Consider the following 441,732-nt stretch of genomic DNA (forward strand, 5'->3'; position numbering starts at 1 on the left):
CCCTAAACCGTTGTCGTACCCTAACCTGTCCCCTAAACCGTCACCATCCCCTAACCCTAACCCTAACCCTAACCCTAACTCTAACCCTAAACCTTACCCGAAGCCTTACCCTAACCCGTCCCCTAATCCTAACCCGTACGCTAACACTAACCCGTTCCCTAAAACGTACGCTCACCCTAAACAGTTGTCGTACCCTAACCTGTGCCCTAAACCGTCCCCGTCCCCTAACCCTAAGCCTAACCCTAACCCTAACCTTTACCCTTACCCGAAGCATTACCCTAACCCGTCCCGTAATCCTAACCCGTACGCTAACACTAACCCGTACCCTAACACGTACGCGCAACCTAAACCATTGTCGTACCCTAACCTGTCCCCTAAACCGTCCCCGTCCCCTAACCCTAACCCTAACCCTAACCCTTACCCGAAGCCTTACACTAACCCGTCCCCTAAACCTAACCCGTATGCTAACACTAACACGTACCCTAACACGTACGCTCACCCTAAAACATTGTCGTACCCTAACCTGTCCCCTAAACCGTCCCCGTCCCCTAACCCTAACCCTAACCCTTACCCGAAGCCTTACCCTAACCCGTCCCCTAATCCTAACCCGTACGCTAACACTAACCCATACCCTAACACGTACGCTCACCCTAAAGCGTTGTCTTACACTAACCTGTCCCCTAAACAGTCCCCGTCCCCTAACCCTAAACGTAACCCTAACCCTCACCCTAACCCTTACCCGAATCCTTACCCTAACCCGTCCCCTAATCCTAACCCGTACGCTAACACTAACCCGTAGCCTAACAAGTACACTCACCCTAAACCGTTGTCGTACCCTAACCTGTCCACTAAACCGTCCCCATCCCCTAACCCTTACCCTAACCCTAACACTTACCCGAAGGCTTACCCTAACCCGTCCCATAATCCTAACCCGTACGCTAACACTATCCGGTACCCTAACACGTACGCTCACCCTAAACCGTTGTCGTACCCTAACCTGTCCTCTAAACCGTCCCCGTCCCCGTCCCCTAACCCAAACCCTAACCCTAACCCTAACCCTTACCCGAAGCCTTACCCTAATCCGTCCCCTAATCCTAACCCGTACGCTAACACTGACCCGTACCCTATCAGGTACGCTCACCCTAAACCGTTGTTGTACCCTAACCTGTCCCCTAAACCGACCCCGTCCCCTAACCCTAAGCCTAACCCTAAACCTAACCCTTACCCGAAGCCTTACACTAACCCGTCCACCTAATCCTAACCCTTACGCTAACACTAAACCTTAGCCTAACACGTACGCTCACTCTAAACAGTTGTACCCTAACCTGTCCCCTAAACCGTCCCCGTCCCCTAAAACTAACCCTAACCCTATCCCTAACCCTAACCCTTACCCGAAGCCTTACCCTAACCCGTGCCCTAAACCTCACCCGTACGCTAACACTAACCCGTACCCTAACACGTACGCTCACCCTAAACTTTTGTCGTACCCTAACCTGTCCCCTAAACCGTCCCCGTCCCCTAACCCTAACCCTAACCCTAACCCTTACCCGAAGCCTTACCCTAACCCGTCCCCTAATCCTAAGCCGTACGCTAACCTTAACCGTACCCTAACACGTACGCTCAGCCCAAACCATTGTCGTACAGTAACCTGTCCCCTAAACCGTCCCCATCGCCTAACCTTAACCCTAACCCTAAACCTAACCCTTACCTGAAGCCTTACGCTAACCCGTCACCTTATCCTAACACGTACGCTAACACTAACCCGTACCCTAACACGTACGCTCACCCTAAACCGTTGTCGTACACTAACCTGTCCTCTAAACCGTCCCTGTCCCCTGACCCTAACCCTAACCCAAACCCTAATCCTTACCCGAAGCCTTACCCTAAACCGTCCCCTAATTCTAACCCGTACGCTAACACTACCCCGTACCCTAACACGTACGCTCACCCTAAACCGTTGTAGTACCCTAACCTGTCACCTAAACCGTCCCCGTCCCCTAACCCTAACCCTAACCCTAACAATAACACTTACCCGAAGCCTTACCCTAACCTGTCCCCTAATCCTAACCAGTACGCTAACACTAAACCATACCCTAACACGTACACTCACCCTAAACCGTTGTCGTACCCTAACCTGTCCCCTAAACCGTCCCCGTCCCCATCCCCTACCCCTAACCCTAACCCTAAACCTAAGCCTTACCCGAAGCCTTACCCTAACCCGTCCCCTAATCCAAAACCGTACGCTACCTCTAACCCGTACCCTAAAACGTACGCTCACCCTAAACCTTGTCGTACCCTAACCTGTCCCCTAAACCGTCCCCATCCCCTAACTCTAACCCTAACCCTAACCCTTACCGAAAGCCTTACCCTAACACGTCCCCTAATCCTAACCCGTTCGCTAACACTAACCCGTACCCTAACACGTACGCTCACGCTAAACCGTTGTCGTACCCTAACCTGTCCCCTAAACCGTCCCCGTCCCCGTCCCCATCCCCTAACCCTAACCCTAACCCTAACCCAAACCCTTACCCGAAGCCTTCACCTAACCCGTCCCCTAATCCTAACCCGTACGCTAACACTAACCCGTAACCTAACACGTACGCTCACCCTAAACAGTTGTCGTACCCTAACCTGTCCCCTAAACCGTCCCCATCCCCTAACCCTAACCCTAACCCTAACCCTTACCCGAAGCCTTACCCTAACCCGTCCCCTAATCCTAACCCGTACGCTAACACTAACCAGTACCCTAACACGTACGCTCTCCCTAAACCGTTGTCGTACCCTAACCTGTCCCCTAAACCGTCCCCGTCCCCTAACCCTAACCCTAAACCTAACCCTAACCGTAACACTAACCCGAAGCCTTACACTAACCCGTCCCCTAATCCTAACCCGTACGCTAACACTAACCCGTACCCTAACACGTACGCTCACCCTAAACCGTTGTCATATCCTAACCTGTCCCCTGAACCGTCCCCATCCCCTAACCCTAACCCTAACCCTAACCCTAAACCTAAACCTTACCCGAAGCCTTACCCTAACCCGTCCCCTAATCCTAACCCGTAGGCTAACACCAACCCGTACCAAAACACGTACGCTCACCCTAAAACTTTGTCGTACCCTAACCTGTCCCCTAAACCGTCCGTGTCCCCTAACACTAACCCTAACCCTAACCATCACTCTTACCCGATGTCTTACCTTAACCCGTCGCCTAATCATAACCCGTACGCTAACACTAACCCGAACCCTAACACGTACTGTCACCCTAAACCATTGTCGTACCCTAACCTGTCCCCTAAACAATCCCCTAACCCTAACCCTAACCCTAAACATAACCCTAACTCTTACCCGAAGCCTTACCCTAACCCGTCCCCTAATCCTAACCCGTATGCTTAACACTAACCCGTACCCTAACACGGACGCTCACCCTAAATCGTTGTCGTACCCTAACCTGTCCCCTAAACCGTCCCCGTCCCCTAACCCTAACCCTAACCCTAACCCTGACCCGAAGCCTTACGCTAACCCGTCCCCTAATTCTAACCCGTATGCTAACACTAAACCGTACGATAACACGTACGCTCACCCTAAACATTTGTCGTACCCTAACCTGTCCCCTAAACCATCCCCGTCCCCTAACCCTAACCCTAACCCTAACCCTTACCCGAAGCCTTACCCTAACCCGTTCCCTGATCCTAACCCGTACGCTAACACTAACCCTTACCCTAACACGTACGCTCACCCTAAACCGTTGTCGTACCCTAACCTGTCCCCTAAATCGTCCACGTGCCCTAACCCTAACCCTAACCCTAAGCCTAACCCTATTCCTTACCCGAAGCCTTACCCTAACCCATACCCTAATCCTAACCCGTACGCTAACACTAACCCATACCCTAAAACGTACGCTCACCCTAAACCGTTGTTGTACCCTAAACTATCCCCTAAACCTTCCCCGTCCCCTAACCCTAACCCTAACCCTAACCCTAACCCTTACCCGAAGCCTTACCCTAACCCGTCCCCTAATCCTAACCCGTACGCTAACACTAACCCGTACCCTAACACGTACGCTCACCCTAAACCTTTGTCGTACCCTAACCTGTCCCCTAAACTGTCCCCGTCCCCGTCCCCTAACACTAACCCTAACCCTAACCATAACCCTTACCCGAAGCCTTACCCTTACCCGTCTCCTAAACCTAACGCGTACGCTAACACTAACCCGTACCCTAACACGTATGCTCACCCTAAACCTTTGTCGTACCCTAACCTATCCCCTAAACCGTCCCCGTCCCCTAACCTTAACCCTAACCCTAACCCTAACCCCAACCCTTACCCGAAGCCTTACCCTAACCCGTCCCCTAATCGTAACCCGTACGCTAACAATAACCCGTACCCTAACACGTACGCTCGCCCTAAACCATTGTCATACCCTAACCTGTCCCCTAAACCGTCCCCGTCCCCTAACCCTAACCCTAACCCTAACCCTAACCCTTACCCGTAGCTTTACCCTAAGCCGTTCCCTAATCCTAACCCGTACGCTAACACTAACCCGTACCCTAACACGGACGCTCACCCTAAACCGTTGTCGTACCCTAACCTATCCCCTAAACCGTCCCCATCCCCTTACCCTAACCCTAACCCTAACCCTAACCCTTACCCGAAGTTTTACCCTAATCCGTCCCCTAATCCTAAACCGTACGCTAAAACTAACCCGTACCCTAACACGTACGCTCACCCTAAACCTTTGTCGTACACTAACCTGTCCCCTAAACCGTCCCCGTCCCCTAACACTAACCCTTACCCTAACCCTAACCCTAACACTTACCCGAAGCCTTACCCTAACCCATCCCCTAATCCTAACCCGTACGCTAACAGTAAACCATACCCTAACACGTACGCTCACCCTAAACCGTTGTCGTACCCTAACCTGTCCCCTAAACCGTCCCCGTCCCCTAACCCTAACCCTAAACCTTACCCGAAGCCTTACTCTAACGCGTCCCCTAATCCTAACCCGTACGCTAACACTAACCCGTACCCTAAAACGTACGCTCACCCTAAACTGTTGTCGTACCCTAACCTGACACCTAAACCGTCCCCGTCCCTAACCCTAACCCTAACCCTAACCCTTACCCGAAACCTTAACCTAACCCGTCCCCTAATCCTAACCCGTAACCTAATACTAACCCATACCCTAACACGTACGCTCACACTAAACCGTTGTTGTACCCTAACCTGTCCCCTAAACTGTCCCCGTCCCCTAACCCTAACCCTAACCCTAAACGTTACCCGAAGCCTTACCCTAATCCGTCCCCTAATTCTAAACCGTACGCTAACACTAACCCGTACCCTAACACGTACTCTCGCCCTAAACCTTTGTCATACCCTAACCTGTCCCCTAAACCGTCCCCATCCCCTAACCCTAACCCTAACCCTAACCGTAACCCTAACCCTTACCCGTAGCCTTACCCTAACCCGTTCCCTAATCCTAACCCGTACACTAACACTAACCCATACCCTAACACGTACGCTCACCCTAAACCGTTGTCGTACCCTAACCTGTCCCCTAAACCGTCCCCGTCCCCTAACCCTAACCCTAACCCTAACCCTTACCCTTACCCGAAGCCTTACACTAACCCGTCCCCTAATCCTAACCCGTACGCTAACACTAACCCTTACCCTAACACGTACGCTCACCCTAAACCGTTGTCGTACCCTAACCTGTCCCCTAAATCGTCCACGTGCCCTAACCCTAACCCTAACCCTAAGCCTAACACTATTCCTTACCCGAAGCCTTACCCTAACCCATACCCTAATCCTAACCCGTACGCTAACACTAACCCATACCCTAAAACGTACGCTCACCCTAAACCGTTGTTGTACCCTAAACTATCCCCTAAACCTTCCCCGTCCCCTAACCCTAACCCTAACCCTAACCCTAACCCTTACCCGAAGCCTTACCCTAACCCGTCCCCTAATCCTAACCCGTACGCTAACACTAACCCGTACCCTAACACGTACGCTCACCCTAAACCTTTGTCGTACCCTAACCTGTCCCCTAAACTGTCCCCGTCCCCGTCCCCTAACACTAACCCTAACCCTAACCCTAACCCTAACCCTTACCCGAAGCCTTACCCTTACCCGTCTCCTAAACCTAACGCGTACGCTAACACTAACCCGTACCCTAACACGTACGCTCACCCTAAACCTTTGTCGTACCCTAACCTATCCCCTAAACCGTCCCCGTCCCCTAACCCTAACCCTAACCCTAACCCTAACCCCAACCCTTACCCGAAGCCTTACCCTAACCCGTCCCCTAATCGTAACCCGTACGCTAACAATAACCCGTACCCTAACACGTACACTCGCCCTAAACCATTGTCATACCCTAACCTGTCCCCTAAACCGTCCCCGTCCCCTAACCCTAACCCTAACCCTAACCCTAACCCTTACCCGTAGCTTTACCCTAAGCCGTTCCCTAATCCTAACCCGTACGCTAACACTAACCCGTACCCTAACACGGACGCTCACCCTAAACCGTTGTCGTACCCTAACCTATCCCCTAAACCGTCCCCATCCCCTTACCCTAACCCTAACCCTAACCCTAACCCTTACCCGAAGTTTTACCCTAATCCGTCCCCTAATCCTAACCCGTACGCTAAAACTAACCCGTACCCTAACACGTACGCTCACCCTAAACCTTTGTCGTACACTAACCTGTCCCCTAAACCGTCCCCGTCCCCTAACACTAACCCTTACCCTAACCCTAACCCTAACACTTACCCGAAGCCTTACCCTAACCCATCCCCTAATCCTAACCCGTACGCTAACAGTAAACCATACCCTAACACGTACGCTCACCCTAAACCGTTGTCGTACCCTAACCTGTCCCCTAAACCGTCCCCGTCCCCTAACCCTAACCCTAAACCTTACCCGAAGCCTTACTCTAACGCGTCCCCTAATCCTAACCCGTACGCTAACACTAACCCGTACCCTAAAACGTACGCTCACCCTAAACTGTTGTCGTACCCTAACCTGACACCTAAACCGTCCCCGTCCCTAACCCTAACCCTAACCCTAACCCTTACCCGAAACCTTAACCTAACCCGTCCCCTAATCCTAACCCGTAACCTAATACTAACCCATACCCTAACACGTACGCTCACACTAAACCGTTGTTGTACCCTAACCTGTCCCCTAAACTGTCCCCGTCCCCTAACCCTAACCCTAACCCTAAACGTTACCCGAAGCCTTACCCTAATCCGTCCCCTAATTCTAAACCGTACGCTAACACTAACCCGTACCCTAACACGTACTCTCGCCCTAAACCTTTGTCATACCCTAACCTGTCCCCTAAACCGTCCCCATCCCCTAACCCTAACCCTAACCCTAACCGTAACCCTAACCCTTACCCGTAGCCTTACCCTAACCCGTTCCCTAATCCTAACCCGTACACTAACACTAACCCATACCCTAACACGTACGCTCACCCTAAACCGTTGTCGTACCCTAACCTGTCCCCTAAACCGTCCCCGTCCCCTAACCCTAACCCTAACCCTAACCCTTACCCTTACCCGAAGCCTTACACTAACCCGTCCCCTAATCCTAACCCGTACGCTAACACTAACCCGTACCCTAACTCGTACCCTCACCCTAAACCTTTGTCGTACCCTAACCTGTCCCCTAAACCGTCCCCGTCCCCTAACCATAACCCTAACCCTAACCCTAACCCTTACCCGAAGCCTTACCCTAACCCGTCCCCTAATCCTAACCCATACGCTAACACTAATCCATACCCTAACACGTACGCTCACCCTAAACCGTTGTCGTACACTAACCTGTCCCCTAAACCATCCCCGTCCCCTAACCCTAACCCTAAACCTTAACCGAAGCCTTACTCTAACGCGTCCCCTAATCCTAACCCGTACGCTAACACTAAACCGTACCCTAACAGGTACGCTCACCCTAAACTGTTGTCGTACCCTAACGTGACCCCTAAACCGTCCCCATCCCTAACCCTAACCCTAACCCTAACCCGTACCCGAAGCCTTACACTAACCCGTCCCCTAATCCTAACCCGTACGCTAACACTAACCCGTACACTAACACGTACGCTCACCCTAAACCGTTGTCATACCCTAACCTGTCCTCTAAACCGTCCCCATCCCCTAACCCTAACCCTAACCCTAAACCTAACCCTCACCCTTACCCGAAGCCTTACCCTAACCCGTCCCCTAATCCTAACCCGTACGCTAATACTAACCCGTACCCTAAAATGTACGCTCACCCTAAACCGTTGTCGTACCCTAACCTGTCCCCTAAACTGGCCCCGTCCCCTAACCCTAACCCTAACCCTAAACCTTACACGAAGCCTTACCCTAACCCGTCCCCTAATCCTAACGCGTACGCTAATACTAACCCGTACCCTAACACGTACGCTCACCCTAAATCGTTGTTGTACCCTAACCTGTCCCCTAAATCGTCTCCGTCCCCTAACCCTAACCCTAAACCTAACCCTATTCCTTACCCGAAGTCTTAACCTAACCCGTCCCCTAATCCTAACCCGTACGCTAACACTAACCCGTACCCTAACACGTACGCTCACCTTAAGCCGTTGTCGTACCCTAAACTGTCCCCTAAACCGTCCCCGTCCCCTAACCCTAAACCTAACCCTCACCCTTACCCGAAGCCTTACCCTAACCCGTCCCCTAATCCTAACCCGTACGCTAACAGTAACCCATACCCTAACACGTACGCTCACCCTAAACCATTGTCGTACACTAACCTGTTCCCTAAACCGTCCCCGTCCCCAAACCCTATCCCTAACCCTTACCCGAAGCCTTACCCTAACCCGTCCCCTAATCCTAACCTGTACGCTAACACTAACCCGTACCCTAACACGTACGCTCACCCTAAACCGTTGTCGTACCCTAACCTGTCCCCTAAACCGTCCCCGTCCCCTAACCCTAACCCTAACCCTAACCCTAAACCTTACACGAAGCCTTACACTAACCCGTCCCATAATCCCTACCCGTACGCTAACACTAAACCGTACCCTAACACGTACGCTCACCCTAACACTTTGTCGTATCCTAACCTGTCCCCTAAACCGTCCCCTTCCCCTAACCCTAACCCTAACCCTAACCCTAACCCTAACCCTTACCGAAGCCTTACCCTAACCCGTCCCCTAATCCTAACCCGTACGCTAACAGTAACCCATACCCTAACACGTACGCTCACCCTAAACCATTGTCGTACACTAACATGTTCCCTAAACCGTCCCCGTCCCCTAACCCTAACCCTAACCCTTACCCGAAGCCTTACCCTAACCCGTCCCCTAATCCTAACCCATACGCTAACACTAACCCGTACCCTAACACGTACGCTCACCCTAAACCGTTGTCGTACCCTAACCTGTCCCCTAAACCGTCCCCGTCCCCTAACCCTAACCCTAACCCTAACCCTTTCCCGAAGCCTTACCCTAAACCGTCCCCTAATCCTAACCCGTACGCTAACACTAACCCGTAGCTTAACACGTACGCTCACCCTAAACCATTGTCGTACACTAACCTGTCCCCTAAACCGTCCCGGTCCCCTAACCCTAACCTTAACCCTAACCCTAATCCTTACCCGAAGCCTTACACTAACCTGTCCCCTAATCCTAACCCGTACGCTAACACTAACCCGTACCCTAACACGTACGCTCACCCTAAACCTTTGTCGTACACTAACCTGTCCCCTAAACCGTCCCCGTCCCCTAACCATAACCCTAGCCCTAACCCTAACCCTAACCCTTACCCGAAGCCTTACCCTAAGCCCTCCCCTAATCCTAACCCGTACGCTAACACTAACCCATACCCTAACACGTACGCTCACCCTAAACCGTTGTCGTACCCTAACCTGTCCCCTAAACCGTCCCCGTCCCCTAACCCTAACACTAAACCTTACCCGAAGCCTTACTCTAACGCGTCCCCTAATCCTAATCCGTACGCTAACACTAACCCGTACCCTAACACGTACGCTCACCCTAAACTGTTGTCGTACCCTAACCTGACCCCTAAACCGTCCCCGTCCCTAACCATAACCCTAACCCTAAACCTAACCCTTACCCGAAGCCTTACCCTAACCCGTCCAATAATCCTAACCCGTACGCTAACACTAACCCGTACCCTAACACGTACGCTCACAATAAACCGTTGTCGTACCCTAACCTGTCCCCTAAACTGTCCCCGTCCCCTAACCCTAACCCTAACCCTAAACCTTACCCGAAGCCTTTCCCTAATCCGTGCCCTAATTCTAAACCGTACGCTAACACTAACCCGTACCCTAAAACGTACGCTCGCCCTAAACCGTTGTCATACCCTAACCTGTCCCCTAAACCGTCCCCATCCCCTAACCCTAACCCTAACCCTAACCCTAACCCTTACCTGAAGCCTTACCCTAACCCGTTCCCTAATCCTAACCCGTACACTAACACTAACCCGTACACTAACACGTACGCTCACCCTAAACCTTTGTCGTACCCTAACCTGTCCCCTAAACCATCCCCGTCCCCTAGCCCTAACCCTAACTCTAACCCTTACCCTTACCCGAAGCCTTACACTAACCCGTCCCCTAATCCTAACCCGTACGCTAACACTAACCCGTACACTAACACGTACGCTCACCCTAAACCTTTGTCATACCCTAACCTGTCCCCTAAACCGTCCCCGTCCCCTAACCATAACCCTAACCCTAACCCTAACCCAAACCCTTACCCGAAGCCTTACCCTGACCCGTCCCCTAATCCTAACCCATATGCTAACACTAACCCATACCCTAACACGTACGCTCACCCTAAACCATTGTCGTACCCTAACCTGTCCCCTAAACCATCCCCGTCCCCTAACCGTAACCCTAAACCTTACCCGAAGCCTTACTCTAACGCGTCCCCTAATCCTAACCCGTACGCTAACACTAACCCGTACCCTAACAGGTACGCTCACCCTAAACTGTTGTCGTACCCTAACCTGACCCCTAAACCGTCCCCATCCCTAACCCTAACCCTGACCCTAACCCTTACCCGAAGCCTTACACTAACCCGTCCCCTAATCCTAACCCGTACGCTAACACTAACCCGTACCCTAACACGTACGCTCACCTTAAACCGTTGTCGTACCCTAAACTGTCCCCTAAACCGTCCCCGTCCCCTAACCCTAACCCTAACCCTAACCCTAAACCTAAACCTTACCCGAAGCCTTACCCTAACCCGTCCCCTAATCCTAACCCGTAGGCTAACACCAACCCGTACCAAAACACGTACGCTCACCCTAAAACTTTGTCGTACCCTAACCTGTCCCCTAAACCGTCCGTGTCCCCTAACACTAACCCTAACCCTAACCATCACTCTTACCCGATGTCTTACCTTAACCCGTCGCCTAATCATAACCCGTACGCTAACACTAACCCGAACCCTAACACGTACTGTCACCCTAAACCATTGTCGTACCCTAACCTGTCCCCTAAACCGTCCCCTAACCCTAACCCTAACCCTAAACGTAACCCTAACTCTTACCCGAAGCCTTACCCTAACCCGTCCCCTAAACCTAACCCGTATGCTTAACACTAACCCGTACCCTAACACGGACGCTCACCCTAAATCGTTGTCGTACCCTAACCTGTCCCCTAAACCGTCCCCGTCCCCTAACCCTAACCCTAACCCTAACCCTGACCCGAAGCCTTACGCTAACCCGTCCCCTAATTCTAACCCGTATGCTAACACTAAACCGTACGATAACACGTACGCTCACCCTAAACATTTGTCGTACCCTAACCTGTCCCCTAAACCATCCCCGTCCCCTAACCCTAACCCTAACCCTAACCCTTACCCGAAGCCTTACCCTAACCCGTTCCCTGATCCTAACCCGTACGCTAACACTAACCCTTACCCTAACACGTACGCTCACCCTAAACCGTTGTCGTACCCTAACCTGTCCCCTAAATCGTCCACGTGCCCTAACCCTAACCCTAACCCTAAGCCTAACCCTATTCCTTACCCGAAGCCTTACCCTAACCCATACCCTAATCCTAACCCGTACGCTAACACTAACCCATACCCTAAAACGTACGCTCACCCTAAACCGTTCTTGTACCCTAAACTATCCCCTAAACCTTCCCCGTCCCCTAAACCTAACCCTAACCCTAACCCTAACCCTTACCCGAAGCCTTACCCTAACCCGTCCCCTAATCCTAACCCGTACGCTAACACTAACCCGTACCCTAACACGTACGCTCACCCTAAACCTTTGTCGTACCCTAACCTGTCCCCTAAACTGTCCCCGTCCCCGTCCCCTAACACTAACCCTAACCCTAACCCTAACCCTAACCCTTACCCGAAGCCTTACCCTTACCCGTCTCCTAAACCTAACGCGTACGCTAACACTAACCCGTACCCTAACACGTACGCTCACCCTAAACCTTTGTCGTACCCTAACCTATCCCCTAAACCGTCCCCGTCCCCTAACCCTAACCCTAACCCTAACCCTAACCCCAACCCTTACCCGAAGCCTTACCCTAACCCGTCCCCTAATCGTAACCCGTACGCTAACAATAACCCGTACCCTAACACGTACGCTCGCCCTAAACCATTGTCATACCCTAACCTGTCCCCTAAACCGTCCCCGTCCCCTAACCCTAACCCTAACCCTAACCCTTACCCGTAGCTTTACCCTAAGCCGTTCCCTAATCCTAACCCGTACGCTAACACTAACCCGTACCCTAACACGGACGCTCACCCTAAACCGTTGTCGTACCCTAACCTATCCCCTAAACCGTCCCCATCCCCTTACCCTAACCCTAACCCTAACCCTAACCCTTACCCGAAGTTTTACCCTAATCCGTCCCCTAATCCTAACCCGTACGCTAAAACTAACCCGTACCCTAACACGTACGCTCACCCTAAACCTTTGTCGTACACTAACCTGTCCCCTAAACCGTCCCCGTCCCCTAACACTAACCCTTACCCTAACCCTAACCCTAACACTTACCCGAAGCCTTACCCTAACCCATCCCCTAATCCTAACCCGTACGCTAACAGTAAACCATACCCTAACACGTACGCTCACCCTAAACCGTTGTCGTACCCTAACCTGTCCCCTAAACCGTCCCCGTCCCCTAACCCTAACCCTAAACCTTACCCGAAGCCTTACTCTAACGCGTCCCCTAATCCTAACCCGTACGCTAACACTAACCCGTACCCTAAAACGTACGCTCACCCTAAACTGTTGTCGTACCCTAACCTGACACCTAAACCGTCCCCGTCCCTAACCCTAACCCTAACCCTAACCCTTACCCGAAACCTTAACCTAACCCGTCCCCTAATCCTAACCCGTAACCTAATACTAACCCATACCCTAACACGTACGCTCACACTAAACCGTTGTTGTACCCTAACCTGTCCCCTAAACTGTCCCCGTCCCCTAACCCTAACCCTAACCCTAAACGTTACCCGAAGCCTTACCCTAATCCGTCCCCTAATTCTAAACCGTACGCTAACACTAACCCGTACCCTAACACGTACTCTCGCCCTAAAACTTTGTCATACCCTAACCTGTCCCCTAAACCGTCCCCATCCCCTAACCCTAACCCTAACCCTAACCGTAACCCTAACCCTTACCCGTAGCCTTACCCTAACCCGTTCCCTAATCCTAACCCGTACACTAACACTAACCCATACCCTAACACGTACGCTCACCCTAAACCGTTGTCGTACCCTAACCTGTCCCCTAAACCGTCCCCGTCCCCTAACCCTAACCCTAACCCTAACCCTTACCCTTACCCGAAGCCTTACACTAACCCGTCCCCTAATCCTAACCCATACGCTAACACTAACCCGTACCCTAACTCGTACCCTCACCCTAAACCTTTGTCGTACCCTAACCTGTCCCCTAAACCGTCCCCGTCCCCTAACCATAACCCTAACCCTAACCCTAACCCTTACCCGAAGCCTTACCCTAACCCGTCCCCTAATCCTAACCCATACGCTAACACTAATCCATACCCTAACACGTACGCTCACCCTAAACCGTTGTCGTACACTAACCTGTCCCCTAAACCATCCCCGTCCCCTAACCCTAACCCTAAACCTTAACCGAAGCCTTACTCTAACGCGTCCCCTAATCCTAACCCGTACGCTAACACTAAACCGTACCCTAACAGGTACGCTCACCCTAAACTGTTGTCGTACCCTAACGTGACCCCTAAACCGTCCCCATCCCTAACCCTAACCCTAACCCTAACCCGTACCCAAAGCCTTACACTAACCCGTCCCCTAATCCTAACCCGTACGCTAACACTAACCCGTACACTAACACGTACGCTCACCCTAAACCGTTGTCATACCCTAACCTGTCCTCTAAACCGTCCCCATCCCCTAACCCTAACCCTAACCCTAAACCTAACCCTCACCCTTGCCCGAAGCCTTACCCTAACCCGTCCCCTAATCCTAACCCGTACGCTAATACTAACCCGTACCCTAAAATGTACGCTCACCCTAAACCGTTGTCGTACCCTAACCTGTCCCCTAAACTGGCCCCGTACCCTAACCCTAACCCTAACCCTAAACCTTACACGAAGCCTTACCCTAACCCGTCCCCTAATCCTAACGCGTACGCTAATACTAACCCGTACCCTAACACGTACGCTCACCCTAAATCGTTGTTGTACCCTAACCTGTCCCCTAAATCGTCTCCGTCCCCTAAACCTAACCCTAAACCTAACCCTATTCCTTACCCGAAGTCTTAACCTAACCCGTCCCCTAATCCTAACCCGTACGCTAACACTAACCCGTACCCTAACACGTACGCTCACCTTAAGCCCTTGTCGTACCCTAAACTGTCCCCTAAACCGTCCCCGTCCCCTAACCCTAACCCTAACCCTAACCCTTACCCGAAGCCTTACCCTAACCCGTCCCCTAATCCTAACCCGTACGCTAACAGTAACCCATACCCTAACACGTACGCTCACCCTAAACCATTGTCGTACACTAACCTGTTCCCTAAACCGTCCCCGTCCCCAAACCCTATCCCTAACCCTTACCCGAAGCCTTACCCTAACCCGTCCCCTAATCCTAACCTGTACGCTAACACTAACCCGTACCCTAACACGTACACTCACCCTAAACCGTTGTCGTACCCTAACCTGTCCCCTAAACCGTCCCCGTCCCCTAACCCTAACCCTAACCCTAACCCTAAACCTTACACGAAGCCTTACACTAACCCGTCCCATAATCCCTACCCGTACGCTAACACTAAACCGTACCCTAACACGTACGCTCACCCTAACACTTTGTCGTAACCTAACCTGTCCCCTAAACCGTCCCCTTCCCCTATCCCTAACCCTAACCCTAACCCTAACCCTAACCCTTACCGAAGCCTTACCCTAACCCGTCCCCTAATCCTAACCCGTACGCTAACAGTAACCCATACCCTAACACGTACGCTCACCCTAAACCATTGTCGTACACTAACCTGTTCCCTAAACCGTCCCCGTCCCCTAACCCTAACCCTAACCCTTACCCGAAGCCTTACCCTAACCCGTCCCCTAATCCTAACCCATACGCTAACACTAACCCGTACCCTAACACGTACGCTCACCCTAAACCGTTGTCGTACCCTAACCTGTCCCCTAAACCGTCCCCGTCCCCTAACCCTAACCCTAACCCTAACCCTTTCCCGAAGCCTTACCCTAAACCGTCCCCTAATCCTAACCCGTACGCTAACACTAACCCGTACCTTAACACGTACGCTCACCCTAAACCATTGTCGTACACTAACCTGTCCCCTAAACCGTCCCGGTCCCCTAACCCTAACCTTAACCCTAACCCTAACCCTTACCCGAAGCCTTACACTAACCTGTCCCCTAATCCTAACCCGTACGCTAACACTAACCCGTACCCTAACACGTACGCTCACCCTAAACCTTTGTCGTACACTAACCTGTCCCCTAAACCGTCCCCGTCCCCTAACCATAACCCTAACCCTAACCCTAACCCTAACCCTTACCCGAAGCCTTACCCTAAGCCCTCCCCTAATCCTAACCCGTACGCTAACACTAACCCATACCCTAACACGTACGCTCACCCTAAACCGTTGTCGTACCCTAACCTGTCCCCTAAACCGTCCCCGTCCCCTAACCCTAACACTAAACCTTACCCGAAGCCTTACTCTAACGCGTCCCCTAATCCTAATCCGTACGCTAACACTAACCCGTACCCTAACACGTACGCTCACCCTAAACTGTTGTCGTACCCTAACCTGACCCCTAAACCGTCCCCGTCCCTAACCATAACCCTAACCCTAAACCTAACCCTTACCCGAAGCCTTACCCTAACCCGTCCAATAATCCTAACCCGTACGCTAACACTAACCCGTACCCTAACACGTACGCTCACAATAAACCGTTGTCGTACCCTAACCTGTCCCCTAAACTGTCCCCGTCCCCTAACCCTAACCCTAACCCTAAACCTTACCCGAAGCCTTTCCCTAATCCGTGCCCTAATTCTAAACCGTACGCTAACACTAACCCGTACCCTAAAACGTACGCTCGCCCTAAACCGTTGTCATACCCTAACCTGTCCCCTAAACCGTCCCCATCCCCTAACCCTAACCCTAACCCTAACCCTAACCCTAACCCTTACCTGAAGCCTTACCCTAACCCGTTCCCTAATCCTAACCCGTACACTAACACTAACCCGTACACTAACACGTACGCTCACCCTAAACCTTTGTCGTACCCTAACCTGTCCCCTAAACCGTCCCCGTCCCCTAGCCCTAACCCTAAGTCTAACCCTTACCCTTACCCGAAGCCTTACACTAACCCGTCCCCTAATCCTAACCCGTACGCTAACACTAACCCGTACACTAACACGTACGCTCACCCTAAACCTTTGTCATACCCTAACCTGTCCCCTAAACCGTCCCCGTCCCCTAACCATAACCCTAACCCTAACCCTAACCCAAACCCTTACCCGAAGCCTTACCCTGACCCGTCCCCTAATCCTAACCCATATGCTAACACTAACCCATACCCTAACACGTACGCTCACCCTAAACCATTGTCGTACCCTAACCTGTCCCCTAAACCATCCCCGTCCCCTAACCGTAACCCTAAACCTTACCCGAAGCCTTACTCTAACGCGTCCCCTAATCCTAACCCGTACGCTAACACTAACCCGTACCCTAACAGGTACGCTCACCCTAAACTGTTGTCGTACCCTAACCTGACCCCTAAACCGTCCCCATCCCTAACCCTAACCCTGACCCTAACCCTTACCCGAAGCCTTACACTAACCCGTCCCCTAATCCTAACCCGTACGCTAACACTAACCCGTACCCTAACACGTACGCTCACCTTAAACCGTTGTCGTACCCTAAACTGTCCCCTAAACCGTCCCCGTCCCCTAACCCTAACCCTAACCCTTACCCGAAGCCTTACACTAACCCGTCCCCTAATCCTAACCCGTAGGCTAACACTAAACCGTACCCTAACACGTACGCTCACCCTAAACCTTTGTCGTACCCTAACCTGTCCCCTAAACCGACCCCGTCCCCTAACCCTAACCCTAACCCTAACCCTAACCCTAACCCTTACCCGAAGCCTTACCCTAACCCGTCCCCTAATCCTAACCCGTACGCTAACAGTAACCCATACCCTAACACGTACGCTCACCCTAAACCGTTGTCTTACCCTAACCTGTTCCCTTAACCGTCCCCATCCCCTAAACCTAACCCTAACCCTTACCCGAAGCCTTACCCTAACCCGTCCCCTAATCCTAACCCGTACGCTAACACTAACCCGTACCCTAACACGTACGCTCACCCTAAACCGTTGTCATACCCTAACCTGTCCCCTAAACCGTCCCCGTCCCCGTCCCCTAACCCTAACCCTAACCCTAACCTAAACCCTTACCCGAAGCCTTACCCTAACCCGTCCCCTAATCCTAACCCGTACGCTAACACTAACCCGTACCCTAACACGTACGCTCACCCTAAACCATTGTCGTACCCTAACCTGTCCCCTAAACCATCTCGGTCCCCTAACCCTAACCCTAACCCTAACCCTTACCGAAACCTTACACTAACCCGTCCCCTAATCCTAACCCGTACGCTAACACTAACCCGTACCCTAACACGTACACTCACCCTAAATATTTGTACACTAACCTGTCCCCTCAAACTTCCCCGTCCCCTAACCCTAACCCTAACCATAACCCTAACCCTAAACCTTATCCGAAGCCTTACCCTAACCCATCCACTAATCCTAACCCGTACGCTAACACTAACCCGTACCCTAACACGTACGCTCACCCTAAACCGTTGTCGTACCCTAACCTGTCCCCTAAACCGTCCCCGTCCCCTAACCCTAACACTAAACATTACCCGAAGCCTTACTCTAACGCGTCCCCTAATCCTTACCCGTACGCTAACACTAACCCGTACCCTAACATGTACGCTCACCTTAAACCGTTGTCGTACCCTAAACTGTCCCCTAAACCGTCCCCGTCCCCTAACCCTAACCCTAACCCTAACCCTTACCCGAAGCCTTACCCTAACCCGTCCCCTAATCCTAACCCGTACGCTAACAGTAACCCATAGCCTAACACGTACGATCACCCTAAACCGTTGTCGTACCCTTACCTGTTCCCTAAACCGTCCCCGTCCCCTAACCCTAACCCTAAACCTTACCCGAAGCCTTACTCTAACGCGTCCCCTAATCCTAACCCGTACGCTAACACTAACCAGTACCCTAACACGTACGCTCACCCTAAACTGTTGTCGTACCCTAACCTGACCCCTAAACCGTCCCCGTCCCTAACCCTAACCCTAACCCTTACCCGAAACCTTAACCTAACCCGTCCCCTAATCCTAACCCGTACGCTAACACTAACCCGTACCCTAACACGTACGCTCACCCTAAACCGTTGTCGTACCCTTACCTGTCCCCTAAACTGTCCCCGTCCCCTAACCCTAACCCTAATCCTAAACCTTACCCGAAGCCTTACCCTAACCCGTCCCCTAAATCTAAACCGTACGCTAACACTAACCCTTACCCTAACACGTACGCTCGCCCTAAACCGTTGTCATACCCTAACCTGTCCCCTAAACCGTCCCCATCCCCTAACCCTAACCCTAACCCTAACCCTAACCCTTACCCGAAGCCTTACCCTAACCCGTTCCCTAATCCTAACCCGTACACTAACACTAACACATACCCTAACACGTACGCTCACCCTAAACCGTTTTCGTACCCTAACCTGTCCCCTAAACCGTCCCCGTCCCCTAACCCTAACCCTAACCCTTACCCTTACCCGAAGCCTTACACTAACCCGTCCCCTAATCCTAACCCGTACGCTAACACTAACCGGTACACTAACACGTACGCTCACCCTAAACCTTTGTCGTACCCTAACCTGTCCCCTAAACCGTCCCCGTCCCCTAACCATAACCCTAACCCTAACCCTAACCCTAACCCTTACCCGAAGCCTTACCCTAACCCGTCCCCTAATCCTAACCCATACGCTAACACTAACCCATACCCTAACACGTACGCTCACCCTAAACCGTTGTCGTACCCTAACCTGTCCCCTAAACCATCCCCGTCCCCTAACCCTAACCCTAAACCTTACCCGAAGCCTTACTCTAACGCGTCCCCTAATCCTAACCGTACGCTAACACTAACCCGTACCCTAACACGTACGCTCACCCTAAACTGTTGTCGTACCCTAACCTGACCCCTAAACCGTCCCCATCCCTAACCCTAACCCTAACCCTAACCCTTACCCGAAGCCTTACACTAACCCGTCCCCTAATCCTAACCCGTACGCTAACACTAACCCGTACACTAACACGTACGCTCACCCTAAACCATTGTCATACCCTAACCTGTCCTCTAAACCGTCCCCGTCCCCTAACCCTAACCCTAACCCTAAACCTAACCCTCATCCTTACCCGAAGCCTTACCCTAACCCGTCCCCTAATCCTAACCCATACGCTAATACTAACCAGTACCCTAACACGTACGCTCACCCTAAACCGTTGTCGTACCCTAACCTGTCCCCGTCCCCTAACCCTAACCCTAACCCTAAACCTTACCCGAAGCCTTACCCTAACCCGTCCCCTAATCCTAACCCGTACACTAATACTAACCCGTACCCTAACACGTACGCTCACCCTAAACCGTTGTCGTACCCTAACCTGTCCCCTAAATCGTCCCCGTCCCCTAACCCTAACCCTAACCCTATTCCTTACCCGAAGCCTTACCCTAACCCGTCCCCTAATCCTAACCCGTACGCTAACACTAACCCGTACCCTAACACATATGCTCACCCTAAACCTTTGTCGTACCCTAACCTGTCCCCTAAACCGTCCCTGTCCCCTAACGCTAACCCTAACCCTAACCCTTACCCGTAGCCTTACCCTAACCCGTCCCCTAATCCTAACCCATACGCTAACACTAACCCGTACCATAATACGTACGCTCACCCTAAACCGTTGTCGTACCCTAACCTGTCCCCTAAACCGTCCCCGTCCCCTAACCCTTACCCTAACCCTAACACTTACCCGTAGCCTTACCTTAACCCTTCCCCTAATCCTAACCCGTACGCTAACACTAACCCATACCCTAACACCTACGCCCACCCTAAACCGTTGTCGTACTCTAACCTGTACTCTAAACCGTCCCCATGCCTGTCCCCTAACCCTAACCCTAACCCTTACCCGAAGCCTTACCTTAATCCGTCCCCTAAACCTAACCCATACGCTAACACTAACTCTTACCCTAACACGTACGCTCACCCTCAACCGTTGTCATACTCTAAGCCGTACCCTAAACCGTCCCCGTCCTCTAACCCTAACCCTAATCCGAAGCCTTACCCTAACCCGTCCCCTAATCCTAACCCGTACGCTAACACTAACCCATACCGTAACACGTACGCTCACCCTAAACCATTGTTGTACCCTAAGCTGTTCCCTAAACCGTCCCCGTCCCGTAACCCTAACCCTAACCCTTACCCGAATCCTTACCCTAACCCTTCCCCTAATCCTAACCTGTCTGCTAACACTAACCCGTACCCTAACACGTACGCTCACCCTAAACCATTTTCGTACCCTAACCTGTACCCTAAACTGTCCCCGTCCCCTAACCATATCCCTAACCCTAACCCTTACCTGAAGCCTTAACCTAACCCGTTCCCTAATCCTAACCCGTACGCTAACACTAACCCATACCCTAACACATACGCTCACCCTAAACTGTTGTCGTACCCTAACCTCTACCTCAAACCGTCCCTTAACCCTAACCCTAACCCCTAACTCTAACCCAAACCCGAACCCCAACCCGAATCCTAACTATAACCCTAACACTAACCCCTAATCCTAACCCTAACCCCAAGTCTAACCCTAACCCCTAACCCTAACCATAAACCCTAACCCTAACCCTAATCCCTAACCCTAACCCCTAATCCCTAAACCCTTACCCTAACCCTAACCCTCTAATCCTGACCCTAAACCCTAACCCTAACCCTATACCCTAACCCTAACCCTAACCCCTAACCCGTAACCCTAACCCTATCCCTATCCTTAACCCTGACCCCTTATCCCTAAACCCTTATCCCTAACCCCTTATCCCTAGCCCTAACCTTGTCCATAACCCTCTAACCCTAACCATGTAACCCTAACCCTCTAACTCTAACTCTAGCCTATCCCTAACCCTAAGCATAACTAACCCTAACCCGAACACTAACCCATAGCCATACCCTAACCTGAACCCTAAAACGTACCCTAGTCCATACCCTATCCCATAGCCTAACACTAAACCCTACCCTAACCGATACCCTATCCCTTACCCGTAGCCATACTCTAAACTGTACCCTAAACTGTACCCTAACCCTATCTCCAACCCATACCCTAAGTATAATGCATACCTTATCCCGTACCCTAATCCTAACCAGTACCCTAACACTAACCCATACCCTCAACTGTACCCCAACCCTAACCCGTCGCCATACCCTAACCTGTACCCTAAACCTTACCCGTAACCTTATGCATACCCTAACCTGTACCCTAACCCTAACCCGTCGCTGACCCCTAACTTGTACCCTAAAACTTACCCATCCCCTTAACCTAACCCATACCCTAACCCTAACGCTATCCCTCCGTAACCTGTACCCTAATCCTAACCTGTATCCTAACCCTAACCCGTCACCTAACCCATACCCTAAACCCTAATCCTTACCCCTAACTTAATTTTTGTTTGTATTTTTAAAAATATTTTTCTTTTGTAAAAACAAATTAGCAGAACAACAAAATAAAACAGAAAGTAACCTGAGTGTTCCTCAAAAAACTAAGTCTGAAATACTCGGTACTTCTGTTCTATGGACTGTTATGTAGCCTATAAAATGTGTTAGAGATAAATCTGTTTTTCTACAGTGAGAAACATGATGTTCCACATGTAAGGAACACCTGGATACAATGAGAAAGCTACACATTATGCTGGTTGTTGCAGGGAGTGGGAAAGGATGGCAAGTGGTAAAATATCTTTCCTTTAATCTTTTAAAATTTCATTTGTTACAAAGAACTTGAATTATAATTGTACTTTTAAAAAGTAACAATGGAACTTTAAAAGAAAAAATATATATTGTGTGTTTATTTACATTTCATTGAATTATTATCCCTGGATCTTAATTCTGTTAGTACACCAGTATAGAGATTATTTCTTAATATTTAGGTGAGAACCATTTCCTTCTGTTTCTGAGAATAATTCTGTAAAGTCATTTCCAGTAATGGCACTCTTCCCCAAATCAAAGGTTTAACAAGTGAGATGCAAGCAGAATAATCATGAAAACACAAAGCAACACAACAGCAACAAAACATTCCTAACTTCCAATAACAGCTCAATTTAGAAGAGGGTTTATATCTTCAGAACAAAAGCATTCCTCCTTGACTTTCTACCCAGTCAAAATCTGTGTATTCTACAGAAAACTGTGATGTTATTCCCATAAAACTACCCTTTACTGCTTCTGCCTCCATTAGATTTCCTAAGCACTAGTGTTTTAATGTACAGGTTAAAAACAAAATCCTAATGTGATTCATTTATGTGTGTGTTTTCTGTCTTATCCTAGTGTCTAAAGTCTTCTCTATGGCTGGACCCCAAATAATATCCCTTTATGTGCTAAGTGATATCTGGAGAGTTGGAGAGGTTTAATAAATACCCTAACCCTAAAGCATACCCTAACCCTAACCCGTACACTAACCTGTACCCTAAACCTAACATGTACCCTAACCCTAAACTATATCCTATCCCATACCCTAACCCTAACCCGTAACTCTACCCTAACCCATACCCTAACCCTAACCCGTACCCTAACCCTAACCCGTACCCTGACCCTAACCCTACCCCTAACCCCAGAGCTTCTGGTGCCCAAGAATTTATAATGTTAACCGCCTGTTACCTCACCATCAACCAGAGAATTGTGCACAAGCTGATCACATACCTTGCGACCCCCTTCCTTCACTTGGCCTTTAAAATTGCTTTGCTGAAATCCTTCAGGGAGTTTGGGGTTTTAGAGCACAAGCCACCTGGCCTCCTTGTATTGGCGCTTTTACAATTAAAGCTGCCCTTTCCTCCACCACACCTGGGGTCAGTAGACTGGCTTTACTGCACTCGGGCAAGACGACCCACGTTTTGTTCGGTAACACTGGGGCCTCCCAGGCTCCCACTCTCCTTGCGCCCCACTGACTGTCATCTGCTCCTCCAGAGTCTTCTTGCAGCAAAATGAGAAATGAAGTTTGCCCTGCCCTGAGAACAAGGAAAACAAAGGGAACAGCGAAGAGGCTAGAGAAGAAACATAACCTGGCCTGAAAGAGTTCATCACTCCTTGTTTTACTTTGTCACTCATTTGTACTAACTACATTTATACTTTACAAAGCTAACCTCACTCCCTGACACTATGTAATTTACATTCGGCACCCATCACCCCTAACTCTGTGTGAGTTACATCCCCTGCCTCTCACTCCCTAACCTTATTATGCCTAGCACTTACATTCTATAAGCCCCTCCTAACAAATCACCCCCTATAGTTTTTGCCTTTTAGAAACAAGGTCACCGGCCCATAAACCAGAGGCAAATGGATGCAATACCAGACTGCTGGACCCCAATTACCAGGTGGCCTGATGCCAGCTATGACTGTTTTGAAATAATGCAAAGGAAAGGAGGAATGCAAGACCTTCATTACTTTGATCCTTATCCTATACCCTGACTGCGACAGTCCCACATATAAAATATTCCCTGATTCTCAAGGAGGGGGTGGTGCCCAGTTCTTGACGCGCTAGCCAGCTGTGTCTTTCCTTCTGCCTGGCAGAAAAATAAAGCCATCTCTCTCTTCCTCCAAAATCCCTGTCTCCGTATTTCTGTTTGGCCTCGGTGCAGAGGGAAGCCGAGATTTTGACAACAGTCTGTGGCCAGTCCACACACTAATTCCCCTCTACGCCCACAGCCCTGGCCCAAGCCCGATCTTGTGCCTGGTTCCTCCATCAGGCCTGACAAAGCTCCCTGCCCGCATGGTGCGTCTCACATCCCACCCCAGCCTGGTCTTTCTGAAGCATAAACGAGACTGACTCTCTCCCACCTGTAATCCCCCAAATATTTCCCCACTTTCGCTAGGGTATCTGCCGGGAGAGACATCTGCCAAGGCCCTGAGAGTCCCCGGCATCCCCACTAGGCTGCTGGCTCCTGAGTTCCCTGACAATGAGCACCTCAGCAGGCCGGGCGACACGGCAGGAAACCCCAGAACTACTCACCTCAGGGCTAGGCCGGCACTGCCATGGCCTGATGAGAGAGAGCAGAGAAGGGTTGCCCAGCTGGGACACACTCTGCACGAGGGGCCTCTCCTTGAGCCATTACATCACCTCGTGTGACTTGAGGAAAGGAAGGACCGAAGCACACTTGGTTCCTAAGGAGGATGGTATAGGCTCAGTCACGTCCCCCCAAATTCACATGCTGAACCCCTAACCCCCAGGACCCCGGGATGTGGCTGTATTTGGAGATGAGATTCTTAAAGAGCTGATCAAGGTAAAAATGAGGTCACTAGGGTGGGTCCTAATCCAATAGGATTGATGTCCTACAAGAAGAGATTAGGACACAGATAGGCACAGGGGGAGACCATGTGAGGACCTGGGGAGGAGATGGCTGTCTAAGTACCAAGGAGAGAGGCCTCAGGAGAAGTCAGCGTGCACACACCTTGATCTCCGACAGCATCCAGGACTGGGAGATAGGTCTGTTACCCAAGCTGCCCTGTCTGTGTTATTTGTTACGGCAGTCCTGAGCAGACTCACACGAATGGTAACTCAGGGCTCAGACTGGACAGAGCCCACTCTCCATCCCCCTGTACGTGAGTTACAGGAACCCCAGGAACAGAGGAGGGGTTCCCTGAGGGGAGGCACAAGATAGAAGATGCTAGGCATTAACATGGCTGCATTCATGTTAAACGTGCCTGAAGTCCAATCACACGAGATGGTTCTGTCCTGTATGTACATCGGCACCTTCAGTCTGAACTGCAGATCTTGGGCTTCACCAGCTCCACTGAGAGCATTAGCTTCACCTGCTGTGGACCGTCTCCTATAGGATTTCCAGAACCACAAAGCACCGAAGCTTCACAGGCCCCAGAGTCTGTGCGCTACCGTCCAGGTGACCCTCACAGCAGGGCCACGCAGCTGCCCATCAAAACCCATTTCCCTTTTTCCTCTTCACAGCTACCCTGCACCTCCCAGCCTTCCCACCCCTTCCAGCTGGGGTGTAGTGTCTCGTGTTACCAAGGGAAACGGGTGGAGGTGGTGAGGGCCCTGGCCAGCCTGCATCCTACGATGGAGGGCATGAAGCCCAGCTGGTCACCCCACCCTGCTGCTTGGAGACCTCACCTGGAAGCAGGGAGGAGAAACAAGGGCCCAGAACCTGGGACCTGACACCCACCTGCCCTGGACTCTCACAAGAAGGGGACAGACACAGCCTGATCTCCAGCCCAGTTTTGGGAGACACTTTGTTTCAGCAATAAACTTTGCCTTAAAAGCCAAGGTGCTTTACAAACCCCTCCCCAGCTGTCACAGGAAGTCAGGCTTCATCTCATCACACTTTTCTCAAACCCCAGCTCATGCTGAGACCACCTCTCAGGAGATGGTGCTTCAGAGAAGCCCCTTTAAAAGATCCCTGGAGTTCAGCTCTCCCAGCCCTGCCTTCAGTTTAAGGGAGAAGTTTCCTTGACAACCTTGACAAACCTGCTCAGTTTCCTTGACAACCAAGCAATCTCCCAAACTCTTCTCCTTCAAACATTCCTATTCTAGGCTGGAGGAGCCTAAAGAGACAGAGCTGTCATCACGTGCCAGAAACCGATTCCAAGCCTGTAGCTATTGGTTACATGATGCTGTTGATGATGAAATCCCAGGAGAGCCAGCTTTGCAATATAACCATTTCTGGACTCGGCACTGGCTCCCTTTCAACGGACAGAGTGGAGTGGCTGTTTCCACGGACCCCGTGGTGGAAGAGCTCACTTAATGCAGCCAGGACTTCATCCTTTCCAGGTGATTCCAGGGTCCTCATTCTCCCCAGACCCCCACCCACATGGCTACTGTCTGTGTCAGTCCATATGGGACCTTGGCAATCTCCTAAAATGAGGGTTATTTTATACAGGTAACGGGTTGAATGCTGGCCCCAAAATATGTGTTCTCCCCCCAGAACACGTGAACAGGACCATATCTGGGAAAAGGGTCTTTCTATATGTAGTTAAGGATCTTGAGGTGAGGTCATCTTGGGTTAGGGTGGCCCTCAATCCAATTGAGAGAGTCCTTATGAGAGACAAAGAGGGGAAACACAGACACAGAGGAGAAGCCACGTGAAGACAGAGGCAGAGACGGGAGGGATATAGCCGCAAGCCAGGGAATGCCTGGAGACCCCAGAAGCTGGAAAAGGCAGGAAGAACCCTATCCTGGAGCCTTTGGAGAGACTTCCGTCCTGCAACACCTTGATCTCAGATGTCTGGTCTCCAGGATTGGGGGAGGATGAATTCCTGTTGTTTTAAACCACCCAGCTTGTGGTCATTTGTTACAGAAGCCACAGAACGGTCACACAGACCCTGCTCTGTAAGATCCTGGAAGTGCAGGTCTCATTAAAGGCCGACAGAGGCTGGATTGCAGAACCCTTAGAGTCAGCCTTGGGCCCCAGAAATCCTAAAGCAGAGGCTGGACACCAGAATGTTGAGGGGTCAGTCGGAAGCCCATCTCTAAGGGTGCCGGCTGCACACGGCCTCCCCAGGTTTTTAGGCATGTACATGTTGGGGATATGTATTTGCATCCTGATTCAGGACCTCTGGTGTCACTGTTCACGTTGTTAATTAAGAACCCCCTAGTTACACAAAGGAAAACCCTATCAGAACACTTGCTGGCCAGAGGTTGGAAATCATCTCCCATGCAGCCAGCAGCCCCCCGGCAAGGACCCTCCTCATTGCAAAGCTGGGGGACCGTGCCGAGGCGTCTCTGAGTAAACGTGAGCTGAGCCCCAGGCCAGCTGCTGCTGAACTGTTCCCACCCTTCTCAGGTGAAACACCTGAATGTGTGCAAGGACTTGAAAGCCTAGAGGAAGGGCCGTGGAGTCACACCAGCCACATCACACAGGCTGACTTGGTGCCTGCAGGCCAGCCAGGATGGTCCTGGCCCCGGGCGCTCTTCTGGAAGCTTTCCATTTCCCTGCCTGAGGTACCCCTCCTGTCCTGGCCCCCACTGCTTTTTTTCCCCTCACCTCTACCAGGGAGAAATTCCGGCAGCAGGTATGTGTGACACATCCTCTTCTTTAGCAGATGGCAGCCTGGGAACTCCTGCAGAAAGTCGAGCAGAGCCCCACTCACACTGGGCCACCCACAGAGCTGTGGACCCTACTCCCTCCCACCAGCCCAGCCCCGAGACTACTGACAGGGCGGAGAATATGGCGTCAGGCACAGCTGCAGGGGCTCTTGCTGCCTGAAAGGGTGTTTATATTGACCTCAACCCAGGCACACCTGGGGAGGGCTGGCCGGCCGGGTCAGGCTGCTCAGGTCAGGCAATCCTCGCCCCTCAGGGTCTCATAGCTGCAGAAAATGGGCCTTGCAGCACTGGCCAGGATCAGGATAGACAAGTGTCTTGATGGTCAGGATAAACAAGGGGCTGTAACTCTGGCTTGTTTTCTAATCATTTTGTCTGGTCCATGAGTGGGAGACAACTTCAAGAAGACCCTCCTAATGAGAGGAACCAAGGAGTCAGGAAGAGGAGGGGTGGTGGGTAGAGACAGAGGCCTGGTGCCCCAGCTGCAGTGGAAGCCTCTGGGAGACCCGATGGAAGGAGGCCGCACAGAGTGATGCCCAGGGTCACAGACCTATCCCGGAGCTGTTGTTTGTTAGTTCAAGTCCTGCTCTGAGGTGCTCAGGGTCAGCTCTGACCAACAGGTGAGCTGCGGGTGTTCTGCAATGAGGGCTACATGCACGGTTCCTGTGTGCCCAGCCTTGTTGTGTGCCTGCCCAGGTGAACTCCATATCCAGGGAGGGGCCTGACCATGAGGGTCCCGTGGGCTGCTGGGTGCCTGCCCAGGTGACCTCCATACCCTGGGAGGGGCCTGGCCACGACAGCCCTGTGTGCTGGGAGTGGGGCATGTGTATGAGTGCCCTCTCTGTGCAGCCGGAACAGTGTTGCTTAGCAACTTCTGTGTGGGCAGTGCTGGGATGAAATGAGAACCGGGAGATGCCACAGGCCCCCTGACCCCCGTCCATCCAGAGTGATGAGGTGAGTAGGTGGGCGCTGGCCACTGTGCTGCATGAGGGTGGCCCCACGGGTACCTCTTGCATCATCCACCTGACACCACGGAGTCCTCCCCAGGACAGAGCAGACAGCCTGCCTGGGGCAGGTGGGAGCTCCTGATGATGCTGCAGGGTACATGAGAGGGACAGACCAGGCAGGAGCCAGGACGGACCAGGTGGGAGCCCAGGAAGAGCCATGGGGCTCGGGGCCGAGGGGGCCTTTCTGGGTCTGAGCTGGGAGTGGATGTGCAGGTGGTGCGTGTGATCCAGGAAAGCTGCCCTGGTGTCGTGAGGCTGATCCTGCTTCAGAGTGACAAGCTCCTGGGTGATCCCAGAACAGGATAGTGAGACGGATCCTGTTAGGAGAAGGTAAGTGAATCCCCCCAAGAGGAGGATCTGTGAACTGGTCCCAGGAGGGGGGTGAAGGGAACAGGCGTGGAAGCTGCGGAGAGTGGGCAGTCCCCCTGGGTGGGCGGCAGGTGCAGACCCCACTCCGTGTCCCACAGCTGTGCTTCCGGCTGAATTACTTGGCTTCTTGGAGCCCAGCTTCCCAGTGGGGTGATGGTAGTGTGGACTGACTAGTAATTTGCTCAGAACAGGGTAGCAAGCGGTCTAGTGGAAATTCCACAGAACACCGTCAGTATGGGAATCACAGGCCCTGTTTCCCGCAGGTCTGTCTTCAAGATTGGGAGAGCAAATCCGAGCAGACTTGCAGCAGAGCCTGGGGACGGGCTCCGTTTGGTGGGTCCCCCTGTTTCCTGAATCTCGGAAGGAGCAGCTCCACCGGGCAGTGGCAGCTTCATCCCACACCTGGGAGCATCCAGACCTCAAGGCCCTGCAGCCCACGAGCCCTGTGTCTGGGCCCCGGGAGGCAGGCAGGACAGGCCGGCATCCTCCTCGGTCCTCTTCCTGCCCAGAACATTCGGGATCCAGGCCGTCATTAGGAAGAAGCAGGGATGGGGGTGTCCCATGTGGGAACAGGACATGGGGCAGCTTGTGCACGTGGACGTCCACACCGGGAATGGGGTTTGGTGGGATGCAAGCACTGGGAGGGGCAGGCAGTGGGCCTGAGGAAGTAGGGTGGGGCTGGGGGTCCTGTGAGGGGGGTGCGAGCTTCGCCTGTGCTGGGCCTCAGGCTCCATGGGGTTTCCCTCCCCTGGTCACTGGGCAGGAGGGGCCGAGCAGCATTGGTGGAGGGACCCATCGTGTCCCCAGGCCCTAGCAGCATCAGCCCTCCAGGCTCTGGGTCGGGGAGCCTGAGGGGCGCAGGCCCAGCTGTGCCCGCAGGGAGGCCTGGAGGGGTCGGGCGGGAAGCACGGTGTGGTCTCGCCTGTGCGGAAGCTCCCGAGCCACTGTCCAGTGGGAGCACTCACCTCACACGTGGGTTTCAAGTCCATGGCTCAGATCACCTTCTAGCCACTTGGTTTGTTTTCTAGACAAAGTCCTAATATCTCCTATGTCCCCTGCCCGTGAAAAGGCACGTCTCACCTGGCACCAGGTGCTGCCTCTGGTCCCTCTTGACTAGACACCCAGCAGCCAGTGTCACCGTGTCATGACTGTCAGGGCTGTCAGGCGTGGGGGGATGAGAGCACACAGTCCAGGCCCATGAGGGGCCGTGCCATCCACGGAGCCGGTGCTGTGGCTGTAGGCGTTCCCTCCCTACCCCGTGGGCAGAGACCACCGTCCCCTTACAGACTGTTACCAAATGAAGTCATGTGGACCCTGCTCGGGCCCCAGCCTGTGAGGCGCTCTGCCTCAGCGGGGGAGATTTCCTTTTTCCACGTGGGTTCAAGTAGGCAAATAACAAAACCAAAGCCGAGACCAACACAGCACAGGCTCCATTCAGTGGCCAAAGAATGGAGAAGCGGGAACTGAGTTCACAGATCACCTTCTCACCCTCCTGGAGAGAGTGGTTTAATTTTAGAGTAAAGACAAAGGGAGGAGGAGTGAGGTTAGTGGTGGGATGAAGACGCCTTCTGGGGAAAGGGCGGGGCTTTTTCCAAGGGGCTGGGGTACCACCTCCTTTTACCCGTTTCTGGTCCTTCATGTCCAGCCATGGCCGCCAGTGGGTGTGTCGCTTAATATGCAGATATAGTAAATTCAACACGTGATGAGACTCGGGGTCGGTTGGAGGTCACATTCGTTGCCATCTTGGTCCCAGCTGGGTCTATCTGTTTGTTTGTTTGTAGCTTCCTTTCTTATCTCTGGACCCCTTAACTTAAATACTTAAGGGAACTCCTGCTGAAGGTGGGGGTGCAGGACAGCCCTGTGAAAGGTGGGTGCACGGGTCCTGAGCAGAGCCTGGAGCAGCTCTGACAACAAGAGGAGGCTGAGACGGGCGGGCAATCTGATGCCCACACTGGGGCCTGTGGTCAGCATGTAGAGGGGGTCAGCCGGGGGCACGTGTCAGGGAAGGTTCTCGGTGTTTACACAGAAGATGTGAACGTGGGCCCAGATGCACAGCTGCCTGCAGACGCTGCTACAGAAACCCCTGATTCTTTCCTCAGAAAACTGGTGGGTGGTTATTCAGGCAACAGGGCAAACAGCTTGCTCTGGAGGCTCTTGTGGGGAAGTGGGGACTTAGCAACAGGGGCTCAGCCTGTGTAACCCCAGAAGCCCTCCCAGGACAGCTCCAGAACTGCTTCTGGAATGGCAAGGAGAAGTGGGTCTTCCACCTACTAGGCGTGGTGGAGAGGGCTGGGGTCTACAGGGCCACCCTCACCTTCAGGGACTGGCTGGGAGGCTCACAGGCCCCACCATATGCTTGTGGCTTGTGTCCTCACAGGTGATATGGGTCACAGCACGCAGTAGGCATTACCTCGAGGCAGGTGCTCACGCTGAGCGTCCCGTTAGCGAAACAGCATGGTAGCATGCTGACTTTCTCCTTGAGAAGGGTGACTTCAGGTACGAGGTCCTCGAAGAATTCTAAGCAGAGTGTTTTCTCATGGCAGCTCAGACGAGGGCCATGACAAAGACTTCAATGTCACATCAGACTAGCCAGAAATGTGGTCCTGAAGGCTGTTCGAGGGCTGTGGAAATGTAGCTCTCCTTAAGGAACGTGCAGTGTGTTGCCCATCACTTGGCATATGCAGAGGGCCTCTGAGAGACCGACCTATGGGCCTCGGTGATGGTCAGCAGGCCCACAGGGGTCTGGAGGTACTCAGTGATCCTGGAGGGAAATGACGCACACCAGAGGGGCCTAGGAGTCCTAAAAAGGGTACTTCCTTTAAAATAAAGAGGAACAGCGACTAACACTTCATGGAAACAGCTGCATGCCTCGCTTTCTGCATGGCTACTCAAGGCCTTTCCTCGAGGCAAGTACTCACATTGAGTTTCCCTTTAGCTCTAGAGCATGACAGGCTGAGCTCCACCCTGGTCATGGAAGCACCCGGTTTAGATAGAGGAAACTCATTTCTTTCCCAGAGCAATGCCTAGAGTGGCTAGAAGCCTGTCAACAGCAGTGAATTTCAGGTGGCTTCAAGGCAGCATGAATGGAGCTTTCAAAATGGGAAAGCAAGGCTAGATCAATCAGGCCCCCATTTCCATGGACACATAACTAGCATACATCCCTGTGGTTTTCAACAAGTCAAAAGAGACACAGGTTACCCAGTGGTTCCTTCCCTGAATCAACTCATTGAAGCAGGGTGTTCTGCATCTAGTGAACTGCCTCAACCAAGGTACGACCTAGCTAGGCTTCCAGGCCTGTGGCTCTTCAAAAGCCTGCAGTGTTACATGAAGAACTGGGTTGTAGATGTAGTAGGAACGCAAGACGACTTTCTCCTGGAGGCAGGGTGACTTCAGGCAGGAGGTCCTACATGGAATGCGAAGCCGAGGGTTTCTCTCAGTACAGCTCAGACTAGGGCGATGAGTCAGCCTTCCCCGGCATGTTGGACGTGCTAGACCAGTGTTCGTGACACTCTGGGAGAGCTGGGGATTTCAAGATGACCCAAGAAGGACTTCGGGGTGTTGCCCTACACACGGCATACACAGAGTGGCTGTGAAGGGCCACGGGCCTGGAAGTTGCTTAGCAGGCCCAGGGGGAACTTGGGTGACTCACTGTTCCTGCCAGGAATAGGGTGTCCACGCTGGGCTCCTAGGTGTCCTGAAAAGTGTACTGCAGTTAAGACAATGCAGAGCAGCGGCTTCGGCCTCATGGACACTGCTCTATGACTCGGCTTCTGCACGGAAATTCAGGGCCTTGCCTTGAGGCAATGCTCACGCTGAGTGTCCCGGTTGTGACTCAGCATTGTAGGATGCTGATTTCTCGAGCAGAGTGACTTCAGGTACGAGGCCCTCGAAGAATTCTGAGCACAGTGTTTTCCCATGACAGCTCAGATGATAGCCATGACGAAGACTTCCATAGCAGGTAGGACTGGCCAGAAATGTGGCCCTGAAGGATGTTTGCAGGCTATGGAAATGTAGCTCTCCTTAAGGAACATGCACTGCGTTGCCCGTCATTTGGCATATACAGGGGGCCTCAGAGGGACTGACCTCTCGATGTTGCTCAGCAGGCCCACAGGGTTCTGGAGGTACTCAGTGATCCTGGAGGGAAATGATGCACACGCGAGCGGCCTAGGAGTCCTGAAAAGGTTACTTCCTTTAAAATACAGCAGAACAGCCACAAAGACCTCTTGGAAACAGCGGCATGCCTCCCTTTCTGCACGGCTACTCAGGGCCTTTCCTCGAGGCACATACTCACGATGAGTTTCCCTTTAGATGTAGAGCATGGCAGGCTGAGCTCCACCCCGGCAATGGAAGCACCCGGTTTAGCTAGAAGAAACTCATTACCTTCCCAGAACCATGCCTACAATGGCTAGAGGCCTCTTAACAGCAGAAATTTCAGGTAGCATCAAGGCAGCATGAATGGAGCTTTCAAAATGGGAAAGCAAGGCTAGTTCCATCAGGCCACAATTTCCATGGGCACACACAGCATATATATCCCTTTGGATTCAAACAAGTCAAAAGAGACACAGGTTACCCAGTGATTCCTTCCCTGAATCAACTCCTCGAAGCAGGGTGTTCTGCATCTAGCGAACTGCATCAACCAAGCAACACCCTAGCTAGGCCTCTGGGCCTGTGGCTCTTCAAAAGCCTGCAGTTTTACACAAAGAACTGGGCTTTAGATACAGTTGGAAGCAAGCCGACTTTCTCCTGCAGGCAGGGTGAATTCAGACAAGAGATCCTAGACGGAATGCAAATCCAAGGGTTTTTGTTAGTTCAGCTCAGACTAGGGCAATGAGTCAGACTTCCACAGCATGTTGGACGTGCCAAAACAGTATTCGTGAACCTGTGGGAGTACTGGGGATTTCAAGCTGTCCCAAGAAAGAGTGCAAGCTGTTGCCCTACATTTGGCATACACAGAGTGACTCCGAAGGGCTATCGGGACTGGATGTTGCTTAGCAGGCCCAAGGAGGCCGGGGGGTACTCCCAACTCAGGCCGGGAATACGGTGCAGACCCGAGTCTCTTAAGTGTCCTAAAAAGGGTACTGTGGTTAAGATAACGCAGAGCAGCAGCTGCAGCCTGATGGAAACTGCTGCACACCTCTGCTTCTGCAGGGCAATACGGGGCATTACCTACAGGCAAGTGTTCTTGCTGAGTTTCCCGTGAGCGACACGGCATGGTAGGATGGTGAACTTCTTCTCGAGCAGAGTGACTTCAGGTACGGGATCCACGAAGAATTGTAAGCAGAAGGTTTTCTCATGGCAGCTCCCCTTAAGGAAGGTGCAGTGTGTTGCCCATCACTCGAAAAACAGAGGGCCTCCGAGGGTCCAACATATGGGCCTCGATGTTGCTCAGCAGGCCCACAGGGATCTGGAGGTACTCAGTAATCTTGCAGGGAAAATTATGCAAACCCGAGGGGCCAGGGAGTCCTAAACAGGGTACTCCCGATGAAATAAAGCAGAACAGTGACTAAGACCTCATGGAAACAGTTGCGTGCCTCCCTTTCTGCATGGATACTCAGGGCCTGTCCTCAACGCAAGCACTCACATTGAGTTTTCCTTTAGCTCTACAGCATGGCAGGCTGAGCTCCACCCCGGTCATAGAAGCACCTGGTTTAGATACAGGAAACTCATGTTCTTCTCATAGCCAGGCATATAGTGGCTAGAGTCCTGTCCACAGCAGTGAATTTCACATAGCTTTAAGGCAGCATGAATGGGGCTTTCAAAATGGGAAAGCAAGGTTATTTCCACCAGGACCCCATTTCCATGAGCACACGCACCATACAACCCTGTACTTTACAACAATTCAAGAGAGACACAGGTTGCCAAGTGGTTCCTTCCCTGAATCAAATCAAATCCTCTAAGCAGGGTGTTCGGCATGTAACGAACTGCCTCAACCAAGGTACACCCTCTACACAGGCCTCTGGGTCTGTGCCTCTTCAAAAGCCTGCAGTATTACACGAAGAACTGGGCTTTAGTGGCAGATGGAACACAAGCTGACTTTCTCAAGGAGACAGGGTGACTTCAGGCAGGATGTCTTAGATGGAAAGCGAAGCGAGGGTTTTTCTCAGTGCAGATCAGACTACGCCAATGAGTCAGACTTCTGCGGCATGTTGGACGTGCTAGAACAGTGTTCGTAAACCTATGAGAGTGCTGGGGATTTCAAGCTGTCATACACAGAGTGGCTCGGCATACACAGAGTGGCTCCAAAGGGCTACGGGCATGGAAGTTGCTTTGCAGGCCCAGGGGGGCCTAGGGGTACTCAGTGTTCCTGCAGGGAATACGGTGCCCACGCGAGACTCCTAGGTGTCCTGAAAAGCGTACTGCCGTTAAGATAATGCAGAGCAGCGGCTACGGCCTCATGGAAACTGCTGCACACCTCCACTTCTGCTCGGCAATTCGGGGCCTTACCTTACGGCAAGCGCATCGCTGAGTGTCCCGTTAGCGACACAGCATGGTAGGATGATGAATCTCTCCTCCAGCAGAGTGAGTTCAGGTATGAGGTCCTAGAAGAATTGTAAGCAGAATATTTCCCCATAGCAGCACTGACGACAGCCATGACGAAGAATACCATGGCACGTCGGACTAGCCAGAAATGTGGTCCTGAGGCTGTTCGAGGGCTTTGGAAATGTAGCTCTCCTTAAGGAACGTGTAGTTTGTTGCCCATCACTCGGCATACAGAGAGGGCCTCCACGGGACCAACATATGGGCCTCGATATTGCTCAGTAGGCCCACCGGAGTCTGGAGGTACTCAGTGATATTTGAGGGAAATGACACACACCTGAGGCACCTAGGAGTCCTGAAAAGGGTACTTCCTTTAAAATAACGCAGAACGGCAACTAAGACCTCATGGAAACAGCTGCACACCTCCCTTTCTGTACGGATACTCTAGGCCTTTCTTTGAGGCAGGTATTCACGTTGAGTTTCCGTTTAGCTCTAGAGCATGGCAGGCTGAGATCTACACCCGCCATGGAAGCACCTGGTTTAGATAGAGGAAACTCATTTTCTTCCCACAGCCAGGCCTATAGTGTCTAGAGGCCTGTCAACAAAAGTGAATTTTAAGTAGCTTCAGGGCAGTATGAAAGGAGCTTTCAAAATGGGAAAGCAAGGCTAGTTCCATCAGGACCCCATTTCCATGGGCACACGCGACACACATCCCTGTGGTTTCTAACAAGTCAAAAGAGACACAGGTTACCCAGTGGTTCCTTCCCTGAATCAACTCCTCGAAGCAGGGTGTTCTGAAGCTAGCGAACTGCCTCAACCAAGGTACACCATAGCTAGGTCTCTAGGCCTGTGGGTCTTTGAAAGCCTGCAGTGTTACACGAAGAACTGGGCTTTAGTGGTGGTCAGAACGCAAGCCGACTTTCTCCTGGAGGGAGGGTGACTTCAGGCAGGAGGTCCTAGATGGAATTTGAAGCCGAGGGTTTCTCTCAGTGCAGCTCACACTAGGGCCATGAGTCCGACCTCCCTGGCACGTTGGACTTTCTAGAACGGTACATGGAACTCTGGGAGTGCTGGGGATTTCACGTTGTCCCATGAATGAGTGCAGTGTGTTGCCCTATAAGCGGCATACATATCCTGGCTTTAGTGGCAGTCGGAATGCAAGCCAACTTTCTCCTGGAGGCAGGGTGACTTCAGGCAGGAGGTCCTAGATGGAATTCGAAGCCGAGGGTTTCTCTCAGTGCGGCTCAGACTAGGGCTATGGGGCAGACTTCCAGGGCATGTGGGACGAGCTAGAACCGGGTTTGTGAACCTGTGAGAATGCTGGGGATTTCAAGCTGTCCCACGAAGGGCAGTGTGTTGCCCTATACTCGGCATACACAGAGTGGCAGTGAAGGGCTACGGTCCTGGAAGTTGCTTAGCAGGCCCAGGGGGCCTGGGGCGACTCACTGTTCCTGCCGGGAACAGGTGCCCTCGTGAGGCTCCTAGGTGTCCTGAAAAGCGTACTGCTGTTAAGATAATGCACAGCAGAGCTACAGCCTCAGGGAAACTGCTGCATACCTCCGATTCTGCACGGAAATTCAAGGACTTAACTACAGGCACGTGCTCACGCTGAGTGTCCTGTTAGCGACACAGCATGGTCGGATGGTGAATTTCTTCTCGAGCAGAGAGATTTCAGGTACGAGGTCCTCGAAGAATTGTAATCAGAATGCTTTCCCATGGCAGCTCCGACGATGGCCTTGACGAAGTCTTCCACGGCACATCGGACTGGCCAGAAATACGGTCCTGAGGCTGTTCGAGGGCTCTGGAATGTAGCTCTCCTTACGGAACATGCAGTGTGTTGCCCATAACTCGGCATACACAGAGGACCTCCGAGGGACCGACCTATGGGGCTTGATGTTACTCAGCAGGCACACAGGGGTCTGGGGCTACTCAGTGATCCTGGAGGGAAATGATGCATACCCGAGGGGCCTAGTAGTCCTGAAAAGGGTACTTCCTTTAAAATACAGCAGAACGGTGACTAAGACCTCATGGAAACAGCTGCATGCCTCCCTTTCTCTACGCATACTCAGGGCCTTTCCTCGAGGCAAGTACTCACATTGCATTTCCCTCTATACCTAGAGAATGGCAGGATGAGCCCCACCCCAGCCATGGAAGCACGTGGTTTAGATAGAGGAAACTCATTTTCTTCCCACAGCCAGGCAGACAGTGGCTAGAGGCCTGTCAACAGCAGTGAATTTCAGGTAGCTTCAAGGCAACATGAAGGGAGCTTTCAAAATGGGAAAGCAAGGCTAGTTCCATCAGGCCCCATTTCCATGGGCACACGCAGCATACATCCCTGTGCTTTCTAACAAGTCAAAAGAGACACAGATTACACACTGGTTCCTTCCCTGAATCAAATTCTCCAAGCAAGGTGTTCTGCATCTAGTGAACTACATCACCAAGGAAGGCCCTAGGTAGGAATTCGGGCCTCTTCAAAAGCCTGCACTGTTACTCAAAGAATTGACCTTTAGTTGCAGTAGGAACGCAAGCCGACTTATTCTTGGAGGCAGGATGACTTCAGGTAGGAGGTCTAAGATGGAATGCGAAGCCGAGTGTTCTTCTCAGTGCGGCTCAGACTAGGGCAATGAGACAGACTACCACGGCACATTGGACATGCTAGAAAGGTGTTCGTGAACCGGTGCGCGTATTGGGTAAATCAAGCTGTCCCAAAACACAGTGCAGTGCGCTGCCCTACACACGGCATACACACAGTGACTCCGAAGGGCTACAAGTCTGGATGTTGCTTAGCAACTAAGACCCTATTGCTGATCCAACAAAGGCCCTGGTGTTGCTCCTACGTCATGCCTGACAGTGTCCCAGGCTAAGGGCCTGACGCTAGGTCTCACTCAGGCCCTGTCACTCTCCCTAAGTCAGGCTCTGATGCTGTCCCTACCAGAAGCCCTGACACTGGTTCTAAGTAAGGCCCTGGTACTCTCAGTAACTAAGGTCTGGACACTATCCCTAGATGTTAACCTGACCCTGTCCCTAGCTAAAGTCCTGCCTCTTATGCGAACTGAAGCCCTTATGCTGTGCCTAACTCAGGTCCCGAATTTAGTCACAAGGCCGTGACACTGTCTCTAACTGAGGCCTAGATACTTGTCCTAAATCTGGCCCAGAACTGTCCCTCACTAATGCCCTAACACTATTCCTAACTCAGGCCCTGACACGGTACCTAACAGAGGCACAGATGCTAGTCCTAACGCAGGCCCTGACACTGTGTCTAACTAAGGCCCTTCTGAGGTCATTAATTAATGTCCGGACACTATCCTGAGCTCATTTCCTGACCCATCTCTTACCAAGGTCTTGAAACGGTTCCTAAATAAGCCCTGACACTGTCCCTAAGTGAGACCCAGAGGTTGTCCCTCACAGAGGCCCTGATAATGGCTTTAGCAAAGCCCCTGAGGCTGATCCTACCGAGGCCCTTATGCTGCTCCTAAGTCACGCCCTGATACTGTCCCTAGCTAAGGCCCTGACACTAGGCCTCATTCAAGCCCTGTCGCTCTTAAGTCCGGTGTTGACACTGTCCCTACCTGAGGTCCTGACATTGGTCCTAAATTAGGCCCTTATGCTCTAAGTAACTGAAGTCTTGGCACTATTCCTAGGTCATGTCCTGACAGTATCCCTAGACCTTAACCTAACCTTGCCTTTAACTAATGTCAAGCCTCTTATGCTAACTAAATCCCTGATGCTGTCCCTAACTAAGACCCTGAAATTAGTCCCAAGGCCATGACTCTGCCCCTGAGGCCTGGAGGCTCGTCTTAACTCAGGCCCTGACACAACAACTAACTCAGCCCCTAACACTACACCTAACCAAGGCTCTGATGCTCGTCCTAAGTCAGGCCCTGACACTGTCTCTAAGGCACTGCGGCCATCAATATCTAAAGTCCTGACGTTATCCTGAGCTAATAGCTTGACCCATGTCTTACCAAGGTCCTGAAACTGTCCCAATGTAAGCCGTGACGCTGTCCCTAAGTGAAGCCCTGAGGTTGTCCCTATCAGAGGCCCTGAGAATGTCTTAAACAAAGACCCTAATACTGATCCTACAGAAGCCCTTATACTACTCCCATGTCATGCCCTGACACTGTCCCTCACTCAGGCCCTAAAGATAGGCCTCACTTAGGCCCTGATTCCATACCTTAGTTAGGCTCTGACGCTGTCCGCACATAAAGCCCTGACACTGGTCCTGATTAAGCCCCTGACACTGGTCCTAACTAAGGCCCTGATGCTCTCAATAACGAAGGTCTTCACGCTATCCCTAGCTCATTTCCTGACATTATCCCTGGCCTGGAAACTGACTCAGTCCCGAGCTAATTTACTGTCCCTTAACCTCAGTGAAGCCCTAATGCTCTCCCTGACTAAGGCCCAGACTAGTCTTAACTAAGGCCCTGACACTGTCTCTAACTAAGGCCCGGAATCTGTCCCTAATATAGGACCTGCCGCCGGCAATAATTAAAATCCGGACACTATCCTGAGTTAAGAATCTGACCCATTTCTAACCAAGGTCCTGACACTGTCCCAAAGAAAGCCCTGTCGCTGTCCCGATGTGAAGGCCTGAGGCTGTGCCTAACTCAGGCCCTGAAGCTATGCCTAACTGACGCCTTGAAGCTGTGACCACCTCAGGCCCTGATCATGTCGTTAACTAAGACCCTATTGCTGACCCAACAAAGGCCCTGATGCAGCTCCTACATCATGCCCTGACAGGGTCCCCAGCTAAGGGCGTGACGCTAGGCCTCACTCAGGCCCTGAGGCTCTCTCTAAGTCAGGCTCTGACGCTGTCCCTACTTGAAGCCCTGACACTGGTTCAAAATAAGGCTCTGATACTCTCAGTAACTAAGGTCTTGACAGTATCCCTAGGTCATTTCCTGACACGATCCCTAAACTTTACCCTAAGCCTGTCCTAGCAAATGTTCTCCTCTTATGGTAACTGAAGCCATTATGCTGTGAATACCTCAGGCCCTGAATTTAGTCCCAAGGCCGTGACACTGTCCCTAACTAAGGCCTAGATGCTCATCCTAAATCCGGCCCTGACACTGTCCCTAACTATGGCCCTAACACTCTTGCTAACTCAGGCCCTGACACGGTACCTAACAGAGACACAGATGCTAGTCCTATCTAAGGCCTTGACACTGTACCTAACTAAGGCCCTGCTTCCGTCAATATCTAAAGTCCTGACAGTATCCTCAGCTTATTACATCCTGGCCCATGATTTATTAATGTCCTGAAACTGTCCCAAAGTAAGCCTTGATGCTGTCCCTACGTGAGGCTGTGAGGCTGTCTCTCACAGAGGCCCTGATAATGTCTTTAACAAACCCCTTATGCTGTTCCTAAGTCATGCCCTGACACTGTCCCCAGCTAAGGCCCTGACTCTAGGCCTCACTCAGTCCCTGTCGCTCTCCCTAAGTCAGGCTCTGACGCTGTCCCTACCTGAAGCCCTGACACTGGTTCTAAATTAGGCACTGATGCTCTAAGTAGCTATGGTCTTGACACTATCCCTATGTCATTTCCTGATGCTATTCCAAGACCTTAACCTAACCTTGTCTTTAGCTAACGTCGAGTCTCTTATGCTAACTAAATCCCTGATGCTGTCCCTAACTAAGACCCTGAATTTAGTCCCGAGCCCGTGAACCTGTCTCTGACTGAGGCCTGGAGGCTGTCCTTAACAAAGGCCCTCAACTTATCTTTAACTGAGGCCCTGACACTCTCCCTAATTAGGTACTGAGGCTATCTCTGACTAAGGCCCTGAGTCTGTCTTTAACTACTGGCCTCACTCTTTCCCTAACAAAGGTCCTGACACATTCCCTAACTAAAACCCTGACACGGTCCCTAATAACTTGAGCTTTCCCTCATTAATGCCCTGATGCGGCCCATAAATGATGTACTGAAGATGACACGAAGGTCCAGACGATGTCACTAATGGCCCAAAATGTCTCCTACTAAGGCCTTCAAATTACCTCTAACTGAGGCCCTAAAGATGTCCATAACTAAGGCCCTGACACTATCTCTAACTAAGACCCTCAAGTTATCTTGAACTGAGGCCATGACAGTGTCCCTAACAAAGAACCTGACACTGTCTCTAACTAAGGCCCTGAGTCTGTCTTTACCTAATGGCCTCACTCTTTCCCCAACTACTCCCTGACGCTGCCCCTACCCAAGGCCCTGATGGTGTGCCTAACTGCCTGAGCTGTCTTTCACTAATACCCTGACCCTGTCCATAACTAACGCCCTGATGATGTCCCTAACAAACAGCCTGAAGTGTCTCTTACTAAGGCCCTCAAGTTTTTCTCTGAGGCCCTGACACTCTCCCTAATTAGGGCCTTGACACTGTCTGTAAGTAATGGCCTGATGCAGCTCCTACCTGAGATGCTGATGCTCTCACTGAGACCTTGAAGTCTCTAGCTGAGAAGCTGACACTGTCTGTAACTGATTTCCTGGCTTTTTCCTTAACTAACGTCCTAATTTTGTCCCTAAACAACGCCCTGACACTGGTCCTAACTACGGCCCTGATGCTGACCCTATCTAAGGCCCTGACGATGTCCCTAATAGACTTAGATGTCCCTCACTGTTGGCCTGACCCTGTCCCTCACCAAGGCCCTGACCCTCTTCCTAACTAAGGCTGTGATGATGTCTCTACCTGAGGCACTGTCACTGTCTATAATAACGGCCGACTCTTTCCCTAACACCCTGATGCTGTCCCTAATAGCCTCATGTATCTCTCAATAATGCCCTGATCCTGTCCATAACTAAGGCCCTGAATATGTCCCTAAGTATGTCTCTGATGCTGTCCTTAACTAAGGCCCTGATGCTCTCTCTACGTAAGACACTGACACTATCTATAATAATGGCCTGACTCTTTCCCTAACTAATACCCTGATGCTATCGCTAATTGAGGCCCTGAAGATGTCCCTAATACCCTTAGGTGTTCCTCTGTATCACCCTGATCCTGTCCATAACTAAGGCCCTGAATATGTCCCTAGGTAAGTCTCTGACGCTGTCCCTACTAAGGCCCTGATGCGGTCTCTACCTCAAAATCTGAAATTCTAATGTCCTGACTTTCCCTAACTAATATCCTGACGCTGCCTCTAAGTGAGGCCCCGACACTCTTCTTAACTAAGGACTTGCCGCTCTCCCTACCTAAAATCCTGACACGGTCTGTGACTAATGACCTGACTCTTTCCCTAACTAACACCCTGGTTTTGGCCCTAACTAACGCCCTGACACTGGTTCTAATTATGGCCATGATGCTGGCTCTAAGGCCCTGAAGATATCCCTAAGTAACAGCCTGAACTGTGTCTAACTAAGGCTCTCACGTTATCTCTAAGTGAAGCACTGACACTCTCCCTAACTTAGGTCCTGATGCTGTCCCTTATAGTCTAAGCTGTCACTAAATAATGCCCTGATCCTGTCCATAAGTAAGGCCCTGAATATGTCCCTAAGTGCATCTCTGACGATGTCCTTAACGGCCTGAACTCTCTTCAAGTTATCTCTGAGGCTCTGACACTGGCCCTTCCTAAGGCCTCACCCTGGGGTTGTCCCAGGCTGCTGGGCAGTTTTCTCTTGTCCGCATCTCTAGCCAGCTGCCTGCCATCGGCCACTCTAAGATTCTGCGATGCAGTGGTCCCATGTGGGATGTGCCTGTTTAGGCTCACCTGCGGGAGGAGAGTCATGGCCACTCCGCCCGCCAGGGGACTGCGGCTCAGGGTAGGAGACTCTCAGCAAGTGTCTGGACACAGGTTTCTGTGTCCTTGTTTGTTGTAAATCCCTTGGAGTTACCTCTCACATTTTTGAATGGATATGCCCCCCTCTGCATATTTATAATATAAATTATTTACCACATTAAAATCCAGGAATGACATTCTTAGAATGAGCAGGAGAACACTGGATGCCCCCCCAATGATCTATTACTTGGAGGATTTAAAATTCTAATGAGAAAACACTCACTCTCCTCACCCTCTTGGGCGTCAGCACAAGGCGGGAATCAGCTGCATCCTTTATTTATCCCTCTGATTTTCCAGAACCTTTCCTTCCAGGAGAAATCTCTGGGCTCTTCGGGAGCTATGAGTGGTGGCCGTCAGGTAAATCTGAGACTGAAAAGCAAGAGGAAGAGAGACAGAGGAGGAGATGAGAATCGGTGATGGGGAGAAGCAGGGGCGTCCATGTTCAATCGCAGGCTGAGAGTCTGGGTTAGTCTCCAGCGAAGCTAAGGACCAGCAGGGTCTGGCCCCACTGGCCTTGTCACCTAGTGTGGGGACTGTGGACAGCCAAACCCCCATGGCTACTCTCAGAGAAATCAGGGAGGTGGGAGGGCACCCCTGAGAGCCAGATGGAAAATGGTTATGCTGTGAAATAAGATGCCCTTTCAGAAAAGTGAAGACTGTCTCCTTGGTTCTCAAAGACTTGCAAATACTCTGTCCTTCTGGAGGCGTGCTGAAGCCTTCAGCCTTTGAGGGCAGTAATGGGAGTGCATCTGGGCTCAAAACCATCCAGCACTCACTCCCTGAGGGTGCTGAGGATGACCCGTGTCCACCCCTCGGGTGCTGTGGGGCCTGAAATCCCCTGATCACCGAGGACGGGAGGGGCCGCACAGACACTCCCCTGGACCACCGGGGGCTTGGCTGCTGGGCTACAGTCCTTTATCAGATACATGGTTTGCAAACATCTTGGGCCATTTTGGATGGTGGATTATCTTATTCCTTGCTCCTTTTATACACAACTGTTTTTCATCTTGAGGAAGTCCAACTCATCTATTTTGTCTTTTGTTGCTTGTGCTTTTGGTAGATCTAAGAAATCATGACCAAATCCAAGGTCATGAAGATTTACTCTCATGTTTTCTTCTAGGAGTTTTATAATTTTGGTACTTGCATCTAGGCCTTTGGTCCATTTTGCGTTGATTCTTTATATGGGGTGGGGGGAGGTAAGGGTCCAACTTTACTCTTCTGCATGTGGGTATCCAGTTGTTCCAGAACCTGTGCTCACTGTTTGGGAGAAAATACCTGTAAATGACGCGACCAACAAGGGCTTAATTCTAAAATATACAAACCCCTCATACAACTCAAAAAAGAAAAAAAATCAAAAAATAGGCAGAAGGTCTAAATAGACATTTCTCCAAAGACATACAGATAGCCAAGAGGCACCTGAAAAGACGTTCCACATCGCTAATTATTAGAGAATGCAAATCAAAACTACAGTGAGTTATTACCTCGTAGTGGTCAGAATGGCCATCATTAAAATGTCTAGAAATAAATGCTGGAAGGGGTGTGGAGAAAAGGGAACCCTCCTACACTACTGGTGGGAATGTAAATTGATGCAGCCACTATGGAAAACAGTATGGAGGTTCCTCAAAAACTAAAAATAGAATTACCATATGAACCAGCAATCCCACTCCTGGGCACACATCCAGACAAAACTATAATTCGAAAAGATACATGCACCCCAGCTTTCACAGCAGCACTCTTCACAATAGCCAAGACACGGAAGCAACCTGAATGTCCCTCAACAGATGAATGGATAAAGAAGATGTGGTACATATATACAATGGAATATTACTCAGCCATAAAACAGCATGAAATAACGCCATCTGCAGCTACATGGATGGACCTGGAGATTATCATACAAAGTGAAGTAAGTCAGACAGAGAACAACAAATACCATATGATATCACTTATATGTGGATTATAAAATGAGACCCAAATGAACCTATCTACAGAACAAAAACACACTCACAAATATAGAAAACAGACTTGTGGTTGTCAAGGGGAAGACAGGGGAGAGGGATGGATTGGGAGTTTGGGATTAGTAGATGCAAATTATAATATATAGGATGGGTAGACAAGGTCTTCCTGCACAGCACAGGGAACTGTATTCAATACCCTGTAATTAACCATAATGGAAAAGAATATGAAAAATATGTATATATGTATGTTTGTATTTATGAATCACTTTGCTGTACAGGAGAAATTAACACAACATTGTAGTTCAACTATACTTTAATATCAATTAGTTTGAAGGCACTTTTATATATTAGGTCTTATTTCTCTTGTCCTTTCATCCTGGGACAAATGTATAACAGAAACTAACCTGGATTACTCCGGGATGAACTCGTATCACACAGAACTTTAATTGTTGAACAAACCATGGATACGAGTTACACCATGGGATGTCCTGATCCAATACGAAGTTTGTAAACCTTGTATCAAGCCTGCAGAATCCACTAAATTTGGAAATTCAAACTGAAATGAAGCCACCTATCCCATGACTTCTCCACAACTAGTTATCATCAATTGGAAACCATATACAATCAAATGAATGTAGACAAACAACTATAGCCTTCCTTTTTTTGCCTTTTAGATGAAGATGGTATTTAAGGTGATGTCTTGGGCCGTTTCAGGGTGTTACTCAATTTCCTGGGTATCTGCCATGCACACAGGAGGTACACATGTTAGTTAACTTGTTTGTGCAACTATATGAAGGTAGTTAATACCACAAAACTGTATGCGTAAAGTGAATTAAATGCTAAAGTCGTGTTTTGTATTTTCAATGACAATGAAAAAAAAGTGCAGCACTGATATTTGTTACAAAATGAACATTAAAAACATTCTTAGTGAAAAAAGTCATACAGAAAAGGCCACCTAGGTCCCATACTCATCTTGTCTGCTTCAAATCCATCAAGGTTGTCCAAATGAGGGAGAAACTCAGGAATGGTTCCAGAAAAAGAAAACTGGATCAGGATGGAAAAAGACATTTTCATACAGTTGGGACAGTAGGTGAAAGTTGAAGTGGGGCTGAGTATTAAATTATAATGTGGACATCAGGATTTCTTCATTTAGGGGTTATGTGCTGGTTCCTTGGGCAAAACACACTGAGCATGTTGTGTGAAGTGGCAAACGTGAGTACTTTTTGCCATTATTGCAACTTTTCGGTACATTTTAAATTACTGGAAAGTAACTTACTTTTCTAGACAACCATGTGAGTATCATGCCAGAAAATCAGATAAGACGGACATCAAGTTTTGTTATAGAGGCTAAGACTTACCCAGACCACGTTCAACCAAAGTTGTGATACTTATTTCCCTTGTCGGAGTCTGCATGGTATGAAGAGGCACCGTGGGAAGAGTACATTAGTAGCTACCATCTCCTGGGTCCTGTGGATTACCTGGGGTGCAGTAGAAACTCTGAGATTTTAGTATTGCAATTTTCCACATTACTTCAAAAAATATGCTAAAAAATAAATTCAGTAAAGTTGCAAAATATGGAATCAATATACACAAATGAGTTTTGTTTCTATACACTAATAATGAACCACCAGCAAGAAACATTAAGAAAACAATCCCATTGACAATTCCATCGAAAAGAACAAACTATTTAGCAATAAAGTTAACCAAGGACATGAAAGACCTATACTCAGAAAATTATAAAGCATTGATAAAGAAATTGAAGACACAATAGAAAACAATATTCCATGCTCATGCATCAGAAAAAATTACTATTATTAAAATGTTTGGGATGGGGGAAGATGGCGGAAGAGCCGTGGCTAACAGCGTGGACCCCAGAGACGGGCATGCGACGTTAAGGCTGCTGCTGCCACCACCAAGAAGCCTGTGTGCGAGCACAGGTCACTATCCACACCCCCCTTCCAGGGAGCCTGTACAGCCCGCCACTGCCAGGGTCCCGGGATCCAGGGACAACTTCCCCGGGAGAACGCATGGCGCTCCTCAGGCTAGTACGGCGTCATGGCGGCCTCTGCCGCTGCAGGCCTGCCCTGCACTCTGTGTCCTTCCCTCCCCACCCCCCACCCCGGGCTTGAGTGAGCCTAGCCTCCCAATCAGCGGCTCCTTTAACCTCGTCCTGTCTGAGCGAAGAAGAGACGCCCTCCGGCGACCTACATGCAGAGGCGGGCCAAATCCAAAGCTGAGCCCTGGGGAGCTGTGCGAACAAAGAAGAGAAAGGGAAATCTCTCCCAGCAGCCTCAGAAGCAGTGGATTAAAGCTCCACGATCAACTTGATGTACCCTGCATCTGTGGAATAACTGAATAGACAACGAATCATCCCAAATTGAGGAGGTGGACTTTGAGAGCAAGATTTATGATTTTTTCCCCTTCTCCTCTTTTTGTGTGTATGTGTATGCTTCTGTGTGAGATATTGTCTGTATAGCTTTGCTTTCACCATTTGTCCCAGGGTTCTATCTGTCCTTTTTGTTTGTTTGTTTTTTCTACTTTCTCAAAAATTTTTTTCTTAATAATTATTTTTTATTTTAATAACTTTATTTTATTTTACCTTAATTTATTTTATTTTCTATTGTCCTCTTTCTTTCTTTCTTTCTTTCCACTTTTTCTCCCTTTTATTCTGAGCTGTGTGGATGAAAGGCTCTTGGTGCTGCAGCCAGGAGTCAGTGATGTGCCTCTCAGGTGAGAGAGCCAACTTCAGGACACTGGTCCACAAGAGACCTCCCAGCTCCATGTAATATTAAACGGTGAAAATCTCCCAGAGATCTCCATCTCAACACCAACACCCAGCTTCACTCAACGACCAGCAAGCTACAGTGCTGGACACCCTATGCCAAACAATTAGCAAGACAGGAACACAACCCCACCCATTAGCAGAGAGGCTGCCTAAAATCATAATTGGTCCACAGACACCCCAAAACACACCACCAGACGTGGACCTGCCCACCAGAAAGAAAAGATCCAGCCTCATCCACCAGAACACAGGCACTAGTCCCCTCCACCAGGAAGCCTACACAAGCCACTGAAACAACTTGAGCCACTGGGGACAGACACCAAAAACAACGGGAACTATGAACCTGCAGGCTGCAAAATGGAGACCCCAAACACAGTAAGATAAGCAAAATGAGAAGACAGAAAAACACACAGCAGATGAAGGAGCAAGATAAAAACCCACCAGACCTAACAAATGAAGAGGAAATAGGCAGTCTACCTGAAAAAGAATTCAGAATAATGATAGTAAAGATGATCCAAAATCTTGGAAATAGAATAGGGAAAATGCAAGAAACATTTAACAAGGACCTAGAAGAACTAAAGAGGAAGCAAGCAACGATGAACAACACAATAAATGAAATTAAAAATACTCCAGATGGGATCAATAGCAGAATACCTGAGGCAGAAGAACGGATAAGTGACCTGGAAGATAAAATAGTGGAAATAACTACTGCAGAGCAGAATAAAGAAAAAAGAATGAAAAGAACTGAGGACAGTCTCAGAGACCTCTGGGACAACATTAAACGCACCAACATTTGAATTATAGGGGTTCCGGAAGAAGAAGAGAAAAAAAATAAAAGGACTGAGAAAATATTTGAAGAGATTATAGTTGAAAACTTCCCTAATATGGGAAAGGAAATAGTTAATCAAGTCCAGGAAGCACAGAGAGTCCCATACAGGATAAATCCAAGTAGAAACACATCAAGACACATATTAATCAAACTGTCAAAAATCAAATACAAAGAAAACATATTAAAATGAGCAAGGGAAAAACAACAAATAACACACAAGGGAACCCCCATAAGATTAACAGCTGATCTTTCAGCAGAAACTCTGCAAGCCAGAAGGGACTGGCAGGACACATTTAAAGTGATGGAGGAGAAAAACCTACAACCAAGATTACTTTACCCAGCAAGGATCTCATTCAGATTTGATGGAGAAATTAAAACCTTTACAGACAAGCAAAAGCTGAGAGAGTTCAGCACCACCAAACCAGCTTTACAGCAAATGCTAAAGAATCCTCTCTAGGCCTGAAACACAAGAGAAGGAAAAGACCTATAATAACAAACCCAAAACAATTAAGAAAATGGGAATAGGAACATACATGTCAATAATTACCTTAAATGTAAATGGATTAAATGCTCCCACCAAAAGACACACACTGCCTGAATGGATACAAAAACAATACCCATATATATGCTGTCTACAAGACACCCACTTCAGACCTAGAGACACATACAGACAGAAAGTGAGGAGATGGAAAGAGATATTCCATGCAAATGGAAACCAAAAGAAACCTGGAGTAGCAATTCTCATATCAGACAAAAATAGACTTTAAAATAAAGACTATTAGAAGAGACAAACAAGGACACTACATAATGATCAAGGGATCGATCCAAGAAGAAGATATAACAATTGTAAATATTTATGCACCCAACATAGGAGCACCTCAATACATAAGACAAATACTAACAGCCATGAAAGGGGAAATCCACAGTAACACATTCATAGTAGGGGACTTTAACACCCCACTTTCACCAATGAACAGATCATCCAAAATGAAAATAAATAAGGAAACACAAGCTTTAAATGATACATTAAACAAGATGGACTTAATTGATATTTATAGGACATTCCATCCTAAAACAACAGAATACACATTTTTCTCAAGTGCTCATGGAACATTCTCCAGGGTAGATCATATCTTGGGTCACAAATCAAGCCTCAGTAAATTTAAGAAAATTGAAATTGTATCAAGTATCTTTTCTGACCACAACGCTATGAGACTAGATATCAATTACAGGAAAAGATCTGCAAAAAAAATACAAACACATGGAGGCTAAACAATACACTACTTAATAACGAAGTGATCACTGAAGAAATCAAAGAGGAAATCAAAAAATACCTAGAAACAAATGACAGTGGAGACACGATGACCCAAAATCTATGGGATGCAGCAAAAGCAGTTTTAAGAGGGAAGTTTATAGCAATACGATGCTACCCTAAGAAACAGGAAACATCTCGAATAAACAACCTAACCTTGCACCTAAAGCAATTAGAGAAAGAAGAACAAAAACACCTCCAAAGTTAGCAGAAGGAAAGAAATCAAAAAGATCAGATCAGAAATAAATGAAAAAGAAATGAAGGAAACAATAGCAAAGATCAATAAAACTAAAAGCTGGTTCTTTGAGAAGTTAAACAAAATTGATAAACCATTAGCAAGACTCATCAAGAAAATAATGGAGAAGACTCAAATCAATAGAATTAGAAATGAAAAAGGAGAAGTAACAACTGACACTGCAGAAATACAAAAGATCATGAGAGATTACGACAAGCAACTCTATGCCAATAAAATGGACAACCTGGAAGAAATGGACAAATCCTTTGAAATGCACAACCTGCCAAGACTGAATCAGGAAGAAATAGAAAATATGAACTGACCAATCACAAGCACTGAAATTGAAACTGTGATTAAAACTCTTCTAACAAACAAAAGCCAGGGACCAGATGGCTTCACAGGCGAATTCTATCAAACATTTAGAAAAGAGCTAAAACCTATCCTTCTCAAACTCTTCCAAAATATAGCAGAGGGAGGAACACTCCCAAACTCATTCTACGAGGCCACCATCACCTTGATACCAAAACCAGACAAGGATGTCACAAAGAAAGAAAACTACAGGCCAATATTACTGATGAACATAGATGCAAAAATCCTCAACAAAATACTAGCAAACAGAATCCAACAGAACATTAAAAGGATCATACACCATGATCAAGTGGGGTTTATTCCAGGGATGCAAGGATTCTTCAATAAACGCAATTCAATCAATGTGATACACCATAGTAACAAATTGAAGGAGAAAAACCATAGGGTCTTCTCAATAGATGCAGAGAAAGCTTTTGACAAAATTCAACACCCATTTATGATTAAAACCCTCCAGAAAGTAGGCATAGAGGGAACTTTCCTCAACATAATAAAGGCCATATATGACAAACCCACAGCCAACGTCTTCCTCAATGGTGAAAAACTGAAAGCACTTCCACTAAGATGAGGAACAAGACAAGGTTGCCCACTCTCACCACTCTTATTCAACATAGTTTTGGAAGTTTTAGCCACAGCAATCACAGAAGAAAAAGAAATAAAAGGAATCCAAATCGGAAAAGAAGTAAAGCTGTCACTGTTTGCAGATGACATGATACTATACATAGACAATCCTAAAGATGCTACCAGAAAACCACTAGAGCTAATCAATGAATTTGGTAAAGCAGCAGGATACAAAATTAATGCACAGAAATCTCTGGCATTCCTATACACTAATGACGAAAACATCTGAAAGTGAAATTAAGAAAACACTCCCATTTACCATTGCAACAAAAAGAATAAAATATCTAGGAATAAACCTACCTAAGGAGACAAAAGACCTGTATGCAGAAAATTATAAGACACTGATGAAAGAAATTAAGGATGATACAAAGAGATGAAGAGATATACCATGTTCTTGGATTGGAAGAATCAACGTAGTGAAAATGACTCTACTACCCAAAGCAATCTACAGATTCAATGCAATCCCTATCAAACAACCACTGGCATTTTTTACAGAACTAGAACAAAATATTGCACAATTTGTATGGAAACACAAAAGACCCCGAATAGCCAAAGCAATCTTGAGAACGAAAAACGGAGCTGGAGGAATCAGGTTCCCTGATTTCAGACTATACTACAAAGCTACAGTAATCAAGACAGCATGGTACTGGCACAAAAAACAGAAAGACAGATCAATGGAACAGGACAGAAAGCCCAGAGGTAAACCCACGCACATATGGTCACCTTATCTTTGATAAAGGAGGCAGGAATGTACTGTGGAGAAAGGAGAGCCTCTTCAATAAGTGGTGCTAGGAAAACTGGACAGGTACGTGTAAAAGTATGAGATAACATCACTCCCTATCACCATACGCAAAAATAAGCTCGAAATGGATGAAAGACCTAAATGTAAGGCCAGAAACTATCAAACTCTTAGAGGAAAACATAGGCAGAACACTCTATGACATAAATCACAGCAAGATCCTTTTTGACCCACCTCCTAGAGAAATGGAAAGAAAAACAAAAATAAACGAATGGGACCTAATGAAACTGCAAAGCTTTTGCACAGCAAAGAAAACCGTAAACAAGACCAAAAGACAGCCCTCAGAATGGGAGAAAATATTTGCAAATGAAGCAACTGACTAAGGATTAATCTCCAAAATTTACCAGCAGCACATGCAGCTCAATAACAAAAAAAACAAACAACCCAATCCAAAATTGGGCAGAAGACCTAAATAGACATTACTCCAAAGAATATATACAGACTGCCAACAAACACATGAAAGAATGCACAACATCATTAATCATTAGAGACATGCAAATCAAAACTACAATGAGGTACCATCTCATACCAGTCAGAATGGCCATCACCAAAAAATCTAGAAACAATAAATGCTGGAGAGGGTGTGGAGAAAAGGGAACACTCTTGCACTGCTGGTGGGAATGTGAAGTGGTACAGCCACTATGGAGAACAGTATAGAGGTTCCTTAAAAAACTACAAATAGAACTACCATATGACCCAGCAATCCCACTACTGGGCATATACCCTGAGAAAACCATAATTCAAAAAGAGTCATGTACCAAAATGCTCATTGCAGCTCTATTTACAATAACCAGGAGACGGAAACAACCTAAGTGTCCATCATCGGATGTATGGATAAAGAAGATGTGGCACATATACACAATGGAAAATTACTCAGCCATAAAAAGAAATGAAACTGAGCGATTTGTCATGAGGTGGACGGACCTAGAGTCTGTCATACAGAGTGAAGTAAGTCAGAAGTACAAAGACAAATACCGTATGCTGACACATATATATGGAACTTAAGAAAACAAAATGTCATGAAGAACCTAGGGGTAAGACAGGAATAAAGACACAGACCTACTAGAGAATGGACTTGAGGATATAGGGAGGGGGAAGGGTAAGCTGTGACAAAGTGAGAGAGTGGCATGGACATATATACACTACCAAGCGTAAAATAGATAGCTAGTGGGAAGCAGCCGCATAGCACAGGGAGATAGCTCGGTGCTTTGTGACCACCTAGAGGGGTGGGATAGGGAGGGTGGGAGGGAGGGAGACGCAAGAGGGAAGAGATATGGGAACATATGTATAACTGATTCACCTTGTTATAAAGCAGAATCTAAAACACCATTGTAAAGCAATTATACTCCAATAAAGATGTAAAAAAAAATCTTTATTCTACCTAAAGCCATCAACAGACAGTGCCAGGAAAATTAGACACCTGTCTCCAAAGAACGACACCGGTCACCATCTTCACTGCACATAAAACTAACTAGAAGCGCACAGTATTCCACATTAAGCGCTTCCTCTCCTGAGTCCCCTGAAGATGCACCCCACCCACCCAGCAGTCAGCTGCACAGGAAGATTCTCCACACTTGCTCATTTGTTCCTCTTGTGGAGTCTCCTCACCAGTGGTTCCTGAGAAAACCCAGCTCCTGTCAGTGTGAACAATGCCTCATGGTCCAGAAACCTAGGCCCTGACAGGAGACAAAGCGCCTGTCTGCTTGTCACAGAGCAGTCTGTGGGCAGGGTACACCTGTGCCCCCAGGGTCACACAGGTGGGTTCGGCGCCCCCTGTGGGATGTGAGAAAAGTGCCGGGAGTGCCGCACTCACAAACCCAGAGGCCTCGTCTGGGAGGCAGTCCTGCTGTATATGCTAAGTTTGGAAATCCAAACTGAAATGGAGCCAAGTATCTCACTGTATCTTCTCAAGAGATGGTTAAGGAGCAATTAATTACAAACCATATGTAATGAAATGAATGTAGACACAAACTTTACGACTTAATTGAAAATTCACTCAGAATGCCCATAGACAAATTTAAATTACCAAACTATAAAGATCCTAGTAAAAAAAAGAAAATCTACATGACTTTGGGTCTGGTGACCTTATTCAGAAAACCGGAAGACAAACCACAAACTGCAAGAAACTATTTCCAAAATACATATCTGATAAAGGATTTGTACTCAAATTATGCCAACAACGCCATTAAAATCTGGTAAAGGTTGAAACACACACCTGGCCCAAGAAGATAAACAGGCAGTAAATAAGCATACGAGTATAAACTCAAGATGCTGGTGGAATGCATGTACAACCAACTTTGGAAGACAGTTTGGCAGATTTTTCCAAATCAAAAAGTCTCACCTTAGGATCCAAGAAGTGTACTTCTTGTATTTAGACAACTGCTTTGAAAAACTGTATTCAAACCAAAACTAGCATCAAGTAATGCACAGCAGCTCTATTCATAATGGTTAAAAGCTTAAAGATATCAGTATGTCCTTCTGTAGATGAATTCATAAGCAAATCAGGGCAGATACATGCCAAGGGGAGCAGATACACCACCCCAAAATATGCCCATTTGACAAAAGGATTATTTTGGACTGATTAATTTAAGAAACAGCAGACCCAGGAGAATCTTTCAAAACCAAGTAGAAAATGCCCTTTTAGGAGGTAAATTTACATTTATTAAGGATATCTCCATTTGTAAGGGTATGTCCCTCTCTGGACCAGGACCTGAATGATGACTAAATATCAAGAAAAGCTTGTTGGGACTTCCCTGCTGGTCCAGTGGTTAAGACCCCATGTTCCCAATGCATGGGACCAGGGTTCAATCCCTGGTCAGGGAACTAGATCCCGCATGCTGCAATTAAGAGCCCGCATGCCGCAACTAAAGATTCCACAGGCCGCAACAAAGACCTGGCGCAGCCAAATAAATAAATGTTAAAAAAAAAAAAAAAGCTTGTCAATGAAATAGGCCTGGATGTAAATCTGTATAACAACCTTACCCTTGTTTACTGGGCTTTGCCTAATAACATCCCTTAAATGGCTGCCTCCATTCCCTAACATCTTTTTTTTACTCAGCAGAAGCATTTGAGGTAACGGCTTGGGCCATTTCAGGGAGTGACTCAGTTTTCCTGGGTATCTTTCAAGTATACAGGAGGTACGCATGGTATATACTAAACTTCTGGTTGTTTTCTCCAGTTCGCCTCTTTTCAATTACAAGGGGGATCTCAATAAAGAACATAGACGTGTAGAGGGAAAATTATTTTTCCTCATATACATGCAGTGCAATAGTATTCAGAGATATAAAGGAATGGATCATCAACCAGTGCCAAAAAAAAAAAAAAAAAAACTACGTGCATCTAACAGTTACATTGCTAAGTGAAAGAATCCAGTCTGAAGTGCTACACAGTGTATGACCTCATTTATATGACGTTCTAGAAAAGGCAAAACTGACACGGTAAACACTTTACGGAATATGTGGTTGAAATAGTCCTTATGATACTTCAGTGGTGAATACCTGTCCCTGCATTTGGCTATACCCACAGATTTTTACAACCCAACAAGTAATTTACAATCTATTCAAACTTAGCTACTTAGGATATGGGAGTGTCAAAGACTGGGATACAGAATGTAACAAACAATCTAACTGATTCAGAAATGTATGAAAAAACTCACTGTTGGTAGTGGGACAAATGGGCTGACCTAAGTTAACTTTGGAAATGTACAGAATCTGTAGGCCAAAGACAAAATGTGCCATACATACACAGTGGGCTCTATGTTCTTTCCCACGAGGGGTAGCAGCTAACAGTACTGAAACTACGATATCAGTCATCAAATGGAACAAGCACTGAATTTCATAAATGACAAATGGTGGAAGCCAGGTTTCTTACCACTGGAGTTGGATGTTACAGTCAAACAAAGGGAGAAGGTTACAATATCCATGTCATAACAGATCTGCTTGGAGATATCAGAATAAACTCTCTTTAGCCTACACATAGTTCCACATGGAAATCTGTATAATTATGTGTACATGCATAGGCTGGGATACATGCATGTATTTCTATGTACTGTCAGCTGAGCATATTTAGCTCCCACACGTAAGTTTTTAATACCATTCTCTAATAAAAGGAATAAGGGCTCTGTGAAGAAAGGGCTGATGGTAGGACTGAGACAGTAAATATATGAAGCAGGATAATCTTAAAATATCAGAAAGTAAAGAAGTACCAAAAATTTTTTAAACCCACAAAAGAAAAATTATGTAAAATGAAAACAAGAGCAAATGGAAGAAGCTCTCAACAGCCAAAGCAAGAATTAACTAAGCAGTCTAATAATGTAGTGCTGGATTATAAACAAAAGTTTACAATAATTATTCACGTGTCCAAACTGGTAAAAATAAATTACATAGTTTTTGATGAATGGTGTTAAATAGAAATCTCCTATGCAGAAAGTTTCTAAACAATGTATATGGCCACTCAGCTGTCCATCAAGGATGTGAAGCTAACCCCTCTCTCCTCAAGTGTGGCTTCTGCATTATGACTGCCTCCTACATAAGACACACAGCATGGACATGGGAAAAAATTAACCTCACTGTGGGAAAACCTGACAAATGTTACCTCAGCTGGGTGACCAAAATTAAGAATAGAAGGGAGAAGTTCCCTTAAGAGCCCATCCTCTTGATATATAGTGAAGAGGAAGCACTTCACATCTGTGGTCTGCTTTTTCAAAGCCAAGTCTAACCACGACAAAACCACCGAGCAAATCCCAGCGCCCGGCAGTCTATACAGTACCTGAGCAGCCCTCCTCCACGCTGTCAAGGTCGTGGAAACAAGGAGAGTCTGAGCAACTGTCAGAGCCCAGAAGAGTCTAAACAGACATGATGACTGCATGTCCTCTCAGATCCTGTAACAAGGAAAGGTATAACAAAGGAAACATGAATAGGGACTTCAGTTAATAGTAAAGTATCAGTATTTGTTCATTATTTGTCATGATGCTGTAGAAAATTAGACAGGAAAAATTAAACGTCAAATAAGAGAAACCTACTGTAACAAACTGGAAATCTAGAGGAAAAGGGGAATTTCTTTGTAAAAACACATTACCAAAATGGACCCTAAATTAAGGGAAACACAAAAAGGCCAATTAACCACTGAGGAACCTCTTCCCCTACTGGCTATCCTATCACTGTTCCAGGCTTTCCCTCTCCCGGGACAGGGAAGGAGCAGGGACAAAGCTGTTTGCCAGCTCCCCTAGTTTATGACCCCACCCAGTGTCTTCACCTACCCCAGCCACGCCTACCCAGTGAGGACACCTGAGGAAGGGTCAGGGATTATTGACTCAGATGTATCAACCAGGACTTTTTCTTTTCCCAGCGACTGGACACACTTATGGAAGTAAAATATATTAGTATTTATTGTAAGGGTAGAAATACATTAATACTTGCAAGTGGCAAGTTGAAGAATGGGATTGGACCTGGCAGGTCCAGGGGCTCACACTGTCTCAGTGTAACCTTGCTTCTCTCCAAACCTTTGTCCCACTCAGTGCCTTTGGGGGACCCCATTCATAGGCACAGGCTCTCTCACTGCACTTGGGCCAACAGCAGTTCTAGGCTGACAACCACTCACCAGCCATTTTCCGAGAAAGAGTTTCTCCTTTTCTTGGATTCCAAGAAAGTCATGGTTTTAAATGCCTTTGATCTGGCTTGGGTTGCATTCTCATCCTTGACCCATCACCAGAAGATGGAAAATGGGACTGGCTACATGTGGGTTGTAAACCTATCTTCGGGCTGGGTGGAATATGGGGTCATCCTTCTGCAACTGTTTGGACTGGAAGCAGGTGACATGTAATTCCCAAAGGAAAACTGAGGCACATGGGCCTGAGAAAAGATGCTGGCTGGGAGAAAACAACAGATTCTATGTCAATGACAGCTCACTGCACAGCACAGAATCTGACACAAAAGGAAGAAAGGGGTTCCCTTAGGGTCAGGGGCTGCAGTGACTCATCCAGTGCTCTTACTGTCCCTCCCAAGACTGCAAGAAGTTCTTTCACTTGCTGAAAAGTCAGGATCATTGGTGGTGGTAAACTCAAGTCTCTTTCCTTGGGCATCAGGTCCTCACATCTCAGAGGCTGGCCCAGAACAGCCCATTTGCCCTCAGAAGACACACAGACCTCATTCCTGCCCCTGAGAGGTGGGAGCCCTGAGTTATGCCATCTCCCTGGCCATATTAATTGCCCATCCCTGAAAAACAATACTGTTCCTTTTCCAGTTTCTTCTCTCTCCTTTACTAAGAGGAAGAAACCAAATGCTAGGGTGCTAAGGAAACTCTTGTGCAATGAAGTAACGGGAGGCTCGAGAATTATTCCATGCCATGGAACCCATAATCGGCAGACTTTCCAGAGGCCACGTGGATGCATAAGGCTCTCCAAGACAATGGCAGTGTCAGTGTAAACCTCCCACCGGGAGGTCCAGTTGCTCCCATATCTTTGATTCTTAATGAATATGCATGTCAAAAGTTTCTAACGACTGAAAGGACAAAGGATTGCAGGGCCAGGGTCTGCTGCATGGGTGTTGTGTCAGGGCCACACTCCAATGTCTAGAGGATTATTACCTCTCTTGGCAGCCTATGAGGCTGTGAGGGGGAGGCCTTTTTCTCAGCCACGTGCATGTTGGTAGTTGAAACTTCTCAAAGGAATGTCTACACTGCCCAGGTAGCTCTTGAATTGCCCGGCATCACGGTCAGCTCCGTAGCTGTACGTGAGGGCCTGAAAATGCCCAGGCTGGACTGAGCTAGAGGACCACAGATGCCTGCCTGGATAGTCAGAGGTCGAGGGCTCTCCTGCCTGAGACTTGATCATCTATTCATTCCCACTCAGATGGGACAAAGGATGCCTCCAGTGCCAGGAGGGCTCCACCAGCCCTCAAGAAGGCAGCATCTGGGGGCTGGCAGGTCACTGCACCCAGTCCTGTCTCACACATGTCCACTGAGTGCTCTCCTGTCTGGGCTGTGCTGGAACCTGGGGCTGCCCAGGCAGAGTAGGGCCAGCATCACCCTTCCCAGGTAGGAGGGCAGAAGGAAACCATGCATGACTTCTGACACCCTCCCCAATCCTTGACAGAGGTTGAGTTGGATGAGAAACAGTCCTAGACAAGAATAGACATTTCATTCTTCTCTCAGAGCCCAGGACTGGGGGAAGGGAGGCCAGAAAAACAGTTATTCACCTCAGCTCCCTGACTCCTGTTTGACCCTGGGCAAGTCCTATCCATTCTGGAGGTTTCACAGAGAAGGAGATGGGAGGGCAATGAGGGCCAATTGTGCTTAACCCTAACTCTAACCTTTACCCTAAGAACCCTAACCTCTAACCGTAACCCCCTAACAACCCTAGCCCCAGACCCCTAGACCCTCGCCACTGACCCCTAAACTCTAATCCCTGACCCTTTAACCACAACCCTCTACCATGACTCTCCGACGATGACCCATAACCCTAAACCATGACCGCTGAACCCTCACACTGACTCAGCCCCAGGCAGAAAACCTGGCTTAGTGGGCGCCGAGGGACAACTGAATGAACTCTCAAACAAACCGAGGAATTAAATCTTCCCGACCATGAATTTAGCAATGGTTTCTTAGATTTGACAGTAAAGCATAAGAAATGAAAGAAAAAAGTAGATAAACTGGATTTCCTCAAAATTACAAACCTTTGTGCATCAAAAGAGGCTATCCAGAAAGTAAAAAGACAGCCCACAGAATGGAGACAATATTGGCACATTATATACCTCATAAGACTCTTTACCTAGAATGGACCCAGGACTTTTCCAACTCACCAACAAAAAGACAAACAATACAATTTTTGAAACAGACAAATAACTTGCATGGACTGTTCTCCAGGCAAGACATACAAATGGTCAACAAGGACATGAAAAGATGTCAAACGTCAGGAGTCCTGATGAAAATGCAAATTAAAGCCACAGCGTGATGCCCCTTCACACACACTAGAATAAAAATAAATTTTAAAATAAATTTTAAAATATGTAAATAAAAATAACAAACGGCAACAATGCAGAGAAATTGGAACCCTTAAAAGTTACTTGTGGAGATGTACAATGGTGCAGTCTATGTGTACAAACCTTTTGCATCTACTCAAAAATATAAAATATAATTACCATGTGGTTCAACAACTCCACCCCTAGATATATACCAAAAAAATGGAAAACAGGCGTTCAAACAAAAACTTGTACACCAGTTATTCATAGCAGCACTGTTCACAATAGCCCAGGGTAGGAAAGATTTAAATGTCCATCAGCAGGTAAACGGATAAGCAAAGTAAGGTAGATCCATAAGCTGCATTATTCTGTCATATAAAGGAATAAAGTAAAATTATACAGCCGCTGTGGAGAACTGTATGGTGGCTCCTCAGAAACATGGAAAATGTATGATCCCTTGATTCCACTCCAGGGTGTACACCCAGAACATCAGAAAGCAAGGACTGGAACAGGTGTCTGTACCCCATATTCATAGCAACATTATTCACAATAGCCAAAAGGTGGAAGCAACACAGCACATCCTTCAACAGATGAATGGATAAGTACAGCGTAGTATATACGCAATGGAATATGATTCAACCTTTAAAACTAAGGTAATTCTCACACATGCTACAACGTGGATGAACCCTGAAGTCATTATGCTAAGTGAAACCAGCCAGACACAAAAAGGACAAACGTTCTATGATTCCACTAGTATGAGGTATGCAGATAAGTCAAATCCAAATACAAAGTAGAATAAGGTTGCCAGGGGTTGAGGGGAGTTCGTGTTTAATGGCTACGGTTTCACATGCGGAAAATAAAGTTCTGGAGGTGGATGGTGAGGATATTTTTACAACAATGTGAATGTACTTAAGGCCACAGAACTGTATACTTACAAATGGTTTAAATGGGGCTTTCCTCGTGGCACAGTGGTTAAGAATCCACCTGCCAATTGCAGGACACACGGGTTCAAGCACTGGTCGTGGAAGATCCTGCATGCCGCAGAGCAACTAAGCTCGTGAGCCACAGCTATTGAGCCCTCGTGCCACAACTACTGAAACCCGTGCGCCTAGAGCCCGTGCTCCGTAAGGACAGAAGCCACCGCAATGAGGAGCCTGCACACGGCAATGAAGATTGGCCCCCGCTCGCCGCAACTAGAGAAAGCCTGCATGCAGCAGCAAAGACCCGACAGCCAAAAAATAGAAAATAATTTTTTAAAAAAGCTTTAAAAAATGGTTTAAATGGCAAATGTTATGTGTTTTTAACCACAATGGAAAAAATGAATGAAATAGTGATCAATGTTACAATGCGGATAAATAGTGAAAACATCCCAAGTGAAAGAAGCCACACAGAAAACCACCCAGATCAGGCTCATCTTGTACACTTTCAATCCAGCAAGGTTGTTAAAGTGAGGAAAAGCCCCAGTGATGGTTCCAAGAAGAAAAAACTGGATTCGAATAGAAAAATACATTTCCACAAGGCTGGGGCAGCTGGTGAAAGTTGAAGTGGGTCTGTGGATAGGATTATAATGTGGAAACCTTAATTATTCCTCATTATGGGGTTATGTGCTGGTTCCCTGGGAGAGTGGTCCTCCCACTCTCACAGGGTAAAACAAACTGGAGTATTTTGTGAAGGTGGAAAACTTTATACTGCTATTTAAAGTCTTTTATACACTTGAAATTTACTAGAAAATAAAGTACTTATCAAAACAACCATGTCATACCACGCCAGAAATACAGACATCAAACTCTGTTATAGAGGCCAAGCCCTACCCAGATCCAGTTCACCCGCAGTGGGGATGCCAGTCACCCTTGTAGGAGTCCACATACTACAAGAGGAACCATGGGAAGATTATATTGGGAGCCACTATGTCTTGGGTGCTGTGGATGACATGGATGTAGATGAAACAGTGGGATTTCTGAATTCTAGTTTTCCACATTCAACCACCAAAAAACTGTTACAACTAAAAAATGAATTCAGTAAAGCTGCAGGATACAAAAAAAAGAAAAGTCAATGCACAAAAATCATTTGTGATTCTATACACTGATAATGAACCATCAGAAAAAGAATTTTTAAAAAATCCCACTTACAATTGCATCCAAAAAGATAACTAGGAGTAAATTTAACTAGGACGTGAAGGAACAGCACACTGAAAACTGGAAGACACTGATAGAGGACACTGAACAGACAAAAATAAATGGAGGGGCTTCCCTGGTGGGGCAGTGGTTGAGAGTCCGCCTGCCGATGCAGGGGACATGTGTTTGTGCCCCGGTCCGGGAAGAATCCACATGCCGTGGTGCAGCTGGGCCCTTGAGCCATGGCCGCTGAGCCTGTGCTTCCGGAGCCTGTGCTCTGCAATGGCAGATGCCACAACAGTGAGAGGCCCGCATACTGCAAAAAACCAAAACAAAACAAGGGCTTCCCTGGTGGCGCCGTGGTTGAGAGTCCGCCTGCCGAAGCAGGGGACACGGGTTCATGTCCCGGTCTGGGAGGATCACACATGCAGTGGAGCGGCTGGGCCCGTGAGCCACGGCCACTGAACCTGTGCTTCTGGAGCCTGTGTTCTGCAACGGGAGAGACCACAACGATGAGAGGCCCGCGTACCGCAAAAAAAAAAAAAAAAAAAAAAAACTGTGAAAATATGCATTCTATGGTGGGAATTCCCTGGCCATCCAGGGGCTGGGACTCTGTGCTTCCACTGCAGGTGGTGCGGGTTCGATCCCGGGTTGGGGAACTAAGATCACGCATCCTGCATGCTACATAGTGTGACCCAAATTTTTGTTTAATTTAAAAAAAATATGCAGTCTAGCAAAATTAATGTACACATTCAATGCAATCCTTCCCAAAAGTCCAATGACACTTTCCATAGAAACAGAACAAATAATCTTAAGCTGTGTGTGGAACCACAAAGGACCCAGAAGAGCCAAAGCGACCCTGAGGAAGGAGGACGGGCTGGAGGCGTCTCCCTCCCTGATTTCACACTACATTACGAAGCTACAGTCCCCAAAAAGTGTGGAATTGGCACAAAAACAGGCACACAGACCAGAGGAACAGAGCAGAGAACCCAGGAATCAACCTACAGGTATGTGGTCAGTTAATTCACAAGAAAGGAGCCAAGAACATACACCAGGGAAGGGACAGTCCCCTCAATAAACGGTGCTGGGAAAATCAGATGCCACACGCCAAAGAACAACACTGCACTCTGTCTACAGCACACACAAGAGGGGACAAAAACCCAGTTTTCCAGATCAAGCACTTCCTCTCCTGGGTCCTCTGAAGACAGACACCCTCAGTGGTCAGCCACGCACAGGAACCTTCTGCCCACTTTTCCTCACCTTCTCCCTCAGTGGCGTCACCTCCCGGCAGGTCATGAGGAGACGAGGCTCCTGTCAGCATGAACTGGACCCCACAGTGTCCCAAAGCTGAAGGCCCAGCGGGTCCTGAGGAGACCCGGCTCCTGTTAGTGTGGACTCGACTCCGGCTTGTCCCGAAGCCTGGACATCAGCGTGGACTCAGCCCAACGTGTTCCAGAAACCAAAGCCCCAGCAGGTCCTGAGGAGACAGGGCTCCTCTCAGCATGAACATGAACAGCACGATCTGAACAGACATCCAGACAGTAAAAGTCATACAGAAACAAGCTCAAGGGCTTCTCTGGTGGTGCAGTGGTTGAGAGTCCACCTGCTGATGCGGGGGGCACGGGTTGGTTCCCCGGTCCGGGATGATCCCACATGCTGCGGAGCAGCCGGTTCCGTAAGCCATGGCCGCTGAGCTTGCGTGTCCAGAGCCTGTGTTCCGCGACGGGAGATGCCACAACAGTGAGAGGACCGCGTACCACAAAAAAAAAAAAAAAGAAAAGAAACAAGCTCAACATCATATACCATTAGGGAATTACAAATTAAAATCATGAACTATCACAGCACACCTATTAGGACTGCTAACCTCCAAAAATATGACAATACCAATTGCTAGAGGGTGAGGAACAAAAGGAACTCTCCCTCATAGCTGGGGGGATGCATGTGCAGCCACTTTGTAAGGCAATTTGGCAGTTTTTCCAAAGCTAAACAAGTCTCACATTAGCATCCAACAATCATACTTCCAGTATTTAGGCAACTGCTTTGAAAATCTATGTTCAAATGCAAACAAGGATGCAATTATGAAGAGCAGCACTTCCATAACGGCTAAAAACTTGAAGAAATCAGGATATCCTTCAAAAGATGAATGCATAAGCAAATTGGGGTACATCCATGTCAACGCGAGTAAAATATGTCACCCCAAAATATGTCTCTCTGGCATAAGGATTATTGGTCTGCTTTAAAAAAACAAAACAAAACAGGGCTTCCCTGATGGCTGAGTGGTTAAGAGTGCACCTGCCGATTCAGGGGACACAGGTGCAAGCCCTGGTCCGGGAAGATCCCACATGCCGCAATTCAACTAAGCCTGTGAGCCACAACTACTGAAGCCCACACACCTAGAGCCTCTGCTCCGTGACAAGAAAAGCCACCACAATGAGAAGTCCGCACACCGCAATGAAGAGTAGCCCCTGCTCGCCACAACCAGAGAAGAGCCTGCACGCGGCAACAAAGACCCAATGCAGCCAAAAATAATAATTTTTTTTTTTTTTTTTTTGCGGTATGCGGGCCTCTCACTGCCGCAGCCTCTCCCGCCGCGGAGCACAGGCTCCGGACGCGCAGGCGCAGCGGCCACGGCTCACGAGCCCAGCTGCTCCGTGGCATGTGGGATCTTCCCGGACCGGGGCACGAACCCGCGTCCCCTGCATCGGCAGGCGGACTCTCAACCACTGCGCCACCAGGGAAGCCCCAAAAATAATAATTTTTTAAAAAAAAATCTCAGAAAACTGAGATTGCCATTTTATGAAGGACACTTACAACAGGGAAATCTCCAATTATAAGGGTATGTCCCTCTTTGCACCAAAAATAGAAGGATAATTAAGTAACTCTTTTCAATGGGGAAGTCCTGACTTAAATGTGCAAACAGTCATACCCTTGTTTACTGTGCTTTGCATGATAACCTGCCATAACTGGCCTTCCCCACTTCCCCAGCATCTTTCTTCTGTTTTTAGCTAAAGACAGTATTTAAGGGGATGGTTTTGGTCATTTCAGGGCGTGACTCAGTTTCCCGTGGTATCCCCCCCGTATTCAGAAGGTATACATGTTATTAAACTCCTGCTTTTCTCCTGGTAATCTGTCTTTTATTACAGGGGCAGGGGGGCCCTCAACCAAGAACCTAGAAAAGTAGAGGGAAAATTGTTTTTCCTCCCGTACACGTGCAGTGGAATACTCCTCAGCAGAAAGGAATGCACCACCAGCCTATGGAAAGACATGGATAAATCTTCAGTATACACTGCTAAGGGAAAGACTCCAGTCTGCGGAGGCTGCACACAGTATGACCCCATTGATGACATTCCGGGAAAGGCAAAGCTACGTAGATGATAAGCAGATCATGGGGTGGGGGTTTGAAGTAGTCCATGTGATACTCTAGGGTGGATACCTGTCACTATGCATTTGTCTAAGCCCACAGATGTGTACAGCCCAAGGGGCCAATCATCATCTATTCAAATTTAGTTATTTAGGATGTAGGAGAGTTGCAGGATGGAATACATAATATCACAGAATCTAACTGAATTAGAAATATATGGAAACATCTCACTGTAGGGGATGGGATAAAAGGTGCTGACCTAAGTCACCTTTGGAAATGAATGGGATCTGTAGACTAAAGGCAAAATGGACCGTATATAAACAGTGGGCTTTATTCTATGAACTTCTTTCCAGGGTGTAGTAGCTAACAATTCTGAAACCTCTGCACATGTAACCTGGAAAGGAGCAATGCACAGATAAATGGCAGATGGTGGGAGCCAGGGAGCCAGCCACAGCCTTGCTGTGGGAGTGGGAAGTTACAGATAAGCAAGGGGAGAGCCTCTGCCCTCGTAATCCTGGATATAGGCTTCCTGGGAGGATGTTGACTGGCCGGGGAAAACACACAGATCTTCATGCTGGGAAGACCCTGCAGACATAGGAATTTCCCACCCCATCTTTCCACCCATACCTGCTGGAAACATTCAGCCCTCCATAATCAGTCAACATCTCCCCCCCAGGCAGGTAAAGGAGCATCAGGGTCTTGCTTACCCTAAGCTGTCCCAGAATCCAGGCCCTGAGGGTGCAGCCAGGTTGGGGGTTCCTGGGCCTCTGAATCCAGGTCCTGGGTGTGGAGCCAGGTTGGGGGTTCCTGGGCCTCTGACCAGCAGGTGAGAGGAGGGAGGAAGACCGGTCCTGAGGACAGAGGTTCCCTCAAGTCTGTGAGCCCAAGAGCCCCGATGGGGTTCATTCCCAGTGAGGATATGGGTGGAGACTGCAGTGGTTCTCTTCCACCTGGGCCCTTTGATGAAGCCATGGCAGCACTGGGCCCTGACGTCTCCTGGCGGTGCCTCAAACTCTGACACAGCAGTTTTACAAAGGAACAGGAGAATGGAGCTGAGCCCCTGACGGCCACTCCTTTGTGGCTCTGAGTTGCTTCCACCAGGACCGCAGTCCCTGCACATAGTCTGCTGTGACCTACCTGCCCCCATTGGCCTTTCCTCTCCCTCCCTGTGATGATTCCCATGACGTTTCCAGCCTGGACCCCTCTCCCAGGCCAGACGCCTCTGTCCAGCCACTGCACCCTCATCTCACCTTGGGGGCTAACAGGCCCCTCAGAGGACTGGGCCCGCAGCTCCCCACACCCAGGAGCAGCCCCACCTTCCCAGGTTGCCGATCCCAGGCACCGGGTGTAACCGAGCAGGACCCTACTGGGCCTTCCCAGGACAGACCTCTCCCCCACATGCTCTGCTGTAGCTCCTCTCTGAAGTACCTGGATAACAGTACCTGATGCACGCTTCCTGAGTTGTTTTACAGATGCTAAAACCACCACCAAGTGGAAGAAATTAACTACTTGATGATCATGAACAGGTAGCCCCGGAGCTTCTGGCGCCTAAGAATTTATAATGTTAACCGCCTGTTACCTCACCATCAACTAGAGAATTGTGCACCAGCTGATCACATACCCTGCGACGCCCCTCCTTCACCTGGCCTTTAAAATTGCTTTGCTGAAATCCTTCAGGGTGTTTGGGGTTTTAGAGCACAAGCCACCTGGCCTCCTTGTATTGGCGCTTGTACAATTAAAGCTGCCCTTTCCTCCACCACACCTGGGGTCAGTAGACTGCCTTTACTGCACTCGGGCAAGCGGACCCAAGCTTTGTTCGGTAACACTGGGGTCTCCCAGGCTCACACCCTCCTTGCGCCCCAGTGACTGTCACCTGCTCCTCCAGAGTCTTCTTGCAGCAAAAGTAGAAATGAAGTTTTCCCTCCCCTGAGAACAAGGAAAACAATGGAACAGCGAAGAGGCTAGAGAAGAAACATAACCTGGCCTGAAAGAGTTCATCACTCCTTGTTTTACTTTGTCACTCATTTGTACTAACTACATTTATACTTTACAAAGCTAACCTCACTCCCTGACACTATGTAATTTACATTCGGCACCCATCACCCCTAACTCTGTGTGAGTTACATCCCCTGCCTCTCACTCCCTAACCTTATTATGTCCAGCACTTACATTCTATACGCTCCTCATAACATATCACCCCCTATGGTTTTTGCATTTCAGAAACGAGGTTACCGCAGATAAATCAGAGGCAAACGGACGCAATTACAGACTGCCGGGCGGCCTGATGCCAACTATGACTGTTTTGAAATGATGCAAAGGAAAGGAGGAATGCAAGACCTTCACTACTTTGATCCTTACCCTATACCCCGGACTGCGAGAGCCCCACATATAAAATCTTCCCTGATTCTCAAGGAGGGAGTGCCCAGTTCTTGAGGCACTAGCCGGCTGTGTCTTCCTCTCTGCCTGGCAGAAAAATAAAGCCATCTCTCTCTTCCTCCAAAACCCATCTCCGTATTTCTGTTCAGCCTCGGTGCACGGGGAAGCCGAGATTTCGACAACAGTCTGTGGCTAGTTCCCACACTAATTCCCCTCTATGCCCACAGCCCTGGCCCAAGCCCGATCTGGTGCCTGGTTCCTCCATCAGGCCTGACAAAGCTCCCTGCTTTGTCTCTGTGCGTCTCACATCCCACCCCAATGTGGTCTTTCTGAAGCATAAATGAGATTGACTCTCTCCCACCTGTAATCCCCCAAATGTTTCCCCTCTTTCACTAGGGCACCTGCCGGGAGAGACATCTGCCAAGGCCCTGAGAGTCTCCAGCATCCCCACTAGGCTGCTGGCTCCTGAGTTCCCTGACAAGGGGCACCTCAGCAGGCCAGGCGACACGGCAGGAAACCCCAGAACTGCTCACCTCAGGACGGGGCAGGCACTGCCATGGCCTCATCAAAGAGAGAAGAGGAGGGTTCCCCAGCTGGGACACAAACTCTGCACGAGTGGCCTCTCCTTGAGCCATTACATCACCTCGTGTGACTTGAGGGAAGGAAGGACCGAAGCACACTTGGTTCCTAAGGAGGATGGTATAGGCTCAGTCACGTCCCCCCAAATTCACATGCTGAATCCCTAACCCCCAGGACCCCAGGATGTGGCTGTATTTGGAGATGGGATTTTTAAAGAGGTGATCAACATAAAAATGAGGTCACTAGAGTGGATCCTAATCCAATAGGATTGATGTCCTACAAGAAGAGATTAGGACACAGATAGGCACGGGGGAGATCATGTGAGGACCTGGGGAGAAGACGGCTGTCTAGGCACCAAGGAGAGAGGCCTCAGGAGAAGTCAGCGTGCACACACCTCGATCTCAGCATCCAGGACTGGGAGATAGGTCTGTTACCCAAGCTGCCCTGTCTGTGCTATTTGTTATGGCGGTCCTGAGCAGACTCACACGCAGGGTAACTCAGGGCTCAGACTGGACAGAGCCCACTCTCCATCCCCCTGTACGTGAGTTACAGGAACCCCAGGAACAGAGGAGGGGTTCCCTGACGGGAGGCACAAGATACAAGATGCTAGGCATTAACATGGCTGCATTCAAGTTAAACGTGCCTGAAGTCCAATCACACGAGATGGTTTTGTCCTGTATGTACATCGGCACCTTCAGTCTGAACTGAAGATCTTTGGCTTCACCATCTCCATCGAGAGCATTAGCTTCCCTGCTGTGGACAGTCTCCTATAGGATTTCCAGAACCACAAAGTATCGAAGCTTCACAGGACCCAGTGTCTGTGCGCTACTGTCCAGGTGACCCTCACAACAGGGCCGCGCAGCTGCCCATCAGAACCCATTTCCCTTTTTCCTGTTCACAGCTACCCTGCACCTCCCGGCCTTCCCACCCCTCCCAGCTGGGGCGTAGTGTCTCGTGTTACCAAGGGAAACGGGTGGAGGTGGTGAGGGCCCTGGTCAGCCTGCATCCTACAATGGAGGGCATGAAGACCAGCTGGTCACCCCACCCTGCTGCTTGGAGACCTCACCTGGAAGCAGGGAGGAGAAACAAGCGGGACAGAGCCTGGGACCTGACACCCATCTTCCCTGGACTCTCACAAGAAGGGGACAGAGACACCTTGAACTTCAGCCCAGTTCTGGGAGACACTTTGTTCCAGCAACAAACTTTTCCCTTAAAAGCCAAGGTGCTTTACAAACCCCTCCCCAGCTGTCACAGGAAGTCAGGCTTCATCTCATCACACTTTTCTCAAACCCCAGCTCATGCTGAGACCACCTCTCAGGAGGTGGTGCTTCAGAGAAGCCCCTTTAAAAGATCCCTGGAGTTCAGCTCTCCCAGCCCTGCCTTCAGTTTAAGGGAGAAGTTTCCTTGACAAACCTTCTCAGTTTCCTTGACAACCAAGCTTCACAATCTCCCAAACTCTTCTTCAAACATTGCTATTCTAGGCTGGATGAGCCTAAACAGACAGTGCTGTCATCACGTGCCAGAAACCAATTCCAAGCCCGTAGCTATTGGTTACACGATGGTATTGATGATGAAATCCCAGGAGAGCCAGCTTTGCAATATAACCACTTCTGGACTCGGCACTGGGTCCCTTTCCACGGACAGAGTGGAGTGGCTGTTTCCACGTGCCCCGTGGTGGAAGAGCTCACCTGATGCCGCCAGGACTTCATCCTTTCCAAGTGATTCCAGGGTCCTCACTCTGCCCAGACCCCACCCACATGGCTGCTGTCTGTGCCAGTCTATACGGGACCTTGGCAATCTCCTAAAATGAGGGTTATTTTATACACAGGTAATGGGTTGAATGCTGGCCCCAAAAGATGTGCCCCCCCAGAACACATGAACAGGACCATATCTGGGAAAAGCATCTTTCTATGTGTAGTTAAGGATCTAGAGGTGAGGTCATCTTGGGTTAGGGTGGCCCTCAATCCAATTGAAAGAGTCCTTATGAGAGACAAAAGAGGAGAAACACAGACACAGAGGAGAAGCCACGTGAAGACAGAGGCAGAGATGGGAGGGATGCAGCCGCAAGCCTGGGAATGCCTGGAGACCCCAAAAGCTGGAAAAGGCAGGAAGAACCCTATCCTGGAGCCTTTGGAGAGACTTCTGTCCTGCAACACCTTGATCTCAGATGTCTGGTCTCCAGGACTGGGGGAGGATGAATTCCTGTTGTTTTAAACCACCCAGCTTGTGGTCATTTGTTACAGAAGCCACAGAACGGTCACACAGACCCTGCTCTGTAAGATCCTGGAAGTGCAGGTCTCATTAAAGGCCGACAGAGGCTGGATTGCAGAACCCTTAGAGTCAGCCTTGGGCCCCAGAAATCCTAAAGCAGAGGCTGGACACCAGAATGTTGAGGGGTCAGTCGGAAGCCCATCTCTAAGGGTGCCGGCTGCACATGGCCTCCCCAGGTTTTTACGCCTGTACATGTTGGGGATAAGTATTTCCATCCTGATTCAGGACCTCTGATGTCACTGTTCACGTTGCTAATTAAGAACCCACTAGTTACACAGATGAAAACCCTATCAGGGCACTTGCTCTAGTGGTAAACAATTCTGAAGTTGGTCAGAGGTGGGGAATCGTCTCCCATGCAGCCAGCAGCCCCCCACCCCGCAAGGAGCATCCTCTTTGCAAAGCTGGGGGACCGTGCCGAGGAGTCTCTGAGTAAACGTGAGCTGAGCCCTAGGCCAGCTGCTGCTGAACTGTTCCCACCCTTCCCAGGTAAAACACCTGAACGTGTGCAAGGACTTGAAAGCCTACAGGAAGGGCCATGGAACCACCCCAGCCACAGCACGCCGGCCGACTTGGTGTCTGCAGGCCAGCCAGGATGGTCCTGGCCCTGGGCGTTCTTCTGGAAGCTTTCCATTTCCCTGCCTGACATACCCCTCTTTTCCCGGCCCCCACTGCTTTTTTCCTTCCTCACCTCTGCCCTGGGAGAAATTCCAACGGCAGTTACGGGTGACACATCCTCTTCTTTAGCAGGTGGCAGCCCGGCAACTCCTGCGGAAAGTCCAGCAGAGCCCCACTCACACCGAGCCACCCACAGAGCCGCGGGCCCTACTCCCTCCCACCATCCCAGCAGCAAAACTGCTGATAGGGCAGAGAATATGGCGTCAGACACAGCTGCAGGGGCTCTTGCAGCCAGGAGTGGTGTTTATATTGACCTCAACCCAGGCACACCTGGGGAGGGCTGGACGGCCGGGTCAGGCTGCCCAGGTCAGCCAATCCTCGCCCCCTCAGGGGCTCAGAGTTGTAGAAAATGGGCCTTGCTACACCGGCCAGGTCCAAGGAACAGGTGTTGGGTCCTGAGGGTCAGGATACACATGGGGCTGCAGCTCTGCTTGTGTTCTAATCATTTATTCTGGTCCATGAGTGGGAGACAACTTCAAGACCCTCTCCTAATGAGAGGAACCTAGTAGTCAGGGAGAGGAGGGGTGGTGGGTGGAGACAGAGGCCTGGTGCCCCAGCTGCAGTGGAAGCCTCTGGAAGGCCCGGTGGAAGGAGACCGCACAGAGTGAAGCCCAGGGTCACAGACCTGTCGGAGCTGCTGTTTGTTAGTTCAGGTCCTGCTCTGAGGTGCTCAGGGTCAGCTCTGACCAACAGGTGGGCTTGGGGTGCTCTGCAATGAGGGCTACATGCACAGTTCCTGTGTGCCCAGCCTTGCTGGGTGTCTGCCCAGGTGAGCTCCATATCCTGGGAGGGGCCTGACCACGAGAGCCCCGTGGGCTGCTGGGTACCTGCACATGTGATCTCCATTTCCAGGGAGGGGCCTGACCACGAGAGCCCCGTGGGCTGCTGGGTACCTGCACATGTGATCTCCATTTCCAGGGAGGGGCCTGGCCACAAGAGCCCCGTGTGCTGGGAGGGGGGCGTGTGTATGAGCGTCCTCTCTGTGCAGCCGGCACAGAGTTGCTTAGCAACTTCCCTGTGGGAGTGCTGGGATGAAGTGAGAACCAGGAGATGCCACGGGCCCCCTGAACCCGTCCATCCAGGGTAATGAGGTCAGTAGGTGGGTACTGGCCACTGGGCTGTGTGAGGGAGGCCCCACGGGTACCTCTTGTGTCTTCCACCTGACACCACGGAAGGCCTCCCCAGGACAGAGCAGACAGCCTGTCTGGGGCAGGTGGGAGCTCCTGGTGACGCTGCAGGGGACATGAGAGGGACGGACCAGGCAGGAGGGGGTGGGATCCCAGGCAGAGCCATGGGGCTCGGGGCCGAGGGGCCCTTTCTGGGTCTGAGCTGGGAGTGGATGTGCAGGTGGTGCGTGTGATCCAGGAAAGCTGCCCTGGTGTCGTGAGGCTGATCCTGCTTCAGAGTGACAAGCCTTCCGGATGATCCCAAAACAGGATAGTGAGACGGATCCTGTTAGAAGAAGGTAAGTGAATCCCCCCAAGAGGAGGCTCTGCGAACTCGTCCCGGGAGGGGGGTGAAGGGAACAGGTGTGGAAGCTGCGGGGAGTGGGCAGTCCCCCTGGGCAGGCGGCGGGTGCAGACCCCACTCCGTGGCCTCACATCTGTGCTTCTGGCTGGATTACCTGGCTTCTCGGAGCCTCAGCGTCCCAGTCTGCTCGTGGGGTGATGGTAGCATAGATTGACTAGTAATTTGCTCAGAACAGGGTAGAAAGGGGTCTAGTGGAAATTCCACTAGAATGTCAGTATGGGGATCCCCAGTCTTCAGGATCAGTCCGAGCAGACTTGCAGCAGAGCCTGGGGATGGGCTCCGTTTGGTGGGTCCCCCCGTTTCCTGAATCTCGGAAGGGGCAGCTCCAGTGTGCAGTGGCAGTGGCAGGTTCATCCCACACCTGGAAGCATCCAGGCCTCAAGGTTCAGCAGTCCTCGAGCCCTGTGTCTGGGCCCCCAGGAGGCAGAGGGGACAGGCCAGCGTCCTCTTCGACCCTCTTCCTGCCCAGAACATTCGAGGACCAGGCCGTCATTAGGGAGAAGCAGCGATTCTGGCGTCTCTGAACTTGAAAACTTCTGCTCTGGATACTAACCCCCTGCTCTCAAGTAGATGGGGAAATAACACCCCTGTCTCCGGTTATCCACGGCTGCAACCATTCCCTAAGCACCGCTTGCTGAATTCATAGCCCACTTCGGGTTTCCGTTTATTTTTATTAAGGCCGGTCCTTGCCTGACAAAGCACACCAAGCACGAGCTTTATTTGAAAAACCCCGCGCGGGTTTTTCAGCAGCTCCCTGGCCAGGAGGCTACGGCGGCGCTGCGGCCACTCCAGCGCGTGCTCTGCCGGACCCCGGCCCAGTTACAGGCAGGCCGAGCAACACAGGACAACCCGGACCTACAGCTGGGGCCGGCGCCCAGTTCCCAGCGGCCGCAGTGTAGATCAGTGCCAGGAAGCGTGGGTAGCAGGGAAACCACGCCCCCGCGCGAGTGTCCGCCAATCGCAGAGTGCAGTGAGGCGCGGCGCGCTGGGAGGGCGGTGCGTCCGGAGAATCCCCGCCCCCAGCCCGAGCGTCCGCCAATCGCAGAGCGTGGTGTGTCGCGGCGCGCCGAGTTGGTCCGGGGACGCGCGGCCTTCCGGCGGCCTGAGGGGGTGGCACGCGCTGGAGGAGGCGGCGCGCACGGAGATGCCCCGCGGAGGCCAGTCTCGTGGCTCGAAGGTAGGCCGTGGGTCTCTGGGTGCTGTCTCCTCGGTCCCCCCACGTCGGCTTCGCCCGCGGGGCGCGTGTGGCTGGCCCCGGGCTGGTGGGCGGCTGGGGCGTCTGTGGCGTGGACGCAGCCCGCGTTGGAGGCGGGGAGGGAGGGGCCGCCTCCCTGGAAGGCGAGGGTCGCGGCTGTGGGGCGACCGGAGCGGGTGAGCCCGGCCGTGCGACCCGAGTCCATCTGGTGCTCGCGGGTCTCTGCTGGGCCGCAGGGCGACGGCGGCGTCCTGGGGTCCGGGAGGGCCTGCGTAGCCGCCGCGTCTGCGCCGCGCTGCCTCCCCTGCCCCTTCCGACGCCGGAGCGGGAGCGTCTCGGCCGAGTCGGGCGCGGGGTCCGCCTGGTGACCGCGCTGAGAGCGGCGCAGCTGCGTTCTGAGTGCATTGCGTTTGTCCTGCGTGTGCCCTTTACCTTTTGAAAGCGATTTCTGAGCTCCTTGCTTACCAACATGCTTGTCTCGTCGTACTGAAAACTGAATGAAAGCAGACACTGACTCCTTTCTTGACTCCTCCTTTCTTACCAAAAAGTTCCTGAAAAAATAGTCCGCGCACGCTGGTTCAGCCGCCGTCTCACTGCTGTGTCTCCTTGCCCCTGGAATATCATTGGTTGTCACACACGCTGTCAGTTTTGTGACTACCCATTTACGAAGTCCAGGAAGCCCATGACAAGCATACCTAACCCTGATTTCAAAAATACTGAAATGTGAAGAAAGAAAAAACCAAGGAATCAAGGAAGTATGTTAAATTGTTGAAGCCCATGTAACTTGTGAACTTGGTCACTGTAGCATTTGACACATTTGCCACTTGATTCTTTTCCCGTATTGCAATTGCTCATTTATTTCTCCTTTGCTGCCTTCCTGCCAGGTTCTGACTTCTGACTTTGCGCCTTTTTCCTCACTTTCCAAGTTTGTTCTGGGAAGTCTCACACATTGATGTTAGCTGTCCCTCTGTATGGACGATTTTCAGATGTGTATTTGACCTTTCCCTTGAGCGTGGTTTAAACGCAGTGCACCATGAAGTTGTCATTTTCTCGTCCTTAGTCCCCTGGGTGCCAGCCCTTCCTCCTGTGTTGTGCTGCTCTCAGCCTGTTGACACTGATGCTCTCTAATTGCGATTGCAGGATGCACTTCAGCAGAAACTGTCAGGAGACTTGGAGGAGCAAGGTTCATTCCTCACAGGTCCTGGAGGGTGCATGGTACACCCAAGGACCTCACGGTGAGGTTGGAGGGCGAGACACAGGGAGAGAGGGACGGCACACCTGGGGTCTGCCTTTATTAGGGTCTGGGGGTTAGGTGTCTAGAATTTCGGGGATTCATTCTTCGTTGGCTAATTTAAAGCAATAGCAGGGAGGGAGAAGCACGGTCACTCAAATGGTCAGTTATTTAGGTTACCAGGGCTTGTTGAAAGAGGAACCTTCATGGGTGAGGGCAGCCTAGTTCCTTACCTGGTTGTTTTGCAAATAGCTCTGGCATACAGCTGTAGATACTTTTGTTCGAGATGGATTTCTTCTAAAGTGGATGCCACCTGGCAATCAGATGCTTAATGTCAGGCACTTACACTACATCCTCACTTAGAAATCTTCATGTTTTTGTCTTGATACTCACTTTTCCCTTCGTCATTCTATCAGTTTTCAAGACCTTATCATAGCACCTGTCATAGTCCCTTGAACATATTAGATACTTAATAGATATCTGATGAATGAATGAAAGGAGAACTAGTATAGAAGGTTTGCAAGTATTGTAGGTATGAAGAAACATGGGGAAAAACCCTGGTCAGAAGACTTGGGTACCAGTCTCAGCTCTACAACTAACTAATTTTATAATTCTGGGCAAGCCATGTAGATCTTTCTGGACTCTTAAAATGGAAGTTGATATGTGCCTGAACTAACATCGTAGAATTGGGAATAGTATTGGGAAAGGACTGAGTTGATAGATAATAAAAGGAAGATGAGACTTACGTACCTGAAATTGAAAGATGAAGAGGGAAGAGTCAGTGGTGACTCAAAACTTGAACCTGTGAAAAATGGGAAACTTGGGGAGAGTTAGTTGCTTCTTACCTGATGTTAGGGAACTTAAGGCCCAGGGAGAGATTAAGCTCCAAGTTGCTCCACGGCTGGGTGTATTTTATTTCTTTCTTCCCTCCTGCCTTTGCCCCCTCACTGTCCTTTCAAGTGCTATGATTCTTATTCCCTTTAAGCTTTGTCTTCTCCCTTTGCTAAATAGCCAGGAACGACCACAGGTACTCCCTTTACCTGTCAGTCGCTTACCTTCTGAGATTTCCTGGTCCTCCCCTCAGTCTCACAGTTCCTTCTGCCTCCTCAGACTGAATTGTAGCTCTCCCCCTTCTCTTTCTCACTGAAAGGAAAACTATCTTGTTAAGGTCATAAAAGAAATAAAGGAACATCATATCTTTCTGATGACACCCTCCTTCTCTACTCCTTTGGGTCCTCATCAGAAAACCTTATTTTATTTCTGGTGCTTCTTTCATAATACCAAGGACATAGTAATTTTTAATTAAATACAGTGTACGTGTCATTTCAAAGAAGTTGTTTATTTTTCAAGAAAGGGAAACATTGCTTCTTTGAAGCAGGATGGGGAGGAGCCAAGGATAGAATGAGGACCTGGCTTCTGTTACAGAAAGGGGCTAGTATTAGGTAATAGGAGTATTTTTCCTCTGAGACTACAGGGAAGGAGAGCACAGTAGATGGGAGGTCTGCTGAGTTTTATAGTGGCTTATTTTAACCTTAGGGAAGATGTGACGGCTTGCGCTATGATGGTGACAAGGAGAGGTAAAGGCAAGCACGGGTGTGGAACTTGTGTATGTAAGTGTGTGTGTGAGAGTAGAGGGGTAGGGAATGGTAAGAGTGTTTACCAGCATTGACCAAGGACAAGTAATAAGAAAATATGAAGAGGGCCACTCTCATTTGTGGGTCTTTTTATCCTAGCCTTGTGGGTTGGTGATTGGTAAAGTGAATTGGTAGAAGGGTAGGAGTCTTAATGCTTGAAAGGAAACACTGACGTAGCTGGCCGTAAGAGTGCAGAATGGCAGGTGAGACATCATGATTAGGAGGAGGCTAGTGGCTGATACCATGACTGGGCTTGAGACTTAGAAGTTCCAGTGATATTCCCAGGTTCTCAACCCGGTCGGAAAGCTCAGCTGCTGTTATGTGCCTTTGAGTTGAAGGTGCACGTGACAGTTATCGCTAGACACTTTTGTTAAAGTGAGATAATGCAGAATCAGTGGCTAGAATCTTTATTTCCGCAATTAGACATACATGGGAGAAAATCCTGACATGTTGCTTACTAGCTCTCTGACCGGCACAATATACACAGCATTTCTAAGTTGTAGCTTCTTTGTCTATCAAATGGGGATAAGATAATACCGATCTTGCAAGGTTGGTATGAGGGTTAAATGATGAGGACTGCATGAAATGATGTACTGAGCGTATAGGCACTCAATTAATGTTAGTGATAATGAAAGCAATTAATAATAAAACACCATGATAATGAAAGAAATTTCTAGATGAGGACAGAGCTATTGTTCATCCTTTACTGTTTTTGCCTTTAGATTTCTCCAGAATTGCTTCACTCAATTTGTTGAACAAGGAATAGGAAGAGGGCTTAGTTTTAAAGTTGTTCAGTGGTGGAGAGAGATTCTCTCATAGTTACCTTGGTAGGAGTACATTATGGTTCCAGTTTTAGCCCTTGGTAATCCCATTGGATGATTTACCGGTGGCTGTGCTTCTCAGAGTTGGACTCCTTAGTACTGATATCTTAGTCCAGACGTTGTCTTATCCTTAAAATGGAAGGAAAGGAGAACTAACATTTACTGAAGACTTTTTGTATGTCAGGTACTTCACATATATATTTCCTGTAAGGGGAAAAATATTTTCTTTTAAATCAAAATAATATATGCTCATAGATAAAAAAAAAGTAGTATGAAAAAATTTCTCATGAAAACCAGCAATTGTTGCCCTGCTCCTTCCTGCACTTAATCATGTCCCTGAAGGCAATCGCTGTTTAAAATTGAGGTAATTGTAGAATCACATAACAGCTGTAAGGAATTATAGACATCTCACGTATTCTTTATCTAGTTGGCCACAATGATAACATTCTGCAAAACTGTAGTACGATATCACCACCAATGTATTGACATTAATACAATACAACTGTCTTATTCAAATCTCCCCAGGTGTGCGTCTGTGTATGTGTGTGTGTTTAGTTCTGTACAATTTTATCACGTGTAGGTTCATGCATCTACTACCACAGTCAAGATACTGAACAGTTTCATCAGCATAGGACCCTTTTTATAATCACACCGACTCCCATTAACTCCCACCCCTAACCCCTGGCAATCATTCATCTATTCGTTATTTAAAAGTTTTTGTCATTTCAAAAATGTTATTGGGGGCTTCCCTGGTGGCGCAGTGGTTGAGAGTCCGCCTGCCAATGCAGGGAACACGGGTTCGTGCCCCGGTCCGGGAAGATCCCACATGCCGCGGAGCAACTAGGCCCGTGAGCCATGGCTGCTGAGCCTGCGCGTCCGGAGCCTGTGCTCCGCAACGGGAGAGGACACGACAGGGAGAGGCCCACGTATCGCAAACCAAACCAAACCAAACAAAACAAAACAAAAATGTTATTGGGATAGGATCATACAATTTATAACCTTTTGATATTGTTTTCCTTATATTTCTTCCCACTCAGCATAAGATTCTTGTCTAGGTTGTGTATATCAGTAGCTTCTTCACTTTTATTGCTGAGTCGTAGTCCATGGAATGGACTACCACAGAATGGATGTACCACAGTTTCACTTAGCATTTTACCTGTTGAAGTACATCTGGGCTGTTTCCAGTTTCTGGCTATTAGAATAAAGCTGCTGTGAACACTTGTGTACAGGTGTTTTGGGGAACATAGATTTTTATTTCTCTAAGATAAATGCCCAAGAGTGTAATTGCTGGGTCATATCGTAATTTGATGTTTAGTTTTATAAGAAACTAACAAACTTTATTCTAGAGTGGCTGTACAATATTACACTGGCAATGTATGAGTGATTCAATTTCATAGATAATAAATTCATGCTTTTAAAGTACAGACTTCAGTGGTTTTTAGTATATTCACAAAGTTGTACAAATATTTATTAGAGAATATTCTCATCACACTGAAAAGGAACTCCATGGCTGTTAGCAGTCATTCCACATTCTCTCCTTCCCCATCCCCCTGGCAACCACTAAGCTACTTTCCATCTGTATAGATTTGCCTATTCTGGACATTGCATATAAATGGAATAACATGGTCTTTTGAGACTGGCTTATTTCACTTAGCCTAACGTTTTCAAGGTTCATCCATTGTTGTAGCATGTATCAGTACTTCATTCCCCTTTATGGTTGAATAATTTTTCATTGTATGGTATACAACATTAAAAAAATTCCATTCATCAATTGATGGATATTTGGATTATTTACACTTTTTGGTTGTTATGAATGATGCTGCTATGATCGTTTGTGTACCAATTTTTGTGAAGATGAAAGTTTTCATTTACGTTGGATGTAAACCTACCAGTGGAATTGATGAGTCATATGGTAATTGTATGGTTTAAATTTTGAGGAACTGCCAAACTGTTTTCCAAGTGGTTACATTTTTTAGTCTCACCAGCAAGGAATGAGGATTCTGATTTCTCCGAATGCTTGTCAATACTTGTTATTGCATTCTTTTGACTTTAGCCATCTTAATGGGTAGAAAGTGGTATTTTATTGTTTTGGTTTTGATTTGTGTTTCCCTAATGACTAATTATGTTGAGTATCTTTTCATGTGCTTGTTGGTCATTTGTGTATCTTCTTTGAAGAAATGTGTATTCAAATTACTTGCCCATGTTTTTTTTTTTTTAATTTGGCTGTATTGGATCTTCGTTGCTGCATGTGGGCTTTCTCAAGTTGTGGCAAGCGGGGGCTACTCTTCGTTGCGGTGTGCGGGCTTCTCATTGTGGCGGCTTCTCTTGCTGGGGAGCACAGGCTGTAGGTGCACGGGCTCTAGAGCGCAGGCTCAGTAGTTGTGGCACACGGGCTTAGTTGCTCCGCGGCATGTGGGATCTTCCCGGACCAGGACTCGAACCTGTGTCCCCTGCATTGGCAGGCGGATTCTTAACCACCGCGCCACCAAGGAAGCCCTTGCCCATGTTTTAGTTGGATTTGTCTTTTTATTGTTGAATTGTAAGGGTTCTTTATAAATTCTGTATACAGTTTCCTTATCAGATATGTGGTTTGCAAATATTTTCTCCCACTCTGTGGGCTTGCTTTTCATTTTCTTAATGAGGTCATTTGAAGCACAAATGTTTAAAATTTTTGATGAAGTCCAGTCTTTTTACTTTCGTTGCTTATGCTTTTGGTGCATATCTAAGAAATCACTTAGGTCATAAGTCATAAAGGTTTATTTGTATGTTTCCTTCTAAGAGTTTCTAGTTTTAGCTCTTACATTTAGGTTTGTGGTTCATTTGGAGTTAATTTTTGTATGTGGTGTAAGGAAAGGGTCTACCTTCATTCTTTTTTTTTGCGGTACACGGGCCTCTCACTGTTGTGGCCTCTCCCGTTGTGGAGCACAGGCTCCGGACGCTCAGGTTCAGCGGCCATGGCTCACGGGCCTAGCCGCTCCGCGGCATGTGGGATCTTCCCGGACTGGGGCACGAACCCGTGTCCCCTGCATCGGCAGGCGGACTCTCAACCACTGTGCCACCAGGGAAGCCCTACCTTCATTCTTTTGCATGTGGATATTCAGTTGTGCCAGTACCATTTGTTGAAAAGATTATTCTATCTCCATTGAGTTGTTTTTGCATTTGCTTTTTAAAATCAATTGACCACAAATGTAAGGATTTATTTCTTAAGTATGAATTCTGTTCCATTCATTTATGTATTACCCTTATGCTGCTACCATACTTTATTAATTACTGTAGCTTGGTAGTAAGTTTTGAAGTTAGGAAATCTCTAGCTTGTGTTCTGTTTCAAGATTGTTTAAATTATTCTGGGTTCCTAGCATTTTCATGTGAATAGTAACATCAGTCAATTTCTGCAAACAGCCATCTGGGATTTTTATTGGGTAACTCTGTAGAGAAATTGGAGAGTATTGCTGTCTTAACAGTATTAAGCTTTCCAAGCCACGAACGTGGGGTGTCTTTCCATTTTATTTAGCTCTTTCATTTCTTTTAACTATGTTTTGTAGTTTTCACTGTAGAAGTCTTGCACTTCCTTGATTAAACTTATTTCTAAGCATTTTATTCTTTCTGTTGCTATTAATGGAATTTTTAAAAAATTTGTTTTTTGTGTTGGTCATTGCTAGTGTATATAATTACACTTGATTTTTTTAGTATTCAGATTGTGTCTTGCAACTTTGCTGAAGTCATTTGTTCTAATTGTGTGTGTGTGTGTTTCTTAGGATTGTCTATATATAAGACCATATCATCTCTGAGTATTCAGAGATAGTTTTACCTCTTCCTTTCCAGTTTGGATGTCTTATTTCTTCTCCTTGCCTAATTGCCATGGCTAGAACCTCTAGTACAATCTTGAATATAAGTGGTGAGAGCTCACATCCTTTTCTTGATCCTTATCTTAGGGAGAAAACATTCAGTAATTTATTATGTATGATGTTAGCTGTGAGTTCTATTTAGATATTCTTTATCGGATTGAGGAACTACTGTTCCATTGCAGGTATGTTGAGAATTACTATGGAAGGGTGTTGGCTTTTGTAAGTTTTTTTTCTGTTGATCCAATTTTTTCCTTTGTCCTTTATTAATATGGTATATTTATTGAGTTTTGGATGTTACATCAATCTTGCATTGCTGGAGGGAAAATCCCTATTGGCCGTGGTGTATATATAACCCTTTGCATATACTGCTGGATTCAGTATGCTGATATTTTGTTGAGGATTTTTGCAACTGTATTCATAAGTAATAATGGTCTAGTTTTTTTTTTTTTGATGTCTTTGGGTTTGTTATAAGGATTTGGTTTCATAGTATGAGTTAGGAGTTTGTGAAGCATGGATATTAATGCATTTTTACGTTTGGCATAAGTTATTAGTGTAGTTGTCTGAGTCTTGCTTTTTCTTTGTGATAAGTTTCCAAATTACTGATTCAATCCATTTGTTATGTCTATTAAGTTTTTTAAAAAATTAATTAATTTATTTTGCTGCGTTGGGTCTTCGTTGCTGAGTGCTGACTTTCCAGTTGCGGCGAGCGGGGGCTACTCTTCGCTGTGGTGCGCGGGCTTCTCATTGTGGTGGCTTCTCATTGCAGAGCACGGGCTCTAGGTGTGCGGGCTTCACTAGTTGTGGCACGCAGTCTCAGTAATTGTGTCTCACGGGCTCTAGAACACAGGCTCAGTAGTTGTGGCGCACAGGCTTAGTTGCTCTGCGGCATGTGGGATCTTCCCGGACCAGGGCTCGAACCTGTGTCCCCTGCATTGGCAGGTGGATTTTTAACTACTGCACCACCAGGGAAGCCCTATTCAGTTTTTTAATTTCTACTTGAGTCAGTTTTGCTAGTTTGTGTCTTTCTTGGAGTCTGTGTATTGTATGGTAGTTACCTAATTTGTTGGCGTACAGTTTTTCATATTCCTTACAGGGTTTCCTATAATCCTTTAGTGCTTTTTCTCTTTCATTTCTTGTTTTTGCAATTTGAATCTTCTCTCTTTCCCTCTTTTTTTTTTTTCTTTTTGTGAGTTTAGCTAAAGGTTTGTCCGTTTTGGTCTTTTCAAGGAACCAACTTTTGGTTATATTTATATTCTTCGTTATTTTGTTTTCTATTTTATTTCTGTCCTCATTTCCTTCCTTCTGCTTGCTTTGGGTTAGTTGCTCTTATTTTTCTAGTTTTCTAAGATTAGCGGTTAAGCTATTAATTTGAGGCCTTTTTAAAAATAGATATTAACAGCTATAAGTTTTTAGGTAAGCATTGCTTTTTTCTGCATCTGCAAGATTTAATATATCTTATTTTTTTCATTTTTCTCATAATATCTTCTAATTTTTCTTGTTATTCTGTCTTTGATCCACTGGATATTTAGGAGTGTGTTGTTTAATTTCCATATTTTTGTGATTTTTGCAGTTGTATTTTTGTTGTTAGTTTCATTGTATTGTTGTCTAAGAGTAGTAATAATATGCTCTCACTCCTTTACAATGTATTGAGGCTTGTTCTGTCTACCAGAAGGTTTCATATGTATGTAAGGAGAATGTGTATTCTGCTCTTGTTTGTTTGAGGAGGTTTTCATGATTTCTTGTGGGTAGTCAGCTATTTTATTAGGGATCCTTTTACATGATGAGTCTTTTTTCTCTTGCTGCTTTTATGATTTCTCTTTGTCTTTTAGTAGTTGACATGATGTGTTCAGGGTTGGTCTCTGAGTTTATCCTCAGAGTTTTTTGAGTTTCTTGGGTGTATAATCAACTTTTCATCAAATTTGGGAAGTTTTTGGTCTGTATTTTTTCAGATACTCTTTCTACATCTTCCTTTCTTTCTGGGACTCCTATGCATATATTTGTATACCTGATGCTGTCCCACAGGTCTCTGAGGTTCTGTTCATTCTTTTTTTTTCTGCTCTTCATCTTGGATACTCTCAATTGTCCTGTTGCAAAGTTTGCTGACTTTTTCTTCTGCTAGCTCAAATCTGCTGTAGAGCCTCTCTAGAGAACTTTTCATTTCAGTTATTGTACTATTCAGTTCTTGAATTTCTATTTGAGTGTAGTGGTTTCTTGCTTTCTTTCTAAAAAATAATTATGTCTTTATATTCTCTATTTGCTGGGCTATTTTGTTTTAACTTTTTTAGACAATTTCCTTTTTTTTCTTTGAGCATATTTACAGAAGCTGATTTAAAGTCTTTGGTGAATCCAGCTTCTGGCCTCCCTCAGGTACAGTTTTTCTTGACTGCATTTTTCTTGTTATACCTTTCTGTTTCTTTGTGTCTTACGATTTTTGGTTGAAACCAGACATTTAAAATATAATGCAACAACTCTGGACATTAAGTTCCCATCCCCTCCCCAGAGGTTTTTTAATTTGTTTGTTATTGCTATTTATTTGTTTAATGACTTTCCTAAAGTTTCTTAAAGTTTGTAAAGTTCCTGTTTTCTGTAGGAAAAGGGGCATCTCCAACTTTTCCTGCTACCTCTAGGAGATGGGTCCATTAAGGGACAAGGGGTGGATTGCCATCAAAGAGCTGGAAGTAAGGGAGCCTTGCTGTCCCAGCCCATGCCCTGCCCTGTGAACCCGGACCCATAAACTGCATAAAATGGAGTGTTGGTGGCTGTTTGAGGCTTACAGTAAATGCCAAAAATTTGAGGAAAAAAATATTTCCTGTTTGTAGCTGTTGAACACACTACAGTGTTTGTTTACTTGTCTGTGAATTATTGGACAGATATTTGTTTAGATGCTTTGAGCCAATAAGTCTTTCATTCTTTACTGAAGAGCTCTGTGTGCGTTGAGGCGTGCCTTCTGTAGTCTGGCAGTTTATAACTGACTTAACTTTCTCCTTGTGCAGGGCCTTGACATTATCCAGAGCTGAGATAGGGGGGCCTTCTCAGGTTTTTCCTGGGCATACACACAGCCCTGCAGATCAGGTAGCATTCCAGATCCCCTGGAACATGTCAGATCTTTTCAGTGCTGCCTGTGGACATCTTATTCTTCAGATATTCCTTCGTTAGCACTTTTGGCTCTTTGGTCCGTGAAACGACTGTTGCTGCCACAGGCAGCTATAATATGAATTGCTGTCAATTGTTTTAGACAAATGCCCTGCTGATAGGGCTTTCCCATTGAGTGAGCTGTGAGTCAGGTCGAACTAAGTTCTGTGAATAAGTTTTTCTTCTCAGGAGCTGCCAGGCAGTTCAGATAGTGATAATACTCTGTGGATAGGGCCTTTTGAGGACCTACAAACCCAGTTTGCTCTCTCCTCTGACTGCTGGGCTGCCAGTTTACACAGCTTATCCTGGTTATGAGGCTGCTGTTTTTCAAGGCTACTATGGAGCTAGAGAGGGGGCATGAGATGAGGGCAAATTAAAACACCAAAAAGTTCACCGTTCTTGTCGATATTAAGCTACTTTTCTTGAGTGAATGTTGTTTAGATTATAAGCCTATGGTTAATTTCCAAAGTTTTGAAAAATTGAACTTTGACTATTTTTTCCCGCTGTTATTATTTCTTTTATGAAGGAGCAAGTTATTAGAGGTTCTTATTCTCTTATTCTGGAAGTTTGCTCATCACATTTTTTATTTTAGCCATTATGATAGGTGTGTGCTGATAACTCATTGTGGTTTTAATTTGTATTTCCATGATGGCTAATGATGTTGAACATGTTTTTATGTGATTATTTGCTATCTGTCTATCTTCTTTGGCAAAATACCTGTTCGTTTCTTTTACCCATTTTTAAATTGGATTTTTTGGGGTTATTGCTGAATTTTGAGAGCTTAAAAAATATTCTAGGTACTAGTCCCTTGTTGGACATGTTGTTTCCAAATATCTTCTGGCAGCAACATTTAAAAATTTTTACCATGTTCATTTGATAGTTCGTGCATTTGCTATCAAATCTGTAACAACTCTTTGCCTAGCTCTGGAACTCAAAAATTTTCTGTTTTTTTCTAACAGCTTTATAGTTTAATGTTTTACATTTAAGTTTATGACATATTTTGAGTTAATTTTCATATAAGGTGTGAGGTTTAGGTTGAGGTTTTCTTTTTTTTTCTTATTTTGGTCTATGGACTTTCAGTTGTCCACTACCATTTATTGAAAGTCTGTTCCTTCCGCCATTGAATTGCTTTTGCATGTTTGTCATAAACCAATTGCGCGAATATGTGTGGGTTTATTTCTGGGTTTCTGAAGTGGTCGAGTCATCTATGTGTCTATCTCTTTGCCTACTAAGCCTTAACATTGGATAGAGTGACTTTCCACTTTATTCTTCTTCAAAATCGTTTTAGCTCTTCTAGGGCCTGTGGCTTTCCCTGTAAGTTTTAAGATAGTTTGGCTATGTCTACAAAATACTTTCTGGAATTTTGATAGGAAATGAATTAAAGCTGTCTATCAATCTGGGGCAGATAGACATCTGTGAGTCTCCTAGTCCATTGTCTCTCCATTTGTTAATCTTTGGGTTCTTTCATCAGCATTTTGAAATTTGTAGCAGGCAGGTGCCATACATGTTTTGGTAACTTTATACTTAAGTATTTCATTTATTTTGGTGTGATTGTAAATTGTATCGTGTTTTTAATTCTAGTTTCTACATGTTTATTGTTAGTATTTAGAAATGGATTGGTTTTCATGCATTCATGTTATATTCTATAGCCTTGCTGAACTCAGCAAGGCTGGCTAGTACTTATTAGTACTAGCCATTTTTTTTGGTTAGATTTCTTGGGATTTTCTGTGTAGACTATCATGTCTTTGTAGTTTTGTTTTTTCTTTTTCAAGCTGTATATTCTCAAATCCACTGTTGTCCACTGCCGCCCCCCCACCCCTGTCCCATCTCCCTGCCTTATTGTAGCAGCTAGAACTTCCAGTACCATGTTGGATAAGAGTTATGTGAGTGGACATCCTTACTTGTTACTGATCTTAGGGGGAGGGGGAAAGCATTCATTCTTTCCTGGTTCAGTATGATGTGAGCTGAGGGTTTTTGGTAGTTCGTCTTAAGTTGAGGAAGTTTACTTTTATTTGTAGTTAGATTACAGTTTTATAATGAATTGGTATTGGATTTTATTATATGCATTTTTTTGTGTGCCAGATGCTGCAGTTTTTCTTTTCAGCTTGTTGATATATGGTAGATTACATTGGATGATTTTAAAAAAAATTGATCCATATATATTTTTTAATTAGTTAATTTATTCTTTTTGGCTGTGTTGGGTCTTTGTTGCCGCGTGCGGGCTTTTTCTAGTTGCGGCGAGCGGGAGCTACTCTTCGTTGAGGTGCTTGGGCTTCTCATTGCAGTGTCTTCTCTTGTTCTGGAGCATGGGCTGTAGGTGCACAGGCTTCAGTAGTTGTGGCACGTGGGCTCAGCAGTTGTGGCTTGTGGGCTCTAGAGCACAGGCTCAGTAGTTGTGGTATAGGCTTAGTTGCAGGCTCACTAGTTGTGGTGCATGGGCTTAGTTGCACTGCGGTGTGTGGGATCTTCCCGGAGCAGGGATCAAACCTGTGTCCCCTGCATTGGCAGGCGGATTCTCATACATTGGTTGATTTTTGAATGTTGAATCAGCCGTGCACACCTGAAATAAACCCCACTTGGCCTTGGTGTACATTTCTTTGTAAACGTTATTAGATTCCTTTTGCTGATATTCTGTTGAGTTTTTTTTTTGCATTTAAATTCATAAGAGACATTTGGTCTGTAGTTTTCTTTTTTATATTGTCTTTGCCTGACTCTTATCAGGGTAATGTTAGTTTCCTAAAATGAGGTTTGGAAGTGTTCTTTCTTGTTTTATTTTCTGGAAGTTATTATAAAAAGTCGATGTTAATTCTTTGTTGAAGGTTTGTTAGAATTGTGTAATGAAATCACTTGGGCCTAGTGGCTTGTTTTCTGGGACTTTTCAAATTCAATTTATTTGATGGTTATAAGGTCTGTTTACATTATCTATTCTTGGTTGAGTTTTGGAAGTTGTGGTTTTTGAGGAATTGGTTGACTTATAAGTTACTGAGTTTATGAGTGCAAAGTTTGTAGTGTTCCTATATCTTTTTAATGGCTGTAGGATTTGTAGGGATATATTTTTTCAATGGCTGTAGGATTTGTAGTGATATCCCCTATTTCAAACTCATATTTGTCATTTGTGTCTTCTCTGTTTCTGTTTTTTGTCAGTCCTCATAGATGTGTATTAATTGTAATTATCTCTTGAAGGACTGGCTCTTGGTTTTATTGCTTTAAAAAATAGTTGTTTTCCTGTTTTGAATTGAATTGATTCCTACTGTTCTCTTCCTTTTGCTTGCTTTAGTTATTTTTTGTTCTTCTAGTTTCTTGAGGTTGGAATTTAGGTTATTGATTTGAGTTTTTTTCATTTCCAATGAAAATAAGTTGACCCTTGAACAGTGAGGAGTTTAGGAGGCTGATACCCTGTGCAGTTGAAAGTCCATGTATAACTTCACAGTTAGCCCTCTGTATCTGTGGTTCCACATCCATGGATTCCACCACTTGTGGATCATGTGGTACTGGAGTAGGTATTTATTGAAAAAAATCCATGTGTAAGTGGACCCATGCAGTTCAAACCTGTGTTGTTCAAGGGTCAACTGTATTTAATGTTACGAATTTCCCTCTCAGAGCTGTTTTAGCTGCATCCCATATATTTTGATTGCTCTTTCTTTTTTCATTTAATTATGTATGTTTAAAAAAATCTGTTGAAGACTGTTTTATTCATGAATCAGAAGCTTGTTATTTATTCATGTTTTTATCATTTATCTGTTTTGTTTTCATTATTGGTTTCTAATTTAATTCATTTATGATTAAGCCACACATTCTGTATGATTTCATTCTCTTAAATTTATTCTCTGAATATGCTACATTTGGGTGAGTGTTCCTTTGTGTTTGGAAAAATAATATGTATTTTGTTTTTGTTGGGTAGTGCACTCTCTTTGGTATTGTTAGGGTGTTTTTGTTTGTTTTGTTTTTTTTGGTGAGATCTTGTATGACTTATATTGTTTCCTACCTAGAAGTTCTATCAGTTGCTGAGCATGGTGGGCAGGTGTCGAAATCCCCAACTGTAGTGGTGGATTTGTGTATTTATTCTTTCGGTTCTATCAGTTTTGTTTTATGCATTTTGAGGCTCTGTTGTTTGGTGTTTATAAAATTAGTAGTGTTGTATCTTTCTGTTGAATTTATTCTTACATAATTTCTTTGTTTCTAGAAATTTCTTTTTGACCTGAGGTCTACTTTACCAGATACTAATATAGCCACTTTTGTTGTCAGTGTTTACTTGGCATATCTTTCTATTCATTTACTTTCAACCTCCCTATAGTATTGAACTTGAAATTAGTTTCTTCCAAATAGCATGTGGTTGGTTCATGTTTTTTAATCTACACTGCCAGGCTCTGTCTTTTGATGGATGTATTTAAGTCATTTACATGTAAGAGAAAATTATTGATATGTTAGTGTTCAAGTTTGCCATTTTGTTGTTTTCTTCCTGTTCTTTCTCTTTTCTTGCTTTTTTGGAGTTACTTAAAAAATTTTAGGTTTCCATTTTGATTTATATATAGTTTTTCTTAGCTTTTTTGGTTGTATCATTTTCTCAATGGTTTTTCTAGATATACAATAATATGTGTAGCTTATCACAGTTTACATATGCAGCATTTTATCACTTCTAGTAAAATGTGGAAGCTTCACTTTCCATTTAGGCACCTTTAATGTAACCTAGTATTGTGGCTTTTGTTTCATATTTCATATTCATTGACTATGATTTATACAGCTCTTGAGAAGGATTGTCTTTTGTATTTATCCATACTCCTGCAGTTTCTGTTTTTCCTTTTTCCACACTGCTCACAAGGTTTAAAAAAAACCATTTTCTACTGTTTGAGTACTTTCTTTTACCAATCTTTAAGTGTGTATCTGCTGGTTTCCAAATACTTAAGTGGTTTTTCTTGGGGGGGGCGGGTCTAAAATATCTTTATTTCCCCTTGATTGTTGAGCAGTTTACTGGATATCAAATTCTGGGTTGCTGTTATTTTCTTTAAGAACTGAAAAATAATTGCCCCACTTCATTCTGGCTCTAAGATTTCAGATGAGAATTCTGTCACTAGAATTGATGTCCCTGTATAGGCAGTATGTTATCATGGTTCTTTTCCAAACTTTTCTTTATCTTTAGAAGTTTAATTTTGATGTCTTGCTGTTGGTTTCTTTGGGTTTATCCTGTTTGGGGTTCTTTCAGCTTATTGTAGAAATATTATATCTTTTACCCAATGTAGGAAATTTTGAGCTGATATGTTTTAAAATACTTTCTCAGTTTAATTTCTTTTTCTTTACCTCTTGGAACAATGATATGAATGAAGAATCCTTTGTTATTGTCTCACAGGTCCCTGAGGCTCTATTCATTTTTCTTCACTATATTTTGTCTGAATCTGTTGTTCAGATTAGTTGAATTGTATTGATTGGCCTACAAATTATTGATTCTATCTTCTGTAGTTATGATTTTACTATTGAGTCTACCCAGTAGGTTTTTTATTTTGGTAATTGTATTTTTCAGTTCTATAATTTCCATTTGGTCCTTTTTTATAATTTTTTCTTTTTTTTCTAATTTTTCATTGTTTCATGAGAACTTGCAGTTGATTATTGAAGCATTTTTATGACAGCTATTAAAAAATTCTTGTTAGATAGTTCCAGCACCAGATTGATTTGCTTGTTGGCATCAGTTGATTGTTTCTTTTTATTTGTTTTTTGATAGTATTGGTTCTTAGTATGAAGAACAATATTCAATTGTATTCTGGACATTTAGTCTATCTTAGGAGATGCTGGGTTCTACTTAAGTGTTTTATTGTTGCAGTATGCTGCTAAGATCAAGCACACAGGTCCTGACCTACTTTTGTGGATTGTGGTTCTAATGATAGTTTAATTTTTAGAGGCTTTGTGATGTTGTTTTGGTCTGCTCGGCATATCTAGTGCCAGTAACCTTAGGGAACAGAAGGGGGTTCCCCAGGCTGACCTGCTAGGGTCTCTTGGTGAAGGAGCAGAGAATCTCAGGCACACAGTGACCAAGAAGCTTCCCTTGTCAGGTTATTGCTGTGTTGGGATCCCCCATGCCTCTGAGAGACACAGAGTGATTCTTGGGTAATGTGTGAGTTGTCAAGAGATCTATCCTACTGACACCTAATCTCTCCACCTCTCTCCACTCTCTTCCTTGTCCTAGAATCTCTAATGGAAGGAGATCTGGGTTCATTGGGATTCCCTTGATCATTTATTATTGGCAGTGTTTCCAATTGCTCTCTCCCTCTGGTGGTGCTGGGCTTAGTTGATACTGTCAGAGAGATTCCTGTTTGATCAAGAGGAGGAATGAGCTAGGTTGGGGGTGGGGAAACATGGGGTCTGGGTTACCTTCTGTTGGGTGCTCGGACATAAGTCACCTTGTTACTCTGTTATTCCTTCAGTCTTGGGCTCCCAAACCAGCTTGCTATTTCTAGAATTCTTACCAGTCTCTATGTTATTTTCAGGGATTATAGTTGTTTTTAGTGGGGAGAAGCTGGGAGAAACAGATCTGTATCATCTTGTTTAGATCAGAAGTTTGGAAATAACTAATTTTTACCTGTTTTTCTCTGGAGTTTATTTTAAAAAACACATTAATTATCGGGTTGGCCAGAAGTTCCTTCAGTTTTTAAGTAAAACTAAAAGACACCTTTTTTATTTCACCAAGTACTTTACTGAACAACGTGTTCACCATTTTGTTCCACTACTTTCTGCCATTTTTCAGCCAACTTCATAATTCCTTCTTCCCACAACTTTTTATCTTTTTGAGCAGAGATCTGTTCCAGGTGCCTTTTTTTTTTTTTTTTAAACCCCACATTTGTTTTTGTTTTTGTTTTTTTGTTTTTTTTTGAGGTACGCGGGCCTCTCACTGTTGTGGCCTCTTCTGCTGCGGAGCACAGGCTCCGGACGTGCAGGCTCAGCGGCCATGGCTCACGGGCCCAGCTGCTCCGCGGCATGTCGGATCTTCCCGGACCAGGGCATGAACCCATGTCCCCTGCATAGGCAGGCGGACTCTCAACCACTGCGCCACCAGGGAAGCCCTCCAGGTGCCTTTTACAGTCTTCCAGGGAATTGAAATTTTTTCTGTTAAGAGAACTTTGTGAAGACTAAAATAATTGGAAAGCCGAAGGTGCAATGTCTAGTGAACACAGTGGGTGGATTAGAACTTCCCAGCCAAACTTTAACAGTTTTTGCCTGTCATTAAAGAAACATGTGGTCTTGCGTTATCTTGAAGACTATGCGTTTTCTGTAGACTAATTGCAGACACTTTTCGTAGAGTGCTGCTTTCAGTTGGTCTCATGGGGAGCAGTACTTGTTGGAATTAATTGTTTGGTTTTCCAGAAGGAGCTTGTAGTAGAGGACTCCCTTCCAATGCCACTATATACACCACCTCATCTTCTTTGGATGAAGACCAGCCTTTGGTGTGGTTGGTGGAGGTTCATTTCAGTTGCCCTACTATCTCTTCTGTTCCACATCACTGTACAGTATCCATTTTCCATCACCCATCACAATTTGTTTTAAAAATGGAACTGTTTTTTTTACGTTTCAGTAGAAAATCGAACGTGGAAATACAGTTAAGAAAGTTTTTTTTTTACTTATGTGGAATCCAAACATCAAAGCAACTAACATAACCAAGCTGGTACAAATGCTTTTAACACTTGAATTGGATATTTTGAGTATGTCGGCTGTCTCCTGCATGGTATAATGTTGATCTCAATTAATGTCTCGATTTCATGGCTTTCAACTGCAGCTGGTCTACCCATCTGTGGAGCGTCGTCCAGTGAGAAATCTCCAGCATGAAACTTCGCAAACAACTTTTGACACGTTCGATGAGTCACAGCACCTCTTCCATACACTACACAAATCTGTTCTTGCATTTCAGTTGAGTTTTTACCTTTATTGAAATAAAGCATAATATGCCGAAAATGTTGCTTTTTTCTTCTGTCTTCAATATTAAGATGGCTACACAAAAATTCACCAACTTTGGTAAGCTTTTTTTTTAATGCATGCTGATAGGACAGCTGTTACAATACACTCTAACAAAATTGTTTCGGATGAAGTTAAAGACAACTAAGTGCTACTACAGCCATTTTATGGAAGAAAACAAATGCACTTGGGCCCAACCCAATATTTAATCTGTTGATTACCTAGTATGGCAGATGAGGACTTAGCTGTCTTATGTGAGCATTCCATATCTCTGTTATCCTTTGTTATTGTTACAGGTTTTTGCTAAACCAGAAATAAATATTACTACTATGATCACATAAATGTGGCCCATTGAAGACTGAAGTAGTGTACTTTGTTTCCTTCTTGTGCAACCATTATTTTAATGTAGTAAATCATTGCTACATGTTTTTCTTTACATCATTTTTTACTTAATTATAGGTAATTAAATTTTTTTTATTTTTTGCGGTACGCGGGCCTCTCACTGTTGTGGCCTCTCCTGTTGCGGAGCACAGGCTCTGGACGCGCAGGTTCAGCGGCCATGGTTCACAGGCCCAGCCACTCCGCGGCATGTGGTATCCTCCCAGACCAGGGCACGAACCCGTGTCCCCTGCATCGGCAGGCGGACTCTCAACCCCTGCACCACCAGGGAAGCCCGTAATTAAAAATTTTTTATGCCTGCCCTTAGGCAATATGGCTTATTTCCTCCTTTTGCATGATATATTCTCCAGTATCTTCCTAATAAAGAGTGTGTTAAGAGTTTTTTTGAGCTCTGCATGTCTGAAAATTTCTTTATCTTGTTCCTATAGTTGATTAATAATTTGGCTGAGTAGAGAAATCTAGATTGAAAATCAGTTTTCCTCCGAATTTTTAAGGCATTGTTCCAGTGTCTTCTTATGTCCATTTCATCTTAAATGACTCAATTTAATTAAAATATAAGTGCAGATGGAGTTGGAGCTAGATATATTCAAGGCCCACATACGTATTTAGGAAAAGCAAGTTAAAACTTGATTCAGTACTCTTAATGTTTGCTTCATAATTTGGGTTTTGATCAGGAAAGCTAATGGGTTGGGATGTAGGGAGAAAAGTTTGGAAGTGTGGAAGACATTCGGTGAAAGAGGTAGCTAAAGAAACTTAGGGAAGAAAAAGTATGAAGTGAGTAGTTAGTTTTCTTATGTCTTGTTAACTTGCTCTGAAGTTCATAGTCCAAGTATCATTGTCTTTTTTTTCTTTTTAAAATTTATTTATTTATTTTAATATCTTTATTGGGGTGTAATTGCTTTACAATGTTGTGTTAGTTTCTGATGTATAACAAAGTGAAAGAGCTGTATGTATACCTATATCCCCATATCCCCTCCGTCTTGGCGTCTGCCTCCCACCCTCCCTGTCCACCCCCCAGGTGGTCACAAAGCACGGAGCTGATCTCCCTGTGCTCTGTGGCTGCTTCCCACTAGCTAGTTATTTTACATTTGGTAGTATATATATGTCCATGCCACTCTCTCACTTCATCCCATCTTCCCCTTCCCCTTCCCCATGTCCTCAAGTCCATTATCTACGTCTGCATCTTTATTCCTGTCTTGCCCCTAGGTTCTTCAGAACCATTTTTCTTTTTTCTTAGCTTCCATATATGTGTGTTAGCATACGGTGTTTGTTTTTTTCTTTCTGTCTTACTTCACTCTGTATAACAGACTCTAGGTCCATCTGTCTCACTAGAAATAACTCAGTTTCATTTTTATTTTTCTGACTTACTTCACTCTGTACGTATGACAGACTCTAGGTCCATCCACCTAACTACAAATAACAATTTCATTTCTTTCTATGGCTGAGTAATATTCCATTGTATATATGTGCCACATCTTCTTTATCCATTCATCTGTTGATGAACACTTAGGTTGCTTCCATGTCCTGTTTATTGTAAATAGTGCTGCAGTGAACACTGTGGTACATGACTCTTTTTGAATTATGGTTTTCTCAGGGTATATGCCCAGGAGTGGGATTGCTGGGTCATATGGTAGTTCTGTTTTTAGTTTTTTAAGGAACCTCCATACTATTCTCCATAGTGGCTGTATCAATTTACATTCCCACCAACAGTGCAAGAGGGTTCCTTTTTCTCCACACCCTCTCCAGCATTTATTGTTTGTAGATTTTTTGATGATGGCCATTCTGACTGGTGTGAGGTGATTCCTCATTGTAGTTTTGATTTGCATTTCTCTGATGGTTAGTGATGTTGAGCATTCTTCATGTGTTTGTTGGCAATCTATCTTCTTTGGAGAAATGTCTATTTAGGTCTTCTGCCCATTTTTGGATTGGGTTGTGTTTTTGATATTGAGCTGCATGAGGTGCTTGTATATTTTGGAGATTAATCCTTTGTTAGTTGCTTTGTTTGCAGATATTTTCTCATGATTTGATTTAAAATCTTCATTAGCTTCTAGACACTGCTCTAGGTTTGGGGGAACTATTTAAATAACCAGCAGGGGGAGTACTCAGTTCCTTTTGCAACAGGGACTCAAGCTGGAAAGATAGTTGGGATTTCAATATGTGCAGGTTAGAACAGCAGTTTAAAATTTCTTTTTGTTTTTTCTGATATTAAAAATAATATGCACCTATTGTAGAATAGCTATAAAAGAAAGAATACAATAGAAAATAACACATGTAAATCTACCATCGGGTGATGTGGGCACTTTCATGTATTTCCTGTTAAACTTTTCTCTCAATGCTTTTTTTTAAAGTTATTTTATAGATTTATTTATTTTTGGCTGCGTTGGGTCTTCATTTTTGCGCGCGGGCTTTCTCTAGTTGTGGCGAGTGGGGGCTGTGCTCACTGCGGGCTTCTCATTGCAGTGGCTTCTCTTGTTTTGGAGCACGGGCTTTCGTAGTTGTGACATGCGGGCTCGAGGGCACAGACTCAGTAGATGTGGCGCACGAGCTTAGTTGCTCCGTGGCATGTGGGATCTTCCCAGACCAGGGCTCAAACCCGTGTCCCCTGCTTGGCAGGCGGATTCTTAACCACTGTACCACCAGGGAAGTCCTCTCAATGCTTATATCTGCTGCAAAATTGATGTTAGTTTTAAAACTTAGGGTCGTTAGTATTACATAGATACTCTTTTGAAAATCAATCTGAATATTCTTTTCCATCCTGGTAAGATCAGAAACAGAACATTTATTCTTGCGTATAAATAAGATTTCTGTTGGTTTCTCATAAAGTTGTAGATTTTAATTTCTGTTCTTTTAAGGAGCAGAACCTCTAGAGCATCAGAAAATTCCTATTAAGCAAAGAAAGGCAGCAGAATACAATGTTGTCTATCTTAAGGATACAACTAAAACATATATAATCAGAAGATGCAAACAGGGCAGCAGTATATTAAAACAGTTGTGTCAGGTTGCTGGCTTGGTGCCTGGTACATAATTTTGTACTCAGTTTTTGGAATGGACAAATAGTGGAATAGGGTGATGCTTTTAAAAAATTTATTGTAATGTTAAGACAAATAAAAATGGAGTACTTTTGTAAAGATTGAAACACACATGAACAGTTTCTTAAAAAGTTATGTGTAAGAAAGCTTGTCCAGTTGGTGTAGCTCTAGAGTATCTCCTCTTAAAAGCTATGACCGAGAAAAACAGTACGTATTATCTACCCAATAACGAATTTATTTATAGAAAGAAGAGAAACATACTTAGTGCCTGAGTTCTGGCCTCAGTTTTACTAAGATCTCAAAAATATTTATCTTTGAACATTCTGTGTAAGTCCCTCCTTATTTTGAACCAGTTTTGTTGAATTCTGCATTCAGTTCTTGTCACTTACGCATTAAAATGACATAGGTAACAAATGTACACTTGTGAGTGTGGAGAAATCCATTAATCAAAGGGAAGACAGTTTTGAGGAGAGGTTAATGAAGAAATCACATTGCAGTAGTTGAAGAATAAAATCTTTGTGTTGACAAATCTCTATATAAGTGTGCTGGGGAAGAGAAGGAGCAAGGGATAGCATGATGGGGTGAGAGAGAGTTAAAAAAAAAAGTTAATGAGAAACTTGTGCATGGTTGAATGATGGCCTAAGGGGTGGAACAGATTAAGATAGGAAACTTTGGAATCCTGAATGCAGTGTCTCATGACTGGCATCCTGGTCTTCATGTTGAGGATTTTCTTTTTATAGCCTCAAGCCACTGGGATGTAAAGCTTTCTGTTTTTTCCTCAGCCTTTTAAAAAATTCAATAGAGACTATAGCATTTTTACCCAACATTGTGTATTTTACTGCAGCAGAATATTCCAGGCATGTGCAGAGAAGTTTGTTCTGTGTTTAGTTTACCTGTATGGTAAAGCCATACAGGTTGGATTTTTTTTTTGGCTGCATTAGGTCTTCGTTGCTGTGCGTGGGCTTTCTCTAGTTGCGGTTAGCGGGGGCTTCTCTTGTTGCATAGCGTGGGTTGTAGGCGTGCAGGCTTCAGTAGTTGCGGCGCCTGGGCTCAGTAGTTGTGGCTCGTGGGCTCTAGACTGCAGGGTTAGTAGTTGTGGTGCACGGGCTTAGTTGCTCCGTGGCATGTCGGATCTTCCCAGACCAGAGCTCGAACCTGTGTCCCCTGCATTGGCAGGCGGATTCTTAACCACTGCACCACCAGGGAAGTCCCTAGAGGTTGGATTTTAATCCATTGTTCTTGGTGGTGGTTCTCAAACTTTAATAGTGCCTAGCTCACCAGGCTGGTTGGTGGGCCTCTCATCACTCAGGATTCTAATTTGAGGTTTGAGTATCCTATCTCTAAAAGCATACGTGGTGATTCTGATGTGCATCGCCCTTGATTGCATTTTAAAAATTGTGGTCAAATAGAATGAAATTAACTATTTTAACAATTTTTAAGTCTATGGTCTGTGACATTAAGTACTTTCATGTTGTTCCGAAACTATCACCACCATCCATCTCCAGAACTTTTCATCATCCCAAACTGAAATTATACCCATTCAACAACAACTCCTCATTTTCCCCTCCCCGCAGCCCCTGGCAACCACCATTCTACTTTATGTCTCTGAGTTTGATGACTTTAGGGACCTAATATAAGTGGAATCATAATTTTTGTCCTTTTGTGTCTGACTTATTTCATTTAGCTTAATGTCTTGAAGGTTCTTCCATGTTGTATTGTGTGTCAGAATTTTTTTCTTTCTTCTTTTTTTTTTTTTTTTTGCGGTACGCAGGCCTCTCACTGTTGTGGCCTCTCCCGTTGCGGAGCACAGGCTCCGGACGCACAGGCTCAGCGGCCATGGCTCACGGGCCCAGCAGCTCTGTGGCATGTGGGATCCTCCCGGACCGGGGCACGAGCCCGCGTCCGCTGCATCGGCAGACGTACTCTCAACCACTGCGCCGCCGGGGAGGCCCCGAATTCTTTTCTTTCTTTAAGGCTGAATGTAGTCCGTTGTATGTGTATACCACATTTTGTTTATCATTCATCCATTGATGGACGTTTGGATTGTTTCAGCCTTTTGGCTCTTGTGAATATGGCACTCTGAACATTGTTGGGGAAATATCTGTTTGAGTCTCTGCTTTCAATTCTTTTGGGTATATGCTGGATCATATGGTAATTATATTTTTAACTTTTGAGTAGCCACCATACTTTTATCCACAGTGAGTGCATCGTTTTGCATTTCTGTCAGAATGTACGAGGGTTTCAGTTTTTCCATGTCCTTGCTAGGACTTACTATTTTCTGTTTTTTTTTAAATTTTAACTTTTTTTAATAGTAGTCATTCCTAATGGGTGTGAAGTGGTATCTCATTGTGGTTTTGATTCACAATTCTCTCATGAATAATGATGTTGAGCACCCTTTCATGTGCTTATTAGCCATTTGTATATCTACTTTGGAGAAATGTCTCTTTCAGGTCCTTTGCCCACTTAAAAATTGAGTTGTTGGTCTTTTTGTTGTTGAGTTGTTAGGTGTTCTTTATGCATTTTGGATATTAGTTCCTCATCAGATCTTGGGTTGCATCTTAAGAAATGCTGGCTTGGGGTAAGGAGTTTGAATTGTGGAGTCAGACCAGCCTGTGTGTGAATCTTGGCTTGTGTGTAAGTTCCCTTGCATATTAAAACTGCCAGCTACCAATCTGGAGTGATCTACGTCTTTCTTGGGCTCTCCTTGTCCTCTATGCATGGGCACCAGTTTCAGACTTCACCTGGGGACTCCTGAGGTCGCAAACCTACAATGTGTCAGGATTTCATTGCTTTTTAAGGCTGTGAATAGTTTTTATTTACATGTACATGCTTATTTTGTTTATCCATTCATCCATTGGTGGACATTTGGGTTGTTTCCAGTTTTTAGTTATTGTGAATAATGTTATTTTGAACTTTGACATTTAAACATACATTTGAGGGACTTCCCTGGTGGTCCAGGGGGTACGTACGACTGCACGCTCCCAACCCAGGGGGCCTGGGTTCGATCCCTGGTCAGGGAACTAGATCCTGCACGCATGCCGCAACAAAGAGTTCGCATGCGGCAACTAAGAAGTCTGTGTGCTGCAACTAAGGAGTCTGCATGTCGCAGAGAAGATCCTGTGTGCTGCAACTAAGACCTGGCACAGCCAAAATAAATAAGTAAATATTTACTTAAAAATACCCAAACATCCATTTGAGTCCCTGCTTTCAGTTCTTTTGGGAAATCGAGTTGCTCAGAAGTAGAATTGCTAGATCCTATGGTAATTCTATGTTTAATTTTTTGGAGGATCCACTGTACCATTTTCTATAGCAACTGTATCATATTGTATTTCTACCAGCAATGCACAGGGGTTCCAGTTTTTTCCATATCCTTGCCAATACTTATTACTTATTTATTTTTTGACAGTAACTATTAAAATGGGTGGGAGTTGGTATCTCACATTGTGGTTTTGATTTGTGTTTCCCTAATGACTAATGATATCAAACATCTTTTTATGTGACTGTTGGTCATTTGTATGCCCTCTTTGGAGAAATGTCTATCAGACTTTTACCGAGTTTTAAACTGAGTTGTTGAGTTGCGGGAGTTCTTCATATATTTTGGGTACTAGATTCTTAGTTGGATATGTGATTTGCAAATATTTTCTCCCATTATATGAATTGTCCTTCTGCTTTCTGATAATATCTTTTGAAATTCATAAGTTTTAAATATTGATGAAGTTTAGTTTATTCATTTTTTGTTAACTTGTCCTTTTGTGTCATGTCTGAAACCGCTGCTTACTAACTTCTGTTATTTTTTGTCAGACCCTTGACAGAAATCGTTTGACCACAGATGTATGGGTTTTTCTGGACTATGAATTCTGTTCCATTGACTGGGTCTATTGTTATGCCTGTACCACACTGATTTGATTACTGTTATTTTGTAGTAAGTTTTGAAATTGGGATGTGAGTTCCAGTCATGGAACTTTTGTGGTTTTCTCATAGAGTCAGGATGAGTTACATGTTTGGTATCAATGTGTGACCGTATAGGTGGGTTATTGTCAAGGAGGGAACCTCACCTGAGCCTTGGTGTCCAGAGTTTTTACTGGGGCTTTGCTGTGGACTGCATATTTGTGTTCTCTATTCCCAACCCCCATTCATATGTTGAAACCTAATCCTCAGTGTGGTAGTATTTGGAGGTGGAGTCTTCGAAAAGTAAATAGGTCATGAGGGTGGAGCTCTCATGAATGGGATTAGTGCCCTTATAAAAGAGGTTCCAGAGAGATCCCTCCTCTCTTTAGCATCAGTGAGGAAGTGGGCCTTTGCCACATTTCACCGCTAACACTGAATCTGCTGACACCTTGATCTTGGACTTCCCAGCTCCTAGAACTTGAGAAGTGTTTGTTGTTTATAGGCTACCTACTTTATGGCGTTTTGTTATAGTAGCCTGAACAGACTAAGGCTCCATTACGTAGACATAAATGGCTGATCTCAGGCTCCAGTTCTTCTGTGTGTGACTTAAAGCCTCCACTCTAAATCATACTGTCTTTCTGGTGTCACCAGCCCCCATGCTAACAGTATGGGGTGTGATTAGCCACCACCCTAAATCACATTATTAGACTGTCTGGTGTAACTGAAGCTCTCGGGCAAAGAAAGACACTTCTGTCAGCCATGGTATTCCAAGGGTATAGACATTACTTTCCAGAAGCCAAGGACAAAGGCTAAACTTGTTTGTTTGTTTGTTTTTTGGCCCGCTCTGTGCAGCTTACAGGATCTTAGTTCTCTGAGTATAGATCAAACTCAGGCCCCAGCAGTGGAAGCACTGAGTCCTAATCACTGGGCTACCAGGAATTAATTCCCTAGCCTTCCTTTTAGGTGAGGTGAGATTCTTTACTCCATGTTTACTTTTTCAGTCTTTCCCTAATAGGTCTTTTACCCATGGTTGTCTTTCTTTTCACACCTTAAGAGCCCATGTTTATGACAAACACAAATCCTCTTCTCAGTCTGCAAATGTCTCTCCCTAATTCACATTCATGTGCCCTCATTTTGAAGTGAATTTGTGATTGCTGCCTTAACTCACAGAGTTACTATAAGGCTTCAGTGAGGGAAAGAAATTAAAAAGTGGTTTTTAGAATTAATCTCTGCAATCTTCATACTGCCTCTGCATGTTTATACTAACTTCTGTTATTTTACTTCTCTGTATTGTGTTTTGTGACAGGTCTAATGATCATATCGATTTCTTGAGGACAGGGTTCATGATGTTTCTCTGTGTTTTCTGTGCTTAAGTGATTACAAGCGCTGGTTTGTTGAATTTAGTTTTCAGTAATGCTAAAAATATATTGAAATTCCATTTGTTTTTAACCACCAGAGTGGCTGCATTTGGTTGTGCAGGTTGAAAACCGCAGTGCCCGCAGAGGCCCTGTTCATAGTCATGTCCTGCAAAATTTGTATATTTATTATGCTACTCTTTTAGTAGATGGCAATAAAGCACCTTTCCTAATAAAATCAGTATGTTATGACAATTTCCAAATATATGGAAGTACAGTGACTTGAGAAGGGAGTGTCTTTTTCTCATTTGCAGAAAAATGTAGCCCTATTAAGAATATGGTCCTTGGGCTTAAACTAGCTTGAATTTTGATCCTGGCTTTGCTATTTACAGATACATGGTCTTGAAAAATGTCTTCAACAGTTAGTTTCTTTGTCTGTGAAATGGAATTAATACTACTCATTTCAGCATAAGATATCACCTAGGATCTATATGAGGTAATAGACATGAAACATTTGCAGTGATGTCTGGCAGCTACTGAATTATCTTAGTCTGTTCAGGCTGCTGTAACAAAAATGCCATAGGCTAATGGTTTATAAACAACACAAATGTGTCACAGTTCTGGAGGCTGGGAAGTTCAAATTTAAGGTGCCAGTACATTCAGTGTTTGTTGAGGGCCCACTTCATGGTTCCTAGCCATCTTTTTGTCCACACATAGTGGATCTCTCTAGTACCTCTTATATAAGGGCACTAATCCCATTCGTGAGGGTTCCATCCTTGTGAACTAAGCACCTCCCGAAGTCCTCACCTCCAAATACCATCACATTGGGGATTAGGTTTCAACATATGAATTATAGGGGGGACACAGACATTCCATCTGTAGCATAAATATTCAGTTTGTGATAGCTAAACGATTGTGCTTCTTTTCTTTTTTTTTTTTTTTTTTTTTTTTGCGGTATATGGGCCTCTCACTGTTGTGGCCTCTCCCGTTGCGGAGCACAGGCTCCGGACGCGCAGGCTCAGTGGCCATGGCTCACGGGCCCAGCCGCTCCGCGGCATGTGGGATCTTCCCGGATCGGGATACGAACCCGTGTCCCCTGCATCGGCAGGCGGACTCCCAACCACTGCGCCACCAGGGAAGCCCTGTGCTTCTTTTCATTGGAGCTGGTTTTACTTTAGTAGTGTGTGATTACAGAGTTATATCTGAGGTGGTTTACAATTATGTAAAAGTAATTTATTCGGTTGCATGAGGTCTTAGTTGTGGCAGGCAGGCTCCTTAGTTGCAGCTCGAGGGCTCCTTAGTTGTGGCTTGCCAGCTTCTTAGCTGTGGCATGCGAACTCTTAGCTGTGGCATGCATGTGGGGTCTAGTTCCCGGACCAGGGATCGAACCTGGGCCCCCTGCATTGGGATCGCAGAGTCTTAATCACTGCACCACCAGGGAAGTCCCATAATTAGGTAAAATCTTAATTCGGGGGGGGCGGGCTTGTGCGTGGGAGTCCATGTGGGCGCCTGCGTGGCAGGGAGCAGTGCGGGGTCGCCGTGGCGGAGCTGCAGCAGCTCTGGGTGCAGGAGGCGGTGGACTCTATGGTGATAAGTCTGGAGAGAGAACATCCGGAAGATGCAGGGCCTCATGTTCCGGTGCAGCGCCGCCTGCTGTGAGGACAACCAGGCGTCCATGCAGCAAGCGCGCCAGTGCATTGAGTGCTGCCATGCACCTCTATCTCAAGCCCAGGCCCTGGTGACCAGCGAGTTGGAGAAGTTCCAAGAGTGCCTGGCCCGGTGCACAATGTATTGCAACGACAAAGTCAAAGATTCAACAGATGTGGGGAGTAAATAGGTTCAGGTGAAGCGGCTGCTGGAGAGTTGCATGACCACGTGTGTGAATGGCCACGTGAACCTCATCCCAACCATGACCAAGAAGGTGAAGGAATCTCTCTCATCCATTGGAAAATAGATGTCTGCTATTGGCCATCGGGGCTGAAGGCAGCAATCTGTTTAAAAAGAGGAATGGGGATTTGGGTTTTCTAAGGAAAGTTTATGAATGAGGAAATTAAGGATGGCAGCAAGTTTAAGGCCTATATCACTTGCCTTTGGGGTCAGAGATAGCAAGGGAGAGTTTTTGTGGGCCTGAATTTCACGTGGCAAGTGCTTATCCTGGCAACAGGGTGTCTCCCTTGTACCAAATCAGAGCCCTCCAAGGTACCAGATTCTCATAGTACACAGTTACCAACAGGCTGGCACGTTTATCTGACCTGATTATGATCCAGTAGAGTGTGAGGAGAGGTGTTTCTATTTGTTGCCAACCTCCTGTTTACCAGAAGGATCACTACCACATTTTACACAAGCTGGAAATAAAACAAAATCCACGAGGTCACTAATTTAGAATGGGAAAGGGGGCTTCTGGGGCTTTATTTTGCGTGGTTTTGTCTTATATACAAGGGCATGAAGTTACTTTAAGATGTAGAGTTGGTAGAGGTAGTTTGGATAAAAGCTTTGAAAGGGTGCTTGTGGATATTCATTTCTGGCCGTCAGGATGTGGATGCGCATTTCTTAAAATTCTCACACATGACATCTTTCAGCCTGGAGACGCTGCTAAATTATAAGAAGCGCTGTCACACTGGAAGGGGAAGCATGTTGCTGCAAATGGCATTATTTTATACTTTTTTAATGACTGAGTAGTATTTCATTGTAATTATATACCACATCTTCTTTATCTATTTATTTGTCAGTGGACATTTAGGTTGCTTCCATGTCTTGGCTGTTGTAAATAGTGCTGCTATGAACACTGGGGTGCATGTATCTTTTTGAATTAGAATTTTCTCTGGATATATGTCCAGGAGTGGGATTGTTGGATCATACGGTAACTCTATTTTTAGTTTTTTAAGGCACCTCCATACTGTTTTCCATAGTGGCTTTACCAATTTACATTCCCACCAACAATGTAAGAGGGTTCCATTTTCTCCACACCCCTCTAGCATTTATTATTTGTAGACTTTTTAATGGGATGGCCATTCTGACCAGAGTGAGGTGATACCTTATTGTAGTTTTGATTTGCATTTCTCTGATAATTAGCAACGTTGAGCATCTTTTCATGTGCCTATCAGTCATCTGTATATCTTCTTAGGAGAAATGTCTATTTAGGTCTTCTACCTGTTTTTTTTTTTGATTGGGTTGTTTGGATTTTTTGTTACTGATTTATATGAGCCAATTGTATATTTTGGAAATTAAGCCCTTGTTGGTTGCATCGTTTGCAAATATTTTCTCCCTGCCCATAGTTTGTCTTTTCATTTTGTTTATGGTTTCCTTTGCTGTGCAAAAGCTCATAAGTTTGGTTAGGTCCCATTTGTTGATTTTTGTTTTTATTTGTATTGCCTTGGGAGACTGACCTAAGAAAACATTCCTGCAGTTTATGTTAGAGAATGTTTTGCGTGTGTTCTCTTGTAGGAGTTTTGTGGTGTCCTATCTTAAGTATTTAAGACATTTTGAGTTCATTTTTGTGTATTGTGTGAGAGAGTGTTCTCACTTATTGGTTTACATGCGGCTGTCCAGCTTAACCAACGCCATTTGCCAAAGAGACTGTCTTTTTTCTGTTGTATATTCTTGCTTCCTTTGTCAAAGATTAAATGACTGTAGGTGTGTGGGTTTAATTCTGGGCTCTCCGTTCTGTTCCACTGATCCATATGTCTGTTTTTGTGGCGGTACCACGCTGTTTGATTACTGTAGTTTTGTGGTATTGTTTGAAGCCTGGGAGGGTTATGCCTCCAGCTTTGTTCTTTTTCCTCAGGATTGCTTTGGCAGTTCTGGATCTTTCATGGTTCCATATAAATTATAGGATTATTTGTTTTAGTTCTGTGAAGAATGTCACGGGTAATTTGATGGTAATCGCGTTAAATCTGTAGATTGCTTTGGGTAGTGTGGCCATTTTAATAATATTAATTCTTCCAATCCAAGAGTGTGGTGTATCTTTCAATTATCTTTAGCTTTCTTTATCAGTGTTTTATAGTTCTCAGTGTATAAGTCTTTCACTTCCTTGGTCAGTTTTATTCTAAGTATTTTATTATTTTTAATGCGATTTTAAAAGGGATTTTTTTTTTTTACTTTCCCTTTTTGATATTTCATTGTTAGTATAAAGAAATACAGTCAATTCCTGAATGTTAATTTTGTATACTGCTACCTTGCTGAATTTATCATTTCTAGTGGTTTTTGTGTGGAGTCTTTAGGGTTTTCTACATATAGTATCATGTCATTTGCATAAAATGACAGTTTTATCTCTTCTCTTCCAGTTTGGTTACCTTTTGTTTCTTTTTCTTGTCTGATTGTTGTGGCTAGGACTTCCAATACTATGTTGAATAGAAGTGGTGAGAGTGGCCATTCTTGTCTTATTCCAGGAATCAGCAAAAAGGCTTTCAACTTTTCACCATTGAGTGTTATGTTGGCTCTAGGTTTGTCACAAATAGCTTTTATTAAGCATCTTTTTAACTAATTGCTTTTAAGTTAAAGTCTATTGTAATTTTATTCAGACTTCCATCTTCTGAAGAGTAGGCGGGTTAGGGTTGAACTGAAAGTAGAGATTTGGTTAGAGGGCTGTGAGGGAAGGAGGGACAAAGACTTGCATCTGTAGCCTTTGAAGGGGTCTTGCTGATAATCCTGCCTTTGCATGAGAATAAATTTATCACAGTTGGAGTTTATAGGTTGCTGTGCTTCAACATCTCAACAGTGAGGAAGCAGGAATGGGAAAGAACCAACGCAAACTCATTGTTTGCCTTTGAGTGGGGAGGGATCAGTAAAATAAAATTGGACCCAGAGTGTGATGTATTAGCAACTGTCATTGTTTTATGTCTTTTAAGCCCTTAGATTAAGAGTAATGTCAGTGGAGCCATGTCAGTGGAGCCAAGAGTGGTTTTAGGCAGCCTGGCATGGGAACTTGGTTTCTAGCAGAGGAATTTTCCATTTCAGAAAAAAATAAGTTTCAGACTAATGGTATTCTGAGCTGGTGTACAGGGCTAGTGGAAAATAATTCTGCTTTTCTTTTCAAGTGTTGAAAATTAAATACATCACCATATTTCCAACATTGTTACATTAAGAAGTTCCGGATTGTTGAGAAGAATGAGAAAAAGAGGGCTAGATTGCTAGAGATTAGGATTCTAGCATCAGAGTCTTAGAATAGCTGTAGTAAATTAGTCTGGTTTGTTTGAACAGTTTAGGTGTTTGATGACACCCAAACTAGGTGATTATTGTACTGTAAGTTTAAGCATAATTGTACATTCCAGACATTTACTACTTAGCCAAAGTACTCTTAAGTTTGAAAGTATATGAAAATTATACAAAATGTGGCAACCGTTTCCTTTATTTTCTCTGATGACAGAAGAAGAAATGAATTTAAACTGCTACATGATTTAATGCTTTTCTGACCGAAAACTTTAAAACACTGGAATGGCTATGGATTCTTTCCTGAAAAAACTCTTCCATGAATGGAAAAGATAGTATAGATATGAACTTCCTTAAATGAAGCAATGATTTAGGTGACTCCTAAACTTATTTAGCATATGCTGAAATTATTTAGCAGACAAGGGATAAACCAGCAAGTTCCGGAAGCTAGCACTTTTAGAGTTTGCCTCTTGTAGAACGTAAGTTATAAGTGAATCCTGGTTTTGAGGTCATAGAAGACATAAACACATGAAAATAACATTCTCTATTGTGGCAGTGGAGGTGCTATTGGAAGTGCTGATTTCCAAACGAGTGGTTCAAGGAGGATGACTGAGGGCTATAACAGTACAGGAGGATTCGTGAAGAAGGTAGTCCTTGGGCCAAATCCTGAGGGGTCCAACAGGTCAGACTGAAGAGAGTTGGAAAGACAGCCTGGCAGGAAACAAAGGAAAGGGCAAAGTTGTCTTGAACCTTATAGGCAGTTTTCAAAAATTTTGTTATGCTTTGTGAAAATTTATTTTACTTACATGTTTTTTTCTCGGACTTGTTCTAATACCCTTTATTTTCTTATTTATTAACGTCTGTTGTCCCCACATCAGGAGGGTCGGTCTTTCTTAATCGGCATTGCCTGACTGTGAGAAAGATAAGAAGGCTAGAGCACTGGTTATGGGGGCAGCTCATGGAATAGTGACTTTGACTCTGCAATAAACTGACCTTTTCCAATGAGTCATTTAATTCCCTTCTTCTTTATTTTTAATGTTTTTTTGAAATATTTATTTGGTTGCGCCGGATCTAAGTTGCGGCAGGTGGGCTTCTTAGTTGTGGCCTGTGAACTCTTAGTTGTGGCGTGCATGTGGGATCTACTTCCCTGACCAGGGATAGAACCCGGGCCCCCTGCATTGGGAGCTCAGTCTTATCCACTGCGCCACCAGGAAAGTCGCTTAATTCCCTTCTGCTCCTTAAACTGTCTGAGAGGCTGTAGAGTTCTAATCAGTAAGCTGCTTTTTCTTATTTTTCGAGGTTTGAAATATTATAGTTGGTCATTAGATTAAGACAGTATTTTATGAATCATAGTGTATGAAAATATAAGCATCTTTATAAAAAATGTCTAAAGTACCTTCTCATATTAACTCTGCTGAATGTTAATCAGCTCTTCTTCTACCTTCCGTTATGGTGGTCTGTGGTACTATTATTTCACAGTATTGTCATTAGTGTCAATTTTATCTTGGTAGTCATCTTGAGGTAAGTATATTTATTATTCTCATTTTACTGATACAGAAACTGGATCTTGGGAAGTGTCAGTGTAACCAACCAGTAGCTCAGCGGTGACTCAGGCCAGGTCAGTCTGACAGCACAGCTTGAAGATGGGAGCTGAAAGGATTTGTGTGCTGCTTGTGGAATTTCCTGGATGTTTCTAAGCTTGAGGAGGATAATAACTCAGGACATTTGGAATTAGGACTAGCCTGGGAAATTGAGGATCTATGGGTAGCCATCACCCAAGTACATTTCTTCCTTTGTTCAAGTCCAAGACAGCTTTCTCCAGGAAACATTCTCTCAATCTGTTTTTGAGCTCATTAGCCCAATTTTGGTCTGTTTCTTCCTCCACTCTAATTATATCCTTAGAACCCACGGTCTTTGAAGATGGAAACTGTCTTTAGCTGTATACCTTCAGAGGGCTCAGTGAATCGTTTCAGCTCAGTACGAATACTTACTGAGTATTGTGGTCCAGCTCTTTCAGTAGCTGGTGATTGAAGGCCAACTTCAGCTGGACAGAGGCACAGAAGATTGATGGGTTGGCTTGCAGTTGACAGCATCTGGGCACCTGGGCAGCTCAGGGACCTGACTTACAGCCTGGAGCATGATTTGTGCCTCTTCTTTCTTTCTCAGGTTTCTTCATATTATATGGGACAGGGTGGCTCACTGCTTTGGGGTCACACCCTTGGCCAAGTTGGGAAGAAGAGACTCTTCTCCAGTAGCCCCAGTTAGAAAAGTCCTGGAGAGGGCCTCTGACTGCCTCAACTTGGGTCCCATGGCATCCCTGGACCAGTTACTATGGCCAGGCTGATGTCCTATGATTATCCTTGGCCAGGTTGGGCGCCCAAAACTGTGGTGGTGGGAGTGTGTTTTGTCACTAGAAATGTGGATGGATGAGAAGGCTGAGTAGTGAAGTCGCCCTGTAAGCACCTGCTCTGTGGCTGAGTAAACACTGTGGAGAGAGAAATACACATGTTCTAGAGAGCTGTGGCAGAGGTAATGTTTATAAGGGTAAGTAGATGAAATGGAAATGAGTTTAACACAGCTTAAGGGCTGTGTTTACCCTTAGATTTATACTTACTGACTTATTTACTTTAGATACTTTAGATTTTGTGACAGGTGTGGTAGTAGTCAAGAAATTTGCATATTCATTCAAGAGTCATTTAGTGAGTACCTCAGTGGGGAGTGCTGTGCACTGGGTATAAGATGAAGAGGCATGAGACTCCTGCCCTCAGGAGCTCTTATTCTAGGGAAAGGAGTAGATGGGGCAGGAGACAGGCTGTTGTCCCAGAGGGAGGGATTAAGTGGAGGCATTGAGGGATATTTCATGGAAAAGATGATCCGGGATCCGTGGCAGAGTTGGAGAGGCTAAAGGAAGAGGAGAGGTGATTTCTGGCAAAGAGTTCCGTGGGTGCAGGTGTGGTGTTGGAAATGCTCCACCTGGCAGCAGCAAGGGGAGTAGAACAGATTGGCTGGGGAAGCAGAAGGGGAGGCTGAAGAGTGCTGTTGAAGGCCAGGATAGTAGGTATCAGAACTTGGGCTCAGGCCCTCGCATCAGTGAATTTGTGGGAGGGTCTCTGTTGCCACTGCCTGAGCTGCTGGAGGGCAGAGTCTTTCTTGCTCGTTTTGTATCCCTGGGGCCTGGCAGAGTGTCTGCCTGCAGTGGGCACTCAGTACATGTTTACTGACAGACTGAAGATGAGGACATTAGAATTCTGTCTTTTATGTTAAGTTAGAGGGTTCTAGTCCCTAAAGAATCTGAGTATGGATGAAATCCAGAGAAGCAAAGGATAAGTCAGATGCAACCAAAGCAGTGAGTGACAGGCCTGAGAAACGTTCTGTTGCCAGAGAGAAGGAAAAAACAAATGTGCAATTCACTTGATAGGACAGGCTCTGAGCATCACAGCGCCTGCCGACTAGCTGATGTGGTTAAAACTTTACATCTGTTCCTCATATTTGACAGGAGCAGATTTGAGAGCCACGGAGTCATTGTCTCTGCTTAATGTAGTTCAATTTCTGGGTGAAAAAGCGTTGACATCCTTCAAGTATGTGGCTAGAGCCATTGGGATACATATATTATTCAGATACCCAAGGAAACTTCCTTTTTGGATTGTTAGATATCAGATTTGTTCCCCAAATTTATTACATGATATCCAAAACAATATTTAGAAATTTTCACTTCTTTCCAAGGGAAGTATCCCACAAATGTATAGTGGAATGCATTTGGTTTTATAGGGAGTAAAGTTTCAAAATGAGTAAATAAAATACATAAGCATGGTGTACTTGAGAAATGAAAAATTGAGCGGAGCACCAATAAGAAGGAAAAGTGGTCTCTGAGGGGCTGATGTGGATAGTAAAGCAGAGTTTAACCTTTTTGTGTTTTAATTGGTTGCTTTTTTCTGAAGTATGGTCTATTCAAAGTACAGTCAATCCTCATTTTTCAAAGATTCTGCATTTATGAAATCGCCTACTTGCTCAGATTTATTTGTAATCCCCAAATCAGTGCTCTTGGTGCTTTTATAGTCATTTGCAGGCATATGTAGAGCAGGGAAAATTTTGAGTCACCTGACACCCGTGTTTCCAACCGAGGTCCAAGGCCCCACTCTGTCTACTTGTTCTAGCTCTCACACTCTAAACAAGGGCCCTTTTCTTGGTCTTTTTAGTGCCACGTTTTTCATATTTTTGTGCTTTGTGTTGGTGATGTCACTGTTTAAAATGGCCCCCAAACATAGTGCTGAAGTGCTGTCTAGTTCCTAAGCGCAGGACATCTGTGATGTGCATTATGGGGAAAGTATGCGTGTTAGATCAGCTTTGTTCAGGCATAAGTCATAGTGCTGTTAGCCATGAGTTCAATGTTAATGAATAAGCTATATATATTAAATAAGGTGTCTTTAAACAGAAACACACAAAAAGTAAAGTTTCATATTGACAGGAACTATGCTGTATTCCCCGAGGAGCAGTGGTTCAGTATCTGACAATTCGTTGTTTTTGGCAACTTTGTAGAACATTAACTACTTTGAATAATGAGAATTGACTGTATTTGTTTCCTATTCTTCTTCCTGGCCTCAACCTGGGCTTATATAGTTATTGTGTGTGTGTGTGAGGGGGGGAGGGTCGGGATAACTTTTTATTTTGACAAAATTTCAAACTTACAGGAAACTTGCAAGAATAACATAATGAGGTTCTTTCTAGTGGAACTATAAGTGGGTTAATAGTGTCCCCTGCAAAATTCATGTCCAGCCGGAACTTCAGAATATGACCTTATTTGGAGATGGGTGTTGGAAGATGTAATTAGTTTCTATGAAGTCATACTGCATTAGGGTGGGCCCTAAATCCAGTGACTGGTGTCCTTATAAGAAGAGGAGAGGATGCACAGAGATACACACAGGAGAGAATACCATGTGATGATGGAGGTGGAGATTGGCGTGATGCAGCTACAAGCCAAGGAATGCCAAGGATTGCTTAGAGCCACCAGAAACTAGAAAGAGGCAAGGAAAGATTCTTCCCTAGAGCCCCCAGAGGGACTGACACGTTCATTTTTGGACTTGAAGCCTCTAGAATTGTGAGAATAAATTTGTTGTCTCAAGCCACTGAGTTTGTGGTAACTGGTTATGTCAAACCCTAGGAAACTAGTACAGTAACCCTTTATTCTGATTCACCAATTTGTTATTATTGGTCTCTCTGTCTGTTTCTCTTTCTCTACATGTGTATATCTACTTTTTTTCTGTACTATTTCAGAGTAATTGAGAGACATAGTGAACCTGTACCCCAAAATGTTTATTTCCTAGGTTAAGGACAGCTCTTACATACGCATAGTATAATTACAAAACTAGGAAATTAAAAATTGATGAAATACTGTTATCTGATCAGTCGTATATGCTCAAATTTTATCAGTTGCCTAATAATGATCTGTTTTCCCTGGTCCAAGATCCAGTCCAGGATCATATGTTCATTTTCTTTTCATGCCTCTTTAGCCCTGCATTAATCTGGGATAGTTCCTCAGACTTTCTTTGTGTTTCTTGACCTTGCCATTGTTGAGGTGTATAGGCCAGTTACTGTGGGCTTGTCTGATATTTTCTCTGTTTAGATTTAGGGTATGCATTTTTGGTAGTAATACTGTGGAGGTTGTCCTGTATTCTGGTTGTTGCCTCATATTAAGCATTTGATGCTGGTTTACATCAATATTCATGACTTGATTAAGATGGTGTCTGACGGGTTTCTCCACTGTAAAGTTACTGTTTTTCCCTTTGGAATTAGTAAGTAATTTGAGGGGAGTCATTTTGCGATCATGTATATATCCTCTTCATCCTCAAACTTTTACCCACTAGTTTTAGCATTCATTGATAATTTTGTAAATCCGTCATTTATTTATTTGTTTATATCAATGTAGACTTACACTCTTGTTTTATTCAGTAGGTTATAATCCTTTACTGTCATTATTTATTTGATGCTGGAATGTCCCACATTTGGCCAGTGAGAGCCCCTTCATTCAGGCTCATGTGTCCTTTTTACATGTTCTCATTATTCCTTGGGCACTTTCTCACTCTCTGGCTCAAGATATTTCAGGCTCATTTTGTCCTTCCCTGTCCCATCCCTGGTATCACCCACTTGGTTAAAGAGCTGACCTGGGCTGATTTAATGTATTAAAGAGGTATTCTGGAGATAAAAATATATACGTGTGTGTGTGTGTGTGTGTGTGTGTGTGTGTGTGTGTGGACTCTGAGTAGGCCAAATGATATTTCCAGTTTCTTTACTGTCTAGATAACTAAGTGAGCTTTCTCAGAGCTGTCAGGTAACTGAATCCTGACAGGTGTCTGTGGAGGGTAGCACCTTCTTGAGGATAGATGCCTCTTCCTCTTGCAGTCCTGCCCCACCATAGGAATTTCTGCATGAGAAGGAACATGCTTAGACCTGTTAAGTATTAAAATACCATCTATGTTATGGCTGAATTTATTTTTATGAATTTGTTCCCTTCTTCCTAGTTAAGAAAGTTTTAATGGTATATTTTAATCTTAATTTATTTTTTTAAACTACAATGGCACTGGATGAGGGATTTTATTTCTGATTAGGTGGTCAGCTCATAGTAGTTGACCTTAATTTGATTCCCAATGCAAATATAAAATTTTCCTTAAATTGCAAATTTAAAAACTTACAAAGTGAGTATTTGTCTGTCATAGACATTTAAAAAAAACAAAACAAAATAGCTTGAGGAAAGAAGTCAGTGTTGTCACTGTTCCTGGATATAAACTCCTTGGCTCCTTTGGGTCTTCTAGGGTGGATCCCTTGCCCTTTCTATTTCTGGTGCATTCTCAGGCTGCCTGCTCCCCTTCCTGGTGAACACCAGATGTCTGTGCACAGTCCTCCTTTGCTCCCATGCTTCTCTCAGCTTCTTTCCTCTCAGATATGATACCATGCAGAACTTTCGAGTGTTCATTGTTTGTCCTCACACGCTTGTATTTTGGAGTTTGTTGTCTAGTTGTGTTGTCCACGTGCTTGTGGTTTCGCTATCTCGTGACTCTCTCTTTCTGTGGGGGTTCAGAGACGTTTAAAAACTCTGCCAGTCCTCTCTCGCCTTCTCACTTCCAGGATGACCAAGAAGAGAAGGAACAATGGTCATGCCTAAAAGGGCCACAGACATGTGCAGCCTGTTCGCTGCACAACTGTTAGCGACGTGTGCCCAAGGACAAGGCTGTTAAGAAATTCGTCATTTGGAACATAGTAGAGGCCGAAGCTTTCAGGGACATTTCTTTTTTTTTTTTTTTTTAATTTTTATTTTATTATTTTTTTTTTATTTATTTTTTTTTTTGTGGTACGTGGGCCTCTCACTGTTGTGGCCTCTCCCGTTGCGGAGCACAGGCTCCGGACACACAGGCTCAGCGGCCATGGCTCACGGGCCCAGCCGCTCCGCGGCATGTGGGATCTTCCCGGACCGGGGCACGAACCCGTGTCCCCTGCATCGGCAGGCGGACTCTCAACCACTGCGCCACCAGGGAAGCCCATCAGGGACATTTCTGAAGCCAGTGTTTTCGATGCGTGTGTGCTTCCCAGACTGTATGTGAAAGTACATAACTGCACGAGTTGTGCCATTCACTGCAAGGTAGTCAGAAATCATTCTCAGAAAGTCTGGAAGGACTAAACATCGTCACCTTGTTTTAGATCTGGGGGTGCTGCCCCACAGCCTGCAGCAAAGCCCATGTAAGGAGCTAAGTCCTTAAAGACTGAAGAAATACTGTTCTTTGAAAATACAATAAAATGGAAATTATACTTAAAATAAAAACTATGCTGCCACCGATGCCATTTCTGGGCTTCCACCGTGTTACTGTATATTTAGTGAAGTTGATTTCACTGATTCTTTTTCTTTGAAAACCATTTCTACAGAGAAAAAGAAATTGGGATGTAGAATACCCATCCTTTCCAGGAGAGAGTCCACTGCAGTGCAGACGAGCAGGTCTCAGGACCGTGGGGGCAGAAGCTTCCCTCTCTGAAGCATGGCTCAGGTGTGGAGAAGGATTTCAGGAGACTCCTGAGACTCTACTGGTAAAGTCATAATATTTTTTTCCCTGAAATGCTGAAGGGCAAATCTGAGATTCCTGAGAGTTCAGGCCACTGTAATTATATTTCTTCGGAATTCCCTTCCTTATTTTCTTTCAGAACACTGTAATTGGTGTGTTACTTTTTTCTCCTCATCCTTGAATTCCTTAAAAATTGTGGCATAGCAGTATTCACCTCTTTCTGTCATGCAGAACCTTTGTACTTCTTTGTAAGTGAAGGATACATACTGAAAATGTTCTCAGAAGATGAAACTGTTGAGCATCCTGCTCTTCAAAAGAAGTATTTATGAAATGCTTACATATTTAGAATCTAATGGCAGCGAGATATTCTGGTTAATTTTGGTGTATGTGGTAACTTTGAAGTACTCAGCATAAGAAGGAGTACTCACCACTAAAGGTTAGATAGCTCTCTGTTTAGATTCTGGAAAAATACAGAAATGCACTGTAAGTATTTGCTTTGGGACTACTTGTTGGTAAATAAAGGAAAACAGAGGAATATGTTAAAGGGGTGTAGTGTAAGTTCTTGAATATTTTATGTAATATTGTTGGTTTTTAGCCCTTGTCACATAAACTGCTACATCATCACTAATTATCATTATTGTTATCATTATCTGCCTGCAGTCATTAACAGCTGAAAAGACGACTACTACAGAAAAACACCTTGAATTATCCACTGGATCCAAGACAGGTAATATTTTGTTGATTTCTTGGCAGAAGAGGTATAAGGCTAATGTATCCTCCTTTGATTTATTTGCTTTCTTTTAAAAAGATGTTTATGTAGTTTGGGTAGACTATATATTCATGGTTAAGAAAACACCCAAACAATGTAAAAAGGTATTTTTTTGAAAAAATCTCTCATCTTTGTCACCATCCACCCCATTTTTTCTGTGTCATGTAGGTAATTATTAAAATTTTTTGTCTCTTTCCTGGGTTCACTGTTATCAACAGAGCCCAGTAGGCAAGCTCAGGTTCATAGCTCCAGAGTTTTAAAAAGAATCTGATTTGGGAAATAAAGTTATGATCTATGATATAAGGACTATACTACTTAGTCAATGAAATTCTTACTTGGCAAATTAGTTAGGGAAGGCTTTCAGTTACAGATAGTAGGAAGTTGTATTGGAGTGTTTGAAGAGATGGGTTGAATTTATCCCCTGCAACAAGAAGGACAGGGGGCCAGACTCATTTTGAGTTCTGCTGCCTTAGTGTAGGGTTTGTTTTTGCAGTCGTGAGGTAGAGGCTGAATTCTCCAGGCTCAATTCTCAGGAAAAGTATAGGCTTGGAGGATTTTCTCCAAATGAACTTTTCCTCTGAGAAGGAGTACTCTCCCTAGGACCTCTGCCTTGGCCAGAGCCTCTTACATAGGGTCACCTCCACTAAAGGGACATCAGTGATATTAAGGATTTTTAAACATGTATGTTGCTGCTCAAAGAAAATTGGGATTTTGTTAGTAAGGAAGAAGAGGGAGTGGATATCAGGGAGGCCACTGGTTCTGCTGCTACACTCAGTTACCCTCTGGGCAGGAAGGATGAGGGCTTGAGACTTCAGGGATCTCATCTGACCCTGAAGTGGCCTGACTGTATCTTGAGTGTGGGGTCTTGAGATAGCAAGCTAAACATGCTGAGCCTCAGTTTCTGCATCTGGAAAATAGGCCTAAGAATTGTGTATCTCATTGCGTTATTGTGAGTTTAAAAAAAATAATGATCAAAACGCCTACTTCAAAGGTTTACACTTAGTAGGTGCTTAATGGCAGCAATTGCTATGTTTGATGGCAGAGTGGGAGAGCCTGCTCGGAGTCCTGCGGCGTGGGGAGGCTTTCTGTGAATAAGAGACTAAACGCTTTAAGCTGTATTATTACTTCGCGAGCACTTAAGGGGGTTCTTTTTATGCAATTGAAGAATAAAATTCCCCTAATTTTTTTGATTCATAAAATGCTGTATTATAAAATACCATAGTCTTCTGATGGCTCTACAGAATTTAATTTTTAATATTATTAGTGCTGAATGTTGTGATTTTCAAAGATCAATTTAATTCTGATTTCTAAACTGTCATAACGTATGGAGAGAATAGTATAGTTGATCCTTGAATGACTGACATGGGGGGCTGGGGCGCTGACCCTCCACACAGTCAGAAATACGCCTGTAACTAACTTTACAGTCAGCTTTCCTTGTCCGCAGTTCTGCATCAGCGGATTCAACCTACTGCGGGTCGTGCCGTACCGTAGTGCATATTTATCGAAAAAAATCTGTGTGTAAGGATCTGCGCAGTTCAAACCTGTGTTGTTCAAGGGTCAGCTAACTATTTTCTTTTACAGATGTGGCTTCTATCTTTTTTTGGAGACTTAAAATTGGTGTAGTCAAATTTAACTTGGGGAGAGAGGAATATTAAATAAGCTGCTACCTTGTATTTAATTTCAAAAGGATCTTTTGAGATGATTTCCCATGCCAATGTATTCAACCTAAAACCTACTCTGCTGTGCTTTCTATTCTGTGGAATGATCAGTAGATTCTCATGGGCTGAAAGAGCTTGTATCCATGTATAATTAATTTATTTACAGCATAAGCAGGTTGTTAAGAACAGAAAGTATTGTTAATAACTTAACAGAAGCTTACAAATAGAAATTGATAGAAAAGGGGACTCGAGGCATTTCCTAGAACTGGTTCATTTTAAAAACAGTAACTTCTAACATATTAGTTTAAGACAGGCTATTAACAAAACTTCTAGGATGTGGAAGTAATATTTTTATGAGAGCTGGGAAGCAGAAGTGGGGGAACATACTTTTGCAAAGCGTGCAAAAAAGGGGGAGACTCCATTTCCTTGTTTCCACATCTCTATTTCCTTACCTGTAAGGCACTGAGAACCAGAGAAGGAAGGGGGAGGAAATGGAGGAGAAGGGAAGGGATGAGAGAAGTGAGCAAATGAATGTTGGCAAAGGATCTTGCCAGAAGGTTTGAGGGACGTGGAAGAAGGTAAAAACTTGAAGTGAAAAGAGGCTGGAACCTTTGTAGTTAGTGATTTTCTTTAAAAGACAAAACTTTAAAAAAGTGTATTTACCAAGCAAAATGAAGCTATGTAATAAAAAGAAGATAGTGTTTATTTTTTTTCTTGAAATACCCTGCAAAATATGTTCTCAAAATATTTATTCGTTATGGAGTCAGAAATCTCCTTGAGAAGCATTAGTAAATTTTTATGTATGTATTTATTATTATTATTTTAAAAAATGTGTAGTCAGGTCTTCCCATTTCTTAAAAAAATTCTGTATTTTTTTATTATTATATCTTTTTTGGCTGCATCAGGTCTTAGTTGTGGCACGTGGGCTTCTCTGCAGTGTGGCGTGTGGGCTCTGTAGTTTGCGGCACGCAGGCTTTCTCATTGAGGTCCACGAGCTCAGTGGTTGTGGCACGTGGGTTTAGTTGCCCCACGGCATGTGGGAATCTTAGTTCCCCAGCCAGGGATCAAACCTGCATCCCCTGCATTGGAAGGCAGATTCTTTACCACTGAACCACCAGGGAAGTCCCGCATTAGTAAATTTTTAAATTATTATTTCTTGATGTGCTTTTCTCCCTGTTGGACCATAGAGGTTTTTCAGGGCAGACCCTCCTCTATTGCTCATCTTTATATCCTAGGTGGCTAGGGCTAGGATATGGCTAGGGCTGCCATAATAAAATGCTACAAACTGGGTGGGTTTTTTTGTTTGCTTGTTTTTTGGGGTTTTTTTTGCAGTACGCGGGCCTCTCACTGTTGTGGCGTCTCCTGTTGCGGAGCACAGGCTCAGCGGCCATGGCTCACGGGCCCAGCCGCTCCGCGGCATGTGGGATCTTCCCGGACTGGGGAACGAACCCGTGCCCCCTGCATCGGCAGGCGGACTCTCAACCACTGCGCCACCAGGGAAGCCCCAAACTGGGTGTTTTTAACAACAAAAACTTCTTATCTTGCAGTTGTGGAGGCTAGAAGTCTAAAGTGAAGGTATTGGCAGGGTTGCTTCCTTCTAGGATGTGCTCCAGGCTTCTTTCCTTGACTTGTAGGTGGCTGTCTTCTCCAAGTGTCTCTTTACTGTGTTTTCGCTCTCTGCATGTATGGTTCTTTGTTCAAATTTCTCCTTTTTGCAAGGACAGGTGTCATATTAGATTAGGGCCCACACTAATAATATCACTTTAGACCCTATCTTCAAATAAGTTCACATTCTTAGATGCTGGGGGTTAGAATTTTAACATATGAATGAGTTTTGGGGGGACACAATTCAGCCTATAACACCAAGTCCTAGCATAGTGCCTAGCACACATTGGTCACCCAGAAATGTTTATAAATACATGGTAACTATTCTCATAGTCTGGCTGATGTTGTTCCTGGAATTTCGTTAGAATGAGCCTTGATTTCAAGGGCAAACCCCTTTTTAGCAAATAAAATGAATTACTGAGTAATAAATTCCTGGTAGAGGTTAACTATATAAATTATACAGTTAGGTGCCTATAATTTATAGGTTTATGAATTCATTATATAATCTGAAAATAGTGATAACTTCCTGTCTTAGTCCATTCAGGCTGCTATTGTATATAAGAAAAATACAGTAGACTGGGTGGCTTATAAACAAAAGAAATTTATTTCTCACAGTTCTGGAGGCAGAAAGTCAGGACATTGATTTAGTGTCTGGTGAGGACTCGCTTCCTGGTTCATAGCACCTCCCTGCTGTATCCTCATAGGGTAGAAGAGGCTGGGGATCTCTCTGGGGCTTCTTTTGTAGGGCACTAATTCCATTCATGAGGGCTCCACCCTCATGATCTAATTACCCCCTAAAGGCCACACCTCTTAATACCATAACACTGGGATTTGGCTTCAATATGTGAGTTTTAGGGGAACACAAACATTCAGTCTGTAGCATTCTACTTTTTCTTTTTTGATTTACTTGTCCAGATGCATAATAATGAAAAAGATTGATAATGTCTTTGGCAAGTAAGTACACAGCTTAGTTTTATTAGCTCTTTAAATCAATATGAGTTCTTAGGTTATTGTGAATAGTTTATATTTAATTTTTTATTTTGAAGGATAGACAACTTTAGTAATTCTAGATGTTCATGGAACAAAGTAAGTGTTCAGTAAGTGTTTACTATTATTTCATGTTTTTGTGCCTTTGTAAATGTTGATTTTCCAGACATCGTTTTGTCAGTGAACCTTCCTTTCCTGATCAACATAAAGTGGAGCATCCACCTTTTCGGTGCCATCATCATTATACTGTGACATATCTCTAATACAGTATTTAATTTTTCTTTTCATGATCAACTAATGTTGCCTTTCAGATCATGCATTCCTTGAGGGCAGGAGTTTTCTTTCTTTTTTTTTTTTGTTTCCTCAAGGTTTACTATATCAGAGGTGTTATATAAATAGGTATTTAATGAAGTCATTTAACTTTTGAGCCTGTTTCCTCTTCTGTAAAACTTGAGTTATAATATCTAATCTCTTAACTTTATACTATATTGAAATGTGACTAAGAGAGTTCTTTTTTTTTTTTTCGGTTTTAGCATTATAACTCACCTATCTACTCAATAGGAATAGAAAATTTGATTTTTATTAGATACCTATTCCTTTTCTGATCAAAATCAGTAAAATTTTCTGTTGGACTTCTGGTTCCATCGAGATAGAGTCGCCCTGTTCCTTCTAGGTTTCCTGTCTATCAGAATGGCTAAAATAAAATATAGTGACCACACCAAGTGCTGCTGCTGATGTGGAAAAACTGGATCAGTCACACATTGCTGGTGGGACTATAAAATGGCACAGCCGCCCTGGAAAACAGTTTGGCAGTTCATTAACGAGACCAAACACACAATTACCATACAGCCCAACAGTTGCACCCTTAGACATTTATCCTGGAGAATGAAAGTTACAGTCACATAAAATGCTGTACACAGTGTTCATCGTGGCTTCATTTGTCATAGCCCCAAACAGGAAACAACACAGATGTCCTTCAAGGGTAACTGATTAAACAAGCTGTGGTTCATCCACACCACAGAACACTGCTCAGTAATAAAAAGAAAGTGACTGGTGATATACACAACAGCCTGGTGAATGTCCAGGGAATAATGCTGAGCACAAAAAGCCAGTCCTAAAAGGTAACACAGGTGATTCCATTTATATATTATTCTTGAAATGACAGAATTATAGAAGTGCAAAACTGCTTCCTGGTTGCTAGGGATTAGGAGTTGAGGTGGGGAGGGGAGTTATCCTCACAGGGATGGCAGTGTAAGCTATCCTCACAGGGATGGAGTTCTCTATCTTGACTATCAGTATGGACATTCTGTGTTGTACTGTGGTTTTCATAATGTTACCATTGGAGGGATTGGGTGAAGCATACAAGGGCCCCCTCTGTTATTTCTGACAGCTGTATGTGAACCAACTATTACCTCAAAATAAGTTTAATTAATTAAAAAAGTTTGCTGTTAAGTATTTTAAGCAAACTGCTGTTACCAGGGCTCCTAGTATGGCAAAGGAAGCACACAGAAGCATTCCTATTACAGATAATTATTGGCGTGGTTTGTTTTGTGGTTTTTTTTTTTTTTTTTTTTTTTTTTGCGGTACGCGGGCCTCTCACTGCTGTGGCCTCTCCCACTGTGGAGCACAGGCTCCGGACGCGCAGGCTCAGCGGCTATGGCTCACGGGCCCAGCCGCTCTGCGGCATGTGGGATCTTCCCGGACCAGGGCACGAACCCACGTCCCCTGCATCGGCAGGTGGACTCTCAACCACTGCGCCACTAGGGAAGCCCTGTTTTGTGTTTTTGTTTTTCCTTATGGCTTGATGAAATATTCTACGAAGTTTTATAGTTTTGTAATTATTCGAAGGTTATTTTTGAGTTTTCATTTGTGCTCCAGTCATTTTCCTTGTCTTTTATGACTTTTCTCAATCATTTTGACTTCTTTTTCTTCTTGTAATTTGGCTTTACTTCAAAGAATCTTAGCCAGGTTGTACATAGACCTTTAGTTCGGAAGATTTGAAATAAGACATTGCTTTCACTATCAGCAGAATATTGTATATTTGTGACTTCAGCAAAGTAACATGTATAAAACTTCATTTTGATCAGTAACTGTATCAATTGGCCATTTTTATATTTTCCCTTTTTCTTTTGCAGAACCTACCACATCTAAGAGTACCAGTGGGCTTACAGCTATAACATGGAGTTCCAGTGGAAGTGATCTGTCAGATGAAGATAAAACAATTTTTAAATCACAGAGAGAGAATGGACATGGTTCTAGAATAGGCAGGTTTTATAGCAGGAATATTTTCTCTCCAGAAGATGGGGCCAGTGAAGGTAAATTGATAATTTTGTAAGAAATTTAGTTTCTGTTATAGATTAGATTTTAATAATGGAAGAAACTTACACTCATTTTCTAATATTGATACTTAGCATTTTTAAAAATATTAGAGTCCCAGCCTCCCAGCCTTTTAGAAACATTTTCTCATAATATTTATCACAGTAACTCTAAGAGATAAGTATTACCAGTATTATTTTTACAGTTAACAACTTAAGCTTGAACATGTTAGAACTGGTTGGATTCCACTTTGGGTCTCTTTGACCAAGCCAGTTCTCTAAAGTACAGGTACACGTTAGAGATATTGCAGGTTTGGTTCCCGACCACTGCAATAAAGTGAAAGTTGCAGCAAACCGAGTCACATGAATGTTTGGGTTCGCAGTGCACATACAAGTTATATTTACGTACTACTGTAGTCTATTAAGTGTGCAGCAGCATTATATCTAAAAAGAAATGCACGTACCCTAATTAAAAGATACTTTATTGCAGAAAAAATGCTAACCATCATCGGAGCCTTCATTCAGCAAGTCGTGTATTTTTGCTGGTGGAGGATCTCGCTTCAGTGTTGATGGCTACTCACTGAAGGCTGGAGTTGGTGTGGCAGTTTCTTGAAATGAGGCAACAATGAAGTTTGCTGCATCGATCGACTCTTTCATAAACAATTTCTCTGGAGCTTGCAGTGCTGCTCGATAGCACTTTAGCCACAGGAGAACTTCTTTCAAAATTGAAGTCAGTCCTCTCAAACCTTGCTGCTGCTTTATCAACTAAGTTTTTGTAATGTTCTAAATCCTTCGTTGCCATTTCAACAGTCTTCACAGCCTCTTCACCAGGAGTAGATTCCATCTCCAGAAATCACTTTCTTTGCACATCCATAAGCAGCAGCTCCTCACCTGTTAAGAGTTTTATCCTGAGCTTGCAGCAATTCAGTCCCATCTTCAGGCTCCACTTCTAGTTCTACTTCTCTTGCTGTTTTCACCACATCTGCAGTCCTTCCTCCACTGAAGTCTTGAACCCCTCAAAGTCATCCATGAGGGTCAGGATCCACTTCTTCCAAACTCCTGTTACTGTGGACAATTTGACCTTTTCCCATGCATGGATCATGAATGTTCTTAATGGCATCTAGAATGGAGAATCCTTTTCAGAAGGTTTGCAGGTGACTTTGCCCAGATCCATCAGAGGAATCACTGTCAGTAGCAGCTGTAGCCTTGCAAAATGAACTTCTTAAATAATAAGACTAGAAAGTTAAAATTATTCCTTGATCCATGGGCTGCAGAGTGGATGTTGCGTTAGCAGGCATGAAAACAACGTTCATTCCATTGTACAACATCTTCATCAGAGCTCTTGGGTGACCAGGTGCATTGTCGATGAATATTAATATTTTGAGAGGAGTCATTTTTTCTGAGGAGTAGGTCTCAACAGTGGACTTAAAATATTCAGTAAACTATGTTGTAAACAGATGCGCTGTCATCCAGACTTTGTTCTGTTTATAGAGCACAGGCAGAGTAGATGTAGCGTAATTCTTAAGTGCCTTAGGATTTTCAGAATGGTCGATGCGCATTGGCTTAACTTCAAGTCACCAGCTGTTTTAGCCCGTAACAAGACAGTCAGCCTGTCCTTTGTAGCTTTGAAGCCAGGCACTGATTTCTCCTCTTTAGCTGTGAAAGTCCTAGGTGGCATCTTCTTCTAGTAGAAGGCTGTGTTTCATCTGCATTAAAAATCTGTTATTTAGTGTAACCACCATCATGAATTATCTTTGCTAGATCATCTGGATGACCTGGTGCAGCTTCTACATCAGCACTCACTGCTTGACCTTGCACTTTTATATCATGGAGATGACTTCTCTCCTTAAGCCTCATGAACCAATCTCTGCTAGCTTTAAACTTTTCTTCTGCACCTTCCTCACCTGTATCAGCCTTCATAGAATTGAGGAGAGTTAGGACCTTGCTCTGGATTAGGCTTTGGCTTAAGGGAATGTTGTTTCTGGTTTGATCTTCTATCCAGACCATTAAAACTTTCTCCATATCAACAATAATGCTGGAGAAACTCTAGAAGAATACAAAAACAACTAATAGAAGTAGTTACCTGAGAATTGGGGTAGGGGTAAGAGTTGGGAGAAATGGGATGTTTATAGATAAGAGTAGGAGTATACTTTCTGCTGTCTTTTAATATATTTTAAAACTGTTGAACAACATGGATCTTTTAAAACTATTGAGGAAGAATAGATTTCAAACACATTAAAGATATTTAAAATTAAAATTGTATTTTTTAGATGATCTCCAGGTTATTGACTGGGAGATTGACAGTGACAGGGAAGATCCATGTGATGAATTTGAAGACCGTGAGAGTGTGGTGGAAATATCTGACCATGCTTCTTGTACAAGCAGTCGTTCTTTGACACCTCCAGAGACGCTGCCTGAACTTCCTAAGGTAAGAACGAATTGTTTCCAACTTTCCATTCTGTTTATGGCATTTGTTAGTCACAGCCTTTGGTATTTTGTTTGAAACTCCCTCCTCAGGGACTACCACTTTTGACTCTGTGGATTATTTTGTTCTTTACCTCCTTTTCTCTAAATAACATGCTTGTAGTGTGCTTTTTTAAAAAAAAATATTTATTTTACTTTTGGCTGCCTTGGGTCTTAGTTGCGGCCTGTGAGATCTTTTGTTGTGGTGCACTGCCTTCTCTCTAGTTGTGGCACATGGGCTCCAGAGTGCATGGGCTCTGTAGTTGTGGTGCGCAGGCTCACTAGTTGCGGCTCGTGGACTTTAGTTGCCCCGCGGCATATGGGATCTTAGTTCCCTGACCAGGGATCAAACCCGTGTCCCCTGCATTGGAAGGCAGATTGCTAACCATTGGACCACCAGGGAAGTCCCTGTAATGTGCTTTTAAACGTGGATAAGTACTGAGTACTTTTCTCCTCACCCACTCTCGCCTCTGCTACACATGGGACTTTCCCATCCCTTTGTTCCCCCAGGACAGATGTCTCATGGTCTGGTTACATTAGGTTCAGCATTATGCAATTCTGAATAATAATATTCATAACAAGACAACTATTAATTGCGATTTTCCTTCCCAACTTTTCGTTTTTGTTGGCGTTAATCATTTGGGTTTTTGTTTGCCTAGTTTTACTTATCATGAATAAAACTCTTAATTTTACTTATCATGAATAATACTCTGATTTTTCACCATTGTTCAGTTCTCCCATTAAGATTTTCACACATAGCAGGCATTCTACTAGTTCTTTAAAAAAAGTTTAAAAAATATTTTATTGAAGTATAGTTGATTTACAGTGTTGTGTTAATTTCTGCTGTATAGTAAAGTGATTCAGTTATATGTATTCTTTTTCATGTTCTTTTCCATTATGGTTTATCACAAGATACTGAACAGAGTTCCCTGTGCTCTGCAGTAGGACCTTGTTGTTTATCCATCCTATATGTAATAGTTTGCACCTGCTAATCCCAAACTCCCAATCCTTCCCTCCCCCACCCCTCCCCCTTGGCAACCACAGGTCTGTCCTCTATGTTTGTGAGTCTGTTTCTGTTTTGTAGATATGTTCATTTGTGTCATAGTTCGGATTCCACCTATAAGTGATATCATATGGTATTTGTCTTTGTCTGACTTACTTCACTTAGCATGATAATCTCTAGGTCCATCCATGTAGCTGCAAATGGCATTATTTCATTCTTTCTTATGGCCGAGTAGTGTTCCATTGTAATTATATACCACATCTTCTTTATCCTTTCAGCATTCTATTCGTTTTGTTTTTATGGAGAACTGTTTCCCACAACCTCCTAGCCGCTCTGATTTCAACTCAGAGGCCTCTGTGCTTTGTGAATGTAGCCACCCTTTAGTCACCCTTCACCGTCTTTGGGGGGAATTCCCTTCACCTCGCTCCTGCATGAAGCAACTTTATCCTGGACTCCTCTTTCTTGGTTGTTACTCTCATTTTGATTGAGCACATCTTCCAGTAGCTTCCAGGAAAGGATTTATGGAAGATAATTTTTTGAGACTTGTCATGTCAGAAGATGCATTCATCACACTTTAACGTGTGATTGAAAATTTATACAGAATTTTAGGTTGGAAATTATTTTTCTTTAGAATTTTGAAGGCATTGCTTCATTGTCTTCTAGTTCCAGAGTTGCTATCAAGAAGCCTGAAGCTCTTCTCACTCTTGATCTTTTAAGTTTTTCTTATTCCTTGTTTTAAACTGTTTGATTGTGGTATGCCTGTAGGTGTGGCTTTCTGCTTGGAGTTCGTCAAGCTTCTTGGATCTGTGGTTTGTCTGGGATCCCCAAGCTCACTTCTGGGTTCAGTGATTTGCTAGGAAGACACTCAGAACTTAGCATACAGTCATACTCACAGCTATGATTTATTACAGTGAAAAGATACAAAAGGAAAATCAGCACTCTTCCAAGAGTCTTTTTCCAGTGGAGTCATACAGGGGATGCTTAACTGCTCCAGCAGAGAGTTTTGACAGTATATGTGCAGTGTTGTCTGCCGGGGGTGCTCATCGGTGACTCAGTGCCAACGGTTTTTATCAGGGGAGCTCTCTGCCTCACATGTGCCAGAATTTCAGTTTTCAGGATGGAAAACAGGTATTCAACATAAGCCATATAGTTTGCACAGGTTAGGCACAGGGAGATACTCTTATCATTAGGGAATGGTGGGAATCATCCTGAAATCTAAGTTCCCAGAGGTAGGCAAGGACCAACATTGTAAGCGGGGCTTTCTAGGAATACCTGTCTCCGGTCTGCTAAGTTAACTCTCCTCTTCACATGGATTCAAAGGTTTCATCACATTTGGAGAGTTTTTTGCCTTTATTCAACACTTTTTTTTCTGACTCCCTTTTCCTTTCCTTCTGTGATGCAAATTATACGTATGTTATTTAGGCTCCTTGATGTCGCATCATGTATTATCGACACTGTGCTCATTTTTTCCCCTCTCTGTTTCATTTTGAGTGGTTTCTATTGCTATACCTTCAAGTTTGATAATCTTTTCTTCCTGTAGTGTCTAATCTGCTGTTAATACTATCCAGTGTATTTGTCAGCTCTAAAAGTTTGATATGTCATTTTATCTTGTCCATGTCTCTTCTTAACACGATCATACATTTGTCTGTGTTTTGAACATGAAGAGTATAATAGTTGTTTTAACGGCTTTTTTGGTAAATCTGTCATCTGTGTAATTTCTGTGTCTGTTTCTATTGATTGGTATTTCTTTTCATTATGGGTTGTATTTTTCTGCTTCTTTACATGCCTGGAAATTTTTGAGTAGATACCACATATTTTGAATTCTATGTTGTTGGGTGCTGGATTTTTAAAAACAATTATTTTAATTTTGGCTTTGTTCTGTGGTGCAGTTACCTGGAAACAGTTTCATCCTTTTAGGTGTTGCTTTATGATTTATTAGGTGGGTCTGGGGAAGTAGACAGTCTTATATCCCACTACTGAAGCAAGACCTTCCTGAGGTCTGTGTAATTCTCTGAATTATGGGTTTTTTCCAGTCAGGTTAACGGTTACGGTTTCCTGACCCTGTGTGAATAGTGGGCACTGTTCTTCTAATACTTCCAAATGGTTCTTTCGCTGGTCTAGTGTTGTTTCTTTATATGCACATGCTGATCAGTACTCTTCTGTACACTTGAGGGGGATGATTGGGGTTCTCTGTGCAACTCTGGCTTTTCTGGTACTCTGTGCTATGAACTCTAGCTGCTTTTGTCTCCATGGACTCTCAGCTCTGTCTCTTCAACTCAGGGAGCTCACCAGGTTCCACCTCAGTTCTCCCTCCCTACTGTGTGGTTTGGAAATTCTCTCAAGAAAGTAAGCTGGGGCAATTATAGAGCTCAGTTCGTTGTTTCCCAGCTTTCAGGGGTTAGTGTTCTTCTTGCCTGATGTCCCATGTCTTGAAAACCATTGTTTCAAGTATTTTGTCTCTTTTCTTTTCTTTTCTTTTTGATTGTTTCAGGCAGGAGGATAAATCCATTCCCTGTTATTCCATCATGGCCATCGACCTGATCTTTCCAGGCAGTCGAGCACATGAAAAGGTGCTCATCATCATTAGTCATTAGGGACATGCAAATCAAAACCATAATGAGATCTTACTATGTACCCATTAGTATGGCTCTTACCCATAAATGGGAAAAAGAGTGTTGAGGATGTGGAGAAATTGGAACCCTTGTGCACTACTGGTGGGAATGTAAAGTGATGCAGCCACTGTGGAGAACAGTTCGGTGGTTTCTCAAAAGTTAAAAATAGAATTACCATATGACCTAGTAATTTTGCTTCTGGACATATACCCAGAAGAATTGAAAGCAGGGACTCAGACACTTGTACACTGATGTTCATAGCAGCATTATTCACAATGGCCAAATGGTGGAAACAACCCAGATATCCATCAACAGATGAACGAATAAACAAAATGTGTGTGTATGTATATTGTCTACTAAAGAAATATTCACAGCATAAAAGTTGAGAGTTATGTTTTATTCGGCACGAATTTTTAGGACTTCAAGCCCGGGAGGCAGCATCTCAGGTAACCCTGAGAGAACTGCTCCGAGGAGGCGAGGCGGGGAGCCTGGTTATATCGGAGTTTTGCAACCAAGGGCAGGTGGTTAGAACGTCAAAAGATTATTTTTAATTGAAGTAAACTAGGCATCTCATGTTAAGGAATTTAACACTTTTCTATGTATGGGAAGATGAAAGAGTCTGGGCACACTGAAATCGTTCCTTTGATATATACCTCAGCTGTCTGGGGCCAGTATCCTGTGTTTTCATATCCTGAGTTCCCTCAGGGCTCACCACCTCACCGTAGGCTGGTGGCTGCAATCACTGATGACTGTGACATCCTTTGTTTACTGATATGCAGTCAGTATTCCATTTCTCAACATGTATGTATGTATATTTTTGTATATATATCTACATATATGTATATGTATGTATATATGTATGTTACTGAACCAAACTTGGGTCCACTTGCCCACGTGTACTAAAGCCAATCTATTGACACTGGCTTGTGGTGAGGGAAAGTACAGTGTTTATTGCATGGCGCCCCAACATGGGGCTGAGCAAGGAGAACAGGTGGCTCACGCTCAAAAGACCCAGACTCCCCAAAGGCTTTCGGGGAAAAGTTTTTAAAGACAGGGTGAGCGAGAGGGTTGCAGGGTGCCCGATCAGCTTGTGGACATTTTTCTGATTGGTTGGTGGTGAAGTAATCAGGAGTCACCGTCATCAACCTTCCGGTTCCGTCCAGTCTGGGGCCTGTGTGCTTGTGGTCAGCATGCAGCTCACTTATTCCACCTGGTGGGGGTTTCAGTGTCAGCAGCACAGGTCAAGGACATGGCTCAGCATGTTATCTATAGCTGATGCGGAAGAACTAAAGGCCCTTCACTTTGTTTAATGGCTAAACTATTATTATTTTATCTTGCCTGACTGTTTTGCTTTGTTTCTTCGTTATCTCACATCTCGAATTAAATTTGTTCTTTGGAACTTGGGGAAGTCCTAGGAGGCTAAAGCTTTCCTACAAACAAGAGGCCGGGTACTCAGCAGTGTCCTGCTCTGTTTCGCGTACAGCAGGCTATTATTCAGCATTCAGAAGGAATGAAATTCTGATACATGGTACAATGTGGATGAAACTTGAAAACATTAAGCTATGTAAAATTTTTTTTTTTTTTTTTTTTTTTTTTTTGCGGTACGCGGGCCTCTCACCTTTGCAGCCTCTCCCGTTGCGGAGCACAGGCTCCGGACACGCAGGCCCAGCGGCCATGGCTCACAGGCCCAGCCACTCCGCGGCATGTGGGATCCTCCCGGACCGGGGCACGAACCCGTGTCCCCTGTATCGGTAGGCGGACTCCCAACCGCTGCGACACCAGGGAAGCCCTATGTAGATTTTTTTCTTGGCTTGTTTTTAGGGGGAATACTCTGTCACTTAAGGATATACTTATCCTTTGAAAGCTGCTGTAAATAACCACTTCTGAAGGACTGTAATGCTGCATGGTAGAGATGCCGGGTGGTAGACTGAGTTTACTAACTCAGCAAACTCTTGCATACAGGTTTTGTAGTGCTTGCAATTCAAGTTTATACCTTGTTAAAATGACAAATTACAGTATGACACAGACTTTTCAGGGTTGCTCTTGAATAATAGAGTTGAGTTATAAGAAGTGAGTGGCAAGCCTCCATAGTTCTCCAAAAGTGTGTCTCTGGGTGGTAGGGTTATTGGAGAAGTTTATTTTCTTTTTTGCTATATTTATTTCATAAATAAAAAAACAAAAGCACAACAGTCATTGGTTTTTCCCTCAAGGAAGACAGAGAATCAAATCACGTATAGTGAACATGTACTGGGCCTTACATTGTACTAATTGCTTTATGTAAGTGTATTAGTCCCTTTGAGCTGCTGTAGCAAAAATACTACAGACTGGGTGGCTTAAGCAACAGAAATTTATTTCTGACAGTTTTGGAGGCTGGGAAGTTCCGCCATCTAGGAGCCAGCGGATACGGTTTCTGTTGAGGATCCATAGCTGTCTTCTCATTGTGTCCTCAAATGATGGAGTGGGCGAGGGGTCTCCCTGGGGCCTTTTAATAAGGGCATTAATCCCATTCAGGAGGGCTACACCTAAAGGCTTCACTTCCAAATACCATCACATTGGGGATTAGGTTTCAACATGCAGTTTATGGCAGTACATTTTCCATTTGAGCCTTAAAACAATCTTGTGAAGTCAATGCTGTTATGCCCAATTTTCAGACAGGAAGCTGTTAGAAAATTATGTGACTGTGGCCAAGTTATGTAGTAAACAAGGCAGCTGTGAAACCTTGCAACAGAAGTATTCAGGTGTTGTTTGATTGCCCCAGAATCTACATAGATTGCTTTCTTATGTTGGAAGAAGCTTGCGCATGGGCAGAACTTTGAAAGATACGGTCATAGAAAAGAGAAGACCTTGGCTTACTTTGTATTTAAAAATTCAAGACTTCTCTATGTAGTTTCTCATCAAGTACATTTGTCTTTATTAATAGTCATGTATGTTAAAAATATAACATACTACGTTGTCATTGAAAAGTGACTCAAAAAATGGATTTCTCCGAGCAGGCATTGGGAGGCATTCCTATAATGTGGGAATTGTGGTTTGCCTAATCATAGCAGTGTTCTCTAGACCTTAACTCCTGCCTCCTTTTCTTCCTTTCTTTCCTCATACAGGTACAAAGATTCAATTATTTTCCTTATTTCCTTCAAGCTGCTAACTCTTAAATCTTTTTCTAATGCTCTTGCTGTCCTGAATTCCATGGGGGTTTCCAGCTGCCTGATGACATCTTTGTGTGGATGTCCTAAGGTTACTGCAAGTCTAAGAGTCCGAAGTCCTGTCCCTCTTCCTTTTAACCCAGGCTCATCCTCTTCATGCGTTTTTGGTCCTAGTTCATCGTTTTTCTTTTTCACTGCCCGAATCTATTCATTATCAGGTCATGCAGATTTGGCCTCAAAACCACAGCATCCCCACCACTTCTGCCCTAAATTGGGCCCTTTCATCTGTTGTCCGTTTTGTTTCAGTTGCTTCATAACTGATTTCTTAGCTTACATCTTTTTGTTAGATTCATCTTAATAAACATTATGACCTTATCATTCACTTATTGAAACACTTTTCAATGGTACCCCATTGGCTGAAAGTCAAGGTCCATGTAACTTGACCTTTACAGTTTAGCCTCAGGCCCTTAAAATGAATGAGGTGGAGTATATACTATATGATTGTCTTTATATAAAATTCTAAAAAGTGCAGATGATTCTATAGTGAGAAAGCAGGTCAGTGGTTTATTGGGAATGAGGGTGGAGGAGACGGATGGATTACAATGGGACATGAGGAAAGTTCTGGGGGTGATGGAAATGTTTATCTTGATAATGGTAATATTTTCACAGGAGTGTACATATGTCAAAACATTGAATAAATATGTGTAGTTTAGTGTGCGTAAGTTTTATACTTCATTAAAATTGATAAAACATTTTGTAAAGTATAAGAAAGATGTAGGTCTATGTGCTTATGAAATAATACTCAAAATACTTTGTTAAATGACAAAAACAGGATATAGAATACTTGTGTAGAAAAATGGAAAGAATGTATGTTTATATGGACTGTCTCTGGATTGAGGAAACTTTTTTCTTGTATGCTGTTTTAAATTTTGAACCATGTACATATATTGCTTGCATTAAAAAAATTTTTAAAGGACAGTTTACGCTTCTATCCAGAATATAGTGAGAAATTCTACAGAACAGTAAAGAAAAGATAAATAGCCCAGTTGAAAATCAGGTGAAGGATAGGAAAGGGAAACCTGAATGACTAATGAGCATGTGAAAAGATGCTCAGTGTCACTAGTTGTATGAGAAGTGCAAATTAAAAATGAGATACTACATTTTCTTCAGATTGCCAAAAAAAAAAGTCTGACAGTGCCTAATGTCAGGAGTGTGGATCGATAGGAATAGTTGCTGTTGGAATGTAAATTGGTACAGCCATTAGTAAAGCTGAAGATGTTCATATTTTATCACCCCACAATTTTGTCTTAGATAAATACCCTTGATTTTTTTCAAAATGGCTTATGACCCGTCAGTGGCTGCTGTAATTGATTCAATGACTTAAAAATAGAGTGGAATAAAATAGACTACATTAGAATGTATGACAGTAAGAGTATTTTTTGTGAAACTTTAGGTTCAGATTTATTAGTATACATGTGTTGGATCACAATATGAATGTATGTTTTACTGTGGTTCTTGACCAAAAAGTTTGAAAGCCACTGTTCAGAGAAGTTTTCACATATGCCCAAAGAAGATATGTACAAGAATATATGTTCAAGGACATTTATTTTAGTATTGTTTATAAGAGAAAGAAACGTAGGAAAGTAACCTAATTTTCTGTGAACACATGCAAATTGTGGTACATTTGTATAGTGGAGAGCTGTAGCTACCATCATGGTTAATGCTGAGGAAGTTAGCCAGCTTGCCGAAGGCTATGTGTAGTTTGATGCTACATTACTTGAAGTTTACAAACATGCAGAACTGTAGTTCATACTGATAACGGGACAACCTTGGAGAAGAGGGAGGTTTTCGCTAGATGCATTTTTCAATCCTAAGGTAAGGTCACTTTGCACCATCATTCCCTACAGCGCAGTTATGGAAATGGGCTTGTACTGTACTTGTGTCTGTACTGGGACCATGCTTCCCATGGGCTGGTCCCAGCCATTGACTGAATATGCCAGGGTTGTGACAACAGTCACACAGAACCGCTCAAGGGATGACTTTGAATTGAAGACAGCATCAGCCAAGCTAAAATCTCCTAGAGCTGCAATGCAGTCAGAGACTCTTCTACCCCGTTCTCTTTCCTTCTCCTCCTCCTTTCATAGTTGTCAGACCTGCATTGTTGTCTTAAAGTTCTCCTTGACTCCTGCTTTCTCCCCTTTGTCCTTCACAGGTGTTTCCTCCAATAAATCTCTTCTGTAGCTGTTGCTGTCTTGGCATCTACCTTTCAAGAGACTTTAACTCATATATCTGCATACCCTCTGCCCAGTATCTTGCAGTCACATCAGCAGTTATTTCCTAATACTTCCCTATACTGATACCTAAAGCCATTCTCTTCTGTTCATTGAATATTTCAAGGAGGTCGAAAGAAGTAAAATGCGATGTGCAGTTTTTGTAGACTTGCCTCTACTTAACGATTGTTTGTCTTTGAATTTCTGTAGCAGCATGCCCTGAGAACATCTGGTGGTGAAGTGGGCCGGTGAGCCTGGGAAGGGATGGCAGCCAATCAAGGCATCAATATCAACAAGTTACCATTGTGGGTAACTTAGTACTGCCGGAAACCTCCGGAAGCATCAGAATTATCCCACCAGAGGGGCAGGGAAGCTGGGGTATTTATGTACAGATGCCTTCATTCCTTGGCTGAGGGCTGCTCCATGGTGGAGTTGGGGGATAGGAGTTTTTCCTAATTTTTACAGACTACTGAACAGGTGGAAAAAACGGGTTCCAGCAGCCAGATGAAGCCCTGATGCAAAGAAATCGGGGTGTTGGAAGTTGGAAATAGGGCCAGCATCACTGAAGACATAGGGGAGGAGTTGGGCGTTGACAGGGTCAGCTACAGTGTTAAAATGAGCCATGCACATTGATTAACACGGAGGGGGAAGACTTATACCATAATTAGGAATCAGGTTTCTTCAGAAACAAAACCTCCCTTATATAACTCATGAGGCTATTACTTTTGCCTCTCATGCATGCTTGTAGAAATGGAACATATGGGGGGTGGGAGGATACTTACTCTACAGAAGAACTGTATTTTAACTGAGTGGGAAGCCTTGATGGTAATTCAGGTCTATCTTGAATTCCTTTCCCTGGGCGGAGTGAGGGATGTTTTTGAACTAGGAAACATACGCCTGTAAGCTTGATTCCACCAGTTCTCTGGAATAGAGTTCTACTAGTCCTACGTAAAGGTGACTGAACTCATAACAACAGCAGCAGCTAATATTGTGAGTGCTTCTGATGTGGGGCTCTCCTCTAAGTGCTTTGCTATATACATTAGCTTATTTAAACCTCACCATAACTCCGTGAGCTGGGAGCTGTTATCATTCCTGTTTTCCAGATGAGGATTCTAAAGCACGGAGAGATTAAGTAATTTTCCTGTGGCTGTAAGTGACTGAACCTAGATTCTAACTCAGGCACTCTGGCTTCAGAGCTCTGGTCCTGACGTTGTTACAGTGTCAATTATAGTAGTAGCAATGATAACATTAATAACAATACAGTAACCCTGAGTTATTACTATATGCCAGGCCCTTTGGTAAGTGCTGATCCTGTTGTGTAGATGTAGTTATTAGCCCCATTTTACAGATGAGGGAATCGAGACATAGCCAGTAGATAGCAGAATGAGGTTCCAACTAATGTAGTCTGATCCCAAATTCTCTTAATTACTTATGTTGTTTTTCTTGCAATATAGCATACTTACATAACTTGGAAGAAAAGCATGATGAAAATCAAAGACCATAACTTCTGTTTCTAATGTTGCCCTTTAGGACATTTGACAAATGTGGTTGATTACTGGTGTTGCTTCCTATTATTGTTCAGTATTGCTGTCTGGGTTTTCAATTTATGTGTCTTTCAAGAACCATTCCTATAGAGGGCAGCAGAGATGCAGCAGTGGGTTTTCTATGGGTTTCACATTTTTCAGGAAGTGTGAAGAAAATTGGATTTAGGTGAGCTTTGTTATGTAATTCTCTTGTACTTTATGTAGTGAGTCCTATGCAAATACAGGCTTGCAGACTTCATAAATGTCAGATAACCCGAGTGAGGTTTGGGTTTTTGTTGAAGATGTGCAATAGAAGCTGGGTGGCTCAAACAAGATCTGAAAGCTGTAGTTTTAAGAGAAAGCAAATTTGTTTTTCAAATTTGAAATATGGATTCATTGTTATAAAACAGATGTTTTCTTTGTACTCTTAACAATAGGGGCAGAACAGATGATTCAGTATCTCACAGAATATGGAATATGGAAAAGTTTTAACAAAATTAGAATAAGCAAACTTTTATATTCTTACATGGGAGGATATTGAGAAAGTGATCTGGCAAACTTCAAAAATATTTGTAAATTTAATGAGCATATTTGTAATTCTTTATATTTGTACGAAAGTTTGAAAGTAATACATTTAATTTCACTTTTAATCATTTTTAACGATGAATTAGAATAAAATGATATGACTAAATATGTACTAATTGTTAATGTCTGAGAACTGTCCAATGTATACAACATGTATAGAGTTGAAATAATTTAATCAAGACCAAAAGCACACATTTTAGAAACCCTCTCTAAAATATAATTATGTTTGTATAAAAATGACAATTTAGTGCTTGTAAAGGGAAATATATGGAGTTTTTAGTCTTGATTTTGTTTGATTATATTTTAAAGATTTCATTGTAGAAACATTACACTTAAGAAACAAATTCATACTCCAGTGTGTTCTTGTGGTAAAAAAAGGAGGACCCTTAGGAGTTGTATTGAGGAGCAGGTATCTTTTTTTGTTGTTACTTAATATTACAATTTTATGTGCATATATCTGTGATCTATCTGTTCATGATCTGATAACATTATAGCATATTTTGGCTTTTATTCTCTTTAAGACAGTGAGTATGTGCCAATATCATTTGTAGCATCTGTTTCAGAACTTAACATCCTTATTTTTCCACATCTCCCTTCTTAATTGGCTAAACTTGAGCTTATGACATAGCAGGACAGGGACTTCGTCATTTTTTTTTTTTTTTTTTTTTACTATAAATCCTCCTCCTATTTCGCTGTCACCTTGTCATCCCATTTCCCTTCATTTTCCTTTCATTGCCCAAATTCATCTGTTTTCTGGTATAAGAAGGAGCAGAATAGAAAAAGGACTGCTGTAGGAATTAATATTACGCCTGTATAAATTTAAAAATAGTGAGTCATCATAGCGTGACTTTTATAGTCCTCTAGTTTTCTAATTAAAAAAAAAATCCTTAGGAGTTCCACTTTCAGTAATGACAGAGCAGCATGTGTCAGATTACTTTTCTTGCAAATAACAGTGACAAATTCTGGACATACAAAGTGTATTAAATGTATTTTTGAAATAGAGTTTATAAAAATATAAAAAGAATATAAAAATATTTGAAGACACAGTAGAAGGGGAAGACAGCTTGCAGAAACTGGAGGGGTTGACACTTTGAAGATGAGAATGGCACAAATCAGGAGAGTTTTTCATTTTTCACTGCTTTTCACCCAAGGGCAGGCCCCCATCAGTGTTGTTCAGGGTGGCTAAACTTGGATAGAAATCACAACACAGAGTTTGGGGTGGCTGCAGGAGCTTAAAAGTTAGTGTAAAGTAGAACCTCCCAGCGAGAACCACAAATGCATATAAATCTTACAGGATATAAGAACTACACAGATTTCAGTCGCTTTCCACCACATGGGAGAAAGCAGTGTGCAGAGTGAGTACAGCCGAGTTAACTGACATTTTAGCAAAAAAGTAAATACTCCTCAGAAGAGCATAATAGAATCCAGAGTCTAAAATAGTCACTAATAATGACCAGGATACACTCCACATTTATTAGACAAACATAGACACATACACATGTAAACCCAGAAACATGTGACTTATACTTAAGTGAAAAGGCAATTAATTGAGACAGACCCTGATATGACTTATATATTAGAATTAGCAAGTCTTGTAATTCTGTTCTGGGACATAAAGAAAAATATGCACATGATGAATGCACAGACCAAAAAACTTAGCAGAAAAATAGGAATTGGAAAAAAGGAACCAAATGAAAATCCTGTAATTAAATGTACAATACCTGAAATAAAACTTCCATTAGATGGGATTACAGAAGATTGGGAAAAAATAAAAGTCAGTGATCTTGATAGATCAGTGGAAATTACTCAATCTGAAAAAGTGGAAAAGGAGATTTTAGAAAATGAAGCTAGTCTCAGTGACTGGTAGGACAATGTAAAAAGGTCCAACAACACATGTTTAATGGAGTCCTTAAAGTGGCAGAGAGGAAAAATTGGAGCAAAAATTTTTGGAAAAATGATGGCTGATAATTTCCCCAAATTGGGGAAAGGCATATATTTACATATTCAAGATGCTCAGTGAATTTCAAACAAGATAAATACAAGAAAATACATTTAGTCACTTCATAGTCAAGATGTTGAAAATGATAGAGGAAATATCTTGAAAGCATCCTGAGAAATGGTACAGTGATAACAAATGGTCTCTACTACTTATCAGAAACAGTGCAGGCCAGCAGGCTACAGAACACGTTTAACGTGCTGGAAAAACAAAAGTCAACCCCAAATTCTATAATCAGTGAAAATAATCATTCAAGAATGAAGGCAGAGACCTTCAAGATAGAGGAATAAGACATGGAGATCACCTTCCTCCCCACAAATACATCAGAAATACATCTACATGTGGAACAACTCCTACAGAACACCTACTGAACGATGGCAGAAGACCTCAGACTTCCCAAAAGGCAAGAAACTCCCCACATACCTGGGGAGGGCAAAAGAAAAAAGATAAAACAGAGACAAAAGAATAGGGACGGGACCTGCACTTTGGGGAGGGAGCTGTGAAGGAGGAAAAGTTTCCACACACTAGGAGGCCCCTTCACTGGCAGAGACGGGGATGGGGCGGGGGGAAGCTTTGGAGCCATGAAGGAGAGCGCAGCAACAAGGGTGCAGAGGACAAAGCGGAGAGATTCCCACACACAGGATCGGTGCCGACCGGCACTCACCAGCCAGAGAGGCTTGTCTGCTCACCAGCCAGGACAGGTGGGGGCTGGGAGCTGAGGCTCGGGCTCTGGAGGTCAGATCCTAAAGAGAGGACTGGGATTGGATGCGTGAACACAGCCTGAAGGGGGCTAGTGCACCATAGCTAGCCGGGAGGGAGTCTGGGAAAGAGCCTGGACCTGCCAAAGAGGCAACAGACCATTGTTTTGGGGTGCGCGAGGAGAGGGGATTGAGAGCACCACCTAAATGACCGCGAGCCGTGGCTATCAGCACGGACACCGGAGACAGGCATGAAATGCTAATGCTGCTGCTGCCGCCACAAAGAAGCCTGTGTGCGAGCACAGGTCACATCCACACCTCCCTTCGGGGGAGCCTGTGCAGCCCGCCACTGCCAGGGTCCCGAGATCCAGGGACAACTTGTCTGGGAGAACACACGGCGCACCTCAGGCTGGTGCACCGTTACATCAGCCTCTGCTGCAGCAGGCTCACCCCACATTCCGTACCCCTCCCTCCCCCCAGCCTGAGTGAGCGAGAGCCCTTGAATCAGCCACTCCTTTAACCCCCTTCTGTCTGGGTGAAGAACAAATGCCCTCAGGCAACCTACATGCAGAGGCGGGACCAAATCCAAAGCTGAGCCCCGGGAGCTGTGAGAACAAAGAAGAGAAAGGGAAATTTCTCCCAGCAGCCTCAGGAGCAGTGGATTAAATCTCCACAGTCAACTTGATGTACCTGCATCTGTGGAATGCCTGAATAGACAATGAATCATCCTAAAAATGAGGCGGTGGACTTTGGGAGCAACTACAGACTTGGGGTTTGCCTTCTGCATCTAATACGTTTCTAGTTTTATGTTTATCTTAGTTTAATACTTAGAGCTTATTATCATTGGTAGATTTGTTTACTGATTTGGGTGCTCTCAATTTTATATATATATATATTTTTTCCTTTTTCTCTTTTTGTGTGTATGTGTATGCTTCTTTATGTGATTTTGTCTGTATAGGTTTGCTTTTATCATTTGTCCTAGGGTTCTGTCTGTTGTTTTTTTTTGGGGGGGATAGTTTTTAGTGCTTGTTATCATTGGTGGATTTGTTTTTTGGTTTGGTTGCTCTCTTCTTTCTTTCATTTTTTTTTATTTTTAACACTTTTTTAATTTTTCATTTTAGGAACTTTATTTTTATATTCATTTTTCTTTCTTTTTTTTTTCCCTCCCTTTTCTACTGAGCCATGTGGCTGACAGGGTCTTGGTGCCCTGGCAGGGTGTCAGGCTTGAGCCTTTGAGGTGGGAGAGCCGAGTTCAGGACATTGGACCACCAGAGACCTCCCGGGCCCATGTAATATCAATCGGCCACAGCTCTCCCAGAGATCAATCCCAATGCTAAGACCCAGCTCCGCTCAATGACAAGCAACCTACAGTGCTGCACACCCTATACCAAACAACTAACAGCCCCACACATTAGCAGAGGCTGCCTAAAATCATAATAAGTTCACAGACACCCCAAAACACATCACCAGACGTGGTCTTGCCCACCAGAAAGACAAGATCCAGCCTCATCCACCAGAACACAGGTACCAGTCCCCTCCACCAGAAAGCCTACCCAACCCACTAAACCAACCTTACCCACTGTGGGCAGACACCAAAAACAGTGGGAACTACAAACCTGAAGCCTGCAAAAAGAAGACCCCAAACACAGTAAGTTGGGCAAAATGAGAGGACAGAGAAATACGCACCAGATGAAGGAGCAAGGTAAAAACCCACCAGACCAAACAAATGAAGAGGAAATAGGCAGTCTACCTGAAAAAGAGTTCAGAATAATGATAGTAAAGATGATGCAAAATCTTGGAAATAAAATGGATAAAATACAAGAAACGTTTAACAAGGACCTAGAAGAACTAAAGAGCAAACAAACAATGATGAACAACACAATAAATGAAATTAAAAATTCTCTAGTAGAAACCAGTAGCAGAGTAACTGAGGCAGAAGAATAGATAAGTGACCTGGAAGATAAAATAGTGGAAATTACTACTACAGAGCAGAATAAAGAAAAAATAATGAAAAGAATTGATAGTCTCAGAGACCTCTGAGACAACATTAAACGCAACAACATTCGAATTATAGGCGTCCCAGAAGAAGAAGAGAAAAAGAAAGGGACTGAGAAAACATTTGAAGAGATTATAGTTGAAAACTTCCCTAATATAGTTGAAAACTTCCCTAATAAAGTTGGAAAAGAAATAGTCAAGTCCAGGAAGTGCAGAGTCCCATACATGATAAATCCAAGGAGAAACACACCAAGACACATATTAATCAAACTATCAAAAATTAAATACAAAGTATTAAAAGCAGCAAGGGAAAAGCAACAAATAACATACAAGGGAATCCCCATAAGGTTAACAGCTGATCTTTCAGCAGAAAGTGTGCAAGCTAGAAGGGAGCGGCAGGACATATTTAAAGTGATGAAAGGGAAAAACCTACAACCAAGATTACTCTACCCGGCAAGGATGTCATTCAGATTCGATGGAGAAATTAAAACCTTTACAGGAAAGCAAAAGCTAAGACAATTCAGCACCACCAAAGCAGCTTTACAGCAAATGCTAAAGGAACTTCCCTAGGCAGGAAATACAAGAGAAGGAAAAGGCCTACAATAACAAACCCAAAACAGTTAAGAAGATAGTAATAGAAACATACATATCGATAACTACCCTAAATGTAAATGGATTAAATGCTCCAACCAAAAGACATAGACTGGCTGAATGGTTACAAAAACAAGACCCATATATATGTTGTCTACAAGAGACCCACTTCAGACCTAGGGACACATACAAACTGAAAGTGAGGGGATGGAAAAATATATTCCATGCAAATAGAAATCAAAAAAAGGCTGGAGTAGCAATTCCCATATCAGACAAAATAGACTTTAAAGACTATTACAAGAGACAGAGAAGGACGGTACATAATGATCAAGGGATCAATCCAAGAAGAAGATAAAACAATTGTAAATATTTATGCACCCAACATAGGAACACCTCAGTACATAAGGCAAATGCTAACAGCCATAAAAGGGGAAATCGACAGTAACACAATCATAGTAGGGAACTTTAACACCCCACTTTCACCAATGGACATACCATCCCAAAGGAAAGTAAATAAACACACACAAGCTTTAAATTATACATTAAACAAGACGAACTTAATTGATATTTGTAGGACATTCCATCCAAAAACAACAGAAATACACTTTCTTCTCAAGTGCTCATGGAACATTCTCCAGGATAGACCATATCTTGTGTCACAAATTAAGCCTTGGTAAATTTAAGAAAATGGAAATATCTTTTCCTACCACAACACTGTAAGACTAGATATCAATTACAGGAAAAAAACTGTAAAAAAATACAAGCACATGGAGGCTAAACAATACACTACTAAATAAGCAAGAGATCACTGAAGAAATCAAAGAGGAAATTAAAAAATACCTTGAAACAAATAACAATGAAAACATGATAACCCAAAACCTATGGGATGCAGCAAAAGCAGTTCTAAGAAGGAAGTTTATAGTAATGCCATCCTACTTCAGGAAACAAGAAACATCTCAAGTAAACAATCTAACCTTACACCTAAAACAATTAGAGAAAGAAGAAGGAAAAAGCCCCCAATGTTAGCAGAAGGAAAGAAATACTCAGTTCAGAAATAAATGAAACAGAAATGAAGGAAACAATAGCAAAGAGCAATAAAACTAAAAGCTGGTTCTTTGAGAAGATAAACAAAATTGATAAACCATTAATCAGACTCATCAAGAAAAAAAGGGAGAAGACTCAAATCAACACAATTAGAAATGGAAAGGGAGAAGTTACAACTGACAGTGACTAAATACAAAAGATCATGAGAGATTACTACAAGCAACTGTACACCAATGAAACGGACAGCCTGGAAGAAATGGACAAATTCTTAGAAAAGCACAAGCTTCTGAGACTGAACCAGGAAGAAATAGAAAATATAACTAGTTTGTTAGAGATTGCATTGAATCTGTAGGTTGCTTTGGGTAATGTAGTCATTTTCACAATGTTGATTCTTCCAATCCAAGAACATGGTATCTCTCTCCGTCTGTTTGTATCATTAATTTCTTTCATCAGTGTTTTAGAGTCTTCTGCATACAGGTCTTTTGTCTCCTTAGATAGGTTTGTCCCTAGGTATTTTATTCTTTTTGTTGCAGTGGTAAATGGGAGTGTTTCCTTAATTTCTGTTTCAGATTTTTCATCATTAGTGTGTAGGAATGCAAGAGATTCCTGTGCATTAATTTTGTATCCTGCAACTTTACCAAATACATTGATTAGCTCTAGTAGTTTTCTGGTGGCATCTTTAGGTTTCTCTATGTATAGTATCACGTCATCTGCTAATAGTAACAGTTTTACTTCTTCTTTTCCAATTTGTATTCCCTTTATTTCTTTTTCTTCTCTGACTGCTGTGGCTAGGACTTCCAAAGCTATGTTGAATAAGAGTGGTGAGAGTGGACATCCTTGTCTTGTTCCTGGTCTTAGTGGAAATGCTTTCAGTTTTCCACCATTGAGTATGATGCTTGCTGTGGGTTTGTCATATATGGCCTTTATTATGTTGAGGTAGGTTCCCTCTGTGCCCATTTTCTGGAGAGTTTTTTTCATAAATCAGTGTTCAATTCTGTCAAAAGCTTTTTCTGCATCTCTTGAAATGACCATATGGTTTTTACTCCTTGATTTGTTAATGTGGTGTATCACATTGATTAATTTGTGTATATTGAAGAATCCTTGCATCCCTGGGATAAATCCCACTTGATCATGGTATATGATCCTTGTAATGGGCTATTGGATTTTGTTTGCTAGTATTTTCTTCAGGATTTTTCCATCTGTGTTCATCAGTGTTAGTGGTCTATAATTTTCATTTTTTGTGATATCTTTTTCTGGTTTTGGTATCAGGGTGATGGTGGCTTTGTAGAATGAATTTGGGAGTGTTTCTCCCTCTGCAATTTTTTGGAAGAGTTTGAGAAGGATTGGTGTTAGCTGTTTTCTAAATGTTTGATAGAAGTAGCCTCTGAAGCCATCTGGTCCTAGACTTCTGTTTTTTGGAAGATTTAAAATTATGGTTTCAATTTCATTACTTGTGGTAGGTCTGTTTATATTTTCTAACTCTTCCTGGATCAGTCTTGGAAAATTGTACCTTTCCAAGAATTTGTCCATTTCTTTGTGGTTGTCCATTTTATTGGCATATAGCTGTTTGTAGTAGTCTCTTATAATCCTTTGTACTTCCGCAGTGTCAGTTGTGATTTCTCCTTTTTATTTCTAATTTTATTGATTTGCATCATCTCCCTTGTTTTCTTGATGAGTCAGGCTAAGGGTTTATCAATTTTGTTTATCTTCTCAAAGAACCAGCTTTTAGGTTTATTGATCTTTGGTATTGTTTTCTTCTTTTCTATTTCATTTATTTCTGCTCTGATCTTTATGATTTCTTTCCTTCTACTGACTTTGGGTTTTCTTTGTTCTTTCTCTAGTTGTTTTTAAGTGTATGGTTAGATTGTTTATTTGAGATTTTTCTTGTTTCTTGAGGTGAGCTTGAATTGCTATAAACTTCTCTCTTAGCACTGCTTTTGCTGTGTCCCATTGGTTTCGGGTCATCCTGTTTTCGTTGTCATTTGTTTCTATGTTCTTTTTAAATTCTTCTCTGATTTCTTCAGTGATCTCTTGCTTATTTAGTAGTGCACTGTTTATTAGCTCCATGTATTTGTGTTTTTTACAGTTTTTTTTCCCTGTAATTGATATCTAGTCTCATAGCATTGTGGTCAGAAAAGATGCTTGATGCTATTTCAATTTTCTTAAATTTTCCAAAGCTTGATTTGTGACCCAAGATGTGATCTATCCTGGAGAATGTTCCGTGTGCACTTGAGAAGAAAGAGTATTCTGCCACTTTTGGGTGGAATGTCCTATAAATATCGATTTATTCCATGTTGTTTAATGTGTCACTTAAAGCTTATGTTTCCTTATTTATTTTCTGTTTGGTCTGTCCATTGCTGTAAGTGGGATGTTAAAGTTCCCTACTGTTACTGTGTTACTGTTGATTTCCCCTTTTATGGCTGTTAGCATTTGCCTTATGTATTGAGGTGCTCCTGTGTTGGGCTCATAAACATTTATAATTGTTATATCTTCTTCTTGGATTGATCCTTTGATCATTATGTAGTGTCCTTTTTTTTATCTCTGGTAACAATCTTTAATTTAAAGTCTATTTTATCTGATACAAGTATTGCTACTCCAGCTTTCTTTTGATTTCCATTTGCATGGAATATCTTTTTCCATCCCTTCACTTTCAGTCTGTATGTGTCCCTAGGTCTGAAGTGGGTCCCTTGTAGGCAGCATATATATGGGTCTTGCTTTTGTATCCATTCAGCCAGTCTGTGTCTTTTGGTTGGGGCATTTAATCCATTTACATTCAGGGTGATTATCCATATGTATGTTCCTATTACCGTTTACTTAATTGTTTTGGGTTGATTTTGTAGGTCTTTTCTTTCTCCTGTATTTCCTGCCTAGAGAAGTTTGTTTAGCATTTGTTGTAAAGCTTGTTTGGTGGTGCTGAATTCTCTTAACTTTTGTTTGTCTGAAAAGTTTTTGATTTCTCCATCAAATCTGAATGAGATCCTTCCTGGGTAGAGTAATGTTGGTTGTAGGTTTTTCTCTTACATCGCTTTAAGCATATCCTGCCACTCCCTTCTCGCCTGCAGAGTTTCTGCTGAAAAATCAGCTGATAACCTCATGGGGATTCCTTTGTATGTTATTTTTTGGTTTTCCTTTGTTGCTTTTAATATTTTTTCTTTGAATTTAATTTTTGTTAGTTTGATTAATATGTGTCTTGGTGTGTTTTTCCAAGGGTTTATCCTCTGTGGGACTCTCTCTACTTCCTGGACTTGGGTGACTCCTTTCCCATATTAGGGAAGTTTTTTTTTTTTCTTTTTCTTTTTTTTTTTTTTTGCAGTACACGGGCTTCTCACTGTTGTGGCCTCTCCTGTTGCGGAGCACAGGCTCCAGATGTGCAGGCTCAGCGGCCATGGCTCACAGGTCCAGCTGCTCCACGGCATGTGGGATCTTCCCGGACCGGAGCACGAACCCGTGTCCCCTGCATCGGCAGGTGGACTCTCAACCACTGCGCCACCAGGGAAGCCCCTAGGGAATTTTTTGACTATAAGCTCTTTAAATATTTTCTCAGACTGTTTCTTTTTCTCTTCTTCTTCTGGGACCCCTATAGTTTGAATGTTGGTGTGTTTAGTGTTTTCCCAGATGTCTCTTGAGATTGTCTTCAGTTCTTTTCATTGTTTTTTCTTTATTCTGCTCCTTGGCAGTTATTTCCACCATTTTGTCTTCCAGCTCACTTATTCATTCTTCTGCCTCAGTTATTCTGTTACTGACTCCTTCTAGTGTATTTTTCATTTCACTTATTGTGTTGCTCATTTGTTTGTTTGTTCTTTAGTTCTTTTAGTTCTTTGTTAAACATTTCTTGTATTTTCTCAATCCATTCCTCCATTTCTACTTTTGAGATTCTGGATCATCTTTACTATCATTACTCTGAATTCCTTTTCAGGTAGATTTCCTTTTTCCTCTTCATTTATTTGGTCTTGCAGGTTTTTACCTTGTTCCTTCATCTGTGACATATTTTTTTACGTTTCATTTTTCTTCGTTGTTGTTTTTTTTTTTTTTTGTGAGTGGGATTGTGTTCCTGTCGTACTGTTTGTTTGGCTTGAGGCTTCCAACACTGGATTTTGTAGGCTGTTGGGTAGAGCTGGGTCTTGGTGCTGAGATGAGGAACTCCGTGAGACCTCACTTCAGTGAATATTCCCTGGGGTCTGAGGTTTTCTGTTAGTCCAGTGGTTTGGACTCGGAGCTTCCACTGCAGGAGCTCAGGCCAGCCCTGGGCTTATGAACCAAGATCCGTCAAGCCATGTGGGGCAGCAAAAAAAAAATAAAATTACACTAGGAAACTAACAGTTACGTTAGAAAGGATATAAAAATAATAATGTAGACGAATCGACAACTGGAAAGTACATCAGTACCACAGTAGTAAAACAGAGGAAGAGGGAGAAGAAAAAACAAGCGGGGGAGGGGGAAAGGCCTTCGCTCTGGAGGTTGGGGCCTAAGCAAGGGTGAGGTCTGGGCAGTGGGCAGGGCCTATGCTTAGGACCCACAGGGCTGGAAAAGACCCTGGGGGCTCTGGGCGGTGGGGCTTAGGCTCAAGGAAAAGAAGGGGCCCAGGTATGCCCGCCACCCCTGGTCTCAGAGGGCAGGGGACCTCACCTGCGAGCCCAGCATGCTTCCTGGGCTCGAGTGCTTGGGGCAGATACCCTCCTCTCCTCTCCTGCTCCTCCGGTCTGGGAGGATCCCTCTCACCTGCCTCTCCTGATCTCCCTGGCCTCCCTCCTATGCCCCAAGGACCAGTGCAGTGGTGGGGTGGGTGGGGGCTTGGAGGGCAGGAGACCCGCCTGGGAGCTCAGCAGGCTCCCCGGCCTGAGTGGGCGGGCCTATGCCCCTCTGCTCCTCTCCCGCTCCTCCTGGATGGCCCCTCCCGCCTGCCTGTCCTGATCTCCCTGACCTCCCTCCTATGCGCCCAAGGACCCATGCGGCCTCGAGGGGGCTTTGGAGGGCAGGGTATCTGCCTGGGAGCTCAGCAGGCTCCCTGTGCCTGAGTGGGCAGGGCAATTGCCCTCTGCTCCTCTCCCATTCCTCCCAGAGGGCCCCTCCTAATCTTCCCGGCCTCCCTCCTTTGCCCCCAGGACCCAAGTGGCCTGGATGGGGCTTTGCGGGGATGGGTTACTGGCCTGGGAGCTCAGCACGCTCCCCGGCCCGAGTGGGTCAGGCAATTGCCCTCTGCTCCTCTCCCACTCTTCCCGGAGAGTCCCTCCCACCTGCTTCTGCTGGTCTCCCTGGCCTCAGGGGCGCAGATCCTGTCTGGCCTCCACTTCTCCTCCCCTGTCAGTCCCCGTACGTACTACCAGTTCACTTTGGGGTTCTTCCCATCTCCTTGGGCGTCAGAGTCCCCACCCAGTGGCCAGCAGGTGCCCTGGTTTTGGGGAGAAGCTAACTCCTTATTCTTTTTATAGCTGAGTAATATTCCATTGTGTGTGTGTGTACCACATCTTCTTTATCCATTCATCTGTTGATGGACACTTTGGTTGTTTACATGTCTTGGCAATTGTAAATAATGCTGCTATGAACATTGGGGTACATTATCTTTTTGCATTGGTGTTTTTGTTTTTTTCCGGATATATACCCAGGAGTGGAATTACTGGTCACACGGTAATTCTATTTTTAGTTTTTCTGAAACCTCCCTACTGTTTTCCACAGTGGCTGTACCAATTTACATTCCTACGAACAGTGTACAAGGGTTCCCTTTTCTCTACATCCTCGGCAACATGTACCGCAAAAAAAAAAAAAAAAAAAAAATCAGTTGACTATATGTGTGGGTTTTATTCTGGATCTTAAATCCTTTTCTATTGGTCTGTATGTCCATCCTTATGACAGTTCCATCCTCTCTTGATTAGTGTAGTTTTGTAGTAGATTTTGAAATTGAGAAGTTGGAGTTCCCTAACTCTTTTCCTTTTTCAAGATTGTCCTGGCTATTCTGGGTCTGTTGCATCTCCATAGGTATTTTAAAGTGAGCTTTTCCATTTCTGTACTCTTCTGCCCCACTGCTCCCTGGGCAGGAGGGCCTGTTTCCCCATTCCGGTACTGATGTATGAGAACAGAGGAGTGTTCCACATTGAAAGAGGTTACATCCTAGTAATGATTCACTAGTGATCAGGGCCTGAAGATTTCAGGAGAGGGCATAGTTGGAAGATGTGTTGTTCTGCTTTTATGCCATGAAATTCCTAACAGTAAATTTCATGTGACCACAAAGTAGATTATCCATACATTCGCTTACAATGGTTATGACTTGAGGTCTTCAAACAAACAAACAAAATCTAACAACCTTTGAGAGAGTCATTGGAAGTTAGTGTTCACAAGCATTATAATGGAAGAAAAGTGTCATTAGTAGTGATATAACCGACATTAACTAAACGGCATCAAGGAACCACAGCAGATGTATATTGTTTCAATACAATGTCCTAAGACCGTTGTGAGTAATAGCCGTATTGTTACCTTTCTCTTGGGTGGGCGTTATGAAATTAGTTATGCACGTATGACAGTAAAAACCACAGATATGATGTCTATGTTACACCGTGAAGAATGTTTATGTGCATGATTAGACAATCAATAAACACTAGTTATCTGTTTTCTACCCCATTTTCGAAAACTTCGTGAATAAATGACTATAGCTCTCATGGGCCCAAGAATTTTGTAAAATCAATTATTTATTCAGACAGATGCCTTACAAAGATTATATGCTGAGGACCTTCACATATCCTAGTAGTGGCTCTGCTCAAGGGTATATTAGTAGGTGGAATCCCAGTTGTTGGTGGGATATCAGCCTTGGCATTCTTTTCTTATGATCGATAGCTTATGTGAGAATAGGGAATGTTTTCATGAGTAAAGGACAGACAGTAATATCAGTTGAGCTTGCATTGTTTTGCTTTAAATAACAATATTATTTATAGTGTATCTTCATGGGCACTGTGAGGAGTGTGAGTGAAAATTTTCCTTAACTAGATCCGTGAACCTTGTCTCAGTATGACTGCCTATGAAGGGCCTGGACTGGGTAGAGAAGAGGAACTAGTGTTATGACGTTAATAATTACAACCTTTAATAGATAGGACTTATAGATTTAACACAAATAAACAGTAAAGTAGTTTAAAATGTAGTATTTGCTTTTCATTTCTGTTTTAAATATTATTTGTAAGAAATGATTCACCACTCATAATTAATACTGGACACAAATCATGGGATTACAGTTTTGGAACCTTAGAGATTTCGTTGGTGCCTTTTTTTTTTTTTAAATAAAAAACAAACCAAAAGGAACTTCCCTGGTGGTGCAGTGGTTAAGAATCCGCCTGCCAATGCAGGGGACAAGGGTTCGAGCCCTGGTCTCGGAAGATCCCACATGCTGCAAAGCTGCTAAGCCCATGAGCCACAACTACTGAGCCTGCGAGCCATAGGTATTGAGCCCACGTGCCACAATTACTGAAGCCGGTGTGCCTAGAGCCCATGCTCTGCAACAATAGAAGCCACCTCAATGAGAAGCTCGTGCACCGCAATGAAGAGTAGCCCCCACCCGCTGCAACTAGAGAAAGCCCGTTCACAGCAATGAAGACCCAACACAATGAAAACTAAATAAATAAAATAAATTAATTTTAAAAAACCCAAAAATATTTGAGATTGGGCTTTGATAAGATTACTCCTTGTGTCTAATTTACCATGGTCCTATTTAGAATTCACCTACCATATTCCTATCAACTAATGTCTCATGCTCTTATTGAGAACTAATCTACCATGTGCCTACCAAGAACTAATTTACTGTTTCAATTTCAGTGCTTGTGATTGGTCTGTTCATATTTTCTATTTCTTGCTGGTTCAGTCTCGGAAGGTTGTTGAAACTGTGATTAAAAATCTTCCAACAAACAAAAGCCCAGGACCAGATGGCTTCATAGGCGAATTCTGTCAAACATTTAGAGAAGAGCTAACACCTGTCGTTCTCGAACTCTTCCAAAATATAGCAGAGGGAGGAACACTCCCAAACTCATTCTACGAGGCCACCATCACTCTGATACCAAAACCAGACAAAGATGTCACAAAGAAAGAAAACTATAGGCCAATATCACTGATGAACATAGATGCAAAAATCCTCAACAAAATACTAGCAAACAGAATCCAACAGAACATTAAAAGGATCATACACTATGATCAAGTGGGGTTTATCCCAGGAATGCAAGGATTCTTCAATATACACAAATCGAACACGATACACCATATTAACAAATTGAAGGAGAAAAACCATAAGATCATCTCAACAGATGCAGAGAAAACTTTTGACAAAATTCAACACCAATTTATGATAAAAAGCCCTCCGTAAAGTAGGCATAGAGGGAACTTTCCTCAACATAATAAAGGCCGTATATGACAAACCCACAGCCAACATCGTCCTCAGTGGTGAAAAACAGAAAGCATTCCACTAAGATCAGGAACAAGACAGGGTTGCCCATTCTCACCACTGTTATTCAACATAGTTTTGGAAGTTTTAGCCACAGCAATCAGAGAAGAAAAAGAAATAAAAGGAATCCAAATCAGAAAAGAAGTAAAGCTGTCACTGTTTGCAGATGACATGATACTATACATAGAGAATCCTAAAGATGCTACCAGAAAACGACTAGAGCTAATCAATGAATTTGGTAAAGTAGCAGGATACAAAGTTAATGCACAGAAGTCTCTTGCATTCCTATACACTAATGATGAAAAATCTGAAAGTGAAATTAAGAAAACACTCCCACTTACCATTGCAACAAAAAGAATAAAATATCTAGGAATAAACCTACCTAAGGAGACAAAAGACCTGTATGCAGAAAATTGTAAGACACTGGCAAATGAAATTAAAGATGATACAAGCAGATGGAGAGATATACCATGTTCTTGGATTGGAAGAATCAACATTGTGAAAATGACTCCACTACCCGAAGCAATCTACAGATTCAATGCAAGCCCTGTCAAACTACCACTGGCATTTTTCACAAAACTAGAACAAAAAAATTCACAATTTGTATGGAAACAACAAAATACTCCAAATAGCCAAAGCAATCTTGAGAAAGAAAAACAGAGCTGGAGGAATCAGGCTCCCTGACTTCAGACTATACTACAAAGCTACAGTAATCAAGACAGTATGGTACTGACACAAAAACAGAAATATAGATCAATGGAATAGGATAGAAAGCCCAGAGATAAACCCACACACATATGGTCACCTTATCTTTGATAAAGCAAGCAAGAATATACAGTGGAGAAAAGACAGCCTATTCAGTAAGTGGTGCTGGGAAAACTGGACAGCTACATGTAAAAGAATGAAATTAGAACACTCCCGAACACCATACACAAAAATGAACTCAAAATGGATTAAAGACCTAAATGTAAGGCCAGACACCATCAAACTCTTAGAGGATAACATAAGCAGAACCCTCTGTGACATAAATTGCAGCAAGATCTTTTTTGACCCACCTCCTAGAGAGATGGATATAAAAACAAAAATAAACAAATGAGACCTAATGAAACTTAAAGGCTTTTGCACAGCAAAGGAAACCATAAGCAAGACCAAAAGACAACCCTCAGAATGGGAGAAAATATTTGCAAATGAAGCAACTGACAGAGGATTAATCTCCAAAACATACAAGCAACTCATGCAGCTCAATATCAAAAAAACAACCCATTCCAGAAATGGGCAGAAGACCTAAATAGACGTTTCTCCAAAGAAGATATACAGATTGCCAACAAACGCGTGAAAGAATGGTCAGCATCATTAATCATTAGAGAAATGCAAATCAAAACTGCAGTGAGATATCATCTCACACTGGTCAGAATGGCCATCATCAAAAAATCTACAAACAAATGCTGGAGAGGGTGTGGAGAAAAGGGAACCCTCCTGCACTGTTGGTGGGAATGTAAATTGATACAGCCACTATGGAGAACAGTATGGAGGTTCCTTAAAAAGCTAAAAATAGAACTATCATACGACCCAGCAATCCCACTACTGGGCATATACCCTGAGAAAACCATAATTTAAAAAGAGTCATGTACCAAAATGTTCATTGCAGCTCTGTTTACAATAGCCAGGACATGGAAGCAACCTAAGTGTCCATCGACAGATGAATGGCTAAAGAGGATGTGGCACATATATACAATGGAATATTACTCAGCCATAAAAAGGAACGAAACTGAGTTATTTATAGTGAGGTGGATGGACCTAGAGTCTGTCATACAGAGTGAAGTAAGTCAGAAAGAGAAAAACAAATACCGTATGCTAACACATATATATGGAATCTAAAAAAGAAAGAAAAAAAAAGTCAGAAGAACCTAGGGGCAAGACAGGAATAACGATGCAGACCTAGTAGAGAATGGACTTGAGGATACGGGGAGGGGGAAGGGTAAGCTGGGACAAAGTGATAGAGTGGCACGGACATAATATACACTACCAAACGAAAAACAGATAGCTAGTGGGAAGCAGCCGCATAGCACAGGGAGATCAGCTCCAGTGCTTTGTGACCGTCTAGAGTGGTGGGATAGGGAGGGTGGGAGGGAGTGAGATGCAAGAGGGAAGAGATATGGGGACATATGTATATGTATAGCTGATTCACTTTGTTATAAAGCAGAAACTAACACACCATTGTGAAGCAGTTATACTCCAATAAAGATGTTAAAAAAACCCAAAAAAACCAAAAAACTAATTTACCATGTTTCTATGATGGTAGCCCAAGAAAAACAAATATTTGAAGGTGAAAAATTATCCACCATACTTTGTATAAAGTTAAGCTATATTTTTCTTAATAATTTCCACACTTTTCTCATTTGTCTGCAGCAGATCAGTAGGTGTAGTACGGGGGGCCTGTGAAAATGGATATTTATTTAAACAACCCACAAAATATAGTCTTTGCCATTTTTTGGACTTACTTAGAGAGATGAAATAAACAACCCATTGTTTTTATTTAAAACAGAACCAAAAAAAAGCTTAAGTTCTATAATTCTTGATGATAACATAACTATTCACATTCTTCTATTGCTGTTTTAATTATTATCCATGGATAAATATAGTCTTTGCATAGTTATAATCTAGTTGTGGTATCATTTTATGTTTTTTTTTCCAGTTTTTCATGTTTATCATTTTTAGTGATAGTTTTATATTACACCTTTTTTCTTTGCTTTCCAGCTGGATAAACAGTTTCTAACACAAAGGGGGCTTGATCAGTGAATGCATATGTTTGTGGCATTGTCCTATATGGCTGGAAGTTCTGAAGGGAAGATAAAACCATATGTCTCAAAGAAGTTCAGTTTTTGACTTCTTAAAAACGTGTATTATACATTAATAAAGCAATATTTAACCATTGTTTTCTTATTATAATTAGGAAATTATTATAAAATGTCTGTTTTTCCATGTAGAATGTAAGTTTCATAACTGGGGAAATTTGTCCTTTTTCATTCAGTACCTTGTTCCCAACCCCAAGTACAGGTACTTGATAAATACTTGCTAAATTATTAAATATTTGTTGGATTGAATTAGCCAGTTTTTTGCTGTTATTAAAAGTGCCTGCATGTAGATGTGCATGTGTGTATATATACTATATATGCATATATGTGTACATACGAAATATATGCTTATCTTTTCTTTTTAATTATTTCCGTAACGGTGAAACCAATGAGAATTGAGACAGGACTGTGAATGAACTTATGCCTTAAAATATTGAACACATTATAAGTGTTTTCTGTAACCTCTCCTTGTTTTTTTTTTTTTTCCTGTCATCCATTTGTGTTTTTCACATATCTCATTTGGCATCTTGACTTTGCTAATAAGTGTTGTCAGAGATGAATGATACACAGACTGTTGTTAGGGAGCTTATGTCAAGTGAGAGATGTAGAAAAATTGACCCAAGCAAGCACTTAGGAGGAATATTTCATTAGATTGAGAGTGGATTCCAGAGAAGGGGGACTTCAGATCCAAGGCGAAGATAAACAGGCAGTAACCAATTGCACATCTTTGACAAAGAATGTGCTGTGTGTTTGCCAGAAGGCAGTGGCCCTCTTACTTTTGATCAACCAAGTATTATAGAAGTCTAACTATTCATATTGAAATCTTGCTCATGAGAAGGATGATTTTGTATAGTTAGGGAGAGATTTCTGCATTCTTATTTTTATGTAGAATAATCTGAATCTTAAAAAAGTTAAAGGGGCGGCGGCTTCCCTGGTGGCGCAGTGGTTGAGAATCTGCCTGCTAATGCAGGGGACACGGGTTCGAGCCCTGGTCTGGGAAGATCCCACATGCTGCGGAGCAGCTAAGCCCGTGCGCCACAACTACTGAGCCTGGGCATCTGGAGCCTGTGCTCTGCAGCAAGAGAGGCCGCGATAGTGAGAGGCCCGCGCACCGCGATGAAGAGTGGCCCCCGCTTGCCACAACTAGAGGAAGCTCTCGCACAGAAACAAAGACCCAACCAACACAGCCAAAAATAAATAAATTAATTAATTTTTTTAAAAAAAGCGTTTAAAAAAAAAAGTTAAAGGGGCCCACTAATGTATGCTAGTCCCTCTTAGGTTAAATCGTAATCATTCCGTACCTTCAGCAAAGGAAATCTCTGGTGGTAAGAGGGCAAGACCAGGAAGCATCATGGATCAGCCCTATTCCTGAAGATTGGAAGTGGCGGCGTGAATAATTTTCTTTCTTTACATTTTACAGAATGGAGCAGTAGTTGTTTTGATAAGTGTTTAAAATTTTTAGTGAACTTGAATTTCTTGTTTACTTTTTGATTTCTTTTGCTTATATTTTTATATACTCATTTGGGGATATATAACATGGAGGAGTTTGCCAGACATTTATGGAGATACTTAAAAAATTATAAGTGCTTTTATAAAAGTATGCACACTGGGGACATGAAAAGTTGTTTTTCTGTGGGAGTTCTTTTATAATTTTTACATTAGTCAAAGTAATTATTGTTGAGATAAACATTCTATTCTGTTTTTTTAAAAAATAGAACATTTAAAATCCTTTAATATAGATACGTTACAGTTTTTCCAAAGACAGCAACTTTGACTTAGAGAATAAAAGATTAGCTTCGGTTACATAGCTAATTAGTGGTAGAACCTGATTTGAATCCTGGACTGACTTAAAGCTTCTGCTTATTCGGCTGTGCCTGGTATCTTTTTGCTTATCCCACTTAATTCTCACTATAGTTGCACAAGGTATCTAGTATTATTGTTGTTTTACAGAGAACTAAGCTGAAGACTTGAAAAACAATTAATTTATCTAAGGATTTGGAGCTAGTAGGTGGAAGAGGTAGGTTTTAAATTCAGGTCTGTCTGTGTTCGGTATAATAAAAAATGTATCTGGTCCTTGTCCCCAGTTCCTGCTACAAAGCTTTAAAAAGCCTTGGAATTTTGAATGTTAGGAGTATCTTTTTTATGGTAACGAGGTAGGCCTCTACATAGCTTTAGGTTGGAGACTGTTCACCAGAAGGACCACCATGCCTGGAGAGGATTGAGACTTTCAGCTGCCTGACTTTTAATGGGACCAGTGATTTAATCAGTCCTTCCTAAGTAATGAAATTCCAAAAAGCTTCTGGACACTGAAGCTAAGAGGCTCTTCTTGGTTAGTGAACACATCAATATGCTGGGAGGATGTCAGGCCCTGATCCCTCAGCGGCAGAGCATGGAAACTGCATCTGGTACCCTCCCAGGCTTCTCCTGATGTGTATCCTTTATAATAAAACTATAGTTGTTAAGTGTCATACTTTCCCTGAGTTCTGTAAGTTGTTGTAATGAATTATCGCATGTGAGGGGGTTGCAGGAATCCCTGAATTTGTAGTGAGCCAGCTCGATGATACCTGGAACTAGCAGCTCGTGTCAGGAGTACAGTCTTGTGGAGGACTAGCCCTCAAGGTGCGGGGGTCTGGGCTGTCTTGGGTAGTTAGTATCAGAACTGAATTGCAGTGTACCATGTTGGAATAGTGGAGTTGAAACTGCTGATACGCAGCTTTGCCCTGACATGTTTGCAGACATAATTTCATTGCAAGGCTGTGAAGTAGTAGTGTTCTCTTTCCAACTGTAAGTTTTATGTTCTTAAAGATCTCTCACAGGAGAAGAGTTTTTGTTTAAGTAACTTAAAACCTATAGGAAAAACAATACTGGCATGACTTCGGTTGCAGTTTAGGGCTTTTGGGGTATGTAGACATACATGTTTTTTTGTTTATTTTAAAAAACCTTGAAGCAAAATAAAATATTTCACACATTTAAATTAGTATAATAATATGTTTTGTAATGCTAAGTTCTGTTTTCTTTTCCATTTTCAAAACTTTCTCAGTTAAAAAATGTTTTACTTTATTACAGGTAATTTTTATGCAAAGCAGAATTTTATTTTTCTACACGTGAACCTTCATCCCTGGTTTGTTTTTTTGTCTAAGTTTTAAATTACTGTTACCAGCAAACTGTTTCCAGAGTTTCCAGTAACTTTTGTCTCTCATATTGCCAACTTAAGGGAATACTGTTATGTGCATCCAGGGAGTTTTTCCAAATTCCTTTTCTAAAGTTACATTGCCACCCGTGATAACTTCCTGTCACAGCATATAGAAAGTATCAGTATTGTCTCACGTGGCTTTATCAGCAGTTCCTATATGAATCTCTTATTCTCCAGTCCCTCCCCACCCCCTTCTCTATCCTGCCTGCTACCATGGCAAAAAGGACATAAGAAAATCCTTCTTAGAGGTAGGTACACTTTGCTGTATCTTCCTCTGTCATTTCTAGATAGTGTTACCAATACATTTTTTGCACTCTGCCTTCTATTTTATCCTCCCCCGCCACCCCATTTCTCACCCTCCATTCCTATTTCTAATGATCCTGAAAAGGATATTTTATATGAAATTTTGTATTTAGAGAAATTGTTATAGAAGTCTAACTATTTGTACTAAAATTTAGCATAAGGGGCTTTTGCTTAGCTTTGGAGATGTTTCTGTATGTTTATTTACAGACTCATGAATCTTAGAGAAGTGAAAGCTCATGGATCCATGGTTGATAAGTGGAGGAGTTGTCTGGACAGAGAGAAGATGCACGGTTAGAAACAGCAACCAGCTCAGGGCTATTTCTTTGGCGTCACTGCTTTCCTCTCTGTAGAATTTCTGCCATATGTTATCTAATTATGATGGTAACATAAGTTAGATTTTCTTCCTCATATTTCTGATTTGTCCTCTGTTGTGCTTTGAATTAAGTCTGGATTTTGTATTTTTTAAGATAGCTTTTGGTATGCATTGTAAACTCTCTTTCTTACTATTACCTATCTTATGCCCACTGGTATTTCATCATTTACTTATCTTTAGTGCAGGTATCTATCTCGGCTGCCTTTCCTTTTCCTCCAGTAGGCTATACTATACTAACATACTTACTGTGGGCATGATCCCTGCATGTGCTTGAAATCTGGTCACATTTTGAAAGAAACATTTCAGAATATATAGGTAATTTGTAAAAACCATATTTCTCAGTTTCATCTAAAGTTCAGTTGGATTGGAAATTGTTAAGACATACACACTTCAAGATCATTATCTAGCTGTCCTAACTTTATTGTACTAGTGAATTGATATTAGGAATAATTAAGTGGATGCTATGTTATATGTTGACTGTACACCTAGGAAAAATTTTGAATTGTAGTCTTGTTTTGTTCATTGTTCAGTATGTCTTTTTTTTTTTTCCTTTAAAAAAATTACCTAATGCAAATACTAGTATTTGAGGAGATAGAGCTCAGCTTTCCTCAGCTGGTTTCCCTAAAAAATTTATTTCCAATATAAAGATGATGGTACTCAAGTTAAGAAACAAATAGGAAAATCAAAGGTTTCCTTATTATTTCTAGTATTTTTGGCTCCAGGTATCTGAGAGTTGGATTTTCTCATATTTAAGAAGAGACTGAGAATGCCTCCAGTAGTCTGAGATTTGATTTATCATTCTTGATACCTAGCTCAGAGATTGGCATGTGGTAAGTCTTCACCAAATGTTGACTGAATCAGGGAATTAATGAAGTTAGAACCAAGTATGTTACAAATCTCTCATGATGGAAACAAATCAGTGGTTGACCAGATTGGGGTAAAGGATTGACTACAAAGGAGAAACGTGAGTTTTCAAGGTGAGGGAGCTGTCCTTCCTGTACTGTGGCAATGCGTATACAACTCGGCATTTGTTACAACCTATAGAACTATGAACCCCAAAACGAATTTTACTCTGCACATTTAAATAAATCAAATAAATCAGGTTGTCAGGGGAACCCAAGACAGAATACAGACTGTGGTGAATTATGTAACTTCACTCAAGGGTTTGAGGAAGAGTGTACTGATCTAAGTAACTTTGGCTGAATACCCTAAGGCTAAAAACAAAAAGAACTGGATACATACATTGTACTCTAGTCTATGTTTGTTTCTTACAGCTATGACTTAGCAGTTTTGAAAATACTTTGCATGTGTACTGTTGTTGAGCACATAAGTAAATATAACTCATATTGTAGATACTGAGAGCTGGGGGAGAGTGAAGTTACAAATAAGCAGTGGGAAATGCTGACATGAACTCCATGGCTCCATATTGGAGTTGAGTGTATCAGTTTGAACTTACGTGCTTTCTTTTTAAAAAAAAGTATATCTAGATAGGTAGATAGATGCAAGAAAGAAGTATAGAAGTGTGTGTGTGTGTGTGTGTATGTGTGTGTGTGTGTGTGTGTGTGTGTAATTTCCTGTCTCTTCCACTGAGGGGGCCCAGAAGCAGTGAGCAACAAGTAAACCTAGCGGCCCAGGTCATGGTTTTCAATACCGCACTCCAATAAAAGGAATCAGGACTCTTTAGAAAAAGTGGCTGAATCTGTGGCCGGGGCAGAGAAAACATAAGGTGAGCCTGGGGCATCTTTGGTTGTCAGAAAATAAGAAAGTATTCAAAAAAGAGTGTTGGGAGGAATGTCCAAAGGACATATTCACTCTGTGGCTAAAGCTGGAACAATTGGAGCAGTGAGGTAAGGAATGATAATATTGAATTATAACCCAAAGAATAAAATAAATATCCATGAGTCCATACTGGTACAGACACATGATCGAGTAAATAAATACATAAATAAATAAATAGAGAAAGAACAACTTAGAAAAGAATTTCAACAAATGTAGAAGGAATGAGGGAAATAGGAAGTCATCTTTAGACCAGAACAATAATAATTGCTGAGGGCAAGATCCATCAGGGAATGTTAAAATCAGTGGGCAAACTTTATGAGAAACGGGATAAATTTGTATGACTTTAAAATATTTCCCCCCAAATATTTCTTAATTACACAGGGGAAAATAGTACTTTACATGTTGAACCCTGGCAGGCACCCCCTTAACCAAGTGATCAGTGTTAGTGACATTGATATTATGTACTCTCTGATGTGATGAACTGAGGGCACACCACCACAAAGTTCCTGACTTCTGTCTGATCATGAGAAAATATTATGCAAATCCAAGTTGATTGACATTCTACAAAATAGCTGAACAATACTTCTCTAAGGTGCCAAGTTTGAAAGACAAGGAGAGAAGAACCATCACAGATGGGAGGAGAATTGGGAGACATGACAGTTAAATGCTGTGTGCGATCCTGGATTGGATCCTGAAACAGAAAGACTGGAGGAGTCTGATTAAAGCCTGTAGTTTAATTAATAGGATGGTACTAATGTTAATTTTTATTTTCCTAATTGTAGCATGGTTATATAAGATGTTAACCTTAGGGGAAGCTGGGTGAAGACTACATAGAAACTCTGTGTTATCTTTGTAACTCTCCTGTATGTCTAAAGTTTTATCAAAGCAGGAAGTTTAAAAAAAAAATCCTGCCATTTAAAACGTTCTTCTTTTAATTGAGGTTATCATCATCTTTTTATATTCATGTATATTTTCTAAGCACTGCCCTCATAGATAGGTATAGATGTAGACACGTGTGTGTGTGTGTGCACGCGTGCGCGCACACACACACAAGCAGGGAGGTTCATTTCTCTATCATTCTGTGTAGATGGAATAGTTTCTGAAGGATTGTCAGAAATTTTATAATTTTTATGCCAAGGCTGTCTAAATTGTTGAAGTGCTTCTGTATAACATGGTGGAATGCCATAAGAGAGTATATATCCTTATAGCAAATGTATAATATAACTGGTGATTTTATATAAAGTTAACTAATGTGTTTTAATTTGTTGGTTAGATGGTCATATCATAGAAATACAGAGTAGAATTGACTTTTTAATTATAGCAAAATTTTAAGCCTAGGCCTACTTCTAGATGCATTTTTGGTCCATGTATACTTAGTTGTCAGTTAGTATCAAGATATTTAGATTAGTTTTAATATTCATCTGAGTCAGTCATATTTGGTTGAAAAAAGAAGCGTTTATTTGAAGGTAAACCATGCATATTTAAATTCTTTGACTTCCTGGGTTAGTATTAACTACAACTTACTTTAAACATAATTTGAAATAATTATGAACAAATAATTATGTTATAATTTTGAAAAAGTAAGGTTTAAAATACATTATAATTTTAAGACAGTAAGTGTTCAGTATTCTTTAACGTTTTACTATGTTGAGAAAAATCATTTGACTATGTAATTCTGTTTTTATCTGGAGTCTAGGCCATAAAAATATCAGCATCAGAGCTAAAGACTTTATATGCTTGTTTGCTTTGACTTAGACATGGGATATGTGCTGCTGTAAGATGAGAGATCTATAAAAGTAGTAAATAATTAAGACTAAAAGCTAAAGGTTTAAGGGTGAATAAACATCTGTCATTTCATTGTTGACTTCTGCCAGTGTAGACTGCTGAATGTTTGTGGTTTGAATCTTGTTCACTCTGAGCATTCTAGGACTTGTGTGGGTTTCCCCCATATTAGGAGGTGATTGTGAACTGCTGTAGTTTGCGGTGAGATTGAACTATCCTAATGTTAGACCAAGGATGGCATTTTTGGAGTAGGAGAAAAGGAGGATGGCAAAAACTAAAGGAAGACTAGTGTTTTTTTCTGAAAGAAAGTATATAGACTCGCTGCCACATTGTGTGTTCCTTGCCTTCTCATTTGCATCTTACCTTTGTGGATGAGTTAACGTAACCTGTATGGGAATGACATAACTTTAGTACCTCTTACCTGTTCTGACAGCATCGCGTAAGACGACTGAACCGTGGCCCACATTTTTCTCCAGGGCTTTCTGCGGAAGTGAGTCAATGCATTGTTTCTGGCTTTACTTGCTGTCCCTCCTACCTTTGCCAGTGCAGGGTGCATTGGAATTTTCCAGGTAAATCATTAGAGGAGGAGGCACAGAGGAGGGCCAGAGTGGGGATTCACAGTGTTCTGGGAGGGGCCCAGAGGAAGTGTTGAAAGTGAACCAAATGGAGTAGGGGTTAAAAATTATCTGAATTTAAAATGTACCAAACACTGAAAAGCCCTCATCATATTTATCTTTTATCATCATATTTAAAAACCGATTAAAATGTGAGCTGAGATTATTTTTAGTGTGGATTTCAACACCTTTCTTTGTGCTTGTGCCAAGAACACAGTGTTCTAAGTCTTCAGTGACGAAGGTTACTGGCTTGCTGCCAGCCAGGGTCAAGTTCATTCAGATAAGTTTCAGTGTAGATTCTAAACTGAGTGAGGAACACTCCTCTGTCTTGGCATGCTAGGTGGGTCTGGAGAATTAGTTGTTTTAAAACAAGATTATTAATATTTTTGTCTTTCAGAGATGTGGTTTTTATGGCTTCATATACAAACAATGCTTTTGACACCAATATCACGTTCTTGTCTGTTTATTGACTCTCCGTGTCTGAATTGGTGAAATATCACTGCTCTCTTAACCATACCAGACACGTATCTAGTAGGTGCCGTATGAACTCTACAGTGTCATGTAAGGTGTTGCGTTATACCACTGAAGAAAACACATAGTATTCAAAAAGTGCTTTTCTCAGTCACATATGCAAATTAAAGCTGGATGAGGTGGATTAGAAGCAAGAAAAATACTATCAAATATCCGTCTTCAAGGATTTTATTCATCCTTTCACTCATTGGAGTGAATGGTTCTTGCTTAGTTTCTTGGGTTTTTTCTCACTTACCAACTTTGTCTTCCACTGTCAGAAATGCCCTGACCCTGTTGTATTAAAAATGCAGTAAGTATACAGAAAGCTAATGATTAGAGCAGTTTTGTCTGAAAATTGTATGTTTAAACAATTTTTTTCCAAAACTAATTTGCATATGTGTAAGTGAGTGAGCAAACGTATCTTGCCTTATACTAGCTCACTAGATCCTCGGAAGTTTACTTTTTTTCTTTTTCATTCTAGTACTTAACCAAGGATATGAAGTTTCTGTTGATACTGATAAAGGTTTTAAAGAAGTCTTGCATTACTGTCGGAATATGTGATTTTGGGGGGTGATGTCTGCTAATATTTCTTTTTTTGTGATTGATCACTGCCCTATTCATTAATGCCTTTCTGGAATCTGGCAGGATGCCTTGTCCTCAGCTGCTCACCATGTACTAACAGCTTGGCCAGTTAATGGATGACAGTCACATCACACATCAGACTTATGATGATGGGACATTTAGGTATGGGAACATATTTTATATCAAAAAATAAAGCAAATAAATCATAAACATATGCTTTTACAGGCTTATATTAAGTATTTAAAACCAAACGTGTTAGCAAAAGCTATAATATAAACATTTCTTTCAGGCATTTTTCTGCATGGGTTACTTTCGCTGGGCTTCCAGTAAAGCTTGAACAGAAGAAACTTTTTTTCCCCCATCAAATCTTCCTTTGGCAAAAATACTAATTTATTGCTCTTCCAAGGACCTTTGAACAGTATTAAATACTGTTAATGCAGATTGAATACACATAAATTTCTCAGAAAGCCTTAGAATGTTGAATGCTGGAAGGAGTATACTACTTCCTTCCCCTCCTTCCTCAGGAGACACGTTGTAGCGCTAGTCGAAAGCTAGGGTTTGGGTATCACGTCACCACAGTGCCCTTCTTGCTCCCAGTGTGTCTTTTGTCATAGCTCCCAGTAAGCACTGCCTTACGCGCCTTTCTCCCCAACTGGACTGAAGTTTCCTGAGGGCCTGGATCATCGTGAATGAGTGAGTAGAGGTAAGACAGGCAGATGGGTAGTGGCAGGATTTTTTGAAAACACTGCTGGCAAGACTCATATACTCATGAGTTAAATACCTGTATCTGTGGTGAAAGCAGAACTAAATATAACTGTTGTAAACATTCAATTCTCATGAAAATAGAATCGGTGATATTATATTTTTTATTCTGTATTTATTCCCTTAAATTTCTCTACTTTTATCAGACAGTTTTACGCCTATAATGAGGGTGACAGGACAAAGTTGAGGGATCAGCATGATTTCTCACTCTGAGTACCTGTCAGTACTGAAACTTTCATATCGTAGTGGGGGATGCTTGACAAAATATGTGTCCTGATACCATCGGAATTTTCATCTGTGAGAAAAACTAAGTGAAGAAAGATTCTGTACTTAATTAAGGAAAAGAGTTAAAGAAATGGCTGTGTAATAAGCATGCATGATCACATGGCTTGGCCATTTGAAAATGTATTACCAAAATTTCATATGATAATTAAATTCCAAGCAGAGAGCTCATTAACAAAGCTAATGCGTCCCATAGGTTGAACGTGTGGTAATGATCTCTATAACGTATATTTCCAGGAGAAATTGTAATGAAAAACATTCCTGAGTAGACAGCACATTTGAGGTAGGTGGGGGCAGGGAAGGGTTGCATCTGATACCTAAAATAAGGCCAGTATATACATAAAGCCCTAGAAAATTTGGATGTTGAACTTCAGTTTTTAAAACTTGTACAGTAAGGACATCTGCTGTTATGTGGGTTTCTAACTGATATACAGAGTCCTAGAGGATCTTGCTTATGTATATTTTTGTCATTCAGTTTCCACAGTGGCCCTGTTGAGGTGGGCATTACTGTCTCTATTGTGCCTGTGGGAAAATTTGGCTGAGTCTCAAATTAAAACCTTGCCCAGCATTACTCTGCTGGTAAAGGGCAGATGAGGACGACAATGGAATCTTTGATTTAGGTCCTAAGAGAAGAAGATCTCCTTGTATTCTCATCAGTTTAAGTTGAGTGCTCATGTAAAAGGTTTTGATTCTTAAATAAGTAGGAAATTAAGGAATAGGGGGAAATGTGAATTTATCAACGGGGATTGTAAGGGAACACATTAAGCTTTCTATACTAACATGTTTCTTGTTCATCTTTTACTTAGAGTCTTCCATCCAAATTTCTGGGCCTTGACACCTTGCTATTTGGATCTAAGGGAGGGAAAATCATTCCACTGTGTTTCCACGTCCCAACACCCACTCCCTAGCCACCAGTCAGAACTTGTGCTTATCTTGCCTGTGTTGGAGACGTCAGTGCACTGCTCTGCTCAGTGTGTATCTTATAGTTCTTAAAGATATCCCACTAGGTTCTAGGATGTCTACGTGAAAAAAGCACTGAGTGTGGAGGGGTTTAGGAAGGCCAAGAGAAGGAGGGCATTTGCTTAAGTCAAACTTCTTTCCTTTATCTTATTTTTACTGCATCATTTCACTTTGGTATGGGTTGCATTCTTTCTGTGGTATGATGGAGCAAGATAGCATTTATTTTCCTCACCATATGATTTCTGCTTTTACTGAGCTGAGCGTCTAAGAAGGAAGGCTCGAAGAGCCTTAAACTCATTTCCATAAATATGTGCCTTTGTTTTTTTTACTTGTAAGAAAGAGATTTGAAGTCTGGAATTTGGAGTTCTGAAAAAAATTTGTGGAGGAAATGAGAAAGAAAGGAAAGGAGATTTCTTATGTGTTGAGGATGTAGTGTTTTAAAGCTGCATTAAGGTTAGTAAATGATATTAGAGGACATTAAATACAAATATGCGTATCTGTGATTCAGTGGATTTGTGAGTGTTTACTCACTAAAATGTTCGTGGCTTACACGTATTTTATTCTGACAGTCTTTGCTCTCCACCCTGGTAAGAATTGCCATCCTTATTTATCAGATCTGTTAACAAGTAAACTGGGCTTTGGGCAGACCATTTCATTTTATTTTTTAATTTTAAAGAAATAAGTATTGAGTGATTATCTTATTTTTTTCCCAAATAACTGTATGTCCAAAATGATAGGTTTACAGGTACGTTCACTCCTGAGTTTGGCCCATTTTCCTGTGGTGGCAGGAGACAGGACCTAACACAGGTTTTCTTAATTTAAGACGAAGGTTTAAGGCTAAGATCTCGTTATATCTGCCCCACAGCAGTCTTGTGAAGAGAAGATGATTAAATACATTCACACCTGTGCTCTCTGTAGTTGTCTGTAAATATGGAATGTCATTGGCTTAGATTGTCTCATAAGAATTTCTCAGTTCTAGAGCACTTTTCTCACCTTTATATCAGTAGGAAAATTTTAAAGATTTTGTTGTCATGTAATATATTTCTTTCTTTTTTATGGGTTTTTGTCCTGCCCATAGTTATTTATGTTTAAGAAGTTAGGATGTAGGATACACACACACCTCTTTTTTTTGAGTTTTCTCTGCATTATTAACTGATAATCACAACTTTTCTATAGTCTCTCTAGCTGGAGGTAATTAGAATTAACATTTTTGTACAATTTATTTTCATCTTAAGACATTAACTCAGTGTGAGTGGGGTTTCCTGGACATCTGGTAATGAGAATGAGGCATTTTACTTCCATAGATTTTCAGTAGAGTTCTGTTTTTATATTATTTGTGGCACATTAGATGAAGTATTCATATCACCTCTGTTATCATTGTGTTGGAACACTGTTAGTCCCAAACGTTGACAGCATCTGTCCTTTGGAAAGTACTACAGTCAAGGCGTCTGCTTGTTGGGAGCCCCAGGTCCCAGTTCTGTACGTCAGAGCGTGTGAAGGAGTCTGAGATGGCCTTCCTTTTTGGCTGTATCCACAGGGGCAAAATGGAAAAGAGACTTAATGAATACAGTATAGTGATTTTATGTCTTACCTTTTCTTCAAGGATGAAGGTGAGGTATGAATTTAATTCTTTCTGTTTTCCTCAAAAATCAGCTTAACCACTGCGGATAAACTTGAGATTAAATCTCAGCTTCATGCCTTATAGAGTTTGTAAGTGTCCTACAGTTTAGGGTAGAGAGCATCCCACCTCTGAAGAAAGTACAGTAATTGTGGGTGTGTGTGTTTCATGTGTTTTTTTGTGTCTCAAGAATATATCATAAATGGTAGTTCTCATTTTGGAATGTACCACTAGCTTTCTCCTCCCAGGTGTTCTTCCTTCTTCGAAATAACAAACCATAACAGTGTGATCAGGATTGGCTTTCATACTGAATCATATGGATATATGTATATGTGTAAAACTGTTTGAAAGAGCCTGGAACACTCTTTTTACAGAAATGGAGAGTGGCTTTCCCGGAAAACAGGCAACAGGAATCATTGCCGTGTGGCTGGTTATTTCTCATTAGTCCTGAAGCAGCCAAAGGATGTCACTGTCAGGTTGTGATTCAGTTTACTCTGCTCGTTCTGCTCACCTTGGAGCCTGGAGTCATCGATTCATCTGTATAGGAACAAGTCCCAGGGTGGGAGGCCTGTGGATGCTTGTGGACCAGGCAAGTGATAAAAACCATTAGGGCCCAGAGGGCCTGGCTGAGCACAAGAACTGTTAGTAAAGCTCTGGCCAGCTGTTGCCTTGCAGGAGTGTGACTGCAGCATTGCCAGATCCTCTCAGTTTCAAGAGAAGCTATCAATCAGATCTGCCTGTGAAATCTCCCAATTTCTACATGTAGGCAACTAGTTCAAAGAAAAATAAAAACGAAAAATGAAAAACTCTGTAGGGCAAAAAGCAAAAATGAAAACTTCTCTGCTGGCTGCCAGTTTGCCTCCTGTGGTTTAAAGTATCTTTACAAGTTTGGCTTGTTTAGATTCCACATATAAGTGTGATACCACGCAGTACTTATCTTTGTCTGCCTGACTTATTTCACTTAGTGTAATGGCCTCAAGCTCCATCCATGTTGTCGCAAATGGCAAGGTTGCATGGTCTTTATTGAGGTGTGGGCAGCCTCCTGTGTGCAGTTGCCACTTGTCTGCCCTCGTTGCAGGCCTGTGGCTGTTCTACTGGATGTGTCTTTGCTGTGTACAGTGCAGCGCTTCTGGCAAAAGAAGGAGTCCACAAATGTTTGGGCATGTTACCTCTAAAACTTTTCTTCTGCCAGAGAAGATCAGGTAAACACATATGGGTATTTCTGGAAGCATGAAGCTTCTTCTGGAGCATAGAGCTTTACAACAAGCTGTGGATGAATCTGCTCCATTCCGGCAATTACAGAGGTGGCTCTGCCTGGCCTCTTTCAGTACCAGGTTCACACAGTCCACATACCACAGGTAAGGACGGAAGCCTCCTCCATCCCAGAGTTCCCTTCCCCCAATCAGCAAACACTACTATTAAATTCTTCCAGAGATGTAAGTAAATGTATATGAAGATACGTCCCCTGACCTCTGTAAACAAATGACAGCATACTTGACACATAGCTCTGCACACGAAGTAACACATTTAGTGTGCCCAGACCCTTCCACAGCAGCTCAGGAAGTCTCCTGTTTTACCGCTGTGGCACATGGTGGTGACACCGTCATCCATTTAGCTATTCCCCTGTGGGTGCACATGAAAATGCACATTTTCCCAAGTTCTATTTCTCTCCCTACTTTAAAACCTCTTTTGCTGTGTGTCCTCGATGTCTAGAGGAAGTAGTTTATTTTCCTAGAGTCGTTTTTCCATTTACTCCTATTTTAAGAGTCTTAAATATTATTCAATGTAAACATTAAATAAATTGACTTGTCTGCCACTCTGGATTGTTAATTATGCTGTTACCTCATTCCTACAGAGACCAGAATGGATGGCCTACTGTATTAACCTCTGTTTTAAAGATGTTCTTCCAGGCAAGGAACTGGAGATGTAGATTGGATCGTGGGGAAAATTGACTGAATTCTCTAGCTTCTTGTATGTGCTGCAGAAGAACACACACACACACACACACACACACACACACATACCCTTGATAAAGTGGAAGAGGTACAGTGCCCCTGTAAAAAAAAAACTTGATAGGAGCCAGAACAAGATAAGGCTAATGCCAGGCGGTATGGATGAAGAGGTCCTTGAGGCAGGTGGTAGCATGAGAGTGATCAGAAAAGCCTTTGTGCAGCTGGCGCCACAAGGCTAAGGCACGTCTGCATGAGAGAGCAGTACACAGAGCCTGAGGTGGGACTAGAAGGTGAGGAGTGCAGGCAGCTGACTCTCTGGTGTAGAGCTGGATTACGGGGTTTGAAGTATGAGTTCAGGGCCCAGGGAATGCTAAGTATTGGCCGTGAGCACTGGCACCAGGAGCTCCTGTATCCGGGACTGGGACAGGGGGTGCTCTGGTTCCCAAGTAGGAGTTCCTGAGTCGGCTGAGTGGGGTGTTGGGGACTTCACTGGCATGTGCAGAGTGGGGCCAGTGTGTGCGTGGACAGAAGGGGAAGAAAAGAAAGCTCCAGGGAAGGGAGGTCAGGTTGGGAGACCAGTGTTTCTAATGACCCTGTTCTAGACAGAGTGTGCTTGGGAATGGAGAGAGGGAGGAGTATTAAGATTTATTGATGAATTAGTTTCAGTTCGGCTTGATGTCAAAGAGAACACAGAATAAAAGATAAACTCATCATGCTGAGGCTGGTACCCTGGAACGCTGGCTGCCTGCGGGTGTGATGGAGATCTCAGAGCAGGGTAACTCTGAAGGCGAAGGCTGTTAGTTCAGTCTTATCATGTGAGGTTGAGTGAGATATTCAAATATAAATGTCTCAGGCATTTGTAAAGATGAGTCCAAGTACCCAGTTTCTAATCAGTGCCATAAAATTCTTCCTTGATGACAAGTATCTTGATGCCAAGTTTTTGTGTTTTCTTTATAAATTGTGGTAAGTAGAATTCTAAGATGACCTCTGACATCCCCATTCCCGGCAGTACCCTGCATCATCCCTGCGACTGTGACTAGGATGGTATTTACTCCCGTGATTAGGTTTTGTTATATAGCACAGTGGACTTGAAGACAAGAGTTGATCCTCAGTGGGCCTGACCTGATCCCATGAGCCCTTTAAATCTGGGTCTAGGTGTCAGAGACTGAGGAAGTCAGAATTGGAAGCAGGAAAGGGATTTATGTAATATTGCTGGTTCACAGTTGGACGAGGCCACAGGGCAAGGTATGTGGCAGCATCTAGGAGCTCAGAGTGGACCCCGGCCAACAGCCAGCAAGGAAATAGAGACCTCAGTCATAAAGCCGAAAGGACCTGAATTCTGCCAACAAGAAAATAAGCTTATAATTGGGTTTTTCTTCAGAGTCTCCAGGGGAGAAGTAAGCCCAGCCGTACCTTGATTTCAGCTTTGTGAGCAGAGGACTCAGTTAAAGCAAGCAAGGGACTTCCCTGGCAGTCCAGTGGTTAGGACTCTGTGCTTCCACTGCAGGGGGCATGGGTTCGATCCCTGGTTGGGGAACTAAGATCCCGCATGCCATGCGGTGCAGCCACAAGAAAACAAACCAAAAAAACCAAGCAAGACTTCTGGCCTGCAGAACTACTAGCTGATAAGCCTGTGTGACTACAGTCTCCTGAGTTTGTGGAAACTTGTTACACACGATAGAAAACTAACATAAAGCTCGTGGACAGCATTCACAGGGCACAGGTAGTGTATGTTGTTACGTAAACCCACACGTTTAAGTGAGTGGGAGTATGTCAACATAAAGAAGTTAAATAGCTGGCAAGAAACTCTGCTGCCGGCATCCCAGCACAGTGAAGGGTCATCTTCACTCTCCCTCCCTCCGGGAGCCCTCGCTGGCCCCCACCCCTGGGTCTGGTTTCGTGCCCTTCTTACATACCTTATAGCACTTTGTCCTACAACAGAGTGTAGCACACTCTGTTGTAACAGATGATTCCCTGTCCATAACTAGCCCACGTCTGTCTTCGTGTTTGTGCCGCAGCGTCAAGCAGAGCGCTTGTTGTTCATCAGTGTTTGTTAAGTGAATGAAGGTGAGAAAGGCAGGTGGAGATTGTAAGAACACAGTGATTCCAAAGCCAAATTAGAAATCGTAGGATGGTGATATCAGTGGTTATTAACAGAGTCAAAAGGAGTTGAGACATCGGAAAGGTGGTTTTGTGAGGGAGATCTCACTCTTGAGTGCAGTTCATTTAGAGTGAAATAGTACCAAACAAGATTTCGGAAATTAGGGTAAAAAGCAGGTCCTTGGTGCCTCACATCGTCTTGCAGAGGTGAACATGCTGTGGGTCTTGATAGAAAATCGATGTGGTCACACACTCTAGATAGAGGAAAAGTCACATGTGGTCTTTTATGAAAAACTTAATAGTCTCCTTCTTGTTAATACCACTATTAAATATTTTTAAAGCTATTGTTGACTAAAAACATATGCAATACTGTTTCTTGCTTAATGGTGGAAAAGGTCTGTTCTGTGAATATTTCTAAGCATCAGGAAAAGAATTCTGGACATGGAAAAAAAAAGTTAAAAAGAGAGATGGGGGGTGGGATATGAAGTTTCCATTGAGTTTCTGTTGTTTACAGATGGAGGAGATAGGAACAACTTCTACCAGAGGTTCCTTAGACCTTATTACGAAAGTTGTATTAAATTCAAAATGATAATTTGTGTTAATTCATTTAATGCCAAGGAACTGACTAGTAGTGTGGTCTTTGTGACTTGGGTACATTTTACAGGCAAGTGGAAATAAACTCTAGAAGTTGCCATTTATTACAGAGACTAGATGCTTATTGTGTGAGGGTTTGTGTGTGAAGAGGGCAATGCAGGGCATTGTAAAATGAAGAGGAATCTGACCAGGACTCTTAACTGTGTAGGGGCAGGTGAGTGAGAGTGGTCTTCCTCTGTCCCTTCAGTCAATATCATCACCATACATTTTTCCAGAAGAGCTGTCTGCAAGGAATAGAGGAGAACAGCAGCCCCTAACAGACATGATTTGACTTCTGTGGGTGAGCTTTACCCTAAACTGCATTGGCAAAGTTTCAAATTTATAACTAATGATAATCTGAATATACTATGTAAGGCTTTAAATAGATGTGAGACCACAAGTAGTTTCTTCAGTATTTTCTCAAGTTCTTAAGACACTTAATTCTCCCTCTTGACTTCCTCTTCATCTTAGAAACTGCAGTTTCCTTTGTAGGAACAACTTCTTGCTGGGCACCACTGTCTTTGGCCACTTCTGTCTTGGATGCCCTGTGTTTTCACCCAAAGTCATAACTGCATTGCAACACCAGGCCATTTCATCATCCTGTGAGTTGAGAAAGTCTAGCAGGAAATCACCAGTTGACTGTCCCCAGCACAAGCTTTGTGTTTCTTGGTTGCTGTGTCATGATAGGCAGTTATGAAGGGGATGCTTTGTAGAAAGAACTTCTTTTCTAGGGTATATTTAAGAGTCTCATCATCTGGGGAACAAAATACATGTGGAAAGAAAATATTTTCACCATAGTCTGAAAAAGATCCTGTTCAGGGTTGTTTTCCTGTGGTCATATTAAATTCACTCATATTTAACAGTGACTCTTTTGGTTTGTCTGTCTGTTTTTATGTTTTAAGGTATGTTATGTATACCCCCTGCCCCCTGGAAGGTAATCTCTATTTGTTTTATCTCCCATTCTCTTCTGTTTTCTACACTTCAAGTCTGCTGCGTTGTGTTAATCTCATCTACTTTGCACAGGAGCTGATTTCACGATTATCTCCTGAAAAGGTGGTTTCCTAGATGTAACAATGGGTCAGAACAGAAGTGGTTAGCCTATCCTATGAGTAGTATCTAAAAATTTGGTTGCGGTCTCCTGGAGGGTCTTTTTGTGTGTGTGACATCTAATTTAGAAAGAAATCTGCTCTCCTCCCAAAGCAGAAGGAACCTCTTTAGTTTCCTTCTCTATTAACTGCAGAAGTGGTGCAAATTTTATTTCCCCTTTGTTGCTGTTCAGATGGAACAGTTGCACCTAGGGCTCCCAACACTTCAGGGAAAGGTATATAGTGAAAAAAAAATTGATTTCTGCTGTTGTTATTTAGAGGTCAAATAAAGAGAAGTTTTCAGTGAGTGAAGTGGTCAGAACTTAGTTATTTCATATTCTCTCACAGGAAGTTTCTTTATGCCAGTCTGTACTCTTGGAGCCATGCATACAAAAACCAGGTTAGGCTTTCAAGCTCACAGTCTCAAAGAAGGACAGACACGTATACAAATAGTACCTAGAAATAGAACTGGGTACAATATGTAGTGGTGGCAAAATGAAAAGCCCTTTGTGGGTTAGGAAGAGCTCCATTGTAGGTACAAGCTAAAGCAGTATGGGAACTGTGACGGGTGGACTCGCCGGGTGGGTGTGTGGGTGCTCACTCATGATGAGTGGGGAGAAGGGTTTCACGGATGATGGATGCTGTAACAGAGTCCTCAGCATTGAATGAGAGTTTGCCAGGTAGAAAAGAAGGAGCAGGGACATTCCAGGTAAAATAAATAGTATATTAAAGGAAGAAAGAAAAGAAAAGAATTCAGTAATTTGGTGTAGCTGAGTTAGGCTTTTTTATGAAAGAGCAATAGGAAATGAGCTTAGAGAATTAGGATCATGAGGGTATTGAATGCCAAATTATCTATTTGCCTTTTACTTATGTTTGCGAAAGACAGAGTTCTTCATCAAAACAAAACAAAACTCTCACCTTTCTTGACTGTACTTCCCCTGCAGCCTCTGCCTCAACTCCTGTGTAAAGCAGAACTCCTTGAGACATGTCTTTATGTTTCTGTCTCTAATGCCTCTTCTGTGCCTCTGGTCCAGCTTCTGCCCCTGGGCGTGGTGCTGTTCCCCGGGGCCACAAAGGTTCAGTCCAAAGGCAGACTCTTCTCTCTCAGCCCACATGACTTAGCAGCGGCACTGGCACTGCTGACCACTTGCTCCTCCTTAAAAGCTACAACCAGAGATTTTCTTAAAAGGGAAGAGAAAGGAAACCATTACAGAGTATATATGTTGCTTCGTAAAATAGTTGTTTCAGTTGTAGACATATGTGTCTTGCCAATTGAAATTTGTGTTGTAGTCAAAAGTTTGAAATCATTTGCAAAATTAGACAGAGCATGAGAGTTAAGAACGTGGACAGCATGGTTTCAGATGGGCCAGGCTGGGGTCCCAGTTGTCATTGTTCTACCTAGAAGCAACTTAACCTCTTTGGGCCTTCTCTGGAAAAGAATAGGAATAACTATCTCATAGGCATATAGCAAGGATCAAAAGAGATCATGAAGATAAAGCCTCTGGGTTTTCTTCCAAAAAAGCCAAAAGAGATTGGGAGAGCTGCTAAATAGATGGCAGTTAGAAATGCTCTGCCTAGAGCTTTCTGGGATGTGGTGGTCATCTTTTTATCCCCGCTGCTTATATCGTTTGCCCTCTGGCTCTGCCTTGCTGACCACGGGACAACTCCCCACAGATGGAGGGCTCCTTATTCCATCATATTTCCGCCTCCTGCTGTTGTCTTTGCTTAGAATTCACTCTTCTTTCCCACCTCCATCCCTGCCTGTGAAGTATCTACTCAATTTCAAGTCACCTCTTCTGGGAAGACTTTCCCATCAACCTTCCTTGCCCATAAACTTGAGCCGTCGCTCCCTGTGAATCCTCCCATGACCCACATCTACTTTAACGCCTGTCACTCTTTATGTTACTAATGTTTGCCTTTCTGTTCCTTCTTCTATATTGCAGGTTTCTTGAGGCCAAGAAAAATGTTCTATTTATCCTTTGTCCCCAGCTCAGAACAATGGTACATGTTATTAATGTTTGTTGAGTGAGTAGGGATAGGAAGGCTTATAATTTGCTAAGGCAGTGCTGGCCATTGGGATAAGTAAGATAATATACTATTTCTGTTCCTAAGAATCTTTTTTTTTTTTTTAAGGAGTTCTCATTAGCTGCACTCTTTATTTTTTATTTTTATTTTTGGCTGTGTTGGGTCTTCGTTGCTGTGCACGGGCTTTATCTAGTTGCAGCAAGCGGGGGCTACTCTTCGTTGAGGTGCACGGGCTTCTCACTGCGGTGGCTTCTCTTTGTTGGGGAGCACAGGCTCTAGGCATGAGGGCTTCAGTAGTCGTAGCACACGGGCTCAGTAGTTGTGGCTCACGGGCTGTAGAGCGCAGACTCAGTAGTTGTGGCTCGCGGGCTGTAGAGCGCAGACTCAGTAGTTGTGGTGCATGGGCCTAGTTGCTCTGCGGCATGTGAGATCTTCCCAGACCAGGGCTCGAACCCTGGTTCGAGGCTGTCCCCTGCATTGGCAGGCGGATTCTTAACCACTGCGCCACCAGGGAAGCCCTATTCCTAAGAATCTTATAGTGCTTTTTATATTTCTTCATTTAATTCTCAAGGTAACATTGTGAAGTAGGTATTATTATTCCTCTTTTATAGTTTGAGATATTGAGGCTCAGAATGGTTACAAAACTTGTCCAGGTTATACCACTAGTAGATACCGAAGCTAGAATTTACAACCGGGTCTCTCTGATTCAAGTGCCAATTTTTTGTCTGCTGCATCAATATAAAGATGTCTTGTTCACATTTGTATTTCCCATATTGCCTAGAGCATTTCTTTGTATGTATGTGACAGTGAATTAAAATTTTTAAACTGAGTTAGTGTCAAAAGTGAGCCATTTTGTGCCAGGAACAATAATTTTCCAAATCGTATGTGATTTGAAAGAATTAACACAATGTCTAAAATTCTGGTGCTAGGTACTATGCTATGCACAAAGGAGATGAAAAGGAAGAGGTACAATGGCTAGAATTGGAATAAGGGTCTTCGAGAACTTATTCATTAATTATCAAGCTCTAGTGACCTAACTATGGAAAATGGAGGTAAACATGAGTATTCAGATCACTGCTATGGAATGTATTCCTGAAATGGTATCATAAAACTTGATTAAAAATCTGCAGCTCATCAGAAAAAGAGTATTTCAGGTAGTGTTTCAGATAGTACTGCTTGTTTCAAAGTTAAATGAAGAAGATCACAACCTTCTCATAATCAGAAGGCTTAATTAAACAAATCACATTTGTTAAAAATTCCGTAGACTGAAGGGCTTGGCCAAGGTGGCGGAGTAGGAAGATCCTGAGCTCACCTCCTCCCACAGGCACTGCAACATTACGACTGTTTACGGAGCAGCTGTCGATGAGGACCATCTAAAGACTAGTGGAAAAGATTTTTCACAGCTAAAGGTAATAGAGAGAACCACACAAGGCTGGTAGGAGGGGTGGAGTCACGGTATAGTCCAGGCCCACAGCCCTGGGAGGGCAGCCACAGTCAGGAGGATAATCACAGTTGCAGCGGTTCTCCTCAAGGAGCTCCCCAGCTGGGGGTCCTGCACCAAGAAGGCAAGTCCCCAGAGTGCCTGTCTTTGAGGGACAGTAGGGCTTACTTTTGGGAGAGCCAGAGGGCTGTAGGAAACAGAGACTCTGCTCTTTAAGGGCACACACAAAATCTCATGTGCTCTGAGACCCAGTGCAGGGGCGGTAATTTGAAAGGAGCCTGGGTCAGACCCACTTGCTGATACTGGAGAGCCTCCTGTAGAGGCAGGAGGCAACTGGGATTCCTCCTGGGAACATAGATGCTGGTGGCAGCCATTTTTGGGAGTGCATTCTCCCATGAGGACACTTGGTGCTGGCAGGGGCCATTTTGGAATCTTCCCTTTAGCCCATCAGTGCCAGAGGCTTACCTACCCATGAACCTGTCAGCACAAGCCCTGGGACCAAGCAGCAAGCTGCATGAGGACCCAGTCCTGTCCACCAGCAAGCCCAGGACTTGGCCTCACCCACTAGTGGGCTAGCACCAGCCCCAGGGCTCCTGGGGCCTGCAGTCAGCCACCTGGGACCCAACCCCACCCACCAGGGAGCTGGCAGCAGCCCCAGCACCCCCCAGGCCATGCAGCCAGTCATTCCAGCACCCAGCCCCAGCTACCAGGATGCTGGCAGCTACTGCCAGTGCAGGACCTAGCAGCCAGCTGGGCCAGGGACCAGCTCCACCTACCAGTGTGCCCACAGTATTCACCTGCCATAACAGAAGGGCCCACACAGCTCACATAGGGGCCACCTCTAGAGCATATAGCTCTGGTGACCAGAGGAGGTGTGCTTTAGGGCCCCCCCACAGGACATGTTCAACCTAAGGCCACTCATCCAAGATTAGGAAGCCTAACCAGCCTTTCTACTTAATACAAAGAAATAAAGAAAGAGAATTAGGCAAAACGAGAAGACAAAGGAAAATGTTCCAAACGAAGGAACCTCGGAAGAACTTAATGAAGTGGAGATAAGCAGTCTACCCACTTAAGAGTTCAAGGTAATGATTATAAAGATGCTTACAGAACTGAGGAGAAGAATGGATGGACACAGGGAGTTTAACAAAGAGTTAGAAAATTTAAGGGAGAACCAAGCAGAGTTGAAGAATGTAATAGCTGAAATAGCTGAAAATAGGCTAGAAGGAATCAACAGTAGATTATAGGATGCAGAGGAATGGATCAGTGAACTGGAAGACAGAGTAGTAGAAATCACTCAAGCTGAACAGAAAAAAACAAAATTTAAATGAGGATAGTTTAAGAGACCTCTGGAACAACATCACGTGTACTAACATTATACACATTTGCATTATACACATTTGCATTTTAGGGGTTCTAGAAGAAGAGAGAGAACTTATTTGAAGAAGTAGTAGCTGAAAACCCTCCTAACCTGGGAAAGGAGAGAGACATCTAGGTCCTGGAAGCACAGAGTCCCAAACAAGATGAAGCCAAAGAGGTCCACACTATAACCTGTAGCAATTAAAATGACAAAAAAATAGAGAATATTAAAATCAGCAAGTGAAAAGTAACTAGTATGTACAAAGGAACTCCCATAAGATTATAAGTTGAGTTTCAGCATAAATTTGCAGGCCAGAGGAGAATGGCACATACATTCAAAGTGATCAAAGGAAAAAACCTGACAACCAAGAGTACTCTACCCGGCAAGGTTTTCATTGAGATTTGAAGGAAAGGCAAAGAGTTTTACAGACAAGCAAAAGCTAATAGAATTCAGCACCACGAAAACAGTTTTACAAGAAATATTAAAGGTACTTCTCTAAGCAAAAAAAGGCCACAACTAAAAATATGAAAATTATGAAAGGAAAAAATAAAAAAAGATATAAATTGGCCCACTTTCAATATATTTCCGAATTGTTTAGATTTAATTATTTTGCCTTGTTTGTGCAGTTTTGAAGTCTAAGTTCTCTTTTGTTTTCCTTCTTTTTATGTCTGTCCAGCAGAAAGAGGATGTTTTCCTGTTTGTCTCCACCTTGGGCCTCTTTGTGATAGTTTACTTTTAGATGCTGTCCTCATTTTTAGCTGAGATTTAATCTTCTGATTTGTTCTGGACAACTCAGCTTTCCATTGTACCTAATTTAATCAAGGAGACAAGAAAGGCCATTTAAACAATAGACAACGGCTAATTTTAATAGATATGGTCAGGTGGATTTGTAGCTAAAACTGGTAGAAAATTCGCAAGGTGTGTAATTCTCTTTATTTTGCTTTGTCTAGTTCAGAAGTTGTATATTTATCTTTCTTTTTTGCTTTGGTAAAATAGATCAAGACTTAATAGCTGTTAAGAAAACAAAAAAGTTTTTTAGGGGCCTTTAAGAAAATAGCTGTAATTGTTTTATGTTTTCAAGCTGTTATAAATTTCTTGTTTTGCTTAGTTTCTTTTAGGATAGTTGTCATTAAATCAGTAAGTTGTGGATGATGAAGAAAGGAATTTATATAGACTTGGGGCACTTACAAGTATGGTTAAGAACTTCACACGATACAAAAGCTTTTTTGTTTGACCTCATTCGAGGTCATGTATTACCTGAATGGTTAAGGTTCATGTTAATGCTGGTCCAGTGTCTCAGAAATTTGGATTAAATGTTTTGAAGGTAGGACCCTTTCTATAAAAAAGCTCATTTCAAAACCTCTCAGTGATTTTTAGGGGCTTTAATTTTGTTAGGCATACTTTGAGATATTCGTTGAGCAATACTGAATCCAGTTATTGGCTAAATTAAATGTTCTAAACTCTGATTGTAAGAACCAGTTGCAGGAAGTTATATGAGGATTCCACAGGAAAAAGATTATCTGTTGCTGGCTCTGAAGATGGGGGAGGCCATGTGGAAAGTCATGTAGGCTGGCAGCAGCCCCCAGCTGACTGCCAGCAAAAATTCAGGGACCTCAGTCCAAAAACTGCAAGGAACTGAATCTTCCACAACCATGCAAGCTGGGAAGAGGACCTGAGCTCCATACGAGAAGCAGCCAGCCAGCATCTTGATTTACCCTTGGGGAACTCTGAGTAGAGAACTCAGCCTGCCATTCCTGGAGTCTCTAAGTTGGTAGTGATTTGTTACGACGCAGTAGAAAACCCAGTGTAGGGGTATGTCAGCCAGTCTAGGGATGCCCAGTGCCAGTGAGCCAGCTTACCCTTGGATTTTCTCTTCGTAACTTTTGGTATTATACTGAGGTCCGAGTGGGTATCAGCAAATACTAATGGAGTTTTAAAACTTATTTCTACTTCTAATTTAGGTGATTTGAGTTTTACTTTTATTATAGCATATTAAGGTACATTGATGAGGAAAGAGTTTTGGTATTCTCCTTGGTTTACTTTTTGTTTTATTATTTTTTAAATCCGTGGTTGTCTTTACCTTGAAAAGAAATTGAGGAAAACTATTTTTATTGAAGCTCAGTTGTTCTGGAATGGGATTGGCAGACTGTAGCTTGCAGGCGACGTCAAGCCCCTTACCTGTCTTTGCAAATGAAGATTGATTGGAATGCAACCACCCTCACTGGCTTATGTGTTGTCTGTGGTGGTTCTCTAAGTCTTGAATATACATTATTAAAAGAAATCTATCCAGGGGACTTCCCTGGCGGTCCAGTAGTTAAGACTCCACCCTTCCAATGCAGAGGACGCACATTTGATCCCTCGTCGGGGAACTAAGATCCCACATGCCACACAGTACAGCCAAAAAAAAAAAAAAACAAAAAAATCCAGCCACATCTGATTACCAGGATTGTGTAGACTAGTTTGTACCTCTTACTCTACTCAAATAAAAGTGTATTAAAATTAATAATATTCTATAAACTCTGTGTGTCTGGAGTCCCTAAGATCATCCCCAGATATAGTGATTTGTTGGGAGGAATCATTGGACTTGGAAGTTGTTATACTTGAGGCTAAGGTTTATTACAGCAAATGATCCCAAGCACAGTCAACAGGGGAAAGGTGTGTCAGGATCATTTGGGGGAACCAGCCATGAGCTTCCAAGAGTGCTCACCCAGAGGCTGCACAGGACACACTTAGTCCTCGAGCAATGACTGTAGCAGCGCGTGCAGAGTGTAGTAAGCTCACTGGTTCCTGGTGGGGTTTGGTCATGCTGGTAACCATGCTTGGTGACTGACTGTAATGACCAAACCCAGTCCCTCAGAAGGAAAGCTGTGCTCACCATAAATTACATGGTTTGCAGAGACCGTCTATAGACAGAATAGAACAGTGTGGCCAAGGTACTGAGTGTGCAAAATGCTTCTACCAATTTGAATATTCCAAGAGATCAGTTCTCAGGTGCCAGTGAAGGGCCAGTGAGGAAAGCAGCCCTTCTGAGTGCACGTGGTTGGTTCAGCTCGACCGCTGACTTAACCCTCCTGTGCACTCCATGGTAAGTGTTCAGAAACATCCACAAAACTTTTGCTGGTGTCAGTGTTCTGCTATACAGTGTTTTATATATATAGTTTCATGTATATATAAAATATTCTGCTAGTTCAACTATATTTCAGATATGTTCTTTTAGTGAATTGATTATTTTGTCGGCATTATCTTTATTTTTCAAGTAAGAAAACCTACATGACTTCATGAATCAAGCCCAGCATAACTTTATAGTATCATGGGTCTTTAAAACTTTACCAAGATAAGCATTGTTTTGTTTGAATTTACAGTTTAAACCAAGTATCTTCTTAAGAGTGGACTACTTTGTTGTTTCTAGCTTTTAGAGACTGAAACATCCTGGCACTTCTTTTTCATAGTTCATGTTCTTGCATGAATGTTAAAGAGTAATCATTTTCAGAGCTGACTTATCTCCATAATATTGTTTTAGCTCATTGTGGTCAATAAAATTTCCAACAGTATGTTAAACATTATCTTTTAGTTATTGAAATAATGATGAAATGAGCGTTATAAAACATTACACCTTTTAAAATCCTTGATATTAATATAAAGTGCTTGCTGTATCACCTTTATTGACCCTCATGTTATGGAAAAATACACAGGACAAATTTCTTCTTTAGAGAGAATTCATTTTGCCTTTCTTCACTTCAGTAGCTGTTGAAATTAAATACGTAGACATATATATGTATGTGTATCTGTGTGTGTGTATATATGTTTTCCTCTATTCTTTTGGCTGGCATTATTTTCTAGACAGAGCCTGGTGTAGTGTGTTTAGAATCCTGTGTGGATAGTGGGGATTCCTGAGATTATTCACTTAACTTGTTGTGTGACTCTGGACGACTACATATAAATCATTTTATCTTCCTCTGTTTCAGTTTACCTAGTTTGCCCTCTTTCATCATGTTATATAAGATGTGGTCAGATGCTACCTGCCTGAAGTCTGATTGGGACCTTTTCAGCTAACCTCTGAAATAATTACTTTTAATTAATTAATTAATTTTTGGCTGCACTGGGTCTTCATTGCTGCGCGCAGGCTTTCTCTAGTTGTGGCGAGTTGGGGCTACTCTTCGTTGCGGTGCGCGGGCCTCTCATTGTGGTGGCTTCTCTTGTTGCAGAGCACGGGCTCTAGGCGCATGGGCTTCAGTAGTTGCAGCATGTGGGCTCAGTAGTTGTGGCTTGCAGGCTCTAGAGCGCAGGCTCAGTAGTTGTGGTGCATGGGCCTAGTTGCTCTGCAGCATGTGGGATCTTCCTGGACCAGGGCTCGAACCCGTGTCCCCTGCATTGGTAGGCGGATTCTTAACCACTGCGCCACCGGGGAAGTCCCTAAAATAATTGCTTTTAGATTTTCTTTACAGTGAGTGTTTTTGGCTTCACTGAACTGTGAACAAGTAGCTAGATACAAATGTCTAAAGAGCAGAAACTATATTTTATTAACCTTTATAGTCCTCCTGTTGTCCAACACTGAGCCTTGCTGTTTCCTGGTTTCAAACCCAAAGCAAACAAGGAGTGTGTGACTTTGATAGTCAATCAGAAATGCAGCTAGGAGCAGACTTGGGCATCACAGGTTTGAGACCAGCCAGCAGCCTTGTAAGTGGTGGGAAAGGAAGCCCATCTGGCACATGCAGAACTGTAAACGTCCAAGTCCAAAATAATGGTTATCCACGAGAAGAATTGTGAGTTGTCAAGAAAATATTAAACTCTCTTCAGCATATGATATTTTCGAAGATAGAGGTAGAAGAAATTATGGAGAACTACAGCCTCCTCCTAGAGATCACAGTGTGGAAGGATGTGTTAAAGGCCCCTGAGAAATCTCAGCACTTAATTTTATTCAACATGTTTATTCAAATGCATTTGACTGTGGAGCTCCCTTTTCTCCGAATGCCTGTTAACACCTCCTGGAACCCGTTTGGAGGGTACACCTTAGGCCCTGTGAGGCTGTGTAGTTGCTTTTCAGTGTTCTTGCTTTTGTTTATTCCCTTGTTCCTTAGGGCACTTACCTGGCTTGTTTCCTTTGAAGCCTTCTTTCTACCTTCTCTAGGATCCTCCCTCCATTTCTTACAACCCATCTCCCCCCCCCACCCCCCATTCTGCATTGTGTAGGATTTTATTTTGTTTTAGTTTAGTTTAGTTTTTTTAAATTGAAGTGTGGTTGCTGTACAATATTATATAAGTTACAGGTATACGATGTAGTGATTCACAGTTTTTAAACGGTATACTCCATTTATAGTTATCATAAAATACTGGCTATATTCCCCGTGCTGTACAGTATATCCTTATAGCTTATTTTAAACCTAATAGTCTGTGTAGGATTTTAATTCTTTGCCTTGAATAAAAGCAAAGCCTGACTCATAACCAGCAACAACCTGTGTCTTGCCTCTGGTTCTGTTTGCACAAATGAACCGATTAATCTTTTTGAGTATGCTGTCCTTTTTGCTTCCCTGTTAATTTTGAAGCCCCAGTTTTGAGTGTAGGTTTGAGTTGGATGCCCCTTAGCCTCCAGCTGACCAGGGATATGTGTGCCACCCCTGCCTGGGTCTGCCAGAAGGCCGTGTTGCAGAAAGACGTGGGCTGTGTCTTTCTCTGAACATATTTGAAACAGAGAGAATGGTCAGACAGGTTGTGTCACAGACTGCATCCATATTCCAGTCATATACTGTCTTCCTTGGAGGAAGGGTGCTTTTCTTTCTTCTCCTGTACTCACCCGCTGGGCCATGTGGTCCTGGTTCTGGGCGGATCTTTGCTGTGGGGCCCTCCTGGACCTGGGCCCACAGGCAGGCGCTTCTCCACGCTCAGCTGCTACTCAGTGAACTTTGACTGACCCAGCAGGTTCCTTCTTGAGTGCTGCAGTTTCTCTTTCTTGCTCTTTGTCTTAGGATGAGCCTTTGCCCTGCTGTTTTCTCATTTCCTCCTTGGGCTCCTCAGAACAGGCACTTTGGACGTTAAGATGAGGTGGAATGGTGCTTTTGTGAACCCATGTCGGTGTTCTGTCGTTCTCATTGGGCTGGAATTGGAGGTTGGAAACATTTGGTTTGGGGAAGGCAAGCCAAGTGGTTTACAGAGGTGTAACCATGGGTGTAGCTTGTTAAACCTGTTTACCTCAGAAAATATTTTTTTTCTTGAATGTGTGAGAAAATCTGTAGCTTTTGTTTCCCTCTTACTAGCTGGCAGTGCTTTTCATGGATAAAGTTTCAGTCACAAAAAGCTCACCGAGTAAACAGTGAAAGTGTATCCCCTATCAGTACTTTAAGACTCTGTTGTCTAGAATTTTGTTGCTTTTATTGAGTTTTAATCCCAGAAGAAAATAAAATACTGTTAGCAGCTGGGATTCTGATACACTCCTTCCATTCTTGGTGGTTTTGCTGTCCTTTTTCACACAACCAGTGTAGTTCTTGATAAATAGCCAGTGAACAGCCCACTGCTAATTACGGAGTGTGAGTGTGTGTGTTACGATTCCACGGGAATTTAAAGACCACACAGATAAGGATTCTGGTGTCCCAGCCCCGCCCCCAGTACATCCACTGCACCCAGAATGATTTCTGATATTGACACACAGCAGCATTCAACTACTTTGTTAAACGAATGAATTCCATTTTATAATTATGAGTGGAAACGAGAGCATTTGCTACCTAAATTTGTTGGCTTATCAGCTACCAGTACTCTTCATTCCCCTTAATTTTTAAGAGCGCTCTTGGTTTTGGCGCTGTTACTTGTCACGGCTGCCATGGCGTACCTTCTTCAGCATATTTGCTGTTGCCCCCACCTTTTTTTTTTTTTTTGCGGTAGGTGGGCCGCTCACTGTTGTGGCCTCTCTCATTGCGGAGCACAGGCTCCAGACGCGCAGGCTCAGCAGCCATGGCTCACGGGCCCAGCCGCTCCGCGGCATGTGGGATCCTCCCAGACCGGGGTACGAACCCGTGTCCCCTGCATCGGCAGGCGGACTCTCAACCACTGTGCCACCAGGGAAGCCCCTGCCCCCACCTTTTAACCTTCTTAAAAGCATTCAGTGGTGGTTGTTAGATTTAAAAGCTTCTCAGCAGGCAGGACCTTATACTTCTCTTGTTCTTTCCTTCAAATTCCCCTGGCTGTTCTCATTTGTACTGAGTTGAAGAAAGGGAGGCCGAACCAGGATAAACATGGTGAACTGGTCATAGCCTGGCCCTCGCTGATCCTCCCAGGGCAGGTCTGGGCTGGCCAGTAATTGGGTGGGAAGCCTCGGAGAGCAGAGGCAGTGCTGTCGGGTGTGGTCCTGCCACTTTGCAGGGCTAGCAGGCACGCAAGGTGCTTCCCTGGCCCCACTGGGGATGCCTTCTTGCCTGGGCTGAGACTAGGGCTCGAGGCTTGTGTTTTTGTTTGAGCTGTTTTCTGTCCTGTAATTGGTTATCTCAAGGAATGATTTTAGTTTAGTTACCATCTTCCTTTTGTTTTACCAGCTGGGTGAGTATTTAGCTACAGAGGCGTCATCTCAAAATGAAGAGGTTATCATTTATTATTGATATTCCGCTGTTGCTCTTGGTGTGACCTTTCTATAAAGTTTAGAATTAAAAGCTTTAATTTCTGAAAGTTAGAGTGGTGTTTCATCTGGCTGATTGGTTTCATTTGCTTTACCCCAGAGGGTCGGCTTACTCTTGCAGTTAACTTCTTAACTTTGTTAGTGGATGCAATTTTTATCCAGGAGGACCCTACACGTGTAGACGTTTATACATGGATTTAGATAAAGATTTGATTTATAGGAATTAGGACGCTTCAGTTCAGGGGTAGCTCTTTACTTACAAAACCCTTTCCTGACCATTTCATGAAGAAAAGTTGTAGATGGGATTATAGGTAGTAACTTCAGCTTAAAGAGTATCAGATGACTTGCATAGAATATGATGCTAATTAATTCTTTAAATTAAAAATTTATGATACTTACTTAAAATCTATTTTTTAAAGAAAAAGACAGTGATATTGTTGAATATCCACCTATTTAGAAAATTGTAGAATTTTTTTTATTCCTGGTTTTCCAGATGATTACAGCTCACATTTTATCCTTGTGAGCTGTGTGCCTCCCATTTTATCCTTGCTCTCCCCATCGCTCAGATGTTGTATGCACTGCCAGATAACTGGCAGATTTTAAGGGAGATACAGTGGAGTCTTTTTATCATCTTGGCTGCACGGTATTATAGATTATTAAAATAAAGAATTCCTAAAAGTGATGGAAGTCGTGGAGCCATTGTGATTCCTACCATACAGTCTGTGGGAGGTTGTCTACGATGAGGTGGAAGTCATAAATGCACCTTAACTGGGTTCAAGGAGCCCAGAAATTAGACTGCTGGCGGCCAGCTTGTCTTCACGCGTGTCCTCCATGAGGGCATCTTACAAGTCAATACCTTGGATTGTTTTTTCTCCAGTGGCCTCTTTGCCAAGCAGTTGAATTTCCAGCCTCTTGCTAGGTGGCTCTCTGTGTCTGTGCTAGTCCTGTGATCGTTTAAAACTCCCTGTATTCCAAAAAATTACCTTCTTTCTGCTGTTCTTTGCTCTTGAATGTGTCCTCTATTTCAATTGGTAGCACCACTATCTTGACTATCCTGAAATTTGGCCTTTTCTAGTGCGTTACTTTAACCAACTGATTCTTAATCTGAAGTATTTTCAGTAGTGCTGTTTGGTTACCAAACAGTTTTAGAATAATAATTATTAAAGTAGTAGGCTGGGAATGAATTAACACTTGCCAGTGTGCTGAATTACTTTCAGCACATTAAAACGCTATAGTAACTTAATTTGCTAGAGCACGTCATCAGTGGGGCTGGGAATGGAAACAAGTCTGAAGGCATGGACTTCATCACTGACTCAGAGCAGTCACTGGTACCAAGAAGCCACATTGGAAGGATGTGAGTGAATTTGCCCCAGTTCATCATTATTCCAAGAAATAAATTTAGAACCTGTTTCCCATTGATGATGGGTCATTTGATTTATCTTTTTGTTAGAGAACGTGTGTGCTCTCTCTACACACACGCCCAATCTGTAGGGTTATGTTGCTATTGCCTCTTGCCTCCCAACATGAACTCTAAACTTCCATTTGTCTAGACTTGTCTCTGTATCTTGAATATCCATGGTACTTTGCTGCCTTATGTGCTTTCTTTTCTCTTTTCTCATCTTTATCTGTTAAGAATTTTTAAGAAATATCTCTTTATTTGATTTCAAGGTCTTTATGGAGCTCTGTCTCATTAACCTTTCTGTCTTGCATAACACCTTACATGTAGTGTGTAGTTAATACGTATTTGTTTAATGGAACATTTTCTGTACTTGGAGATATTTAGCAGATAGTTAATTTTCTTAGATGCAAGTAACAGAAAACAAACGTAGCTAGTTTAATAGGAAAAGTAAATTTTTTGGAATTATGCTAGTATATCCTGTGGAATCTAAGGTAAAGCTGAAGGGTGAACTGAGCCGCAGGGAGATCAGGGAACCTCAGTAGCAGGAACTCACGGATCTTTCCTTTAGAGATTTGTCAGTAGTGTGTCTCAGCTTCTACCTGTCAGACTCTGTATTTCTCAATTCAAGATCTGCAGAATCTGCTTGCCTCAGATCTGGTCAGTTGCCTACCTAAGGCCAGTCACATGACTGTTCAGACATGGGAGGCCGTCCCTGTGGCTGCTTGGAGGTGGATGGCTGTCCCCCGGTAGAAAGGCAGTTGTTCTCTGAAAGGAGGGGTCAGAAATAAATTGTAACGGATGTCTCCTACAATGGTATTTCTGACTTGTGGAAACTGAGCCAGTGTGGGTTTGGTAGATTGCAGGTGACTTCAACTGTGGTCAGGTTAGGGTGTTGTCCTTGCCTTTGCTGACTGATTTCATAGGAACTACTCGCTCATGTCTTAATTTTGTCATTTGTGATACTTAATCACTAATTCAGGAGACTTCCTAGTTCTGAAGTTCATTGGGTCAGAGGAGAGGAAAAGAGTCATAATACTAATAATTTTGTTATGTTTTAAACATTAGCAAATTATGATCATAGCTACCTAGTCCTACTCTTTGGTTCTGTGAATTTGCCCACTGCAGTATTTTTTCTACTGCAAAGGATCCTAATTTTCTCTTCTGTATTTCTGTAAATGGGCTGTAAACCTGAAGGAAGTAATTGTGTATGAAAATTTTCAGAGGGCACCAGTTGGTTAGCTTTCCAAAGAAAGCAGGAGAAAGTCAGCCTCTCCGTCTGTCTCTCTGTGTCTTTCTCTCTGTCTCTCGTATTTTGCTGTGACAGCCTGAGCAGACCAGTACACAGGGTGGTGCTGAGAAGTGTGGTGCTGCTGGAACAAATATCTTAAAATGTGGAAGTGGCTTTGGAACTGGCTGTGGGTAGATGCTGGGAGAGTTTTGAGGTGCACAGAAGCAAAAACCGGGATTGCTGTGAAGGGACTGCTAAAGATGATTCTGGTGACAACTGAGAAAGAAGAGAAATGATTATATTTTTGATACATTTGGTTAAATAATAATTAATTTCACCTGTTTCTTTTTATTTTCTTAATATGGCTACTAGAAAATTTAAAATTACATAACTTTCATTGGGCAACACTGAAATAGAGCTAACATGTATGAACATGGATAAATATAAAAAAAAGATAATATTGATAGAAAAGTAGGTCATTCAGAGCTGTGTTCACAGGATACCGTTTAAAAATTTTATATAAAGTTTTGGGCTTCCCTGGTGGCGCGGTGGTTGAGAGTCCGCCTGCCGATGCAGGGGACACGGGTTCGTGCCCCGGTCCGGGAAGATCCCACATGCTGCGGAGCGGCTGGGCCCGTGAGCCATGGCCGCTGAGCCTGCATGTCTGGAGCCTGTGCTCCGCAACGGGAGAGTCCACAACAGTGAGAGGCCCGCGTACCACAAAAAAAAAAAAAAAAAAAAAAAAAATTATATAAAGTTTAAAAGCTTGCAAAATAATACTATACAGTATTTATGTGTGTGTGTGGTAGAAAAAGGATAAAAACAGGATGTTAGTGAAATGCCAGATTCAGGAGAGAGTTTACCTCTAGGAAGGAGGAAAACTAGAACAGGAAGAGAGATACAGGAAATTACAACCGCATCATTAAAAAAACTGAAGAAAAATTTGTATTGTGTTAATACTTGATGAAGGGTGATTGGGTAATGAAAACATATATTTTTTATTATACTTTTCCATGTACTTAAATTATTTCATAATAAATAGTAAGTATCTCTAATTCTTGAAATATTTCTAGTAGAATTTTTCCATTTAACTAAGCGATGGGAGAGCCAGTGAAGTAACTTGTGCAACTGCAAAACAATAAAATAGCTGCACTGTGATTGAGAACCAAGTCTTTCTCGGTCCAAAGCTCATAGCCCTCCTTTCTCATTAACCAGATTCTACAGTATCAAGTGTAAACTGAAGCTTCTGAACGTGCAGGCTCCTCTGACCTGTCTTTGATTCTTCCCTTCTCCTCTCATCCCAGGTACATGCACCTCCGCATCCCTGCACACAGACACACCATGCACGAGCATTCATGCACACGTGTGCACATGTGCACACCATCTTTGTGAAAGAGTGTGAGTTCCTTACTGTCAGGCTGGGGCTAAGACAGCTAGTGTCTGGTGAGCTGTAGTTCCTCTCTGTGTCCACGTGAGGAAAGTTCCTCCACGTTCATCAGGATTTCAGGCTTGGGGGAGCAGTTCTAAAATAAAATGTGCTGAAGTGTTGCCTTTTGCTCTCTTTCGCTAAAGATATTTGTTATGGCCTTTTGCTTCCTGTTAGAAATTAGAAATGCCTATGTGAAGAATACGTGATTTCCTTTGCTGGCTAAGGCATTAGTTGTCTTTTTGATTGGCTGCTGAAGACATTATTTGTCGTCTTCCTCGTTGTCCTTTACATAGAGATCCTCTTAGGAATCAAGAAAAAAAACTTTCCAGAAAATAAATACGAAATTTAAAAATACAAAATTTAAAGCATTTACCAAATGCTTAATGTGTTAGATGTGATTATTTCTCCAAATTGAAGATGAGGAAACAGGCATGGGAAAGTTAAATAAATTGCTTAAGATAACCTGCTGTTGAGGGCAGGGCTGAGCTTGAGATGATGTTGGGGTCATGTCTGTGCAATCTCTTTTTTCTCAAATCCAATCCACTTTTCTGTCTCTTCCCACCTGAATACAGGTTTAATGTTGGTGAGATTCGTAAGGTTCCAACCTGAACCTTGTCTTCTTACTTTTACATAATTTCCACGGACAGTCTTTTCTAACTCTCATACCTTCATGCACTGTTTCTGTTCTTATGATTCCTGAACTTGTATCTCCGTGTCATATCCCTTTCTTAAAGCTCCAGACCCATAGAGCCGCTGCCTCTTGGTCAGTTTTACCTCAACTATTTCATAGGCATTGCAATATTAACATATCAAAGCCATATTTAGTATTAGCAACTATCCCTCTGCAGATATATTGGACATATAATATTTCCTGAATTCCCGTTCTTGATAAATGTACCTCTCTTGTTGCTCAAACCAGGTGCTTGGGGTCTCCTTTGACTCTGCTTTCACTTTCATTTCTAACATCTGGGAGTCCTTAAGTATTGTTATATCTCCTTCCTTATGTTCCTTCTAGTCCACTTGTCTCTACTCCCACTTCCCTCACATCTTCTTTGTCTCTTGCTTTAATTATGGAAGAGTCTTCTAGCTAGCCGCTTTCCCTACTTGCCCATAGCAGAGCCAGTTCTTCAGAATGTTGTTTGGATGATCATTCCATACCAACATGGGACTTGGTTAGCCCCTGTTAAAACTGCCCGTGGCTCCCCCAGTGCCTCGGAATCAAGCTGCATGCCCTGCTCTGGTCTGCAAGGTGTTCAGCAGCCCCCTGTCTTCTGCTGCTTGTAGATGTTCCTGCATGTGCTCTGTTCTCTCTGGCCTCATATTTGTGGTCTTCCTGTTCCTGGCCCCGAATGTACTTCCTTCTCTCTCTGCCTAATACAGCATTATACACTTAGCGTTCAGCTTTAGGTGGCAGATCCTGATTCAGGTGGTAGTTCTTTCCTTCTTCCCTTCTCCCTGTGCCCCACCTGGCTTTGTTTTCCTCTTGTTCCCATACAGCCTGAACAACACTTCAGTTGCAGTACTTCCACCACATTGTTTTATGACTATTTCATTTTGACCTCCCCATCCCCACAAAGCCCTGTGTCCCCTTTGCTTCTGCATGTGAGTCCCCAGAACAGGCCACGTGTAGCTGGTTATTTGTTGACATTTTTCTAGGACAGTGGTTCTCAACTGGGGATGATTTTGTCCCCCAGAGGACATTTGGCAATGCCTGGAGACATTTTTGATAGTCATGATTGGTGGGGCAGTGCTAGTACATTTAGTGGGTAGTGGCCAGGGATGCTGCTAAACACCCTACAGTGCACAGGACAGGACCCCACGTTATCCAGTGTGAAATGGCAACAGTGCTGAGGTTGAGAAGCCCTGCTCTAGCAGGAAGCGCAAAACTTGAGAGTACTAAAATAAAAGACATTCCATAACAGAAAGATGAAATTAAATTTGGAGTTCTCAAGTAATATATAAAACTTTTCAGTGTTGAGGAACTTAATTTTCAATGTAAACGACCCTGGTTCTTTTTGTGGCCTATTGTTAATATTTATTCGGAAGCTGTGTTTGGGGGGAAACGTGACCCTTGAGCTTATTAATGGGTTAGCAGTATTTAGTAATTAAACACTTCAGTAATGCAGTAATGTAGGCATGCAACTGAGATTGTGAAAAGGATAGTGGAACTAAGCTCTTCTTTTGAGACTTTTTTTCATTTACTTTTTCGTATTCTAAATGTGCCTGGTAACAGGTGACTACCCAAGCTGGTTTTTGGAGGAGATGTGGGGATGGGTGATGTCCTTTTTAAGCTCTTAAAAAGGTTTTAACTATAAAATCCTCAAAAAAGGCCAAATGTGGTAAACCTTTTGCCTTGTGTGTAGATTAGGAAATGATGAAAACCATAGTGCTAACCAACCTCCACACACGCACACACCCACGCACACACATATCCCCACAAATGATAACCCTCACCCACTTGTATCCTCTTCACTTGTTCTAGCCAAGTGCCTGCTATAATGCCAGTGACACAGTCCATGCTGACCATCTGTAGAAAGGGAGCCTCATGAGGGTCCCCATAGCTACACCATGAATTGACCGGGTAGAGAATCCATTCAACTAAATGTACAATTTACATTTAGTAAATTTAAAATTTAGTGTAGGTATTAAATTAGGAGGGGCTACTGATATACTGGAAAATTAGAATGTTGAAGGGTAAATTGTTGCTGACATTAGAGCAATACGGGACTGACTTGCAAAACCAAGTAATGGGAAAATAAAATACCTACCACACTTGAAAGCTTTAGCATGTGTCTGGGCAAAGACAGCAAACATTACAGAAGAATGTTTTCATTCTTTTCTCCAGGATTGGCTGTTGATATGACTTCTGTTTTATAATCTGGTTTTCAAAAAAAATTCTTATTTGGTAGTTCAGAAATTTGAGTAAAAGAAAGAATAGGAAATGTTAGGAAGAAGACTCAGTGATTCATTCTTTAAGTAGTTCCTGTTGATACTAGCAATTTCAAATTAGCCTCTTGAAAATATAATATTGTATTGGAATTGTGTGGGTAAAGTCCATTTTTCATCTTTATCATTGGAGACTTCTTTGTTAAATTAAGTGGTTTACACCTGAAGAGGCAATTTTCTTTATAGTTGGCTTTTAACAAATAGTGAATATTATTTACCCCACATTAAAATTCAAAATCAAAACAATACTTTTTTTCCAATAGGTGTTAGATTACAATGACTAATGGCTATTCAGGTTGGTGTTAGGAGTTCAGTTTTTGAAACTGACATATGTGCGGCACATTTCTTTTAGTTTATTGAAGGAAGATTGAGATATTTGTACTGAATTTGGTGGATTCTGTGAGATAGTGCCTGGCTTACAATTGATTTAATCTCTTGTCTTTGGGTATATGGCTTACTTAGTTTGGATTTTGTGTCAAAATAGAAGTTTAAGCTACAGATACTATATCTGCAAAGTTATTTCAATGAATATAGTCATAAGGGAATAGAATAATAGGCATGTATAAATGTGAATTTTAATAAAGAGGTCTCCAAATTTAATTGCATTTCTCTTAATTTTTTTTTTCAGACAAATCCTACAGAAATTTTAGAGTATTCATCAGATAGTGAAAAAGATGATGAGTCAGAGAATGTCTTGTTCATTGATTCAGAATCCTCTCACAAATACCACGTGGATTTCGGATCAGATGGAAGACAGGTTATGGAGAGACCGATAAACCCTAGGGTAAAATCTACAGAGGCCATTTTGCGTACACCTCAGAAAGAGACAAAGCTTCCCAAGACTCCAGAAAGTTCAGCAAAGAAGAAGAAGCTTTTAAGGTTATATTACATCTTTTTAAATACTTTTTTTTTTTTTAAAGTTTTTCTCTTTCTTAAAAAGCCCAAATACCTACAATGTTAATTTAAAAATACTTATTTACTTGGGAAGGAAGATTGACAGAATAGAATTATAATTCTGATAAGCAGTTATGGAGTCCTAATTTCTGGAGATTGTTTATGGAATTGTTCATCCAAGTTGAGCATTCACTGTTTCAGTCATAACCAGCTTATGTGACTGCTTTCCTTAATGGAGATTGGTTGTTTGGGTTTATCAGATTGTATTGAGCACCCGTGTTCCAAGTGCTATCTTAGACAATTAAGGCAAGTAAATGACTGTTCCTGTTTTTGAGTAAATTATGTCTAAAAGAGGGAAATAGAAATATAGACTATTGAGATTACTTTTGTGATTGTGGTTGGCCAGGGAAACACTTGGAGATGCAAAGACTTACGGGCAAGGATTCATGGGCAAGAAACTGGCTGGTGTGTGTGTGAAGAACCATAGGGGCCAGGTCATGGAGGGCCCAGCAAGACGTGTGAAGGGGCCTGGGGTGTGCCATGTAGGGGGACGTGTCCCAACCCTGCGCTGTACATCATCTCTTTGTGTTTTAAATTAGAACAAAACAGTGAAAACAAAACCCCAGTGCAAGTGAGAAGGAGAGTGAGAAGGAGAACTTGTGGGAAACAGTGCCACAAAAGCAGACTCAGTGGACAGTTTCAAGGAAAAAGGAATGTAGTAGAAAGTGTAAACATGGCGATGAAGAACAGGGTTTTAGATCTGTTTAGGGTATGTCTGCGTCAAGGAGGGCAAGTACGATGCACACCAAGGAGAGCCCAATGACAGTGTCGGACAGTGTTGGTGGACTGGTCGGGGAGGAGGCGAGGGGCTCGAGTTGTGGAGATGGTGCTGTGACCCCTCTGCTAGAAGCTGGGATTCAAGGCAGGAGAGGGGTGGGGAGCTTAGGTTGCAAGTTTGATCAGGCTTGATTGGGATCCATTGTCTAAAGAGATCTCAGAGAAAAGGTGAGATGGATTTAGAGAATAATAGGGAAGACCCAGTGGAGGCAGAGAGGTTAGGAATAATTACTCTCAGTGTCCAGGAAAGGAAGTGGGAGAGGGAGGCCTGTCTTGAATAAAGGAGTGGAGAGGAGAGTAAAAGGATGTGACCGAGTCTAGTGGGATGGACATAGCATGGTGAGTCAATTGATGCCTGTTCACTGTATTTTTTTTTTTTTAACATAAAACAAGACTGAAGGCCTTATGCCCGAAGTGAAGAAGTTACAGCCTCAAATGAATATGGTGATGGTTTGTAATAGTCTCTGGAGAAAACAGGAAAGGAAGCAAATTAAAGGGATTCGAATGTCTTTGTTGAAGTTGATCCTTTGCAATTAGAGAAGGTCATGTTCCCAACTCTGTTGGGGGCCTGCTGTGTGCCAAGCACTGTTTCATGTCCTGGAGGCACAGCAGTGAACAAAGGCAGTGAAAGCTCTACCTGTCCTGAGGGGAAGGCTGATGAGGAGCCAAGAAGTAAAGTAGACGTCATGTCAAAAGGAAATAAACTGTACGGAGAAAAAGCAGAAAAAGAGGGACAGATGGCCAGGAGGAAGGGGAGGACATTTCTGTTTTAAACAGGGGATCAGGGAAGCCTCTGAGAATGTGACTTATTGAGCAGCTGGAGGAACAGAGCTGACATTTCCTGAGTTGAGGTAGGAGGCGGGTGAGGGGATCATATGGTTTGGTTTGGTTTTCCTTGGTGGGAATATCGTGAGGCTTTTTTTAGGGAGATGAGGTTATTAGTCTTTTGCTTTCTCTGGACGTTGACTGTACAAGTTCTTTTCACAGTTACTTGGGCTTTGAGTTTTTCATACTTCCAAACAAAAATTGGAGTTTCCCCACCATCTTTGCTGTTTGGCATCAGATGCTTTTATACTTGTATGCATACATTTTGGGGGAGTGTATAAAAGTTTATATTTGTGTGGTCAATTCTGTAGGTCGGTCGTATTGTGTCAAGTTGCCTCCCAATTACTTTTTAAACATAGGAAGTTCTGTATCCTTAGTAATAGTAATCTCCTTTTATACATATTGTGTTATCTTCTTTGTTTTATTGAGATTTAATTGACATAGAGCACTGCGTAAGTTCAAGTTCAGGCATAAGGACTTGTATATATTGTGAACAGTCATTTACTTGTCTTAATTGTGCGGAAGCTTTTTAGTTTGATGTTGTTCCACTTGTTTATTTTTTATTATTATTTTTTTGCGGTACGCAGGCCTCTCACTGTTGTGGCCTCTCCCGTTGCAGAGCACAGGCTCTGGACGCACAGGCCCAGCGGCCATGGCTCACGGGCCTAGCTGCTCCGTGGCATGTGGGATCTTCCCGGACCGGGGCATGAACCCGTGTCCCCTGCATCGGCAGGCGGACTCTCAACCGCTGCGCCACCAGGGAAGAAGCCCCTCGCTTGTTTATTTTTGATTTTGTTGTTTGTGCTTTAGGTGTCATATCCAAAAAATCATTGCCAAGACCTATGTCATGGAGCTGTTTTCCTTGATTTTCTTCTAGGAGTTTTATGATTTCACGTCTTACATTTAAGTCTTTAATCCATTTTGAGTTAATTTTTGTGAATGGTGTAAGATAGGGTCTAGTTTCATTCTTTTGTATGTGAATATCCAGTTCTCCCAGCACCATTTATTGGAGAGACTGTCTTTTCTCAATTGGGTGTTCTTGGCTCCCTTGTCAGATATTAATCGACTGAGTATGCATCGATTTATTTCTGGGCTCTCTTTTCTGTTCCATTGGTCTATGTGTCTGTTTTTATGCTGGTACCATACTTTTTTGATTACTGTAGCTTTATCTTATAGCTTATCTTGAAATTAGGAAGTGTGATGCTTCCCACTTTGTTCTTAATCAGGATTTCTTTGGCTGTTTGGGGTCTTTTGTGGTTCCATACAAATTTTTGGATTTTCTTTCTACTTCTATTAAAAATTCCACTGGACTCTTCCTAGGAATTGCATTGAATCTATAGACGGCTTTGTATATATTATGGACATTTTAACAGTATTAATTCTTCCAGTCCATGAACATGGGATATCTTTCCACTTATTTGTTTTGTCTTCTGTTTCTTTTATCATGATTTTATATATTGAAAATCCTAAAGATTCCACCAAAAAACTGTTAGATCTAATCAACAAATTCAGTAAAGTTGCAGGATACAAAATTAACATACACAAATCAGTAGTGTATCTATAGAGACACTAACAATCCCACTTACAATAGCATCAGAAACCATAAAATACTTAGGAATAAAGTCAGCCGAGGAGGTGAAGAAGCTCTAAAGTGAAAACTACAAGACATTGATGAAAGAAATCATGAGGTTTTTGACTATGTTCAGTTAGCCATTATATATCTGAGTAGGAGTATGAGTCTGGACTTCACATGACAAGGTTGGTGCTGGATGTGAATTTGTAATCTTTAGTGTCCAGATGGTTTTTAGGGCATGAGCTGGGTCATTTCCTAGATCAAATGCACACTGAAAGGAGAATCTGTCACAGAATCTGTGTCTTAGGCACTCTGCAGTGGTTGAGTCACAGAGGAAGAGGCTACTGAGGGAGGAATTAAATCTAAGAGAGCATGATATCCTGGAAAGCAGCCAGCTATGACAGATGCTGCTGGGTTTGCACTGTGGAGGACAGGGAATATAGAGCCTTCTCAGTGGAATGGTCAGGCAAAGTCAAATTGCTGTGGATTTAGAGAGAATGTAAGGAGAGAAACTGAAGACAGCATGCATAGAAAATTGATTGTGTGTTTTGCTTTAAGGGATGTAGAGAACTGTTTGCTAATTCAAAGGAATTTGGAGATTGAGATTTCTTTTTTATGAGTGGGAATGAGAGCAGATTTTTTTATATATTGATGGGAAAGGCCCTCAGCAGGGGAAAGAGACGATAACTGTTGGAGTTGTGTCTGACTTGGTGGAAGGGGTTTACAGATGGAGGGGTGTCCTGGGTTAGGAGCACAGTTAGTCCATCCACGGACAGCTGAGAGGGCAGAGTCTCTTCAGGTGCAGGTAGATAAATGTGGCAGTGGGAACTCATGCCAAGTTCTTGCTGATCACGTCTACTTTCTCGGTGAAATGGGAAGTGTCTTCATCAGCTGAGAGTAAGGAAAAGGAGATGATATTGGAGGAATGAGGGGAGAGAGTAGATGACATGGTCATGTAGTGGGGGAGTGAATGAACTAGGGAATTGCAGTAGGATTGTTCGGCAGGAGTGGTCATCATGAATTGAGTTTGAGACTGACTAGTCAGCATGGATTGAACCGTGGGGCTGCAGATGTGGAACAGAGTGTGGGATTGTCCACTGAGTATGATGAACCCCGTCAATAAAAGTCCTGAGAGTGATTGTGATATTGGACCATGAAATCTCGACTGGGTAAGGCCAGAATGAGAACGTGCAGGGTGTAGAGTACAAAGAGATGGGGTTGTACCATCTGATCGTGGACTGGGGAGAGGTTGGTCGAACACTTCTGCAGTCATGACACTAGGGGTCATGAGCTGAACAGGTAAGAATGACTGGTGCTCAGAAGTGAATTAATGGAGGGAGGCGGTTTGTAACCTTGAGGTTTAGAGGCTGACCATGGGTGATGAGTGGCTGAGGTGAGGTGGAGAACACGCAGTCTTGGAGGAGAGGACTTCAAGGAATGAGGAGGTTGAGGTATCAGAAGCCTGGCAGGGAACTGATATCGACAAGAATGGTGGCCTGCAGCCAGAAGATAAGGCCTCCAAAGAGTTGCTGGCACAGCTGTGGAGGTGCCTTCCCCGGGGTGAAGATGGTCTCTGTCCTGTCCTCCCCACCTCCTGGAATATAAGGGGGGTGCAAGATGGCCTGGAATCCTCAGCGAGGAGCAGGCCTGCCCCTTCCAGGCCCTTCATGCCTGTCAGGTGGAGGGGAGGGAGAAAAGACAGCTGCTTTTTAAGGTCCCTGCCTCAGGGGAGGAGCAGGAAGGTAAAGAGAACATGCGGAGAGGTTGAGGACACGGGTTTTGCTGGCGACTGAAGCAGCTCCAGCAATATGCACATGATTGTTTTCTTGTGATTTCTAAGCGATAACTAAGAGATGTCTATTTTGTGGTTATTCTTTTAAAGTTACTGCGTTGAAGTACTAAAAGAGAGGTTAGTGTGATTTGGGTTGTCTGTCTCAGGCATCAAACTGGAAGACTTTCTGTTGACACAGTAGGAGGAGCTTTACTGAACTGACCAAAAGGCCCATGATTGCCACAGGATCGCTGTTTGCTGACCTGCTTCAGAAGCAGGGGAAAGGGTTACGTGTTTTGGCTCATATGTGTTTAGAGCATCATGTTTTAGAGAGTTAAGAAAATCTCTTAGCTTGTTGTCTAGTAATGATTGAAGAAAGAGTTTCGCATTAAGTGTTTGATTTGTTGACGTGAAGTCTTACGAAAATGCTGAGAATACAGACATCTTGATAATCCTCCCAGGGAAAGATCACCAACTTTTGTCATAGAGGTTCAACAGGGGGCCTGAGGAAAATAAAACTGCTACTAAGGAAAAAAGCAGGTGTAGGTTATAGATTTTCATTATGTAGCATGAATATAGCAGTGATTAAAAGATTTTTTTTTTTTTTAACCTGATAAGGACTGGCTAGCAAGGATCAAGTTAAGTAGTTGGCATTTCAAGGCTGGAGAACACTTGTCCTCTCTCCCTGTGGTTTGCCCCACAGGGAAATATTAATTCAGTCTCTTTGGGTTTTCTTCCTTGTTTATTTTTATTTTTGATTCATGGCACTGTTTGAGGCATAACTAATGAAAGTCAGTGCAACATTGTTTTGATATTTGAATTATGTTGTCAATAATAAAGCCATATTACCACAGTCGTACGATCAAGTTTTTTTTCACAGTGTCTATTATATCTGACAGAGAGCAAAACTTGAAAATATTGTATACTATATTTATTTAAATTATTTTTTCTTCACCTAGTTTCTTTACCTATTATAGCTTATTAAAAATATTATAATGATTTTTTTTTCTGGAACTTAGAATGTTTTTGAATCTTTATTCTTTTTCACTTCATAACATTGTAGAAATGTTTAGCCTTGTTGAATTGATGCCAGTAATCTTTTCAGATACAGTACCAATCTGTTTATTTTATATAAAAGATAGACTATCTTAATTTGGTTAGTGAATTTATCTTTTTTTTCCCCACTCCACTGGTGTTTTGGATTTTATCTGTGACTAACTTAGCAGACTATATTGAAAAGAGTTAATTTGGAGGTTCCAGTCCAAGATGGCGGCATAGGAAGCTCCTGAACTCACTATCTCCCATAGACATATTGAATCTACAGCTATACTCAAGGCAGTTCCCTCTAAAAGAAATCCAGAAATGGAGAGATTGTTATACATTGGGCAAACGAGAAAGTACGCCCGTTGAAATGGGTAGGAAAGGCTAAGACATGAGACACCCTCTCACCATAAACCCCACCCCAGTGACATACAATCAGTAGGGAACTTGTAACTCCTACCTTCTCCGTGAGGAGCAAAGAGTTTGGATCCAATATCTAGCACCCCAGCTTTTAAGACTTTCACTGGAGGCACTAGCCCCCATAACACCCAGCTCTGAAAGCCAAAGGGGCTTGTGTCCATGAGACCCACGAGACTATAGCAAACATAGAAACAGTTCTTAATGGGCTTGCTAAGACTCCCCGTGGCTATTCCTCCAGGGCTCAGCACACAGAGCTGACAGAAACACTCATCTCCCAGTCTTTGCCCAGAAGAGGCCTATTTGCATATGTTAAAAGCTGCTGCCTGAGGATCAGGTTCTCATTTAGCACACATCTAGGGTGCTGACTGCCAGTCTCCTCAGAGATGAGGGAGGCAGCGGGTGCCATCTTCTTGCTGTCCCTCTACATCACTGTGGGTTGATGGTGTCTCCTAGAAGAGGTTTTTTTCACATGTCTGGCATTCTGGTAGCAGCTTTTGCTGCTACCACCCAGGAGAAACACTTCTTGATTGCCTGTCTCTGATGGCTAGCAGGGCTGGCATTTGTGGATCCCACAGGAAAGTAGCAAACAAAGAAGCAGTTCTTTTCTGGCTATTCCCAAAGGGCTCAGCTTAGAGGGAGTAGGCAGAAATGCCCAGCTCCCAGTATTTTCTTTAAATAGGTTTCCCTGCCTACTTTAAAAGCTGCTGACTGAGATTCTACCCTTTGGGACACTGATAGGTTTTGGTATACTCTCAACTTCTGGGAGCCACTGAGAACAAAGAAGGCAGCTTGGATGTTCACAAAAGTTTCAGAGAACCAAGAACTCAGGCCAAGCTGAACAATGAAAGAGAGGTAAGTGATTTACCTGAAAAGAGTTCAAAATAATAGTCATAAAGATGCTCACTGAGGTTGGCAGAGTAATGCATCAACAAAGTGAGACTTGTAAGAGATAGAAGATAAAGTACCAAACAGAAATCACAAACCTGAAGAATGCAGTAACTGCACTGAAAAATTCAGTAGAGGTGTTCAACAGCAGACTAGATTAAGTGGAAGAATGGATTAGTGAACTCAAAGACAGGGCAGCAGAATTCATCCAAACAGAGGACCAAAAAGAGAAAGGAATGAAAAAGACTGAAGATACCTTCAGGGACTTAAAAGACACCATCAAGTGGAGCAATATTTGCATTATAGGGGTCTCAGAAGGAGGAGAGAGAGAGAAACAGGCAGAAAGTTTATTCAAAGAAATAATGGCTGAAAACTTCCCTATTACGGGGAAAGAAACAGACACCTAGATCCAGGAAGTCCAGAAAGTTTTTAGTATGTTGAATCCAAACAGACCCACACCAAGACACATAAGTAAATTATTAAAAGTTAAAGAAGATCATCTTAAAAGCAGCAAGAGAAAATGAACATGTTACATACCAGGGAACCCCAGTAACACCATCAGTGGATTTTTAGCACAATGTTGGCAAACAAGAAGGGTGTGGCATGATATATCCAATGTGCTAAAAGGGGGAAAAAATGCCAACCAAGAATACTTTACCCAGCAAAGTTGTCCTTCAGAGTTGAAGGAGAGCTGAAGAGTTTTACAGATATGTAAAAGCTGAAGGAGTTCATCAACACTAATCTAGCCTTATAAGAAATGCTAAGGGACTTCTTCAAGCTGAAAAGAAGAGATGCTAAAGGTAACAGGAAACATGACAGAATAAATCTCACTGGTAAATGTAAATATATAGCTACATTCAGAATATTCTAATGATGTTATGGTGGTGCGTAAATCACTTCTAAATATAGTATGAAGATTAAAAGACAAAAGTATTTAAAATAACTATAACTACAATAATTTGTTAATGGATAAATAAGATAAAAGATGTAAATTGTGACATCAAAAACAAAATGTCAGAGTGGGGGAGAGTAAATATATAGAATTCTAGTATGCATTTGAACTTAAGTTGTTTTCAGCTTTAAGTAGACTGTTATAAATATAAGGTGTATTATATAGCCTTGTGGTAACCACAGAGTAAAAACCTGTAATAGATAACAAAAAAGTTAAAGAGAAAGGAATCAAAACACACCAGTATAGAAAATCAACAAATTAAAATGGAAGAGACAAAGAGAAGAAGAAAGGAACAAAGGTGTTACAGAAAGCCAAAAAGCAATTAACAAAATGGCAACAGTAAATCCATATTTATCAGTAATTATTTTAGATATAAATGGACTAAATTCTCCAATCAAAAGACAAAGGGTAGCTGAATGGACTTTTTAAAAAAGAGGCCCAACTAAGTGCTGCTTATAAGAGACTCACTTCACCCTTAAGGCCAGAAACAGACTGAAAATGAAGGGATGGAAAAACATATTCCATGAAAATGGAAACCTTAAAGAAAGCAGGGGTAGCTATGTGTATATCAGAGTGTATAGGCTTTGAGCCAAAAACTGTAACAAGAGGCAAGAAAAGTCATTTCGTAATGATAAAGTCATCATAATGATAAAGTCATCAAGAGGATATAATAATTGTAAATACTTACGCACCAAGCATAGATATATAATGCAAATTTAACATACCTGAAGGGAGTTAGAAATACAATAATAGTAGGGGACATCAGTACCCCACTTTCAACAATGGATGGATCATCCAGAGAATCAATAAGGAAACATTGGACTTGGACATACTACATCACATGCATTTAACGTACATTTACAGGACATTCCATCCAAAAACAGCAGAATATACATACGTCTTAAAGCACATGAAACATTTCCAGGATAGATCATATGTTATGCTATAAAACAAGTTTTATTAGGTTTAAGAAGATTGAAATCATGTCAACCATGTTTTCCGACCACAGTGGTTTGAAACAGAACAATTACAGGAAGGAAGGAAACTGGAAAATTCACAAATAGATGGAGATTAAAAAAACATGCTCCTGAACAACCAGCGGATCAAAAAAGATGTCAAAAGAGAAATAAAAAATACCTTGAGACAAATAAAAATGGAAAACCACATACCAGAACTAATATGAAGCAGCAAAAGCAGTTCTAAGAGGGAAGTTCATAGTGTTAAATGCCTACATTAAGGAAAAAGAAAGAAAGATACCAAATGAACAACCTAACTTTACACCTCAAAGAATCATGTAAAGAAGAACAAATTAATCCCAAAGTTAGTAGAAGAAAGGAAGTAATAAAAATCAGTCGGGAAATGTATGATACAGATTGAAAAGACAATAGAAAAGATTAGTGGAAATGATTAATGTTTAATGGTTTTTTGAAAAGCTAAACAAAATAGACAAACCTTTACCTAGATATAACAAAAAAGATAAAAGTCTCAAATAAAATTAGAAATAAGAAGGGAGTCATTACAACTGATATCACATAAATACAAAGGATCATGATAGACTACTATGAACAATTATACACCAACAAATTGGACAACCTAGAAGAAATGGATGAGTCCTAGAAACATTCAACCTACCAAGACTGAATCAAGATGAAATAAAAAATCTGAACAGGCAAACTACTAGTAAGGAGATTGAATCAGTAATCAAAAACCTCACAGCAAAGAAAAGTCTCGGAACAGATGGTTTCACTATTTAATTCTTTTTCATTTTCAATGATGAATTAATGCCAATATTTCTCAAACTCTTTCAAAAAATAGAAGAGGAGAGAGCACCTCCAAATTCAACACCTCCAAACTCATTTTACATGTCCAGTATTACCCTGATACCAAAACCAGACGAGGACACTTCAAGAAAAGAAAATTACAGACCAATATCCTTAAAGAACATGGACGCAAAAATCCTCAATAAAGTGTTGGCAAACCAAGTTCAACAATATATTAAAAGGATTATATACCATGATCAATTGGGATTGATTCTAGGGATGCAAGGATTGTTCACCTTCCACAAATCAGTCAACATGATACGTCATATTAACAAAATGGAGAAAAAAATCATATGGTCATTTCAATAGATGCAGAAAATGCTTTGACAGATATCCGCATCCACTCATGAAAAAAATTTCAACTGGGTGTTAAGGGAATGTACCACAACATAATAAAGGCCACAGAGCGCAAGCCCACAGCTGATACCTTACTCAACAGTGAAAAGGTCAACGCTTTTCCTGTAATATCAGGAACAACAAGGATGCCACTCGTGTCACTTTTATTTAACATAGTACTGAAAATCCAAGCCAGAATAATTAGGCAAGAAAGAGAAATAAAAGGCATCCAAATATCAGAATTAAAACTTGTTCACAGATGACATGATATTATACAGGAAAACCTAAAGACTCACCAAAAAACCGTTAGAAGTAATAAATGAATTCAGCAAAGGGTACAAAAATCAGTATAGGCATACTTCATTTTATTATGCTTTGCTTCATTGTGCTTTGCAAATATTGTGCATTTTTGTTTGTTTGTTTTACAAATTGAAGGTTTGTGGCAACCCTGTGTTTCTATGCCATTTTTCTAATAGCATTATTTTAAAATTAAGGTATGTACATTTTTTAAGACATAGTTGTACACTTAGTAGAGTACAGTATACTGTAAACATAATTTTTATATATACAGGGAAACCAAAAAGTTCATATGATTTGCTTTATTGTGATATTAAATTTATTGTGGTGGTCTGGAACCGAATCCCCAATATCTCTGTATACAAAAATCAGATGCATTTCTATATGCTAACCACAAACCTATCCAAAGTAGAAATTAAGAAAACAATCCTGTTTACAGTTGCATCAAAAAGCATTAAAATACCTGGGAATAAAGGTAAAAAATATCTCTACACTTAAAATTATAAGACATTGATGAAAAAAATTGAGGAAGACAAAAGTAAATGGAAAGATATTCTGTGCTTATGGATTGAAAGAATTAATATGGTTAAAATGTCCATATTACCCAAAGCCATCTACAGATTGAATGCAATCCCTATCAAAATTCCAGTGGCATTTTTCACAGATATAGAACAAACAATCCTGACATATATGTGGATCCATAAAGACCCTGAATAGCCAAAGCAATCTTGAGAAAGAAGAACAAAGCTAGAGGCATCACACTTCCTGATTTCAAACTATATTACAAAGCAGTAGTAATCGAAAAGAGTATGGTATTGGTATAAAACACACATATTTCAATGGAACATAATAGAGAGTCCAGAAAGAAACCTGTGCATATATAGTCAATTAACTTACAACAATGGAGGCGCAAATATACTATGGGTAGATGATAGTCTCTTCGATAAATAGTGTTGGGAAAATTGTACAGCCACATGCAAAAGAATGAAACTGGACCCCTATCTTACACCACACACAAAAACAACTCAAAATATATTAGACTTTAATGGACGACCTGAAAGCATAAAAGTCTTAGATGAAAACATGGGTGGTAATCTCCTTCACCTTGGTCCTGGTGATGAAGTTTTGGGATTTAACACCAAAAGCAAAGGCAACAAAAGCAAAAATAAACAAATGGAACTACATCAAACTAAAAGGCTTCTGCACAGCAAAGGAAACCGTCACCAAAATGAAAAAGGCAGCCTATAGAATGGAAGAAACTATCTGCAAATCATATCTGATGAGGTTATTATCCAAAATACATAATGAACTCACACAACTCAATAGCAAAAATATCAAAGTCTGATTTTAAAAATGAGCAGAAGAACTGAATAGACATTTTTCCGAAGAAGACATCCAAGTGACCAACAGGTATGTGAAAAGGTGTTCAACATCAGTAATAATCACGGAAATGCAAGTCAAAACTCATTGAGATATCACCTCACGTCTGTCAGAATGGGTATCATTAAAAAGACAAGAGATGGCGAGTGTTGACCAGGATGTAGAGAAAAGGGAACCCTTGTGTGCTGTTGGTGGGAGTGTAAAATGCTGCAGCTACTATGGAAAGCAGTACAGAGGTCCTAAGAAAATTAAAAATAGATCTGCCATACTATCCAGCAATCCCACTTCTGGGAATATATTCATACAAAAGGGGTGCAAACTTGTAGTCATAGAGTGAATAAGTTAGGAGGATCTAATGTACACATGGGGTGATGTTTATTCAGAACACTACCTGTACAACTGAAATTTGCTGAGAGTAGAATTTAAATGTTTACATGAAAAATAAAAAGATAAATATGTGAGGAGGTGGATCTGTCAATTGAGTAAATGGGGGGGGGGTCCTTTAACATGCACGCATGTATCCAATCTCCACAGTGCACGCTGTAAATGCTTACAGATTTATTTGTCAAATATATCTCAATAAAATTGAAAAGAAAAAGAAAACAAAAGAAGAGTTAATTTGCATGTATTGTAGCAGAGCCTTCTTGAACCTTTTTTTTTTTTTTTTAATGTACGAGAGGTTTTTTACTAGAATTCTGATTGTTGACTAGAGGTCATGGTGTTTCCATTCCTAAGTCTGGTGCACCAGCTCAGAATTCCCTGCAGGTATTCTTGGAGCAGAGGTATCCTGTGACCCTATGACTGAAACCAAGGTGGAAATGCAGATTCTCTATTACGGTTTCAGATGCTCCCGCCTGTGGAGAACTCTTCTGCCTTCATTTTTACTCTTGCTTTCTATCTGTGAGATTCTAGGGCTTGGCATTAACTATATACTTCTTTCAGATTGTATTTTGTCTTTTTATTTTCTTCTCTCTAAAGAAATCTCATAAGATTGAAAAACAACATCTGGCAAGTAATTATCTAAACCATAGTTCAAAGAACACAGTGTTTTGCTTTTTTTCTTGTGTTTATTATAATGGGTTGGCCAAAAAGTTCGTTCAGGGTTAGGATTAGTTCTTTAAGTAGTAAGTATTCTTTTTTTTTTTGCAAACAAACTTACATTATTCTAGTTCAGTCTTTCACAAACATACAATACAGAGTCTTATATGGTATAAAACAAAGGGAAACATCTCTGTCTATTCAATTTAACACAACACCAAAATAAAGCAATTAAGACTTTGGGGAATTAAGTAGTAAGTATTCTTGAAGAGGCAGTAGGTACATCATGAGTCTAAGCTTGTGGTCTCTGGGGCCAGACTGCGTGGCATGCATCCAGCTGTGCCCTCTGCAGATGTCTCACCTGCAGTGCTGCACACTCAGTATCTCTGTTCATCATCTGTAAAATAAAGATGACAGTAGTACCTCCTTTTGTGGTGTTGTTTAGAGGGGGTGTATAAATGAGTTACTTCATGTAAACAGAATGATAAGAAGGGCTTGCATATATATAAAGTAGAGATTCTTTGGCATATATGTGATTATGATAATTTTTTAAAAATTGCTGTTATATATATTGCTTGCACACACACGTATTCAGAAATAATTACTGCCTGTAGAAAAACAGCTACCTATAGGAAAACAAAGTAGTTGGTAGTGACAATATATATAATATGTTTTAAAGTAAGATCCTTCAATCATTGTGGAAAGAGCATAGGGTGCAAGTAAAAATCTAACAGAATCAGTAACACCAGTGACTAACATTTTTTGAAGATTTACTAAATGCCATACACTGTGCTCAGTTCTTTCTGTTTTCAAGAATGTTTCCTCATTTGGCTAGTTATACAATATTGGAGAATTTTCTTAACCTCTCTCTAAGCTCTGATTTTATAATGTATGAGGTGGGTATTGATGTCTGTTCTTTCTACCTCAAAGGGATATTATTAGAATAAAACGAGATAATGTAGTGAAATGATCAGTGAACATAATTTTATGAGATAATACATTGATAAATTATATAACATGTAGTCATAATGGTGATTAACAGCTGATCTTGATTTCTCTTAAGATCACAGATGTGTTAGGAGCTGCTGACTTCTGAGTATAGGTAGTTTACGAATTTTAAAAAATGTGTGTTTATATGAATTTATAATTTATCTACCTACCTATCTATCTGTCTAGTCATTGATAGGTCAGGGCTCTTGTGAAGTGCCTGTATGTCCATTGTTATGAATTGTCTTCCTGTCATACATGGAAGTTTTCTTCTTTGTATAATGTTGGTATCCTTGCTGTATGTTTATGATTAATACTCAATTATCTCTGTGGGCCAAGTAATGAGCCCATACCCAAATCCTTATTTGAGTGTTCTACCTATCAACAGTGTACAGGTTTTATTCTTGACTACAACTCTGAACCCATTTTACAATTATCTGTTTGCCCGTCTGCTGATCAGATTGTAAGGCCCACCGTGACATGGCTTATTGCCTTCTTTGTACCCTTGGCACCTGGTGCTTGGCTAGGTAGAGTAGGAAACACGTAATCAGGACATATATATGGAATAAGTAAACTAAGAAAGGATAGTCAGGAAGTCATACTGATCTCAGAGGAGCCCGTATTTCTAAGAATCAGAAAACTGATCTTCCGAGAAATCTTTAAAAAGGAGATTACTAACCTAGAAGGATTTGGCCTCTAGGAAGAGAATGTATTGCCAAACAAGTTAAAATTTGAATGCTTTATTTGTCCCTGATTGGAGGGTATAAAATATAAATGTACCAACTATTCTGAAGCTTTTCTTTTAACTAAGCTTAATACATTATAATTTGTTGAACAGAGGCGGGCTAGCAGAAAGACTAAATGGACTGCAGAATCGAGAGAGATCTGCCGTTTCTTTGTGGAGACATCAGTATCTTTCTTACCAAAGGACACTTTCAGGTAAGGCTTGCACTGGCATCTGTGAGTAAAGAAAATGCCAGTTAAAAGTATTTTTACATTAAAATATATGAAGTTGATCATCACTATTTTTACACCTTTTTCTCTAGGTGTCCAAAGATCTGAGTGGGAGGGTTCTGTATTACACCTTTTTCTTGCTCTGTCCCAGTAGCTTTCAGACTTTTGTGGCTGTGACCCACAATAAACAGTACATCTTACAGCATCTCCCAATACACACATGACATTCACACATATCACACATACACACACACACACACACACCCGAAACAAACATTTAATAAACAACACTAAGCTCAGTGATGTACCAAAATCCTAGGCTCGTTAAATTGGTGCAGGACCCTTCTAATGAGTTGCAACATTACAGTGAATGAAGCAAATTGTCAAGCACAGAGCTGAGAGAGTGTCTTCTGGAGGCTGGACTAGAAAAATACCAAGACAAACTAGTGTGCCTGGGTGCCTGGACCGAAGGGAAAAGATGACCTTTTGTTTGGCTCATCGGCACCAAATAGCTTATTTGGAATGTTCCTTATGTTTTCTCTTCTTTAATTTGGGAATAGAGGGTATTCATGGTATTTAATTATACCATGAATAAAAGACAAAAGCAAAATAAAACAAAAAACCAGAGCCAGAAATTAATCCGTGAATTTGAAAATATGAATGTGACCATCTCTAATAGATTTTTCTGTTAGAAGTCTCTATATTTAGGAACTTGGGTTTTGTTTGTCTCTTAGATGAATTTATTTTTCAGATCTGTGAATCCTCCCCTTGATGTCTTGTAATAAGTTGTGTCTTTTTCTTTACTTTTGATATAACTCATTATAAACATATATTAGGAGGAACATTTCACTATTTGATGTTTCGTTTCCTGTGTGGCCTGGCAGGAGAAGTTTCTTCTTTTAACATAAGAAAAGTTTTTTCTCATTTCTATATGTGTATAGCAACTGAATAAATGAGAGAAAAACTCGAAAATATTAAGTAGAGGTAACTCCCTGTCTCCCCAATCCCAAGAACTAAAATTTAGTAAACAGCTGAAATTCAGCGATGGATTTGTTAAAATATCTCTGTAATTAAACTCTCTAATCCTCTTAATTCCCCTGTCAAAAATGCGTATAACTGTAGACCCTGGCCTTATGAACTGTGCTAATAATAAATCAAACTGCATGGGAAGGATGTGCAGCTCTAGGATGGCCCTGGGACTTGATAGACTGTGGAAACACAGAAGCGCTGTCATTCTGAGGTTGGTTTCACTGCTGCCAGATCTGGAAGTTCAGAAGCAGCCGAGAGCAGCAGCTTCCCCTCCCCCTTAGGGTGTGGGTGTACCTTTGGGTTTGCACAGTACCGCAGTCAGAATCCCGTCTTCTTCTGTTCAGACTCAAGAGCGTTATTGAGCTTTGGTTAATTTTGAATGACCAGGGCACTGTGTCAGGCTTGATTTTTCCTTCTTCTGATGGGTTTGAGAAACCTAGGAGTTAGTAGTAATTTATGAACCACATCTTGGTTTTTGTTCTGAATATTAAGTATAGTATATCTCACTGAGTCTACCTTTATATCCCTCAGATATGAGAAATTATGGTTTACAAAATTAATCTGTAATTGTAGTAATTTAGCCTGAGGCCTTTCTTCACAAGTTTCCTATATTTGAGGAGTATTATTTAATTATTCCACAGTTGAGAGGGACATGGAGCCTGCTTACTAACTTGAAATATTTGAGTAGATGTCTTCAACACATCTTTCTGCCTTTTTTTTTTTTTTTTTTTTTTATTGTGGTGCGTGGGCCTCCCACTGCCGCGGCCTCTCCCGTAGCGGAGCACAGGTTCCGGGACGCACAGGCTCAGCGGCCATGGCTCACGGGTCCAGCCGCTCTGAGGCATGAGAGATCTTCCCGGACCGGGGCACGAACCTGCGTCCCCTGCATCGGCAGGCGGACTCCCAATCACTGCGCCACCAGGGAAGCCCTTTCTGCCTTTTAAAAAAAAACTTTTCATTTGGAGGTAATTGTAGATTCACATTACACTAATGCCATTCTAAGAAATAACACAGTGGCTTCTTGTGCCCCTCACCTCGTTCCACCAAGGCTGACGGTTTTCCTATGTCTAGTACGCTGGCACAACCAGGAATTGATCCAGATACAATTCACCAACCTTATTCAGGTTTTACCAGCTTATACGCACTCGTGTGTGCGTGTTTTGTTCATGTAATTTTATCACCTGGGTAGATTCATGTGCCCATTACCACAGTCAAGATACAGGACACTCATCATCAGGATCCCGCGGACTCCCTTTTAGCCACCTCTTCCCACCTAAAGCCTCGCAACCACCAGTGTGTTCACCATTTCCATACTATTGTCATCTCAGAAATGTTCCATAAATGAAATAATATGGTATGTAACCTTTGGGGAATTGACTTCTTTTCACTCGACACCATTCCCTTGAGATTTATCCAAGTTTGTGTGTATATCAGCAGTTAGTTCCTCTTACTCTGTGATATGGATGTACCACACTTTGTGCACCTGTGGAGGGACATTTGGACCTTACAAATAAAGGTGCTGTGAACAGGATTTTGAGTGAACATAGGTGTTTAATTTTCTGGTATAAATGATCAAGGGTGCAGTTGCTGGGTGTTATAGTAAGTGCTTGTCTAGTTTTGTAAGATGTTGCATATTAATATCAAATATTTCAGTGAGTATCTATAACACATGTTTCTGGCTTTAAGAAAAAAATTTTTTAAACACCTTTCGTTTGTGGATTTCAACTCTTCTTTTCTTCCCTCATGGATAGCTTACTTTTCTGGGCTGTTCTATAACTCTTACTTATACCATTTAATAATCAGTTTTGTTTACCTTGTTAGTACCTTCTAGTACATTTCAATATAAAAGACATACATCTCAAGATTCTTAAAAGTTGAGTAAAGTTTTATGTGTGCCTATTTTCTTGGTTTTTGTTGTAGTTGTTTTTTGATACACTCAGGAGAGATTGAGCTTTGCTATTGAAAGAACAGAGAGAAGCATGTGCACTGCACATGAAGGCCAGTATAGATGGGTGTGTTGGATGAAACACAGAAGAGAAGGCAGAGGGTAGACCACTCAGGGCTTGGAGGCCACTCTTGGATTTTATTGCAATGTGATGCCTTGCAAATATGCAATTTAAAATATGGCTGTAGAATAGAGAATTGTGATTATAGAAACAAGAGAAAAATATTTCCTAGATTTCTTTTCAGGAACCATTTTATTTCTCTTCTTCCTATTTGAGGGGAAACAGTTTTCCAACACTAGTTTGCCATTTACCTGGATGGCAATGGTCAGTTTCTATTAAGTGATATTCAGAGTATTTCACATGTTTATCATCTCATTTAATCGTCACAGCCGACCTTCCAGTTAGGTTCTCTGATCCTATTTTAGAGGCAGAGAGAATCTGGACAGGCAGGGTCCTGTGTCCTGGCTAGCAGGTGGCAGAGTCAGATTTATATCAAACAGTCTCCCTTGCTGGCCCGTGATCGTGGCCCATCTTGTTCTGGGTAGATTGCTGGGAAGGCAGATCCAGGCCCTGAGGACATGAGCCCATATTGTGCCCGACTTCTGTAGATGTGAGTGTAATGATTCCTTTGTCTGACCTCTGTTTAGTAACAGTGCAACAAATATTTTCACAATATGTTTGATATCTGTGTTTTTAAGACTAATAATAGTTACAGATATTCTTGGATGAAAAAGAAACTGAACTTCTTATACTGTTCAGGAAGAGTGTAAAGAGAAAAAAAAGAAAGAAGAAGTGCAACAAAAAAAATGATGGGTTTGAGATAAATTATTTTTCACAAGATTTTTGTTCGTAGAAGTTCCCTTTAAACTTCAGAAAGAAGAAGGGGGTGGATAAGAAAGGAGGGAAATCAGTGAAGTGCAGTAGCAGTTACTGTCGTCCAAAGCAGAATTCTCTCTGGATTTCCTTGTTCGTCACCTTGCTGCCATTGAACGTGTTGGCAGTGCTCGCTGAGGGCGTGTGTGTGAGCACTAGCCTGTGAGGACAGATGTACTTTAGGTTTCTGTGCACGTGTATGTGTTTCAAAGCAGTAAATGTGTCACCTCGAATTTAGATTGGTGGTATCAGAGCAAAGCATGAACCTAGTTACTCACATTGACATTAGCATTTAATAGCTTTTGGATTAAAAAGATTTTAATTTTTTTTTTTTTACCATTTTGCCACTGAGTTGTGGTCAGCTGAAACTTTGTAAAGTGTAGGCCACAAAATAATGTAAATACCTCTGTCCGTGCCTTTTGCCAGCATTGCTCACCAGCATCCTGATACAACCACATGGGAAATCTTGCGTCCACGTACAGTGCTAACCAGCCCTTGGGTGTCCCATATAGTTGGCAAACAGCCCCTGTGGGCTCACCTAGATGAAATACTGAGTTTCCCTAAAATATCAGTAAATTCACACAAGGCTGCCTATCTGCCAGAGAATAATTATTTCCTTATTTTTCCCACCGTGATTTTTTCAAAATTACATTCACTACCTTACTGTTTTCCAGTGCCACATTTTATTACACACTCCACTGCCAGAGCTTTTGTTGTTGTTTTGTGGGGTGTTTGCTTTTTATTTGTTGTTGTTTCCTCCTCCAGAGAACAATCTCTAAATTCAGGGGAGGGGAGAATTTGCTGTTCATAATTTCTCCTTGGATTTCTGGATGCCAGACTTGAAAGTTTTTCAGAGATGATGCAAGTAGGTGAGACACTGGAGTTTAGACTGATGTAGATAATACAAGTGATGGCTCCCACTGAATGCGCCTCCTGCCAGGCCCTGAGTGAGGAGTGCACACAGCCCTCAGAGCAACCCTGTGGAGCTGCACTATGCCTTCCAAATCCTAAAAGTATCCAGACATTTTATTTTCTAGTCCCTAGAGTCAGAGATTATTTGTTAAGTGAAGAAAGCTGATTTGGAGGCAGGAGACAGGGCCTTACTCTTTAAATGTTAAGTTTTTCACTGCCTATTCTTGATAAACAAAGGCTTTTTTGGGGGTGGGGGTTGTTTAAGGTCACTTCAATTAGCTAATTAAAAAACACTGATTCTGCTCTAAATTGTATTGTAGAAGGTAAGCAACCAAGCAGTTTCAGTGTCTTTTTCTGTGAAATTGTCATGTACATCACTTGTGCAGAGGGACATTTTTTATGTGCCCATATTTCTGTGCTAATTTTAGTTATATGAAATAAATGTTATTCTCCCTCACTGCTAATTTTCTGGTGCTTAGAATCTGGTGGTGGAGATGGGGTGGTGGCAAGAGACAGGCACAGGCAAGGAACTGGACACTTCATCTTTCGTTTATTCCTTCCACAGGTGTTTATTGAGAGCCTGCTGTGTCCCAGACAGTATACACCATTGTCACTACACTCATGGAACTTTCATTGTGTTGAGTGAGATAGATGATAAGCAAAGGAAAAATATAGGTACAGGTTGGCACAGTGCAGGATCTGTGAGGCATTGTGGAGGGGCGCTGTGCTGGACAGGCCGCGGAGGAGAGCTTCACATTTACAGTGGATGCCTCCAGTCTCTGTCTAGTTTCCAGGCCAGAATATCAAAGAAATGTGGCTAAAGAGTTATGGAATAGTGGTTTTGTTACTTATTAATTTTTGCAAGAAAAATCATAATTTAACTGAGATTTTGAATAGCCCATATTTTTCTTGTTTCTATCTTTTTTCAGTTTTATCGAGATACAGTTTTTTTCAGTTTTATTGAGAGATATTTCTCAGTTTTATTGAGATATAATCACTATAAGTGCAAGGTATAAAGCATAATGATTTGATATACATATATGTATCATCACAAGTTTAATTAATATCCATCATCTCATATGCATACAAAAGAAAAGAGAAAGAAAAAATACACTTTTCCCCTTGTGATGAGAACTCTCAGGATCTATTAACAACTTCCCTACGTACCACACAGCAGCATTAACTTAGTCACCGTGCTGTACATCACATCCCTAGTACTTACTTATCTTAGAACTGGAAGTTTGTACCTTTTGACCACCTTCCTCCAATTGCCCCTTCCTCCAACCCTGCTTCTAGTGACCGCAAATCTGATCTCTTTTTCTATCAGTTTGGTTTGTTGGTTTTTTTGTTTTTGTATGTGTGTTTTTTTAGATTAAAGTGAGATCTCATATAAGTGAGATCATACTGTATTTGTCTTTCTCTGACTTAGCATAATGACTTCAGGGTCAATCCGTATTGTTGGAAATGGCAGAACTTTCTTCTCTTTTATGCCTGAATAATAACATTCCAGTGTGTGTGTGTGTGTGTGTGTGTGTGTGTGTGTGTGTGTGAGAGTGTGATGTATACACACTGGGATATTTTATATATATGTAGTATATAAATATATATGTATATCTCTCTCACACTTTCTTTATCCATTCATCCATTGATAGATACTTCGGTTATTTCCATATCTTGGCTATTGTCAACAATGCTGCAGTGAACATGAGGGTGCAGCTATCTCTTTGACATCGTGTTTTCATTTCTTTCTGATGTGTTCCCAGAACTAGAATTGCTGGATCATATGGTAGTTCTAATTTTTTGAGGATCCTCCATACTGTTTTCCACAGTGGCTGCACCAGTTTACATTCCCACCAACAGTGCACAAGGGTTCCTTTTTCTCCACATCCTAACCAGCATTTATCTGTCTTCTTGATGATAGCCATTCTGACAGGTATGGAGTGATAGCCCATTGTGGTTTTGATTTGCATTTCTGTAATGATTAATGATGTCGAGTATCTTTTCCGGTACTCATTGACCTGAATAGCCCATATTTTTTTTGTTTTTGTTTTTGTTTTGTTTTGTTTTGTTTCGCGGTACGCAGGCCTCTCACTGCTGTGGCCTCTCCCGCCGCGGAGCACAGGCTCCAGATGCTGAATAGCCCATATTTTAAATATTTTTCCACTTGCACAAAATCATTATAATTGAAAGGTTTTTTCTTTAAAGGTTATTATTGAAATTCAATAGGGAGCAGTTTATTTGGTATACATTTTATTCAAGCAGAGAAATACAAAAGTACAATTTAAAGCTTTGGAAAATCTGGGATGCAACAGATTTTTTATTTTGAAGAACCTTTACCTTGTGAATATTTGCTTTCCTTAAATTATTATTTTGTGTTGAAATATATCACGAAGAAGATAATATAGAAAACGTAGCTATATACCGTAACAAGTACTTGTAAAGCAAGTATCCCTATAACCATCGCTACTCAATAGAAATAGAGGTTTTCTGTTAATTTCAGGGTTTTTAGTTACTAGCGAAATACAGTGTATTGGTGCCTCATCTCTTTGTTTTTTCATGACAGGTGGCCTTAATATTTTAACTTGTGTGTATTTGTTTTACTTTGTCTCTTATTTCTTTCATTCAAACTTTTATTAAGCAGCAAATGTGGGTTCATCACTGACAGATCTGTCATAATCTTATAATTAATTTTATCTTGCTTCCTTATTTAAAATTACTATTAAATATTTATTCTTTAGAAGGAAACAAAATAGTATTTTACACTTGAAGATGTTTTAATAATGTCTATAAAATTTTACTTATTGAAGCACATTTTGGAAAATCAGACAAAAGAAACAAAGCCAAAGGGAATAAGGGTTACTCCGTCAAGCTCTAAAGGAGGGTAACTGCAGTGAGTACTCCTGAAGAATGCTGTATTTATACAGTTTCAAGAAAAATTAAAAGATATCATGTACCATTCCTTATTCTGATGATTATAATCTTCAGGATAGTGCTCCTGGGTACTTCTAATGCTTTTAGATTTTCTTCACATTATGTAATAGTTTGGAAGTCTTAGTAAATACTATAAAATAAGTTGTACAAAAATGTTAACAAAGGTTATCATTGGAAAAGGTGTTGGGACAGGGTTTTAAAAAAATGTTCCTCTTATAAAAGAAGAAATTTGTTAAAGTCAAATGTATTATTTTCACAATTAGAGAAGGGAGGAGAATGTGAAATGGTAGAGAGTTCCACCCTGACTTTTCCTCAAGAAGTAGTAAAACTTATACTTTTGTGTCAGGATGTGAAAAGTTCAATAACGAGGCTGATTTTTCCAGTGAGACAGTTTTCACAAGGCAGAGTGTTAGTTGGCCCTTGCCCTCTAGCATAGTTAGCTCTGAGCACTCAGAAGCTTGGTTTCCGTCTCCAAGGCCACAGCGGGTCCCTAGGAACTGTTCCTTCTCTCCCTGCATGAACCTTACGTGGGCATCGCTGTGCCCCTGACACACAGGAAGCTTCTAACCTCCAGTGTAGTGGCGCCCGTGCAGCGGGGCTCACTCGGACTTGCTGGGAATTCGAAGCCAGAAATCTGGCCCCTGCCTCTTCCTCACTGCTTTGCAGGGGCTCCTCTGAGGCCACGGAGCCTCATGGGGTCATGTTCCAGACTCCCCACTTGAGTGGTCAGGAGAGGAAGCAGGAACAGCAGGGCAGCCTTTCCTGTACAGCGACAGCAGTGGAGCAGGAAGAGCCAGGACTTCATGGAGACGCGTGTGTCTCCTTCCCAGTCACCTAGTTTCTTAATCGCTTTGATGCGGTACTTTTTTATAATGGAAGAGTGTCTTGGGTTAGGAAACGTTAGGCTGATTCTTTCTACCAAAGCAAGTTAGTTGGTAAACTAAGATCCCTCAATTACTTGAAAAATAATTGTTAAAAAGATATATGATTTAGTCTAAGTCTTCTAATGTTCAGTGTTTAAAGCTAGGACATGAAGCATGTGGTTAGCTGTTCGTTTAATTTGGCTGACTTTTGTCAATATTTTATGCCTTTTAAATCTTTAGTTTCTGTGGGGACATGGGATTTTTTTTTGACATCTTTATTGGAGTATAATTGCTCCACAATAGTGTGTTAGTTGCTGCTTTATAACAAAGTGAATCAGCTATACATATACATATGTTCCCATATCTCTTCCCTCTTGCGTCTCCCTCCCTCCCACCCTCCCTATCCCACCCCTCTAGGTGGTCACAAAGCACCGAACTGATCTCCCTGTGCTATGTGGCTGCTTCCCACTAGCTAGCTATTTTACGTTTGGTAGTGTATGTAAAGGACATGGGATTTTTGACATAATATGACAAGTTTAAAAACAATGCATGTTTGTTTAGATTTATGAAATGAGAATGACATGAAGCGGGTTGTATTTTTTAGTTCAGAGTCTTAGAAAACTCATTTAAAATGTTTTCTTAAACTCCTTGATCTACCTTACTTAACCACCCTTGGCTTCAAGTGAAGGGACACTGCTTGTGACCTACTCAGTGTGGGTCAGCCCCAGGTTGCTGGAGAGGTTTCACACAGTTCCTTTTCTTAACTTCCCCTTTCCTCTGGGTCAAGGGAGCTGCCTCTGGATTGTCTCCAGTTCCCCTCTGACCAATAAAACCAGAAAGCCAATTAGGGTCTAAGCTCTATTTCCCCCCCCCTTTTTTATATCCAGACCCACATTTCGGTACAGCAGTGGTATTTAATATTGTTCTTTGTAGTCATGGGCAGGAGGAATTCACATTAATACTCTTGAGTTATTTAAGTCAGGAAACAAAGTATGATACTAGTTTGCCCACTGTTAGAGATGTGATTTCATGTCCCAAATGACTATAATTTCCAGTGATCATTTTAATATAAGTTAACAGAAGAATAAAGAATTCATATGTGAATGAATTTCATAATATCAAGTTATTTCATAATTACGTTAAAAATAATGATGGGACCTGAGGAACAGAGGAAGGGATACTAATACCAAACTCAACTCTCTAGCTAACGTATCTGTCACCCCTTGGCTGCTTCTGCCACATCCATTTTTAATTCTTATGAGTTTTTCTACCTAAAAGTATATAAAATGAGGTTTGGTGATACAGCAGAATTAAATGATGCTTTCAGGTTCCCTCTAAATTTATTTAATCTGTGCTTTCTCCATTTCTTTTTACATGAAAAGAAAAATAGTAATTCTACAGATCGTTTTCTGATAGATATGAGCTTTAAAAGAATCTTCATTTCTGTTTTCTGTTGTAAATGATCCAAAAATAAGACTGCACCGTTAGCCCATTCTAAATGAATTATATAGTGGGTAAAACATGGTTCCCGTTGAATTCCACATGTGGTTCAATGAATAAAAATTCATTCATAGAGTTAAATTGGGACCTCATTAATGACAAAAATTATCTATATGTTCAAAATTCTGGTTTTAACCTTTAGAAAAGTGTTGATATTGGCAAGGCAGGCTTTTCTCTGGCTCGCTCAACCAGTTGTCGTTTTTATCCTCCAGCCTAGTTCAGTATCGCACTGGCCTTTGTCCATGCTGTGAAATCTTGTGTGTGTCATCTTAACCTTTTCACCAGTCTAGTTTTCCACACTCCTTCAGCTCATTTTTACTTTCAAAGGGGTTATAATTTCCACTTGGGACGCTGGTGCCTGAAGGATGGCTGGCATCAACAGGTGTTCCTCAGACTTCTGTCTTGGCCCTCTTCTCGTCCTGTGTCCCCTTCCTGGGTAATCTGGGGTCTCCATGCCACCTCCGCCGGGACTGCTAGGTGGTCTGGTAAGTCTGTCCTGTGGCCTTTCCTGGCCCAGCCTCAGCACCACCTGCACCTAAGCGTCCTGCAGACCCAGCAGACTCAGCGTGCCCCAGCACCTGCCTGCCCGGGCGCATGAACTGCGCAGCCTTACGTTGGGCTTTCTTGTACATTTTTTCAATCCATCCAGTCCCTAGATGCTAGTGATTCTACCTTAGAACTGTCTCTCAAGTCAGTCTCTCCATTGATCCCATCAACCACTAGTTCAGGCCCCTGTTCCCTTGGGCCTGAATTACTGTGTCAGTCTCCATCTGGTCTCCCTGCCACTGCCCTTTCCTCATTTTCAGACTATCAGAGTCATCATCCTAAGAGGCAAATCTGATGTCACTTGCCTGCTTTAAAAAATTTCCATTGACTGCCTCTTCTGTCAGAGTGGATATCCATCACCATTAAAGTCTCTGGTGAGCATTCTTGGTCAGGGTCCTCTCACAACCCAACCCCTTGCTGTGCCACCTTGCACCCGTCACAGCGCTACATACCTCCTTCCTGTATCACCTGTGTCTTTCATGACACATACTTGACCACTAGGCCTAGTATACTTTTCTTTGTTTGTAGTTATACTTCTGGTATCCTATTGTACTGTAATTACATAAAGTATAGGTAAATCCTAACTCTGCAAAGTGCTACAAGGAAGTGTAGGGCTGACCTAGCAACCTGAGCCATGCCTGGTGACTCAGGATGTGTTTATGTAGTAAATAAATGGTGTCAGTGGTAAATTTTAAAATTCCACGTGACACCAGAGTGCAGAAATGGTCCCAACTCTGCCGGAAGTGAAGGCCCATGCAGGTCACTTGATCTGTGCCTGTTTCTTTACTGAGAAAATTTGACTTTGTCAACCCTTAGGTGATTTCTACTTTGGGATTCTGTGTTGCTCTTTTACCTGTCCCTGTCCAGCGTTCCCGTGTAAAGTCATTCTCAGAGTGCTTCCCCCTCCGGGTCCCTGAGTGTTTCACTTGTGATTGCACTCTCTGGTCTCTCCCTGCACGCCCTTTGAGAGATGATAACTTTTATGATATCACCTCATTTTCATCCGTGAGTTAATCGCTCTTCTTTTCCCTCTCCTCCCTGTTAGTGTTTGTTACAGTGTCCTTGGGAGGAGATAGCACCCAAGACCAAAATACCTGCTTTTCTTTAGTAGTTGTGAATTCACTGTACTCCTCCTGGGACGTGTACTGCTCTGCCTAATTGTAGGTTTTGCCTATTTTGACCTAATTTAAATGGACTTAACTGATGAATTAGAAGTTCTTCACTGGAATACCCTTTATTAATAGTTCTTAGAGAGTGAGAGGGGGTTGAGGGTTGATAGTGGAGGAAGTATCAAGAATAACACAGCAGGACTCCCCTGGAGGTGCAGTGGTTAAGAATCCGCCTGGCAACGCAGGGGTCACGGGTTCAAGCCCCGGTCTAGGAAGATCCCACATGCCACAAAGCAACTAAGCCCGTGCGCCACAACTACTGAGCCCGCGTGCCACAGCTGCTGAAGCCTGCACGCCTAGAACCTGTGCTCCACAGCAAGAGAAGCCACCACAATGAGAAGCCCGCGCATCTCGCAACAAAGAGTAGCCCCTGTTTGCCGCAACTAGAGAAAGCCCGTGCGCAGCAACTAAGACCCAACACAGCCAAAATATAAATAAATAGATAGGTAGATAAATAAATAAATAAATAAAAAAGAATAACATGGCAGTAGGGACACCCTGGATTCTATCAGCACATCAGTAAGTGTATCTACAAGGTTTACAGTGTGTTGGCCTGGCAGTGGGTATGCTCTTCTCTACAGATGCATATGCAATTCTGCCCTTCTTCAGGATTGCTTAGAGGAGGGTGGGTATGAGTTCCAAATTCTAGAGGGCTCTACTAACAACCCCCAATTAGTAATTTGCTATTTTGTAATTGGGTTCTTAAAATTTTTCTCGTCGCATTTATTTACTTTTCAGCTGATGTTAAATTTAGAGAGAGATTTAACAGCCATATGACCTTTTTTAAGGTACTTCGGGGTTTTTTGGGGCTGCGTTGGGTCCTCGTCGCTGCGTGTGGGCTTCCTCTAGTTGCAGTGAGCGGGAGCTACTCTTCATTGTGGTGCACAGGCTTCTCATTGCGGTGGCTTCTTTCATTGCAGAGCACGGGCTCTAGCCGCGGAGGCATCTAGTTGCAGCACGTGGGCTCAGTAGTTGCAGTATGCAGGTTCTAGGGAACGTGGGCTTCAGTAGTTGCGGTTCACAAGCTCTAGAGCGCAGGTTCAGTAGTTGTGGCACACGGGCTTAGTTTCTCCGTGGCATGTGGGATCATCCCGGACCAGGGATCGAACTCATGTCCCCTGCATTGAAAGGCAGATTCTTAACCACTGTGCCACCAGGGAAGTCCCATGTGACCTTTTAGAAGTTGTTTTCAGTGTGATTTTTGGACACCATTTTAATCCTGTTTTCTGAGCCAAAAATATTACCTGCAGTACTATGAAATAAGGTTTTTAAATATGGAAGAGAAGACCTTTCTTTATACTGAGAGTGGAAGGGGTCAGTTTGCACACTAGGTGGTCCCATACACACCACACCTTGGAAAAAAATATTTTTTTCTTTCTCTGTATAGCACAGGGAACTTTATTTATTTGCATTTTTATTGGGGTATAATTGCTTTACAATGGTGTGTTAGTTTCTGCTGTATAGCAAAGTGAATCAGCTATATGTATACATATATCCCCATATCCCCTCCCTCTTGCATCTCCCTCCCACGCTCCCTATCCCACCCCGCTAGGAGGTCACAAAGCACCGAGCTGATCTCCCTGTGCTATGCGGCTGCTTCCCACTAGCTATCTATTTTACATTTACACCTTGGGAAATTTAACGTATTTATAAGCCCCTGTCTCAGCTTGGGCAGCCATAACAAAGTACCACAGACTGGGCGGCTTAAACAGCAGACATTATTGCTTACAGGTCTAGAGGCTGGAATTCTGAGATCAGGGTGCCTGCATGATCTGGTTCTGGTGAGGGCTCTCTTTCTGGCTTGTAGGCAGCTGCCATCTGGCTGTGCGCTCATGCAGAGAGAGAGAGAGAGGAAGAGAGAGAAATCCAGCTCTCTGGTTTCTCTTATAGGGACACTAATTCTATTGAATCAGTGCCCCTGTCCTTACGACCTCATTTAACTTTAGTTTCTTCCTTAGAGGCCCCTTCTTTAACTGTAGGTACACTGGGGGGTTGCGGGGGGGGGGGGGCTTCAGCATACGAATTTTGAGGGCCGAAAACATTCAGTCTATAACATTCTGCCCTTGGCCTTCCATAATTCATGTCCTCTCACATTCAAAATACATTCATTCTACCCCAGCAGCCCCAAAGTCTTACTCATTCCAGCATCAACTGTACAGTCCAAAGTTTCATCTAAATATCATCTAAATCAGATATGGGTGAGACTCGAGGTCTGATTCATCCTGAGGCAAAATTCCACAACAACTGTGAGCCTGTGAAACCCAAGTTATGTGCTTCCAAAGACAATGCTGGGTCAGGTACAGAGTAGACAATCCCGTTCCAAAAAGAAGAAATAGGAAGGAAGAAAGGGGTGATATGTCCCAAGCAAGTCCAAAAACTACCAAGGGAAGTTCTAGTAGATTTTAAGGCTCAAAGACAATGCTCTTTGGTTCCGTGCTCTGGCCTCCAGGTCCACTGGAGGGCAGTGTCGCCCCAGCTCTCTTGGGCCTCACCCAGGGCTCTCTGCAGAGGCGCCACCCCGAGGCAGGGAGGGGCGGCCTCGCCCGCCCAAACCCTAGAGGCAGCCCTACCCTTTGAAACCCAGGAGAACATATCAGCCCTGCCCTGGGCCTGTGGTGAGAGTGCCAGCCCTTATGATCTCTGGATTGCCTTTAGGGTCATCCTTCCCTTTTTTGAACCATTAGCAGAATGGTTCTTTTGCCCTGTTGGAAGTGTAACAGCCTTTCTTCATTTCCTCTGGGTTCTGTCTCCTTCAGTTCAAACTGGCAGTGTTTCTGCTCCTATAATCACATAATCTCTTTATTGAGTGATAGTTTAGCTACACCTTTGGCATCCTCTTCCAAACATGCTCCTTCATTTTTTTGCAATATGGACAGGCTGAGAATTTTACAAATCTTCCTTTTTGCAGAACAATTCCTTCTTCAGTCCATCTGTTTTCTCTTGCATTTTATTGTAAGAAGTCAGGAGGACTCAGGCCGTACCTTTAACATTTGCTTAGAAATCTCTTATAACTATCTAATCTCACGACTCACATGTTTCATCATCCATACGACACTAAAAAAAATTCAGTCAAGCTCTTTGCCATTTTATAATAAAAATTGCTATCTTAGTTTGGGCTGCTGTAATAAAAATACCATAGACTGGTGACTTAAACAACAGACATTTATTTCTAATAGCTCTGGGGGTTGGGAAGTCCAAATCCAAGGTACCAGCTGATTTGGTTCCTGGTGAGAGCCTCTTCCTAATTTGTAGATGGCTGCCTTCTGCTGTGTCCTCACATGCTAAGAGAGAGATCCTCTCTCTTGTGTCTCTTCTTATAAGGGCACTAACCCCATTCATGAGGGCACCATCTTCTTGGCCTAATGATCTCCAAACGGCCCCACCTCCAAACACAGTCAAATTAGGGATTAGGGTCTCAATATATAGATTTGGGGGGGACATAAACATTCAGTCCATAGCAATCACCTTTCCTCCAGTATCCAATAACTTGTTCCTCGTTTCCGTTTGATACCTCACCAGAATTACCTTTAACATCCATATTTCTAGCAAGCACCCCAGACTCCTCCAGCCTCTGCCCATTACCCAGTTACAAAGCTGTTTCCACATTTTCAGGTATTTATTATAGCAGCATCCCACTTCATGGTACCAAAATCTGTCTTATTCGGCTTGGGCTGCCATAACAAATTACCATAGATGCGGGGCTTAAACAACAGACATTTATTTTCTCACAGTTCTAGAGGCTGGAAGTTCAAGATTGAGGTGCCACCATGGTCAGTTTCTAGTGAGAGCCCTCTTCCTGGCTTTTAGGTAGCAGCCATCTGGATGTGTGCTCACATGGCCTTTCTTCTGTGCTCGGCAGAGAGATATAGGGCATCTCTTGGTGTCTCTTCTTCTAGGGATACTCACTAATCCTGTCAGGTCAGGGCCCCACCCTGGTGACCTCATTCAGCCTTAATTACTTTCTTGGAGGCTCCATCTCCAAATACAGCCAGACTGTGGTGATAGGGGTTCAACATACGGATTTAGGGGGGACACAAACATTCGGTCCAGAGTACTCCCTCTTCTCTGGTTTTGTATGAACTTTGCTTAGGGATCTATTGCCTTCCTGGAGCCTTTGTATGCTTTTTCCTTACTTGGGTTTCTTAAAAAATGGGGCCTTCTATTGCCCATTCACCCTCTACAGAACAATACAGGCTACCCCTGTAGAACAAGTCATGGTGACATGCCTGATGATAGCACTGTGACACTGTGATCCCAGGTGGCTGGTGTGCTCTGCTAAATTCTGTTTGTTCTCATTGCTAGGGACTCTGATGAACATTACAGTCTCCTGGTTAGTATTATCTAGTCTTTTTTTTTTTTAAGAGTTGGGTTTCGGATTTCTGTTTCATGCTTAGAATTATTGTGGCTTTTGGCAGAGAATATTTTAAACTGGGTGAAAAGGCCAAAAAAAAAAAATGTAGAATCAAGAAGTGAAAGCACAATTGTTTACAGTTCAGTAAGCAGTTGTGGTTAAGAAATGTGTCTGTTCATCATTGCCAGATGACTTAAAATTTTATGGGGAAGCATAAATTTTAAACAAAAAAGTGCTTTTACAGGGTAAAGATGTAAATTTCTTCAGAATTTAGTTTTTAGGTATTATAATCTAGACCTCCTGCTTAGAGCTTTATGAATTTTATTGTGAAATTATCTGTGAAATGAATCTCCTGGCAGCTTACAGCATTTACTCAGAAACTAAAATTTTGATGTACCAGCATTAATAATAATATAATAATGCAGTTAATTAGAGAGTCACTAACTGAATACTCACAGGCACATAATATTGCTGGGTGTTTGGGATCATTGGTAAAATTAAGCATAGTTGTAACCTTTCAAAAGAAAAGATAGTATAATTGTGTACAAATAAGTACAATTCAACTTTCAGTGCATAGTAATAAAAAAAAGCAGTGGTACAATACAGTGAATAGAAAAACCATCATTTGGATTTGATTTTGGACTGTATTGTTTATTTTTCTTTTTGGAGCATCACTTGAATTACAGTTTAATTTGCATCCTTTGGGTAAATATCAAAACCAATTGAGGTGAGGGAGGTAGGTCAAAACCATCTTGGTTGGCAGTGCAATCAAGAACAGAAAAATAGTCCCCAAAATTCTTTACATCAGTTTGTATTATTCGAGTTCATTCAGCTCTTATATATTTTATTGGTATTTATCCAAGTACAGCACAGAGTTCATGATTTAATAGACTAAATTATTCATTTCATGTGTTAAACTCTTGGTACAGTGGTACAGTGATGACATAAAGGAGAATGATCAACCCTGCTGAATGGAAAAGCAGAACTGTGGTTAGAGAATTCACCTGGGAGATGGTGGTGAAATGCTTTCTTAAAGTACGGGTATAGAAACAATTTAAAGATACTTGAGTAGAAGTGTGGAATTCGAGGGTAGAGCAGTGAGAAGTAACTGGTAACAAAGGTGTCTCTAAACAGTGGACGGTTGTCTGGATTACTCAGTGGTTGGCGCCTGAAGGATTCAAGAACAGAGGTGGCTGTCGTTAAATTTACATGTACCAGAGGGCCACTCTGGAGGGCCTTGTGTTAGGGCAGAGTAGTCAGGTACCAGACTGCGGAGGTCAGTTAGGGCCAGGCTGTAATAACTAAGAGGTATCTCAGCCTTAATAGATCCAACACTGATATCATGACACCACTGTTACCCCTGTCCCTTGCCCCTAACACACACACACACACAGAGAGAGAGAGAGAGAGAGAGAGAGAGAGAGAAACCTGCTCCTCTGTCTGCACAGGAAGCAGGTGTACTTTAAACTCCCCTGATCTCCACCCCTGACCCTTGCTGTGCTGTCTTGCCCTCCTACCCCAGTCTGTGTGTGTGTATGTGTGTGTGTACATGATGGGTGAGGACTGAGGAAAAAAGTAATGGTGGGCACCTGTTGATGATTTGGCCGGAAGAAGAGAAAAAGTACCAGTTTCAGAGAATAGTAGGACATATATTTTAAATCAAGACGCTTTATGGATTAGCCTGTTAGAATATCTATGAAGATAAAGAGAGTAATCATACAGGGAGGATCCCAAATTACTCTGCAGTCATCTTGTGGATAATGAAGTGGAACAGCTTAAAGTTAGTGCAACAATTATATTATGAAAAGTATTTCATGATAAAAAATTACAGATGTTTCTGTCTCTATAGGAGGATGATTTCAGTATTTCTCCCCCCGTACTAACTTGCTTCACCTGGTACTTTCTTTTATAGTTTTTGTTAATTTCTTGTATAGTATTTTTTGTATAAGTATTCATGAATGTTTTCCTCACAATATATATTACTTCATCAGCATAACCCACTGAGGAGGATTGGAATTAACATGCATATAAATGGACCCTAGCCACCTGTGTATTTCAAATAAGTCATTTAAGCCAGGAATCAAAAATATATTTTGTTCTTATATTACTTGCTCGATTCTTTTGTGGCCTCTTGCTCATTTAAAATCAAAGACTTTTTTTTTAGAGTAGTTTGCTGATAAAATAAACCACTCACTCATTCATGCATTCATTCATCAAATGTTAGCCTTTAAGTTAACTATTTGCCATTTTAACTACAGAGTGTTTCATCTGCTCGGCATATGTATGGATAGAAATGACTAGATCCTGTGGTGTATTTCCTCTGTGAATCGTCTGTTCCTGTGTCTTAACCACTTTCGTGCTGTGTTGATATCTGTGCTTTCCATTTGGTCTTCGGGGCACTTCTTCCCTCAGCGTTTGGTTTCTGTCAAATTATACTCTTCCTTTTCAGTGTTGAAATCCTGACTGTGCCCAACCAGTGAGAAGCCTCACTTGAGTCCATTTCTCAACCTGGTGTGCTTTTTCTTTTTCTTTTTTTTTAAACATTTAAACAAGTCCGACGTTTGAGCATAATAAAATAGAGAAAAAAAGCATCCTCAGTTTCCTGTCTTTAACTGCCATTTACCCTCGAGACACTGCAAGTATAGGACTTGTGAGAATACTCAGTTTTGAGCATAAAATTTGCCAGTAATCCTCTCTAACCTTAAGAAAGTCATATGAGCAACTAACTTGTTCAGTTTTCTTATTTGTCAAAAAGGGAGATTAATATCTTCCTTACCTAGTGCATAGGGTTATTGTGGATCAAGTACCATAATAGACTTGAAAATGCCTTGAAAAGTTGATATTGTGACAGTGACTGATGACAGTGGCAGCCATTATTGTATGGGTGACAGACCGGGCCCTGCACTGTAGGCTTTCTGTTCTCTCTCTCTCAATGTTTGCAGTGTTCTTGACTATAGCTGATACTATCTCCATTTAAAAAGGAGGATACTTGTAAGTGTAGATAAGGTATTTGAGGATTTCAGAGGGAAGGAATAGTTGCCTCTGGCTGAGATTCGGGAGACACTTCCTTGACAACATGAAACTTTGGCTGAGTCTCACAGCATTTATGGAAAACTTGCCCCACTGTCACAGAATGGCCTTTTATGTTTCCTCCATCTAACTGCAGAACAGTCTTCTTCGTTTGTAAAACCAGCATCTCTTGTGCTCAGATTGAAAGCTTGCATCGAATGCATAACTTGTCTTGGGTTGTCCCAGGCTCCTTCTCCCTCAGAGGAAGAGGACATTACGCTGCTTACTTTGTGCAGGGAAGGCAGACCACTGGCTTCTCCTCAGGCCTGTGTGGGAGCACATCCTGTGGGAGGGACTTTACGGTGCTTGGTGGAGAAGTGCTGTTCGCAGCCCTGTGTGCATCCAAGATAGCACTCCCAAACCTGTTTAGTCACCAAGCATGCTGTGGTGATGGTCAAATCAGGGTTCATAGTTATTAGATATTGTCAGGAGTTCTCATACAAATCTTCAAAGAAACTGCAGTCAGTAGCAGTGTGACTCATCATAGATATATAGGTATTTCTGCTGTAATACTATTTATGTGTTTCTGTAGTGTCTTGCCTTTTGTAAAATCTGTCAGTGTCTATGTGGACTGTAGGGTTGGGGGCAGACCGCTGAAAACCTATATCGCACATGCCAGTAATTGGTTACCCGAAGGGAGAACGGTGCTGCCCGGGCACCACTGGCCGCTTGAACTCCAGCAGGACAGTGGGTGCTGGAGAGCACGGGCTATGGGGCTCTGGACAGCGGCCGCTGCTGGTGGCCGAGGATAGTGTTGGGGGTAACCCCTGAGCACAGGTAAAAGTTTTAAAAACTCCTAAAGTATGTCCAGAAATTTGCCTGTGGCTAGTGCAGTCCCTACCACTAGGGCTTTTCCCTTTGCTGCCAGTGAGCTGAACTCTACCCACTGCACTGCTGCCCTGCCCAGGAAAAACGGTGTGCTCACCGCAGTGACCCCCACATATCCTGACTTCTTTTCCTGTTCACCAGCTGAGGTGAGCTGCTTTTTATTAAAAAGACACCTGTCGCGGCAGAGCAGGCTGAGTCTTCACTTCCTAGGTAGCACCGTTCTTTCCAGTGTGTTTTACTCTCCATAGTGAGCAGCCCAGCTGAGCCAGCACAGCTTAGGGTGTGCTTGGTCACATCCTTCCCCCTTCTGTTTCCTTCTTACCTTGAGAAACAGTCTCACGATAGACACATACTTAGAAATCATAGTTCCAGATAGTGCTCTGGGGAGATGCCGTGACCTTGCTTCATACATGAACGCTTGCTGAAGGCACTCAGAGAGAGCAGGGCGTGGAAAACTTGGGGTCCAGGGGAAAACGACTAGAGAAAAGTGAAAGGGAGAAAGAAATGGAAACGAAATTAAACTATATAACTAAGGTGCTGGTACTGTTTAAATGTTACTTTTTATACTCACTGTTAACCAGTTAGCTAAAGTGGTAATGAGAGTCATATTGGTGTCTGTTATTAGCAAGGCACTGTGCCAGACACTTCGGTTTTATCTCATTTAATTCATTTATTTTTTTAACTAAAAAGCAGACAGTAATAAAAAAAGTGTATTTACTACCTAGAATTAATAACACATATTAATCTTTTATAACAAACAATACGGCAGATAAGTTTGAAATCCCCTGGGTTCCCTTCCTGAGTCACACTCCTCTTTCTCGCATGATTCAGCAGTTACAACGAGTTTTCTGTGTGTCCTGCTAGTCCATATTTATGTACCTGTATGACATATGTGCCTGTAACAATATTTTATTAGTCTTTGTGTTCAAGAAAAATAACATTATGGGTGTTAGGCTGTACATATCTGTTTACTCCTCTTGTATTTGAGATCTCTCCAAGCTGATATGTACAGATCGGGTCCATTCACATAAGCTTCTGTAGAGTGTCTCTTACATGAATCCACCACAGTTTACCCATTGGCTATGGACTGATGCTGGGTTTCCTCCTCTTACAAACAACACTGAGATGTGCAGCCTTGTCTAGATCTCCTGGTGCATGTGACAGAGTTCCTGGGTACATAGCTGGGATTTCCAGGTTATAGGCTATGCACACTCTCAACTTTATCTATCTTATTTAATTCTTAAAAATGTTAATCGAGGCAGGTGGCATGATCCCCAGTTTACACATGAGAAAAATGAGGTGTTTAAATGCTGTGTAACTTGGCCAACTTAATTAATAAGAGACCCAGTGATTGAATCCAGATCGAATTCCACCCATTTAAATTTAGAGCCCTAACTCCCATCAGTCCACAGAAATCCTCAACTTTGAACGTCCACGATCGTTAGAATACTTGCAGCCGGCCAGTCATACTGTGTCATTTCAAAGTAGACAATCAGAGCAGGTAATGAGGTGGAGAGGACCTGGTCATACTCCTTTTGTTGTGATTTTTGAAAGGGTTCAAGTTTTGGAATGAAAACATGCTTTGTGAAGTGGTGGATCTGGGTTTTCCGTATGTGCAAGACTGTTTCTTTATGATAGAAAACTGTTTCTTATGTTGCTTAAAATGTACATATTAAATGCAACATGCAGGATATATTGATTAAAAAAAAGATGTTACCATGAGCATGTTAGAGTCTGTATTTTACTTTTCAAAGTATCAATATATAGACCATTTTCTCCAGGTGAAAAAGGCTATCTGAAAGTGATTCTCTTTTTCATGATAATTTTATTCACACTTGGACCATATGTCTTTAAGACTTCATTTTTGCTTTTGTTCTTTTCTTCACCTTCTAGGTATAAAATCTGGTATATTAACTGTGAAAATTCTAGAGCTTCATGAGGAATGCACCATCCAAGTTGCAATGTGTGAGCAGTTATCGGGGCTTCAGGCTGACAACTCTTCTCAGGGTGGGGCCCCTGGGACTGGCCTGAGGGTTCTCTTCGCCAAGGAGACTGCACGCTGCCTCCGGGGACTTCCACAAGACATCATCCGTATCTACCCTCCCTGGTGAGTGCAGAGAACTGATCCCCACAGTCCTCAACTGTGAGTTTGTCTCAAAAGACCTTTTTATCAGGAGTATTTTTGCCACTTTATTATACAGTAATGCCAGGGGATGGAGCCAGGATTCGACATAGATTTTATGTAACAGAAGCTCTGAACTGTCTGTGATGGCTCGTTTGTATTTCTGGTAGCAAATTTTTGATAATTTGGCGGGGGTGGTGAGGTGGTGAGGGAGAAACAAGCACATCAAGATTCCTGCTTAAGTGGTGTGTTGTTATGAAATCTGGCTGTTTTTGTTTTTATCGTTCTTAGAAATATAATTTTCGTGAGAGTGATTAAGTGACAATAGGATAATACACATTAATTTAATACTTCTTTGCTAATTACTTTAGGGGGATAAAAATCACGAATTAAGACATAATAGGGTTTGATCTTCAGGGGCATAAGTGGTCATTAGTGGATCAGAAATGATTTTTGAGGATACCATGTTTGTTTTCTTCTGCATAGGGTATTAATTTTTACCACCAAAAGAAGAGGGAAGGTTTGAGCAGACTTGTTTTAAGGGCTGTTAATTTTATTGACAGTTTTTAAGTTTCATTCATCTGTTAAATTCTTAGGTTTGAATTCAACTTAAAGATCTTTAAGTTAAACTTCTTCCCCAGAGGAGGGATCTTTTCATTGTGTCCATAGTGCGTGACCATCAGTCTCTAATTAAATTCTTCCACAGACAAGCTGAGGATATCAGAGGGTAACTTGCATTACTTTATTTTATTTAAATTTCTAAAACATTTTTAAATTGGACAATATAATATACAATATAGAATCGTACACAGATTATAAGTATACGTTTCATCAAGTAATCACAAAGTAAATACATTTCTGTCCAGTCCAAGAAATAGAATGAAGTCCATACCTGAGACTGCAACACTCTCCCCTTTCCTTCCTCTTCCTCCTGCTCCGGGTGACCATGATCCTGACTTCTGATGCAGTAGACACCTTTGAATGTGGGTTTTGTGCTTCTCAATATATTGTTACCATAATAACTCGTAAAGCTTATAGCTGTTTCCACTGCTGACAGTTTCTCAGCAGTCACGTCAATACCACCGTCAACATTTTCATGACTGCACATTATAATTTCTTTACTCTTTCCATATTCTCAGCATATAGTATATATCCATTCTTTTGCTAACATAAATAACTCTTTAATAGATATTCATATATATGTATTTACATATTTCAGGTTATTTCTCAGAGTAGATTTTAGGAACTGTTTTAGTGGATTAAAGGATATACCTTTTTTTTTTTGCTTTTAATTAATTTTTATTGGAGTATAGTTGCTTTACAATGTTGTGTTAGTTTCTACTGCCCAGCAAAATGAATCAGCTATACATATACATATATCCCCTCTTTTTTGGATTTCCTTCCCATTTAGGTCACCACAGTGCAGTAAGTAGAGTTCCCTGTGCTATATAGTATATTCTCATTAGTTGTCTATTTTATACATAGCATCAGTAGTGTATATGGGTCAATCCCAAAAGGGTATACATTTTGTTGTTGCTGTTACTGCTGTGATTTCTTGATACAGTTAAGTAAACTGTAAACCTCATAGTAGAGTACCTGCTGCTGAATACTCAAACTGAATACTTTCTCTTGTATTTATTTACTGATGACAGCTTCTCTTTCGCAAATTGTTTTTCTTAACTTTTACTCATATATTCACTGGGGCCCGGGGGATATTCTTATCAATTCATATGTCTGTTTTGTATAGTAAAACTTTTCTATTTATACAATTATGTTACTTATGATAACAGTTTTGTTTTTTCCTTCCTAATGCTTATGCTTCTTTACCTGTTTCATGTCTTATTGCATTGGCTAGAACTTCCAAATCAAAACTTTTTCACTACTGTATTCCTAGTGACTAGAATAATGCTTGGCCTGTGGTAGACATTCAATAACTATATGATTAATGTTGAGTATTAGATAATCATCAAGATGTTGCCAGTCTTGTTATATTCCCTGTTTGAATGAGAGGATGTATCAATGTATTTCATTGATTTGTACATTCGCTAAGAAGCATTTTTTGATGTTTACTTACTGTATAATAAGCCTTGTGCTAAATAATGGGTAAACAGTATTCAAAATGAATGACAAATCATCTCTGCCCTTAAGGGACTCACTTTATGGTGGAAGAGAAAGGTAAAATAAACATGTGATAAAGACTCTAGGAAGTATAATAATAGAGGTCTGTACAAAGGATGTGAGAGCAGTGAAGAGGTAAGCATGACTGATAGGTCGGTAGGGGGGAGAGAGAGAGAGAGAGAGAGAGAGTGAGTGAGAGAGAGTGTGTGTGTGTGTGTGTGTGTGTGTGTGTGTACTGGGGAGAGAGCAGATTGAGGTAGCTTCCTGGAGTTGCTGATTATCTAAGTTATGAAGGCTAAGTTGGAAAGAACCAAAGAAGGGGCTGTGAGGGCATTTGCAATAGAGGAGGCTGAATTAGCAAAGAACAAGAGGCCAGAGTGGCATGGTGTATACAGGAATATACATAGTTCATATGGATGAAGGGGAATTCTGCAGCAGGAGTGGCAGCAAGTGAGGATGGAGAACACGTGTACAATGTTAAAGAGCTGGTGTGTTAAATCCTCCCTGCTGTCTAGGAAAGGAAGGATGTGATCTTACTCACAGTTTGAAATTTGTGCAGGATAACTTAGAAGGAGGCCAGAGTAAAGGCATCCAGGAGACTTTGGGAGTAGCTCAGGTGTGCGGGAAGATGATAACTTGGACTAGGATGGTAAACAGTAGATTCAGTACGTATCTCAGAGTTGGCAGCAACAGGATGTGCTGATGGATTTGATGTGGTTTGTGAAGGAGAGACAAGAAACAAGATTCCTCTGAATTTCTGGCTTGAGGAAACAAGTGAGTTAGGGCACCATGTAGTAAAATGGGGAGACTTGGGGCAGATTTTGATGGCACAGTCAGCAGTACCTTCTTGACACCAGCAATACCTAAAGCCGTAAGTAAACACAAGAGAGACTGTGATGCCCAAAGAGAAACTGTCAGCTGGTCTGGTTTTCAGTGTAAGCCATGTGTGGTAACTGCCGAGGTAGAGCCCTCAGGCTTGTTCACAGCTGCTTTTGTTCCTGCTCCATCTTTGCCACCTGGGATTCTGTGAGATGAAGAAATTGCTAGGAGTAAAGCAATGCTGAAGGTGGAAGGTTTGTTTATAGGGTGAGATTATCTTCCTGTTATGACAGCCAGTCTTTTCCCACCAAAATTACAGTGTCTTCAGAGGAAATAAATAGAAAAGAAAACTACTGCACTGTGAAAATGAAAAAATGAGCACCATGACAGTAATCTGGATAATCTGAAAAACTAGAGGGAAGAAGAGAAGGAAATCTGTCACTCATGCTTACATGAGAAAGAAGGAGAAGCAGGTGTCAGCTCTTGCTCCATGGGGCACTTTCCCATAGGGTCTTCATAGGAATATGACCAGAAGGCCTTGTGCTTAAATAACATCGGGAAAGGCTGGTTAAATGCGTACTAGTTACTGTATTACAGGAGTGCTCAGAGTATCTAATAATGAAAATGTGCATTATGATTCACAGTAGAGGGAAGCAGAAGAAGAGGGGAGCATACAAACAAGTGACCACTGTCTTCCTAGTCTAAGAAAGTGGATCAGGAGGGCAACTAAGGAGAGTGGTGTCTCAGAACATAGAGCAGGGAGTTCCAGGAACCCACACCTCCACCTAAACAGCTGCTGCACGGGCAGGAACCATGTGAAGTGTGACTTTAGAATTCTATAGAGTTGAACATCTGTGGTCGAGGGAAGATTTTGTGAAAGAATACAGGGAGGGGGGAAGGGGAAGCTGGGACGAAGTGAGAGAGTGGCATGGACATACGCACACTACCAAACGAAAAATAGATAGCTAGTGAGAAGCAGCCGCATAGCACAGGGAGACCAGCTCGGTGCTTTGTGACCACCTAGAGGGGTGGGATAGGGAGGGTGGGAGGGAGACGCAAGAGGGAGGAGATATGGGGATAGATGTATACATATAGCTGATTCACTTTGTTATACAGCAGAAACTAACACACCATTGTGAAGCAATTATACTCCAATAAAGATGTTAAAAAAAAATGGGGAATTTCAGCTGCTGGTAGCAGCGACTGTCCCACATCACCCATCTCCACAGTCCTGGTGCAAAATGCTAGAGCCAGGGTGGGCAGTATATCAGGGTTTGTACTGATTGCTGAATGAAGCTTTGATCACTGAGGCACTGGCACAGAGGCTCGTGGACATTTTTCCAGCCCCTTCACAGGCTGAAGTGGTTTCCAGGAGAGTTAAAGAGACAGTACATGTCTACCTCCCTGCTGTTTGGAACCAAACATTTAAGTGAATCTTTGTCAGGTCTAGCTGATGACAGAGACAATGAAACAAAAATACCACTTTGCTACACAAGACAAGGAGCACACAACTTACAAAATAGTATGGAAAATTCATAAATGGATGAATCCAGCTCTCAGTAAGTTAAGCTTCAGCAGCCCCTGTGGAATGGAAGAATTAAATTCCCCGAGTTACGCCAGAATAATACTGAAATGTCCAATTTTCAACAAAAATTACATTTACAAAGAAACAGGGAAGAATTGGTGCATTCACAGGAAAAAAAATTGACATCACGGAGGAAGCCCGGACATTGGAATTATTAGTCAGGTATGTGAAATCAACTGTCTTAAATATTTCCAGTGAGTTAAAGGTTTACTATATATTTAAAAACTAAAGGAAATCAGGAAAGTAATATGTGAGCAAAATGAAAATATAAGTAAAGATAGAAAAATTATAAAAAGCAAAGAGAAATTCTGGAGCTGAAGAGTATTGGGTTGGCCAAAAAGTTTGTTCAGTTTTTTACATAAGATGGCTCTAGTAGCACTTGTCTTTTAACTTCATTCGAAACAATTTTGTTAGACTGTATGGTGATAGCTGTCATATCGGTGCATTTAAAAAAAACCTTACCAAAATGGGTGAGTTTTTGTGTAGCCATTTTAATATTGAAGATGGAGAAAAAAAGCAACATTTTTGGCATATTATGCTTTATCATCTCAAGAAAGGTAAAAACGCAAAAAAAGATTTGTGCAGTGTATGGAGAAGGTGCTGTGACTGATTGAACATGTCAAAGGTGGTTTGCGAAGTTTTGTGTTGGAGATTTCTCTCTGGATGATGCTCCATGGTTGAGTAGACCAGTTGAAGTTGACAGTGATCAAATCAAGACATCAGTTGAGAACAATCAAAGTTCTACCACGCGGGAGACAGCCAACATACTCAAAATATCCAAATCAAGTGTTGAAAATCATTTGTACCAGCTTGGTTATGTTAGTCACTTTGATGTTTGGGTTCCACATAAGTTAAACGAAATAAAACATGCTTGACTGTGTTTCCACATGTGATTCTCTACTGAAACGTAAGGAAAACGTTCCATCTTTAAAACAAATAGTGACAGGCAAAGAAAAGTGGATACTGTACAGTAATGTGGAACGGAAGAGATAGTGGGCCAAGTGAAATGAACCACCACCAGCCATGCCAAAGCCTGGTCTTCATCCAAAGAAGGTGGTTTTGCGTATATGGTGGGATTGGAAGGGAGTCCTCTATTATGAGCTCCTTCCGGAAAACCAAACAATTAATTCCAACGAGTACTGCTCCCAGTGAGACCAACTGAAAGCAGCACTCGACAAAAAGTGTCTGGAATTAGTCAACAGAAAATGCACAATCTTCCATCAGGATAACGCAAAACCTCATGTTTCTTTGATGACCAGGCAAAAACTGTTACAGCTTGGCTGGGAAGTTCTGATTCATCCACTGTATCCCCCAGACATTGCACCTTCAGATTTCCATTTATTTTAGTCTTCACAAAATTCTCTTAATGGAAGAAGTTTCGATTCCCTGGAAGACTGTAAAAGGCGCCTGGAACAGTTCTTTGCTCAAAAAGATAAAAAGTTTTGCAAGGATGGAATTTGAAGTTGCCTAAAAAACAGCAGAAGGTAGTGGAACAAAAGGTTAATACATTGTTAAATAAAGTTCTTGGTGAAAATGAAAAAATGTATCTTTTATTTTTACTTAAAAACCAAAGGAACTTTTTGGCCAACCCAAATACAATAACTTAAATTTTAAAACTCACTAGAGAGGTTCTACAACAGATTTAAACAAGTGAAACAAAAGATAAGTGAACTTGAAGATAAGACAATTGAACTTATATAGTCTAAGGAACAGAAAGAAAAATGAAAAGACCCTGAGAGACCTGTGGGATATGTCTTATCAAATAGAGAAACATGTGCATTATAGGAGTACTAGAAGAAGAGAGGAAACATCAGAAAAAGTATTTGAAGAAATAATGGGTGAACCCCCCCCCCCGGCCCAGATCTGATGAAAGACATACATATCCAGGGAGGTAAGTGATCTCCAAACACAATAAAATCAAAGAGATCGACACCAAGACATATTGTAGTGAAATTGTCAAAATCTAAAGACAAAAACTTTTGAAAGCAGAAATATGAAAGAAACTTGTCATGTACAAGGGATCCTCAATAATATTAAGAGCTGATATCTCATTGAAAACTGTGGGGTCATGGATGCGACTAGAGATTATCATACTAAGTAAGGTTAAGTCAGAGAAAGACATACCATATGATATCACTTACATGTGGAATCTAGAATACAGCACAAATGAACCTATTTACAAAACAAGCAAACTCACAGACATAGAGAACAGACTTGTGGTTACCAAGGGGGAGGCCGGGTGGGGGAGGGGTGGACTGGGAGTTTGGGGTTAGTAGGTACAAACTGTTACATACAGAATGGATAAACAGGGTCGTACTTTTTAGCACAGGGAACTGTATTCAATATCCTGTGATAAACTATAATGGAACACACGGTAGGAGGGGCCATGACCCTGGCCCCTTTGTCCTCCTGTGCCTCCTGCTGTTGAGTCACTCAAGGCTTGATTGCCTCAGACTGGTGTGGCTGGGAGAGAGAGTCTTACAGTTCTAGACATATAGAAGCCAAGGAGTCAAAACTAGGGGCCAGAAAACTGGTACTAGACACAGTTGTGATCCTTTATTAGGAAAGATTTGCTCTACTGGACAACGGTAGAAATTTGAATATGGACAACATTTTAGATTATAGTATTGTAGCAATGTCTAATTTCCTTAATGTATTCATTGTTCTGTGGTTTTCCAAAGGAATGACCTTGTTCTTAGGAATGAATACATCCAGTGGTATTTGAAATTAAACGACCATTCAACAAGCTGATTTGAAAGTTTATGTAGAGAGGCAAAAGACCCAGAATAGCCAACACAGTATTGAAGGAGGAGAACAAGGTTGGAGGACTGACACTGCCTGACATCAAGACTTACTTGAAGAACAAAACCTACAGTAATCAAGACAGCGTGGTATTGCTGAAAGAGTAGACAGATACATCAATGGAATGGAATAAAGAGCCCGGAAATAGACCCACAGATATATAGTCTAGCGATCTTTGACAGAGGAGAAAAGACAATACAGTGGAGCAAAGATAATCTCATCAACAAATGGTACTGGAACAACTGGAGATACATATGCAAAGAAAAATAAATGTAGACACGTGGTTTACATCCTTCATGAATGTTAACTAACAATGGAATATAGACTTAGGTAAAATGTACACACCTCCTAGAAGATGACATAGGAGAAAACGTTGATGACCTTGATGTGGCAGTGACTTTTTAGATGCAACATCAGAGGTACGATCCATGAAAGAAAAAATGGATAAACTGGACATAAAATTAAAAACTTTTGCTCTGTGAGAAACAATATCAAAAGAATAAGACGATAGGCCACAGATTGGGAGAGAATATTTGCAAGTGACACATCTGATAAAGGACTGTTATCTAAAATTCCAAAGAACTCTTAAAACTCAACAATAAAAAAGAAAACAACCTAACTTAAAAATGGGCCAAAGAACTTAAAAGACACCTCACCAGAGAAAATATATACACAGCTGGCAAATAAATACATGAAAAGATGCTCTACATCATGTCGTCAGGGAAATGCAGATTCAAACAGCAGTGAGACACCACAACACACCTGTTAGACTGGCCAAAGCCAACACACTGACAGCACCAGACGCTGGTGGGGATGCAGAATGGTGCAGAGCCCCTGTGGCCAGTTTGGCAGTTTCTTACAAAATTAAACATAGCTTGGGCTTCCCTGTTGGCGCAGTGGTTAAGAATCCGCCTGCCAATGCAGGGGACACGGGTTCGAGCCCTGGTCCGGGAAGATGCCACATGCCGCGGAGCAACTAACCCCTGTGCCACGACTACTGAGCCTGTGCGCCACAACTACTGAAGCCCGCGAGCCACGACTGCTGAAGCCCGTGCGCCTAGAGCCCATGCTCTGCAACAAGAGAAGCCACTGCAGTGAGAAGCCCGTGCACCGCAACGAAGAGTAGCTCGCCGCAACAAAGAGTAGCTCGCCGCAACTAGAGAAAGCCCGCACGCAGCAACAAAGACCCAACACAGCCATAAATAAATAAATAAACAAACAAACAAATAAATACACCAATAAATAAATAAAATCTATTTTTTAAAAAAACTTCTTTAAAAAAAATTAAACATAGTCTTACCATACAGTCCAGCAGTCATGCTCCATAGTATTGATATTTACCCAAAGGAGTTGAAAACTTATGTCCACGTGAACACCTGCAGACGGATGTTCATAGCAGCTTTATTCATAATTACCAAAACTTGGAAACAACCAAGACTTCCTTCAGTAGGTGAATGGATACATAAACTCTGGCTCATCGAGAAAATAGAATATTACTTGACACTAAAAGAATATGAACTATCAAGCCATGAACCTTATTGAGGAGGAACCTTAAATGCATATTACTAAGTGAAAGAAGCCAATTTAAAAAGGCTACAGACTGTATAATTCCAATTCTGTGATGTTCTGGAAAAGGCAGAAACTGTGGAGGCAGTAAAAAACTCATTGGTTGCCAGGTGTTATGGGAGAAGAGGAGGAGCACGGAAAATTTTTAGGGCAGTAAAAATACACTATGTGGTGCTGTAATGATGGGTACATGTCATTCTTATACCTTTGTCTGAATCCATAGGATATGCAACACCAAGAGTGAACCATACTGTAAGGATGATTATGATGTGTCAATGTAGGTTGTAGCAAATGTACCACTTTTGCTGTAGCAAAAGTACCACTCTGTTGTAGCAGATGTACCACTCTGTTGGGGGCATGCTGATAATGGGGAAGCTATGCATGTGTAGGGGCAGTGGGTATATGGAATGTCTCCGAGCTTTTCCTTCAGTTTTGCTATGACCTAAAAGTGATCTAAAAAAATTAAGTCTTAATAAAAAAATTTTTTAATGACCATTATGTCTGTAGTTTACTCTCTGTGGTCGAGCAAAATAATTGTAATAGTAACTAACAACTACAATGGTAGTAATGTGTATGTGCACATGTATTTGGAAAGGGTGACAAAGCAGCTCTGGTGAAAGAAAGGTTCACTGTCCACAAATCTAGGTCAGGAATGCAAGGGTGTCTTGCGTATTTTCTGTAAGTCTGAAAATATTTCAAAGGAAAATATTGAGGCAGAGAGGCTATCATAGAAAGCCACAAAACCTAGTTCCAGAGAGCAAAGAACGTAACTTAAATGGAAGTGTGGGAGACTGGGGGTAGCTGCTCAGAGCAGTTTTCTTTGCTGTTTGTCTTGGTGTTCCAGAAGGGCACAGGGCATGGGCTTACAGAGATTTAAAGTAATTTCATATCAGGGTCTCTGAGCATGCAACCACCTGCAGAGACATGGAAGGAAACTAGGCCACAGAAGGCCAGGCAGCATGGGAGGGGGCAAGGCCTCTACCTTTAACCACTGTGACGCCACTCCTGGTTAGTTCCAAGGATTCTTCAAGCCCAGAAGCCTTTGCTCCCTAACCTGGAACACAAGTAACTACACCCCTGTGCATCAGAGTTGTCCCCTCCCCATGCCACACGTGCAGAAACAGGACATGATGTGTTACAAGTGGCCCATGCTGCCCACGCTGCTACTTGTATTCCTCCCAAGCTATAAAATCAACATCTTGCAAAACAGATGGGCTTCTCACCAAGGCTCTTTCCTCTATAGAGGGGTTGGGTTTGAAAATCTCAGCTCTTTCATCTCTGAGAAACGGGTCAGCCACAGTGCATTTTAGCCCTAATGAATTCACCTCTTGCACCTGATGAGTGGGGGGGCAGTGGTTAGTATGGAGCCCCAAATCATAAGTGACAAGTGCCCGAGTCCTCACAGACTGTCTCTGCAGGATGGCTCTGTGATTCCCTTGCTTTTCAACCTTCACTTATATTTTTACTCCCTGCCTGAGTTGTACAGAGACTTCCAGCTGGTTACCTGTTCACTTTTGGGTCCTTCTTCCTTCAAGCCATTTGTGTCCCACTGCTAGCGTTGCCACAGCCCTGAGATAAATTCTGGAAGCATAGCTTTGGCCATGCTGCCCATCTGCCCAGAAATCTCAGGTAGCTCCTTGAGGTGCACAACAGTAGAGCCTGCCTCTCAGTGTACAGGTTACGATTCCCTCATTCACCTTTTCCAAGTGCATTTTCTGTTGCTCTGCTGCTTGTTCTGTGGCCCATTTAATGAACCAATTCAATATTCCTGGTATTTCCCCCCTCACTCTGCCTGGAGTGTCTTAACTCTTCATTGAAGACATGCTCATGAAGTTTGTTCTGACTCCTTCCAGCTGGATGGGCTCTTTCCAGTGATGAACCCTTGTGGTTTGTTTGTTTTTTAAAACTAGTGCCTTTCATACAAGATTCGTCACATTCTCCTTAATTTAAGAGCTGTTATATAGGTTTGTCCTGTCCTGCTACTTTACGGATTGCTAGTGCTTTCAGAGTGGGAATATGGATGTGGCACAGTGCTATGTAGAAAACAGATCTTCATTTATAGAATTTGCTAGAATTTGGAATGACATTGTAGAAAGACTCATTCCATTTAGGTTTACAGTTGTTTGTTACTTTTAAATCTATAACCAATAAGAAAATCAGAGTTTATGCCACACATACCACTATTAGCTGTTTTAAGATAGTATTTAAACAGATTTTTAAAATATATTTCCTGGAAAACATTTAAAAAAGAAAATTAATGCTATGGGACTCCAAAATTAGGTTGTTCTTTTAAGTATTGTACTTTGTAAACACTTCAGGATCAAACAGGAAAATATTAAATGTGGCCACTTCTTAATAGTAATTTTAAGAAACCTTGCCTTTCTCTTCCTGACATTTTTAAGGCCTATTTATTTTTCAGTATTACTGTAAAATAAAAGGTGAAAACTATGGTACTGGTCCTAGGAACAGAGGCCTGGAGCCTGGTGAGAGGTCAGCAGGCCCAGTGGTCTGCCCAGTCAGTGTAGGAGTGACGAGGGTCCACTTACTATGCTGAAGATGGCAAAGAAATCTTACTGTTTTTTTCCTCATTGGATTTAAAAGTGGTCCATCTAGTGACAATTCTTTAAGAATACCTTTTCATCCAGGAGTTGATATTTTAAGATTTTGGTCTTTTTTTATATTATTTTTGTGGTAAGATTTTCTTCCTTTAGTAGATAGATATTTACTATCTGGAGTTAAAAGCGAAAATCTTTTTTTTTTTTTTCCAAGTTAACATAAAGCTTCATTCACTATTAAATAGAACATCCCTTTAAAACAATTTAATGTTCCCTTCAAGAAGCAGACTGGGGAGGAGTAAATTACAGAAGCATTCTTTAAAACTTCATCTTGGAAACAAATACATAAAATGGAAAATTGTGTGTATGGTAATATATTGATACATGTGTGTCTTGTAGTCAGCTTTTAGGGTAATTCCTACTTATCAGCATCTGCAACCTGGAGAATGATTTTTTCCAGGTTCTGTTAGGCTGGCTATAATTTTGCTCTCTACCTGGCTATTTCCCGCCTGCTCTGCGATTCCCCACTGAGGAAGGGCCCTCTGGGCCAAGCCTCATCCCTGGGCTGGAACCATGTCCCTCTCGTGGTCCCTCCTGGATGCCTCAGTGGTGGTGCTCTCCTTTGCCATTTTGCCACTTGTATGTAGTACCAGTTGGATTAGAAGAAGATTCAGGACATGTGTGTCATGGCATCTCTGAGACCAACTGCTTGGGCTCTGTGGTTCATTTTTAGGTGGTATTTGCTGGTTGCATTGGCCATTCATTCATTTTCATTCATTCTCAGATGGCTCTGACTTCAGACATGACTTTTTTGCTACATCTCAGTAGTTTCATTTTTTAGTGGAAAAAACTCTCCAAAAGGCTCCTGTGGGGGCGGGGAGACGAATAATAAGGGATGAAGTATTTCTTTGCAGTTTTCCTAATTTTAGAGGGGGTTTTTTTAGTAAGAATTAAAATTTTCTTTTCAAAGATGTCTTTTAGAATCAGTTGTTTAGTGAGAAGTCCATTTTTAAAAAACACACTTTATTTTTTAGAACAGTTTAGGGTCTATAGCAGAATTAAGCAGGAGATGTAGGGACTTCCCATTCACCACCTCCCCACACGCCCAGCCTCCCTCATGTCAGTTTTCCCCATCAGAGGGGTGCATTTCTTACAGCTGACAAACCTAGATGGACACACTATCGTCTCTCAACGTCCACAGTTCATACTCGGGTTCGCTCTGGGTGTTGTACATTCTATAGATTTGAACAAATTTGGAAACTAACAAAATTTTGCAAATTTATATATATCCATATTTTTAGTGTAGTGTTTTCCAGAGATATAATAGACTCTAACCTGTTGTCAGAGTTATCAGAAAGTGTCTTGTTTTGATGTTTGGACTATTGGTGAAGGACTTATGACCTGACCTAACTTCCTGTTAGGTTTATATTCCATGCAAATATTTTTTTTTTTCTTTTTTTTTTTTTTTTTTTGCGGTATGCGGGCCTCTCACTGTTGTGGCCTCTCCCGTTGCGGAGCACAGGCTCCAGACGCGCAGGCTCAGCGGCCATGGCTCACGGGCCCAGCCGCTCCGCGGCATGTGGGATCTTCCCGGACCGGGGCACAAACCCGTGTCCCCTGCATCGGCAGGCGGACTCTCAACCACTGCACCACCAGGGAAGCCCTGGATGGGTTTTTGATGAGATTGTGTTGAATCTTTAGATCAATTTGGAGAGCATTGCTATCTTAACAATATTGTCTTCCAATTTATGAATATGAACTGTCTTTCCATTTACTTAAAAATTATTTAATTTCTCTGAGCAGTCTTTTATAGTTTTCCAGGTATAAATTTTGCACTTTCTTTAATTTATCCCTAAATACTTTAATTTTTAATGCTACTGTAAAGGAAACTTGTTTTTCATTTCATTTTCACATTGTACATAGTGTTGTGCAGAAGTATATTTTTTCTGTTGACCTTGTATCCTGTAAGCTTGCTGAACTCATTTATTACTCTTAATAGTTTTGTAGAGGAGTCCTTAGAATATACAAGATTATGTCGTCTTCAAATAGAGTTTTACTTCTTTCTTTCCAATCAGGATGTATTTCTTTTTTTTTTTTTTTTTCCTTCCCCACTTTCCTTGACTAGAGCCTCTACTATAGAGTTGAATAGAAGTGGCAAGAGCAGACATCTTTGCCCTTTTCTGGCTCTCAGGGTGAAACTCTTCACCATTCGATATGATGTAAGTCATAGGGTTTTTATAGACTCTGTTTATCAGATTGAGGAAGTTTTCCTCTTCCGAGTTTAATGAGTGTTTTTATTGTGAAAATGTGTTGGATTTTCAAATGCCTTTTCTCTGTCTTTTGAGATGATTGTATGGTTTTCGTCTTCTATCATTTTGATATGGTTGTTGTACATTAATTGATTTTCAGATGTTAAGCCAACCTAGCACTCCTGAGGTTAAGCCTGCTTGCCTATGGTATATAATTCAACTCTTTTACTGTATTGCTACCAACCTAGCACTCCTGAGGTTAAGCCTGCTTGCCTATGGTATATAATTCAACTCTTTTACTGTATTGCTACCAACCTAGCACTCCTGAGGTTAAGCCTGCTTGCCTATGGTATATGATTCAACTTTTTTACTGTATTGCTACCAACCTAGCACTCCTGAGGTTAAGCCTGCTTGCCTATGGTATATAATTCAACTCTTTTACTGTATTGCTACCAACCTGGCACTCCTGAGGTTAAGCCTGCTTGCCTATGGTATATAATTCAACTCTTTTACTGTATTGTTACCAACCTAGCACTCCTGAGGTTAAGCCTGCTTACCTATGGTATATAATTCAACTCTTTTACTGTATTGCTACCAACCTGGCACTCCTGAGGTTAAGCCTGCTTGCCTATGGTGTATAATTCAACTCTTTTACTGTATTGCTACCAACCTAGCACTCCTGAGGTTAAGCCTGCTTGCCTATGGTGTATAATTCAACTCTTTTACTGTATTGCTGGGTTCACTTTGCTCATATTTTGCTGAGCAGCTTTGCATCTATATCCATAGGTGATGTTGGTCTCTAGTTTTCTCTTCTTGAAATGGGTTTAATTTTGGTAGGAGGTTACCATGGCCCTCATGGCTTAGGAAACCCCCATGCCAGGCCCCCAGGCTCTGGGGGTAGGGGGAAGCAGATACCACCCCAGCCACCACCTGGAATGCCTCATCCTAGACCTCCGGTGGTCATGTTCCTCCCCTCCCAGGGCCTCCATTTGGTTCTCCCTTGGGTTACCCACATCCGTTGCCTCCACATAGTATTCGTAGATCTCTGCCACTGATGCCCCCTCATAGATACTCTGGTCTTCCACGACCCCCACCCTATAGCTACCAGCGGCGGCCCTCCCTCTACCCAGACCCACTCCCTAGCCTCCACTTCCCCCGCGTGGCCCTCTTCCAGGTCCTCTCCCTCAATAATGTCTCATTCTGTTTCCCCCTGTTATATCCTCCCAATATTTTTTTCAATTCTGTGGACCAATCAATGAATAAGCATTTAAATGACACTAGAGAAAATAATTTATGTTGTTGATTTATTGCTGCTATTCTTACAAAAGTGGAAGTATTGTAATCTAGCCTTTAGAGACAAAGAATAGCCTTAAATTTCCAAAAAGTGGAACATGAAAGTGGAAAAATATCATGAGAATCATTCATCTATAAAATTAAACATTTGGGATAAACTATGCCATCATTCAGATACAGGTTGAGGAAAATCAATGGAAATCGTAATGATTTCTTTTTACCTGGAATAAATGTGAACTCAAAAAAAAAAGAAGTTGTAATACATATGGAGTGCCTACTGATTATCAAATTCACTTTTCACATAACTTGTGTAAATATAAGTATGTAGTTTCACAACATTTGAATCCAAAATGGCAAACAAATTTGACATAGAACAAATCAGAAAGTGAAAATATAGAAGTCATAGTCTGGGAAGCCTCATGCTAAACAAAATTATAAAATGTTGGTTATTAAGAACTAAGGTAATATTTCAGAATTTACTGTATGCTGGGCAGTATTCTAAGTTCCTTTAAGGCATTTCATTTATTCAAGAATTCTATGACGTAAGTATATAAATTTAACTATTTTACAGGAGAGTAAATGTGGCAAGTAGATTTTAAATTTCTAATCTTAGTTCATTCAAGGAAAGATGAAATTTTGAAGCAAAATAGTGGATTAGGTTTTCTCACGTTTAGGGAGGTGGTTTTTGCTCTGACGAATGGCAAGTCTAGATTTCTGTAGGGTCACATTTAGGTGGCAGGCATCTACTGGCCTTATAGATTCAGTTGTAAAGTATTCCCTAATCACTTACTTTCTGGCAGCATTTGTAAAGGGTTGGTATTAACATTTGGTAGAATTTACCAGTGAATCCATCTGGGCCTGGGCTTTTGTTTGTAGGAAGTTTTAAAATTACTGACTCAATCTCCTTATTTGTTATAGCTATTCAAATTTTCTGTTTCTACCTGTAAGTTTTGGTAGTTTGTGACTTTCTGGGAATTTGTTCATATTATTTCATTTGTCTAGTTTATTGTTATAATTGTTCATACTATTCCCTTAGTGCATTCTGTATAATCCCTTTGCTTTCTGTAAAGTTGGTAGTGATTTCCCTGTTTCATTCCTGATTTTTGCCATTTGAGTCTTCTCTCATTTTTTCATGGTCAGTCTAGCTAATGATTTGTCAATTTGGTCAGTCTTTCCAAGGAACCATCTTTGGGTTTTGCCAATTTAGTTTATTGTTTTTCCATTCCCCATTTCACTTATCTGTGCCTAATCCTTGCCATTTTCTTCCTTCTGATTGTTTTGGGTGTAGTTTGCTTTTATTTTTGTTTTCTTAAATGTGGAAGGTGGGGTTGATTTGTATTCTTTTTAATATAGTTATTCACAAGTATAAATATTCCTCTGAACACTGCTTTATTTACATTTCATAAGTTTTGCTGTGTTGTGCTTTCCATTTCATACCTTTCAAAATATTTTCAGATTTCCCTTGTGATTTCTTCATTGAACTGTTGGTTATTTAGGATTGTGTTGTGGAAAATTCACAAATATGTGGAAATTAAACATGTCTTTGTGCTGTTGATTTCTAATTTTATTTCATTGTGGTCAAAGAAGTTAGTTTGTATGATTTTGATCTTTTTAAGTTTACTGACCACATAGTTTGTCCTGGAGAATGTCTGTGTACACGTGTAAAGAATACATACTCTGTTGTGAAAGCTTTTTATAATTTTTTCATTTAGCATAATTAGAGATTTTAATGGCTTAATCTTTTGGTAAGGCTTACTAGGATCATTAGTTCTGCAAGCGTAAAGGCTGTAGTGTAAATAGACACTGTATGTAAATACAGTGTTTCATCGGGTATTGGAGTATCTTTCTTACAGTCAGTCTGGTCAACAGACACCTATTGTGCAGGCATCATTCTGTGTCCTAGCTATTGTAAATAGTGCTGCAGTGAACCAGGCTAGTAAAGAAACTGCATAAGGCATAGTCTTCATTTGAAGAGCCTGTTCATTATGTTAACTTAACAAAGCGAACTGTGGTAATTACATACAGCACTTCCTTGCTGAAAAAAGGCATACATTTGTACAGCACAGTGATTTAGAGGTACCCAAAGGAGAGTGAGTAAGCAAGGTGGATACTGTTTTCTTTTCTGAATTGACTGTAATGTCAAGAATTAACTGTGACTTTCAAGGTTGAAAGAATAAGGACAGATGTTATGTGTTTACTCATCAAGGCTTGAGGAAGGATTGCTTGCTGTCTCTGACAGTTACAGGCCAAAGGGAGGCGTATTGTTGGCCAGCTGATCTAACAGCTCTTCTGTATCATTCCACTAGCGAGGAACAAGCATAGTCATTGTCATGCGTTCCATCTTGAATAGTTGGGGTCAGCAGTTTCTTTATCAAAGCAACCTGGATTAAGTGCACTCATCTATGATTAACACATTGTAATATTCAAATTGTAATTTATAAAGGCAAACCAGAACATTATTGAAAGCTAGCTTTTTTTAAAAAGCAGCAATAATTCAAAACACTGCTTCAGCTGTGGGTTGCAATAAATATTTCCAGTGTTTATAAACCTTTCCGTACAGTGTCTAGGAAAATTCCCCATGTTCTGACTAATATAATAAGACCAGAGTCCTTGACTGTCACTGGAGGCGTATCCTAAACATTCTGTGCTGTGTTCTGGGCTCTTCCTCTGCTGCCTAAGGGAGAAAGTGTTATGTCGACCAGTGGAGGCGCATCTGCCTCACCGATATCACCTGTGTCGTGAGTGCTCATAGCGTGTGACCTACTCCATTATCTTTGCTGTGAGAGGGACATAATGAGAATCATATCTTTTAAAAAAATATTTATTTATTTTGGCTGCGTCAGGTCTTAGTTTGCAGCACGTGGCATCTTTCGCTGTGGTGTGTGGGCTCTCCAGTTGTGACACGCGGGCTTTGTTGCCCCACGGCACGTGGGATCTTAGTTCCCCGACCTCGAACCGGCGTCCCCTGCATTGCAAGACAGATTCTTAACCACTGGACCACCAGGGAAGTCCCGAGAAGAATATCTTTTGTAGCTGTACTCGTATAATTGCCGTGCCCTTACCTAGCTCGTTCATTCAAGTCCCAAATTCAGTGTCTCTTTATTTAGCATTTTGATAGATTCCAGAATAAATAATTTCTCAGCGTGAACCTCATTTAGTGTATTAAAGAAAACACTTGTATTGACCAGTAGTAGATTTTTAGTTATCATTTAGAAGAGAAGACTTCCATTTTCCTTTAGTAACTTCCAGTATCAGAAATTCCAGCTATTTTATAAGACAAACAACCAAGAAAGCATTTATATGGAGTAGTGAGCACCTTGAAGCTATCTGTCCAGGAGGTAATCAGTAAATGCCTGTTGTCTGATGGAAAATCATTTTCATAAGACTAAATACAGGAGATTTGCAGAGCACATGACACATCGTTTGTCTGATGCAGGTAATCGTTGACCCACACAGTGATATGTAACTAAGGGCGGGAGCTCTTAAAAAGGTTGTGACTATTATATTTCTGGAAAATGGATTTATATCATCCATACGATAAGGTATATGTTTGCTTTAGAGCTGACTGAGAAAATGTCTTATAGTTTTAGGATTGCCTGTGAAACACTGTGCCACCCTGGGCCTGTTCTCACTCCTGGTGAGGACGCTCCAAAGCCTGTGGAGGCTCTAGAACCACTTCAGCTTCCTTGCCGGCCGTTTGAACATACTTGGAGAGCAAACAAGCCACTGTTGGCTTCCCCACCACTGCGACTAGAAGAAATATCCATGTTACCCCAGAGGTAACATTTATGTGGCTTTTATCACCAGTTCTTTCCAGCCTGTCAATGGCTGATTTGACAGAGCTTGGGAAGAAAATAGCACTAATTAGCCAAGAAAACATACAGTGTTCTATGACGGTAGGCATTGCCCCAACTTTAGCCAACTGTGTGTGGTGCTTACCCAGGAGACTGAGAAAATGTAGCTGGGTCAATGAAAAATTAAAACTTTTTTGGAAAAAGGAATCAAACCATTTGCACTAGTAGTGGAGAATTCAGAGAACATTATATAACACTGTTTCAAAAGCACGGACCTGCCATGAGCTAAGTGAAAAAGAAGGTCTAGTGACAGAACTAGAATTATGGCCCGGGCTTCCCAGCTGAGAATATTAGCATTTATTCTCTCTGAACCTACAGCTCTTGGTGAATTCCTTTTTTTTTGGCCATACCGTGCAGCATGCGGGGTCTTACTTCCCCAACCAGGGATCAAACCTGTGCCCCCTGCAGTGGAAGTGCAGTGGAATCTATAATTCTGTAACTTGGAGTGAATTGCATGGCTGATAGGCTAATATCACCAACACACCCTATTTAAAATACAGGAAAGGCAGAAGGAATATGATTTAACATGCATAAATATATAATGACACCCTGAGGAAAGAAGTATGCATAGGTATTAAGAGTTCTCACTTCCACAGTGGTTATGATGCGCTCCATGGTCCATTTGCCCTGACAGCCAAAGTCTGGTACCTGGTGTGTTGAATATACTGCAGAGGTGCTGGCACAGCATGGCAGACGAGGAGGGCAAAACCAGTGCTGAGTGAATGCATTGTTACACTTTCCTGACAGAAAGGGTTCCGTGTAATCACCCTGCTGCCCTGTGGCAGGTGATTCCTCAGGGTTGTTGTTGGACCTGGCAAGCGGGACTCTGACAGGGCAGTAGTGGTGTTGTAGCCTTTGCCACCACGATCCTGCTTGTGACCCACCAAACAAGCTCTGAATCTGGCTCTGTAAAGAATCAGACAAGCATTTTTTTTCTATAAGTCTTTACTGAATTTGTTACAATATTGCTTCTGTTTTATGTTTTCGGTTTTCTGGCTGCAAGGCATGTGGCATCTCAGCTCCCCGACCAGGATTGAACCACGCCTCCTGCCTTGGAAAGCGAAGTCTTAAGCACTAGACCGCCAGGGAAGTCCCCAGACAAGTATTTATAGGTGATTTATCATGTTCTCCTGGTTTTTGAGAGTCTCCTCTTTTCCAGGAAGCATTCAGCTGGGACACAGATATTCTCTGTCATTCTTTGTCCCCCAACCGTCTCTCTCTTGTTTTTTTTTTAAATAAAATGTACAAATCTCTGTTATTTTAATTTTAATTTAATTTAATTTTTTTTTTTATTATTTTTGACTGTATTGGGTTTTCATTGCTGTGCGCGGGCTTTCTCTAGTTGTGGCGAGTGGAGGCTACTCCTTGTTGCGGTATGCAGGCTTCTCATTGCGGTGGCTTCTCTTGTTACGGAGCACAGGCTCTAGGCGCGTGGGCTTCAGTAATTGCGACATGTGGGCCCTAGAGTGCGTGGGCTTCAGTAGTTGTGGCGCTTGGGCCAGTAGTTGTGGCTCGTGAGCTCAGTAGTTGTGGCTCACGGGCTCTAGAGCACAGGCTCAGTAGTTGTGGCACGTGGGCTTAGTTGCTCCACAACATGTGGGACTTTCCCAGACCAGGGATCGAACCTGTGTCCCCTGCATTGGCAGGCGCATCCTCAACCACTGTACCACCAGGGAAGTCCCCCAACGGTCTCTTTGTCAGCTCTTCCATCATCTCCCTTTCCCCTTTGTGATCATCCGTCTAATCTTTGGTTCTTCATCAAGCAGTTTGGCTTACACTATCACCTGTCTTTGCTCCTGGGTCAAATGGACGTTGAGATGTGCCCTCGAGGACTAGTCCCAACTACCCAGCTAAGCAGTCATGGCCACCCACGAGTCACTGTGAGCCATACCTCATGCCATCTCTGGGCACATTGGACCCAAGATGCACATGAAGCTCTGCTCATCTGTCAGGCCTTTTCTGAGGGGAGCTGCAAAGCTGTAACACACGTATTTCCAGCTGCTACCCCATGTCATATCAGCCCATCTGAAAACTAGGCTTGCCTTTTTTCCCTTCAGATTACTTGTCATGCAGACTTTCCCATGAGGCCATAAGTGTGGGTTGAGGGAAAGATGGCAGGTATGGCAGGAGCAGGTAAAGTAAGCATGTGTTGCTTCCAGAATCCAACGGGCGATACTAAGATTTGTGCCCCTTTTTTGGTGGTAGTAGATGAAAAGTGCAACGTTTTTTCACTTTGAAGGAAATACCTTTAAATGCCCCAGATCCTAGCACCACTGGAAATTTTACTCAGGGAGCAGCTCCTGAATTTTTCTAGTATTTTTCTTGTATCCACTGGTACACACTTGTATGACCAGCATGTCCTGGGGTACCTTTTATTTCGTGCTAACAGATCCTATCGGTACGGTGCCATCTTGTCCTGTGGGGCAGTGAGATGATAATGTTCCTGCAGACTGAGTTATGGTACAGCACCAGAGCTGACATAGCACTAGGACAGCAAAGTGGAAGTACCCTGCTGCCTGCCGGCTGAAAGCAAGTAGCTTTCTGTTCTCTCTGCTGGTTGGAATAGGAAGACACACATGCACATTCACACTTTTCTCTCAAATCGGTAGCTGGAAATCAGGTCAGGGAACGGGTTGATTTGCTCAAGTATTGATAGAATCCACAACTGGATCTGCAACAGCAGTGGGAATTGCTCCCTGATTAAGCTTGTGATAATCCGCTGTCGTTCTCAAAGCTTGTCTGTCTGCTGCGGAGGCCCGATGCTCACAACAGGAGGTGTGATAGGAATCACCAGCCTGTATCTTTCAAGCCTGCAAGGGTGGTATTAATCTTTGTGATTCCTCAGAAGATGCAGTATTTCTTTCATTGTTATTTTGTAGGGAAGAGTTTTGGATTTCTTTCCAGCTCTTCTGATCACAGCAGTTCTCATTACATGAATCAAGGTGCAAAGGTGGAAGTTCTGCTGATTTCTGAGTATATGTTTCATCTACAAACTCAGAATCTGGGCAGATAATCATTAGAAAAACTCCATTTGTGTTTGTCACTCATAAAACCTTCAATTTAACCTGTAGAGCACAGAGGTATTAAGTCTTCAAGGATCAACATTAGATCAGGGACAGTGTCCAATAAATCCTGAAAGGTCTAGATTTCCCTTTCTACAATGCACAGTTGTCCCCAAAAGTTATACTTCAGGGAAGAGTAGTAAGAAGAGTTAAATGACATGATTATGGTATCAATGAAGGGTACTTTCCTAAAGGACCCAGCCACTCTTTGAGTTAGGGGCTCTAGGACAGCTCCTGACTCAGGCTGTGCCCCAGAAGAGAGGCTCTGGACATTGTCAGGCTTGATCACATAGGACCTCTGTCACTTACCCTACAGATCAGATGGGAGTTTCTTAGGATTCTCAGCTCTTCTGGTCCTAGATATCTCTCATTAACTGTCTTCCACCAAATATCCCTATAGCTCAAATCATAACTTGGGTCCTTTTGGTTCTTACGTGTGCTCTGCCTCTGGATACTTAGCTCCGCTGCCTCAGCTTTTCCTTACCTCATTGAAATCAGGGAGCCTGTTTCAAGGGCAGCCTCTGCAGTACTGACCTTCTTCCCCAAGGCTCCCTGAGGTGGGTGAGCAGGACTCATGACAGATCTCCTCAGTCTTCCTCTTTCTGCCCCTGAGACATTTCTGGCAACTAGATATTCTGATTTCTATTCTGGGCTATTGTTATGCCATGCAGAAGGCAGGAAGTTTGAGTTCCTTTGATTTAGGGCTTTTACGGGACAGTTCCCCTTACAGACAGACACTTGGGCAACTGTAATGAATTCCCAGTTTCATCCTTGGGATGCATTTATTAGTGACATATTACAGCACCTAATAGAAGCTAATCAAGTAACTTCCCTGAGTACTTTCTTGTCTGTTTTCTTATTTCCTCTTCAGATAACCTTCGTGCTATTAAGTAGGACTAGATTCTTACAGATGAGGAAACAGATTCAGAAAAGGTAATTAACTTTTCTGGAGGCAGAACTAGGACTAGAACTTACATCCCTTTACTTCTTACCTTGTGCTCTTTCTTTCCAACATGCACCTTAATGTTAAGGAGGTGGGTGAGTTCACACATATAATATGGCACACAGGCACACATGCGCCTCTATCCAGGAACTACAGTTTACAGTCATGCTAGATGTTGGTTGCTCCTAATAACAGCATGTATTATTAAGAATATATTTGCAAATACGTTAACAAATACACTTGACAAAAATCTAGGAAGTTACAAATGAAAATTGTAAGAAGGTTATATGTGTGTTTGTTTTTTCTCTGTAATATTTACACCTTTCAGTTTCTATCTGTATACAATAATTCTCTCTAGAGAAAATGCATCTACTAATTTCTAAAGCATCCTTGAATGGGACTTTCATCTCTTTTTCCTGTGAGAGGGTTTGGAGACAGGTTGTGGGGTTGTTTAATTGAGGAAGGTCTGCTGGTTGAAGCCCAAACTATTTTGTCGTTCATCTTGCCCCATCTGCATACTAATGCGTAAGGTGATCGGTCTGCTGGTGATTGTTGTTAAATCACTTTTTCCTTGTTTTCTTCTCCCCAGAAACAAAGAAACAAAAATTTTGAACATTAGTGGTAAATATACTTCATAAAGCCAGCTCAGTACCCCAATCCATCTTAACTATCCATCTTTAAAGCGTAACATGGAGTTCTTAGTGTGATTTAGTGCAGGCCTCAGCTGTTATCTCATTTGAGGGGTTTTGCTGGAGGCTGGAGTTTCCCGACAGCCCTGACCGCAGAGAGGTGGAATGTGGGGCTGACGTCACAGCCGGTCCTGGGAATGTTTTGCATTCCTCTTCCTGGCAGTGGTCAGGTGGCTTCCAGCAAGAATGAAGGATAACAGCTTCCAAAGGAGAAAAGGAGAGAGGAGGAAAAGAACAGTTTATAATCAGACTGTTGTGGGGGAGGCACTTTTATTCTGAGCCAAAACTGAAATTAGAAGCAGATGTCTTACATTCTGATGCTGCACGAATGTTAAATGCATTTTATTAATGACTGTAATAGCTGAGGTATTTGGCTTTTTATTGAACTAAAGTTTTGAAACTCTCTTTAAGAATTGTGGAAAAACAACTTCTCGTAGCTGACATTTTTAACTGCGAAAGCAGCTTTCTGACCGTAAAGGGGGAAAATGGCACACAGAGACAAGGGCGCTGTAGTTAATGGACAGGCTGTTTTAAAGTATGTTAATCTAAAAAATAACTTCTGAAACATAAAATCTCTGTAACCTGTTAATGTATTTTGTGCTAATCAAATAATTTCGATCCACTAATTAGGGGAGGAGAGATATTCTATTAAAATATCTGCTAGAAGTTTTTTTCCCCAAAATATTTACACTTCCACTGTTATTTCTGTATAGTATGTTACTGGCCAAGTCAGATATTCAAAACAAAACTTAGCAGACCCTTAATATAATAAACACAGGTTTTCCAAAGTCGTGCAACTCTGCAGTAGTGTGTGCCACAGAAAATTGGACAGTAACTGAGTTCAGTTTTAAATTTAATTTGTGTTTTCCTGTCTTCTAGGTACTGAAGTGCCTTTGTTCAGATTGGTTGTACTGGATTAGCAAATCACGATTTGTCTATGTGTTTTAAAATAAAATACTTCATTTTTTTTTTTTAACAGTGCCTTTCAGTAGATTCTCACTTATTTTGAGGTAACAGCAGTTACATTAAAACAGTTCTCCAGTTTAGGTGAAATGTGTTTGAATACTTCCTGTTATACATTGAAATGGAAAGTTGGCTTCCTGTGTAGGTCATGTTGCTGGTGAGGAATTTCCAGAAATGTGGAGAAGTGCTGACTCATAGTGTACAATGGACTGATCCCACTGCAGTAAGGCTTGAGGGAGTTTTCTGAGCTCCTGGTTGAAGCAAGCAAAATATGCCTGTGTTAATGTGCTACTTTATTTTTAGATGTAGCAGTGGGGGTGGAGGAGAGGCTGTTGGTTGGGGTATGATCCTTGCTAATAGCTTTAAAATGACTAAAAGTTCTAGGGTTAGGTGTGTGTCTAAATGTGTTTTTTTGCAGTCTATTATTAGAGTTTGGAAAACAGGTTGTTTTTGTTATAGTTACCTTCCACTGTGCTCTGGGTGGGGGGCATCTTGCCCCACACTTGAACCCCATGCCCTCAGGCTGGGATGGTGACTGGCTATGGGCTCTATAAAATGTTAGTGATGGTGGTACCTGCATTGGGGGGATTGGTCCAGAAAAAGGTCTGTGGTATTGTGACCTTTATGTCTATGATCAGGAGTTCCTGAATCTAATGGTAACAGTTTCTTTAAAACTTTAAATATTAGCTGGCAGGAGTTAAGAGAAGAACTGGGATTTCTTGCGTTTAATGTGCCTGGCTCTGTCCTGGTGGTTTTTCATTTGTTAAATTGTCTAAATCTGAAGTTACTGGCTGAGATTTATTTTTCATTCATTTGGTATGGAGATGTCTGCTAGATTTGGGGGAGAGGGGCTTTCTATAACAAAAATTCACTTCTAAACACAAATCTAATCTTATAAAGTTAATATATCCCAAATGTGTTCATCCATCAATTCCACAGACACTCGCTGAGTAACTGCTCTGTGCCAGGCTGGTTCTGCTGGGTGCTGGGTGCTGTGGAAAATGTGCTCCTTGTTCCCTCTTTGAGGGAAGGGGGGTGCTGCAGGCCCAGAGCAGGGAACACGTGTTCATGATTGTGTGCAGCATTCCTTTATGGCTGTTATGGTAGAATTCTGCAGGTATAGTGAGGCGCACAAGGAAGGGGGATACTCAGATCTGTGCCAAATTCTGTGGGGTTGGTTTCTTTTGATACGGTTCTGAGGATGTCAGAGTTGATGGTTGAAAGTAATTTGAGTAGGCAGTGCGGAGAAAACAATCTGATAAGGGAGGCAAGGGAAATACTAATGTATGTGTGACAGGTACTAAGACTGCTTAAAAGGAAATTTAATAAACATGAATGATATCCTGCAGATCATTTCCTTCGTATACATACATACAGCTCACAGAACAGCATGACTGCCCTTTCTGTCTGAGGTCTGCCTTTCTCACACATTCCTGAAGAGTTTGAATGGCTGTTTGTTAACAAGTAATCATGGAATCATAGAACATGTCTTAAAACTGTTTCCTGTGATTTTGAGGTTGACAAAAGGAAGAACACGTGTTCTTCTTGTGAGCAGAGCCCCTGCCTTCAGGGAGGCACATGCGGCCCGCAGGTAAGCCCCACTGAGCAGTTGTTCTGGGTAGCTCTCCTTGTCTCACCTGAACACCACCCAGTATCACCTTCTGCTAAACAATGCAAAAGGAGTCATTGACCTGTTTTGAGGGGTGCTTATGAGGAATTATGAACAGAATGAAATTCATATTTCAAAATGCAGGTATAGTCCTCTACCTTTCTAAGTGTGTGTTCTCTGATCACATGGCAGAGAAGACCCTTGCCAACCTCTGCTGGTGGTTGTGTGTGAGAATGGAGCGAGCACCAGCAGGTGCAGCCATCAGCTCTGATGCTGGAAGTGATGCAGGGGCACCTGGGGCCTGTCACACCATCCACACAGGATCCTCGGGTAATCTACAAAGCCCGGGGCCAGAATAATCACATATATAGGACTTCACATGTAATATGCTTTGTGTCCATTGTTCCCAATTACTCCCTGCAAGTCTAGGTACTAAATTGTGTAAACTACTTTTCTATGCATATCTCATAAGTGTGTAGAAATTTAATGTTTGTTGACTGAATAAATGAAGTTGCTCTACTTTAAGGCAAAAGTACACTTTTTACTCTGTAAACTCTCATGTATATACACACATAATCCATGATATGCTTTTTTTTAAAAACTGTGGTAAAATATATGTAGCATAAAATTTACCATTTTAATATTTTTAGGTATATTCACTGGTATTAAGTACATTCATAATGTGGTGCAAGCATCTCCAATATATGGAACTTTTTCATCATCTCAAACAGAAACTCAGGACCCATTAAACAATAATTCCACATTCTGTCTCCCCAGTCAACACCTCCCCCCACCCAGCTCCCGGTAACCTCTGTTATACCTTCTGTCTCTGTAAATTTGCCTATTCTAGGTGACTCATGTAAGTGGAGTCATACCCTGTTTGTCCCTGTGTGCCTGGCTTGTCTCACTTAGCATAATATACTCAGAGTTCATCCATGTTGTAGCATGTCAACATTTCATTCCTTTCTAAGGTTGAATAATATGCCATTGTATGGATGGACCACGTTTTGTTTATTCGTTAACCTGTTGATGGACATTGGAGTTCTTTCCACCTTTCAGTTAGTGTGAATAATGCTGCTGTGAACATTGATGTACAACTGTTTCAGTCCCTGCTTTCAAGTCTTTTGAGTATATATCTAGGAGTGAAAATGGTAGACCATATGGTAATTCTGTTTAATTTTTTGAGGAACTATCATAGTTTTGCACAGCAGCTATACCATGTTGCATTCCCACCAGCAATGCACAAGGGTCCCAGTTTCTTGACATCCTCACCAGTATTTGATATTTTCTTTTTTTTTTTAAATAGCCATCCCAACAGGTGGGACGTGGTGTTTCATCCTGGTTTTGATTCGCATTTCCTTAATGACTAGTGGTGTTGAGCACATTATCCACTTTTAAATTCTGAAATAGCCCCAGTAAACAATTAAAAGTCTGCAGCAAAGATAAAGAGTTCCTCATCAGACGTTCTTTACTGCAATTGCAGCCTTCCCAGCCCACAAACAGTTTCTTGATGTAATTTGCATCTATGACTGAAGGCTGGGGCCACCGCTCTCAGGGCTCAGAAAAATAGAAAAGGTTCTTTTCCAATCAGGTAACTGTTGGACAACATGTTCTTTTGCTGCATTTGTATCAAATTCATTAGGTATCCAAAATGATTATGTTCACTTTACACTGACTAGTTTTCTTAGAAAAACCAAGCCTTTAATTTAAAGCTATATGTAGGCATTAAATAATTGGGGAAAAAAAAGGTCTGTGTAGTGAGGACATACTAAAATCATGAAATCAATGAAATGTTTACTTATTTCTCTAGTAATTTTATGGTGTCATTATTTATATTTAATGCTTGATATATTTATATTTAATACTTTAATGTATTTTGGTGTGTAGTATGAGGTAAAGATCAATTTTAATATTTTCCAAATAATTTTATCAGCTTCACTTCCTGAATAGTTTTCCTCTGCTGACTCTAAATGCTTCTCTTATCACTCGTTATTTTCCTGTGTATCCTAGGACTTATTTCTCTGCTCTGTATTCTGTTGTGTTGTGTTGTGTTGAGAGCCTGAAAACCTTGCCATAAATCAGTGCCTTGCTTCTGTGTGTGTGGATAATTTATAACTAGATATGCTCGATCGGGGGACAGAATGTTTTAAAATTTAAAAACAAGGTACACAATCGATTTCAAAGACAACAACCAAGCTAGCCCATGAACACAACATCCGGCAGATTTTTGGATTTTACTCCTGCCATTGCACTTGACTCTTGTACTTGCAGCAGCACAGATTCCATCCCACCCTGCGGGAGGTGTAGTTACTGAAGGACAACCTGGCTTCATTGCAGATACATAGCCTCGTGCATGGACTTCACTGTGGAGGATCTATCGCTTGACACTCACTTTTCTTTGTCTCTCAGTTTTCTTGAGAAACTGTAAAAAGGAATTGTAGAGCGATATGCTTCTTGTAACATACAGGGAGACCTTTCTCTTCTTTTCTTTTTTTAAGTACTGTACTGATCAACTAGGCCTTGAAGGGTCCGCTGGCTTGCTGATGATCAGTTTAACGTGCAAGCGCCGAGGAAGCAGCGCCCTGTTCACATCATACTTTTACTTCGTGTTGAAACCGGCACACGTTCTTGTGTAATTTTTGTTGGAGTATAGTTGATTTACAATGTTGTGTTAGTTTTTGCTGTACAGCAAAGTGAGTCAGTTATACATATATACTTATTTAGGTCGTTACAGAGTATTGCGAAGAGTTCCCTGTGCGGTACACTACTATATATACTACTACATATGGTGTGTATGTGTCAGTCCCAGTCTCCCAATTTACCCCTCCCCCCATTCCCCCTGGTAACCATACGTTTGAAATTGGCACACATGCTAAGGGTTTGTTTGATATGAATGAAACAAAACTTAAATTGTTGAATTTTGTGCTTCTGTCAAGCAAGCTGAAGAGCGGTTTGTTCATTTTAGAATTTATCTTGAGAAGCTTTGCTCCTTGAGTTTTTAGTCTCAGGACTTGGTGCTGGTTCCCGCCTCTCCCAGTCTAACCTGTGGCAGCCCAGGACAGCATGCAGCAGATGGCATGAAAATTCTTGTTCCTTTGAAGAGAAGCTAATCATATGTAATGCTTCATGTGGGTTATTTCCTTTAATCCCTAATAGAAGTGTCAGGGAGACATGACTATCTTAAATTTGCAGATGGGGAAGCTGAAGGCAGGGAGAGGAGATCATTTGCTCGATGCCCAGCGCTAGTGAGGCTTGCAGAGCTGTGTGACAGGGCGGGTCGGAGTCCAGAGTGGAATTCTGGTTACCTGGCTTCAGAAAGGAGCCCCATCTTTGTCTTAGATTTGCTTTAGAGTGTTGAGCACAAAGAGGTCCTAGAATGTCAAGTTTTCTTGAGCTTTTTGTAGTCTGTTGATGAGAAGGGAAAATGTTAATGACCTTGAGAAAATTTAAACAAACTGGATGAGGCTCAAAGAGTTTTCTAGGGATGTGGCCGCAGCTTTACCTTTTCCTGACAGGCTATGCAATTTCCATATTAATGTGGTCGTGGCCTTTTCAAGGCTTTGCTTTTTTAGGGGGAAAATGCATGGGTGGCATTTTGAGAATGACTCTTGGATCCAAGTCATCTCCCAGCAGAGAGGCTCCTCAGAGTGGGTGTCAAATCAGAGGCAGAGCGGGTAGAATCCAGTAGAGGGCTGGCTCCAGGGACACGTTGAGGGTGACCTCGTTCAGTTCTGCTGTGGACATTGGATTAAGTTGCTTTGATGAATAAATAGTAATAACTATCTTCCTTGCCTTACTGCTTTCTCCTTAAGAGCAAATAATTAAAACCAGATATTTCTGTCTTGGGTGCTGTGGAACGTGCATTGTTGTAAGTGAAGGAAATACAGAATCTGTGAGGAGGATTTTAGAAAAAATACCCAGACGTTTCTGTTGTTCTAACAGAGGGGAGATCCATTTTGTATTTGGAAGCATTCCAGTTAGTTTTTGTGGATAGAAATCTAATCGGCAAGATAGGGTAGCATTTTGTGTTAGTGAAGGATGCGCCTAGATCTCAGAAATGTATGAGCTGGAGGAGAAGACTTCTAGCCCTAAGAGGGTCGTGCTGTCCCCGCCCGCTCCTCGCTTAGATAAGCACACGCTTTGACTGGTCTGTGTGGCACTGTAACACGTGACTGTATGTACCTACGTGTGTTTACTTGCATGGTCTCTGTCCCCAGATTTGTGAGGAAAATAATAATTTAAAAATTCATTTATTTTCCACATCTGGTTGTCAGCAGCAGGAAGAGCCGCTGAAGGCTTGGTCAGAGCCAGCGTGGAAACGCGAGGGCCTGTGAGCTTCGGAGGGGGTGGGGGCGGGGGCTGTGCCCGGCTGCCAGAGTGGCCTTAGGCCGACCAGTCTCCCCTCCACTGTTTGCAGGACTGGCTGGGCTGCAGGTGTGTTCATGTCAGAAATCACAAAATACCACTGTGTTGTATGCACCATATTCTGTTGTTTTCTTTTTTTAAAAAAAGACAAAACTAGAAAGTATTTATTGAATTTTTAAAACATGATTTAAAAATCCATCTTTATATTATTACTTTTTAATCCTAAAAAGTGGTTTATTTACTGGATGTCCTTGTTTTTGGATAGTTTTTTTTTTTTTTCTTCCCTCCAGGTAGTAACGTTCTGTTTCTGACAAAGCTCTTTATTACATATTATTTGTGAAATCTACAGTAACCTAATTATGTTTCTGCCACATTGTTTTAAAAGCAAGATTTAAAATATAGAATCTTTTAAAGTTTTTTTGTTTTTGGTTTTTTAAATTAATTAATTAATTTATTTATTTATGGCTGCCTTGGGTCTTTGTTGCTGTGCACGGGCTTTCTCTAGTTGTGGCAAGCAGGGGCTGCTCTTCGTTGCGGTGCGTGGGCTTCTCACTGCGGTGGCTTCTCTTGCTGCAGAGCACGGGCTCTAGGCATGCGGGCTTCCATAGTTGTGGCTCATGGGCCCTAGAGCGCAGGCTCAGTACTTGTGGCACACGGGCTTAGTTGCTCCACGGCATGTGGGATCTTCCCGGACCAGGGCTCGAACCCCTGTCCCCTGCATTTGCAGGGGGATTCTTAACCACTGCGCCACCAGGGAAGTCCCTCTTTTAAGGTTATAAGGCAATTTTTTCTTTCACAATTTGAACCTTGGTACTAGTTTAGCGTATTTTCACCTAAATTCCATTTTATGAGCTTCCTGGTATTTTATTGAAAACCTGTTTCATTTTATTTGACCCTAACCAGATCAGTAAGATAGAGGCATTGCACACAGCTGGTGTTTGGTAGGATTGTGGCCACAGATGTCAGTTGCGTGGCCTGAGAATCTGGCTTGGGAGTATGGAGGTTTGAAGACTGGGCTTAGGGGAAAAGACCTAGTGAACACAGAGACTTGGGAGCTGTGGCTTTAACACTTGAGCTGTTTCGACCCCCTTGGTTCAGCCGCCAGCCTCTGCTGGGGTTGCCAGTCCAGGGGCTGTTGTCCTTGGGCTTCCACTAACTCATGAACATGTTGGTTGGTGCTGCAGATGACTCTGATCCCTGGTGTGAATCAAATTGCAACCAGGCTTGCCACTGTTCTCTCTTTATTACGCCATGCTGTGAAGCCTAAAGATGCCTCTCGGTTTTTCTTGTAATAGTAATAACACCATAAGTCGACTCAATAAGTTCTGACTTCCTCAGGAACACAGAAGTGCGGTGTGTGGACACCATCCATAACCTAGTTTCCTGGGGGTTACGGTTTTACTCTTTGACACTATTATGAAGCCTTTGCCAGAATTGTGGGCTCTCTTGTTTTCCTGTAGTTGAGTAAAGAGATGGCATCTTGTCCCATGAGACAGCACAGTGAAGACTGGTGTTGGTCTGATTCACAATCCTGGATCCCAGCAATGAAAGTCATTTTAGGGATCAGTTCACTGCAATTGACGTCTGAGTAGGGTTACCAAATAAAATAGAGGGTACCCAGGTAAATGTGAATTTCAGGTAAACTACAGGGCATATTCACACTAAAAAATTACTCATCATTTCTCCGAAGTTCACATTTAACTAGCCGTCCTATATTGTATTTGGTAAATCTGGCAACGGTTCACCTGAGGCTGAATTATATAAAATATTAAGAATTCATGCAAAATAATGTCCTTGTGGGGATGAGAAACATTGCCCCCTTCTTAGTCCTCACTTACACCTTGAAGGTAGGGAAGCCTTTACTTCGTGTTATCCCTTCTACACCCCCCTCCAGTGCAGTCAAGTTAAAATGTTTGTGAGGGGCCCTTGGCCCACTGTTTCACACGCCTGGCTTCTGTAGTCAACAGTGTCATGTAAGTAAGGCCCAGCCTTGGGCAGCAGGCTGAGGTCCTGCCCTCTCCTGACCCCTCCTGGAACCGCAGACTCAGCCCTTGGGTTTGTCCCTGCTCAGGGGCTATCCCTGGCCAGCCAGAGGCACAAGAGACAGGCATGTAAACCTCCTGGCACATTTCAGGGGGTGCCTGGACCAAAGTAAGTGGTGTCTTCCTTCCCTCAGGATCTGAGGGCCCGTATTAAGTTATTCTAGTGACGCAGAGAACGAGAGGGGGCTGATAAGATGTCAGAGGTGGGTCACAGGTTGGAAGGAGGTTGGCGGAATTAAGTAATTATTACTACCTTCTAAGACTTTGATAATCATTATCCAAAGGGGGAGGAGAGAGCCCCCAGTCCCTACCGGGGGTGCTGTCTGTGGGAATGCAGATGTTCCGCACAGGGTTTCTAGTATCATGTGAGTAAAGTTTACTCTTTTATATGGACCTTTTACAGAGGGAAACTTTTATTTCCAAAGGCTGTCATTAGAGGTGCAAAGGCCACACTGTGAGTTAAGGTGACGCGCCCTGTTTTGAATTGGATTTCCTGCTACTTCTGATCGCAGGCATTCTTCCCGGACTAGAGTGAATTCAGGTCCAGTGTGTGCTTGTAAAACTGAATCCAGTCATTGTGTTTGTAGTTTGGCTTTGTGCCTGCTATTAAAGTACAGAGCAAACTTCAGCTAGTTACTCCCTATGGTTCTGTGTTCTCCGCAAAGAGCAGGGAAAGGAAAGGGGAAAACCCAGAGGGTGACTGAGTTCATTTACATACAGAGCCAGAGGGCAGCCCTGTGCTGCCTCGTCATCACATGACTGTGGAGGATCCTGATATTCCGTTTACTGGAAGAGGAGACAGCCTGAGAAAACCCAGGACACAAAAACTGGTCTCTCTCTTTATGGTTCTCGCGTTAGCGTTGGCAGCTGAGTAACGCACTTCTACCGTGTAACAGATACAGGTGAAAAGAATAGAAGGTTTTGTATTTCTCCATCTTTTCAAAGTTTCGTGTATAAAGAAAGAACTGTAAGGGAGAGGCCACAAGGCAGGACGGTGGCACTGCTGGTTGGTCCAACCTGACTCTGCCCACTGAGCTGTCCTGGAGGGGCCCCAGGTCAGCAGGCTACCATCTGGATTTGTGGGTAAGATCCGCAGGGCTCACCCCTTCTACCTGGAATGACAGAAAATATGATTCAGTCCGTTCAATGTAACTCCAAACAACCCATGATGACACTTGACAAAACTTGTCTGAGTGTGCATTAGAAAGGATTTTTCTTCATTAAATGTGAGGGGATCCAGAAGGACACAATGGCACCAGCCACCCTGGGTCCTCATAGGAATAAAGTATTGACAGTCATTCCCCTGAGTTAAACTAAGAACCTCCTAATTTGGGGAAAGGACAGAAAGGGAGGATGGGCTGTTCAGCTGCTGCTCCAAACCTGCTCCCTCACTGAGGTGGCACCACGTGGAGCTGAAATGAGGGGTGTGGAGATGATGCCCTGGGCGTGGTGACGCCATGCTGCCCTGGTGGCATCGCAGCCTCTGTATCTCTTGCTGCCCTGATTTTATTTAATTCTGGTCTGGCCCATCGGGCTAGAGCCAGATTACCTTTTCCTTAGACTTACTTTTCTATAAATGGAAGAGATTTGAGTGTTTAATTGAATAAATATCAGTAAATTTTGAGTTTTTTATTAGCGAGGGCAAAGAGCCCTGCTACCTTTCTGCTACTTTGCTAGGTGCTAAGAGAAAATCAGAACGTCAGAGACACAGATTTTGGCCACTGGGAGCCTATGGTCTTCTTTTGGATAGAAACCCTAAAACACAGCAAACTGTCAGCTAGCAGCAGAATGTGGACAAAAAGCAAAAAACCCAGCTTCCTGCTTGGATGTTTTATGGAGATGGTACATTAAACCAGATGTGCAGAAATGAAGAAAATGGTTGACAGATTTCCCAAAGCTACCGTGGAGTGCCGTAGGGATGGGGCATCCGGATGCCCAGGAAGGATAGCAAGATGAGTTTAAAAGGCCAAAATGAAGCAATCAAAAACAGGAATTCTGACTTCGTTTCTGGTCGGACATACAAGGAACTTGGAAGTCATCACTCCCATTTTCACAACAAGAAAAAAGCTGAAGAAACAAAATCAACAACTCTTAGATCCAACAGAGAATTGAAGTCATAGGGCATATACCACTGCCCCCAAAATTAGAGAGACAGACAGGAAGGTGTAGAGACTCGCAGAAGCCCAGGAGCAAAAACATCCACTGGAACCAGAGCTGGGGTAACTGTAGTAGACAGACAGACTGCTGTGGGGACTCAGTGCTTGCGAGTTAAAGACTCCAGGGCCCCTGCCGTGGGTGCAGTTTTGTGAAGTTACCTCCCGGAGTCCTGCCAGGTGCTCACAGTGAAGATCAGAGAAAATTCCCCTCGGGGCCCCTGGCATGGAGGGGGAAAGAAACCATTTTGAAAGGCGCCGGGGCACTCGGTACTTCTTAACAATTCCTGCCCTCCGGAAACTATTTAACCAGAGCCTCGCCTGCTGGGGTCTTATCAGAGCCCAGCAGACCTGGTGGGGAAGGGAGATACCCAACTCCAGGTTCCTCCAGTCTTCCTGTCTCACCTGAGGGGGGCAGGGAAGCTGAGAAGCCGTTGTGAAGGTCACAGTCCAGAGGCTCAGGCTTACTAACAGGCTGAGCCCTAATCATAGGCTCTAGAACATTTTCCCTAACCCCACACCTCACTACTTACTACATCAGGGCTCCTGTACAATGTCAGAGGAATAAAACTGAAAGAGCCACACATCTCAGACCTCATTTAAGAAGAAGCCTCCGGACCTCCCTGGTGGTCCAGTGGTTGAGAATCTGCCTTCCAATGCAGGGGATGCAGGTTTGATCCCTGGTCGGGGAACTAAGATCCCACATGCCATGGGGCAACTAAGCCCACGTGCCACAACTGGAGAGCCCACATGCTGCAACTACAGAGCCCACATGCTGTGGCGCCCACACGCCGCAACTACTGAGCCTGTGTGCTCTGGAGCCTGTGCACTGCAACTAGAGGGAAGCCCGCACACCACAACAAAGAGCCCACGGGCTGCAACAAAAGGTCCTGCCTGCCACAACTAAAACCCGACACAGCCATAATTGAATGAAGAATGAGTGAATGAATGTGTGTGTGTGTGTGTGTGTGTGTGTGTGTGTGTATTAAAAAGAAGAAGAAGCCTCTAGGGAAATGCAAAGACAACAAGGCAGACAAAAACAGCGACACCAGAGGTTTTTGCTTAAGACGACTACAGCTACAGCAAGCAGTAAAGATAGTGTAGCTCCTTATCAGGTAAGCATAAAGTCTCACGCTGAAGGCCTGCAAACCTCAGTTCCTTTGACCCAGGACATCATATCTGGCTTTCAACAAAAAATTGCAGGGCATTCTAAAAGGCGAAAATCATAGTTTGAAGAAAAACAGAGCAAGCATTAGGACCAGACATAGATGTGGCAGAAATGTTGGAATTAATCAGACTAGGAATGTAAAACAGCGGTGATTAGTGTGCTGGGGGCTGTAAAGGAGAAAGTGGACAACATGCAAGAACAGATGGGTAGTGCAAGCCAAGAGATGGAAACTCGAAGAAAGAATCAAAAGAAGATGCTAGAAATCAGAAGCACTGTAACAGAACGAAGCGAGCCTTTGGTGGGCACGTCGGCCAACTGAAGGTGGCCAAGGAAGCAGTCCATGAGCTGGAAGCAACGCCAACAGAACTTCCAAAACTGGAATGCAAAGAGAAAAAAGGAATGATAAAAAGGGTATATAATATTCAAGAACTGTGGAACAATGACAAAAGGTGTTCAGGTACAGGTGATGAGAACACCAGAGAAGAAAGAAAGGAAAGAAATATTTGAACCAATGTGATGACTGAGAGTTTTCCACAATTAGGATAGGCAACCAACTACGGATCCAGGAAGCTCAGAGAACATCAAGCCGGATAAATAAAACGAAATCTATACCTAGACATATCATATTCAAATGCAGAAAATCAAAGAAAAAAATCTTGCAAGAGTTCAAAGGGGTAAAAACACTTTACCTATAGAGAAGTAAGGATAAGAATTGCATCAGACTCCTTAGAAATTATGCAAGCAGGAAGAGGGTATAGTGAATTGTTTAAAGTATTGAAAGGAAAAAACACCAATTCCAAATTCTAATCTAACAAAAGTATCCTTCAAAAAAAAGAAACAAATAAACACTAACTCAGACAAGCAAAATCTTAGGGAATTTGTTTACATTAGAGCTGCCTTGCCAGAAATGTTAGAAGAAATTCTTCAGAAAGAAGGAAAATGATATAGGTCAAATACTAGGATCTACATAAAGAAAGTAAGAGCATTAAACGTTCAATAAAATATATTTCTTAATTCATCTAACCGTTAACAGTTTGTTCAGAACAATAACAGAAAACACGTATTCAGTGATTTTAGCTTATACGTAGTGAAATGAATGACAGCAATGCTATAAAGGACAGGAGGGTGGAACTGGAAATACTTTGTTATAAGGTATGTGCACCACCCATAAACCAATACTGTGTTATTTTAAAGTAGGTTGAATGAGTTGGAAATGTATATTGCAGATTCCAGGGTAACCACTGAAGTTTAAAAAGGAAGTATAATTAATATGCTAAAAGAAGAGAAAAATGAAATACCCAATTAAAACCACAGAAGGCAGAAAGAGTGCAGACAGTAATAGGAACAAAGGACAAGAGCAGCAAATAGAAAACATAACAACTGTGGTAGATATTGATCCTATACAGTAGTCACTTCAAACATCAATGGGACTGCCCTGGTGATCCAGTGGTTAAGACTTCGCCTTCCAATGCGGCGGGTGCGGGTTCGATCTCTGGTCGGGGAGCTAAGATCCCACATGCCTCACAGCCAAAAAACCAAAAGGTAAAACAAAAGCAGTGTTGTAACAAATTCAATAAAGACTTTAAAAAAAAAAGGTCCACATTAAAAAAAAAACAATCTAAAACAACAAATCAGTGGTCTGAATTCACCAGTTAAAAGCCAGAGACTGACAGAGTGGGAAAAAAATAAGATATAAGTATATGTTGTCTATAAGAAACCCAGTTTAAATATAAAGACAGATTTAAAGTAAAAGGATGGCACTGTTGGTGGGAATGTAAATTGGTACAGCCACTATGGAAGCAGCATGGAGGCTCCTCAAAAAATTAAAGATAGAAATACCATGCAATCCAGCAATCGTACTTCTGAAGAAAACAAAAACATTAATTTGAAAAGGTATATGCACCCCAGTGTTCACTGTAGCATTATTTACAAAAGCTAAAACATGGAAGCAACATAAGTCACCATCAGTGGATGAATGGATAAAGAAGACGGGTTTGTGTGGGAGTGTGTGTGTGTGTGTGTGTGTGTGTGTGTGTGTGTTCCACACAAAATGGAATACTATTCAGCCATAAGAAAAAGAGGAAATCCTGCCATTTGTGAATACATGGGTGGATCTTTCAGATACTATGCTAAATCTGGTCAGACAAAGCAAGATAAATACCATATGATTTCACTTATATGTGGAATTTAAAAAGAACAACAAAACAAGCTCATAGAGAGAACAGATTGGTGGTTACCAGAGGCAGGAGGTGGGAATGGGAGAAAAGGATGGGGAGGGTTAAAATGTACAGACTTCCAGTTATAAAGTAAATGAGTCCTGGAGGTGTAATGTACTGGCATGGTGGCTACAGTTAATAACACTCTGCACGTTTGAAAATTGCTACAAGAGTAGATCATAAAGTTCTTGTCACAAGAAAAAAAATTCTGTAACTGTGTATGGTGACCAGTGTTAACTAGACTGATTATGGTGATGATTTTGCAGAGTGTATAAATATCTAATCAGATGCAACACACCTGAAACTAACCTAATGTTATATGTCAATTATACCTCAATTTTCAAAAAAGTAAATGGATACAAAGAGCTAACACTTTTGAGTAGCTATGTTAATTTCAGACAAAACATTTCAAATTGAGGAAAATGATCAGAGATAAAGAGGAGCATCACTGTAATTATAAAGAGATCAATTCTGCAAGAAGACGTGACACTTCTTAAAAATCAAAATATGTAAGGCAAAAACTGACGGAACTGCAAGGGGAAAGAGAGGAGTTCATTGTTACACAGTTGCTGCAACTTAAGTACCTGAGTGATACTCAAGAGAAAGCTCCAGGACCTTTGATGGGAGGGAGCATGGGCCAGTGATGGAGTGAGAAGGCCTGTGTTTCCAGTGGGCAGTTCTGAAAGCAGCTTGAGGGATGAGCTAGAGGTGGGCAGAGACATTGGGAAGGCTGTTGTGTGGGACGCCTTGGGGCTGGTATTTAAAGTTGGCAGCACCCCATCGGGGTTGTTTGGATGAGGAAGAGGAAGGGGTCTAAGACAAGTTCCCAGATTCTGCGTGGACAGCTGCGTGTTGGTGGGACTATTAAGCAAGATAGGTGATGCTGAGGCCGGAGAAGACTTCTCATTCCATTTTGACAGGTTGATTTGAAATCCACGTGGTCTACTCAGAGTCGAATGCACATGAAGTATCCACACTGGAGGTGCAAATCAGCAGGTCGGGCCGGAGCTGAGGGGCACGTGGGGGTGGCAGTTATGTGGAGTGAGGCTTGTGGGGAAACGTGCAGAGAGGGGAGAGGAAGGAATGAAGGACCTTCAGAGGTTCCAGAGCAGGCGATGGCCGTCCAGTAGCCACGGGAGAGAAAATGGTCAACAGAGAGAGGAAATAAGCAAGTGCCCCTTTAGTTAGGGGTCATTGTGACTGGAGGTGTTTCAGTGGATGCCTTGGGGGAAACTGTACTATTGAAGGTTGAGGCAAACAATTATTCTTTCAAGGAGCTTGGCAAAGAAGAGACCTAAGAAGTGGCTGGTGGCTAGCAGAAATCACAGTAAAAAAGGCTTTTTTCTTTCCTTTAACTGGGAGAACTGTGGACGTTTTTCCCCTGGAGGCAAGAAAACTTTGGATAGGAAGGGATTGAAGATAGAGAAGAGGCAGAGTTACGAGAGAAGGTTGGAGACAGAGCCGCATTGAGGTGTTTAGTCTTGGACAAGTGTACCGTCCCTTTTCCAAGTCAGGAGGATGGGGGATAGGAGGCATGTACTTTCTGAGAACAGATGCCATATTTTACTGATCTTTGTATCTCCATCAGCTATGACAGTGCTTGGAACACGATTGGCGTAAAAGTAATATTTGCTTAATGAATGGGTGGATTGGTTGGGTCTGGAGTTTGTAAGTGTTGGAATTTAGAAACCACGCTTCATGCCCCTGAGATTGTGTGCAGTGCTTTTGCTAAGAGAAGGGGCTTGAGGGAAACGGTAAAGCCCAATAGAGCCTGTGGGGGATTTGCGAAGGGAGCTGAGGAGACATAAAAGGAGGTAATTTTGCTACATTGTCTCACTGTGTGACTTTTCTCTAGCACAGTCCAGATGTAAGGACAGAAACGGTAACAAAGTTGAGGGCTGGGTGGGGACTTCGCAAGGAGGAGCAGGGGCTGAGGACACCCAGCAGAAGCGACTGCGGACTGCCGGAGTCCAGGCAAAGCGAGGAGAGGGAGGCACCGGAAGCAGGCGCTCTGGGCTGGGCGAGCCGCCTCGAGGGCTGGGGTGGGGGGCGGGGGCTGCAGAGGCGGGGCGGTAGCGCTTTGACAGCAGGCTTTTAGAGGATCATGCGCCTGGCAGTACTTGAGAATGAAAGACTGGATCAGGTGTAAGAACAAAGGTGGGAATCCTGGGCATATACCCTGAGAAAACCATCGTTCAAAACGAGTCATGTACCACGGTGTTCACTGCAGCTCTGTTTACAATCGCCAGGACGTGGGAGCAACCCAGGTGTCCATCGACAGACGAATGGATAAAGAAGATGTGGCACATACATACAATGGAATATTACCCAGCCATAGAAAGGAACGAAACTGAGTTATTTGTAGTGAGGTGGATGGACCTAGAGTCTGTCAGACAGTGAAGTAAGTCAGAAAGAGAAAAACAAATACCATATGCTAACACACATATATGGAATCTAGAAAAAAAAAAGATTATGCAGAACCTAGGGGCAGGACAGGAATAAAGACGCAGATGTAGAGAGTGGACTTGAGGACACGGGGAGGGGGAAGGGTAAGCTGGGACGAAGTGAGAGTGGCAGGGACATATATACACTACCAAACGTAAAATAGGTAGCTAGTGGGAAGCAGCCGCATAGCACAGGGAGATCAGCTCGGTGCTTTGTGACCACCTAGAGGGGTGGGATAGGGAGGGTGGGAGGGAGACGCAAGAGGGAGGGGATATGGGGATATACATATGCATACAGCTGATTCACTTTGTTAGTCAGCAGAAACTAACATACCACTGTAAAGCAATTGTAAGCAATTGTACTCCAATAAAGATGTTAAAAAAAAAAAAAAAGAATAAAGGTGGGAAAGTGATTGCAAGGCTGGAAAGAGACCTGACCCCAGAGAAGATTGTGAAGTCCTTCCTCACCTCCCTCCGCCACGCTGTATGATATCTCACCCCACTTCACCCCTGTCACAGGACAAAGGGTCCAATAGTTGTTGAACTTGTCGATTGATTGAAGAAACTGTATACACTGAGGCATTACCTCCACTGTATAGTCACCTTTTATAACCGCAAATTATGAAATGACTAATTATGAAATGCAAGAGCTGTGTTCTGGCTGAACGCCCTGCTTTTTAAAAAATGGATTTCTACAAGTCTTAAGGGTCAAAGTGCGAGGAGTTCATGGCAGCTCTTTGGAGATCATTCCGATTCCTGCCCTGCAGTCCAATGAAGTGGGGTTTGGTATTTTAACAGGCAGTAAGGGCCTTTGCTTTCCTCCTAAAGAATCCCTTTTTCCCAAGGGAAGCTGTCTGTTGGTGATTTGATTGTTTATTCTCAGACCTTGAGCCCAGTTAGGACTGTCTGCCAGCAGCTGCATTTTCCCTCCAGGGTGGGGACCCTTCCCCTGCTAGTGCCCTAGACCAGCTTCCTCCTTCTCCTAATCCAGCTTCTAAAGGAAGCAGTTAAAAATTCTGTGGGCCTAAGACAGAGACTAAGAGGGAGAGGAGCACCCATGTTTTAGGGACGAGATAAGAAGAGAGTCAGAGGAATTGTGCAGAACGTAGTGCTCCAAACTGACTGCTTCATTCCCCTGGGTTAACGCTTGATAGCAGGTAAATAAACCCCGGAACTTGTTTGGCTCACTGAATGAGGGACTGTGCTGTGCTGAGATAAGGTTTGAATTTTAAACACTTTTATGGATAATATCATAAAAAGGTCATAAGGATAGCTTACGACCACAATTTTCTAATGAAACAGCCAGTAAAATCGGTCTCTAGGTTTCTCCTTTGAGAAAGCCAGCCTTCAGCAGAGGGGAAAGTAAATGTTGGCATTACCCAAAAACCGTTGTGCTGACTTTTTGTAGTCAAATAGGGAAAAGAAAACAGAGGAGTTAGTTAAATTTATTTTTAAGTTTTACTTTAAAAAAGTATTCTTAGGGCTTCCCTGGTGGCGCAGGGAAGTGACACTTAACATTTAAATTAATGCTTTTGAAAGAAAATACTACAAACCTATCTTTGTACTGAATTGCATGAATGATCTCATTTAATCTTCACAGTAACCCTATGAGTTAGAAACGGGCATTACCCCTTTCTAGTAAGAGAGGAGCTTGCTCAAGCTGGTGCTGCCAATAGGAGGCGACCTGGGCTTCTGTCACAGTACTGTTTTTGAAGCAGTTTTAAAGTAGAATAAGCAGGAGAATTTTTTATAATACCGTACTTACAGTGATTTTCTTTATGTTAACGTGGGCAACATTCAGAATTAGATGTTTGGCAGTTCTTGAACATTTCAGTAAAAGCTCTGAAATGCAGCAATTTTATCTTATTTTTTCACAGTAATTAGAATTATTAGAAGAGGTGTGTTTATGCATATATGTACAGATGCACGTGCATCGCATGCATACATCTGACCCTAACTGACAGGAACCCGTGCGTATTGTAGAAACCCCTCTCAAGTCAGTTACACGCACGTGTTACATTGGTACAGAGCCCTCTTATCAAATGCAGGGTTAGAAAGATCTCAACAAGAAACTGAAGCAAAGTTTTCTGAATTTCTTTAGGAAGAAAATTTCTGTAAGCTTATCATGACTGTCATTTTCTAATGATCAAGGCTATTACAGAGGAATTGCAGGGTGGAGTGGGTGGGATCTCAGTTGAGAGTGCGGGTGAGTGCAGACAAGGGGAGGCTCAGGAGACCTCCTGTGAGTTAGAGGAGGGCCGAGTGGTCGGAGGTGAGCAGGGACCGCGGTTGGGGAAGGCTCACCTTTCCCTTGGAATGCGCAGGGCTGTTCTTCTCATTTCCACACAGTGGCCAGTGACATTTTTTGAAATGTAAATCAGACCATGTCTCTCCCCTGCTTAAAAACCTGGAGGCCTGGAGCTGATGAGAGAAGCACAGGGCAGAGATTTTCAAAGTTGCCTGTGTAAAGCTAGTAGCTGAGGACTTGCCGGGGGAAGGAGATTGGGAGAGAAAAAGGTTTTGTGGAGACAGCACTTCTGCCTTATCAGTAGTGACTTTTGTATGAGAACCTGAATTGCTATCCTTTGGTTTATTCTTATATTTTTTGTACCTTCTTTTAAAAATTTACTTTTAATTAAACCTTCTGTATTTTGCAATCATTGTAGATTCAGAAGCCGTCATAAGAAGTAATAGAGAGAAATTCAGTTTCCCCTGAGGGTAACATCTTGCCAAACTACAGTACAGTATAAACCAAGGCTGTTGTTACTGATGCAGTCAAGATGTGGGACAGCTCCAGGACCCTCCCGTTTCTTTTACCCCAGTCCCCTCCTTAACCACTGGCAATTGCTAATCTGCTTTCCATTCTTACTATTTCTCATTTCAACAACATTATATAAATTGAATCATATTTCACTCACATGATTCTCTAGAGGTGCGTCCAAGTTGTTGCCTGTGTCGATATTTCCTTCCTTTTTACTGCTGAGGGGTCTTCCCTTGTGAGGGTGCACCAGAGTTGTTTATCCACCTGTTGAGGGTATCTGGCCCTTGTGAATGAAGCTGTTGTGAACATTGGTGTACCAGTTTTTGTGTAAACATATGCATTCATCTCTCTGGGGTGAATACCAGAGTGTAATTATGGGATCTTATAAGTACTTATATGTTTAGTTTTCTTAATAAACTGAAAACTTTTTCAGACTGGCTGTGCCATTGTACATTCCCACCAGCAATGCGTGAGTGGTCCAGTTTCTCCACATCCTCTCCAGTGTATCATGGTATCACTGTTTTTATTTTAGCCATGTGCATAGTGATAGCTAATGTGGTTTACATGTGCATTTCACTAATGACACTGAACATCTTTTGATGTGCTTGTTTTTGCCTCTTGGTGAAATGTATTCGTATCTTTTGCCTGTGTTCCAATTGGAATGTTTTCTATTTACTGTTAAGATTTGAGGCTTCATCATATAGTCTAGGGCTGCAAATCCTTAATCTCAGTTTCTAGTTTATCTTTTCAGCCTCTTAACACGGTCTTTCACAGAACAAAAATTTTTTATCTTAATGAAGTCCAAATTACCAAATTTTCCCTTTTCTGAATTGTGCTTTTCATGTCAAGTTTAACAAGTTTTTGCCTAGCCCTAGATTCCAAATATTTTCTCCTATGTTGTTTTATATTTAATTCAATGATATATTTGGAGTTATTTTTTATATAAGGTATGACACTTATAGTGGAGGTTCTTTTTTTGCCTATGGATGTCTAATTACTTCAGAACCAGTTGTTGAAAGGCTATCGTTTCTCCATTGAATTATTTTTGCACCATTGTCAAAAATAACTTGAACATATGTGTGTGGATCTATTCCTGGGTTCTCTATTCTGTTCACTGAGCTGTGTGTATGTCCCTCTGCCAGTACCATACAATCTTGACTATAGAAGCTCCATAATGTCTTGAAATCAGGGAGATCAGTTGTTAGCACTGCATTTTCCTTTTCCAAAACTACTTCAGCTATTCTAGATAAACATTGCCTTTCCACATAACTTTTCGAATAATTTTTGTCTGTATCTTTGAAAAACCTTGCCAGGATTTCAATAGGATTTATGTTAAACACGTATATCAATTTGGGAAGAGTTGACATCATTACTCTATGAAGTCTTTAATCAGTGAACATAGTATGTCTCTGCATTTGTTTAATACTTCTTTGATTTCTTTCATCAGCATTTTGTAGCTTCAGCATGTAAGTCTTATACATGCTTTGTTATATTTACACTGAAATATTTCTCTTTTTTTTAGCAATTGTAAATAGTGTTATATTTTGTAATTTTAGTGTTATTACTAGTACATAGAAATACAGTTCATTTTTGTATGTTGGTTTTGTGTCCTACAGTATTGCTAAACTCATTTATTAGTCCTAGAATTTTTTTGTAAAATCCTTGGGAATTTATGCATAGACGGTCATGTCATCTGCAAGTAGGAACAGTTTGTCTTCCTTTATGAGCTGTATGCCTTTTTTTCCTTTCCTTCCCTTCCCTTATTGCAGTGGCTACAACCACTAGTGCTATGTTGAAAAAGAGCAGTAAGAGCATACATCCTTGCTTGTTCCTAATCTTAAGGGAAAACTTATAGTTTTTCCCGGTTAAGTATAATGTTACCGATAGGTTTTTTGTTGATGCTCTTTATCAAGTTGAGGAAATTTTCCTTTATTTCTACTTTTCTGAGACTTTTTATCCTGAATGAGTGTTGAACCGTATCAGGTGGGTTTTCTGTATTGATTTATATGATGATGTGATTTTTCTTCTTTAGCATTTAATGTAGTAAATTATACTGATTTATTTTCAAGTATTGAACCAACTTTGCATCCCTGGAGTAACCTCTGCTTGGTCATGGGGTGTATGTATTTGTGCGTGTGTGGTGTGTGTGTTTGTGTCTGTGTGTGTATAAATTTTTTGTTACATATTGCTGAATTCTATTTGCTATTAATTTGTTAAGAATTTTTACAGCTGTATTTATAAAGCATATTGGTCGGTAGTTTTGTTTTTTGTGTGTGTTTGTTTTGTTCGTAGTATCAGGGTGATTCTACCTTCATGAAATGATTGAGAAGTGTTTCCCTCTACTCTTTTCTGAAAGATCGTGTAGAATAGGTGTTAATTTGTCTTCATATATTTGGTAGAATTCTCCAGTGAAACTGTCCAGATTTAGAGCGGTATTTTGGGGAGTTTTAAAATCACATTTTCAATTTTCTTACTAGTTATAAGTCTATTCAAATAATTATTTCATATTGTCTGAGTTGTAGTAGTTTGTGTTTTCTCAAGGAATTGGTTCATCTCATTGAATCTGTCACATTTACGTGTGTAGAGTTGTGTGTAGTGTTCCCTTCCTCTCCTTTTGATGTCTGCTGAGTTATGTGCAGTCCCCTATTTCATTTCTGATACTGGTTAAGTTGTGTCTCCTCTGTTTGTCAGTTTTGCCTAAGGGTTTATTAACTTTATTGATTTTGTCCATGAACCAGTTCTTTGTTTTATTGATTTTCTCTTACTAAAAAATGTCAACGTCATTGATTTCTATTCTTATCTTGATTATTTCCTTTCCTCTGCTTGCTTGGGTTTATTTCGCTCTTCTTTTTGTAAGTCACTGAGGAGGGAGTTTTGATTATTGATTTGAAACTTTACTCATGTATGCATTTAATGCTATAAAATTCCCTCTCGGCACTGCTTTAGCTGCATCTCACTGATTTTGTTGTGTAGTATTTTCATTTTTGTTCAGTAGAGCGTATTTTTCAGTCTCCCTTGAGACTTCCTGTTTAACTCATGGATTTTTTAGAAGTATGTTATTTAGTTTCCAAATGTTTGGAGATTTCCCTGTTATTTTTCTATTATTAATTAGAACACAGAAGAAGTAGCTTTTGCTTTTGCCTTAAATTAAAATCCAGTAATCAGTATGATAAAGGACAGATGCATGACACATGAAGTATACAGATTAAGTAAAACTGATAATTAAGGATATATTGCTTAGATCTGCTGTGCACATTAACACAAAGAGGGGAAGAATTAGCTTAAAACATCAACTTTTTACATTATTCTGTTTAACAAAAATGATAAAAAGACTGATTAAAATTATTTTAAGAAACCCACGCCATCCTGTGTATTGAAATATCCTAGCTGTACCTTGTGTTTAAATATACATTGCCCAGGTTAAACTTCAAATGCATGCATCCCATAATTTTGATCATTCAGAAATACGAGGCTCCTATCTTCCAGCCCTTGGTTTAGAAACGTTAGATGGTCACGATCTAATCTAGGGAACTTACTACTTCCCTTTTTATTATCTTTTCTCTCCGCTTTGCTTTGGCGTTCTCCCACTCTGTCCTTGGGATCATTATTTTATTGTCCTGAAGCACAGATTTCAGAAGACATTGTGTATACACTCTTAAGGAACAAAACTAGAAAATGAATCCAGCCATAGCACTCCATTGCGTAAAATAACCACTCCGGGATAAGAAAGGCTTGCTGAAGGAACTGAGAAAAGTTCACTCCAGCATGTGTCTGTGCGCCTACTGTGTGCCTAGCGCTTAGTGCATTCTAGGTGGGGCGAAAGAAATAGAAGGTGCCTTTCCAGTCCCTCGCATCGCTAAGATCTCACTGGGGGTACATCCTACAGAAGGAACTGGGGAGATAGGTGCTTGCCTGTAGTGATGTGGTCTAGTAATTGGTCCATGAACAGCTTAGTAACATGATAAGAATGTTTTTTAAATTTTGTACCCCTGGCAGCTGGAGTATAATAGGGCTCAGATCCTGTCCTATACACACTGCATTTGCACGGAGGTGACAGTGGCTGGGATTGGGGGTCAGTGCACGTGCACTCTTTGGACTGTGTGTGGTCCCATGGAGGGAGACCCTTTGTTTGCTATGTATAGCCTGTCTCCTCTCAGTGGACAGTGAGGCATTCTTGAGGCGCTGGGCGTCAGGGCGCTCTGTGTATGTGCATGTTTACTACATTTGGTGAAGGTAACGGTAGTGTGGAGAGAACATGACCCCGTCACTTAGAGCAAAGCAGTCAGGCACAGTTCTCATCTGTCAAGTAAGAACATAACAGCACCCTCTCCACCTTGATAGGGTTGTTAGGAGAACTAATAGAGGAATAGAAGCAAAAATCTTAGACAAGCAGAGATGGCTCAGCATGTTCGTGAGTTGTTCGTGAGTTTCACGTGACCACATCCTAAAGCTCCCTGAAGACCCCACCCGCTCCTGCTGCATTGTCTGTTGTCAGCCAGGGACAGCTTTTGTCTCTGCTAAGCCAGAGGGGACAGCTAATGAAAACAAACCCCTAGGCCTAGTGACCTCAACTGTGATCTGGGGGCAAGCGGACATCAGATGGGTTCCGAGGGAGCTGCGTGCGCGCGCGCGCGCGTGTGTGTGTGTGTGTGTGTGTGTGTGTGTGTGTGTCTCTGAGTCTGGTTCATTCTGCATGATGCTTGTCCCATGTGGGTTCCCAGCCTGCCTCCACCACTCTGCCCCCACTGGCCTTTGTCCTGGGGAGATACTGGGTATAATCTCGTGCTCTAACTGCAGGATGAGCAGCCTCCCAAGCCACAACTGTCACCTGGGACCTAGATATTTGGGCTGAAAAATCCTGGCTTTTGTTTTCTGGAGCACATGCGTGTTACATAACATATCTGGCCTTCGCATTACTTGAAGCATGAAGTCCTCTGGTTAGACATAAACAAATAATGTCCACACTACATGTTGTAATTTAAACCTGTAGGTGAGTGTTTGGGACTGGAAATCACAGGTGGTAGGAATAAAGCTTATTAATTTTAAATTAGAGTTTTTGAATGTCCCTGACTTTGCTCTCTCAACCCAAAGTACGCACCCTAAAGTATGAATGGGTTGTTTCCCAAAAGTTCCTGTCTTAGAACTTGGAATGCATTTGCCCAAAGAACAGTAATAGAAATCGTGGCTCCGTTCCCAGGCCAGTTCCCAAAAGTCTGTTTCACCCTAATGCATTCTAACATTTTACTGATGAAGGAACTTGAGCTCCCCTTACCCACATTTATAACATTATTTCTCTGAGAAAAAAACCTTTGAATCCAAGTTCAGACACTATGGACATAAGTCCATGGGAGTGGGGAGAAAAAGAGGGGAAGGAGAGAATCTGGTATCTGAAGGCTGGCATGTCTTAATAAATTGGAGAAACATTTCTGAACACTGAGAGACAGGTCTTTATGCCTTTTCTGAGGGGATACCTGTCCAGGCCAGCACTGCTTCTCTGTGCTGAGCTGGTAACAAAAGGGCAGTCTCAGGGCGATGGCAAATAGGAAATGGTGAGGAATAATATCTAAATATTGTCTAAATAGTGGCAGATCTGTACATTTGTTTGGTTATTTCCTAAATTGGAGGCAACTGAGAAACTGGTTGTACAATCTTTGATGTATATGTTTCTCATTTTTAAAGCATGTTGACTGCATCATTGTCACCATATTAATTTGTAAATAATGGAAGGCAGAACAAACATTGGCTTATTAACACTTCCATGTAGCCTGGACGCCACACTACATGACTGTCTTTCAGATTTTTAATTTAGCTTGCTGGCCAGCATTGTGTATAGGTTCACTTGTTTGAAGATATGAACCTTTGGTGTATTCCTAGAGACACCTAAGGTCTCTTTAGGTATGTACCAAACTTTTGAATTCTTTAATTGGTTTAAAGAAGCCAGCTTTATACTTTACTTTGATGCTTCTGTTACTGTGTTGGTACATTTCTGATATTCTTAAAAACAGAGATCTTTAATTTGACACAAATATTCATATCATGCAAATGTAAAAATTAGATTTTGAGCCTTTATGTAGCTCCAATTGAACATGAAATATTTTTCCCCAAAGAAGAAAAGTTCCACAGTGTCTTAATTCTGGTAAGATACTAGTAAATAATGAGCAAATTAGGGCTACACTCAGCACTTGTGGATGATTGTTGTCTTTACAAACCCAGTTCTGGATAAGTACAAGCTCTGCTGTTTTTAAACCTAAAGAAGGGTTTGAATTCCACATTAACCTTGTAACAAGCCAGTGAAATATGCACTGGTGTATCTTTGTGCAGTATCTGACCCATATCTATAGATTCTAATATCCTTTGTGGTTGCTGGTGACGTGGTTTGTTTTAGGCTCTGAGGAATGTTTGCTCTTGTTTATTTCTCTAGTCGGGCACTGGTTTACTCTGGAGTGTTCCTTTAAACAATTAGCTGTATAACATAAAAGGAAAATAAAAGCAATTTGGGCGTAAAGAGGTGAAAAAAGTCACCTGTATGAATAGTGGACATTTTAAAATTATACAGTTTTTTGGAATAATAACAATTCAGTACTGAAAAATGTGTTGCATTTAACTACCTATACCTATATTCTAGTGTGCCATCTGACTAAAACTGCATAGTATTTTTTTAAATCAATTTTACTCTACCTGGATGTGACTGTCTAACTTAACTTGGCTGTATGCATGCCATTGGAAACAGTTGCTTTGCACAGCCCAGCTGACCTGAGCCCATTCTTCCTGAGCTTTGGGACCCCATGAGCCATCATCTGGTCGTCCGGCGCCTCTGCTTCCCCATCTATAAAATGTCTGTAGTGGCATAAAGAAACAATTATGTGTTCTTCTAAGGCAGGGTGATCTGACAACTGGGGAGATTTTCTGTCTTCTATGCAGTGGTGGTTGAGAAGACAGGGGTCACAGTACGGGTTGATGCAGAAGCATCCCCTGTGCTTGTTTGGAGGGAGTTTAAAGATGAAGCTGGGCGGCAGCAGTATATAGTGTTGCATTCATGGGACCTTGTTGCTCCCTTTGTGAAGAAATAAAGTGAAGTAAAATACAAAAGAAGTCTTCATAGCAAAAACTATACGGTAGCATCTTGTATCTTCCATCTGGGACCCAAATCCAAGTTTTCTCTTTCAGATCAGGTTGACTTTACCAAACACAGAAACTGTGGTTCTTGATTTTATGTAGCCAACTTCTGAAGAATAACATTTAATATAATGTTATTTGTTTAAAAGTGAAATGCTTATTCCCTTTGGGGAAAATAGACACAGATACAACTCTCAAAGTGGCAAAATTTCCTTGCTTATGTTGATAGGCCACACCTGATAAAATTGCAGACGATCTTATCAAAAGTGGTCATTCTGGGCTTCCCTGGTGGCGCAGTGGTTGAGAGTCCACCTGCCGATGCAGGGGACGCAGGATCGTGCCCCGGTCCGGGAAGATCCCACATGCCGCGGAGCGGCTGGGCCCGTGAGCCATGGCCGCTGAGCCTGCGCGTCTGGAGCCTGTGCTCCGCAACGGGAGAGGCCACAACGGTGAGAGGCCCACGTACCGCAAAAAAAATAAAAATAAATTAAAAAAAAAAAAGTGGTCATTCTTGTTGAGTGCACTAAAGAGCACTTCATAATTTCTCCTGGTATTGACACTCTTTCTTGGACTCTGACATGCATATGTCAATGTGAAACGACATTTGTTCAACTCTCCTGGTAGGAACTGTTGCTCTTTTGCCTTGTTGGGTATTGTTACAATCGTGACTGTCATTTCCAAATCTGTCTTTTCACACTTAGTACTGGTGAGCCAAGGGGAAGACCTCTCCACGGGTTGTGCAGATTCTTGGGGCCCAGCGTCTTTTCTAGAAGCCTTCAAGTTAGCCACTCAGAGTTCCATTTCTGTGTCTTTAGGGGCCAGGCAACCACGCTTATTCTTTTTTTTCCTCATCCAACTTGCAGCTCTTCTTGCATTTAGCAGTTTGCTTGGGATTCTCTCTTCCCTGAAAAGCCTTCCAATTTCAGCCAGGGAGTTCAGACTATATAGGCATTTTGCCAAAAATCTGGGTTTGCTCAGGGACACACGTTCAAGAAGCCCAGTGTAATTGCTTTTACATATTCCACCAGAATTACAGAATTACACAGCATATTCATATGCCTGTCTGCCTATTAATGATTTTTTTCTTCTTTCTACTTTTCTGGTTTTCCCAAGTTATCTATACGGGCCATTTATGATTTTCGTAATCAGATAAAATGACTTTTTTTCTTCCTGCTCTCCTGTCCTCCCTTTGTGTGTCTTGGGGTAATCTATCCATTCTTAAGTCTACGGCAGCTCCACATTTTACCACTTGAAGAGTTAATATCTGCGTGTGTTTTCTTTCCTTTTTTTTTTTTAAATTAATTTATTTATTTTTGGCTGCGTTGGGTCTCTGTTGCTGCACACGGGATTTCTCTAGTTGCAGCGAGCGGGGGCTACTCTTCGTGCGGTGCGTGGGCTTCTCATTGCGGTGCTTCTCTTGTTGCCGAGCACAGGCTCTAGGCGCACCGGCTTCAGTAGTTGTGGCGCGTGGGCTCTAGAGTGTAGGCTCAGTAGTTGCGGCACACGGGCTTAGTTGCCCCGCAGCATGTGGGATCCTCCCAGAGCAGGGCTCAAACCCACGTCCCCTGCATTGGCAGGCGGATCCTCAACCACTGCGCCACGGGAAGCCCTCTGCGTGTGTTTTCTTCTAAAGAAATAGGCATTTCACTTTAAATAGTCACTCTGGACTGTGCTGTAAAATGAAACAGCCAATTCTTTTGTGTCCGGAGGGTGTCCTTTCTAGGTCTTGTGTTAGATCCACTTAAGGCAGAGTTAGTTCAAACCTAGTTTCTATTCCTGGCTTTGTAATCTTGGTATATTAACCTCTTTCCACCTCCGTTTCTTCACCTTTAAATTTGTGACACTAACAGCACCTCCTTTATAGGATGGGCTTAACAGCTCATCGAGGTGAAGCATGCAGAGTGCCTGGCGCAGTGCCTGGCTGAGGGCAAGTGCTTCATAAAACCTTCGCACTTGGCGGCTTGAACAGTTCATGCATTCAGATCCCGCTTGAGGTGGCCCCAGGCTGCACGATTAGGGCCTATGAAGTGTTGGTATACCTGCACGGCTGCATATCAAATATAAGTGTTTCTCAGTTCGAGTGTTGTGTTTGTTTTGTAGTTTCCACTTGGAGCATCCAAGCAGAATTACTGTCTCACATCTCGACTTGAGTCCCTACTTTTATCTTTTAACTTTTATACTAGCTTTAAAAGTGATTATTCTACCACTTTGTTTAATTTGGTATCTTAGATATAATATAGAAAAATGATTTTCATAACTTTAAATATTGAAAAAGATACCTAATTATCCCACTATTATATTTAAACTACATAGATTTTTTTCATTTTCACCTAGTCTTTACTCCTTTTTGTCTTTTTTACTGTTGCAATTAAATTAACCATGGCATATTACATTTTTTACTTAATATTTCACTAAACATTTATTGTATGATTCTATAGTCTTTATATACAGTTTTAATACTTGTATTCCTTCATGTTTCTATCCCATAGATTATTGTTTAACCTCCTGTTAATATATTAAGTTTTTAGTATTAAATGTTACTAAAAGGAGAATAAAATTTCAAATAGGAAATTCTTTTTTCCATTTGGCTGAAAATTATATAAGCAGTATATACCAGAATGTTATTGATAAGGATCTGATACTTGTACTCGGATTTATTTTTTTCTATCTTGAAACTTTTTTCCCCTTCTAATATTAAATGATTTCCTTCTCTGAGTTTTCACGTCCATGCACAGGTACAAATCTATTTTCTTCTCCTCCTTGCTGGCTAATATGCAGTTTTAAGTGGGTAGTCATAGAATTGTAGGACTAGAAGGGACTTGTGGAGTCCAGCTTCTTGCCTCCAGACTGGGTGACGGTTGCTTGAGGCAGATGAATATCTTTTTTATATCTTGAAAATCTCCTGGGAAAGAGATGTCAGAGCTCTCTGGAGCCATCGTTACATATTTTAAGTCATTTTTCTGCCTTTTTACATTTATCTTAGATCATATTCACTACAGTTTAAGCCACTATCACTTAGTAATAAATTGAGCACCTGCTACATGCAAGAGCCAAATATTACGTGCTGAGAAATATATAAATTAAAGTTGCAGCCCTGAAAGGCTATGCAAGCCGCTTTTGGAAATTGAATGGGCTCAAATACCCAAGTAAGGACAGTGGACTTTATTCTGGGTATTGGAGCCATCAAGGATATATTAGTGTAGATGTGACACTATGGAAGTTGTATTTTAATCTGTGGTCCTGGGCAGACAGGTTTCATTTATCGCTCACTCAGCAGATATTTGTAAGAGACCTGATTTTATTTATACATACATGGGTATATGTAAAGGGAAGACAGAATTTCTTTTCTCCTTCAAAGATTTTAAACACATGACTACATAAATAATTGAAGTGTAAGGCACTGAGTTCCATGCAGGTAATATAGACGGAACAGGGCTTCCCTGGTGGCGCAGTGGTTGAGAGTCCGCCTGCCGATGCAGGGGACACGGGTTCGTGCCCCAGTCCGGGAGGATCCCACATGCTGCGGAGCGACTGGGCCCGTGAGCCACGGCCGCTGAGCCTGCGCGTCCGGAGCCTGTGCCCCGCAACGGGGGAGGCCACAACAGTGAGAGGTCCGCGTACCGCAAAAAAAAAAAAAAAAAAAAAATATAGACGGAACAGAGACTGCATTTACTGGTTACAATTAACTCTTGATGGCAGGCTTCCTAGAGAAGGTGGGGATTAAGCTGGTTTGGGAGGATAGGCAGTATGTGTAAAGAATGTGAATTCTGGACTCTGCCATTGCTTCCTACCTAGGAAAAGATTTTCATGCAGATTCCAAATGCCTAGGTGCTCAGAGGAATGAGGATGTCTGGTAGAAAAGGGCTGGAAATTGGTAAGCTAAGTTACAGTCATCACTTTGCCGTTAGTAGACTCTTTGTGTGACCTTTGGACACTTCGCTAACTTCCTTGAAGTTTTGTTTTCTTATTTACAGAATTACTAGCTCAAACCTGATGATTTTTAAGTCAGTTTCTAGCTCTACTGAAGTTCTGTATGCAAAGTATAATGGTTAAGAGAACAAATTTGACGCTAAACTGCCTTGTGTCCCAGATCAGCCATTTCCCATGTCCTTGATTAGGCTCATTACTCTGCCTCTGTTTCCTCATCTGTAAAATGGGGATCCTCATACTACACTCTCACAGAGGGTTGGTATGAAGATGGAGAGTGCTTAGAGTAGTACTTGGCACAGACTAAGTGCTTAGTAAGTATCAGCTAGTTTTGGAGTGCAGTCAGGGAAGATGGCAGAGCAGGAAGCTCCAGGAATGTGTACCTCCACCAAAACAACAACTGAACTTTCAAAAATGTCTGAGGCAACTATTTTGGAACTTGGGGTCTAATAGAACACTTGCAGCATCCAGGGGAGAACTTGATGAAGACGCTCGTAAAGTTCAGTAAGTTTTGGTTGAATTCAGCTTTCACACTGTAGCGGCTACCATCCCCTACCCCCAGTCCCATGACAGTCAGCTGTCGGGTGAGAAGCATTCCTCATACGGCTTGCTGGTTCCACAGCAAGCAGTGAGGATTTTGTCCTCCAAAAATGAGCGTTGTGAGTTTTGATTGTTGATTGCTGCTTTTGATCACTGAGGGCATGACAGAGAGGTCAGCCATTGTTTCATCCCACTGTGGGCTGAGGTGGCTGTCCAGATACGGGAGGATTTAAGAGACAGAACCTTTTTTCTTTTTCCTTTTTTCCCTCCACTCTTGGGAATCAGACATTTAAAGAATCCTTTGGTTAGGTCAGTGGCTGTCTGCAGAGATAAATGAAGAGAAACTTTATAGTTTCTCATACACAGCAGGAATACACAATTTGCAAAACTAGTTTGGAAGAGTCACAGAAAGATAGCTTGAGCCCTCAACAAACAAAAGTCCTTCCTGAGGAGTGGGAAAATTAGATTTCTAGAGTTACAACAGCATAATACTCACAATATCCAGTTCTAAAGAAAAAACATACAAAGAAACAAGAAAGTATGACTCCTTCACAGGAAATAAGAATTTGACAGAAACCATCCCTGAGGAAGCACATACACTGGAATTATAAATCAGACTCTTTAAATCAACTGTCTTAAATATGTTCATTGAGCTACAATAGACCATGAACAAAGAATTAAATGGAATCAGGAAAACAATGTCTGAACAAAATGAAAATATCGATAAAGAGGTAGAAATTATATAAAAGAACCAAACAGAAACTATGGAGCTGGAAAATACAAAACTGAAATGACAGACTCACCAGAGGAATTAAAGAGCACTTTGGACAAAAGATTAGCAAACTGAAAGGTAAGAAGGTTGGACTTACACAGTCTGAGGAACAGAGAGAAAAAAGAATGAAGAAAAATGAACAGAGCCTAAGAGACTTGTGAGACACCATCAGGTATAGCACCATACACATTATAGGACCATTGAAAGGAAAAGAGAGAAAGAAAGGGGCAGAGAAACATATTGGAAGGGATAATGACCCCAAACTTTCCAAATCTGAGGAAAGACTTGAATACACGTGTTCAAGAGCTCAGCGAACTCCAAGCAGGATATACACAGAGAGAGCCACACTGAAACACATCATAGTCAAATTGTCAAAACCCCAAAATAAAGAATTTTTAAAGCATCAAGAGAGAAGTGACTTATGTACAGGGGATCCTCAATAAGATTGAGAGCTGATTTCTCATCAGAAATAATGGTGCCAGCGGCAGTGAGATGACATTTTTAAAGTCCTGGAAGAAAAAAACTGTCTTTCAGGTATATCCTGAAAGATAGTATATCCAGCAAAATTATCTTTTAAGAATGAAGGCGAAATTGAGACATTTCCAAATAAACAAAAGCTGAGGGTGTTCATTACCAGTAGACTTGCTCTATAACAAATGCTAAAGTGGCTCCTTCAGGCTGATGTAAAAGGATACTTAACAGCATCTTGAAACCGTAAGAAGAGATGAACACTGGTAAAGGTAACTACATAGGTAAATATAAAAGCCAGTATTATTGAAACTAATTTAAGATTATTCAAACCAGGTTGTTACATGTTTAAGATGCTAATTGTAATTTCCAAAGTAACTACTAAGAAGATTAAAAAGTACAGGACAGGAAAGAAGAGAATTAAAATGATACACTCCAAAAAAATCAACTGAACATTTAAAAAGCAGTAATGGAGGAAATAAAGAATAAAAATATATATACATAAAAAGAATAAAAAATCATACACATAAAAAGAAGAATAAAAAAGCATTAGGAAAACAATTGATAAATGCCAGAAGCAAATCCATCTTTATCAGCAATCACATTAAATGTAAATAAATGAAACTCAACTATTAAAAGGTAGAGATTGGCAGTCTGAATTTTTTTTAAAAAAGGATCCATCTATATACTGTCTACCAGAGACTCAACTTAGATATTAAAACACAACGGAATTGAAAATAAAAGGGTAGAATAAGATATTCCATGCAAATAGTAATCGGATGAGAGTGTGGGTGGCTATATTACTGTGAGACAATGTTGACTTTAAATCAGGTTATAAGAGATAAGGAGAGACATTATATGTTGATAAAAGTTTCAGTACATCAAGAAGAGATAACAGTTATAAACATGTGCACCTAAAAAAATGTTCATGGATTGCACAACTGAAAATATTATTAAGATGTCAGTACCACCCATAGCTATCCATAGATTCAGTACAATCCTTATCAAAATCCCACTGGTATTTATTTTTTTATAGAAATAGAAAAAAACATCTTAAAATTCATATGGGCCCTGAATAGCCAAAATAATCCTGAAAAAACTAAACTTAGAGGACTCACACTTCTTGATTTCAGAATTACTACAAAGCTATAATAATCAAAACAGTGTGACAGTGGCATAAAGGTAGACATAGACCATGAGTAGAATAGAATATAAAACCCAAGGTATACCCTTAAATATATGGTCAGTTGAATTTTGACAAAGGTGCCAAAACCATTCATGTGGAAATGATAGTCTTTTCAACAAACGATGCTGGGAAAACTGGATATCCATATGCAAAAGAATGAAGTTAAAATAGTCAAAGAATATGAATAAACGTTTTTTCAAAGAAGACGTGCAAATGCCAGTAAGAGTAATGGGAATCAGACTACCTCTACTCAAATCTTGGCCCACCACTTATTAGCTGTGTATTCTTAGGCAGTTACTGCACTTCTCTGGGTCTCAGGGGGTCTTCTTTGAGGTTAAAGGAGTTAATGAGTTGGAAAGTGAAATGTTGCCTGTGGTTGGTGCTCTCAGTTGCCATCATAAGCTTGGTCACATCAAGGTGCCAGGGTAGGAGTCTGAGCCTGCCTTTTCACTCATCTGCTATGCAAATCACAGTTTTCATCTCTAAAATGGAGATGCTTCTGTGTATCCTACTTTTCTCCCAGGGTAGTTACAAGAATCAAATGAGATAATTTAAGGAAAAGTAATTTCTAAAATATTCGTTTAATTAATGTATAAAACATAAACATTATAATAATAAGCATTATTATAATTATTAAGCACTACTATAATTAACATAACAACAATACATGTTATTATTACGGTTTCCCTCTCCTAATAGACTAAGCTTTTTATTGAGTTAATCCTATTCTTATTTGTATCATTTGGTTTACTAATTTCCTGCATAAAATAAGTGCTCAGTAAATGCACTGGAGAAGAATTTAATTGAAATAGTATAAAATTTGAAGTTATATAAAATACTTGAATGTTATTTTGTTTTCCTGAGGTGATGCTGCAGCCTACTTGGAATTAATGTCAATAACCTATTTGGTCTGTTTTGATAAAGATGACTTAGATAATCTTTACCATTGTATTTATAGCTCATCAGAATGATAGTTTACAACCATAACGTGCAAATATCTTTAACTGTAAATTTTAGGGACTAAGAATTCAGTTGATCAATATTATCAGTAATAAACTTGTAAAAGAAGATACAAACACTTGTACAATTGATTCCTATATTGTTTCCTCTGAAGATCCACTTTGCAAATGATAACTGTTTTAGAGACAAAAATGAGATAGGATAAAGACTTCCATTCAGCCGAGTCTGTTCCCTCTTGCACTCTCATATACTCGGACTCAGCGTCTCTCCTGGAGCTGGAGCTCTGCCCTCCCGGCCCCCCATAACCCACTCAACAGAGTCCAGAAGGAGCGGAGCGTTAAGCAGTACCCTGTGGACAGAAGGAAATGACCCCATCATTGATGAAAACAAATCCTATGTGCTTGTCTTTGTATTAACAAACAAGAACGGTTTAAGTTTGTTAAGTAGAAGATCATTTATATTAATTTTTCAGGTAACAAGTTTAACACAGGTTAGCCTGAAATATAAATGACTTGAGGTTCTATTTAAAATATGTCTAAATTGCAAAGCGGTGCACAAGTTCTGCACGGTGAACTTACTTACTGCTTGTCTTGATCATCCCTCTAGGGCTCACAGAGTGCTGGGTAAGCTTGCACCTGAGGAGACTTGGGAGTGTGGGTGGGTGTTTGTAGCTAAAAGGTATGTTTCAGGCTATGTTACTAACCTTTCAGAACGAAGGGTAATGGCACAGTGACTGCTCTGTGGCCGTATACTCACCTTCAGGTCAGGCATGCTCAGGAGTCCTCTGTGCTGACCTGGGAGCAGCCCTCTGACCCTGCCAAACACTCCCCTGCTCTGCAGCCACGTTTGTGGCACCTGAGACCAGGGCCAGGCAGCTCTCAGGAGGACGCATTGACGGATGGACCAAGTCTGGAGGAAGGTAACAGGAGCAAGTCAGAGGAGAAACAAAGGCCAGGAGGTTTTATCCCCTCCCCTGGGTTAATCCTCACCAAGACGGTAGCTTTCAGATAGTTGTAGAGTCTCAAGGGAAGTTTTCCTTTTCCTTTTCACAGTCTTACTTTCTAAGGGCCAGAAATTGTATTTTTTTTGTTTCTGGCTCAAGTTACTTTAGTATTTCTCACGGTTGGGTGAAGCTCACATTGGGATACTGTTTTGATTTTAGCAGATGACACACCCTGCTATGGTTTTGCTGTGCCCTGGTTGCTATGTGACATTTTGAGGTTTCTGCCATTCTTGTTTGTCCTAATTTCTTTTCCATGAAGATACGTGGTGCCATTCAAGAGAAGTTGTGCTGCTGCTGCTTCTAGGAATGTTTTGATCCCAGAACATTCTTATTCCTTTTATAATTTAAAGCATGTCCTTTAACCAGTCTTGCACATTTATCTAGTTCAACTGAGGTTGCTTCTGTTTGAAGCTAGACTAAGTCCTGTTTGTGGTAATAATTAAATCTAGGCTTTGTGATTTTTGAGGACAGTCTTAATTTATTGATTCACTTATTTTAGTAGAGTGTCAACTTCAGCTCTTCTGTGATCATTGTCTTCCCAAATCTCTTTGTCATTTAGTGTGAATCCTTTTGGTCTGAATTTAATAAATTTTCTACTGAAATTTTAGTTTGGGACATTTTGTGGATTTTATTTTATTTTTTAATTAAAAAATATGTGTTTATTATTTTTTATCATGTGTCCGTGTTTTAATCACATGCTCTACATTAATTTAATGCCTTGCCTATTTCCAAAGATTGAATGCTTACTTTAATTCTGTATTTGTCGATAATAGATTCCTATCCAACAGAAATTAATCAGTTATAGAGGAAGATGATGTGTTTCCTGGTTGCTTGTGCCACTTTTATATATTTCTAATACGTAAGGTGTTATCACAATATGCAAATCCCCAACAACAGCTAGAAAGGTTTTTTTTTTAATTTAATTTATTTTTTTATACAGCAGGTTCTTATTAGTCATCAATTTTATACACATCATTGTATACACGTCAATCCCAATCTCCCAGTTCATCCCACCACCACACCCACCCCGCTTTCCCCCCTTGGTGTCCATACGTTCTCTACGTCTGTGTCTCTATTTCTGCCCTGCAAACCGGTTCATCTGTACCATTTTTCAAGGTTCCACATATCTGCGTTAATATGCGATATTTGTTTTTCTCTTTCTGACTTACTTCACTCTGTATGACAGTCTCTGGGTCCATCCACATCTCTACAAATGACCCAATTTCATTCCTTTTATGGCTGAGTAATATTCCATTGTATATATGTACCAAATCTTCTTTATCCATTCGTCTGTCGACGGGCATTTAGGTTGCTTCCGTGACCTGGCTATTGTAAATAGTGCTGCAGTGAACATTGGGGTGCCTGTGTCTTTTTGAATTATGGTTTTTTCTCTGGGTAAGTGCCCAGTAGTGGGATTGCTGGGTCATATGGTAATTCTATTTTTAGTGTTTTAAGGAACCTCTATACTGTTCTCCATGGTGACTGTATCAATTTACATTCCCACCAACAGTGCAAGAGGGTTCCCTTTTCTCCAGCATTGGTTGTTTGTAGATTTCCTGATGATGCCCATTCTAACTGGTGTGAGGTGATATACCTCATTGTAGTTTTGATTTGCATTTCTGTAATGATTAGTGATGTTGAGCAGCTTTTCATGTGCTTCTTGGCCATCTGTATGTCTTCTGTAGAGAAATGTCTATTTAGGTCTTCTGCCCATTTTTGGATTGGGTTGTTCGTTTTTTTAATATTGAGCTGCATGAGCTGTTTATATTTATTTACTTATTTATTTATTTAGGCTGCGCCAGGTCTTAGTTGTGGCACTCGGGGATCTTCGCTGTGGCATGCAGGATCTTTTAGTTGCGGCACGCATGCAGGACCCGGGCCCCTTACATTGGGAGCTCGGAGTCTTACCCACTGGACCACCAGGGAAGTCCCCATTTTGTGGACTTTACAAAAACATTTTTCAGTTCATTTGGTTTGTTTTTCTCCCTTTCTTTTCTAGGTATACTCAAATAGTGTAATCTGTTCCTCATATTTTGTGCCATCTCAATTTTTATTTCTCTTTGTGAAATCAGAAGATTGAACCATTAAATTTTTTTTTACGTATGAACACTGTCAGCTTTTGTTGGGATGACCTATATTATGTATGTATGGTGACCATTATTAGAATTCCTTTTAAAGAATGCTACTACCTTTCTGCCTTTGTTGGTTTTTAGTGATCTGAGTCTAGTTGCAGATTATTAAGTTATTTGTATGAATAGTTACTATGATCATTCTTGATAAGGTGGGTTTTTTAATGAACTTTTTATCTCAGTTGGATTAAAAAACCTAGACAACAAGACAAGCTTAGCTGTTTTGACTGCTGTGGTTCTTCAGCCTGTCCTGAGCCAGGTTTTCCTTCAGCGCTTTAGTGAAGGTGACCGTAAGGAAAAACCCATTCATTCGTCTGACTCCTGGCTTGTCTTGTGTATTGTGGCTTCATCTTTTTGTTTCTAGGTTTCCGTTTTCTTTGAAAGTGGTCTGCGCAGTGAGGTTTGTGGTTATAAACATCGTAGAATTGAAGTAGGCTTTGGTACCTGTGCATTTGGAAAGTCATATATTTCTGATTAAAAATCATACACCAAAGATTTCTCAATTTTGATAGTAAAAAAGGCATCAATTTTTTGTTTAAATAACTTTAAGTTGCATTTAAATTACAGTTTTAAATGGTTTGTTACTGGAAAGATGCTATTTAAAAGTTTTCTAGAATGGACTAATTTTTATAAATCCAAGATCTTTGAAGAATAATAAACACCGTTAATATAAAGCATTTTAATGTACCAGATACTTTCGTATCCATTATTGTCTTAAAATGGTCAAACATAAATGTCATTATCCCTCTCTACAAGACAAAAAGGATTCTGTTTAGGTGACGCAATCAAGATCATTTGGCTTGTAAGTGACAAAATGGGACTTGAACAAAAATCTATAGACTTCACGTTCTTGTTCTACCCGCTGAACCAAACTGCTGCTCTGAATAGACAGTTTTTACCTAGAAAGAAGCGTGGAATGGCGTGTTGCGAATTTCTGAAAAAGTGCATATTACTTGCTGACTTGTGACACTGCAGATGAGATGTGAGGGAGGCTCTGTTAACTCAGTCAGGTGAAGAAAAATGTTTGTCAAATTGTGATTTTCTCTGCAGCAATTGAGCTGTGGGCCCAGAGACATTAGGTATCATTTTAATCTTTTTTTTCTGCTGCATGGAGTGAGATCTTTATTGTTAATACGAAGGCGAGAAAGCCCAGCCCTATGTGTCAACAAGTTAAAGCATTGAAATTCCACAGCTCACCAGATGTAATGGAGCTCAAACGAGGAAGCGCTGCTTTCCTACCAGTTCTGGCAAAGCCAGAAGGCTCCACTGAGAAGCTGCCTGCCTCTGTGCCAAGTCCTGACAGTGGAGCAGGTGTTCTGTAGGCAGAAAGAGCACGGTGAAGCCTGCCAGGCACTTGAGTAAAGATAAGAAGGTGTAATGGTCATGTGTGTTTTTCTAGGAGTAGTAATCCTCAAAGTATCGTGGTGGGACCAGCAGCATCACCTTGGAACCTGTTAAAAATGCCAATTAAGTGGCCCCATCCCAGACCTACTAAATCAGAAACTCTGGGTGTGGGGCCAGCAGTCTGCTTTAACGAGCCTGTGATTCTGATTCATGCTGAAGTTTAAAATGTTCTGTTCTAGAGTCACACGAGGAGATAAAGACTGTAAGATAAAGGTTTAAAACTGGCTAGGAAAAGTAGTGCTAGCAACATATGAATACATTTAGTTTTACATTCAGGAGATACCTTATAACTCAGTGTGGAATGATCCTTAAAGATAGAGACCAGTCATAACTGATACTAAGGCATCTGGTTTCTGTCTGCACTATGCACTTCACTTGTTAATGCATATATTTAGATCTTGTTATAAAGATTTCTATTTCTGATTTTCAAGAAACAGAACTGAGTAGAGCAGGTAGAATCCTTTACCCAGAAGCCATACCTGTAGGAAGCCCAGCCGTAGCATTGTGCTGTGTTACCTAGTGGACTTTAATGAAGCAAAGTAGCTGAAAGATGATAGTCTCCCTTCTGAATACTAGACTCACAGCCAACTCTGTAGAGATGATACTGTCATGGCACAAATCTAAACTTAGAGATAGGTAGACAGACGATAGAATTGGGATGCTGAGGAAGAGATGTGATGAGGGCATGTTGACTCTCAGCTAGTTGGGTTGGATGGATGGATAGATGGATGGAAGGAAAGATGGATGGATAGATAACAGAGGGAGGGGGATAAGGAAGGAAGGAAAGGAAAGGAGGGAGGGAGATGACAGAATTGAGATGCTGAGGAGGGATGAGGAACATGTCAACTTGTATTAGTTGGGTCAGTTTGGGCATATTTGAGAGTACTCATAGGGAAGTGGTCATCGCTTAGTTTCTTCAAGTAACGAGGCAGTTTATTGTTAAAGAAAAGATTGATTTAAGTGCTTATTTGTATCTATTAAAGAATACATTTTTATTGTGGAAAAAAAGACACAATAATAGAAGAAAACTTAGCTGTATATATAATCCTTTCATTTAAGGATAAATTGCTTAATATTCTGGAACAGTTCATTCCAGCGCTTTCTCCTTATAAGAATATTATATTAATAATATATATGGTCCTACCATCTTGGAATCTCATAGGTCATATAGGCCTGAGTCTGTTTCTCTAATTCAACAATATAACAGGAGCTCCACCCACAGTGTCATTAAATACATTTTTTTGAATTGGGATTTTTAATGCTATCATTTGTATAGCGTTTTCTTGATTTATTTTTCTACTTTTTGTTAGAAAGTTAGATTCTTTGCTATATTTTGCTATAATAAATGAGTATGATTAATATTTTAGTGTGTGTTTTTCTCCACATCTCTGATTATTTCATTGGTATAGATGAAATAACATCTATACCAATAACAGTGACTTTGTCGAGTAAAAGCATATGAACATTTTTAAGGCCTTTAATTACCCAGTTGTGTATAGAAGTGAATATACTACCATGAACCCAGAGAAAACTAAATTTTTCTAAGATATCCGACCTTCTACTGGGAAAATTGTTAACCTCTAGAGATTTTAAAAAGTTAATGTATTAGGTACTATTTTATTTTAAAATTAAGTTTCTTTTTTAAATATTTTATTTTATTTTATTTATTTATTTGGTTGCTCCAGGTCTTAACTGCGGCCGGTGGGCTCCTTAGTTGCAGCTCACCAGCTCAGTTGCAGCACGTGTGCTCCTTAGATATAGCAAGTGAACTCTTAGTTGCAGCATGCGAACTCTTAGTTGCGGCACACATGTTGGAACTAGTTCTCTGACCAGGGATTGAACCCGCGCGCCCTGCGTTGGGAGCATGGAGTCTTAACCACTGTGCCACCAGAGAAGTCCCTTAGGTGCTACTTTAAATAGTAGCTAGTGTGTATGCCAAGCAGTGTATGTACTTGTCTCTTTGTGTGGCTTGTATATTGGAACATATGTACCTAATCTCGCAGTAACAACATTAGGTAGGCATGATACCCATTTTAGCTATGAAAAAGTTAAAGTTCAGAAATTCAAAGTAATTTGGTGGAGATAAAATAGGCAATAGGTAGCAGAGCTAGAATTTAAACCCAGGTCAGTGTGACATCAGACTGTGCTTCTCCTGCCTTGTTCTCCTTCTTTGCATTTTCTGTTACATTTTGGCAGAAGTTTTGTTACTGAATAAAAGTATGGGATTTGTGCCTTGAAAATAAACTTTACAGATTTTTCCCCTTTAAGTCAGTTACGGTGGCTGGGAAGAGACTAGCAAAAACTATGAAAGAAAAGCCTTAGTGGGAAGGGATCTGCAACCTCACCCCCAACTCCTACCACAACTCTACTTCCACCCCAGGGGGAAAGCACCTCTGACTTCCTCCCATAGAGAGTCCAAACGGTGCTAAGAGACACCCAGAAGGTGGTTTTGACAAGAAACAGAGAACTGGGGTAAGGAGATGAGAAACTCACCAACCGAAGCAACGCAAATCAGTCTTTGAAGGTCATCAAACAGTCCTAAGAGTTGGAGGCAGTGCTGGATGAAAACAGGCAAATGTCTTTCAGGGGGACCTTCAAGATGGCAGAGGAGTAAGATATGGAGATCACCTTCCTCCCCACAGATACATCAGAAATACTTCTACATGTGGAACAACGCCTACAGAACACTCACTGAATGCTGGCAGAAGACCTCAGACTTCCCAAAAGGCAAGAAACTCCCCACGTACCTGACTGTGTGGCTGACCGGCTCTTAGTGCTCTGGCTGGGTGTCAGGCCTGAGCCTCTGAGGTGGGAGAGCCAAGTTCAGGACATCGGACCACCAGAGACCTCCCGGCCCCATGTAATATCCATCGGTGAGAGCTCTCCCAGAGATCTCCGTCTCAACACTAAGACCCAGCTCCACCCAACAGCCAGCAAGCTCCAGTGCTGGAAAGCCCATGCCAAACAACTAGCAAGGCAGGAACACAACCCCACGCATTAGCAGAGAGGCTGCCTAAAATCATACTAAGTTCACAGACTCCCCAAACCCGCCACCAGATGCGGCCCTGCCCACCAGAAAGACAAGATGCAGCCCCACCCACCAGAACACAGGCACTAGTCCCCTCCACCAGGAAGCCTACACAACCCACTGAACCAACCTTAGCCACTGGGGGCAGACACCAAAAACAACGGGAACTACAAACCTGCAGCCTGTGAAAAGAAGACCCCAAACACAGTAAGTTAAGCAAAATGGGAAGACAGAGAAATATGCAGTAGATGAAGGAGCAAGGTAAAAACCCAGCAGACCTAACAAATGAAGAGGAAGTAGGCAGTCTACCTGAAAAAGAATTCAGAGTAATGATAGTAAAGATGATCCAAAGTCTTGGAAAGAGAATGGAGAAAATACAAGAAACGTTTAACAAGGACCTAGAAGAACTAAAGAGCAAACAAACATTGATGAACAACACAATAAATGAAATTAAAAGTTCTCTGGAAGGAAACAACAGCAGAATAACTGAGGCAGAAGAACGGATAAGTGACCTGGAAGATAAAATAGTGGAAATAACTACTGCAGAGCAGAATAAAGAAAAAAGAATGAAAAGAATTGAGGAGAGTCTCAGAGACCTCTGAGACAACATTAAACGGACCAACATTTGGATTATAGGGATCCCAGAGGAAGAAGAGAAATAGAAAGGGACTGAGAAAACACTTGAAGAGATTATAGTTGAAAACTTCACTAACATGGGAAAGGAAATAGTCAAGTCCAGGAAGTGTACAGAGTCCCATACAGGATAAATCCAAGGAGAAACATGCCAAGACATATTAATCAAACTATCAAAAATTAAATACAAAGAAAAAATATTAAAAGCAGCAAGGGAAAAGCAACAAATAACATACAAGGGACTCCCCATGAGGTTAACAGCTGATCTTTCAGCAGAAAGTCTGCAAGCCAGAAGGGAGCGGCAGGACATATTTAAAGTGATGAAAGGAAAAACCTACAACCAAGATTACTCTACCCAACAAGGATCTCATTCAGATTTGACAGGGAAATTGAAACCTTTACAGACAAGCAAAAGTTATGAGAATTCAGCACCACCAAAGCAGCTTTACAGCAAATGCTAAAGGAACTTCTCTAGGCAGGAAACACAAGAGAAGGAAAAGACCTACAAAAACAAACCCCCAACAATTAAGAAAATGGTAATAGGAGCATACATATCGATAATTACCTTAAATGTAAATGGATTAAATGCTCCAACCAAAAGACATAGACTGGCTGAATGGATACAAAAACAACACCGGTATATATTCTGTCTACAAGAGACCCACTTCAGACTTAGGGACACATACAGACTGAAAGTGAGGGGATGGAAAAAGATATTCCATGCAACTGGAAATCAGAAGAAAGCTGGAATAGCAATTCTCATATCAGACAAAATAGACTTTAAAATAAAGAATGTTACAAGAGACACGGAAGGACACTCCATAATGATCAAGGGATCAGTCCAAGAAGAAAATATAACAACTGAAAATATTTATGCACCCAACACATGAGCCCCTCAATACATAAAGCAGATGCTAACAGCCATAAATGGGGAAATGGACAGTAACACAATCATAGTAGGGGACTTTAACACCCCACTTTCACCAATGGACAGTTCATCCAAAATGAAAATAAATAAGGAAACGCAAGCTATAAATGACACATTAAATAAGATGGACTTAATTGATATTTATAGGCCATTCCGTCCAAGAACAACAGAATACACATTCTTCTCAAGCTCTCATGGAACATTATCCAGGATAGATCATATCTTGGGTTACAAATCAAGCCTTGGTAAATTTAAGAAAATTGAAATCGTCTCAAGTATCTTTTCCGACGACAACACTGTAAGACTGCATATCAGCTACAGGAAAAAAACTGTAAAAAATACAAGCACATGGAGGCTAAACAATACACTACTAAATAACCAAGAGATCATTGAAGAAATCAAAGAGGAAATCAAAAAATACCTAGAAACAAATGACAGTGAAAACATGACAACCCAAAACCTGTGGGATGCAGCAAAAGCAGTTCTAAGAGGGAAGTTTATATCAATACAGTCCTACCTCAGCAAACAAGAAAAATTTCAAATAAACAACCTAACCTTAAACCTAAAGCAATTAGAGAAAGAAGAAGAAAAAAAAAAACCCAACATTAGCAGAAGGAAAGAAATCATAAAGATTAGATCAGAAATAAATGAAAAAGAAATGAAGGAAACAGTAGCAAAGATCAGTAAAACTAAAAGCTGGTTCTTTGAGAAGATAAAATTGACAAACCATTAGCCAGACTCATCAAGACAAAAAGGGAGAAGACTCAAATCAATAGAATTAGAAATGAAAAAGGAGAAGTAACAGCTGACACTGCAGAAGTACAAAGGATCATGAGAGGTTACTACAAGCAACTATATATGCCAATAAAATGGACAACTTGGAAGAAATGGACGAATTCTTATAAGAGCGCAACCTTCCGAGACTGAACCAGGAAGAAATAGAAAATATGAACAGACCAATCACAAACACTGAAATTGAAACTGTGATTAAAAATCTTCCAACAAACAAAAGCCCAGGACCAGATGGCTTCACAGGCGAATTCTATCAAACATTTAGAGAAGAGCTAACACCTATCCTTCTCAAACTCTTTGAAAATATAGCAGAGGGAGGAACACTCCCAAACTCATTCTGTGAGGCCACCATCACCCTGATACCAAAACCAAAGAGGTCACAGAAAAGAAAACTACAGGCCAATATCACTGATGGGCACAGATGCAAAAATGCTCAGCAAAATACTAGCAAACAGAATTAAACACACACATTAAAAGGATCACATTAAAAGGATCATACACCATGATCAAGTGGGGTTTATCCCAAGAAGTCAAGGATTCTTCCAATATACGCAAATCAGTCAGTGTGATACACCATAGTAACAAATTGAAGGAGAAAAACCATATGATAATATCAGTAGATGCAGAAAAAGCTTTCGACAAAATTCAACACCCATTTATGATAAAAACTCTCCAGAAAGTAGGCATAGAGGGAACCTACCTCAACATAATAAAGGCCATATATGACAGACCCACAGCCAACATTGTTCTCAATGGTGAAAGACTGAAACCATTTCCTCTAAGATCGGAAACAAGAAAAGGTTGCTCACTCTCACCACTGTTATTCAACATAGTTTTGGAAGTTTTAGCCACAGCAGTCTGAGAAGAAAAAGAAATAATAGAAATCCAAATTGGAAAAGAAGAAGTAAAATTGTCATGGTTTGCAGGTGACATGATACTATACATGGAGAATCCTAAAGATGCTAGTAGAAAACTACTAGAGCTAATCAATGAATTTGGTAAAGTAGCAGGATGCAAAATTAATGCACAGAAACCTCTTGCATTTCTGCACACTAACAACGAGAAATCTGAAAGAGAAATTAAGGAAGCACCCCCTATATGCCACTGCAACAAAAAGAATAAAATACCTAGGAATAAACCTACCTATGGAGACAAAAAACCTGTATCCATAAAACTGTAAGACACTGGTGAAAGAAATTAAAGATGATACAAACAGATGGAGAGATATACCATGTTCTGGGATTGGAAGAATCAATATTGTGAAAATGACTGTACTACCCAAAGCAATCTACAGATTTAGTGCAGTCCCTATCAAACTACCAACGGCTTTGTTCACAGTAGAACAAAAAATTTCACAATTTGTATGGAAACACAAAAGACCCTGAATAGCCAAAGATTGCTTTCTCAAAGCAATCTTGAGAAAGAAAAACGGAGCTGTAGGAATCAGACACCCTGACTTCAGACTATACTACAAAGCTACAGGAATCAAGACAGTATGGTACTGGCACAGAAACAGAAATATAGATCAATGGACAGGATAGAAAGCCCAGAGATAAACCCAAGCACACATGGTCACCTATCTTTGCTAAAGGAGACAAGAATATACAGTGGAGAAAAGACAGCCTTTTCAATAAGTGGTGCTGGGAAAACTGGACAGCTACATGTAAAAGAATGAAATCAGAACAATTCCTAACACCATACACAAAAATAAACTCAAAATGGATTAAAGACCTAAATGTAAGGCCAGACGCTATAAAACTCTTAGAGGAAAACATAGGCAGAACCCTCTGTGACATAAATCACAGCAAGATCCTTTTTTTGACCCACCTCCTAGAGAAATGGAAATAAAAACAAAAGTAAACAAATGGGACCTAACGAAACTTTAAAGCTTTTGCACGGCAAAGGAAACTATAAACAAGATGAAAAGAGAACCATCAGAATGGGAGAAAATCTTTGCAAACGAAGCAACTGACAAAGGATTAATCTCCAAAATTTACAAGCATCTAATGCAGCTCAATATCAAAAAAACAAGCAACCCAATCCAAAAATGGGCAGAAGACCTAAATAGACATTTCTCCAAAGAAGATATACAGTTTGCCAACAAACACAGGAAAGGATGTTCAGCATCACTAATCATTAGAGAAATGCAAATCAAAACTACAATGAGGGCTTCCCTGGTGGCGTAGTGGTTGAGAGTCCGCCTGCCGATGCAGGGGACACGGGTTTGTGCCCCGGTCCGGGAAGATCCCACGTGCCGCGGAGAGTCTGGGCCTGTGAGCCATGGCCGCTGAGCCTGCGCGTCCGGAGCCTGTGCTCCGCAACGGGAGAGGCCACAGCAGTGAGAGGCCCGCGTACTCCAAAAAAAACAAAAAAACAAAAAAAAACTACAATGAGATATCGTTTCACACCGGTCAGAATGGCCATCATCAAAAATCTACAAACAATAAATGCTGGAGAGGGTGTGGAGAAAAGGGAACCGTCCTGCACTGTTGAGGGGAATGTAAATTGATACAGCCATTATGGAGAACAGTATGGAGGTTCCTTAAGAAACTAAAAGCAGAACTACCATACGACCCAGCAATGCCACTACTGGGCATATTCCCTGAGAAAACCATAATTCAAAAAGAGTCATTTGGGCTTCCCTGGTGGCGCAGTGGTTGAGAGCCTGCCTGCCGATGCAGGGGACGTGGGTTCACGCCCCGGTCTGGGAAGATCCCTCATGCCATGGAGCGGCTGGGCCCGTGAGCCATGGCCACTGAGCCTGCGCGTCTGGAGCCTGTGCTCCGCAATGGGAGGGGCTGCAACAGTAAGAGGCACGCGTACCTCAAAAAAAAAAAAAAAAAAAAAAGAGTCATGTTCCACAATGTTCATTGCAGCTCTATTCACAATAGCCAGGACGTGGAAGCAATCGATGTCCATCAACAGATGAATGGATAAAGAAAATGTGGCACATATATACAATGGAATATTACTCAGCCATAAAAAGAAATGAAATTGAGTTATTTGTAGTGAGGTGGATGGATCAGAGTGAAGTAAGTCAGAAAGAGAAAACAAATACCATATGCTAACATGTATATATGGAATCCAAAAAAAAAAGTACTGAAAAACCTAGGGGCAGGACAGGAATAAAGGTGCAGACGTAGAGAATGGACTTGAGGACACAGGGAGGGGTAAGGGGAAGCTGAGGCGAAGTGAGAGAGTGGCATGGACATATATACACTACCAGCTGTAAAACAGGTAGCTAGTGGGAAGCAGCCGCATAGCACAGGGAGATCAGTTCGGTGCTTTGTGACCACCTAGAGGGGTGGGATAGGGAGGGTGGGAGGGAGATGCAAGAGGGAGGAGATATGGGAATATATGTATATGTACAGGTGATTAACTTTGTTATACATCAGAAACTAAACATTGTTAAGCAACTATACTCCAGTAAAGATGTTAAAAAAAAAGAAAGTAAAGTTTACAACCACTGCCAGATATGTGATGGTTCTTTCTTTAAATTGCAATTTCCAGTGACCTGTGCCTGAGAAAGGAAATGGTCAAGTCAGAGACTTTTGTTAATCTAGAGAATTAGACTCCTGGTTTATAGAGGAAGTCTATTTCACATCTTATATTCTTCAGTGAATTCATCTTCAGTGTAGTTTACTGTTCACTTTTGAACGGAAATAAAGTGTTCCTCAACAATGTGTTTATTTGGATAAAAAGGGAATTAGACAGAGTCTACTCTGGGAATTTAAAATAACACACACAGTTATAAATGTCAGTGTTTTTATCAGTTTTTTTAGATAAGGTGGGTATTTTTTGGGTAGGAAGCTAAAAGAAACAGTTGAACCTGGGAGATAAATCTTGGCAAATAAGAAGTTGAAAATAAAGGAAGTATAAACCTTGAACTTCTTATTTCTGAAATTGGCTTAATTCTTCATTTTAGAGATATTTTTTAGGACTTACGGTTTTAAATTTTTCTTAGAATAAATCTGACTTTTGGTGAGAGGAGGAGTGCCTGTTCACTCTGTAAGTAATTGAGAATGTGGGCAGGATAGTTGGTATTTTTAAAAATTCACGACAAACACTGTTAACATTGTCTTGTCACTGACTTGAGTTTCATGCAGGGGTTCAGATGCCGGTGTCTGGAGGAGGGAACTCAGATGGTTCAAAGCTTGTGCAGTTGCCTCAGAAGTCACTGGGGCATAATAGCCTTTTTCAAATCCAACGAGTTAATCAATCAGAAAGGGTTTACGAAGAAACTAGAATGTGGTTTACTGTCTGCCCTGAGAATCAAAATTCTCAGATAGCTGCATGGAACTTTCTGCAGGGATGGAAGCGTTCTCTGTGCTGCCCACTGTGGTACTGACCACATCAAATACTAGAAATGTGGCTTTTACATCTCAGGAAATGCATTTTAAGTTTTATTTTACTTCTTTTTATTTAAAATCAGTTAGCCACAAGGGCTACCTTAAAAGCACAGGTGTAAAAGGTGGCTCTGATGTTCTCTTTTCACCAGGGACCTTTTTGCATTAAATGTAACGTCCCTCCATTGCAGCTTGTCACACCGGCCTCCCACATCTCACGCTGTCCTAGTAGTTTCATCTGATCCTGTGGGCCAGTGACCGCCTGGCCGTTGTGTCACTCCCTTTCCCACGCACTGGTCCCTCCAGGAAGGATGCGGGACCTCTCTTGCTGTATCCAAGTTGGTGGGTCCCATCCTCCTTCCAGGGAAGAGAACAGACTGGCTTCATTTTTTATCTTTTAATTCTTTACACAGTTTTTTTTCTATAAATTAATTTTATTTATTTATTTATTTATTCATGTATGTATGTATGGCTGCATTGGTTCTACTGCAGCACCAATGATGTTTTACTGCACTTAGTTGTTTCCTTCGTGTGTGTCCCTGTATGGACTGTAAGCCCTCTCAACTAGCCCCACACGATGGCTTGGCCTCCCGTGTCAGGAAGATGTGTGCACTAGACAGCTTTGTCCTCAGGCCAGTGGGGCTTCGAGTTGAGACTAAATTGTAAACAAAATTGATTAGTTTATCCCAAGTATGTCTTCGGTGGAAAGAAGAATTAAGTCTAGGTTACGTTTTTCTGACAACTACAGTTCTTAGTCTGACTTCTTTAGCTGACTAGCCATTAAAGGAGGGAAGGAAAGGAAGGAAAGAAAATACCTTCTATTTGTCTTGGTTTAGGTCACTGCATTAATTCCTTAGTCATCCTTGCCACCCACCAAATTTGGACACATTCTTCCTAGACAGTAAACAAGCAAACTGATCTGATTTGTGATGTGAAATAAATATTGTTTGTTTTATGAGCTGATAATGGGGTATTTAACACTTTGGCAGTGTTGACAAGTGATAGCAAATGAAAAGATATTTCACTTGGTTTTCCTCTCTGCCCTTGGTGACATTAAAAAAAAGTCTTGTTTCTTGTTTTACCTGAGTTCTGTATATAACACTCTCAGTAAAGAGCAGTGGAAATGGTTCTTCATGAAAGCAAACATTCGAACAAATTGTCATTTGTATTGAACATACAGGATTCTCTTTTTTTTTCTTTTTTTTAAAGTTTCCAAGAGAAACCATAGTGCTTGGACTCCACGGAAGACTGTTACTGTCTAGTTTTTTGTGTATTTTACCATGTGTGTGACTGTCCCACATTGCAGCCCATCCTATTGCCATGGCTGCTGACTTGTCAAGGATGCTCTGAGAGTTTACTAGAAAGTAAACACACGCTCTTCAACTTCCTTAACAGAAGAATCACTGTGAGTCCAGCATCATGATGATGTCCACTGGTGTTGTTGGTTGTGATGTGATTTATCAAGTGAGGTTTAACATTTTAAGTTTGTCTTATTTATTTGTTTGTGTTTGTTTATTTATGGCTTGTTGTGTCTTCGTTGCTGCGCGTGGGCTTTTCCTAGTTGTGGCGAGTGGGGGCTGCTCTGTTGCGGTGCACGGGCTTCTCGTTGCGCTGGCTTCTCTTGTTGCGGAGCATGGGCTCTGGGTGCATGGGCTTCAGTAGTTGTGGCACACGGGCTCAGTAGTTGTGGCTCGTGGCCTCTAGAGCGCAGACTCAGTAGTTGTGGCCCACGGGCTTAGTTGCTCTGCAGCATGTGGGATCTTCCCAGACCAGGGCTCAAACCCATGTCCCCTGCATTGGCAGGCGGATTCTTACCTCTGCGCCACCAGGGAAGCCCCTTAGGTTTGTCTTTATTTTTAGTTAGATCTTCAGAAAAACTGGTTAAACTTGTTACAATATTAATCTGAATACATGCTCTGTAAACTTGCTTTTTGGTCATCACATAACATTTGCGGCAATAAGGTAAGTAGAGAGGTGATAGTAGAGTCCACAGCAGTTAACACTGGCCTGCAGCATGAAAAGAAATAAAGAGGTCATACTCCCTAGGAGCATGACGCTGGTGCCATGTATATGGATGTTGAAAGGCTGTGACGTCCTCGGCCTCCAAACGAAGGAAACAGCATCTGTGTTTCTTCTGCAGAAGCTCAGTGAGGTAGTACTGAGAACTCTGCTTGTCACATGGAATCCGAGTTATGGTCATTGCCACCAGGCAGCCCCGCAGGTGCCCCACCATCCCCTTCCCTGTGCCTTCACACACCCTCACCCAGGCAGCCCTCACCTGGTTACCTCTCCTGGGAAACCTTCCCTGTCTCCAGAGGGTCCTCCCTCGGGGTATCATATAACACCCTTTTCCTTTGCAGTAAACCTGTCCTCTCAGCCTTCTTGTCTCAGACTGGATTCCCAGTCCCCTGCCCCTTGCCTGGCATGTCATAGGTGTTGAGTAAAAACAGCGAAATGAACCAAATGAACCTAGATATGGGTTTTAAGGTCTATCCCAAATCCACTAGCCTTGCACATCTATTTTGTATAGGTATGTTTTTAATTTGGTTTAACCTTAATAGCCTCAAACAGGACATTGAATTTGGCAGAACAGAGTTCTAATGTTAGTATGCCTATCTGTAAACTGTAAGGTTCTAAATACACACAGAAATCTTGTGCTATGTTCTTAACTTAGCAGTTAAAATAATATTACTTGATCGGGCTTCCCTGGTGGTGCAGTGGTTGAGAGTCCGCCTGCCGATGCAGGGGACGCGGGTTCATGCCCCGGTCCGGGAAGATCCCACATGCCACGGAGCGGCTGGGCCCGTGAGCCATGGCCGCTGAGCCTGCGCGTCCAGAGCCTGTGCTCCGCAACGGGAAGGGCCGCGGCGGTGAGAGGCCCGCGTACCGCAAAAAAAAAAAAAGGAATATTACCTGATCATATTTTTCAAATTAACTTGAAAGAAAAGGCTGGGCACGTATGACATCTTTCATCCATCCTGCTGTATCAGGACCTTCACAGTTGAGCCCAGTGGTACCCGATGCTGTGCCCCACCCCTGCCCTCTTGCTTCCTTGAACCTCTTCTTGCTGACTGTCACTCTGTCTGGCTTGCCTCTGTCTCTCCATGTCTCCTAATTGTTATTTCTAAGTTACCATACGTGTAGTCTATCGGCTTAAAATATTACTATTGCAAATTTGTCTTCTTGTTGGATTGTCCCTTTTAATCATTGCGTGATGTCCCTCTCTATCCCTGATAATTTTCTTTGCTCTAAAGCCTACTTCATCTGATAGTAATTTCAACCATATTTAAGTTAATGTTACATGATGGTTTTTCCCCCAGCCTTCTACTTTCATCCTACCTGTATCTTTATATTTGAAGTGAATTTCTTGTAGACAGCATAAAGATGGACCGTATTTTTTAATACACTCTGCTAATCTGTCTTTTAATTGCTTTTTTAGACCATATACACTTAATGTAATTATTGATATATTAAGACTTAAGTCTCCCGTTTTATTTCTCGTTTTCTCTGTGTTGTTCTCTGTTTTTCATTTCTCTGGGTTTTTCTTTTTCTCCTGGCATTATGTGGGTTGCTTGAACATTTTTTAGAATTTCATTTTAATTTATCTATAATGTTTTTGTGTTGTTATAGCTATGTTATTGGTTGCTCTAGGCATTACATTTTATATGCATCACTTATCAGTTTATGGGGTCAACATTTTGCCAGTTTGTGTGAAGTGTAGGAACCTTGCCTCTTATGTCCCTTTACTGTCCTCATTTATATGATTGTCTTAAATATTTCCTTTGCATACATTTAGAACCATATCAGACAGTGTTTGAATTCTTGCTTCAACTCCAAATATAATTTCAAAAACTCAACAGGAGCAGGAAAGCCTATTTTATTTACCTGTATCTTTCCATTTTTATTTCTTCTTCCTCACACCTCTTGAGGTTCTGTTCATTGGTTTTTTTGGTCTCTTTTTTCTTTGTTGTTTATATTTGGTAATTTATATTATTTTATCTTCACGTTCACTGATCCTTTTCTCTGCTCCCTTCATTCTGCTGTTGAACCCATCCAGTGAGTTTTATTTTCATTATTTTATTTCCTAGTTATAGAATTTCCGTTTAAGAAAATCTGTATCTTTGCCAAGACTTCCTGTTTCTTTGCTGAGACTTTCTATTCTTTCATTTGTCTCATTGTGCATTTGTAACTGTCACTGAAGCATGTTTGTAATGGCTGCTTTTGAATCTTTGTCAGGTAATTCTGACATCTGCGTCATCTTAACATTGTCATCTAGTCACTGTGTTTTTTCATTCAAGTGAGAATTTTCCTGGTTCTTAGTGTAACAGGTGGTTTTAGATGGTAACCTATACATGTTAGGTATTATGATACGAGAGCCTGGATCTTATTTAAACCAGTTTTAGGTGGCTTTGTCTGGCACTGCTCTGAGAAGAGACGTTGGGAGGGTGGGGGGCTTCTTACTACCAAGTGGAGGAAGGCGTCAGGATTCCCTTCGTTACCGCTTCCCACGAGGCTGCCACTCACCGCAGTGGAGGAAGGTGGGAGGGCCGGGTAGTGGTGAAAGTACTGACTCTGCTGGGCCACTGGACTCTGATCCAAGGGGCGGGGAGTGAGGCTCGGTTACGGGAGTGATGGGGGTGTGAGGGTGAGCGCCTCGTCTCACACCAGCCCAGCCGGCCTGCACAGACTCTTCATCACAGCCTGTCGAGGGGCATGTCCGGCCCCCACTTGCGCTTTGCCTGCTGTGTGTGGCAGTAGGTCACAGTGTTTCTATGATACTTGCCAGGAGCGGAGCAGTGATTCCCTAGGACTTTTCTGTCTCACTGGGCTGCCCCTTCCTTGTCCTTCCTTTCGAGGGTGCTTTTGTCGGCACCCGTTGCTGTTCCTAGGCTACAGACAGGAAGCTCAGGAACTTGCTGCTCTGTCTGTCCTTGGGTCCCAGCTGGACAGCCTCCTCCTCTCCCTTTTCAGCTTCTTCTGCTCTTTCGTTTCTGTGCAGCACCAGGCATTTCCTTGGGTCTAACGGGAGAAATAGGGGAAAGTGTGTCTACTCCGTCTTCCTGTTAACCCTCCTGTTAAGCAGTGCTGCCTGTGTGGGGAATGAGCGTTAGCTAGTCTGAGAGGACCCAGTAGCGCATTGTCCTACTCCCACTTGAATGTGGGCCATTTCAGTGGCTGTGGTCTGTTTGGTAGTGAAGGTGGAGCTCCTTTGGTGTCTGGTGTCATGCTTTCTGAAAGATGAGAGCTGTGAAGTGTCCGAAGGTCTTTCTTGTAACATTCACTTCAGCGTCGGGCAGCTGTGTGCCCCACCCCCGCCCCCGCCAAGTACTTTCCCCGAGGGGCCCTGAGGCCACTGTCCAGGAGCCTGGGAGGCCCCGGGGGACCTCCAGCTCGAGCACTGCCGCCCCTTCCACCCCCACTCCTGACACAAGACTTGCTCAGAAGAGCAGAGCCAGATGCACTGGCAGCTGCTCTAGGGCCTGTGTCCTTAGCCAGCAAGTCGTTGCCCTTTGTGATTTAGCAAGAAGGTGAGGGGAATCCAGCATTGCAGATAAACTTGTATTTGTATTTCTTTCCCTTTCCAGGCAAAAGCTTATTATCCCAAATGGAAGTTGCCCTGTTATTCTGAATACTTATTTTTGTCAGAAAGTTGTTGCCAAAGAAGATTCAAAAACAACACATGAAGTGCACAGTTGGGACACACCCCTTCCGAGAAGAAGCATCATTTTGGCCCAGATGTTTAGATTTCAGAGCCTAACAAATAACTCACCTGAAAACCAGGTAAACTATCACTGACTTAGAGGTTTTTTGCTTTGTAGTAATACTGCGTTTAAAGGCTTTGGAATTTATAGAGGTGATTACCTTTGGTCCTTTCCAAATATTCAGCAACTATATGTGTAATCTTTAATTTATTAAAATATGAGTTTTCTTTTTTTCTCTTCTCATAATTGCCTAAGAATTTTATTTAAGCCTCTTTTATTTATTAAAAAAATCATGTTTTTCTTTTTCATAACATCTGTATCCCTTGGGATAAAGAGAGCTGCATAAACTTGAGGTTATACACTGGAGATTGCTTTTTGGAATTTTAGTGGCCCTGAGCCATGGTCATCCACCAAGATGAACTTGGGGAACCACTAAACTTCACTTGCGGCAGGCACAAAGGACACCCCCGGGACCACTCGGGCTCCAAGTGTCTGACTTCAGTGCGCCTGCCTCAGGGTCGCCTAGTTATCCCAGTCAGCGCAGAGCGGAATACTGAGGCTGACGGTGTGAGGGGACATCGGAAAGGAAAGGAAACGGACTTTGAACCTACTTTGTAGGTGTGGAGTTGAGCGGGAGCTCCCTTTGACTGTCAGAGCGTGTGTCTGGAGAGGATTATGTGAAAAGGAGGGCTGTCTAATCAGTTTAATTTAACAGATGGAAAATACAGCTCAGAGTGCATTGCTGCTCTATGTACAGTTTCAGACAGCTATGTGATGGTGAATTCATGAGGTGTGTCTTCGTCTCACGTCCGTGCTAGCGGAGCGGCAGTAGAGCTTAGCGGTTAAGTGTGTGGACTTTGGAACTAGGTGCCTAGTTCGGGTCCTGCCTCAGCCACTTGCTGTTGGGTGACGTTGGGTAAGACACTGAACTCCTGTCTCAGCATTCTCATCTGTCAAACAGTGGTAACTATGCAGCCTGCCTCCTTGGGTTGTGAGGTTAAATGTGTTTGTTACGTAGCACCGTATGTAAGGAAAAGTGCTGCAATGTAGGAAGCACGGAGCACTCTAGAGGATGTTTATTTACTAGGATGTTTACTGGGGTCATAAAGGTGTTGCATGTTGCTCACAGGAGTGTGCAAAGTGCTAGCACTTCATAATAACCCTAGTCATTCTTTTATTTTGTTTTGTAGTTTGTGCTATTGAGAGCGTTACCTCATAAAAGAAAATGTTTTAAATCACCATAAGGTGTTTTAATAGCAGTACTTTCTCCATGTTTTCAAATCCCCGAGGTGGTCTGTCCTCCTGCCGCTCCCCTGTTCCTCGACTCACCAGGCCTCCTCTGCCACGTTGGTGGCCCGTGGATGGGAGCCCCGCGCCATGGGCGTGCATCTGTCCTTGTCATTCCTTGAGTGTCCTGCAGTCACGCCCGATGCTTAGGGTTCCCCAAGCACGTCGGGATTTGGTATGTAGTGTGCCCTTGTGGGTCAGACTGGAATTGTTCCCTTTGCGTGTCTTGCCAGGTTATGTGTGCTGGTCACACCACCGTGGGCACAGACTGGACCCTCAGGCCCGAACAAGCAGAGCTGGGCTTCCCCGCCCGAGCTCCCCTGAGGGATTCTCTGCTGGATGCAGTCGAAAGCCAAGGAGTTGCCACCTGGTCGGGAGCCGGGGTCCGGGTGGTGGTGCAGAGAGTTTACTCTCTTCGCTGCAGGTGTCAGCAGGCAGATGGCACAGACCCTCCTAGAGTTCGGTGAGTGACGAAACACAGGTGCAGGTGCCCAGACTCACCTGGAGAAAGTGAAGGCTCTTCTCAGAGCAATTTCTTCACTGTATTCACCATGTACATGGGTTGTATTTGTTTGGTTGGTTTTTATTTACATCAGAATTTGGGACACATGGTATGACAGAGGATTTTGTCTATTTGTAAAAAAAGTCCTTACTGAAAAAGTTAGTCACATTTACTTTTACCTTTAATAATTCATGTTACTGAAAGTGATACAAGCACAAATGGTATTGTTATAAGAAATCCAAGGCATGGTTACGTACTTAAAAAGACCACTGCAATAGCTATCAAGTTTTATGTCTTAAAAACCTGAATAAGTAAATGGCAGCTGGTAAATCTGTGACTCCCAGATGGTGCCGTCGAGTCTGCATCAGAGCTCTTGGCAGAACTTCTGCTGTGATGCAAACATTTTTTTACTGCCCTAACCAGTGAGGTGACCACTGACCACCATGTAGGAAGTATGGCTGGTGGGACCGAGGAACTACATTTTAAATTTTATTTAAGTTTAATTAACTTTATTTTAAAGTTTATGTGGATAGTGGCTGCCTTGGTACACAGGATGGCTAGGTAGCTACGAAAGCGAGGGCAAACCTGTGATTCAAAGTACTTTGCTCCAACAAATTGTGGGAATGGCATCTTTTCTACTGAGACTTAGGCTCCTCCTGGTTTTATTTGTTTTCAAATAGCTAGAGACACATCGCTGACTGAGAGTTTATTTATTTATGTCAGACTCTTCTGAGGTTATCTTTCTGTGTTAAATTGCCCTCAAAGCAGTAAGACAGATTTATAACAGAAGAGAAATGAAAAGGTTAGATGCCAGTTCATCAAACAATCATTTTGTCTCTCTACTATTAGGAGAACACTACAGAAGAAATAGTAATTCACAGTCATCATATCCTTACAGTGCCTTCTGGTATTTTTCAGAAAGAGCAAGCAGGAAGCACTGCCCTGTTAACCGTGAGTCCTCTTCCAGTGGACAGCAACTGATTTTAAAGTACCATGAATTTGAAAAAGTCCCTTCAGGTGTAGGGTTAGAGAATGTTTCTTTTGGAATTATAGAAAAAATTTATTTTTATTTTGTTTGGAATATGCGTGTGTGTGAAACCATTATATCCATCTTTAGGTTTTAACATGACTTCTAGCTGTCGACCAGTTTTGTGCTAGACTTAAACTTGTGTAACTCTAAATAGGATCACCTGAGACAGTTACAGGTTAGACAGAGGTTTAGTCTTGCTTAGCTTTTTTCGCGGTCGGTAGCCATGCTAGGCTCTAAGGCGGGAGTACCAAGTGAGCAGGGCGCGGAGCACCGCTGCAGGGGGGCGGGCACAGCCGGAGCTGAGGCGGCAGAGCTGGCGTTGAGCATCACGTTCCTCGGAGGCCATCCTCCAGCTCTGCGGCGGCGCCTGTTTTACTTGTTGAGCAAAGAGAAAAAATTGGAAGGTAAGCTGCTGCCAGTGGTCGGCGTGTGAGTGCTTTGGGTTTGTGCCTTGTAATACACCTGGGACATATCGAATGAGACTGTGCTCGTGGTGGATTGAAGGCAGGGCAGGCATACCTCAAAAATAAGAAAACAGCATTGAGTTATTCAGATGGAATGCGCCTGCATCGTGGTGGGGGGCTTCTCGTTGCACACGTGAGGCTGTAAACAGAGGCTGGAGGACCTTAGCGCCATTTCACAGGTGAGGAAACGGGACCTCAGAGAGGTTCTTACTGCTGATAGTCATACAGATGGATGAAAGAAAAACATCATGAGGTATAGAATCCCCAAATGACAGTATTGTAGAGAATACGGGAGCTACAAAAGAGGGAAGAATATTGAGTTAGAACCAAGCTGGGTTTAGAATACAGCTGACCCAGGGGTTAAGTCGTCCTGGGAAGCCACTGCGGGAGCTGTGCATGAAAAGGAACCTTTGGACAGAGGCCATAGCGTTTGGCTTTGGGTTTGAGACAAGGCTTCTGAGATGTCTTTGGGGGTACAAAAAGGTCTTATTGTATAACTGATCATTAGTTTTTTCTAGATTCATTTGCTATAGTAATGATCAGGGTCTCCAGTTTACAAATCACATTAAGAGAGAAGTAACATTACACTTAGCACCCTAGTGATTCTTTGCTGGTGTGTATAAGGCATCTCCTTGGGGAGTCCCTCAGCAGCATGTGTCCTGGTGTGGACCTTTACACCTGCATGTGCAACACGATACAAGAGGAGACACCATCAGAAGACTTAGGCGTATCGCCTAGGTCACCCTTTTCTACTTGAATTCTGCCTGTAACTTCCTGCCCGTCGGTAACTTGGGGCAGCTGTGCAGTGCACAGTCAGTCTTGTCCAGAGGCCCGAGCACAGCCAGCACAGGAGGGAGGTTGAACAGTGAGGGCCGCTGACCTGCCGTCCCCTGCGTTACCTCACCTGCTTTACCTCAGAGACCTCTCTAGCCAGCAGTGAGCTGAAGACTACTCTGATCACTGTGTGTTTTCTACAGTCAGAAATGGCCGTGTCAGAATACATTAAGGCCTGTGCAAAGAGAGACAGCGCTGTCTTATGAGACTCTGCGGCCACGGTGATTCTCCCTTCCTGCCCAGAGCAGGCCAGGTGCCTCCCGAGGAAGCTGTGGTGACTTTTCGGTCTAACTTGGCACTTTGATCGTATCAAGCTAGTGCTCTAGCCGTGTCACTTTTATGAGATCAGTAAGAGCTTGTCTTCTGGCAGACAGCCCAATTTTTGTCAGCTTTGAAATCAAAAGAAATCTGTTCGAAGCCTGCCAGTCCTGAAGGGGGTCAGATAGATTCTGTCAAAAGGTTCATATTCTCTGAGCTGTGAAACAGTATCAGAAATACACTTCAGGTTTCAGAAATATAATAAGTAGGAGTCTCCGGTCCGTTGTTCTTCAGGATGACGTCCTTTAACTCAAGCTATTACAGAAAACATTTCTACTTGGTCTCTCAAGGTGTTATAGGTCAGCGTAACCAGCACGAACTGAAGTTTTATAACCCCCTAAATCAAAGGTAACAAAAAACCAGTCCAGAGAACACTCCCTAAACAGTAAGCAAGGCAGTCTGTTCAGAGGCAAAACACACCTTTATCTAGATCCACTGCATATTGGATGAATATTATATAAACGCATGACTAATAAGACCATAGGCTTTTTTAGCCCAAAGGGAGCACTGGTTTATACTGATGGAAACTGGGGCCAAGAAAAAGTAAGTGGACTCCCTAGTGACCCCCTCCCTCCTGGCAGAGTGGAATCTAGACCGAACGGCCTTGCTCCAGGTCCATGGGGATCGCCGTTAAACATTGCCTTTTTTCCTCCCTTTCTGTGAAACCTTCACTTCCTTTCTCCTTGAGATATTTAACTTATTTTATCCCTCAGAGACGCACATTCTTTCTAGCCGGTCATTGCAGAAATACTTATTATGGGAGAGTTAGTCTTTTGTGAGGGCGTTGAATTCATCGAAATGGTCATGCATTTGGACAAACGCCCGGAGGGGACAGAACCTTCTTATTTAACTATTTTCTAGTTATCTTGCACTTCAGTTTTATGGAAATTCATTGAGCTGAACTCAGGAAAAATAGGCACATTTTCCTTCCTCTATACCTTGATGTTACTCTCTTTTCATCTTTTGACCCTTCCTTTAGTCTTTTGTCACTGTTACCCTGGGCCAGATTCTGGGTCTGCATGGTTGACAAAAACAGCCATCATGCTGTGCTCACGGGGCATAGTCTGGTGAGGGCGTCGCATGCAAAACAACTGAAAACAAATACGTTTATGGTTTTAAGTTGTGGTCGGTGCTCTGGTAAGGAAAAAGTGGGAGACTGTGAGAGACAAGTGGAGAAGGGAAGGAGTTTACTTTGTGGATTCAAGTGCAGGTGTTCTAAGGCAGCACTATTTAAGTGACACTTGAAAGCTAAGTGGATGTTAGGTGAAAAGCAGATGAAATAGAGGGAGTGCCTTTGAGAGCTCCAAACAGGAGGGAGATGGTGGAGTGACCAGCGTGCGTGGGCCATGGGCAGGAGCCAACCCCAAACAAGGTGTACCCATCTGACAGACACTTCAGCTGTGGGATGGAAGATGGTTTGGGGAAGAGGGGTTGTGGAGCAGGGCCCCAGTGGAAGCAGAGAGGCCGGGAAGAGGCTACTGCTGCATCCAGCACAGCCCAGGCTCCAAGTGTCACGCGGCACCACGGCAAAATGGAGGAATGTTTCTGATGCGTGTGGTGACTTGGTAAGGGATTGAGTGGAGGTAGGCGGAAGGAAATATTAAGACTGATCCTCAGTTTGAGTGCTTGGTTGAGTGATGGGCCATTTACTGAGGTGAGAAAACTGGTTTGGAGGGAAGCTTGAGAATTCAGTTTGGGGCCTGTTTAGTTTGAGATTCCTATGAGACATGCAAGAAAGGATGTCAGATGAAAAGTCTGGATATACAGATCTCACATTCAGAGAAGATTTTAGGTTGGAAATAAATATTGGGGGGTTTTCAGCCTACAGCTGGTCGGTCTGTATATTTGTATGTGCATTCGTTTTGTTGGCTAATTTGAAGAGGTTACGGTTGTCCGTGGTGCTAAGTTCCAAAGGCCCTGGAGGGCCTGTAGTGAGAGGCAGATGCCCCAGCCCTCCTCCCTTTACCCCCTTCACAGCTGTTCTGTCCCAGCTGGAAACTGTCTAAAGCCAGGGCAGTGGATGAGAGCACATTAGGGAAATAGTAGACACAAAAGAAAGAAGAGGTGTAGCGTCAAGATCTAAGGTCCTGTAGCATTAGAGAATGGGTAGAAGAGGGACCACAGAGGAGCCTGGAGAGGAAGGGCTAGTCGTGGCAGGCACTCAGCATGGTGGGATGCCACGTGTGGTAGAGGGCAGCTGACGGGGTGCCTCAGAGAAGCCTAATAAGGTGACGGATGAAGCCGTGTGAAGTTCCTGGATGACTTTATGCACAGGAGTTGCTGGGGGTGGAGGTGGATGCTAGCTCCCTGGGCACGCAGGAGTGGGTGGGAAGTGGGGAGCGTGGACAGGTTTTGACAGCAAAGTTTTGTTAACGCAGGAGGGAGTGAGAATGCCCAGCATTCAACAGCACAGCAGAACCACAGTGCAGGCATTCTGTCTCTTGCTTCCAATGTTGGGACCAGTTTTCTTTCTTCTTTTTTTTTTTAATTGAAGTATAGTTCATTTACAATGGTGTTAGTTTCAGGTATACAGCACAGTGATTCAGTTTTGTGTATATATATTCTTTTCCATATTCTTTTCCATTATGGTTTATTACAAGATACTGAATATAGTTCCCTGTGCTCTGCAGTAGGTCCTTGTTGTTTATCTATTTTCTCTAGTGGTGTGTATCTGTTAATTCCAAATTCCTAATGTTTCCCTCCCCCGCTTTCCCCTTTGGTAACCATAAATTTGTTTTGTATGTCTGTCTGTTTCTGTTTTGTAAATAAGTTCATTTGTATCATTTTTTTTAGATTTCAGTATAACCAATGTTCACAGTGGCACTATTTACAATAGTCAAGACTTGGAGGCAACCTAAATGTCTGTCAACAGATGAATGGATAAAGAAGGTGTGGTATATGTATACACAATGGAATACTACTCAGCCATAAAATAGAGTGAAATATTGCTATTTGCAGCAACATGGATGGACCTAGAGAATATCATGCTAAGTGGAGTGAGTCAGACAGAGAGGCAAATACCATTTGTCTTTTGAAAATGCGTTGAGGTAGAGGCAGGTCGTCAGTGGAAGGAGCAGAAGGTCTAGATTCAGACTAGCCTTGGTTCAAATCCTGACTCCCCCACTTAGCAGGGAGACTTGGAGCAAATTGTGTTTCCTTATTTGTGAAATTGGAATTATAATACTGTCCATAATACAGGTTCATGATGAGGATTAAATGAGATCACATATGTAAAGCATTTACCACGATGCTTCCCATATACTAATAGCACTCAGAGGGTGACTCACTAGCTCTTGAAAAGCAAGCGTGAATACTTTAAAATTGTAAAATACTGATAAACAACGTTGTACAGTAATAGAAACCTAACATAAGCAAAGAAAAGACATCTAGTTACGAATCAGCGTTTGTGTTACTTTTGTGTCTGTTGTCTAGCTGCAGGGGAAGCTTGACTAAAGTGGTTTTACTTCCATGCTTTTGGCCACCCTCACCCTACTCATCAGCAAGGAGTTGACTCTCATTTACTTCAGAAAACAAACATTTATGTGTATTCATACGTGAACTGTGACCCCTGCCTCTCAGTGATGGAAGTATAGAAGTTCCTCTGTAATAAACACATTTCCAGCAATTGCCCGAGTGCCGCGTCCCGTGTTGGATGGTGCTGTTAACTACAGCTGGTCTAGTTTTGTCTTTTATCTAGAGCAACTAAAGACATCCCAGACGGCTGATGGTGGAAATGCAGAATGAGGAACTAGCAGGTAGTGGGTGGGATGATTCGAGCCCTTTGTTTGTGTTTGGGCAGTAGAGAACGATTCTTGTCTCCAGCTTGCCAGGGCTCTGTTGAAAAGAAAGTCATCAGCTGTGTGCTCACCAGCTAGGTCTCCAGCTCTTATGAACTTTCATTCTCTTCCTGTTACCTGGTTGGATGATATGCTGGATTCATGTCTCTTTTGTGTGTGTATCAAGATGGAATGGCGTGGTGTTCTTCCTCCAGAACAGCAGTTCATACATGTCAGCAGTGGAAGAGCCCAAAGGGAGGACGACAGTTCCTGCTCATCAGAGGCACACAGGCCACCCCACCTGCCCTCCTTTTGTGTCTGCCACACCCACCAGACTGTGCAGTGACTGCATTGACTGACCCGCTCAGCATCACATTTCTAAGGTTGTGATTTTACTTGTACTTTATTTCTTCATATTGTAGGAAAATTGGAATCACTCCTCTTCAATGATTTGAGTATTTTTATCGTGATGCAAAGGTATTATAAGAGGAGAGCATCATTTTTTTAACGTGTCCTCATAAATGATGTCATAGCCCATTCCTCAGGTTTTTCTTAAGGTTTTTCTAGTTAGTCATTAACTCTGTGTTCATGAGTCTTAAATAAACCCTTTAATCTCAGCTTCCCAGCTCTTAACTTTTGCTTATTTCCTCTCTAAAACACCTCTTTTGTGATATCCCAAGGTCATTCAGCCCCATTTTCTTCTCAGTCCTGTCTTATTGCTGGTAATTCTACTGATTGACATCCAGATCTTTTACATTCTTTGCCGTTCCTCCTGTTCACATTCTGAATTACTGTGAGGGGTAAAAATAGCATCAAATCCATGGAATTACAGTTCTAGTCCTAGCTGTTCTTTAATGCGTACACAAACAGCTGTCAAAATTGGAAGTTGAAAAGAAGCTGAAAGAATCTATCTTACTTCTACCTCTTTATTAAAGAGCTTTATCAATACATAATTCACATGCTGTAAAAATTCACCCTTTTAAAGTGTACAGGTCAACAGTTTTTATTATATTTACAGAGTTGTTCAATCATGACCATATTCTAATGTTAGAACATTTTTGTGACCTCAAAAAGAAACTCCGTACCAAGTGGCTGCTGACTCCCCTTCTCCATGGCAACCACTACTCTGCTTTCTGTCTCTGTGGATTTATCTGTTTTGGAATAGTGCTGGTATGAACATTTGTGTCCAAGTTTTTTCTGTGGATGTAATTTTTCAGTTTTCTTGAGTATATATCTAGGAGTGGAATTGCTGGGTCATATGGTAACTCCTTTCTTTTTTAATTCTTTGAGGAATTAAAGTTTTTTCCAAAGAAACTGCACCATTTTACATTCCCACCAGCAATGTATGAGGGCTCCAGTTTCTCCACATCCTCTCAACACTTGTGATTGTCTTTTTTATTCTAGCCATCCTAGTGGATATGAAGTAGTATCTCATTGTGGCTGTGATTTACATTTCCCTAAGGATTAATGATGTTGAGCATCTTCTCATATGCTTCTTGGCCATTTGCATACTTCTTTGGAGAGATGCCTGTTTAAGTCCTTTGCCCATTTTCTTAATTGGGTTATTTGTCCTTTTTTTGTTGAATTATAAGAGTTCTTTATTCTCATATATATGAGATATGAGTCTCATATATATGATTTGCAAATACAAGTCTCATGTCATATATATGATTTGCAAATATTAATTCTGTAGTGGGTTTTTTTTCACTTTTTTTATAGTGTTCTTTGAAGCACAAAGGTTTATAATTTTGGTGATGTCCAATTTATCTTTTTGTTTGTTCATTTGGTTGCTTGTGCTGTTGGTGTTTTGGTGTCATATCTAAGAAACTGTTGCCTAATCCAAGGTTATGAAGGTTTACTCCTGTATTTTCTTCAGAGTTTTATAGTTTTTACGCTTACAATTAGGTCTGTAGTCCATTTGAGTAATTTTTGTGTATGATGTAAGGCGGGGGTCCAGCCTCATTTTATTATTATTTTTTTTTATGCAGTACGCGGGCCTCTCACTGCCGTGGCCTCTCCCGTTGCGGAGCACAGGCTCCAGACGCGCAGGCTCAGCGGCCATGGCTCACGGGCCCAGCCGCTCCGTGGCATGTGGGATCTTCCCGGACCGGGGCACGAACCCGTGTCCCCTGCATCGGCAGGCGGACTCTCAACCACTGCGCCGCCAGGGAGGCCCTCCAGCCTCATTTTTACATGTGTGTATCCAGTTGTCCTAGCACTATTTGCTAAAATGACTGCTCTTTCTCCATGGAATTTTCTTGGCACCCTTGTCAAAAATCAATTGACCATACGTAGAAGCGTTTTGACTCTCAGTTCTCCTCCATTGCTCTATCTGCATGTCGTTATGCCAGCACCACAGTGATCTTAATTATCAATGCTATACCTTTATAGTATGTTTGGAAATCAGGGAGTGTGAGTCCTCTAACTTTATTTTTTCCAAGATTATGTTTGGAATTGTGAGTCTTTTATATTAACACATGAATTTTAGAATCAGCTTGTTAATTTTTATTTATTTTGCAGTAAACCAACTGGGTTTTTGATAGAGATTGTGTTGAATGTGTATGTCAATTTGAAGAGAATTGCTGTCTTATCAATACTTAGTCTTTGGATCCATAAACAAGGGATGTCTTCTCATTTAATTAGATCTTTAATTTCTTTCATCAGTGCTTTGTAGCTTTCAGCCTGCAAATCTTGCATTTCTTTTGTTAAGTTTATACCTATTCTCTTTTTTTATGCTATTGTAAATGCAGTTGCTTCCTTAATTTCACTTCTGATTGTTTACTGCTAGGTGTAGGTATGCAAGTGATTTTTATATATTGGCCTGTGTTCTAAAGTCTTGTTGAATTTGCTGTATTCGCTCTCATAGTCTTTTAGTGGATTCCTTAGGATTTTTCACACATAAAATCATGCAGCCTTCAGATAAAGATAGTTTCACTTCTTCATTTCCAATCTGGTTGTATCTTATTTCTTTTTCTTTCTTAATTGTCCTGGAAGCGCTTTTAATTGTCTTGAGGCAGAAAAATAGAAATGGCTATTTGAAGCTGTGGTGCTTTCGCAGTAGCTCATCTTCCTGCTCATTTTCCTCAGTCTCTTGAGGTCCTGTGCAGACTTCACTACCATCTTACGCCACTTGCCTTGTGAAGTCTCTCTTGATTTCCCCCGCAGAAATAACCTCTTCTTCAATGTGGTAGGATGAAAAAAACCACATTTTGGAAGCAGACAAACTTGGGTTTGAATCTGAACTCTGCCATCTGCTAGCTCTATGTTCTTGGTTAGAGATCAGTAGGCAGGTAGACAGGTAGGCAGATAGATAGGTAGGTAGATAGGTAATCTTAACTCTCTTCATTTTCGTAACAGCCCCATGCAGTTAGCACCGCCACTGTCAGCCTTGCATGGTTGTTGTGAAGATTCAGTGAGATAACATTTATAAAATGCTTGATGCCAAGTAGACACTCTTAGCACTATTTGCTTTATGATTATCACGGTCATTTGTATTGTGGTTAGTTATAGAGGTGTCAGTCTTTAAGGTTGTCAGCTCCTTGCAGGTAGGGGTTACGTGTAGGAGTATTTATTATTGCATCTTGTGCAAATATTGTGCCTATTATATATCCCTAAATATATTTCAGTTTGATGTATTTCTTTTTGGTATTTATGGTAGTTTGTCTTTGTGTATCATTTCTCCCCTTCCAGATGAAACAAAATGGATCCATTTTCCTACGCTTTATCTCTTTTTTAAGCTTTTATCATTTTATTGGTCTGGTATCAGGTTACAGCTAACTGATTGAAATTTGAAAGGTTTCAGAGTAAAATCAGAGCTGTGGATAATCTGAAAGCAGTATGTTCATGTTCTTTAAACACTGTATAATACCAACCCCTATCATTGATCCAATTCATATTTGCTTATGAGATTATTTAATGCATATTTAATGAGCTTATTGATACTATGAAATGGCAATGAAAGTTCCCTTGTTCTTTTTTTATGTATTAAACCAGTGATACACTTGAAAAAATCAAAAGGAATGGCAACAGTCTAGTGATGTGAGTACAGAAAATTATGAAAATAAAATTTTCATAACAGTATGAAGATAGCAAGAGTAATTTTCCAGATTCACAGCCAGATGACTATGCTGTGTGTATCCATAGTTCTAAGTTTGCATCTTAATCTGGCCTTGGTGATTTTCCAGCACCTGTTATCCATCAAGATCAAGAATGGTTTCAAGGTGGCCCTATATAAAAGGCATGGAATTTTCTGCCTGTTTCTGACCTCCTTTCCCTGGAAACTTTTGTTCCTAAAAGCGTCTGGAGACCTCTAATGGTCTGCACCTCCACCCTCCCGTGCCTGCAGCTGTGACCTGGAGCAGTACTGTGGTCACACTAGAACTTTCCTATGAGTCAGGTTGCGGCTCTAATGTGTGCTCTGAGACGACAGCACAGAGCAGAGCCACGGGAGACAGAGTGACAGCCCGCAACTTGTGGGGGGGGGGGGCGGCGGTGGTAGGCAGCCAAATGCAAGCACTGAGCACCACGTGCCTCGGCAGCCAAAGATGCACAGACGGGTGAGGTCAAGAGTGAGAGGCAGCTGGGCTGCCGCAGTTCGCTGCCCCTTTCTCCCTGTTCGCGTCTGTCACGTGGACCTGTTCTGCCCTGCCTCCCGGCTGCTGCTGGACCCAGAGCTGCTTGGGGCAGCCAGTTGGCAGTCTTGGCAGGCTTACCCTCGTTGTGCTCATTGCTTGGCCCTGAAGTTCTAATTAGCTTGAGCCTCATCAGCCCCATGTGCCACAGAAAATTGCAGCAAACATATCCTCCAAAACCATTCTTTGGAAGAGAGAGACACTGTGATATATGAACATGGACCCTTGTTTCTTCCAGACCAGTTGGCCTGGCAGTGATATCAGTGTTCTGAACCTTCACGTTTATTTGCACAGATACAGAAAGAGAGGGGCAGATGCAAGGGCATCTAGACAGGTGCTTGTCGTATAGTGAGGATAATGGCCAGGTGTTGTGCATTCTCTAGTACTTGTTAGTGCTTTCAGAAGCAGCCCATACATAACCGTTTTTGAATGTCGCTTCTCCCGTTTAACCATCTGAGGTCAAGGACTGTGACTCATCTGGTTTTGGTACAGGACCACGAAGGTAGTGGACACATAGCAGTACGTGTGGATGGGGAAACGGAGTGGTGGGTGGGGACCTGAGGACATAGTGGGTGGTTGTGTCCCCTTCTTTACTCAGGACTCACCAGACTGTGGGGAGGTACCACGTGTGCTGTCATTCCTCTAAGGAGACTGACAGGGAGGCTGGTGAGGTCAGAATCGCCGGGAACACTGTGCTTTAAGAAAGATGGAAGGTGAGACGCTTGGACTCCGGGCCCCTGCAGGGTCGTCAGCGAGTGTAAAGGAGCAGGCGGAGGGCAAAGCAGAAGGGCCCTCAGGGCGGAGGCAAGGCGGGAATAAGAGCTGCGCTGGGGCGAGAATGTCCATAAAGAGAGAAAGAGAGTCCAGTTGAGAACGACTGAAAGGTTTCAAAGCATTTGTTACAATTCCTGCAGCGCTAAGGGAAATCAAGAAGAAATCAAGCAGCCACAGGTAGAAGATGAAAGGATGAAAACAGTATTTAACTAAATGAAACTTAATTAGCTGAGGAGGAAGGGACCCGTGATTTGAATTAAAGAAAGAAGAAGGTCTGCATTGTGCAGGGAAAGCTGGCGGGGTAAGGTGTCCCTGGTCTGGAGTAGCTTTGATTGTCTCACAGATGCTCTGTGGGGTCCTCGGCTGTGTCCTGGCCTGTCCCTCCTCTCTCTGCTGTGGAATCTGAATGCAGGTGTCAGAAGTTCCTTCAGGAGGGGATGAGCAGAGAGAACCAGGCTGGTTAAATGTTGGGGAGTGGAAAGAGAAGAGCGAAATAAACGCCAGATTTCCCGATGTCTCACCACTTACACAGCCTTTTGGAAAACTAAGAGGTGGCTTAGGCAGCTTTGCCCACGAATAAGTGACAGTGAAACGCTGGCTGTGCAGGAGAACCACAGACGTTCTTGGAAGGCCTGTCTTTCTGTGAGCTGTAGAAAAGTGGAAAACTGCAGTGATGGCAGAGACCCCAGAAAAAGTCACCTTTAAATCTTTTGCAAGCGAGTAATTCCAATTTGTGTTCTGCTCATTAAGGCATCATCTTCTCTTCAGAAAAGGTGAGAACGAGAGAATTCCTATGATGATGTACTTTGCACACCAGGGTTACTACATTTTTGGTAGCAAGTACATTCATCGTGGTAGACTATCTGCCAATGTTCGTTTATGTTTAAATTCTGAATTTCTTCCAGGTGCTTCCTAAAGAAGAGTATCTGGTCTGTTTTGGAGGGTGGGTGGAAAGTAGGAGAGAGACTGACCCAAGGATTGAGGTGCAGCAATGAAGCCCCATCCCAGGGGGCTCTCTGCCTTTTTTCCTGGCCATGTGACATCTGCAACTCTCCTGTCCCTTCTGGTTGGAGAGAGCATGCTCAGTTAACATTTAGTAAAAACAACACAAAGAGTGCATATTTGCATAGGGACATGCACGAATGCCCCCGTAATAAACAGACTACCTGGAAGTTTACATGAGGAGAGGCTGTTTCCATCACTGCCTGGGGAGGAATTTGACATTACCCTGAATGCCTGGTAGAACAGGTGGATTTTGTGTGTGCACATCACCTTTTCTTTGAAAAGTTTTTTTGATTAAGGTGAAATTCACATAACATAAAATTAACCATTTTAAAGTGTACAACTCAGTGACGTTTACCGCAGTGGTGTGCAGCCACTGTTTCTATTTAGTTCCAACACATTTTTTTTTAACGCAGATGGAAACCCTGCACCCATTAGCAGTCCCTCCCCGTAAACCTCCCCAACCCGGCCAGCCCCTGGCAACTGCAGGTCTGCTTTCTGTCTCTCCATCTCTACCTGTCCTGGACATTTCATGTAAATGGAGTCATACAGTGTGTGGATTTGGGGGTCTGGTGTCTTTCACTCAGCATCATGTTTTCAAAGTTTGTCCATGATGGAGCCTTTGTCAGTGCTTCTTTCCTTTTTATAGCCGAATAATGTTCCATTGTATAGATATATCAAATTTCATTTATCCATTCATCAGCTGATGGGCATTTGGGTTGTTTCCACTTTGGGCTATTATGAATGACGCTGCTGTGAACATCTTTCTAGAAGTCTTTCTGTGAACACGTTTTCATTTTTCTTGGGTATATCCCTAGGAGTTGAATTGCTGGGTTACATGGTAATTCTCTGTTTAACTTCTTGAGGAACCACCAGAATATTCTCTGCAGCAGATGCACCATTTCATATTCCCTCCAGCCACGTATCGGGGCTGCAATTTCTCCACATCCTCCCTGACACTTGTTATTTTCTTTCCTTTAATAACAACTGTTTTAACTAGTGTGAAGAGATATTTTTACTTCTTCCTTTGCAATGTATTTGTTTCTCGTTCTTACCTAATTGCTCTGGGTAGAATTTCCAGTACAGCGTTAAACGCAGACAGCAGGAGAAGGTATCTTCATCGTGTTCCTGATCTTAGGGGAACTTCATCTTGCGCCACCAAGTCTGATGTTGTTTGTGGATTTTTCACGTATGTCCCGTGTCAGGTTGAGGAAGTTCCCTTCTGTTCCTAGTTTGTTGAGTGCTTTTATCATAAAAGAGTGTCGGATTTTGTCAAATGCTTTTTCTGCACAGCCTAATCCAACTTTTTTGGGATTACACATCATACGGTTAGGGATCAGAGAAGTTTACTAACATGGTGATTCTTAGTAGAGAAGGTGTTGTAACCAAATTATTAAAATAATTGCTTTGAGTCACCAGGTTATGGAACTACTTCTATTCTACTTGATCCTTCTTGGCAATAATCTTCTCTGTAATAGGAGTTTACAAACATGCACTTATCGTTGCTTTTTTAAAAATTGATTTTAATATACTTTTTATTTTAGAATAGTTTTAGATTTACAAAGATAATACAGAGAGTTCCACATACCCCATACCCAGTTTCCCCAATTTTTCTTATTCAAGTATAGTTGATTGATAATATTGTATAAGTTTCAGGTGTGATTTCCCCTATCTTTAACATCATATATTATTATGATACAGTATCACATTTATTGAATCAATATTGATACTATTATTATCAACTGAAACTTATACTTTATTCACATTTCTTCAGATTTTCCCTAATGTCCTTTTTCTGTTCTAGGGTCCCATCCGCAGACCATACTACATTTAGTTGTCATGTCTTCTTAGGCTACTTTGGACTGTCAGTTTCATAGATCTGCTTTCTTTTGGTGACCTTGCCAGTTGTGAGGATTACTGGCTAGGTATTTTGTAGAATATCCCTTAATTTGTGTTTTTCTGATATTTAGGGTGGTATGAGTTTGGGGGAGGAAGATCACAGGTGAAGAGCCATTTTCCCCACATCATGCCAAGGGCACATCCCGTCAGCACGACTTATCTCTGCTCTTGCTGACTTGATTACTGGTTAAGGTAGTGTTTATCAGGTCTCTACCCTGTAACATTACTTTTTAAAAAATTAACTTACTTTTTAACTCCTGTTCGATAATGTCCTGGGGACAGAGCTAGAGCATTCACTGTACGTCCCTTGGTATCTAAGGGAGTCTGAAGCAAGAGCATTTGTGACTTTGACAAGCTCAGGGCAGAGTGATGTACGAGCCAGATTCCCGAGTTGTCTTTGAAGTCTTTTATTATTCGTGTTCACTTCTGTATCGAAGGTACAGAGTTGGGATTCTTCGCCCACAAACATAGTTATATGGTGAGAAGAGCATTACTCTGGCCGTCAGAAGACCCGTTATCTCCCTTTAGAAGGTCAGGTGGGAACAGTGGGCCCGTGTTGCCAGGGTACTGTTCAGTTAGGCAACCTTTATCGAGCCTCTTGTGGCACATCACCCTGCAGCGCAAAAAACGGCATTAACAGGAAAGAAACTAGAGCCCCGTCCTAAAATAACTACATGAACAAAAGTCACCTCCGTGCCCAGACTTGCCCCGGATGATCCTCAATGCATGTGGGGTAGGAAACTCTAAGGAGATGAGTGTCACGCCTGTGTCAGGGCATCTGCGTGCACAGGAGCCTGCGTGGTTGAAGTATGCAGGGCCACGCGTGGTCCTCGGGGCAACTGTAGCATCTTCAGGGTGCGTGACAATCCTCAGAGGTTTCCTTTAGGCCACAGTGGACCTTAATGTCACAAGGAAGCTGTAAAAGTTGAGAGCGTGTGATGAAGGCAGGAGTTGGAGGCAGGAGATCATGCAGACTTCGGGCTTTTATGTTTGAGATTTGTGTTTGAATCAGAATTCCTCCCATGTGTCATTTCTAGTTGATTTGTCCAGCTGGGCTTGGGTTTTTTTTAGTTAATAAAATATCTTCCTTTTCTTTATCTTCTGTAGCAGAGGTTTATGTATCAGTGACATCTTTTCTTGTCATCCAATTCAACCAAAATAATTTAGTTGTTTTTATTTAGTCTTGAAGGAAAACTAAACTGAATTTATTCAAAATCTGAGTCACTTGAATTAAAGGTTTTTTTCCCTTCAGGTGCATACATTAACCCAAACTGTAATAAAATACGGCCAAGGATGATAGGCTGGGCAGTGAACATTTCCTAAATTTTAACAGGAGTTAATTTTTCTTTATATATCTATATTTTTTCATAGTTTAATTTTGTAAACATGTTAGTACTTTTGCAAAAGAATATAAATAAATGTGTTGCTTTTCCATAATTACCTGGGAAACAATTTATTACTCTACACAAAGTGTTATTTTTTAAAACCCATATGTATTGTATAAGAAATTTTATTTAAGTGCTGTTTATTTTGTTGTTTAGTTGTTTTTTAAGAACTAAGTAAGTGACTTCAAAAGTAATGGTAATTATTTGATTCCGTTGGTCTTCAGCTTCATTCATGAGGACTTGCGAGTTAGTTTGGGAGCCATCTCAGTGTCAAAAGTGGAATACTGTGCGGTCACTTAAAATAAGGAATGTGAAAGCTCTTTCGTATTAATACGGAATCATCTTCAGCATGCACTATTAAAACAAATGAACAAAGTCCGAAACAGTATACAAAATGTACTACCATTTGGTTAAAACAAGTTTGGCGGGGGGTGCAGTATGCACCTAAATGCTTTATATGGATAAACTATTTCCGGAAGAATCCTCAAGAAGGGAGTAACTTGAGTTGTCCCAGGAGGAGAACTAGGTGGTCGGGGAAGGAAGGAGAGGTTTGAATTTGAATCATGTGAATGTATTACCTGTTGTAAAATAAAACTCTTTTGATAAATTATCTAAGACGGAAGTGAGGGCCAGCTTTAGGTTTTGTTAATGGTTGAACCTCACTTTCATTTCTTCTAAGTCGTGGAGTCAGTTTCATGTGGCTCTAAGACAAACTCGTGCAGATGGGTCTTTGAATATTTCTTTCCAGGTGGTAGGAGTATTCAGCTTTGGTTTGGTTAATTTGTGTTTTCTGGTTTACATGTCTTTCAATAAAAATGTTATAGAATCATGGAGACTTAAGAGTTGGATTGGCCCTTAGATACCAGTTGTAGATCATTGACTTGATGTCTTAGCCTTAGCTGTAGAGCGTTTGAGCTCTCATGGGGCAGACACGTTGCTCTGCCTCAGCCATTCATGCGTGTGAAGTTCTGTTCCAAGAAAGTTCTCTCCTTGAGCCTAAATTTGTCCTCCTGCATCTTCTAACTCTTGGAACTGATGCTTCCTCTCAGGGTCCTGTAAAATTGATCTGTTTGCTTTTATGCACGACAGCCCCAAATGTGAAAATTACACACACAAAACGTGCTTCTCATCATAATCATAGTTGTTTTCCTACGTTAAAGCCTGGGAAGTTGTTGATGAGCTTCTCTGTCCTTGCTTTTTTTAAAAAAAATTTATTTCTGGCTGCGTTGGGTCTTTGTTGCTGCGCGCGGGCTTTCTCTAATTGTGGCGAGCGGGGGCTACTCTTCGGTGCGGTGTGTGGGCTTCTCCTTGTGGCGGCTTCTCTTGTTGCAGAGCACAGGCTCTAGGCGCGTGGGCTTCAGTAGTTGTGGCGCATGGGCTTAGTTGCTCCGCATCATGTGGGATCTTCCAGGACCACGGCTTGAACCCATGTCCCCTGCATTGGGAGGCGGGTTCATAACCATTGCGCCACCAGGGAAGTCCTATGTCCTTGCTTTTGAAGTTGATTTTTTTTGGACCCAAATGCAACACCTTGTATTTATCTCTGTTAAGTTTCACTTTGGCAGATTCAGCCCATGAAACAATTCATTGTTTTAATCCTGATTCTGTCAACTAAAAATTATGTTATTTCTCCCCCCTTTCTCTTTTAAGACTGATTTTTTTAGATCAGTTTTGGTTTTACAGCAAAATTGAGAGGAGAGTGCAGAGATTTCCTTTATACCTCTTTCCTCACATACATGTAGCCTCCTCCATATCAACATCATTCACCAGATGGTGCGTTTTTAATCAAGGATGAACCTGCATTGACATGTCATAATCACCCAGAGTCCAGAGTTTACATTCAGGTTCACTCTTGGTAATGTACATTCATGGGTTCAAACAAAAGTATCATGACCTATATCCGTCATTATAATACACAGAATATTTTCACTGCTCTGAATATCCTCTGTGCTCTACCTCCTCTGCCACACCCCTGACAACCACCAATCTTTTTATTGTCTCCATAGTTTTGTCTTTTCCAGAATGTCACATACAGTCTGCCCTTCTGTATCTGTAGGATGTAGAACCCGTGGATACAGAGGGTCAGCTCTACTGTGTCATTTTATTTAAGGGACTTCAGCACCTGCAGATTTTGGTATCCATGGGGGTCCTGGAACCAATCCCCTCTTGATACCAAGGGGCAAATGTAGTTGGAATCATACATTATATACCCTTTTCAGATCAGGTTCTTAAACTTAGTAATATGCATTTAAGTTTCCTCTGTGTCTTTTCATGAATTGATAGTTCATTTCCTTTTAGCACTGAATAATATTCCATTGTCCGGATATACCACAGTTTATCCATTCACCTACTGAAGGATGTCTTGGTTGTTCCCAAGTTTTAGGAATTATGAATAAAGCTGCTATAAACATCCGTGTGCAGGTTTTTTTGGGGGGGGGGCAATAAATTTTCAGCTTTTTAAGGTAAATATCGAGGAGTATAGTTGTTGGATCACATCATGAAAGTAGGTTTAGTTTTGTAAGAAACTGCCGAACTGCCTCCCAAAGTGGCTGCACCGTCTTCTATTCCCACCAACGGTGACTGACGACAGTTCCTTTGAGTCCACACACTCACCAGCATATGGTGTCAGTGCTCTGGGTTTTGGCCATTCTAAGAGGTATGTAGTAGTATCTCATTGCTGTCTTAATTTGCATTTCCCTGATGACATATGATGTGGAGCATCTTTCCATATGCTTGTGTGCCATCTGCGTGTATATCTTCTCTGGTGAGGTGTTTTGTGTTCTTATTGTCAAGTTTTAATAGTTCTTTGTATATTTTGGATTACAGTCCTTTATCAGATGTGTCTTTTGCAGATATTTTCTCCCAGTCTGTGGCTGTCTTTTCATTCTCTGCATATTGTTTTTCTCAGAGCAGAAATTTTTAATTTTAATCAAGTCCAGCTCATCAGTTATTTCTTTCATGGATCATGTCTATGGTGGTGTATCTGAAAAGGTTATCACCATACCCAAGGACATCTAGATTTTCTCCTATGTTATCTTCTAGGAGTTTTATAGTTTTGCATTTCACATTTAGGCCTATGATCCATTTTGAGTTAATTTTTGTAAAGGGTGTAAATTCTTCGTCAAGATTCATTCTTTTGCATGTGGATGTCCAGTTGTTTCAGTACCATTTGTTAAAAAGACTGTCTTTGCTCCATTGTATTACCTTTGTTCCTTTGTCAAAGATCAGTTGACTCTATTTATAGGGATCTATCTCTTAGTTCTCTGTTCTGTTCCATTGATCTATTTGTCCGTTCTTTCACCAGTACCACACTTTCACTAGTACTTAAGGGGGAAACTTAGATCATTTATTTTAGATTATCCTTCGTTTCTGAAATAATATGAAGCTAATACTGTAGCTTTCTAGTAAGTCTTAAAGTTGAGTAGTGTCAGTCCTTCAACTTTGTTGTTCTTCAATATTGCGTTGGCTCTTCTAGGTCTTTTGCAGCTATATATAAACTTTAGAACCAGTTTGTCAGTATCCGCAAAATAACTTGCCAGGATTTTAATTGTGATTGCACTGAATCTATAGATCCAGTTGGGGAAAACTGACATCTTGACAATACTGGCTCTTCCTATCTGTGAACTTGGAATATCTCTCCATTTATTTCTTTGATTTCATTCATCAGATATTGGTAGTTTTCTTCATGTAAATCTTGTAATAAATTATTATACCTCAGTGTACCTAAATATACCTCAGCATTTCATTTTGGGGGGTGCTAATGTAAATGCTAGTGTGGTTTTGTTGTTTGTTTGTTTGTTTTTTGTGGTACGCGGGCCTCTCACTGTTGTGGCCTCTCTCGTTGTGGAGCACAGGCTCCGGACGCACAGGCTCAGCGGCCATGGCTCACGGGCCCAGCCGCTCCGCGGCATGTGGGATCCTCCTGGACCGGGGCACGAACCCACGTCCCCTGCATCGGCAGGTTAACTCTCAACCACTGCGCCACCAGGGAAGCCCTCCAGGAGTTTTTTGATTGATGCTTTCAGATTTTTTACATAGACGGTCAAGTCTGCAAACAAAGACAGTTTTATGTCTTCCTTCCCAATCTGTATGCCTTTTATTTCCTTTTCCTGTGTTATGCATTAGCAAGTACTTCCAGCATAATGTTGAAAAAGGAATGGTGAGAGGGGACATCATTGCCTTTTACCTGTTCTTAGTGGGAAGGCTTCAAGTTTCTCACCATTGAGTATGATGTTAGCTGTAGGTTTTTTGAATAGTCATCAAGTTGAGAAAGTTCCCCTCTATTCCTAGTTTACTAAGAGTTTTTATCATCAGGAAATACCAGGTTTTGTCAAATGTTTATTCTGCATCTATTGATATGATCATGTAATTTTTCTTTTTTAGTCTGTTGATGTGATGGTTTGCATAAATTGACCTTCAAATGTTGAATCAGCCTTGCAAAACTGGGATAAATCCTTCTTGGTCATGGTACATAATTCCTTTTATACACTGTTGAATTTAATTTGCTAATATTTTGTTGAGGATTTTTGCATCTATGTGTTGAAGAGACATATTGGTTGGTAGTTTTCCTTTCTTGTAATACCTTTGTCTGGTTTTGGTATTAGGGTAATGCTGGCCTCATCGAATAAGCTAGGAAGTGTTCCTTCTGCTTTTATCCTCTGAAAAAGATTGCAGAGAATTGATATAATTTCTTTCTTAAATGTTTGGTCAAATTCACCAGTGAACCCATCTGAGCCTAGTGCTTTCTGTTTTTGAAGATTATTAATTATTAGTTCAATGTTTTTAATAGATACAGGCTTGTTCAAATTATCTACTTCTTGTGTGAGTTTTGGCAGACTGTGTCTTTCAAGAAATTGGTCCATTTCATCTAGGTTATTAGATTTGTGGGCATAGAGTTAATTATAGTATTCCTTTAGTATCCTTTTAATTTTTTGTTTTAAATGGCCCTGTCTTTTTTTTTATGTTGCGTTGGGTCTTTGTTGCTGTGCGAGGGCTTTCCCTATTTGCAGCGAGCGGGAGCTACTCTAACTTGCAGTGCGCGGGCTTCTCATTGTGGTGGCTTCTCTTGTTGTGGAGCATGGGCTGTAGGTGCACGGGCTTCAGTAGTTGTGGCACACAGGCTCAGTAGTTGTGGCTCGTGGACTCTAGAGTGCAGGCTCAGTAGTTGTGGCACACGGGCTTACTTGCTCCGCGGCATGTGGTATCTTTCCGGACCAGGGCTCGAACCCGTGTCCCCTGCATTGGCAGGAGGGTTCTTAACCACTTGTGCCACCAGGGAAGCCCTCCTTTTAATTTCCATGGAATATGTAGTGATGTCCCCTCTTTCATTTTGTTTTTTTTAAGTCTCTATTGAATTTGTCACAGTATTGCTTCTGTTTTACATTTTGGTTTTTTGGCTGTGAGGCCTGTGGGGTCTTAGCTCGGCGACCAGGGGTCAAACCCACACCCCCTGCGTTGGAAGGCAAAGTCTTAACCACTGGACTGCCAGGGAAGTCCCCCCTCTTTCACTTGTGATATTTAGTCATTTGTGTTCTCTCTTCTTGTTAGACTGGCTAAAGGCTTATAGATTTTTTTTTTTTTTTTGGCCGTACGCGGGCCTCTCACTGTTGTGGCCTCTCCTGTTGCGGAGCACAGGCTCCGGATGCGCAGGCTCAGCGGCCATGGCTCACGGGCCTAGCCGCTCCGCGGCATGTGGGATCCTCCCGGACCCGGGCACGAACCCGTGTCCCCTGCATCAGCAGGCAGACTCTGAACCACTGCGCCACCAGGGAAGCCCGAGGCTTATAGATTTTATTGATCTTTTCAAAGGATCAGCTTTGGTTTCGTTGATTTTCTCTATTGATTTCCTTTCAGTTTCATTGATTTCTACTCTAATCTTTATTCTTTCATTTATTTACTATTTTTTCCCCCTGCTTACTTTGGATTAAGTTTGGTCTTTTTTTTCTAGTTTCCTAAGGTGGAAACTTAGATTATTGATTTTAGATGATTTTTCTTTTCTAATATATGCGTTCAGTAGTATAAATTTTCCTCTAAGCACTGTTTTTGCTGTAGCCTACACATTTTGATAAGTTGTGTTTCCATTTTCATTTATTAAAAATTTTAAAATTTCTCTTGAGATTTCTTCTATGACTCGTGTTATTTAAAAGTTTGTCTTAACCTATGGAATGGGAGAAAATATTTGCACATTATGCAGCTGACAAGGGATTAATTTCCAAAACATACAAGCAGCTCAATATCAAAAAAACAACCCAATCCAAAAACAGACAGAAGACCTAAATAGACATTTCTCCAAGGAAGACATACAGATAGCCAGCAGGCACATGAAAAGATGCTCAACATTGCTAATTATTAGAGAAATGCAAATCAGAACTACAATTAAGTATCAGCTCACAATAAATGCTGGAGAGGGTGTGGAGAAAAGGGAACCCTCTTGCACTATTGGTGGGAATGTAAATGCCACTCTGGAGAACAGTATGGAGGTTCCTTAAAAAACTAAAAACAGAGCTACCATATGATCCAGCCATCCCACTCCTGGGCATATATCCAGAAAAGATGAAAACTCTCATTCGAAGAAATACATGCACCCCAGTGTTCAGAGCAGCACTGTTTACAGCAGCCAAGACACGGAAGCAGCAGATGAATGGATACAGAAGATGTGGTGCACATACACAATGGGATATTACTTGGCCATAAAAAGACTGAAATAGTGCCATTTGCAGCAACATGGATGGACCTAGAGATTATCATACTAAGTGAAGTAGGTCAGACAAAGACAAATATCATATGATATCACATATATGGAATCTAATAAAAAACTGATGCAAATGAACTTATTTATACAAATACACAATACAAAACAGAAATAGACTCACAGACATAGAAAAACAAACATATGGTTACCAGAGGGGGAAGATGGGGGGAGGGGTATATATATATTTTATATATATATATATAAAATAGATGAACAACAAGGACCTACTGTATAGCTCCGGGAACTGTCTTCAGTATTTTGTAATAACCTATAATAGAAAAAGAATCTGAAAGAGTTATATGTTCAGTTATATATAACTGAATCACTTTGCTATACACCTGAAACATTGTAAATTACTATACTTCAATTTTTAAAAAAAGTTTGTCTTTCAGCTCCATGTATTTTGAGATTTTTCGGTTATCTCTTCGTTATTGAATTCTAGTGTAATTCCACTGAGAGCATACATTGTATAGTTTCTGTTTCTTTAAGCATGTTAAGATGTGTTCTGTGGCCCAGACTGTGGTTTGTCTTGGTGAATGTTCCATGTGGGCTTGAAAAGAATGTGTCCTCTGCAGTTGTTAGATGAAGTAGTCTATAGATACCACTTACGTCCAGTTGATTAACAGTGTTGTTGAGTTCAGCTATGACCTTGCTGATTGTTTATGAGCTGGATCTGTCCATTTCTGAGAGAGACGTGGTAAAGGGTGCAGCCGTGATAGTGGATTCATCTGTTTCTCTTTGCAGTTGTTTTATCCCATGGAGTTTGATGCTCTGTTGTTAGGCACATACACATTAAGGATTGTTGCGTCCTCTTGGAGAATTGACCCCTTTATCGTTGTGAAATGTTCTTTGTCTGTGATAACTTTCCTCTGAAGTCTGCTCCGTCCGGAATTAAAGTCGTTTTTCCCGCTCTCTTTATGTACATATTAGCGTGTTGTTTTCAGTATTGTGGTAGCATGTTACTATTACTGTGTTATTATGTCAGCATGGAATATTTTTCTTCATCCATTTACTTTTAATCCACTTTATATTTAAAGTGGGTTCTTTTTCTGTCTTTTGTGGCTTAATTGAGCATTTTATATGATAACATTTTCTCTCCTGTTTTTAGCACATCGGTTATGCTTATATTTTTACTTTTTTTAGTGGTTGCCCTAGAGTTTGCAGTACACATTTACAGCAAATCCAAGTCCACTTTTAAATAACACGGATCACTTCTGGGTAGTGTGAGTACCTTATAAGAACAAGACAATCCTGATTCCATCCCCCACCCCATCCCTTGTATTGTTGCTGTCATTCATTTCACTTATGTGTAAACACACATAGGCATGTGTGTGTATGCGTAAGAAATATACATAAGCATACATAATTGAATACGTTGTTGCTATTATTATGTCAAACAAACTGTTATCTATTAGATCAATTAAGAATTAATATAAAAGTCTTTATTTTTACCTTCACTTATTCCTTCTTCAGTCCTCTTCCTTCATGTAGATCCGAGTTTCTGATCTATATCGTTCTCCTTCTCTCAAAAGAACTTCTTGTATCATTTCTTGCAAGGCAGGTCTGCTGGCAACAGATTGCCCCAATTTTTGTTTGAGAAAGTCTTTATTTCTCCTTCACTTTTTAAGGATAATTTAACAGGGTACAGAATTCTGGGTTGGTGGGGCTTTTTTCTCTCAACACTTTCAATCTTTCACTCCACTCCCTTCTTGTTTGCATGGTTTCTTAGAAGTCAGGTATAATTCTTACCTTTTTTCCTCTATAGAGAAGGTGGTTTTTTCCTCTAGCTTCTTTTGGGTTTTTTGTTTATTGTTCAGTTTTTGGCATTTATTCCTGCTTGGTGTTCTCTGAACTTCCTGGATCTGTGATTTGGTGTCTGACGTTAATTTGAGTGAGTACGTCAACTGAACGTGGAAATGGAGGTGATGACGGGAGACCCTGGAGGGGTGTCACACAGGCAGATGGAGTGTGGGACTGGGGTTTAGGAGGGGTGGTGATGACATAACGACTCAGAGTCTGTACTGCAGGTTAACGTCTCAGGCCCCTAGTGTCAGCCCTGCATGTCCAGGGCAAAAAACCCTTTCATCCAGCAGAATCGTGCATTGAATAACATTTTCAGGCTATTCGAGGACGTGAAAAAAAGGCCGGGGCAACACTCCCTAAGTTGTCAGTTGACATTGCAAGTAACCTCATACATTAAAAGGCTGGGTTAGGTCAAAACCTATGATACTATGAACTAATCCAGGCACTGTCTGTTTTATTCTTGGCCATGTTCATTTAGCCACATCTAGCAAAGACGGAGTAGAGAAACAGTTGTGGGTGCCAGACACCCAGATTCTTTATGCCACCAGCCAGTGTGGTCTGAGGCAAGCTAAGGATCCTCGGAGCCCCACACAAGTATCTGTGAGATGAAATGATGGAAAGAATCACCACAGCCCCTTCTAGCACTAACTAAAAGTCTGGGCGTTTTTAGCCGTGTAAAGAATTAAAGTAGTGAGCATTTCTTTTTTTTTTTTTTTTTTTTTTTTGCGGTACGCGGGGCTCTCACTATTGTGGCCTCTTCCGTTACCGAGCACAGGCTCCAGACGTGCAGGCTCACCGGCCATGGCTCACGGGCCCAGCCGCTCCACAGCATGTGGGATCTTCCCGGACCAGGGCACGAACCCGTGTCCCCTGCATCGGCAGGCAGACTCTCAACCACTGCGCCACCAGGGAAGCCCTGTGAGCATTTCTTTATCAGATGATTGCTTCCTTTTGGAAAGCAGTCAGTAAGGAATTATTTACATTGAATTAAGAATTTAGAATATCTGATAAGGCATTAATTTATCTCAGATTTAATGATACATTTGCACAACAAAAACTTAAGTACTCAAAGTGTGTATGTGTGCTTAAGAAATTGCTCAGAGTACTCCAGCTCTGCTTTTGAAAGTTTTCTCTGCCTCCTATATGTTATAGAGCTAAATTCAAGATCATTCGGAAAATTGGCCTCATGCACTAATAGATCCTGTGGTCCTGCCCTCCCCACCTCTGCTCAGTGGTCCCTGCACACACATCTCTGCCCATACTGTTCAGTAAACAACTGAGAGAACCAAGCTCAGCCGGTTCATTCACAGAGTATTTGGAAAGGGCTGTCTGAGCAGCCTTGACACACTGGCTGAAGTGGGGTGAGAGGCAGTGTTGGTGTTTTCATTAGTTCTTTTTATAGCACTGAACCAGCTGTAGCTGGTTAACTCAAGCCTGGGCTCCTGTTAGTGCACAGGTCTCTTACGCAGGATAAAGGGCTTCTGATGGAAGCAGATTTTGTTACTCATGATACCACCGCCTGTGTTTACATGAACTCACCCAGTCTGTCATGAGATGTGATTTAAAAGGGTTCCATTAAAACACAGGAACTCCCTGAGTGCTCTTCAAATCACCCTTGAAAACAAAAATATAGATAGCTTTCCTTATTAAAGCAGCCGTCCTTCACAGATCATGCTTCCCTTGGATGACGCTTTTGAAGAGAGCTAGGATGTTTTCCCATCAGTGTTATAAAAATTGGGTGGAGAAAGTTGTTTCTCCTCTGCCCACAGCAAGGAATCATCATCTTATAGGGGGCAGAGAATAATTTACCCAAGCATTTCTGGCTAAGTTAAATAGAAGTGTTTGTATTGCTGTAGCTTTTCAAGGGGTGAACTCTGACTGAAGGCAAAATCTAACTTTTTAGACATCATTAATAGCTAGATGGAAATAAATGTATGTACATATATTCATTTCTATCTATAGGAGTGGAAATGGGAAATAAAAACATTTTGAATGGAGAGTGTTTATTGGATTCTTGTGTGGCTTGTTTTGGGGATTAAAGGATAAACCAATTTAGCCAGTGTTCCGAAGTAGCCAAGAATCTGTGAGGCTCAGCTACTTCCTGGATCAGTTTCACCAGAAATTAGAAAATATAGTGTTCTTTTAAACCTGATTTATTGGCAGAAGTGAGCTGAGGCATTTGACATGATGAAGTCGTGAAAACACAAGGGCTGAGATTCTTTCTGTAACAGTTGTAGCAGCTGTTTGAGGAGACGCAGCCACCTCTCACAGGATCCAGAATTGTCCTTGATTCCTCCTGATGCTTTCTTTTTCCCCAGAACAGGGTCTGACAGGCTCAGAGATTCAGTGGTTCCGTTTGTAGGGTGGTGCTAGGGGCTGGACTGTCATCCACCTCACAGGGTTGTTTAGGAGGTTAAATGAAGTAGCAGAGGTGAGGTGCCTGGCTCACGGTGGCGCTTCGTTTTGTTCTCATTTATAGAGCGGGGCTGGCAAGTGCAGTATTTTAGGCTGTCCCAGTCCCTCACCTCAGCCTTTGTGGTGTGAAAGCAGCTCTGGGCAAGAATGCCTGAACAGATGGGCTGGTCCCAATGAAACTTTATTTACAAAGACAGGTGGCGGGAAGAATTTGGCCCACAGGCCATAGTTTGCCAACCCATGATCTATACAAAGAGGCGAATTTCTTTATGACTCATATTTCCTTTGAAGGATAAAAGAGAATTTTCAGCCAGTGTTTACTATAGTTGTAACTTCCCACAGTGCTCATCAAGATAACACGTGAAGGTGTAAGTATATGCTTACGTATTTTTGAACTACATACAGAAAGAATGTGTAAAGTGCTTAATGAAGTAATATATTAATTTTCAGATAAAATAGTTCCTGTCACATGTGGTGAAATGATGTGACTGTAGAAATATCGGGATTCCTCTGTGTACTTGGCCTTCAGACGTTGAATTACAAAATGATAGAGGCAGCATAGCAAACTTAGGAGCCAAAGTAAGGTAAAAAAGCCAAACCTTTATACCAGGATTTATGATTTGCGAGTGAGAGAATGAACGCGGGAAAATAGAAAGCCCAAGGAAAAAATGTAAATCAGAGTGTGGGTGGAAGCAGGGCTGATGCAGATTCGGAGAGAAGCAGTGGGGAGTGGGAAGGAGCCCAGGGTTTGTGCTTCCCGCGCCATCCCTGGCGCCCCGCGGTCTCCCGACCCGGGCAGGCGGAGGGCATCGCGGCTTCCTTGCCCTGTGGCGCGCGTGCGGTGTTTCTCGAGCTTTCTCGACCAGGCCGCCGACTCACCTGGTCCACGGGTGGGCCGCGCCCTCCGGAGCAGCGGGGCGGGGAGCCGCGCAGCCGCGCGCCACCCACACCGCGTCCGGGCTCACGCGCCGGGTGCGGGGCGGCGGCAGGTCGCAGAGAAGAGGCGCCCTCTCCCGCGCCTCGTTCTCGTCCCGGCGCTGTGCCCCGGCGCCTGGCCGAACGCTCGCGGCTGAGCCGGCACCACCGGTCCGCCCTTCCGGGGATGGAGATCAGCCCACCGCGTGTGCCCCGGGGGCTCAAAGGCAGGAGAGCAGCGGTCACCGCGCGGGAAGTCACCTGCCGCCCTCAGGGGTCGGCAGGGGTCGAAGCAAGCCTGGAGCTGACCAGGCGTCCGGAGGGGAGGGCCCGAGGCAGGGGAGGTGGGCCCGCGCATCCCCGGCAGCCTCAGCGTGACCCCCAGGCCTTGAAACAGTGGGGACAGCAAAGGCCGCGGCCCCTGGCCTCAGGCTTTGAACTTACTCATTACGGTAGATTTGAAGGGAGGTCTGTTCTGGGGTCATACAAACAGTTCTTGAAAATAAGAATTTAGGCTTTTGTCTACAATTACATGGGTCTTACCTCCTCATAATTCCATATTTCATGTGCTAGTTAATGGATTTTTAAAACCACACAAATAGTACTGCATATTTTTAAACCAGAAAGTAGCCCAGAAAAGCACTGGATTCAGGAATCGTCACAATAGATACAGCAGGGCAAACGGTGAAAGACTACCTTTGTATCTGAAAAACAGGTTTAGATTTATTTGTTCCGATCATATGAAAAAGGAATGAAGGGCTGATGAAGAATTCTTACTTGATTTTTCAGGGTTCACAACTCATCAGAAATTCAGAGAATCAACATATGGTTTTCATTTATAATTGTACTTTATTTTCTGGAAGGCCAGTGAAATACAGCTCCTTGATTTATATGAAATTTACTCCGTGACAAGCTAAGTCTTTCTAGTGAGACCAGAATCCAGGATTCAGCCGTTACCTCGGGCTGATCTGAGAGAACTGAAGAGCCAAATGTTTTGTTGCTTTAGATTAGTTAAGTGATGATACCGTGAGCATTTATAATATTATTTTTAAATTGGCCTTGTGAGGTTTTAAGACACAGAACTGAATGTACTGCCAGATATTTTTGCAGGAGTCACAGATGTGAGAGAGAATTCTGCACACACAGCCCCCTCCCCAACACCCAAACAGAACATATTTTGCGTTAAACCCTTTGGAATGGACTATTTTTAGAAAAATGTCAGGGGGGTTAGGAAATGTTTTTTCACAACTTTTTTCATTACACCCCATTAACAAAGAAAATTTTACATTTTAATTTAATTGTGAGATGTCCTGTACTGTGATTGATTCTACTGATAGTGAAATGCCAAGTTGAACTACCATCCCATCTTTGTCAAACAAACAGCAGAGTTTTACCTACTCTGAAATTTGAGAGATAACACATGGTACCCAGGCGTGGGCCAGACTTGGCAGGACTACACCACAAGCAGCATTGCTCAACATTGCACTCTGCACTGCTTGTGCTCACAGCCCATCTTGTGCATGAAATAATGTGACCATGGAAGTGACAGCCTGGTCCATTAATATTTTTGTGTAATTTTAACAGATAAAAGCAACCTGGTGACATCTATAGAAAATTGCAAAATTTGCACTAATCGAAAAGTTATTCTATTCACTGTATAATCATTTTGTATATTATCTTCTAGTCTTTTTTATAATACGTCTTTTAAGCCGAAGTTATGAAACATTTTGTTCTTAGCCCAGAGAATGTCAGCACACTGTAATCATTTTTACTGCCTCTGTGCAATGTTTCAATTTGACTGTGGACACACGGGAGAAGAAAGGAAACTTGTTTGAGAACCGACAGTATGCCAAGTGCTTGTGTTTTTGTTTGCTTGTTTGAGGGGCTAATTAAGCACATAAAATAGCCATGCAGTACCTGCCAGTGGTACTCTGCACAGCAGTGATGGAAAAGGCCAGCACCTGGGAGAGGTGGGTGTGAGTTTTCCCGTTGCTCGGAGGAGACCGCTAACAGGGCAGGAGGCCGGAGACTTGTCTGGGGCAGAGCTGGAACTCAAAACCGAGTCTGTGTGCCTCTGAGCAATTTGCTGTTCTAAATGTAGCAGCCAAGGTATTTCACATTCTGTAGCTACCACTGGTTACAGCATAAGCATGGTTACTGTCACTCACTCTGGTGCAGCCTGCACTGGCACTGATAATAGAAAAACTACAGGTAATATTTTTATTTGAAGTGTGAGCAGTTACTGTCAGCTGTCGAAACAGGTGGCTGTAATCTGGTATATGGAAAATTAACGTTGATAACATTGTTTCTTGATGTCTAGAACATTTTTAAACAAAAAGCCGGTCACGTATGCAGTCACAAAATTGCGTAAACTCTTTGATGAAGAAAGAAAGTAAAAGTCCCTGAGCATTTCATGTCACCTCTTGCAGCTTCTGGCCGTGTGGGTGGCAGTGCTTTTCTTAGGAAAGGGACAATAACAGGGCTAACAGCACCATGAAAACAAGGCCAACGCTACTACCTGTTGCTGGACCTCCGTGCCGTGCTACCAGATGTGTATGAGATGATTTGAAAGATGGGTTGTTTTTTTTTTTCCTTTTTAAGACTAGACAGGGACATGTTTCTTAAACACACACACACACACACACACACAAACAGGAATAAAGATGTGGGAAAGTAGATTTCAAAGATGAAGGAAAAAGAGAGGGAAGAAACATCCCTTCTAGTCAGAGATCATTGTGTAGAACTATTTGTATATTAGGACTAAAATGTTACCACTTAGAGCAAACCCAGAAGAGAGAAAACATAGGCCTTGGCTTGAGTGTGCGTGTCCTGTTTTGCCTCCGACGTACGGCTGCGTCTCCCTGACCTTCCTGGGCTGTGTGAACTTAGAGGAGGATGTGGCTGGGAGGCCCGTGCTGTCCTGGGTGAACAGGCACCGTCCCCGGCGGGGGCAGGAAGGTGCTGGTGAGACAGATACTTGGCTTCAGGTCTCACTGCTTCTCGTGTCCTGTGGGTCAGGGTTTATGGTGGAAGTAATGGTCATTTTCCTTATTGTACAGCAGAGCCCCCAGGTGTATTTGGGGAGTGAATGCTGTAATTATGTTCAGTAGAGTTTTTCACATTGTGTTATCTCTGGTAGGTTTTTTGTTTTTTTCTTAATTAGAATTTTTGCTGAGATCATTGGAGAGTCACGTGGAGTTATAAGAAGTGATGCTGTGTAGGTTCGTGTATGCTCCACACAGTTCCATTGCCACAAAATCCCTTCTGTTGCCCTTTCATAATCACACCCCCTTCCCTCTGTCCCACCTCCCTCCCGCCCCACCCCAGTGCCTGGCAGCCGCCCATCTGTTCTCCCTTTCTATCATGTTCTCCTTTCAAGAATATTATGTAAGTGCTGTAGAGATGTACAGTGTGTAATCTTTGAGGATTGGCCTTTTTCACACAGCGTGATTCCCTGGAGGTCCACCTGAGTTGTCTCTGAGTCAGTGGTGTCCGTCCCTATCTGGTGCTGAGTGTGCTCCTGGCTCTGGACGCCCTGCAGTTTGACCTAGCGTCTCACTGTTGGAGGACTTCAGGGCTGTTATGAATAAAGCTTCTGTGAGCGTCCGTGTATACAGGCTTTTGTGTGAACCTGTTTTCGTTTCTCTGGGACAAACGCCCCGGAGTGCAGTTTCTGGGCGGCAGGTCAGTTACAGGTTCAGTTCGATGAGAAGCTGCCGCACCGTTCCCGAGTGGCTGCAGCATCCGCCTTCCCGCCAGCAGTGTGTGAGGGACCCGGTCTCTGAGCTGTGTCACCAGTGCTTGGCGCTGTCACTGTGTTGTATTCAGCCGTTTTGATTGGTGCTTCTGTGTTGAATTTCAAACCAAGGGTTTTGGATTTTTAATACCTTTTATTTTCCCCATGTTGGGGCATATCATGAACTACTTTAACAAATCTGAGTTTATCTTTCTGTGGGTCCCGCTGGACTATAAAGCATCAATATAAGAGATTGTTTCATTCAGGTCTGCATCCCTCACGTAGAAAGCGGGGCCAGGCTCAAGTGTGGCTGACGGGAGAGGAGAGGGGACAGAGAGAGCGAGCTGTCTACTGCCTGCGGTCACCGGCACTATCAGCTAATATTCACTGAGCACGTTCAAAGTACACAGCAGCATCATGGCTGGAAAAAAGCATAGTGAACTTAAGTTAGAGATGATCTCAGCTAGATTCTAGATGCAAAAACAAAGAAAAGAAACTTTCCACGTACAGAAGTGAGAGAGAAAACTCTTCATGTTCTGAGTCTCTGTAACCCTCCAAGGGAAAACCTCTCCTCCTTACCTACCTGAAGTCGGCAGAGGTGTTCACTGCAGGCGCTGTTTCTCTTTGAGCGTCATGCTGCCTGCCTGGCGCAGGAGAGCGTGCCCTCACCCGCCCGGGACCTGTGCTGGCACCGCCAGCTGGATCCTGGTCCTGCAGCGTTGGCTGCCTCGTCTTTCACGAGGTATTATTTGTCGACAGGATTGCAGCCTCTGGTTTCTGCTTTGCAGTTTGTTAGCCACAGAAATGAAATAGCAGAGCATTCAATGGCTAGAGGAAAGTTTGCACCATCCATGGGGATAACTAGCAAGTTTCTAGTGAATCTCTTATATATCTGGCTGTAAAAATTAAACACCTCGCCCCAGGAAAGCATATCTATCATCAGGTAACACTTTACTTGACAGTGGGACCCCAAAGTTTGCTGTGTCATCGGTTAAAAAGAGCTGTGGAAGAACTATAAGCAAGCATCAAATATTAAAAAACCAGATTACCCTAAGAAGAGGCTATTTGAGCTCTGACCCCTGGGAGGGAGTTAGGAGGCCTGCATGCAGACCCACATCCCAGGGGCTGAAGATCCCAGGGGGGGCAGACACACTCGTGGGCTTTCTGTGCGGCCGCGGGCAAGGTAGCCCGTCCACAAAGGGAGCTATTTCCCTGTGCGCGTGGAAAGTGAGTCAGGAAAGCTTTCTAAGCAATTCGTGAATGCTGTACTGAGAAATGAGGTTAAATCTAAAACTGTAGCAATTTAGAAACATGTACTAGTAACAGAAGAGTAAAATAGTCATGCTAGTCAAGAAAAATATTATCCCATTATGCTGTATGCTTTTAACTTACACAGTGCTGTATTCAGTTGTATCTCAATAAAACTGGAAAAAATAAAGCTAAATAAAATGGAAAACTATTATTCCTTCCCAGTGTAGCGCTGATCACCAAATCTCTACTGAAGGCTTCAGCTTGAGGGCAAGGGGTCCTGGAATCCACATAACAGTTATCATTGTCTACATAGACTGAAATAATGTCTGCCACAGATATAAACTACTTTTTGAAAGTATGTAGATGTGATTTTTCTTTTTTTTAATTAACTAAAGTTCTTACTTTACTCACATTTCCTTAGATTTTTCCTTAATGTTTTTATTCTACCCCTGGACCCCATCCAGGGACCACATCACATTTAGTGGTCATGTCTCTTTAGCCTCCTCTGGGCTATGATAGTTTCTCAGACTTTCCCGGTTTTTGATGCCTTGACAGTTTCGAGGGGCACTGGTCAGGTATTTTGTAGAATCCCCTGAACTGGAGTTTATCTGATTACTCAGGATTAGACTGGGGTTTGTGGGTTCAGGGGAGGAAGCACGCATTTTCGTCACACCGTATCAGGGTGCCTGCTGTCTGCATGACCTGTCACTGTTGGCCTTGATTGCTGGCTGAGGTGGTCTCCACTGGGAGGTTACACCTCTCCCCTGCTCGCCCTGAAGTCCTTGGAAGGAAGTCAGTCTGTACAGCCGCCTCCTAAGGCGCGAGTTCTGACGCCCTCCGTGCCAGGGGAGTAATGATTCAGAGTTCCTCTGCAGAGCAGATTTCTCTTCTCCCTCACTTATTTTTTCAATTATTTAGATCAGTATGGACTCATGAATTTTTACTTTATATTTGGATTATAATCCAATACTGTTTTACTTACTTTGTTTGCTCAGATTGTTCTAGCTTTGGCCACTGAAGCTCTTTGCGCTGACTCCTTGTCTCTTTGATGTACTCCTGTCATTGTGGGTTTTCGGTTTGGCTTTGCTCTGTTTTCAGCAGTTTCTTACTTCCTGACACTACATGATGCTCCAGGCTCATCTTGTTTGTTTCCTGCCCCAGGCCTAGAATCAGCCATATCTCCAAGGAGTTCCTTTTGTTGGGGAATGGTTTTGAGCCACAAAACACAGGAAGATTAAGAAAATACAAGTTCATTTTAAAGCATTACAGGGTTGTGACCAGCTTCAGTAGTCATGGCCAGATAGAAGCTTCAGAAAGAGGAGTGCTCAGTTCTGGAATGTTTGATGTGTAGCTCTCACCATGGGCAGCATTGTCTGTAGCCCAAGGAAAAGGTCCTTCTCTCAAAATTGTTCTCTACATAGAGCTTTCTTTAGCTTTTGTCCTCATTTCTGTCTCTGAGACAGTTTTCAGTATCACCCTCGACCTCTGTTTCCGTAGACAACACTTTTCTCACTTACTGCTGTCACAAGGGTTTCTGGAGAAGTCTCGGTGTCTCTGCTGCGGATCCCGGCAGCCCCCCTCCCTGGTCTGCTTTGCTGGGCCTCTTAGCTGCGTGCCAGCGTCACCACGTCCTCGAACCATTTCAGGGTATTTCTGCACAGTAAGGCTCCTCTGAATGGTTTACCGTTTGTTTTATGAGACTCTGGCGCCTAGATGCTATGGTTTCTATGATCTGTGACTATGGTATTAAAAGAATGTGCATTCTCAGATACTTTTTAAAATATTGTTTGGCTGGATAAAAACTAGGTATTTTAGCTACTGGTTGCCAAATAGTAAGAGTCTTTTTTTTTTAGCATCACAAATACTGTTTTCATGAAAATTTGGGATTCTTAGCTGAGATGTATTTAGTGGTGGTTGTCTAATGAAAATTGTAGTAAGCAATAAGTAGAAGGAAAGAAAAAATTATCTGGGTACACCCTTCCTTTGTTGTGTGTGTCACTCATTTTCTCAGGACGTGTTTCCATGTAGATATTCTATAGTTCTTGACACGTAAGTAATGTTTCCTTGTATATTTTCTCCTAAGTCATCCCAACAATTATATATTAAAAGGCCCAGGTCAAAAAAAATCACGGGGTCTCTGCTCTCAAGGGACTCCTGGTCTAGGTACGTGAACTGGTACGGTCCTGATCTCACCTGTCTCTCAGAAACTTACAGTATTCTACAACAGTGAACACAGGTTTGTTTTGTTCATGCTTTTGTTTTTGCCTTTGTGATGGTCATTCATTTATCCAGGGAAGAGTGTATACCACTCCCTTCCTCCACGATCTACTTCTTGTTGGCATCTGCATAGTTGAAGGAGTTAGGCTCGGAGCCAAAGGCATCTACTCAGCTTCACATAGACAGAAAGAGGTTTGCCACAGGGTTCAGAAAGCTTATAGAAGCTTTGGGAAAAGTGAAGAAACAGACTCTGTGCTGGACCTTTAGGAAAGACTCTCAAAGCAATGCTGAAGAGCCAGGCCACCGTGAGAGCCGCTGCCCCTCCCGCAGCTGCGCGTCTGTGCTCCAGCTCTCCACCAACTCCGCAGCCACTCCTGGTGGTGCCTCTTTTCTGCCTTTTGACCCTTCAGAGCAATTGCCCAGACCCTGAGATCTTTGTTAATGTCATGCTTGGCAGCAGAAGTGGCAAGATCAGACCCCTCTGCCTTGGCATCACTTCTGTCTTTGATCGACAGGTCCTAAGTTGCAGGAGGAACTCTAGCTGCAGGGAACCGGAGATGCATAGAGCTTTCTTCCAGCCTCTGGAGTCTAGGAAAGCCCAAAGAAGGCAACTGGAATCCTTCACATCTACCAAAGGAGTTGCAAAGAATCGAAAAGAGAGAAGTAAAAATGTGTGAAAGAAACACAGGCACACCTCGAAGACACTGAAGGTGCAGCTCCAGACCACCACAGTAAAGCAGATATCACAATAAAGCAAGTCACACGAATGTTTCGGTTTCCCAGTGCATATAAAAGTTATGTTTACACTGTTGTTTATTAAGTGTGCAACAGCATTATATCTAAAATAAACAATATACGTACCCTAATTAAAAGATACTTTATTGCAGAAAAAATGCTAACCATCATCGGAGCCTTCATTCAGCAAGTCGTGTATTTTTGCTGGTGGAGGATCTCGCTTCAGTGTTGATGGCTACTCACTGAAGGCTGGAGTTGGTGTGGCAGTTTCTTGAAATGAGGCAACAATGAAGTTTGCTGCATCGATCGACTCTTTCATAAACAATTTCTCTGGAGCTTGCAGTGCTGCTCGATAGCACTTTAGCCACAGGAGAACTTCTTTCAAAATTGAAGTCAGTCCTCTCAAACCTTGCTGCTGCTTTATCAACTAAGTTTTTGTAATGTTCTAAATCCTTCGTTGCCATTTCAACAGTCTTCACAGCCTCTTCACCAGGAGTAGATTCCATCTCCAGAAATCACTTTCTTTGCACATCCATAAGCAGCAGCTCCTCACCTGTTAAGAGTTTTATCCTGAGCTTGCAGCAATTCAGTCCCATCTTCAGGCTCCACTTCTAGTTCTACTTCTCTTGCTGTTTTCACCACATCTGCAGTCCTTCCTCCACTGAAGTCTTGAACCCCTCAAAGTCATCCATGAGGGTCAGGATCCACTTCTTCCAAACTCCTGTTACTGTGGACATTTTGACCTTTTCCCATGCATGGATCATGAATGTTCTTAATGGCATCTAGAATGGAGAATCCTTTTCAGAAGGTTTGCAGGTGACTTTGCCCAGATCCATCAGAGGAATCACTGTCAGTAGCAGCTGTAGCCTTGCAAAATGAACTTCTTAAATAATAAGACTAGAAAGTTAAAATTATTCCTTGATCCATGGGCTGCAGAGTGGATGTTGCGTTAGCAGGCATGAAAACAACGTTCATTCCATTGTACAACATCTTCATCAGAGCTCTTGGGTGACCAGGTGCATTGTCGATGAATATTAATATTTTGAGAGGAGTCATTTTTTCTGAGGAGTAGGTCTCAACAGTGGACTTAAAATATTCAGTAAACTATGTTGTAAACAGATGCGCTGTCATCCAGACTTTGTTCTGTTTATAGAGCACAGGCAGAGTAGATGTAGCGTAATTCTTAAGTGCCTTAGGATTTTCAGAATGGTCGATGCGCATTGGCTTAACTTCAAGTCACCAGCTGTTTTAGCCCGTAACAAGACAGTCAGCCTGTCCTTTGTAGCTTTGAAGCCAGGCACTGATTTCTCCTCTTTAGCTGTGAAAGTCCTAGGTGGCATCTTCTTCTAGTAGAAGGCTGTGTTTCATCTGCATTAAAAATCTGTTATTTAGTGTAACCACCATCATGAATTATCTTTGCTAGATCATCTGGATGACCTGGTGCAGCTTCTACATCAGCACTCACTGCTTGACCTTGCACTTTTATGTCATGGAGATGACTTCTCTCCTTAAGCCTCATGAACCAATCTCTGCTAGCTTTAAACTTTTCTTCTGCAACCTTCCTCACCTGTATCAGCCTTCATAGAATTGAGGAGAGTTAAATCAGCAATATGTCTGTTTCAGTTTCTTACCATTTTGTGTGTTCACTGAAGTAGCACTTTTAATTTCCTTCAAGAACTTTTCCTTTGCATTCCCAGCTTGGCTGTTTGGCTCAAGAGGCCCAGCTTCTGGCCTGTCTTGGCTTTCGACATGCCTTCCTCACTAAGTGTGATCACTTCTAGCTTTTGACTTGAAGTAAGAGATATGCAACTCTTCCTTTCACTTGAACACTTAGAGGACATTGTAGGGTTATTAACTGGCCTAATTTCAATATTTTTGTATCTCAGGGAAAAGAGAGGCATAAGGAAGGTAGAGAGACCGGGGAAATGGCCGTTGGTGGAGCAGAGTCAGAACACGCAACATTTGTTGATTAATCTTCCGTCTCATGGGTGCAGTTCGTGGCACCCCAAAACAATTACGATAGTAACATCAATGACGACTGATCACAGGTCACCATAGAATAATACAGTAGTAAATGAAAAGTGTGAAATATTACGAGAATTACCAAAAAGTGACACAGAGACACAAAGTGAGCAAATGCTGTTGGCAAATGCTGTTGGAAAGATGGCACTGATAGATTTGCTTGACACTGGGTTGCCACAGACCTTCAATTTGTTTAAAAAAATGCAATATCTGCGAAGCACAATAAAGTAAAGGTCAATAAAACGAGGTCTCCCTGTAGAGGAGAACAACAAAGCCCCACAGTCCTAAAATTTCATTTTAGAATGCCATTGCCATGGAATGCAGGGTGGGCAAAAAAAAATTCTGTCGTTTAACTTAATGTTCTATCTTTTTAAAAGAATTCAGAGTCCCCAAATTTCTGGATACATTACTTGATAACAAGTATTAAAACTATAAAAATTTGGGACTTCCCTGGTGGTCCAGTGGTTAAGAATCTGCCTTCCAATGCAGGGGACGCGGGTTCGATCCCTGGTCGGGGAACTAAGATCCCACATGCTGCGGGGCAACTAAGCCCACATGCTGCAAGTACTGAGCCCATGTGCTCTGGAGCCTGGGTGCCATAACTGAAGAGAAGCCCATGCGCTGCAACAAAGAGCCCGCATGCTGCAACAAAGAGCCTGTGTGCCGCTACTAAGAACCAATGCAGCCAAAAAATTAATAAATAAAATAAAATTTTAAAAAACTAAAATTTTATGCTATAGACTATAAATGTTGAGCTTTGATGTAAAAGGGGAATTTAATTAGTAGATGCCGATGATGATAATGGTGGTATGCATAGTTGAGGTTCACTTTAAAATTTTTTTGAAATAAGCAAATCTTAGTACAGACATATTTCATACATTAAGAAATTAAATAAATAAAATTAATCAATTCCCACTTTCCTCTGTGCTGCTTGCTGCTCCGGTGCATAAACTTGTGTTATTTCTGAACGTTGTTTAGTCCTGGGATGTCATAAAGATCATCATCGATTCCTTCCTGCTTTATATTTGAAGGAATATTCAGTGCAACAAATTTACTTGCGTGCCTGTTCTAGGTGAGACATTTCTAAAGATTTAATGCTCAGTGGCAGTGGGATTATGAACTAGTTAGTGCTCCAGAGTAATAGTGTTAAGGTTTCATAGCTCTTGAAGCTCTAGACTAGCATATGGCGGCACTAAAGCAGACACGGTGGGTGCCACGTGTGACTGGGAGCTGCTAGTCAGTGTTTAGCCTCTGGGGGATGGAAACTAACCCTGCAGGGGAGGGACCACAGAAGTGGGAAATCCCAGCCCTGGGGCTGTCTCAGCCTCTGCCAGCCCAGCACGTGCCGGACCTGGGTGAGAAGAATGAATTCCCTAAACGGCTTCTAGCTCAGTGGTGAACAGAAATGGGACACCGGCCTGCACTTTTGGGAGATCAAATCCAACCTGACCACAGCCTTTGGGGCGTAAGAGCAGTGGCAGGTCTGTGTGACAGCGTCAGGCTCAGCGTGGTGGTGTGGCCTACGTGGCATGTGCGCGCACGGATCAGCTTCCGTGGCCCTGGCTGAGGAGGCCCCCAGGCGTGCGCGGGTGTGGTGAGCGGCGACCCTGGGGAGGGCCCTGTGCCCTGAGCCAGCCCCCTGCTCCACCACTCTCAGCACGTCCCGCAGGGCAGCGTTGCTGCATCCTCTGAGACTTCTCATGAACAGTAACTCTTGTAAAATGTTAATGCTTTTCTCATTTTAAAAAAGGTTATTAAGAGAGGAAATTCAGTGAAGGTTGGAAAAGCAGTTGTGAATATGTGAGTCTGTTCATGGAAAACTCTTAAAAAAAATGTAATTTGGTGGAAGGCAAGTTGTACAAATATTCCCAGGCTTTGTAATTTGGGAAATTATAAAGGTCTTGGAGTGTATCTTATTCATACATGAGGAATCTGGCATATCGAATCTAGAATAGTCTCATTTGTTCTACTTTGTTCTCCTGCAGTGAAAATAACTGCCACGGTGTCGGTCTTCTCAGCCTGCATCTAACAGAGAGATAGCTGTCAAGGTCTATAAAGGCCTTAAAACGTGGGTACTATGTACACAACCTGTGGGGCGCTTCTCCTAAACAGAGTGCATTATTAAGTCACATTCAGCCCATATCTACTTACTTGTGATGGAAAATACTAATATGCAGATGATTAATAGATACAATACCCTTTATTTTCTGTTCTGCTTCATGTAGTGTTCTCCATGTTTTTATAAGTGTGATCTTCTGTTTTAGAGAAAGCTGCAACTCCGTAGTTGAAATGTATTTAGTATATTATATACAAAAAAAAAGCATTTGCCATGAAAAATCTTTGAACTGTGTATTCAAAAACGTTAATAATGAAGAGTGTTATTCGAAGTGGAAAGACTTTCCTTCCTGCCCCAGATGGAATAGTTGGTCAGCTCTATGCTGTCATGACCTGGTGGAGCAATACCTAACACATCCTTTCGGTTTATGAAAGGTTGGTTTTTTCCATGATATGTTTTATTCAACTGTATAAATTTTGGGGGGTCCTTCGTGATAGTCAGTGACATGCAGACGCTTGTTAATCACACTGTTTAAACTCTAAGCACAGTGTCCGTGGAGTTCACACTTCTGGAACCTGTGGGCTCCACCCTCAGTCTGTCCTGGCAGGTCCTTGGCAGTGACTCCTGATAACACCAACGCTGAGTCATGGCCAAGCCAGTGCCATGGGATCACCAGGGAGCCAGGACCCTGGGGATTACAGCCTCCACTGCTGGCCTCCCTGGCCACCTGCTGGCAAGAGGGTGAGAGCACAGTCAAGCACAGTGTGGATCTGCATGGAGGCCGAGGTCGCTTCCCTCCTCTTTGTAGCTGAGGGCTCACAGTTGTTTGCTGTCCTTGCGGGAAGTGACACCGTGCTGTGTACGGAGGAACTTGGGTGGGGCATCAAGGTTACCTGGAGTGACTAGGACGGGAGGCCTAGGCAGAGCCCTTGGAGGAGGGGCCTGAATGAAGAGGCGGAGCCTGCCTGAAAAGCTTCCTATGCCCCAGGAAGCAGAAAGGGAGCTGGCCTGGCGTGGCGGGGCTCTGCGGCCCCAGGGTCCTGACGGCGGAGCCGCCCTGAGGAGGCAGGCGGCTTCCGGTTCGGGCATGGGGTGGGTGGGCCTCATTTGTGCTTAGAGAAGAACACTTTGGCTGACCCGGGTCACAGGGGATGTGGCAGAGCAGGAACCCGAGGAGGTACAAGGCCATTTCAGGAATCCAGACAGGGGAGGCTGTGGTCTGGGCAAGTGTGCTGGTGAGGAAGTGGTGAAAAGTAGAGATCCAGGATCTGTTTCAAAGGTGCCGACGGCTGGATGTGCCATGATGGACGGGAGGGGAGCCGGGGACGATGGCGGGGCTGCTGGTTTGGCGGCAGCTCGGTTACTGCGGCGGGTGACCCGGCAGGTGCTGGGTGGAAGTGGAGAGTCCCAGTGTGTCGTTGGGATCAAGGTGCCCGTGAAACACTGGGCTGGAGAAAAATAGCTGGATGTGAGCGCGCAGTGGGGGAGAGGTGAGGACATGAGAGCCAGGCCCTGTGCCCAGGAGGGAGCTATCTTCTTTATTCTTCACAAAAACACCATATGATAGGTAACATCTAGCTGTTAGAAGCGGATATTAATAAGCCACTTTCTAAAGATAAAGGGGTTTTCGGGGACTTCCCTGGCAGTCCAGCAGTTAAGGCTCTGCACTTCCACTGCAGGGGGCGCTGGTTCGATCCCCGGTTGGGGAACTAAGATCCCGCCTGATACGCAGTGCAGCAAAAATAAATGATAGGGTTTTTCTCCTTTAATGTAACAGAGAGACCGATGAGGCAGAAGAGAAAATCCCACATATACACGGGGATTTCATAAGCAATATACATATCTCAAAGCGATGGGGAGGGGCGAACCATACAGCAAATGGTGTAAGGACAATAGACAAGTCATCTGGGGAAACAAACTGGGCCGGTTTCTCTCAGCCCCCACTAGAATAAATTACAAATGGAGCAAAGATTTTAAACATAAAAATTAAAACTGTAATAGTTCAAAAGAAATCGCAGGAAAATTATCTTCAAGTGGAAGTTTTCTAACTGTGACTTAACATCCAAAGGTCCCAAAAGCAAATAGTAATAAATCCTATTAAATCTGCATGGTAAAGTCAAAAGTTAAAGGGCAAACTGGGAACATGCCTTTGTAATCTGTAATACAGAGCGTCAGTCTCTCTGATAAACAAAGTGTGCACAGAAATTAATAGAGAAAAATCCTCCAACCCAAGAAGCAAAAGGATATGAACACACAGTTCACGGAAGACAAGAAGCAGTTGAAAATGTGTTGTGTCCATGATTAAAGAAATGCAGGTTAACACTTCTATCAAACTCGCAGAAATCCAGAATTTTAGTGACATCTGTTTGGTGAGGCTGAGGGGAAATGTGCCTTTGCTGTAAATGGTGGAGGGAGAATAAGTTGTCACTACTCAGGGCAGAGAGGCCGTGGGGAGTGCGTGTGTGTGAGTGTACGTGGTGTGCGTGAGCAAAAGCATGGATTTTAAGCATGTTATGTCTTTAACCCAGCACTTCCTCTTCTTGGAATATATCCTACAGGTACACCTGCACACGTATGGAGTACAAGGTTATTCTTTGCCCTGTTGTTTGTGATAGCAAATGTGGAAATAGCCTAAGTGGTCAGCACTAGAGGGTTAAAATTAAATCACATACAGTGGGATACTTACTGCATAGCTGTCTATGCTGCTATAAAAAAAAGAATGAGGAAGCACTGTGATCTGATACACAAACATCTATGACATTGGTTAAATACAAAAAGTAAGGAGCAGGGCGGTGTTTAAAATGTGCTGTATTCCTTGGAGATATATATATGGGGGGGGCGGGGGGAGAGAGAGAGAAACTCTGAAAGGACATGTAAAACACAACAGTTCATTATCTATGAACTAGGGGGACGGAGGACCAGAATGTGGGGGGAAACGGTCCCACACCTCTGTGTACTTTTAAATTTTTAATTATATATTAGGAAAATAATAGGACTTTTTATACACAGTTATTGCTCTTGGAATTTCTAAACATTACAGCTGTTTTGGAAAGCAGTACATAACATATAGCAATGAAGATATATTCTTTAACCCAATCATTCTTAGAAATGTAATCCATGAGAAACACAAAAATCACAGGTGCACACACTATTCTTCATAGTAGCAACGCCTGTAATAATGGGAAAATAGAAGCAACCTCAGTATTCAGTATGAGGAGGATTATTTAATTATAACATATTCCATGGTATAATATCAAGCCACTGCATAACATAACGAAGAAGGCCACGTGGAAACACTCATTCAACAAGCATTTTCGTGCCTCCTCTGTCACATGTCGTTCTGGGTGTTAGGGACACAGCAAGATGTGGGACCAAAAAAGAGGAAGTGTATGCACCAATGGAACTTACATTAGACTGGGGAAGACTGGCAGCAATATAAGAAAGTAATAGTGGTTCTGACTTCAAGTAAACCTGGACAAGGGGATAGTGAAGATGGAGCGGTTGCTACTTTTACATAAGAATTGAGGAGAGCCTCGCTGAGAAGATAATATTTGAGTGAAAATCCCAAAGGAGGTGAGAGAACAAGCCATGAGTTGTTTGGGGAGAGTGTCCCAGGCAGCGGGGCGCGCATGCAAGGCTGTGAGGCAGATGAGGCTGTGTGTTTGCCAGACGGGGGAGGCCAGTGCACGAAGGTCTGGGCGGGCGGATCCGGCGAGGGTCTGGTCACGAGAAGGTCTGGAGAGCTATAGCAAGGCCTTTGATTCTTTTGTTTTGTTTTTTTAATATATATATATATATATATATATATATATATATAAGGTGTTTTTGTTTATTTATTTATTTTAATATTTATTTTGGCTGTGCTATGTCTTAGTTGCGGCACACGGGATCTTCGTAGCGGCATGTTTAGTTGCGGTGTGCAGACTCTTAGCTATGGCATGCATGTGGAATCTAGTTCCCCAGGGATTGAGCCCGGGCCGGGGGGGGGGGGGGGGGGGGGGGGCCTGCATTGGGAGTATGGAGTCTTACCCCCTGGAGCACCAATGAATGAATTGAAAATTTGACAAGGAATAGGATATTTACATGGTTTGAAAGTATCTCCCACACAATGTTTTTTTAATTTCAAAAGGAAAAAGTAACTTACAGTTGAGAAGCCTGACAGGCATTGCCTCAATTAAGTAATAAAACTGAACATCATCACTATTGGGACCTACTGAAATAGCATGCCAACTGCTTAGAAGAACACAGCGCCACTTCTGTGTTATCCTTACCAGTAATACATGAGCTGGATCTCATTATGAGAAAATATCAGAGAAACCCAAAGTGAGAGTTTGTGTACCACAAAATTACTGGCCTGTGTCCTTGGAGAATGTCAAGGTCACGAAAGTCAAGGAAGCCAGGGAGCCTTCTGGATCGCAGAGGATTAGAGGGCATGGCAGCTAAATGCAGCACGCAGTTCTGAGTTGTCTTCTGCTGCAAAGGGTGTGATGGACACAAACGGGTGAAGCACAGACGGGCCTGAGAGCTAGGAGGAGGGTAGACGGTGTTCATTTCCTCCCCTTTGTGGTCGTGTAGTGGTTGTTTATGTAGGAGAATTACATACGTAAATAACCTGTTTGTTTATTACATACACAAATAACCTACATAAATAGGTTATTTATGTAGGAGAAAGTCCTTGTTTGTAGGATTGACCCTCACTTGAGAGTGAGTTGGGGGATAAGTGAGAGAAACAAGACGACCGTCTGCCCAGGGCTGCTGAATTGATTTGGTACATTTTGAGTAAAAACTTTCTTGGCTAAGATCCCTCCTTCCCTTCATTTATCTTGTTCTAATTTAGAACTTCACTAAGACACTGATGATTCAGGGGGAAAAAATGCTTTGTACTGTATTTAGACTTTTAGTAAATTTGAGATTGTGAGGCCTGTACTTTCTCGAAGACGACAGGAAAGTGGGCTGCAGAGCAGCAGCTGGGAGGAGACCACGCTGCGCTTCCAGGGTGCTCGTCTGCTGGTCCACACGCGAGAGCTGGTGCATGGAGGCGGCATACATGCAGGAGGGATGCTCATCAGGGTGGGGCTGGGCGGTGGGTGTCCTGGCGCCCCGCCAGGTGGGACGCTGAGGCTGGGAGGAGAGCCAGGTGTGGCTCACAGTCCTGCCACGAGGTGGATTCACACCTGAGCACCTTCCTTCCCTCTGGAATAAAGTTGTCTTCTGAAAGTGATCCCTCGTCTGCTTTCTTGAGTACAGTAAACTGAATGTGGTTTAGTCTTTGAAATTGAAATTATGTCACTATCAAATATCCTAAAACAATTTTCTGTTGCTCAGTCATGGATGTTGCGTTCTTAGGATTGAGAACTTACAAAATCAACATTGATCTTTGAAAAACAAGAAAGCCTTTCATGGATGCCTTTTGCCGAGGTAGTTTGTGTTTTATTTGGTGAGGTCAGAGCAGGTAGAACATGTACCTCTGCTTCACAAACACAGATGATTTACAAGCTGCTGCATTAGACGGGACTGGTTTCTAGGCCAGTTAGTCAGCTTCTAGTGTGAAACCCTGACTCAGAAGCCCATCATCTAAGAATGAGTATGCTGTTCCTGCTGCGTCATGAGGCCCGATGCAGGTTGATTGACTCTCAGCTGGCTCCCTCACTTGAACCACAGAACCCTGAGGATATTCCAGACTCTTCTCTTTCCTCCCGAGTCTGCACGTAACTAGTGTCACCTAGATGCACAGGAGGGTCGGATCTGCTTCATACAGTGCAGTCTTAGAGTGTCAGGGCTTCGTCCCCCACAGAGAACCCAGGTTAAGAAAGGCTGTGATGACTCTTGGTTGGTCAACATGCCATGTGGCGATCCAGGGAAAGCCGTAAGATGTGTGACTTACCTCGGCACTCCCGAAGCATGTGCCCCACCTGGGCGCCTTCTTCCTTACTGTGCGCTCAGTCACAGACCCTAGGCTGTTCAGGTTCAGTGGTGGATAGCCATGGAAAAGTGGGAATACCAAATCACCCTCGTTTGAGAGTGATTAGGGGATAAATGAGAGAAAACGAGACCACAGTCTCCCCAGGGCTGTTCAGTTGATTTGGCACATTTTGAGTAAAAACTTTCTTAGCCAAGATCCCGTTTTCCCTTCGTTTATCTTGTTCTAATTTAGAACTTGACCGGGACACTAAAACTCCTATCCTTTGTAGCAGTGTAAAGATCTCACCTTGTAAATTACCTGTATAAAGCCTCTTAATACTGATTGTTGTCCATAAGAGTAGGGGCTACTTCTTATACCTTTTGTTCCTACAAATCCTGAATAAATGCCTGTCAATTAATTCAGCTTAGTGCACCAAGCACATATTGATCATCTATAATGCACAGCTAAGGGCTGCGATGGGTACATAGGGAGTAAAAAGTATGATCCCATCCTCGAGAAACTTCCAGTCAAAAAGGAGAGAGAAGAGATCTACTCAAGTTTTTATAAGATAGAGTAGAATGTGATAGAAACTAAAATAAAGGCAAAAAATAAACCATTTTGCATACAAAGAAAAAGGAAGAATTGTTTACACTATGGAATGAGAAAAATCGTGAAAGAAATGGAATTTGAGTTTGACTTTGAAAAATGAGCGTCCTTAGACAAGTGGGGTGGTAGGGAACATCAGATTCGTTTAGAGGAAGGAATGGGAACCAGGTCTCAGGTGGGGCTGAGACTGCAGGAGCTTGGTCTTGGACTCACACATGCATGCATCCGGAGACACGCAGGAGTCACTGGGGTGCCCTGGAAGGCCCGTGACTAGTTGAGTGACATGACCAACTCTGTCCCTTAAGAAAGATTACTTTAGCAGCAACCTGCAGGAGTGGCTAGAGGGAAGAATGAGGTTAAAAGATCAGTTGGGAAACACCTGCCTAATCCATGTAATAAGCAGAACAAGACAGCAAAACAGGAATGAGAAGGACGGATGATGTTAAGAAGATAAATATGGAGCAGATGGATTGGCTGCAGCAACTGGATGTGGAAAAACGGAAATAAAGATCACTCTCAAGTTTTGGAAGACAGCGTGACCGGGAGAATGGTGGGGCCCAGTTACACAAAGAGGGAACACACAGGAAGAGCCACAGGTTTGGACCAGAAGACACAGAGCTTTAGGAGTCCTCTGCAGGATGATGGTAAAGTGATAGAACTAGATTAGAGGCGATTCTGGCCAGTTACCCTTGCTCAGTATTCATTGGACCTAAATAAATATAGCAGCAACTTTAGTCTGTATATCCTGGGAAGAACAGATGCATTTACACAACTCTTGGCTAATGATAGACCAAAACTCTGATTAAATCCTCTCGTTTGGTGAGTTCAGACTCTTTCTTTCTTTTTAAGACCTACACTCATATACTTCATTATTTTTTTAGATATCACTGGCATGATGTATATGTTCTTTTAAAATTTATAATACCTTATATTTATGGTCAGCTGATTTTTGACAAAGGAGACAGACATTTCAACTGTAAAAGAATAGTAATTCCAACAGAAAGCACTGAGACAACTGGATATTCACATTCAAAAGAGTTAAGTTGACCCCTGCCTCACACCATACACAAGAATTAATTCAAAATAGATCATAGGCCTAAACCTAAGAACTAAAACTATAACACTCAAAAGAAAACATAGGAATATCTTCCTAAACATAACATATTAGGTAATTGTTTCTTACCTATGGCACCAAAAGCATATATATAACAAAAGAAAAATCCATAAATGGGGCTTCATCAAAATAAAAACTTCTGTGCTTCAAAGGACATTGTCAAGAAAGTAATAGACGAGCCAGAGAACAGGAGAAACTTTTTTTTTTTTTTTTTTTTGTGGTACGCGGGCCTCTCACTGCTGTGGCCTCTCTCGTTGCGGAGCACAGGCTCCGGACGCGCAGGCTCAGCGGCCATGGCTCACGGGTCCAGCCGCTCTGCGGCACGTGGGATCTTCCCAGACCCGGGCTCGAACCCGTGTCCCCTGCATCTGCAGGCGGACTCTCAACCACTGTGCCACCAGGGAAGCCCAGGAGAAACTTCTTGCAAATCACATATCTGATAGGGGACTTGTATCCAGAATATATAAAAACTAATACAACTCAATATAAAAAGATAACCCAAATAAAAAAAATAGAGGATTTGAATAGACACTTCTCCAAAGAAGATGGCCACGAATCACTTGGTAATCAACATCATTAGCCATCTGGGAAATGCAAATCAAAACCACAGTGGCTACCACTTCACACCACTAGGATGGTTGTAATAAAAAAGACAGACAATAATAAGTGTCGACAAGGATTTGGAGAAATTGGAGCCCCTCATACTGGCTGGTAAAATGGTACAGACACTTTGGAAAACAGCCTGGCAGTTCCTCGAAAAGCTAAACATAGCATTACCACGTGATCCAGCAATTCTACTCCTAGGTATAAACCCAAGAAAATTGAAAACATATATCTACATAACTTCTGCACTGACATTCATAGCAGTATTATTTATAAATGCAAAAAAGTGGAAACAACCCAAATGTTCATCACCTGATGGATGGATAACAAAATGTGACATATCCATACAGTGGAATATTATTCAGCAACAAGCAGGAATGCAGTGCTGGCACCTGCTACACCTTGGATGCAACTTGAAAATGTTATGCTGAGTAAAAGAAGCTAGTCTCAAAAGGCCACAACTTTCATGATTCCACTTATGTGACATATTCAGAACAGGCAAATCCATAGAGACAGAAAGTAGATGGGTGTGTTGCCAGGTACTTGGGGGAGAAGAGAACAGGGAGGCTGCATAACAGGTTGGGGTTTCCTTTTAGGGAAATATTCTGGGACTAGATAGTGCTGGTGGTTGCAGAACACGTGCGTGTACTTAACGCCACCGAATTATACACTTGAAAATGGTGAAACTGGAAATTTCATGTGCATTTTGCCGCAGTCTTTTTATTTGGGTGAGTTTTATGGTATGTGAGTTAGGTCTCAAGCTGTTATAAAAATAAAAGGTGTAGTAGCTTGATTATTGCCAGGGAGCTGTGCTGAGGGAAAAAACTCAAACCCAGAGGTCATATACTAGATGATTCCAGTTTTGTAACGTTTCAAAAGTGGCCGCATTTAGAAATGGAAGACAGATTAGTGGCTTCTAGATGCTGGGGATGGAGGGTAGGGAGACAGAGGGAGGTGCGTGATAAAAGGCAGCCTGAGGGGTCCTTGTGGCGGTGGATACAGGATCCTCCACAGGTGATAAAACTTCACAGCACCACACACACACACACACGCACGCACGCACGCACGCATGCACGCACACACCAGTGGGGTGGGTGAGCCCTGAACCGGGTGGTGCTTGCAGCTGTGAGGTGTCTGGTGTGATGTCTTACTGTGTCAGTCAGGGCACAGTGTGCCACTGGGGGAAAGGGGCAGAGTGTTTGAGGGTCTCACACCTGCACGTGAATCTACACTTCTCTCCGTCGAAATTTCAATTAACAAAAATGTGTAAGAGTAGCTATGTATCTTTGAAAACTTGTTCTGGAGGCAAACTTGTATGAATGTATAAAACGTCCTCTTCTGACTTGTCTCGGCCCAGTCAAGTCTTATCTCCAGGAGTGGTAAAACCACAGTCCAAGTGCAGGACGTCACAGTTATGTCCACATTATTTGTGTCCTCCTTAAAAGACCACGCTTGCAGCAGGGTTTGTTGTTTGGTTAATTTCAGCAATGCAGTATTTTCCAAAAATAAAGAGGAAGTGTAAGTGTGGAAAAGGCCTTTCTCAGGCTTCTTGCCATCCTTTAGTTAAGTTAGTTTTAGCAAAGAACGACTGTTAACTCCTTCTTGTTCACTAGTATTAGAAAGTTTCCGTGTCACACTTTTATTTTAGCAAAGAGAAAATATGATTTTTTTAATGAATAAAAACCCCATTTCTGTGCAGTAGAGATCATCCTGCTAACATCTCATGTTAGAAAGATAAACAGCAGGATTAGCTGTTTACTTTAGGAGCGTGGTCTGCTTGTTTTTCAGGAGGACACAGTGTCCTGCTGTATCTGGTTTCCCGTCTGCGCGCGGCTTGGAGCTGGGAAAGGCCCTGCCCCCTCCGCGCACCCTGCTCTTCGCCCTCTCCTCCCTTTCGGGGTCAGGTCCAAGCTCCCCTCCCAGCCTCTCTTCCCCTTTCTCTCTCTCCTGCTTCTTTTTCTCACTTCATCCTCGAATTTCTTCTGTTTCTTCCTTAGATTAGGGCTTAGTAAGGGCTTATAACATGGAGAGAAAGATCCTTGTTGATCTTCAGAGGCTGCTTCGGTTGACACTGACCTAGAATAAAACAGCCAGGCCTGACTCTGATTCCGGGAATTCTTGGTGGACTGCTCAGAACTGCTTCCATGACTCGTGTAAACATCCCACATGTCACTTCGCCTGCTTCTCTCTCGGAACACAAGCGTTCACAGACACACACGCACACACACACGCACACACATACCCATGTTCTCTGCTTCTTTCTTGCTTTTCTTAATTTATATATCTATGATATTGAGCCAGTGAATGAAAGGAGGGAAAGTAAATATTTTTGAAAAGTTGGGGAGGGGCATTTAAAGCTTCAAAGAGGGATTATCGTCTCACTAAAACCCCCTCTGTGAGTCAACAGTTTTGTTTTCCTTATTTCTTGTGCTTTGTTCTGGTACTTTCACAGCCTAACAATACATGCATTTTTAGAATTTTTAAAATGTTCTTTAATTAGCATGATGAGGCGTTCAGCTGGTAAGAGAAGGAAGGAAGCATTCTTAAAGATAAACATTAACTGCACGATGGACTTTATACTTCCATCGTGATGTGGCCGGATGGAACTGTGCACCTCTTATCTGTATTGCTTTATGCTGCTGGGCATGTGCTGTGGAGTGTGGCTTCACTTGGCATCAGTTTTAGTCAGTTCTTCCAGCCTCACCCTCGTGGCTCAGAAATGCACGGAGTCGAGGCGCTGCAGCCGAGGGCTCTGGGGCCATGCGAGGTGTTGGTGATTCTCCATCTCTTTACCCAGAGAGGAGCTTTACTTACCATGAAACTGGGGAGCTGGGTGGTGAGGACGGCACCACGAGGTGGATCACAAGCTGGTGTCAGGAGTGACAACGTCACGTCTGTGGCGGTGGGCCCTCTGCTGCTTCGAGCACGTTCCTCTGAGCCCCTTCACGCAGGAGATCAGCCCTTTTACAGAGGTGCACACACCTCCTATGGGCTCAGGAGAGCTGACAAGTGATGTGACGGGAAAAAACCACCTTCTTGCCGATTAAGTGTGTTTGTAACGAAGTGGATTTGCCTGGTGGGTGAAGGAAAGCACGATGCTGGGCGCAGATTCGGTGCAGGCTCTTCGCTAGGTGCCGAGCAGATAAAGTTGCCTGGATTTAAGGGTTCCAGAGCCGAAGCTCCCAGCAGCTGGCCACGTCCCCCAGCCGCAGAGCTGAGGCAGCCCCTCCCAGGCCGCTGCCACCCAGCACCATGTGCTGAAAACCATGAACGTGGGTGAGGGGTTTTATTTGGTGACGGTCAGTGTTTTAGGCGTGGGTGGAACATTGATCTGAAATAAGTGGTGTTCGCGTGCCAGACTGTTACTGCGAGAGGTTTGAGCGGCGAACTCTATCTCAGGGAGCGAAGTAGTTCTGAGGCTCTTACTCTTAACCACGGACATCCCCCTTCCTCCCTGGAGACGTTCTCTCTGTGCTGGTCTAGCGTTTATCTAAGCTGACCACTTCTGAAGACAGCAGTGTCCCTGTCAGGCGAGGCGTGGGATTCCCGGCACCAGGGCTCAGTATGTGCGGAAAGTCACCTGCAGCCAGAGCCCGAGGTTGCCCGTCGCCAGCAGCCCGGGGTGTGGAGTTGCTGGGGATCCTTGGCATCCTGGCCGGAGGGCGAATGGACGCACCCAGCCTGCTTCCCAGAGCCGAGACCCCATCTTGTGAGCGCCAACCCCTGACGTGATCTTAAAATGTCGAGTCTCCTCGTCTCCATATGGCTAGGCTGCAGCTCATCCAGTATTTCAGGGATACTTAGGGGCAGTGCTCGTGTCGGCTGCGTGTCCTGCTGGGCTCGGCCACTCTGCTACCTCCGGGCGGGGCCCGAGCGCCTCCCGTGTGGAACTGGAACCGTCTCACCTGGCGCAGACGAGGTAACTGACGTGGCGTCCAGAGCCGGCCCCCGGTGTCGACGGGGACGGGCAGCCAGGAGCTGGCTGGTGCTGGGGCAGGGCCAGGCCCAGCCCTCCATGCCCTGCGGCGAGCCCTGCCCTCCCCCGGGCCCGTGTCGGTCAGCTCTGTCCGTGACCTCCCGGCTCAAGTCGCTTGGCTGGTCTGGATTCCCTGGCTCCTCCACTCTGAAATGAGACCCACGTCTGGGCTGCCCACACCCGGGGCGGCGCTTCATTCTCCACTCCACTCACCTCTTCAGAAATCTTAGGCCAGTGCAGACTCTTCCGGTCCCTCGTCCATCCCCCAAGACTGTGTGCTTCAGTCTCTGCCCTGAGACGTTGCCCTCACGCAGGCCCTCCTGCTGACTGAGGCCAGCGGGACACACACGCGTGACGGCTGGGGGGCGGGTGGGGCCGCGTGATGACCGGACAGGCTGGTGCCTGACGATGAGTGTCGGCCACCCAGTACTGCCAGAGCCGCAGGCTTCTTAGGAAAACAGGAAACGAATTTTATATAAGATCCCTTAATTTTTAATATTTGCTGCTAATTTTTTTAAAAAAATTTAACACTTTATAAACTAAAGAAAACACATGAGCCAGTGGAGCTCAGCCTGTGAATAGCACTTTGCAGTCCCCCTGTTTCCATCGATTAGGGCAGCGAACTCACACGCGGACCGCCGAGGCTCTGAAAGTGCTCGGTTCAAGCCAGCCTCCTGCCTGTGCCAGCGGTTGTATCTCTGAAACGGAGCATTTGGTCTAACGCCTGTTAGTGTCCCCCGTGACTCGCCCGTGGCGGGAGGCGGGGGTGCTGGCTGGACCGGGCCAGCGATTTACCACCTGGGCCCAGGCAGCCCCTCCGCCCACACACAGGGAGCCCCCGGCACGGGCCTTTGCGCACAGCAGAGGCGCCCCTCCAGGGAGATGCCCTTGCCTCCTCCCCGTTCCCCATCCCGCCCCTTTACAAGTGCCTCGAGTTTTTAATTTTTCATCAACATAACTTTGATTTTAAATCAGGAGCAATGCATGGAAATACCCACATAGTACATAGTCTTTCCCCTTATTACCACTTTCCCCGTGTCTTCTTTTTCTTTCTTTTGTATTATTTTCCAGCCTTCTTTCAACTTCTCAAACATGGAAAGGCTCGTTGCCATCCCAGGTTCTGTGTGTGCTGTGCTCTCTCCTCTAAGTGTGCTTCTTTCAGCCCTGTGCAGGGTGGGCTTCTCTTTCTTCAGGACACAGCTTAAAGATCACCTCTTGTAAGGAGCCTTCCCTAACCACCTGGCCAGGCCATTCCACCCCAGTGCTTTCTCACAGGCTGTCTATTATTTCCCTCCTGTAATCCCACAGCCTGTGATTGTGTGTTTACCTGTGCCAGGCCTTTCCCTAGGGAGGTTCAGAGGGCACCTGCACAGGCCTGGGCCCGCAGCAGTCCTGCTGTGTTTAGCACATAAATAGACACCCCTAAGGCCAGGGCACTGTTTGGGGTACATTGACAACCCCGTATGTGCCACTGTTACTCAAAATCTTGTGACACTGATTTTGAGGCTCTGCAGCCCTCTAGACCTCGCTACATCAAGCGCTTCTGTGTCTGACCCAGTAATTTTGTATTTGGCTCATTTCTTGTGTTCAAGCAAATCAAGATGTCTTTTAAGAAAAAAAGAACAACTCACACGTAAGTCTACAAACTCAGAGAGTTTCCAGATACTCTCAGAACCTGTAAATAATGGCTACAGAGCCATTATATTTTCTTACACGGCGCATGCTAACTATCCAGAGGATCTCTGCTTACACAGTGGATTCTCCCCTTCGCAGAGTTTCAACGGCAGAAAGCTGTAAAAAACAATCATGTGAAGCCTCTGGAAATTGTCCTAAGGGCATACAGCAAATGGGGAAGCATTCCTTCAGTGGAACCAAGAAAATCTGATAAATCTCACTAAGAACAGTGAGTCTGTGGCCCTTGAGCCCTGACTGCCCCCCCAGCCGCTGCTGCTCTGAGGCTTTACTCCAGGGAGTGCAGTCAAGACAACCCCTGCCCTCAACTCCCCGTCCAGGGCACACTTCACTCTAGGAGGGCTGCCCACGAGCATCCCTTATCCGCAGGCCCCTGCTGCAGAAGCTCAACCCCAAGTGTGGTGGGCCAAGAATACTGGCCCAGTTGTCCTACCCCAGCCCGCCACAGGGTAGATGCACCACGCAGAGAGGCTGGCCTAGAAGACCAGCGCCACCACCGCCCCCCCAGCACCCACTCTAGAGCAGAGGTGTCAGTCCAGGCAAAGGGGGCACTGCCCAGAGGGAGACAGGTTATGGTGAAGAAGAAGAGCTCTGTAGGGCTGCATGAGATGGCGGGAGAATTCCATGCCCAAGAGTGGTGTTGAAAACAGTGAGGATCTTGGTGGAGGGAGGTTCAGAGAGTGCTTGTAATTTCCTGACTCTTTATCAACAAGCAAAGAACAGAGCAATGAAAAGTTAGCAGAGAGAATCAGGGAAAAGAGACCACCAAGAGCCCTCCTGGAATCACAGTCAGACTTGAGAGACAGGAAGGGTGTGCTCTCAGGAGCACTGACGGCCCCCATGGGAAGGTTGGGGTACGAGCCTCACTTCCCTGAAGGGCCTCAGGACCACCTCCAGCCACACTAGATGAACAGTTGGCTGCTCTGAACCAGGGACAACTCTGGGAAGCCAGACTTTAAAATCGCACACAGGTCTGGCTGTCTGACCTGCCCAAGGCCACATCTTCACAGGTGTGATTAGGGAGGGGAAATATGAGCTCTGGCCAAAGGAGAGGGATGAGGGCAAAAACCTGCACTCCTTGAACCATGAGATCAACCTCCAAGACACACATGTCCAGTGGTAAAGGTTAAAAGTCTGACTGGCTAAGGATGCTCAAGCACAACCTTTCACTAATAAGTGGCTTCGCTGACCTAGGGACAGCCTCTGGGTAGCCATGTGAAAAGATAAAAACAAGAAGACAGTCTGAGCAGGACCATCAGAGCCTGCAGGGAAGAGCTGTTCAGACAGGTCACTGAGCAAGTGAGTAAACTACATCATCAACCCTTGGCGGAGAGGAGTCAAGGATCCAGAGTTGCCGCAATTTACTATCCAGCACGCCCAGTTGTCAACCAAAAATTGCAAGGTTTGCAGAGAAACAGGGAAGCATGACCCATACATGAGGGAAAAAGCAGATGATAGAAGCCGCTTTTGAAGGGCCCAGTTGTTGGACTTAGCAGACAGAGATTTTAAAACAGCCATTATAAATACGTTCAAAGAGCAGAGGGAACCATGTCTCCAGATTACAGTGTTTAGATGACAGTCTAATCAAAAGGAGGATATCGGTAAAAAGACACAAACTGGAAAGAACCAAATGGAAACCCTGGAGTTGGAAAGTATAATAACTGATATGAAAAATTCACTAGATAGGCTCAACAGTAGATGTGAGCTGGAAGAAGAAAGAATCCATGGACTTGGATCTAGAATAATGGAGCTAGTGCAGCCCGAAGGAGAGACAGAATGAAAAGTGCTCACTTTGACAGCACTTACACCAAAATTGGAACATACAGAGAGTAGCATAGCCCCTGTGCACATGACATGCAGATTTGGGAAGCATTATACATTTGTAAGCCCTTTGTCAAACTTAAAACTCTTCCCCAAGAAAAGAGGATTGTAATTTCAATAGGATGTTAAAACTTAATCTCAGATTGATGACTGCAGAGTATTTTAGCAATTAAAAAAATGCTTGTGAAGACTTTTTAATAACTTAGTCTTTATGAAGAATTAAAACATACCATGATTATCTCTGCACTATTATGGAAATCTCACAAATGACAAATAAATATTCTAAGGGGAGAAAAGAATGAAGAACCTCAGAAATGTGGAACACCATTAAGTGCACCAATACACATGTAATGGGAGCGCCAGAAGGGCAGGGGAGTGGGGGAGGGAACAGAAAAGATATTTGGAGTAATAATGGCTGAAGATGGCTCAAATTGGACTGGAAAACTTTACACATCCAAGAAACTCTATGAACTTGTAGTAGGATAAACCTAAAAAGAGACATACCCAAATGCGTCATAGTCAAAATGTTGAAAGCCAAAGGTAAAGTCTTGAAAGCAGCAAGTGAAAAGTGACTCCTCGTGTAACAAGGGACTTCTCGTTAGAAACAGTGGAAGACTAGAAGGCAGTGGGACAATATTCAGAATTCTGGAAGAAACAAATAACTTATATCCCACTTCCTTTTTGACCTTTAAATCCTGAGGTTAAGTCAGTAGGATTGAACATTAATTTTTCTACTTTAGGCAACTCAGCTCCTCATTTTTGTAAAATCCAAAGGCCACCGTTGTTCATCTTCATTTTGAAGTATTCTAGCTTTTCACTTGTTTGATCCAGACCTAATTATAAGCCACAGAACCCTACTCTTTGTGTAAAATTTTCTTTTTCCAGTCAACCATGAGAAATGAGTTTGTACTATATAAATGTCTTATAGCTACAACATATTAAATAATGTCACACATATGGAAATGTTAAGACTAATATATTTAAGATAGATAGGACATTCTTCTGGGTACCACCTGCTACATATCGCTCCGGAACAGACTAAAACCATATGGGCATCAGGCGAGCAGTCAGGGATATTTCCTGGTGTTCTTGGGTATAAAATGTCGTATTGCAAGAAGAATTGACCATAGTAATAATTGTATGTGATTTCAATGTATTTTTTTCTCCATAGATCTGATGAAGTAAATTTTAGAAAAGTTATTGCTAGCAACATTTTGGTGATAATTTTCAAGGAATACCTATTAATATCTTTGAATATTAGTGTTTGATAAAACATAATTTGAAATGTTTTAAATGGAGGTGGATTTCTACGGTGGATCTACAGTGGATTTCTAGTGAAGGAGAAGGAAATTCTGGTCTCTGTACTGAATCAAAAACTGTCTCCTAAAAGAGCAAATGTGGATCCTTTTTTGTAGAGTCTGCCTTCTCGTGCAAGATGCCCTCGGACTCTTCAGTGAGGTGCACTCGGAGGGCGCCGTCCTGAAGGACAGGGAGTTGGAGGGCAAGTCCTGCAGGCTGGTGGGAATGAAGGTTCTGCAAAAGGTCACCAGAGGAAGGTGAGGACACCACAGTAGCATCCAGTTTGCTACAGTAACATCTGTAATTTCATTTTTAAAGACAATAAACTAGGATCCTAGAGTCTGCCTCTGAGACAAGGCCACGAGTTGGGTGGAGCCCATAAAGTACTTATGGAAGAAAAATTACCATTGACAACAAAAATAATTATGCAGGTTTAGTGATTCACAATTTTATTAAAATTAGGATTAAAAATGTCATATATATGTATTTTAACTAAAGTTTTTTCTTTCTTTCTTTCTCCTTATCTGTAGTAATAAGGCAGCTTTGCATGAGTCCGTTTATGTAAGTGAAAATATAATTGAGTGAAAAGGCATTTTATAAGCGTTAAGGAAAACTCTTAATTTGTCACGTTTTTTGCTTTCCACAGCAAGAAAGCTTGTTTTCTGTCACGTTTCGTGGCTCCTCGCGCTAGATGTTTTGGGTGGCGGTGGTACATAGATCTGGCCCCAGTGTGGGTTGTTCCATTCCAGTGAGCATCTTAATCTATGAATTAGGGAGCAGAAGAAACCTTTTCGGTGGAACGATCCAGTCATATAGAGAATTAGTGTAAACGGTGAATTTGGGTTTCTCTCATCATAGCCGCTTTCCTCAGGCAGTGTGTAATTTTAGCTGTCTTAATGCTACTGTCTTACTTAGAGCAACGTCTGAGCTTGTAACAGTGCGGGAGGGAGGCGCCGTTGGGCGTTGGGCGTATGCGCTGCTCCTAGTCCAGTGGTCTGCATACCGGCCCTTCGGGCCGTGCTCCGTCCAAACTGAGAGCGCCGCCGCGTGTCTCGTGTCTCGTGACTAGCAGCCACTTTCCCCGGCCCCGCCCTGTGCCACATCTGTCTCTCACGTGCCGCTGAGTGGCGGCTCCACCCAGGACCCTGTTTTCCTGAAGGACAGACCCCCTGTGAGCCCTGCATTGATTCATGTACACTCGGCTGGTAACAAATGCTTCCTTTTGCTTACAGAAGGGAGGCTGTGTTACAGTGTAATTGCCTTATGGATTAGGGAGGGAGCTGCCCAGATATTTGGAAAGCTTAAGTGGGTCACATGAACCTTATCGTTTCGAAGGCTGAACCCCATGTAGTCCTCAGTTTCAGAATCACAGGCATCTGGAAAGACCGTGTGTAGAGGTGGTAAGTGAGGTGCTGCTCTGGCGTTGGCCTGACGGCATTAACCCCACCGGGGCCGTGTAGACCTCCCTGACATACATTCGGCACCAGCCTCGCACCTGAGCATGCCGGGGTACTGGGGCTCCCCATCTCGGGCGCCTCAGTGGAGCCCCTCCAGCTGGCACGTGTCCTGGTGTCCTGCAGGCCAGAGGAGTCCACTCCTGGGGACGTACTTCCTGCTGGCGACTGGGGGACCCAACTCCAGGGAAATACTCCTGGGGACTGACAGAGCCAGGAGGGGTCCAGGGGCTTTGCTCTATAAAGTACATGCTTTGCTACCGTGATGCTATACAGCCATATGTGTACCTAATGTTTAATCTGGTTTTTGTGGGTTACACTGGAAGCCTTGCTACTGTCTACAACATTGCCATAGGAAATGTTTTTTCCACGGGAAATGCACTGACTATTCTGAATAATTCATTTACAGACTTTTGGAACCCATCCATTTTTAAGTTGGACTAAAATTTGACTAAGTATTGGATACTTTTTTAGGTTGGAATTAATTTCTTTATTCTATGTGTTTAACTTTATTTTAGCATGCAACTATCCAAATAAATATTAAGATTGTCTTTTTGTTCTTTTGGAAGCTGTATTTCTTCAAAACAAATTATTAAATAGTTTTGGAATGCTGAATGTTATAATTGCCTATTAGTGACATCATCCACTGTCAGTCATCCATCCACGGCCCAGTAAACACAAATTGTCTCTTCCCCCCCAATTACTGTGTTTCATAGCAACTCTCATAAACCTTAACAAAATATATTTCTGATACACCTTAACGAAATACACTTAGTTCCCAGAATTCAAGCTAAAATGATTAATTATAATTATATAATTCCAATATCTAATATAGAAAATTATTTTTTGCCAGTTGGAAGATGGTTTTACGTTTGGGCTGATCGTGGAGCCTTTGAAATCTTAGCTCCCCGGTCTCATCTGGTCCACAGTCACAGTGACGGAAGTCACTGCTCCCTGTGGCGCTTTGGGTGGACTGGCGGCCTCGGGGCTGGGCCTGTGCAGGGCGTCCCACCCTGTTCACCTGCCGCCTTGGGAAGAGTTGCAGGAAAACAGCTGTCATGTCTGTCGCATTTCTCTGACCGCTTTTTGGAGTTGTGTGTCCATACTGACTCGTTAGGGTGAGAAGAGTCAGAAAAATACCCTGGATGTAAAGGAAAAGACCATTTTAAAACAACACTGCTGAGGCATGTGCCTCTCCCTGGCTCTCTGCGTCCCTGGAGGACTCCAGGCTGTTTGTCCAGGGGCTGAGGCGTGTCCCCTGACCTTTGTCCTCCCAGGTGGCCTCTGCAACAGTTTAGAGGTCAGACAGGCTGAAAACTCACTTTACTTTGGTGTCTTAGTCCTGTGTATGAGCTTTATCTTTTTATTGCTGATTATTATGTGCTCTTATTTTTATGTGATAGGGTAATACTGAGGGAAAAAAGAAATTTTCTGAAACATCTTAATCCTATAAGTATGGAAAATATAGTTAGCATATTTTTGGGGGGGGAGAGGAACCTCTTTCAATTCAAAGTCCTGCTAATACTTAGGTTCCTACTTGTTAAAACAAAAGCCACTAATCTGTCTAAAATACATTATTAATGTATAAGTGACTATTTTATTAATATCTCTTTAAGAGTAATGTACTGGAGAAGACTGTTGCAGAGCATTTAGTCAGCACTCACCGTATACAGAGGGGTCTGTCTGAGTGCTGAGAATGACAGGGAAGCAACTAACAAGATCTTTGACCATGAATTGCCTCCTTTTGAACTGGAGACTAGACCTGCCCAGGGATCCTGGGCGGTTGTTGCTTTAAGTGATGGGGCCTTAAATGGCTGGTCTTTTCCTCAAATTGGTAAGATGTTATCTGTGAAGACACAAAAGTAGGATTAGGAGAAAGTATAATTCAGTCATTTATTCGTTAAATATTTAGGACCTCTTTGTGCTATGCCCTGGCTGGTTGCTGCTGTGCTAGATTTGGGGATTATCTGAAGCCACAGCACGCTGAAGTAAAGTCAGCTAGACAAAGCCTTAAGTCCTATTAGTAGGGATTCTGCATTGATCCAAGAGAAAATTAGGGCCCCTAGGAGTTTTTGAGAGAAGAAAAGAAGAGGTAATAAAAATGAAAATAGAGTTAAGATTATTCTACTCTTGTACTTTTAATAGATTTGAAGAAGGATTGGGCAGGGGTGCAGATTTGGAAACTTCTGCAGCAGTTGAGGGCAGGAGAAGGAAGAACGCATCACCACTGATTTTTAACTTCCAGTAGCTTCGGGGGCCGGGGGGGGGGGTGGGTGGCGCTCTCCTGGGAGCTGCGGTGATGCCAGGAGTGTAAAATAGCCCCTTTCTCCCAGAGCTCATGGACCAGCAGGAGAGCCAGGAGGAGGTCCCGAGAGACACCAACCGGCGAGTGCCAGTTACAGAGCAGCCACTTTGCCCGGCTCAGAGGGCGGGTTCAGATTTGGGAACCCTGGAGAGAACGGGAGGGGCCTGGGGCTGGGGCGGGAGGACACGCCCCCTGATCTAGCTGTTCACTCACCCCCTGGAGCAGGTCCATCTGGTCAGCTTTGAGGATAGAGTGAGGGGTTGGGCACGTCGAGGGGGGTGTATTTCAGAGAATGGTCCGATTAATAGTTACTGTTTAAATGCCAGCTTTTGTTTTAAAGGTAACAGATTAAGTACTGATAAACTTTAAGTTAGAAGCCAGGCTTAGTTAGCATGATCACAAACTAACCCCATGGTCAGGAAACAGAAGGCCCTCGAAGCCCCCATGCTGCTCCCCAGCCCACTGCCCTTAGGGCTGTTGGTCTGGCCCGGGGTTGGGGGGTGGGGGTGGGGGGGGTGCAGAGCACTCTCCCGTTCTCCGGGTGGCGCCTTTGTCTCCTGCAGCCGCTGCTTTGGGTCCAGTGCTCGGGGCTGTGTGGGATTCTCAGGACCTGTGTCCCACCAGAGGGGTATGTTGTCATGTAAACTTGAGTGACATTTTAGCAATAATACGCAAGCGTTAACAGTGGTCTGAGGAGCCCCGGGATGGCTCCCCCAGCTGGCCTGTGCTGTGTCCCAGCTGCTCAGCTCTGAGTCCCAGCGGCTTCTTGACATGCAGACCTGGTCTTGCCCCTCTGCATGGTGTAGACCATTGTGGATTAGGACGCCTCATGGCCAGTGTCTGAGGCTGGCCTGCCCATCATAAGGCTCTGTTTCTCGCTCACCATTGTGTTTCCTGTATGTGGCTCAATTCCTGGCAGTCGAGAGGCTCATAATAAGTATTTGTGGAATGGACATTCGTTGTTTGCTTGGGTTCATTTTAGGTTCTCCTCAACGAGATTTGAATGTGTACACTTGTACTTTCTGAGCAGTAATTATTGGTGCTCAATTTTAGTGGGAAGAATAGAGACTAAGTTGGTCCCAAGACCAGTGTCCAGTGCAGGGTGAGGACCACGCCTTTTGTGCACCTTGGACTCAAGACCCTGGGTCTTCCTCACTAATAAGTCTAGGGGGTAATGCCTGAGGTTGTTGTGAAAGCACTTTATCCAGGATGGGATCCCATCTTATGGAGGAGGGCCTGGATCAGGTGAGGGTGACTGGTGAGGGTGACTGGTCAGAGGTCAGGCTCCACTGTGACTTTGGGCACCAGGGCGTTGGTCTCCTGGGAGACCCTGTGTGACCCACGTGCATGGAGGTGCACCAGAGGGAGTTTTTAGGGATCGTCCAGCACAAGTCGATGCGTGTGGGTTAGGGTCGTTGTGGAGGGATCATCTCAGTTGCTCCTCTAACAGGAAATAAGCCGTGGTGAGAGCTCTCCTGGGGAAGAAACTTCAGTGGCAATTTCCTTCCTTTGATTTCCCCTCTTCAGAAAGGCTGCCTCTTAAAGAGACAGAATTCCCTTGGAGTTTGAGGTCCAGAATCTTTTTGCTCATTGCTGTGGTCGGAAATGCTCTTTTAAGGGGACATACTTAAGAATTCTTTCATCATTTTGAAAAATAAAATTGTTGCCGGTAGGTTCACCACCCAAGTTAATGGCAGGAGAGTAAAATGTCACCGAAAGAGAATGTACTAAATCCTGAAACCAGTGATGCTCAAAGAACTGCCCGAAAAGAACTAAGCACTGACCCGTGTGAAACATGGTACTGAGTGAAAGAAGCCCACACAAAAGGCCACACATTGTAGGATCCCGTTTATATGAAACGAACAGAACAGACAAGCCCACGGTGACAGGACGCAGGTTGGTGGTGGCCAGGAGGAGGGGAGCAGGGAGTGACCGCTGATGGGCACGGGGTCTGATGGGGTGATGGCGACATTCTGGGGCTAGACGGCACTGTGCATGTGCTACATGCCGCTGAACTGTGCACTTCCAAATGGCTAATTTAATGTGTGAATTTCACCTCAGTCCTTAAGGGGGGGGATGGGCTGACTGCCTAAAAAGTGTTTACACTGAGTTATAAAAACAACTACAAATGTTGCATAAGTCCAGTTGGAGAAGAATAGTTTCTAAATCAAACATCTGGGCATCATTTCACATATCTCAAAAAGACCCAACTAGGGAATAGGGGCTCAGAAAGCAAATGCCGATTATTTAACCTTAACCATAAGGGTTATTTTGGGGAAATTAGGACATATGTTTAGTAAAATGGGTACCCCTCTAAATCAGTCATTACCTTTATTGTTCAATGAACAATCCTTAAGAAAACTATTGTATATCTATCTATCTACCTAATCAGTGATAGAGACATTGACAAAGGGGAAAACCAGCAGATTACAAAAGGCCTCACACACCCACCAGGTTGATCACAGGAAGAGGAGGGGAGAGAACCGCAGACCTCCTGAAAGAGACCTTTGAGCTGTGTAGGCCAAGCGTTAACTGTTGTCAAGATTACTGACCTAATAGTGTTTCAAAAACTATCCAGTAAAAATAAATTCACCCTGTCCTCAGTTAGGTAAAGAAGTTCTGCTCTGACTGGTCCTTGCATGTCTCTCTCCATCAGTCATTCGTTAACACAGCACCTGGGTGTGGACGCAGGGATGAATTCACAGTTCAGTCTGACTGACTTTCCAGTGGGGAAGCACTGACAGTCTAAGAAGATTTTTGCTGGAGTGGGTGGGGCTTCGCCGAGAAGGCCTTCAGGGTGTGACTTGTAGGTTCATCTGGTTGCTAGGCAGACACCCATGGAAGAGCACGTTCCCACCCATAAGTTCATTCCTGTTATCTTCTGACCAAAAATAGACTGTCATGCTGGAGCCAAGTGTTATCTAGCCTGGTGTCCTCGTGTCCTCCGCAGCAGTTAATAGAGCATTCAGTAAATACCTGACTAAGGAATGAAGTCTGAACCAAAGCAAACTGTGCCAGTAGTTCTTGGCCATATAAGAATTCTTTCAGTAGCAATCTCAGAAGTGGCTCAGGGCTACCCCCTTGCTCCACCACCTTCCCCCAGAGACTGGGGGACAGAGTAGAACCCAGTTCACTTGGGGTGATTTGGCTGTGTCGGCCTGGCTGATGCGAGGGGACTTGCTGTTCAGAAGCAAACCCAAAGCTTCTGGAGGGAGCGTCGCTGGTCACTGAACGGAGGCATCAGAGGGGAAGGTGGGGGCCTTGGAGCCACTGCCCCTGAGTCGCATCTTGACCCTCAGTGGTCAGCAGGACGAGTAGCTCTGCCTCCCCCGGGGGTTGGGTGGTTTGATGAGCTCACAAGCGGAAGCTGCCCTGCACACCCTAAAACACGCAGAAGTAGTGGTTCTTCCCTCCCTCCTCCTCCTCCTCTGTTTCTCTTTTCTAATTAACTGAAAAGTAAAACTCTGGCCAACATTGATGTAAGTCTTTCTTGTCTTGTTTCTACAAATAAAACAGGAAGGGAAAGATGAGTAACTTAGAAGAACTATAACTAGAAGTTGGGAGTGTTCCATTTTTTTCCAGGAAAGAAAATAAATCCAGTTGGAAATTGCTGGCCTTGTCAATTATCTGATAATAATGGGAGAGAATGGGTAATGAAGCCAGTGGAGTTAAAAAGTACAGAGAGATTTAGTTAAAACAGGGATCAAAGAAACCAGAAGGAAGATCTGCTGATACAAGAACATAAAAGCAACTGCCCCCGTCCCTCCAGGTTAGTAATTTATCTGGTGGATTTACCTGGCAGCACTGGTAAGTCTGGAATTCAGCAAATGGGCAGGATTTTTTTTTTTTTTTTTGCTTTTTCATTCATTCCTTCTCTTACAAATCTCAGTACTCCCCCTCTCCCTGCACTGTTCTCACAAAAATCATAATTACCCACCAGTAGTTTTCAAACTTCTGAACTTAAAAAAAATAGAATCCAAAGAGGAAGCTCCGTGTTAATAACAAACCAACGTGGAGCTATTCCGTTCAAAACTGGGAGGTGGTGTGTCGGGCCACCCAGCCCCCAGCCAGCTCCTAGGGCCACGTGGTTGGAAAGTAAGCACTGAGGACTGATTGCAGCTCTGAACATCGCACACATCAGTAAGGTTCTTTCTCTCCCTCTCTCAGGGTAACAGCCTGTGGCAGTAGCGTTATTGTGAGGGCCCTGGGTCATGTGATTCAGAAGCTAAGTGGGGTGTTCCTTGTTAATCTCACATAGGAAGTGCAAATACTTAATTATGCTTTCATTAAGGGCCTTCTCAAATTTGCAGAATCTTATGCATTTTTATCATAGGTAGAATACTCTTAAATCTTTGTAAGTTTGCCAGTGAAATCCTGTCTTTTCATGTGGGACACGGAAGTGGAAAGAAAAGAAGTTTCACTGTCACTGTAGCCCCTCTTTCCTTTCCTTCAACTCTCCAACTAGATGGCAGATTAGGTGGTGGCATCGTTCACTACAGGCATCACCCGTGATGCCACCACCAAATTCAGGACAAAATAAATTAGTCTTTATTGAAAAACAAATTATTGTGTTGTTAAATAAAGACCCTCAGGCTCCTGAAACTAAGTAGTAACTTGGCTGCATGTCTGTGAGGTGGGCCTGGAGCCCGGTCCATCAGAGTCCAGCGCCTGCATCTTTGGTGCTACAGCCTACACGTAATTACTTACAGTTTTAGGGGAATTCATTTCTGTAAATTTCCCATTTGCCTTATAGTCATAATCCCCGGCCCTCAAGTCAGAAATCTGACCATTTCTTGTCAGGGGTGTTGATGTTAGATTCTTGGTGTTTTCCATTGTTTTTGTTAAACAACAGCAGCGAGCCGTCTGTGCTGGAATTATCTTGAGTGGCCAGGAGGAGCATCAGATCCGTTGGAAATGATGACACTGGGGGCCTCAGGTCCAGTTTGGCATTTTTCTTTTCTGTTTACTTAGACACTTATTAATGAAAATATGACTTTTAAGAAAGATCATTTTCATTACTGTTTTCTTTTTTTAAAGCAAGAGAATTTGCTCCTCTCCCTAGAATCACTGACAGTGGAGAGGATGGTCCCGAAGGCCCCTGGACCTGGACCGGGACTGCGTGTTGTGAGCAGCCTCAGATCAGGCATTTCAGCATTATGTGCAAGGGAGGTCGTAGTACAGCCGCTGCTTTCACTGGTTGCTGCTGTAAAAATAAGTCACACAGAGAGTAAAGGGAATTTAATACTCCCCTCTCCACTGGTGTTCACTCCACATCTTTCTCATGAACGTAGGCATGTCTGTAAACAGAGAAGAATGGTTGCTTTTCCCTTTGGTATCTTTAAGGGTGTCCCTTTCCAGTTTCTGCGTCTTCGCAGCAACAGACGTCAGTGTGTGCGCACCTGTCTCCTTCTTTACGGTTCTTTATGGGGAAACACGACAGACGTATGGGCGATCCCCAGTTGCAGAGTGCAGTGAACGACTGTAGGGCCACCCGTGAAGCCACCACCAAATTCAAGGAACAAAATGTGCTGGGTGTCCAGGCATCACCCCCAGCGTGCTCCTCCTGGTGACGCCCCGTCCCCCCAAGATCACTGCAGTCCTCTGGTTTCCTCCGTGGTTTTCTTTATAGTTTTCCCAGTGGGAACAGCAGGCTGTCTTTGGAAGAGTGCATGAAGGGAGGCTACTTCACGTGTGAACTCACGGTAATCGAATAGACTGAGAAGGCAGGTTTGTCTCAGGTATCAGAGCGCACTGGTGATAGGGTTTGGTCGAAAGTATACGCATCTATCAGAAAACCTGGGCTGACAGATTTTATGTGGAATGTGGCTGTTCCTGCTTCCACACTGGTGAGTAGATCATGTGACACTTTTGAAATGATAAGGACCACCTGGGAATGAGAGCAGCCTAAGAACTGTCTGCGGTTCCAGATAGCAGCACGCAGCAAGAATTCCTTACTTCCCTTGTCACTGAGTGTGTGTGTGTGTGTGTGTGTGTGTGTGTGTGTGTGTGATTTCCTGCCGAGGTAGAAAAGAAATGTGCAAAGAACTTGTTTTATGGGCTTCCCTGGTGGCGCAGTGGTTGAGGGTCCGCCTGCCGATGCAGGGGACACGGGTTCGTGCCCCGGTCCGGGAAGATCCCACATGCTGCAGAGCAGCTGGGCCCGTGAGCCATGGCCGCTGAGCCTGCGCGTCCGGAGCCTGTGCTCCGCAACGGGAGAGGCCGCAGCAGTGAGAGGCCCACGTACCTCAAAAAAAAAACAAAAAAACAAAAAAAAAGAAGTTGTCTTATAATACAAAGTTGCACTAGTTAATATTTTTATATCCTAGATCTTGAGGAAAGAATCTAGATTAGGAAGGATATTTCTTAATATTACTAGCAGATAGCCTACAAAATGTGAGGCCTTCCAAAGTTACAAATTTATCTTTCATAGTTATATAATTTAAGCAGTGGTTCAAAGAAATAGTGCAGAAGGCTTAATTTCAGGTGTGTCTTTAATTTCCTTTCTTCAGTTTCTCTATCTGTTGAATAAAATTTGAAGAATATTGTCCTGAAATTCATGGAACTAGCCTTGGAAAATGTTTAGTAATTCCCCACATCTATAAGGTATTTGTGGGATATTCTTAGCAGAGAGTGGTCTCTGAGGTCAGAATGCCATCACTGTCTCATTCAGAAACAGTGTCATCACCCCCAAAAGACACGCCTTCCCCATGAGCAGTCATTCCCCACCCTCCAGCCCCTGGCAACCACTAATCTGCACTCTGTCTCTGTGAATTTGCATATACTGAACACTTCGTATAAAGGAACCATCCTGGCTTCTTCCACTGAGCGTCATGTTTTCGAGGTTCATCCCTGTTGTATCGTGTGTCAGCACTTCACTCCTCTTTATGGCTGCCTGATACTCTGTTGTGTGGATGTACCAGACTCACTTATCCATTCATCAGTTGATGCGCATTTGGGTTGCTTCCATGTTACTTTCTGGCTGTCATGAACAGTAATACTGCTATGAACGTTCACGATGATGCACATAGGGACGTAAGTCTTCCGTTCTCTTGGGTAGATAGCTAGAAGTGGGATTGCTGGCTCGATGCCAAAGTGTTTTCCAAAGTGACTGCCCCATTTTCCCGTCTCACCAGCATAATGATGTAGTTTAGTCCCTGATTATCTAACCTCCTCGGGATCTCAAGGTTGCCATGGCTCCCATCAGTTTGCTCATGATCTCCTGGGCCATCTGGTAGTGTCTGCTCCGGCAGCCAAACCTCTGAAGGAAATGCGTTTCAGTATCAAGGCAAAAGTTTGTTTAGTTGATTCGAGGTTGTCTCGTGTATGTATGAGGGTGACATAAAAGGACGTAAGGTGACACAAGCTACCTTCTGGAAGACAGTCGAGGGCACAGAGGGAGACGGAGGGAGGGAGGTAGATGGTAGAGAATGGATCTTGAGTGGTGCACTTCCAGGCTTCATGGTCTCAGGACCCCTTAATACTCGTCAAAATTACTGAGACCCCCAAGGAGATCTTTTTAATGTGGTTATATTGATCAATAACTACTATATTAGAAAATAAAATGGAAAAAATTAAATATTTATTAGTTCACCTAAAAATCCTAAAAATAAACCCATTAAATAATAACATAAATAGAATTTTTATGAAAAATATTTTCTAAACCAAGACAACCTTAGTGAGAAGAGTAGCCTTATTTTATGTTTTCTGCAGATCTCTTTAATGTCTGGACTAACAGAAAACGATGGATTGTCATCTCTGCTCTGCATTCAGTCAGTCCTGTATTGTACATAGTGTAGCCTCTAGAAAACTCCACTGTACACTCATGAGAGAAGGGGAAATAAGGTCCCAGGACATAGTTCTGGCCTTGCGGGTCCCTTGAAAGGGTCTTACAGACCCAGGGGTCTCCAGACCCCACTTTCAGAATCCCTGGTCTGAAATATTCCATCTCCAGGTAACCTGTCTTATTAGAAAGCCATGAGTACTACATAACAGTAGGTACAGAGAAATTAGCAACTGCACGGAAAAATTTTAGGAACATTTTACAACCAATATAAAATGCTTCGTTTAAAAAAATAATCTGAGATCTCTGAGGATGAGTTAATCAGTGAACAGGTCGCGTCCCATCTTGAGGGTGACGTCACCATTGTGGTTTAAATCTTCTGCAGCAAATTCCACTCTACCCACACCCAAAAGAAAGTGATTCAGGCAGTCTTAGATTATCCGGTGAAGATTTGGGAGTAGTTAGATGAGGCAGTATCAGATGGAAAAATAACTCTAAAATAACATAGAAAACAGGCCTGGTGAGCAGGCGTGTCGGGGAACAACCTGGTGAGCTCAGGGAGAGCTCTCCGCCGTGCTTCCTCCCCAGGGGCTGCAGCCGGGGACCTGCTTCCAGGCGACACTGGCCGTCGCCCTCGGTACAGGGAGGCTGCGCCAGTCTATAAAATCAGTGTGAAATATGTACATTCAGCATCCTTTCGGGTAGTGGTGAGGCCAGAGCCCCTGCTCCTTCCCCGTCTATCTCTGATGTTCCTAAAACTCCTCTTGCTGTCGTCCTCAGGCACACTCTGTTCTCGTGGCCTCTTCTTTGCGCCAGGCAGCGCTGCCGTGGCTGCCCCAGGACTAGCCCCGGTCCTCTTCCTCTTGTCAGAGCAGCTGAGAGCGTCGGGGTAAGGGTTAGAGGCTGCCTTTCTCAGCCAGAAATTCAGCAGTTGATGTGGGGTCTCGGCTCGATCGTTTTCCCTGGAGGGCAAACCTGGGCTCTCGTCCGTCCAGGAGAGACACCTGCATGTGGGCATCATTTCAGACTCTTATGCTGAATTTGTGAGACTTTCTTCGGAGATGGCCTCAAGTCGGTCTCCTCGCTTTGTGACTCATTTGTGTGTTTTCTACTTAGATTTTTACAGCTTCCAGAATATCCCACAAACAACAAAATGCAGGCAACAGAATGGGTTTTCTCATTCTAAGAAATCAGTAACTTTGCTCCAGGTAAGTATCTCTATCTGTGTACTAACCCTTAATAATCTTTGCAGCACTTTTTTCTCTCTTAGGGAGCTGGTAATTATTAAAACAACAAATCAGGGCTTCCCTGGTGGCACAGTGGTTGGGAGTCCGCCTGCCGGTGCTGGGGGCACGGGTTCGTGCCCCGGTCCGGGAAGATCCCACATGCCACGGAGCAGCTGGGCCCGTGAGCCATGGCCGCTGGGCCTGTGCATCTGGAGTCTGTGCTCCGCAGCGGGAGGGGCCGCAGCAGTGAGAGGCCCGCGTACCACAAAAAAACAAAAAACAGGGCTTCCCTGGTGGCGCAGTGGTTGAGAGTCCGCCTGCCGATGCAGGGGACGCGGGTTCGTGACCCGGTCCGGGAAGATCCCACATGCCGCGGAGCGGCTGGGCCTGTGAGCCATGGCTGCTGAGCCTGCGCGTCCGGAGCCTGTGCTCCGCAATGGGAGAGGCCACAACAGTGAGAGGCCCGCGTACTGCAAAAAAAAAAAAAAAAAAAAAAAAAAACAAAAAACAAAAAATCAACAAATCAGAAAATGTTTTTGAAGTTAACTACAGTGCTCTGTATTTGTAATTTTTTTACTTGCAAATGAGTTGGAAAACGTTGTCTTGTTTTGTTTTAATCAATACCCCAAGGCCTTTGCGCATGAACAAGGTATTCAGCCAGCCAGGCTTGTGTCTCAGCCTGTAGAAGGCATGTGTGCCAGGCGGCTGGCTGTTTCCAGCTACCTCGTGCTGCTGCACCCTCCCAGAAAGCCTGCGCTGCTCCCACCCACCTCAGCCGCTGCAGGTTTAGAAGTGGGAGAATCAGAGTCCTGCAGGGAGCACAGCGGGGCCAGGAGGTTTCAGGGCTCACCTGCAGTGCAGATGAAGGCGTCCGCTCTGCGCCCCATCAGGCTCCAGGCCCCCCAGAGCGAACACCCAGCTCCAGAAGCACGGGGAGTGGGAGCCCCGAGGCCTGGCCGTGAGAAGCAGTATTCCCGCTGACCTGCCACCTCTGCTGCCGTCGCAAGTCTCAAGCAGTCGGGTTAGATTCAAAGAGTATGGTGCGGCCAGCCTCCTCCGGCTCTCCTGGGGGGTCTCCCCAAGTGAAGATGTGCGAGAAGGCACCTCTTAACACTTGCAGCAGCTGGTCACACTCAGAGGCGGCCTTTGCCTTGGAGAGAGTGGAAGAGCTGAGCCCGCCCTAGAGGAGGCCCTGGGTCCTGGGCCACAGGGACTGTCTGGGGGAGTGTGCTCGGCTCCCTCCAGGTCACTCCAGTCACCAGCCGTGTTTGCCTTCGCAAAGGTCACTTTTCAAGTTTACCCACCTTTCCCACTAGGAAAGTTCATCTTTAGGTAATTTTTCTAAAAGTCTAAGATTAAGTGAAGGCAGCTGCAGTAAAAGCCTGTTGGCAGATAGATTATGACCTGTTTCTTGAGGAAATTAAGGTATCCTTTCTCCATTATTTGCTCACAAGGTTATATGGAAGACAAAGAGTATTTGAAATTTAGACTTCCCTGGCCTTAGCAAATAGATAATAAAAGTCTGACTCTCTCTCAGTAGTATTCTGCCACTTTCTGAAGTCACCAAGACGGCCAGTCCAGTTGGTAAAAGCAGGCGTTTAGCTTCAAGCAGATGTGCACAGAATGACAAGGGGTGTGTTTGTTTTTTCTCTGCAAGTCCACCTGGATTAGTAGTTTTTGTGGTCCTGGCCCAGCTTTTCTTTGAGTAGTTTCATCATCGGGCTGGGGGTTGGGGAGAAAGACGGAAGAAATGAGAGAAATTGGTCTGCACGTGACCTTTAAGTGTCAGCCCTTTTCTCTTCATCCAGCTTTGCCAGCGTTCTGTCGCCAGCATCACGCCCTGACGCTCTTCACGTGCTGTTTATCGTATTTGCTGTCCTGGATGTCCTCTCAGAGGGTTTTTTCTATATCAGCGTGTTTGAAGTTAAATGTTAGATTCTGGTAGAGTACTTTAAAAGTACTAAGGAAAAGGAAAAAGACAGAAAGGAAGAAATAAAACTGTCTCTACTTTGGATGACGTGATGGTCTATGTCGAAAATCCCAAGGAATCTACAAAAGAAAAAGAAAAAATTCCTAAAACTAGTAAGTCAGTTCAGCAAAGTAGCAGCATACAAGATTAACATTCACAAGTCAGTCACATTTCTATATACTGGCAATGAACCCTTGAAAACCAAAATTAAAAATACAGCATTTACAGTTGCCCAAAAAGGAGTATTTAGGTATAAATCTAACAAAACATGTCAAGACTTGTATGCTGCAAACGACAAAACACTGATTAAAGAAATCAGAGAAGATCTAAATAAATGGAAAAGTGTCAATGTTCGTGGAGTGGAAGACTCAACATTGTAAAGATGCTATAGTTCTCCCCAAAAGATGGTATAGGCTTGACGCAAAACCCATTAAAGTCTCAGCAAAAGTTTTCGTAGATATATCCAGGCCTATTCTAAAGTTTTTTTTTCTTTTTGAAATTTAAGGAAAAAATTTATTGAAGATCTGAAAAACAATTTCTAAAATACTGACTTTTCCAGAAAACTAGCTACACAGTGCATTGTGTCTATCGTGTTAAAACGTGATTAGACACAAATATAAAAACCATGAAACAAGCCACCACTCTGACAATCTGAGCAAAGATAAAATGCCTAAGGAACAACATGAATGACTTGCAAAGGATGGGCTCTTCACTGTAAGCACCATAAAAAAGCGGGGAGCGCAAATGGATGAGTGTTTTCAGTTATACACACGGAATTGAACTTTCGGCACTAGGAATCAGAGCATTTTGTCATATAGCATTAACACGTATTGTGAAAGTGCGTAGTGTCAAAGGAATAGAACCACCAGCATTCAAACGCAGCTTTGTCAGCTAAGCAGTGAAACACTCTACAGTACGTCTGTCTGTTGTCTGTCATTGAAAGCACTGGTAGCAACTTTGAAATAAAAAAAAAAAGAAAAGAAAAAAAGGAGCTGTAACCCCTTTTATTTTCTGTTTAAAATCAAACAGAAAACAAACATCATTTCTGTTATACACTAACGTTTCCAAAGTACATCATTTGTACAAGAGAAGGACTAACGAAAATGTGTTTACAGAGATCCAAACATGAGGGCGTACAAGCGCCTCACACAGGTTTCCACTCGTACTCGGGAGGAGCCACTTCATAATCACTGGCACTGAGCAGAGTTCTTCGCCAAGTGTTCTAGGAAATCATGAAGATAATTCAGTAATAAAGCAAGGCTCTTCTCATCCAGAGGTGTGTAGGCCAACATTGCTCCAATACGTACAAATAATCTCAGTAGATGTGGCGCTGCATGCACCTTGGACATGGCGCATCAGGGTGATCTGCAAGGATTTCAGCATACCGCGGTCTCTCATGTTTGCAGAGCAGCTGAGTGCCCAGCATTACACTGAAGTATTCCTTGATCCCTGCCACAACTTCATTAACAGCATACTCCTTATTTTCTGTGTTTCTTCAAGATGTCTTGTAGTTTGCAGAATCCTCTACAATGGAATCCACATTCTTCTTATCAGGAAGATAAAAGAGCTCTTTTTGCCAGGTAATTAAGTCCCGGTCTTCAACAAGCCATGGTTTTAGTTCTTCAGGAATCTTTACTTAAACTTCAACTCTGTTCATGAATGTTTCCTCATTTTCAACAGTAGAAGCTACTCGGGCCCTTTCCTCGCAAGGAGACTGAGGTGTCTCACTCGTACTACCACCATCTCCATTTCCAGGTGTTTTCTGTTTGTTCTTTTTTGTTTTCACTTCAACATTTTTCTGTTGCAAACCAGAAGTCTTCCTTCCGGGGGCAGCCCCTCTCATCTTGCCCTCTGCGTACTGCTCCTGATTGGCTTTGCTTGGAAATGCAAAGGAACTTGAGTAGATAAAACAGCTTTGAAAAAAGGATAAAGTGGGAGGAATCACACCCAATTTCAAAACTTAGGATATGGCTACAAGAAACTGCGGCATTGTTGGAGGGATGACTCTCTGATCAGTGGAGAGAACTTGGGAAGCGGCCTGTGGGATTATGGCCAAATGATTCCTGACCAAGGTGCAAACAAAGCAATCTGGTGGAGGAAGGATAGTCTTCAGCTAACTGGACATATATGGGCAAAAAATTAATCTCAGCCTAAATCTCATACCTCACAATAGATCTTAGGTTTAAGTATAAAACATAAAACTATAAAGAAAACCTTTGGGACTTATCAAGTAAAAAGTTCTGAGATGTGACAACAAAAGCAAGACAAGCTACAGACCGTGAGAAAATATTTGCAAACCTTATATCGTAGACTATATAATGAAGTCTCAGAACTCAACAGTAAAGCACACACACACACACACACACACACACACACACACACACACCACATAATCAGTCCAGTTAGAAAATGGGCAAAGGACATGAAGAGACATTTCCAAAGAGGACATCACATGGCAGATAAACACATGGAAAGGTGTTCGACGTCACTGTTATTAAGAAAAAGCACGTCAAGACCATGGTGAGATGTTACCATGCTCCTAAACAACTAAACGTGAAAAACTAAAGTGAACAACAGTGAGAGCACCGGGTGCCATTGAGGATGTGAAGAAACCATCTCTCACATGTTGCAGGTGGGCGTGTAAGGTGGTGTGGCCCCCCAGGAGCAGAGTTGGCAGTTCCTTTGAAAACTGAACATACTTATCAGAGCAGCTGCACTCCTGGGCATTTATCCAGAGAAACAAATATCTGCATTCACACAGAAATCTGTACCCAAGTGTTTGTAATAGCCACAAACTGGAAACAACCCAGATGTTCCTCAGAGGTGAATGGTAAACAAGCTGTGTCACATCCACACCATGGATAGCACTCAGCAGTAAAAAGGGACAAGCTGCTGATGCCACAGCAGCTTGGATGGATCTCAGATACATGGTGCTGAATGACAAAAGCCAACTCAACATGCCGTGCACCACACGACTCTGTTTATGCAAGGTTCTCAGAAGTTGTGTGGGTGTGTATGAGACTGTATGAGTGCTGGTTATTCGTTCACCGAGTCTCCAACCCCTCGTGTGGGCTGGCGCTTCGGTGCCTATCCTTCAGCGAGCTGTGTGGAAAGAAGCAGGATGTTCAGGGCAGGAGCGGGTGGATGATCCCCGGAAGAGAGGCGCAGCGGGCCCCCAGTGTCCACCCAGTGTCCAGCCAGCTGCCTCTGAACCTCAACTGGCCCTGGTCGCCCAGCCCTGTCCAGTCACCCACACAAACAGCTTCTGTCAGGAGAGGGAGAGAGTGAATTTCCCTCGTGTGTCCCCCTTCGCTTACCGCTTTTGTGCTTGATTTGGACCCAGAATCTTGGTGTTGGCTGTAGGCCACGCCCTGCGGGCCACGATGCTGTTGTGTTTGGTGTGAGGGGCTGAAAGACCGTGGGAAGCTTTGAGTCTTGTTCTCCGTGATGCTGAGACCCTCATTCTCAGTTCTGAGTGTTTCGACTTTGTTAACCGCTGGATCCTAAGCACTTAAAATAGTACTTGCTCTTAGGGCTTCCCTGGTGGCGCAGTGGTTGAGAGTCCGCCTGCCGATGCAGGGGACACGGGTCCGTGCCCCGGTCCGGGAGGATCCCGCATACCGTGGAGCGGCTGCCCCTGTGGGCCATGGCCCCTGAGCCTGCGTGTCTGGAGCCTGTGCTCTGCAACGGGAGAGGCCACAGCAGTGAGAGGCCCGCGTACCGCAAAAAAAAAAAAAATAGTACTTGCTCTTAAATGTTGAGAGAAATAAGAATATGTAACATTAATTATTAAGGCCACAAGCTTTTTAAAAAGTAAACAACATTATTATATATAAACATTGTTAAGGGATTTCCCTGGTAGTGCAGTGGTTAAGAATCTGCTTGCCAATGCAGGGGACACGGGTTCGAGCCCAAGTCCGGGAAGATCCCACATGCCGCGGAGCAACTAAGCCTGTGTGCCACAACTACTGAGCCTGCACTCTAGAGCCTGCAAGCCACAACTACTGAGCCCACGCGCCTAGAGCCCGTGCTCCGCAACAAGAGAAGCCCGCGCACCACAACGAAGAGTAGCCCCCGCTTGCTGCAACTAGAGAAAGCCACATGCAGCAACAAAGACCCAACAAGAAAGACCCAATGCAGCCAAAAATAAAAATAAATTAATCGATTAAACATTGCTGAAACTTAAGGCAAAGTCTAAGAAGTCTTTATGATGTATATTCTTTTTTTTTTTTTGCAACTAAAACGGGATTTTTAAAATTGTGGTAAAATGTACATGACATGAAGTTTTCTACCTTAGCTATTTTTAAGTGGCACTAAGTACCTTCACATTGTTGTGCGACCGTCACTACCATCCACCTCCAGAACTTTCTCATCTTCCCAAAGTGAAGCTGTGTCCCCAGGAAACACTGGCTCCCCAGCCCGTTAACTGCTGTCTGTCTCTGTGAATTTGTTTGGTGTAGGGACCTCGTATAAGTGGACTCATACACTATTTGTCTTTTTGTGTCTGGCTATATTCTTTATTTTAGATAACTTATTGATAATTTTTTTATTCTATGAGTGACACATATCTGTTTTGCAAAATATAGGAAATACATAAACCAAAGGAAGAAAATAAACGTCACCTTTAAGTTCTACTTAGATAACCACTAACATTTTTCTATCTTTTAGAGAGAGAGACACATTATAATTTGTTGTCTGCTTTTCACTTAGCAGGGTATCATGAATATCTTTCCGTGTCCTTAAATATTTTCTCTGTAACCATTTCTCTTCCGCCTCTCTTCCGGGGATCGCCTCATAATTTTTTATAGTTTTTTTAGTTGAAGTATAGTTGATTTACAGGGTTTCAGGTGTACAGCAAAATGGTTCAGTTATACATGTACAGATATATATATATTCTTTTTCAGATTCTTTTCCATTATAGTTACTACAATATACTGAGTGTAGTTTCCTGTGCTATACCATAGGTCCTTGTTGTTTATTTTATATATAGTAGTATGTGTCTGTCAGTCCCAAACTCCTAATATATGCCTCTCCCTTTCCTTTCTGGTAACCGTAAGCTTGTTGTCTATGTCTGTGAGTCTATTTCTGTTTTGTAAATAAGTTCATTTGTATCATTTTTTTACATTCCACATATAAGTGATATCATATGATATTTGTCCTTCTGTTTGTGACTTACTTCACTTAGTATGTTGATTTCTAGGTCCATCCACGTTGCTGCAAATGGCATTATTTCATTCTTTTCTATGGCTGAGTAGTATTCCATTGTATATGTGCACCACAGCTTCTTTATCCACTCCTCCATCGATGGACATTTAAGTTGCTTCCGTGTCTTGGCTATTGTAAATTGTGCTGCTGTGAACATTGGGATGCATGTGTCTTTTCGAATTAGAGTTTTCTCCAGGTATATCAGAGGCATCGTAATTTAATGAACAGTCTCCTTCCTGTTCTCGTGCAGTCAGGTTCCAAGGTCTGTCTGTGTGCCCCTGACTTCACCGTCCTGAATGGTGGTTCCTTGGCGTTTGGCCTGGTGTCTGTGGAGCAGGTCTGCCTGTGAGCAGCTCACTGACCAGGCATCTCTTCTTTTTCCAGGATGACAGAGCTTTTCAGTTTGATTGACACCATGTGGCCTCCAGTGGCGCCTCTGAAAGCACCAGGCCATGGGCCAGCCTTCGAGGTAAGCCCAGCATTGCAGCGTCCCCCAACCCCACACCCCCCCATCGCACTTGCTCTGTGGCCACCAGGCGCTGAGCCAGTGCCAGCCCACAGTGCACATCCCCAAGAAGCCCAGGTCCAGAGGGTAGGAGCCGGTACAGAGATCCAGACCCACTCGCCTCGCTCACAGGCTGCGGCCTGGCTGCCTTCCACACGGTGCCGCACGCATGCCTCCTGAGGTTACCTTACGCGACACCTCTCGACCCCCATCGTCAAGGGCCACTGTGAACTGAGGGTCTCAGCCTCGCACCGAACAAGAAGCAGGTGGCTTCCCCGCCACCTTCCTGTCAGTAGTAGAACCAACACTTAGTCACCAATTAGAGCAAAAACTCAGTAAACAAAACCATGGGTATCGGTTCAGCCGCCAGCTCAGCCAGGGGTTTCCCTTTCCTTCCTCATCACATTGCTTATGGCAGCCAGTTGCTCACAGGTAGCAAAATCGAGCGATGAAAATGTGCCCCTACTCCCCACCCCAAGCCCTGTCCAGCAGGCTGGCAGCGCCTGCTTTGGGCTTTAGTCCCCAAGCTGAGAACTGGGGCTGCCGTGCTTGTGTGGTAGCTAACTATCTAGCACAGGCCGAGACAGTGGCTCTGTCCTGTGCTAGACCAGCAGCCTAGTGGTCAGGAATGCCATTTCTAGATTACTTCCGGGGAAGAAGTTTCTAAATGGTGTCTTCAGTGTACTCTGAAGAATAAACTTCTAAAATGAAGTCTTGAATTGGTAATAAACTCAAAAGCACAGATGTTCTTATGCTTGTTTCCGGAGAGAAACAACATAACCCGTCTCTTACAGAGCCTTCCAGAGAAACAGCCTGCATCTGTGAATAAAGAGGTCTTTATTAAAGAGTAGGTTTATATTAATAGTGTATTTGAGTCTTTTAACAATACATTCGCCTTCATTTTAAACAGGAAAAAACTCATCTGCCTCCTCCTAGCTTCTGTTACATCCTCACTGCTCATCCAAACCTGGGACAAATTGATGCAATTGAAGAAGACTCTATTTCGAAGCTTTACCAGCCTCCGATTGCCCGCTCCTTAAGAGAAATTCTCCAGGTGGCGTCTTTGTTTGTACCCTGGTCTCAGTTACTTTGCTGTGTCCGTGAGCTTGGGGAGACATTCCTCTCTGTTTTCAATACCTTTCCAGACTGATGGCCCCTGTACCCGTTGCAGTTTCTATGCCAGAGTGATTTACCAAAGACCACAGGTAATCCATCTCTCTTTTCTCAAATCGTGTTGTGAAACTGCTGCAGTACCAAAAGAGAAAAACACTGCTGAACTTGAGCTGTGTGCACTCTGCTGACACGATGGTCAGTCCATTCCTTGTGCAGGTGGGGCTGCCGCCCCTGGTGAAGCGCTGGGCGTGCAGCCGCCAGGGGGAACCCGCCCGGCTCTCAGACCGGGCATGTCGGCCCCTTTCTGACACAGGCAGGCTGTAGAAAGGAAGGAGCAGCTGAAGCCTCCTTTCCGGGGTGAAAGTAGGAGTCTCAGGATGGAGCTCAGCCATTTCTAAGGTCTCTTTCTTCCACAGTCGAGAGGAGCCTGTGGTCGCTGGGAGGCCTCAGGCAGCTCTCTGGGGCAGCACCCAAGTCAGAGGGCCGAGGCCAGGGGAGGGGTGCTCTCGGCCCACGAGTGCGCACCCTCAGTCCTGCAGGAGCCTCCACTGGACCTTAACTCAGAGCTGGACAGCCGCGTGTCACAGCCACTCCCTGTTCGCTTGTAGGCACTTGAGAGAGAATCAGCACTGTCCCGGAACTTTCTCTAACTTCCTGTGTGTAATCACCCTCTCAACCACGTGAGCACTCTCCCCCACACAAGTCACAGCTCCTGACCGTGCCGCCACCTCCTCCGCCCGGTCGTGTGAGCCGCCATGCCATGTGGGATCCGCAGCCTTCCTACAGGGGCCTTCCCAGCCAAACCCTTGTCCCCATTTGCATCTACTGGATCCTAATGGCAGAGTGGCATTATGTCCTAATCACCTCCCGAAGGCCCCATCTCCCATTACCATAACATCACGTTGGAGTTTAGGACTCCAACATATGAACTGGTGGGGCGGGGAGAGGCAGAGGAGGGGGACATAAACATTCAGTTCGTAACTATTCCTAACCCTTGGGAAGCTTGTATCTAGCAGGAGAGAAGAGTGTGTGTGCTGACGGTAAGGCAGTGTGATGATACGTGAACACGTGGCATTGGGAGGAAGGGCATGGCTTCTTCCTGGTGGGTCAGAGGGCAAGCAGAGTGGAGCCAGGGACGGGCAGGTCTCCCCCCGCAAAGGAGCCCTTAAACCAGCTGCAAGGTGGGAGCTCACAGGGCTCAGCCGTGTCCTGAGGGCTGCTGACCAAGACACACAAAGGCTATTGCATGTTTTGAAATACTTATTGAAATGATACCGGAAATTGTTAGTGTTAATACTAATCATCTAAGATTATTGCTTTTAAAAAATAATTTTGGCTCTAAGAAAAGCTTTTAAGTTAACAGCCTGACTGTGTCTTTGAATTATAGGGAAACAGTTCGCTTCTGGAGCCAAGGGAGCTGTGGCTGGTGGTGACCGATGTTACTCTGCAAACACAGGACGAGGGCTCGGGTCTCCCCAAAACCATGCCTGTGCGCGTGGCCCCCTCATGCGTGCTGGGCCAGGAAGTCCGGGACACGCTCTCTGAGGCCACCTCCAAGAGCTTCTTCTTCAGGGATGCTCTCCGAGACCAGGGTATGCTTTCCTCTTACTGACGGCTCTGATGTGGTGACTGAGAGATGCCAGAAAATGGCTTTGTGGATTCTTGATGCCTCTGTCTTGCTCTGGAAATGCAGGCCCCATCCCGAAGTCCACTGCGGACAAGACCCCTGCGATGGCCACATGGACAGAACCAGAACCCCCTGCATGCAGTGCCGGCACAGCAGCAGGAGATGCCAGTGGTCACTCAAGGGTGGTCCGTTGGGGTCACACTTTACAGGTGCAGAAGCCACCTGAAGCCACTGCCTGGCGCATCACTTTTGAAAACAAATGAAAAGCTAGAACATTTAAACACGTGCTTTCGTCCCTCAGTATCCACCCCTCTGCGGACACCAAGACCTGCAGGTGCTCAGGTCCCTTCTGTAAAACGGTGGGATCTGCATACGAGCTGCACACGTCCTCCCTTTTTTTTTAAAAAATAAATTTATTTATTTATTTTTGGCTGTGGGTCTTCGTTGCTGTGCATGGGCTTTCTCTAGTTGCGGCGAGCGGGGGCTACTCTTTGTTGCCGTGAGTGGGCTTCTCATTGCGGTGGCTTCTCTTGTTGTGGAGCACGGGCTTTAGTAGTTGTGGCACATGGGCTCAGTAGTTGTGACCCACGGGCTTAGTTGCTGTGCGGCTTGTGGGATCTTCCCGGCCCAGGGCTCGAACCCGTGTCCCCTGCATTGGCAGGCAGATTCTTAACCACTGCGCCACCAGGGAAGCCCTCCTCCCACACTTTAAATCTTCTCCAGATCACTTACGATGCCTAATACGATGCCAGTGCTGTGTAAATACTTGCCGGTGTGCGGCAAATTCAGATTTTGCTTTCTGGAACTTTTTTTCCAAATATTTTCCATCCGCCGTTGTTTGAATCTGCGCTAGTTTGAATCTGCAGATGCAGAACCTGCAGATGCAGAGACCTAACTGTATGCTTAGATTAGTCAGTACTTTCTTCCAGGGATCGAAGTAGGATCCTGCCTAGACTATATATTTTTCAGTGTATATAACTTGCATGACACAGGATTTGCCTTTATGAATGGAATTTGAACGCAGTGTTTGTGTGCTCTTACAGCTTAGTGCACAAGGCTTTGGGCTTCCTTTCTGCACGGTGCCGTGTCTCTGGACACACAGGGGCCGCACAGTGGTGCCCTTGGCTCCCCCAGCCCCCCCAGCTCCCAGGTGGCTGGCAGAGGACACATCTCTATTGTCAGGAGAACTCACTTGTTTCAAACCTCAGAGCTGCAATAATCTGAAGTGTCTCTGTTGGCAGGTCAGCTTGTTTGTGTTGGACGAACTGTCCTCCTGCTTCCAAAGCCCCACCTGGGTGTGGCCTCTGGTGCCTGGGAGCTGACGAGCCCTTTGATGCTGGATGAGCTGGATTCTGTCACTCGGGTCAACTCCATTTGCAGCGTCCAAGGTGGGTAGTCGATTTAGATGGAAGAGGTATTTGTATTTCCTTAAGTATCACACTTACCTTATATTCATTTGCTCATTTGTTCATTGAGTATTTGTTGCGTGCCTGACATTGGATGCGTGACAAAGACGCGACCAGAGACAGGACGGCAGCCTTCCGTGCTCCGAGTGCCTGTCGCCAGGACCTCACCTGTAGGAGGCACAGACAGGAGCCCTGAGCCGAGATGGCAGGGGAGGGGGGGCTGGTCAGGTGCAGGGTGGGGGCAGGAGGAGAGCAGGGCTTACAAAGGCTGCTGACAGGGCAGGTGGATAAGCGCCAGAATCTGGGAAGAGGCTGCAGGGGCATCTGGAGGGGCCGGAGGGGCTGCGGCCTCAGGTAGCACCCAGGGTGGGGGGCGAAACAGGGCAAGGAAGTAGACCTGCAGGTGGATTAGTCAGGAGGGAAACTGACAGGTAGGGTAACAAATTCAGTACAGGGGAGCGAGACGTGGACGGAGGGCAGGAATGTCTGTGAAAGCAATTTGCTGAACTAATTTCCAAAAAGTACAGAAATTCCAAAAGTAACATTGAGGGCCTGTCTCTTCCACCCTTGGACCACTAGATGCCTGAACCCCACTGTGGTTTTTATGAACAGCAAAAGCTGTGATGCCACTGATGCTTGAACCCACAGTCCCTGCGTGCTTGTGAGGTTGAGCACGTGTTCATCGTGTTGAGGCCGTTTGGATTTTCCCTTCTTTGCGTCTCCTTTTCCCGTTAGTACCGAAACATAACTGCTACAGCCTGGTGGTCCTGAAGAAGTCAGGCTCTGTCACCTGTGTCCGGGTCCCCACTTTCTCATCTCTGCAACAGGGATAACAGGACTGACCCCAAAGCCTTGCTGAGGAGTAAATGAGCTGGTGGTGAAGGCGGACATTCAGTGCTCCGTGCTCTGGGCGGCAGGCTGCGGGCGGCAGGCTGCAGGCGGCTGGCTGGGGGCTGGAGGCAGTGACGGCAGGGGTGGGGCGCCAGGGCCCTCAGGATTGCTCTGGCAGAGTTGGTCAAGGCCTTCCAGACAGGAGAGGGCACGTGGAGAACGCCGGGCAGCCGTGAGAGCTTCGTGTGCTGGCGGAGCGGGGCTGTCGTGGGCAGGCTGGCCCTGTGCTGTTCTGCCGTCCCCGGCCGTGTTAACGAGGTGGGATGGTCAGATTTTTGTCTTAAATGAAGCGATTCTTTCAGCACCACGGATGGATCGACTGTGGTGCAAAGCCGGGGCTGGCTGTTGGCAGGAAGATGATTGCGCTGCTGTTTGGAGGAGCACGGGGGAGGGTGGCCGCGAGGCTGGAGGCCGAGAGGGCCAAACTCGTGCAGTCTCAGGCAGCCTGTCCACAGCCTGTGGTTTCCAGCTGGCCGCCGAGAGGCTCCCATCCCCTCACCTCTCTCAGAGCGGGGTCGCTCCCGGGCGCAGAGCAGGGAAGGATGAGGAAGCAGCCCCCAAGTGACAGTCCCCACCCCTCCCACTTTGCCTTTAGGAGACCGCAGGCATCGCCACCACCCAAAGCACCATTTTATGAGAAAGTGCACCTGAAGAGCTGGCTTCCTGAGGAGGGTTTGGAACCTGACCCACTCTTACCTGCAGCCAGGGAGTAAGAAGCACAGAGGTGCAAGCAGAGGAGAATGTGTAGACACTTGTAGGGACAGAGAGAAGACCCGAGTTTTCTGAAGACCCTAATATTTTTTGTTTTTGTTTTTTTGTTTTTTGAGGTTTTTTTTGCGGTACGTGGGCCTCTCACTGTCGTGGCCTCTCCCGTTGCGGAGCACAGGCTCCGGACGCGCAGGCTCAGCGGCCATGGTTCACGGGCCCAGCCGCTCCGCGGCATGTGGGATCTTCCCGGACCGGGGCACGAAGCCGTGTCCCCTGCATCGGCAGGCGGACTCTCAGCCACTGCGCCGCCAGGGCAGCCCCTAATATTTTTAAAAAATAATAATTTACAGTGAGATTTACAGAAGACAAACTGAACCATTTTGAAGTGAGAAGCTCAGTGGCAGTCCACTTACAGGGTTGTGCAGCCACCTCCTATTTTACATTTTGGCTTTTGTCATCTGAGTGGCTTTGAAGACAAAGTGGCAGTCTGGTTTTCAATCACAGTGTCATTGAGATGAAACTCACCCTTTTAAAGTGTACAGCTCGCTGTTCCTAGTGTGTTCACACAGTTGCACAAGCACACCCACTGACTAGCCCCAGGGAGGAACCCGTGTCTGTCCGCAGTCATGCCCCGTCCCCGCCCAGCCCCTGGCTTCTGCTTCCCTACCTTCAGTCTCATGGACACTCACGCACATGAATCCTGCACTGTGCACTCCTTGGCTTCTGGCTGCTTGCACTCAGCAGAACATTTTCGAGGCATTTCTCAGGCTGCATTCCTTTCTGTGGCTGAATATTCCATTGTATGGGTAGACCCTGTTTTGTTTAAACATTCATCAGTTGATGCACATTTTTTTTGATACTGTGATTCATGCTGCTGTGGATATTCATGTAAGGCCTTTGGGTGGACATGTATTTTCCGCTCTTTGGGTGTATTCCTGTTGTTTCAGATGGTGTTCATGTGGGCCATGATCGTAAGTAGAGAGCAGCAGCAGAACCAGGAGGAAGCTGTGCTCCCTCCAGAGAAGGTAACCCTTCCGAGGGACAGAACTGAGGCTGAGATTGGGCCCTCCCGGCGCAGACAGCATGATCACAGGGCAGTGTCGGGAAGCGTGGCCCACGGTGAGAGATCCAGTGTGCACTGTGGCCTCTCTGGAGAAGGGCAGTGTCGATGGAGGGTCTCTGGCCAGCAGCACCCGTGGAGCGACACCTGGGCAGTGGAGGGAGAGCTGGGCCAGCAAAGTCCTCCTCGTGCCCCCAGAGCAGAGCTCTGCGACAGGTCGCATCCCCTGTGCTTCATGTCCTCACCAGCATTTGGTGTTCGCAGGGCTTTAGATTGTCAGCCATTCTGACAGGTGTGTGATGGTGCCTCATTGCTATTTTAGTTTGCGTTTCCCTGACCACGTGGGACATGGAGCGACTTTTCACGTGCTCATTTCCATGTGTATATCTTCTGTGGTGAGGTGTCTGTGAAGCGCTTTGGTCCATTTTTTATTCAGGTTGTTCATTTTCTTATTGAGTTTTAAGAGTTTTTTCATGTGTTTTGGATAACGGCCCTTTGTCAGATAGGTCTTTTGCAAATATTTTTTCCTGTCCTTGGCTTGTCTCTTCATTTTCTTAACAGCGTCTGTAGACCAGTTTTAATTTTAATGAAGTCCAACATCAACTTGTTTTTTTCATGAATTGTGTTTTTGGTGAATCTAAACACTTGTTATCTGATCCAAGGTCACCCAGATTTTCTCCTGTTTTCTTCTAGGAGTTGTATAGTTTTGCATTTTACACTTAAGTCTATGATCCATTTTCAGTTAAATTTTGTGAAAGGTATAAGGTCTTTCTGGATTCATTTTTTTCCCATGTGTTTTGTCAGTTGTTCTGTCACTGTTGAAAAGGCTGTCCTTTCTCTATTGAAATGTCAAAGATCAGTCGACTATATTTATGTGGGTCTATTTCTAGGCTCTCTATTCTGTTGCACTGACTTACTTGTTCTCTCACTGCTACAGCACTGTCCTGATTACGGCAGCGCTGGTGTGTGTAGTCCTCCAGCGTGTTCTTCATTATTGTCTTGGCTATTCTAGGTCTTTGTCTCTTCCACATAAACTTTAAAATCGGTTTGTTGCGGGCTTCCCTGGTGGCGCAGTGGTTGAGAGTCCGCCTGCCGATGCAGGGGACACGGGTTCGTGCCCCGGTTTGGGAGGATCCCGCATGCTGCGGAGCGGCTGGGCCCGTGAGCCATGGCCGCTGAGCCTGCGCGTCGGGAGCCTGTGCTCCGCAGCGGGAGAGGCCACAGCAGTGAGAGGCCCGCGTACCGCCAAAAAAAAAAAAAAAAAATCGGTTTGTTGGTATCCACAGAATAACTTGCTGGGATTTTGACTGGGATTGTGTTGAATCTGTAGAGCAACTTAGAAAAAATGTACATCTTAACACTGTTGAGTCTTCCTGTACGTAAACATGGAATATCTCACCGTTGATTTCTTTCAGCAGAGTTTTATACTTTTCCTCATATAGATCTTGTACATATTTTGCTACACTTATACCTAAGTATTTCATTTATTTTAGCTAATGTAAATGGTGTTGTGTGTTTTTAATTTCAAATTCCCTCGTTTATTGTTAGTATATAGGAAAGCAATTGACTTTTGTATTTTAACCTTGTATCCTACAACCTAGCTACAAACATGTTTGTGGTTCTAGATTTTTTTGTTGTTGATTCTTGGGGATATTCTACAGAGAAAACTGTCATCTGTGGACAGGAGAGTGTTTTTCTTCATTCCCGACCTGTATACATTTTATTTCCTGTTCTGGCCTCTGGCATAAACTGGGACTCCCAGCACCAGGTTGCATAGAAGCAGTGAGAGGGGACTTCCTTGCCCTGTTGCTCCTCTTAAGGAGAAAGCATCAACTTTCTTTCTCACCATTAGGTAATGATGTTAGCTGTAGGGGGTTTGTTTGTTTGTTGTCTTTTCTGCTAAAGATAATCTCTTTATTCCACACATTGAAGGAAAAGAACCCTGCTCTTCTCCTACTGCTCTCTTCCTTCCCCTGCAGTTGGTTCTGCGTGTTGCTAAGGTCAGTACTGTCCTGTAGCTGTAAAGCCTTGCACTTTGTCTACAGGTTGATCCTCAAAGATGAAAATCAACACATGGTATTTTGGGACTTCCCTTGGTGGTCTGGTGGTTAAGACTTCGCCTTCCAGTGCAAGGGGTGTGGGTTCAATCCCTGGTTGGGGAGCTAAGATCCCACATGCCTCACTGCCAAAAAAAACAAAACGTAAATCAGAAGCAATATTGTAACAAATTAAATAATGACTTTAAAAATGGTCCACATGAAAAAAACCTTTAAAAATGGTATTTTCATTATTATGATTATATAAATACTTTTAGCTGAACTAGTCTACACACTCTAGTTCCTTTCTTCTATGGTTTTTTTCATGGAGCTTTACGTTGACTTTTATTTTCCTAGCACTGCCTGCCCTACACCCTAATTTTCTCCCAAATTCTCAAAAAACGGTGACAAATCTTTGGAGTCATCCTTTTCCTTTGTAATCTCCCTCCTGGAGCCTTCTGTCCCTCTGAACCAATCTTGACTAGTTGCTCTGTTGTCAGCTATTGTCCTGGGCCTCCCTTCTATTTATCATTTAGGTTCGATTCATTCTTTCCTAAATCACATAACTTCTTTATTGGTTTATTCTGTCTGTAGGTTTTTTGTAAATTTCTTTACCAAGTTGTGGAAACCCCCTCTAGGCTACTGAGAGTTTTTATCATGAACGGGTGTTGGATTTTGTCCAGCACTTTTTCTGCATCTATTGATATATGATCATATGATTTTTCTTTAGTCTGTTGATATGATAAATTACAGTAATTGATTTTTTAAATACTGAACCAGCCTTATAAACCTGTAATAAATCCCATTTTGTCATGGTATAATCCTTTTTTTATATAGTTGGATTAGATTGCTAATATCTTGTTAAGGGCTTTTGTAACTATGTTCATGAGAGATATTGGTCTGTAGTTTTCCTTTCATGTAATGTCTTTATCTGGATTTGGTACTAGGTGAATGCTGTCCTCAGAGGACGAGTTAGGAAATATTCCTTCTGCTACTATCTTCATGGAAGAAATTATAGAGTATTGGTATAATTCCTTTCTTAAACGTTTGATAGAATTTATCAGTGAACCCATCTGGGCCTGGTGCTTTCTGTTTTGGAAGGTTATGAATTATTGATTCAATTGCTTTAATATAGGCTTACCTTGTTTTATTGAGCTTGGTAGATCCTGCATTTTGCACAAATCGAAGTTTTGTGGCATCCCTGTGTCAAGCAAGTCTTTCAGTGCTATTTTTCAACGGCATTTTGCTCACTTTGTGTCTTGGTGTCACGTTCTGGTAATTTGTGCAGTATTTCAGATTTTTCCATTATGACTACGTTTGCTGTGGCGATCTGTGGTCAGTGATGTTTGATGCTACTGTTACAAAAACATCATGACTTGCTGAAGGCTCAGCTGATGGTCAGCATAGTTTAGCAATTAAGTATTCTTTAATTAAGTGGGTTTTTTAAGACCTAATGTATTTTTTGCACACTTAATAGACTACAGTATAGTGTAGACATAACTTTTATATGCACTGGGAACCTCCCAAATTCATGTGACTCGTTTATGGCAGTATTCGCTTTATTGTGGTGAGTGGTCTGGATCCGAGCCCACGGTATCTCTGAGGTGTGCCCGTAGGTCTCGGCCTATTCAGATCACTAGTTTCTTCTTGTGGGAGTTTTTGCAGATTGTGTCTTTCAAGGAATTGGTCCATTTCACTTAAGTTATTGAATTTGGGTGCATAGAGTTATTTCTGACATTCCTTTATTATCCTTTTAATTATTCCTTTATGGTCCTTTTATTACTGATCCCATGGGATCAGTAATGATGGCCCCTCTTTCATTTCTGATATAAATAATTTGTTTCTTCTCTCTTTTATCCTTGGTTATCCTAGCTAGAAGTTTATTAATTTTTATTGACCTTTTCAAAGAACCAACTTTTGGGTTTCTTGATTTTTTTCCTACTGATTTCCTGTTTTCAATGTCACTGATTTCTGCTCTAATTTTTGTTATTGCTTATGTTCTCCCTACTTTGTGTTTTAGTTTGCTTATCTTTTTCTTGTTTCTTAAGATGAAAGCTTAGACTGTCTATTTTAGATGTTTTCAAATATTTACATTTAGTGCTGTAAACTTCTCTAAGCACTGCTTTTGCTGCATCCCACACGTTTTGATGTGTTTTTGTTTTCATTTAGTTCGAGGTATTTTTAGATTTCTCTTGAGATTTTTTCTTTGACCCAGACCCGCGTGTTATTTAGAAGTGCACTGTTTAATCTCCAAACGTTTGGGGTTCCTTTCTGTTACTGATTCTGTTTAATTCCATCGTGGTTTAGGAGCATAGTTAGTATGATTTTTATACCTTTAAATGTGTTAAGGTGTGTTTTGTGGCCCAGGATGTAGTCTGTCTGGATGAATGTCCCATGAGAGCTTGAGAGGAAGGCGTGTCCTTCTCTTGTCGGATGGAGGCATCTGTAAACATCAGTCAGAACTGGGGAAGGTGCTACTCAGTTCAACTATGTCTTTATGATTTTCTGCCTGTGGATCTGTCGGTCACTGGTAAGGGGACTTGAGGTCTCCAAACACAATATATAAAATACAGCCGTGGGCTTCCCTGGTGGCGCAGTGGTTGAGAGTCCGCCTGCCGATGCAGGGGACGCGGGTTCGTGCCCCGGTCCGGGAGGATCCCACACGCCGCAGAGCGGCTGGGCCTGTGAGCCATGGCCGCTGAGCCTGCGTGTCGGAGCCTGTGCACCGCAGTGGGAGAGGACACAACGGTGAGAGGCCCATGTACCGCAAAAAAAAACAATAAAATACAGCCATGGGTCTCTTTCTCTCCTCGCAGTTCTGTCAGTTGGCTTCACGTGGTTTTAGCAGCCTGTTGTTAGGCAGACACACATTAAGGACAGATACGTCTCCTGGGAGAACAGACCCCTTTCCCATGAGGTAACGCCCCTCTCGATCCCTGATGCCTTTCCTTGCTCCGAAGTCGGCTGTGTCTGAAATTAATGTAGCTCCAGTTTTCTCTTATTAGCATGAGCATAATATACCTTTTTCTATCCCTTTGCTTTTCATCTCTGTGTGTCTTTGTGTTTGAAGCAGATTTCTTGTAGACACTGTAGAGATGGCTCACATTTTTTGTCCGCTCTTAAGAGTCTGTTTCTTATATTTAGACCATTCACATTTAAAGTGAATATTTATATCATTGGGTTAAGATCTATCATACGTATATTTGTTTTCTGTTCCTTGCTCTTGTTTCTTTTTTTGTTTTCCATTTTCTTCCTGCCTTTTCTCTTTTTTTTCTCCCCCTTGGCTGCACCAGGTGGGATCTTAGTTCCCCGACCAGGGATCAAACCCAGGCCCTCGGCAGTGGAAGTGCCAGGTCCTAACCACTGGATGCCAGGGAAGTCCCTGCCATTTCTCATCTTAATTGAGCATTCTATGTGATTCCATTTTCTCCTCTCAGTATGTCAATTATACTTCTAGAAAAAATTTTTAGTAGTTGCCCTAGAGTTTGCAGTGTACACTTAGAACCAGTCAAATCCACTTTCAGATAACACTGCCTGCTTCAGGGTGTAGCCACATTACCAATCTCTCCCTCAGTCCCTTATAACAGCTGTCATTCACTTCACTTACAAGGCATAACACTGAACCCATCATTGTTAGAGATCAGTTTAGAACCACAAAGGTTAAAGATTTTACTTTACCCCCATTTATTCCTTTTCCAGTGCCCTTCTTTTCCTTTATGTAGGTCCAGTTTCTGACCTGTATCATTTCATTACCTTCATTACCATTTTAACGTTGAGCACTCTGTGGGTCTCTCTGAAGCTGTCCTGCAGGCGTGCAGGTGGGTCAGATGGATGTGTACAGACTGTTATCACAGTGCAGCCAGGTCCTCCGAGAAGGCCCAGCTAACTAGGGATTAAGAGAAGATGAAGCCCAGCTGCAAAAACCAGGGATTGGCCCAGCCTCCCACACAGGAGCCCCCAGCCAAGGCAGAGGCCATGCAGGAACCAGCTCCCAGATGGACACAGGGACGGGATCCCCTGCCCTCCAGCCAGCCGTGGGCTGGCCCAGACTGGATTCCATCAAATCCAGGATAGCCCCTCAGCCGTGCTGTGCTCTGCCCTGCCCAGCCTGCCCCAGGAGGGGCTCTCAGTTGGCCTCAGGGTCTCCCTCAGCCGCCTGGACCTGGCAGGACAGCAAGCGTGTTCCCTGAGCAGAGCTGGGATGGATGCAGGGAGTGGCCTGTGCGTCAGTCACTCGCTGAGAACCCGCAGCACCTGCCAGGAAGACGTCTCCAGGAGGTGACGGCGCCCACGGCCTCCCTGCCCGAAAGGCGGCTCCAGAGCCGCGGGGACTTCCTTCCAGTCTCTTTTTGGGGACAGCTTTGCAGTTGGTTTTATCTTCCTTGCCCCACTTGACACTTTGTATCTGCCGCTTGCTGGTGGGTGGTGATCTTCCCTGCACTGTGCAGGGGGTGCGGTCACGCAGGGGGCAGAGTCCTGTCCACAAACCGGGTGTCGCCCTTGACCTAGAAGAAGGTCCTGAGCCCCAACTTCTTTCAGCCAGAAAGAAGGGCGGGGACAGTGTGGCAGAGAGCTGGCCACCCACGAAGGATGGGCCGGAGTGCTTCCCATAGGACCCTCAGGAAGGACCTTTCACAAAGTCGTTTTCATAAACATGGGATACACCTTCCCAAGCCTAATTACAAGAGGTTTCTGTAAATGAGACAAAGAATGTAAAGGCTTTTAACAGCAAACTGCAGCAATTTGCCAGATTTCTCAAACCCTAACAACAGTTGTTGTTTTCCTTCTGATGCTTCTTTAAGTGAATGTCCTAGATACTAAAGGTTAATAGTACAACTCCCACCTGTCCCCTGGGTTGCCAGAAGGGATTGCCAGTGGTGTGGAGACCCCAGATGAAATGTATTTCCTCAGACTGTGCCTCCTTCCCTAATTGGAAGGAAATTGCTTAATCCCATGTAAGTGTAAATGCTGTTAACACCCAAAGATATTCTAGGGTAAAGGAAACTGTGGTTTGGAGCAGTCTTCTTTTTCTTAATTCATTTAGCAGACCTGCCAAGGACTGTGTGAGCCTCTGTGCTGACAGCCCCTGGGGTGGGAGCCCTCCCCGCAACCTGGACTCTTGACATTCATGAAGACACACCTTCGGCTGTATTATGAGCTCTTATTGGCTTAACTTTTCATTGCTTTGACTCAATCTTGATTAGATTTGCAAGAACAATGAAATTAGCTGGGCAGCCTTTTAAAAATCAAGCTGTATTATTTTCATTTTGCAAAAGCCATTCAAGGACGCATTGCATGAATGCACTTTGATAAATTGAGCCTACTTAGTTCTCATCATTCTGTTTTATCCTCTACAAATACATTTTCTCCTAATGTTTGTTCTAGTGGAGAATGAAATTCTTTGCTCCAAGAGTGTGAAGGATGACTCTTCTATCTTTCTGGAAACCTAGGTCACATCTTACTTTTTTTAAAATGTCTAATTTCACCACTTTCCAACAAGGATGGTCTGTGATTTGCAGTGAATCTTGATGGTATGTACAATGCTTCACATTCCAAGAAAATCAGACCAACTCAGTCCCCTGTTTAAAATTCCCTTCTGTCTCCTCATCCCTTCCAAGACCAAGTCTGGAATCCCCAGCGAGACCCTGGATGGTCCTGGCCTGCCAGCCTGCGGACTTCACAGCGGTCTCACCTGCCTCTTCTTTCTGCCTGTTTGGCCTCCAGCCCCACCTCAGGGTGAAGAGTGGGCCTGTGCCTCTCCCTACGTGCAGCCCCTCCTCGGGTCCATTCTTTCGGGAAGTCTTCCCTGACACTTAGGCCAGCCTAGAGGCCTCTCTTTTGCACCTCTGAGGGGTCTTTTCCATTTCTCAATTTAGCATTTATTTCATGGTTTTCTTTAATAAACTGATTTTTTTTAGAGCAGTTTTGGGTTCACAGCAAAACCGAGCAGAAGGTACAGAGCTTTTCCGCGTTCCCCAACCCCCATACACACACAGCCTCGCCCGCTGTCAGCATCCCCCCTGGATAGTTGATGACTGTGATCGACACGCCATCATCATCCAGAGTCCATAGTTTACAGCAGGGTTCCCTCTTGGTGTTGTCATTTTATGGATTTAGACACTTCGGACATGTAGCCATCATTACAGCATCATACAGAACAGTTTCCCTGGCCTAAAACCCTCTGCGCTCCACCTCCTCAGCCCTCTCTCCCGCTTAATACCCGGAAACCACTGATCTTTTCACCATCTGTACAGCTTTGCTTTTTCCAGTGTGTCCTACAGTTGGAATCATACAGTGTGTAGCCTTTTGAGCTTGGCTTTTTTCACTTAGTAATACACATTTAAGGTCCCTTCATGTCTTTTCGTGGCTTGAGAACTCATTTTTTAAAAAATCATTGAATAACATTCCACTTTCTAGATAAACCAGAGCTTATGTATCCATCCAGCTACCGAAGGACATCTTGGTTGCTTCCGTGTTTGGTAATCCTGAATAAAGCTGCTGTAAACATCCACGTGCCGGTGCTGATGTGGACACACGTTTTCAGCTCCTCTGTGTAGATACCAAGGAGCGAGATTGTTTGATTGTATGGTAAGACTGTGTTTAATTTTGTAAGAAGTTGCCAAACTGTTCCAGAGTGGCTGCACCATTTGCGTCCCCACCAGCACTGATGAGAGTTCCTGTTGCTCCACATCCTCACCAGCATTCGGTGCTGTCAGTGTGTGGGCTGTGGCCGTTCTCGTAGGTGTGCCGCGGTGTCTCGTTGCTGTGTTCGTCTGCATTTCCCTCAAGACGTGATGCTGAACATCTTTTCACATGCTTTTCTGCTGTCTCTGTATCCTCTCCGGTGAGGTGTCTGTTCAAGTCTTTGGCCCAATTTTTAATCAGGTTATTCTGATTCTTATTGTTGAGGTTTTTTGTTGTTGTTGTTTTTTGGGGGGGTGGGGTGGGGCTGTGCTGCATGGCATATGGGATCTTAGTTTCCCAACCAGGGCTCGAACCCGTGCTCCCTGTATTGGAAAGAGGATTCTTAACCACTGGACCACCAGGGAAGTCCCTTTACTGTTGAGTTTTAAAAGTTCTAATATACTTTGGATGGCAGTCCTTGATCAGAGTGTCTTCTGCAGATATTTTCTCCCATATTTCATGATCTTTTTTTTTTTTTTTTTTTTTTGTGGTACGCGGGCCTCTCACTGTTGTGGCCTCTCCCGTTGTGGAGCACAGGCTCCGGACACACAGGTTCAGCGGCCATGGCTCACGGGCCCAGCCACTCCGTGGCATGTGGGATCTTCCCGGACCGGGGCACGAACCCGTATCCCCTGCATTGGCAGGCGGACTCTCAACCACTGCGCCACCAGGGAAGCCCCTTTCATGATCTTTTTACTTGTTATTTGTTTATCTGCTTTTCCAGCCTGACTGGCGTCCATGAAAGTGTAGATTGTGGCATCTACCCTATGTTCAAAGTGCTATGTGTGTATCCCACACTAAAGAGCATTGTACGTATTTGTTTGTTGAATAAATAAACCACAAACGTTGGAGTAAAAAAGAAATGAGGGAACCAGAGAAATCACATAAGAAGAGATACTGACAAACCAATAAGCATATTTCTCTTTCCGTACCGAAGAAGCGGAGCCTAAGCTGTGGAGCTCCAGCCTTACCGTCCGGCAGGCAGTGCTGCCTGTGAGCGCCAGTGCAGTGGGCGGGCGTGGGCGGCAGGGGTCGGAGGTTCTGTGGGAAGCGCCTCTGAAAGGGGTTCCGCCATCTCTGTGCTCACGTGCTTGGACGCAGTAACCCCACTCCATGAGCGCATCCTAAGAGAAGGGTCCAGCACGGAAGGAGCCAGGTAGACAAATGCCCACCGCCTCGGGCCAGGGCAGTTTGGAGGCCTGGTGTCCAGTCAGGAGAGTGGCCGAGAGAACCGGGACCTAAGGGGACAGCCATGCAGCAGCCTAAGGGCAGGACGAGACGGAGCAGGGATGGGGTGCTCGTCACGGCCTCAGAACATGCACGTTGGAAAAAGGCAAAAACGAAAATACTTGGTTAGTAATATGCCTGAGCTTTAAAACCTGCTCTTTGTTGTAATTTTGTGCCATGAATGGAAATTATAACATTAGGAACATTTATATAAACTCACAAATGAGAAGCAAACCTGGGGCACCTCATGTTACCGTCTGTGACCTGAGGGGCAAAGAGAAGTTGGGGGACAGAGCCGCCTCTGAGCCCGGGTCTGCTTCCCTGGGTCTAGGCGCTGTGGTCGCCGTGGACGAGAGCACCGCCTGCTCGTGGCCTGCGTGTGACCTGTGTGGTGGTGAGAGACTGGAACGGAGGCCGGAAGACAGGTAGGGGCAACAGCAGCAGCAGCCCGGGACCCCACTGCCTTGTGCCTCGGGCCAGGGGCCGGGCCCAGGGCACACGGAGGAGGCCGGGCGCCGTGTTTTCTCTCCTCACGACTGGGGTTCTGCGGTTCCCCGAGGCTCTTCCTGTCTTAAAAGAGGGAAGAGCCAGGTTTCCTCAGCTTCTTTGTTATCAGGCGGGAGAAAAAGAACTCGAGGCTAACACGAATGTGAGACACACTTGGTGACGGCACAGCTGACCTCTGCAAGCAGACATCCCTGCCCAGCCTTACCGCCCCCCACCCCGGGGCCCGTCCTTGGCGCCAGTCCTCCGCGCCCCCCCCCCCCCCGTGACTGTCGGAGGCACGTGCACAGGGCGTGTCATCACGTTCCTGCTTCTTGACGCCTCACAGGTGGTGGCCTGGACAGGCCTTCCTTGGAAGCAGGAAGGAGCAGAGACACTGGTGGTGGGAGCAGGTTTGCCGTCCGGCCCTTCCCCTTGTTGGCTGCTTGGCTGCTCCGGTTCCAGGAGCCGGGTTTCTGAGCCCCCTCCCCCCCCCCCCCCCCCCCGCTAACACGGCAGACGGACACTCACTCACGTGCAGGAAATGTCTGTGTGTCTGCCCGCCGCCAGGCTCCCACGCTCTGTGCCTTCTTGTTTCCAAAAACAGGGGCGCCTTCTCCTGTGGGGACTGCTCCCGCGTGGTCACCTCTCCCCTCCTCAGAAGGCACCTGCAGGTCTTCCTGGACTGCCCCTCACGACCCCAGTGCACAGTGAGGGTCAAGGTAGGAACCGGTGGGAGCTCGTGCATCCGCGTCCACCTACTGTGCGCCCCCTTCATCCGCGGCTGGGCCAGGGCTGCATCTCCTGCTCTTTTCCTGGGAAAGGGGGCAGGGCTCCCCTGAGGGGCCGCAGCCCTCCCCTGACTGACTTAAGGCTCTGCGACGGAAGCTGGTGGCTTAGAGTCACACGTCAGGTCTCGGTGGGGGATCGTTCCGGGTGAGCGGGGTTGGGGTCCTGACCCCACCCGTGACTGTTCTTGCAGCTGCTGCAGCGCAGTGTCTCTTCGCTCCTGAGGTTTGCCACCTGCGAGGACGGGGTAAGTTGGGGCACCCAGCCCAGGCGCGTGTCCTTACTCTCCTCCCCCGTGTCCCTTGGCTGCAAGGGCCCTCCACGTGCCACGTGCGAGCTGAGAGTCCGGACTCTCCCGAGACTCGGCTAGGCCTTCTGCTCCCTCTTCTGACTCACGCCCGAGTCCGCTAACAAGATCCTTTCCCTTTTGGAATCGAGGTTATTTTCTGATCGGCCTTGCAGTAGACATACGAATCTGTCCCCCAGCTTTGCTTATGGTAAGTCGGTCTTGAGGTTTCAGGTTAACCCTCCTGCCATGGTTTCACGTTAATAGGACAATGACCTGAGATGCACGTTTTTCTAAATTGCTGGGTCTCTAGTCTGAGTGCCTGGAAACTTGACTTTCACTTCTCAGATCTGCCCTGTTACTGTGGTGAGCTTTGTAAAGAGGTGTGAGTGAGGTGTGCTCCTCAAAGAAAGCACCACCTGAGCACACATACCTTACCTTTGGTCCTCATAAACAAGAGAGGTCTGTCCTTGTCAGAGCCATTTGAAAGCCCTGCAAGTGGCCTGTGGAATCGCTGAGCCCTGGAGAGAGTGCTGTGTCTGTGCCCTGCTGGGATCCACATCCAGGTGGCAGATATGGGTCAGCTCGTGAGACTGCTGTGAAAGGGGAGGCTCACACTTGCAGAACTTTCTGATGGGTTCCCGAAGCGAAATGCCAGCTCTTATGCCAGCCCGAATTTGGAGTCTCCCAGGCTGCTCTCCCGGCCACTTGCCAGGCCTGTCCCAGCCTGTCCTGGGCTTGGGGTGTCGGGGGAGAAGCAGCCCTTAACACTCTTTCATGTGCACCGGATGTCAGAGTTTGGAGTAAATTGGAATGTGGACAGATCTGTGCACAGAACCTTTAAGGATCCCTGGTCTGACTGTGGTTCCAGCTCTGATTCCTGGCCTCGCGCATCTCTTGAGAGCAACTCGGTGACCCCCGCAGCGCAAACCTTTGTACGGGGGGCTGCTGCGCGGTGGGGATTGATGTTTGAACCCTGCTGTAGGAGGGCTTGTAGACACATGTGCCTGACTGTGTGACAGTCCGTGTGACAGTAAGCGTGTGTGATGCCCGGGCACCGTGCTGCCCGCTGTCCCCGTGCTGCCTCACCTCCTCCCCAGCATCCCCGTGGGCGCAGCCCATGCTGCCCGGGAGGCGTCGGGGTAGGCCCGCGGTATGCTCCCTGCCGGATTCAGAGACACTGCAGAGCGGGGCCATCGCTCTGCTCACCACCCGCAGGGTAGGGCCCGCAGGGGCCTTGTGTGTGTTGCGCTCTCGTGGAGTCCTGCATTTCACGGGTGGCGAGGCCGCGGTTCCTGGGACTGCGGGTGCTTAGGTGAGGCCGATGGAGTGGGTTCCAAGGTGGGGCTGCAAACAGGCACTAAAGCCGGCAGATCTGGGTCATCGGAGAACACGTTCCTCTGGAGGATGCTGGGGGAGTGCTGCTTAAGGAGAACAGAGCAAAACGAACCCAGCAGAGCGCATGGCTGAACGCCTGGGGACAGCGCCCAGAGCACCTGCCGGCCCTGCGGTTACTCAGGCGCCTGCCTCCCCTGGGCCCCCGGCTCCCAGGAGGGTGGCCCTCAGCCACCTGCTCCATCCAGGGACCTGGCAGGAACCTGCGTTCACGTGTCGCTTCGGGTGGAGGCAGGCTGTGCCTCCCCCACAGTAAACTCCCGCTGCTCCTAGAGACACGAGAGGCAGGCGTGCGGCCCAGTTGGCGAGCGCCTCGGTGACCCTGCGTGGCTGCTCTGCTGTCAGAGGCGAGGCCGGTAGGACTGGGGGGCGCCGAGCTCCTAACCCCCCACTACCGCCCCCCGGTCTATGCCCGGTGGATTCTCAGGCTTTACGCTGACCTGGAGGGAAGCGGACACCTTCCTTCCTACCTGTAGGAGACCTCCCCGGGGCATCGGCCACGAGGCTCATCTGGATTCTGTCGGTTTTCAGGGTGAGAAGGTACATTCGCCAAAATCCAGAGAATCAGATGAGGACTTTACACGAGAACCGCGGCTCCACTCCCGGAACAAAATGTGCCGCTTCCGGGCCGGCACACACACGCGCCTTTAAAATAGAGGCACATTTTACACATGCGCGTTCGTATGACTGGCACGTGAGTTTACTGGTGTGATTGTTTTAACTTCTCCGTCTTAACTTCCCCCAAATATAATGTATAGTGTAATGTCCATTTATAAACGAGACAGTTATTATCGAAAACTGTAGCTGCCAACCCTGACACTTTAAAAAGAGGGTTTCTGCGGACTTTTCTTCCAACGCCAAGGCCCGTGCTCGTACCCAGCCGCCGGGGCCCACACCCACGCGCAGGTGCAGCCCTCAGAGCCGACACAGCGCATCCAGCATCACGGCGTCCTCCCGGCCCTGGGTGGGGACTGCCCTCCCCGGTGTCACTGTCGCCTTCCTGCTGTCGTGGGCTCCATAGAAGCCCTGGGAGTGACCTTGACGTCTTGGCCGCGGGAGGCCTCCCCACTGTCCAGTCGCATCCTCTCCTTCCCTCTCTCTGCCTGCCTGGACCGGCGACTCTCAACCCTGCTTCACCTGGCGTGCCACCAGGAAAGCCGCAGCTCCCTGCGAGCCACGATGGGGAGGCCATGCCTGTCTCGTAGGCGGGAAGACAGCCACGGCGGTGAGCTGGCTTTAGGGCAGCGTCCACATCCCAGACCGATCTGGACACTTACTGCTTCAGAATGAGCCGTCTCAACAAGGCTCGGTGCTTCCACACCGACTCTGCGCACAGACCTGCAGTCTGGACGAGGCTCCATGGGGCAGCAGCTGGTGCCCCAAAGCTGGGCTGGTGTCCCAGGAGGCCCTTCAGTCCCCGGCTGGCTGCTGTGCTCCTGTCGGCTGGGACCTTCCCGGGCTCTGGCCAGACATCCACACGGCCTGGACGCCCTCACAGCATGTGACTGGGTCCCGAGCCGGGCAGAAGATGGGCCCCGGTCCTGACAGAGCCTGGGACACACTCAGCGCCCCTCCCCTCCCACTCTGTTCACGAGAAGCCAGTTGGCCTCCCAGCCTGGACCCAGGGGGAGGGCAGCGAGGTGCCTGTCAAGGAGCTACAGACGTGCCAGCTTTGGCCATGTAGTCTGACACCCGCCCGCCCCCGCCGAGTCCCCTCTGCCAAGACAGTAATGGTGGAGGGGCGAGTTAGCAGTGAGCTCAGTCGCCACAGACGCCCGTCAAGTGTCTGGCACAGAGGAGGGCTGAGAGGTACTCCTGACGTTACTCTGCAAGTGGCAGCAAAGGAGTTTCCGAAAGAACACGTGACCTTCTAGGGCTTCAGTCTCCAAAGACCAATAAACCTCTGTTTTCAGCCCCACCCCCAAAAGAAACTGTTCTGAGGTGTGATCCACGGAGACCAGGAGGGCACAGCACACCTTCCCAGCCTGCTCACCTGGGGCCCCTGCCGCCCGTGGTTCTACATTCCCATGTAGAGATGAAACTTGCCCACAGTTCACCAGTTCCCTAAGACAATTCATCCAACAACGTGAAGGAAAGGCTTTCTGTGGCATAGGAAGAGGTGTCCAGCTCAGTGCAACTCTGGGAGAAATGGGATCCTGTTAACGAGGGAAGTTTGGGGCAAAGAAGTCCTTTGACCAGAAGTGTTGCTCCAGTGGGGAAGTGGGATGCAGCAGCAGGCGTGATGTGTGCCTCCTGCTGGGATGCAGGGCATGGCCCTTCCCATGTGTTTCCCCCCCCCAGTTTCTCCTAGGACGGCCAGCTGGGAGATGCACATCCTTGCACCCACTAACAAACATCGATCACAGATACTTTTAACGTTCTTGTGTAAAAACTAGCTCGGGGGCTTCCCTGGTGGCACAGTGGTTGGGAATCCGCCTGCCGATGCGGGGGACACGGGTTCGTGCCCCGGTCCGGGAAGATCCCATGTGCCGCGGAGCGGCTGGGCCCGTGAGCCATGGCCGCTGAGCCTGCGCGTCCGGAGCCTGTGCTCCGCAACGGGAGAGGCCACAACAGTGAGAGGCCCGCGTACCGCCAAAAAAAAAAAAAAAAAAAAATTGGCTACCAGAAAAATGCACTTCCTTCCTTTGCTTTTGCTGCAGCCTGTTCTCTCTTCTGGAGAGGGTTGGAGAGGGGTTATGGGCCGGGGAAGGGCCTAATGCTCTGTCTTTGGTGTCCTGAGCCGATGGGAACAGCAGGCCCAGGGCTGTTTGCTTTAACCAGCCTGCCTCTTATCCCTGCAGAGTTACGAGGTGAGGAGTGTCCTTGGAAAGGAGGTGGGGCCGATAACCTGTTTCGTCCGGTCCATCACCACCCGCCCAGCGGCCAGCTGCGTGGGATTGGAGGAGGTGGAACTCCTGAGCGAGGGGGGAGCCTCTTCAGCACACCGGTGGCAGCCGCAGGATCCGTGAACTTTACAAAGTGGCTGCCAGTGGTGGTGGTTCGGTAGTTATTTGTTAACTCTAGGCAGAGTGAATGTACTTTATGATCTTGAAGTGGAACTTCGATTGGGGCCAATGTTAGTAAAGTGGCTTTGTAAACTGTAAATCAAAGTACTTCTTTCTGCGATGATATATATTTTTATTGCCTTTCTGCACATTTAGGAACACGATAGAGCTTAAATAAGCTTGAGGTTTTCATTTTGTATTTACCTTAGACAATAATATAGTAGAAAAAGTTATTTTGTTCTGTAATTCTCAAGTGTTCAAATTTTACAATGATTCAACGTGTTTTTCTTATATTTCTTTTAACATTTCCCCAAAGAATTATCCTGCCGCGTGTAAACCTTTGTCCTCTATCGTCATATTACTGCTCTGCAGTGTCCAGCCTAAGCGTTCTGCAGCTCAGTATTTTTTGGAAAATGTTCTGGGGAACTATGTCAGAGGTAAAACTTTCCCATAAAGTAGAGATAAAGTGACTGGCCTGATGGTAGCTCCTTACGGAGAGACTGACAGGTCTGGTTAGTCCTGCCGGGCACTGCGCCAGGACTACGCTGCCGCAGGAGAGCTGGGGAATCGCTCTCCTTGTTGGCAGAGATCTGAGTTAAAACTAAAACCACGGATTAATCTGGACACTGTAAAGATTTCGCGTTTCCTCCCTTATGACAGTGTAATAATGACAGGCCACGGTAAACTAATTACATAATATAGACGTAGCAGCCAAGACCAAGGGAGGCTGCCTAGTACCCACTCTCATGGGGGAAAGGCAACGGCTTTATTTATTCGTCCAGATTCAGCTTTGAAGCATTACCAGTACCGGGAAGGTAGCCGATTTTAAGTAGCTTTGTGACCGTCCTTTCCATCTCCTATATGACTTCTGTACTTTATGCACTTTGAAAATCTACTTGAAGCTGTCTACAGGACTAAGGGAAGCGAAAGCAAATCCCATGAAAGCCAGAATGAGTGGGACTGGTTTTCGGATAACCTGAGCCCTCCTCTCCTTGCCCCCGACTCGAGGTGGGACCCGCTCGGGCCGGTTTCCGACACGTTCCCGGGGCGCCTTCCACCCGAGCGGGTCTCGCTCGGCAAGTTAACCGGCACGTCCGCAGGTGGAGTTTGGCCTGTTGGAGAAGCAAAGCGACGGTCCTTCCAGGAACCCGGCCCCGGGGCGCACACCAGCCAGACGCGCCCTCGCGCCCTCCCCGGCCAGTCCGGAGGGCCGCGAGCGCAGGAATCAAGGTGGGTCTAACACGCCTTTATTCTTACAAATACTGTAAAAATCAGTATAAAAAAGTGAGCATGCTCAGTCCTTTCCTCGTATCTACAGTACAAAGGTTTGTCCGAAAGTCTCTTTAACGAATGTACCTTAGCTGCCTCCTCGGGCGTAGGATGCAGAGAAGCTGCCGTCACAGTAACTTAGAGTCCACGCGGCAGCTGTCCGAGTCCCGGCCCCGCCCGGGGGTCCGGCCCGGCGGTTCCAGGCACTGCGGCCGCAGCCCGCACGCCCCCCGCGTCACCGCGCGTCCGCCGCCCCCGCGCAGGGCAAAAAGGGCGCGCCGGGCAGCTGCTTGAAGAAGCGCCGCAGGCCGGCCAGGTCCCGCGTGAGCTGCTCCACGCGCTGCTGTAGCTTCTCGTTCTCGGCCGAAAGCTCCACCAGCTTCTGCTGCATCTCCTGGTTGCGCCGCTTAGCCTTGTCGCGGCTCTTGCGCACGGCGATGTTGTTGCGCTCCCGCCGCTGCCGGTACTCGGGGCTGCCGCGGTCCGGGCCCCGCTTGCCCGCTGCCTTGTCGCGCGCCGCCCCAGGAGCTGGGGGCGCGGGGCTGCGGCGCGGCGGCTCGGGCGACGCGGGCGGAGTGGGCTGCGCGGCGGCCGCCAGGCTCACCACCGTCTGCGCGCACGCGGCCACCTGCGCGGGCAGCAGCGAGCCGGGCGCGTCGCCGTCGCCCCAGTCGGGCTCGCGCTTGAGCGGTCGCGGCGCGGGGCCGGGGCCCGCGGGGCGCGCGGGGCCCCCGGGCAGCAGCTCCAGGGTGCCCGCCTTGTGGTTGCTGTTGAAGAGGTCGGCGAAGAGCTCATCGTGGCACAGCTCCAGGGTGGGCACGGCGGCCATGGAGTCGATGTAGGCGCTGAAGTCGATAGCGCTCTCGTCGTCGTACATGGCGGGCGCGGCCGGCTCGGCTCCGCGACCCAGCTTCCCCGCGCGGCCGGGCTCGTAGAAGGCGGCGGGCTCCGCAGTCCAGGGCGCGCCGCGCGCCGGGCCGTCCAGGCTGAAGAGCGCGGCGCTCATGGCGGCGTCGGGCCGACGGCGAGCGCGGTCCCCGGGCGGGCCGGGCGCCGCCTTTTCTAGCCGGACTGACGCGCACGCCCCGCCCCGGCCGCGGACCGCGGGACCCCCGCCCGCGCGCCTCCCCCGTGCTTCCTGCCCGCCGGCCCGGCCCGCGCAGCGCTGCCGGGAACGACCCTCCCTCGGCCGCGCCTCCTCCTTCCTGCTGGTGGGTCGGGGCCTCTGCGCCCGCGGAGTCGGGGCGGAACCAGAACGGGGCCCGGGCCAGCGCGCGGACTAGGGCCCGGGGGCGCTCCCCCGCGGCTTCAGGGAATTAGGGTCTCGCGGCTTCCGGATGGCGGGGTTGGAGACGCTGCCCCGCGGGGTTCCGCCGGGTCCGTGGGGCGCTCTCCAACCCCGCGCGCCTAGGGCCGGGGGAAGCCGGGAACCACGAGCGCGCAAGAGCTCCGCGCCCCCGGAAAGCCCACGAACTCCCGGGAGCTCCACACTCAGAGCCCCGGGAGCCCCGCGCCCCCGAGGCTGCTTCCAGGGACTAGAGCAGTGCCATCTTGCGGTGGTGTCTTACTTCAGTCCTGTCTTTAGTTCTAGGCTCTTTTTTTTTTTTATGCTGTTCAGTATTCCAAAAAGAAGTGCCTTTGGATCCAAAGCAGTGGGGTAGGTCCCCTTTAGGAGAAAAATAAGGTTTACACTAGCAGCTCTGACAAGGTGTTAGCTTGCTAGCTCTTCACACTGTAAGATGCAGGTAGACTGAACTGGCTTTGTTGGTTAACGTTTCCTACAATTTGGGTCAGGTATTTCGGGTCAGTTCTATTTTTCACATCACCGTCCCTGTTCAGACCTGGTCTCTGTCCACATCCTTTCTCATTTCGTTGCTTCCCAACACCAAACGCTCCACAAGCTCCACAGTATTCCAGAGGTGACTTCTGATGACGGCACCATGGGATACTGAATAGGTTTTCTAGGACAGACATAATACGCTAGAATTACTCAGGGGCCGTGATGTGGATGTCACACGATTAATTATCTATTAAAGGTAAACCCCAGGAACACTTAGAGTGTGGTTCATGCACACCCAGAGGAAAGACATACCTATTTTGGAAGCCATAAAAACACTACTAAAGCCCTCCCCAGTCAGGGAATGCAAAATAAATACAGAGAACCATATTCTCATGAAAATAATTCAGTGAGATGATTAGTAGCTTCAGATGTCAAATTGGGATTGAGCTTGAAAGAGATGCTACGCCCATCTTTTTTTCAATGTATTAACTAGTAATGATAATGTTTAGATTTAAGAGTTTTCTTCCCTTTTACTGAAAAAGAGAAAGGAGAGGTCGTAGACCAACAAAGTAGAGATTTGTTATGACGTTTAACGGCAAGTGAAAGACCATTAAAAACACAATAAAACAATTTAAAGTTTAGCTTCTGTGACAGCAGTTGTCCAGTCATTTCTTGAATGTCTCCACTTACTGTCTTTTCCTAACTCTACTGTGAATTTATCTGAGATAAATACAAAGTAGGTCATGATTCCTCATTGTTAGGAGTCTTGAGCCTGTGTTCTGAGAACTGTGTAAAGGACGCAGTCAAATGAGAAAGTACTCCTTAAGAACGTCGGCGCCTTGGACTCGCCCGTGTCTATGAGGACGTTGCTATGTTGGGCTTAGTTGAGTTGTTCAAATGCACCACTTCATGTGGACTTTCTAAACACATCCGCCCTTGAGAAACTCAGGAGGCTGGATGTGCTCCCGCTGTGGGACACTGTTGGGGTTAGGAAATCGGGCCGGCTCACTCATAACACGAAGGGGCCATACCTCAGTCCTCACGAGGGACCACTTTCGGGTGCTTCATACGGTGCAAGATATGGGGCAACAACAGTTCTCCAAATGAAAGTCTGGAACAGTGAAAATGTTTTTGAGCAATGCCAGTGTCAAGAGGAGGGAAATTGTGACTCTAGCGCCCTCTTCAGGTGATGATTCTCAACTATCATCAGATTAGATACTTTTGTTCATCTTCTGGCTCAGGAATAATTTTAACTGTATGATATGTTCTCATGTGTTTTGTGTCAGACAACAGTGAGGTTACAAATACAGGCTTTTCGGATAAACCTGATTTCCAGTATTTTGTGTGTGTGTGTGTGAAAGGAAATATGAGGGCCAAAAGAATAAAGCCCCTGGGTATTAGGGTCACACATCCTTGGCAGTGCTTTATAAAGCCTGTGTATTTTACTAAAAACCTACTGTGATGGGTAGAAAGTTCTGCATTCCCTTCAGCCTCTGGAATTTAAGAGACAGATCTCCCAGATTACAAAGTAGCCAGAGCTGAAAACAGTTATTTGATTCTGTGAGTCAGGTGTCCAACCTGCCATACACTTGCACATGTTCCTAGTAATAAAACACAAGGAGGAGCGATTTGCCCTCCCAGCCTTGTTATTCCTGTGAAGTGGATTCAGTCTCTCAGGGACACCTGTCAGCCCTGCCACAGCTCATTGGTATTTTGATAGGAATGGCGCTGAATCTGTAGATTGCCTTGGGTAGTATGGTCATTTTAACAATACTGATTCTTCCAATCTGAGAACAAGGTACATCTTTCCATCTGTTTATGTCATCATCACATTCTTTCATCAGCGTCTTACTTTTCAGATTATATGCCTTTTGCCTCCTTAGGTAGGTTTATTCCTAAGTATTTTATTCTTTTTGATGTGATGGTAAATGGGATTGTTTAATTTCTCTGAGATTTCATTGTTAGTGTATAGAACTGTAGCAGATTTCCATATATTTATTTTGTATCCTGTAACTTTACCAGATTCTTTGGTGAACTCTAAGAGTTTTCTGGTGGCATCTTTAGGGTTTTTCTCTGTATAGCAAATCGTGTCATTAGCAAACAGTGACAGTTTTGATTCTTCCTTTCCTGTTTGGATCCTTTCTTTTCTTTTTCTTCTCTGATTGCAGCGGGTAGGACTTGCAAAACTATGTTGAATAAAAGTGGTGAGAGTGGGCATCCTTGTCTTGTTCCTCATCTTAGAGGGAATGCTTTCATATTCTCATAATTGAGTGTGATGTTAACTGTGGGTTTGTCGTATATGGCCTTTATTATGTTGAGGTAGGTTCCCTCTATGCCTGCTTTCTGGACAGTTTTATCATAAATGGGTGTTGAATTTTATCAGAATCTTTTTCTGCATCTACTGAGATGATCGTATGGTTTTTCTTCTTCAATTTGTTAACGCGGTGTACCACGTGGATATTGAAAAATCCTCGTATCCCTGGAATAAATCCCACTTGATCATGGTGTATGATCTTTTTAATATATTGTTGAATATGGCTTGCTGGTATTTTGTTGAGAATTTTTGCATCTGTGTTCATCAGTGATACTGGTTTTGTGATGTCTTTGGTTTTGGTGTCAGGGTGATGGTGGCCTCATAGAATGGGTTCGGAAGTGTTTCTTCCTCTGCAATTGTTCGGAATAGTTTCAGAAGGATAGGTGTCAGCTCTTCTCTAAATGTTTGGTAGAATTTGCCTGTGAAGCCATCTGGTCCTGGACTTATTTGTTGGGAGTTTTTATTTTTTATTTATTCATTTTCTTAAATCTTTTTTTTAGCTGTACTGGGTCTTTGTTGCTGTGCTAGGGCTTTCTCTAGTTGCAGCGAGCGGGGGCTACTGTTCATTGCAGTGTGCAGGCTTGTGGTGGCTTCTCTTGTTGTGGAGCATGGGCTCTAGGCGCGTGGGCTTCAGTAGTTGCAGCATGCGGGCTCAGTAGTTGTGGCACGTGGGCCTTAGAGTGCGTGAGCTTCATTAGTCGTGGTGCCTGGGCTCTAGGGCGTGTGGGCTTTAGTAGTTGTGGCTCACGGGCTCTAGAACACAGGCTCAGTAGTTGTGGCGCACGGGCTTAGTTGCTCTGTGGCATGTGGGCTCTTCCCGGATGAGGGATCGAACCCATGTCCCCTGCATTAACAGGTGATTCTTAACCACTGGGCCACCAGGGAAGTCCCTGTTGAGAGTTTTTAAATCACAGTTTCACTTTCAGTACTTGTGACTGGTCTGTTCGTATTTTCTATTTCTTCCTGGTTCAGTCTTGGGAGAATATGAATTCTGGGTTGTCCATTCTATGGCCGTATATTTGCTCATTGTAGTCTCTTACGATCTTTTCTATTTCTGTGGTGTCAATTGTAACTTCTCTTTTTCATTTCTGATCTTATTGATTTGGGCCCTCTCCCTTTTTTTCTTGAGGAGTCTGGCTAAAGGTTTATCAATTTTGTTTATTTTTTCAGAGAACCAGCTTTTAGTTTCATTGATCTTTTCTGTTCTTTAAAAATATTTTTATTGGAGTATAATTGCTTTACAATGGTGTGTGTGTTAGTTTCTGCTTTATAACAGAGTGAATCAGTTATACATATACATATATCCTCGTATCCCCTCCCTCTATCCCCTCCCTCTTGCATCTCCCTCCAACCCTCCCTATCCCACCTCTCTAGGTGGTCACAAAGCACTGAGCTGATCTCCCTGTGCTATGTGGCTGCTTCTCACCAGCTATCTGTTTTACATTTAGTAGTGTATATATGTCCATGCCACTCTCTCACTTCGTCCCAGCTTACCCTTCCCCCTCCCCATGTCCTCAAATCCATTCTCTATGTCTGCATCTTTATTCCTGTCCTGCCCCTAGCTTCTTCAGAACCTTTTTTTTTTTTTTTAAAGATTCTATACATATGTGTTAGTTAGCATATGGTATTTGTTTTTCTCTTTCTGACTTACTTCACTCTGTATGACAGACTCTGGGGTCCATCCACCTCACTACAAATAACTCAATTTCATTTCTTTTTATGGCTGAGTAATATTCCATTGTATATATGTGCCACATCTTCTTTATCCATTCATCTGTCGATGGACACTTAGGTTGCTTCCATGTCCTGGCTATTGTAAACAGAGCTGCAATGAACATTTTGGTACATGACTCTTTTTGAATTATGGTTTTCTCTGGGTATATGCCCAGTAATGGGATTGCTGGGTCATATGGTAGTTCTATTTTTAGTTTCTTAAGGAACCTCCGTACTGTTCTCTATAGTGGCTGTATCAGTTTACATTCCCACCAACAGTGCGAGAGGGTTCCCTTTTCTCCACACCCTCTCCAGCATTTATTGTTTGTAGATTTTTTGATGATGGCCATTCTGACTGGTGTGAGGTGACACCTCATTGTAGTTTTGATTTGCATTTCTCTAATGATTAGTGATGTTGAGCATCCTTTCATTTGTTTGTAGGCAGTCTGTATACCTTCTTTGGAGAAATGTCTATTTAGGTCTTCTGCCCATTTTTGGATTGGGTTGTTTAGTGTTTTTTTTTTGATATTGAGCTGCTTGTAAATTTTGGAGATTAATCCTTTGTCATTTGCTTCATTTGCAAATATTTTCTCCCATGCTAAGGGTTGTCTTTTTGTCTTGTTTATGGTTTCCTTTGCTATGCAAAAGCTGTGCCTATTTCCTCTTCATTTGTTTGGTCTGGTGGGTTTTTACCTTGCTCCTTCATCTGCTGTGTGTTTCTCTGTCTTCTAATTTTGCTTAACTTACTGTGTTGGGGGTCTCCTTCTCCCAGGCTGTAGGTTCATACTTCCCATTGTTTTTGGTGTCTGCTCCCAGTGGGTAAGGTTGGTTCAGTGGGTTGTGTAGGCCTTCTGGTGGAGGGGACTGGTGCCTGTTTTCTGGTGGATGAGGCTGGATCTTGTCTTTCTGTTGGGCAGGACCACGTCTGGTGGTGTGTTTTGGGGTGTCTGTGAACTTATTATGATTTTAGGCAGCCTCTCTGCTAATGGGTGGTGGTGTGTTCCTGTCTTGCTAGTTGTTTGGCATAGGGTGTTCAACACTGTAGCTTGCTGGTTGTTGAGTGGAGCTGCGTCTTAGTGTTGAGATGGAGATCTCTGGGAGAGCTTTTGCTGTTTGATATTACGTGGAGCTGGGAGGCCTCTTGTGGACCAGTGTCCTGAACTTGGCTCTCCCACCTCAGAGGCACAGCCCTGATGCCCAGCTGGAGCATGAAGACCGTGTCAGCCACACGGCTCAGAAAAGGGAGAAAGAAAGAGAGAAAGAGAGGAAGGGAGGAAGGGAGGAAGGAGGAAGGAAATAATAAAGTTATTAAAAAAATTATTTTAAAAATTTTAATAAAAAAAAGAAAAAACAAACGGACAGACAGAACCCTAGGGGAAATGGTAAAAGCAAACCTATACAGATAAAATCACACAAAGAAGCATACACATAGACACAAAAAGAGAAAAAGGAAAAAATATATATATATATATATCATTGCTCCCAAAGTCCACCTCCTCGATTTGGGATGATTTGTTGTCTATTCAGGTATTCCACAGATGCAGGTACATCAAGTTGATTGTGGAGCTTTAATCCACTGCTCCTGAGGCTGCTGGGAGAGATTTCCCTTTCTCTTCTTTGTTCTTACAGCTCCGGGGTTCAGCTTTGGGTTTGGACCCGCCTCTGCATGTAGGTCGCCTGAGGGTGTATGTTCCCTCCCAGACAGGATGGGGTTAAAGGAGCAGCTGATTCGGGGGCTCTGGCTCACTCAGGCCGGGACGAGGGAGGGGTACGGATGCGGGATGAGCCTGAGGCAGCAGAAGCCAGCGTGACCTTGCAGCAGCCTGAGGGGCGCTGTGCATTCTCTCGGGGAAGTTGTCCCTGGATCCCGGGACCCTGGCAGTGGAGGGCTGCACAGGCTCCCCGGAAGGGAGATGTGGAGAGTGACCTGTGCTCGCACACAGGCTTCTTGGTGGCAGCAGCAGAAGCCCTAGCGTCTCATGCCCGTCTCTGGTATCTGCACTGATAGCTGCAGCTCATGCCCGTCTCAGGAGCTCGTTTAGACAGTGCTCTGAATCTCCTCTCCTCGTGCACCCTGAAACAATGGTCTCTTGACTCTTAGGCAGCTCCAGACTCTTTCCCAGACTCCCTCCCGGCTAGTCGTGGTGCACTAGCCCCCTTCAGGCTGTGTTCACGCCGCCAACGCCAGCCCTCTCCCTGGGATCCGACCGAAGCCCGAGCCTCAGCTCCCAGCCCCCACCCATCCCGGCGCGGGAGCAGACAAGCCTCTCGGGCTGGTGAGTGCCGGTCGGCCCCGATCCTCTGTGCGGGAACCTCTCCACTCTGCCCTCCACACCCCTGTGGCTGCGCTCTCCTCCGCGGCTCTGAAGCTCCCCCCCGCCAACCCCCGTCTCCACCAGTGATGGGGTTTCCTAGTGTGTGGAAATTTTCCTCCTTCACAGCTCCCTCCTGGAGGGGCAGGTCCCGTCCCTATTCTTTTGTCTCTGTTTATTCGTTTTTCTTTTGCCCTCTCCCGGTATGTGGGGAGTCTCTTGCCTTTTGGGAGGTCTGAGGTCTTCTGCCAGCGTTCAGTAGGTGTTCTGTAGGAGTTGTTCCACGTGTAGATGTATTGCTGATGTATGTGAGGGGAGGAAGGTGATCTCCACGTCTTACTCCTCCATCTTGAAAGTCTCTTCTGTTGTTTTCTTCGTCTCTGTTTCTGCTCTGATCTTTATGATTTCTTGCCTTCTGCTGACTTGGGTTTTGTTTGTTCTTCCTTCTCTAGTTGCTTTAGGTGTAAGGTTAGGTTGTTTATGTGAGCTTTTCCTTGTTCTCTGAGGTAAGCTGTATCCTATAAACTTCCCTCTTAGAACCGCTTTTGCTGCATTCCATAGGTTTTGGATTGTTGTATTTTTGTCTTCATTTGTCTGTAGGTATTTTCTGATTTCATCTATTCAGTGATCCATTGGTTGTTTAGCAGCACAGTGTTTAGCTTCCACATGTTTGTGTTTTTTGCAATTTTTTTTCCTGTAGTTGACTTCTGGTCTCTGTAGCGTTGCGTTTGGAAAAGATGCTTGATATGATTTCAGTTGTCTTAAATTTACCAAGGCTTATTTTGTGGCCTAGCATGTAATCTATCCTGGAGAATTTTCCGTATGCACTTGAAAAGAGTATGTATTCTGCTGCTTTAGGATGGAATGCTCTATATATATCAATTAAGTCCATGTGGTCTAATGTGTTATTTAAGGCCTGTGTTTCCTGATGGATTTTCTGTCTGCATGATCTGTCCATTAATATAAGTGGGGTGTTAAAGTCCCCCACTAGTATTGTGTTACCATCAATTTCTCCTTTTATGTCTCTTAACATTTGCCTTATATTTAGGTGCCTCCCATATGTATATACAATTGTTGTATCTTCCTGGATGATCCCTTGATCATTATGTAGTGTCCCTCCTTGTCTCTTACAACAGTCTTTATTTTAAAGTCGATTTTGTCTGATGTAAGTATTACTACTCTGGCTTTCGTTTGATTTCCACTTGCATGGAATACCTTTTTCCACTCCCTCACTTTCAGTCTGTATGTGTCTCTAGATCTGAAGTGAGTCTCTTGTAGGCAGAATATCAAGGGGTCTTGTTTTTGTGTCCATCAGCCACTCTGTGTCTTTTAGTTGGAGCATTTACTCTGTTTACATTTAAGGTAATCATCGATATGTATGTTCTCACTGCCATTTTGTTAGTTGTTTTGGATTTGTTTGTGTAGGGTCGTTTTTCCCTTCTTTTGTTCTCTCTCATTTGATGACTAGCTTTACTGTTATGTTTGGTTTCCTTTTTCTTTTTTGGGTACATATCTATTATAGAGTTTGGGTTTGCAGTCACCGTGAGGTTTTATATAGCAGTCTGTATGTATACATGATTGTTTTAAGTTGCTGATGGCTTAATTTCAAATGCATTTTGAAAACCCTGCATTTGTACTCTCCCCCCCCCCACAATTACTGTTTCTGCTTGCATATTTTATGTCTCATTGTTTTGTGTATCCCTTAACTGCTTATTGTGGAATAGAGACAGTCTTACTACTTTTTTCTTTTAACCTCCCTACTAGCTTGGTGTGTGGAGATTTCCTACCTTCACTGTATGTTTGCCTTTACTGGTGAGCTTTTTCATTTCGTAATTTTCTTGTTTCTAGTTGTGGCCTTTTCCTTTTCACCTAGAGAAGTTCTTTTAACATTTGTTGTAAAGCTGGTTTGATGGTACTGAACTCTTTCGGCTTTTGACTTCTCCATCAAATTTGAATGAGGGCCTTCCTGGATGGATTATTCTTGGTTGTATTTTTTCCCCTTTCATCACCTTAAATATATCCTGCCCCTCCCTTTTGGCCAGTAGAGTTTCTGCTGAAAAACGGGCTGACAGCCTTATGGGAATTCCCTTGTATGTTATTTCTTATTCTCCTGTTGTTTTTAATATTCTCTCTTTATCTCTTTGTCACTTTATTTACAGTGTGTCTTGTTGTCTTACTCTTTGGGTTCATCCTGTGTGGCAGTCTCTGTGCTTCCTGGACTTGGGTGACTTGTTCCTTTCTCAGGTTAGGGACGTTTTCAGCTATTATGTCTTAAACGTTATGTTCTCAGGCTCTTTCTCTTATCTCCTTCTGGGGCCTCTATAATGCAAATATTAGTGTGTTTGATGTCCCACAGAGGTCTCTCAAACTGTCATTTCTTTTCATGCTTTTCTTTTTCTGTTCAGTGGCAGTGATTTCCACTACTGTCTTCCAGCTCACTGATTTGTCCTTCTGTACTATTGATTTCTTCCAGTGTATTTTTCATTTCAGTTACCGTATTCTCCATCTGTTTGGTTACCCTTTATGTTTTCTAACTCTTTGCTCAAAACTTCTAATTTCTCACTCTGTGCATTCTTTTCCCAAATTCTTTGATCATCTTTTTGATTCTCACTCTGAACCCTTTCTTGGGTAGATTGCCTGTCTCTACAACACTTAGTTTTTCTTCCGGGGTTTTGTATCTTGTTCCTTCATCTGGAACATATTCCTCTGCTACCTCATTTTGTCTGAGTTGCTATTTGTATTTTTATGTTTGTGGTAAGTTACGTACATTTCTCAACCTTGGAGAAGTGGCCCTCTGTAGGAGACATCTTGTGTGTCCCAGCAGTGCACTGTCCTGCAGTGTCCTCCCATTACCTATATGTTCTAAGGGTTCCCCCTAAGAGGGCTGCATGGGTCCTTCTGTTATGGTGGGCTATGTGGCTGATCTGGTGGGCTTGGTTGGCCCCTAGCCCGGTTGGTTGCCAGGACCTGCCTTGTGTAGAAGCTGCTGGCTGCTGTTTAGCGGGGCCTGGTCACGAGGCAGCTGGCTACAGAACCCTAAGGGGCCCTGAGGCTAGTGCTGGCTCAGTGATGGGTATAGTCAAGAGTCGCAAAGATTTAGGCCTGCCCATTGGAAACGGGCAGAGTTCACCCAATGGCAGGTGAACCCAGGTCCTGAGGTTAGTGCTGGACTATTGGGGTGGGGGGGGGAGGGGGGCTCCTGGTTCCTCACACAGTTAAGTATGCGGTGCAGGGTATGCATTGGCCTGTTGGTGGACAGGGCTGGGGCCAGTTGGTCTCAGAGTACGATCTGGCCTGCTGTGGGCAGGCTGGGTCTGCAGGATTGAGGTTTTCTTTTGTCTGCCCCGTGGTGGATAAGGCTGGTCAAGAGGCTGGTGCAGGCTTCCTGGAGAGAAGGCCTAGTGCCTGCCTGCTGGTGGTGGAGCTGGGTCTTAGCCCTCTGGTGGGCAGGGCCATGGTTAGGCATGGCTGTGGGCTCAGGAAGTCTTTGATGGGTGGGGCTACGTGCCCACCCAGTTAGTTGTTTGGCCTGAGGTGTCCCAGCACTGGAGCCTACAGGCTGTTGGGGCCAGGTCTCGGTGCTGATGAGCCAAGATGGCAACCAGCAGCAGCAATTCACATGGTAGAATGTTCCCAAATGTCTGCCACCAGTGTCTGTGTCCCATGGTGAGCCACATACACCCCCCACCTCTCCAGGAGACTCTCCAAGACCAGCAGATTGGTCTGACCCAGGGTCCTATCCGATTACTGCTTTTGCCCTGGTTCCTGGTATGTGTGAGATTTCATGTGTGCCCTTTAAGAATGAAGTCTCTGTTTTCCCCAGTCCTGTGGGGCTCCCAAAATTAAGCCCCTCTGGTCTTCAAAGCCAAAATGCTCTGGGGGCTTGTCTTCCTAGTGCAGGACCCCCGGGCTGGGGAGCCTGCTGTAGGGCCCAGAACTCTCACTCCTGTGGGGGAACCTCTGTAATATAATTATTCTCCAGTCTGTGGGTTGCCCACCAGGTGTGTGGGATTTGATTGTACTCGTGAGTCCGTCCCTCCTATCCATCTATCTCATTGTGGTTCCATCTTTGTCTTTAGCTGTAGAAGATCTTTTTTGGTAGCTTCCATTCTTCTTCATTGTTGGTGGCTCTGCAGATAGCTGTGATTCTGGAGTGCTCCTGAGAGGAGGTGAGCTCAGTCAGGGTCTTCGTACTCTGCCATCTCGGCCAGTCCCTCTACTGTAGTTTTTTGGTTTGTAGTTTCCATGGGGTTCATATATGATGACCTGTAACTGTAATTATTTTAAACAGGTAGTCCTTTTAAAGTTCATACGCATTCTAAAACATCCACATCTACATCCTTCCCCCACACTTTTTTTTTTAAGATTATTTATTATATTTTTATTTTTGGCTGTGTCAGGTCTTACTTGCGGCACATGGGATCTTCATTGAGGCATGTGGGGTCTTTTGTGTGGTGCACGGGCTTCTCTCTACTTGCAGCGTGCAGGTTTTCTCTCTCTAGTCGTGGCGTGCTGGCTGCAGGCTGCACTGGCTCTGTAGTTGTGGCGTGCGGGCCCCAGAGCACGTGGGTTCTGTAGTTTGTGGTATGTGGGCTCCAGGTGAGGCGTGCAAGCTCAGTAGTTGTGGCATGCGGGCTTACTCGCACAGCGGCATGTGGGATCTTAAATCCCTGACCAGGGATCAAACCCGCATCTCCTGCATTTGTAAGCGGATTCTTTACCACTGGACCACCAGGGAAGTCCCAACACTTTGTGTTTTTGATGCCATATTTTACATCTTCATTTTTATCTCTTTACTGATACTTGATTTTACAAGTTTTTGTCTTTTAATCTTTGTACTAGCTTATTTAAGTGATTGATCCTCAGCCTGTAAATATATATGTGCCTTCACTAGTGGGATTTTTCCTTTCCTATAGATACTTACTCTTGTTATATAGCCTTTTCTTTCCCACTTAGAGAAGACCCTTTAACATTTCTTTTAGGGTTGCTTAGTATGGGTGAACTTTTTTAGTTTCTGCTTCTCTGGGAAGTGCTTTATCTCTCCTTCTGTTCTCAATGACAGTGTCGCTGGGTAGAGTATCCTAGGTTGCAGGTTTTTCCCTTTCAGCACTTTAAATGTATCATGCCGTTCCCTTCTGGCCGCAGTTTCTGCAGAAAAATCAGCTAATAACCTTATGGTGGTTCCCTTGTATGTGCCTCTTTTTCTATTGCTGCCTTTAGATCTCTCTTTAACTTATTCCATTTCAATTGTGATATGTCTTGGCATTAATCTATTTGTGTTCATCTTAATTGACACACACTGTGCTTCCCATAACTGATTATGTTTCATTTCTCAGGCTTGTGAAGTTTTCAGCCATAATTTTATTAAGCGCATTTTTGACCCCCTTCTATCTCTTGCTCCCCCTTCAGGGGTGTGACCTGTATAATGTGAATGTTGGAAACACTTGATGTTATCCGAAATTCCCTTTTGGGTTTTTCTTTTTGTTGTTCTGATTGGGTTATTTCCATCTTCCAGCTCACTTATGCATTCTTCTGTATCACCTAATCTGCTGTTTATTCCGTTTTTCCTTTTAGTTACTGAATTATTAATTTCTCATTTTAAAAAATAATTTTCTAGTTTCTTGTTAAAATTCTGTGTTCATCTCCTTTTTCCTTTGTTAGCATTCTCTTTTTTGTTGGTTATCTGTTTTATACACACATCAGTGTATACATGTCCATCCCAATCTCCCAGTTCATCCGACCACCACACCCACCCCGCTTTCCCCCCTTGGTGTCCATACGTTCTCTACATCTGTGTCTCTATTTCTGCCCTGTAAACCGGTTCACCTATACCATTTTTCTAGATTCCACATATATGCTTTCATATACAGTATTTGTTTTGCTTTTTCTGACTTCACTCTGTATGACAGTCTCTAGGTCCATCCACATCTCTACAAATGACCCAATTTCGTTCCTTTTCAGGGCTGAGTAATATTCCATTGTATATATGTACCACATCTTCCTAATCCATTTGCCGTCGATGGGCAGTTAGGTTGCTTCCGTGACCTGGCTATTGTAAATAGTGCTGCAGTGAACATTGGGGTGCCTGTGTCTTTTTGAATTATGGTTTTCTCAGGGTATATGCCCAGTAGTGGGATTGCTGGGTCGTATGGTAGTTCTACTTTTAGTTTTCTAAGGAACCTCCATGCTGTTCTCCATAGTGGCTGTATCAATTTACATTCCCACCAGCAGTGCAAGAGGGTTCCTTTTTCTCCACACCCTCTCCAGCATTTATGGTCTGTAGATTTTCTGATGATGCCCATTCTAACCGGTGTGAGGTGATACCTCACTGTAGCTTTGATTTGCATTTCTCTAATAATTAGTGGTGTTGAGCAGCTTTTCATGTGCCTCTTGGCCATCTGTATGTCTTCTTTGGAGAAATGTCTATTTAGGTCTTCTGCCCATTTTTGGATTGGGGATTTTTTTCTTTTTTTTAATATTGAGCTTCATGAGTTGTGTATATATTTTGGAGGTTAATGCTTTGTCCGTTGATTCGTCTGCAGATATTTTCTCCCGTTCGGTAGGGCTGTCTTTTTCTCTTCTTTAGAGTTTCCTTTGCTGTGGAAAAGATTTTAAGTTTCATTAGGTCCCACTTGTTTATTTTTGGTTTTATATCCATTACTTTCAGAGGTGAGTCAAAAAAGATCTTGCTGTGATTTATGTCAGAGAGTTCTATGTTTTCCTCTAAGAGTTTTATAGTGTCCGGTCTTATATTTAGGTCTCTAATCCACTTTGAGTTGATTTTTGTGTATGGTGTTAGAGAGTGTTCTAATTTCATTCTTTTACATGTGGCTGTCCAGTTTTCCAAGCACCACTTATACAAGAGGCTGTCTTTTCTCCATTGTATATCCTTGTCTCCTTCGTCATAGATTAGTTGACCATAGGTGTGTGGGTTTATCTCTGGGCTTTCTATCCTGTGCTATTGATCTGTATTTCTGTTTTTGTGCCAGTACCATATTGTCTTGATTACTGTAGCTTTGTAGTATAGTATGAAGTTAGGGAGTCTTATTCTTCCAGCTCCATTTTTTCCCCTCAAGATTGCTTTGGCTACTTGGGGTCTCTTGTGTCTCCATACAGATTTTAAGATTTTTTTGTTGTAGTTCTGTAAAAAAAAAAAAAAAAATGCCATTGGTAATTTGATAGGGATTGCACTGAATCTGTAGATTGCTGTGGGTAGTATAGTCATTTTCACAATATTGATTCTTCCAATCCAAGAACGTGGTATATCTCTCCATCTGTGTCATCTTTGATTTCTTTCATCAGTGTCTTATATTTTTCTGAGTACAGGTCTTTTACCTCCTTAGGTAGGTTTATTCCTAGGTATTTTATTCTTTTTGCTGCAATGGTGAATGGGATTGTTTCCTTAATTTCCCTATCTGATCTTTCGTTGTTAGTGTATAGGGATGCAAGAGATTTCTGTGCATTAATTTTGTATCCTGCAACTTTACCGAATTCATTGATTAGCTCTAGTAGTTTTCTGGTGGCATCTTTATGACTCTCTACATATAGAATCATGTCATCTGCAAACAGTGACAGTTTTACTTCTTTGTTTCCAATTTGGATTCTTTTCATTTCTTTTTCTTCTCTGATTGCCGTGGCTAGGACTTCCAAAACTATGTTGAATAATAGTGGCAAGAGTGGACATCCTTGTCTTGTTCCTGATCTTAGAGGAAATGCTTTCAGTTTTTCCCTATTGAGGATGATGTTTGCTGTGGGTTTGTCGTACATGGCCTTTATTATGTTGAGGTAGGTTCCCTCTGTGCCCACTTTCTGGAGAGTTTTTATCATAAATGGGTGTTGAATTTTGTTACAAGCTTTTTCTGCATCTACTGAGATGATCATACGGTTTTTATTCTTCAATTTGATAATATGGTGTATCACATTGATTGAGTATATTGAGGAATCCCTGCATCCCTGGGATAAACCCCACTTGATCATGGTGTATGATCCTTTTAATGTGCTGTTGGATTCTGTTTGCTAGTATTTTGTTGAGGATTTTTGCATCTATATTCATCAGTGATATTGGCCTGTAATTTTCTTTTCTTGTAGTATCTTTATCTGGCTTTGTTATCGGGGTGATGGTGGCCTTGTAGAATGAGTTTGGGAGTGTTCCTCCCTAGGCAATTTTTTGGAAGAGTTTGAGAAAGATGGGTGTTAGCTCTTCTCTAAATGTTTGATAGATTCACCTGTGAAGCCATCTGGTACCTGGACTTTTGTTTGCTGGAAGATCTTTAATCAGAGTTTCAGCTTCATTACTTGTGATTGGTCTGTTCATGTTTTCTATGGTCCCGTCTTGGAAGGTTATACCTTCCCAAGGATTTGTCCATTTCTTCCAGGTTGTCCATTTTATCGGCATAGAGTTGCTTGTAGTAGTCTCTTAGGATGCTTTGTATTTCTGCGGTGTCTGTTGTAACGTCTCCTTTTTCATTTCTAATTTTATTGATTTGAGTCCTCTCCCTCTTTTTCTTGATGAGTCTGCCTGATGGTTTATCACTTTTGTTTATCTTCTCAAAGTACCAGCTTTTAGTTTTATTGATCTTTCCTATTGTTTTCTTTGTTTCTATTTCATTTATTTCTGCTCTGATCTTTATGATTTCTTTACTTCTGCTAACTTTGGGTTTTGTTTGTTCTTTCTGTAGTTCCTTTAGGTGTAACGTTCAATTATTTATTTGAGATTTTTCTTGTTTCTTGAGGTAGGCTTGTATAGCTATAAACTTCCCTCTTAGAACTGCTGTTGTTACATCCCATAGGTTTTGGGTTGTCATGTTTTCATTGTCATTTGTCTCTAGGTATCTTTTGATTTCCTCTGATTTCTTCAGTGATCTCTTGGTTATTTAGTAATGTATTGTTCAGCCTCCATGTGTTTGTGTTTTTTATGGTTTTTTTCCCCTGTAATTGATTTCTAATCTCATAGCGCTGTGGTCAGAAAAGATGCTTGATACGATTTCAATTTTCTTAAGTTTACCGAGGCTTGATTTGTGGCCCAAGATATGATCTATCCTGGAGAATGTTCCTTGTGCACTTGAGAAGAAAGTGAATTTTCTGCTGTTTTTGGATAGAATGCCCTATAAATATCAATTAAATCTATCTGGTCTGTTGTGTCATTTAAAGCTTGTGTTTCCTTATTAATTTTCTGTCCACTGGTGTAAGTGAGGTGTTAAAGTCACCCACTATTACTGTGTTACTGTCGATTTCCTCTTTTATAGCTGTTAGCATTTGCGTTGTATATTGAGGTGCTCCTATGTTGGGTGCATATATAATTGTTATGTTTTCTTCTTGGATTGATCCCTTGATCATTATGTAGTGTCCTTCCTTGTCTCTTGTAACATTCTTTATCTTGAAGTGTATTTTATCTGATATGAGGATAGCTACTCCAGCTTTCTTTTGATGTGCGTTTGCCTGGAATATCTTTTTCCATCCCCTCACTTTGTCTGTATGTGTCTCTAGGTCTGAAGTGGGCCTCCTGTAGACAGCATATATACGGGTCTTGTTTTTGTATCCATTCAGCGAGCCTGTGTCTTTTGGTTGGAGCAATTAATCCATTCACACTTAAGGTAATTATCAATACGTATGTTCCTATTACCATTTTCTTCATTGTTTTGAGTTTGTTTTTGTAGGTCCTTTTCTTCTCTTGTGTTTCCCACCTAGAGAAGTTCCTTTAGCATTTGTTGTGGAGCTGGTTTGGTGGTGCTGAATTATTTTAGCTTTTGCTTGTTTGTAAAGCTTCTGATTTCTCCGTCAAGTTTGAATGAAATCCTTGCTGAGTAGAGTAATCTTGGTTGTAGGTTCTTCCCTTTCGTCACTTTAAATGTATCCTGCCACTCCCTTCTGGCTTGTAGAGTTTCTGCTGAGAAATCAGGGGGTAATCTTATGGGACTCCCCTTGTATGTTATTTGTCATTTTCCCCTTGTTGCTTTTAATAATTTTTCTTTAATTCTTGTCAATCTGATTACTGTATGTCTCAGCATGTTTTTCTTTGGGTTTGTCCTACCTGGGACTCTCTGCGCTTCCTGGACTTGGGTGGCTGTTTCCTTTCCCAAGTTAGGGAAGTTTTTGACTATAATCTCTTCAAATCCCTCTCCCCCTCTCCCCCTCTCTCTCTCCCCTCCTCCTCTGGGACCCCTAAAATGCGAATATTGGTACATTTAATATTGTCCTAGAGGTTTCTCAGGCTGTCATTTCTTCTCACTCTTTTTTCTCTTTTCTGTTCTGCAGCAGTGATTTCCACCATTCTGTCTTCCAGGTCACTTAGCCTTTCTTCTGCCTCAGTTATCCTGCTATTGATTCCTTCTAGTGTATTTTTCATTTCCGTTATTGTATTGTTCCTCTTTGTTCTTTAATTCTTCTAGGTCTTTGTTAAACATTTCTTGCATCTCCTCCATCTTTGCCTCCATTCTTTTTCTGAGGTCCTGGATCACCTTTACTGTCATTATTCTGAATTCTTTTTCTGGAAGGATGCCTATCTCCACTTCATTTCGTTGTTTTTCTGGGGTTTTAGCTTGTTCCTTCATCTGGTACATAGCCCTCTGCCTTTTCATTTTGTCTGTCTTTCTGTGAATGTGATTTTTGTTCCACAGGCTGCAGGATTGTAGTTCTTCTTGCTTCTGCTGTCTGCCCTCCGGTGGATGAGCCTCTCTAAGAGGCTTATGCAAGCTTCCTGATGGGAGGAACTGGTGGTGGGTAGAGCTGGGTGTTGCCCTGGTGGGCAGAGCTCAGTAAAACTTTAATCCCCCCGTCTGCTGATGGGTGGGGCTGGGTTCCCTCCCTTTTTTTGGTTGTTTGGCCTGAGGTGACCCAGCACTGGAGCCTACAGGCTCTCTGGTGGGGCTAATGGTGGACTCTGGGAGGGCTCACGCCAAGGAGTACTTCCCAGAACTTCTGCCGCCAGTGTCCTTGTCCCCACAGTGAGCCACAGCCACCCCCCGCCTCTGCAGGAGACCCTCCAACACTAGCAGGTAGGTCTGGTTCAGTCTCCCCAGGGTCACTGCTCCTTCCCCTGGGTCCCGATGCGCACACTACTTTGTGTGTGCCCTCCAAGAAGTGGAGTCTCTGTTTCCCCCAGTCCTGTTGAAGTCCTGCAGTCAAATTCCACGAACCTTCAAAGTCTGGTTCTCTGGGAAATCCTGGTGCTGGACCCCCAGGTTGGGAAGCCTGATGTGGGGCTCAGAACCTTCACTCCAGTGGGTCGACTTCTGTAGTTAAGTTTTCTCCAGTTTGTGAGTCACCCACCCAGCAGTTATGGGGTTTGATTTCACTGTGGCTGTGCCCCTCCTACCATCTCATTGCGGCTTCTCCTTTGTCTTTGGATGTGGGGTGTCTTTTCTGGGGAGTTCCAGCGTCTTCCTGTCGATGACTGTTCAGCAGTTAGTTGTGATTCCGGTGCTCTCGTGAGAGTGGGTGCGCGTGCGTCCTTCTACTCTGCCACCTTGAACCAATCTCTGTTAGCGTTCTTGTTCTTGATGCATTGACTTCTTGCTCTTCCTTTCAACTGAGATAAACTCCTCTGCTCATTTTGCTCATCTTTCTCTGTCTCTATTAAATCAGGCGAAACGGTCACCTGTGGCGGTCTCGAAGAGGTGTCTTTATGTGGGAAGCGCCCCTGGTACCGTTTGTGTGTGTCCAGTGGCTTTGGTGGGGGAGCTGAGTTTGACTGGAACCTAAGCCACGTACTCTCTCAGCATGTGCTTAGCAGCTGTCGGCTTGGTAGGTGGTGGGGCTTGAGACAGAGGAGCCGGAGCCGGAGCCAGGGGTGGGGTGAGGCCTGCGCTGGCTCAGCTCCCACTGAGCGCTCTTTCCCCTCCCAGTACTGGTGCCCTCAGTCCCGGACGGGACCAGTGTGGACCAAGCGGGGCTGGTGTGTGGCGGGGGGGGGGGGGGGGGGGGGGGGGGCGGTTGGCAAGGGCCAGGGCATCGGGTGTGTGGTCTGGCTGCCGTCAGAGATCTGGTCTGCGTCTGATGTGCCGCCTTGTGCAATTGCCAGTAATGGCTGCCCCTTCCCTGCTCAGATGCCACTTAGGGTTTGAGCCACCACAGCAGTTTGTTGGCCAGGCTTCTTCCTTGGTCATGGCAGCTCTCACTCCATTGTGGAGCTGCAACACAAGGCAGATGCTACTGGAGTGTTAGCTTGGTTCAGGCTGGGGTGCACACTGGGTTGGTCACAGGAAACCAGTCAGCCAGCAGTGCAGTTTCAATCTGCCATCTCTGCCCAGCTTTGGGAGCCAGTAAGAATCCATGCAGTCCGTACCAGCAGAGTTCCAGGCTTCCCACAGCCTTCCAACCAGCCAAGGAGACTCGTCTTCCTGTCATTGGACCCCAGGGCTGGGCACCCAGTATGTGGCTCCAACTTCTCACTCCCCAGGGAGGGTGTCTGCCCGAGTAAATCTCCCTTTTCCTCTGAGTCCCCTCCCACGGGCACAGGTCTTCACCTGACCACGTCTCTTCCCTTCCCACCTGAAGAATCACGTGGATCTTTCTTGCAGACTTGGGTTGCACAGGAGTCTTTCTGCCAGTCTCCAGCCAGTTTTCAGTGACAGCTGTTCCACATGCAGATGCATTTTTGATGTGTTCATGAGGGGAGGGGAGCTCTGTGTCCTCCTAGTTCAGCATCTTGATTCGAGTCACTAGTATCAGCCTAATGTACTGTTCTGCCTCTGAGATGTTTTATGTAAGCCCCATGGTAACCACAAAAGACAGACAAAGAAAGAAAGGGGAAACAATATACCACCACAGAGAATAACAAATTTACAAAGGTAGGCAGAGATGGGCAGGGGGTGGGGGCGGGGCGGTGCGCAGGGCGCCAGGAGAGAAGCAACAGAAATACAAATCAACCAGAAAGCAAATGTTAAGGTGGCAGGAGTTAAGTCCTCACATATCAACAAATACTCTAAATGCAGATGGGCTGAACTCACCAATCAAAAGGCACCAAGTGGCTGGATGTATTTATTTTTAAAAGGACTCAACTATATGCTGCCTACAAGAGACCCACTTGAGCCTTCAGGACGCACGTAGACTCAAAGTGACAGGACAGGAGTAAGTATTCTGTGCAAGTGGAAACCAAAAGAAAACAAGGGTATCTATACTCTTATCAGACAAAACACTTTATGACAAAAATGGTAACAAGAGTCAAAGAAGGTCATCATTGTAAATGCTGTAAAGAGATCAATCCATCAAGTAGATATAACAGTCATAAGTATAAAGTATGTATGCACCCAGCATGGAAGGACCTGAATATGTTAGGCAAATACTAACAGAAATGAAGGGAAGCCAGACAATAATACAATAATCATAGGAGACCTCAGTGCCACACTTTGAACAAAGGATATAGATAACCCAGAAAGAAATTCAACAAGGAAATGATGGACTTGAACCAAACTTTAAGCCAAATGGACCTAACAGATAGATAGATACCTATAGAACATTCCATCCAACAGCAGCAGGATACATTCTTATCAATGGCACATGGTACCCTCTCAAGGACAGATCATGTGACAGGGCATAAAACAAGTCTTAGAAAACCTAAGATGACTGAAATCATATGAAGTATGTTTTCTGACCACCATGGTATGAAACTAGAAATCGAAAACATGAGAAAAGCTGAAAAATCTAAAAATATGTAGAAACTAAACAACACACTCCTGAACAAAGATTATCTCAAAACAAATGAAAATGGAAACACAGCATACCCAAACCTACAGGGCACTGCCAAAGCAGTTCAGTGAGGGAGGGTTAGTTAAAAATGCATATATTAATATTTTAAGATCACAAACAAACAGTACAACTTTATACCTTAAAGAACTAGAAAAAGAAGAATAAATTAAGAGCAAAGTTAGCAGAAGGAAGGAAATAATAAAGATCACAGCCAAAATAAAAGAAATAGAAATGAGTAAAAGATCAATAAGGGCTGGTTTTCCAAAAAGATAAAATTGACAAATCCTTAGTGAAACTAAGAAAAAAAGGGAGAAGGCTCAAAATCAGAAATGTAAGAGAAGAAATTCAAATGGACACTAAAGAAATGCACAGGATCATAAGGGACTACTAAAAACAAGTATACACCAACAATTTGGACAACCTAGAAGAAATGGGTAAGTTCCTAGATTGATTCAACTTATCAAGACTGAACCAGAAAGAAAAAGTCTGAACAAGCCAATAACGAGTAAGGAGCTTGTATGAGTAATCAGAAATCTCCCAATACAGAAAACACCAGGACCAGATGGTTTCATTGGAGAATTCTACCAAACGTTTAGTGAAGAATTACCACCTACCATTCTCAAACGCTCCTGAAAAACTGAAGAGCGGGGAGCACTTCCAAACACATTCTACGAGGCCCAGCGTTGCTCTGATACCATAGCCAGATAAGGACACTTCAAGAAAAGAGAACTCTAGACTAATATTCCTGATGAACACAGATGCCAAATTCCTCAACAAAATATTAGCAAACCAAATTCAAGAACTTATTAAAAGGATTATAAACCATGATCAAGTGAGATCTTTCCCTAGGATACAGGGCTGGTTCAACATACACAGATCAATAAATGTGATAAAACCACATTAACAGAATGGAGGGGAACAGTCACACGATCACCTCAACAGCTGTAGACGATGCACTTAACAAATACAGCATCATTTTATAACAGTAAAAAGCTTCAGCATATTGGGGTAGAATGAAAATACCTCAACCTAGTAAAAGCCATATGCAATAAACCCACAGCTAAAATGATGCTCAATGCATAAAAAAAAAATTAAAGCCTTCACTCTAAGATCAGTAACAAGACAAGGGTATTCACTCTCACAAACTGTTCAACGCAGTACTAGCAGTCCTTGCCAGAGGAATCAAGCAAGACCAAGAAAAGCTATCCAAATCTGAATGAGAACAGCAAAATCATCACTGTTTGCAGATGATACAATCTTATCTATTAAAAATCCCACAGCCTCAACTTTAGAACCTACTGATATAATAAATGAATTCAGTAAATTTGCAAGATATAAAAATCCATACATAGAAATAAGCTTCATTTCTATACACTGAGAATGAAACATCAAAACCAATAAAATGCCTAGGCATAAATTTAACCAAGGAAGTGAATGAAAGACGTACAATGAAAATGAAAATTATAACTTTGCTGAAAGAAACCGAAGAAGACACGAACAAGTGGAGGGGCATCCTGTGTTCATTCATCAGTTGGAAGAGTTCATGTCGTTAGAACTTTCAGGCTACCCAAAGCCGTCCATTCATTCAGTGCAATCTCTATACAAACCTCAGTGGCATTTTTCACAGAAAAAGGAAAAGATCCTAAAATTTGTATGAAACCACAAAAGACCCCAAATAGTGAAAGCAGTCATGAGAAAGAAAAACAAAACCAGATGTATCACACTTCCTGATTTCAAAGTATACTAGAAAGCAATAGTAAGTAAAACACTATGGGACTGGCATAAAAAGAGACACACAGACCAGTGGAACAGAATAGTGACCTCAGAATTAACCCCCCACATATATGGTCAACTAATATTTGATAAGGGAGCCAAGAATGTCCAATGGGAAAAGGAAAGTCCTCTCAACAAACAGTGTTGAGAAAAGTTAACAAACACATAAGAAAAATGAAACTGGACACCTATCTTACGCCACTCACAAAAATTAACTTGAAGTAGATTGAATACTCAAATATTAAGACCTAAAACCGTAAAACACTTAGAAGAAAACATAGGTGGTAAGCTCCCTGACAGCAGTCTTGGATTTGGCGACAAAAGCAAAAATAAACAAGTGGAACTACATTAAACTAAAAAGCTTCTGCACAGCAAAGGAAACCATCAACAAAAAAAGAGGCAACCTACCAAATGGGAGAAATTATTTGCAAATTATATATTTGATCAGGGGCTAACATCCAAAGTATGTAAAGAACTCATACAATTCAACAGCAGAAGAACAAACAGTACAGTTTAAAGTGGGCAGAGGGAACCCTTGTGCACTGCTGGTGGGAATGTAAATTGGTGCAGCCACTGTAGAGAACAATACGGAGCTTCCTCAAATAACTAAAAACAGAACTACCAAACGATCCAGCAATTCAATTCTGGGTATTTATTAAAAGAAAATAAAACATTAACTTGAAAAGACGTACACACCCCCGTGTTTATCGTAGCATTACTTACAATAGCCAACACATGGAATATCCCATTAATGGACAAATGGATAAAGAAAAAGTGGTACAGGTACTCCCTGCTTTCCAAAAGTTTGCATTACACCACTTTGCTTCTACAAAAGACTTACATCAGTACAGTAATGGCTTTTTTCATAAAGGCGAAAATCTTCTTTGGATTTCTTTTGGTTAGTGAAAACAGGTACTAATGTAGGACTTCTGTAAAAGTGGCATAATTTGAACTTCAGGAAAGCGGGGGATGCTCTTCTCTTTATACCATTTTGCTTAGGAAAGTTTTCACAGGAACGCTCTACTTTCGGATAGCAGGGCAAACTGTGTGTGTGTACGAATATTATTCAGCTATAGAAAAGGAAACCTTGGCGTTTGCGACAACACGGATGGACCTTGAGGGCATTACACTAAGCGAAATAAGTCAGACGTGGAAAGACAACCGTATGACCTCAGTTATATGTGGCATGTAAAACGAAACAAAACAAACTCATAGGTCAAACAAACACAGATTTGTGGTTGTCAGAGGTGGGGATCAAGGGATGGGCAAAATGGGTGAGTGGTCAAAAGGTACAAACTTCCAGTTATAAAGTCAGTCAGTCCTAGGGATGTAATACATAGCACGACAATAAATAACACACATAAAACAAGGTTACATACTGGTCAGTCAATGAAACTACTGTGACCAGAGGCCCCCAATAATCTAAATTATTTCCCCCTGGAGCACTGGTGCGGTATTCACCAGTTCAGTGTCTGTGCCGATGTTCCAGAACGTCACTGATGTGAAGAGCAAGAATCAACTATAATCTAAGTAACTTAAAGTCCAGGTGTCAGTCACATTAGCCACCTCTAAAGGGCTTGATGGCCGCATGTGGCTGCCGTACTGAACAGATTTAGAACACTTCCATCACTGCACTAAGTGGGTATCAAGCAGTGCTGTTTTAGTGCGTTATTCCAGAGAGAACTCCTGACCCTCTGGGCCTGGGCACAGGCAGCCTTTTCCTAGCGCCCTTGGGGTGCTGTTTCTCTCACTGTACACTGCGGATCTTCATATACAAACATCACCTTTAAAGTCTCAGCTTTAAAGTCCTCGTGGTTGGCCTCTCAAACAATGCACGTCTGTGCCTTGCCCACAGGTCTGCAAATAGTAGTTACACACAGGAACTCTAGAAGTTCCTGACAACCACGAGTCAAAGAAGATCATCTGAGCATGTCACGGAGGACGGCAGAGTAGGGCCTCTGAGGGTCAGTGCCTCCACTGAAGCTACCAATCAGCTGGCAAAATAACGGCAGAATCAGCGTCTTTGGAATGCTGGATTCAAATCAGATACTCACAGAAACCAGGGGCAAGATGCTGGGAAAACTTGGTGAGTGCTGTAGCACTGTCCTGTACTTGCCTGCCACCCCAGCTCCCAGCTGTCGGCGGTGACCACGCTCCTGGTGTGGGTTGCCAGTTCTGGGCACAAGGGGCGGGGTGGCCATAGGGACCTTGCTCTTCTAAAGCTGTCGTTGTGCATTTGACCTGTCTGGTAGTGACCTGAGGGGCCGGCACAGAGCCTTCCCTTTGCTTTGCTCTTTCAGCTCCAGCCACTTCCAGGAGGCACGAATCAAAAGCATTTAAAGACTATCCATGCTATCCGTGGGCAGATGGGGCAAGCAGCAGACAGAACCAGCAGCCTAGATGGGAGGAGGCTATGGAGGAGGGTCCTTGGGGGAACAAGGGCTTCAAAGGGCTGCCTAGTGCATTTGCACGCCAAACCCCGACACGAGCTCAGAAGAGAACTGACAACACTGAGACTTACACCACTCCTTGGGCTCCAAGGTGAAAGCTGGAGTGGAGTCGCAGGCAGCCCGGCTGAGCACTGAAGGAGCACCCCAAAACCAACCTGCAAAGTGCGGGAGGAGATCTTTTTGGTGCTGGGTGTTTAAGGAAATCTCGGTAACTATATAAATAAATCTTGGTATGTTACTCCTCTTTTTATTTATATGATTTAAAAGACAAGTGCATAAAACTAATTATAAATCTAATGTTAATGGGGATACAGTATTCTAAGATGTAACTTGTGATGGCAACAATAACAGCATCAAGTGGGAGAGAGGACAGAGCTGTACAGGAGCAGGGTTTTTGCGAAGCTGTTGGAACCAGTATCAATTCAAACTATATTGTTATCAATTCAGCATGTTAATTATAGTCATCAGAATAACCACTAAGAAAAAACTTAAAAACACACAGAAAAGGAAACAAGGTGGGAATTGAAATGATATATTAGCAAAACCAAATCAAACACAAAAGGAAACAGTTTGGGAAGAAATTGGGGGGAAAAGATGAAACTCGTAGAAAACAAATGGAAATAAGATAGAAATGGGTACTCCCTAATTTAGAAGTTGCTTTATATTTAAGCAGATTAAATTCACCAGAGGTACTGGCAACATGGATTATAAAAGCATAAGCCAATTATACACTATCTACAAGCGACTCATTTTAGAGCCAAAGTCACAAACAGACCGAAAGTCTGGAAACATGTTTTCCATGCATTAATAACCAGTAGAAAGCTGGCATGATATGTATATAGCTGATTCACTTTGTTATACCACAGAAACTAACAAACACACCATTGTAAAGCAATTATACTCTAATAAAGATGTTTAAAAAAATAATAAAATAAAATGAAAACAAAACAAAAAAAGAAAGCTGGCATGGCTACTAGTATCCGGAAATAGACTCTTAAGTCACAACTTGTTACAGGAGACCAAAAAGGGGCATTATATACTGATAAAGTCAGTCCATCAAAAAGACATCACAATTATAAAGATACACGCACCAGACAGCAGGGCCCACCCCCACCCAAATACAGGAAGCAAAGCTTGACAGAACTGAAGGGAGAAACAGACCTACATTAACAGCTGAAGACCTCAACACCCCAATTTCAATAATGGGCACACAGAACATCTAGACAGAAGAATAAGGAAACAGAGGACCTGAACCCCACATATCAGCCAGACCTAACAGACAGGCACAGAACACTCCACCCACGACCACAGAGCACACTCCTCTCAGTGCACTGGAACATTCTCCAGGATAGACCACATGTTAGGCCACCAAACAAGTCTCCATAAATTAAAAAAGATTAAAATCTTACGAAATATCTTCTCTAACCAAATGCAATAAAGCTAGAGATCCATAAAGAAGGAAAAGTGAAAGATTCCAAATATGTGGAAATTAAACAACGTAGTCTTAACCAAATCAAAAATGAAATCACGAGGAAAATTAGAAAACACTTTGAGACAAAGGAAAACAAAAACACAGCATACCAAAATTTAAGGAATGTAGCAAAAACCATGGTCAGACTTGTTGACAAAAATTCAATTAACAATCAAATGAAGAAAGAAAAAAGGGCATTTTATTCAAGCCAAACTGAGGATTCGGAGAACTGTTCCACCTGTTTAGAAGTCCAAGGCACAGTCAGACATTTTTGAGACGAAGGATCGTGTATATAACAATGACTACTGGTATTTTATAGAAACGTCACCACAACACACAGTCCAGGTAAGCACGTACAAAGGAGCAGCATGTCACCGTGACCCCAGCAGATCTGGGAAAGAGTGCTATTCTTTCAAGAAGTTACACTGCTAGCATCAGAAGGAAAGGAAACAGTGATCTTTGTGGTTGAGCGGCCGCTCCGCCTTTGAGGAGCTCTGGTTAGTGTGCAGTGGGACGCACACTGCACGTGAGGGGGCACGGAGGAGACCCGGACACACACACAAGAAGAATTTTTCAATCTTTCTTGTCCTGCCTTAAAATATAAATTTCATTTCACCACACTTCAGTGCCTACATTAAAAAAGAAAGATTGCAAATGAGTAACCTAATGCTACACTTTTAGGAACTAAGGAAAGGAAGAGCAAACTCAACTCAATGCCAGTAAACTGAGAAAACAGTCAAGATTAGAAGCACAGATAAAACAGAGCACAGAAAAAGAGATGCAACAAAACCAAACACTGGTGCCTTGAAGAGCTCAACAAAATTGACACACCTCTTTCCAGACTGATTCAGAAAAAAAAGAAAAAAAAAACTCATTAGTTCTAATATCAAAAATGAAAGTGGGGGGTGGCGCAGTGGTTGAGAGTCCGCCTGCTGATGCAGGGGACATGGGTTCGTGGCCCGGTCCAGGAAGATCCCACATGCCGCGGAGCAGCTGGGCCCATGAGCCATGGCCGCCGAGCCTGCGCGTCCGGAGCCTGTGCTCCGCAACGGGAGAGGCCACAACAGTGAGATGCCTGCATACCGCAAAAAAGAAAAAAAAAAAAAAAAAAAAAGAAAGCGGGGACATCATCTACCTTACAGAAATAAAAATGCCAACTTATCAGAAGTTCCTAGAAACATAAATTACCAAAACTGACTCAAGTCATAGAAAATCTGAAGAGATCTGCAACAAGAGACTTCATCAGTAATAGAAAAAACCTCCCCAAAAGAAAAGGATGGCTTTACTGGTGAATTGTACCAAACCCTGAAAGAAGAATTAACACCAGTCCTTCTCAAACTCTTCCAGAAAACATCAGAGAAGGGAACACTCCCGAACTCGTTCTATGAACCCAGCATTACCCTGATACCAAAGCCAGACAGAGAGGCTCCATAAGAGAATTATAGACTAATAACCCTTATGGGCACTGATGCAAAGATCCTCAACAAAATACGAGGAAATGGAATCCAACCTCAGAGTAAAAGGATTTCTCACCATGGCCAGGTGGGATTTGTCCCAGCACTGCAAGGGTGACTCAACATCTAGCATCGGGCTTCCCTGGTGGCGCAGTGGTTAAGAATCTGCCTGCCAATGCAGGGGACGCGGGTTCGAGCCCTGGCCTGGAAAGATCCCACATGCCACGGAGCAACTAAGCCGCTGCGCCACAACTACTGAGCCTGCGCTTTAGAGCCCACGAGCCACAACTACTGAGCCCATGCGCCTAGAGCCCGTGCTCCGCAACAAAGAGTAGCCCCTGCTTGCCACAACCAGAGAAAAGCCCGCGTGCAGCAACGAAGACCCAACGTGGCCAAAAATTAAATTAAAAAGAAAATCTAGTATCGAATGTTGTAATATACAACTTTAACAAAGGAGAAAAAACACAGGTTCATCTCAACTGATGCAAAAAAAGTATTTGACAAAATTCAACACCATTTCACGATAAAAACACACAGCAAACTAAGACTAGAAGGGAACTTCTTCAGCACGACAAAGGACATTGCTGAAAACCCACAGATGACATCACACTCACTGGTGAAAGATGAAAACGTTCCCCTGAGATCAGAAACAAGATAAGGATGCCCTCTTTCACCACTGCTATTCAACACTGTACTGGATGTTCTAGCCAGAGCAATCAGGCAAGAAAAAAGAAAAAATATTCAAATTGGAAAAGCAGAAGTAAAATCATCTCTATCACAGACAACATGATCCTGTATACGAAAAGTCCCAAAGATAACACAAAATAAGTACTAGAGCTAATAAATTAATCCAGCAAAGTTTCAAGAGAAAAGATCACCACACAAAGGCAGCTGTGTTCCTCTACACCAGCAATGACAATCCAAAAAGGAAATTGGGAAACTCTGTAAATACATAATATCTACAAATATACAGCAGCATCCAAAAGAATACTAAGAGTAAATTTAAACAAGGAAACTGAAAAGTAGAAACATCAAAAACCAGTAAAAATGACAAAACACTGCTGAAAGAAATTAAAGACAAATAAAAGGAAAGACACTGTGTTCATGGACTGGGAGCCTTAATATTGTTAAATAGCAAAACCACCTAAAGCCATCCACAGATTCAGTGCAATCCCAATCAAAATTCCAATGGCCTTTGCTTTTTTGAAAAGCCAGTCCTTAAACTCTTCAATTTCATGATGTTCAAAGAGAATAAGTACAAACCCCACAGCTGTGCTGTCACTTTAACATACAGACAATATTTCAAAGTTCACAAACGCCTATCTTAGCGGAAGTTACTGGTCATTGATCAACAGCACTTCGAACATTCTTGCAAGTTGATGAAATAATTTTTATTTTAGAAAGTGTTTACAGTTTACATCTTTACTCTCTCCCCACGATTTTATTTTGTCGATTGGAAGCTGTGTGTAGGCGTCCCGTCCTAAGGGAACTTAGAATTTTTTTGTTTTTTTTTCTTTAAATGTTTCAGCCATGCTGTGCAGCATGCTGGACGTCTCAGTTCCCCGACCAGGGATCGAACCCAAGCCCCCTGCAGTGCAAGCACAGAGTCCGAACCACTGGACCACTGGGGAAGTCCCCATAAACGTTTCTTATTAATGCCATAATGCATTCAACCTGTATCTATCAGAATAAGTTTGTCAAGTAATACAATGAAATAATTATAAGATGAAATGTTTGCTTGTGAAACTGCATAAAAGCTATACACTGCTTTGGGAAAAAAACTTTTAATGTTCCTTAGTCTTAAGATTTACTATTTCCCAAAATCATACAAGA

At 43.5% G+C, this 441,732-nt stretch overlaps 2 protein-coding genes and 4 pseudogenes across 2 annotated transcripts; 4 read left to right on the forward strand and 2 right to left on the reverse strand.

Annotated features, from left to right (window-relative positions):
* The first annotated feature begins 103,327 nt into the window (after nucleotides 1-103,327).
* On the forward strand, nucleotides 103,328-103,651 carry LOC136137295 (protein FAM136A pseudogene; annotated as a pseudogene).
* A 10,314-nt stretch (nucleotides 103,652-113,965) lies between these two features.
* LOC136137142 (small ribosomal subunit protein eS26-like) lies at nucleotides 113,966-114,577 on the forward strand (annotated as a pseudogene).
* Nucleotides 114,578-114,669: 92 nt separating this feature from the next.
* SPIDR (scaffold protein involved in DNA repair) lies at nucleotides 114,670-409,641 on the forward strand. Its single transcript, XM_065895727.1, has 21 exons — nucleotides 114,670-114,699; nucleotides 114,757-114,915; nucleotides 115,551-115,617; nucleotides 122,045-122,161; nucleotides 124,495-124,652; nucleotides 191,997-192,247; nucleotides 207,263-207,363; nucleotides 229,289-229,502; nucleotides 307,591-307,786; nucleotides 309,228-309,457; nucleotides 354,448-354,593; nucleotides 366,615-366,780; nucleotides 386,847-386,931; nucleotides 387,878-388,021; nucleotides 388,113-388,172; nucleotides 389,468-389,672; nucleotides 390,949-391,095; nucleotides 404,051-404,144; nucleotides 404,810-404,924; nucleotides 405,185-405,238; nucleotides 409,474-409,641. Exons 1-21 carry the CDS (start codon nucleotides 114,670-114,672, stop codon nucleotides 409,639-409,641), a joined length of 2,907 nt encoding a protein of 968 aa, XP_065751799.1.
* LOC136137395 (U6 spliceosomal RNA) lies at nucleotides 365,187-365,287 on the forward strand (annotated as a pseudogene).
* Nucleotides 382,402-383,127, reverse strand: LOC136137099 (mortality factor 4-like protein 1 pseudogene; annotated as a pseudogene).
* Nucleotides 409,642-410,378: 737 nt separating the features above from the next.
* Nucleotides 410,379-411,976, reverse strand: CEBPD (CCAAT enhancer binding protein delta). The gene has a single exon (XM_065895456.1). The coding sequence runs from the start codon at nucleotides 411,950-411,952 to the stop codon at nucleotides 411,182-411,184; it is 771 nt and encodes a 256-aa protein (XP_065751528.1). The 5' UTR covers nucleotides 411,953-411,976; the 3' UTR covers nucleotides 410,379-411,181.
* Nucleotides 411,977-441,732: the final 29,756 nt, after the last annotated feature.

The sequence above is a fragment of the Phocoena phocoena genome, chromosome 17 (genome assembly GCF_963924675.1).
Source record: "Phocoena phocoena chromosome 17, mPhoPho1.1, whole genome shotgun sequence".
Classification (NCBI taxonomy): domain Eukaryota; kingdom Metazoa; phylum Chordata; class Mammalia; order Artiodactyla; family Phocoenidae; genus Phocoena; species Phocoena phocoena.

Excerpts from the sequence above, each read along its gene's own strand:
- CEBPD (XM_065895456.1), bottom strand. The coding sequence starts at position 411,952 with ATGAGCGCCGCGCTCTTCAGCCTGGACGGCCCGGCGCGCGGCGCGCCC.
- SPIDR (XM_065895727.1), top strand. The coding sequence starts at position 114,670 with ATGCCATTTCTGGGCTTCCACCGTGTTACT. Across the intron at positions 115,618-122,044 it reads ATCCACTGGATCCAAGACAG|AACCTACCACATCTAAGAGT; the intron begins GTAATATTTTGT and ends TTTCTTTTGCAG. Across the intron at positions 388,022-388,112 it reads CCTTAAGAGAAATTCTCCAG|ACTGATGGCCCCTGTACCCG; the intron begins GTGGCGTCTTTG and ends ATACCTTTCCAG.